At 41.6% G+C, this 576,716-nt stretch overlaps 3 protein-coding genes, 1 long non-coding RNA gene and 1 pseudogene across 6 annotated transcripts; 3 read left to right on the top strand and 2 right to left on the bottom strand.

Moving 5' to 3' along the window:
* Positions 1-6,001: 6,001 nt before the first annotated feature.
* MRPL13 (mitochondrial ribosomal protein L13) lies at positions 6,002-46,793 on the bottom strand. 3 transcript variants are annotated; one of them, XM_066379420.1, is made up of 7 exons: positions 46,481-46,793; positions 42,603-42,726; positions 36,939-37,032; positions 33,152-33,212; positions 23,655-23,741; positions 18,906-19,027; positions 6,002-6,268 (listed from the first exon to the last, which is right to left on the bottom strand). In XM_066379420.1, exons 1-7 carry the CDS (start codon positions 46,505-46,507, stop codon positions 6,247-6,249), a joined length of 537 nt encoding a protein of 178 aa, XP_066235517.1. In that variant the 5' UTR covers positions 46,508-46,793; the 3' UTR covers positions 6,002-6,246. The 3 variants fall into 3 exon arrangements, with proteins under 3 accessions (XP_066235517.1, XP_066235515.1, XP_066235514.1); XM_066379417.1 differs by lacking the exons at positions 6,002-6,268; positions 18,906-19,027; positions 23,655-23,741 and adding an exon at positions 31,098-32,520; XM_066379418.1 differs by lacking the exons at positions 6,002-6,268; positions 18,906-19,027; positions 23,655-23,741; positions 42,603-42,726 and adding an exon at positions 31,085-32,520.
* A 50-nt stretch (positions 46,794-46,843) lies between these two features.
* Positions 46,844-117,908, top strand: MTBP (MDM2 binding protein). The gene is made up of 22 exons (XM_066379421.1): positions 46,844-46,995; positions 48,259-48,339; positions 51,200-51,273; positions 51,364-51,515; positions 53,351-53,409; positions 58,111-58,255; positions 59,257-59,374; positions 62,247-62,381; positions 64,469-64,563; positions 65,348-65,420; positions 67,487-67,604; positions 83,735-83,908; positions 85,295-85,402; positions 92,281-92,442; positions 92,668-92,785; positions 98,842-98,994; positions 103,310-103,405; positions 111,499-111,765; positions 113,250-113,493; positions 114,068-114,181; positions 116,254-116,319; positions 116,868-117,908. The coding sequence occupies exons 1-22, from the start codon at positions 46,878-46,880 to the stop codon at positions 116,904-116,906; spliced, it is 2,709 nt and encodes a 902-aa protein (XP_066235518.1). The 5' UTR covers positions 46,844-46,877; the 3' UTR covers positions 116,907-117,908.
* Positions 117,909-127,202: 9,294 nt separating this feature from the next.
* On the bottom strand, positions 127,203-352,751 carry SNTB1 (syntrophin beta 1). The gene is made up of 7 exons (XM_066379422.1): positions 352,185-352,751; positions 246,088-246,310; positions 199,359-199,566; positions 156,894-157,033; positions 136,388-136,584; positions 132,480-132,670; positions 127,203-129,407 (listed from the first exon to the last, which is right to left on the bottom strand). Exons 1-7 carry the CDS (start codon positions 352,747-352,749, stop codon positions 129,315-129,317), a joined length of 1,617 nt encoding a protein of 538 aa, XP_066235519.1. The 5' UTR covers positions 352,750-352,751; the 3' UTR covers positions 127,203-129,314.
* LOC136401808 (small nucleolar RNA U3) lies at positions 292,297-292,457 on the top strand (annotated as a pseudogene).
* Positions 352,752-352,970: 219 nt separating the features above from the next.
* On the top strand, positions 352,971-401,166 carry LOC136401341 (uncharacterized). The gene is made up of 4 exons (XR_010750498.1): positions 352,971-353,088; positions 355,367-355,474; positions 400,692-400,792; positions 400,884-401,166. It is a non-coding gene; the product is annotated as an uncharacterized lncRNA (long non-coding RNA).
* The last annotated feature ends 175,550 nt before the right edge of the window (positions 401,167-576,716 follow it).

The raw sequence follows: 576,716 nt of genomic DNA on the forward strand, positions 1-576,716 counted from the left end.
CTCGCGGACCCAGTGGCAGCGACACACACGTGGGTCTCCTCCAGAGGCCCTGTTTATGCTGTCTCCTTGTGGAAAATGTGTCCTAAAGCTTCCTGGCAGCTGGCCTACTCCACGCTGGCCCGCAGGTGGAGTGACCGTCTGTTTTCCCCGGTAGCCAGCCCAGCTCTGGTTTGGCTTTTAAGGTGAAGCCCCGAGCAGTAGCGGAGCTGCAAAACTACTCAGCTCTCAGTTTAACCTTTTGGGCAGAGAGAGAGAGAGAGAGAGAGAGTTACCATTTCTCTGTAAGAGCCTGTGTTTAAGTTGAAATGGAACCCGAGTGTCTGTCTTGGAAGGCTCCGGCCTTCTGAAATAGGGCTCTGTCCAATGCAAACTCGGCATTGTGGGGATTGGCAAGCGGAGTCTCTCCTGGGGCTCCAGGCCCTGCAGGCTCAGAACTTGCTACCTGTTCCACAGTGGGCTTTTCAGCCAGGAAAGACCTGGACATTTAATTTTGTTCTTGGCTGAGGGTGGTACGAACCTCCTCCCGCCCCCTTTCCAGGAGAAGGTAGGAAAACAAATCTGTCAACTTCAGCGTAAGAAAATGGTGGGGGCACAGGCAAAGAGGACACTGTCTGGATCTGGCTTCCAGGGACATAGGAAGAAAAGAGAAGGAACTGTGGTAAGATTCTGATAAAAATTACAATTTACATGCTTTTATTTCCAGACCTTTTTTTTTTCAATTATAGTTGACATTCCGTATTATTTTGTTCCTTTCAGGTACATAGATTAGTGCTTAGACAAGCATGTGTTTGTGTGTGTGTGTTTGTGTGTGTGTACACACATATATATACTTTACAAAGTATATTGCCAGTCCGCACCTGTCCCCAGACATAATTATCACAATATTGACTATATTCACTATGCTGTACTTTATTTACATCCCCGTGAATATCCTGTAACGACCCATTTGTACCTCTTACTCCCTTCACCTTCTCCCACACATCCCCCCCTGCTCCTCCCACCTGGCAGCCAGCAGTCTGATCACTGTACCCATGTCTATTTCAGTTTTGTTTGTCCTTGCAGGCAGATTCTTACAGCCTCCTTCACGTGGGTTCAACCTTACAAGTGAAACAACATTCTGCTCTTCGGTCTTTTTAAAGATGGCAGCGTGGCTTCCTGACTCTGGACCAGCGCATGACCCAGTCTGTCTACCATGAGACGTTATTGAGCAATCTCACCAACCATAGTCCTTAGAATTCATTTGGCGAATTTAGAGTAGAAATGGGGGTAAGAAAGGAAAGCATTGCATTGTGGGCAAAGGATGGCTTTTAAGACATGCTTTAGAACTCAGATTTCCCCTGACCCACCTGCTTGTTCCTGGTTGAGCCCCGGAGACAGCCCACACCTGGAGCTCAGAGTCGGCAGTGACAACGGCACCCTCTGCGCAATCAGGAGGTGCTGCAGTGAGGCGCTCCCTACTACGGACGGCGACACAGCCGTGACGAGAAGATAGCACCATCCTTTGGAACAGTCTCACTCCTGTGGTCATTTCTGCTGGAGGATGTGACAAACCAGCCACCAGCCTTTACAGTGAGTACGTGTAAAGCTAGTAGCCGCGGCCACCATCACAGCCGCCTGGCCAGTGCAGGTTCGCATTTGATTTGGACGGTAATGAAACAACGGAGCCAAGAACTGGTGGGCCATTACCTTTTAATCCTAGCTTGCACACGGCGGGCAAGAAATACACACAGTGGGAAAGCACTTCCCTTTCCATTCAGGGCTCCCAAAGCCACTGACTTATCTGAGTTTTCCTAGGATCAAAGGTTTGTACCTTACCACCCTTATTCACCTCTGTTCTCCATCTCCTTCTCTCTGCACAAACTGGCTTCTCCTTCAGCACTCCACCATCTTGGCTGCTTTTCCTCTCCTCCACGTGGCCTTTCTCTGCTCTCCTCCTGCATGAGCTCCTCTGCCCCATTTTATAGTGTAGAAATCAAAACCTTTAATCCAACATACAAACAGGGAAGTCTCTGATCCAAAGTCACTTATCTAAGGCATGATGGGATTCCTCATAAGAGTGCATTATCCCCTATCATGCAACAGTCAACGGTGTGGGGAAAAGCTTAGTCTTAAAACTAAGCCTTAGGCTATAACACCCCTGCCTGCTTACAACCTGTCTCCCACACCTAATGCAAACGATAAGTGAGCAAACATATATGTCATACTTGCAAACTTACTTGACCAACAGTACGTCTGTCCTATAATATGGCATATGCATTCCTAAAAAAAGAAATCCCTGTGTGATAGAATATTGCACTCCCAAAATTACAGGGCTGATGGGAAAATGGAGTTGGGGCAGAAAACTCCAACCTGCAACCATCTTGTCAGTGATAACAAGAAAACTACCACATTTTTATGTAAACATCCTGAGTTCCTAAGAAAAGTCACATTGTCTTAAATAGAGAATGTTTTCTTGAAAAGAGACAGAGTTTGCTTGGTAGAGGTGTTTATAGTTTTTCCAAGTGAAAGGGCCGTGTTACTGTCTTGTTTTTCGTTCCTCTCAACTGGCTTTAAACAGAAATCCAACTTTCATTGTTTTGCTAATTGCCCTCTCTGGTAAAGAGCTGTTTATCTGGCCCCAAATGAGATCCGATGACAGAAAATTACTCTCCTGCCGCATGACGTTCCTCCTCATCCTGAGCTCACTGCAAATGGGTGCCTTTCAGTTTTCCCCGGAAAGCCGGTGATTATGGGGAAGTTGAGATTATGCCGTTTCTTCTGTTTCCAGCGTTGTCTATGTTCGTCACTGTGATCACTTTAGGCTGACAGACATCACACTATCCCATTTTCTTACTTTGAAACTTCACATTCCCCCAGGCTTTTCTTTTTTCTTTGCTACTTATAATCAGGGCACTTCCTCAGGTTTTCCTGAGAAGCTAGAGCAGGCAATGCACTTGGGTAAAGTGGAGCGATAAGGTGTTTCGTATCATTCTCCCACAGGTCATTTTGCTCAGCTGCCTTTCACCTTGACCTGGCGTTACCCAACAGCACGGCACCCGGGCACCTGCTGAAAAATTGCAGGTGAACAAAGCAGAGTGACTTAACTCCTTATTTATGCACACTAATTTTCACAGTATAGACATATGTAGCAACAGCATGTATGTATATATCATCTTGCTCTTCCTTGCCACAGGATTCTTGGAATTATTAAGGTTTCTTCTTTTTTCTGCAAGACTTTTTATTTTTTAAAGTTCTCTTCTGTGTTTTCTCTTCATTTTACTTCAGTAGGAGCTGCGATCCTGTTGGTCCAGGCTGTTGTTCCCTCAGGTTTCTGGGTCCCCTATTCCCACTTATATTTTTGGCTACTTGTGGTTGTATAGGGCAGGCTGTTTTATTTAAGCAATGGCAAATAGGCCACTTATTTGGTGCAAAAGCCTCTCTGCTTTAAGTTCTTTCTGCATATAAAATGGAGTTAGCTCCTAGCAGCAAGGAGCAATTCAGACTACCAATATACAGTCCCCATTAAGGTCTGCATGGGTCTGCAGGACCAGGCTGGCCCTTCCCCACCTACAGGGCTCTCTCCCACAGCTAGTGAGGTTGATTAGTCTCAATATTCTTTGTGTGTGTGTGTGTGTGACAGAGAGAGGGTGTTGGGCAGATAAAATATATTATGCTCACTTTGTTAAAGACAGCGCTGCCCATGAGGAGGCCGTCGCCCAGGTGATATTGTGTGTCTCTGTGGGCAGGCAGAATCCTTGTAGCCTGGTGCTTGGTTTTGGGATTAAGCCTTTCCCACCCGTTTTGATGTGGGGCAGTACAATCCAATCATGCCTCAGAGAAGTGTCTTTGTATTAGAGACTTCCCTATTTTGTATATTGGATTAAAGGTTTTGAATCTACACTATAAAATGGGGGCAGAACGAGAGTTTGCTCTCTTAGTTCCTGGGATGATTAGCATGAGAGAGCAGAGGGAGTAGGGCAGAGAGCAGAAGGAGGCCACGTGGCCAAGAGAAGCAGCCAAGATGGCGGAGTGCTGAGTGAGATGCCAGTTTGTGCAGTTTGTATCTGGGACAAGGAAGGAGATGGGGAACTGAGGAGAATAAGGCTGGTGAGCTAGAAACCTTTGATTCTAGGAAACTCGGATAAGTCAGTGGCTTTGTGAGCACTGAATGTGAGTGGGTTTTGGAGCCCAGTGTGTGTTTTTACTTGCCCGCCGGGTACAAGCTAGAATTAAAGAAAATGGCCCACCAGTTTTTGGCTCCATTGTTTCTTTACCGACTGTCTGAATCCAATGCGAACCTGCATGGGCTGGGCTGCTCTGATGGTGGCCCTGGCCATGGCCACTGGCCTTACAGAGGGACAGACAGGAAGGGAGAGAGATGAGAAGTATCAGTTCTTCGTTGCAGTTCCTTAGTTGTTTATTGATTGATTTCTCATATGTGCCTTGACCAGGGGGCTATAGCAGAGTAAGTGACCCCTTGTTCAAGCCAGCAACCTTAAGCTCAAGCCAGCGACCATGGGGTCATGTCTATGATCCTATGCTCAGGCCAGTGACCTCAGGGTTTCGAACCTGGGTCCTCTGCATCCCAGTCCAATGCTCTATCCACTATCATTGCACCACCGCCTGGTCAGGCGGCTCAATATTCTTAGAGCATATTGTTATAATCTCACCTTTTCAAATCCTACACTTTTGTTATAAATGAGGACTTTCTTCTGTGAGCCTTTTGCAACCAAGAAATCCGTGCCAGGCATCCTTGGAGGTACTTAGGATAGAGACCAACATTCCTCCTGACACAAGCTGCTGCACCAGGAGCTGGGGGCTTATTCCCTATTGGCTGACAAGAGATGCCCGCAGCAGAAGTGAGGGCTGGCGGAGGGGGTGGAGCTGCTTTCTGGTCCAACAGTTTAAACTGAACGGCCACTTCGTTGTGAATGGCAGCCATTGAGCTGTACCAGGTGGTGCTTGCTTTATTACAGAATTTGTGATAGGTAAATAAATACACACTTTTGCTCATCTAGCAGTGGCTAAGTCCCTGGGCTTTGGAGTCATTCAGTTTGGATTCAAATCCTCAATCGACCACCCATTAGTTCTGTGTCCTTGCCTAAGTTACTTAACTTATTGCTGCCTCAGTGTGCCAGCTTTTAACAGGGGAGGATAATATTATTATATTATAGGGCTGATGTATGGAGTAAATGAATTATACACAAAGCAGTTGCGTTTGGTACATTTCCAGGTGGTTACTAGCAATACTTCATCCTGTTACTGTAACATACATCCCAGTTACTGTAACATACATTACAGGCTGCATTGTTCCACCAGCGCCTCGGACACCCAGGTGCACTTCTTTACAAGCCTCTCATCACCTCCTCCCCACTCCACAATAGCCCACGTGCCCTTCGGTGAGGCATGCGACGGGGGACATGTATAACTGCTGCATCCCAGCCTAGCCCTGGTCCGGGCATGTAGCGGGCACTCAATACACGTTTGCAGAATGAATGGGAAGGGCAGTCTGAAATCCACCCCCGGATTGGCTAGGGCAAGAGAAGGGGAAAAAAGAAAAACTATCACAAACATGGCCAAATACAATGGCTCAGCACCTTACTTTCCAGAGAAGAGATTTTGCTCGATGATTCCAGCAGCCCAACCTCAGACGTGAACAGGGGCCTCCGGGAGATCCGGAGAGGTCTGCAGACACAGCCCGGGCTGCGAACAGCTCCACAGGGGGGCAGGGAGATCTATAGGGAGCCCATGGGCATTGGCTTATCTTAGTGTCACGGAGACCGAGGGCTCCATGGGAAAAGGATAACAATTTGTGGGTGCCTCCGGGCAAAGCCTCTGAACTGGACGGATGCGCCCAGATGGCTGGGAGGTTAGGTGGAAGAGTCACCGGAAGGGGAAGTGGGGGCGGGCGCCTTCCCAGCAGGCAGCGCGTGACCGAACACGTGAGGAGATGCACGCGGACCGGACGTCCGGGCAGCTTTCACTGTGTGCCCGTCAGGCTTGCTTTTCCATCAATGCAAAATTGAAGTTAGCTAAGTAAGCAACTTTATTCTTATCACCATTCATAACTTTCCAAGCCAGTGACACGATAAAGCAAGACTGAAATGCATTTTTACTGCAATTTCCTGTTGAAGGAAGAGCCCCTGACCTTCCTCCCATAGCAGAGCCCCGTCTGGGGCAGCAGTGTTTCCCTCCGCCCGCCGGTCAGAAGAAACTTATCAGGAGGTCTTAGTCACCTCATTGGGATTTTCTGCCACTTTCATTCCTCTACAGCCGCAAATCTTCAGGGCTGAAAGACAAAAAGAGCAACATTAGTGTGTTCATGAACTGTATTCACTTCCACTTGCAGGAAAAAGGAAGACTATCTTTCTGATTTAACATGACAGCCATTATTCATCTATAGACATTGTATCTAAATTTTTGGTGCAAAACATTACAGCCAAATCCTTCAAAATAGAATGGTTAAGTGACAATTCTCAAGTTCTTCTGAGAGTATAAATACAGGCTGCTTTGTATCTGCATGAATATATCTCATAATTTAAATTCAATTTCTGTGTTCTATTTTAGAGCAGTTTTTCAGTTCTTTTCACAGAAAGGATTATTGTGATCTTTACGATTCATATAGAGATATGGATTTACCTGATAAAGGCAAATTTTAAATGTATAAATTCCCTATTTATTATTATACACAAAAATTTAATTTCTCTTATGACCCATATACAAAATAAATATATAAACAATAACTTTTTGATATTTAATTACATACATGAAACTGGTCTTTTATCATTCATATATTTATAGGATTAATCATACCTGAAGTTGCTTCTAAGTAGTAAATAACAACAAATAATATTTGCAGGGAAATGTTCAATAATAACAATGAAGGAAATTATAAAAAAAACAAAGTTCAATGTTATTTTTTACATAGCATATGTGTAGATATTGAGCTCATGGAATTTTCAGAAGGAACTTATTACTAAGTCAACTAAACAGATATTTTTGAAACAGCTGTAAAAATATTCAACAGTTTGAGTTCTGATAAAAAGTAGATGAACTCTACTTGCCCTGAAACAACTTATCTGGTCCCTTTCTACATTTACAGTGTGTTTCCTTAAACAAATGACTCACAAAATACCAGACAGCCCCACTATGAAGACCAACAGGCTAGAGGCTGAGTAAATGAACTATATTACAACTTCCAGTTACTGCTTAACTCCGAGGAACCCAGCACTGAGCTGGGAAACAAGCTAAACCTGCTCCCCCGTATCAGCCATTCCAACACATTCTAACACAGCAAACTGCAGAATCTGGTCACTGATTCTGACGGCTCTTTCCCAACATAGAAACCGCATCCAAAGTCTGGGAAGTGTCCGTCTGAAAGGACGGCTGAGGGCGCTCTGAAGTGTAGCTTTCCACCTTTGGCATGTGGCTCAATGCAATCAAAGCTACGGTAAGAGACACCAGTCCATTCTGGGAAATAATTGCTTCTCCCGTCCTGCTGGTTCATAGAGTTACAAAAGGGTGGTGGCGACGCCATTGAAAGAAATCTAACAAGAAGTCTCTGTACCTCCAACTAATAAATTAAATGTGCTTAGTCACAGTCTAGTTTCCACGGCAGAGGTTAATTTACTAAGTAACAGTGAGATGACAAAAGCACCTTTGAGGGGAAAGTAGAAGTGGAACTGCGAATATGGGGAAAGGGTATGATCGGTAAGGAACGTAGACAGCAACCTGAAGGCAGCAGGGGCTCACAGGCCCAGATCTGTCTCAGGACCTTTTCGGAGAAAGAGAGGAGGATGAAGATGAGGACTCTGGTAAGGGGACAGCAGATGATGAAGAACAGGTTCAGTAGTTGTTGGGCAGCAGGAAAGCCGCATGTTTGGAGCGAGGGAAGCGGACAGGCGAGGGAGAGGGAGGCGAGGAGGGAGCTACTGGAAAACAAGGCAAGGCCGGCTGCCCACGTGCAGCCGGAGAACTCAGTGAGCAGCGGAGCTATTTCCTGGTTCAGGACGGGACACGGCAGGAGGATGGACTCAGAAGGGCAGGATGCTGGATTCGAATTCTGATGACAGTTGGACACAGCAGGCAGCTAGCAATTAGGACTCAGAGATTAGGAGAAAGGAGGCAATGGGGGGACCTCTGAGTCTCTGAGAAGATTCCCTTTCTTCTCCCTTCACTTCCACATACCAGGGGGCCCCGATTAAAAACCTCCAAGAGCCCTTCGCTGCTTTGTCGAGGTTCAAACACCTTGGAATTCAATACAGAACACTCCGATGACATGGTCCCAGCTAACCTTTCTGAGTCTTTTTCTTAGCGAGAGAGATAGGGACAGAGAGAAAGAGAGAAGGACAGGTAGGAACAGACAGGCAGGGAGAGAGATGAGAAGTGTCAACTCTTTGTTGCAGCACCTGAGTTGTTCATTGATTGCTTTCTCATGTGTGCCTCAACCAGGGGGCTGCAGCAGACCAAATGACCCCTTGCTCAAGCAGTGACCTTGGGCTTCAAACCAGCAACCTCTGGGCTCTGGCCAGCGACCATGGGGTCATGTCTACAATCCCATGCTCAAGCCAGTGACCCCACATTCAAGCTGATGAGCCCGCACTCAAGTGGGCAAACTCGGGGTTTCAAATCTGAGTCCTCTGCATCCAAGTCCGATGCTCTAACCACTGCGCCACTGCCTGGTCAGGCCTAAGTCATATTTGATATACCTGTTCCTCTACATCTGGTCCTGTTACTCCACTTGCTGTGGAATAGGTAAAATCTTTCAGAGCTCTGGATTTGGGTACTTGAAATTTCCTTTTTTGGATATCATCTTTTATCCTGCTTGAAGGGACCTGACTAATCTTTCAATATCCGCCTCAAGATTCAAGTGTGCTGGGAGGCCTCCACACCTCTCCTTTCTAACCGTGGCAGGGCTCCTTTCTCTGAGATTGCCACTGAACTTCATGCGCGCTTCTACCTCAGTGTTTCTGGAATACTTGCCCTTCTGGAAATACATGCTGTTATTTCTGTAAATAACATGGGCTAAGTGTTTAATAGGTTCCATGAAGTTTACTACGCTACTGCGCGTTTATTACCTCATCCCATCCTCCTCACTGCCTTGTGACGGAGACAGCGGCGTCACATCCATTTCACACCTGAGGACACACAGGATGGCAGGGCTCTCGGCAGCACGTGCAAGCACCATTCTATTCCACTGAGTCCTATTCGGCTGCCGGGTCCTTTGAAGGCAGGGTCCCACCATCACTCATCTTATCCGTCCAATAGTTAGCAGTGCCCAACACGTAATGAATGCTTGTAAGACATTTGTCATTAGAGTATGGTGAATGCCTTGAAAATGCTACTTTGTTTACAAACTTATCTTCTTTCTACTGAGTACTCAGGGTCTTTAGCAGATGGTTAATTTGCTACCAAAGGGAGGGGTACAATCTCATGGCCAATGGACTAGATACTTCAGATGTTGGCTTCGCTAGAAATATCAGCTCACACTGGAGATAATTAAATACAATGTGTCCGTAAAGTCATGGTGCACTTTTGACCAGTCACAGGAAAGCAACAAAAGACAATAGAAATGTGAAATTTGCACTAAATAAAAGGAAAGCTCTCCCATTTTCATACATATTCAGTACAGTTCGATGTGGGCTCACGCACAGATCTTTTAGGGCTCCTTAAGTAGCTATCCCGTATAGCCTCTACAGACTCGTCACTGACTGATGGCCTACCAGAATGGGGTTTCTCCACCAAACTGCCGGTTTCCTTCAACTGCTTATCCCACCGAGTAATGTTATTCCTATGTGGTGGCGCTTCGTTATAAACGCTCCGATATTCATGTTGCACTTTGGTCACGGATTCAAATTTAGCGAGCCACAGAACACACTGAACTTTCCTCTGTACCGTCCACATCTTAACTGGCACGGCCATGGGCTGCTCCGCTGTATACAAGGTGTTACGTCATCATCTGCGCATGTGCACATGCTGCCACATCCTACAGAAACTGGGAGGGTTTTCCTTTTATTTGGTGCAGATTTCACATTTCTATCATCTTTTGTTGCTTTCCTGTGACCGGTCAAAAGTGCACCATCACTTTACGGACACACTGTAGTATGCGACATTAGGAGGTGCCTGTGGGGAGAAAGGGAAGTTTTTACACTGACTGAATATGCATCTGTTTCTCTCTCTCCACACAAAGGGAAGCAGGCGCACATACAATGTATTGGTATTGCCTCTGCCCTTGCACTAAGAGAAGAAACTCAAGATGACAGAAGAAGGGGGAGGGGAGGGCTAGCTGCCTGAGTGCTTCTCAAACTTCAGTGTGCGTGCCAATCACCCTGGCTCTCGCAGAACTGCAGATTCTGATCATTCGGTCTGTGGAGGGGCTCACGACTCCGCATTTCCTCCCTGCTCTCACACAATGCACTGCGGTCCACACACCGGACTGACCAGCAAGGGTTGGCCTCAGACCCACAGAGCTAGTCATATGGCAGAGGAGATGGCCACCTGAAGATGTTCAAGAAGCCCAAGAAGCACGTTCTGAAAGAAATTTCTAAACTATGCTATCAGAAGCTCACAGACTTCCTTCTTGGCCAGAGACGATTCCATGTGATAAATAATCCTTCCTGGCTCTTTGCCCACCAGAGGATGTTTTTAACAGGTAGTTTTATGCTGTTCTGATACAATAATAAGTAATTTTTAATTATAATAATCATGTGTACTGGGTACTGAAATTCCTTTGGTATTTATCATCAAAGAAAAATTAAGTTGTGGTCCATGTAATTTAGTAAGTGAAGAAAGGTCAGTGTATTTAGGCTCTTTAAAAGTTGTTAATTTATCAATGGCAACACTAATTAATCAGAGTTGAATTCTGAGATTATGGTGCTTACATATTTATCCTATTTTATGTTTAGATCTACCTAATCTTTATGACAAATAAAATTTCAAAAGCAAGAAAACTGGCATCTAGTATATTGCCTTTACACTATGGTTGGTTAATTATTATTTGAAACTTTAATGAAATGGTTTAATCTTTTGTCAGAGGTCTGATGAGTGATTTATAGTCTACATATGTTTTAGTTCTTTGTCACTGTTTCATTGCCAGTAAATTATGAAGTTTAAAATAAAAGATATTATATAAGCTTAAAAAATTGTAAAGAATACTATTTTATTTATTTTATACATATTCCTAAGATTATTTTTTAGAATACAATCTTAGGAAACCTTTAAAGAGACATTTCAATTGCTATTACTGATAGCTAATAATCTATTTTTAATAGAAATTTACTCTTTGACAGAAATATATGTTATATCTTAACATAATTAACATATTCTTTTCTTTATATCTGTAATACAAAGTATCCAAAATTGGGTATATCAGAATTGCTCTAAACCACAGATTGTTAAGAATATTTCTATTTTAGTTATAGTTATTAATCAAGGTTTAAGTACACTGCAAAGACCCACATATTGACCACACTTCATGAATTAAAAGTCAATTCCTCTTCCAGGGAAATAAGGCTCATTCATTCATTCAACAAAGATGACTGAATATCAGGTTCAACTGGGGGCACAGGCAACCCAGCAGCAAACAAGACAAAGTCCTGTCTTTTGCGAGTTCATTTTCTAACACACACACACACACACACACACACACACACACACACACACACACACACGCGCCTACAGTGAAAGCTAAAAGTTTTAAGCTTTCATATATGTGCCTCGGGAATACTTGGGAGATTTAATGAATCTTCAAAGAGTTATCCAACCTAAGACTTTCTCTAATTCATCTTCTAAATTGTGCTGTCTCATAGTTATGCAATGTTCTATAGCAGTAATTCACTTTGTACTTAATACCTGCCACCAGCAGAAAACTGCCTTTAAACAATATAGCTTGACACAAATAATGTTATCACTTTTTTGAATGAGAAAACAACTTATAGAAAGATCTATCTGAGCTACAGAAAATACACTATGATCCTTGTGATTGCTCAAAAATAATGAAAATCACACTACATTTCTCACAATTCTCATAGCAGTTGTTTACTGCAAATCCCAATCAAACTATGGCCTGCCATCCATGGAAAGAAACCAGCAAGGTACTGCACCTCGTTAAAATGACACAAGGGTACCTCAAAAATGCAGAGACTCCAAGTAGAACACAGATATGACAGAGGCCCACGTATTTACATTATTTTAAAACGGGGACTTCAGGAAAATCTTTTGAAAGATTTTAGTTTTCATTGTGAAATGGTGGAAAATATATTTGGCTTGTGAATAAAATGAAACATAAAGCTATAAAACAACTATGTCACAGTTTACTTAGAGACACTTATTTGCCCCATTAAAATAATTGATTTCTAAGAAAAAAAAAAGCATCCAAATTTCATTTGTAAATCCATAAAATTGAGTCTAACTTAAGTGAAATAAATCTAAAAATATTTTAATCTCCCTTAGATCTATGTCTTTTCATTCCTAAATAACATTTTTGTTTCTTTATTATTTTTTTATTTAGTGAGAGAGGGGAGGCAGAGACAGACTGCCACATGTGCCCCGACCCACCCAGCAAGCCCCCCGTCGGACGATGCTCTGCCCATCTGGGGAGTTGCTCCACTGCAGCCAGAGCCATTTTTTAGCGCCTGAGGTGAAAGCCATGGAGTCATCCTCAGGGCCTGGGGCAAACTTGCTCTAATGGAGCCATGGCTACAGGAGGGGAGGAGAAGAGAGAGAGCAAGAGGGGGAGGGGTGGAGAAGCAGATGGGTGCTTCTCCTGTGTGCCCTGACTGGGAATTGACCTAAAGAGTATTTCTTGGTATATTGCTCATTCCAACAAAATATTTAAGACAAGAATAAAATTTGGACAGTGGAGTAATCTTAAAAACAGTAAAAGGTCAGTTTGGTTGAGTTTTAAGTCATTTCCATCATATGGATGAAATTATTTAGAATCAACCATTGCAGGACATCAGGTGACATCACATATTCCTTGCTATGTGCTGTCCAGGCAACAGCAGCAGAGAAGGGGTGCCTTTCTAGTCAGTTCCTCTGGCCCCACACCACCAGACCAGCTTGATCAGAAAGTTCACCAGTGCTTTAAAAAATAAATAAATAAACTGATAAGGCTGCTAAGAATTATTTAAATCATATTACTGTTTCTTCAACTAACAAGAATTCTTACATTCAATTATTGCATTAAACTCCTAAATTCTGTTGGTTAAGACTACATATGATTTAGTTTTGGTCATTAATATAGATATTGCTTTTTGTTTTTAACAAGTAGCTCTAATCTATTCACATCTAAAAGAACAGTTTAGAATGTCTAATTTGAGCAACATTCAGCACTGGAAATACTGAGGTAGTATATGGTTTAAGCCAATGCTGAGCTGGTTAAAATGAATGGGAAAGTTGGAATGTAACCTTGCTCCCCAAGTCCAGCTAATAACTCTGACTCTGAAGAGCAGCAAATTAAGTTAAATCTTGCAGGAAAATGCCCATGACTACAGTAGCATGAAATTATGGAAAATCTTCAAGATGTCTAGATACTAACTCCTCATGGGTTTTTGAAAAGGTACAAGTCCTTCTCCACTGTCCTTAATGAAGTCTCAGATCTGAAGCACATTTTCTAAAGGCATAGGTAAAATAGTTTTTTCTTCCCTCTGGGTATGAATTTAACTAAAACTGGACAGCTGTACGCTTTTAGGATTAACAGCTTTTGCATCAGAGGGCATGTGGTAGGTTAAATCTCTGCTGTCTTCTAGAGCCACAGACTGGACAGGATGCTCACCACCTCTCCTTTCCAGTGCTCCCGTTCCAGCGGGAAGAACCCTCTTCTTTCCACAGAGCTGCCGGAAATAGCAAGTAACCCCCGGGCACCTAATCGCACCCCCAGGAAAGAGAATTCCAGGGCCCACTGTGGCTGTCCTCATACCCCGCCCTTCATCCTTACCACCCTCTCTCCCTTGCGGGCACATCTCTGATACCAGGCTCTGTAAAGAGCATTAACCCTTTGAGTAGTGAGATTTTTCATGCTTGCTGACCCCTGGGAGTGAGTTCTTTTTCAAAAAATGAAATTAGTTCTAGTTACAGTTTTATTAACTTAAAATCATGTTTGTTTGATAACCAATTTATGGAAACAAGAAAGACATACATTTACTTTTTTAATGCTGCCTTACTTACACATTTTTAAAATAAATCGATCGTACTCGGGATGGTCAGGAAGCACGAGAACATACATGAACGTTCGTGCTACTCAAAGGGCTCAGCACTAGGAACAAGGGGCTTCATTAAAGATGTCTGTTTTCAAGCATTTATTGATGCTGAAACTTTCCACACTTAGTTTCTCTACAATGCTGAGGGTTCTGCTTAAAATGAAGCGTAACTGATTTAATGGGTGAGAAATAAAAACCCATTTTTGGGGGGGGGGGGGTTTATCACTATGGATAATTTGAAGCAATTCAACTTGAAAATTTCCACACACCTAGATTTTCCTAAGAAAAGCACTGCTACAGAATTTTTTAAAAATGAAAACAAAGGCTTTAAAATGTTCCAAGTTTTATTTTTAACCTACATAATGAAAAATTTCCATTGCAGTGCCAGCATTATAATTTCCATGATTATTGTGGTTTTGTAATGTTGGCAAAACTGCAATGATTATGGAAATAATTATTGACAGTAATAAAATAACCATTTGAAAGCTATAATCTCAGACAACTGAGCCGTGAAGAAAGGCCAGTGCTATTGTTTTTCCTTTGAGAAATAAGTCGTAAGTGTATACCCTACAGTCACCACTTACACATGGCACACATATCTACTCTGCACCATCCAGAGACCCAAAATATAACTTCATAACAGTGATAACACAATTAATATATCCATGAGATGCAGATACTAAAATACCAAGTGTATCCATTAATTTAAGAAGTGCGGGATACAGGCAATGCTTCTCATATGGAAAATGGCTTTCAGTCGTAAAAAATATTTATAGTTTTCTCATAAAAAAAAAAATCAGTTCTTTCCTTCTTGTCTACCATTGCTTTGAAAATGACTAAAAAACTAGCATAAAAAAAATCTCACGTAGGCTAAAGTTAGGCCTGAGAGACTACAACTTTTGTAAGTAATTTAATTTAAATGAAATTCCAACACTGGTAGCTTTTAATTAAGATGAAAACAATTTTGTCAGTTACCAGCTGGGTTCAAAATTTAGTCTGACAATTGTTATTGTTGCTCAAAAGCTTTTATCCTCTAATAGAAAAATTAATATTTAACCAAAAGCGAATGATAGTTCCAATGACAAAGTGTACATTTTAATATTATAAACATATCTCAAGTTTTATTGCTAGGGAGACAAAAACCAAAGCAAGCTATTTCTGTGTCCATTTATTTACGGAGCGATCCAGGTGCATCTGTTCAGTCAAGTCTCTGCAGATTCACCATTGCATCTCTCCTGGAGAAGTTCCAGTTACTGCGTTTGAAATAAAGATTATATTCTTGGCTTAGCGATTTTGGGTGGAACGAAATAATATTTTAAGCAAGTTCCTTCTCCAAAAGGAGAAAAAAAAAAGTTTTTTACTCATGAAAGCAAATCTACCAGCAATCCAAAATCCCATTTTCAACGGACTGCATTGCATGGTACAAGTATTTTAATTCTAATTCTAAAGTATATAACATTTAATTCTCAAACTTTATGACACTGCAAACAACTAAAATGGCATAGTCCATCAGGGCAGTCATTAGCCCCATGAGGCTACTAAAATTTAAATTAATTAAAGTTTTTTATGAGTAAACATTCAGTTTCTCAGTTGATGTACTCAGGAGCCACATGTGGCCCAGAGATGGTTCTACATTAGACCGCTCTGATAATCAGTGTGCAGAGTTCCATTAGGTAGTCCTGAACTAAAAGCTCAGCTGGTTCTTAGATAACAAATTGTTGGTTAATCCAAAAATGCATATTTTTCCTTATTACATGCATTCCATGGTAATAAAAATAAACAGACTTAATGTTAGCTCTAATGTGCAGAATAATAAAATGTTAAATGATTTATGTTTAATAAGTAGTATACCTATATCATGATATAGCCTCAAATTTCAATAGGTATACCTGTACCTTATTTTCGGAATACAATTTAATATACAGATGTTGTGTGGCTACTTTAAGGAAGAATCACAACTTCAATAGCACAAAAGAAAGCCTGGCATCTAACACATATTCCTGCCACGGGGCGATCCGTAATGCCACGGGGCAATCTGTAATGAGAAGAAAGGGCAAGAAAAGCCATTCCTGGAGGAGTAACTAAAACACACATCAAAGGTTCTAAGTTTTTCTAAAAGTCTATTTAAAAGTAATTATAGAAGAGCCCTTTCTAATTCCATTAATATGAGAAAAGCACTCAGTCACCATTCTAATCAGTTTTAAATGAACAGGAATTGCTTAGTAAAATGAGCACTTTGAGCAGCACGCTTTGACTAAAGTAACATTATATATAATTTGCTGTGAATGGTTATAATACTATACTTCCTGGTATAACTAATTTAGAATACACATTAGAATAGTCATAATGTACCACTCTGACTGCATAATATGTGTTTTGGTCATTTATTTGATTAAATAGCACCTTTGGTATCTCTAGTTGAAGAAAGGGAAGTATCACACTCTTCTTGGTTAGGTATATAAATTAATTTATGGCGTTTCTATAAGACAATCAGGTATGACATATTTAGATTTACAGAACTCTGTACATCAGGGGTCCCCAAACTTTTTACACAAGGGGCCAGTTCACTGTCCCTCAAACTGTTGGAGGGCTGGACTATAAAAAAAACTATGAACAAATCCCTATGCACACTGCACATATCTTATTTTAAAGTAAAAAAAACAAAAACAAACGGGAACAAATACAATATTTAAAATAAAGAACAAGTAAATTTAAATCAACAAACTGACCAGTATTTCAATGGGAACTATGCTCCTCTCACTGACCACCAATGAAAGAGATGCCCCTTCTGGAAGTGTGGCAGGGGCCAGATAAATGGCTTCAGGGGGCCACATGTGGCCCGTAGTTTAGGGACCCCTGCTGTACAGCATAGTAATCTACCAAAACTTCAAGGCCTAATGAAAATACACTTTTAGGATATAACTTATTAAAGCAGGGTATCTGAAAATTACATATGACTTTAGTACATTTACATAAGAGACTACAAGAAGCACTCAAGTAGAGTGGTTATGACCATGCTCTAACCTAGTTAGGACCTAGAATTAAATAAATGAAAATGAAGTAAATAATTTCTTTAGGCTCTCTCCAGTAGCACAGCTGGTTAGAGCATTGTCCTGATATGTCAAGGTTGCAGGTTTGATCCCGGTCAGTGCACATACAAGAATCAGCCAATGAATGCATAAATAAGTGGCATAACCAATCTGTCTCTCCCTTTCTCTCAAATAAAGAAGAAGTTTCTTTAATAGCAATTTCTCCAATGTGTGCTAGTGCCTACTACAGTGTTTTGCACAAAAGAGACAGCTAAGATGTATTTGTTAACTAAATAAATGAATGAAGCACTTTGCTTCTATGAAAATAACACAGGCTTTGCAATGACACAGTTTGGTCCAAATCCAGGCTGTAAACCAGCTGACTCTTGGCTTTCTTTTAAAAACTAGGAATAAGCCATTCATCTTCCAGGCCTGCAGAGAGAACTAGATACAGTGCATGGGAACCACCAGCACAGCGCTGGGCAGCTGCAAAGTGCTCAGCGATCACTGATAGTATTTATTTGCTCAGCGTATGCAGATTTAATCAAGGAGTACTTCAACACACAGCAGCAAGTTAAAAAGATTTAAACAAAATACACTAAATACTTCTGTGTGGAAATCTGAAGATATATATACTGGCCATGAGTCAATGATTGGATTCCTGGGCATCAGCCAATCCTGAGAAGGCTTAGCTTTTCAGGAGGAACCTATCTGAACAAAGAGCCCAATGAAGGGACAGGATTTGCAGAATACAGGGGGCAGCGTCTACCGGAAGATGAGCTGTCCGGTGTAGGTCACGCAAGGAGGAGGTGTGGCGCGCTCGAGACTGACTGTAATTCTGTAAACATTTGAGGCTCTGTAACGTGAAGCACTGGTCTGTGCGCCGGGGATACAATAATGAACAAGACGCAGACCTTAGTCGTGAAGAGCTAAATGTGGTCATGACAGTTACACAGCAGAAGACGGCTGGGCACTGAGTCTGCCCTTGATGTTCAGGCAAGCTTCTTACAGGAGATGACACGTAAATAAGAGTTAGCCCAGACGATCCGGGGAGGTAACAGCAGAACAAGGGCAAGGAAGAGTTAAACTGCACATAAAGACTGCCGATCTTAAACAGTCCGCTCCTGCAGGAACAGCGCACGCGCGCGGAGAGCTCACACTGGGAGCCAGGTTGTGGCCAGGCAGAGCAGCATGGAAACATTAGGGGGGAGACACTTTGTCAAATCTAAGCAGCTTTCCAGACCTTAGGTAGAGGGCACTGTACAAAGGAGAGGAAAGTGTGTTTTGCTGTTCACTTTGGGTGAAGACTATCCATAAGTAGCCACAATTAATGACTTTTCATTAGATAATATTCTCCGCTTATTGAAGTAATCTGGAAAATGGAAATTGCTTTGTTTTAGGTAATGACAATTCATTTATCATTCCAAGAGACTACAATTAATCCAAGTAATGTCATCCCAAACAAAATATCTGACAGTTATAGGCACCTATGAACATCCTTGCACTTACCGAGCAAGGCCTTAACTCTCAGACACTTTGGGTTCAACGACCTGCGTCTAGACTCTCTTTGCAGGTAGGAGCTGCAGTGTCCAAGGAAGGAAACATGAGTTCACTCTCCCCACCTCTAGGACCTTACATCTATGGAGAGAGAGGGTACGAAACTCAGCTTAGAAAGAAGACAGGCAGGAGAAAGACTTACGGAGACCACACTCGTGGGAAAGCATCTCTTTCTTCTTGTGAGTACTCGTCTAGACGTTTGGGCACCTTCCGTGGTTGTGGGAGTTCTTCCACTAAATTCTTAAGAATATCTTCTGGTATATCCTGGGTTAAATAATAATGTTAGCTTAATTTTCGTAAAATATATGCCTTAGTAATAAATTAGTAAAGCTTAGTAAGTATTAGAGAAAATAATAAACAAAAGCAATATTTATAAAATGAGAAAAAAAACTTTGGACAATCTTGACAAACACATTTCTCACGATGTCTTCAGTTCAGAAAACTATTAAGTCATTAAGTTTTACTTTTTATAAATAGTTTTATTCCCCTCCTTTCAACTGCAAAAAGGCACCACCCTGGCTCGTTTTCATGCTTTTTCATCTGATGAATGTGTGTACTGGGTCTACTGCTTCTGACGCCACAGCCTCCCAATCTATACTCGAGAAAGAAAGATGTCCGTTTGTCTCCGATGGATAGGGTAGCTGACCTCTTGGTTATGGCTGGCATCTGTCTACTGGGTATCATCAATATAAAAGTATCTTTCACATTTCAAATAGTTAAGTACTCTGTAGCATGATGTTTGAAACTGTAAATATCCTGTTCTACAATAATCTTTTATCTCTAGAGATGACTATAGGATATGCTGATAATGGTCACTTTTCTAATTCAGTATTGTTCCTACATTATTTAGATGGTATTCTTCTCTAGAAAATAGCTTTTCTTTTTCCAGAAAGGAGGAGACAAATTACAAGTTAAAGATAATTTTTAGATTATCATTGTGGGCTCACAGATTTTTGTTTCCTATTGAACATAGTCCATTACTATTACTATTCATTTTAAGGCTAACACAGTCCCACATTTGGTCAATGGGCACCAATTCACGCTGCCTCCTATGTACTTTTGATATTTCTCTCTTGGTGTCTGAGCACTGCCTTACTCTCTGTTACTTACTATTTTTTTATTTTTTCAGAGACAGAGTGAGAGTCAGAGAGAGAGATAAATAGGGACAGACAAACAGGAACGGAGAGAGATGAGAAGCATCAATCATTAGTTTTTCCTTGTGACACCTTAGTTGTTCATGGCAAGGTTGCTGCTTTCTCATATGTGCCTTGGCCGGGGGGCTACAGCAGACCGAGTAACCCCTTGCTGAAGCCAGCGACCTTGGGTCCAAGCTGGTGAGCTTTGCTCAAACCAGATGAGCCCGCGCTCAAGCTAGTGACCTCGGGGTCTCGAACCTGGGTCCTCTGCATCCCAGCCCAATGCTCTATCCACTGCGCCACTGCCTGGTCAGGCTGTTACTTACTATTTTACTGTCTGCACAGGTATACTCCATAGTGACTATTGTTTTTCTGTGTCAGACCCAGAGTCAACCATTTTTCTAAGGAGAGCTAGGTTTCTTCTAACAAGAGACAATTAAAAAACAAGACCCGGGCACTGTTGTGCTACTGTTCATTCTGCCATTTTATTTTATGAATATATAAAATCTTAAAGTAAAAAAATAATCTAAAAGGTATCTCCAAAAAAAAATCTTCCTTCCCTATTCCTTCTATCTCTTTGTGCCCATTCAGCAGTAAGTAGCCAACTTCATTTTCTCATTTATCCATCCTGTACGTCTTTATGCAAAAAGAAGCACATATAGTATATATGGTGTAAACATAAGTATGAATATATGCACGCAAAAGGTGATATGCTATCCACATTCTTTGTCACCTTGCTTTTTTTCTTTACTTAACAATATATCCTGAAAATGTAACAACATTACTTATCAAGTCACAACAGTATTTCTCACTCTATTTTTACAACTGCACAGTAACTGAGTATTTCCCAATGGCCTTGGCAATAGAAAGTGTTGTCAGGCTTTTCAGTATTTCACAATCCATTCTTGGGAAAATATTTATTTTATAGTCTGAAATAATTTAAGTAATTTACTGTTCAACTAAACTATTATGAATACTTAAACATGTACACTCAAACTTGACTACCTTAAAACTGGGGTAAACGATACTATATTTGTGTCTTTTAGAAATTATGGTTTACAAAGAATGTGACAGTATAATCTGAAGGGGAGTTTTTAAATTCTTGTGATTTCATGAAGGCCACTCACACTCTACTGACGCCGCGCTCCTGTGTTTGGCACCTCCAGGTAACGTGAGTGGTGGGGAACTATTTCACTCATTCATACAAAGCAAAGGTAATAAATTACTCATTTTGATAAAAGCATGAATAATTTACTTCTGTTTGTATGCTAACAGAGCACATAAGTGGCTGGATACAACTTGATATTTTGGAAAGAATTCCTACACTATTCCTCCCATAGGAAGTATGAGGACAATCCTCATCGTCACGGTGTTGATAGCAGCTGGCACTTATTGTGTCAGGCCCTGATCTAAGTGCTCTATAAACGGCATCTCATTTAACCCTTAAACATCTTGTGAAGTAGATACGATTACTATACCCATTTCACAGAAGAGAAAACAGAGTAATAAGAAACTAGTCCATGATTGTAGGGTCAGTAAACGGTATGGCATGCACTCTAATCAGATTAGATTCTAATTCCAGAGCCTAGAATCAACTATTTTATTATAGAACCTCTAGTGTTATATAAGGTCTACCGGAAAGTTCTGTCCATTTTTAGAATAAAACAAAATACAAATTTTTCTTACCGTCAATAAACTTTATTAAATAATATAATTGCCATTATTAGTAATGATTTCTTGCCAGCGTGAGGGCAAATTGTATATCCCATTTTTGAAAAATGTTTTATCTTTTAATGCGAAAAACTGAACCAGTGCTTGTTTGATATCTTCTTCATTTTTGAATTTTTTGCCCTTCAAAAAATTTTGTAAGGACAAAAACAAGTGATAGTCGGAGAGTGCTAAGTCCGGGGAATATGGTGGACGCGACAGACGTGCTTCTGTAGCATTTCTTCCTTGTTGAAATTCATAAAAATTACAGTGGCGTAAATGAACTTCATCAGTAGCCATGGGTACACTATGGCTTCACACATAAGACTAACGTGAATCAACTTTGTTTTAGTTAATTTGCTACGTCAGTATGTATACATTAAGTGATAAAAATAGAGAGGCACACATGCGCCAAATAAACATGTGCTTACGTGTCGAAACTTGTTGTGATAGAAATGAACAGAACTTTCCGGTAGACCTTATATTATATGGTACTAAAGAGAAAAAATAAACACTTAAAATGGTACAATAGTAATAAATAAAAAATGTTTATATTTTTTCAAGTATTTTTTGGATGTATACTTTTGAATAGAAACACACGGTAAAGTTAAATCACAGGACCTAATCAGCAACTAAACCTGTTATTAATCCACAAGTCACCAAATCTTTACTACTGGTCAAACCCATTGTTAACTAAATGCACGTTTTTCATTTTTTTTTTTTTTTTTTTTTTGTACAATATTTTTCTGAAGCTGGAAAGGGGAAAGACAGTCAGACAGACTCCCGCATGCGCCGGACCAGGATCCACCCGGCACGCCCACCAGGGGCAACGCTCTGCCCACCAGGGGGCGATGCTCTGCCCCTCCGGGGCATTGCTCTGCAGCGACCAGAGCCACTCTAGCGCCTGGGGCAGAGGCCAAGGAGCCATCCCCAGCGCCCGGGCCATCTTTGTTCCAATGGAGCCTTGGCTGTGGGAGGGGAAGAGAGAGACAGAGAGGAAGGAGGGGGGGGGAGGGTGGAGAAGCAAATGGGCGCTTCTCTTATGTGCCCTGGCTGGGAATCGAACCCGGGTCCCCCGCAGGACAGGCCGACGCTCTACCGCTGAGCCAACCGGCCAGGGCCTAAATGCACATTTTTATAGTTGATGAAATCATCAGTGAGTGCCCTCAATTTCACAGGAGCTTTGAACACAGTTCCTTCTTTAAAAAAAAAAAAAGTAGCCCTGGCCAGTTGGCTCAGTGGTAGAGCGTTGGCCTGGTGTGCGGGAGTCCCGGGTTCGATTCCCGGCCAGGGCACACAGGAGAAGTGCCCATCTGCCTCTCCACCCCTCCCCCTCTCCTTCCTCTCTATCTCTCTCTTCCCCTCCCGCAACCAGGGCTCCATTGGAGCAAGGTTGCCCGGGCGCTGAGGATGGCTCCATGGCCTCTGCCTCAGGCGCTAAAATGCCTCTGGTTGCAGCAGCAACCCCCCAGATGGGCAAAGCGTTGCCCCCTGGTGGGCATGCCGGGTGGATCCCGGTTGGGCGCATGTGGGAGTCTGTCTGACTGCCTCCCCGTTTCCAACTTCAGAAAAATACAAAAAAAAAAAAAAAAAAGTCGGTATTAAAATGAAAAAAAAAAGAGAAAAAAATGATAGCCTTTTCATCTTAATCCAATGACAGTTCACTTTATGATTTAAAATGTAAGAACCATTGTTATTATGGTGAACTCACTAAAATATAGAAAATAGCCTGACCTGCCATGGCGCAGTGGGTGGAGCGTCAACCTGGAATGCTGAGGCTGCCGGTTTGAAATCCCAGGCTTGCCTGGTCGGGGCACATATGGGAATTGATGCTTCCTGCTCCTGCCCCCCTTCTCTCTCACTCTCTCTCTATCCCCTCTCTCTAAAGTAAATAAATAAAATCTAAAATAAGTAAATAAATAAAGTGAAATAAATAAAAATGTAAAAAATATATAGACAATACTTCAGAGGTTGACACAAAATTATTGAAAATAAATACAGCAATTATTTTAAAAGAAGAGAAAGCATCACCCTGACGGGTGACTTACCTCATCTGGGAAAAGATGCAACCTCTGCATCATGGTTCTGCGGTGGAGGTTTTTTGGTAGCATGCCATAAATAGCTAGTTTTACAATCTGGAAAACATAAATGTAGGGCTCAGTAAAATAAAAACCCGACCGCTGATATAAAGACGGCAGACGCGATTGGGACTCGTGATGGGGACAGGTGGACTCGGACTCAATAGGAACGTGAAAGGGAAGAAGCTGAGACCCGAGTGGACACACGGTAGTGACAGAAAAGGACCTCCACTGCCTTGTACATTTTCTTTAGCCTATTTAATTCATTTTTATTCAGAAAAAGGATAAAAGTAAGGGATTAAAAATAACCTATGTATGTGCTGAGTTTTAGCCAGGCTAAGAGGAAGTTCTCTAAGCTTTCAGATACCTGTGGCTCAAATATTCTATCAAGTAGTGAATGGACAAGGCCCAGGGAAGCTTTCATCCTGTTTCTCCCAAGTGGGAGAGATCAGGAGGTTTCCAACTCAAACACTAAGCCTGACCATCCAGGTCTGAGACTGACTCGTGAGGTCACACATCTACAACAATGGTAACGGCTAACATTCATTGAAACTTGCTATGGGTATAGTGGTCAGTGCATCCATTACATTTGTTACAGTGATTATAACACTGAGTCTCGTTTCACGGATGAGGAAACAGATTTAGTGAGAATATAGAACTCCCCAATTTCATGTATCTAATAAGTAAGTGTTCACGCTCGAATTCAAACCAGGCAGTCTAACTCTCAGAACAGATACACAGTACACACAATCACACCTATCATGTGCTTCTCTCCATAATTTAACAAGACAAAAAGTCCCCTTTCTCTACCAAACCCATTACCAATATGGCAAACTAACGTATCCATGATTTACCTTCCCCTTCTAAGGTTATCCTCACTTTGGGTTAGAATGTGATCTCACATGTGTTGTGTCACCCTGTGCCCCATAATCTCCTGGGGGCCTCCTGGCATACAATGCATACACATATATGGTGAGCTCTTCATAAAACTACTGTATGAGACATATGGAGTGTTACACAGACTTTTATCATCTGTACTCACATTTCAAGGATATAATTTCACATGTATGAAAGCTAAATGCCAGCCCTGGCTGGTTGGCTCAGTGGCAGAGTGTTGGCCCACCGGCGTGTGGATGTCCCAGCTTTAAATCTTGGTCAGAGCACACAGAAGAACTGACCATCTGCTTCTCCATCCCTTCCCCTCCCGCAGCCATGGCTCAGTTTGAGCAAGTTGACTCTAGGCACTGAGGATGGCTCCATGGACTCACCTCAGGCACTAAAATAGCTCAGTTGCCAAGCAACGGAATAGCAGCCCCAGATAGGCAGAGCATCACCCTGTAAGGGGCTTACCAGTTGGATCCTTGTTGGGGTGCATGCAGGAATCTGTCTCTTTGACTCCTTGCCCCCACCTCTCAGTTAATTGAGGAAAAAAAAAAAAAAGCTAAATGCCCTAAAACAATACATGTTAGAACCGGGTTTCACAATGAAAGTGTTTCCCATTCCTTTTATTTTCTCATCAAAACCTTTCTACACATAAAAGCTAATGGCACCTCATATATATTTTGCATCTACTGTCTAGGTTAATGCTGTTAACACTTCATGTTCCTCAGTCACACAGGCACTTTTCAGGTGGTCAGTGGTCACTATACTTGACAGTGCAGACACAGAACACTTTCATCAAAGTGAGATTTCTACTGGACAGCACTGGTCTAGAAACTTGCCTTTAAAATTTTTAATATTTTAGACTGACCAGACAGTGGCGCAGTGGACAGAGCATCAGCTAGGGACACCGAGGACCCAGGTTTGAAACCTTGAGGTCGCCAATGCTCAAGTACTGGGTGGTTTTTAGCACCTGAGACTGATGCATTCCAACCAAGTTATCTTCAGCACCTGGGGCCACAGTCGAACCAACCGAGCTACTGGCTGCAGGAGGGGAAGAGGGAGAGGAGGAGAGGGAGGAGAAGCAGATGGTGGCTTCTCCTGTGTGCCCTGACTGGGGATTAAACCTGGATGTCCATAAGCCAAGCCAACACTCTATTCACTAAACCACTGGCCAGGGCCTTAAGATATTTTGAAACATTTAATAACCTACTAATAATCAGACTGTACTAATAATCAGAAGAATGCATTATCAAACCAATTCTCTGACAAGCCACACTCCAAGTGCTGATTCACAAACTGTCTGCTGCTCCAGACAGACACGCCGTGGAAGTCAACTGACCTCTTCCTTAACACGCCATTCTTTTTCAAAACACAGTCAAAATTAAGACTTTAAAAAAAAATTAATATCTTCTAATGAGATAATTATTCAAATGGATTTAACTCTAAAATATTTTCCAAGCTTCCATCAAACATTCTGTAATACATTTCAGTCTTTGTTTATATATATATATAAAAAAAGAAATTTGAAACAATTACTACATTACCCAATGCCAAATTCTCAACATCAAAAAGTTGGACTATACTGCCTCCTAGTGGACACTGAGCATGCCTAAATAAAATAAAATATTAGCCTAGCCTGACCTGTAGTGGCGCAGTGGATAGAGAATCGACCTGTAATGCCGAGGTCTCACGTTTGAAACCCTGGGCTTCCCCAATCAAGGCACATATAAGAAGCAACTACTACAAGATGATGCTTCCCACTCCTCCCCGCCTTTCTCTCTATCCTCTCTAATACTTCATAAGATGTGTGTGTGTGTGTATAGATAGATAAACTTAAATTTTAAAAACCTTTTAATATTAAAACTATAATTTGTTGTAAAGATTGTATACATTATCAGCAGCAATGACAACTTTTTCATACCTTTAAATGCAATCCATATTATCAAAATAGAATACTTTAATTTGACCTGTAAGTCTAACAACACATGTTATGAAACAGACATAAAATAGTTAAGCAATCTGAGTATGTTTTTGTAAAACAGGTATGAATGATAAAAATTAAAAATAAATAGTAAAGCATGGAACTTCTGAATGTTATGTCAGGCCTTATTATAACAGAACATGCCCCCCCCCCCCGGAAATTTTAAGGACTACCACACCAAACAAATGGTTGCATCTTGATGTTTATTTTGTTCACCATTTTAAAAAAATAATGTCTTCACTGTATAACTTTGCTCATTTTTAAATGCATTTAGCTAAAAAGCTAAAACAGTTGCTAGTGGGAAAATGCACCTATCCTACAAGTAGTTTCCAGACTGGGATTTTAAAGAGTTAAGGAAGGCAAAATGAAATTGGTAAGTGGCAAAGCGAGACCTTGCTTTAGCAACACTGAAGACTAATATTAAATATTAAGATAAGAAACTTCTCTCAGGAAATAACTCAAATGATAAAGTAATAAACATTAGTGAAGTTAATTATGTTGTTTAAAAAATACTTTTAAAAGCATGGCACCAACTGGAGGCCAGAAGTAGGAGCCAGCACTACCAGAGAGAGCGCCAGGGCCGGCGTTTCCCTGACGGCACTAGGTCAGTGCAGGGCTAGGGTTTAAAGGACTGCATTCTGGGGGCAGGTAATAGGATCAAAGACTCCCTCTGAAACTTAGACTTCCAACAGCAAGATAACACCCAGAGTGTAGAGTGAGGAAATGAAAAATCAAAGTCTTTCCTGATAGCTAATGCTAACTATGTGCCTCACCTCACAAGGCCTTGAGGTCCCCAAATCACCCTTCTAGTGAGGATCAGAATCTAAAGAATAGCTTAAAGAGGTCTGAGAAAATCCAGACGTATAAAGTATACTTCAAAGAGCCCTGCGCCCCCGCCAGAAGCTCAGTAAATCTTTCCTGAAGAAATTCACTTAAACACACGTCTCAAAGAATTCCCAGAGATAACGTTTCAGGTACATGAGCTTACCAAGTATCCTGAGGAGAAACAACTACCGATTCAAAAAGACCGCAAATATTAGAATCAAATATAAATGCTAAGAATCAAGTTTAAAATGCTTAAAGGAAAATGAGAGGGAATCAAATATGATAAAAGAACAGAAAGACTATTGAAACTGCCTAGCAAACGTTATAAACAAATAGTAGAACTTTAAGAATAAAATAATTGAAACTAGGTACCCAGTAATAGGGTCAATAAAATTAGACACAGTTAAAAAGAGAAATAGGCCTGACCAGGCAGTGGTGCATTGGACAGAGTGTCGGAAGGGGATGTGGAAGATTCAAAACCCCGAGGTCGCTGGCTTGAGCATGGGATCATAGACATGACCCCATGGTCACTGGCTCAAGACTGAAGGTCGCTGGCTTGAAGCCCAAGGTCTCTGGCTTGATAAAGCTCACGGTTGCTGGCTTGAACAAGGGGTGACTCACTCTGCTGTAGCCACCTGGTCAAGGCACGTATGAGAAAGCAATCAATGAATAACCAAGATGCCACAACGAAGAACTGATGCTTCTCATCTCTCTCCTTTCCTGTCTGTCTGCCCCTATCTGTCCCTCTCTTTGACTCTCTCTCTGTCCCTGTCCAAAAAAAAAAAAAAAAAAAAAAAGAGATAGAGAACTAGAACACAGATCTAAAGAAATTATCAACAATGCTGCACAGAGAGACATAAAATACAGGAAAGTTAATGAATCCTGTATAATAAAGTGAGACACTCCACTGTACATATAAATATAATCGGCTTCCTAAAGGAAAAGAACAGAAAAGAATAAAGGGAGTCGACATTAGAAGATATCAGAGCTGACAGATTTTCAGAACTGAAAACACAAATCCTTAAGCAAAATAAATAAGATCTGAAAAGAAGCATGAAAGTGAAACCCAAAGAAAAGATCTTAAAAGTATCCAGAAAGAAAAGACAGGATACATACATAGAAACAGTTAAACTGACATGTGACTTATCAGTAACAGAACAGAAACTAAAATCTGTTTAAATAATAGCTTCAAAAAGCTGCAAGAGAAAAAATGGTTAATCTAGTACTGCGTATGTAAGCAAAACTGTATTTCAAGAATAATGGCAAGGCCCTGCCAGGTAGCTCAGCTGGTTAGAGCGGTGTCCCAATACACCAAGGTTACAGGTTCGATCCTGGGTCAGGGCACATATAAGAAGCAACCAATGAATGCATAGACATGTGGAACTACAAATTGATGTTTCTCTCTACCTCTCTCTCAAATCAATAAGAGAAAAAAGAATAACAGCAAAATTGAAGGCAGTTTCAGACAAAAAAGGAGAATTCACTATGAAGAGAATGTTATGATAGGAACATCAATAAAAAGTACTTCAAAAGAAAAATTGAACCAAGAAGAAAGGCTGAGTTACATGAATTGTAGGCAAAGAAAATCATTAAAAAACTAGCAATTGTATAAAATAATAAGAATGTTGAATTTGAAAGGATTTGTAAAAATCTTGACTAGGAAAAGCATACTGTTTGTGAGGGAGAGTGGGTGTTAAAAATCTTCTAAGGGTCTTGATTTGATTTGAAGTAAATATATTGCTTTATCTTAGACTTCTAATAAACTCCAATCTAGAAGAAGGTAAGAGAGGGACAGAAAGGAGAAAATAAAATTTAGCCTAATAAAATCTAAAGTTAAACTGTAAAGTGTTATATTAGGCTAATACACTGCTCACCAAAATCAGAGGCTATTTCAAAATGAATATGAAACGATAAAAAAATCCCCTAACTTTTTTGAGCAGTATACTATCCAAAGAAGGTTAATATAGCTACATTGTGTGTGTGTGTGTGTGTGTGTGTGTGTGTGTGTGTATATATATATCGTTATTATATGCGGCTTAAGTGTCTGTTTGTCGCCGATAGCTTATTGGTTGCTTGCGTAACTGTACTAGCCAATGGGGTGAAGTTGCCACAGCATTCAAATAGTTCCGCCTTCTGGCATGCCACCTCACAAATTGAGGTTAAAGATTGGAGCAATTATTATGCTGTTAAGAAATCTTAACACCAGAAGGGGTCTTTGCAATGGTACAAGACTAGAGGTTCTCCAATTGAAAAATAATGTCATAATAGCTAAGTCTTTGACTGGCTCCTCTAAAGGTGAAATACATGTCATTCCAAGAATTAATTTGGCTCCATCTCAAACAGGGTTGCCGTGTCAACTGAGATGTAGACAATTTCCTGTAAAACTTGCCTTTGCTATGACCATCAATAAGTCTCAGGGCCAAACGCTTAAGCGTGTTGGTATTTTTTTTTTACCTGAGCCTGCATTTGGACACGGTCAACTTTATGTTGCCTGTTCAAGAGTTCGTGAAAGAACGGAAGTAAAATTAAAAATAATTGATGGTCCTCTGCAAGGCGATCTTAAAAATGATGGAAAGATCTACACAAGAAATGTTGTGTACAAAGAGATCTTTGACATATGAATTAACATTTTATTATTTAAATCACCTTTATTTATTGAGCTAGCGGTGGCTCTTAAGAAATGTACCGCCAGTGGTTTCCTTCATTGCACTCTACTTTAAGCAATTAAGCAAATAGAAGGGGGAAACCCCGTGGGGCAGTAAACAAAGGGGCGTCCTCGCCGCCTGCCCTGGGTAATTCAGTTTGAATTAGCAGACACCTTTGCATAAATCATTTTAATTACAATTTATAATATCTAGAACAGCGGTCATTTTGTATGACTGCCGGGCTTTCTAGTACACACACACACACACACACACACACACACACACACACACACAGTGTGTCCGTAAAGTCATGGTGCACTTTTGACAGGTCACAGGAAAGCAACAAAAGACAACAGAAATGTGAAATCTGCACCAAATAAAAGGAAAACTCTCCCAGTTTCATATTTATTCAGTGCAGTTTGATGTGGGTTCACACACAGATTTTTTAGGGCTCCTTAGGTAGCTATCCCGTATAGCCTCTACAGACTCGTCACTGACTGATGGCCTACCAGAAAGGGGTTTCTCCACCAAACTGCCGGTTTCCTTCAACTGCTTATCCCACCGAGTAATGTTATTCCTATATGGTGGCGCTTCGTTATAAATGCTCTGATATTCATGTTGCACTTTGGTCATGGATTTGAATTTAGCGAGCCACAGAACACACTGAACTTTCCCCTGTACCATCCACATCTCGACTGGCATGGCCATGGGCTGCTCCGCTGTATACACGGTGTTACGTCATCATCTGTGCATGCGCACATGCTGCCACATCATCCTACAGAAGCTGGGAGGGTTTTCCTTTTATTTGGTGCAGATTTCACATTTCTATCGTCTTTTGTATACAACACACACACACACACACACACACACACATAAAAGTAGACCTCACCAATAAAGGTCAGTGTGTACCCTGATCAATTTAGGAAGAGTATAATTCTAAACTTAAATTTATCTAACACTAAATCTTCAAGACCTACAATGCAAAAACTGAAAGAACTGTAAGAAAAAAATCAACAAATCTAGAACTGAAATTTTTTTTAAATTTAAATTACTTTGCTTTATCAGAAAAACTTGTATCACAGGTAATTTCTGATGTATAATTTTATTAGAGCCAGAGATCATCATATCTTCTAGAAAAACAAACCTCTGAGATTAGAATGGAAGACAAGAAACAGATTTCATTTTATAATCTACCTTTATCAAGCCATTCAGAGCACATCAATTCCTCTATGTATTACTTTTACATTTTATAACAAGTCGTTAATAGAAAACACACAAGCCAAAAACTTTATATCCTTAATCCTATAGTCAATTAACTTTTCTCAGATTTTTAAAGACACGATAATAAAACTCACTTCTTTTTTTAAATGTTTTTAGAGAGAGGAGAGGTGGGGGAGAAACAGGAATCATCAATTCATAGTAGTTGCTTCTCATATGTGCTTGGACAGGGCAAGCCCAGGGTTTTGAACTGGCGCTCTCAGCATTTCCGGTTGACACTCTATCCACTGCACCACCACAGATTAGGATAAAACTCATTTCAAATAACAACACCTCAAACACCATATAGGTTTGTAATGAGGTGTACCAGTCAGCTTTAAGCCTCATATTTTCTAGGCTTTAGCTGAAATACCCCTCACTCATTTCTTAGATTTTTATCAGTCCTTATATGGGGGTTATTTTGTTTTGAGCCTAAACTAAAATGCATTAATGCTCTATACTGAGAATATGCCATAAGTGGGTCTGACCCTTCAGAGACACCAGCGGAAACATAACATCCTGTGAACCGGTGAGCCCCCTAGTTATCCCTGCACTGGGCGTTTTCACACAATCATTTTTTCTCTGAGGCTGAAGCCTGTGGTTTGATCTTCTTAGCAGCTTCCAGAACAGAAGCTGGGTTTACTTTATCTCCAAATTCTTTTTCTCGGTGCTCGAGAAGAATGCCCTGCTCTCCTGGTCCCACCACAAAAACTCCCCCGAGGATGAAGCCTTCGCCTTCCAGGTTTCCAGAGAAGCCTCCGTTCCAGGCTCGGAGAAAGTTGTTCCAGACACCCAGCCGGACAAACCCCATGAACATCATCTTGCGCTTTTGAGGGCCATAGAACTTCTTCTTTTCATCCAGGAAGATTTCTCCTTTGAAATAAGGCTGGAAGTCCCTCACTTCAGTCCTTATCTGCTCCTTCACTACTGCATAGAGAGGGACGCCCAGCTCATCCAACTGGGGCTTCAGGGAGGCCAGGTCTGCGGCCTCCTCTCGACAGAGAAAACAGCCTGGCCTCCGCACAGCCATAATCACAGCTCCGGTCTTTTCCCAGAGCTCCTTTGCTTTGAAAGTCCTTGGTTCCTTCTCCAGGGTTTTCAGATCTATCTCCTCCAGGTACTGCAGGGTTGCCTGCTGCGACTTGGACAGAAACATGTCTGTGTTGGCCAGAAGCAGAGCCAGGGCAGCGGCCCCCAAGGCCCCCGCACCGATGGAGCACATTCCCATGGTGAAGAAACGTGGGTCCTGGAGGAAAGACATTTCTGCGTGGAGGCGGGGCCCATGTGCCTCGCAAGCCCTGAGTGCAACGCGTCCCGCTCGGGCTTCCCGCCCGCCCGCCTTCTCCCGCCCCCGACGCCGGGGGCTGGACCTACAACTGAAATTTTAATCTATCTCTTTCAGGTAATCAATAAGTCAAATGAACAAAAAAAAGTCATAATATAATAATATAAAAACTGGAACATTTCAACATTATTTGCTAGAATGGATATATATATATATATATTTATTTAAATATATCTCCCCCAAGATATTTTCAGCAAACACATCATATTTTAGGTGATCATACAGGTGTCAAAATTTTTTTTAAAAAGCATCAAAATTCTGTCTACGGCCATACCACCCTGAATGCGCCTGATCTCGTCTAAAAAGCATCAAAATTCTTTGACTAAGTGTAAAACGTATTAAATAGTAATTTAAAAATATATACAGAATTGAATGATAGTGAAATAATACTTATCAAAGCTCATGTGATACAGTTAAAGGGAAGAATTTACAGCCTTGAATGGTAGCTACATTAGAAGAGGAAAAAGACTGAAAAAGCAGTGTTTGAACCAGCCTTTCCCCAGACGTTAAGTAATAAAAAACACAGACTTACGGCCACCGGGTCCTTCTGGTGTAGCTGAGCAGCTGTCACTTGTTTAAACCCACCGGGGTAACTATCAAAAGAACAGAGGCAGTGAAACTGGGCGTAGGCCCTGGGACAGTGCTCTTCAATATTCTCTTATAACAGAAAAACTTTTCATTATGAAGTTATATTTATTTCTGGAAACTAGGCTATTCATTAGTCTTAAAAATTAAGTAGTAGCCTAAGTTATTTGAAATGCTTTTCTCTTTAAGTGGTCAATTCTCATTATTTCATAAAAAGTTCCACATTTTGGAAAATTTCTTGGCATAACTACTTATATTTCAATTGGAAGTTATTCATTTACTCATTCATTCATTTTGTGGTAGCTCATTACAGCTTAAATTAAGAAAGAAAAAGCAACAATCAAAATGTTTTGTATTCTCTGCCAAATTAGACAAAATGTTTGTATAAGCTAGTGGTCCAGTTTGGAAGAAATAGTGATAGAGCATCTGGTTCTGAAGTTAAGTTCAACCTCTAAACAAGTCTTGATCCTGTTTTATTTATTAACTAACATTTATATCTTGGTCCTTAGTAATAAAATAGTTCATTGTGTTCAGATCAAAATTATATATAAAATGGGTGAACTGGATTAAAAAGTGTTCATGTGAGGTAATACTGGTGGCAGCTCAGTAACTGGATTCTGCAGATTAACGCCTGGATCTAGATTTGCTAGTGGCTATCCGAATAGTAAGAGGCAACTCGCTTTACCGGGTTTTTTTTTAATTTGTTGTGTTTACATAGTTACAAGTGTCCCCCGAATATATCCCCCCTGTGTTCTCCTTGATACCCCCTTTGCCTCCTCCCCCTACCGCCTCCCCCCTTCCCTCCATGATTTACTCTCTTGCCCTCTATCTCTCTGTTATGTGTGTATACCTTCACTAATGTCTTTCCTTTCTTTGATCTCCTCCTCTCATCCCCTTTCTCCCTGGACTCTGACCCCTTCTCTGTCTCTATTCCGCTCCTCAGTTCACATTGTTCATTGGATTCCTGATATGAGTGAGGTCATACGAGTTTTTCTTTCTCTGCCTGGCTTATTTCACTTTTGCTTTACCTCTTTATACGAGTTTACTCATATAAGAAAAATAATGGCTGCCCCATCTTCTTCTCAAGGTGTGTATGAGAGTCAACTGAGAATATGTTTGTAAAAGTGCTTAAGAAATTTAAAACAAAAACAATTCAGATATAAGGTTTTATTACACTGAATGGATGAATAAAGCCTAAATGATTTTCAAGGAAGGAAAAAAGAAAATGTAAAAATCAGTGAATTCTGCAAGAAAAGTTTAAGATTACCTAAATGTGCTTCCTTTAAGTTTCTTTTTTAACAAGACTTAAAAACATTTGAAAATGATTTAAAGAACCATCTTTTAGGAATAAAATTTAAGAAAGCATATTTAAGTTTTCTAGGAGATAATTTTCAAACTGAAATTCTTTTGTTTTATGGAATTTTGGCTTCAGAAAAAGAAATACCTGTCTAGACTTCTAGTCTTGTAGTCTTTCTCTCCACGGAAAAATACTTTACCTCTTCTATGCTAAAGATGATCTATTTTTAACACTGGGATAGCAAATTCTAAAGTATAATACCATTTACATTTTCAGAAGTCTTGATTTTACACTGAAAAATTTGGACAGTTACTGTAAAATTCTGATTAGCGGATTAACTTGAATAATGCAATACTCAGGTGACTTGCTTTCTAGCTCTTTAAAAAAGTTAAAATATTTTAAATTTTAATTTTGAAGAGAAATGTTTGAGCAGGGTACATTATATTGTGCACTGAAAATAATACTTATAAAGGGCTCTCTGAGAATCTTATATTAAGTGAAAAATGATATATAAATGTATTAAAATATTGAGTCAAAGGATTATTTTTGATTCCTTCTTTAAACTTCTCTGTATTTCCTAATATTAACATGCATTAAGACTTTTATAACTAGAAAGTTAGATTTTGAATACATAATTGCAGTAAAGTATTGGGAGCATAATATAAGTAGAATGTACAAAGTGTATCAATAGAAACAGAGAAACAACAAGCAATGATTTTATCTAGAAAAGAGTGACCACGCCTGACCAGGTGGTGGCGCAGTGGATAGAGCTTTGGCTTGGGACACGGAGGACTCAGGTACAAAACCCTGAGGTCGCCAGCTTGAGCGTGGGCTCTCTGGTTTGAGCAAGGTTCACCAGCTTGAGCCCAAGGTCGCTGGCTTGAGCAAGGGGTCACTCGCTTTGCTGTATCCCCCCAGCCCCCCCCCACATATGAGAAAGCAATCAATAAACAACTAAGGTGCTGCAACGAAGAATTGATGCTTCTCATCTCTCTCCCTTCTCGTCTGTCTGTCCCTGTCTGTACCTCTCTTTGTCTCTCTGTCTCTCTCTCTCTCTCTCTCTCACACACACACACACACACACACAAAGAAAAAAGAACAGAGTGACCAAGATACACTGTAATGGGGATATCTGACGTACAGCCACACAAAGAACTCTGAAAGAACTACAGATGTTTAAAGCCCAAGGTAAAGACAAACCAGTGGGCACTGGCTGATCATGGTCTCAACATTATCTGAAGAACATTATGTAGCCTGACCAGGCGGTGGCACAGTGGATAGAGCATCGGCCTGGGACGCAGAGGACCCAGGTTCAAAACCCCGAGGTCGCTGGCTTGAGCACTGGCTCACCAGCTTGAGTATGGGGTCACTGGCTTGACCCCAAAGGTTGCTGGCTTGAAGCCCAAGGGGACTGGCTTGAGCCCCCAGTCAAGGCACATAAAAGAAAGCAATCAATGAACAACTAAGGAGCCTCAAGGAAAAATTGATGCTTATCATCTCTCTCTCTTCCTGCCTGTCTGTCCCTTTCTGACTCTCTTGGAAAAAAAAAGTTATGTCGAAGAGACAATTATTTTACACTGTCCCAAAGAGTAAGACCCATGTGAAAGCTATAATAATACATTATTACTCAATGGCATGAAGATCATAGTATAAAGCAGGCCATTTCCAAGGTGGAATGAATGGGCTGTCTTATGAGCTACGAGGTCAGTATTAGTTAAGCTCAGGCAGACCTACCTACAACTTAAAAGGTATGCTGTGGAGATTTTCGGTATTTTCCAAACCTGAGATTCTGCATACCACTAAGACATCTCAAGTACTTTCAGATGTTCAGGATGGTTCTCAAAATACAATAGCAGATGTATTGGAAATACAATAGCAGATGTATTGTATTGGAAATACAATAGCAGATGAATTATACATAACAGAAAGTGAGAAGATTGACTAAAAAATAATAATAATTTTGATCAGAAAGGTTTATGTGAAAAGTTTCCAGAAAAAACAAATACTGTCAGATAATAACTAAGATTTGGTTCAGGTTTGTTTTGTTTTTGATTGAGTAAATTATATATATAACATGAGTAAAATTAGTATTTTCTTAAATGCCAAATTTTGAAAATATATATTATTCTTTTAAATAATATCTATGGTATTTTTTTTTTAATTTATTGATTTTACAGAGAGAGAAAAGGGGAGAGGGGGAGAAAAGGAGAAAGATGGTGAGAGAGAGAAGGAGAAAGATGGTGAGAGAGAGGGTGAGAGACAGAGAGAGAAACATCAATCTGACCTTTATGTGCCCTGACTGGGGACTGAACCTATAACCTTTGTGTAACGAGACAATGCTCTAACCAACCACGCTATCTGGCCAGGGCAGAGCTATGGTAGTATTAAAGTAGTATGTTTCAACCGCCTATCTTCCATGATAATGGCATCATCTTACCCAGTGTGTGAAGAATATACTTTTTGCTCCCATTTGTTTCCAGAAAATGCAATGTGCCTTGTGTTCATTATGACAACATGATCACCGCAGTCACCTAGATTTAAAAAGAAAAAAAAAAGATAAAAAGACTTTGCATGAAAAATCATGACTTTAAGAAAAAGTGTCCTTGATTATTTACAAAGCTTATCAAAGTAACACATTAAAAATATAAAGCAAGTCCCAGTGCACCATTCAAATCCTTGAACAGTTCCTGTTACTGCTTATATAACATCTAAGTATAGAAAGAGTTGGCTAGCCATTTGGAAAATCCCAACACTGGAAGGTAAAAGAGAATTTAATAAAGATGCCAGTGCCCACAATACATCTTTAAAGGCAGACTATTGTTATTTCTATCATATCTTCATATTAATAATTACACTTCATTAAAAATGTTTATATTAAATACTTTTAAATATCTAATATAAATTTCCCCTTAAAAACAGAAGAGAAAATGAAAACAATATGCATATCGTTATAAAAAAGCATGTTTGCCAATAGGTAAATTGAAAACAAATGTAAAACATCACAATTTATTATTCTTCTCAAATTTAGAGAACAATAGAGTACTATGATCTTATGCTTACCTACTAACCCAAGGTTTTTTCCAACCACATTTAACAAGTCAAATTTAAACTGCCACCCTCAATGATGACTACATACATATTAGACAGGATGGGATGACCTGAAAATTAAAATATATGCACTGGAGTAATTTTCCAGTGAAAAGTACCCCTAAGTCTGGCTGTTTGTCTTAAAAAAACAAACAAAAAAATCTCAAAAGTAAACACGGAAATTTTCACATGAATGTCTATATATAACAACAAAAAAAGAAATCAGACACATTTATTAAATGCCTGTTCTACTAAAAGAAAAACAACCCTCACAAGTCCATAGTCTGTGCAGGGCAAGGGGAAAGGAAAGAGGACAAAGCAGGTGGGTTTTCTTCACGAGAGCCAAAGGGAATGCAGAGGCATGAAGGAAAAACCTGGGAAGCTTGCTGTGAGTGTGTTGGAAAGGACAGTTTGACAGTATTTGGTGAGTTAGGGTGACTGAAGTTCCTAAAAGTGACATCTGGTGGGCAGTTAAGGCAGATGGGGGCAAATGAGCATGCATGACAAATATGGAGGGTTACAAGATAGCTACATAAGTTTCTAAGACTGCTGAAATCCCATAGCCTCGCTCCAGGCATTTACCAGTGAAGAAGCTAAGGCCCGTTAAGATTAAGCAATTTGGCCCTGACCGGTTGGCTCAATGGTGGAGCATCGGCCTGGTACGTGGAAGTCCTGGGTTTGATTCCCCATCAGAACACACAGGAGAAAAGACAGTCTGCTTCTCCACCCCCCCTTCTCTCTCTTTTTTTCTCCTCCCACAGCCATGGCTTGAATGGTTTGAGTAAGTTGGTCCCAGGCACCGAGGATGGCTCCATGGCTTTGCCTCAGGCATTAGAATGGCTCAGTTGCCAAGCAAGAGAGCAGCAGCCCCAGATGGGCAGAGCATGGCCCTGCAGGGGGCTTGCCGGGTGGATCCCAGTCAGGGTGTGTGCAGGTGTCTGTCTCTGCCTCCCCGCCTCTCACTTAATAAAAAAAATAAAATAAAACGATTAAGCAATTTGCCAGCAGCTCACTCACCAACTTACTTATACCCTGTTCAGGCTCTTTCCACGACACCTATTTAGGGGAAACTGTCCCCATTCTACAATAATATAGCTGAGTGACAGGGAGAAAATGGAATCTTTAACTTTCCATTGAAGCTGAATTTATTTGCAAAATTAAGATTGCAAAATTAAAATAATGTTATAATTAACACTTGAAATAGACTGACACTTAACTGAACAGTAAGAGAAAAATGTGCAAACTGGGTATCTTTAAGAACATCAATTTTTTCTAACAAGTCCTTAAAAGATTTAAATAAATAATACAAGGCAGAATACTAGTGATTAAATTAGATCTAACCTAATCTTTGTTGCATTATTTAGTATACTAGTATTAATAACATTAACCTTTAACAACTGTATCCAACTTTTATTTCATTCCATGAAGAACAGAAGTATTTTAAGATACTTAGTAACTTTAGGTAATGCCTAAAAAAGGTTTCCCTCTGCTTCTTTTACATGCTTATATAGTCCTCTTTAGATAATTAATTTATGGGCAGGGAAGAGTGGAGTCTTCATGAAGAATAAGTCATAATCCAAACATCACCCTTTTTTTCCATTTATCAGTGAAAAAGAACTATGTTCAGAAAGTTCCCGAGTCCCAAATTCCGGAGGAAAGCGCTAGGTAAAAGGAGGAGGAACTACTTTTCCTAGTTCCACATAATTTCAATCTTGACCCAGATCTCACTTTCTTAAAATATAACCTTATAAATGGAAAGTTGATTTTCCACAACACTCCACAAAGTTCACTGGACCAATAAAGTAGTTCAAATATCATATAAGTTATGTTCAAATACATTACTGGTTAATCTTTATAGCCATTCCAGAATATATGACCATCATTTGTAATACTGTTTTTCTGGGAAATTGAATGTCAATTTTCATATAAACATGTTTACAGTGATTATGAACAAAACAGTACATGCTTAATAAATGCTGGTAAAAAGAATAAATGTTAGAAATAAACTAAATACATAACATTTGTAAATTGAAAGTTGCTTGCATGAGTTTTGATTTTAGTGACATCTTGTGGACAGGACAAGTTTTGCTGGTATGTTCTATATTACAGTTAGTGTGAAACAAAAATATAATTCAGCCTTTAAAACTTTAATTTCTAATTTCGTAGAAAAGCTATTCTCCATCCTAGAAAAGGACGACGTGACAGGCAGCCACAAAAGCACGTACAGAATACCACTGCAACAATGCCGCTGGTAAGGAGGCAGAATTTTAATCCAGGGACAGGTAAGTGCTATCGTTTAAGAAGGAAATTGGGTCTACTAATTATACTTTTCCCCAAATTTTGCATCATTCGCATTTCTACAGAGACAACCTAAGAGATCTTGTTTATCACCTTGTTGACATCTCTGCTGAGAAAGCAAATTAGCAGGAAAACAGCATGAGTGCTAAGAAGCACCACAGTGGAGTGGAGTAGAGTGCATGATTTCCAGTATGAGGGAGAAAGTGCCGGGTCCTGGTCCCAGTTCTACAATAACATAGCCGAGTGACAGTGAAAGGTCGCTTTATTCTTCTTGACTTTTGCATTCTCATTTATCAGTGAGGTGGTTAAACAAATAATGTAAAGGATGAAGGAATGAAATAACCGTATGAACTGGTATTCTGTGACTATGACATTCTTCTGACAACCCCCCAAAATGATATTTTTAAAATAAGGAGACTTACTATTAGTCAAGCAGAAGTCTGCTGATCACTGTTTCACTTTGCAAGTTCAGCAGATCCGAATTAGCCTCCTCTCTGAAAGTTCTCTGCAATCCCCACATCAACACCTGCAGTGCTTTCCTGGTCATTCATGGACATGCGCAGAGTGACGGATACTCTGAGTAGCGTATTGTACACGTTTCCAGCTGAGGTCGAACCCAGTGATGCTCTGATTTTTTTTTTACACCTCTTGTACTATAAACAAGTGTTGTCTTATGATCTACTTGATGCCAGGCTTTTTGGCATTTTTTAATTTTAATTAGTGACTTCAGTGTTTAAAATATCCCCCAAGCCTGATGCTGAAATGCTGTCCAGTGTTCCTAAGGCTGTGATGTGCCTTACAGAGAAAATACATGTCTTAGATAAGCTTCGTTCAGGCATGAGCTATAGTGCTGTTGGCCACAAGTTCAATGTTAAAGAATCAACAACATGTCCATTAAATAACGTGTCTTTAAATGGAAACACACACAAAACAAGGCTCAGTATGTACTGACTGGTGGATGAGAATGTTGTGACCAGAGGGTCACAGGAACTGATTTCTGTATTTCCAACCTAGGCACAATGGTTCAGTGTTTATGAATTCAGTATTCATGGTGACTATAAAGAAAGTAACTGCTATGCGTAATGAGAACTGACTGCACTTATAAAATACCTGTTTAAAAGTGTCAATTCAGAATATATTTCTGACAAGCTTCTATTATGGGCCAGACATTGTACTAAGTGTTTGAAAAACAAATATTAACATGATAAAATCCTTAAACCACATTCTCTACTTAATAAATTTTATGGCTTCTTTTGCTCCCTAACAGCAGTTTTCATTATGTAAAGGAAAAATGGTAGAGCAACAGGTACAAGAAGTTGGAGAAATCAAACATCCTTTCTCTTGCCCAAATCCAACCATGCAGAATATTCTTCCCCTCACTCCATAAACCCAAAAATCTAACTTAGCCTAAATGATGTGTCCCTGGTTAAAAGTAATGTTCATTTTCAAAACTGGTATTCGTGAATGCATGCAGTCACCCAACAAACATTGACTGAACTCCAACCTTGTGTCAAGCACTTTTAATAGGCACAAGGGACACAGCTGTGAAAAAATCGGCCAAGTTCCTTTCCTCATGGAATTTAGTCTGAGGAAGGTAGGCAGGTGATAAATATTTCCTATAACAAGTCAGGTGGTAAGTGAATGCTAATCTTTCTTCAAAAAGGCAAGCTAAGGATCGAGAGTGGAGGGCAAGCAGATGAAGGAGTCGATCGGGGAAGGCCTCTCTCCGAAAATAGACGACTGAGCCGAGATCTGACCGATGCGAAGGATTCAGCCACAGAGGTATCTGGAAAAGAGCATCTCGCAGAGCCAGCAAAATGCAGAACGGTCCTGAGGCAAAACCGTGCCTGGCGGACAAGGCGAGGCAGAGTGGTTGGCCTGAGCAGATCACCAGAAGTACAGAGAGGTGGGGAGAAACTCACGCAGGTTAAGAGACCACGTGATTAGGCCCTTGGAGGGCACTTGGTAGAACTTTGCCTTTTGCTCTGACTTTCATATGGAAAAAAGGTAACTGCAGCTGATTGCAGAGAAAATACCTACTAGTAGGCAGTAGTAGAAACAGTGAGGATGCTTTTGGAATAATCCAGGATAGAGAGTACAGTGGTTTAAAATTAGAGTAGAAGAAAGAGAAGGTAAGAGTTGGCCAGATTTCAGAAATACATATATATATATATATTTTTTCAGACATATTTTAATATACAACTGAACAAAGGGGAGTCACGGATGAATCAAAGACTTCTAACTTGAGCAACTATAAGGGCAGAGATGCTATTAGTTGAGATGAGAAAAACTGCATGAAATAGGCTGGTCTTGGGGGAGAAAAATCATGAAATAAAACATCTCCAAATGGACTTATTCTATTGGATACGTCAATTAGACACCCAGGATTTTTCCGAATAGAAATCTGGCTATGTGAGTCTAGAATACAGGGGGGGAAAAAATCAAAACTGGAGACATCACTTTGGGAGCCATTAGCATATAGATTATATGCATTTAGAGATATGAGGTTGGTATAAAATGGGGTTGTCTCAGGCAAACTGGTCTGTAAGGTTTTCCTATGACTAAACCATATTCATTTTAGTGTCCTAGTGGCTTTTTGGCAAGAACAAAATAAAGGATCATCAGGAAAAAATGAGGTCCCTAAAAGCTGCCCAAACTACCTCAAGATTCTATTCTGCCATGTGGTTATTACTGACAGAGCTAAAATGATACTCACTTAGTTGATGATACACAGGCTTATGCAATCCTTGAAGTTTAATTGATGCCACAGCAGCAAGTTTGCCAGGGGGCTGCAGTTTCCCATCTAAGAGATACCAAACTCGAGCAAAAGTGGCCCATTGCTTGAAAATGCAGAAGAGGACACAAATAAAATTCTAATTAAAATAGAAATAATTATTATACAGCATCATATGTATTCCACAGTTAATGCCAATAACTACTTTTAAATAAAGGTCCTATCACTAAACAATTTTTAGTTTTGCTTTTATTTCTATTGCTGAAAAAGGAGGGGGGGTCTTTTCTGATTATTCTGCAAAGGTTAACACGATAATTTTTCCTGCCTGCTTTTTTACTGGTAATACACATCACTCTTTATTAAAAACATTCCAAAGATTTATTTCCCTTTACATTATTGACTCAATTTTTTTGTAACACATAGCATAGCATCGGGAGGGGCAATAAACACGTACGAAGTAGAAGTTGTTTATGGGGGCCTTCAATAAATATATATATAAATAAAATGTAGATATATAAATACAAATATACATAAATATAAATATTATATATGTATATATATAAAAGTGTGTGTGTGTGTGTATAATATATATATTGATATATATATTTTTTGAGAGAGAGAGAGGCAGGGAGCTAGAAACAGGAGCATGGAACTGCTCCTTCATGTGCCCTTTGAACTGGCAACCTCCACGCATAGGGACAATGCTCCAACCGACTGAGCTATCCAGCCAAGGCTTAAAAATACTTTGACGTTAGTGGATTTATTACATTGAAAGATGAGTGGCCAATTAGGAATTGAAGACTATTCAGGAGTTTAAATCAGAGGGAAAGTTAATCGGAGAATGTAGCTGGGAAAGTATAGATGGATGATGTTGAATAAACCTAAATTTAAAAAACTGCCTTAAACATCTTCAGGCTGGCTTAGGTATAGACCAGCAGTGCCTTCAAACTCTAAGACACTTAGAGCCCAGAAAGATCTAGACCAGATGTTTCCTTTATGCACATACACAAGCAGCTAAACCAGGGGTCCCCAAACTTTTTACACAGGGGGCCAGTTCACTGTCCCTCAGACCGTTGGAGGGCCGGATTATAAAAAACAACAACAACTATGAACAAATCCCTATGCACACTGCACATCTTATTTTAAAGTAAAAAACAAAACGGGAACAAATACAATATTTAAAATAAAGAACAAGTAAATTTAAATAAACAAACTGACCAGTATTTCAATGGGAACTATGGGCCTGCTTTTGGCTAATGAGATGGTCAATGTCCGGTTCCATATTTGTCACTGCTAGCCGTAACAAGTGATATGACGCGCTTCCGGAGCTGTGACGCATGCGGCTCACATCACAGGAAGTAGTACTGTCCATGAGCAATGCAGCCCTTTGCATCCGCATCCTGTGCTCCTCTCACTGACCGCCAATGAAAGAGGTGCCCCTTCCAGAAGTGCGGCAGGGGCGGGTAAATGGCCTCAGGGTGCCGCATGCGGCCTGTGGGCTGTAGTTTGGGGACCCCTGAGCTAAACAATGCCAGAAAAAAAAATACAAGGCTAGCTAGCTAGTTTTAAACTTAATGACCACAAACTTCAAATCAGCCTGTAAAACTGCTTACCAATTCTGTTTTATTTTTCTAGTCTCTGTCTAGTTCCCCAAGCATATCTTTTGTCAGATTTACCCCTACTTTATATATTTTGATGACACTATAAATGGTATTTTTAATTTAAATTTCTGATTGCTTGTTACTAGTATATAGAAATAAACTTCACTTTTGTCTATTGGTCTTGTATACTGCAACCTTGCTAGAGATACTTATCAGTTCTAGTAGCTTTTCGTAGGTTCTGATTTTTTTTACACAGATGATCATGCCTTTTATAAATAAAGACAGCTTCTAGTTCATGCCCGTTATCTTTTCCCTACCACTGCAGCATATGAACTAATGAAATGATTCAAACTGCAGGAAATCTACAGGACAACCTTCTTTCTTCAATAAATTGCAAGAAAAAGAAAAGATGATAATAGGAATCTGTTTATTAAAAGACAAACAATAACTTTTATTGGATTTTGGACCCTACTCCAAAAGAACAAAGTATAAAAATATTATGAATTTGTATAATATGTGATATATGATAACCTTGGAAATCTGGACACATACTGATATTTTATATTAAGGAATCAGTTAACTTTTCATTTAGTTTTGATAAATATTGTGATTTTTTAAAAATCCTTACCTTGTAAAGAATATATTGAAATATTTACTGATGAAATAATGAGTCTAAGCTTTACCTCAATTCATAAAGGAAAGAAAGTGAATGGGGGTACAGATAGAATCATAGTGGCTCGCTGTTTTCTGATAGTGGGTGATGTCTCCTTTTATATATGACTGAAATTCTCCATAATAAAATTTAAAAGAAAAGTAAATCCTGACTTCAGTACTCCATCAGCAACTGCCTCATTTCTTTCCTCTCCTTGATCTTGACTCCAATTCGTCTCTCCAAGGTCTCTTTTTAAGATACCCCAACCTGGCTTGTGTCTTCCCACACCCATCACTATCACTCTACTGCCTGCCAAAGTTACCATGACCTTCATGCTGCTAAATCCATAGGGCAATTCCAAGTCCTCCATACAGTTGGTCATTTTTCTCCCCTGGGTATTTTTTCTTCAATTGATATCCAGGACACCACCCTGTGTTGGTTTCATTCCCCCTACTCTGCTGGCTCTCCTGTTATCTCTTGCCTCTGAAATGTTCCAAAATTCAGTTGTAGTCCCCCTGTCTTCTCTATACTCCATTTCTCAATGACTGCATCCAGACCCATACCTTTAAATGACACATGTATGGTGATGACACCCAAATTTTCATTTCTAGCCTGGGCCTCTTTCTTGAACTCTATACTTGGATCCAATTGCCCTATTAACATCTGTATTTCAGTGCTTCTTAAACCATATGTAGCAAAAGAATAGTTAATTCCCTAATCCATGGTATGGCAATACTTTAAAGGAAAAAAAAAAAGCCTCGATAAAATTAGAATGCTGCCACAATGCTACACTATTTACACAAGTATTAAAATGTTTAATTCCTGTATTTACCTAACTAGGGGCAGGTAATAAACAGTTACCTATCCCAGGAAGGAATCACACTTGGAACCGGGCTAGGCTAAGAGGCATCGTAAACCGAAATACAAAACTGAACTGTTCTTCCAACTGAATCTTTCTCAGTTGATGGCACACCCTTCTGGTTGTTGAAACAAAAACCCTAGAGTAATATCCTTGTTTCTTCTTTTGCTATCCTCCCACATGCAATGCTTCAGGAAATCCCACTGGCTCCACCTTCAAATAAACCCTGACCCTTTTTCAACACTACACTGTCACTACCCTGGTTTGTGCCACCGTCGTAGCAAGCCTGGATTATTTGCAATAACCTCCAAAGGGATTCTTTGCTTCTATCCTCCACCAATCCCCATCTTTATTTTAAACTCAGCAGCCAGAGCGCTCCCAACACCTGAGATGTTACTCCTTGGCTCAAAAACCTCCACTAGGTCCTCATTTTACTAAGCAAAAATCAAATTCTTGCAATGATCTACAATGCCCTATGTGATCCATCTTATTAGCTTTCTGACCTTCTCTCCTAAATCTCTTGCTGGGAACAAAAGACATGAAAAGGGATGACTGAAAAGGAGAGAGCTCGAGTACAAAGAGAACAGGAGCCAGTGGTAGCCAGGATCATGACTCTCCTGTGTGCTTCCCCGAGGTACCAGCAGGCCCAAGGACTCGGCTTGCCTGCCCACTTAGCTTCATTAAGCCTGCTGGAGCCACTGACTTCCTCCTGCCAGTGTAATGCATCCCATTCAGCAAGAGAGCTCACCTGGGGCGCCTTAGAGAAACTCGACATATTTCCACACTAGCAGCACTGCCGTCCTTCCTCCAGAGGCCAAGGCCGGTCCGCAGCATCACTGGTCCGGCGGGAAACGCGCACACTCAGACGTGAAAGTTCCTAGGCCAGCCAGCGCTTGTCTGCTTCTCCGCTCTTCCTGGGTCCCCTCCAATCCTCCCACGGCCGCTCTTTCGTCATGAAGGAGGAAATAATAATATTGTTGCGAGAATAACTGCAGAAATTGACCCTTTGCTACAAAAGCTGCGAATACCGACCGAGAGCTCACAATTTCCAGCCGGCCTAAGCAAAGGGAACCGGAAGTGCGTCACAGCGCGCGGCTGTTTTGATGTGGAATCCCAGCCCTGGACTTGGGGCTCAGCTCGGAGAGATGGATCGGTACCTGCTCCTTGTGATCTGGGGGGAAGGAAAGGTCCCAGCGGCGGCGGGCGGGGAGGCGCAGCAGCGGCCAGGGTCGCCATCCGCTCAGGGTGCCGGGAAGCAGCCAGGTAGGTGCTGGGCTGAGAAAGAGCGGGAACGGCTGGCGGGCAGGAGAAGGCATTTGAATTTGTGATCTATACTTGTCACAAAAGTTAAGGGATATTTTATCATTTCAAATTCATTTTGAAATATCCCCTAATTTTTGTGAGCAGTATCCTTCTGCTGCGGAGGTAACTGTATGGAGTTGTCTCTGGAAGCTGTGACTCCGTCTGGGATCGAACTAATAAGGGCTGACATGTTTCATTATCTTCGTGGGAAAACAAGGACAAATTGGTGGATGGAAGATTTCAGCGCCGGGAAGGTCTTGGCAACAGTAGAAATGTAATTGAATAAATTTCCTGTGCCTTAGTAATGCAATTTCTGTTTTTTGGAAATATGTACATTCCATAGGTATTTCTGCCCACTGTGTTGCAAATGCAGGTGATAGAGAAAGGAACAAAATGGAAAAGGGTCATACTTTTCTAGAGTTTACATCCTAATGGGAGGAGACACTACATACATAAGTTTAAAAAATGATCATTTAAAACATTTTTTTTTTTTTGTATTTTTCTGAAGTTGGAAACCGGGAGGCAGTCAGACAGACTCCCGCATGCGCCCGACTGGGATCCACCCGGCACGCCCACCAGGGGGCGATGCTCTGCCCATCTGGGGCATGGCTCTGCTGCAATCAGAGCCATTCTAGCGCCTGAGGCAGAGGCCACAGAGCCATCCTCAGCGCCCGCCCGGGCAAACTCTGCTCCAGTGGAGCCTTGGCTGCGGGAGGGGAAGAAAGAGACAGAGAGGAAGGAGAGGGGGAAGGGTGGAGAAGCAGATGGGTGCTTCTCCTGTGTGCCCTGGCCGGGAATTGAACCCGGGACTCCTGCACACCAGGCCGATGCTCTACCACTGAGCCAACCGGCCAGGGCCTAACATTTCTAACCATTTGAGAGGACACTGCTTTTTGCTGTTACAGTCTAGACTCTATTGCATTTTTTTGTTTATTTAGATAGAGTAGGCATTTTGAAGAGGAAGTTATGAGGTTGTATACAGGGTTCCCTTTTCGGCATAATTATTCTTTGGGGGGAGTTTTGGTATGTGTTGCCTGGCTAGCGTGTACAGACCCGAAGCATTTTCTATTGTCTCTGCTTTAGATGTATTATAACAAAACTTGAACAAAGCCTAGTTCTTTTATGTTTGACATATTGTTCTTGGGTGTCTCTGATGGTGAAATTAGAATAAATAGGTCTAGATTGTGTAACTCTTGAGTCCATTGTCTGTCGTTTCTTTTTTAGACTTAACAGCAGCAAATGTTTATCATCTTCTGAAAAGAAACATTAGTGCTTCAATTAATCCAGAAGATAGTACTTTCCCTGGTAAGTACAGCATAAGTCTCTCTTTTCTGTGGCATAACAATTTTGTACCAGAAATAATTAATTTGCTCACTGAAGTGTACAACACATACTTGTTGACTGTGTAGAAGTCACTGAGATTGGAAGGTAACTAAGAAAATACAAAACCGAAAAAGATATCCCCCTCTTCCTGATGCTTGAATGTCATAAAATTGTTATGCAATTTTTTTAGGTTCTGAAGTTGAGCTTCGTTCCCTTTATGAGATTTTCTTGCCCATCTGTAGCTCCATATAAAAATAGGGTAGTGTGTCATTATAAGGAGGATTATTATTTTGTCTTGAGTACAAATACATTATTAATTTTCTTTCAACCATTGCCTTACCTGAGTTCCTTTAATACAGTTTTTGCCAGTGTCATTTTCTCTGTGACATCTTATGCATTTTGTCACAATGTTCTTTCTTTTCTTTTTTAAATCACAGCAGCTATTTTTGGACTGCATTTCTGTTAGATTTGAATATTACTTTCAGCATTATTACTTTTTGGTTTTTTGCTGTGCTTTTGACTTTTTTTTCCTTTGCCAATTCCCTCTATCCGTATTTGTAAGATATCACATGGATTTATCACAGGAAGACAGGAGGCAACACAATTACATTTATTGCCATTTATGTGCAAACTGAATAATGTACAGTGACCAACTGACAACAAACTTTGAAATTAGTCACTGATCACGATACACATCTTTTATTTATGCAGTGATTTGTAATAGGAGAAGCTAACAATGAAGTGTTACTTTATGCAATTACACTTAATTCATAAACCATGATAACTAGAATTTGAACCCTGTGTTGAGGGAATTGGAGTTATTTTAACCATGGTAACGGAAATATGTACATATCAGAACCCTGCAAATAGAGAATTGCCTGCATTGAATTTCCTATCACACTGGGATATTGCTTTCGGTAAAATGGTAAGTCTGAGGACCTGCAAGTGCAAACATCATTATAATTGAGATAAGGCTGGAGAGATAGCTGTAGCTATTTAGAGGACTTTGTAAATCATGTGAGGGTGTCTGGACATTTTGCTAGTGATAATCAGTAGCCATTAAGGGTTTAATGAAGAGACATGACCAAATCTGTGCTGTAGATGTATTCTGACTACAGTATAGTAGACAGATTAGAGGAAAGTATAATATGAGGGAATTGCTAATTAACAAGGGGGGCAGCCAGGGTGCAGGAACATGGATAGATCTGAAGACAATTATGGAGGTAGAATTCACCTGACTTAGTACTGGATTGGTATGATTTAGGAGAAGAGAAGAATGAGAAAGTAATCAAGAATGATGTTAGATTTCTGGCTTGGTTAATAATAGTGTGATGATGTCAGTGAGATAAGAGAATTAGATTACATGTTCAATTTAGAACATCTGACCAGTTGACATCTTAGAGATATCAAAGTGAAAATAGTTTGTAAAAGTTGGTTATGTGTATCTGGAAGTGGAAAGGCAGAGTAAGGCTTGTAGAATCATCAACATGTAAATGTCAGTTCAAGCCATGAGGAAGGATAGGATTGCTTATGGGTAGTGAGAAAAGCAGAAACTCTCAAAGTGAATGCCAATGTTTAAAGGAACTGAACATCCGTTTTCAAAGGCATGAAAAGGAGCAGGTGGAAGATAGTTCCATAGAAGCCGAAGGAGACAGTAGTCAAACGTGTTATCATTGGTTCCTTTCTTCCTCTTATGTTGACAGGTCAGGTAGCAGAATGACAAAGTGTCTGCTAGATTTAGTCACATGTTAGTTATCGGTGACTTTGATGAGTATAATTTCAGTGGCATGTTGGAAACCAAAAGGCAGATTGAGATGGATTTGGAGGGGAGTAGGAAAGTTGATGTGTAAATTGAGACAGTTAAGATAGTGCTTTCACAAAGTTTACACTTGAAGAAGAGTAAAGAAAGAGATACGGTAGTAACTGGGAAGAGGAGGTAATTTGAAGGAGATCCTTTAAAAAGCAATTTGAGGAACACTTATGCAAACTTAAATGCTAACAGAAAGGAGCTGACAGAGGGGGAGAGATTGAAGATGCAAGAAATATAGACAGTGGCCTGGGCTTCAAGCCTAAGTTTGAAGGATAACCTTGGATTCAAAGGGCAGTGCCTCTTAGGAATGTTAACAGAACAGAAGAGGCAAGGCTTAATGGGAATGCAAGTAAGGTCGTATGTTTGTTGACAGGATTTATGGGAGTTATTATCTAATGGTTTCTGTTTTTCTAAGGAAGCACTAGGTAAAAGACTTCTGCTGAGGTTGTTGGCATGAAGCGGTAATAGACACTTAGTGTCTTTCCTAGCAGAGCTCTAGATTCATGATTTTCTGCCACGGACCCTCGGGGGACCCTTCATGTCATAGCCTCATGTAATTGTCCAGGCTCCGAGAGAAGTCTTTTCCTTGTCTTAGGTTCCAGTTCCTCCTTAGCGCCTCCTTTTCCTAGCCACACCCTCATGGGCTTTGAAGAGAGAATTGTTTTCACTAGAATGACTTGCATGGTTTTGTGTCAATCTATACGAATACAGTGGGTTTTTTCCAAACTCTTTATGGTAGATTTTAATGTTTGGAATGATGATTAAAATAATAACATGGATTTTGAACTGTGATGAACTAGATCAAAGTATCCATGGCGAGTGAATAATTTTGCTCTTTAGGGAGATTGCTCTGTTTGGAATTTTAGTAGGGATTCTAAAAAGATCGTGTGTGTGTGTGTGTGTGTGTTAGTTACCCACATTATATATATATAAAACTTAGAGAACTATATAATATATCAAAATTAATAATTCCCTAAGTATATGTGCTCTAACGTCTGTGCCTTTATTCTAATAAGTGTAATTTTTTTCAAGCCTGTTCGGTGGGCGGTCTACCTGGTTCCAAAAAGTGGTTCTTTGCAGTGCAGGCCATATGTGGATTTTATCAGGTAATATAAATTTTAAAAAATATTCATTAGTGAATGTCTTTATAAATAATTTCTTGAACCCATCGTTCATGCCATCTTTTGCTATATTAGTTTTGTAGTTCTGACTGGGAAGAGATACATTTTGGTGTGGAAAAAGATGAAATTGAAGATGTTCTTCAAACAAATATTGAAGAATGTTTGAGCGCTGTTGAGTGTTATGAGGAAGAAGATAGTGACAGCAAAGAGTCATTATCGCTGGCTGAGTATGCTTCTATGCTTTTTATGATGTCTTTAAAATATGTAACATTAGATACTATTTTAGCTATAGAATGAAAAGTAGATATCTTAGCAGCTATAGTAGGGGGTTTTAGTTAACTTGAAACTTTCAACGTTTCATTTTGGAAGACAGTCAATTTGGGCCTTTTATTTGAATAAGATTCTTTAAAATGCAAAAATTAGAATCAGATAATATTTAGCTTTAGCTTAAATAATATCAGGAATCATAAAAAGTGATATTTTGTTTAATATGTCACTTTCTTGAAAATAGATTCTGCCAGATATTGTATTTTATAATGAATAGAAACTTTAATAACTGACATTCAAACCAAACTATCATTTTTATTTTGTTATCTGAGGCTGAAAGAGTATTTATTCAGTTCATGTGTATCTTCAGTACCTCAAGTACCTTTAAAAATTCATAAAGAGTTTTTTAGGATTAAATAAATAACAGTTCATTTTAGGCATTTTGAATTGTTGGTACAATATGTAAGTTGATTCAAATGGTGATAATTTTTTTTTCATGAAATATTCCTTCAGACTCATAGTGAATGCCTTTCATTTTAATCTTCTGTATTGCATTACCAAAAAGACACTTTTATTTGTTTTAGTATTTGCATATTATAATATTTCTATAAATTGTTATAGGTGTTTAAAAATATTACTTTCTGCCTGACCAGGCGGTGGTGCAGTGGATAGAGCATCGGACTGGGATGCAGAGGATCTAGGTTCAAGACCCCGAGGTCACCAGCTTGAGCGCGGGCTCATCTGGTTTGAGCAAAGCTCACCAGCTTAGACCCAAGGTCACTGGCTTGAGCAAGGGGTTACTCGGTCTGCTGAAGGCCCGTAGTCAAGGCACATATGAGAAAGCAATCAATGAATAACTAAAGCGCCACAACAAAAAATTAATGATTGATGCTTCTCATCTCTCTTCGTTCCTATCTTTCTGTCCCTATCTATCCCTCTCTCTGACTCTCTCTCTATCTGTGTAAAAAAAAAAAATTACTTTTCTGCTATCAATCATATTTGCATGATTAACAAAGGGAGACGTTGTAGAACCATGGACAGAGCGTGTCTTGCCAGTCACTTAACTTCTGTAGTCTGCCGCTTTCTTATTTGTAAAGTGTTGAGATCCTTTCAGAGGTTATATGGTAGGTACCTCCGGCCTTGGAGCACTTGTTATTCCTTAGGTCTCCACGGCAACTACAACATGGCAAGTCTTAATATTTCTAGTAAGTGACTTAATCATTATTTCCACAAGAGGGAGCTTGAAAACTATACTTTATCATAAGGTAAGTGTTTCAGACAGTGGTGGCATTTAAGTACGTTTATGCTTTGTTATAAACTATTTTGTGGGGGAAAATATTATATGGATAAAACGAATAGATTTTGAGAGCGTTATATTTCCCAGTCAGGGCTGTTATATGCCGCTCAGAGAAAAGCAGTATCTTCAAGTAAACACTTAGTAATGCCTCACTTTTGAGATTCAGAAAAATACCTGATCTATTAGTTATGATTTATATTTAATATACAAGTATAATTTAGGGAGCTTTTGTCTGTTGTTACTGTTTGTTTTGGGGTATAGCTGAGAAATTGAACTCAGGGATTTCATCTTGGCTTCCACACCTACTAATTATGTAACTTTAGGAAAATTATTTAAATTGAGGACTGTAATAGTCATGGTATTGTCCTGAGGATCAAATGAGGTGGTGCATCTAACATACTTAACAGTGTCTGGTACATAGATCTATTAATATTACCTTCACAATGAGATGTAATGTGTATGCGGTTTTGTTTTTTCTAACTTACCCTTTAATTTTAGTCTCTATGAAGAATCTGCAGAAAATTTGCATCAGTTGTCAGATAGACTTCCTGCTCCTGGTAATATTTTATGACTACTTTCAATAATTTGTATCTTATCTTACACTTTCTATGAGTGAGTGATCAATTCAGTCTTTATCCTTGGTTGCTTTTAACTTTGAAATTCAAAATGAAAAATAAATTCTTAGTAAAATTGATTGCTTTCAATAATTTCTATCTTATCTTACACTTTCTGTGAGTGAGTGATCAATTCAGTCTTTATCCTTGGTTGCTTTTAACTTTGAAATTCAAAATGAAAAATAAGTTCTTAGTGACATTGATAGAAAATATAGGTCAATACTTTAAAATATGTTATGGAGACATTATAATTCTCTTTAATTGTTTTTATTTAGTGAGGCAGTAGAAAATGAAGTACCCAATCTTTTTCTTATTTAGTTATTACTGAAGAAGAATCTTTGCATCATATGCCAGTGTTTTACAGAGTATGTTTTGTAGAACACTAGTCTCATGAACAATTCTTGGGAAAAGTTCTTTCTCCTAGATAATATGGATATCATGTTTTAATGCTGTGAAGTTACTATACACATTATCAAATATAAAGTTATGCAGTAAAAGAAGCCCCTTTCTCAACATTTTTACAGATCTTATAATGCAAAGCATATTTTATGAGTACTGCATTATACTAGTCTTATACTGTTTTATTTTTTATCTGAAATTCATTTTTTTTTAGTTAATCAAGTAGCTGGCATCTAAAATTTGGTATAATTTGCATCCACAAATACTTTCAAGTAGGTTTCTTTGAATGTTTTCATTACTGATGATCATTTTTTAAACATACTTGTTGTGTCTTTGGTTTTTTTGTTTGTTGTTTTTTTGTGGTTTTTTTTTGTATTTTTCTGAAGCTGGAAATGGGGAGGCAGTCAGACAGACTCCCACATGCGCCTGACCGGGATCCACCTGGCACGCCCACCAGGGGGCGACGCTCTGCCCATCTGGGGCGTCGCTCTGTCACGACCAGAGCCACTCTAGCGCCTGGGGCAGAGGCCAAGGAGCCATCCCTAGCGCCCGGGCCATCCTTTGCTCCATTGGAGCCTCAGCTGCGGGAAAGGAAGAGAGAGACAGAGAGGAAGGAGAGGGGGAGGGGTGAAGCAGATGGGCGCCTCTCCTGTGTGCCCTGGCCAGGAATCGAACCTGGGACTTCCGCACGCCAGGCCGACGTTCTACCACTGAGCCAACTGGCCAGGGCCTGTTGTGTCTTTTGTATGTAAGGCACTATACTAGGAACTGAGTATTCAGTGATGAGTAAAGCCTATGTGATTACCACGGATTTTATAGCTCACAGTCCAATCATTATATTCAAGATTATATTTTAGGCCCTGGCTGATTTGCTCAGTGGATAGAGCATTGGCCTGGCATATGAACATCTCATGTTTGATCCTTGGTCAGGGCACACATGAGAAGCAACCATCTGTTTCTCTCCCCCTTCCACTCCCACTTTTTTCCCTCTTTCCCTCCCGCAGCCAGTGGCTTGATTGGTTTAAGCGTGCCCCAGGCACTGAGGATAGCTCAGTTGGTCCAAGCATCAGCCTTAGGCACTGAGGATAGCTCAGTTAATTGGAGCATTGGCCCCAGATGGGGGTTTCCAGGTGGATTCTGGTCAGGGCGCTTGTGGAAGTCAGTCTCTCTATCTCCCCTCTTCTCTCCTAAAAAAAAACAAAACAAAAAAAAAACAACAACAACATATTTTAGTATAAAAGATCCTACATATAAATAACTGAATATATAGATTAAAATATATGTCAGTTTTTAAAATGAAGTTCAAAATATGTACTGAAATACACAGTTGCTGTTCTGGCAAATTATAATACTTTCATTACACTGGGGAACAAAATTTTTGTTGCATCCACAAAAACGCTTATTCTTACCTAATTCCAGTGTGCTGATCTCAAATCTGACATTAGTTTTTCTGTGTAAGCTACAGTTTTTTGCAATTCAAGATTTTAGGTTTTCATCTTATTGTAAAATTTTTAACATTTAGTTTAACGTAATGAAGTAGAATGTCTTCTTGGGCATCATCTTTGTGAAAATATAATAATTTATATAATGCAGTAAATACACTAATACACTAAAAGATATGATTGCATCAGAATTTGTCTACAATTTTGAAATAGAACATATTAAAACACTTATTTTAATCATAAAATTTGTGCAAAACTTATTTAAATTCAATTCAGGCCAAAATTTGTGTTTGTAGCTCTTGCATTTGTGTATTTGTTGAGGACAATCTCGTTTGATGCTCCAGCAGTAGTCTGCTCATCACTAACAGCTCCAATTTTTGGGAAACTTATCAAGGTGACTGTTCAGGAAGTGAATTTTAATGCTCATGTTACATCCAATGTCGTGGAAAGCCAACAGCATCCTTTGAACCAGAAGTTCATAGTTTTCTGCTTTTTTGTTGCCAAGGAAGTTCTTTATAACTGCCACTAAAGACTGCCAAGCTGCTTTCTCCTCTTTATTCATCTTCCTGGAAAATTCTTTGTCACGATGAGGGTTCGAATTTGAGGTCCATTGAATACACCTGCTTTTATCTTCTCGAAAGACAAGGCAGGAAAAGCAGAAATAATATGTTGAAAGCATTCACTTTCTCTATTCAAAGCCTGAACAAACTGCTTAAAGAAGCCAAGTTTGATGTGAAGTAGAGGAAAAATGATCCTGTCTCGATTAACTACAGGTTCATTCACAATATTCTGCATCCCTACTTCCAGAGCTTCACGATTCAGCCGCTCCTTCTGTGTCCAGTGTTTCTCCCGAGCTCGGCTGTCCCACAAACACAGAGAGCAAGAATACTTCATAAAACCTCTGTTGTCCTAGCAGGAAATTTACCATTTTAAGATCCACACAAATGATCGTTATGCTCCTCATACTTCAGAAAGTCAAGGACAATTTTCATGTCATTATAATCTTCTCATAGATGAGTTGAATAACCAATTGGAACCGCTGCATAAACATTACCGTTGTGTAGGAGAACACATTTCAGACTCCGTTTAAAACTGTCAAAAAATAGCCGCCATTCTGTTGGACTGTAAGTGGTAACACCTAGCTGGCTGAGAAGACTACTGATATCATGACAGTAAACAAAGTGTTTGTCTTTGGAAAAAAAGTCCACAAAACTTTGTTTACGCTTCCTGAAATGGGATACTTTAGCTGATCGGTGAAGTACATTCTTTTCTTGAAGCCTGGAGGCTAATAACTCACTGCTTTCTTATATAGGCCCAAATCTCTTACTAAGTCATTCAATTTGGGTTGGCTAAACTGCTGAGGGGTTAATGACTGCTCGGCATCAGAAGAAGACCCTCCAGATTCTACAACCATTTCCTCATGGATCTTATCAAAATACACTTGATCACCATGTTCACTTTCTTTGTCCTTAGAAGAAATAAAACCATTGAAAACTGGAACCGGGAGTGTCTCAGAGTGTGGGATAGGTCGTATTGCTGAAGGAATATTAGGATATGCGATCATATGCCATTTTTTCTTGCTGATGCCCTTTGTATGGATCAGAAACAAATAACAGTCACTGTTGTGGTCATTAGGTTTACGCCAAACCATGGGGATACCAAAAGGCATTCCTTTGCGTTTTCCTTTTGTCCAGTCACGAAGCATTTCCTCAGAGTTATGACATACAATATGAGGAGCCCAATTCTTGTTGATCACCAAGGGGAACTTAAAAATAGACAATATATGCACGTGTCACAAATGATGAAATATTGCGCCTTTGACGTTGAAGTCTGTAACAGCCACATGTGTAACAGAAGGCGTCAGGACTATTCTTACATTTACGCCTACTCGAAGAAGCCATGAGTCAATCTTAAAATAAGAGGGTGTTTTTATCAGATAATAATTTTTTACATTTAAAAACAACTACAATTATGTAAAAGTGATGTTTGTAAAACATTAATTGCCTTGTGGTTATGTTCAATCCAAGAGTTGTTGCCCTTTAACTCCAATTTAAAAACCAATGCATGCCATTAACTGTAACAAAAAGAAAATTGCATAAAAACTAGAGCATGCACCAAAAAATGAATTTCAGATTTGGAATCAGTGATGCAGAAATATATAGAAACCGTTCTAAAACCTCATGCAACAGAAAATGAAAAAAATTGTTCCCCAGTGAATCAAATTTTTATTTGACTTCTGTTTCATTTTGATTATTCTAGATCTTCAGTAAGTTCATAATTTTATAAAACTTAAAGTTTCATGAAATTATCCTCAGTAACCAATGACGCCCATATAATTGAGTTTCTGAATGCTTTTGCTTTTTTAAAGAAAATTTATTTGAACATTATACTCTTATACTAATTAATTCTCTTGTATAACAAAGTATAGAAAAGTATAATGACATTGCTCAGGTTTTTTTTCCTCTGTTCAGTACAACAATAGTATTGATAATCTCAAGAGCGATATGTATAATTAACCCCTGGTGCATAATTAACAAGTAATTGTGATGTAGTTGTAGTTCATTGTTTTCTAGCATATGGTTGCTATTTCAAGATAACATGGGTTTAAATCAAATGATTGTACAATTAAAATTTTTGAGCTCCTAAAGATGTGTATTGTTTTTAAGAATTTCAAAAATTAAAGTTAAAATTATCCTTCATCTTTGAGGGGAACATAAAATTCCAATTGTTCAGAGTACTATTTTGAGATATTTCAGATCTAGTAATTTCATGAAATGACTCAAATGCCATTTTCTCTTTCTAGGGAGAGCTATGGTAGATATAATACTGCTGCCCTCTGACAAAGATCCTCCTAGATTAAAAGACTGTTTGCCTACTGTAGGAGCATTAAAACATTTAAAGGAATGGTATTCAGCAAAAGTTGTTATAGCAGGAAATCATTGTGAAATGTAAGTGTCTTTGTTCATTCGATTAGTATCTTTGTTGTCTTTACAGTTAATATGCTGTTCTTTTTAACAGACTCAGCGTTTGAGGAAATTTTCATGCGACAGGGTTTTATATCATACTGTGATTGAAGATTATTGATAAGAATCTAGACTTTTCTTACTTTATACATTGTATTTCTGAGATGTTTAAGTTCTCAGTAAACATGATCGATGCATATCTTTGTATACACATGTATATAAAACCATCACTGAGTGGTAATTCTCCAAATACAATACCTGTGCTGGTAAGTAGGCTTGTATTGTCCCGTGAGCACGATGCTGGATGCCATGGGTACACAGGATTTACAACGTCTACTTGTTTTTTGTTTCATGTGCCAATATAGAAAAAGCATATATACTGTTGTGAAATTTATGAAATTTTAGTGATCAATTTCTGTTACAGCTTGATCCTGAAATAAGGATTCAAACTGGATTTATTAACGTAATGATTTTTTTTCACTCAACAAGTGTTTAGTGAGCACTTACTTTATGCCAACCACAGCAAGAAATGCTGGTGAGTTTAGAAAGTGATATTTGCTCTTTCTCATTAAAGTGAGGGAGAAACAGGTGTGGTAACAGTCATGCTAGTCTGTGATAAGTGCATCTGGGAATAATTTAGGAGACCAGTTCTCTTTTTTAAGAGAAGGAATCTGCGTCAAGTCTGTGCACAGTGTGTGTACATCAGATACATTTAAACTAATACATATTAAGAGTAAAGTCTACTTTTTTCATCTGTAGTATTAAAGGTAGTAATTCAAATTATGGGGATGGTAGGATTAAATGAACATGTGATAGCCGCTCTTTTAGAGGCTGACTCTATTTATTTAGGGTAGTCTATATTTTAAAAAGTAGATAAAAGCAATATGAATTTTCATTTCTGCCTGTTCAACTTGTAGTACACTATAACATTAAGTCTAAGTAAAATATAAACTCCTATATTTAATATCTTAATCTTTTATTTATAGAAATTGTCAGAAAATTGCAGAATACCTTTCTGCTAATGTTGTATCTTCGGAAGATCTCGGAAATGCTATTGACTCAAAGGAATTATGGAGGGGAAAGATTCAGATTTGGGAAAGAAAGGTACGTTGATTTCTCAGTAAACATAGTTTGTAAAGCAGTCTTTTCAACTATTCATCAGACAGATAAAGTGAATCTTAATGACAATGTACCTCATAAAGAACTTCCAGACTAGCATTTTCTGCAATAATGGAAATGGTGTGTCTATGTGCAGCATAGCCTCATATTGCTACTGAGCACTTGAGATGTGACTGTTCAAGCAAAGAACTTTAATTAATTTATATGTAAATAGTCACATGATTATGTTTTGGACACTGCGGTTCTAGAATGTAATATTCTTTTAAAATAAAGAATTTGACATTAGCTGTCTTTATGTTGTTTATCCAAGCTGCTTTTTAATTTTATTGTATACATTGGAAAACTACTTAGAACATAATCTTTTACCATCGCAGCTTAGATGATCTCTGCCTATTACTAACCAGTTCTCTGATTCTGAGCAATTTTTTTAAATCTTGCTGGACCCCAGATTTCTCAACTCTAAGTTGAGAATAAATATATTAGATTAGTTGGACTGCTCTAATCTTAACTTTCTCTGAGGTTACAATTCTATTTGCCATCTCTTATTATGAATAAATATGTTGGTGTTTTTTTTAAGTTGTGTCCCTATTGAAGTAAGTGTTCCTATTATTTCATGGGGTTTTGTTTTGTTTTGTTTTTCAAGTGAGAGTAGGAGTGATACAGAGACAGATTCCTGCATGTGCCCCAGCTGGGATCCACCTGGTAACCCCCATCTGGGGCCGATGCTCTGCCCATCTGGGGCTGCTGGCAATGAGCTATTTTTAGCACCTAAGGTGGAGGCTCCATGGAGCCATCCTCAGTGCCCGGGGCTGATGTACTCGAATCAATCAAGCAATGGCTACAGGGAGGAGAAGAGGGAAAGAGAGAGAGAGAAGGTGGAAGCAGGGGAGGAGAGGAAGTAGATGGGCACCTTTCCTATGTGTCCTGACTGAGAATCGAACCCAGGACTTTCACACACCAGCTCGACACTCTACTGCTGAGCCAACTGGCCAGGCACATGTATTTTTGTATATAGGCAAAAACCAAGTTTCTTTTTCTTTTTTGATAGAGACAGAGACAGAGAGAAGGACAGATAGGAACAGATAGACAGGAAGGGAGAGAGATGAGAGAGAGATGAGAAGTATCATTTCTTCGTTGCGGCACCTTAGTTGTTCATTGACTGCCTTCTTATATGTGCCTTGACGGGGTAGGGGGGTGCAGCAGAGCAAGTAACCCCTTGCTCAAGCCAGGCACCTTGGGCTCTAGCTGGTGAGCCTTGCTCAAACCAGATGAGCCTACACTCAAGCCGGTGACCTTGGGGTTTGAATCCTCCGCCTCCCAGTCCTATACTCTATTCACTGCGCCACTGCCTGGTCAGGCAAAAAACCCCCAAGTTTCTTAATGCTTTTTCAAAGTGACATGGGAGCATGAGTAGGCCCTTGCGTCCCTAGAATGGTTTATTATACTAGTTACTAGACTTTTTTTCCCTTTCCAATTCACCTTTAATAACGGTGATATACAGCCTTCAATAAGAAAACAGGAATGAATGTGGCTATTTCGTCTTTATCTTAGGAAAGTGAAGTCTACAGGCAAGGCTTTCTGCAGTGGTTTTAGTGTAAACAAATCATATAACCATCCGAAGAGTGCAAGATACGATTAGCTAGGAGAATTGCTTTTGTATTCATTTTCTGAAACTACATGTTTTTGTTCAGACAGATAATGGCAAGTTTTTTTCATGTGATTCTTTTATTCTTTTTTGAATAAGAAATTAAATGTCCATATTTCCACAGTATTTACTTAAAGTTTGAAATCACTTTTGGGGGGAGGTGGGGGGGAAGAGAATGACTTACCCCTAGAGGCATTACAGTGATTTAGGACATAGAGTCTAGAGTTGGATTGCCTGCATTCAAATCCCAACTCTATTTCTTGGTAGTTTTGTGTGGTATGTGGGTAATATTTAGCCTTTTGGTACAACAGTTGTCTTCATTTGTAAGATAAGGATAATAAGCCTGGCCAGCCAGTGGCACAGTGGATAGAGCGTCAGACTGGGACGTGGAGGACCCAGGTTTGAAACCCCGAGGTCACTGGCTTGAGCGTGGGCTCACCAGCTTGAGCGCGGGGTCGCTGGCTTGAGTGTGGGATCATAGACATGACCCCATGGTTGCTGGCTTGAGCCCAAGGTCACTGAGCAAAGGGTCACTGGCTCGGCTGGAACCATCCACTGGTCAAGGCACACACATGAAAGCAATTAAAGAAGTAAGGGGTTGCAAGAAGAATTAATGCTTCTTATCTCTCTTCCGTCCTGTCTGTCTGTTCCTATCTGTCCCTCTCTGACTATCTGCCTCTGTCAAAAAAAAAAAAAAAAAAAAAAAAGAAGATAAGGATAATAATAGTTTCCCATAGGTTTTTATGAGGACTCAATTATTTAAAACACAAAGGATCCATTCAGGAAGTGATACTGATCATTGTTCTTTTTACCATTGCTGTTATTAGCACCCTGCTATTCCTGCATCTGCAGGAATTGATCTTTCATCAACAACTCCTGTTGTTGCATGAACACGTTCTGTTTTTGCAGAACTTCCAGACTGGTAGGAAGCCAGATATTGAACAGAATACATACGGGAGGTTGTTTGCTTCTGTGGTTGCATAGAATGTGCTTGCTAGACTCTTGTGGGCTGGGGAAGGGCCAAGGCGAGCTTTCCATGAAAAATTCATGTGTACCTTGAAATAAGTAGGATATGTACATAAATGGAAGAACCGCACGCCGAAAATAATCTACACAGGCTTTCCTCTCAATGTTTACATTGTAATGAGATGTTTTCATCTTTGTAACTTTATTCATGATGCCTGGAACTGTGTTCTCTTGGTTTCTTTTCAGCTTGGATGTGAAATTAGTTTTCCTGACTTTTGTTTAAAGGGAATCACACCTAAGAGTTTTAGTACATCAAACTTAAATACCTGCTTTCTTGACAAAAAGATAATACCATCAAAGGATAAGACTCTTTTGCCAAAGGTAATAATTACTTTTGCAGTTTTCCATTAATATATATTTTTGTTCTTATGAGATAAGTTTGAATCATGAATTCACATTTTAATATATGTGCTTAAGTATGCTTGCTTACATGACTTTTATTATAATTATAATTAAGTGCTTAAATTATACTGTTACCAACATTGAATGTTGCCAAAACAATCATAGTATTAGATTTTACATAGCTCTTGAAATGAAATGATTTTAACTTTAAATCAGAATAAACCTTTGGCATGGACTATACTATGTGACCTTTCTAAGACTCAGTTGGGAGAGAGTATGATATAGTGGAAAGAGAAGAGGCTTTGAAGTTAGTTAGACCTTGGTTTGAAGCCTAACTCTGTCACTGATAAGGTCTTATAACCTTGGAAGATCCATGAACTCATTGGTGAAATGGAGCCAATAATAACACACGTACAAAGTTATCGCTACGGTTAAAGAAAGTGAGAATATAGCCCCTGACACAGTATCAGACATATGCTTCATTTACTATTCTTAAAATGTTATTTCTTGTCCCATATCACCATAGATTTATTCTTAAAATGCAAGTAGTGATAAAGTATAATAATTAAAAAGAGTTTAATTGGCTTTTTGGAAATTACATTGGAAAAATAATGTAAGAGCTATTTATATAAAAGCACTTTAAACATTCATTTTAAAAGACCCAGTTCAATAATGTGCAAAATATAGCGGTCATGAAGTTATAATGATGTCAGATTGATGGGTATTATTTTCTAATCAAAGGGCAGTACAAAAAGGGCATGTTTCTGATGTAAACACATTTCCCAGTAGTTGCTCTGAATTGATTAAGTAACTTGTCATGGCCATCATACACAGGAATATTAAAATCTTTTCTAAACATAAGATTGGCGATCTCAACTTATCTTTGGTAGTACACCATTTAAGTATGAATAGTAATTTTTGCAGCTATTGAGAACCATAGGGCACAACCTCTTTAATAAATGTTAGTCTCAGTCGCTGCACACACGTTATATATGTGTATGTATGTATGTGTATATATATGTATGTATGTTTGTGTCTGTGGGATGAAATTACTCAGCTTGCTGCGAGTTTAAATCTGTGTAGGTTCCTCAGACACGGTCGCTTTTCTTTGCCCTTCATGGGAGGCACTCTAGCCCCATGTCCTGAAACACTCGTTCTTCTCCATTAGCTCACTCTTAATTTAGTTGTTGGCTCTACCCACTGAAATGCTGCCATTTTATTTCTTGGAGTGGAACTTCTTTGTTAATTAGCACTCTTGGCTTCAATAGTTCTCTCTAATTTTTTTCAATATTTCCTCCAAGGATTTCTTTTTTAATTAATTTATTTAGTGAGAGGAGGGGAGGCAGACACAGAGTCCTGGATACATCCCAACTGGGATATACTTGGAAAGCCCGCGAGGGGGCGATGCTCTGTCCATCTGGGGCCCTTGCTCTGTTGCAACTGGAGCCATTTTTTAGTGCCCAGGGCCAGCTCACTGCAATGGAGCCATAGCTGCAGGAGGGGAGGAAAAGAGAGAGAGGGAAGTGAAAGGGGGAGGGGTAGAGAAGCAGATGATCACTTCACCTGTGTGCCCTGACCAGGAATCAAACCCGGGACTTCCACACGCCAGGCCAAGGCTCTACCACTTGTTTTAATCTCAGCATACTGCTCAACCGAGTTCATCCTGAGTCTCCTGCCCTTCACCTTCCCAGTCTTGCAGACTCTTAATTGTTTTGGTTTGTTTGTTTTAACATCGTAGGCCCTTGGGTTGTCTGTCTTGCTGCAAATTATCAGGAAAGGTTGGGAACTCTTACCCTTGTTTGCTTGCCTCTTTCTGTAGTACTCATTCTCTCCCTGATGAAACTCTCCCTACTTCCTGAGAAATCTCCGTGTCTGTCTCTCTACTCGGAAATGTAGACTTGAAGTGGAAGAAGTCCTTGTCTGCTGTAGAGGACTAACTTTTGCTCAGCGTTATGTGTAAATACCTACTTTCAGATTCATTTTCAAGTTTTAAACCCAAACCACTCATTTGTTCACTTTCACTTTTATAGTACTTAAAGTGTTGTGTAATTTTAACTTCTTTCCAGGTTTTCCATTATTATGGTCCTGCTTTAGAGTTTGTGCAGATGATAAACTTAGCAGACCTACCCTCCTGCTACATGTCGGACATTGAGTTTGAGCTGTATCCTTTCATTTACGTCTTCCACCTAGGTTACATTTTCTGTGTCAGGCAGAATGTCCGTGTACCTCTCCACATTGATGTGTAGCCATGCTGTTTTCTATAAAAATAATTTTCGGTATGCTTCTCATCGTCATTGTTTTAAGAGAAGTCCTATAACTTGCAAGAAAGTTTCTTTTTCAAGTACTGTATTTATACTTTTAGACTTGGCAGAAGACTTCCCAATTGCTGATGGGGTAGGGAGGAGGGAGAAATGTGAGGCATATGTGGAGAAAACTGTGATTTCTAGATTCTGAAGTGTCCAGATGTTTCTCTTGCCTTCAGCAGGATGGGTAAGCCCCAGTCTGTTGTAGCTTTTTATACCCTTAAGTAAATATGAATGTGACTATTGATACTTGTAAATGTTCAACATATTTTAAATTATCTCTTTTAAAAAAGTAAGATTTTTTTTTTAGAAATACACCTAAGTACATGACGCTTTGTTTAAAAAGATATAGGCTGGAAATGGAACACCAGCATAGTGTTCTTGAATTTTTGTTCTGAAGCTACAGGTTCTACAAATCTCCTGTTCCTATGGTTCACAGTAATGCCATTCATAGTAGCCTTGTTTCATGGCATGCTTTCCTAATCTGAAAAACCCTTAAGGAAAGGAGTAGTTGCGAATTTCTGTAGTTAAAAGTGTCAGTAAATGACTTTAAACACCTTGGGAATCGGAGAGTCAGACTTGTATTAGATAGTAGAATTGTTTCAGTTACCATTCTGTCATTTCTTTAACTCCTTCGCACAGAGGATTGACAAAAAGCAATACCAAGAAGAATTCCATGTTGCTTTGGGAGCAGCTTTCTTCTCTGTGCGGCAAGGTAGAGAAGATTATTTATTCTTTTTAACTTAATATTTAAGGAGGTGTGAGAAAAGGGACTGTAGTTTGTGAATCCATTTTTGCGTGATGGGTTTTCTTTAATAGAACATGATTTTGGTACTAATTTATATTAAGACACTTTGGACTTTTCCATTATTAACTCCAAAGCCCTCTATAGACATGAAGTAATGTTGTATTTTTTAGTAGAATTTCAAAAACAAACTTCATGAGGGGATTTAGAAATGTTTTCCATATTTCTAGCAAATGTTTAATCAAAAATAGGCTGTCTCAAAAAGATGGCTACTTCTTTGGCCAGGGGGTCAGGACACAATTATATGAGACTATAAATTATGTGTTGAGCTTCCCGGTAGCATCTCTAAACTAAGTTAAGCTATAACTATAACAATTTTGTGATTGTCAAGTATAACTGGGTCTCGATCTGGCATGCTCACATGACATACTAGTCTGCCCTTTGGATTGTAGAGTGTTGACATGCATTTTGACCTGTGAAGTCTTATTTATCTAAGAATAAAGAACTAGGTCTGAGTATTTAGAAAATTACAAATAGATCTTTTATCCTTAATGATTATTTTCCATTGCTAAACAGTTTTAATACCTAATTCTTGACTGCATAAAATACATTTGACTTTATGAATATAATAAGAAAGGAAAGTAAGCATATTTACTTTACCTTTCTTATTTTTCTAATATACTTTTCTTATGTCTGCTAATTAAGAATATATAAGTGAAATAATAAATAGCAATAAAACTAGCACTTTAATGCATTATTTAGGTACCACATATCTCGTGTAACCCGTCCATCTGCGTAGGACAATTATCTTTCTTTTTCTTCTTTTTTTTTCTTTTTCCTTCTTTTCCAAGTGAGAAGAGGAGATAGACTCCTGCATGAGCCCCGACTGGGATTCACCTGGCAACCCCCATCTGGGGCCAGTGCTCTGCCCATCTGGGGCCGTGCTTGCAACCAATGTATTTTTAGTGCCTGAGGCAGAGGCTCCAATGGAGCCATCCTCAGCACCTGGCCTATGTGCTTAAACCAGTCGAGCCTTGACTGCAGAAGGGGAAGAGAGAGAGAGAAAGAGAAGAGGAGGGGAGAAGCAGATGGTCGCTTCTCCTGTGTGCCCCAGCCTGTAATCAAATCTGGGAAATCCACACACCAGGCCGATGTTCTACCACTGAACCAACCAGCCAGGGCCAGTGTAGGACAATTAAAAGTGATTTTGCATTAGATTTGAGATCTATGGCAAATGCCCTGACTAAATTTCTGCAAAGTTTAAAACAAGATATTTATTAGGATATGCTGGCTATTATAGTTTGTGTTCTAAAGTAACTGGAGAGATACCACTTTCAAAATTGCAATTTGTTTCATTCAGTGCTTACTCAAACTGAGAATTTACCTAAATACATTATGGTGTTTTTTGGAAGCAAGTACTTAATAAACATCTGTATGTCCAGCCCTGGAAATACAAAGACGAATAAGTTGAGTTTGCTCATAAATCAGTGGGAAGCTGCTGTGTGTTTTCTGGTGTATGATTCATGCATTTTATACCTATTAGCATTAAATCGCTAATTTCTAGGAACAAAGGTTTTGAAATTGCCTTTCAACTTATTCTAATTTTTAAAGCCAGAATAGGAATACATCCTATCGAAAGGTTATAAAATTATGGCTGAGTATGACATAATCTTTTGCGGATAGAATTCCTGGCCTCTCAATAATTTGCAGATACATGACGAAATTACACCCATAACCTGAACTTTGAAGTAAATATGTGAATAACAGGTTTTTAGAGTTTTTGTAATACAGTAGAGAAAGAATGGTTGTAGCTTTGAAGAACTGTCTCTATTTTTGTTGTATGGTCTTTGGCTTTTTTGGGAGGTAGGGTGGAAATGGGGCATTGTCTTTTTTAGCTTTTATAGTAGAGTTATTGGGGGAGAGCATTACTAAATACATGTTGTTTAGGTGAAACATGAGAGGAGGATTGTCATATGATACTGTTTATGAATGAATGCTAGTGTGCAGACACTAAAAGTGTGTTCTGTTTTGAACAGGTGGGTGCACTTTTTGTATTGCCATGTACTGTCAGCAACATACTTAATCCACCTGCCAACCAGCTCAGTTCTAGAAAGTGGAAGGAATACATAGCCAAAAGGCCTAAGACTATCAGTGGTAAGTAGGAAAGTTTTAAATTGTTTTAATGGTACAACATAAATACAATATCAAATTTGAAATGGAGATAACATTTCTTTATGAAAGAATAATGTACTGCTCACAAAAATTAGGGAATATTTCAAAATGCATATGAAGTGATTAAAAAAAGCATTTGATTTTTTTTTTTTATTAAACAAGAACATCAGAAAAGCAAATGACAAGTCAAAGAAAGTTGTTTGATTATGCAGATGAGATGCAAAACCAACTTTTATTTCATTGGTGAAAATGCACCATACAAAAGGCTGAAAGTTCTAGAGTATCTGCACGTTCCCTGATCTCCTAATTTCTGAGCAGTGTATTACTACTGATTAAAAAGGACTGACATCATTTTAAGATTTTTTTTTTTATTGTCTCTAACCTACTATAACATAAAGTATATATAAGGGGTCCTTAGGTTAAGGCAGTCTTGACATATGATGTTTTGAGTTTCCGACACTCCCATAAATTTTTTAGTTATTTTTTTTATTAAGTGAGAGGTAGGGAGGCAGAGAGACAGACTGCCCACATGTGCCCCGACTGGGATCCACCCAGCAAGCCCCCTAAAGGGCGATGCTCTGCCCATCTGGTGCCACTGCCCCATTGCTTGGCAACCAAGCTATTTTAGTGCCTGAGGTGAGGCCATGGAGACCTCCTCAGTGCCAGGGCTAACTTGCTTGAAACTTTGAGCCGTGGCTGCAGTAGGAGATCAGAGAGAGAGAGAAGGGGGAGGGTTGGAGAAGCAGATGGTCACTTCTCCTGTGTGTTCTGGCCAGAAATCGAACCCGGGACTTGCACACGCTGGCTGTTGCTCTACCGCTGAGCCAGCTGGCCAGAGCTGAAACTTAATGAAATTGAGACATGAGTGTTTTGGCTTATGCTGTTATCATCATACTTACAGACTGTGTGGACAAACTAGTTTGGGTGCACACAGCAGAAGAATATGCAGTAACATGGCATATGAGTGAGGGAGTTTGCGGCCCTCAGTATGCGTACTTCCACCGTTTTGGACTATTAAAACCACAAGTGTTTGTTTGTGTTAGGCTAGGGTGTATTTCGACTTACACTAAAATTCAAGTTACGTTATGGTTATAGGAAAGGACTGTCGTAATCCAAGGACCCCCCTGTACAACCTTAGGCATTCTAACAATATCAGTGATCTAAAGGCAGAATTTTAAGTTAATTACATAGCTAATTATATTGAACATAGGTTTATTGAGACATTTCAGGAATAAAATTTATAAAGATGAAGTGCTTAATTTATTATATGGTATAGTAAAAAAAACAGTTGTTACAATTTTTGGAAGAAATCAGTAGAACTTATTTAGCAGCTTCATTATATGCTATGTTGTATTATATGTACTGTAGAAATACTGATTCATTTAATTTCTATAATGGTCCTATAAACTTACTTTGTACCCATTGAACAGGTGAGGAAACTGGGGCTAGGAAATTTTACAGCTCTATTAATTGACAGAATTTTAGCTCAAATCCTTGCTCTGCCAGTTCATAGCTCTGCTGCAAGGATTTGAACCCAGACTCTGCTCTTAACTACTGCACTGTGACCCTTCTAATAATCCATGACATTCAAGATGTCATTTTACAAATGAAATCCTAACTTCTATAAAATCAGATCATTTAAATGAAAACCCTAGTACTTCATGAGGTAACTGAAGCTCAAAGTGTTAGTAACTTGCCCAAAGTAACATAGCTAAAGTGTATTCCTTTATACTTTGCTTAAATGTAAAGGGTACTTTTATTATTTGGACAATAATTTGTGTAAATTATTTTTGAGCTTACAGTTAGATATTGTGACTCCATGATATAAGGGACTAAGAACTGAAATGGAAATATCTACCCAGATTGTTCTAGAAGAAATCTCTAGAAAAATTTCAGTCCGAGAATTCTGAGGAATACAATTTTAAAAGCCGTGGCTGATACAGCACTAGATAGGAAATAGGTGAGATACTGAAATCTACTTTGGCAGGTGTTGAATTTGAAATACAGATGATAGCTACATACAAACTGAAAGAGTTTTGAATTTTAGATCTATATTTCTAGAAAGTGGTAAGGGCTGAAAATTCGGATTTTGAGTTTATCAGTTGTTGCATCTGTTTTATAACAAACTACCGTAAGACTTAAGTGGCTTAAAAGAGCAGTCACTGCTCACAGTCCTGCAGTTTGAGTGAGGTTCAGCTGAGCGGGTCGTCTGCCAACCTCACCGCAGTCACTCATGGGGCTGCATTGAACTTACGGATTGTGTGGAAGTTGGGCTCCACTGGGAGGCAGGGACAGCTTCTTCCTCTCTCCATGTAGTCTCAGGGTCTTTTTCTTCCCACATGGTTTCATCATGTGGTCTCACCGCAGCTCAGCTGGATTTTTACCTGGTGACTCAAGACTCTAAAATGTACAAAAGTCAAAGCTGCCAAGACTTTAAGGCTTAGTCCCAGAATTGACCCACTGTCACTTCTGCCATATTCTATTATGATATTTAAGGAAACTTCTCATAAGAATGCCCCAGATTCAAGGGGAGGGGGCTACGTAAGGGTAGCCACCAATACTGGGATGCCACCAATATAAAAGCCTTAGGGGTGGTTGGAAAAAACACAGACAACAAGACGGGAGAAGGGAGCCACGAATAGGATTTTAGAAATACCTGAATATATGGTGAAAGTAGAGGAAAAGTTAGTGAGTGATTTAGTAAATGGTAGTTCAGAGACCCTAGCAAGTTACAATCATTAATATTGACATCAAAATACCATTTCTTGCATGATAAAGAGTATGGCACAAGATGTGGGAAATAAAAGGGGAGTCAAACTAGGTGTTTATACTTGAGGAAGTAGACACATGGCCTGTGAAATTTATAGGCAAGTGAGGAAGGCACTTTGAAAGCTGAGTGTGAATCTGTTCAGCTGACAGTGAAGGTGAAAGGGAGGGTCCTTTTAGAGTGTGTGACTTAAAAAAACCTTAAAGAGTACAGGAAGGCTTCCTGGAGGAAGGGACACTTAATATTGTTTATTGCCCCAATAAATGAAGAAGTGCTGCTTTAACCCCTCTAAACTCCTCACAGGGGATAAAATGTACATCTGTGATTTTGGCAGATGCTAAAACAAAATCAAAGGGAATTTTCTGGGTGGCAATAGAGTTGATTTTATTTGCACTCCATGAAATCACGAGATAATATTTATTCACTTCTCAACATTCCATATACTTAAGACTTATGAACTAAATATTAATGTCTTCTAACTAAACTTGGGCCTATTCTGGGAAACTATTATTTTTCCTCCTGTAACTTTTTCTAAGGTAATTTATTGATTTATAATTTACTCTTAACGTGAAAGTTGTTTTTTTGGGGGTTTTCTATGATTTTCATTACAACTTTAAGAAAATACCTTATTGTATGGCTTGATTGGATATTTTTCAGTTATATCTTCTTGAAATTTGGGGGTTAATGTTGGTAACTTCTGAGTAATAAGATACATGTCACATGATCATCTTTGATGCCCGAGTATCAATTACTGATTAGGCTGGATCATTAAGGTCTGATTTAGCTGCCACTTGACATTATTTTTTTTAAATCTTAGAGGTAGAAACACAATCACATTGGACAGTTGATTATTAAGTTCCATTCTACCCATAACCATTTCTATAGGGAAAATTACTTATCCCATCGACAGGACTATTTTTATAAAAATAATAGTCAAGTTTTAGCTAGTATAAAAATTTTATAGCTCTTAAATAGGAAAACTTTGTATCGCATTTATAGCCACTACCAGAAACCTTTTTCACCGTGCCTATCAGATATCAGCTGTCAGATCAACCTCCTAAATCAAAACTCTGTTTTCTTATAATCCACTGAGTTATACCCAGCTGTTCTCTGCTGTTCTCCATGTCCCGTACCTTCCAAACTAAACTTTATACTGTTCCCTAAAACCATTCACTGGTTTTATTCCTTTGTGATTATATTATTTATTCAGTTATGCCTTTCATTCATTTTGTCAAGGACTGTTTAGATACTGGGCATGGTAGTATAATCTGAGGATTCGACCTGTGTAAGACAGACTTGGCCCCTGCTCTCCTGGAATTTATTCTGTAACATAGAAAATAATTTCAAGAGTTACTTATAATACAGTTGTATTCAGTAGCAACCAATTAGAAACAAGCCCCAAGACACATTACATGAAAAAAAGCAAGGCGTGCAAAGGTAGTAAAAACAGTTCAGGGTGTGTGTGTGTAAGCATTTGTGCATATATGCATTAAATACTGGTTTTCAATAGAGATTTTTATTGAGTACCTACAATATACTAGGCAGCGTTTTACACGCTGGATCAAGTGGACTGTTCTGACATTATGTCTATCTTCTCAGCTCTGTTTTTTGCCTGAGTACTTATCACAGTCTAATATACTAAGTATGTATGTATCTGTTTCTCTCACCAGAAGTGAGACTAAACGAGATGAAATATTTTGCTCTTACTCATTGCTTTATTCTCAGTGCCTGGAGCAATGCCTGACACCTAATAGGTGTTCAAAAGTATGTGTTAAGTAATAAGTGAAATATCTATTTCCAGGTAGTAATAACTACTTCCTGGAAAAGTAAAGAAAGGCTTTTAAAAATATTTTCCCAGTTATTAGAGAGAGAGAGAGAGAGAGAGAGAAGCATCAACTTTTTTGTGTAGTGGTCCCATTTAGTTGTGCACTCATTGGTTGCTTCTCATATGCGCCCTGACTGGGGGAGGAACCCGCGACCTTTGTGCACCTGGACGACGCTCTATCCATTGAGCAACCCACTCAGAAAAACTTGTAATGAAATTTGTCTATGCAGTTTAAACCAAAAGTTGTGCCCAGCTTTTATTAGTTCCTTAGGTTTAACATATTATCCATTGATGAAATGAACAATATACATACATATGTATTAGTTTGAATCATAGTATTGCTATATTGGTATATCAAAAATTGTTAGATATGAGCAATTTCGTATGGTTAGACTTAAAATAGAAAAACAATGCCCCATTGAAGTATGCTTAAATTAAGAATAGCAGAATAATGGTTTTTAAAAGTGATTTTCACTCAGAAGCTATTATGATACTGGCAAATGCAAAAGAACTATATGAGTAAATGCAATTAACCAAACACTATTAATTTCTTAAGAAAGACGTCTATATTTAAAACTTGTAGCCTGACCAGGTGGTGGCGCAGTGAATGGAGCGTCGAACTGGGATGCGGAAGGACCCAGGTTCGAGACCCCGAGGTCGCCAGCTTGAGCGTGGGCTCATCTGGCTTGAGCAAAGAGTTCACCAGCTTGGACCCAAGGTCGCTGGCTCCAGCAGGGGGTTACTCGGTCTGCTGAAGGCCCACGGTCAAGGCACATGTGAGAAAGCAATCAATGAACAACTAAAAAGTCGCAACGCGCAACGAGAAACTGATGATTGATGCTTCTCATCTCTCTCCGTTCCTGTCTGTCTGTCCCTGTCTATCTCTGCCTCTGTAAAAAAAAAAAAAAAAAAAAAAAAACTTGTACTATTGCAAAGCCAGTTGTATAATAAAAAATGCCTGGCTCACCATATATTCACAGAGTTTTATGAAATTGTTAAGAACTGGATGTTCATCATTGCCTGCCTTTATATTAAAAATCTAAGCTGCAGAGGAATCAGGAAACTTGAATGTCCCCAGGTGAAATCAGAATTTTCACCCAAATCTCAATGTATCCATAGGCCATCCACAATAACTTTTCATTTCTGAGTTTATTGTTGCCTCATTTTGTTTTCAATTAGAATTCTTTTGAAAGGAAAAACCATATAAAGGTATTCTTGGGGAAAGAAAGTTTTTCTTATTTTGCTGGCAGACAAGTCTTCTAATAAAAATATTTTTAAAGGGACCAGACTAATAAGAACTGATAAAATGTTTGGTATTGATGAAGTATATACCTTCTTAACACTTAACTCAATGTTTCAAAGGAGTGAGCTGAAACTAACCAGGTTAAAAATGACACAGCGTAACTGATCTATAAATTTCCATATTGAGAAAAGTAAAGGACTCTGATAAAGACTTTGAAAGAGATTTTAGTGGCAAGACAAAGTATTTTCTCAGTCATCAAATATTTATTGTGTGCCTCCTGTATTCAGGGCATTATTCTCGGTGCTGGGAATTCAGTAGTGCATAATTATCAACCAGCTTCCCTGTGCTTTCTTGGAACACACCACTCAGCAACATCATCCTTCCCTTCAAGGGTACAGGGAATATTCTTCAGGAGAGATCATGTGTATGTTAGGCCACTCAATGAGGCTCAGTAAAATTAAAAGGGTAGAAATAATACACAGGACATTCTCTAATTATAGCGGAATTAAATTAGAACCAAACAATAGGGATCTGATATATACTTTGACTATTTGGAAATTAAATGGCACATTTCTAAAGAGCCCATAGGTCAAAGAAATCAAAGGGGAAATTAGAAAATAGGTTTAACTGAATGGGAATAAAAACAAAACATAAGTCTATGGGAAGCAGTTTAGGCAGTGCTTAGAGGATCTTAAATGCTTATCTTAGAATGCAGGAAAGATCTGAAATCAATAATCTGAGCATCAGCCTCAAGAAGCTAGAAGACTAAATGCGAGTAAATAAGAGGAAGGAAATTAGACCAGAAATCAGTGGATAAAATACTGAGGACTATTGCTACCAACAGAAGAGCAAGACCTCTGTACTGAAAATAACAAAACATGATGGAATAATTAAAGATGTAAGAAAATGGGAAGAGACACCATGTTCATAAATCGGGAAACCTAGGTTTATTTCAATGGCACTTGACTTGTAGATTCAATTCAGTCTCCCAACAAAATTCCAAAACTTTTCATAGAAATTGATTACACTAAATTTATGTGGAATTGTAAAGGACCTAGAATGGCCAAGTCAATTTTGAAAGGGAAGGACAACATTTGCAAACTTACACTCCCTGATTTACAACTTACTATAAAGCCACAGTCATCAAGACAGTGGTTTTGGACTAAGAACTCACAGATAGCAGTGGACCAGAATGGACAAAGATGCCAATGGGAGAAGGGCAGACTCTTTAGCATAGTGCTGGAAGATAAGATAGCTATACATAAAAATTTATATATAGAACTTTTACACAGAATTAAGTCAAAATGGATCATTTACCTAAATGTAAACACTAAAGCTACAAAGCTCTGTAAGAAAAAATACACCAAAAGCATGATCTGTAAAAAGAAAAAAAATCTAGAATTCACTCTAATTAAAAATGAGCACTTTGAAAATTTTGAAAAGCTACTAAGGAAAAATACTTTCAATCACATATCTGAAAAGACATCTATCTATATGTGTATATAAAATTCTTACAACTCAGTAAGTAACTCGATTAATAAGTGGGTAAGAGACTTGAATAGACATTTCACTAAAGACACATGAATAGCTAATAAAGCACATGAAAGATGCTCAACAGTATTAGTCTTTAGGGAAATGCCAGTTAATACCCCAGTGCAATTCTGTAATGCTCACTAGAATGGCTGTTATTGAAAACAGTGCCTATCAGACGTTGCTGAGGACGTGGAGAAACTGCAAACCTCACACAATGTTGGTGGGGAGGTACAATAGTGCAGCTTCTATGGGAAACAGTTTGGCAGTTAAACACTTAAACTTAACTACGCAGCCCCATACTCCATTCCTAGGTATTTATTCAGGAGAAATGAGAACATATGTTTACGCAAAGGTTGCAAGCAGTTGTTTATAAAAGCAATATTCATTATGGCTAAGAATGGGAAACTGCAAATATCCATCAACTGGTAAATTGTTTTGTACATAAAATGGAATACTCTCAGCAGTGAAAAGGCATGAAAAGTTTTGGGTAACCTTAGTTACCTAGTTACCTTAGTTACCTAGGTATGCTAAGTTTATAAAGTCTGGCTTAAAAGACTATTATGTGATTTTATTTATGAGAAATGCCTGTGAAAGGCAAAAGAAGAAAAGCAGGTCAGTGGAGGCCATGAGTAGGAGAGACTGACTGCAAAGACAATGGAAGTTCTCCAAAGTTGGGTTATAGAGACGGGTTCCCAAGTGTAAATTCTCTTAAATAATCAAACTTAGTGTTTGACATATGTGAGTACATGTATATGTAAATTGTACCTCATTAAAACTTTTGGTAAGAATCACCTTAGACCTAAATGGAAACTTTTGTTCAGTGTTTTGTTTTGTTTTTTTCCTTTTAGCAAGAGAGAGTGAGAGAGACAGACAAGAAGGGAGAGAGATGAGAAGCTTCAATTCTTTGTTGTGGCACCTTAGTTCATTGATTGCTTTCTCATATGTGCCTTGACTGGGGAGCTACAGCTGAGCCAGTGATCCCTTGCTCAAGCCAGTGACCTTTGGGCTCAAGCCAGAGACCACGGGAAATCATAGACATGAGTCTATGATCCCACGCTCAAGCCTGCAACCCCATGCTCAAGCTGGTGAGCCCATGCTCAAGCCAGCGGCCTCGGGGTCTTGAATCTGTGTCCTCTGTCCCATGCCAACACTCATCTGCTGCGCCACTGCCTAGTCAAGCTGGTCAGTGATTCTTAACACTAGATTACGTTAGAATCACCCTGATGTTTTTTAAAAAAAGGAAAGAAAGTCAGTCTAGGCCCTACCTGAGGACAACTGACTCTGAGAAAACCAGAGCATCAACAGTTTGTAATAGCACCCAAAGCACCCAAGTATTTAATTTATTTTATTTTTTGAAAGAAAGAGAGAAGGAAGGGAGAGAGATGAGAAACATCAACTTGTAATTGCTACCTTAGTTGTTCATTGATTGCGTCTCATATGTACCTTGAAGGGGGTTGGGGGGTGGAGGGGAGCTCCAGCCGAGGCAATGACAATGACCCATTGCTCAAGCCTGCGACCTTGGGCTAAAACCAGTGACCTTAGGCTTCAAGCCAGTGACCATGGGCTCATATCTATGATCCCATGCTCAAGCCAGTAACCCACACTCAAGCTGCTGAGCCTGCGCTCAAGCCAGATGAGCCCACGCTCAAGCTGGTAACCTTAGGGTTTCAAACCTGGGACGTCGGTGTCCCAGATCAATGCTTTATTCACTGAGTCACCACCAGTCAGATGCCAAGTATTTCAAATGTGCATCCAGGATTTGAGAACCTGTGTCCTAGGTATGTTCTCTTGAACCATAAGCTGGAGCTATTACTGAAGAGTCTTTCAGATGTTCTGAGGCAGATAAAGGATTAAGCAACACTATGTTAGGCCTTCAATTCCTTGGCTGGAAAATGAGCATAATACTTGCTTAATGTCTCTCACAAACTTGTTTGAATTATGATTGGTAATGAAGGTAAACGCTTTGTAAAGTCTGCAGTCGCTTTTTGTTATTCTGTCTAATCTTAAACGCCGCCTGTGTCTGGAACAATAACAAGACCATTGTTGTTTATGATAATGAGTAGGGTGTTGAAGTAACATTCTGAATAGCTTCTCTATTCACTATAGCTTTCAAATTGCATATTTTACTATGTTGTAACTAAGAGGAAATGAATACAGTCTAGGATCCTAACGTTATTTAATTGCTTAAAATAGTCATAGTGGAGTTTTTAAATCCTGCATTTCTGTAATTGTCACAGTGAGAGGCATCATACATCTATTGAACAATACTACTGTTTGTTTCCTGAACCATTTTCTCTTTCTAGAATTGAGGCAGGGAATTTTCTTGGACAGTGTCTGTGGCAGCTAAGTTTTGCACTAAATCATTCAAAGCTTAGTCTGACAAATAAGGTGGGAGATGGAGTAGGCAATACATTTTTTGGAAATGCTTTATATGAATATAAAATAAGTAGATTGATTTTTTTTTTTTATCTTGTGCCTCTTGAGCTGACCCTAAGGGCCATTTCAAAAGTTGGGTTTAGAATTGCTTAAACAATGATATCATTGGAAAATGTGTAGCCCCCTAAAATGCCTATTGTGAGGATATTTTATTTTACTGTTTAATATTTATCACGATTATCAAAATAATTGGGTATATTATTTTATTTTTTTAAGAAATACACACACACACACACACACACACACACACTACTTTTAAGTAAATCAGAATATTCACTTAACCATGATATTCTGTTTCCTGAATTATCCTGGGATATTTTTCATTATATCATTTGAAATATATTTTCCTTTTACATTAATATAATTCTGTTTTTATATTATTGAACTGTTACAAAAAGGGGAGGGTGCGTTGCTCCAGGGTGTTTAAAGCTGCTGAGAAACTTACTGATACAAAATATAGCTCGGTTTTTATTATACTAGAATATTCTTTTTAAATGAAACTAATAATGATACGATCTTTCATTATCGTTTATATATTACTTGCAATATATTTTGATACAACGAAAGGAAACTTGTTATTTCTGCTTCTCCTATTTGACCTATATACAGTACATCCAAAATGGATATTTGTTTTTGGTGGAGACGGGCCACGCAAGCCAGTCACTCTTATAAGCTGATGGTATAAAAATAACAGATGAAAATAGGAATTTTCTGTTGTAATCATTTCCCCTGCTTCCTTAGGCACAGCTATGAGAATTGAATAACTATGTTAATTATAAATCTGTTACTCTGTATTTACATAAAAATTATTTAATAAGTCTTCAATTAACACCTGCCAAATCTGGACCAACATTTTTTAAATGACTGCATAGTCATTATGGTCAGGGTAGTTCTGTAACATAAATATTTTTCTTTTAAGGAAAATAAGATTGTTGTGATTACAGGCTTCAGTGACTAAAGTTTTGATGAAGGTTATGGGGTGGAAATAAATGTTAAAAGGATGTCATAGATTGAAGGAGATACATAAGGAGTTGGCAAAGTGCTAAATTGATAGATGAATTAAAATCACCGTAACTGTTGGCAAACCTTAGTTTCAAATACAACTGGTAAACGAGTGTTTTCCCTCTATAATAACTTTATCTAAATTCCTTTTCTAAGATTGATGTTTATGAATAGGATTAATATCTCTGTTGCAACCTAATTGCAAAAAAAAAATTTTTTTTGTACTGCATAATTGTTTGGAGGGCTAGGCTTTAACCCACAGCATGCTCTTACTTATCTGTGAAATAATCTATTGTAATCAACTTTCAGTAGGTTTTTTTCTTAGTGTGTATGACAATTTCGAAGGCATTGCTCCGTTGTTTTCCAGTTTTGGTGCTGTTTAGAATTCTAGTGGCATCCTCACTATTTTTTAAATAAGAAACATGAATTTTCTCTGGTGTTTGTAGAAGCTACTCGTCACTCCTGGGCTTCTGACTTTTCACGGTGATCACCTTGGTGGGTCTGCTTTGACTCTTGCGTTGGGCACTCAGTGTGCCTGGATGCTTGTCTTTTTATTGGGACCATGTTGTTACAGTTATTTCATTGATCATTTCCTTTCCTCATGTTTTAATGTTCTCTCTTTTGTTAATCCTGTTTGGGGTTTCTCTCTTTGCTTCTCTTCCTCTCCTATTTTCCATTTCTTTTTCTTTTTACTCTACTTTCTGATAGAGTCACTGAAGTTTATCTTCTGACCAATGAGTTGAAATCTATATTTCTAATTCCTTAATTTTAATTTCCACAAACTCTTTCTTAGCTAATGCTCCTTCCTTGTAATTTTCTGTTCTTATTTAGGAGATGCAGTACCATCTCTGAGGACTTTAGTGATCTGATTTGTTTGTTTTCGTCTTTGTGATTTTTTTGTTACTGCAGAGTCTTTGTTTCTCTTCTCTACAAGTCACGTTTTCCTGTTTATTGTGGTGTCTGGCCTTCATAGTAGATACGGTCCTTAAGATCTCATGTTGTTTGGTGTCTGCTTTTATTTAAGAGAGAATATCAGAGAGCTGATTGGAAAATTTGGGTGCATGAGTGGAGCTTGTTGAGTGGGATCTTCCATGTTAGGGTGATCTCGTTATGACATTGCATTAGGTGACCCCCAATATTGGGACTCTTTAGTCTGTCTTCTAGAACTGACCACAATTCCAAAAGAAGACTTGATTCTGTTAGCTGCTTCCAAAATTTTGAAAGTTATGTAGATGAAGAAGGGAAAAAGGCTTCAGTGTTCTGTATGGAGGCATTCACTTAATCCACTGATAAGCAGTTCTACCCTAAGCTCTGTTTATATCTTTCGGGCTAGAGACATCTTGTTGACTTTCTCCAGAGAATAAACCACTAGTCATCTTGGCTGGGGAAAGGACAGTCATTTACCTAAACAGAATAAGGAGGAATCAGGAAGCCACACTGCTTCCCAAACAGACTTTCAAATGGCTATTTATTTCACCTTTATTTTGCTTCTAGTGCCATCTGGGGCCACCATCCCCCAGTCTTTTGTCAAGGGCTGTAGTAGAAATTGTTTTGCTTCTAAGCTTTCTCCTATTTTTCTCAACTTCCTTAGCAATTGAGAGGCTGTGGACTGTTACCAATTGTTCATCTGCTTTCCTGCTTTCAAAGTGTAGTTGCTGTTCTCTTCTCTCTGATATTAGTCCTTGTAGATTTATGCTGTTTTAAAATTCTCTTTATTCTCATTTCATGGAATTTCAGGAGATAGAGAAAATAAATGCTTATGCCCAATTCACCATCTTCAACAAAAAAAGACTGTTTCTATTTCTACTTTCAAAGGCTTCACAGTTTTTCTTCGACCTTCACTATAACCCTCATTTGATTTGTTTTTAAAATATACTAGAAGCTGTCTTAACCGACCTTCATGTAACTGGCATGGCAGATTAATGAATGCTCCCCATTCCCTCTCTGAAAATGCATTATGGGTGCCCACTGCAAGGAGGAAAAGCTGCTCTTACCTACACCTGTACCCTTCAACTACCACCGGCCGAGTTGTGCATGCTGGCAGGGGACACTTTATTCCCCTTTAAGGAAGTGGAATTTGGAACAGTAGGTGACCGATTATGAGTGTAGGTATATAAGGAAAATATGGTACTCCAGTGAGCTACATCAGAAGTTAATAAATGAGTACACATAGTTTTAATTTAAATTAAAATGTTTATGCTTTGCACCTTTTTGTTATGATTCTCTGATTTGATTTGATTACTTTGATTCTCTGATTTTAATAGCTTTCTCATTTAAATGAACAGCTGCTAGCCCCATATTTGTTGGGTACAGGTTGTTTTCAAATGCAGTGGTGCCTTGAGATACGAGTTCAATTCGTTCTGTAATCAAGCTCGTAAGTCAGTCAACTCATATATCAAACAAATTTCTCCCATTTAAAATAACTATTTCGATTTAATCCGTTCCAACCCTGTGAAATATTCCCAAACCATCCTAAATTATGAAAAAAAGACATGTTTTTAATTAAGAGACACACATGTATACTTTACCAATGCATAACAAAATATATGAAATAAAAGAAAAAAGTGTTATTTAGTACTGTATTCTTACCTTGGAGACAGACGAGTGCGGCTAACGGAGGTGAATGGTGGAGGAGGAGGGAGGGAGGAAGGGATGCAGGCACTGTAGACACGTAAACTAAAACTGCACTTTCTTAACACTAAATGTAAGCTAAAACTACATTTTCTCTTCTTTAAACAAAACTAAAACTGCACTTTCTTTACTTAAAGTGAAATCACAAAAACATAATTGTAAAAAAATGCACTTTCTTAAATTTAAACTTAACCTAAGCTTAACATTACGTATTTTTCATTTAATCATCACTTGTTTTTACCTTTTTGGCTACACTTTCGGCACTTTCACTTGCAGGACTTTTGAATAAAAATCTATCCAAAGAGGTTTCCTTTTGCCTGCCTTTTAAAATGTTACGGAGATGTGACAAACAAGTGTCATTAAAAAGTGCTGAAGCACGACAGTTGAAACTTTTTCTGGGTGTTTCTTTTCAGTGAAACTTGAAAGCTTTTCCCACATTGCCAGCATGTCTTTAATTTCACTTGTAGAAATCACTTCCTCCGACTCTACCTTCTCCTCACTACTAATCTCTTGTAGAAGCTCCATATGTTACATCATCTGTAGCTCCTTCAACTCCTCAGTTGAGAGTTCCTCCTCATGTTCCTCGATGAGCTCGTTTACGTCACCCTCATCTACCTCCAGACCCATCGACTTTCCGAGGGACACAATCTCCTCCAACGCTTCTACCTCGGTCTCGGTCTCTGGTTCGAATCCTTCAAAGTCCTTGTCTGCAACAACATCAGGCCATAACTTTTTCCATGCCAAGTTCAAGGTTCTTCTTGTAACCTCTTGCCATGCCAAGTCAATAATGCGAAAATATATCACAATGTTTTTGTGATCTTTCCAAAACTCTCTAAGGGTTAGATTTGTATTCTCAGTCACCTCAAAGCAGCAGCGGAACAAGTACTTTGTGTAAAGCTTCTTAAAGTTGGAAACGACCTGCTGATCCATAGGTTGCAAGATTGAAGTCGTGTTGGGTGGGAGGTAGAAGACGTTCATGAATTTGAACTCATCGAGAACATCATCTTCAAGACCAGGTGGGTGGGCTGGAGTATTTTAAAGGATTAGTAATGCTTTCATACGGAGTTTATTTTCTTGAAGATATTTCTTCATTGCAGGACCAAAGACGAGATTTACCCATTCAATAAAAAACTGCCGCATAACCCATGCCCTAGCATTGGCGCACCACATAACCTGCAGTTTTTCTCTAAGAATCTTGTGAGTCTTAAAGGATCAAGGATTTTCAGAATGATACACTAGCAGTGGCTTTACTTTACAGTCACTACTAGCATTTGCACACAATACAAGGGTCAGATGGTCCTTCCTGGGTTTATGACAGGGTTCGGGAAACTTTTTGGCTGAGAGAACCATGAACGCCACATATTTTAAAATGTAATTCCGTGAGAGCCATACAACGACCCATGTATGTTATGCATTATCCAATAAAAATTTGGTGTTGTCCCAGAGGACAGCTGTGATTGGCTCCAGCCACCCGCAACCATGAACATGAGCGGTAGGAAATGAATGGATTGTAATACATGAGAATGTTTTATATTTTTAACATTATTATTTTTTTATAAAGATTTGTCTGCGAACCAGATGCAGCCATCAAAAGAGCCACATCTGGCTTGCGAGCCATAGGTTCCCGCCCTCTGGTTTATGGCCTGGCAGCTTCTTCTCCTGTGCGGTGATGAAAGTTCTCTGGGACATTTTTTTCCAAAACAATCCTGTTTCGTCACAGTTGAACACTTGTTGGGGGATGTAGCCTTCCTTTGCGATAAGAGCAGCAAAACGTGTGATGTACTCCTCAGCCGCCTTAACGTCAGCACTCGCAGCTTCACCATGCCTCACCACCAAGATTGGATGCCAGATCTCTTCTTGAAATTTTCCAACCAGCCTTGACTTGCCTTAAATGTATCTTCTGCTGCTTCTTTTGAGGTTGATGGTTCTTTCTTCTTCAAGTCGCTGTAAATAATACATGCCTTTTCGCATATTACAGTCTCCGTACTGTATCTCCTGCCAGCTCTTTCTCTTTCACCCACACCAGCAGAAGCTTCTCCATTTCTTCATGGATATTTGTCCTTAATTGGGACAGAATTGTAGTTCCTTTCGCTGGATTTGCGCTTTTGATGGCATTCTTTTGTTTTAGTATGGTACAAATTGTAGATGTATTGCGGTCGTACAGCCTTGCCAGTTCAGTCACTCGTACACCGCACTCATGTTTTTCTATTATCTCTCGCTTTACTTCTATCGACATCATTCTCTTTTTCTTCTCACTACTGTCCTTTGCACTCACTTTCTTTGGCTCCATGATAGCACACAAAAAAAGTTAGTAAAAAATGCAAAAATGATACAAGAACAAGTACAGCACACGAGATTTGACTTGATTCTGCGGGTAACACATGAGAAAGAACGAGATGCTGGTGTTGTGCTGCCAATACTGGACCCATGTGCCAATGCGCCAACTAGCGACAGCTTCTGAATCATGACTCATATCTCTGAATTTCACTCGGATCTCAAACAAAAATACAGACCGAGTTGCAGCTTGTATCTTAAAAATTCGTATGTTGGTCTGCTCGTATCTCAAGGTACCACTGTAACAGAGATGCTATTACATCTTATGGGTCAGGTGTATGATTTTGCCACGAAGCATGCTGAATTCCCATGTACTTAACAAGATAATTGTCTTTGTTTAGTTCCAGATGTTGAAGTGAAAGGAGAGTGTTCTAGCTATTACCTGTTGTTACAAGGTAATGCCAGTAGACAGTGTAAAGCCACACTGATTCACTCAGCCAACCAGATCAACGGCTCATTTGCACTCAGTTTAATTCACGGAAAGATGAAGGCAAAGGTAGAAGAAACTAAATTGAGTAAGTGTTAACTATAGTGGAATACTTTTTTACATGTGTTTGTATATGTAATTAAGTTACTTGGTTTTCAATAAACTTTGCTTTCCCCCAACTCCATTTCACTTTCAGCAAATTTATCTTTTATTCTAAATGCATTATAATGTATTTGAACAATTTAGAGTATAGAGAATCAATCCCTTTTACATTATACCCTAGTAAGATTTACTAGTTCAGCCCTCGATTCCAAATAGTAAAGTTTTAGTATATTCCACTTTAAACACAGATTGTCTTTCTATAATCCTCATTTTCATTTACTTTCCCAGAAGTGTCTTGTTCTGTTTCATTTCTCATCTTTTCTTTTCTCTTCAAGCTATATGTTTTGGTTATCTATTACTATGCGAGCGATAAACCATCCCAAATTTAGCTTAAAAATGACTCTTTGTTTTTATGTCTCGGTCCTGGTGACTGGGCTCAGCTGGATGTTTCTGTTTTGAAGTCTTACATACGATTGCCGTCTATAGTGGGAGCTGCAGTCACCGGAAGACTTAGCAGGGCTGGGTGTGGAATATGGCTTCTTTGCCCACGTGTTTGGCACCCGGGTTAGGATGGCTGGGACAGATAAGAGTTGACTTTTCCTTCCTGTGTCCTTTCCTCATGGCCAACTTTGGCTATCTTACAACATCATAGTTGCAGATAGTCCAATTCCTTATATGGTTACTAACTTTTCTCAGAGCAAGTGTTCTGAGAAGCCTCAAGGCTCTCTATCACCTAGCTTAGAGGTCATTCACGGTCACTTTTACCATTCTTTACTGGTTTCAGCCTGGATTGTGGAAGGACTACACAGTGGGCGAATAGCAGGACATTGGGGGGCCATCTTCAGAAACTAGCTGCCCTACTCCGTTTGTGTTTTGTGTAGGAGTTTAGCTTTTTAATGATCATTTTTTAAATTTTAATTAAATGTATCGGGTAACACTGGTTAATAACATTGTGTAAGTTTCAGATATAGAACTTGATCATACAATATCTGTATACTCCATTGTGTGCTCAACTACCCAAAGTCTAGTCCTCTTCCATCACCGTATATTTGACCCGTTTTCCTCTTTTTGTCCCTCCCCCACCCTTTCTGTGTAGGAGTTTTAGTAACTGAGCCCTTAGAAGAACATGTAGTGGAGGGAATTCTACTCTGCTTCTAAATTCCCTCAGTTTAAGAAGCAGGTCAGAATTTAAAATGTACAATAATATGTTTATTTTTTGCAGCTTAAGTATTACTTATTTTGAAATATGCAAGGTCAGGAGAGATGAATAATTGAATTTTACTTTTTAAATTATAAAGTAGCACATTAGCTGGGAACTGAGTATTGTTGTCATGGAACATCTTTAATACCGAATCTTTTGTCTGTGTCTCAGGCTTTCCTTTTGACTTCAAGTCACTTCCACGTTTTTCTGGGGAGCAGCTTATACAGAGAGAGAAGCAGTTAGCTAATGTTCAAGCTTTGGCTTTGAAAGAATGTCTGAGTAAGTAACAATTTGTACATTTTATTCTCTAAGAATGTTGACTTGTTCAGACATAATGCACTGTTATTTCCACACTTTTTATGTACTTTGTCTTTTAGGTATGACACCTATTTGTCGAACAGGGTTTTTTCTTGTAGACTGATGTAGAGTAGAAAAAATCTGCAACTTTGTTTCCACCAGGTTCAAAATATTCCTGCTGATTTGTACATCACTGTTAACATTTATAGAAATACTTTTCCAGGAAAGTTTTGTATTTCATTATTTTAAAATTTAGGTATGATAAGAAACATACCTAAATTTTATTCTGGTTAATATAGATCTCTTTGTCAAATGCCTCTATATATTTTTAGCTGCCATAGGAGGATAGAGACTACAAATAGAAGAAAATGCAAGTTCAGAGAAATTAATACGTTAACTTGAGCACTGATTCTGAGACTTTAGTCATGATTGCCAATAATAATTAAGCACATATCGTATACTGGGTGAAGATGGCATTATGGATTTTTCCTTATTCAAGAAATTAACATGGGTCATAGTTTAAGATTTGTTTCTCTATTACAAATGTTTTGTTGGTTATCAGTCTTAACATTTTTTTATAAATAATTATTTATTAGTACCTAATATGATTTTAAGCTAATTAATTGACAGAATTTCTAAGAAATTAAATTGTGAGGCCTTATTACGTTCATATAGAAAAAATATTAGAATTAAGTAGATACATTATAAAATAAAAACTGTCATTCTTTAACAATATTTAAAAAATATCTTGAATTAAGTAGCCTGTTTTATTCCATGGAAAGTAATTTTAGAATATTGGTCTCAGTGATTCATGTAAGAATTACCTTCTTTTTCAATTACAAAGCCAGGATAATTGTGTAGTTTTGAATACCTCTAACCATTGATTTTTTTTTAACTATAAAAATGACATTAGCTCAAGGAAAATATAATTTAAAAGGCAAATCAGTTTTAATACAAAGTAGTACATGTTAAATCCAAGGGGGGAAAACTGAATACCAATATTTTTGTGGATGGAAACCCTTTTTTATTTATCAGCTGTCAGTATTGCTTTTCTTGACTTTGTTCTATCCCTTTTGAACCCTCTGCAGGCCCTGATTCCTTGCCATGAGCCTCCTGCAGCTTTTTATTTTTTATTTTTATTTTTTAAGACTTTATTCATTAGAAGGGGAGAGAGAGAGAGAAGGGGGAGGAGCAAGAAGCATCAGTTCCCATATGTGCCTTGACCAGGCACGCCTGGGGTTTTGAACCAGCGACCTCAGTGTTCCAGGTCATTGCTTTATCCTCTGTGTATCACCACAGGTCAGGCTTCCTGCAGCTTTTTAAATCAGTTCCTTTAACATCTCCCCTCACTCTCATCTTCACCTGTCTTCCTTACCCTTTCAACCAGGAAAGCTGTCAGAATGGAAGAACAGCACCTCTTTGAAGCTGGTGCATCTCATCGTTGAGTAAGAAGAGTTAAGCCCAGTAGGGCTGTCCCTCCTACATGGTTGGGAAGGGAAATGCTAACTGCTGAAACTGCGTAGCTGCCTGTGGGGGAGACAGAACGCTCCGCTGGGACAGGGCGAGGCAGAAGTGATGAATGCTGGAACTGTAGGAGCCCCAGCCCTGAGCTCTCACCCGGGCAGAGCTGTAAGGATGCTCTACTCCAGGCAAAGGGCAGAGGCAGCGAGGGGGCCTGAAGGTGAAGGAAGCCTTGGAGCTAGTAGCTGCGAGAGACACCCGCTCTGGGCAGATCCATGAAATGGCCAGTTTGCAATCTGAAGCACTAAATCTGAGTAGGATTAATGACATAGTTAATCCATTTATGATAGAAGCGCTCTTCTCTGCCAAGAGAGTTCATACTGGGTTTAAAACCATGCTTCTGGTTGGAATTCCTGTATCAGAGGAAAATGAGTACAAAACACAGTTTCCCATGTAAGAATGTCTCAGTATCTATTTCAGCAACTCTCAAAGAAGTGAAGTATGAATATCAAAGTACTTAAATTGGTATTGTTAATTAATTTACACATGATAAAAACTCAGTAATGTAATGGCTGTAGCTTTCTTTGGGGAAAAAAATCAATGATTCAGAAGCAATACAAAGATTGCTAGCCTTTGCTCAAAAACAAAAGTTTGTTCCAAAAGGTTTTTCAGAATTGTTAAGATGACGTAAACTTCTTCTTACCTCCACCTGCTCTTTCCCCTGACTAGTTCCGAACCAAAAAGAGCAACCGAAAATGTTTGCATTGAAAATGTACTCACCTAATTGAGGCATGTTGTTTTTTAAGATCAAAAATCAAAATTCTTGTTAGGGTTTACTTTTTAGAACAATTTCTTTTTGTTCATCTTAATTACCTTTAAAAATTGTATCTAATTCTTTTTTTTTTTTTTTTTTTTTGTATTTTTCTGAAGAAGCAGGGAGGCAGACAGACTCCTACATGCTCCCTACTGGGATCCTCCCGGCACGCCCACCAGGGGGCGATGCTCTGCCCATCTGGGTCATTGCTCCACTGCAATAGGAGCCATTCTAGCGCCTGAAGTGGAGGCCACAGAGCCGTCCTCAGCACCCCGGCCAACTTTGCTCCAATGGAGCCTTGGCTGCAGGAGGGGAAGAGAGAGACAGAGAGGAAGGAGAGGGGGAGGAGTGGAGAAGCAGATGGGCGCTTCTCCTGTATGCCCTGTCTGGGAATTGAACCCAGGACATCCACACACTGGGCTGACGCTCTACCACTGAGCCAACCAGCCAGGCCCTAATCCTATTTTTTGAATGATGTTTAACATTTGTAATTTTATAAATTTTTACCTATTTTTTACTGTGAGGCAGAAAACAGCAGGCTGTCACCTTGTCCCAGTCCTACGCCGCTGCTCGGAGCTCTCTACATCTTTGTAATGTTCACAGAGCCCCGTGCAAAGCCGATGGATGTTCAGTCTGCCGACCCTTCAGATAGTCTACTCTGTCTTTTCCTTTAAGAAATTCTTAGTTATTACCAGTTGTTTTAGGAATAGCATTCTTGTTCTAATTTATTTTTCGACTTTATCCAGCATGTCTCCCAAGTCTTATTCTATCAGTTGTGTGCAAACTTGTTTATTTGTGTAGAGATTATGTTTCCCCCACATAAGTTATCCGGCTCATGGCCCTGTTACACTTCATCTGCTTTCTCTCTCGTTGTGAAGTATTCAGGATCATCAGTAAGAGGTCTCACCCTGCTTTCCAGATTGCCTGATACTGTTATATAACTGGCAGTTTTGAATAGCATAGGTCAGGCTCGTTATTTAAGTATGTTTTTAGACTTACTATAAATATAGGACTGACTTCCAAAGCGTATTACTTATTGAACATCTTTCAGAAGAAAGGAAATCATTGATAACTTTAGCTTTAGACTGGCTCCCAGCAGCTTTGTATTTTCTCAGGCAGAAGATGTGGTAGAAGCAGCATGTGTCACTGCTCTTGCTTTACAGTCACTAGTGTTCTTGGCCGCAGACACCATGTGTTACTTCTCTTTGATCAGAACAGGAAGGGCCCTCCCAACATCCACACTGGCGAGGTGGGGTTGCCCAGAGGCCTCTCACAAAGCCGATCGCCTGAAGTAGAAGCACAAGTCTGGCCACTGCCTTCTCGGCCGTTCCCTTGTGTCATCTCTTTCCCAGCCTCACCTCGTGTGACGTCAGGCACTCCAGTCCTCTGTCCCGAGGGCGCAGCGCAGTCTTTGCAGGCGGTGCATAAGAAATGGTCGTTGAATTGAATTCTCTCTGAATTTCTACTTCACTACCTATTATAGAATATGTTATTAGTCCAGATGTGTTTTAAAAATGAAATCTTTTTGTTAAACTAATACATGGGTATAGTTTAAAAATGGAAATGGAGCTGGAAAACTTACCCGGGAAACAGCAGTGCCCTCCTCTCCCCCCCATCCTTCCGTCTCTGTCTCCGTCCCCGGGCCTCTGCCCTCTGCTCTTCCAGCTGGTTTTTCTGACATTTCCTCCAGTTTTCTAAACAGTATGTGCAGGCTGCTATCTCGATTTACCAATTTCAGGCATTGTCTCAATGTCTAAGATGGAGACTTAGCATTTCTACACCAGCTTCACTTTCTCCCCCAACCCTTTCCAATGAAGTCGTGAAGTCACCTGGTTAATTTTGTCATTACTATGACTATGTACAGAAGTTCACAGCTGGGCCATGTTATGTATGATGATGATCAGAGTTTCTTTCTTGCAGAGTCTTTGTTTTGCTTGTGGTTTATTTTTAATTTGCCTCTTCCATGCAGTCAAAATATTGTTGTTTTCCGGCACTCCAATATCTCTGCCACACACCCATTGTTAAATTCATCCTGTGTCCAACCCTGCAGTTCCATTATTTCTCTTAATTTGATTCATATTTGCTCCATTGTAGACAAATTGTTTCTTAGCCCTCTTGGCATCTTAGGCTTCTTTTTTTTTTTGGTCTCCTTTTAGAATCTCCTTTTCTCCAGACCTGTCAGCCTCCTTTTCCCTGGGATTACTCACCGGTTTGGTTGGAGCATATCTTTCCGTAATTTCTGGAATAAAGTTTAACGGGGTTTAAATTTTCAAGCTCTTGCGTGTCTGAAAATATCTGTACTTGATTGATAATTCATACGGAATTCCAGGTTGAAATCATTTACCCTCAGAACTTTGACGACATTGCTCCCTGGTCTGTGTTGCTATGTTGAGAAATCTAACGCGGTTCGTATCCTCTGCAGGGTCTGCTTTGGTTTGTTATTACCCTCTCTGGAGCCTCTGTCTCCAGAAGCTTTGTCTCTAAAAGTTGTCCTCTTAATCATGGTGTGTGTCCCCTCCCTCTCCAATTTATTGAGTGTACTTGGTGAGCCATTTTAATAGGATGTTCATATTCTTAAGTCTGGAAAAGTTTCTTAACTCTTTAATAATTTCCTTCCTCTCATTTCCTCTTTTCTTTCTTTCTAGAACTCTTATTAGTTATATATCAGCCTTCCTGGACAGAACGCTTGCTTTTCCTTTCCATTTACATATAATCTTTTTGTTCTCGTTTCTGGGGGTATCTTGCATTTTATTTTAAGCACTTGCATGGAATTTAAAAAATCTGAGCCCTCATGTGTTTAATTTAGAAAAGTCTCTTCTTGTTCATTGACTGTTCCTTTGTCAGAGCATCCTGTACTTGTTTCATGGGTATAATATTTTCTTTTATTTCTATGAGACTATTAGTTACAGCAGACTTTTTCCTACAGTGTTTTTATTTCTGCTGGGCTCTTTTTTCTTTTTTCTTGCTTTAGTCTCTCTTCTTCAATCCTGGACTTTTTTAAATTGAGGGTGGGTTGGGAGATAGTAAATAATACCTTTTTATTCTCCCAAAGTTGGAACTAATTAAGAAATAAACTTAAGACACACGCAGATGGTGATAAATTGCAGATAAAGCTGGACTGAAGGGAATGGCTTGTTAGGTCTGTGGCCGAGTAGGTTTTCTGATGCGTACGCCCAGAATTGAATTTCTCCCCTGAATGGGTGCCCGAGCTAAGCAACTGCAGATCAACCCAGGGGGCAGGGCCGTGGCCACCTTGCAGAGAGCATGCGCTCTTTGGACTTGCTAGCTCAGAGGAAAGTTAGAGAGGAAGTGGCTGACCAGATCATGTTAGTTTCTTCTCCAGACTAGCTCCGTGAGCAGTGGGAGGGAGACGGGAGTGGGGAGTTTCTTCTCCAGACTAGCTCCGTGAGCAATGGGAGGGAGACGGGAGTGGGGAGTTTCTTCTCCAGACTAGCTCCGTGAGCAGTGGGAGGGAGACGGGAGTGGGGAGGGTCCCTCAGTTCCTACACGGGTAATAGGGTCATGGAAATGCAGAGTCCCCTCCCTTCAACGTCTTTCTTTACATGTCTGCTGATTTTTTTTTTCTGACTGTCCTGTTTCAAATGTGAAGTGCTATATGCCGCATTCTAGTATAGTATCCGGCAAGCTTTGTTGCAGGGTGGTGGAGTAACAATTCAATGGTTCTGAGTTTCTGTCCCTTCCTTCACTTCAATATCAAAATGAGTCTCTTCTCTGGGAGCATCCAGTGCCTCAGCCTTTGCGGGCATTTGTAGCTGCTAGCTTTCTGAGCACAGGGCTAGGAGTCCAGCCATTTCGTATGAGACTTACCCCCTGTTAACTCCGGCAGCAGTACCGCCTGTTAATGCACTGCTATTTCATAGTTGGAGACCCTTTCTTTTCAGTTTCTGCCCTAAAAAATGAGGTCAGACTCATCTGGCTATGGGGTTTGGAGGGTGGAGGGGAGGGACATTTGGTTCTCACTGCTCCCTCCGTAAACATCCATGTATCCAGTCCTGTCTTAGCCTAGGCGGGACCTCGCCAGCATCTTCCTAACACCTCGCTGGTGGGGCCACTGCAGGTGCCAAGCCGACCCTTCCTCCGCCTTGCCCACCCTGCCATCCTATCTCCCAAGAAAACTCATTCCTGTCGTTTCTTTCGCTGTCTTTTCTCCTCCTGTACTCTGATTTAGGTTTGGGGACAGAGGAGAAATAAGTGGCAGTGGCCAAGATACCACATTTCACTTGTTTCAATAAAGTCTTCCAGGTTTTATTTTTACACAAACATCAGCGTCAGGCTCTGCAAGGTATCTTTGAAAACTTCTGTAAACTTGCTTCAGCATTTATCATGGTGTGCAGTGTGAACAAATCATTCTTTTTCTGATTCTGTCACGTAACTCCAAATTCTGCCGTTATCTACAGGTGGGATTAAAGTGAAAGCAGGCCTGCACAGGAATGTTGCTTTGCTGGACAAATTCACTTGTTTTAGTTGGGAAATATTTCTCATAAAATGAGTAGTAGGTATGTTTTTGAGAGGATTAAAGTAATAGTGATATAGTTAATCCTATTGATCTGTTGTTGTCTTGCAGAAAGGAGGAAGTTGGCAGAGCAACCTGCAGTAATTTCTGTTGATGAACTCAAAAGTCTGTTAGCATTCACAAGGGAACACTTCTTAGATCATTTTGATGCTATTATTCCTAAAACAATTCTCAGAAAAACAGACAAAATTAATACCTCCAATCTGTTAAATGGTAAGTTTTTTTGTCACTTTAAATATTAGTTCTCTTTTGTGTGTGGCATTTATGAGAGTCACTATTTATTATTAAAATGAATAAAATATATTGGTCAAATTAAAAATATGTCTTATAAGTTTAAATAATAACACAGATTTGTGTCTACATGTGTACATTTTTACTATATGTAGCAAAATTCAGTATGTGAGTCCTTTTCAGCGCTCCGTGTATTTCTCTCTCTAGACACCAGTCCTGTAGAACCCGTTTCTGCAAGTGAAACGGAGCCCAGTCCTCTAGACTGGCCAGAAAGGCATGCTCTTCGAAATCTGGAAACATTTGAAAAAGCTAAACAAAAAATGAGGTAATACTTAAACAGTGCAGTATTTTCAGTGAACTTTCTTCTTACATTGTGTTCATGAAATAATAGTTTTTTATAGTTTTATTATAAAAGAGATACATACTTAACTACTGTAAGCAGGTAGGTAGGTAGGTAGGTAGATGAGATGAGATGAGATGAGATGAGATGAGATGAGATGAGATGAGATGAGATGAGATGGATAGATAAATAGGGTATTAGCCATACATCAAGAAAATCATCTTCTTCCCCTGGCTTCTACTTGTACTTTCTGGTGTACATAACCACAGTGAACATTTTAGTGAATGGCTTTTCAGACCATCTTGCATCGGGTTTACGTAAGTCTGTGAATATGTAAGAACAGCTTAAGCATACAGGAGCATATAAAATGAACTAAGAGTTTTCTTCTCTTTTGAGCCACATTAAACTACTTCTACTTTACATTCTTTAATGTTTATATTTATGTATTTAACGTAGAGGCAGAATTTATTTTTGTTTGTTTTGGTTTTGGTTTTATTTTTAGTACATTGTAGGCACTCAGTACATAATTGTTGAGTGATGGAATAATGAATAAGAGAGAAAGGATTTAACTCTTACATTGCCTTCTTCCAAAGTATTGCAAATCACATTTTTAGTTTTAGCACTTTTGTTGATAACATTTCTGACTGGCTATAACATTTGTTCATATATATCAATAGCTACTTATTGAATACTGACTTAATTAGTTCCCCAACTCATTAAGGAAACAAAGGGACTAAGGGAGACCAATCTGATTTGTTGAGGGGAGAGAAGTAATGTTAATTTAGATGAGGTTGGATGAGCAGGGGCAGCTCTCCATGGAGGTTTTGTTTGAGCTGAGACCTCATGGATAAAAATGAGTGAAGTACATTATAGGTCAGATGGTGGTTGGGTTTTATTGTCAGTGCATTGGTAAGCTTTTGAAGGATTTTATACCAAAAACTGATGCAATCTGATTTTGCAAAATTACTTTTGCTCTTTTGTGGAAAATAGATTGCAGGAGGCACATATTAGGAGTAGAGAGATCAGTTAAGTGGCATTTCTGTAGGGTAAGTGAGAGATGACTTTGGTTTCTCACTAGAGTAGTTGTGGAGAAGAAATTTGGGGTATATTATGGTAGTAAGCCAGAAGGAAACTTTTCTTTGATGGAATGGATGTGGAGGATAGACAAAGAGAAGTGTCCAAGGTGATTTTTATTTCTGGCTTATGGGATTGCAGAGATGGTGAGAAGCTGGGCTAAGGACAGCGCTGGGCAGTAAAATCAAGGATTCTTCTGCTGGTGTGCTAAGTTGACCTATGCATTGTGCAAGTGGGCATATCAAGTGGACTGGAGAAGGAATATGGAAGTCAATTTGGAGGTGTCACAAAGAGGGATTTTTAAATACGGCTAATGGATGAAATCAGTTGGTGATACCACAGAAAGAAAAGAAAAAGGTGTAAGACCATTCCCTGAGGGTCTCTCATGTTTATAGATCAGGAGGAAGGATTCAGTCTAGAAAGAAGATTGTGGAAAAGGACAGGTTACTCACAAAAGAACTTCTTTTTCTTGTCCATCCATTTTAGATAGTGTGTCCTTACTTCCTGTTGGGCAGATAAAATGTATTATGCTCACTTTGTTAAAGATGGTGCTGCCCACGTGGAGCCATCACCCAGATGATATTAATGTGTGTTGGGGGCGGGCTGTGGGCAGGCAGAATCCCTGTAGCCTGGGGCTTGGTTTTGGGATTAAGCCTTTCCCACCCTTTTTGATGTGGGGTGGTGCAATCCCATCATGTCTCTGATAAGTGACTTTGTATTAGACTTCCCTATTTTGTATATTGGATTAAAGGTTTTGATTTCTACACTATAAAATGGGGGCAGACCCGGAGCTTGTTCTCTTAGTTCCTGAGATTAGCATTAGAAAGGAGAGCAGAGAGCAGAGAAAGGCCACGTGGAGGAGGCCAGGAGAAGCAGCCAAGATGGTGGAGTGTTGAGTGAGAAGCCAGTTTGTGTAGAGTTTGTGCAGGGAGAAGGAAGGAGATGGGGAACAGAGGTGAATAAGTCTGGTGAGCTAGAAACCTTTGATTCTAGGAAACTCAGATAAGTCAGTAGCTTTGTGAGCACTGAATGTAAGTGGGTTTTGGAGCCCAGTGTGTGTTTTTACTTGCCCGCCGGGTGCAAGCTAGGATTAAAGATGATGGCTCATTAGTTCTTGGCTCTGTTGTTTCATTACCGAATGTCCGAATCCAATGTGAACCTGCATGTGAATGGCCACAATGTTGGCTACTGGCTTTACACTTCCCATCGTGAAAGATGAAGAAATTAATGCCCTTACTTCTCTTCCCTTTTAATCTTCCTTCTACCTCTGCACCGTATGTTATTTGCAATAGACAATTGTTATTTTTCTGAAACCATTTTCTCGCACCTACTCTATTTGCACTCATCCTTTCTGCCTGGACAACTATTATCCTGGTATTTCCTTTGACCATATTTCTAGATTAAGCCTGTACTTTCTTGCATCTCATATCTTAATAAGTCTGATGCCAGTTCAATTTTTGTTTCTTAACAGGTGTGTAGTTTTATTTTCTGTTTCTGGAACATTTAGAACTTGAATGTTCTGAAAGTACATGATGCCATCATGGTGTGACATATTTTGGTCTTAAAACTTTTGTCTTTTTTTCAACTCGGGGAAATATTATTTTGTTATTTTTTAGAGAATATTCTCCCTTCCATTTTTTTCCCCCTTATTTCTGAAATACCTTTTAAAACTAATGTTAGGTACTCTGGATTAATTTTTCATTCTAATTTGATTTTCTCTCAATAATCAATATCTTCATCTTTTTTCTGCACTATGTTCTAGAGATAATTGCTTGATTTTTTCTTTTATTCTGTTAAATGTTTTTGTACTCATATTTTAAGTTTCTAATAATTCTTATCTGTTCCCTGCCCTGTCTTTTCCTTAACAACCTGTTCTTTTATTGGTAATGAGAACTGAGAAAATACTACAGCAATATTTGAGTCTTTTAACTTGTTTTCTGTTGGTTGAATGATCTCATTACTCCTTGGGTCTGATTTTGTTTTGTTTTGTTCCTTTGGTGTTTTTCTGGCATGTGTATATTTTCTCCAGTGTCTGGGGGTTTGTATTTGTTCACAGCTAAGAATTTAGTGTGAGGCTGCTCTTCATAGGTAGTTGGCATGTACTTTGCTGTGTCACCTGTTTATATATTTGGGTGGGGGAGATGCAGGGTAGAGCATGCCTGGCAAGCTTCACTTTGGGACACCTGGCTATGCAGCCTTGGTCTTCACCCAGCAGCACTAAGGGGATGTACTCTGGGGACATCCCCACTGACACTGGGGTGGACACCTTTTCTGGGTCTTCAGAGAGCAGTTTCTCTGTCTGTAATTTGGAGGTAAAAGAGCACAGGGGTAAGGTGTAGTGTGGGAGGGTGGTAATTCAGTAACCGTTCTAGTGAGATTCTTAAAATAATGTCGTTTGATTTCTACCCAGTGCCACTCTGTGAACCCAGGTTTAGAGTCACTGTGGCTTTGTGGGAGGGGATGAAGAGACACATTCTACCTGTTTTGTAGATTTCTCTCTAGTTCTCTTTGAGGCTCTTGCTCTAGTTTATAGATTTTTGAAATTCATTGAACTCTGGTCCACCATTTTTTACATCTTCCTTTTCTTATACCTATTAGGAATTTAGTGTCTAGTATTTCAACACTGTAATTTCAGTTAGTTTAGTGGAGAGATTAAAGTATTTGTTTAATCGTCTTGAACTAGAAGCTTATTTGTCATTCAAGATCTAGATTAGGCGTCTCCAAACTACGCCCGGGAGCCGCATGCAGCCCCCTAAGGCCATTTATCCGGCCCCCTGCCGCACTTTCAGAAGGGGCACCTCTTTCATTGGTGGTCAGTGAGAAGAGCACTGTATGTGGCAGCCCTCCAACGGTCTGAGGGACAGTGAACTGGCCCCTGTGTAAAAAGTTTGGGGACCCCTGATTCTAGATCAAGTATCATCTTTCTCGTAAGCCATTTTTAAATGCTGTAACTCGTGGTTATCTTCCTTCTTTAAACACTTGAGGACTCTGTTATTTTTTCATGAAACTTATTTTACTGTACTTTTTCAGCCTCATTCTACACTGGCATGTTTATTACTTCAAGTCAGTCTATACACTAAATCACGAGCAGTGATTCTGAGTGTATAAATTATCATTGAACTCTTTTTAGTACCTCACAATGAGATTTACAAAGTAAATGCTCTAAATACTTGTGGACACTTCAAAATATGGGAGATACCATTGAATTCTTGGTTGTGGACAAGAGTTATGTTGAACATTTTCAGAATTTGTTTTGTGGTAAAACGGGCTTAACTGGAGAACAAAGGACCAATCCATGGTGAAACTCAAAAGTCATACGAGTTTATTTTCAGACAAGCTCAGTCACTTGTCTGTGACTTTGTGGTCTCGTTCTTAAGATGAGGGTGACAATACCAGTTCTACTTCAAAGTTGTGAAATTTAAATAATGTATGAACAAATACTTTGTAAGCTTGAAACACTGAACAAAATAAACTGTTGTCAGTGTTTTGGTGTTTGTTTCTTTTTTTTTTAACCCAAGATGTATTTGGTAGTATAACTTATCACTAACAATCTTTTAAATTGCTTTGATATCCTTGTGTCCAGGATTCTATATAAATGCAAATTATTCTTTCCTCTATTACATCCAGCCTGTAAAACAATTGAAAGTAATTCTCATTAAGAAACCTTTGTGAGTTACTATTAGAGAATATCTATATAAAAATTAAATTAATTTCATAATGTGGTTCTTGTCCTCCTGGACTATAAAGTTCATAGGACATATTTTAATATTTTCTTGTTCGATTGTTTTAATTAGGTTTATATTTTCAATTTAAAAAATAAAGAGAATGGGAAAGGGGCACCATCAATATATTATTGATCTTTAATAATAGAAATGTAAGTCCTATCCCATAATGTCAACATTTTAATCACATAATTATCAGTAAATGCTTGATTTGAGTAGTAAGATAATCAAGAAATAGTTGAATTGAAAGGAAGTCAGGAAATTAATTTTCTGTGCCAGTATTAGAGTGTTTTATTTTTGCTTTGGTGACAGAGCTATAGCACAGTCTGTGACTCAGTACTTGATAATGCCTTTAAATTCTCTGAAACGGAAATGATTTTCTCTTCCCAGTTTTTAAAACTTTCTGAGAGCTTTTTGGTTTTATATAGAGGGTGATAGAGTAGAAATAGTACCTAATTCACAGTCAGTCTACTTCTGAGTGTCGTTTCAAATAGCTATGTTTTCCTAGGTCTGTAATACAAACTATTATGTGTTAGTATCTTTATCTGAAAAATAGGAATGAGTTTTCTTTTTTTTCTTTTTTGGCTTGGTACAGTGATTTTCACTTTACAAAGTACTTATCAGGCATTAACTTGATTTTGAAGTAAGAACTATTCTGTCATTTTCAAGGAAAGTTGTGGAGGATTAAGAATAGATTGTATGTAACCTAGTGAAAAGTATACAGTCCTGCATATATTTCAAGTATCATAATGATACAGTACTTATCCACATGCTGTACTCATGTTGAGAAGAGATCTGGGAGAGCTGTCTGATTACTGCCTCATTTCATGGTTGTGCTTCGAGTAATCTCTCCAGTTCATAGGAAATGGAACATCCAGTCTCTCCCCTTAAATTTTACGATATTGTGAGGTTTCAGAACATACAAGAGAGTCTTGATTGAAATTTTATGGATTTGATAACTTCACATTAAATAGTTAATCATGCCATCATTTATAAAGGATGTAATTATTTCAGTTAAGTATCATTGTTAATATGATAACTGCGGGTTTCACTGTGATCCACAGGTTTTTTAAAGGAACTTTAATACTAAATGATTTGCAAAGACTTTGCTTAATCTTTTTTTCTAAATGTGTAGTTCTCCAGTTTTCTTTGTGTATTTTTCCGGTTTCTGCTCATGTTCTCTTCTCCTGACTATGGCGAATTCTAATCTACTTGTAATCCCTCTATATAACATTATTTTCTCAGAGCTGGTTCATTACCTTGTGCATCTGAACAGTTGCTGGGTCATAAAGAGAGTGCACGGGATTCGATCATGTTGGATGCTAAAGAATTGCTGAAATTCTTTAACTCAGATGGATTACCAGTTGGCGATCTTCAACCTTTACCAGTTCGAAAGGGGTAAGTTATAAACTTATAATTTCCAACTAATTTTTAAAAACCATTTAAAAAAGTGTGTGGTATCTCATTTCCCCAGTTCACTGATGCCCTATACCACTTAGGCACAATTCACAAGGTGATCCCGAAGTTTATAAGTTGGCCATAATCACATTTGACCATGGCCAAATGTCCTCGTGTTCAGTGGTATTGAATGTAGGGGAAACAGAAATAATAAAAGTAACCCCAGCGTGTTCCTTATAAAATTCAGTAGCTGCTACTTTGTATACCAAGGATGGTACTTTTTGGGAGACAATGATCATTTGAATTGCAAATATATATTTGTAATTCTCTTTTCTGTGTTACTTTCTAGTTTTGATTTTGCTGCTGTGTACTTGCATGACATTGTCAGTCATGCCTAATAGTAGCAAAAAGCACAGTCTTTCAACTGGAGAAAATAGGAAAATGTAATCAAAATTCTTTTGAAACTATAACATTACCAAGTAAGAATTCAGTGTCTACATGAATAATTTATAACTAATTTGACTTCCAAGACAACTTCTGCTAACTTACTTGTTAATAAAAACGGGATGTTGCTGCAGTTGACTTAATTACAGGTAAAATCATGACATCAAGTACCTGGGAGATTTGAATCATTTGTTCACGAACACAATTTCTTTTTAATTGTTAATCCATTATTTTGAAAACTCTTTCAAATGACCTTTAAAGTTATAAATCATTTCACTCACTTTTACAAAGGTTGTTTTGTCAAATATTGGTTTTAAATTAACTTTTGGAAAGCATCTATTTGAAGGTAGTTATATCCCAAAAATGATAATACAGCTTATTGCCTTCATGTGCACATTTGCTAGCGAGAGAGGAGGGAATGACTTTGAAAACCGGAAGATCTTTACTCTGGGTCTTAATGACTTCATCTTCTTAATGACATAAAAATTGTGTGATTTTAGAGTAATTTTCCTTTTCTCATAGCTTTAAGAGGTTGGTATCCTTTTCTGTGGGAATCAAGAAAGTGAAGGAGTATGAACACATTTTCACCTCTTTAGTTTTGGATTATTACCCTTATGAATCAATAAGCTTGAACTGGCAGTGTCAGATGGGTCTGCCCAAACTGATTTATGTAGATCATTACTCTTTGTGGCCAGATGGCTTTCTGGATGCAGTGTTGTAGGGGAGGTATATTTAATTCTTCCTGTAGTTAAAAGTAATTTATGTAGGGGAGTTTTATTTAGTCCTTGATGTTGGTAAAGAATTGCATCGTTATCAAATACATTTTCCGTTAAGCTTTAGGTTGAGGGATGCGTTTCCATGGCAATGAACGAAAACCCTGTGGACTCTTATTAAATGCTCCTGGCGAGGAACCATTCCAAATGCGCCATTCCAGTAGACGCAGTTCAGGCACGGCTCCTGTGTGATAGACTAAGGACACATTACACATTTGACAAAGCCCATGGTTATTAAAATGTTTCTTTTAGAAAGAACAAGGAGTTAGTAAAATTGAGCAAAAATAGTTAAAGTTACTAAGAGGTCTTGAAGTAAGAAATGGAATACAGTGTGATAAAGGAAAGAAGTAAAATGCTAGATACCTAAACAGTTCTCTCTTACAAAATTATTCACTTTTATAGTCATCAAAATACTGGGGTCATTGCAATTTGTCAGTGTTACTATTTGTGGAATGCTTAAGTGGATGCATTAGAATGTAAAATCTGGTCTTTAGAATTGATTAAAGACAGTGGTAGGATTCAGCTGGTTAGCACCGGTTTGGCAGCACCGATACCTAATTTTTGTTGAGTTCAGCGAACCGGTTGTTAAAATGGCACCTGTCATCAGGGTTCTCTAAGGTGGGCGCCTGTGCAGCCGCCCAGTGTGGAAATCACACATTTACATTCCTTACTCTTTTTGAACATTCATCTGCACAACCACGTATTCTAAGCGCCCGTAGAAATGTTTATTTCGTCCATAGGTGAAAAATATTGTGAGGACGCCAGTCAAGAAGCGATACGGAAATATCTTAAATAAAATAACAGTATTAATTGTTTTTTTGTCAGGTATTATTCAATATTTTTTTATTAATATTTTAAAATTTGTTCTTATAATCTAGTTTTGTGTACCTCTTTTATTGTTTTTACTTAAGTATTAAATATATGAAATAATAAACTACTTTTTGGTATATCATTTTTCTTATACTTAAAACAGTCATTAGGGCAAAGAACCGTTTGTTAAATTACTTGAATCCCACCACTGATTAAAGAGCGTATGTCTTACATTTTAACATAATAATTTCAAATGCTTATCACAGCACCCTAGATAAATTTCAGTGGCAGATGCGCAGTTTCATCTCTAATGCTGCAGGGGGGAAATGTGTTAGAAAATGTATTCTTTGTATTCTACTATCTACTTGCCTTTTGTAAGGCCAGTGGCTGCCGCCATGGCCACGCAGGTTCCCAGTGGATTCGGGCAGATGTAAAGGAACTGTGGAGCCAGAGAACGGTGGGCCATTCCTTTATTCAAGTTTCTTGACGGAGGAGCAAACAGGCAGGGAAGATCACTTCCTCCTCTCGCAGAGCTCCCAGGCCCCTCAGCACTCCTGACTCTCAGGACTCACTTTCTCCCACAAGCAAAACAGCCAGGAGGAAAATACCCCTTCTCAGGCAGACAGTAGCAAACAGTGGCCCCGCCCCAGGGAGGCAGGCAATCCTCCGCCCTGAGGCCAAGCACCTGCAGCCTTCCAGAGACCACACACACACACACACACACACACACACACACACACACAGGTACTGCCCCAATACAAGTGAGCAAAACTAAAAACACTTGTTACAAACTTGTTTGCCCAACACCTTGCTATATACCATTTCCAAATCTTCTGATTTCAAGCCCCTGGTCTTTCATTCTTAGTACTGCAAAGACCACTGATGCCTAATCCTCCTGTTCCCATACAGCCTGTGTGCGCCTCAGGAACACGATCTGTACATTAGAACATGCCTCCTGGCCTGACCTGTGGTAGTGCAGTGGGATAAAGCATCGACCTGGAACACTGAGGTCGCCGGTTCGAAACCTTGGGCTTGCCTGGTCAAGGCACATATGGGAGTTGATGCTTCCTGCTCCTCCCCCTTCTCTCTCTCTCTGTCTCTCTCACTCCTCTCTCTCTAAAAAATCAATAAATAAAAATATAAAAAAAATAAATAAAAATTTAAAAAAAAGGAAGAAGTGTTTAAAAAAATAAAAAAAAAAAGAACACGCCTCCGGACTCAGGCAGAGAAAGGGGCTACCTGTTAGAGTAACCAGGAGAGCTCAGCCTGAGTGCAGTGCCTTCTTCTGAGACTTTGATGTCCCCTGCTAGGTGTAGTTATGAAAAGAGTGAACATGAACTTTACATAAGCTCACCATATGATTAATTTTAACCCTGCCTCGGAAGAGTTGAGTCAGCCATTAGTCTCTAGTGCCCCCTAATATTTAAAAGGTTGCTGACTCTTAAAAATAAGTGTCAAGACACCTACATTCCCAGGTAAAGAAAGACCTGGGTCGCCTGACCAGGCGGTGGTGCAATGGATAGAGCGTCGGATTGGGATGTGGAGGACCCAGGTTTAAGACCCCAAGGTCGCCAGCTTGAGCACGGGCTCAATGGTTTGAGCAAGGCTCACCAGCTTGAGCACAAGGTCATTGGCTCGAGCAAGGGACTACTCCATCTGCTGAAGGCCCACAGTCAAGGAACATATGAGAAAGCAATCAATGAACAACTAAGGAGCCACAACAAAGAGTTGATGTTTCTCATCTCTCTCCCTTTCTGTCTGTCTGTCCCTATCTGTCCCTCTCTCTGACTCTCTCTGTCTCTGCCACAAAAAAAAAAAGAAAAGAAAAAGAAAGACCTCGGTCATCCATGTGTTATGGTAGGAAGTGAATACATCCTTTGTTACCAAAGATTCAAATTGACTTTAATTATTTCCCTGCAGAAAAGAGTAAAGGCATACACATTTATTCACTACATCAAGGAAAAAAAATCCTTCCAGAATAATGCTGCTTTTTGAATTTCCATTACAAATCATTTTCCGTTCTTGATTAATCCATGTCTCAAAATAGTTTTGTAACATAACTGACATTACAATTTCAGAAACAGGAGGCACAGAAAACGGAACAGAAAATCCCCAAGCCAGTGCCTGCTTCATTTTCTTATTACCTTGCCTGATGCAACTTAACTTTTATTTCATGTAAGATTCAGTTGTACTGAAGGAAGTCAGACTTCTTTATTCAGACACTTTCTGGAATTTTCTCTCCGTCATTAAATAAACTTTAAATACCAATGAAAAACTTTTTGTTTCAGGGAAAAAACTTTTGTTCTGACTCCGGAACTTAGTCCTCGGAAACTGCGAGGTTTGCCTTTTGAGACAGCCTCGGTGTGCCATTACCATGGAATTGAGTAAGTGTTTCGTTTGCAGTGGACTCTTCTGGGTGTTGCTGATGTAGCATATCTTGTGTCGGTTTTAAGAGTGAGCGTAATAAAGTGATATGATTTGAGATACAGAGCCAAAGAGAAAGTATGTCAAAAAACAAAGTGGTATGTACACACAGTTGGCCTTCCATTGTAGAAAAAAGTTCTTGGACGACTAAACATTCGATAATTAATTGCTAGATATTACTGTTTTAATGAAAATTGTTTTGGTTCTTGTGTTACTACAGATCACATTAGTGTTCCCTGGTTACTTCTTTCACTGTCATTGTTCAAACTGTATTATATGAAATGTGTTCCATTTATAACATGTTCATTATGTGTGCATTAGCGTAGAATTTTAAATGACCAGTTTGAATACAATTTCAAAGGCTTCTCTTGCTTAAAGGTGTTAGCAGTTTTCTGAGGGCATGTGCACACCTACCGTTTTCAGGAGGAATCGGATAATAAATAATATATTTTATGTTAAATTTTCAAGACCTTAGAGATTTATTTTGTAAAATACTTGACATTCTTAAGGCAAGACATTATATTTTCATAAATTAAAATAGAAAAGGACTTGATTTTACCTTAATCTTTAAGAAGCAACTTTTAAGTTTATCACTGAAAAACAGAAACATATTCTTTTTTTTTCTTAGTGAGAGAGAAAGAGAGATAGACTGACAGATGGGTAGAAATAGATATGAGAAGCATTGGTTCATAATTGCAGCACCTTAGTTGTTCATTGATTGCTTCTCATATGTGCCTTGACCAGCCAAGCCAGTGACCTCTTGCTCAAGCTAGTGACCTTGGGCCCAAGCCAGCAACCTTGGGGCTCAAGCCAGCCCAGAGACATGCAGTCATGTCTTTGAGTCCACACTCAGTCCATTGACCCTACGCCCAAGCTGGTGAGCCTGTGCTCAAGTCGGGTGAGCCCACACTCATGCCAACGACCTCGGGCCCTGAACCTGGATCCTCAGGGTCCCAGGTCAACTCTCTGTCCACGGTACCATGGGCTAATCAGGCCAGAAACATATTCTTTTATTTTTATTTTATTTTTTTTCCTGAAGTTAGAAGTGGGGAGGCAGTCAGACAGACTCCTGCATGCGCCCAACCAGGATCCACCTGACATGCCCTCCAGGAGGCGATGCTCTGCCTATCTGGGGTGTTTCTCCTTTGCAGCTGGAGCCATTCTGGTGCCTGAGGTGGAGGCCATGGAGCCATCCTCAATGCCCGGGCCAACTTTCTTCCAATGGAGCCTTGGCTTTGGGAGTGAAGAGAGAGATAGAGAGAAAGGAGAGAGGGGAGGATGGAGAAGCAAATGGGTGCTTCTCCTGTGTGCCCTTGATCGGGAATAGAATCGAGGACTTCCACACGCCGTGCCAATGCTCCACTGCTGAGCCAACCGGCAAGGGCCCAGAAACATATTCTTTTGATTGACTTGTATACTTGAAACACAAAATTTTAGTATAAAGTTACAGTATTGATAGTTAATGTCCAGTAGATAGAACAGATTAATGACAGGAGCGATTGGAGAGAATTTCAAAGAGGATGTCTGGACTAAGTTTGAAAGAGTGATTAGGCGTTAGCCTGACAGAAAGGGAGTATCTTGGGGATGAATGCACGCAGAGGTGCAGATTCTAGAGGAAGTAGTATTTTCATTTTTTAATACGTTTATTGTATTACAATGAGACCATGTCATAATGAAGTCATGAAGGTCATTGTTGACCTGGCAGGGAAAGTGATGTTGACTTTTGGGGGCAGTAGAAAAACCATTATTTTTAAAGCATGAAATTAGATGTGTGGGCTTATTTCATTGAAAGACATCTCATTGTCTTTTGGTAAACTGAAGTATTTTAAGCAACAGATGTTGAAAGACTGAGCTATTATCAATATGGGAAAAACAGGAAGGAAAATACAAACTAAGAGCCATGTGAAGAACCTGAGAAACCAGTTAGCTGTTGGGGCTGAGAAAGAAGAAGAGAATTTCTTTAGTGTTTCTAGTTTAAGAACATTAAGAACGTTGGGTGGCTAGTAGTACGGTCAGAGAAAATACACCGTCACCACCTAACATGTCATTCTAGGAATGTGCAGGCTCCTTGCTGTATTTAAGACTTATTTTATTTAAGAAATATTCATGCTTGCCACTCGGGGCAAAATCCTTAGTTACTTTATTTTCGGACGTCAAAATGAAACTCCTATTAAAGTCAGGTGCAAGAAAAAATACCTAGTATCACCACTTTTTTAAAATCGTTCTGCATGTCCTAGCCAATGAATTAAAGTAAGGGAAATGAAATAGTTTAAAAGAGTTATATGTATTGAAAAGGAAACCAAATGTATTTTTGTTTGTTTGTTTTTTGTTTTGCGGAAAAGAGACCTGAAAGACTATTAGAAGTAATGGAAGAATTTGCAAAACATATAAAAAGCATAGTTTTTCTCTACCCAGCTATTTCCAATTTTACGCACAATAAAAAAGAACCCCTTCAAAATAGCAATAAAAACCATAACTATCAGAAGTGATCTTAGCAAGAAATATAAAATAGAAAAATTAGCAAATGCTAATAACAGCTGATTGATTATTTTAGCGTAATGAAAAAATCAGTGATGTACACGGAGAGTTATTATGCATTAATGCAAGGATAGTGAATGTTTTTAAAAATAAATACTAGAAATAATGTTTTAACATTAGCGGTCTGGTTAAATAAAACGTAGAACATCCATAAAAATAAAATTCCCAGTCAGCTCCAGAATGGCTAAAATGGAAAAGACTGATGCCCATTGGCGAGTCTGTGGCACAGTGGGAACGGTCCTGCCCTGATGGTGGAGCCTAAGGTGATAACTCGACTTCAAAAGAGGATCTGGCAGGTTCGTAGGGAACTGAACAAACTCAGACCTGAGCCTCAGAAATTCCATTACTAGGTATTTGCCTAAGAGAAATGAAAATACAACTTTGCAAAAAGACTCCTACAAGAACATACAGTGTTATTCATAATAGCCCCATCTGGAAACAGCCTAGGTATATAACAGAAGAGATTGATAACTGTTATATTTAATCAGAGCCATACCAGTAAACCATAACAAGGAACACCATAATTGAACATGCAACCTTAAACTAAGACATTAAACTTCTCTGTTTCTGAGTGTGGAAAAGATAGTTGGATTTGAGGATTTTAAAAGGAGCAGTAGGAACTCTGACATCTAGTAATGAATCATTTCTAAAGGAAGTCCCCTATGAAGTGCTAATGTAAATATAAATCGTTCAGAATTTTAATTAACAGGCAACTCAGAGATAACTACTGAATCATAAAAAGATAAGAAATGCCATTAGTTTAAGCTTTTTATTTCTGATACTCAAGGAATTGAATTTCTTTTTTGAGAGGATTATGGTTGTCCATCTCACATCAAAAAGGTACGTTTCCTGAATAAACTTGAATTTACCTAAACTTTTTGTTTAGACTGTTTGTATTTTTAGCTGTGTATTCTTTATTATATATTGTACAAGGATTACAGGTTGAACTTTTTATTTATACTAAATTTACCTTAGTCAGATTGAAGTGGAAGCCTGTTTTTTTCCAGTATATAAAAATTTGGTTCATAGGATAGTTTGTTTTCTCCCTTCTTTTTCATTTTATTAAAGACCTAGGAATTAAGCATTATAGAAAAGTTGATAATAAAAATGAGTGATTTCTGGTCCCCATTTTCAGAAACAAGTGTTTTATTTGTTTGAAGATTTTAATATCTTCATATAACCTATTACTGACTCCCTACTATGAAATGTAAGGATTTGGTTTTTTTTTTCAAGTGAGAGGTGGGGAGGCAGAGAGACAGAGAGACAGACTCCTGCATGTACCCCAACCAGGACCCACTCAGAAAGTCCCCTAATGCGAGGAGGGGGGATACCCTGCCCTTCAGGATCTGCTGCTCTATTACTTGGCAACCAAGCAATTTTAGCACCTGAGGTGAGGCCATGGTGCCATTCTCAGTGCCCAGGGCCAACTTGCTCGAACTATTTGAGCCATGACTGCGGGAGACAAAGAGAGAAAGAGAGCAGAGGGGGAGGGGTGGAGAAGCATGTGGTCACTTCTCCTGTGTGCCCTGGCCGGGAATTGAACCCAAGACATCCACATAGGCTGACATTCTACCACTGAGCCAACTGGCCAGGGCCTTGGTTTCCCTTTTCAGTCTGAGTTTTCTATTTATTTTCACATCTTCAAATGATCTATCTAAACTTCTATTTCTTACTTCATCAGCTGTAAAGCATTTTTTCCATTTTGTTTGATAATTTTTTTGTGAAACCTAGTAAGAATTTAAGATATTTTTATATCTTAAAAATTGTTGCTGTAAGCCATCAGAGCCCTTGAGCTCTCCCCTGCTCTCCCCCTGTAATTTGAGTTTGAAAGTTGAAACAGTAAACAGTGCCACAATAATGATCAACTCTACTAACAGATTTACTAATATTAACATCGTTTTTACTACATGGTCAAAATATTGACCCCATGAAACTGTTTTTCTCCTCTCCAGCCCTAAAAGCTCACTAAAGCACTCATTTGGATGGAATAAGTTATATAATTCCATTTTAACAGATGACCGAAGTATCTAACATAACCATATTTTTAAATATTTTTCCCCAAAATGCTGTAATTTCTCTTGGTTATTCTGAATCTCATCTCCATACTTTTTTCATCTGTTTAGTGTGCTATAAAAAAATTGAATGGTACATATAAATTATAGAATTTGGATATGTTCTTCACAATTTTTGAGCACTGTTTCCCAATTGGTCTAGAGCAGGGGTCTCAAACTCGCGGCCCACGGGCCGCATGCGGCCCGCCGAACAATTTTGTGCGGCCCGCAGACTAATCCACGAAGTTCAAAATATTTTGGATAAAATTAAGTAAGCCTAGGGGCCTACTTGTATTTTTCATTTCTCTAGCATCCTAGCTAGATATTAGCTTAGTTAACAGCAGTTGTGATGCGAACTACAGTTTCTGATCGTTTTGTGACACTGAGTAAACTGCATGTACGATTATGCTTGTTGTCCTGATTTTTTTTTGTTTTCAACTGCAGTGAGAAAAGTGTTGCGTAACAGTTGCCTTTTGTAGACCTAGTGCGGCCCGCCGAAGGGCTGTGATCTTGCTCTGCGGCCCACATGCTGAGTTGAGTTTGAGACCCCTGGTCTAGAGGGACAGCCAGTCTTACTAATTTATACGCATATATTGTTATGAGGTTCTGATTCATTATAAAAGAAGTTTTCTTGTCTACTAGCTATCCACCCCTAGAAGCAAATAAATCTAGCTGTGACTCAAGTTTCCTTTATAAGTTTAATCTCGTTAAACTTGGGGCATTGAGCTTGAACTAAGGAAGTGGCAGGAGGTGAGCAGAGTGAATCCAGAAGTGCTTTTATTCTCAAGAAGATCAGGGTGTATTGAGTGGGGGCCTATTTATGTTAAACATAGACTGGACCGTAGACACAAAATTCAGGGGGCACTTTAAAGTAAATATCAGGCTGCAACGGAACGTTTCTCTTCCTGTGTTGCTGTAAGCCGTCAGAGCCCTTGAGCTCTCCCCTGCTCAGACACACGGACTCTGGAAAAGGATAGATATACACTGCGCAAGCGCAACTCACTCATTCTCGAGGCAATGCGAGATGACCCACTGATGGCTTGTTTGTTTCCTACCTTATCTAGTCTATCTTTGAGTGTAAGATACTGATGATCTGATGCTCTGTTATCTTGAACAACAAATTAAACTCCACTGTCAAACTGTGACAATCAGTTGGTCACACCAGCCTCTTGCTGCTTTGAATTTTCTTTCATCTATTTCAAGAGATTTGGCAGCTTCCCATGTTTTCTTTGGCATTGGCGTAATGTATGGTAGGAAGTATCTTGCCTCATTTGTATTTTACAAGACAAAAATAGCTTTATTTTATACATTTTTTTTCCTTTGGATGCAAAAAACATTTAGTTGTTTTGCAAGAAAATATGGAACTGTAGTCATTCACCTGAGCATGCATGTTTCACTTCACTAATGTCAGGTACACACTTTGTTACTCTGGTTTTCTTTATTATTTATTAAGTAACGTACCAATGACATAATATAATAATTCTGAACACATTTTAAATGGAAATTAAAATTCAGTCAAAGGGATGACATGAACAGCTGTGACAAGAGCTGTTAAAGCTGGAAGAGTAAAATTCTACATCTTTGTATCAAACTCTTAGAATAGAAAAAAATATTCTGTTAGGGTCAAAATGTGCATTCTTTCTCTCTAAAATTTTGCGTAGGCTGAGTAGGTATTATATTGCTTATTACCTAGAACCTCTTTACACATTTATCGTTCTTGATTTTACTCTATAGATTCTATCAGTTGCCTATCATTGAAGTTGGACTTACCAGTAAATCTTCGGCTTGCTGCTGCTTTTTAGTGAAATCTGTTTTATTAAACAACAAACTGGAGAAAGGATGTTAGGGAACTGAGAGCCTGGTTCTAGTCACTGCTCTGCCACCAGTTAACATTCCGACTTAGAGGCTTCATATTCTCCCGTTAAATTAAACTGCTGGGTTAGATCAGAGATTTGTCTGTCAATCCCTGCTACAACATTAGAATCACCCACACAGCTTTTAATAAAATGCCTGTGGCTGGGTGTCACCTCCGAGCGATTGAATCAGAAACTCTGAATATGTAGACCAGGTGTCAATATTTCTTAAAATTCTTCAGATGATTCTAAGGTTCAGACAAGTGTGACCTCTGAGGAAGATGATCCGTACACCTTACACAAGGGATAGTACACTACACTGTTCAAGTCACGCTCTGACGTCATCAGCCTGGGTTTCAATTCTGACTCTTCCGTGTATTATCCGCATACTCTAAGATACACTGTGATAGAAAATAGCCTAATGTTAATGATTATATAATAATAACCGTGATGACCGGCAGCAGCATACATTTATTGACTGCTTTGCTTCAGGTTCTGGGCACTGATTCGAAGTGCTTACTTGTACCCCTTCAAAGAATCCTCACACTAGCCCTCTGAGATAACTGCTGTAAGTCTCACTTTGTAGACAAGGCGACAAAAAGCCAAGATGAAGTTAAGTAATTTGGTCAAGTTCACCCAGCTCTCAGTGGTAGAGCCAGATCTAAGTCCAGTGAGTGTGGCTCCCTAGTCTGTACTCGTTGAGATCAAATATGTAAGTGAAGGGAAGAGAAGACTCTATAACCCCCACCCGCTGTTAAGGTAACAGTGCACTCCCTGGGCACTGAACGGAAAGCTTAGGGAGCATCTTGGAATTTTACCAGGAAGAAGACCGATAACCAAGAAAGGTTTTAATTTTTCTTATCCGTGATCAGTGTGTGAAATGATGTGTTTCCTTGAGTCACTGCAGCTCGGGAGACGTGGAGAGTTCTGCAAGGTCACCTGTCCCGTAGGGCTTGTCCCGACGTGCTTATTTGTTGTACTCACCAACGTGGGGTTTCTTCAGATCCCAAAGCATTCATGGGGCTAACACCTCACTGATCTCCTTAGTCAGGTTTAGCTAGAAGCCAGATGCAGAGACAGCCACGGGGTTTAAAGGAAAACCTGTCAGTCACTCAGTAAGGTGGAAAGTCGCTTTCAAAGGAAGAATTCAAGATGTTCTGAGCTGTGTTTGGTGAGCCAGTTTAAAATGCTTTTATATGCTGTTAATCTTTGTGTTGAAAATAAACTTGCCCTTTCTAACAGAAGTCAGCATTTCATGTTGCTGCATCTCAGCCATGCTGAGAAATCAGAGGTGGGTAGAGATTTAAAAGGTATTAAAACAGCAACTGTGTTATTTTGAAAATAAGCCAGAGGATTAACTTAATTTATTGCCCAGAAACAGTCAAAGAGGAATCAGGTGGTACTTGAGATTTTTAAATCTTCTGCCGTGTCATCTAGCAGGCTAGAAAAAACTTGTGTGGGAAGGGATCATTCACTCAGCCTTCCAACAATTATTAGAAAGTGAGCTAAGAACTTTTTAAAGTAAATGTTCTATTGTTTTTCAAATTGGCAGGGAAAAAGCTCCATTGCTGTGGTGAGGGCTTTGATTGTAATGATCTTTCTCGCCTTTAGATACTGCTTGGATGACCGAAAATCTTTAGAAAGAGATGGGGGATTTTCTGAACTTCAGTCTCGTCTTATTCGTTTTGAAACTCAAACGACCTGCACCAGAGAGAGTTTTCCGGTACCTACTGTACTGAGCCCTCTTCCATCTCCTGCAGTCCTGTCAGAGCCTGGAAGTGTCCCCAATGGCGAAGCTCTACAGGGTGAACTCCGGACCGAAGCACCCCGATCGAAAAGGAAATCAAAAGATCTGAATTGCCTTTATCCCCCGAAAAGGTGCTATGTTAAGTCCATACAGATAGCATCTCGACACAAAGTAGTTCTTCCCCCAGCCCCCATGGGAGCCTTTCATGTATTTAAGTTGTTTTCTGCATAGATTTTAGATTAATTCCTCCATACCAGGAGTTCTGTTTTTATTGTGAGTATTTGATGATTTGCTTATAAGTTATGAAAAGAAATGACTTGGAAAAAACACACTTTCTTGCTTTATTTGCTAATACACAGCTCATTAGCACAATGGCTTGTAAAGTTTCTAAGCCGTGGAACACTGGCGCTCTTGTGCGCTAGATTAAGCCGCTGAGCTGCTCTGTGGAAGAGGGTGTTTTTCTGGCTCCCTCTCTCCCTGCTTCCTGCTGTATTAGCCCCTTCCAAAGGCATTCCGTGAGGCACACCATTTTAAAACTGCTTGTTTCATATAAATAAAGCTTTAAAGTCTGCATAATATAATAATGTATTATGTGCAACTTTTCTAGATACATTTTTTTTTACTAGCTAAATGAAATGTCCAAATCACATAAACTTGTAATTTCTGTCCAATTCATATATTTTTAGAATCTTTGTCAACTTTATGTCTTTGGCATCTAAAGCAAGCCTTAAATTCTTACTGTGTTTAAACCTTTCAAAAACGTATAAAATATGTTAAAGTGAAACCTTTCAAATCTATTTTTGAACAATTAAAAATGTTAGAATACTATTTCTCTGATATTGAATAACTAACTTATTTTCATGAGGCCTTTATAAATTCATTGTCCCTTTTACATATAATAAAGCTAAAATGCAAATCAATTAACATTTAGCATACTGTGTTATGTGATACTATTTCTTATTTCTGGCATGTATTCTAGAAAAGAAAGTATACTGTGGCCCATTGGTTAGCAGAATTGAAGAATATGAGACCCTGTCTTATAATTAGAAAGAATAAAGCAAGAGTCTGTTTTATATACTGCTCACAAAAATTAGGGAATATTTTAAAATAAATATGAAGCAATAAAATATCCCCTAATTTTTGTGAGCAGTATAGTTTTATTTGTATTTAACACATTTTATTTTGCATAGGTAGTTGCATAGGTACAATAAGTATAAGTTACCGTTTCTTCTTCGACAAAATCATCTTAATGAAAAAGTATAAGTACTTAACAAATGCGTATTGAGTTTGTAAGTAGCACCACCAGGCATTCCTTAGCTGATTTACCGGTATGTGAGAAATTGTGAATTGTTGGGGAGTAATATTGCTTGTTGCTTTTCCTATTAGCTGAAATTCTGGTTTGTCATTCATTGCCTTCTTCGTTTTAATCATTCATTTGAAGAACTAAAGGAACAGCTGTATATGATATTGATTGCTTTTTTAATTTAAGGCAATAGTAGCAAGAAATTTTGTCTGCGTTACTTGGGTTTATGTGTCAGTGGATATGGTTTTAACATATAGGATTGGAAATGGACCTCATCTTAATCTAGGTTTTTGATATTTTTCCCCACAATAGGCTTGTGAAATCTGAAAGTTCAGATTCTCTTCTTTCTCAATCAAGTAGCAGTACCCACCATCACCACTGTGCAGTGACATCCAGAAAGCCACGGGCAGAGAGAGCTGTGCCTTGTCCATCTGTCCCAGTGATTAGCCGTAAAACTTCCAAAGTCACGACAAAGGCCAGTTCAGGTCCAAAAAGTGGGCATGCAACAAAAGCACCAAGGCCAATTAAGGAATCAAGATCACAGAAACATACGCGGGTAAAGGTTTATTTTCTGTCTCAGTTCTATATGGCGAGAAATTCCTTTCTTTGATTCATTGAAAATGTGTATCTAAAAATGTTACAAATGAAATGGTATCTATAATTTACTTTTAAATAATCCAGTTTAAGAAGGATAGTGGGAAAGTGGATGGCCAGTATGTAAATGAAACAAAATTAGCCACCAATTAATCTTCCCTGATGGTGTTTGATACATTAAGACAGAGATTTCTCATAAATCCCTACTTTTCAATGTTTGGGAAATTTTTTTGTAATAAAAAATAAAGACACTGCTATGTATAATTTTTACACTCGGATTTTGATTCAGAACTCACGATCTGAATTCCTCTCTTCACATACTCCTGTCATCTCTTGCTAACAGATACCATCCTGTGACATGTGTGTGAACATAGAAATGTTTCACATCGCTTTTCTTCCCGATTGTTTTGTCTTCGTGTGTTTATTTCTGTAGCATAACCACAGGATTGTGGAATTTATAGAACTGAACTGTAAAGCTGAAATGATATTTGTACATTTTCCAAGAGTTATTAGTCATACCTTCTGTTCTGTTCAAGATGTTGAAAGAAGTGGTTACTGACACCCTGAGGAAACACAGCATCACTGAGACACATGAGTGCTTCACTGCCTGCAGCCAGCGTCTCTTTGAGATCTCCAAGTTCTACCTAAAGGTACAGTGTCTTCCCTCCCAACGGCAGAACTGCGGCCATGTGCTTACACGCCTGTGGAAATAGCGTTTATCGAGGATTTTTTACACCGATTGCTATAACACGGTGCCAGATTCTTTTAAAAATGGAGATAGAAAAATTGAAGCTAAAATATTTAGATTTATTTGATTTTAGTCCTCATATATAGAAAACTACATTTTAATTGGTGTCCTCAGTATTTCCCTTACGAGTCTTTGAAGTTGATAATAAGCTTCCAAAAATATTTAATGAATATTAATTTTAGTATATATTGAAAAGGCTAATTTTGGGTCCAGAATCAGCTAGTTAGTTGTAAGACATGGGATAGATCAGCCATTCAGGGGACAGTTTTCTAAAACTTAGATGGTGTTAGATTAGCTCTGGTGTGAAGGGTTTCAGACCCGAAACAGTTTTATGTGAGTTTCTAGTTAAAATGCATACTGACGACATGTATTCAATGCCCCTCCTTTCCAAAGTCTCAAGAAAGACAATATTAAAATACAAAAACCAAGGCAAGAAGAAAGGAGAAAAGGTAGACACATTTTTCAGTAGGTTGTTGAACAAGGAAAAGCTCACCGAAGTGTGGTCTAGCCGAGTAAGAGGGGTTACAACCTGAGTGTGGTCTAGCCGAGTAAGGGGTTACAACCTGAGTGTGGTCTAGCCGAGTAAGAGGTTACAACCTGAGTGTGGTCTAGCCGAGTAAGAGGAGTTACAACCTGAGTGTGGTCTAGCCGAGTAAGAGGTTACAACCTGAGTGTGGTCTAGCTGAGTAAGGGGTTACAACCTGAGTGTGGTCTAGCCGAGTAAGAGGTTACAACCTGAGTAAGAGGGGTTACAACCTGAGTGTGGTCTAGCCGAGTAAGAGGGGTTACAACCTGAGTGTGGTCTAGCCGAGTAAGAGGGGTTACAACCTGAGTGTGGTCTAGCTGAGTAAGGGGTTACAACCTGAATGTGGTCTAGCCAAGTAAGGGGGTTACAACCTGAGTGTGGTCTAGCCGAGTAAGGGGGTTACAACCTGAGTGTGGTCTAGCCGAGTAAGGGGTTACAACCTGAGTGTGGTCTAGCCGAGTAAGGGGTTACAACCTGAGTGTGGTCTAGCCGAGTAAGAGGTTACAACCTGAGTGTGGTCTAGCCGAGTAAGAGGTTACACCCTGAGTGTGGTCTAGCCGAGTAAGAGGGGTTACAACCTGAGTGTGGTCTAGCCGAGTAAGGGGTTACAACCTGAGTGTGGTCTAGCCGAGTAAGGGGTTACACCCTGAGTGTGGTCTAGCCGAGTAAGAGGTTACAACCTGAGTGTGGTCTAGAGTAAGGGGTTACAACCTGAGTGTGGTCTAGCCGAGTAAGAGGTTACAACCTGAGTGTGGTCTAGCCGAGTAAGAGGGGTTACAACCTGAGTGTGGTCTAGCCGAGTAAGAGGTTACAACCTGAGTGTGGTCTAGCCGAGTAAGAGGTTACAACCTGAGTGTGGTCTAGAGTAAGGGGGTTACAACCTGAGTGTGGTCTAGAGTAAGGGGGTTACAACCTGAGTGCCCGCCTGGGGCAGTACCAGTGAGAAGCAGCCAGGTCGGCTGACGGCGTCTCTGAGATGCCCAGGACTCGAAGGCGCCAGGCATCGTGGAGAGCAGGGGCAAGGTGCCAGAATGAAAACGGGAATTAGATCAAGTTCTCCGAAGGAACCGGGGAGCCTTCGCCCTTCGCCTTGCTCCGCACGTCTTTACCCCACAATGCGAACTACACAGAGCTCTCCTCCCCATCGCTGTGTAGGGCAGGAAGTGGTCTCTGGAGAAAAATCAGAGACAGCATTGAAAAACCAGCCCCTGACCGCCCTGCTTTGGAGAGCAACCCGTGAATAAACTCTGCACAAGGCAGAGCTTCCAGTAACGTGCTCAGTATCTTTTTAAACATGGCTGGATACCCAAGGACTAACAGCGTTTTCAGAAGTGCTTCTCACACAGTAGATGACAAAACATAAAGGAAAATTTCTAGTTTATTTAATAATGACTGTTCTCTGCAGTTTAATGTACAAGTTGTAAAGCACTCTATTTTATTATGTTTAGGATCTTAAAACTTCCAGGGGTCTAACTGAAGAAATGAAGAAGACCGCAAACAACAATGCTGTCCAGGTAAATCGGTTATTCCCAGGAACTGCGTTCAGTTACACTTCTGTTGTAGGTGAGGGCAGCTATGATGCTGTGGTCTGTGCGTCTGTACAGTACTCAGTAATAGACGTAAGCAAGCAGAGTATTTACTGGGATTTAACAGGTTGCTCTGTGAACAAGTTTCTAACATGATGCGAGGCAAGAAAAATTCAGAAAATAAATCATCCGAAGAGCTGGAAAAATTAATCCATTTTAATTAGTTCTTTTGAAAGGCTTGATTTCTTCCTAGTGACCCTTTGCAAACATTTTTAAATAAAGGTGAGAAAATAGAGCAGAATTGTCTTTTTGTCCAGCGAGAGAAGTCATACTCTGCCAGGGAACTCAAGCAAAAAGTGCTCTCCAGTTATAACAAAAATACAACGCATTCTTAAGATAAAACCTTTTAAGATTTTGACATGTGACTTTTTATTTTAAAATGTCTACCATACTCTTTTGAAGTTCTAACAGTATCTTTTTCTAGCACTTATATTTTCAGTACAAATGAACCATAACCATATTTTTTCTCCCTCCAGGTGATTGAATGGGTATTAGAAAAGACGGGCAAGAAATAGCACAGAATCCCTCTTTGGACAGAGTTCACTGGGCAGAGCTGTCACTTACGACTCCTTCCTTAGTTTGAACATTATGAACAAATCTCAAATTTTATTCAAAGAATGAATATTACCTCTCCAAAGGATTTCACAAATGATTGATGTAGTTTAGAGGATATTTAATGTATTTTGAATTGTATCCATATTTTATAGTTTCATTATATTTTAATTTTTAAAGTTAATATTTTTATATACGTTTTCAAAATTTTACTCTTGGTTATTTAGTTATTCCAATAAATAGGAAAAAATATTTCTTTACTTCTTGGTAAATGTCTTTGTCATCAGCTCTGTTTAAATGATTCAGCCTCAAATAAGAGAGTACCAATGACTTCCCTCTTGTGTTTCAACAGCCAAACTTGTTGGACTGCTCTGATTTAGAAAATATGGGCAAAAATTTTCAAACAGAAATTTCAAATTTCTTGCCTTACTCCTGCTCTGGAGACACCACTGGGCACTAGTTTGAGATCAAAAATGAAGAAAGGGCAGAAGTTATGAAAATATGAAATAGCAGAAATGACTAAGTACAGATTCCCGGAGAAACAGTGCCTTTCCCCCATGATAGAAATCTGGGAAAATGAGGAAAATACAAAGAAGAGTGACTCAAGTTCCAGCATTGCCCCCATTATGTATAGGTAACCTGTGTTAATATACTGCTCACAAAAATTAGGGGATATTTCAAAATGAATATGAAACGATAAAATATCCCCTAATTTTTGTGAGCAGTATATTTAAACTATATATGTAATTATTTTAAAAATCTTTTCAAACTTGGGTCATACGTGTGTGTTTGTATGTATATGTGCATTTGTGCTTATGTATCTGTTCATTTATAGTCTGCTTTTCACTTACAAAGTTTCATGAATTTTATATTATTATTTTTTAAACTGAATAATACAAATGAACCAAAATTTGTTTAATCAATCTCTTGTTGAACTTACAGGATCAATTTTTTCCTATTATAAATAAAACTTTAATGAGTCTTTCTACTACATTACTGATACTTCCTTAGTATAACATTTTTAGGAGTGGATTTTGTGGGTCTTAGGATGTTTGGTAACTATTTCCAAATTGCATTTCTAAGAGCTCGGGTGGCTCGGTTTGCACCCACGGCAGAGCCCGTTTCCTTTCTGATGACTGAACATGGTAAGGGAGAGCACATTTTTAATATATTGACCACCCTTTAATTGCCCTTTTTTATTGTGACTTTTCTCACTGGTTTGTAAGGGTCCTTTTATATTAAGGGTATGAGCCCATTAGCATTTTCTTTTTTTTTTTTTTGTATTTTTCTGAAGCTGGAAATGGGGAGAGACAGTCAGACAAACTCCCGCATGCGCCCGACCGGGATCCACCCAGCACGCCCACCATGGGGCGACGCTCTGCCCACCAGGGGGCGATGCTCTGCCCATCCTGGGAGTCGCCATGTTGCGACCAGAGCCACTCTAGCGCCTGGGGCAGAGGCCAAGGAGCCATCCCCAGCGCCCGGGCCATCTTTGCTCCAATGGAGCCTTGGCTGCGGGAGGGGAAGAGAGAGACAGAGAGGAAGGAGAGGGGGAGGGGTGGAGAAGCAGATGGGCGCTTCTCCTGTGTGCCCTGGCCGGGAATCGAACCCGGGTGCCCCGCACGCCAGGCCGACGCTCTACCGCTGAGCCAACCGGCCAGGGCCCATTAGCATTTTCTTGATGGTGTTTTTTCTGAGCCCGAGAGGGCGCTGAGCAGGAACGTGAGGTGCAGGCCACGTGGTGCAGGCCGAGCCTTGTGGGCGAAGAGGCAGGCCAGGCACACGGACAGCAGCGCACACCCGGTGCTGGCTGCAGGAGAGGAGCCCGTCCGACCTCCACAGAAGGTAAGCAGGAAGGGGCCCTGAGAGGTACACGGCGGGAGAGAGCACAGGCTGAGCTGAGACGCCAGCTACTCTGCGGCCTTATTTACTGATTGATGCTCGGAGTAATGTTGAAAGCTCATACTCTTTAAAATGAGAAGAAAGCAGTGAGACCCCTTTTTTCTTTTATCATGTTATTTAGAAAATTAAATTTAATGGGGTGATGTTTATCAATAAGAGTACATAGGTTACGCCTGACCAGGCAGTGGCACAGTTGTTAGAGCATCAACCTGGCATTCTGAGGACCCAGATTCGAAACACCGAGGTTGCTGACATGAGCCCAAGGTCGCTGGCTTGAGCAAGGGGTCACTGGCTCAGCTGGTGCCCCGCGGTCAAGGCACACATGCGAAAGCAGTCAATGAACAACTAAGGTGTCGCAACTATGAGTTGATGCTGCTCATCTCTCTCCCTTCCTGTCTGTCTGTTCCTGTCTATCCCTCTCCCTTACACTTAAAAAATAAAAGAGTACACAGGTTCCAGGTAAACATCTCTATAGCATTTGAACTGTTGATTATGTTATGTACCCATCACCCAAAGTCAAGTCATTTTTTGTCAACATATTTTGTCTCTCTTCCCATCCCCTAACTCCCCTCCCCCCAACGAGACCCTTTTTCTTGGGGGGAGAGCGCCAAGGGCACACCTAGATCAGCTGTGGCATGTAGCAGTGATACATTTGGGAAAACTGTTGCTGGTGTAACCTAGGAAAAAGAGGTTGTAGTTAATGGGCTTATGAGTCCAGTTAAGGTTATCCCCAGGCAGATGTTAAAGTGTCAGGGATCCATTTGTTGACTTAGATGAATACGGAAAGATACAGAAAAGATCGATGAGCTAAAGAAGGCACTATTGTTTTCCAGAAGAATTTAAGTGATACTAAGGGCGTAGGACATTCTGGATTGGGAAATAAAATGGTACCCATTTCAAGTATCTCCAATGGCAAAAGATTCTCAAAGTACGAAGTAGCCTTAGGAAAACGATCATACCAAAGGTGTGTTTATTACTCCTTTTTTTAAGATCTTAGAAATATTTACTGATTTAAACGATATGATAAATGATATGAAGTGTGAAGTTGTAGCTCCTGGTTTAGATTTGCATTTCCTTGTAACTGATGAGGCTGATATGTGCTTGTTGACCATTTAGAGAAATGTCTACTTAAATCCTGTGACTGTTTTTTGAATTGGATTTTTTGTATTTGTATTGTTGAATTGTAGGAATTCTTTATCAATTCTAGATGCTAGTTCCATTCTATGGGTTGTTTTTACACTTGACAGTTTTCTTATATTTAGGTTTATGATCCATTTCTGTATGGTGTGAAGGAGAGATCCACCTTCATTCTTTTGTATGTAGATATACAGTTTCTAGCAGTATTCATTGAAAAGACTGCACTTCATTGAAGTTTCATCACAACAAAAGTACATCAAGTTTTAAGGAATTTATATCACAAAGAGATGAAGCCCCCAGGCCACCAAGTTTCAACAGGAAGGAAGCAGGATGAGAAAACTATTTAGTTGTAAACAGGGACTATTTCTTATAGAAAAGAGATTTCCTAGAAAGTCATAGCCAAGAGCCCAGAGGGCAGAGCCAGGAATAATGAGCTAGCACCACCACGCCCAGGTAGTAGAAATGAAGTCTGATTCACACTCACTGCCCGACAGTGAACTGGTCACATATGCCCAGCTGGATTGCAGAATTGCTATGGACTGACTGGTCACTAGTCCTTAACGAAGTATCTGCGACAGTTTTCCTATCCCTCCTCACCAGCCTATGCTGGATATATAATTGAGTGTCAACTAGTTTAATTAGTTAATCAGGTCACCCAATATTCTGGATTTTAAAAAGCCACACCCTAGGCAGTCTCATCCCTCTCTGGACCACAATCCAAAGGTGAAGATCACGAAATACTGGACTTGATCCGTATTGGGAGGAAATGAGCATATTTGGCATATGGGAATGAAAAGAATTGTGGCAGAGTGGAATGTGGTAGGTTAAACAGGACCACAAAGCCTTGAGCTCCTTCCTTGAGGAAGTGGAGTCTGTTTTCCTAGTCCTGGCATCTGGGTAGCAATGTGACTTGCTTTGGCCATCACTGATGGCACAAATGACATGGTGTGAGCTGAACCTAGTCCTCACAGACCTGGCAGCTTCTGGCCTACTCTCTCCGAATCTGGCCCTGACTGGAGGGAGCCTCACAGGGAACTGGTTCAGCCTACTGGACAACTGGAGGCCAGAAGAGCACTGAGGTGCCCCACGGGATAGCCAAGCACTGAGGTGCCCCACGGGACAGCCAGCACCGCAGGGACCTGCCCAGCCAACCCGCAGAATGGTGACAAATAACAGGCCGCGAGGTGCTTTGAGGGAACATTAAGTTTCATTCACATTGAAGAATTCACAGAGAGGCCAAGTGCAGTCAGGAAAGTTGCAGAAACTTCATTTATTAAGGCCTTAGTTTGGATACCCTACTTGCAGGAAAAACTGCTTTTTGGTCTGGATTTGCCGTTCTCATGAGCCTCAGGAAACTTGTCCAGGAGCCAGTCGCTTCACCCCTCGTGCAGGTGAGACTTGCGAAGCAGGGACACTGCAGTTAATGAGGCATCAAATGAGGGGCTTTCTTGGATGTTGCGTTTGAGTTCTTAGGAGGAAATGAGCTTTATTCATGCAAAGAATTATAGTTGAAATTTGCTAAAAATATAACTGACTTTGTTTCTTGGGAAGAACAGAGGTTTTGGGGGTTTTTTGATCCAACATTCCCAAGCCCCGGTCCACACCAAGGCGGGATTGCAGCCATGGGGCCAGTGGGCTCCGCCGTGGCCTCAGTGGACGGGCTGATGGTGCGGCAGCTCCGCCTCCTGTCTCTTGTCCCCACAGGGTGTCCCTTCTCCCCATCCTCCACCTCTGCTTGATGCCTCCTTCTCTGACAGTCTGAGCGGTGTTCTCTGTACCGAGTCTCACCCTTCCAAGAAAAGACCTCATTTGTGTCCAAGAAAAAAATGACTGGAGGATAAAAGGCAAACACAGAGGTTGCTACCGCTTTTCTGTGACCATACAAATGTGGTTCCATACCCGACTTGGACATGGTTCGGTCATGTTAATGAGGTTTTAGACATGCTTCCTCTAGTGAAATCAGATTTACTGTCATTTAGAAGACCACTGGTGACATGATAATTAATTTCTGGCCATATGTACAAGTAGTTCTATGATTCAAGATTTTATAAACAACTTACCAACGTTATTCACCATTATCAGAACATTGTGTACCCATAAGAAAAACCTTTTTCTTTTTTTTTTTTCTTTTTTTTTTTGTGTGTGTGTATTTTTCTGAAGTTGGAAACGAAGAGGCAGTCAGACAAACTCCCACATGCGCCCAACCGGGATCCACCCGGCATGCCCACCCAAGGACGATGCTCTGCCCATCTAGGGCGTTGCTCTGTTGCAACCAGAGCCATTCTAGTGCCTGAGGCAGAGGCCATGGAGCCATCCTCAGCGCCTGGGCCAACTTTGCTCCAATGGAGCCTTGGCTGTGGGAGGGGAAGAGAGAGACAGAGAAGAAGGAGAGGAGGAGGGGTGGAGAAGCAGATGGGCGCTTCTTCTGTGTGCTCTGGCTGGGAATTGAACCCGGGACTCCTGTACGCCAGGCCGATGCTCTACCACTGAGCCAACCTGCCAGGGCCAAGAAAAACCTTTTTCAAAAGAGAATTTTAAAATGCACATTTAAGGAGTTCATGTACTAAAGGGAATTAAGGTCATACTCATGGTCCTGGACCCATTACCTAGCAATAACTGATAACAGGGTTGTTTGGGTTTTTTTTAATTAAAAAAGTATCTTTCCAGGCACTTTATACAAGTACCAGCATATTGTTATGTGTCCATTTTTTCTCCACTGAGCAAAGCCAACACCCCTTTTATAAAAAGGATTTTTAATGTACCCTTTGTGGTTGAGGTAAAGTTAATAAAATAAAGGTCTTTGGCCAAGCTCCCCGGAACACCTAAGCTGAGAGCAGGGTGAAGGACTGGCACTTTGTGTAGGAGCTCCGCCACCGGCCCCGCCCCCACCCCGGCTCCGCCCCCGGCCCCAGCTCCTGCTCGCTGGCCCCAGCCCCAGGGCCCGGAGAGCCATGGGCAGGAAAGGCGGGATGGCAGGAGAGCGAGGCTGGCGGCTCCTGGTCTTAGTCTCTGCTGCTGCAGGTGGCCCAAGACAGCCGTCACCCAGCAGGTGTCTTCTCAGTCCCAGGGCTCTCTCAGGCTACTCGGTGCATGGAGAAGCCACGTCTCAGAGTCCACAGGAGGGAGAAGGAAAGGGTTATTGATCTGCCCAGTTCCTTCCTGTTATTCTCTCCTGTTTGGCCCACAAGTATTTCAGTCCCCTACAGTTCTGCATTGCTCAGATCCTGATCTTTAGCAGCTGCTCAGTTTATTGGTTCTTAGGCCCTACAGTGTGGCCTGCCATCCCAGTGTGGAATTGATGACAGAACCCAGAAGTTCAAGAACGCATCTCCTTACCCTGGACCCTGGCGGCAGCCATGGGGAGTGGTGGGGGAGGCGCATTTCCCGGCAAGCAGTTAGGTGATTCAGGGCGGCAGAAGTACTTAGTTCCAGCAGAGCTGGTAGTGCCTAGCATTGAGCAAGTGCAGAGTCGGGCGGCCAGGTGATGGCGTCGAGGGCATCTGAGGAGGTAAGAGAGTGTACCCAATAGTCTAACCTACATGCACTCGGGGTGTTTTTGATCAATATCCCTTATGAGGTAAAGACCTTTTAGAAAAGGGAAGTAATGATAATAAAATAATATGCATTTCCACGTGGAGGGGCTGGAATACAAACAACTACAGTAAAAGACAAAATTAAGTCATCGAATATTTGGCTTGAATGAGGCACAGAGAAAAGTAGTCAGGTGTCTTGTATTGATGACTTAAGAACCATGCTCACACTTATTATCTGTAACTTGTTTCTATAAAATGATTTACCAAATGCCTTCAGCAAAACAAAAACAAAATCTTCCATGTAATGGTAGTAGCATATCTAGAAAATTCAGAATGAATTTAATCAGATGGAAAATGTTTTCATACGTAAAATGTAGTCAGGATCCGGGCTCGGATAATTATGAACATATTTTTCACCTCTGTGAATAACACAGAGGACACACCACTTGTGTGGGAAACAGTTCCATTGGATGCAGGGCCTGTCATCATGATGCAGGAAGTCTGCCAACTCTGGCTTTTGTTCAGTAAACACTGATGGGATCCCCCACCACCCTAATCATTGTGACAACCAAACACCAGCACAAATTTCCAAGCCCCAGCAGTGCCACTCTCCTGAGAACCACTTTTTTAAAAAACAAATGCAATACAGGGGGTCCTTGGGTTACGACACAGTTCCGTTCCTGCGACAGTGACGTAACCCGAATTTTGGTGTAGTAAGTCAAAACACCCTAGCCAAGCACAAACGGAACACTTGCGCTTTTAACCGTCCAAAACGGTGTAGGTAAGTAAGCGTAGGGGGCTGCAAACGCCCTCACTCATGCCACGTTACTGCGTGTTCTTCCACCGTGCAACCAAACTAGTTCACCCACGTATGATGCTAACGGCGTAAGCCGAAACACATCTCAATATTTAAAAGTTTTTATGGGAGTGAGCATGATAAATGATACTGTTGTAACCTGAGGACCCTTCGTATATATCTACAGTATATTTATATCTGTATTTTGCAGAACTTACATTTACAAATTCCTTCCACATTAGCACTTATAGATGGACCATCCTTTGTAACAGTTGCACAATATTCTAATGTACTGGTGGGCCAAGATTTATTTAGTTCTCAATGGTCATATTGACCTTTTCAGCTTATTACAAACAATGCTGCAAAAATGATCCTTACACATTAGTCTTTGTGCACTTGTACCAATGTATCTCTAGGATAAATCCCCATAAGTCAAAGATATAATATATTTAAAAATTTTAAAATATACTGCCAAATTACCCTCCAAATTATTGCTAAATATATACCTCCTAACGGGCGGATATGATTCCTTGTTTTCCCATGACTTCCTACCACTAGGTATTGTAGATGGTTTTAATCTTTGCCAATTGGTATTTTACGGATGAAAATGAGGGATTATAAATGTCTATATGAAGCCATTTTCAGATAATTTTATATTACCTAGTAGTCCCCAGCCTTGAATTGTCTTTTTATATAAGACACTCATGTGGGAAAGATTGGACTTTCATCGTTTTCTAGGGGAATGCAGGATAACTAATGAAAGTTAGGCAGATGTAAGTTTTGGCTTTAAGAATGCACAAACTTTCTAACAACTATAGCCATCTGGCAAGTCAATGGCTGGCCTTAGAGATAAAGAGCCCCCCACTGCTGGAAATTTTTATTTCCTGTGGAATGCTACACAAGGTCACCATTTCTGAAAATGTAGTTTGTGGACCAAATGTATGTGGGATGACTCATAGGTGATACAACTTTTTTTAAATTTTTCATTGGCATATATTCATTTTTATATGTCCGTCCTGTGTTGTTACTATTGCTAGCAAATCATATACTCTTAAGATATTAAGGCAGTAGTGCTCAAATTATCAATAAACTTTGGTCAGTAATGTGCTTGATGGCCTCTAAGGTCTCCTCAAAACAGAGAGAGACAGAGAAGAAGGAGAGGGGGAGGGATGGAAAAGCAGATGGGTGCTTCTCTTGTGTGCCTTGGCCGGGAATCGAACTGGGGACTCCTGCATGCCAGGCCGATGCTCTACCACTGAGCCAACCAGCCAGGGTATTACAAGCAATTTAAACACAAAGTTCTAGTATTACAGAATTTGAGTTTGGGGGTCCTCAGGTTACAAAAGTCTGGACATACAACGTTTTGAGTTTACGACGCTCACTCCCATATAAACTTTAAAAAATTGAAATGTGTTTCAGCTTACGCTGTTAGCGTCATACTTACAGACCACATGGGTGAGCTGGTTTGGTTGTACCTGGCAGTAGAATATGCAGTACAGTATATTTATGTCCTTTTCCCTTTTCTTTCGCTTAGTTCTGTAACAACAGTATTAGGATAGGGAAGTGACTTAGGTTACGGTGTGTTTCAACTTACATCAAAATTCGGGTTATGTCACTGTTGTAGGAATGGAACTGTGTTGTAACCTGAGAACCCTTTAAATTAGGAGCTTGGTGGAATCTCACGAAAACTTAGTTAAAAATGAGATCCCTACGCTGCAAGTGCATGCCCATCGTGAAACTATACACACTGGGAAAAAAAATGCTACTGGCATCCCCTTGACCCGTTAGGATATTCTAAAGACTATCTTTAGGAAGGGAGTAGCAGGTTGTTTCACACATCCATAACCCTCTGTGGCTGTCACGAAACCACCAGCCAGGCCACTGTATTCAGAGGTGAATATTTATTTAACTCATATATAAATTTTACATGGTATCCATGATGCTGTAAGCATAGGCACATTTTCTTTTTAACTCAAGGTACATTCAGAAATTACTCTCACTCCATCCCACTCCAATTTCCTCAAGATAGGACATCTAATATTTGTAAAGCAAGGGCCAGAGAGGCCCTGCACATTAATTTTAGGAGAGTGCTTCTGACCATTATAACCATTCCTTCTGACTTAAACCAAGAAGGGTCAACAAGCTTTTAAATCAATAGAATTAATTAAATACCTCTGCCTGGATTTTTTTTTTAATATGTGTGATTTTGTTTCTCTTACTTAGTTCAAGTCAGAAAAATAATTGGTACCTTTATTCCTATCGGCCTTTAAATCCCTGGGGGATGGTTTACAGATGTCACCATAGCAAAGAGCTCACCTCAGCTCATCTCTGACAAATGGGCAGCTTCCCACTCAGGACAGTTAAACATCACTCTTTCCTGCTGATTTGCCCTTAAAGGGACTAATGCTGTGAATTTAATAATTAATGGATTCACAGAAGAGACTGAGCACAGAGCAAACTGGGCTGAAATAGATTCCCCAAAACGACTCAGTTGGTTCGTTGATTATACCAGGCATGATCCAGACATAGAAGTTCTTGTCATTCACAACATTCATAACATCACGACAAGATCTACACTGTAAAGTCGCTGTACCTGGCTGAATTCAGAGAAAACACTGAGTGTTTGAAAAGGATTCATCATAGCCACTCTGATACGATGCACTAACTTGGAAGAAAATAAAATGATTCATAGGTACAATTCTCTTAGTAAAATTTTCTGTTTCTTGCTAATAACACGTTTTAGTTCAGAAAATGCATTCATTTTATTCAAATAGGCTTTTTCTAAAACATAAATATTTAAATTAAGTTTTTATAAATGCAGAGAATGTAGTTTCCGTTGATCCCCACCCGGATATTAATCAGCCCAAAACTTAAGTGATGAAGAAATAATATTTGTAATTATAATCATTTTAATTTGTCTATAAATATATAATAGGATCTTTGCAACTTAATTATGAGTAATTAACTCATACTTCATGTACTACTGAGCACCTTAGATTACATATTGTTGAATTAAACTATTGGCATTAATATATGTTTTTTAATATGTTATTTACAATCACAAGTATAATTCTCTTGTATAACAACATTCCAGTGATTTTGAAAATATATAATGAAAGAGTGCAGTACAATTTACAAATGCATCAAAGCTTTCCTTACAATAGTCAACCTGGGACTTCCCTCTTTAGCATTTTAAAATAGGAAACCAAAGGGGGGAAAAATCAATGTCCTAAAACTGTGTTTTCCAAAGTTTGTTTTGTTCTGTGTTTTAATTCTAGCTTCACAAGGTGCTCTGTTAGAAAGCGGTGGTGTGGGGAATGGGAGGCACGGGGGCACCCCAGCCCCGCCCGCCCCCAGGAATCACATCTACAAGCAAGTCTCCCGGGAGACCTGCAATCCTGAAGTCTGTTAACTTCTCTTAACTCGGTGTTTTAACAAACATCTCTGATTTCCAATCTTTTACTTCCACCGCCCACACAACACCGCTCAGTGCCCCCCCCCCCCCCCCCCCCCCCCGGAGCTAGTGTTACCCGATAACATACTTCGGGGAAATGCTGATGGAGAATAAAACTTCCCAACTCAATTCACACTTGTGTCTGAGGGAGCAGGATCACATGCCTTTAACACAGTTTCCACTTTTTAAAGCTCTTTGCATAGGAATTTGCCAAAATACGATTCTGAAAAACAAACAGAAACCCCCCCACAAATCTAACCCTGAATATTTATTTACCTCTGTAAACTGTCCGGGAAAGGAGGGCTACAAATGCTTATAGAAATTCTAGAGCTCATTTTCAAGGGTTAAGGGAAGTGATTCCTAACTCAAATATTAGGTGTATTTTTTAATGAATCTGTTTTGAAAGATAAAAGCTTTAAATCAGTAATATGTGATGTGGTGTCTGAAAATATTCTTGTAGAAAAATAGCAGGTCATTATATATATTATTTCCCTGGAATTCCGAAAGAGCTGCGGGTGCTATTAATAGATCTGATTGTAGTGCTGGGTCTATATTCAAAAGCCAGCATCATCCGGAATTATATGAGGCTGCTCGATTACTGGTTCAAAAATGCATGCATACAAGCCCAGGCAGAAACAAGGGTCAATAAATTGCTCGGTGCTTCCACCGAAAACCACAAAAGGGATAATTAGTCAACCCGACATGAGTTGTGTGTGTGTGTATATATATATATATATATATTTATATATATCAAGTGACGATCTTTTTAAAAAATATCCATCATTTGCTCTCTATAAATAAAGCTATCAGTCTTGGCTATGCGACAGCAGACCTGAGCGTGAGCGCAGCCCAGGAGTCAGCATCTTGCATGCACACCACTCTTAAGAAAAGTTTTGCAATTGAAGCCGTCTGCTTTGGCTCAGATTCCACCAGCTTAACAGCTCAGATCAGCCTCTGAGGCTTTAATGCCTGCTCTGCATAGGCTAATGAGAACACTTTAGAATCTTTCTGTACCCCCGAAAGATAATGCAGTAAGAAAAAAGTAACAGCTGCTTCATACGTAAAAGGTGGATTTCCATTTAAAGTTCTTTTCTCTCCTTGCCAGGGAAAGTCAACTCAGAAGTAGGAGATAAATCACAATAAACAAGAGGAACTTACTGGGGAGGAGAGAGATGAAAATGTCCATTTCCCATCTTGCTATTCAGCCCTTGCTTACCCCGGTGAACCAGTTGCCTGGAAACTGGCGATGATTAGCATCTGCACATGCTGTTCTACTGTTTGCCGCCTTGATTGTCAAAAGCTATTCTGGGTATTTCCAATCGCCCTCCCCTCTTTACCCGTTGACTGCTCTAAAGAGACAGTTTTATTCTGGTGTTCCCAGGGGTGTTTTCTTGGGATGCCCCCTTGCAGCTGGTGAAGTTGACAAGAGGAGTCTAGGACAGTTACGCAGAACTCTTGGGATTTAAAGCCAACTGTGGCGTGCGACGTCGGGTGGCACACTTGGGTGGCATCGCAGCCCTCCTTCGCCCAAAGGCAGGTCGCCCTCCGTTCAGGCCACCAAGCCCAGTCTTGTTATTTTAGCTGACAGGAAGGAATGAATGATGAACACAACTGGCTTGGGGCAGGCATGAAGGTCCAGTTGCTGAAATTGGAAAAGAAGAGAGCATGAGATTTTGTCAAATTAGCGCTGGTGCAGAAGAGTGATTTACACATCAGACGGGGTGGGGCACTTTCTGCTTTGGAGAGTTAACTGGGGCAATTAATGTTTTTAAATCCTTGCCCCTCGGTGAGATTAAAAAAGAACTCTTTGAACTTATTTTGTACATCTCGTATATCTTTTTTCCTCTGAAATTGGTTCTGTGAAATTTATACATACCAATAGAATAAATATTGATGTTGCCCTTTTTGACTATTTTTGGTATCACAATCATGATATTATTTATGTTGGATTGGGTACAGCATGAAGCAGCACTGAATTTCACATCTGAAGATTTGGTTTGAGTCCTGGCTCTAACTCTCTTAAATGTAGAATCTTAGACAAGTCACTTATAATTTTTCTTGGTCCTACCTAACTCACAGGGTAATTCGTTGTATTCAGTGAGATCCTCTGTGTGAGAAGTCTTTGTTCCTCCCAACACAAAACCCGTGCTGCTTGACCACTGTGTGTGACTGTCCTCTGTGCTGTGCTCTTGGATTGTTGTAGGCAAGCGCATCACAGGTGTGTTAGGGTCCCTTCCAGAGTCTCATCCTCCCCCGTGTGTTCCTACAGAGCCCAATACATGGTCAGAGCATAAGAGTCAGGTTGCATTTTTATCACCTGACGCAATGCGGGGGAACTGGAGCAGTTGTCCCCAGTTCTCTTCTAGTGATGGCACTTCTGGAAATATAATATGTCATTATTTTATATTAAGTTTTTATTACTCATTATGAATCAGTCACTGTGCGCAATATTTTCTATATTTTCTCTAGGAGTAGCTGTTACTCTCTCTATGACATCAATGGGAAACTAAGATTGGGTGAAGTTCTAAACCTTTCTGAGATCAGAGATCTTACAGGACAGAGAAAGCATGGACTCAAACACAAGTCTATCTGATGCGAGAGTCAGGGCTTAACCACAATGTCCTATTTCACTAATACAGAATGCAACTTTTGGAAGTCACCTTAAAGACAGCCTACTTCAGTCACCATATTTTATGCTTGGGGAGACTCAGATCCAAAGAATAAAAGGTCTTGTCTAAGACAGTTTGCCAGTCTTAGCAAACACTCGGGGCTCTCGACCCTCAATTTATAGCATTTCCCTCAACTCTTTTCTGCTCCCTTCCCCCACACTGGAAAGGCCTCCTGCTTATTTCTTGGGGTTGCTTAACCAGACACTTTGGGGGAAGCTATCCGTGAACTTGAGCTTATCAACCTCATGGACTGGCAGCGAAAAATCAGTCCTTCCAAAGTCTTCCAAGTCAGGTCATAATTACAAGCAAAAAAGGCTGACATTTAGACGTAAGTGATTTTCCCAACAGGCAAAAATAGCCTTGAATTTTCAAGTCAAGGATAAAGCAGGAGGCTGGTTCTTGTTCCTTTTTTGACTTTTCTCAGAAAAAGTACACACTTGGGGACTTGGCAGAACAACAACAGAACTAGGAGCATTCTTAGTAAAATGAACTTTCAGATCACTTGTTTATTAACAAAATGGTGCTTCAGGCTGAATCTACTGTTTGAAACATACCAATAAATGACAACAACAAAAATCCTATAAAATGTTGATCCATTTTAAAAGTTAGAAAAATGACCTGCTAGAAAATGTTCTCAGAAAGTGAGTTCAGATCAGCTGTCAGCCCCGGGGCGCCGGCTCCACCATGACTGCCTGTGGCTCTCGTGGAAAGAAGCCTGGAATTGCGTCAGGGCCAGTAGTATCGTGTATTTGAGAACAGTAGAGCTGAAACTTTGGAATTAAAGGCCCTTACTCTCTTCTAAGTGTGGTCCTGGCTTCTTTCTTCAGTCAATCCCTATTAGGTATCCCTGAATGGTTTTCAGAGAATTTCCAATGAAGTAACTGTAGAGGGATGGGGGTGGGGAAGGATGGATTGAGGAAAGGCCAGTAGCTGAATTGAAGTTACTGGCTCTTTAAAGTTGAGATTTAGGCCTGACCTGTAGTGGCGCAGTGGATAAAGCATCGACCTGGAAATGCTGAGGTCGCCGGTTCGAAACCCTGGCCTTGCCTGGTCAAGGTACATATGGGAGTTGATGCTTCCAGATCCTCCCCCCTGTCTCTCTCTCTCTCTCTCTCTTTCTCTCTCTCTCTCTCTCTCCTCTCTAAAATGAATAAATAAAATAAAAAATAATAAAAATTTTTAAAGTTGAGATTTACCTCTGCTTTTTATATATTCCCTGTGCCTGTTATCAAGTGGAAGCCAGTCAGTATTTGTTGACTAACCCAGCCATGAGGAGGACCTAAACAGAGACTGGTTATTACAAAGTCAAGGTCTTCTTTGATGGTCTACGTCCTACGGCTTCAAGGAGACGCTGTGTCTTCCCGAGCAATGGCAAGAACTACAGTCCCTGGAAAATAGGAGCGCAATTCTCACCCTTCAGTGGAACGGAGCTAATTTACTTTTTCATTTCCTTTCAGCAATGATCACAGGAAATCATGAATTTTAAACACAGGGGCTATCTGCATTGGTATGAAAAGGATGTTACCTTCGCTGGCAAATTTGCTCATTTTGTTGGACATTTGACATTCTCCCCAAACTTCTGGGTCTTTGTCTGGCCCTCTCTTCGCTGCCACTTTGACTCTGCCCGCCGTTTGGCGCCTCCCCCCTCTGTGCTCTTGGTGCCCTCTGCTCCCAGATGGCCAGGACTGCATATTTCACATCCCCGTGTCCCTGACACCTAGCGCAATGCCAAGGTTAGATCGGATGCTTGATACTGTTTAAAAATGAATGTGCGTTTTGAAGCTGGTGGCATCCTCCTTGAGAAGAGTTTAATGCTGACCTTGTAAAGGATTCTTTCCTTGGATTCAAATACTCATGGAGCATTCCAGTGGAAAACAACACCAGCATAAAGCACTGTGCAAAATATGGGTTCTATTACTGTTTCCAAGGATCGAATAAGACAGGAACCTGCAAGTACTTTGTTAATAGTCAAATGGGAGCCATCCAGGGCGTGTGGCGTAATGAAATAGAGGAAGTCCCACTGTCTAGCGGAAAGGGGCACTTACAATCTCTCCATCCTTGCCTCCAAAATCTAGATACAGCATCCGGATTCCATCATCTGAAGACATTTTCAACTTTTCATATGGAGCCTGAATGATTGTCTTGGGAAAGGCACCCTCCTGTGGTTCAGTGGTGACGGAGAACCCATTGTCGTAGTGGATGGTCAGGCGGCACTCCTGGTTTTTGTAGGTGCAAGCTGAGAGAGACAGAGAGAGATGCGGATGAACAAGGGAAGCCAATCCATTTTCCCAAGCACTTAAATTTCAAGTCTCCTCAGTCCCGGGGACCAGCCACAGATGGCATTCTAAAGTTAAAAATTAGCAACTGTTCATGCAAATAGTCTCCTTGGATGGATTTTTGTCTTGTCATTTAACTTGCTCCGTGAAACTAAAGGAAGGAAAGCAACTGAAAGACAGTCTGCTTGCTGGGATTGACTGCATTTCCTCCGGCCTCCAGCCCTGACGGCTCTGTCAGACAACACGCAGGGAGAGAGCTGTGCTTGTCTCAAGCTGGGGAGAACAGACATCTGATTTAGAGTGAGCTGTCTCAATCATCATACCACACACACACACACACAGAGTCTATGCTATGCCTACCTCCCTGGTGAGAAAGGAAGCATTCCCCCTATTAAGTCACCAAAGTTAACACCTGTGACACACCTAAGAAGTCGGAGTGAGTCATTCAAAAATAATTTTATTTTTAGTTTTAAGGAAGTTGAACAAAGTTCATTTTATAAATAGAAAGGAGTGCTTCTTAAATTTTCCCGATGACCCGATTAGGCCCTTGAAGAGGGCCGTGTCTTCCCTCTGTCCGGGGGTGCCCAGGAACCTCAGATTCCATCCGCCCGGTGCCTTCTGACCCAAAGGAACAAAACTGAAACCTCGTCAACTCGGGTTCCTGCTCTTACCCGGGTGCTGTGCTCACTGCGTTCAGAAAAAGACACTAGTGCCTTAAGCTTATGAGCTCTATGAAGAAACACTACCGGAATCCGGGGTCCCTTTTAGGAAGACTGACCAAACTGTTCTGAAAAGGGTTGACAAGTACTGATTGGATTTTTTCTGTTTTATAAAACACCACATTTAATAGACTCGAGCAAGCAAATCAGCTCAGGCCCCCAGAAACATGTGCAAGCCTTTTAAGGATACCACGACGTTTTATTTGCTGGGGATGGGGTTCAAGAAGAGTCTAGAAAGGATGTTATTGACCACTTGATACCATCATTAGCTCAGCATTATACCCCAAACGGAACTTCACTTTACCACACCCTTCCTACCATAGCAGGACCTTAGCTGAATATTCCAGGTGAAAGATGCGACGATTAGAGAGGTAAAGCTGTCACACCTGGGTGGGTTAGACTTCGGAATTCAAGTTCTTTCCACACGGTGCCACAAATCTTCTCACACCCCAGGACTTGGGATATGGAGGACGTCAGCGTCTCGGAGTGCTAACTGGGGTGGCGGAGGCCTTCAGGGTGGGGCATAGGAACGGGTCTGTATGTCCCCACAGAATGAGGTGACTTCTAACTGAAGCTCTAATTGAACGTATACTCCTTCCTTTCTCCAATTTACTGCAGGCAACTTTTAATTCATAACTCAGGGCTGATATTTCCCAGAGGTTCACTCTCTACTAGGTCTTTGAGTCCTTCTGGGCAGAGCCCCTCAATAAGTCTTGTTTTCCTTTTGGAAGACCCTAGACCCTGCCACCCCTTCTGTCCAAGGATGACCAGGGACTAGCACATATGTAGTTATGGCTTCTCATCTTGCATCCTCGTCTTGGACAATTTTCACTTGAACCACCTGCAGAATATGTGGCCGAATGGGCTTAAGTTTGGGTTTCTTTTTTTTCCCCCCTTCTATGTTGAACTTGCAAGCCATGACATCATTCAGATAGTGTGAATTAACTGCTTGTGATTCTTTTTAACTCTAGTTGACGTCAAATGGTACTTATGGCCTTGATATAATGGAGTTGGTTATCTGAGGGTGTTCTCAACCTACCCAAGATATAAACGGAACACATGATCAAATTAACTGAAGCTCTGAGGTGAACCTAACTAAAGCCCCTTTCCCCGAATCTGCAGGCAGCTTTGAGTTTGTAACCGCCTTGGACCTTGGGCCATTGCCATCATTCCTTTTCTCCCAGGATCCAGCGAGCTCAGACCGCACAATTGTTTGTTATTCTCCTTTGGCTGGTCTGTCAACAGCCTCATTGTTTTCCTGTTGAAGTGGAGTTCAGTTTATTGAGAGAGAAGGATTTTACAGAATTTATGGAATGTAAGCTACACCGAGTCCCTTTGGCCGTCTTTATCCTTTCGTAGAACACTCCTGAAGTTGTTGCAGGGAGTCTGAGCTTCTCGGATGCTGCACATAAAACTTCATTCTATTTAGTTTTCAGGTGGCTTGGGCCTTGTCCAACTCTCAGGGTGAAACGCCCCAGTTCCTCTTGCCATACAGAACAGGCGTATAAAATTAAACATTCAGTGACACTCCGGAGAGGTTTTCAACCATGTTGGAGAATATTTGGAGGTCCTACCTTGTTTCAAGATAATTTCAAAAGGATTGATTACCTTGGAGAATTTTCTATGATCAACCCTAAGGCACTCCAACTTAGGTTTGCTGGAAGACTGCAGAAGGTATGTGTCACCACATACGATGTCACATACTGCCTTCTGTAGGAGGGACCACGGAAGACCTGGGAGAAGTTGGCCTTAGATCTCAGAACCAGAAACAATTTGTCTTAGAGCTCAGAATCAGGACCAATAGAATTCTAGAGACTGGTACCTGTATTTGTGCTAGCTGATAAAAAAAACAACAAACCAACAACACTGGGTTAAATGTGGAGCCCACCTTAGCAAATGGACAAGATTTTACAGCATGTATTTTATGTCTATCTGTCTATATACCTAGCTATCCATCTATCATCTCTCTGTATCAATTAGATATCATTTACTTACCTACCTACTCATATGATTTGGACAATGTCCTGAAAATTATTTATCAAGCCACCTGAACAGAACAGTTGGTTTAGAACACTGACATAACTAAGAAGTTCCATGTCTCTGCAGACAATGTAGTGAATAAAGAATGGATTTCAGGGAGACACAGCACAGTTAGTCAGTGTTGTTCTTAGTTGTGTGATCTTGGGCAAGTTACTTAGAAATTTGCTTCCCAATTTGTAAAGTTACATTGACAAGGGAATTGTAAGGATTATTAGATGAAATGAGGCAATGTATTGTGACCTAGGACATATAGCAAGTACTTAATAGTACAGAATAGATGGGTTCTTCCTTCTACACACATAGCCCATTTCTAACCCGTCCTTTCTTAGACTACAAGATGCGGATTGCACTCAACTGCGTGCTGCATCCTACCTGCCTCTCTGTCCCTACCAGGGGCAGGGGTGGCTGTGACTCTTCCCAAGTTGGTAACCCTCTGCTCCGCTTACCCCCCCCCCCAAAGATGCCTTTGCTTCCGGCTCTGTTTCTGAGCCTGCTTGTCCAGGTTTCTTATCAGTTCTGTGAACTTCATAATAGATTTTCGGTAGTTTGATTCTGTGAAAAAGTGCTCAGAACCAATTGCTTTTGTTTACAACGAGAACCCTTATTAGTTTATGCCTCCAAATGCATGCCTCCAATAAGCCAGCTGGGACTCCAGGCAGGAAAATCACATCTGACTTGCCAAATCGCTCATTTTTTCTTGAATGAAGTTTGGATTAGGCTTTTCACAGTCAAACCCTTAGACTCCATTGTATTGATAGTATAGGGCAGAGAGTGTGCCTTAATTTAGAAAGATTTAAATTTCCCTCTGAAATTCTAAGTGCCCCAAGGAGACCAGTAATGGAAAGGTCTTTGAGGCCAGAGTGAGGCAGAGTGGGACAGACAGAGTGGGACATCGGGCCCGTCGCCAGCCGCGCTCACCTGTGGTGACTTCAGGAATGAGTTCAGCCGAGTTGTGACAACCCTGCACTATGCTCCTTGTCCAGTGGGAGAGGTCCCTGCTGACTTCGGCCCTGAAGAGATGCGTTTCAATCCCCTGCCTGGTGCCTGTTCGTGTGGCAAAGGACAGGTCCGCGCCAGCCTGGGGTGATCCTTTCCCTGGACCTGAATGGACGAGTCTGTTGAGGGAGGGAGAGAGAGAGAGAGAGAATTAATCAAAGTGGAAACTGCTTTGATCGCCTGACATGTCACCTGGTACAAGTCCCGAAGTTGGTGAGTTGCTCTCATTCTTCTGGTTGGAAATGAAAGGGCCCATTATACCCCATGGTCACCAGGGCTTTCTGCCACCCCCTCACCCAGCTCCCTCCAGTGGTCCAGCGAGGGTAAGAAGGCGCCCAACAGCTATGCATCCCATTGAATATGCAGTGGAGTTGATTAATATGATTTTAACTGTCGTTAGACAAATTCAACTATGCTCACTAATCCAAAAAGAAAGAATGAAATAAACAAGAAGAACAATTTAAATGGTGTGTAAAATCCTCCCCCCCATTCCATTCCTGGGCATATATAGGCCCCGGCGTGAGCATGAGAAGGGAAGGGGAACCCACTGTTTCTTGGGTTGAACTCAGTTCCCCAGTTTCCTGTAGTCTGGAGTGTCTGGTTGCACTGAGTGTACGTCTGGGCGTGCAGTTCTCATACACGTGTCTCCAAACGCAAGTGAACAGCCCGTGTCAAATCTTGAGAAGGAACTGGCGATGCTGGACTTCTTGAGAAAAGGAAGAGAACTGTACTTGATGGGAGATGTGAGGGGTTTTAAAGGCTGAGTTTTGCTGCACGCATTGTTCATACCGCTATTAGAACGCAAAAAAATGTTCTCTGAAAAGCTGGACTTAAAGGGCTCAGAGTACTCCCTTCTGAGCAGGGACCGGCTAGCCCGGCTTCTCGCTTTCCCTGGTAATCGTTTGGAGTTCTCAAACCCTCATCTACTTCTTGATGTTTCAGCCTCCTTTTGGGAGAGACTATCATAGTTTATAGGATAGCATAGGTATCATTGAGTAAATGTTACTTCTGTCCAGGGCCTGTGCATTTTGCGTTTTCAGCCTTATCTTGTAACACAGAAACAAACACTACACCAGTTGCTACAGAAATCCTGGTCAGTCTGTTAGCTGGGTGGGTGGGAGGGTTATTTTCTTAAGCAAAGCACTTGTTACCTCCAGGTTAAAACTTGCACAAAGGAAATGCAAAAGTTTATTTTCTCTTGTGAGCTTCAACATTGTAGACCAGGATTATCAGTGTAATAAAACGTATGGTGGCCTACTGAATTTCTAGTAGTAAGCTTGCTATATAACTTAAAGGAGGTTTTCCTTACTTACAAAGTTAGTTGGTGTGTGTGCCAACTTGAAGAAAAAGGTTCATTGAATAACCTTTTAGCTGTAAAGTACTTTGAAGTTAGAGATGTTCCCAAGAGAGAACAAATATTGGCAAGAATGAGGAGACAAGGGAACCCTTGTACATGGTTGGTGGGACTGTAAATTGGTACTGCCACTATGGATGACAGTATATGCAGGTTCCTCAAAAAATTCAAATTAGAACTACCATGTGACCCAGCAGTGCCACTTCTGGGTACACATCCAAAGGGAGTAAAACCAGGACCACCTCAAAGATATCTGCGCCCCCATGTTCATTGCAGCATGACTCACAATAGCCACGCTATGGAAACAACCTAAGTGTCTTTCGAGGGATAAGTGGATTTAAAAAATTGTGATACTAAACTGAAGGCTTTCCCCCTTAAATCAGGAACAAGACAGGGTTGTCCACTCTCTCCACTCTTATTTAATGTGGTACTAGAGGTTCTAGCCAGAGCAATCAGACAAGACAAAGAAATAAAAGGCATCCATATTGGAAAAGAAGAAGTAAAGGTATCACTTTTTGCAAATGATACGATCCTATACATCGAAAACCCCAAAGAATCCACAAAAAGACTACTAGAAACAATAAGCCAATACAGTAAGGTCGCAGGATACAAAATTAACATACAGAAGTCAATAGCCTTTCTATATGCCAACAATGAAACAACTGAGAAGGAACTCAAAAGAATAATCCCCTTCACGATTGCAACAACAACAAAAAAAAATTCTTAGAAATAAACATAACAAAGAATGTAAAGGACTTATATAATGAAAACTATAAACCATTGTTAAGGGAAATCGAAAAAGATATAATGAGATGGAAGAATATACCTTGTTCTTGGTTAGGAAGAATAAATATAATCAAGATGGCTATATTACCCAAAGCAATATACAAATTTAATGCAATTCCCATCAAACTTCCAATGATGTTTTTTAAAGAAATAGAGCAAAATATCATCAGATTTATATGGAACTATAAAAAACCCCGAATAGCCAAAGCAATCCTAAAGAAAAAGAATGAAGCTGGGGGCATTACAATACCTGACTTCAAACTATATTATAGGGCCACGACAATCAAAACAGCATGGTATTGGCAGAAAAATAGACACTCAGACCAATGGAACAGAATAGAAAGTCCAGAAATAAAACCACATATATATAGTCAAATAATTTTTGATAAAGGGGGCCAACAACACACAATGGAGAAAAGAAAGCCTCTTCAATAAATGGTGCTGGGAAAACTGGAAAGCCACATGCAAAAGAATGAAACTGGACTGCAGTCTCTCCCCCTGTACAAAAATTAACTCAAAATGGATCAAAGATCTAAACATAAGACCTGAAACAATTAAGTACATAGAAGAAGGCATAGGTACTCAACTCATGGACCTGGGTTTTAAAGAGCATTTTGTGAATTTGACTCCACAGGCAAGAGAAGTGAAGGCAAAAATTAATGAATGGGACTACATCAGACTAAGAAGTTTTTGCTCAGCAAGAGAAACTGATAACAAAATAAACAGAAAGCCAACTAAATGGGAAATGATATTTTCAAACAACAGCTCAGATAAGGGCCTAATATCCAAAATATACAAAGAACTCATAAAACTCAACAACAAACAAACAAACAATCCAATAAAAAAATGGGAAGAGGATATGAATAGACACTTCTCCCAGGAAGAAATACAAATGGCCAACAGATATATGAAAAGATGCTCATCTTCTTTAGCTATTAGAGAAATGCAAATCAAAACGGCAATGAGATACCACCTCACACCTGTTCGATTAGCTGTTATTAGCAAGACAGGTAATAGCAAATGTTGGAGAGGCTGTGGAGAAAAAGGAACCCTCATACACTGTTGGTGGGAATGTAAAGTAGTACAACCATTATGGAAGAAAGTATGGTGGTTCCTCAAAAAACTGAAAATAGAACTACCTTATGACCCAGCAATCCCTCTACTGGGTATATATCCCAAAAACTCAGAAACATTGATACGTAAAGACACATGCAGCCCCATGTTTATTGCAGCATTGTTCACAGTGGCCAGGACATGGAAACAACCAAAAAGCCCATCAATAGATGACTGGATAAAGAAGATGTGGCACATATACACTATGGAATACTACTCAGCCATAAGAAATGATGACATCGGAACATTTACAGCAAAATGGTGGGATCTTGATAACATGATACGAAGCGAAATAAGTAAATCAGAAAAAAACCAGGAACTGTATTATTCCATACGTAGGTGGGACATAATAGTGAAACTAAGAGACATTGATAAGAGTGTGGTGGTTACGGGGGGGAGGGGGGAATGGGAGAGGGAAAGAGGGTGGGGAGGGGCACAAAGAAAACAAGATAGAAGGTGACAGAGGACAATCTGACTTTGGGTGGTGGGTATGCAACATAATTGAACGACAAGATAACCTGGACTTGTTATCTTTGAATATATGTATCCTGATTTATTGATGTCACCCCATTAAAAAAATAAAATTATTAAAAAAAAAATTGTGATATATGTGTGTGTGTGTGTGTGTGTGTGTGATAAAAGCTTAACAAACTTTTAGTTATAAAATGAGTAAGAATCTAATGTATAGCCTGGTGGCTACACATTAAGAGATTGTGTTGTACACTTTAAGAGAGTAGCTCTTAAATGTTCAGACACACACACACACACACAGTCATGGTAATCACGTGAGGCAATATGTTCATTAACTTGATTATATACTGCTCACAAAAATTAGGGGATATTTCCAAATGAATATGAAGTGATAAGAAAAAGAAGCATTTGATTTTTTTTTTTTATTAAACAAGAACATCAGAAAAGCAAACGACAAGTCAACGCAAGTTATTCGATTATGCGAGTGAGATGCAAAACCAACTTTTATTTCATTGGTGAAAATGCACTATACAAAAGGCTGAAAGCACTGGAGCATCTGCACGTTCCCTGATCCCCTAATTTTTGTGAGCCGTAGTAATCTTTCCACATGTATAACTAATTGCCAAGTCACTGCACATGTCTAATATAGATAATGTGATGTGTTGTTGGAGAGTTCCATGCATCTCACTTAGAACAGCATCTAGGACAGTGGGAGGGGCCGTCTGCCTCTGTGGGTGCCACCCACAGGAACGCCCATGCAGAGGCTGAGGGCTGTTGCCCTGGAGGGAGAAGGGCATGTTGTCCTGCGTGAACAGGCGTGATGAGAGCTGCAGGAGGTCTCACCAGGTGAGGGTGAAGGAAACAGAGGCCTTCTCAGAAACCTGGTGTGGGTTTTACAGGGGCCGAGTGGGGGTCAGGGGAAGAGTCATCAGAAAGGTATACATAAAAACCACATACTTTGTTTCTGCTCAAAAGTGTTTTGATACTCCAAGGTGTTTTAGTTTTCTTTTTTTAATGTATATTTTAAATGTTTATTTTATTGATTTTTAGAGAGAATGGAAGGGAGAGAAAGAGAGGGGAAGAGAGGAACATAGGGCTGTTCCTGTATGTGCCCTGACAGGGAATCAAACCAGCAACCTCTGTGCTTTGGGACGACACTCCAACCAACGGGGCTATCTGGCCAGGACATGTGTTTTAGTTTTAGTTGCTTTAAGAAATCTATCTAGTTCCTCCTTTTCAGCATGTTAAAATCTGTGTCCGTTTGACATCTCTGGCCGACTTCATAATAAACGGGACAGGGACGTAGGTTTGGGAAGCACGAAACCCTGCAGGAGAACCCCATTCTGCCATGTGCTAACTGGCCCAAGAGTCGCTAACTCCTGCAGGCCTGTGGGGAGAACAAGGAATCATCTGTGTACCACACGAAGCCCAGAACCATAGCAATACTCCACAAGGGTTACTCCCGTCCCTTGCCCCCACCCTTGATTTTCTTATTTTAAAAGCATAATTCCTGTCTCATCTGATTAGAATTAAACCGTAAAAAATATAAGCACTTAACCCAGTATTTAGTGCATCCTAGTAAGCATTCAGTAACAATGAGCTCCCATATGCCTTCCCAGCCTACCTACCTTGCTCACTTGCTGGCCCCTAAATTTCCACCCAGGGGACATGGATTCTGTCACCATCGAAGGTCAGCATCAAAGTGACAGAGAAGCACAAGTGAAGCGAGAAAAAGATGTACCACCCTCATGGAGAATGTCACATTTTTCTTTTTATGAATGTCCTACTGATACTTATTTTTCTCCAGAGAGACTATAAAAATTGAAGCCAATAATTGCTGGAAAATGCGAGTTGTTAGAAACTTGGCATTTGGCAGGTATAAGGGATGAAGTTGCTGACGGAGTGTAACAAGGTGCGAGAGCCCTGTACCTCACCAGGCCACCCACACACGGGGCGCCCTGGATGGGACCACAGCGGGTAGAGGAAGTCCCGATGAGAAAAGAGCCTTTGGAGGGAGGACTACTGGTGGACTTCGTTATTTGTCTCATCCCCAAATTCTCATTGATTGAAAGGAAGAAGGAAAAGGAAAGAATTGATCTTTCAACTATCCAAGTGTGAGTTACCTAATATTTATATTAAAGGACAAGTCGATTTACTCTCTGAAGAATAGCAGACATGTTGAATTGTGTGTCCTTTTGAACATGCCAATCCTAGCTAATGAAACGTACCGTACTGTATGTAAACTGTGAGATGAAGCAAATTATCTCTCCTGCCACCTCACGTGCATACTGGTAGCAAAAGGGTGCTTTTCCCAGAGTAAAATTAAGTGAACTACATCAGACAGCCCAGGATGCCTTGGAGTACACATCCTCTGGATGGACTATTTATTATACAGACTTTGGAAATTATTTTATAAACACATATGCAAATACAGGAAACTGCACGTGTGTCTATTGAAAAGCTCTAGATACACAATTCAAGTATGTAAAAGAAAATCTTGGAAACAATGCTATTAAGATGTGGAGAAATTTTATGGATGATTTCATTTTTTCTGATGGTTTTGTTATTCTTAATTTTTTCTCTAAACAACATATAGTACACATGTAAAGATCAGCTTTAACGGGGCTTCAAGACTGAAATGAAACCCGTATCTTCCACTTTGATTTTTAAAATGAGGACTTCCATTGCGTAGAGAAATATCGGCAGTCTGACTCAGGGTGGCATCCGTGGGTTGCTTGCTGTCTGTTTGGTAGTGGCCAATTCAGTGCTGGTTTCCTAGAGCTCATCTCTGTCCTTTTTGGCAATTGTTTGTGTCTGAGTTATTCTGAAGTGTCCACGTCTAGCTCCGAAGACCTAACTCCTACTGGCTGTGGCTACGGGGTAGCCTTTCTCAGGATGACGTTAACTGGTCCACGTGGAATGAAGCCTGTATCAGTAGCCTCATTAATTAATCCCTTACACGAACCTACTGGCCTCCAGCTAACAAGTCAGGGGAGAGGCTGAGACCTGTGGGTAGTTGCAGGATCCCCTTGGACTCGGGACTGCTCTGAGGGGCCTCGGAGGAGCTTCCTGCTCTGTTCAAGTCCCTTCTCTCCTCCTTCCAACGGACCTCCCCAAATCAGTCACTAAGTCATTCATTCATTCAGTCCATCAAAGATGTACTAGTCAGAAAGTGATATGTCCCACAAATGTGTGTGATGCACTGTTAGGGACTGAATTCTGTTCCCCTAAAGTTGGTATGTGGGAGCCCCCAATGTGACGGTATTTGGAGACAGGGCCCATTCAGAGGTAATAAAGGTTAAGTGTGGTGATAAGGGTGCAGCCTTAACTGATAGACTAGTGTCCTCAAATAAAAAAAAAAGAGACGCCAGAGAGCTCTCTCCCTCTCCACACACACAGAGGCAGGACCACGTGAGGACAGATTTCTATAAGCCAAGAAGGAAACCCTCACCAGAAACCAACCCTGATACACCTTGATCTTGGACTTCGACCCTCCAGACCTGCGAGAAAATTCATTTCTGTTGTTCAAGCCACCCAGTTTGTGGCATTTTTTTCTAGCAGCCTGAACAGACTAATAAGAGCACCTACCTACTCTCTGCAGACTCAAGACTAGGGACAGCGTGAGGAACAGACATGACCCAGGCCTCGCGGGGATAGAGTTCAAGAACAGAAATACTCCCTTCTTAGTCTCCACAGCCTCTTCATTCCAGGTCCAGCCCCAGAGTCAGAACCAGCCTCTAGCGATGACGAACCATATGAGCCAGGGTTGGGTGAAGCGTGGAAAGTCATTCCTCCTTATTGGGACAACCTGGTTATTGTGAATGAGCCAGGCTTGGGTGAAGTGTGGAAAGGTATTCCTCCTTATTGGGAAAACCTGGTTATTGTGAAGATCTTCCTCCAGAGGGTGAGCCCGAACCACCAGGGAAAGCAATTGCATCACAAGAATAGAGAGCATTGTATTCTGGGACAAGGACAAAGACAGACCCCACAGTCATCAACCTATTTGTTATTTCATTCCAATCAAAGCCATCCCTAAACCTTGGCCCATCCAGGAAGCGCCACACCTGGAGCATGCGCTTTGCTACATGGACCTCAGGTGAGCTCTCAGGTGAGACTGCCCAAGCCAGCGGCTGGCAGGTGTCCTTGGGCACCCACACTGGGAGATTTGTGGCTCATGTGTCATGATGGTTCCTGCACAAGGAGGTGTTGGGGGTAACAAACTTGCTGGTGACAGCACAGCCCTTGTCTGGAGCTCAAGACCAAGCATAGCATGATCTGAAGGTAGGGACCCTCCTCTGGATTTTCACATCCGTTTACCCCCCTCTTTTAAGATGACCACCTCATCTCCCTCACTAGACTTCAATGTTTTGAGGGGCAAGAACCTTGTCGCATCTCTCATTGATTCCAAGGTGTCTAGTACCCTACCTGACACAAGTTAGGTGTTCAGTTCATGCAATTCATGTTGGTGTCTAACTATGCGAAGCCAAGTTTTTCAAAGCATATCTAAAATGTGAATACAAGTTTGCAAAAGAATGAACACCCCCCCCCCACACACACACACACACGTGCGCGCACATACAAGTGACCAATTTTGAAATGCTTTGAAATGCGGAGTCAGTTGAAAGGCCTCCTAATGGACTCTTCACTAGCAGACCACATTTGGAAACACATTACTGTAGCCAGATTCCGGACACTATGTCCCAAGTAAACGTTAGCAGGATATTAAGAGGTTAAAAGCCATCATTTGGACATTTGGAAAGGTAGGGCTCGGGACAGACTCTGTTAGCCTGAGGTCTTCCCGTTCTGCCACGAACAGCATTTTTATTTTCCTCCCAAGATTCTTCCCAAAGATCTTTCCTGATCTGCAGTCTCGAGAGGGGGTCTGAAATAGCTATTATTTATCTTCAATTATTTAACATTTAAAGCTATTTGTGTATCCTTAAAAATATGACCATCTGTCTTGTTAATCTGTGGCAGGAACTAAACTATAGCAACTACGAAAATGCTGTCTCCCAAGAGAAGATAACTTTCCTACCCAGCCAGAAAAAACAACACTGGAAACGACCTGTACCCTGGGACAGGCTTTCAAGCTACAATTCACACCTAGTTTCTAACTTTGATCTGAAGCTGCTCGAGAAGCCTCAAGGACATGCTTCGTTCCCTGGATACAAAATTCAGATCCACAGCCCCATAGTTAGAGCCACAGATCTGAAGCAAAGCCACAAACTCCAGCAAGATTTTTACATTTCCTCTTAGCTAGGAGTGGGCATCAGGGAACAAATGAACAGGACAGCACAATGTTAGAAAGTGGAGCCCGATACAGAATAGACTGTCATAGCCGTTATTATCAGTAGTTCAACCGGGCCAGGACTTTTTATTTGAGTATTGGCCCCTGTGTGCTGACCACCAAGAACAATTCCAGGCACATGGGAGGCACTCAGTAAATATTTCTTAAATGAATGACTAAAGGAATAGCTAGACTACAAAAGGGGCTTTTTTTTTTTGGATTGATGACTACTATGAGACATTATGACCTTTCTTCGACCCTCAGTCCTTCAACCACAGGAAATATAGCTAACACTAAATCCAGAGCAGTTGGGTTTATATCCACTAAAGGCTAATTTCCAAATTAATTTAGTTCTGAAAAAAAAAAGTGATTTTGATTTTGAAAGGTAATTGGGATGACATGTCCTAGCAGATGAGCCTCACATCCATTTTCTGTTTCTTCTTTCCAGCTTTTACAACTGATTTTATTATTTAGGGAGTCAGAGTTAGCTTTTCTGGTTTGAAAGTGGAAGGTGACCATTTTTATCAAAGAAGTGAAAGCCATTAAGAATTCACATTCCTGGCCAGTGTGGATTCAGTAGACATTTAAAGAATTGTATATAAATAAAATGGATCTTTAACCCAAACAAAATACAAAGAAAGCATGAACTGTCTTAACACCACTTCAAATGCCCAAAGCGGTAGATTCCATGAGGCTGAGCACAGCTGTGTGATAAGCACACTCTTGGGTCAAATTCTTTGTCCAAGGCTTGGGGGAACTTGGCAGTGGACATGCTCAAGCCAGGCCAAATGTTCCTCTACCAATAACTGTGGTACCAGGCCACATGTTGTTTGTGGATCTTCAGACAAGCCCCTGTGTCTGGCTGGTTTTGATAAAAACAAAAAATTAAAAACCTGTCTCACCAGGTACGCTGATGCGCTAACTTAATTCTGGGTAGGTGTTAGAGAATGTTGCCTAAAGTGTTCCACACGAAAACATCACCATTAATATCCTTAATTAAAACAAAAACAATTGCAGCATACAGACTCAGCCAAATTAAGAAAATTACATATTAGGTAACTGGGTTGCTAGGCAATATTACATCCTCATTTTACCTAATTGCTGTAATTTGCATCTCCCAGCAGATGCCACAGTGCAAGCCACAGAAGAGGAAAGGAAAAGCAACTGGTCTGGTGCTCTCTAATACATCAGTGCCCACCCCTAACGGAGCCCAGTAGTCAGCAGCCTCCAGGCCAGAAGTGACGGGGCAGTGATCACTAACACAGACCCAATTGTCAGGTAGGAAGGAGGTTGAAGCTCAAGTACCAACCCCCTCAGCGAAGAACAGTTGAACAGTTGCCTCATTCCTATCATCTAAACGTCTTTCATTTGCAGATGGGGATGAAAGAGTTAGGCAAGGTTTCATCACTGGGAAAGTATTTTTCATTGAGGGATATTGACTATAAGTGAAGCCCATGAATAGTCCAGCTTGTCAGCTACAGGGAGGAAGGAGAGGGGAGTGAGACAGTGTAATGAAGACGTCATGTCATCCCTGGGTCTAAATCATCCCTGCACTTCCCTTCTCCAGGGAAACCAAGGCTCAGAATCTGACAGCTATCCTCACATCATAAGTACAATATCTTGGGGAATTTATGTTAATAGCCTTTTTATTATTTAGCAGTCTTAGAACTGGAGCTTAGTGTCAGAGCTTTTAAATATCGTCTTTGAATTTTCTAGTTATCTTTTACATATTCGTTTATCCCATCTTTGCTTTAATTAGTTCAACATAGGTCACAATGTGTATTACATTCGGATTATAAAAAAGATCTTTAAGATCTTCTCCTTGTAAGATTAAAATTAGTCCTATTTTACTGGGAAAAATAAAGCATGAGTGAATAACCTGAGCAATTAGCTCTTATAACACTTGGCTTTTATCTCTTACTTTTCTTTTTTTCAATTACCCTACCATCAGCCCCTAGCAAAAATGTCAGCCCTTAACAAGAGCCTTTTAAAAGTTTCTTAAACAGAACGTTCTCGCCCCAGGGAGGAAGCTGTCATTAGGCTGCCTGCCTGCAGTGTTGTTACAGTAGCATTCAGAACTAGCTTTGTACTAGCTTTGTGGTATGATCGAGGACTCCCAGTCTCCCCATTTCCATCTTACCCTTTTCACCCACAACAAACAAACCCACAACTCTTCCATCAGTTCAGTCCTTGTGCCTCAATGTCTTTAAGAGGCTGTGTCAGTCCCTGAGAAATGCAGTATCACATGTGGGATCAAATATGCCCAATTACTATCATCAGTCATTCATACACTAATTTCTTTTCCCCAGTCTTGACAGTTGCTATTTATCAATCATTTATGATGTCTCAGTCATATACTAAACCAGGGGTCGGGAACCTTTTTGGCTGAGAGAGCCATGAACGCCACATATTTTAAAATGTAATTCCGTGAGAGCCATACAACGACCTGTGTATGTTACCCATTATCCAATAAAAATTTGGTGTTGTCCCGGAGGACAGCTGTGATTGGCTCCAACCACCCGCAACCATGAACATGAGCAGTAGGAAATGAATGGATTGTAATACATGTTTTATATTTTTAACATTATTATTTTTTTATTAAAGATTTGTCTGCGAGCCAGATGCAGCCATCAAAAGAGCCACATCTGGCTCACGAGCCGTAGGTTTCTGACCCCTGATCTAAACCCTTACACGTACTGTCTCAATTTGTCCTATTGATAACTGTATGAAGTGGAAGATACTGTTGCCTCCTTTATGAGGAGGTTTGAAGTCTGAGAAATTGATATTCTGTCCAACATCACACACTACAAGTCTCAGAATTCAACCCCTGATTTGTCTGATGCCAAAGTCCATGGATCTCCCCACTCTACTAATTTCCACCAACTCTGAGGAGCTCCCAAATTGGTAAGAGGGAGCACCGAGCATATGGGGCCACAGGTGTGTAGGCAAACCCCACACTTCTCAGTTTGACAGAGTGTAGATCCTTGAGCGTGTAGATCGTTTTGCGCTACCCTAGGGAGCGCCCATGGAAAATGCCCACATTCCCTAAAAGTGAGGAGGCCTCCCACGCTTAGTGTGAAAACCACAGGCAGATGGTACTATAAATGTTTGACAAATGCAGTTGGCCAAACTTCCCCTGTGGCAAGCATTCCTAACATTTCTGCGGCTGGCCTGAGGCAGCAGCTACTTTTAGCACTTAGAAACAGGTTAGTTCCTTAGGCACCAGTGATTCCATTGCAACAGTGATTTCTAACCTTTTTCATCTCCTGGCACACAGAAGCTAATTAGTAAATGCTACAGCACACCAGGAAATATGTTTTTGCTGATATGACAAAATAAAATAGGTATAATTTTGATTCATTCACATTGGACAGCTATAGTCATTTTGGCTGTTTTCATTTTTTTTTTTTTTTATTAAGTGAGAAGTGGGGAGGCAGAAAGACAGACTCTCACTTGCGTCCTGACCAGGATCCACCCAGCAAGCCCCCTACCCTCTGCTGCTCTGCCTGTCTAGGCCTCTGCTCTGCAACCGAGTTATTTTAGCACCTGAGGTGAGGCCATGGAGCAGTTCTCGGTGCCCAGGGCCAACTTGCTCCAACCAGTTGAGCCATGGCTGCTGGAGAGAAAGAGAGAGATTGAGAGAAGAGAGAGAGGGACGGATGGAGAAGCAGATGGTTGCTTCTCCTGTGTGCCCTGCCCAGGAATTGAATCCAAGATGTCCATATGCTGGATTGATGCACTACCACTGAGCCAACCAGCCAGGGCCTGTTTTCACCTTTTTAATTGATGATCTAAATAAGTGTTGTATGTTTTAAAATTTTTTGCAGCACACTGGTTGAAACTTGTTGTGCTACAAGTTTAGTAGAAATGCACAGTGTGTTTGGGTCCCAAGTAATATCAAAGGAGAGATGGGAACACTCATCAGTTCCTCTTTCTCAGCTGTTCCAATTCCTTTCAGTGACATGTCTCTGACCAATGTCACTCTTCCTACAAGCTCTGTATGTATTCTTGAACCTTTCGCCAGCAAACCAGGTATGCAGAATTTCTGGGATGACCACCTCTAGAATTCCAAAAATATTGTGACCTGAATCCTTATTCTCTGTAGGTCTATCTCACTTGCCAATTATGATGACAGTGACCAACACACTTACTCCAGATGGGCAAGAGTTTCTCTGGGTTTTTTTATTTGTTTTTAATGTTCAGCAACATCAAATAAGCTTTGGCTAAGCAAAAAAATGTTTTCCCAAGGCCTCATAAAAAGCTGAGGGATAAGAATAGCTAAAATTACAACATGTTTGCAAACTTCCTGAGTGCACTGCTATAAACTGCGCTGTCGATATAGAGAGGAACCATCAAAGTTTCCTGCTGGAAGAGGTGACAGCTTGTCAATGTCCACGCATGCTGGCCAACACCAAGGTCATGAGAGAACATCTGGGGTCACTGCTATGGAACACAATGAAATGTCCATCTTCCAGAAAGATATAAATTAGATGTGTCTGGGCCTGAAAAAAATATAATATTCAAATCAACTATGAAGTGTCTGAGGGAGTAACTCTATTTTGGAAGAAACCTGTTTCTTATTGGCTGGAATCCCAACTCACTCTTCTGTGCAAAGAAAAAGACTGACTCTGACATCTGAACAATGCTTCACATTGAGGTGAAGGCAAGGGGACTGACAGTTGCTCAGTCCAGCTGTGTGCCAGGCATGATGCTACGTAAGGCTGCACTTGCATCATTGCTAGGGATTGAATTCTACCCACCACCACCCTGTCAACTCTATGCTGAAGCCTGAACCCTCAGTGAGATAGAACCAATAACGAGGTCATTATGGTGAAATGAGGTCATAAGGGAGGGATTCTACTCTGATGGGATTAGTATCACATGTAAGAGACGCCAGAGAGATTTCTTTCTCGCCAGATGGGCACAGGGAAGTCATGTGACCTCACACAATGGCCACCATCTTTATAAGGTCAGGTGATAGCTCTCACCAGAAACCCACCTTACCAGCACCAGGTCGTGGATTTCCAGCCTCCAGAATTGTGAGAAAATCTTATCTGTTGCTTAAACCACCCAATCTATGGCATTTTGTTGTGGCAGCCTGAGCTGACAATGCAGTCACCATATTTTACTTTTCATAATTGTTAGATTCAGGGAGTACTGGGGCTGCCAAAGAGTGTAACTATTGAAGGAACAGTAAGTGCTGATATGGCTCCTGTGAGGCTGAGAACAAAGAAGGTCAGAGACCCTTATCAGAAGTTTAGGTTTGAAATTTGCCACTATGCTAAAACCGGCCCCTGTTGCTATGCCGGCCCCTGTTGCTATGCTGCGTGTGACCTCCCTAGCCAATAGCTAAACTGCCACATCTGCTTCTGTACTATGCTTGCTCACTTAGGATATATAAGGGCCTGGCTGTAAGCTCCAGGTGCGGCTCCCATTTGCAGCTCCTTGTGAGCACGGTGTCTCCGGACATCTCGGGAGTTCACCCCTGCGCAGGTTAAACTGGCCAATAAAGTAACATCTTAACTCCTGAAAGTCTCCGACGTTTGTTCTCATACCCGGTGGATGCTACAATAATCACTCTGCAGTAGAAGTGAAGATTGAGTTATCAGGAGAGTGAAGGAAACATTTTTATATGAGAAACTAAGGCTACTCAAAGAGCCACTAACACTTGAGGGAACAAGAACATGCTCTTGGGAGGCTGCAGAGTACAGTGGTGGACAGAGAATTAAGAAGCAGACAGAGAATTAGGACCTCGGGTCCTTCATCCTGGCTGCATGACTGCGGGTAAGTCACGTCACCGATTACTTAGTCCCGCGCTGTGTTTGTGAAATGAGAATAAAACCTAAGCCTCATAGACTTGTGAAGGTTAAATGTGGGAACCTTGAGGACTACATTTCCCAATGCTTGTTAAAAACGTGTGTTCCTGACTCCCCACCCAGCCTGCTGAGCCAGAATCTTCAGGGAAGGGTCCTCAGGATAGGAATCTTTAATCAACAGCCAGATAATTTTCTTAAATTGGACAAGTTTTGCAGACGCTGATGGAATCCATGTAAAGTACTTGACCTTGACCTAGTTTCCCCTTACAAAGATCAGCCACTGGTCTACTACCTCCTGGTCTGTAGTAAGCCCTCACTTCCCATTGTCAGTAGGTTCTAGGAAACTACCTTTAAGTGAAACAATGCACTTCCGGAAACCAATTTTACCTTACACTAATTGACATACAGAAATATGCTGTAAGAACTTAATTCTTATTTAAATCAATTAGCCGGTGGGAAAATTGGTTTAAGTCACAGTTTCTAAGACCCTATCTATCAACTATGTTGACTGAGGACTTCACTATGTTTGGAAATGGTCCTACCATTTCCAATGTCACCCAGGATGAGTAATTAGTAGACAACATATAATACAATTTTAGAAGACGTGGCTCTCTATCTGTAAGTAAAAATTAAGCTGTACATTTAAGATGTGTGTACCTGTTTATAAATTATACATCAATAAAAGATTTTAAAAAGAAATTTTAAGAAGACAGAACTCCTCTTCTTTAGAAAAATGCACTCAAAGACAAATAATGCTACTAGGTAGGCCAGGAGTTGGGAATCTTTTTGGCTGAGAGAGCCATGAACGCCACATATTTTAAAATGTAATTCTGTGAGAGCCATACAATGACCCGTGTACATTACACATTATCCAATAAAAATTTGGTGTTGTCCCGGAGGACAGCTGTGATTGGCTTCAGCCACCCACAACCATGAACATGAGCGGTAGGAAATGAATGGATTGTAATACAGAAGAATGTTTTATATTTTTAACAGTATTATTATTTTTTTATTAAAAATTTGTCTGCAAGCCAGATGTAGCCATCAAAAGAGCCACATCTGGCCCTGGCTGGTTGGCTCAGTGGTAGAGTGTCGGCCTGGCGTGCAGGAGTCCTGGGTTCGATTCCGGCCAGGGCACACAGGAGAAGCGCCCATCTGCTTCTCCACCCTTCCCCCTCTCCTTCCTCTCTGTCTCTTTCTTCCCCTCCCGCAGCCAAGGCTCCATTGGAGCAAAGTTGGCCCGGGCACTGAGGATGGCTCTGTGGCCTCTGCCTCAGGCACTAGAATGGCTCTGGTCACAACAGAGCAATGCCCCAGATGGGCAGAGCATCACCCCCTGGTGGGCGTGCCGGATGGATCCCGGTTGTGTGCATGCGAGAGTCTGTCTGACTGCCTCCTTGTTTCTGGCTTGGGGGAGGGGAGCCACATCTGACTCGCGAGCCATAGGTTCCCGACCCCGGAGCTAGGCTATGTGCCCAAACGCTCATACATAAAGGACAGAGTTTCACATGTGCATAGGGCACAGGGGCAGTAAAGGAAGGAGTCCCCTGATGAACTTAAACATGTGGCTAGAGAAGCTGCCAATAGACGTGTTGGGCTAACTTCTATGACGGAAGGATCTAGAGTTTTCCTTTGATTTCTACCACTTCCGGCGGAAATGAGCAGCTTCCTCCCCACCTGCCACCTTAGAGAGCTAGCCTCACCTGCGAGGATAGAATGGCTTCAGTCTTCAGCTGGGGTGAACCCTGCTCCAGGGGTCTCACTCACAAGCCCCGCCTAAAGCTACAAAAGGGTACCTCTCCCCAGCTTGATGACTTGGGAAAGGGAAAGCGCCTTTCCTTGTGGTTTGTTTGCTTTCCACGGGTCTTTCTGTAGGCTCATCCTCAGAGTCATGGAAGGAGGCGGACCAGGACCAATGTGTGTGCAAACCGGGGTGGCTGATGCGTAAGTACAGCCAAATTTGTACTATGTCCATTTCCCCAGCTAGCCCCCCGCCCCTAACCCCCGACCCGGCCTCTGGAGACAAGGACGTTCACCAAACACATCTGGCAGAGGCGCACTCGGAAGGAGGGAGGTGGCGGGATCCGCCTGGGGCCGAGCCTCACCCTGGTGGGAAAAAAACTGAGCTGGAAACTCCAGCTCCTTCTTTTCCAGGCTGCTGCTCGAAAGCAGGCAGAAACTCACCTATTGGCTTGAGGGGATGAGGCAAGAACGAAGAGCCCATGAAGTCCTAGCATCCTAGCAGCTCGGACAGACTGCCTCACAGGCTGCCGCTGGAGATCAGGGTCACGGTGATGGGCCTGATTGTATCATTGCTCCTCAGGCTGATAGGCACATCTAATAGCACATTTTTCTTTTGCAATTCAGGGTTCAGGCTGGGTCATCTGGGTCAGGGCAGTAAGTTGGGAGGTGCAGTGTCACCGTTGTATCTGCTTTATGTTTAGATGGTGACACCGACATTTTATGCTGCACATTTTTTTTCTAAATGAGCACAGTTTGCACTGATGGGGTTTCTAATCTTCTATTTCCTTATTGGATACAGGTTTATGGTTCTAGGCTATTCATGTGCCTTGTCCTCAGTCCAGACCTGGCATCCCCGTGACATGTTAGCCTGGAACACATACCTTTGGCACTCCTGACCCAAACCTCCTCTGTGGCATTTCCTGTGTTTGTGCTCCCAGGCCCCTTTCTGGATACTTTGGTTTCAGAGGTTCTCCTCCACGACTTCCTCCAGACTGCCCCGAGCTGCTGGAGCCCTGTTCATGCAGACAGCCCGGAGAGCGTCCGAGATGACGTCCCGCCAGGCCATCTGAGCTTCGGGCCGGCGGCTGGGGGGGCACCCTCGTCCAGTCTCGTCACTTGCCTGAATCATCACAATTTCTCAGGTAATCATTTATGTATGCTCTAGGGCAGTGCTGTCCCATAGAACTTTCTGCGATGATGGGATGTTCCGATCTGTGCTGTCCAAAATGGTAGGCACCAGCCACAACTGCTGAGTACTTGAAATGTGGCTGCTGTGATGGACGAACTGAAGTTTTTACATCCTGAGTGAGTGAGCACACGCGTGCATGAGTAAAAAAGTGGCCTCCATTAGAACACCCAGAAACTGTAATATCCCAGGGTGAGTTTTACCTTCGAGCTTCCTGACACCTAGAAACTCTACCTTGTTCAAACTTCGGTTCCTAAAAAATCATTCCAAGAGGCATGAGCCCAACTTCTCTCCTTAGTAACTAGACCACAGTGACTGCAGTCTGATCTTTCTTTGGTGTTAGTTGTGAGAAAGTTTCTCTCTCTCTTTTTTTTTTTTTTGTATTTTTCTGAAGCTGGAAATGGGAGAGACAATCAGACAGACTCCCGCATGCGCCTGACCGGGATCCACCCGGCACGCCCACCAGGGGTGATGCTCTGCCCACCAGGGGGCGATGCTCTGCCCCTCCGGGGCGTCACTCTGCCAAGACCAGAGCCACTCTAGCGCCTGGGGCAGAGGCCAAGGAGCCATCCCCAGCGCCCGGGCCATCTTTGCTCCAATGGAGCCTTGGCTGTGGGAGGGGAAGAGAGAGACAGAGAGGAAGGAGGGGGGTGGGGGTGGGGAAGCAAATGGGTGCTTCTCCTATTTGCCCTGGCCGGGAATTGAACCCGGGTCCCCCGCACGCCAGGCCGACGCTCTACCGCTGAGCCAACCTGCCAGGGCCTCTCTCTCTCTCTTTTTTTTTTTTTTTTTAAGTGAAAGGAATGGGGATAGTGAGACCAACTCCCTCATGCACCCTGACCAGGATCCACCCAGCAAGACTATCTTGGACTGATGGTCAAATCAAATGACTATTTTTAGCACCTGAGGCCAATGTGCGGACCGATTAAGCCACTGTTTTTGGGAGACAAAGAGGGAGAGAAGGGGGAGAGGGAGGGAGAGAGAAGCAGATGGTCACTTCTCCTATGTGCCCTGACCGGGAATCAAACCTGGGACATTCGCACACTAGGCCGACACTCTATCCATTGAGCAACTGGCTGGGGCCCTGAGAAAATCTCAGAATCTGAACGTTAGATGGGGACTGTGGATGTGAACCACAGGCAATGATGGAGACCGGGCTGCATTTGAAAGAACCCCAAGATAGAGCCTGAATCTTCATATGGGCATGGTAGGGTGTTTGGGTTCTGATATCTGAGGGTTTGTTGTAAATATTTAATAGCTATCCTTCCAAAGATTCTGAGGCTTAGGAAACTCAAAAATTAAATTACTATTTTATGTTATTTTATTAATTTCTAAGTAATCTAGGCCTGGTTTCTAGCCCGTGAAGGCTTCCTTTGTTCACCCCTGGGGTCAGTCCTGGCCACCTTCAGGTCACCTGTGCTGGTCTCCATAATCAATCATGATTGAAAGTGAGAGGAATTCTAAGGCATTTCAGCTCAATTTCACCTCTCTCTCTGCTGCTGGGCCTCATTCTCTTCCCTGCATCTGAGCGTCAACTCTCACCTATTTGGCACCTCCGTCCCTCCAAAACAGAAACCCATCTTGTTTCTGTCTTTTGCCCCCAAACCTCAGTCCACTCTACTCTGTCTGTAGGACCAAATTCCTTCCAGAGCTTGTCCACCTTGTTCAATAATTCATTCAACAGACATTGAAGGGTTCAACGTTGCCAGGTGCTGCGCCAGGGAGGCCACAGAGACAGTGTTAGCATTCCTAGCTTCTAGGTAAAGAGACGGGTGTCGGAGGAGTGCCCACTCTGCCCGCTGTCATAGAGCACACACAGAAACAGCCGGCAGCGGAAGCCGGGTCTGGGAGTTGTCGGCTACTTACAGGCAGGACTCGCGTTTCATCACTTTGTGCCCAGGATACAGGCCTTCAAAGAAGGGGCTGAGCATACGGTGCATTAAGATAATATGTCACACAAGTAATCGATGTGCATTGATGGTCCTGAGGGACAGACACACCCTGGCAGCCCCACCTCCCTAGCAAGCATCACACACTTGAGGAAGAACTTGTTATGGGGTCTTATGCTAAGCAAGCTTTAAAAAAACACAGTGGGACGTTTACCCGTGACATCCTCTGTGCGACCAAGTGAAGACACCTGCTCGACAAGTCTTTCTGCGTGAGCTTCACGATCGTGAATACATGTGCACAGTTCATCTCAAAGGGGATGGGTTGGAGAGCCGGGACGGTGACCAGGCAGGGACCATCTCACAGATGTCACAGTTCCTTCACGATGGGTGAGTGGTTTGCCCCTTGTCTCTGTGTTGCCCCATGTTGGGCCACTGCCAATCATTCATCTTCAGGCTTCCCCAAACTACGGCCCGCGGGCCACATGCGGCCCCCTGAGGCCATTTATCCGGCCCCCCACCACACTTCCAGAAGGGGCACCTCTTTCATTGGTGGTCAGTGAGAGGAGCACTGTATGTGGTGGCCCTCCAATGGTCTGAGGGACAGTGAACTAGTCCCCTTGTGTAAAAAGTTTGGGGACCCCTAAACGGGTGGCTCTACTCTGGGGTAGCCCCCAGCTCCTGCTGCAACAGTAAGTCGTAATATAAGGTACTGAAATGATTGCAACTGATTCAAACCGTTCCAAACTGCAAACGCGTCACCCCCAACCACAGACCCGCGGCTACCTGGTGGCGAGAAGAGGGTACACGTGTGCTGGGCTGAGCCAGGCTTCCTTCCGCCGTGGCACGCTGTCGTAGATCAGAAGGTCCTTCTCGGTCAGTACCACCAGGGCTGGCCTCCACTGCTTCTCGCTCTCCCCGGGCACCTGGAACAGAAAGCACAGGACTGGCAAACGACAGCCAGAGAACACACTGACCAGAGAGGAGAAGCTGGCGTCCCCTCGTCAGAACGCCCAGCAATAGGAGCAGCTTTGGTTCAGGTGGTGAAATGAACAACGAGAAGAAGTTATTCACGGTCTCGTGATTCAAGGCCCTGGGATGTGGTGTTGGTGCGGAGAAGGGGCAGCCCAGCGGCCAGACAGCTGTCGCTGCTGCCCGTCTGCCAGTCAGCACTGGAAACTGTATTTCATTGCGGGACGCAGGTGTTTGGGACCCGACGCGCTCCCAGCTGGTTGTCTGGCAGAGTGCACTGTTCTTCTTAGGAAACGGTAAGCCTTGAGAGCTTGGGAATAAATATCCAAAGGCTCTGAGAATGTATCACGGAAGCGAAAGTCTGTCTGGACGAGTAGGAGTTATCACAGAGTTCCCCCCTCCCCCGCCTGTCACTCTTAATTTTTGTGATTCAGGCACTGGCTTGAAATTCTCTTATTCTAGAATGTTTAGTTCTATTCATCACAGATAATTCTGTAACTCAAGGGCTGACCAGGCAGGGAGGGATATGAGAGGACTCAGACATCAGTGGGATGACTGCACCAGATGACCCTTAAAGTCCCTTCCAATCTCGGGTGTCTGTGCACCTCAGCGCTTCTCTCTCCTCAGTGTCAATCCTGCAAACTCCTTAAATGTTCTTCTTCCTGTGAAAATGCCATGCTTCCAATTTGAACCCTGGGATAAATTCTGACGCTTAGTCTGGGAAAACGCGATGCTCAAGCCTTGAAGCAACCACTCAAAGCATGGAGCACATTCTAGGAGTATCAGCATGACCTGGGGGGCTGGGGAGAAATGCAGAATCCCAGGCCCCGCCCAGACCCATTGACGCAGAATTTGCATTTTGACAAGATCTTCAGCCGATTTGTAAACTGAAAGAGTAAGAAGCACTGACTGCTCTTCATCTGAGGTTAAGATCATCTTTAACTCTGGCAACTGATTCAGTGAAAATTCAGACCTCTCATACACAAACCATTCTCCAAAATCTTTTCAGAATTAAACTAGACAGTAAGCTAAACAAACAACGAAGCTCACTCCTTTCCTTTCCCTTATTATTGTTACGTTTTCTTAAGTTTCCACAGTGAAGTCAGTACTGAGGGGGAAGCACGTGCGTGTGGCTTTAGGAATGGGTGATCCAAGTAGAAACGTGCAGGATGGCAGAAGGGCTGAGCTTTGTAGGTTACGCAGTTGTATAGCTGCCCGGGTCTCCGTCCCTGCTCCATTATTACTGCCTGGGTGACTCTGGGCACCCTGCTCCATTATTACTGCCTGGGTGACTCTGGGCACGCTGTTATCCTCTCTGCTTCTGTTTCCTCACTGATAAGGATAACATCACAAACAACAGTGGTTAAGAGTGCTGACTCCGGAGCTAGAATACCTGGACATAAATCATAGCTCCATAACCTACCAGCTGTGGGATCTGGGGCAAGTCAGCCAATCTCGGTCTCTCAGTTTCTGGGTCTATGAAATGGGGAAATAATAGCACTTATACCAGACGGTTGTTGTGAGGATTGAGTTAAAATGTCTAAAATGCTTAGCACAGTGCAGAACAAGCACCATTTGCAGCCAGTGAAGTAGCACGTGACCTTATAATGCTACACTGGAGATGAAATGAGACCATGTGTTTAATGGGCTTAACATGGTCCCTGGCAGCTGGTAAGGTCCTCAGTGACACTTAGGGTGGGAAAACTGGCAGACTCACCAATTTCTGCACTTGTCAAAAAGTTATTCTTCAGAAATGGCAACAATATGACAGAGTAACAATTTCTCTTGGGAAAAATTATAAGGCAAGACCAGAATATCTTTGTTGCTGACAATCCTCAAGTCATTGTCCTTAGATTCTTTCCAAAGTTCTCCCCAAAAGAATTTAACATACAATGATCACCTTTATTACTTAATTCCCCTCCTTCAATAATTCCAAATTCAATCTCCCTTTTAAAAGAAAGAAATCCCCTGTGAGGCTATTTATACTAGAGTGTGAATGGCTGCCTGGTTTCTTTTTCCCTTGATGCATTGTATGAATATTTTAGCCTATTTTGTATCCCAACAAAACAACTTCAAGATCAATATGACTTGTTTGAGGAGGCAATGTACCAGACTCTGCAAGGTGAATAAGTTATGGTCTCAAGTCACAAAATGTTTGGGGGCTTTGGAGTAAATTATTTTCCAGCCTCTCCATTAAACCTAGTAAATTACTTTTTCCAGCTCATTAAATAAGACTGGGGAAGCTACAAATGATCTTCCCAAAGTACCTATCTTACATACCTAGTCAGATCTGATCCATTAACTTTGACCGGAACCAGTCATTTCCATGTGAACACAACCAAGCATCATTCTTCAAAAACAATTTTGTTTGCAAAAAAAACCCTCAACAGTAAACACTAATAGTACCATGCAGACCTGTGTGCTCCCCTTCTGCAAACTCACGCTTCCCAACATACTTATTTTCTGCCTTCTACTTGAGCACAGGGGAGCAGAAAGAGCTCAGAGTTTTTGAAGCCAAACAGCAATGTCTTCAAAAGAAGTGTCTTTGCCATTTCTCTGCGGAGGGACCTGAATAGAGTACGGTTTTGTGTACCACGTAACGATGTTTTGGTCAACAATGGACCACATATACAGTGGTGGTCCCATGAGATTATATTGAAACTTAAAATTTCCTGTTGCCTAGTGACATCATAGCCATTGAGACATCTTAGCTCAACAGATTACAAATGCATACAGTATTCAGTACAGTAACATGTGTCTTGATTTGTGTCCTGGAGTAACAGGCTATCCTATCCAACGTAGGTGTGTAGTAGGCTATACCATCTAGGTTTGTGTGCACGCACTCTGTGATGTTCTGCAATGACGATATTGCCAAATGAGTCCTTTTCCAGAATGTATCCTCACCAAGTGATGCATGACTACTCAACTGCTATGAGCACTTGTTCACTGATGTGTTGTATGCCAGTAATGACCTCCCATGCATATTTTTGGAGTATTAAATAAGACAGTGTGTATAAAACACTTCTCCTATGGCAGACACCGGAAAGGTTCCACTACTCCCATCACACACCTGATGAATTCTCTTCCCTACAGCTCCCCTGCTCAGAATGCAGGTCTAGATGTAAGAGAAGCAGAGCGAAAAATGTTCCCCAAGGAAGAAGGTCAATCACATCTTTTGTGCTGGAGATGATGGTTATCTGGACAACCTTTTTTTTTTTAAATTTCTTAAAAAAAAATTTTTTTAATTGAGAGGTGAGGAGGCAGAGACAGACTCCTGCATGCACCCCAACTGGGATCTACCTGGCAACCCCCCTACCAGGCGATACTTTGCTCGTCTGGGACCATTGCTCTGAGCTCGGCAACTGAGCTATTTTAGCACCTGAGGCGAGGCCATAGTGCCATCCTCAGTGCCCAGGGCCAACTTGCTTGAAAGAGCCATGGCTGTGGGAGGGGAAGAGAATGAGAAAGAGAGAGGAAAAGCGAGAGAGAGAGAGAGAGAGAGAGAGAGAGAGAGATTGGTGGGGGAGGGGTGGAGAAGCGGATGGTTGCTTCTCCTGTGTGTGCCCAGTGGAATCTGGGACATCCACACGCCAGGCTGATGCTCTACCTCTGAGTCAATTGGCCGGCACTTGGACAACTTTTTATTTGACATCTTTTCACCTCAAATTTCTCGGTCTTTAGAACAAAGGACAAGATACTAGAGTAATAAAAATGAGCACTTACAAACTTCCAAAAACTGCTTTATAAACATTAGATCATTAATCCCTCTACCGACTATCAGAAAGGAAGAAAAAGATGACCTTCACTTTGTCAAAAGAAGAGGAGGCACACAAGCCATGTACATATAATAAAACCCCAGATTCCAGGATCATAATTGGAATGCTCATCAGTGTTGCCCTGCAAGTTTGTGCGGTGAGACTTCAGGTTATAGATCAATTGTCCCAGATGTTGGCAGGGCCTGCTCCCTCTGAAGCTCTAGGGAAGAATCCTTCCCTGCCTCTTCCTCACTTCCAGTAGCTACCAGGTTTCCTTGGTGATTTGTGGCTTGAAGCTGCATCCCTCCAACTCTGCCTCCATTGTCACATGGACTTCTTGCTGTGTGTCTTCATCTAGCTTATATGGACAGACAGCTGTCATTGGTTTTAGAGCCCACTTTATTCCAATATGAAATCAATTCATTATATCTGCAAAGACCCCACTTCCACATCAAGACGCATTTTTTTTTTTTTTTTTTTACTGAGACAGTGCGAGAGTCAGAGAGAGGAATAGGTAGGGACAGACAGACAGGAACGCAGAGAAATGAGAAGCATCAATCATCAGTTTTTCATGACTTAGTTGTTCATTGACTGCTTTCTCATATGTGCCTTGACCGTGGACCTTCAGCAGACCAAGTAACCCTTTGCTCAAGCCAGCGACCTTAGGTCCAAGCTGGTGAGCTTTGCTCAAACCAGATGAGCCTGTGCTCAAACTGGTGACCTTGGGGATTTGAACCTGGGTCCTCCGCGTCCCAGTCCAATGCTCTATCCACTGCGCCACTGCATGGTCAGGCCACATCAAGACACATTCTGAGATCCTGGTGGATATGAATTTTGGGTGAGCATGGGTGTGTGTGTGTGTGTGGGGGGGGGTAAAGACAAGAAATCAATCTTAAGAAAACAAAACCCATGGCATTTTTAGTCTTTTTCCCTTTGAACACTTGCAGACACAGAGTAGATCTTTGGAAGTTATTTACTAAGCACACAGAAGGTCACATGCTAATGTACTCTAATGGAGGCCTTTGATGGCTCTATTAAAAGTGATACCTTGGTCCCTGGGACTTCATAATAAACTCACCTTAGGGCAGGTCACACATATCCAAGGATCTAAGGGTACAGCCAGGGCTTTAAATCTCTCCCCATACAGCCTCACAGAGAAAGGAGGCAGGAAGCACATGAAGGTGGGTCCCTGTCACTCACAGAGACTTTCAACCACACGAGCCCAGCCTTTCAACTGTGTTTGCCTCATTTGCTTACTTCTAATGAGACAGCTCTTTGAAATGACAGTATTTTAAGATACTCATTCCAAAGCCCTTTTCTTACTTTGAAAATATTGCTAGATTCAACTTGGATTGCTCTGTTTTACTGCCAGTTCAATCCAAACACAGTCAACTAATCAGCTGGAAGGAGCAGACCCATTGACCCAAGCCTGTGCCTTGTTGAGTTGGGGATGATTTTCCAGATAACACTCTTCTTTGCCTTTGAAGAGGCAGAGTGGCAGCCATGCTGGGGAAGCCCACTCCCTACCGTGGGGGAGAGGAGCACCACCCCACGCCCCTCTTTCGGCCTTTCTGTCCACGTCAATCTATGAACTTCTCCATCACAGAAAGACGTGCATTACTGTAATTGTTCGGATCTAGGAACTGCCACTGGACCTCTTCATAGAAACCACTGTCATGTCTGTCAAAGGTGGGTGTCTGTGGTCACTACCCAAATCCTTGTATCTGCATGGTGAGAATGCATATGCCCATACAGGCAGAAGGGTCACTTCGGTTCACATGGCTGACTCGTTTCTATACCCAAGCATCCTAGCTGCAAGGGAGACCAGAGCAGGCAAGACGCATCACGTCAGTCATGTTCTATAGAATCTGCCATTGACTTGAATTTGGCATCAGGGCTTAGGTGTTTTTTCTTGTTTCCCATTAGTACATCATTCCCTCTCGCTCTGGGTTGGAGACCCCAGAATGAGTAAGAGGTGAGTAGTAACATTATCCCAACCATCCCAGCACTCAGCATTCTGGGAGAAATCTTAGCCATGAACTTGGGACCCAAACTGGATTCTCCTGTATGACCCCTCCCCCCATTGTCATGCCCATCTTGAATAATTGTGCCTACTTCTTGCCCTTCCTACATTAGTTTTGAAACCTTATTCTCTCCTTTCCCACAGAGAAGCCCTGACTTTCCCATGACCACTAAACTATTTCCACCTCCTTCATCCAACTTCCTGAACCTTGACCAGCCCACCCTTTCTCATCCATGAGCCTTGACTCCTAAAAGGCTCTCTCACCCACCCTTCCAGAGGCAACAATTTACTCATCACCCCTTCAATGCCTTGGCTCAACTGGAAACATCCTGGCTTAACGTGACCACTTCCTCCGGATCACTTCATAACACCAGCTCTTTGAAATGGAGAACTGCCGTTTGTATGAAAATGAATTCAGTGCTTTGTAGTGGTTTATTCTTATAAACATTTCCCTTTCATCTTGTTTACTTGTTCGCTCAGCTCCACCTTTTCTGAGAAAAGTCCAAAAGTAAATTTCAATGCTGTGCCCTGCCTGAATTATATAATACCATAGCTGAGTAAGGTCAGAGTAGTATGGGGTTTGCTCTATCTTTGGGTTTCTTAAAAATAGTAGTAAGTTAAGAGGAGCAGTTAAGAGAGGAAGGTTTAGAGAGAATGTGACATATTAGATTTCGAGACATTTAAATCTGATGGATTAAATATCTACATGACAGGAAAATAATTCTCTTGATCAAGGGAGGGCAAAGCTGGGGAAGTACACGTGGTTTGAACACCTACTAGTGGTGAGCACTGTGGGTATACCGTGGCCCTCGAAACCCCTAAATGAATATATTGTAGTCATAATTCCCAATATCACAGACTGTGACCATTTCTGGAAATAAGGTAATTGCAGATATAATAAACAACTTTGATTACTATGAGGGGAATTGAGTTAAGAGGAGGTCATACTGAAATGCAATGGATCCTAATGCAGTTTGGCTGGTGTGCTTAGAAAGGGGTGATTTGGACACAGACACACACACACGGAGAATACTGTATGGACAATGAAGGCAGACATCAGGACGATGCACCTACAAGACCTGGGATGCCTAAGTTTTCCAACGAACCATCAGAACCAAGGAGAGAAGTGTGGGACAGATTCCTGCACACAGAGCTCAGCGCTCCTAACCCTACTGACACCCGAATCTCGGGTCCCTAGCATCCCAAACTGTGAGTCATCTGTAGAAGTTTGTTCCGGCAGCCCTAAGAAACAACACAAGCATGTGCTATGTTTCATCTCCCTTCGTCCTTCCCACACGAGGTGTTCATTATCCCCCCCACCACCACCATTTTACAGAAGAAGAAACTGTGCTTCAGCGAGGTCATGCACCAGCCATGGTGGCATAACTAGAGTTATAAAGACACTCATGGGCCATCTAGACTTCCAAGCTGGTCTATTTCCAGATCACAGAACTTCCTCCATCAGGAAGGAGTAGGGAGATAGTGTGGGAGAGGGGAGAGAGAGGTATGTCTCCCGCTGGCTGGAGAGCACAGGTCCAGCTCTGTGCAGCCGGGCCACAGGCTCCGGTTCCCCCGGAGAGCCTTCATTCTGGACCGGATTTCCCACCTCCCAGCACGCAAGGCTCCACTCAGGCCAGACATCTGTTTAATCCAAGTTCCTAAACTCCCCTTCGAATAATCAAAGATTTTTATTCCCCAAGTCTCACATGTGATTAAAGTAATTGAAGATTAAGGTGTCAATGAGTCATAGCCCTTAGTATGTTGTTCACCAAAGGATATTTCTATTTATAATGAGTAGCTGGGGCAAAATCAGTTGAAGGTTAGTAAGTGAACCATAGAGTCTCTGCTAAAGGCATTCCATTCTACGAGACACTCAACTGGCATGTTCTTTTCTTCTTCTTCTTCTTCTTTTTTATAGCAAACCTTATTCTTCACTGGTGGTGATCACCCCTATACAAATGTTTGTGAATCCTAAGGCAATGAAGTCCACCTTCACGAGCCATGCAGTTTGAAGTCAACCATATCGCACGTGTTTGGCAACATGTAACAGGTAAGTGCTGTAGGTTATGCAAGTGTGTTTGGATATTTGCAATCACCAAACTTTTCTAGATATTTGCGTTACTAGGAAGTGAAGTGGCTCCTGATCCTTTCAGCTCGTGGCTGAGAAACCAGTAGATTCAAAATAAATGCTACGAGCAATGTTATTATGGCTATATTAACCATAGAATCTTCTAGACAAGGAGCCACAAATTCAGAAGACCAGGTATAAGAAGGAAATTCCCCGTTTGAGGTAGCTTCTTTTCAGCATTAGCTGATCATTACCCTACCATTGCCAGGAAAGACTGTGGGCGCTGCATTGCAAATCTCCAAGTCTTCAAAAGAAGCCATGCATCTATATTTGTAAATGTCAATTATCCCTATTTTTAAAAGTTCATGTATGTTTCCTATTGCTCCTCTAAGAAATCACCGCAAACATAGTGGTGTTTATTGCCTTAGAGTTCTGGAGGCCAGAGGTCCTGAAATCGGGGTGTTGGAAGGCTTGCCTCCTTCTGGAGGCTGCAGGGGAATCTCCATCACCTTGCCATCCCTGCCTCCGGAGGCGGCCTCTGTTCACTCCTTAGCTCAGGGCCACACCACACTGCCTTTGCTCCCTGTTTCTGTCCCTGCATCACCTCTTGACTCTGACCCTCCTACCACCCTATTATTAGGACCCATGGGGTTCACCTGGGCCCACCCAGATAATCCCGGATAGTCTCACCATCCCCAAATCCTTAACGTTATCACAACGGCCAACTTCTTTTTTATCCTGTAAGGCGACATATCTACAGGTTCTGAGCACTGGGGCTCAGACATCTTTCTGGGCACCAGTCCTCTGCCTACCTCAGTTAGCAACGGACTTGGGTTAGAAAAGTAATGTCGAGAGTGAAGGGACATGAGATTGGGCGTTTGTTTTAAAATCTCCAGTGCGTTCTCTCCCACGCCTTCTTCTGAAAACGACAGACGGAGAAAACGGGATGGGCGACATATCAACAGTTATTCAAACTGGATTATAGGCACCTGGAGGTTCATGATCGATTTTTTCTTTTTTTTATATATATAAATGTTTTCTGCAATGAAAAATAAAAGTAAACAATATGGAAATCCCCCTGCCAGGCAGACATGGCCCACCAACTGCCCGATTGCTGTTAAGTAATGAGCACCTGCCTGTTGAGAAACACACACAAACTCAGCTGCGGCAGAGGCACCCGCAGGTGCAGCACAAGGGTGTTGATGAGTCCCTCGATCCTCAAAGGTCCCGATATTCCGCTGAAGTGCAAGTGTGACATCAATTAACAGAAGGCGAAGGCGTGAGAAAGGGTATTAGCTATTGAGACTATAAAAGCAGCCCCCATGCTCAGAACTCACGTGTGTGCATGCGTGTGTGCACGTTTTGCTCATGCCCGCCAAGCCAGGGGCTCTCTCGAAGGAATACTATCTTTGTGTCTACATGAAAAACGGATACCCCAAAAAAGGAGACCTCTGGTGTAGGTGACACAGATGACGGGACAGAGAAAGATGTAGGTTAGTGATCCTTCTTGGAAAACTGAAGTTTGCTGGGGAGAATGTATTCGCATTACAATATAGCGAATCTCAATTTTCTTGAAACAGCTCTCATAAATGACCAAAGTCTCCATGATAATCCTCTGCCCCTAGCTCGTCACCCATGCCCAGCCCTGTACACTTATTCGTTCTGTTGACCTTAAACAAACAGCCAGGTGTTTCTCCAGAAAAATGGGTTTATTTGGGAAAAACAAAACGTTGCGGTTCAGGACATGTGGTCAAAAGGCAAACAGTGCACGTGGTCATGGTCCCCTGAGCTCATGGTCCCATATCTTAGGTAGGTGTGCAGAGCACCTACATAATGCCGAGGACATGGCGTGTTCAGTAGATTCTGACAAACTTGGAAGGCTCTAAGTCACATCTAGGTGTCAAGTCTCCCATAAACACTGTGAATGGTGTCTATCCAGTGTCACTTAAAGGGCCCAGAGGCCTGCAATCTGTGAGTTCTCTTGTGGACAACCTTCACCCACCCATGGCTCCAAGTCCCTGTCCCCTTCACGAGGTGTGAGTTGTCCAAGCTCAGCTTCTAGAAATAGATGAAAGGCTGCTTCTAATATGGGAATTCACAAATAATTAAATCAGAGTCCTCTCAGTAGTCTGGTGGAGAAAGCTAGTTTATACTTTCATTAACTCCAGCGGGCCATTTCAATTACCGTCCCCGTTTGGTAAACAAGTTATCTTGGACTTCCAGGCTTCGCTTCTCTAATGCCCGGGAAATATTTAAAGGGGTACTGATATGTGGCAGAAATTTATAATTTTGAAAACAGTTATCTTTTAAAAGATGGGCACGATCACTAAATCCAAACGAAGCAATTTCTTTGTAAAAAAAAAAAAATCTCAGCTTCAGTGTCCTCTGTTTTTGTTTTCATTGGGTGTGTCTACGGTTTCCTTGATCATTTCCTCATTTTATTTATTTTCCAAAAGAGAAAGCCAAGAGTTCTTTGAAGGAAAAAGCTGTTGGAGTGTCCCGCCTCAACACTACATCAGCATTAAAGTCAGGTCTAACAGTTATTCAGTTATGTCAGACATCATAGCACTATCTCCTATGTGAAAGAGATACCAGAATGTTTGCTTTCAGTTGTAGCTACTAAAGTTTATAATTTTTTTCTTTTTAGATTTTATTTATTGATATTTAGAGAGAGAAGAGAGAGAGAGAAAGAGAGGGAAGGAACAGGAAGCATCAACTCCCATATGTGCCTGGACTGGGCAAGCCCAGGGTTTCGAACCGGCGACCTCAGCATTCCAGGTCGACCAAAGTTTTACAACTAAACAAACAAAAGCAAAAAAAAAAAAAAAAAAGGAATTATTTTTAGAGAAATGGCAACATTTGTATGTCTAAGAACCAAGTGAAAAATTCCAAAATCCACTTATCTTACTTTTGTTTAAATGCTTTCATTTTAAAAAGCTGCCCCAACTTGGAAGATTCATCTTTTCTTTTTTTCCCTCTGACCTCCAGGAAGCAAGGAGACAATCTGGTATTAAGAACATAAATCTTGCTGTCAGACAGCTGGAGTCTGCAAGTCAGCTCAGCTCTGGGCAGTGGGATCTTAAACGAGTTCCTTATCTTCCCCGAGCGTCGCTTTCCTCTCTGTAAAATGGGGGTGATACAAGTTCCTCTCCCCTGTGACTGTCAGGAGGATGGAATCCAACAATGTGCAGAAATGGAGTCTAGCACAGTGCCCGGCAAAGAGGAGGTTCTCAAAAAACAGTGTTTCTCCGACTTTGATCCACAGATCACAAATGTCTGCGGTTTGGTCTGCTTCAGAACCAGCGGGGCTGCGACTCACAAATTCAGATGCCTTTCTCTCCCGGAATCCACGTATTCAAAAGTGCTAGGGGCGGCACCAGGAAACTGCATTTATAGCAAGTTCCCTGAAGGAGTTTCGTGTGTTCTCTCAGAGAATATCTGCAATAATGGCCATCACCGTTGCCACAATCATAGCAGACATAGCACCTGTGTTCTCCCAGTGCTTCCAAAGACGAGCCCCTTTGGGTTTCCTGCCTTTCTCAGGATCACCGGGGCGCTAATCAAACATACAGATTCTGGAATCCCAAACCTGCTGAATGCTGGCATCTAGGAATTGAGGCTACACATCTCCAATTTTGTAGTGTGTGGAGATGGTGATGGTCAGCCCGGTTTGGGACCCCCCTGGCCCACATAACTCATTCTGACCTTGGATCATAGCCCTTTGCTTCTTAATCATTTCGTCAGTGTCTACAATACCATGATGATAAATAAATGGTGGTTATTGAAATGCACTGCGATGAATAAAGATGTATCTGTCCAAGTAAACGTGGAAGCTAAGACGGGTTCTGCTCAGGGATCCCCCTCCTCATTCCTTCCTAATGTCATATCCATAGACATCTGAGTCACGCATAGCAGTTTTTCCAAACTCTAGCTATTAAGGCACCATTTTCATAATTGCTGCTGTATCTATCCACTTGTCCTAGGATGAGAATAACTGCTGGTGGCCCACTCGTTATCTATTCTCTCCTGGTTATGAAAAGATTTCCAAATTTACGAGTGACAGTATGTCCAGTTAAAAACTGGATTTCTTAGCTCCTGCTGATCTTTCGTCTTCACCCTCCTCCAACAGTTCTAACCAGACGCGCCTTCCCCCTCCACCCCATTAGGCTTATTTAAATATCCAAGTTCATCCTCAGTGGGTTGGATCGGATGTACAGCACGTCCGCCTCTGAAGAGAGGTCTCTTTCATGTCTGCCGGTGGAGTCTTTCTAGCTGTCACACAGGAAACACTGTAGGTGTTACTACTAAACAGAAAAGGGTCCGTGAAAACACAGGCTGACACGTGGTTTTTCTCCTGCCCCTCACCTTATGTTTTCTCCCTCACATTTTTCTTACGCAGTGAACACATTTGCAGCCAACGTGCTCTTTTTGAGACCCTTAAAGGACCCCTGAGGAAAATTCCAAGGACGTCCGAACATTCTCTGAGAGCTCAGCAGGATTAAATGAGACACAGGGAGGCACTGTTTCAAACAAAGTTCTAGGCTGGACTTGGAATCTTTCCAAATATAAGTGTTTGCTGGGAGATCTTGGACCTAGGCAAGGGCTTTTTAATGACAGGTTTCATATGAAATGACCCTCATTCCAAATCAGTACGAGATCTTACTTCAGATGTAGGCAACTGGTAATGTTGCACACAAGTGGTGAAGGATCTCACTGCAGAGAGGTGGAGAAGCACAGTGTGTCCGTAAAGTCATGGTGCACTTTTGACCGGTCACAGGAAAGCAACAAAAGACGATAGAAATGTGAAATCTGCACCAAGTAAAAGGAAAACTCTCCCAGTTTTATACCTATTCAGTACAGTTTCGATGTGGGCTCACACACAGATTTTTTAGGGCTCCTTAGGTAGCTATCCTGTATAGCCTCTGCAGACCTGTCACTGACTGATGGCCTACCAGAACGGGGTTTCTCCACCAAACTGCCGGTTTCCTTCAACTGCTTATCCCACCGAGTAATGTTATTCCTATGTGGTGGCGCTTCGTTATAAACGCGCCGATATTCACGGTGCACTTTGGTCATGGATTCGAATTTACTGAGCCACAGAACACTCTGAACTTTCCTCTGTACCGTCCACATTTCGACTGGCATGGCCGTGGGCTGCTCCATTGTATACACAGTGTTACGTCATCATCTGCGCATGTGCACATGCTGCCACAGCATCCTACAGAAACTGGGAGGGTTTTCCTTTTATTTGGTGCAGATTTCACATTTCTATCATCTTTTGTTGCTTCCCTGTGACCAGTCGAAAGTGCACCATGACTTTACAGACTCACTGTACTTTGGCTTCCACCCTGCTTCAGTCTTCTCTTTTCTACCAGTGCCTCGCACTGGCCTCATTTAAGTAGATGATGGCACCTAATTCACCAGATAGCTGAGAATCAAATGAGGGAACATAAGAAAAATGAGGAAGTACAGGAAGCATTACCCAGAGTGTCCGTAGGAGTGCATGTTGTAAAAGGATGTACTTCATTAGTAATGGTTCCTGGATCCCCCACACGCCTTCTGGCCTTGCAGAGCTCATCAGATATGAAATGACACCCACTGTCCTTTCAGCACATCCTTAACCACGTCTGATCCCTGATACCCTGTGCTATTCATAGGTGTCAACCGAGCACATTGACAGCGCCTAGGATTCCATGGAATGGGTGGCCTGCAAGGCCCTCTACTTCCCCTTGAGGGGAAGCAACTGCAGAGGTGGGTCACTCACAAAACACACAGTATAACCTGCCCAACACCGAGCACCATGGACCCTCAGACACTGCTCTCCAGGATTCTGCTTGCTCCTTGGATCATCAGTAAGTTCTGAACATCAGCTGTTCCAAACTCCTCAAGAACACGCTTCTCGTCTTTTTGCCTTCTGCTTCCCTTCTTCCCGCAGCATCTTATCTGCTTTTCATTTGCTAAACTCTGTTAGATTTAGTTGACTTCATTGCCACCGCTTGACTCTTAGAGAATTGGTGACCTTTCTTGCTATCATCTCTTTCTTCCCTCTATCCATCTTAAGACCTGGGATCAAAGGTGCACATGCTCTTCTTGATGGATTTGCCTGAAATGCATAGCAACTCCAGGATGCCCTCGTTCTCCGTCAGGAAGGAACATGTAAGAATAACTCTGGCTTTAGGCTCACAATGTAGGGAGTGTAAGGTTCTGGATAGGAAACACATTAATCAGGATAACACAGCGGGTTGTAGGTGTGCTATAGCTGGTACAAATGCCTGGCTTTATGAGTCTATAAAGGCATTCCTGTTGACCTCTTTTGCTTTAGACTAAACTTACCTCTCAAGAAATTTGGGGATCTTTTCCAGTCTTATTCCCCCTGAATGTCCTACACAGTCCTGTCTGCACCTTTTCTCTCCCACCCCCACAAAAACTCAATTCTTCTTTCATCCTCATTGGGTGCAAGGAGGTGGGACTTAGGTTCAAGGAAATAACTTCCTTAAGATGCAAGCATGTTGGTCTCAATGGCTGCAAAGATCCACTCATGACATTAAATTAAAAAAGGGAGTGTTTAGTTGAAGAAAAAGAAGAAGAAGAAGAAGAAGAACAACAACAACTAAAAAAAAGTATACCACTTGAGTTTAATTTTACTACTTTCTCATAAAGAGAAGATTTGGAAACAATCTCTTCCTACTGCTTTTATTAATAGTCACTAATTAACTACAGTTGACCTCTTTCAGGAGAAAAGCTAAGTCATCTATGAACATAGATTTTTTTTAAGGCTAAAAGCATTGCTAGAAAGCTACTCAGAACTATGTCAAAATAAGAAGTTGAGCAAATTTTAAAAATCCAGTCACACCACTAGACTGGGCTAGCCCAACTAAATGAGGTACTATGTATTCATTTCTGCGACAAACATGTTCTGAGCATGTGTTCTGAGCATGTGCTATAAGCCAAGCACTGTGCTAGGAGCTGGCATGTTGTGAGAAGCAGAATGAGACAGCACTCCCAGATGGAGCTTATAGCGGAAAGAGGGGACAGGTGTTACATGAGTCATCAGACACAATGAACATTCAATGATAAACTGTGGTAACCGCTGCCACTCATCCTGAGACGTGTACAGGAATTTGCTGAGTCAGGTTTACTTTCTCCTCCTCTGGAGGCTTTGCAAGTCTAAGTCTGAAGTTCCCTCTGCACAGAACACCACCATCACAGGTAAGTGTTCGCTGGTCGGTGGATTTGATGCACACACCTGGAATAACAGGTGCATGAATATTGCTGTCCTCTAAATATCTCTGCAAACAGCAGATTCCTTTGCACGTGATCCTTCATCCACACCCGTTCCCATGACTTTTTTGGGGGGGGTCAATGTTTATACAGCTGTTCAAACACAAAAAAAGGAGAGAAAAAAACAACAACTTTTGGGACTCGAAAAAATAAAAAAAATGTGTCCAAAACAGGTCCTTTCCTTTTGCTTTGATTTTCCATCTTCTCCGACTTTAAAATATCAGATCTAGAGAGAACTAATCTGCAGGGAGGATAATTAAGAGAACTGAACTATGAGGTTAATAAAGCTTCACTGTGGCCCCAGGAACAATCATGAAAATATTTAACAACCAGCGTAGCTACCAATTGGAAGCAAGCCCCGGATCGCAAGCTCTGTGCACCGGCTGAAGAGCCGGGGAGGCAGCCTCACCTTGCACACCACATTTCTTCCGCCTTCCATTATATTCCAGTCCCTTTGGTCTCATGTCTGATGCCAGCTCTTTCAAAATCTCCTATCCAATCACATATTTACTGGGCGCATCCTGTGTCATTGCACCCCAGGAACTAAATAGTGAAAAAGGTGCAGGTAGTCCTCCCTGTCCTCACAAAATGTGTCACCTCTGTGATGGTGACAGATCAAAAAAGCAAGGAAGCAAACAAATGATTGCAGAAACGGTGATGATAAACAAAGCGGGCGATGCGATTAGGGAGCACAAGGACGGAATAACAACTGAATACACTCATTCTTATAGGAATTGTTAGGGCTTAAAAGGGTATCTTGTAGGAGGTATTTGGATCCTGAGACAGGACAAACCATTAAGCCAACGTGCATTGTTAATGATGAAATTTCAGCCGTGGCATAACGAGAGAATTATTTGGGAGATGGCACATCCTAGACGGGGGTTCTTCCTAATCCCATAAATCACCTTATCTAGGAAGCCATCTGGAGAGTCTATTTTTAAAGCTGGCCCAAATTCACAAATATAAAAACGTGCTGGTCTAGAAGGGTGGAAATACCAAGCTGCTCAAGGGGGTTCCTTCTTAGGATGGGACCAGGCAGGACTTTCATTGTGTATTTTACTCAGTTCTCTGTTGTTTGGGTCTTTAATGAACCCTTATCGCTGAGCCACTTACAAAGTGGGGGCAGGTCTCTTCTGCAGAGCTCCCATCTTGATGTGTATGATTTTGATATTTCTGAATTATTTCCAACTTTGTAGTTTGCGGTGATTTGTTATAGCAGCTGTGGGAAGGTGGTACACCTTGGAGGCACACTGATCTCCCCCCCTCCCCAGTAGGGTGATGGATGGATTTCTATAAACAGGGATGATGTGCACCTGCCTGTCTGTAGCCAGGGATCCTGCCAAATGGACCTTTTTACTGGATGGCAGTTTTCAGGCATACCAGTGAAAACAATGAGCAGCCTTCCAAACAGAACCACAAAGAAGGATCCTAATTAATGAGTTGTCTGATTGATCCCGATTTTGACTGGTAAGCTCTCTTAATGAGGACATAATTTATCATCTAATTACACAAAGCCAGAGTTTGGGAGCACTCCCACCAGAGGGGGAGAGCCTGCTCACCTGCTGATCGCTGCAGAATGGAAAAGGCCTGCTTCCAGCTGAGACCCAGCAGCAGGGCCCAGCCCCCACCCGAATGAACCCCTGTGCCAATCAGGTAGGACCCCAGAGGCGTCAGAGCCGCAGAACCCGAAAGTCCTGAAAAGGTTGTGGTTCATTTGACACATAATCCAAACTAAAATCAAGGCTTTGAAACAGAAAACGCATTTGTATGCTGAAATTAAAAGAGTTTCCAATTGCAAAATACTTCATGAGTTCCTCAAAGCCAAACCTTTCTGGTTTTGGGGTTTTTTTTTGTTTGTTTGTTTTTGTTTTTTTTTTGGAAAGAGTATTACTTTTCTTGCTGGTGGCTATAACTACCTCCCAGGTGACCCATCTTCATAGCAGTCTAAATCCATCCAACCTTCACTATACTCTTCTCTGCTTTTATCAGCTTCTGCTTGTGGGGTTTTTGGTTTGTTTGTTTGTTTTATTTTTCCGAAGTTAGAAGTGGGGAGACAGTCAGACAGACTCCCACATGCGCCCGACCGGGATCCACCCGGCATGCCCACCAGGGGGCGATGCTTGGCCCATCTGGGGCATTGCTCCACTGAGGCTGGAGCCATTCTAGTGCCTGAAGTGGAGGCCATGAAGCCGTCCTTAGCGCCCAGGACAATTTTGCTCCAATGGAGCCTTGGCTGCGGTAGGAGAAGAGAGAGACAGAGAGGAAGGAGAGGGGGAGGGGTGGAAAAGCAGATGGTGCTTCTCCTGTGTGCCCTGGCCGGGGATCGAACCCAATACTTCCACACACCAGGCCGACACTCTACCGCTGAGCCAACCTACCAGGGCCTCGGCTTGTGGTTTTCAAAGTCCCTCCCAATTTGGCTCTGTGTCATCCCGCCAGGAAAGAGTCCCCCTGATTCTCAGTGGGAACTCAGGGCTTTTCTGGCCATTTTTTTTTCATTGAGATCTCCAAGCCTCATGTTAACCCTTCATTCTCACCTGAGCATGTTTGCTCATAACAGTCGCCCCTTCTCTGAAGGGCTCTACCCTACGCTATGCCAAACAAGCTTGACCCATTCCGTCTCATCCATGAAACTTCTACCCCTTAGCATTAGCTGCAGAATCACTCAGTGTGCACGAACTCCATGCCAGCATCCAACTGGGTACAGTGGATCCTGCCATGCAGACAAACAAGGTCCCGCCCCCAGGAGCTTAGTGTCCAGTGAGGAACATAAAAATAAAAGAAGGTAAGCCAACAATCCAAATCGTGATAGAAACTGCATTAGCCTCCTGTAGCTACTGTAACAAGTGACCACAAATGTGGTAGCTTAGAACAATGGAAATTCATTCTTTTATGGTCTGGAGGCTAGACATCCAAAATTAGGGACCCTATGCTAAAGTCAAGATGTGCACAAATCCACAATCCCTCTAGGGGCTCTGGGAAAAATCTTTTGCTTTGCCTTTCTAGCATCGAGAGCTGCATTCTTTGCATTTCTTGGTCAAGGGCCCCTTCCTCCATCTTCAAAACTGTCTTCTCTGTCTGACGGCTCCCCTCTGCTGCCACTGCCCGGCTTTACTCTTCCGGGTGGAGTCTCCCTCAGACTGCCTCTTGTAAAGAAACTCGTGATTACATGAAGGGCCCACCAAGGTCATCCAGGATTATCTCCGTATCACATGATCTTCACCTTAATCACACATTTGGAGACCCTTCTTCCATATAACATTCACGGGTCCCAGGGCGTAATCCCTACAGATCTTTGGAGGCTGCTATTGAGTCTCTCACAAGGGCTATATAGGGAGCTGACAGGTGAGAGGAAGGGGGCAGCTTCTGAATAAGGCAGCCAGGGAAGGTGCATGTCCTGAGGCAGGGGTCGGGAACCTATGGCTCGCGAGCCAGGCGTGGCTCTTTTGATGGCTGCATCTGGCTCACAGACAAATCTTTAATAAAAAGAATAACAACGTTAAAAATATAAAACATTCTCATGTATTACAACCCATTCATTTCCTACCGCTCGTGTTCATGGTTGCGGGTGGCTGGAGCCAATCACAGCTGTCGTCCGGGACAACACCAAATTTTTATTGGATAATGCATAATGTACACTGGTCATTGTATGGCTGTCACGGAATTACATTTTAAAACATGTGGCGTTCATGGCTCTCTCGGCCAAAAAGGTTCCCGACCCCTGTCCTGAGGGAACTTAACTTAAAGAATGAGAATGAGTCTTGATTCTTCATTGTTTTTGCCTATTTTGAAATATGAAGTGCACATTAAAAGTTAACCAAAATTCTATGTAAATAATTTGTAATAAGTGTGAGCTATATAATTGTGCAACATCTCGTGAGAACCCAGCTATTACCTCTTGAAATAGTAAGATAGAAAATGACACTGTGAGCATGTGCAGAATTTTTTTTTTTTTAGTTTTTTTTTTAGTTTCCAAAGCTAACTGCTGGTTGATGCTTTTGTTAGAAACCCAGATTTTATATTTATTTATGCCTCATTGCAAAACAGACTTGAAGAAATTAATTCAGTTAGACAGTGATAAAAAAGCTTTGGTAAGGATACAGGTTATCAGTCAATTTGCTAAATGTTCAGACTGGTGGCTATTCAACTGATAGGAAAACCCACATCCATTCATTTGTTGAAAATTGTAGGATAAATTAGCCAGTTGAGCCCTCACCTCTATAATGGTAAGAAGAGTTAAGAGTTCATGCTTATTTTCCAAATATTAAAGAAGTGTTTCACTTATAAAGGATAAAAGATTGGTAAGAATTGTTGTTTTTTATAATAGATACTTCTCTTTAAGTATTAAATTCATTTCATCTTAGGAAGACAAAATCTCTAGAGTGCTGATATATTCTCTTTCTTGATCTGGATTCAAGTTATATGATGTATTCAGTTTGTTAAAATACATCAAGCTGTACTAATGAAATATGCACATTTATGCATGTATTATGCTTGTTAAAATTCAAAAATACCAATTTACTTATTGCTGTAAACATCAGAAAACTCAAGAAAGCAACAGAAAGTATGTAAACACCACCATTGTCTCTCTCCTCAAAATTTTAGTTAGGTTATTTCAATCCACCTATTCTTTGATCCATCTGTTTATCTGCCTTGATGTGGTCAAGATGAACACCAATCCATCAAGAGGTGGTCCACCTCCCTCTTTTGGGCTAGCCCTCTGGCTGGTTCTGACTAGTAGTATACACAGCAGGAATGCCACGTAACTTCTGAGATTGGGTTTTAAGGGATCTGCAATTTCTGCTTCTGTACCTCAACCTGCCTCCTGGGATCCAGCCCCTATGCTGTAAGAAATCCAGCCCACAGAGAAAACCAAGGTGCCCTGGTGGCCAATCCCAGCTGAGCTCCCAGCTTACAAGCAGACCAGCCATAGGTGTGTGCCATCTTGGATGGGGGCTCAGTCAACCCCCTAGTGACTGCAGCCCCAACTGATAGCATGAGGAGCAGAAGTACTTTCCAGCTAAAATCCAGTCAATCCACAAACTTGGGAGAGATAATGAAATGGTTATTTTAAAGCTACTACCCCAATTAAAAAAGAAAATTTAATTGGGGGAGATATTCCTGAGCAACAGATAGCTGGAATCCTCTACTTGTCTTTAGTCTAGCTACCAATTTATCATTTAATTTACCCACAAACTGTCTTGGCCAGCGTGGTCTAGTGTCTCTACAGCCAGACCACATTGTTTTCTATTCCAGTTCCAGGCTGGCCATGCAATGGGGGAAATCTGGGCGTGGTCATCAGGAAGTGGGAAGGGCCACAGCTCTAGTCTGCCCTGTGAAGAAGGCGGAAGTACAAGTCCTAGAGCGGGGCTGTCTGTCTTGGGCTATCTGACTGCAGAGAGGACACCTGAGAAAAAGAGGTTGGTTAGAATGAAGCTGGAAGGAAAAGCAAATAGTGAAGACAGATGGCAAAACATGACCCACAAGACCCAGGAGACCCAGACGCAGGGGGAAGAGCGCAGCAGTTAGGCGGGCCTCCCCATGGATAAAGGGGTGCTGTCTCCCACTACATCTGGGGGGACAGCTGAATCAAACACGCTGGGCACTCTAACCCTGGGGCCAGCTCCTGCTGTCACCGTCAGACTGGTCTCAAGGGGAGAGGGGGTGACCAGTATGGGGTGGAGGACTCAATACCTACTCGAGGACAGTGAATTTAGACATTAGACTTTAAATTTCACTAGTCTCGTGAGGATGAAATTATCTGATATTCTGAGACAGTTTACTTGGATGAAACAATTGGAAATTACCTTAAAACCTTTTTCTCGGTTGATCACTATTTGATTTTGAAAATTCTCACTTTGTTGTTTCCTTCATGAGCCAGCTTACAACCTACCTGAAAATAGGGTCCGTGTTTTGCATTTTGTAGCCCACTAACGCCCCTGAACACGGCTGACCCTACCAGGCAATTAACCTAAATTTGCTGAATTTTCTTGATCATGCTAAACACAGCATTTATGAAATTAATGGTGGTTTTTTAAAATTATTTATTTATTTATTCATTTTAGAGAGGAGAGGGAGAGAAAGAGAGGAGAGACAGAGAGAGAAGGGGGGAGGAGCTGGAAGCATCAACTCCCATATGTGCCTTGACCAGGCAAGCCCAGGGTTTCAAACCGGCGACCTCAGCATTTCCAGGTCAACGCTTTATCCACTGCGCCACCACAGGTCAGGCTAATGGTGGTTTTTATTCATCTTCTTCACTGCTAAGCTTGGGATGAACTGGACCATTGTTCGGGGTCACTGTTAGCCACCTACTGACCAAGTTACCATAGAGTGGGGAAAAGAGAAAAGTAGCAAAAGTTGTCAAACAGCAATGAGAAGTGCTGGAGGAACAAAGCAATCAATAAAGAAATTGGAACTGTTATTTTAAATTATTGTTTACTATTGTGGAATGTTTTTCATGTTCCTGAGGCATGAGGTGATAGAAGCCAGTAACATAGAAACCAGAAGGTGGTCTCAGGTGTGTTACACATTTCATTTGGGTTTGCTGAAAGTATTCTTGGGTCCCCCCCTCCCCCTGTTTATTAGTAGGGTTTGCTCTTACCTAGAAGACATCGGCTTCAGGTTAATGCAAACATCTTCTTTATAGAGCCTTCCATGCGTCTCTCCAAACAAAGTGAAACACTTGAGTTTCCACTTGATTTCACTCATCGTCCATCCCCTTAGCACATATTGTGGCGCCTGCAGTTAGCTGCTCAGATGTAACTCCGGCCCTGGCCAGTGAGCGCTCGAGAAAAGTGGCCATGTTTATTTTGTTTCCACCTTATGCAGTGGTCCCAATAATAGCAATAATAATAGCAGCAATTATTACTGGTATAATGAGATCTCGTTATACCAGATGTTGCCATGGTCAGAATGTCCATGTCCCCCTGCACCGCTCCTCTAGTTTGTATGTTGAAATCCTAATCGCCAAGGTAATGGTATTGGCAAGTGGGGCCTTTGGAAGGTGATTATGTCATGAGGACAGAGCCCTCATCAATGTGATTAACGCCTTTTATAGAAGACACTCCACAAAGATTCTTTGCTCCTTCTCCCATGTGAGAATACAAGAAGTGTGCACCCAGAAGAGGGCCCTCACGTGACCTCGCTGCCACCCTAACCTTGGACCTCCAGCCTCCGGAACTGTGAGCAAGATGTTTCTGCTGTTTATCAGCCACCCACGTGTGTGGGGTTCTGTTGTGGCAGTCCAAATGGCCTAGGGAGGCAGAGAGACAGACTCCCGCATGTGCCCAGCCGGGATTCCCCTGGCATGCCCACCATGGGGTGATGCTCTGCCTATCTGAGGTGTTGCTTGGTTGCAACTGTAGCCATTCTAGTGCCTGAGGCAGAGGCCTTGGAGCCATCCTCAGCGCCTGGGCCAACTTTGCTCCAATGAAGCCTTGGCTGTGGGAGGGGAAGAGAGAGATAGAGAGAAAGGAGAGAGGGAGGGGTGGAGAAGCAGATGGGTGCTTCTCCTGTGTGTCTGGGCTGGGAATCGAACCCAGGACATACATACACCAGGCTGATGCTCTACCACTGAGCCAAGTGGCCAGGGCTCATATGGACTTCTTTATGTAAGGATATCTGAGAATGTTTAACATCAACAAAATATAGCTTTTCTTATTTTCAAAGTCATTTGATCACTGATATTCCTTTTCTTCCTTTTCTCTTACATAGCTCCTCTTAATCTGTAGTAACAGACTCTGGCAAGCAGCGTCTAGAGGCAGATAAACTAAAAATAATAGCTTCCACTTATATGGGGCACTACAGTTTACAAAGCACTTTCACATGAGTCCTTATTACAGTTTCCGGGGGTGCATTCAGAGGCTCGGGGACTCTCGGTAGGTTACCCAAGAAGAAAGAATGCCTAAGAGGAGGAGAACAGACTTGGGCTCGGTGTCTGCTGTTTACTTGTGGTATCATGCATGCACTCTCGTTTCCCGGGTCACCTCAGTGCCCAGGGAAAGCAGTGCAATACAGCGCAAAGCCATGTGTCCTTTCTCTGCCTCCGTTTCCTCGTCTCTAAAATTAAGAGAGGTTGTTTGTTTGATGTCAAGTAGCTATCTTTGGTAGCATGGCTGAGTCTACAGTTAGTTTTCTTTCTTTTTTCTTTTTTTTGTATTTTTCTGAAGCTGGAAACGGGGAGAGACAGTCAGACAGACTCCCGCATGCGCCCGACCGGGATCCACCCGGCACGCCCACCAGGGGCGATGCTCTGCCCCTCCGGGGCATTGCTCTGCCGCGACCAGAGCCACTCTAGCACGTGGGGCAGAGGCCAAGGAGCCATCCCTAGCGCCCGGGCCATCTTTGCTCCAATGGAGCCTTGGCTGTGGGAGGGGAAGAGAGAGACAGAGAGGAAGGAGGGGGGAAGGTGGAAAAGCAAATGGGCGCTTCTCCTATGTGCCCTGGCGGGAATCGAACCCGGGTCCCACGCACGCCAGGCCGACGCTCTACTGCTGAGCCAACCGGCCAGGGCCTACAGTTAGTTTTCTTAACTCCTTAACCAGTTCAAGCAGTCTGCCTGAAGCAGAAGCCGGTAGCAGTGCTAGGTGCTCCGGGATGCAGTAAAATCTTCGGTCTAATTCCCTCTCTGGCGCCGTAAGTCTCCCGGAATGTGCTGATAGAACGTTTATGCGCAACTATCTTTTTAAAAATTGCTTCCAAGGCTAGAGCAGCACACTCTTTGCACCCTGGTTCTGGGTGCCATCTCCTGAAACAAACAAACAAACAAACAAACAAAACAACCCAAACAGACAATATAGCACCGCCTGGAAATGTCACCAGTGTCACTGTGGTCGGTGTCACATGGCCATAGCTGGAGGTCTTACATCTACAGCTACTCAACAGCAGAGCTGGAACGCAACTTCTCTTGGGTAAAAGCTATCACCTGACTTTCTGTACATTTCAACTTGCTTCCCTATTTCACAGTTCGTAAAGCACCTCTCTAACGTGGAGGGATTGTTTTATTTAAGACGAGGTATCAGACAGCATGTTTTCTCCACCTCCTGATTGCTTCTGGGTTCCCCTGAGCTACGTACGACACAGTAATTGTGCAAGACCGCTTTCCTAATTGCTCACGTCTGTTAAGATGCCAGTGCGCGGGCGTCTTACTGCCCCGCTCCCAACTCCATCTCACTGTGTGTCTGGCAGGGACGCTGCCAGAGCCCGGGTTAATATGTACAGCATGCAGCTCATTAGCTGCACATTAGTATGAAAGCCGAGTCAACAGGATGGATCCAACAATATGCTGGAGCTTGGGTCAGAGTCTCGGCTGAGCCTCATCAGATGCAGAGGTCAGCGGCCTGGCATCGGCTCCACAGCATATGCGGACCACGTTGCGCTCCAAGTGGCCACCGGGGAAGGTGACACAAAGATGGGGCCTCATTAAAAATTGAGGAGAGGAAAAGATCCCTCGGCAGGATCCCCTGGGCTTCATGGTTATCAATTTGCTTTTCCATTCATGTGAAGAATTTATTGCATTTATCACCAAAATAAGAGAAAGCTGAACATTCAAATGGTATTATCATATTTCCAGGAATCAAAGAGTAACATGCATCGGGAGCCAGCAAAAGTTTAAGGGTGTCTTGGTAAATTCAAATGTTATTTTTATCCTCTAAGCAAAATAAGCTGGCTTAAATCTAATGAAGGTAAAATGATTACAGTATGTATTTTCTCTCCCTCCGTCCCTTCTTCCTTCCCTCCCTCCCTTCCTTCCCCCTTGTTTTCTTCTTTCCTTCCTACCAATTTCTTCCTTAACTGGATGTGCTAATAAATAGTCCTTTAAAAACGGACTGTTCATCATCCCAGAGGGTGCTCTCAAACCCTCCCCTGCAAAGCATTACTTGGTACGCAAATGCTGCTCACAGACCTCCTATCACCTTTTCTTGGAGGACAACAAACCCCGGTGGGAGTGGGACACGTGTATTAAGAAAGAAAGGCTTCCTCAGGTCTCCAGGTCTGTCATGTCTCAACGTAATCATTTACTCGGACATTTTGGGTAGGACTGTCTTGCTATTGCAAACAGTTTCTTTTTTATTGATGAGTGAAATAATGAGGTAAGAGGCAACCCGCAGCTGGTGGTTTTAGAGATGATTACCTGGCCCGTCATGGATGCTTAAAATTTGCTTGATTTTTGGAGGCCTGGTTTGAAAAAGAAAGAAAAGAAAGAAAGAAAGAAAGAAAGAAAGAAAGAAAGAAAGAAAGAAAGAGCCTTTCACGCTTAAAATTACACACTATGCAGCATTCACATTTTCATAAAACCACTTAAAAATGAAAGGTCCATTTTTAAAGGTCCAATGATTAAAACTAATCATTCCAACACAGAATCAGCTTTCTTGTCAGCATGATTCAAAGAGTAGCTTCTATTCTCAATGATGGCACCTTTTTGGCAGAATCCCACTGAGCATTCTGCACCGTGACAACCATGAGGTGTGTGTGTGTGCGGCCCCTCTGATGGTGCCTGTGTTCTTCCTGAAGGAGAACGTGGCTCTTGCGGAACAGGTGGCCCACGTCTCTAAATCGGGCACACAACCTTGTGCTCAGGCACCTGCTCACCCATCAAGAGAACAGAAGTCAGCTGCGCTCTGGTAGTTAAATGGTGGAGAATCAGTGCGCTCTCAGGAGTGTTAAAGGAAATCATGAATATGAAATCACTCTGGGAAGCACTCAGCAAATATTTCAATGTGACTATGGTCTGAGTGTTTGTCCCCACTGCTCCAAATTCGTATGTTGAAAACCTAATGCCCAAAGTGATGGTGTTAGGAGGTGGGGGGGTCTCTGGGAGGTGATTAGAACATGAGAGCTGACCCATGTGAATGTGATCAGTGACCTTATAAAGGAGATCCCATCGAGGTCCCTCCCCGCTTCCCCCGTGTGAGGACACAACGAAAACTCAGCAGGCTGGAAGAGGGTCCTCAGCTGATCGTGCCGGCACCCCTGATGGTGGACTTCCAGCCTCCAGAACTGTGAGAAATCCATTTCTGTTGGTAATAAGCCACCTAATCCATAGTATTTTGTTCTAGCAGCCCAGACTGATCAAGACCATTATTTGTTATAACTTGTGTAGTTCTTAGAGTTGGGATATCAAGGAAGAGATAGTAACGTCTTCATTCTGATTCTCCTTTGGTACAATACATAAAATCCTAGACCATGTGCTATGCTTCTCTCCCTTTTTAAAAGAAAGACAGTCCTAAGCACATAGATGGATATATACTGGGTGAAGATAGAATTAATATGTAAAAATCACTAGAACTCATAGTATAGTAGAACAGAGCACCTGGCCCAATGGTAAATACTCAAAAATGTTGGTGAATTACTTTCCATTAAGAACTAACGGCATTAAAAAAAAAAAAGTATGATATTAAGCTTCCTTATGCAGTTTTGATATGGTGCCCCTAGTGGTCAGCCTTAGTTGGCACAACAGTATACCCAAACACTCCAAGGCTCAAAACTCACCCCCAGGTACTATTGTCTACAGGGGTTCAGGTTGCTGAGCTGAGCCAATCAGGGTGAAAAGGAAAAATAGAAGACATTTGAACCAAGGGTATGTCCTTGAGACTGTAAAGTGAATTTTCAGACGTTGCTAAGAAATTGTCTTTGAAGGCAATTCTGAAAAATTCTAAAAATGCAACACAGCAGCATCTGGATGAATGAATATATATATTCTGTGTGCTCCAGCTACCCAAGATGAATGGCTGTTCTTAAATGAGGTCATGTCTTTGGCACCATTTGACTTTTTGCACGTGGTATTCTTGGTACCAGGAAAGTTTCTTTACACGGTCTTTGAGATTCAGCTCAATATCTTTCTTCAGCCAAGTTAGCTGATTCTTTCCTATGAGTCTTTATAGGATTTAATACAGAAATTATAGCATGGGTGGATCTATATTTGAAAGTCTCAGTTTCCATGGCTATCTTCCCCATTTGTTAGTGAGTTCCTTGGGAACATCTTGGGATTTCCAGCCCACTGATTTCCCATTATAAATAATTATCTGAAATCACTTCCCTAGTCCGTTGCATTTCACGTCGCTTGTTCCCTTTCTAGCATGTATCGCTCTCTGTATTTTCGTTTCTGTATTATCTATCTCCCCTGCTGAAATGTAAGCTCTAATGCAGCAAGGACCTTGTCTGACTTGTTCACTGTCATATTCCCAGTACTTAAACCTGCCTTGTGTATTTGTACGTGCTCAATAGCCATTCACTGAGTGAATGAATTATAGGTGTTCAATAATGTTTATCAAATGAACGAGCAGATAAATTAATTATAAATTTTTTGTTTTTTAAATCACTTGATTATTTATAATCAAAAATACATTCAACCCCTAAAAGATGATGGAGAAGTAAAAACACAGATATCCCAGGACAGTCCCATTCTGAGCTTACGGCTGTTGACTTCTAGACAAAAATACCTTTCAATCCAGTTGTTATTCAAGCTACAACCTTGAATCTTGAAATGGAGGAAAAACAATGTGGGAAAGGGTCAAATGATGACACTTCAAGTGCCAGGTGAAGTTTCCCTACAATTTGAAGGTCCACATTCTCAGGATAATATCAGGGTCCAGGGTGAAGCTTCCAGAAACCTGAATGCCTACCAGTTGTTTCTAAGGTCCTTGTCTGTTACAAGAAACCTTTAAATATAAAATGGAGAAAACAACAAAATACAAATCTATGGCTTGGTTTCTACCAAATTCCTCAGGAACCCTGATTCTTACTGGTTCTTTTAACTTCTGATTCTTTTCAGTGAAAAGGAAAACGAATCATGAATATATTATTCTATGCCTTTGCTTGAATTCATTTTTATACATTTAGTTACAATTGCTTTACTTAATCCAGTTTATATACACTTTATACAGATGTTTTTATAATGTATAGTTGATTAAATATGGAATTACTTCTACAAGCTTAATCATAAGGTTTTAGTTTAAATTACACATATATAGAAAATTCACATTCTGTTTATAATGAGATTGGTTTACATAGCTTTGACTTAAAACATCTTTCCCAGGCATCACGTAATATGCTGCTTTATTTAAGGAGTTTTGTTGTGAACTTAAACAATAGATTACATATAATCCATTAAAATCTTTCAAATCTTTCCCCTTTTTAAAAAATTTGCAGCATAGTTGGCATACAATATTAGTTTCAGGCATAAAACAGCAGTTCAACATTTATATATCTTAGGAAATGGTTGTCATGGTAAGTCTGGTTGCCATACACAGTTATTAAAATATTACTGACTACTTCCCTATGCTGTACTTGACATCCCGTGACTAGTTTTAGAAGTGGCAGTGTGTAGTTTTTAATCCCCTTCACCTATTTTTCCCACCCCCTCTGGTAATCATCATTTTATTCTCTGTGTGTATGAGTCAGTTTCTGTTTTGTTAGTTTGTTTATTTTGTTTTTTAGATTACACATGTAAATGAAATACACAGAGTATTTGTCTTTCTCTGTCTTATTTCACTTAGTATAATACCCTCTAGGTCTGTCCATGTTATTACAAATGGCAAGATTTCATTATTTATAGCTTAATAATATTCCATTGTGTATATGTACCACTTCCTTATCCATTCATCTATCTATGAATATTTCAGTTGCTTCCATATTTTGGCTATTGTAAATAATGCTGCAATAAATATAGGGGTATATATCTTTTTAAATTAGTGTTTTAGATTTCTTAAGATATGTACTGAGAAATGAAATTCCTGAATTGTACAGTAGTTCCAGGTTTAATTTTTGGAGGATCCTCCATATTATTTTCTATAGTGGTTGTACCAACTTACAACCCCACCAACAGTGCATGAAGGTTCCCTTTGCTCCATAACCTTGCCAACACTTAGTTATTGATTTTTTGATAATAATCTTTCTTGCAGGTATGAGGAGATACTGCATTGTGGTTTTGATTTGCATTACTCTGATTAGCTCAATGTTGAGTGTCTTTTTATATGTCTGTTGACCATTTGTATATCTTTTTTTGGAAACATGTCTATTCAGGTACTCTGCTCATTTTTTTTATATCATTATTCATTTTTTATACTGAGTTGTATTCTTTATATAATTTGAATATTAACTTTTATACCAGCAATTTTCAACTTTTTTCATTTCATGGCACATATAAACTAGTTACTAAACTTCTGTGGGACATCAAAAAAAAATTTTTTTTGCCAAACTGACAAAAAAAAACAGGTATAATTTTGATTAATTTACAAAAAAAAATAATAATAGTAATTACCTACTTTTTTTGTTCCAAAGAGACTTTTTTTTTTTTTTTTTCACTTTTCTGAAGCTGGAAACGGGGAGAGACAGTCAGACAGACTCCCGCATGCGCCCGACCGGGATCCACCCGGCACGCCCACCAGGGGCGACGCTCTGCCCACCAGGGGGCGATGCTCTGCCCCTCCCGGGCATCGCTCTGCCGCGACCAGAGCCACTCTAGCGCCTGGGGCAGAGGCCAAGGAGCCATCCCCAGCGCCCGGGCCATCTTTGCTCCAATGGAGCCTTGGCTGCGGGAGGGGAAGAGAGAGACAGAGAGGAAGGAGGGGGGTGTGGGGGGTGGAGAAGCAAATGGGCGCTTCTCCCATGTGCCCTGGCCGAGAATGGAACCCGGGTGCCCCGCACGCCAGGCCGACGCTCTACCGCTGAGCCAACCGGCCAGGGCCCAAAGAGACTTTTTAAAAAACCAGGTGCCTCTACTTGTATATATGGACTTCTGGTATTAAGAATTAACCAATCAGATACAACAATATTATAAAAAAATGCAACTCTATTGTATGACCTATATACTGATAGTCCAAGTGAGGATACTCACACTGAAATGAAAGAAAAGTTATATCCAATGCTACAGAAATACAAAGGATCATAATAGAGTACTACAGTTATATGCCAACAAAATAGATATCCAAAAATGGATAATATAGAAGAAATGAATAAATTCCTAGGAAAATGTAAACTTCCAAGAATGAATTAGGAAGAAATACAACATCTGAACAGAATTGGTACTTTAAAAAAATTCCCAACAAATAAAAGTACAGGACTAGATGGCTTCCCAGATGAATTCTATTTGACTCCAACCTTATTTCTAGGTTTCCCAAATTCACCTTAGTCAAAATGCTGGTGCTCGAATTCAACAGCTAAACTCTATGCAGCTAAACTGTGCACTGTGTACATACAGGAAACATTTTTGTGTTTTCAGCGCTGACACCAGAAATTTTTCAACTTTTTTCATCTCAGGGCACACATAAACTAATTACTAAAATCCTGCAGCATGCCCCAAAATATTTTTTGCTGATCTGAAAAAAAAAAATAGGTGTAATTTTGATTCATTCACACTGGACAGCTATTGTTGTGTTGGCTGTTGTCATTTTTTTTTCTTGAGAATTTAGGAGAAAAGAGGTCAGTGCCCTAAGTAGTCAGGTATTGCATGTTTTAAAAATTCTTGTGGCACACTACTTGAAAATCACTGGCTGGCACTATTGACTTCAGGTTGTGTTAGTGTGTCTGTGTTGGAGATCTGGGCGTACAAAAGTAAATGGTCATCTGAGGTGCTTGTGAAACATGGACATGCCTACATGTTCCGTCTTCTCTATGGAGACCCCTGAAACATTTCTCTCAACGCCTCTGACAAGAATCCCATTTGCCTGATCTCCTTCTCCCCGTTTATGGAGGTGCAAGTGAGCAGAAAGCAGCCCTCCAGGTAGACAACTAACTAGGGAAAAGGAGTCTAGGAATCCCAACTAAGAAGACTCAGACACACCATAGTTTATGTAAGATTTAGTCCATCTGTATGCCGAGCAGAGCATGAGAGAGCAGAGTGAGGAGTGGGGAGGGACAGAGGTAGGTGAACTATATGGCCACATGGTTTGGAGCCACAATTAAGTTGTTTGACAAATAAGTGCAATGATTAGTAGTGCCAGTATTATTTTAAAAGTCTTTCAGGACAAGAAGAAAATGTCAATGCTACTTAGGGTAACAGGGCCATAGCCAATGGATCATTATGACCAGAAACCAACTCTAATCCCAACTTATCCTCTTCCTGATATCCCCCAAGGCTTTACTCTTTCATTCCATTCACTCTTCTCATTTTCCTAGAGACCTCTTCTACTCTTGGACTCGCTCTACAAGGTACTCCCAGTCTCTGTCCCTACCTTTGATCTCCCCAAAGTTCTATACCAGTAGTCTGCCGCATTTCCCATTGGCGAAACAGCAATGAAAGAATCACAGTTGCATAATTCTGAGTAGTTCTTACAATGCTTTGCATGGATAACAGGTGCGCCCAGGTATAGAAAATTCTTCCCTGAACTGAAAATCACAGAGTTTTAGTCCCATCCCTAATGTAAACTAGCTGCATGATTATGGTCGAGTAACATAAAATTGCCAATTCATACTGTATTATTCTTTCTGTGCCTTCTTAAGCTCTAAAGGTTTTGTAAGAATCTGTGGTTCTTAAAGCTCAGGGCACATGAAAGGCATACATCTGAGTTGTGTTACTGGGGCAACAGAGCAACTTGAGCTTAGAGGCCATATTTTCTGACTTCTAATCTATCGTTCTTTTCATTAAGAAGAATGACAAGTTTATAGAAAATGAAGAACAGCCACTCAAACACCATCACCCCTGCACATCCCTCAAAATTGTGACACCTGACATTTTCAAATAAGAAAACCTCAAAGTTATACCAAGTTCATGGTCTGAGAGTTCTTATAAGAAAGGATGATTGTTTACAACATAGAAATGAGGGGCAGGTGACTGGGTCTCACACTCTGAACACATAATGTAAAACTGTAAGCTATTCTCAAAGAAAGAGTGTTGCAGTGTCTACTGGCAACAAAGGCTACATGTTCTTGCTTGTACCACTGGTCCACTGACTCATTCATTTGATAAAGATAGAATGCCCACCTACTATTTCCCGGACACTGCCTAGGCACTGGAGCAAGACATAAATAAGAAATCTCATCTTTCCTCTCTGGAAGGTTAGAACCTGCAATGGCAAAAACAGATCAAGGAATATATCGAGGCTTCTCCCTGGCTCTATGAAAGGGCAGTGAGTGCAGGTAATTCTGAGAGTCCTGCTTGACCTCTGAGGCTTCATGAAGACCCCCACTTTCCACCCCAATTAATTCAATAAAAACCCTCATTTTTATCTTGACACAGGGCATATATAATATAAATATGGATGGTCTTAAACCATGTTCTAGAACTCTAGACACACCTATATTCCTATCCTTAATTCTCAATCAAATCAATATAAAGAACGTCGAATTTATTCACTTGATGAACCAAGGAACTGATTCAGCTGACAATACTGAAAATGCCAAGATGAAAAATTGAAATGTGCTAATTTGCCTGGTATTTGTAATATGTTAGAATAAAAAAGCCCAGGCCAAAAATGGAAAGATGCTAACAGAATTTCAAAGCCTTAAAAAATAATTAGCTTATGGTGTGAGGGAGGAAAGAGTGAGGAAGTATAAGGGTACGTTACTAAAATTGGAATACAATTGTAAATAAAAGTAATCTTCTAGGTAGTGGCTGTAACCAACAGCATATCGTGGAACTGTCTTCATCTCCCTGTCACTTAAAGGTGCAAGTACATCTGCTGGAATTCCCCTCGCCCTCCGTGAACACACCGGTGATTTTAGTTGATGACATTGGTCCTCTGCCAGAATTCTTTGTACTGGCCGGGTGCATCCAACCCTCACCTTACCTGGCTACTGACTGCTCACGGATTAACCCTTCTCTTTCTCAAAGGAATTGGCCCCTGGCTGAAAGGAGTGGTCCATAGCTAATTGCTGACTTATGGTGTTACCAAATCCTGGTTCCCTTGACTCGAGGTGGAAGAGCTCTGTCTCCAGTCATGCCCTCGAGATTCCCGTGTGATCAGGCTGAGGCTAGATTTTAGCTGATCCCACCTCTGTGCTTCGCTTCCTCCCAGTCTGCGCTGCGCGTCTCCCGACCTTACAGGTTTCTAAGAGTTGTTGAGTAATTCAACGGAGGCCATTACACTGAGGCGGCCCTGACGTCATGGCAGCCTACAAATCTAAGTCTGAGGATGATGTCAAGGTAACAAAATCGAAACTGAAGGCCAACCCACCCCAAGCAGTCAATCAGGCTTCAAGCTCTAGCCAGTCAATTAATTTCCTTGCTTGGCTGCCACACTTTTTCTACATGAACTCCTGGCAGTGCTGACTTCCTGTTTGGTGCTTCCCAACGGGAATCAATTGTTCCTCAAGCTCCTAAGATTTTCAGATGCCTCTGCTTATCTTTTAACAGAGTCCTTGCTCCGTATTGTTCCCCGAGAAGCTCCATCTCAGACTCGAAAGAATACTAAGACTTTAATCAATGGATGGTCTATTTCATAAAGGAAGGCCAGTCTGTAATGCCCGATAAGGTAGAGTTTAGCAGAGTTCGCTAGCCCTCTCACCAGGCACAGGGTACTTTTTAAATCTCGAGTCCTATAGTCTTTGCCAAAGAGATCAAATCAGGCCTGTACGAATCTGTGGGAATCAGCCTACAAGAACAAAGTCTACAAGAATGAAACCTACACGTCCCCATCACACCTCCATAGGGAGCTCTTCCCTTGGTGAGGGTGACTCACATAAATAACTAAATTGCACTGTGAGGCCATGCAGGAAAGTGAGCATATTTTCATCATGGCTGCCTTTGCTTCCTATCCAACCCAGCCATTCCAATTTCAAATTCCAATTTGTCTTGGAGAGACTGGCAAGCGGGAGCCATCTGAATTATATGCACATTGGCACATTCCTTTAAACACTTGCAGTAAAAGACTAGGTGGAAGAGAGCCAAACTATTGCCAGGTTTTTGTCGATCTTGCCCCATCTCAGAGGTGATTCACTCAGGAACTTGATGACTGCCTTTTAAAGCAACACAACAGGCCTATTAGCACTTCATTGCATTAGCAGTCTGTGTTGCCCAGCATGGCGAAGAGTCTTGATTTAGTGGTGATGCAAGTCCGTGTAACCCGGACAGCGGTTCTATTTCCATTAATCATCTGGGAGTTCCCTCAGGTCAGAGACCATTTTCTCCCTGGAAGAAGAAGTGGGGAATTCCCACTCAGGTGATTTTTTAGGCAGATGGTGGAGCTGATATATTTAGAGGCTCCAGAAATATCATTCCATTAATTACCCTGCCAACGTCATGATTACCAGCAGCCTGTGTTACTCAGGACAGGCCTATTTTAAAGTTACGTTTGGGAATCTGCTGTTACAGGTGGGCGATGCAGCAGGAGAATGGAGTAACTGGGTTGGTTATACTTCACTGGAATTTTTGGGGATAAATACATTGCTGTTGCTGGGTCTGAAATTAATGATTGTCTAGTGATTGTGAGAATATAGAAAATAGACACATGGCTATAGATAGATGTAGATGAATATAGATATGTTGATATATGTGTTGATAGAGATGGATAAATAGAGATAGATTAATATAGAGGTAAATGGATGAATAGCTAGATAGATATGGATAGTAAGAATGGAAAAAGAAAGAGATGGATACATAAATGGTTGAGAGAGAGAGAGAGCGAAAGATAATAGATAGATGAGAGAGAAAGGAAGAGATGGGGAGGAAGCATCCTGCCTTTGCACAGAAGGGCTGAACAATAAAAATGATCATGCAAGCTGAATATAATCTTACAAATCAGTTGGAAAATTTATTAAGAGTCATCTGAACAGCGCTTGTTGCCTGGTCCTCATACTACAACTTCCGATACAGAGCAAGCTTCTTTTTCAGGCCTGGGCAAGTTGTCACTCTCCTTTCTAAGTTTGCATCAGCAAGCAACATTTTCTACTTCGTACTTGTAATGCTGGGAAATGTCTCTAAGCGGTCCTTTAATGTGGAGTTTTCCACAGGCCTCACTTCTCTTGGGGCGTCTTCATCCGTCTCTCCTTCTCTGCACGGAGAAGCTTCCCTGCCCTCAGTCCTTGGGGCTGTACCTTGGGAGGCTCTTGAACAGGATCAGTGTCTACATTCCCCAGGTCAGCTCTTTCTTCTATAATCCCGTGTACACTTGATTTGAACTTCACTTCCAGAGTTACATTACTTTCTATTTTGCTGCCTTTCATCTTTTTTGGATGGTTCCCCTAAAATCCATTCTTGTACAATGCCATGTAGATTTATCCACTGGGGACAAGGAGGAAACACAGTTACTCACTAGGCTGCCTGTCTGTAAATGGACTAACAGATGTACAGTGGCCAACCACAGACAAGCTTTGAAAGAAGTGACATTGGCCCGGCCTCTTGGCTCAGCAGTAGAGTATTGGCCTGGCGTGTGGAAGTCCCGGGTTCAATTCCCAGGCTGGGCACACAGGAGAAGCACCCATCTGCTTCTCCACCCTTCTCTCTTCTCTCTCTCCCTCTTTCTCTCTCCTCTATCCCACAGCCATGGCTTGAATGGTTTGAGCACGTTAGCCCTGGGCTCTGAGGATGGCTCCATGGCCTTGCCTGAGGCACTGAAATGCTTCAGTTGCCGAGTAAGAGAGCAGTGGCCCAGATAGGCAGAGCATCATCCTGTAGGGGGCTTGTTGGGTAGATCCTGGTTGGGGCGCATGTGAGAGTCTGTCTCTGCCTCCCTGCATCTTGCCTTTCATTTAATTTAAAAAAATAAAAAGGCCCTGACCAGTTGGCTCCGTGGTAGAGCATCGGCTTGATGTGCAGGAGTCCCGGGTTCAATTCTCCAGGGCACACAGGAGAAGCACCCATCTGCTTCTTCACCCTTCCCCCTCTCCTTCCTCTCTGTCTCTCTCTTTCCCTCCCGCAGCCAGGGTTCCATTGGAGCAAAGTTGGCCCGGGCACTGAGGATGGCTCCATGGCCTCTGCCTCAAATGCTAGAATGGCTCTGATTGCAGTGGAGCAATGGCCCAGAGGGGCCAAGCATCGCCCCCTGGTGGGCATGCCAGGTGGATCCTGGTCGGGCGCATGCGGGAGTCTGTCTTCCTGCCTCTCTCCGCTTCTCACTTTGGAAAAATACCAAAAATAAAAAATAAAAATAAATAAAAAATTAAAAGAAAAAAGAAAGAAGTGGCATGGACTGGTCACTGATCAGAATGCATTTCTGCTGTTTACATAGTGACTTGTGGATAGCCTGCACACAGCAAAGTTTTAATCTATAAAATGTAGCCACAATCAATAGACCATGGTAAATGTAATTTGAACCATGTTGTTGAGAGACTGGTGTTATTTAATTAAACCATGGAAATGTGCAAAACAAGGCCAACTGTGTTTGTGGGTGCTTGTGCCAGATGTGAGTATGTGTGTATTTTATAATCTAGTCTTCTCTTGACCTATGTTATCAGAGATGATTTCAGTCTCTGTGGGACCTGTTCTTTGGGCTTCACAGTACAAATGAAATGCAGAGGAGTACTGTGTAGATTATAAAGGCAGGCATCTAGCCAGAGAGGTTCAGTTGATTGACACAGTCAATAATAGATGGGAAGATCAGAGGAGAGGATCCCTTCCTAATTTGTGTCATGGGAGGAAGGAGAACAGTTGAAGATTGTAATGGATGTCGATAGGAGAGAGAATGTTTTAGTAAAAGATTTTATAAGATCTTAGTCCTGGTACGTGAATTCTGCCCGCTGTGGACTAAATTCTGTGTCCTCCCAAAACCCATGTGTCGAAACCCAACACGGTGGTATTTGGAGGTGGAACCTATGGGAGGTAACTACCTAAAGGGAGAGCCCCCGTGATGGGATTAGTGTCTTTATAAGGAGAGGATGAAAGCTGGCCCTCTCTCGCTGCTTTGAAGACACAGGAGAAGAAGGCTGTCTCTAAGCGGAAAGAGGGCTTGCACTAGAACCTGACAATGCGGGCACCTTGCTCTCAGATTTCCAGCCTCCAGACTGTGAGAAATACATTTCTGCTGTCTAAGCCACCCAGTCTCTGGTGCTACAGCAGCCCCAACTGAGGAGTAAGCCCAAACTTAATTTCCATAAAAGGCAAATAGCAGATTTTGAGTGTTTCTGAAATGCCTCGTAGTGCTGGGATTGTGCTTTTGATGTGCAATACCACTCCAACCCTGGATTCTGGGGCGCCTCCCTCCTGGAGACATGTATTCCCTGGGTTCCTTGGCCTCATGGAAAAGTCTGGGCTGGGCCGTGCACAAGAAGGGCTCAAACTCTGGCTCCGCCGCTCACTAGAGGAGTGATGCTAGAAAAGGAACTCCGTTCCTCCAAGCTGACCTCATAGGATACAGATGATTTAAAGCACATTGCCTGAACCAGACGGGGCACATCATAAATACTAATTACTGGCTTCCCTTCCTCCCGCAGCACCCTGGGGAGGTGCAGTGATAGGATCGCTCGCCTTTGAAGAAATCTGCAGTGGAGAGGACTGAAGCTGAGCGCTGAACTTGCACCTCGGAGCTCCCAACTGGGTTGGACTGTTTCGTTGGCTTGTGATTTTTTTGGTGTTTTTGCTCTGACAAGAAATAGTTTGCACTCTGAGATAAGAAGGTTAAGCAAAGGCAATGCCTGATGAACTGAGCACAAAACAACTCAACAAGTCTGCCGTGTCCCTGTTTGTTATTGTTTTTCTAAGCAGCAAAAACAGTCAGAGCTTGGTTGATTCTTCTCTTTTCTATATAACCAGTCAGTTGGAAACACCTTAATGATAACTGTGAAAAGATGATTTGAAAATGATTTTAAAAACATGTGTTTGAGGCATGAGGCATTTAATAATTCAGGGTAGGGTTTAGCATTTATGGGCCCTTTTGGGATAGAAATAAGGAATTAAAATTTTTGAGACCCGGATGTTCATGGGAAAGACATTACATTGTGCACCTGGCCCATCTATAGGTAAGGGCATTCACGGGAGAGAGCAGTACAAGACCTGCCACTGTGTGTAGTTGACAGAACCAGGAAGTCAGGAGAAAAGGACTGTGGTCCCAGTCCAATGGCCCCAGTCCAAAGGCTACTGGCCCGGCCCTGACCTGGATACTGTGGGGGTCCAGGGACCAACTGTTAGAGTTCAAGGAAAATTAAAACACTGCAGTGAATGAGCTGCAGTGGATTTTTAAAAAAGTTAAGTAAAAAGAAATGATGTCACAATATTGTCCCACTCTAATTATTCCTGTATTTTTATTCAGAATGTAACTTTAGAGAAAACACCTTCCATCCTCTGGGTTGCTCATTTTCAGAAAGGAGAGGTTGGGTTACAGCACTGTCTTACTTCAGGTTGCTATAACAGATGACCATCGACTGGGTGCCTTAAACAACACACATTTATTTCTCAGGATTTTGGAAGCCGAAAGTCTAGGATCGGGGTGCCAACGTGGGTTCTCCAAGCCCCTTCCTGGCGTGTAGAAGGCAACTGTCTCGCTGTATCTTTAGATGGTGAAGAGAGAGAGAGTGCTGGTCTCTCTGTCCCCTATAAGGGCACCAGTTCCATGGTGGGCATTCTACTCTCATGACCTCATCTAAACCTAATTACCTCCCAAAGGCCCACCTCCAAATCCCATCACACTAAGTAAGGATCAGGATTTCAATATATGAATCTTGGGGGCTACAAACAATCAGTCCATAGTAATCACCCCTAAGTCTCCTTCTCTCTGATTTTGCATATGAAGGTTCCCTACTGGCCACCAAGTCAAAATCAAACCATCTGTCCAGCTGTCAAAATCTTCCCTAACTGGATGGCATCCAAGGTAGCAGATTTGCTTGTCACCGTTCTCTAGGCTGAACCCACACCTCCCTTAGACGAGTCTCTGGACTGCCCTCCCCGGCAAGCTGTACGAATCAATTACTTCCACTTTTTTTTTTTTCCTCAGACTCCTTCTCCCCTTTTGGAGTACACTGAACTCTGTTGACCCCCAAACTAGTCATTTTACAGGCGCTTCCCATCCCCAGACCACCGCACCGAGAAATATAAGACAAGGCTTTCCTCCTGGGTGGTGACGATGCTTTAGGATTTGCACCGAGCTGGGTTTTCAAAGAGAAGTTGTTGTAATGCCACCATGTTCCTGTAAATGCCAGTTCCAAACACTTGAAATTAAATATAATATGTACAGATCTCCTCGTCTGAGCTCCTGTTATTAATCTACAAAATGAAAGATTAGCAGTATAGGAAAAGACAAAGGACATCAATTTAAGGTAAATTGCAGTGGAATATATAGAAGATCACACTTTATATCCTTCCAAATACCAAGCAAATTTGCTGATGTTTCTGATAATATAAGAAAGCTACAGTCTTGAGGATTTGCCATTCATTGTAACATTTTGCTAAAGACCATTCATATGTCTCCACACTAGGATTTAGTATTAAATGTTTATTCAAAAAAGACTTCAGTTTGAATTGATTCCTGTAGATTTGATCCATGGTAATTGTTTTGAGAAGTTTTGAATATGAAGGCCATGGAAGCTAGTCTTGCTTCTGATAACTGTCGTGAAAAGTCATTATTTCTCTTTTAGATCCAATGCATAATACAATTTAAAGAAATACGTGTCACGATTATCTGGAATTCTATCAAAAGAACAATACTATTCTAAAAACAGGAAGAGCTTTTTGTGTGCCTTTATTACTGCTCTGTGGAAATGCTTAATAATTTGTCTACTGATAATTATGGATAAGCAAAAGGCAGAAGCAGACAACTTGGAAGTAGGGAAAATAGAACCTTTGGAAAAATTTTCAGTGTCATTAATACTGAGACACAATATTCAACGAGCCAAACAGTAATGACTTTAAAAGTGATTATATCAAAAGAGACGAAAACAAAAAGACTGGAGAGTTGAGACCATTTCAGTTGCTCAGAAGGTGAAGAAATGTGTGCTCTAGACAGCCTCCCTTTGCACCACACCCAGCCCCTCCTCCAGTTTCCATCATGCTCTGAGCCCTGAGAGGTGACCTTAACAGAGTGTATCAGTGGGCCCCCTTGCCTCTGGCTTCCGGTCAGCTTCAGCCAATAGGAGACACCAGCAAAATGTCAGCAGGTAGGGGTTGGCAGGGGTGGTGTCTCTCTCCCAAAGACCCAGCTCGTAGTGAGCGGCCCTTTGCTACAGCTACCCGTCTCGTTGATTTCTTAACTGCTCCTTTTCCTGGCTATTTCAGGTTAAGGGATGGTAGTGGCCTCTTGCTGTTGTTAGCTCCGGGGTACTTCTCTATCTCTTATGGGTTTCCCTTTACCTTCCCACACCATGTAAGTCGTTCCTGCAAGAAGTCCTTTTCCAATCATCCCTTCTGAGTTTGCCATCCAACTTCTGCCAGGACTGGGAGACATATGGGACATCTCCAAGTCCACTCAGGACCTTAACTGCGTGAGCACATTTTTCAGCCTAACCAGTGCCTTGCCTAGTCCTTCTCTAGTGAATGTCTGTTGCCTTTGCTTCCTCAGAATCCATTTAGTCTTTTCCTTGCATGGCAGCTTAATTTTCCCCTAGAGAATCCCCTCTCCTCATCGCTCAGTGCACACAGCTTGGATGAGGCTGAGCTCAGGCCCAACCCGAGGCTGATTATGTGATCTAAGTCAAATCCATTAGGTTTCATCTTAGGGCTTCTGTTGGAACTCTGAGGGGCAAAGACACTTCTATTGACCGAGAGAGCCAACTGGAAGGAAAAACACAAGCGTGGAAGAGTGGGGCCTTGGAGGAGGGCACACCTAAGTATAATCCCACACAGTGGAAAGGGTGCCAAGAGCTGGAGAGGCAGGCCTAGCATCACTTAAACCCCTGGCCCGGCCACGCCTGAAGCTTATGTGTAGACATTGTAATTCTAAGAAGCGGTGCATCCCCCTTTCTGACTCAAGCTGAGTTGAGCTTCTTGCAAATGGAAGATCCCTCATACGCTCTGTCCTAATGAAAACACATATATTTGGAGAGAGAAAAAAGTGGGGAGTGTTATAGACTGTGACTTCTAAAATGACATCATCCAGATTTGCCGTGTTGTTTTCATCAAGGACCTTGACAGATAAGGTCACAAGGGGCTACCTGAGGTTTCTGTTTGTTATGGTTTTGGAGCTTCCACCACATGCTTTGTCCCTTTTAGTCCTTTGCAATCTGTGAGAGAGAGATGGGACAGGACCAAACCAAACAGCCCTCTCAGTGTTGAACTTTGTGGCTGAGCCCCACGCCTGAACTAGTACAAACAAAGAACAATGGTGGAAAACAGCCGAATGCTGTGCTCAAGTATTATTTTCAAGTGCCGTTTGACTGGGCCTTCTCAGATGACACGGTTCACCGGCAGGAAAGCTGTTATTGTGACAATCATTATTCTCATTTACTGCCTATTAGAATGTGAGTCATGGGGAGGTCAGAGTGTCCCAAAAGCCCAGTGTTCCTGAGCACTCAAGGTCAAGTTCAAGGGACAGCCATCAGGTGTAGGGACAATGGCAAAGGTTCAAACCTTCGAAACGAACAGAAGGGTTAATTCCCAGGAGATCACTGCAAAATGAGTTTTACTATCTTCAACATATCACATAGCTTGGGAAAGAAATCAGAGTGACAGTGTTAACATGACCCAGGTCCCTTCCGCAGCGGCTTTATTCCCTGTGCACAGAGACGAGGACTTGGTTCATCTTCACACGCCCCTCCCCATTCCTGCCTACCACCGCGCCTTGCGTAAAATAGGTACTCATCAGTGTTGACATTCAGGGTCTGCTGGCTTAAGAATACAGATAAAATAGAAGCTAACACATGAAAAGAGGCAGCATGGAGTCTGTTGCTCAGAGAAATCCTTGCTGATTGCTGTTATTTGTAAATGTATCTGCATTATTAACAAGCAGGTGCAGCAAAAGCCACACAAGCCCTTTTAAGCAATCATTTCACCTTCTGTCCTTCCCAAGGCAACAGCTCTGGTGTGAATGTGAGTTATTTCCCCCGCCCTTCCTCTGTGGACGTGAGACGGAAACTACCCAGCCTTTTGCTCCCTCATTCATCCATTCAACAAACAGTTAGTGACCACCTGCCACTGGCCACATGTTGGTGTATACCTGGGGAAATTAAAGTCCATTAAGACACAGCCCCTGTAAAATGCAAATACAAACCTGTTGGATCTGACAAGACATCCAAACAGATTGTGAATGAGCGACGGCCTGTGGAGGGGGGTACTTGACTTCAGTGGTTGCTACACGGGCCTGGGAAACCCGGAGTGGGGGGCATGCTGATCACAGGGGAGACACTTTCCTTACCTTTTCTGCAAGCCAGCCGAGATGCCTGATCTCTCGGCTCCCGGCAATGCCCGTTTTCCCCAGCTGCTCTCTGACCTCGGCCATCACGCGGGTCAGCAGGTCACTAACGTTGGAATGGATGGCACTGAACCAGGCCTGGGCGGTGGCTGAGTCCTTGCTCCTTAGGATCACCGTGTGCTTAGCATCTGGAGAGTGGATTTCAAGCTGCCTAGGGGACCAAAGGGAGAAGCATTAGAAGGTTTTCCGGCGGATCAAGCTTCCTCCAGTCTCCGGCCACAAAGGTAAACGAACACTTCACTCTTACTTTTAGACTCGGTCAGTTTCACATAGTTTATCTTAGTGGTCCAATCATCCATTCACTCACTTATTCATTCATTCATCCATTCATTCATCTATTCACCCACGAATAGTTATTGAGGGTCCATGCGTTAGTGCAGGTACTGAGGGCAGCTATCCAAGCACTTACTGAAGTAAGAAGTTCTGGTTTTCCTGCTATTGTGCTGACTGGTTGATTAGGAGTTTCGTATCAAGTCTTCCGAACTGAGAGCTGGTATTCATTTGCCCTACCTCTCCATCCACAGAGGATTTTCATTATCTGCACATACTCTGGCTGCCGCTGGCAGAAAGTTGAAATACCTAGCCACACACTTAATCTACTGCTCAGTGTTAATCGTGAATATTTTAGAATCAAAGTGACCAAACTGCACTTAATCCTCAAACATGTATAGTGAAGGGAGTGAAACAACTTGGAGAGGGGTAACAATGGGAAGACGGAGGCACTAGGAATGCTACGTTTAGAGTCAAACACCAAAGTTTAAGTCAGAACTCCAACCATATCACCTGAGATACAGAGTGTGAGATCTGCATACTGTCCTTGTGGAAAACGGAGGACAGTCTAGACAAATACTTGTGTTTAACTTGTTATTTTGAAATACTGATAGATTAACATGGTGTTGCAAAAATAGGACAGAGGTCTGGGTATACTCTTTCATCCCGTTTCTCCAGATACAGTTATAAATATTTTTTTCTTCTTTTCCAAGTGAGAGGAGGGGAGACAGAGAGACAGACTCCCGCATGTGCCCCAATGGGGATCCACCTGCAACCCCCATCTGGGGCTGATGCTCGGCCCATCTGGGGTCATGCTCATACCAAGCTATTTTTAGCACCTGAGGTGGAGGCTCCATAGAGCCATCCTCAGCACCTGGAGCCGATGTGCTCGAACCAATAGAGCCATGGTTGTGGGAGAGGAAGAGAGAGAGATACAGAGAAAAGGGGAATGGGTAGAGGTGGAGAAGCAGATGGTCACTTCTCCTGTGTTCCCTGAATAGGAATCAAACCCAGAATATTCACACGTCAAGCTGATGCTCTACCACTAGCCAACCAGCCAGGGCAACAGTTATATTTTATGTAACTATAATTCAATAACAAACCCAGGAAATTGAGCCTGATCCAGGTAAGTGTGTGGTTCTATGCTATTTTATCATGTGCAGATTCTTGGAACCACCAGCACAATCAAGACAAAACTATCACCACCAGAAAGCCCTCCCACCAGCTGTAAGTGCTCCCCACGTACCACCATCCCAAATAAACTATTCCATCACCAGAAAGCCCTCCCACCAGATGCAAGTGCCCCCCGCGTACCACCATCCCAAATAAACTATTCTATCACCAGAAAGCCCTCCCACCAGATGCAAGTGCCCCCCGCGTACCACCATCCCAAATAAACTATTCCATCACCAGGAAGCCCTCCCACCAGATGCAAGTGCTCCCCCCGTACCACCATCCCAAATAAACTATTCCATCACCAGGAAGCCCTCCCACCAGATGCAAGTGCTCCCCCCGTACCACCATCCCAAATAAACTATTCCATCACCAGGAAGCCCTCCCACCAGATGCAAGTGCCCCCCCCCCACCATCCCAAATAAACTATTCCATCACCAGAAAGCCCTCCCACCAGATGCAAGTGCCCCCCCGTGTACCACCATCCCAAATAAACTATTCCATCACCAGAAAGCCCTCCCACCAGCTGCAAGTGCCCCCCACGTACCACCATCCCAAATAAACTATTCCATCACCAGAAAGCCCTCCCACCAGATGCAAGTGCCCCCCGCGTACCACCATCCCAAATAAACTATTCCATCACCAGAAAGCCCTCCCACCAGCTGCAAGTGCCCCCCGTGTACCACCATCCCAAATAAACTATTCCATCACCAGAAAGCCCTCCCACCAGATGCAAGTGCCCCCCCCCCCGTACCACCATCCCAAATAAACTATTCCATCACCAGAAAGCCCTCCCACCAGCTGCAAGTGCCCCCCCCCCCCCCGTACCACCATCCCAAATCCCTGGCACCCATAAGCGTGTTCTCCACATCTATACTTTTGAGACAGATCATTTTATTGCAGAGGTTTAAAAAAGCCACATTTTATTCAACCATGTACATATGTAAATAAATACCATGTATTCTTTTATGTTTGCATTAGAAAGATATAGGGATGAGGAAATTTGACAGAATAAAATCATCCATTTATTAATATCCTTTCACCCTTTAATAATTAGGTTACCCTTCATTAAGTATTTACTACATGCCAGGCAAAGTTTAAATATTTTTACATTATTTTATGTACTTTGCCTAATAGCCCTCTGATGGATATTATTAATCCCATATAACAGAAAGAAATACTGAAATTTAGAGGGAGGGGGAAAGAAGTGTGTTCACCCCAAGGCCACACAATTGGTGATCTTGGTTAGGCTCAAAAGTCCATGAATTAAATACTGGGCTACAGTGTCTCTCCTTTAGACTAGACAACTCCCAGTAGAAGAGCACCCATTGTCCCCTACCGCCCTGTGAAGTCATCATCACCAGCAACTGTGCCCCCAAGTGCCCTACTTAGCTCCTGAGTTCCAAAATAACAATTTTGCAGATCACTTGAAAATCAGAAGCCCCAAGTAACCTGGCCTCATTTACATTTGAAACAAACCTTTTAGAGTGTGAGTCAACCTTCTTATCCAAACTTAAATTGTAGGAAAGGAATGATGTATAATGTGCAGTGTCTCTGGGGGGGGGGGGGGGTTAGCAATAATGAGCCTTTTTAGAAGAAATTTAGAAAACAAGCCTCCTCACTGAGACTCCAAAGGCTTTCTGTGATGAAACAAATTCTTCAGGTGACATCTGTCCTCATCCAGAAGAAAAAATGTCATGCCTCTCAGGTCCTTTTCAAAGAAATGGGCCAGCAATGTGGGGTGAGTTTTCTTTCCCTCCCAAAGTTCCCACTTGTCAGTCAAGTTGCAGAGTTAAAACTCAGACTGGGATTCTCTCTTTCTTTCTTTTTTTATTTTTTTATTTTTCTGACGTGAGAAGAGGGAGGTAAAGAGACAGACTCCCACATGCACCTGACTGGGATCCACCTAGCAAGCCCACTAGGGGGTGATGATCTGCCCATCTGGGCCATTGCGCTGTTGCAACTGGAGCCATTTTAGTGCTTGAGGCGGAGGCCATGGAGCCATCCTCAGCACCTGGGCCAACTTTGCTCCAATGGAGCCATGGATGCAGTGGGGGAACAGAGAGAAAAAGAGAAAGGAGAGGGGGAAGGGTGGAGAAGCAGATGGGTGCTTCTCCTCCTGTGTGCTCTGGCCGGGAATCAAACCTGGGACTTCCACACGCTGGGCTGATGCTCTACCACTGGGCCAACTGGCCAGGGCCTCTGTCCGTCTCTCTTTTTTTTAAATTCAGTGAGAGGAGGGGAGGCAGAGACAGACTCCCAAATGCACCCTGACAAGGATCCACCCAGCAAGCCGCCTACCTGGCAATGCTTTGCCCATTTGGGGCCATTGCTCTGTTGCTCAGCAACTGAGCTATTTTAGCACCTGAGGTGAGGCCATGGAGCCTTCCTCAGCACCCAGGGCCATTTTGCTTCAAGTCATGGCTGCAGTAGGGGGAGAGAGAGAGAGAGAAGCGAGGCTGGGAGGGGTGAAGAAGCAAATGGGTGCTTCTCCCATGTGCCCTGACCGGGAATCGAACCTGGAACATCCACATGCCAGGCTGACACTCTACCAGTGAGACAACTGGCCAGGGCTTGGGATTCTCAAAAAGCATTAATGAGAGCTCAACTTGCTTTTCAAATTATTCAGTATCTATTACCCTAGGAATTTAAAACAGGCAAATAATTCTTTCATAATCTTCTCGTTTGAAGAACTGGATTTGTTTTGAAAGCAATGACAGTTTGGGAAGCAGCCTCTCTCCAGATATCTCATATGCACAAACCCACAAACAACTGATACCAGCAAAAAGGAAAGCAAAACATTCCTCTTTGTTGGGTTGCCAGCAGACTCCCCTCCCCACCCCGGGGGGAAGCCGGCTTGTAAACAGAGGTACAGGCTAGGGAAGAGGAGGCCCAAGGCTTTGACAGCATGTATCACCATTATTCATTTTTAAGTAAGATGTTAAGTATAACATACATATTTTTAAAAGTGCCCAAAGCAGAGTGTACAGCTCAACTGAATTTTCGCAAAGGGAACCCATTTGTATAACCACCACTCCAATCAAGAACTAGGATATGACAGGCCTCCTCGAAGTCCTCTTCACATTCCCGTTACAATTACCTACCCCCGCCCCAGATCACCACTCTGAGGATGTCTGTCCCCATCGATCCTTTTGTCTCAGGCAAAATGAAGGAGGTTGTTTTCATTTGTTGTCTTTGTAGCCTGCAGTATAGTGAGGATCTTGGACGACTGCTGAGGTAAAGCGTAAACACCAGGCCCAGTGCTTGTTAGTGGCGGTTCTCTGAGCGCGGTCACTGACCAGCAGCAGAGGGATGACCGCATCACCTGGGAGCTTACTGGAAATGCAACGTCTTAGTCCTCACCCTGGACCTGCTGAACTGGGAAATTCCAGGGCTGGGGCCCAGCAATAACCCCCCAGGTGAATCTGTGGCCATTCAGGTTAGAGAAGGGTCGCCCCAGGGGTTCATAAGGCAAAGCACTAAGCTTGCTGGTTTGTTTCCCATCACTGAGGTGGCCAGGCTGCAAAGGAAATTGACCTCCCGCCCATTCCATCTCAAAGAACACAGGGGACCCAGAATAGAGGGGCCTGTGGCTTTTTATAGTCAAAAGAAGCCAGAAGTTCTTATTAACCGCTGTTCTTCCACCTGACCTGTGGTGGCGCAGTGGATAAAGCATCAACCTGGAGGGCTGAGGTCACCTGTTCGAAACCCTGCACTTGTCTGGTCAAGGCACATATGGGAGTGGATGATGCTTCCTGCTCCTCCCCCCTTTCTCTTTCTCTCTCTCTCTCTCTCTCTCTCTCTCTCTCTCTCTCCCCTCTCTAAAATATTTTTTTAAAACAATTCTTCTTCCAAAACCCTTTAATAGTTTTTTGTTTTAAAAAAATCATTTAATTAAATATAGATGTTTGGCCCCATCCCAGGGTTATAGAGTAAGATTTTTCTAGAAGGTGAGGCCTCTAGATGATATAGATTAAGGATCATGGCAGGCCTCTCTAAACCCAACCCAAACCCTTGAATGAGCTATGCCTATGGTTGATTGGCAGCAGAAGGGCAATACCACAGAAGGTTCCTGGAGAGTGTATCAGTAAGGTATTGCTGAGTAACAAATTCCCCCAGAATTAAGTGGCTTACAGCTGTGAACACTTGTTTTATGACTCTTTGTACATCATGGATTTCACGGTGGCTGAGCTGGGTGGGTCTGACTCAGGGGCTTCCGGTTAGTTTGCCATAAGGATGTCAACAGGGGTTTGGGCATCTGAAGTGGACTGGGTGGCGGCCCACTTCCCTGATGGCATACTTACATGGTGATTAGTAGGAGGCCCCAGTGCCTGGCCCTATGGGCTTCTGCAGAGGCTGCTCGAGTGCCTCATGACACGGCAGCTGGTTTTCCCCAGACAGCATGGAAGAGCTGCTATTCCTTTTATGACCCTGTCTCCAAAGTCATATACCACCACTCTGGTTCATTCTTATTGTTAGAAGTGAGTCACTCAGCCCAATGCACACTCACAAGGAGGAGAGTTAGGCCTCCCCTCTCAATAGAAAGAGAATAAAGGAATTTGGGGACATATCTTAAAACCATCACGGTGATGCTTTGAATGAAGTAATGTTCTGGAAAGAGTCGAGTCCAAATAGATAGGGGAGTGGAGTGTTTGGGGCTGTAACCAGCAGCCTGTTGAGGAGCCTGTAGACTTAGGCGAATAGACCATTCCTTCTGACTGAGCTGCAGCTCCGGGTTATAACACCAGACAGACTGCGGACCCAGGACAGGGCCACTGACAAGAGGAGAGAGGAGAACCTCTCATCGACAGCACATGGGAACAACATGAAACCTTCAAAAACAACAGTGGGATAAGAACTGTTGGCTGGTCTGGCACAGAATAGATGTCAATTATGTGTGCAAGGAATAAATTAAGAACTCGGCAATCTACATTGACCCTCCCCCTCCCCCCCAATAACAAAATAATGAAGGGGAAGAAACTTTCCCTTTGAAGGTCATGTGGTAATTTTACACACACGTATGTATGTCTTAGCACGTTGCCAAGAGAAAAATCTCAAGTACAGACATTTTAGCCTAATTTGTCAGTTAATCTCATTTTATCAAAAAGCAATCTGGTGCGACACAGTTTTTAGGAGTATGAAGAGATAGAGAAATTCCCTTCCTGGCCTGGCTGAGTTCAGTTCTTCCAGTAGCCTGTTCTCTGGCCGATATAAAGTACATGCACCAGGAGGTTGTTGCTAAGCAAATGTTTTTTTCTGTTTAAATTCAGTCTGGCTCTAAAACACATTGGCTACAAGGCCTTAATCTGCAGGCTAGTAATCTCCCTCAGCCTCAATTTCCATATCTGTAAAATGGCTCAATGCACCTGCCTCTCCAGATTACTGGAAAGACTAAGTGAGATAATATATGCAGGAGACATCACAGGGCCACGTTGCTCTTGATTGCTGTCTAGTTTCTATTCTAGTTTACTGTGAATAGGCTTCCCCAGTTTGTGTCCAGTAAGGTGGGAGTGGGCCAGCAAGGCAGGGAGAGTCCTCCAGGGGGGGCTCTGGCTCAGCTCTTGCCCAGAGGACTTGGACTTGGAGGGAAATGCAAACCCAGGAAAAAGGAAAGTTACACAAGGACAGTTTCTAACCTTTTGGAAGAGAAAATATAACTTTGGGGAGAGATGCATGAGTCCTTTCTGAGATACTGAAAGAACTGGGGCAGAGCTGATAATACATTGCCCTGTATTCCACCTACCTGTGTGTTTTACCTAACAGAGCTATTGGAGGCTCACGTCAGGAGCACTAGGTGATACGAGCTTTGTCCACAACCAGAGCCACAGCCATCTATTGAGGCCCCTTTGCTCTCTGGGCTGCCCAAGCGAAGTAGTGAGTATGGGGGTGAGATGAGATAGAAAATGCTTTCATCTTCCTAAAGTATTTTGCTGACAACTACCCCAAAGGAACCTTGTTGTAGGGTCAAATATTTCATGTAGCTCATTATTTTATTTATTTGTTTGTTTATTTTTATTAAATTTATTGGGGTGACACTGGTTAACAATTGAGTAAAAGTCTTGGCTGGTTGGTTCAGTGGTAGAACGTTGGCCAGAGTGTGGATGTCCTGGGTTCAATTCCCAGTCAGGGCACAAAGGACAAGTGACCATCTGTTTCCCCACCCCTTCCCCTGTTGCTTCTCTCTCTCTCTCTCTCTCTCTCTCTCTCTCTCTCTCTCCCTCTCTCTCTCTCTCTCTTCCCCTCCTACAGTCATGGCTTGATTGGAGCGCGTTGGCCCCGGGTGCTGAGGATGGCTCCATGGCCTTGGCCTCAGGTGCTAAGAGCTTGGTTGCTGAGCAACAGAGCAATGCCCCAGGTGGGCAGAGCATCACCCCCTAGTGGGCCCGCAGGGTGGATCCCCATCAGGTGCATGGAGGAGTCTGTCTCTGCCTCCCCTCCTCTCACTAAAAAAAAAAAAAAAAAAAAAAAAAATGAGACCTTATTCTTTTAAAAAGCCAGTTTCAACTTCAATAGTTTGTCAAAGTATGGAAGGAGATAGAAATAAGAAAATGAAATAAAAAGAGGGGAGGAAGTAGGAGGGAGAAGAAAAGGAAAATAAGAAAAACTCAAGGGTGGAAGATGTCACTGTAGCCGGGTGAAGTCATTAAAATTAGGAAATCGAGCATGCATGATACAACAGAAGTGAAAGAACCATGGAGCAGAGCAGTGAGAACAGCACCCTGTCCTCAGTGGGAACGTGATCTGTACAAACGCTTGGACATGTGGAGACTGCGGCTGGAGAGGGATACGGGTGGGTTCACTGAGGAAGGAAACTGAGTGGCAGGAGGACGGGATCAGAAGGAAGACCCTCGCTGTATAACTCTGCATCTTCTGGATTTTGTCCCACATGCACCCACTGTGTATTCACCGTATTTGAATGGAAGAGGTGGAGGAGAAGGAGGAGGACCAGAAAGAGCAGCAGAGTTGGCCTGTTGGTTAAAACAACCTTGTCCCAAGTCCAAGCTCTGTCATTTATAAACTATGCTTCCTTGTGGACATCTGCGGTTCTGCCTGCCCAGTTTCCATTCCTCCCTTTTCTAGTAACGGGCCTTGCTCCCATTCTCAGTCTATTTGTTTTGGGGGCTCGATTGTTTGAAGGTTGTAGGTGTGATCCAATTTGGACTCTGGAGGTCCAGGCTCAGGATTTCTGGAGGACGTATTGTTAAGGAGCCTTTCTTTTCCTCATTATATATATACTGAGGGTCAGATAGAATACTGGGTCTACTGATGGATATTGCCATCAAGAGGGGACAAAGGGGGAGCTGAAGATGAAGAGACCTGAATCCGGAGTTCATACCTGACACTCAGTATAATTTTACATTTTGCTTCTACATTCCTTCCCCTTTTTGCTTAAGTCAGTTTAGGCTAGGTTATTGTCAAATACGACTAAAAGTTCTAACTCATACATTCTGACCAAAAATAGATCACTTAATGTCTGAGCTTTGAGTTTCTTTATCCTCCATGAAATAAAGATGTTGATGATGATGATGATGATGAAGGTGATAATGGTCATTATAATGAAGGTGATAATAATAATCTTCATGGGTTACCAGAGCATCAAATGAAATTATAACTGAAAGTGCTCTGTGACTGTAAATCCTGATGTTAGCAGTTGTCATTTATGCTTTTGGCATTTTAAGACTCTTATGTTGGCTCGGTCACTGGGAAGAGAAACATTAGTGAACACAATGCTTTTGTATTGTATTTTGTATTTACTGAGGCTCTCTCTTAGCTACACTATTAGCAAAGACACAAGGCATGCATATTGAAACAGAAAATCCCCATAAATCTCCTGGGTTATGATTTAGAGTTGAAAACAGCAGCGATTTCTTTGCACATGCTCACAAAGATAGGCTGTATTGCAAGTATTTTGGAACACTCGCAGGTGCTTAATTAGTGTTGGGTGCCACAGAGGCAAGTCGAGAATATCATCCCTGTCTGCAAGAGGCTCCCACGTATAGTAGGTGGAATCGTATCACTGCTTCCTCTCCCAATTCATGTCTCTCCAGAACCTCAGCCCGTGACTCTGCTGGAATATCTGCAGGAGTCACTAAGGATGGCGGTGAGATCCTCTTCTCGTTAATCTACCTGCTGGGTCGGGTGAGGCCTAGATCCAATGGAAATGTCGTTGTGAGAGACAGAAAAGACACACAGAGAAGAAGGTGATGTGAAGATGGAGGTAGAGATGGGAGGGATGCCACCAAAGGCCCCGGAATGCCAAGGATCCGCCGGAAGCGAGGAGGGAGGCACGGGATGGTTTCTCTTTCAAAGTCGCCAGAAAGAACCAATCTTGCCAACTCTTGATTTCATACTTCCAGTCTCCAAAACTGAAAGAGACTAAGTTTCTGTTGTTTTAAGCTTTCCAGTTTGTGTCCACTTTGATATGGAAATCCTAGGAAATAAATACACCATGCAACTATCTTCCTGTGCTTAGTGGACCAGGGACTGCACTAAGGTTTAAATACGTGGATGCCAAAGGTAACTTCTAAGATGCGGATCACTGGCCCTGGCTGAGTAGTTCAGGGGGTCAGAGCATCGTCCAGATATGCCAAGGTTGCGGATGTGATCCTTGGTCGGAGCACATACAAGAATCAACCAATGAATGCATAAAAAAGTGGGACAACAAAGTGATGTTTCTCTCTCTGCCCCCCCTTCTCTCTTTCTAAAATCAAGAAATAAAATTTAAGATGTGTGTCACAGAGCTGTGGCAATCATGCTTTCATTTCACCACACTGGAGCTAAAAAGGCTTCTCCTTGGCAAAACAAAACAAAACAAAACAACAAAACACCTTACTGTTACACACATCCAATTCTGTAACCCAGAAAAAAAGGGAACCCTTCTGAAACAAGGGATGTATATAAAGTATCTGGAAGCACGTGGCCCATAGCAGGTCTATGCTCAGTAGTCAGAGTGCCCCCCACCACCTTCTTGGCACACACACAGCCACACACACACACAGACACAGCCACACACACGCACTCGCGCACACACACACACACACACACACTCATACACACAACTTCCTTACTAGCTGGTGAGTCCTATATTTCTGGAACTAAAAGAGTGGAGGGAGGTGGTAAAGGAGCAATACAGTCAGGCTGGCTGATTGGAGCTATTTTCAGTGGGCCAGCCTATTATAACTCCGATTTTGTTCCCTGGTTGATCTGACCACTGCTTGATGAATTGTGTTTATCTGTGGTTCAGCGATAAAGTCCTCTTTTAATTCCCTGCTGAATAGAAATATTTAGGGCAATGCCACAGCTGTGTTTATTCTCACACTCCACCACGGTTATGTAAATACTGCCTATGGAACTATTTCTGATAAAGGCCCGTACCAACCCCGAGGAATTCCACGCTCACTCTAGATGTCTGCCAAGATGACAGTCTCTATCCAGCCTGGCACAGCGGATGAATGATATCACTGCTTCTCAGGGACCATTTGGCAAACCTCACAATAAAAAAGTAATTTTCTTCCCCTCTCTCTAGCTCAAAGGCTCCCACTGAGCCAAATAATATTTCCCGGCATTCCCTATTCCCCTGTTGAGGAACACGGGGCTGACACAGGCAACTGGAAGCCTCCTACCATAAAATGAAGAAAGAAAACAAAACTTGCAACCTAGCAACAAAGGTTTCAAGTGACGGTTCTCCAATGTGATGGGAGAGAAAACACAGAAGAAGGTAGTCAGGAGGAGGGGGCCTGTGGGCCAGTCAACACGGGGAATCAAAGAGAATTCAGACCCCTGGTCATGAAGGTTGCCTCCATTTCCATAAATCTGTGATTCCTATGACTGATAAAAAAGACCTCCCGACAAGCAAAGCTAGTGGCATGCCGTTAGTAGTGGCTATCTCTAGATACTGGAATTTTGAGGTATTTTTATTTCCACCTTTCTGCTTTTCTGTATTTCAGATTTTCTTGCAATGAGATCAGAAAAAGATTAGAAAAAAGTTTCCTTAAGAAAATGAATGTGTACACAACTTTTTCAATAAAGTTACTAGTGAAACAATTCACTAGGAAAAAAAATGTCTTTATGTGAAAAAGATAACACTAAAACAAATAGAATAAATTTTTAAAAATAATTTACTTTTTCTTTTAAAAATATATATTTTTATGGATTTCAATGAGAGCAGAAGGAGAGAGAGACAGGAACATCGAGCTGTTTCCTGTATGTGCCCTGACTGGGAGTTGAACCGGCAACCTCTGTGCTTGGGATGATGCTCTAACCACCCGAGCTATCTGGCCAGGGCAGAATAGATCCTTTTTTTTTTTTTTTTTTGGTGAGAGGAGGGGAGATAGTGAGGCAGACTCCCACATGTGCCCTGACTGGGATCTACCTGGCAACCTCCTCTGGGGCTGATGCTTGAATACTGAGCTTTTTTAGCACCTGAGACTGACACTCAGACCAACTGAACTATCCTCAGTGCCTGGAGCCACACCTGAACCAACTGAGCTACTGGCTGCAGGAGGGAAGAGAGAGAGAAAGGAGAGAGGAAGGAGAGATAGAAGTAGATGGTCACCTCTCCTGTATGCCCTGACTGGGAATCAAACCTAGGATGTCCATATGCTGGGCCAACACTCTATCTACTAAGCCACTGGCCAGGGCCAGTATAATTTCTTTTTTAAATGCCTGAGCTGGTTGGAATTGAAACTTTAAAAGAAAGAGATGGTAGCAACAATATTTATAATAAGAATGAGTACTTGTCCTGTGGGGGTGTCAATGCCACTACTTTTTTCATTATAGCCTTACTGCTGTCCTACGAGGTAAATGGGATTAATGTGCCCACTTCACAGAGGAGAAGACGGCACCTCACAGGGGCTGGCTTATCCAATCTTCCAGTCAATAAAAGGCAAAGCTGGAACTGAAATCCAGGTTCATCTGACTCTGAAGCCTGTGTCTTAATCACTGTGTTCTGTTTTGTAGCATGTTTGTAAAGTGTGGTATGTTAAAGAGTATGGAATGTCATCCTTGGCCAGGTAGCTCAGTTGGTTAAAGTTTCAACCTGATATACCAAAGTCATGGGTTCGATCCTAGGTCAGGGCACATATAAGAATTAACCAATGAATGCATAAATAAGTTGGACAACAAATCAATGTTTTTCTTTCTCTCTCTCTCATCTTCCCTTCATAAAATCAATAAATAAGAATTATTTAAAGAAAAAAAGTAAGAAATATTGTTCATGTTGATTGCTGCTCAATATCTTTCAACACCCTTCCTGTGTGTTTGGGAACTATTCAAAGTTACAAGTTGGACTTTCCTAAGGTAGAAGCCAGAATCCACTGAAAATGGCAATTCTGAGGGAAGCAATGTGAGGAAATTAATGGGTGTGGAATCCATTTTTTCTTAAGCATAGCAGTGGAGGCGTCCAACTCTTAATGGCCATAGTGGCAGAGCTGGCCAGTCTCCAGTTGTCACCGGTGGAACCAGAGGCAGCTGTGTGGGCTCAGGGATGGTTTAATGGTGGCAAGAGGGGTACTTTTTCTAGAACAGCCCTCACACTGTGGTTGGGTGTTGAGCTTCTTAGCCTGGTTCTCTGAACTCTTCGGAGAATACGTGAGCACCCCAGTGTCCTTAGCCAGAATTGATTCCATTCCCTGAAGCTACAATCCCCAGCTAATCATGCAGATTTGGAAATTTGGTTGGCAGGACGGGAGCTAATGAGGTCATCTAAGGAATGGATCGAGCGTGAGCAGTTAGCAGAAAAGAAGCCAGAGAAGGTGTTTTGCTGTTTTTCTCAAAATCTCATTTCAAAAACAGGTCATGCGTGATATAGTATTCCAATAAACTCTGAGGGAACCCGACAATATCTCTCGTGTTGGCTGGGTTTCAGTTTTTCAGTAACACATACGTTTACAAAATCTGTGAAGAATTTCAGCATGTTGGCCTTTCCTAGGGGGATAATATTGTTATCAAAGTTTTAGAAGAAGAGTCAGCTAATGTCAAACTAGAGAATACATTTTTGTCTTCCCACTGCACACAAAATATTCTGTGCTCACAAATATTCCGGGGTTTGAGCTTGTTCAACTGATTTTTTTAAGCCATCTAAATATGTCAAGGTGCTACGTCAGTCAAATAAATAGGTATTTGTCTCTAGAATCTTGTATGGTAACACAATAATAAAATAAATAATCTACCTATATAGTCCAATCCAGAGAGCCACATTTTAAGTCTGAAGACCTATTTTTACTACTTCTGAATGAGATTATTTTGGGCTAGCACTGCCAGATTTAGCAAATAAAAATAGAGGATGCCCAGTTAAATTTGGCATTCAGATAAACAATAAATATTTTTTTAGTCTATGTCCTATGAAATAGCTGGTGGTAGAAATGGTATCAAGTACATGGATTAGAAAAATGTACAGACAATAAAACTGATATGACGTTATGTTGGATTAACTATGAGAGGTGGGGAAGAGAAAGGTGTCAATGATATTGTCTGGGTTCCTGGCTTAGACAACTGAATGAATGACCGTGCCAATTACTAAGATAAAAACTGAGAATGGTTCTGAGTTGTGAGAACCAGTATAAGTTTGGGTAAATATCTCCATCTTCATTGAGATATCCTGTTATGACCTCAAATCTGTGGTGTAGACAAATGCCATCTACTTCTCAACAGTCTGTTCGTTCTATGGCCATTCTACTTTAATGGCATTGATATCCTCCTATTAATATGAGTTGGATGATCTCATCACCCTTAATGTTCCCTTTCCTCTTCTCCCAGATCCCATTCAGTCTCCAATCCAGCCTCCCTATTATGTTGGGAGTATCTCCCATTCAGAAGAGCCAGCAAAACTATAAATCAAGTTTTCTCAATGGATCTGGGACAATCTCTTATCTAGGATGGAATATAAGTTTTTATTTTGTTGGCCAACTTTGATTTGTTGCAGTTGCCTAAAATGATGTGTTGAAAAAGAGCCTGAGGTCTCATTCTAGGCTTATCTAAGGCAAGTGTCATCAGCCTTTACTGATGTCTGCCAGGGACATGGGAGTAGGGACTGGCAGCACTCATAATAGCTATTTGACATCTCTAGACATCATTTTGACTTGCTGCTCTCCAGAAAATAGGTCACCTCTATTTCTCTGATGGCCCCATCCTTGGAGAGAGTCCTGGCTTGGTTATCTGATCATTTCTTTTACAACGCTTATCCTTTTATAGTTTTATCACCCCCACTAGATTTTTAACTCCTTGAGGGCATGATATATAGCAGAATTATCTTAATTAATTTCACCCCCACTGCCTGACACATGGAGGGAGGGAAATACTCTGGACGTGCTTGCTGGGCTTAGTGAATGGATGGCTCTGGCTACTATGAAAAGCTTGTTCTGGTCCTGGCTGGTTGGCTCAGTGGTAGAGCGTCAGCCTGGCATGCAGGAATCCCATTCGATTCCCGGCCAAGGCACACAGGAGAAGAGCCCATCTGCTTCTCCACCCCTCCCCCTCTCCTTCCTCTCTGTCTCTCTCTTCCCCTCCTGCAGCCGAGGCTCCATTGGAGCATAGTTGGCCTGGGTGCTGAGGATGGCTCCATGACCTCTGCCTCAGGCACTAGAATGGCTCTGGTTGCAACAGGGCAACGCCCCATATGGACAGAGCATCACCCCCTGGTGGGCATGCCAGGTGGATCCCGGTCAGGCGCATGTGGGAGTCTGTCTGACTGCCTCCCTGTTTCCAACTTCAGAAAAATACAAAAAATACAAAAAAAAAAAAAAAAAAAAGGAAAGCTTGTTCCATCTTAATGGTGGCCCCTTTTCAGTCAAACTTCTATAACTGTCTCCCTTTACATGTTTGTTTTCCCCTTCCTAGAGATGAACCTCCTTTGGTCTTGAATAATGGCATTTAATTCTATGGTACAAAGTACATCAGTTCTAAGTGATGAGCTTGGTATATTAGATAAGTCAAACATGTTTTAATATCCTATGAGAAGGCTACTTTCCATGGACAATGTGCAACAGTGGTCAACTCAGAAATGTTTATTTTATGTTATTTTAGACAACTTGCCATACATGATATTTTGGGGCTAAAATAATTAATTTGTGATTTTGTGAGCCTTATCAAATTAGGTGTAAAAGCAGACAGCCTTGCCTATGTGCAAAATAGAGTGAAAAGATGACCCAGAATTAAAGCAGCTAGGAATATTACTGTCATTTGAAGTCCTGGTATCTGAGAGGTAAGAATAGCGGTGGATTCCAGCTAACCTTTATATCAGAATTTCATGTAAAATACTAAGATGTATGTGTCTGACTCATTTACAGAATTGTAAGATGGCTTCTCCTGTGTTAACTGGTCAAATCTTTTTCAAGGGCCTCGTCCCGGTTAGACGTGGCGCAGGCACATGAGAAGGGAAACTCGGCACCGATACGGTTCCTGGCGTCACTAACAGTCTTTGACTAGCCCACACTGTCTCACGTATTCACATCTCATGAAAAACTGCTAACATGAGCAGATAATTTGTATCAGTTTTAGGGAAAGAGAATCTTTTTTTTTTTTTTTTAAGGGAAAGAGAATCTTTAATTAAATTCTCAATAAATTACTTAAGCAGTCATTTATCACGTGAAGTGGGCAGTTGTTTACACACAGTAACAGTGCTGCCCCAGTGCCAGAAACTATCGCTCATTCATGCCGTTTTAATCCCTACGGCATCTTTCTTTTCAAGGAGAAGAAAAAGGGAGGAGATAATGGCAAAGGCATTGTACCTCTAAGATCACTATGTAAATAAAGATGTGTTACCTGTGGCAGGAAGCCGTTAATGTCTTTCAACTAGGATTATTTTATTTTATTTTATTTTTTACAGAGACAGAGTGAGTCAGAGAGAGGGATAGACAGGGACAGACAGACAGGAATGGAGAGAGGTGAGAAACATCAGTCATTAGTTTTTCATTGCGCGTTGCAACACCTTAGTTGTTCATTGATTGCTTTCTCATACGTGCCTTGACCACGAGCCTTCAGCAGACCGAGCAACCCCTTGCTGGAGCCAGCAACCTTGGGTTCAAGCTGGTGGGCTATTGCTCAAATCAGATGAGCCCATGCTCAAGCTGGCGACCTCGGGGTCTCGAACCTGGGTCCTCTGCATCCCAGTCCAATGTTCTATCCACTGCGCCACCGCCTGGTCAGGCTCAACTAGGATTATTAATAGCCACCATCCAGCAGAGAAAAGGAGCCATAGGTTGGATGGGACAAGATGAATTTGAAGAGCCTCTATCACATGAAAGGACTAGAGTAGCCAGGAACTCTGGGGGCAGAATGTGGAAAAGACCACAGGCAACTTTAGTTAGCATGGAAGGACGAGAGATAGAGGAAAAGCAGAAACCAAAGTTATCCTGGTCAAATACATGAACAAATGAATGATCAAAGGATTAGTGACCTAGAACAAATTTAGAGGTCATTTCATCCAACCACTCATTTCAAGGGTGAAAAATCTAACTTCTGGAGAGAAGTGATTGAACCAGGGTCATAGAATCCAGGCTTCTGAACAACCATGTTTACCCAAGTTCAGAGAATGGAGACAGAGTGGAAAATTATGGCATGTTGGAAGCAAGCTTAACTTTCTTTATAACTTTCTAGAGGGCTGGCCCTGAATATGGGGTAGTAGCTCTTTCTGTATTTGAAACACTCACTGTAGTATTTTATAGATATTTCACGGTCAAGGTATTTATGGAAATGACACCTTCATAATTATTTTCTCTGGGAAGCCTTTGTTCAAAGACACCTTCACCTCTTTTATAGACAGCAATAATCATTTTCATTACTTGAAGGATTTAAACAAGCACAAACAAATAAATCAGCTCCCCACAAAATTGCTGTTTTAACAAACCCTGTATCTGAAAGATCTAGACAAGTTTTAAATTGTCATTCAATTCTGTACGAGTTGCAAGAGAGGGTGAAAATCAAAATAATGCAAATGTTCACCCCAACTTTCAAAAGGTCACACTGCACGAAATTCAGTTCTTTCTCACTCTTCTAGTAAATGCCAAGGGGCCTAACAAGGCGGGAAGAGAGTCAATCTCTCTGTGAAGCAGCAAAGGTGGGGGTTAGATTTGTTTCATTTTGTTTTGACTTTATTAGTTCTCTCTTAAAAAAAAAAAAAGAAAATACACAGTCAAATAGTAGAAATGGAAAATTGTTACAAAGGAAGGAAATTCTACTTATTGACAGAGGTGGAGGGGGCAGGGGGCCTTTGAGAGGGAAGGAGGGGGAAGAGAGGGAGAGGCCACGGAGGGGAGGGGAGGGGCGAGTGCTGTGACTCCTGAGGTTGCTCCGGGGAGGGTCACAGGCCTGCTGCTGCCTCATAGCATCACCAACACCTGTTCTCCCCCAATGTGCAAGTCCATTGATAAAACTTTATACACAATTTTGCATACTTGGGCAATCCGCATGAGGGCTGCTTACCAGTTAGCTTGAACTATTATTTTACCAAAACTTCAATATATCTACTCAAAAAAGAAAGAAACTAAAAGCAGCCAGATTTGGTGGTGGGTGAGGCAAGTACAGATAATCTCACTTAAATCATTTTTTCACAATATTTATTGAGTGCCTGCCCTCTGCCAGGCGGTCTGCTCAGTGCTAGAGTCCAACAGCATGGCCATGGTCTTTAAGGAGCTTATTGTCCATAGGACTGAAGGGGGCGTAAAGGCAGACAAAATCCCCGTCATCCAGGTGAAGACACATAATACAGTGGTTAGTGTGTCCTTAACGAAGTCAGTCAGTCTCGGTCGACCCCATTGAATGTGATGGAAACTACAGGTGGTTCTTTAATGGCTGAGAGGAAGTCTGGAGGAGGGAGGCCAGGAAGTGAAGGCGCAAACAGGGACAGAGACCGAAGGGGACCCGCTAACAATTTAATTTAAGCAAGGGGCATGGTCAAGCTTGTACTTCAGTGAAATCATGCTGGGAAGACAGGGTTGGAGGGAGACAGGCCAGTCAGGGAATCTCTGCAGTGACAGGGGCAGCAGTAGAAAAGCAAAGAAGAAAACATGTTAGATACATTAGACTACAGCAGAGTAAGAAGTGCATTCTATTATGGCCATTAGGTTTCTGAATTAATACTCTGGGAAGCTGTGTTCTCTATATATTAACTTAAAGAAATACCCATGCATGGATACAGGAGTCTGGTAGGCATCGGAGAGGTGGGATACAAAGTTAAGTTGAAGTCTACGGCCATACCACCCTGAACGCGCCCGATCTCGTCTGATCTCAGAAAGTTAAGTTGAACATAGTTCAAGCTTCACAGCCTAGTAAGAGGGATGGTACCAAAAATAATAATAATACATGGCTGAACAGGTGAACCATTAAAAAAGCATAGAATTGGCAAGGAAGTCTTGCTGGCGTGTAAGGATCAGCACATACCAACAGGAAGATAAAGGCATTTGAGATGGGGCTTATGGAATAAGAGAACTTTGACAGGTGGAGAATGGAGAGAAGACATTCCTGTCTGCAGTGACGTCATGACCAGGGACAGAGCGACACAGCCTGGGGATGTTCGGGAAGTGCAAACAGTTTGTCTGGAAAGCTATTTCTATAACGACATTGATTTTTTTAAACAGTGTTTTTTAGGTATAATTGACATAAATAAGCGGTACCTATTTTAAATGTACAATAAGATTAGACATGTGTATACACATGCGACTCTCTTCCCTTCAGGTCTCTTATTGTAGCTTAGTTTGCATTGTCTAGAATTTTAATAAATGGAATAATACAATATCTATTTCTTTTCTACTGGCTTCTACATCGATAATTATTTTGAGACTCACACACATTATACCATGTGAAAATAGTTCGTTCCCGTTTATGGTTGAGTAGTAATTCATTGTATGCATACACCAATGTTTATCTATTCACATTTTAATAGACATGTGACTTGTTCCTAGACTGGGGTTATTATAAATAATGCTGTTATGAATATTTGTGTTTTTTTATGGACAGATGGTTTTATTTCTCCTGAATAAATAGCTAAGAGTGAAATTGCTGGTTCATATGGTGAATATGTGTTTTTAACATTTTAAAGAATTACCAAACTGTGTATCAAAATGTTGGTACCATTTTTTCATTCCCAATCAGTACTGTATGGAGGTTCTAATTCTCCCACATTCTTGTCACAACACGGTATGATCAGTGTTTTTAATTTTAGCCAGATTAATGTATGTAGTGGTATCTCATTGTGGTTTTAATTTGCATGTCTGTGATGACTAATGACATAGGACATTTTCTCCCGTGCTTATTTCTTACCCATCTATCTTCTATGGTGAAGTGTCTATATAAATTTTTGCCTCTTTAAAAAACCATATTGTTGAATTTAGAGAGTTTTTAATATATATATGTTCTGAATTCAAGCCCTTTATTGTATACCTGCTTTGCAAATCTTTTCTCCCAGTTTGTGGCTTGTGTCTTCATTCTCTTGAGAATAAGTTTTTAATTAAAAAACCCAACAAACAAGTTTTCAATTTAAATGAAACCAAATTTATCAATTTTTTTCTTCATGAATCGTGCTTTTGATGCCACACCTAAACCACCTGCCTAAATCAAATTCACAAAAGTTTTGTCCTTTACTTTCCTCTAGAAGCTTTCTTTATACTTGTAGGTTTCATATTGAAGTTGATGATACACTGGAAGTAATTTATGTGCATGATGTAAGATAGGGTTTAAGTTCATTTCTTGCACTTGGATATCCCTTTTTTATAGCACAGGGTGTTAACAACACTATTGCTTTGCGATTGAATGGCCTTTGCAATTCTCTTGAAAATCAATCGTTCATCCACATATGAGTCTATTTTTGAACTTTATTATGTTCCACTGATCAAGTCATCTGGGTATTAGCACTCCGCTGTTTTGACTAGTGTAACTCTGCATGAAGTTGTGAATGAAATGGTACAGGTCCTCCAATTTTGTTTTCTTCAAGCCATGTGGCTCTTCTAGGTCCTTTGTATTTCCATACGAATTTTAGAGTCAGTTTGACAATGTGTACAGAAAAGCCTGCTAAGATTTTGCTTGGTTTGGCGTAGGATCTACAGATCAGTGAAAAGAGAATTTCCATCTTGACCGTAGAAAGTCATTCTTTCTGTGTATCTGTATTTCTATTTGGTACCATGTTCTTTCTGCCTGCTCTCTTTAGCAAGTCTCTTATGTTATTAGTACAGGCCTGCAGGCCATGAGTTCTTTCAGCTTTTGTATGTCTAAGTAAGTCTTCTTTTTTCACCTTAAGTTTTGAAAAATATTTTCACTGAATATTTAGAGTTCTAACTTCACAGTTTTTTGTTGTTTTTTGTTTTTCTTTTTAGTATTTGGAAGGTATCGCTTGACTATCTTCTCATTTACATTGCTTCTAATGAAAATGGTTGCTGCCTTAGTCTGTTCAGGGTATCACCAACGGGGTGGCTTGTACACAACAAAAATTTATTGCTCCCAGTTCTGGAGCCAGGGAAGTACAAGATCAAGGCACCAACACATTCAATGTCTGGTGAGGACCCTCTACCTGTTCATAAGTGGCCAGCTTCTTGGTGTGTCCTCACATGGCAAAAGGGGCCAGAAGCTTTGTAGGGTCTTTTTTGTAAGGGTACTAATCCCATTCCTAAGGGTTCCACCCTCACAACCGAATCACCTTCCAAAGGTCCCACCTGCTAACACTATCACATTGGGAATTAGGTTTCAACATAAGAATTTGGGGACAGGAAACACAAACATTTAGTCTATCATAGCTGCCTTCTCTTTGTTCCTCTATATAATGTGTCTTTTTTCCTTTGGTAGCTTTTAAAATTTTCTTTTTATTGCTGGTGTTGAGCAATTTGATGATAATGTGGTTTGGAGTCACTTTCTTCAAGTGTCATATATATAGGCTTTATTGAACTTCTGTGTTTAATAGTGGTTTTTTTTTAAAAAAAAATTAAATTTGGACAATTTCTTCAAATGGTTTTCTGTCTTCTGCTTCCTTTGGATACCCAACTAAAGTATATTAGGTTGTTTAGATTTCTACCATAGCTCACTGATTCTCTGTTCATTTGTTTAAAAAATTACCCTTTCCCTCTGTGTTTCATTGTGGGTAGTTTCTATTACTAGGTCTTATTTGCTATCAACCCCATCCAGTGTGGTTTTTCATTTTGCATATTGTAGTTTCCATCTCTAGGAGTTTGATTTAGACTTTTTTTTATATATATTTTTGTGGTTAACTTTTTGAACATAAGGAGTACAATTAACTATTTTAATGTCCTCTTTAGCTAATTCTGACATCGTGTCAGTTCTGGGTCAGTTTCAATTGATTGGTTTTACTCTTCATGTTGGATTCTATTTTCCTAGTTCTTTGCATGCCTGGTAATTTTTTAGTAGACTGCAGACATTGTGAATTTTACCTTGTTGAGTACTGGATAGTTTTATATTCTTAAGAGTTTTTTGTTTGTTTGTTTGTCTTCTCTGGGGCAAAGTTAAGTTACTTGCAAACCATTTGCTCTTTCCAAGTGTTGCTTTGCAGGTTTGTTAGGCAGGACTGGGTGGTGTCGCATCAATGGTGAATTCTGTCCCTCTGCTGAGGGTAGGCCCTCAGTGTACTCTACCCAATGTCCTGTGAATAATGACATTTTTTGGTCCCAAGGCAGAATAGGCACTACTCCTGGCCTTATGTGAGCATTGAGCAATGTTACCTCTAGTACTTTGGGATTGTTTCTTCCTTTGTCTTTCTTGGTTTCCTTATACACACGTGCTGATCAGTTCTCGGCTGAACTTAAGATCCTCTTCATGTCTCCAGAATTCTTTCTGTGCCACGTTGTTCTCTTTGCTGTCTGCCTGTGGATGCTGGCTGTTTTGGTCTTTCTGGACTCTCAGTTGTGTCTTCCCCACTCAGAGAGCCATTAAGGCTCCACTGGGTTCCCTCTGCCTTTGCCATGGCCAGAAAATTCTCTCAAGACATCTGAGGGATTATCTTGTTTGTTTTCCATCTTTCGGGACCTAATGGCCAATGCCTCGAGCACATATTTTGACTGTTTTTTGGTTGTTTCAGGTGGAAAGGTAAATCTAATTCCTGTTATTTCCTTTTGGTCAGGGTAGAAGTCTTGTATCTTGCCTTCTAAGATCTGTCTCTAAGATAGAGTCTTTTCAGCACAGTAGTCTTTATTATGAAGGTATTATAGTCTTGGTCATCATCGATGTTTTAAGTGACAGATTAGACTGTATTCGCTTCAAGTCAGTTTAATGGCAGTTAACGGGCAGCTACTGTGTTATGTACCCAGCACTGTTTACAAAAATTAACTAACCTCCAAAGGTGTCTGCCCCCCCAGCATCAGTTTACCAACACAGCAAACAACTTTGGAAGGAACCAATAATAGGGCTTACATATTATCCATGACTTTATTAGTCCCTCCTATTTTTTTAGGTCCTTGCAAAAACTATCACTAATTTTGCATCAGGGACAACTGGAAGAAATAAGCAACCCAAGCCACATGACTTTCCTAATTATAATCAGCCCTTAGACTTAGGGCTTAGACTTAGGGGCAGATGTTGAAACTCTAAAGGGAAATACTTTGTGCTGATGAGCTACTGATGTCTCTGTTTCACACTCTTATCTGACTCTCATAACTATAATAGAGAGATGCTCTCCTTCTAGAGAATGAAGCCTCAAATGGCTCCAGCTTAAAACCTCAGGCAATGATGCAGGCTGAGGTAAGGGTACAAGGTTGATGCCACTGGGGGTTGGACTATGTACATATAACCATCATCCTAGAGCTTCCCATTTTGAGACGAGCATTTCATAAAAGTTGTTGGAAGCAGTATGTTGACCTTTCATGAGTTGGAGTAGCTGATAGTTTACCTGGATCTGAGCCAGGGTTGGTGCTATTTTAAATGAGAAACCAGTTATCCCATCTGCACTGATGGAACTTTTCCTTATCATTTGTTAAGGCTTTTATTTCCAAGGCATTGAGTGAATTTAATTAATTTTGTCACCACCATCCCCTCCTTAATAAATTCCTCACATACGTGGATTCACTAGGAAATTGAATTTCATTGCTAGAAAACAACAACAAAAAAGGACATTCAACTAAAGGATGAGGGATTAGTTTGTTGAAAGCCCAGTGATCTAGTCAAAATGAAAATGCCTCTCAAACTGTAATACAATGCATCATATTAAAATGCAGATCCTGGTTCAACAAACTTGGAGTCGGGCCTGAGATTCCATGTTTCTCAGAAAGCCCCAGGCGATGTGCTCCTGCTGGATTCCCTGCAGAACCCTTCTCTGAGTAACAAGGAGCAAGAGGACATCAAGACATCAGTCATCTGTGTCTAATTTTGCCACTATGCCCCTGGTGTAACCTGAATACCTTTCTCAATGGGGCTTCAGTTTATTCTAGCATAAATTGTTCTCTAAGGTTACTTCCAGCTCTTAAGAATGTATAATGTGGCCCTAGCCAGTGGCTAAGTGGATGGAGCATCAGCCCAGCATATGGACATCCTGGATTTGATCCCCGGTCAGGGCACATAGGAGAAGTGACTGTCTGCTTCTTCTTCCCCTTCTCCCTCTTCTCTCCCTTTCTCCTCCTGCAGCTAGTGATTCGATTATCTTGAGTGTGGTCCTGGGCACTGAAGATAGCTCCCTCAGAGCTCAACAGCCTTGGGCCCTAAAAATAGCTTGGTACTCAAGCATCAGACTAAGATGGGGTTGCCGAGTGGATTACGGTTGGGGCGCATGTGGCAGTCTGCCTCACTACCCTCCTCTCACCTAAAAAACAAAGTATCATGTTCTCAAAAAAGCATAGTTCTAACTTCCTTGCATTCATGAATGTACCCATTCTATTGGCAGATGAATTGACTACCTACTATTATGGGTCAGACACTGAATGAAGTACTGGCTAATTCAGTATGCATTAGGTCAAACCCCTGCACTAAGAAAGCAATTTAGAGAGAAGATCAGAGAGTGAAAACATGATGCCATGCATGCTATAGAGCTGCTTAAGGATGATTGTGAAGAGTCCACAGAGGTCTGATGATCTAACTGTGTTTGGATGGCAGGGAGGGGGTCCTGAATCTGTCCTGGGACTGTTGACCCTCAAATCCATTCCTTAAACTTTCCCTGACTTGGCTCAATTTGACAGGGGTGTTATTACTTGAGACTCCTGTATTTCATGGCTTCCACCCATAGAGGGCACTGGAAGAGACTGCAGGGCAGGAGTAAGGGCAATGAATGCTCCGGAGGCTTCTCAGCGATCCTTTCTCCATTATCACCACTCCCCTACATTCCATTTCCTCTGTTTAAAATGCCAGAGTAGTCTGTTTTCCTGGTTGGGCCCTAATGCAAATGCTTCTTCAGGCTGGCTTTTGACTTCCTGTGGTTGAAAGCCACCCTCTCTGCTTGGGCCACCGACCTTCCCAAGGCCAACCAAGACCAGCCTTCCCTGCAACAGCCCCTCTGCTTCTGGCTTCACAACTCTTCAGGACTAGAAACTCTAAGCTGAAGGACTGTAACAGCAATGAGAACACTGGCCACATGGAAGCGGGGAAGGTGCTTGGAGCTCATCACAACATTAAACTTTCCAGCTCTTACAAATAGGCCAACAGAGGCCATGGTTATGATTCTCTTGAAAAAATGAATATGCTGCAATGTGGTCATACTTAAAGGATTTTTTTTTTCTTTTTTTTTTTTTTTTTTTTTTTTTCATTTTTCTGAAGCTGGAAACAGGGAGAGACAGTCAGACAGACTCCCGCATGCGCCCGACCGGGATCCACCCGGCACGCCCACCCGGGGGCGATGCTCTGCCCATCCTGGGCGTCGCCATATTGCGACCAGAGCCACTCTAGCGCCTGGGGCAGAGGCCACAGAGCCATCCCCAGCGCCCGGGCCATCTTTGCTCCAATGGAGCCTCGGCTGCGGGAGGGGAAGAGAGAGACAGAGAGGAAAGCGCGGCGGAGGGGTGGAGAAGCAAATGGGCGCTTCTCCTGTGTGCCCTGGCCGGGAATCGAACCCGGGTCCTCCGCACGCTAGGCCGACGCTCTACTGCTGAGCCAACCGGCCAGGGCAGGATTTTTTTTTTTCTTATAAATGGTGCATCACAGTTTTTGAAACCTAATATACTGACTGAGGCAATCATTGTAAAGAAGTTTTCCATCTGGGGACCAGGAGTATCTTGGGAAATTTCCAAGGCACCACAAGAATCATAGCTGAAGAAATTCTAAACATCTGTTTGGCTCTGCCTAAGATAGCATGCAGACTATAGGAATATACTGAATGGGAAAGCTAAGAAGGCCTTCTCTGTCTCTGGGGTCCCCCTTCCTTCATCTGCTCATCAGTCCATTTGTCCATATATATTCATCCAATGAATATCTACTTAGAATCTATCCTGAACCAGTCACTGGGCTGGCCAATGGGGATTAGAATGATGAACAAAAGCAAACAAGGTCACTGTACTCAGGGAGCTAGAGAGTCAGATATTAGAGAAATAGAGGCACCAACATGGTAAAAGCACCACATGGTAAAAGCTACAAAGGGCTGATACATGGAGACTGGAGTTGGGGGTGAGTGGTAGATATCATCAACAAGGTATGCTTTTTCTTACATTCTTATGGCTTCACAGCTTATGCAATACTTTAACATACATTATCTAATTTTATTTCCACACTGATGCTGCAATGATAAGATTAAAAAAAAAAGAAGCTTGAGAATTATTGTAATGTAAGTTAAATCAGATGAAAAAATATGAGAGAGTGGGTGAAAGGGTGAGGGTAAAAAAGAGAGTAAATGTTTTAAAATTTCTGTTGTTCATTTATCGAGAATTAGTCTTGTCTTCAAATGCTAGTGATTATCATCTAGAAAGGCCGAAAAGATGGCACAAAAATACATACTAATTACATCTAGTTTTGCTGAGGCAAACAGAGGCAAAGCTACCTTTGAAACAAAGGCATCCTCTAGACCAGGGGTCCCCAAACTTTTTACACAGGGGGCCAGTTCACTGTCCCTCAGGCCGTTGGAGGGCCGGACTATAAAAAAAACTATGAACAAATCCCTATGCACACTGCACATATCTTATTTTAAAGTAAAAAAACAAAACAGGAACAAATACAATATTTAAAATAAAGAACAAGTAAATTTAAATCAACAAACTGACCAGTATTTCAATGGGAACTATGGGCCTGCTTTTGGCTAATGAGATGGTCAATGTGCTCCTCTCACTGACCACCAATGAAAGAGGTGCCCCTTCCGGAAGTGCTGCGGGGCCGGATAAATGGCCTCAGGGGGCTGCATGCAGCCCTTGGGCCATAGTTTGGGGACCCCTGCTCTAGACCCAGAGAAAAAGAGCCTTAGCCACAAATAATAGTCTCCAAAGAACAGCTGTAATTGCAATGACAAAGGGTGCTTTTCATATGTTCAGAGTGTGAAAAGGCCCAATGGTCCTTTACCTGGTACGTTTAGGCTTGCTTATTTACATGAGTGGCTTACACTAAAAAGGAAACAATATGGTTGTTTTTAGGTTCTATGTTAAAAATAATACAAAGTGGGAAAGTGAGATGAAAAGTTGAATTTACTAAATAATCCTAACTTCATGAGAATTAGTGGTGACTCCCAGTAAATACTAATCAGCTTGACTGAATGGTTAATATATTTACATGATAATCATATTAATCATGATAAGATAGGTTTATGCTGTATTATCAAATTATCTTGAAATCTCAGCCATCTAATATAAACAAACTTTACAAAAATAAAGTGGACATATGTTATATGTCCAAAAAGGATCTGAGATAGGTGGGGTGTGGAATCTGTTCCATTAGGTCACTCAGGGAACCAGGCTTAAGGAAGCTTGTTGGGCAAATAAGTTTTTTTTTTATGCTCACTTCATTAAAGATAGCTGCTGCCCACATGGGGTGGCTGATGCCTTTCATGCTGGGGGAGGGGGTTTTGTACCAAAAGATTTTAAAAGGAGGATCTAGGAGGCCATTTGGGCAGAGTGATCACGTTCTTGTAGAGACAGAAAGCCATGGTGTAGCAGGGCAGAGAAGCCACATGGAGGAGGCAGTCAAAATGGTGGAATGGTGAAGGAAAAGCCAGTTTGTGGAAGGGAAAGAGATAGGGAACAGAGGTGAATAAGACTGGTGAGGTGGAAGCCTTTGATTCTAGGAAAACTTGGATAAGTCAGTAGCTTTGTGAGTGCTGAATGAGTGGTGGGTTTTGGAGCCCAGTATGTTTGTTGTTTACTCACTTGCCAAATGCGAGTCTAGAATAAAGGAAAATGGACCACCAATTCTTGGCTCTGTTGATTCCTTACCATCTGTCTAGATCAAATGCGAACCTATGTTGGCCAGGTGGCTGTGATGGTGGCTGCAGATACTGGCCATACAAAGCTCTACCATTTTGTAGTTGCACCTCCAAGAACACATAGCCATCACTGCCTCAGCCCAAAAGTGCACACATCATTCCTGCTTACATTTCAGTAGCCAGAACGAGTCACAAGGCTCACCAATAGTAAATAAGGCCTGCAAATTCAGGGGAGCAAATGGATTACAGTGGTACCTTGAGGTACAAACAGACCAACATACAATTTTTTTTTTTTTAAGATACGAGCTGCGACTTGGCCCATGTTTTTGTTTGAGAGCTGAGCAAAATTCCAAGATATGAGCTGTGATTCAGGAAGCTGCCACTAGTTGGTGCATTGGCTCATTGGGTCCAGTATTGGCAGTTTGATATACGAGTTGACTGACTTATGAACTCGGTTACAGAATGAATTAAATTCGTATCTCAAGGTACCACTGTATTTGATGAGCACTACTATCTCTGCCACTACAGCTTATTTCCAGATCACTACAAAACTGATCCAGTAGGGGAGGTACTACTGTTGTCAGTTGTCCAAACCATACCAAGGTCCAGTATTTCCTTTAAGCTCTTATTTTGAGGAAGGGATGGTAATAAGCATTTCCTTGAGTTCCTACCATGTTGACAACACTTTGTATGATGACTACTGTGAATTGACTTACTCAGCCTCACTGGATTCTCTTTATGATATGAATGCTAAAGAAAAAATGTCCATTTTCCCAGAAGCTATATTTTCTGAAGACATATCAGGTTCTGCCAAGTTTAGAAGGTGAAGGTGAAGAAGACATACCCTGATGTTTTGACTGCCACTGCTGACAAGCAAGGCTGTCAGTGTCAAAACAAAAATAAAAGAAAGAAAAAAGAGGAAATGGGGCTTGGAGTCAGCTTGGAGCACCAGTGTCTAATCACCAGCTTTCCAAAGTGTCAAGAGGCAATTGCCAGGTGCCAGCACCCTCATCCTAGTTTTCTGGTTCCTGGATTTTCTGATTCTTGTGGAGCCAGCAACCTTTGCGCTCAAGCCAGCAACCATGGGGTCACGTCTATGATCCCACACTCACACTCTAGAGCAGTGAATCCAATGAATGGCAACCTCCTGTTTCTCCACATTCTGATTACATCAGTTTTATAGCATTCTGAGGGTCATTAATGGGACCCACTTGGTAATCTTCCCATTTTTTGGTATTCAAATCATTCCTCATATAGGCCGACCTTACTTTATTGCATACAGTGTTATTGCACTCCACAAATGTAATTTTTTTATGAACTGAAGGTAAGACCTTCCCCCAGCAAAGATATTATGACTCCCTTTATTGAGGTGGTCTGGAACTGAGCTCACAATGTCTCTGGTGTATGCCTGTATCGATTCTCTCTCTGCTTAAGTTACCTAGACTGGTTTCTGTTTCTTCCACTGTAACCTGACTAGTAACATTTGCTGAATACTGTTATATATGTGAGTTCTTCTAACAATGTTCTCTGAAAACTCTTTAATTGTTGAAATGAGGGAACTTGTACTTTTAGGGAGTCAAGGTTTGAGATAAAAGCATAACTTTGTTTAAAGTCCCTTCTTTTAGCTTTCAAACTCATGTAAACAAACTCTATAATAAATTGTGTTCTCCAAAAATTCAGAGCAAAATTCATGTTAGACATGCCTCATTTTAGAGCAGCGGTTCTCAACCTGTGGGTCGCGACCCCAGCGGGGGTCAAACGACCAAAACACAGGGGTCACCTAAAGCCATCGGAAAATACATATTTATTATACAATACATTTTTAAATAAAATATGTATTTCCGACTTGTGTTTTGGTCATTTGACCCCTACCGGGGTCGCGACCCACAGGTTGAGAACCGCTGCTTTAGAGGTATTTAACCTGTGAAACAACTCTGAAAAGTAGGTTGTATTATGCTTGTTCGATAGGTGGAATAACAGGGTCTTAGAAAGGTAAAAATAAGGTGTCCAAGACCACAAAATGCTAGGATTTAAACCTAGGTCTTTCTGTTTTCAAAGCTACAAACTCTTTCAACTACCACATGCAGACATCTAAGAGAATAACAATTCATGAGTTCTCAGTTGCTCTGAACACTGGTTTGAAATGAAGTTTTGGTTAGTTCATTTAGCTCAATGCTGATATGCACTAGTTAGCTCTTCTCTCCTCCACAGTGTACTTCTCACCTAATAAAGGATTCAGGAAGAAAAGATGAATGGAACACAACTGAAAAGTCATCAGACAAAAAAATGACTGCAACACATGTTTTCTACTGCTGGTTGCACATGAATAGCACTGTTATAACCTTGTACACAGTTATAATAGATTTGTGAAACCTGATGCAAATTGACGTCAGTGGAATACTATGATTTCAGCAAAAATATTTTGGTTTGAATTCCTACTCTGTCTCCTGCATGTACTTTTATCTGTCATTCTCCTCTACATATTTGATAGCAGCCTGGATTATTCTGCCATCAAGACTTACTGAGATATTTCTATATAATGGTATATGGCCTTGGTATGAGTCTAACCCTTCTTAGGGATTCAAGTCATGTCTCTGTCTTTCCTGGAGAAATTAATCTAAAGATACAATTTGTAAATTGATCCAGTTCTGCACACTGTCAGCTACTATTTTGATGTGGTATCAGAAATGTATAAAATCACACCTCAGTTTTTTCCTACCCAAAAAGCTGTTTTATATTTTTCAACACAAAATTTTACCCAAGATTTTTTGAGCAGTTAGTATAAATAGTTAAAGAATTGTTAATACATCTTCCTGACACTGAAAATATTCTTTGATGATATTATTAGGGATAGACATTAATAAAAAAGCGAATGAATGAATGAATGAAAAGAGATTACATCTGCAAAGTGCTTGCTATGTCCAGGTATTAGGCACATCTCAATTTATTTAATTCTTGAAACAGTACATAGATAGAGATGCTATCACCTTCATTTTTTTTTTTTTTTTTTTGTATTTTTCTGAAGCTAGAAACGGGGAGAGACAGTTAGACAGACTCCCGCATGTGCACCTTCATTTTATATATTAAAAAAATTAGGTCAAGTATATGGTGATGGAAGAAGACTAAACTTTAGGTAATGGGCACACAATGAAATATACAGATGATGTTGAAACTTATATAATCTTATTAACCAATGTCACCCCGATGAATTTAATACGTTTTTTAAAGGAAGTTAAGCAAATTAAAGTCGCCCAGATGATAAGTAGCAAAGCTAGTAATCAAACCCAGGTTCACCAGGCCTGAAAGTCAGGCATCTTTTCTACACTGCACAATGCAGCCATTAAAAACCATTGCCAGAGAGCCTGAGAAAACAGCTCCAAGAATTCTAACTTTTGGATCTACTGTTTCGTTTCCAGGTAACACGAGGAAACATTTTCCAATTGCCTGAATATTTAATAACACAGGAAATGAAAACAAATTGCAGCACTTGGCCTTCGCTGTGTGTTTCATAACAGGTGGAGGAGAGGATTTCATTCTGGGGTGGGGGAGGGGAGACAGCACATTACAAGTGAAAGTGTGTCTACAAAGGATAAGCGATTTGGTTTTTTAGATGAGAGCAAAGTAACATTAAAAAGATTGCGCAGCCTAGAGTTTTGATTCTCAGGACCAAGGGTTACTGCTCAAAGGTACCCCTTTCCCTTCTTATGGGTTGCTCTTTAATGGGCAGTTTCCCGTTATCACCAGGTTGGTATGGTGACAGCAGCACTCTTACCTATGCCTTCTCCAGCCCCCGCTGTGTCATAATGGAAGAGCACACTCCCTCTAGACCTATGTCACTTTCGGAGGGGAGGTCAAATATCCATCATGCAGTCCATTTCCTCGCTAAGCTGCCCTGTCCACTCCCTGTTGCCCTGCCCTTGAGCGAAATAAACTGGCCTTTCGATGGTCACCTCTATACCCAGCTGGCATTGCCATGGCTAAAAGGGTTCTGGATCAAAAACTCTAGATGGAGCACAACAGCAGAAACCTATCCATATGGATTTGGGACTGTCTAAGAGGTCTTTCTCCAACAAGGTCAGTCGTGAAGTGTTTGGGTGAACCACATTTTTCTTATAACTGGTTATCACTTGTCATACGTATGTCAGCCCTATTCTCAAAGAGGCAGAATATAATTACACTTTGGTGATTTTTCTTTTCTTTTCTATTTTTGCCTCCAGGTTTGTTCTGTGCCCTTGTCTGCCTTGCTCTGTGCTCCAAGATGTCAAACTCTAGATACTAATCAGCATCACTCAGCCTCACTAGTCTCTGGCTTCTGGTTGTGCGCAGCCAATCAGAAGCCTGGGCGGGAGAAGAGAAAGGTCAAGTCAGGGGGTGATGACCTACCCCCAGCCCTCCTTGGCCCACTGTTAGTGTCCCAGGCTCTCGTGCTCACCGGCTGCAGTAACTTGCTCCTTATGCTCCTTGGTCCTGGGAGTGGGAACAGCTTCCCGCCTCTGCTAAGCTCTGCGTACTCCCCCGCCCGTTGTCAGTTCCTTTAACACAGCCTGCTCTTCTGCAAACCATGCCTTCATTAAACACTCCTCAGTCAACCCTTCAGAGTGCAGGCTGGCAGGGCCCTGACGGGCATCTCTGTACTGCGTGAGTGGTTTCGGTGTGCTGTTCTGAGAACTGTGTCAGTTCAGATGCTATAGAGGTGTTTACCGGGAACCTACGTTCTCTTATTGATCAATGTCACCCCATTAAATTTAATTTTCTAAATAGAAAAAAAAAAAACTGTGTCAAATACAAAAGCAAAACAGGTCATGCTGCTGTTCTCACGATGCTTGAAAATTCTGTTAAGGACATAAGACTCTCAAAGGCAAGCCATACGCTGACCCCCAAATCACGTGCTATTTCCAAAGGCCTAAACTTGTCCTATGCCTCTGCCTGTCCTGACCCTCCACCAAAACACGTCTGTCCTCAAAGGGATCCATGTTATCTCACCCCTGCTGCTCCCTACCCCTCCTGGGATAGAGTCCAAACCATAAAATGACTTAGCTCTGGGCCCTGGCTGGTTGGCTCAGTGGTAGAGCGTTGGCCTGGCGTGCAGGAGTCCCGGGTTCGATTCCCGGCCAGGGCACACAGGAGAAGCGCCCATCTGCTTTTCCACCCCTCCCCCTCTCCTTCCTCTCCTGTTTCTCTCTTCCCCTCCTGCAGCCAAGGCTCCATTGGAGCAAAGTTGGCCCGGGCGCTAAGGATGGCTCTGTAGCCTCTGCCTCAGGCACTAGAATGGCTCTGGTTGCAACAGAAGATTGCCCCAGATGGGCAGAGCATCGCCCCCTGGTGGGCGTGCCAGGTGGATCCTGGTCGGGCGCATGTGGGAGTCTGTCTGACTGCCTCCATGTTTCTAACTTCAGAAAAAAAAAAATTATTTAGCTCTGATGATGACAACCTCTCCAGACGTAGGACACCTTTTTCTTATATGGAGATTGCTCCAAAGAGACAGCACTTGTTTCATTACTTAAGAAATACATTATTTTCTGGCCTCAGTGCCGAAACATGCTTCCTACCCCAATCTTTAACCTGGATAACTTCTACGTTATTATTCAGGTCTCAGCACAGACAGCACTTTCTCAGACACCACCAGCCTGTAAAAACGGCACTTTGGATTAGACAGCTTTCCTTTGGGAGCTTCCGTAGCAGGCTCGCTTCCTCACCATCTTCCTATATTCCTGTGTCGTAGTGCCGGCTTCCTTGCATCTATTCCCTACAGACTGTAAGCCAAGGCAGGGCAAGGACTCCGTTACGGCCGTAGCCCGGCACCTCGCACCAAAGCTGAATGCTCAAAACTATTTCAAACTCAAACTTTAAGAAAGGGAAGGAAATCTCACCCAGGTGTACTGGACCAGCAAGGTCACAATTCTTATTCTAGTATTGCTTGGGAACAACGGGCGTTATCTGTTACATTGGATGTGCAGCTCTCTGGGCCCCAAACTCATCCTCTACGAAGGAAGATAAAATTCCACGCATGCGTAGAAGGGAGGGCAGGGACCGCTCTGTGAGCCGCCCCCTCCCTTCTCTCCATCCCATGGTAGGGAATGCCTGCATCCCAGCATTGGGGTTATTTTCAGAAGCTTCGTTATCTCAGCTGGAAAATCCTGGGACAGCCTTTTTGCAAAGCAAATGGAGTTCAATTAATGTATCAAGAGCAAAGGATCAAGCCCCGAACACTGAGAGCCAACACTGAAAGATTAGCAAAAAATCTTTCAATGCTCTGATGGTCAAGTTCAACCTCTTAAAGTACTCTTAGGAGAGGGGAAACAGCGATTTTCCTAGAACGATCCTTAGAGGCACTGAATGGGCAAACATGAACTGATTTTATTGTGTACTGATGAAACCCAGGGCTGTTGCTGGTGAACCTGATCTGAACTCTTTTCCCCAAGGCTAACTGAAGATAGTTAAATTCCTTCTTTCAAACTAGTTTACCATTGCCAGGGAAACCTTACTAATTCATCTCTCATGATTAAAAATGTATGATAATTAGGATGAATTCCGAAGTTCATCATTGGAAGAAACATTTCTTAAAAATAACAAGGTTCTGAAAAAGCTTTTTATTTTGAGCTCATTAAAATGAAACTGTTGTGCTCTCTGTTGTATACAAAAATGCAAATTATGCAAGGTTCCTTATTGGGAAGAATAATATTGGCTTGGCCATTCATGTTCATCTCTTCTCCCTTAAAAATTCCCAGTAAAAACATCAGTAAAATTGGTACAAACCCACAAGGGAATAAGAGAGGCAAGAGTTCAATATGAGTTTGAAAGACAAACAGTAATGGAGTCAGGTGGAGTCAGGCAATGGAAAGAGAGGAAGTTACAACCTAGAGGCTTACAGAGAAGTGAGCCCTGTAGCTATGCACAACCTGCAGAGAGAAGGCTGCGGGTCCTTCAAAGCTGAAAACAAAGGTCTCTGCAAGCTGAGTGGTGGCATTAAGAAGCTGGCAGACAAATGTATTCCCTCCCTCTCACCACTTCCCACACTTAAGGAGGGAGATTGGGTGGTTTTCCCCTAAGTCACTCAGTGGATCAGAGAAAACTTCCAGACACCAACATCTGCAGATCGGAAGAGGTGCTTTAGTAAGGTTCACTTGCTAGGCCTTAACTGTACAGGAATTCTCACCAACTGATCAGCCTCCCTCTCCATTCACAGGCTTCTTTGTCTCTCAGTGTAAAAAAAACTGAACAGTTAGCAAAGGATCAGCAAGAAGATGAAGATCCAAACAAACAGAAAACAACTCACTGGAGAAACAAAGCACAAACACAGAAAAATGAACAAAACGAATTAATGGCCTCCAGCAATTAAGAGAAAATACAGCGTCTGTAAAACAGAACACAATTCTATGAAAAAGAAACAGCACAAAAAGGGCTAAGTTTAATTGATGAAGTTTAAACAGAATATATTCATAGAAAAAGTTTTAAAAAAGGTTTAAAAATGTGATGAAAGTAATAGAGAAAGAAACAGACTTAGAAAATCAGTCTAGAAGGTCTGCCGCCATCCTTCCAACAGGGGACGCAGAGAGAAAAAGGGAAGAAAGAAAACAGAGGAGGACATTATCAAGTAAACAGAATTTCCAGACCTCAGACATGAGTCTGTGCATTGGTTTACCAGTGGGCTGCAAAATGAATGATAAACACCCATTGCTTTTAAAAATATATATATATTATTTTAATATATATATTTTATAATATATAACATATAAATAATATATATAATAACATATATATTATATATACCTTTTTTAGATGTATTTGATTTTTAAACTACCCACCTTCATTGTTTTGATGACATTTAAGCTTTGATATAACATAGCTTTAAAAAGTAGTACGTTACCTATTTTTTTTAGGTCCTTTATGAATGCTACAAGCCATACCTTCTTACTTTGTGTACACTTCAAAATAATACAACTGTTTGACTTTTTTTTCTGTTTTAATTTTCTGACTAATTCAGCCTGAACTTCCCCCTCCCAACCATCTTTCAACAAATGGTTGAAATGTTACTATATATTTCACTCTCTATATTTCTCAAATGCAGATGTGACACAGGTGAATCAAACATCAAAGTCATCACTCTTTCTATGTAGACCCTTCTTATAGTAACAAAGTATTTTACTAGAGGTTGTCTAAGAAAGAAGCAAGGATAGGTAGGTACATTGCTTGGTAAGTAGGTAGGTAGATAAAGGTGATAGTTGATGGATAGATAGATAGATAGATAAATACAGACAGACAGACACAGATGAATAAACATAACCAAAACAGTGCTCTTGGTGGTTGGTTAAAGGCAAGTTCACACTTTCACATAAAAGTACTAGATTATCTTGTCCAAAAGATAATACTCATGTTTTTTTGTTTGTTTGTTTGTTTGTTTTTTCATGTATTGCTGGATCTGGTTTGCTAATATTTTGGTGAGGATTTTAGCATCTAAATTCATCAGGGATATTGGCCTATAATTTTCTTTCTTTGTGTTGTCTTTGCTTGGTTTTGGAATCAGAATTATGCTTGCCTCATAAAAGGAGCTTGGAAGTCTTCCTTCCTTTTGAATTTTTTGAAATAGCTTGAGAAGGATAGGAGTTAGTTCTTCTTTGAATATTTGGTAGAATTTACCTGTGAAGCCATCTGGTCCAGGGCTTTAGTTTGTTGGGAGTTTTTTGATAACTGTTTTGATCTCATTTGTTGTAATCGGTCTGTTTAGGTTTTCTGATTCTTCCAGACTGATTTTTGAAAGATATGTTTCAAGGAATTTGTCCATTTCACCTAGGTTGTCTAATTTTTTGGCATATAGTTCTTCATAGTATTTTCTTACAATATTTTGTATTTCTGTTGTGTCAGTTGTTATTTCTCCACTCTCATTTCTAATTCTATTTATTTGACTCCTCTCTCTTTTTTTCTTGGTGAGTCTGGTTAAAGGTTCATCGATCTTGTTTACCCTTTCAAAGAACCAGCTCTTGGTTGTATTGATCCTTTGTACTGTTTCTTTAGCCTCTATGTTATTTATTTCTGCTCTGATCTTTATTATTTCCTTCCTTCTACTACCTCTGGGCTTTACTCACTGTTCTTTTTCTAGTTCTTTTAGATGCAGGGTTAAGTTGTTTATTTGATCTTTTTCTAGCTTCTAACGGTATGCCTGTAGTGTTATGAACTTCCCTCTCAGTACTGCTTTTGCTATTTCCCATTAATTTTGTGTTGCTGTATGCTCATTATCATTAGTTTCTAGGAATTTTTAAATTTCTTCTTTGATCTAATTGTTTACCCATTCATTATTTAATAACATGCTATTTAGTTTCCATGTGTTTGAGTATTTTTCAGTTTTTCTGTTGTGGTTGATTTCTAGTTTCAGACCATTGTGATCAGAGAATGTGTTTGATATGATTTCAATCTTCTTAAATTTGTTGAGGCCACTTTTGTGCCCTAACACGTGGTCTATCCTAGAGAACGTACCATGAGCCCTTGAAAAGAATATATATTTTGCTGATTTAGGGTGAAGGGTTCTGAAGATATCTATTCAATCCAGTTGATCTAGTGTGTCCTTTAAGTCTGCTCTTTCTTTGTTAATTTTCTTTCTTGGGAATCTATCTAGTGATGTTAGTGGGGTATTGAAATTCCCTACTATTATAGTATTGCTGTTGATCTTGCCCTTTATATCCATCAAAGTCTGCTTTATATATTTAGGTGCTCCTATATTAGGTGCTAGATATTTATAATGGTCATGTCCTCCTGTTGGATTGTTCCTTTTATCATTATGTAGTGACCTTCTTTATCTCTTATTATAGCCTTTGTTTTAAAGTCCATGTTGTCTGATATAAGTATTGCTACCCCAAATTTTTTTCATTTTCATTTGCATAAAATAATTTTTCCATTCTTTTACCTTCAGTCTATGTGTATCTTTTGTTTTGAGGTGTGTCTCTTGTAGATAGCATATGTATGGGTCCTGTTTTCTTATCCATGTAGCTACCCTATTCTTTTGATTGGATCATTTAATCCATTTACATTTAAGATTATTATTATATGTAGTTGTTTATTGCCATTTTATTCTTTAAAGCTATATTCCTCTTTTACTATATTCTTTTCCCTTTTTGTTCTGTTTACAACAGGCCCCTTAACATTTCTTGCAGCATTGGTTTGGCTGTAATAAATTCCTTGAGGTTTTTTTTGTCTGGGAAGCTTTTTATTTCTCCTTCAATTTTAAAAGATAGCCTTGCTGGATAAAGAAGTCTTGGTTGTTGGCTCTTCTTCTGCATTACTTTAAACATTTCTTGCCATTCTCTTCTGGCCTCAAGTGTTTCTGTTGAGAAGTCTGATGTCATCCTTATGGGGGCTCCTTTGTAGGTGATAGCCTTTTTTTCTCTAGCATCTTTTAATTTCTCTTTATCTCTTAGCTTTGATATTTTAATTATGATGTGTCTTGCTGAAGATTCTTTGGGTTTCTCTTTAATGGAGTTCTCTGTGCTTCTTGAACTTGTGTGACATTTTCCTGCATCAATTTAGGGAAGTTTTCAGCTATGATTTCATTGAACAAGGTCTCTATCCCTTGTTCTTTCTCTTCTTCTTCAGAAGCCCCTATGATGCAGATGTTGTTTCTCTTTAGGTTGTCACAGAGTTCTCTTAGAGTTTCCTCAGATTTTTTCAGCCTCTTTCCTTTTTTCTGCTCCACTTCTGTGTTTTCATTTATCTTGTCTTCTAAATTGCTGATTCAATCCTCTGCTTCATCCAGCCTGATTTTAATTGCTTCTAGTGTAGTCTTCATTTCTGATATTGTATTTGTCATTTCTGACTGGTTCTTCTTTATTATTTCAATGTCCTTTTTGTGCTTGTTATCTCTTTATTTATGGGCTGATTGTGTCCATCCACTGTTGTTCTAAGATCTTTCAGCATTCTAATAATCATTATTTTAAACTCTGCATCTGGTAGTTTGCTTATATCCATGTCACTCAGTTCATTTTCTGGGGGTTTCTCTTGTTGGTTCATTTGGATTCTACTTCTCTGTCTTCCCATTTTGTCTGTGTATACCCTCCTCATTTGAGTGTGTTGTCTGTAGAGCTGGCTAAATCTAGGGTTGGTGTTGTCTGCCTCCAATTTTCAGTTGTGTTTCTCATGTTTTTTGTTGTTCTTGTTTGTTTTTAGTTTTAAATGTCGTGGAAAAGGTTAACTTATTTGTTTTTTTTTTTTTAAACTACAGTTGATAAAATAAAACCATTGACTTTAGTTCATAATATACATAGTCAATTACAAACAATTCCATGGCCACATGATGAGGCTTCTGGTTCCAGCAAAATGATGTTCTACACAAATTCAGAAACCCTTCTGCTACAAACCCCTAGATATGCTAGTTAAGATATAATAAGAAAAGTTTGCTCACTTGTGCTTTAGTATAACACTGAGCTTGTAGGAAAGTAAACTCTCAGGTTTCTGAAAAGGATGTGAGGGCAATGAAAACCAGGGTGATGAGCATGTAAGCTTATCATAAGGCATCCTGGGAAGGTGAGGTGGGGTTTGGGTCATGGCAGGTAGCAGACTGGGGAATGGTAAGTGGACTGAGGGCTTGAAGTTTGATATACAGTGATAGTTAAGGCTTTGCAGTCCTTCGAGTTGAGAAACTGGAACTTGGGTTCCTGCAGAGAGCCAGAAATGTCAAAGGCTAAGAACCTTTGTGAAAAAATGTCTTACAAAGTAATTCCTGCTTGGGGAGATGACCTGGATACTTCTCTCAGCTGGTGAAAAAAACCTTTTCCCTTCTCCTTGCAGCCAGATAGGAGGATATTTTTAATTTAAAACTGCATTTATGCCACGGTTATGTAGCCAGGAATTAGTGGACATCTACTCTAAGTCTCCTAATCTCCACAACAATTATGCATGGTCAATATTTTTAAGCCCATTTTATAGATAAGGAATCAGAGAGATCAGATAATTTATCTAAAATTAAAGGTAAGACATGACAGAATTGGGATTCAAAGCCATATTTTCTAAATTCAGTGGTAGAGTTTTACTCCGTGATATTAGCATGTAGTTAATTTGGACCTCTGTTTTAGATATTTAAACTGTGTTTACCTACTCCAGCACCTTTGTGCATCGATTTTACATTCTTCCTTTGTTTTTAAGACATAAATGTTAATCATGATCTGCTGGTGGTCATCAAAATACTGTCTGTAAATGTGTAACTACATAATATATTTGGGATCATGTGAAACTCCAGACACGGTGACATGAGAGGAATCCAGGGAGCCAAAATTGGAAAATGATTTAATTTGGTAAGGAAGAACTAAGTCCACTGTTTGGATCCCCATCAGGAATAAGACTGCATGAACTGCAGGGGACAGAGCAGAACCCCATGGGGGAGCCCTGGCTCATTTATGTGCAGCCCAAAGGAGATTAAGACACAGTAATGCAGAAATTAACATAATGGCCACCTTCAAGAGGCTCTCCTGATCTGGGAAGCAATGGCTCCCACCTTCCTTCTCTAAAATATAGTTAGGATCTAATAGCATCTCTTATACTGATAACCTTGGTGACAATTTAATTTTTTACTTAGCTGGCCTATACAAAGAGAAAATACATTGCTTAAGCTGTCTTGAAAGTCCACATTGCTTTTGATTTTTGGTGCTCTGGAATTCTGTTTACCTTTATACCTGTCTTCCAGCACAGCCTGCCCATACTGAAGTCATGCAGATCCTCCTCTATGAGCATTTACATCTGCTTGGCAGTTGCATTGCTTGTTACAGGTGTTTTGGTTAATATGCATCCACCTCTTAGAGATACATCCAGGCTTATTTGGTTAATATGAGTCCACCTCTTAGAGATAAATCCAGGGTCACTGTGCCACTAATCAGGTTTCTGATCTTCTGTGGCTGAAGTGTGAGTGCTGGATTGCATGACATCACTGAACATACTTTGTGGGGATAGGTTCACATATCCTATTGGATTGTTCAACTCACACCTCACAGAATTATAGTGTGCTGAATGGAGCTTTGCCATTTGGAACCACAATAGTACCTTCCATGAATTTTTTGCTCATGCACCATAATAACTAGTGAGGTGCACTGTCTTCCAAGGAAGGCTGTGTTCACAGATCCATAATTTAACCATGAAGCTGTACAGTGGCATCTACTACCAGCATGCATAGTCATGGTAAAAGCTCTATACCCGGCCCATATGGGTCCATTCACTTTCAATCCAGTGACAGGTTTGGGTAATGTTCTGGTTTCATTATGTCTGCTCAGCCTGGCAGGATAGAACTGTGCCTTTATTTATTCTCTTACTCCTAAGGCTATTTAGTGGAAGATTTTTTTTAAAGAGAAGTTTTTGAAAAGGTAAAAATACCCCAAAATGGACAGATCAATATGCCATTTATCACTTATTAGCATATCATATATTTTGAATGCCTGTTTTAATCAAGAGACATTCTAGAGAGCTGAGATATTGAAATGAACATGAGATGCCCCGGAACTCAAGGATCTTATGTCTTTAAGAATGGGGTAGTCACAGAAGTAAAAAAGAATCGCATGTCAGGAGGGCGTTACCACGACAGATGTCCCCTCAAGGTGGAGTGGGACCGGTGCTGCACCTGTGCTGAGGCTTCAAGGGTGATGAGGAGGCTGTCGGTGGAGGGGGCAAGTGAAGGATGTGCATGGATTGGCTAAGCTGCTGGAGCAGGAAGGATAAGGCAGGGAGGAGCTGGACACACTGGGAACAGCCAAAACCTCATGGGGATTTTACACAATGCTGAGGAGTGTTGATGTTAGTGAAGGTGTCATTTCATCACATTTTTTAAAATTTAGTTACTGATTTTAGAAAGAGAGGGAGAGAGAGAAGCATCGATCTGTTCCTGCATGTGCCCTGACCAAGGATCAAACCCACATTCTTGGCATATTGGGATGGTGCTCTAACCAACCGAGCTAACCAGCCAGGGCTACAGGGTGCTATTTTGACCAAATGGGTAGTTTGGAGGGTTTCACTCTTGCATGTCTCACTGGGCATAGGGTAGCTGGTAGGGGGCAGGGAAGGAGTAAACTAGAAACAAAACATGAAATATGTCCAAATGGCCTGGAAGACGGAGAATGTGGCCTGGAACTAGGGCAATACCTGTGAGGACGAAGAGCTGAATACAAAAAACGAGATTTTTAAGAGGTAGAATTTAAAAAGTAAAATGTGGAGATCATTGACAGCCACTAGTGGTGACATATTCTTGTGGACTCAGTGCCTGCTGGGTGACCTTTTTCCCAGAATGAAGCAGAATCCTGCCTGCTGGTCTACGGCTGTTTCCACTTGAGAAATTGAACGTTACAGATTTTAATGCAAACAGTAAGTAGCTATGAGTGACCAACCAAGGCGCTGAGCCCTGAGATGGCGTGGCATTTGTCATCGGTTCCCAGATTTCAGCAGCCAGGAGACCATTAAATCCTGGCCGTGGTGCTTGCAGTCCAGGTGTGCTGTTCTGCCAGGTGCTCATGTGGGAGGTGATGGGTATCATGATTAAGAAACTGGGCTTGGTGTCAGCCAGGCCTCGGTTTGAATATCAGGTCTACGATCTGCTTCAACTCTCATTTCTAAACTGAATTTCATCATCTATAAAATAGATATTAGAGGACCGATCCCATGGGGTTGTTACCTGGATAAATGAGATGCTTGCTTATAGTCACACATAAATGGTGGAACTAAGATTCCATCGTGGACGACACTGACTCCAGAGGACACACTCTCCCTTTTCTCTTTTTTTCTCTTTTATATTTAATATGTGCATTATTTACACGATTATTATTTTCTTAGACATGCTACAAGTTTTGTTTCTGTTCCTCCTTTGACCGAAGAGTTATTTCACAGTGAGCTTTTACGAAACCACAAAGAAAAGCTTTCTGTGCTTTGGTTTTGTTACGGACTTTCTAGTTCTATTCCACGATCATCAAAGGACAACATTTGTATCCTTTCTACCTTGTGAAACCTTGTCTATATTTTGTGATCTAAACTGTGGTTCTTTGATGAGCGTTCTGTGTGAATTTGGAAAGAACGTGTATTCTTCATTATCAAGGTAAGACTGTGATGCACCCAGATCTCCCTTATTAATTATGTTGTTTGGGTCTTTTACGTCTTTATTGACCTTTTGTCCACTTGCCCTGTTCTGGGACTGAGAGTTGTTAAATTACTTGATATTAGTTGTTTCTGTTTCTCTTTGCATCACCTGCAGGTTCTGCCCCAAATGTCACTGCTGTGCTATTCGGTGTGTGCTCACAGTTATAGAACAAAATCTGGCCTTCAGAATAATCAGTCTCTTTCTGTCTTGTTTGGTGCTTTTCAAGCTGTGTTTTACCCTGTGACACACCAAGATGAAAACTCATGCTGTCTGTTGTTGCTGTTCATTTGCACTCACCTTGGATGCTTCACCCTGCCCTGTATATTTCCCCGTTTTAAATCACCTGTGTTTGGTGTGTCTCCTATTCAACACAGAGCCCGCATTACACTCTGCCCAGCGTGTAGCTGCAGTTCTGTCGAGTTGTTGTTTTCTCCTTTTCCTCCACTGGGACCAAGACCCACCTACGTCCCTCATATTATTATTTTTTTCAGCTTCATTAGTATAATTGACAAAACCATATGACACTAAGAATGTACATTGTGGTGGCTTGATATACACATACGTTGGAAAAGGTTAATTGAATCAGCAGAAGTTTTGGATCTCTCTGGACCAAAGTCCCCTCCTGGATCCTCTGGTTTAGTGGAATTGTCATCTCAGTCCTGCCCTGATGGCTCTCGCACGCTAGCAGGACAGGGTCTCCCTCACTACCCGAGGTGTGTGTGTGTGTGTGTGTGTGTGTGTGTGTGTGTGTGCGCGCGCGCGCATACACTCTCCACTGGTAGACTGAATGCATAGCGATATAAGTGTTTACAAACGCATTCCCTCAACTGGCTTGACAGAATAACATTTCTAATATTTGAACTAAGACACGATGGGTCCCAAAATGTTCTTGAGAATATAAATAAATGCCTTGGGAGAAATGTTATAACATATAAATCCACGGCTAGAAGGAATCCTAGAAATCATTTCATTAAATCCTCTCACTGATGCGTTAATCACTTCTACAATATCCCAAGTTTTCTAATCTTTGCATTTTGGCTTAGTGGTAAACTGATACTGTCACCTACTCCAGAGGCTTGAGTTTAAAGCCCAGCCATGCCATGTATTGGCTACATGATGTTTGAAACTTATACAGGCACTCAGCCTCAGTTTTTTTAATCTATAGAATGGGGCCGATGATAGAAACCCAGAGGGCTGTTAAGAGCACTAAGCAGGGTTATAAATTCAAAGACTAGGCAGAAATGTACATTATCAGGCAAGTGATCTAAGTTTAAGGTAACAGGAATGATGGAGTAAGCTCATTTCCTTGTCAAATGAGAAACCTTTACTGGACCCTGTAGGTTGGAGCCCTACCTGCAGCAAAGTGGGCCTAATATCACCAGATCTTCCAATTTTTCTAGAAAAGCAGAAACCTGGTTTCTTCCTCTTCTTTTTTTTTTTTTTTTCTACAGAGAGTCAGAGAGAGGGGCAGATAGGGACAGACAGACAGGAAGGGAGAGAGATGAGAAGCATCAATTCCTTGTTGTGGCACCTTAGTTTTCATTGATTGCTTTCTCATATGTGCCTTGACTGGAGGGACTACAGCAGAGTGAATGACCTTTTGCTCAAGCTTGCAACCTTGGGCTCAAGCCAGCGACCTTTGAGCTCAAGCCAGTGACCATGGAGTCATGTCTATGATCCCACCCTCAAGCCAGAGACTCCACACTCAAGCTGGTGAGACTTGGCTCAAGCTAGTGACCTTGGGGTTTCGAACCTGGGTCCTCTACATCCTAGTCTGATGCTTTATCCACTGCGCCACCACTTTGTCAGGTGAAAACTGGCTTCTTAATGTAAAATTCCCCATCCATTCAATGTGGCCACTAATTCAAATTTCTTCAGAACACTAGACAGACCATTAATAAAAAACAACATGCCTATCAGCTGCCACTTTGCAGTCTCTGATCGGAAGAAATTAGTATAATGGCCAGCACAAGATAGGCACTTGATAAATTATAAATTCATCAGATCTGAAACCTTAGACATCGGACCTTTGGGAGAAAGGACACATTTGATCAGGTGGCTAAGAGGCCAGGGCAAAGAAAATTCAGAGAACCAGGACACCAACTGTGCGCCCAGGAGAGCAGCAGAAATTGAGGCGACACAGACCAGAGGACAGATGGGAGCAGATTATCTAAGAATTCTGCCTCCTCCCCAGGGTGCATCTCTGACTCATCTTTTGCTGGTACCTGTTGGCTCTCTCATGCAACTGCTGATCTGGGATCCTGTGTGGATGTGCCTGACAGAGGAGGGGTAGGGGCTGTAGGGTAGGTCCTTCAGCTGGCTGGCTGGAGTGAGAAAGGCTAGCTGCTTCCTAAGAGTGAGCTTATTAGAAAGAGAACAAAAAAAGCATTGAGCAGTGAGCAGGGGTAGGGGGGTGAGGGTCAACTTTCACCCCGCCCCTATTCCCTCTGGCTTTCCCCCATTAGCTCTGCACCTAGCCAAATACTTCTGACTCGGGTGGGTGGGTCGCAGCTGTCCCACACATGTTAGAAGCAAGGGCCAGCGGCTGTTCCTATTTTTAGCACTTGACTGTGGATTCCAAGGTCGCCCAGATTCCCCATTTGCTGGCTCACTGCCCGCCTCTCTTCTCTACAGAGCTCTTGTGTTCCTCCAAGATGTATGTGCTCTGTTCAGATGAGTTAAAGTGAAACTTTTGAAGGAAGAGGAATCCCAAATATTTGCTCATCTTGGCTGGACTCCTTCTAAGTGCCGTGGATTGGGTGATATATCTGTCCTGTGGCCTGGGAAATTACAGACAGGCTTTGAAAAAGGCACCCCAGGCTTGGACTGAAGCCACTTCTTTCTCTCTAGAGCACAAAAGGAGATTTAGAGTAAAAAATAGCTTTAAGTATTCTCCATCTGACTCTCTAAATACAAAGTTGAGGGCATTGAGACCCAGAGAGGCGCAATTGCTTTTTGCTACCTACCATGAATAATAAATAGAATTATTATAGCTTATATTCATGGAAGGTTTTCCTGTGCTGAGCATTTCACATAGATTTCCTCCTTTAATGCTCACAATCCAATAAGGTATCTATCTATCTATCTATCTATCTATCTATCATCTATCTATTATTATTAGTGAGAGGGAGGGAAGCAGAGAGACAGATTCCTGCATGTACCTCGACTGGGATCCACCTGGCAAGCTCCCTACCAGGCGATGTTCTGCCCATCTGGGGTCGTTGCTCTGTTGCTTGGCAACTGAGCTATTTTAGCACTGGAGGCAAGCCATTGAGCCATCCTCAGTGCTCAGGGCCAACTTGCTCCAACCAATTGAGCCATGGCTGCAGGAGGAAAACAGAGAGAGAGACAGAGAGAGAGAGAGAGAGAGAGAGAGAGAGAGAAAGAGAAGGGGAAGGAGAGGGGTTGAGAAGCAGATGGTCACTTCTCTGGTGTACTCTGGCCTGGAATTGTACCTGGGACTTCCATATGCCAGCAGGCCAACAACATTCTACCACTGAGCCAAATGACCAGGACCTATATATCTCAATGATTCCTATTTAATAGGTGACAAAACGGAGGCTTCATGGTTTGAGAAACTTGCCCGAAGTCACATAGACTGACCATCGCAGACCCAGAGATGACACTTAGGACTCTAACTCCAATTCTTCACCTGTTTCCAGAATCAGAACTCAAGGCACAGATTCTTCTCAAGGATAAAAGAAAGAGGAAGAAGGGTGGACAATGTGAGGGAGGAAGGCCTGGCTTCACTACACACATTGTCTCGGCCCGGCCCTTTCAGGGAGTTCTTTGGAAACCACCAGCACGGCCCTGGCAAGAGCCCCCTTGAAACCTCAGAGGCCAAAAGGCTGCTGAGATCCAGAGAGCTTGGTCCTCCTTACCTGTTCTCAGGGTCAGCCAGGGCCATGCTCCGAGTGACGTAGCACATCTTCAGGGGGATGCTCTTCCGATCTCTGTGGAATGAGGACAACTGCGATGACGATGACAGGGGGTCTGAGGAGCTGCCTCCTAACCGAGGGGACTCAGGCGGAGGTGTTTCCCACCCAATCTCAGACACTGGGGAGCCTTTCTTCACATAGGGTGTGGCTTCTCGCATGTACTTCACTGCAAGGGGGAAAGAAGACAATAGGAAGCTCTTTTAAGTACATCAGGGATGAATTTCTGGAAGATCTGATTGTATTTTTAAGACTTGCTTTAGATGAGCTCTTACTACTGAACCTCTGAATTCTGAACAAGATTCAGAACCTCTGTTCCTCTCATAATAGTTACCCTGTTATTTAAATTACATACCAACGTGGTTTGTAGAACTTTTTGTTATGATGCCCTGATACTGAGAATTACTTTCAGTTTTGTTTTTTTTTTGTATTTTTCTGGAGTGAGAAGTGGGGAGGCAGAGAGATAGATTCCTGCATGTGCCCAACCAGGATCCACCTGGCATGCCTACTAGGGGGTGATGCTCTGCCCATCTGGGGCATTGAACTGTTGCAACTGGAGCCATTTTAGCACCTGAGGCAGAGGCCATGGGGCCATCGTCAACACCAGGCCAACTTTGCTCCAATGAAGCCTTGGTTGTGGGAGGGGAAGAGAGAGATAGAGAGAAAGGAGAGAGGGAAGGGTGGAGAAGCAGATGGGTGCTTCTCTTGTGTGCCCTGACCAGGAATGGAACACGGGACTTCCACACGCCGGGCCGACACTCTTACCAATGAGCCAACCAGCCAGGGCACTTCCAGTTGTTTTTTTTCAACTAGGACAACTTCTAGCTTTTTTTACTATAAGTTGCATTCTGGGAAAGAGGCTGAATAACAAATGGGAAAGAATGAGAAAGCCTAACTTTGGCTAAAAGATACATGATTGTTCAATATAGACGTAGGGAATTTGGTAACCACATTCACTATACAGTCCATCATTTCTCTATTGAGAAACAACAACAGGCTTTTCAATTGAATAGTGCTAAGAACACATTTGCAAGGAAATGCACAGAACATTTATTTTTTAATGGAAAGAATCTGTAATAGCAAAAATATTCTATATAAGAGTGGAAAACTAGGGACAATCTAAATGCCCACTGAAAAGACAGATTAAATAAATTGGAAGAATTTATATAGTCATTTAAAAAATGAGATGTAGATATGTTGCTATAGAAAGATCTGTAAGAGCTATTACTAGTTTGTTTGTTTTTTAAAGTAGAAAGCAGAACATATTCTATAATCTCTTCATGTGAAAATCTTAAATATATATGCTTGTATATCTACAACTCTTTCTGGATAGAAACACAAGAAAATGTTAACAATAGTTAGCTCTGGGGAGTGGAAATAAAAACAAAATGCTAGAGAAACAGGCCTTTTCTATTCATTTATTACCCTTTTATACCATGTTCATGTTTACTCATAGGCATATATTACTTTATAAAATTTAAAGAAACAAAAATAGCTTAAAAGTTGAACAGACTGAAATCCTGCTTTTTGATGTTTTCTTCGTCTTAAGAAGTTACTTGCCTATTCTGAATTTAAGCATCTTGTCCTTAGACACCTTCTAAGTTAATAGGACAACTCGATTTTTGGAACATGCTATATAAACTTCCTTCTGTCCTACACGACTTGGCTCTCCACTGTCTGGGAAGACTCGGCTAAGTCCCTGATAGGTATCTGTTATTACAAAGGGCAGTGGATTGGACTTGGTGCAAGCTAGGGGGCGTCTCCTCTAGACCGTAGATGACTGAGTTCCCCAAACTTGGGCTGTCACTGTGCAAGAAACAGAGCTGTTTTTATACAAACTACAGAAACACAAAACACATGGTTTCCATACTCAAGAATTGCAAAATTATGGGCGACTGTCGTGGCTGTTGAGGATGTCCCGTGAGCTCCTTATACTGGTGGGACACCTATATACTACCTGCTGTGTGTTGGCTGAGGACAACTCATAGCTACCCCCGCTTAGGGAACTGCTCATGGTCCAACAGAAGCTTCCCTACTTGGGAGGTACCAGGGTTACTGCGCCATCCCCCAGAGAAAGGCAGTGCTTCTAGGGAACCCAACCTATGACACAGTGATATCAGCCAAGTATATAAATTATGGCACAAAGCAGAATGAGCTAAGTTTTATACAGGAGTAAAGTACCTTGAAAGAACTCATTTAAAAAAAAGGATCTGAAGCCCTTAGTGACAGATTAGGTTCATAACCACTTAATAAGTGCACTGAAAATATGCACAGGTATGCAATATGGACCTATATGGGGAGAACCAAGCCTAGATATCAAAACCAGCCATATTGGCCCTAGCCGGTTGGCTCAGTGGTAGAGCGTCGGCCTGGCGTGCAGGAGTCCTGGGTTTGATTCCTGGCCAGGGCACACAGGAGAAGCACCCATCTGCTTCTCCACCCCTCCCCCTCTCCTTCCTCTCTGTCTTTCTCTTCCCTTCCCGCAGCCAAGGCTCCATTGGAGCAAAGTTGGCCCGGGCACTGATGATGGCTCTGTGGCCTCTGCCTCAGGTGCTAGAATGGCTCTGGTTGCAACAGAGCGATGCCCCAGATGGGCAGAGCATCGCCCCCTGGTGGGCGTTCCGGGTGGATCCCTGTCAGGCGCATGCGGGAATCTGTCTGACTGCCTCCCCGTTTCCAACTTCAGAAAAATACAAAACAAAAAACCCAAAAAAACAAAAGCAAACAAACAAACAAACAAAATCCCAGCCATATTAATTCAAGACAGAGATATCATTTAGCACCAACACATATTTGAAAATCCTGAGCATCAGTGAAATTAGGAGAAAACAGCTCTATGGCTGCAGAAAATGTGTTAGCACAGGATGCACTCATAGAAGAGGAAAGGTTATTTATGGCTGCAGTATTTTAAGTAATATTTTTTATTTCTGTGCAATATCCCTAAAGAGAAGCACAGACATACCTAAGAACAAATGTAGAAAATTTAGGGGGACGGATTTGAGCTGTCCAAATGTGAAATAGATAAACCTCTTTGAAGATACTGAATTTTTCATCTCTAAAACATGGTTTAGTAGAAACTAGAACACTGGGTAGCCTTGTATATTGTAGAATTATACTTGCTGATATATAGAAAATTCAAGTATCAGCTGATATTGTTTTAAGGTTCTCCTTTCCTTGCCTTATTATCTTTCTGGCTGAAGTAAGGGGTATGTGTTGTGAACATAAGAATCCAGGAGTGCTTCATGGAGTAGGTGGCATTTCAACTTGTCTTTAAAGGGTAGCTATGACTTTAAAAAAAGAAGAATCACAGTCCTTCTTTTACATAGTGTACTCTTGATTTATAATTTTTGTTGCAGTGACACAGGAAAGGAAAGTTGGACCTCAATTTGGAAGGGGGATAAAGAAGGGACATTTATCATACACATAATGATATGCCAAGTACAGAACCCAGTGCTTTCCACAGCTTTCCACATTTCAGCTTCAAAATAACCATTCAAAGTCCCACTTGATACAACAGAAAACTAGGTCCAGAGAGAAACTGGGTAAGGGTCTTTCATTGGTCAGGTATCCATGTATTCACAAGCAACAAGAGATTACATTTCTACCCCCTTCAGACCCTGCAAGAAAGAAATGCATTATGGGGCTATTCTCATTCTGAGGGGTGCTGGGAGCTTCACTTAGGTTATCCTTTGTCGGACTAATACTATTTTACACATCAGCACATCCATGTTCAGAAGTTTAGCTTATTGGAGTCATGTGCTAGTAAGTGGTGGAGCTGGGTTTGATTTCACAGTGATTGTGCTCTTTATGAAATCTGGCTAACCTACCTAGAAGAAAGGATACAAAATGAGAAGCTAATATGCTTGGACTGTATTCTATAGGCAGTGGTGATAGCCACGAGGGTCTATGAGCAAGAAAAGGACAGAATCAAAGGTCAGCCATAGAAAGAACTGAAAAATGAGATTGGGTGTATGAGAAGGAATAAATGATTAGAAGTAGACCTACCAGGTACTGAGCCATTGGGGATCACAGCTAGGAATAACCTGACCGATACTCAAAATGTCCATATAAAGTGTGAGGAATCCCAGAAACTGTGTCTTGATTCATTCATGGGCAGAGGCCTGGAAACTATAGCAAGTCTTAGCCAGGAAGCAATTATTTACCAAGTAGCCAACTTCTATGTGACACCCAACTTGGGGAATTTACAAAGGAGAGAGATCATAACAAGAAAGAACCCCCATTGGAAATAATATTCAATACAGAGTCATCCTTTTTAACTGGCAACTGAAAATAGAGTCAGAGAAATAAATTAATGAGGTAAGTAGGATAATTTAAAGATTCATTCATCACGCCAACATTCACCAGTCAATTTTCGTTTGCTGAGGACTGTGCTGTCCATGAGAGATGATGGGAAATGGTCTCAGATTAAAAGAAGTGTAAGCCTGGAAAAGGAGGAAGGGAAGGAAGTGAGTAGATGACACGAGTCCTTGAATTAAATCTTAAACTTGGTTTAAGGAGGTCCCAAGATGAACACGTCTCTACGGGCCTGGCAGAATCAAATGCAAACCCTTTCTGAGGAAAAGCAATTTCATCCTAGGCTTCAAGGAGTCCCTATGAATCATTTTCAAGGGCAATGAGCAGCATAAAATCTAAGAAAATGTTGCACACAAGGAAACAAGTTCCCACGAACAAGAACCACTGAAAATAACTGATAGCAGTAACAGCCCCACACCGACTATAAAGCGACAAGTATATTTACTATGTGTGTAGACACAGATGAAAGCTTGAGAGAATCTTCTAGAGATTATTTTTTAAAAGTGACCTAACAGCTTGGTAAAAATAACCACATAGAATATCAAAATACTGAGGGTGCGATCTACTTTGAGAATGGTAAAGTGTTACCTAAGACTAGATTTGACTGCAATAGGTGCCCCCAATTACAGCGTATTAAATAATATAGAGGCGGACCTTGCCAGGTGGGTCAGTGGATAAAGCATCATCCTGGCATCATAAGGTCATGAATTCAATCCCTGGTCAGGACACGTATGAGAAGCAATCAGTAAGTACACAACTAAATGGAACAACTAAGCAGACCAACGAGATGATGCTTCTCTCTCCCTCTCTCTCAGATCAATGGAAAAATTTTTTTTTAGATAATAGAGGTTTTTTATTTGCTTTACCAAAAATCTACAGTAAAAGAAAAGGGCCTCAGATTTCTGCCCCCTTCCTGCTCTGCGATCCTAGCCTGCCATCTAATGATCCAGTATGGCTGCTGAGTTCCAGCCATCACAACCAAATTCCCATCAGCAGAAAGAAGGAAGACATGAAGGCTACACCATCCCTTTCCCTCTAAGGCCACTTTTCAGAAGTTGATGCACCGGATCTGCTTCCAACCCATTAGCCAGAATGTAGCAGTCACACGGCTACTTTCAGATGGAAAAGAAATTTACTCCGTACTCTGGACAACCCTGTGCCTACCCAGTTTAAAACTGGTTGGAAAGGGAAACTATGACTATAAAAGAAGAAGAGAATAGAGATTTAGAAGCAACTCTCAGTTTTTGCCGCAGGGAGATATCCCTAATTCCATGAACTTAACACGTTGGATTTTATAACACACAGATACAAGTTAATACATTGGAACCATCAGTAAAAGGCACAGGGACTGTGTTCCAGTAACTCTGCCGACTCACTTGAACCTCAGAACCACCCTGTGATACAGACCTTGCAATCATCCACATTTTACCAAACACCCTGCAATAAAAGGGGGGCTAAACCAGATGCCCAAGTTACACAGCTGGAAGGTGTCATACACATGAGTCAAATCCAGGCAACCTGGCTCCAGAGTCCTATTTTTAATCGTGAAGCAAAACTCTTTCTCACACTTAAAAAAAAAAAAAAAAATGGATGTGTGTGCATGTATGTGTGTGTATTTAAGCCAAGGTTTTACGTACTGGGAGAAAACATCTAATTAAGAGGCTATGGCCTGCAACAGAAGACAGCTTGATTTTGTAAGCTTGAACTATTAAACTATGGCATTTCAATAAATTCCTTTTAAGACACTGTAATATGTATTCATAATAGAGGGTTTAACCTGGCAGAACTGAAACAGCCAGTGTCTGTATAATCACACCACCATGTGTATACAGACAGGCAGCTCAGGCAAAGAGCAGTTGAAACCGATCAAGAAGCAGCCAGGCCCAGGTTCAAGGCGCCTCATCATCAGAACTCATTAATAACCCATTCCCTTTCTGGGCATCAGGAATGTAAAAACTGTGGCTGTACAATTAAAATTCCAACCTTCAGTGGTAGAAGCACGTGGAGGGGAGTAGTCAGGAGCGGTCTTCAAACCAGTAACCCACCAAGGTACTCTCAGTATGTTTGTAGTCTCTCATCGGAAGGACAGGCAGTTGTGAGGATTTCAAAAGAACATTCAGGAAAGCCCAAGCTTGCCAAGACCCCAAGTGACAACAATGAAGTCTTTGTTGGGGCAACCAGTGGACGTTTGAAAGGAAAAGTACACACAGGTTACTAATGAGGCAAATCCAATCAACTCTCCTACCCGGCAGCTTTCTGAGGAGCCGGGCAAGGCCCTCTGAAATGTACAAGGTTTCTTCTTAAATTAATAACCACAAGAAAGGGGCTTTCCAGCTTACAGGAAGGAAAAGCAGTATTTCATTACTGTACAGGATGTGAAGGCAAGAATGTATATTTTTTAATGTGATGAATGAAGGTAAGAGCTGGAGGCAAGAGACCTGTGTATTCGGACCTCTGGAGACCCTTTCAAGTGGGGCACAGCTCGGTGACAGTGGGATTTGCTGGCAAAGTGCAATCTAAGACTGTCCCTTAATGGCATTTCCTGGGTCATCTTAGAAAGGAAATACACAGAGGGAGACCATCAATATTTCCCCCCAAATCAAGAAATGATGACAGTGGTACTATAAGCTTCCTAGAAGCTGTAGCTAACCCTCCAGGAAGGCTCAGCGGAGAGGTGGAAGGAGAATTGGCCTTGGGAGCTGGGGACCTGGATCACAGCTCCAGCCTGTCACTCACGAGCTTGCCAGCCCTGGGCGAGTCCCCTCACCCCCCCCCAGACCTCATTTTGCTCTCCTGTCAAGAGAGAGAAATAAGATTCCTACCCTTCAAATAGTCTGTGATTTTTTTTGGGAAGCTGGCTCTTTTTAAAAAGAAAAATTTCTCATCACCAACAAATAGCCCTGTCGAAATGTGTGCTAGATTCTTAGGCCTTAGGCAGCGTGTCTTCTGACTTTTCCCCAAACCTTCCAGACACCTCACAAATGTGACAATAAGCGTGGGAGTTGGTAAAATGACTTCAGGTTACTTGTCCTTTGGTAACAAGGCAGAGTTGTCTGATAAACTCATTGTTTCTATTCACTTACCACTATTTGGCCCTCTTCCATTCCATTAGGTGGGTGGGCCCTTGATGGTAGGATTTAAAATTTTTTTATTGATTGATTAATTTTTAGAGAGGAAGAGAGAGAAACACTAATTTGTTGTTCCACTTATTTATGCATTCACTAGTTGATTCCTGTAAGTGCCCTGATCGGGGATTGAACCCTCAATTTTGGCATATCAGGATGGCGCTCTTAAGCAACTGAGCTACTTGGCCAGGGTTGATGGTAGAATTTTGAAGGACTAAAGCATTCTCATAAGGTTATAAAGACATCATAGGTGAGGGTGCTCAGATTCAAATATGTGCATCAGGAGTAAAACCAACTGGATGAATTGTGGAGTAATCTTTGGATGCCAAGGAAATAGCTATCTCAAAATTACCTTATTTCAGATAGTGTAGTCATTCAATTGGACCTGCCTTGATTCTTTAATTAAGTAAGACCACTGCCCCCAGAAATGCCAGCTGGACCCAAGGAAAGTATAAGATGAGTCTTAGTACCACTCAGAAGTACACTGATTGATTTAGTTACTTTCATTTCACAAATGTTTAATGAATTCCTACTACGGGCAGGGTCTTGAGTGTTAGGTCATCATAGTGAACGAGACTGACTGGGTGCCTGGCTCTGAGGAGAACAGCTGGGCTAGGCTTGCTTGCTGGTTTACCAGATGCAAGCACTTTGTGCAGTTAGTGCAGGAGAACTGGGCAGCACTACTGTAAGGATATAAGTGCTTCCCCTCAGGGACAAGGAGATCAGATCATGCCCCTGCCATTGAGAAGCATGTTAGTTTCCTGATCCATTGCCCTTCACTGCAAAAAGTAGGTTTTCCTTTGTTTATTAGCTCTTTTCCTTTTGTTGTTTATTTGCTTGCATGTCTTTGCTCGTCTCCAGTAGGTTGGTATGGCTCACTGTATTCTAGCTCCATAGTTCCTTTACTGTCTACCCAAATTCAGTGTGAATCTGCATGGCCACAGCCACCAGCCTTACATTGGCCCAAGGTACTTAGATGCTAGTTTCATGTGCATATGGGAGGAAGCAGGTAAGACATTAAACAACTAGACCAGCGGTTCTCAACCTGTGTGTCACGACCCTGGGGTGGGGGACCGAACGACCAAAACACAGGGGTTGCCTAAAGCCATCGGAAATACATATCCCTGTGTTTTGGTCATTCGACCCCCGCCGGGGTCGCGACCCACAGGTTGAGAACCGCTGAACTAGACAAACATAAGGCACTGTCCCTAAGGAGACACATGCTAGAAAACTTAAGTTTGTCTCAGTTCACCCAGAGCCATTCACAGTCTGGCCCCTGCCCCCCTCCTGTCCCCATCTCAGCTGACTACCTCTTAGTAACCATATCTCACATGCCAGCCACAAAGAAGTAACATTCAATTCTGTGAACACGCCCTATTCTTTTCTGCCTCTGTTCTTTGCACATGTGGTTTCCTCTGCACATGGAAATCTTTCTGGAAAACTCTTCTCTATATCCTTTAAGTCTCAATTCAGGTAACACCTCCTTCTTGAAGTCCTCTAGGCATGGCTCCCTTCAGCTCCCATCATGCTTTGTGGCCACCCCCACTGACATCAACAGCATCAGGACATAAATATTATGATCATGGCTTATGCCATGCAAGGCACTGTGCTGATTATCTTACACACATTTAAACACACACATCTCACATGTGATGGTGTTTGCATACAGGTGTCTCTGATGGAATCATAAGGTCCCCAAAGCGGAGTGACTACTTTATAGAGGTTAAAACTCCAGCATGTGGAGCCACACCAGTTTTAAATCTTGACTTTACCAATAGTGACAGTTAACTTTTTGTTATATTTGGAGCCTGAATAACAGAGGGCTGGGCTAAACCCACTCTGTGTATCTCTGTAGAGTAGAGTCATGATCAGAGAATATCAATTGTTGGAGTAATATTTGGGCTCAAGATAAGAAAATGCCACGAGGCAGTGAGTACCCTATTGCTAGTGGTGCTCAAGCAGAAACTGGAGGAGAAGTCTCTCAGCCACGGTGCAGAAAGGATCCTTCTACTCTGTGGAAGAACAGATTGTTTTTCAATACCTTTCAAACTGTCCTGTTTTATGTTCCTTCTGGAATGTGGTTGATTAAAAGCCTAACCAAGAAACTCTGATACAATGAGTGTAGGTCATGGTTGTGTACCATGGAAAAGCATGCTGCTCATTTCTTTATTACAATATGTTTATTAGCTACGTCTTAGGTAACAATGGGGCAGTTTGTTAAGCTGAGTCTTACAATGCTCGTCTATAAAACGAGAAAACAGTGCCTCCCTTAGAAAGGCAATACAATGCATTCATTTAATAAATGAGCTCCTGAGGTAGAGGATATGGGTTCAAATTTTAAATCTTCCACTTCCACTGTGTTGTACACTGGATACAAATAGCATAATGTATGTCAGCTGTAATTGAAAAATAACCAAAAATTAAAAAAGAAATAAACAGCAAAACTTCCACTTACAAATTAGGTTTCTTTGAGCAAGGCATGGAACCTCCCTGTATCTCAGTTTCCTCAGCTGATAATAGCAAGACCTATCTCATAAGGTTGTTATGAAGATTAAATAATTTCCAAAAAGAATACAAAGCCCCTTATAACGTTTCCTGGCATAGAATTAGCCCTCAGGATGCACTATTACTGTTGCGTTGTGGCTGTTATTGTTGTTATGAAATTTAAATGAGAAAAATGTATGGCAAGGATACTGATCTCTTTTCTAACTCAATCAAAATCATAAGTGCTTGAGAGAATCACTACACTTATTCATTCACTGCATAAAGTAAGCCACTATTCTGTGCTCTTTGTGGGACTACACCTTGCAGGGCTGCACATTCTGCCAGGGAGAAAGGGCATGCCAACTTAAAACCTGGGAATTGCCATAGAATATAATCCAATACAAACACACAAAACAGTCCAACAGAAATTCATCAGATAATACAATGAATGAGAGAACATGGTTTAACGATGTTTATGGACTCCGTCCCTCAACAATTTGCCAGCGGGCTCCTCCTCGGCACAAAGAATCATGCTTTCTCTTCCCTGGGAAAACACAGTAACTATTTTAACAGCTATACCCTAACATCTAAAGAGAGGAAGTGCGTAAAGGGCAGAAAGGATGTCTGAACACTCATGTCCTCTTTGCTAGACAGAAGATGGTGTGTGAATAGCATTTGAGGTCAAAAGGCAGGAAGTGCTGCTCTTCCTCACGTCCCCCTAACAGGTACCTCTGTGAAACAAACCTTTATTATTCCAGGTGTAGCTTGGTAGTAACATCCTGCAAATCAAACCCGGGCTCAGTAAATTTGCAGTTACTTTTCAGTAACAGAAGCTCAGAGTCATAAAGCTTTTTCCAAAGGAAACCACATTAAGTAAACACAATCTCATTAAGTAAACACAATCTCATTACCAAGGGCAGAGCAGTCCAGGTCTCAGGTTTTGTTTTGTTTTCCACCCTAACCCGGATGTGCTGCAGACCCAAAGCAATCACAGAAGCATCTGCAGATAAAGGCGATGGTGAGGGGAACTTGGAAACATCAGAGGCCCCCTAACTCAGCAATGTCATACATACCTGCTATTTTGAAAGTGCTTTACAGTTGAAAACACTCCCATGTGCACATGCTCATGTCATGCTTGCTGTCATCCCATCTGAACTATACATGAACTGAAAGTCCTGTAAGAGTCTGTGTGTTTATTTGCTTGTGACTTTCATGGCCAAGGGTAACAGACTTACCACTTTCCCCATCAAATCTCACTCCCTCCCAAGCACACACATGTACACACAACCCACATCTTGCTCAACAGAACTAATGCCTATTGGGCTCACCAGATATACTGCATTTTCTCTTAATGGCCAAACTTATCTTGGCTTTGCTCACCACTCTTTGAGGAGAGTAATTGCTGAGAACTGCTCGAAATAGGTCAGGATGACAGAGGAGAAGTGTAAGCAAGCTTCTTGGATGTGACCGTGACAGCCAGGAAAGGAACACCAAGCAGGTTTCCTCTAAACCTCCAGATGCTTCAGTGGACTCTGAACAGTTGATAGAGGGGCTTGTTTTTGTTGTTTGTTTTTAAGGACAGGGGTACTGGTGACTTTTTTATAATAAACAGACACATAAGACAATTTAATAATAAAAAAGGTTTCAAATTGAGGTTCAGAGAGTTTAAACTCTCTTACCTCAAGTAAGAAGCAGCCGTGGAATTGGATCCCTCATGTTCTAAATATAGTATCTTATCTAATAAAGCTAATAACCACAACTAAAACAATACAAGTGGTTCAAGTGACATGGAGACATAGGTTCGATGATTGTGGCTAGTGAGTGATAAGTTATTATTGATGCTGGGCAAACTATAGATATTGGAGGGATTAAATTAATAACATACTTTATAATGATTATATCAAAATTTGAATTGTCAAAATATTCCAAATCTGTCATAAAAGAAATATCTAAAGGTAGTATATAGGTGGTCTAAAGTAAGAGACAACCTCTGGTGTGTTTGACCAAATAAAAAGAGGTAACAGAAAAATCAGTACTCTAAACAGAAGAGGAAATAACAGATACAAAAGAGATTTAAAAGATAATAAAATCACACTTCGACAGATTTATGATAAAACATTTGAAGACTTAGATAAAACACACAAATTCCTAGAAGAAAACAAACTTACTACAACTGACCTAAGTAGAAATGGGAAGCATGGCTAGTCTCATAACTTGTAAAAAAAATAAAAATGAAAATACTGGTTAATAGTCTTCCCAAGAAGAAAAGATAGGGACTAGAGTTTGTTAGTGAATGCTAACAAATTTTTCAAAGAATAGATCATTCAAATCTTAATCAAACTATTTCAGAAAATAGACCCAAAATAGTCTTCCCAATTCATTCTATGAAGCCAATATAACATTAATAACAACACCAGACAAGAAAATTTCAGAAAGGAAAATTGCCAACCCATTTCATTCATAAATGTAAGTACAAAAATTCTAAACAAAATATTAGCAAAGCCGTCCAACTATATCCATATATAGAAGATAGTGCATCTTGTTCTGGGGGAGATGTGAAACTTTGCCTGAGGGGGTTTGCGTAGACTCTGCCTTAGGGTAAAAAAATTAAAGTATATAAAGATTTTTAAAAATGATTTCTTAAAATTATGCAAAACTTGAAAGTGTTATTTACTTTGATGCAGTTCAAGTCCACTTTAAGCCGGCAGAAAACTGTTGGATTTCATACCTACAGTCCATAAACAACATCATGAATCACAAAATTGATTGGAAATCTTTTTCAGGCTGCTAGTCCCAAGCATATTAAAACTCTAGTTTCGTCTCTGACAATAAATACCTGGGTTTCAATTTTCTACCATAGTCTGTCCTTTGCATGGGTCAAAAAAGATTTCTGGTTGAGACTCTTCTGTTCAGTGCAGGCAGATGTACCTTAAAATATTTGCTGGTGATTGTTTTGAGATCCATATGGATACCTAGGCAAAAATTGCCTTTTAGGATATTTCTAAATATGTGCTAAATAAGATCCAATTGAATATTTATAACAAATACAGTAAGTCCTCATTTTTCACTTCACCGATGGGTTCTTAAAAATTTGGACTTCAATCAAAACGACATATAACAAAACCAGTTGGATCCTAGACTAATTGATACAAACAAGAGTTAAGTTCCTATGGCCTGTTTCTGGTCACAAAACCATCACCAGCTTCTATGTTAAGACCCAAAACACTTCTAATATTAAATACTGAAATTAATGTGAGCTAGGCATATATTTAAGAAACATGGATAAAAACAAGTAAGATAATGATTTTCCCACCACTTATTCCAGTTGAGGGTCATGGGTGGCCTGAGCCTGTCCTGGAAACTAACCACTCTGTCTAAGATGCCCTGCCTTCCCAGGGGGCACTCACCCTCGCTCGGACTGGGGCAGTGGAGACACCCCGAAGCACCTCACCTGCACATCTTTGGGATGTGGGAGGAAACCGAAGTCCCAGGAGAAACACATGATGTGGGGGAACATACAAACTCCACACTGACAGTGGCCCCAGCTGGGAATCGATTCTGTTTTCTTCATCGCCATTATAATGAAACAACACTGAAGGCAAGGACAGTATTTGAGGACCTACTGTATGTGAGCGACATGCTTTTAGCCCCTATGAATAGCTGTAGATACTGAGGCTTAGGAGGCCAGGAAATGTTGCACGGAGGCATTTGTGGAGGAATCAGGAGCATAAGCCAGTCTGGCCCGACTCAAAATAGCTAACCTACATTGGTTCTTGAATAACTCAATCCACTTCCTGTTTAGTTTGAGCTTTCCCTTCACAACACCCATCACTTCCCTCCTCTTCTTTCCTGCTTCCAGATTAGATCAGGGAAGGCAGATAGGGTTTTAGCACAGGAGGAAGGTTAAGTCATCTGTTCCATTCAACAGCTGCTTCCCTTCTGAGCTTCGACCTTGACCTTTTGCCCTTTCCTGGGCCCTGGGCAGTCCGTAAGGAAGGTAGAGACAGGAGAAACTTGAAACAAACAAAAAAAAATCACTAAGGTAGGGACCCATAAAATGGTTCCAGGATATTACACACCCTCCCGCTCCCTCTGTCCTTCACCTGTGTCTGTCTGTCTTGGTCAGAAGGGACAGAGGGAGCTACCATTTTTGGTACACTTTTTTTTTTTTTAAACTAGACACCATACATATATTATCTGGTTTAATACATACAACAACCCTGTGAGATTAGTCTTGCAAAATGGGAAATCCTGGCTGTGAACTACAGACTTAACTTCTCATCGTCCATCATCCCGGACACCCAGACTTCCCTCCACGTGATGGGACAGGGAAGCAGGAGCTGTAGTCAGCTACCTGGCACCAAAGATTTTCAAGTAATTCTCCATGGAAAAATATGACTGCTTCACTTTCTATTAGGCTCCAAATGACTACTCCTTTTTCTTTTTTGTGCAAGAGATAATGCTTATTTAAAATGTATTACTTTTTATAAAATTAAATTCAATGGGGTGAATTGAATTGAATTTTTTTATTGGTTAGTAAATTATACAGGTTTCAAGTATACAATTCTATCGTACGTCATCTGTGAGTTGCATTGTGTGCCCAGCACCCAAAGTCAAATCTTCTTTCATTACCATATATTTGACCTCCTTACCTTTCACTGTCTCCTCACCTGCCTTCCCTCTGGTAACCACCATACTGTTATCTACATCTAGGACTTTTTGTTTGTTTACTCACTTGTTGCTTTCAGTTTTATATCCCACTTATGAGTGAAATCATATGGTTCTTAACATTTTCTGGCTTATTTTGCTTAGTATGATAGTCTCAAGATCCATCCATGTTGTTGCAAATGGCAGTATTTCATCTTTTCTACGGCTGAGTAGTATTCCATTGTATATATGCACACATTTTCTTTATCCAGTCATCTAGTGAAGGACACATTGGTTGTTTCCATGTCTTGGCCACCATGAATAATGCCACAATGAACAAAGGGGTGCATCTATCTCTGTGAATAAATGTTTTCAAGATTTTTCAGTAAATACCCAGAAGAGGGGTTGCTGGGTCATATGGTGATTCTATTCTTAATTTTTTGAGGCACGTCCATACTGTTTTTGGAGTGGCTGTACCTGTTTACATTTCCACCAGCAGTAAACGAAAGTTCCCTTTTCTCCACAGCCTCTCCAACACTTTTTATTACTTGTCTTGTTGATAATAGCCATTCTAACAGGTGGGAGGTGGTATCTCATTGGAGCTTTGACTTGCATTTCCTTTATAGCTAATGAAGTTGAAGATCTTTTCATATATCTGTTGGCTGTTTCTATGTCTTTTTGGGAAAAGTGTCTGATCAGGTCGTCCGCCCATTTTTTAATTGGATTGTTTGTTTGGTGTTGATTTGTATGAGTTTTTTTATATATTTTGGATATTAACCCTTGTCAGAGTGTTGTTCACAAATATCTTCTTCTTGTCAGTTGGTCGTCTTTTTGTTGGTGGATTGTTTGTTTGTTTTATTTGCTGTGCAGAAGTTTTTACTTTGGCATAGTCCCATTCATTTATTTTTGCTTTTAGGGTCAGATTCATCAAATCCTCTCCAAAATCAAGGTCCATATGTTTAGTACCTATATTTTCTTCTATGTAATTTATTGTTTCAGAGGTTATATTTAGGTCTTTGGTCCATTTTGAATGAATTTTTGTATATGGGGACAAATAGTAGTCTAGTTTTATTCTTTTCCATATGGTTTTCCAATTTTCCCAGCACCATTTATTAAAGAGGTTTTCTTTCCTCCATTGTATATGTTTGGCTTCTTTGTTGAAAATTATTTGTCCATATATCATACATGTGAGTTTATTTCTGGGCTTTCAGTTCTGTTCCAATGGACTGCATATGTCACTTTTTCTGCCAACCATGCTGTTTTGATTATTGTCACTTTGTATTATAATTTGAATTCAGGAAGAGTGTGACCTCCAAGTCTGTTCCCCCCCCCCCTCAGGATTGCTTTGGCTATTTGGGTTTTTTTGTGGTTCCATACAAATCTGATGCTTTTTCTTTGTTGTTGTTCTATTTTTTTAAAAAAATGTCACTGGGCCTGACCAGGTGGTGGCACACTGAATAGAGGATCAACCTGGAATGCTGAGGACCCAGGTGCAAAACCCTAAGGTTACAGGCTTGAGCACGGGCTAATCTGGCTTTACTGTAGGCTCACCAGCTTGAGCATGGGGTCATGTCTATGTCTTGAGCCCAAAGGTCTCTAGCTTGAATCCCAAGGTCACTGGCTTGAGCAAGGGATCACTGGCTCAGCTGGACCCACCGCCCCCATTAAGGCACACATGAAGAAACAATCAACTAAAGTGCTACAACTATAAGTTGAAGCTTCTCATCTCTTTCCCTGTCTGTCTCTAAAAAAAAGTGTCAAGGTGTCATTGGATTTTGATGGAGATTGCATTAAATCTGTATATTGTTTTAGGTACTATGGACATTTTAACTATTTATTCTAAGGGGAGAAGAATAATTCAACATACACAAATCAATCAGTGTAAACCCACATTAACAAAAATAAAAGATAAATACCGTATGATCATAACAATGTATGCAGAAAAAGCAGTTGATAAAACACAATATCTATTTATGATTAAAACACTCAATAAAATGTGTACAGAAGGAAAGCATCTCAACATAATAAAGGCCAATATTCCTCTGCCAATATGATACTCAATGGTGAAAAACTGAAAGCTTTTTCTCTAAGATCAAGAATAAGACAAGGTTGCCCAGTCTCTCCACTCTTATTCAACATAGTTCTGGAAGTCCTGGCCACAGCAATCAGGTAAGAGAAAGAAATAAAAAGCATCCAAATTGGGAATGAAGAAGTAAAATTGTCACTTTTTGCAGGTAACATGATTTTTTATATAGAAAACCCTAGAGACTCCACCAAAAAGCTATTAGAAACAAAAAACAAATGTGGTAAAGTTGCAGGATACAAAATCAAAGCACAGAAATTCATTGCATTCCTATATATGTACTAACAATGAAATTTCACAAAAAGAAATGGAAAAACAATTGCTTTTGCAATTGTAACAAAGGGAATAAAATACCTAGCACTAAACTTAACAGAGGGCATGAAGGACCTATATATTAAAAACTACAAAGCATTATTAAAATAGATTTGTAAAGAAATGAAAAGATATTATGTGTTTATAGATTGGAAGAATCAATATATTATATTTTAGGACAAGCCCACAATTCATGCAGGATTTCTCACCTGAGCAGGCTCAAGAGGACTCTAATATAAAATAATCACATATTTATAGTATAATATACTATAATAACAGAAGCAGAACCTGAAAAACAAAAATTTTACCATCTAAGCAGTTTATTCTGTTTGCTGTGTATCTCCTTTGCCCCCCTCCCCCCCAAAAAAAACCCTCCAGTTATAGGACTCTTTATTCTTCCTTTTTCATCCTTGGTTGATGCTCAAACACTATTTAAATGGATATTCTGATTCAAGTAAGTCTACCCACATTAAACTATAGACTAATTACTTCCAAGAAATAATTACTTCCAAGAAATAATTCCTTCCACTCCTATAATCACTTACAAACATGAAGACATATTTCAGTGAATCATACCCAGAGTTCATAGAATTGTAGATTTATAAGTGAATTACGCTTGGAATGAATTTTCTATCGGAACTTAGAAATACATGACATTATTCACACAGTGAATGAAATGCATACAATTCTAAGTTGTTCCACAGTGCCTCTTGCCAAAGCAAAGAGGTCAGGAAAGGAAGTACTGGAACTGAATTTTAGCTTTATATGCATTTCTCTGATATGATGATACATTCTTTGGCAACTTGGAAAGGGACGGTACGCACAAAGATTTCACATCGTGAGACAGGTCATGACACAGTCAACCTGTTATTAACCCTGTGGGGCATTTATTTCTTCTTCAACCAAAACTGTAAATAAGATAGGAAACGTTCATTGATAATTCATAGATATTTGTGAACAGTCTATGAATGATGACATGTATGCCTCCCAATGACCCGTTTTACATAAAGACACAGAAGCTGAGACAAGTTGATGTGGCCAGCATCACTTGCAGAGGCCGTTGCCGAGTGGGAATCTGAACCCACTCTACGATGCCAGCACTAGCCATTGACCACCTACATGCTGCAGATATGTGGGGTTCACCACCTGATAAAGGGCAAAGGCTTTTCCCTGGACCCAGTCGTGTGCGCCTAAAAACCATCTCTATTCCCAGGAAGAAAAACATCTGAAGATACCCTCACTTCACAGTGGAATTGAGGAAATAGTTTTAGAATGAAAAAACCTGGACTCAAGAGTTCAGATCACGTGGGTTGAGGCACATCTCTCTCCTTTAGTCTCATGGCAATGGACAATTCATTTAATCTCTTAAAGCTCTGCCTCCTCATCTATATATACTAATAGAAATCATAGTTAAAAACATTTTTTCCACATTGATTTGAGACAGAGAGAGAGAGGGGGGAAAGAGAAAGAAAGACGTATCAACTCGTTGTTCCACTTAGTTGTTTCACTTAGTTGTGCACTCATTGATTGCTTCTCGTATGTGCCCTGACTAGGGATCGAACCAGCAACCTTGGTGAGCCAGGATGATGCTCTATCCACTGAGCCACTTGGACAGGGCTGAAATCATACTTTTTAAAACTTAGGCATCATTTACACAGACTGAAGTGCTCAGATCTCAAGCATATCATTCAGTCAGTTTGGATGGATGAATATTGAGACACAGAACATTTCCATCGGGCTCAATATTTCCCTTATACTCCTTATCAGTCACCCCTCCCCACCTCTAGAAAAGCAGCTGATGTACTTATTCTAGAATTTTTTATATTGGAATCATACAGTATTGTTTTTGGTTTGTCTCTGGCTTCTTTCACTCAGCATAATTATTTTTGAGAGTCACCCATGTTTTGCTATGTAATAACAGTTCATTCCCAATAATAACAATTTGATATAAGCATTAAGAGAGATAATCTAGCCTGACCTGTGGTGGCGCAGTGGATAAAGCGCCGACCTGAAATGCTGAGGTCGCTGGTTTGGAAACCTGGGCTTGCCTGGTCAAGGCGCGCATGGGAGTTGATGTTTCCTGCTCCTCCCCCCCTTCTCTCTCTCTCCTCCCTTTCTAAAATAAATAAACAAAAATCTTCAAAAAAAAAAAAGAGAGAGAAAGATAATCTACATTGTTACCTATTGAAGATATGCCTCACAAAAAATGTTTACTATTATTCAAAAGAGAAAAGCAAAGAACTGGAGGGTGGTAGAGCCACGAGGAGGAATATCTAACTCCATCACAGACTGAGCTATCTTTGGAGAAAGAGCTTCGTTATCAGCATCCCTCATATCACATTCTTTATATGGTTAAGGACATGAATGCCGGGAACACCTGTATCTGGCACATGCGGTGGAAGTGGACTGAATTTAGCCTTTCAGGTCAGACATTTTCTGCTGCACAGAGACAATTTTGATAGAGTACCTTCCCAGAGTATTTCTGAAACATTTGCCCATCACAGAGATGGCGGCCCACCTACACTGGAAGATTACATTTGAGAGGCCTGCATATAAAAATTCATCCACAGCACAAGCCTTCAGCAGGAGCCAAAGCTTCTTATGCTGTCGATTCTGTCCAGCTGTGTAACACAGTCTTTCCCAGGGAGCCGGAACTTGGCCCTCACAAATACAATACCAGTACCGCATTTCACAGAAGGAGTTCTGGCCTCAATAAATAAATCCATACTCTAGAAGCAAACAGCATCATTGACATGCAGATCTTAAGCCCTTTCTTTCTGCCCAGAGGTATTCTTCACTAAAAGCAGTCTTCAAATCCAAATGGGAAGCAGGTACCATTCCCAAAGAGTTTTTCCAAGAATTGGTCTTACAGAGAGGAGTATAAATATGTAATATAACTTCCAAACCCTCAAGCAAGAATTTCAAAGCCTCCATTTAACTGGAAAGACAGATGAGCTTTGGAAAGACCCCTTGTTCAGGTGGAAACTTGGACAAGAACAATACCCCTCCAGGGAGAGATAAATATCTACAAAGCTTATTAAACTATCAAGTCATATTTAAAACAAGGTATAGAAGAAAATCGCCTCCAAGTTACTGCAGGCCTGTGGGCATACGTTTCTATGCCTCTTCCTGCAAAGATGACATCTGTTCTCACATTCAACACTTGCCACCCCTGATATTTATTGCATTTGCCGAATGCTGAAAGGATCTGAACTGTTCAACCTCTTCATCTGTTGGCAGTCTTGGACTTCAGTGAAAAGAAGAGCCATGCAACATCACAAACCAGAGACATTTCATGTACTCAAAAGATATAAATCCTCATCACAGTCAACTTCTCTTTCAAGACACAACCGTACAGAGGTTGTTTCTGTAAAAAAAAAAAAATCCAACCTGTTCCTTAGAACTTTCTCTTTTCACTTTCTTCTGTGTTTTTTGACTCCATGTACCTTCCATAAGGTATGTTCAAGGTCATGCAGCCTCGACTTCACTCACTCACTTCTCCAAAACCAGTTCAGGTTAAATGCAGGAAAGTCAAAACATGTGTCTGGTCTCATAAGCTCACAATATCCTTATGACAGAAATAGGGAATTTGGTTCATTATCCTAACTGTTAATAAAGGATAAATGGCTTTGATTTAAGTGTTTATATTTTATTTTTTATCCAGTACTCAAATGTCTTGGTTCTTATCAAAATACTGAGGCTGGCAGTTACTCAATAGAGTCCAGGAAACAACAGCAATTTCATCTGCGTCCCATGGATTGTGCAGCTGGGGGAGAAGAGTAGTTAAATAGCAAAAAAGACAGACTTGGGTTTCACAATTTGAAGATGTTCCTTTTCAAGGAGTGATAAGCAACAGAAGATGCCTAGAAAGTGTGATGAACAAAGGGAGTGGCTAGAATTTGATTAAATCTCTATGTAAGATTTCAGTGTGACATCACGCACTGAGTGGGAACTACTTGGCACAGAACAAAGGACCCTGTTCCCAGAGGCGGAAATGGCACAGGTAGCATTCTTCTCCTTTCTTTCTCTTCCTCCTCACCTCATGCTTACTAAGCACAGTGCTAGGAGAAACGTGAGCATGTCATCAGAGTCTGGACTAATCAAAAACCAAGTTTCTTACCTCATCAAGGCACTAGGGTTTTCAGAGAAAGCAGTGAAGGGAACCAGCTGCTAGCTGCCTGTGATGGTCCCATTTGTCTTGGGAAATTCCTTCTGATCTAAGCCAGGTACAGTTCTGCAATCCTGGCAGAACCCTAGGAATCCTCTTCTGGGTGAGTTGTAATGAGTGGTTTAAATCATCCTCTCTCCCCCTAGACTCTGGGCTCCTTCTCAGCGGAAGAAAAACTTAGGTCTTCTATCTCTGTTATTTTCAGGCTGAGCTCACAGTTGGTGCCCAATACATATTTTTTGAAGGTATAAATAATATAGGAATAAATTTTCCTTACTTTAAGCACATCTGCCACAGGTTGACTGCATCAGGATCAAGAAAAAAATCTGTGCAGAATTTTTATTATCATAGACATCTTTCACTCAAAATATACATCAATCTGTTTTTGCATACTAGTAACCTTAAATTATTATCCTTTTTTATTTATCAAATGAAATTTGATGAAATTTTTATTTATAAAAAATGAAAATTTTATTTATCAAATAAAAATATATTTGAAGCTATTACATTATGTTATTTTCTTTACACATTCACATAGAAGAACAAAACTAATCCCTCATCCAACATACTAGGCAAATTATTCTACTTTGTAAAGGTCAAAACTTGTAGTTGATCATCTAGTCCAGCAGCTGATGTTTCAAATACATGTCCTCGCTCCCCTGGGAAGAATGCTGGAGGCTAAATAGGTCTCTGTTTATGGACAGTTGACATTCAGGATGTTGATAGGTAGTAAGAAGAGCTTTTAACCATCGGAAATGCCCACAGCAACAAGCAGTGAGCTCCTTCTCATTGGGGGTTTCTCCCAGAGGCTGGACGTTGGCTGGACAGCAGCTTGGAGAGGAATTAAGTGTCACATTTCAGTTTAGATGCCCTTGACCTTCTCTTCACCCCCAAATTCTAAAATGTCATGATTTAGCACCCAAAATTAGAAGATTTTGCTAAGTTTTGTGAAGTAGATTTGGGGACTGCTCAACCGTTCACATGAAGACAAAGGTCAAGAAGGCCAGAGCCTTGGATTCTTTGGACAGCGATTTCCTTACTGATCCTTTCACAACGGTCTTCACGGATTTTAATATTCTAGTCAAGGGAGCCGAGCCTCTCTATAGGAAACTGATCAGGGACCCTTGTGTTTATGGTTCAAGACCCTTTAACTTGTCACTGAACCTTTCGCTGGCTCCACACTGTTCAGGCTTTCCTGTAGATTGCCTTTCTCCCACGGAAGGTGGTGCACCCTTGGTATGCAAACTGATCGTGGGCTGCCCAGGAAAACATCAGGCAGGCTGATTAGAATGCTTTGATTCTGATCCTCAAGCCACTAAGGACTCCCTGATAATGGAAATGCAGTTTAATGTTCCTTTCAGTTCTGCCTAGATGATATGAAATATCACCTGCTATTACAGAGCCCGGGATGCAGCCCACTGAACTCTCACTCTATATTAAGACTGTTCTCCCACTGCACGAGTCGAGACCTGAGACACTGAGCCCTTGCAGGGAGGCGGTCAACCCAAAGGAATGCTTGGGTGACTCCAGTGGCCCAGGGAATGTGATTAAAACTCCTGCTCATCAGCTGATTTTTTGCTGTAGTTCCAACATTGTCATAACACACTTTCTCTCTGATTTCAGTTTTACTGGTGTCGATTTTACTGGTGTCTTACTGCTAGCAAATAAGATAAGCCTCAGAGCACTGACGTTTGCTTTCTCCAACAAGAAGTCATCTTCAGCTTTGCTGGAGAGGCTAGGCAGTCTACACAGGTGGCTCGCATTGTTTGATGGGTCCTTCCCACAGATGCAGATGGTAAAGGCCAAACATAATGTGGGAGGTGGAGGGAAGCCAGGGAGGCTCAAGATGGACTGTCTAGTGCAGGTGTCCCCAAACTATGGCCCGTGGGCCACATGCGGCCTCCTGAGGCCATTTATCCGGCCCCCCGCTGCACTTCCAGAAGGGGCACCTCTTTCATTGGTGGTCAGTGAGAGGAGCACTGTATGTGGTGGCCCTCCAACAGTCTGAGGGACAGTGAACTGGCTCCCTGTGTAAAAAGTTTGGGGACCCCTGGTCTAGTATGTATTGTATTCCAGGCACCAAAAAGTCAGGGTCAGAGGCAGCTTGTTCGATCCCTACCCTTTTAGAGAGAGGATCTTCAGGGTGTTTTTAGAGAAAACAAAAATGAAATGGAAAACAGAGCTCTCTTTCCTCAACTCAGAGAAGAGAATACTTAAGTGGTACCTGAGGACATGCTCAAGGTGAAGGGAAAGAAGAGCCACACTTTGAGTCAACAAAGGGAAGCTGTTGCCCAGAGTTCCACTCTAAGAAGGCTCTGCTCTGGCCCTTCTCTGGCCATGTCCCTCCCTGTGGTTCCCTAGAAACTCCAAATTATAAAAGCACTCAGGCAAAAGAGTGTCACTTCTATACAAGAAAGGAGAAAAGAATACATTCTCTGCCTTGACTTGTGTGATTCCAGAATTCCTTTGATACCCTGGGTGTGGAGTCCTCCAGGACTGGGGGAAGTACCCAAATGGAGCATATGTCCCCCTTCAGGTCCTAGTAGTTTCCTGTCTAAATGGCCCCATATCTGACTCATGGGCACGTGGGCATCTTCTGCTTGAGGATCACTGAGCCCCAGTATGCTCAAAGCTCTAAGGGTCTAGGCTCAAGAAGGACAACAGGACACAAGTTTGCCAGGCCAGGGCATAGATAGCCCTTGTATGGGCTGTGATGTCCACTCATGAGCAGAATGTGTGTTGTGGCACCTGTGGAACCCAGAGTAGGAAAAGAAGAGGGAGCAGGCTTCAGGCCAAGGTCGCATCTCCCCCTGGGCTCCACCAGTATCTGAGAATTCTAAACATGACCTAGCAAAGGAGGTGGCTGAATAGGTTTTATTACTGTTGATAAGTTTGATTTATAACAATTAAAACCTTTAGACCTATAGTAGGTGGACCTTCATTTGTAGTCATGCCCAGGGCTCTGTGAGAATATTAGGATTGGGCCATGTCCGTCAGGCCCTGCCCACTCACAGCTGCGAGGAAGGAAAGGGAAAGAAAGACTAATCGTTATCTGGGCGGTGGGACGTGAGGGTCTTAGGGAGCTCAGAAGGGCACTAGAAGCCACTAGAACCGTTTAAGAAGTTAAGGAAATGAAAACCACAGGAAGAAGTAAAAATAGAGCACTTATCCCTACTATGGTTTCGAAATGTTCCAAGTACTCAGATTTTTTTTTTTTTAAAGGTGTCACTTCTTTACAAGAAGAAAGCGTACTCTCTTCCGCCTTCCTTTTTGTGATTCCAGATCCTTCTGATACTGTGAGTAGGAGAGTGCAGTGAAGGGTACAGATCAGGATCCGCTTCAAACCCCGCCTCTCTCACTGTACTGTCTCAGAAACAACAGGGAAAAAGAAAACCCTGTCCAACACCAGAGCACTTGATTAGGGAAGCAACTCGTTAACCTGGTGATACAAGTTTTGCACAGTGAGGTTCCAAGTGACCCTCCCCAGCCCCGCCCCCCTACAGTCTGCAGAAGTGCCCACTCCAGGCCCACTCCTGCTTTCTAGGACACATGGATAACTGGCGGGCCAAGTCTCTCTCTGGGTTGCTCAGGGTGAGATGGCAGATTGGGCTGCAGTCCATACCTTCCATCATCACCCCATGGAACACCCTCCCGAAGTTGTGGCACAACCGGTGGAAAGAGATGGTCTCCTTGTTGAACTCACTGTCTTAGTTTGAATTTTTCTCAAAGCAGAGCCCCTGGGTGCAGGCAGCTTCTTTGGGAAGTGATTCAGGAAGCACAGGCAAGGATGTAGAGGGGAGGGAGAGGCAGGGAAGGGAGAAAAGCCAGGGCAGTGTGCTGGTTTCTCAAAGGACTCCTACCTGGATTTCACCTGGCTCAGATCATTCCTCCTGCAGTAGGATGTCTGACCTTTTGTCTCTCTCTCAAGTAAGAATTTAATTACATGAGTAGTGGCCAAGGCTCAGAACCCCAAAAGCTCTTCTCCTGTTTATAAAATAATTTTAAACTAGCCACATATTTTAACAAAACTTTTACACTCATTATCAAAAGGTAACTGCAGTCTTTTCTTTTTCTTTCTTTCTTTCTTTCTTTCTTTCTTTCTTTCTTTCTTTCTTTCTTTCTTTCTTTCTTTCTTTCTTTCTTTCTTTCTTCCTTCCTTCCTTCCTTCCTTCCTTCCTTCCTCCTTCCTTCCTTCCTCCCTCCCTCCCTCCCTCCCTCCCTCCCTCTCCTTCCCTTCCTTCCTTCCTTCCTTCTTTCCCTCTCTCTCTTTCTTTTCACTTATAGTTTACATACAATATTATTTTGTATCAATTTCAGGTGTACAGCATTGTGGCCAGACAATCACATACTTTACAAATTATCCCTCCCCCCAATATTTCCAGTCCTCATCTGGTACCATATGTAGTCATTACAATATTATTGACTATATTCCCTGTGCTGTACTTTACATCCCTGTGGCTATTTTGTAACTGCCAATGTGTACTTCTTAATCCAATACTGTGACTATTTTGTAACTGCCAATGTGTACTTTTTTCACCCAATACTCCAAACCCTCTCTTGTCTGATAATCATCTGTCTGTTCTCCGTGTCTATGAATCTGTTTCTGTTTTGCTTGTTTGTTTATTTTATTCTTTAGATTCCACATAGAAATGAAACCATATGGTATTTGTTTTTCTGACTTACTTATCTCACTTAGCATAATACCCTTTAAGTCTATCCATGCTGTCGCAAACGGTAATATCTCATTCTTTTTTATGGTTAAATAATATTCCATTTTATATACACACCACTTTTTTGTGACAGAGACAGAGAGAAGGACAGCTAGGGACTGACAGACAGAAAGGGAGAGAGATGAGAAGCATAAATTCTTTGTTGCAGCACCTTAGTTGTTCATTGATTGCTTTCTCATATATGCCTTGACCGGGGGGCTATAGCAGACTGAGTGGCCCCTTGCTCAAGCCAGCAACCTTGGGCTCAAGCTGGTGAGCTGTGCTCAAACCAGATGAGCCTGCACTCAAGCTGGCGACCTTGGTGTTTTGAACCTGGGTCCTCCACATCCCTGTCCGATGTTCTATCCACTGCTCCACCACCTGGTCAGGCTGTCAAGTTCTCTATCACCAGGTATCTGTGTTGCTTCCAAAGCTTGGCTATTGTAAAGATCTCTGAATCACAGTAATGAATACCTTATTTGAAATAGTATTTTGGATTTCTTCGGATATATTCCCAGAAGTGGAATCACTGGGTCATATCACAGTTCCATTTTTAATCTTTGGAGGAATGTTCACGCTGTTTTACACTCTGCATTCCTACTGATAGTGCACAGGCATCCCCTTTACTCCATATCCTTGTAAGCTCTCGTCTGTTGATTTATTGATGATAACTACTCTAACAGGTGTGAAGTCATATTTCATTGCAGTTTTAATTCGTACTTCTCTGATGATTAGTGATATTAAGCATCTTTTCATATGTCTATTGGCTATCTGTATGTCCTCTTTGGAGAAGTGTCTGTCAGTCCTTTGCCCATTTTTAATTGGATTGCTCCTTTTTTCATGTTGAGTCATATGAGCTCTTTATAAATTTCAGGTATTAACCCTTTATTAGATGTATCATTGGCTAATATGTTCTCCCATTCAATGGGCTGTCTTTTCATTTTGTTGGTCATTTCCTATGCTGTGCAAACTTTTAGTTTGATGTCGTCCCATTTGTTTATCTTTTTCTTTGACTTTCCTTGTCCAAGGAGATACATCAGAAAAAATATTACTAAGAGAATGTCTAAAATTTTACTGCCTATGTTTTCTCCATGGATTTTTATGGTTTCAAGCCTTACATTTAAGTCTTTAATCCATTTTGAGTTTATTCTTGTATGTGGTGTAAGAAGCTAGTTCAGTTTCATTGTTTTGCTTGCAGCTGTCCAATTTTCCCAACACCATTTATTGAATAGACAGTCTTTACCCCATAGTTTGTTCTTGTCCCCTTGGTCAAATATTAATTAACCAGATAGGCATAAGTTTATTTCTGGTCTCTCTATTCTGTTCCATTGACTTATATGTCTGTGTTTATACCAGTACCATGCTGTTTTGTATTATAGTTTGCACTATAGTTTGATATCAGGTACCACAATTCCTCTCATTTTATTCTTCTTTCTCATGATTCCATGGCTATATGGGTCTTTTGTGGTTCCATGTACATTTTTGGATTATTTGTTCTAGTTCTGTGAAATAAGCCAACGGTATTCTGATAGGAATTGCATTGAATCTATAAATTACTTTGGGCAGTATAAACATTTTAACAATGTTAATTCTTCCTGTACTTAGCACAGTATATGCTTCCATATATTTGTAGCTTCTTCTATTTCTTTCTATAGTGCCTTATAATTTTCTGAGTACAGGTCTTTTATTTCCTTGGTTAAATTTATTCCATGGTATTTTATTTTATTTTGACAAGATATATTAGAGTCATACATATGTGCTATGAAGGGCATTGACCAGGACCTTTTTATAAATCCAAACTCTATAAACCATAGCGAGTCAAATATTTTCTATGCAGAGGTGACAAAGGAGTCATGACTGCTTTGGCAGGACATAGAGATAATCAGGACACGATGCTGCCTAATTTTCAGATCATCACAATCCCAAGTCAGGAATGGGTGAGAGAAAACATCATTTACATATTTGGTGAGGAGGAGGGTAACAAATGACCTTACTTCTCCATAAAAGTATCAAGCAGTCATCAAGGGTTTTCTAAGAGCCTCCTGTGTACTGTGCTAAGTATAGGTGGCAGCTTAATAGGCTCAAGTCAGAAATGAGGGAGAGTTTTCTGGCCACAGTTAGGGGTATTTGAATACTTGGATGTATTCCCGAGGCAGTCTTGGGTAGCCTCTGTTCTCCAGCTCCTACCTATCTGTTAGACTGTGGGGGCCAGGGGTACAGGAAGCCAAAGCAGAGGTTTCCCAGCGGAATTCCAGAAAATCCTAGTGTGTCCTAAAGTCCTAGATTTCACCTGTGCAAGCTTTAACATCTGGCCAAGATTTCATTTTGTAATAAAAACTTGTCTTTTGAGGGGAAAATTTACTTTTGACTACTTAAATAATGATAATAAAAAAAGAAGTGGTGCTTGTGTATTTGTATGTGTCGAATATGTTGAGCCCACCAAGGTTTGGTGTGCTGCTACAAGGGTAATTCATCTTTGTACAGATCTTGAAGTCCAGCTTCTGCCATGGCACAAACCCAGCTAACGGCTGTGACATCTGTTAATTAGTGATGACCACCTACAAAGAAGTCCCTGTGCCGGCCGTCACCCTCCCATCACTACACCGTCAGAACAAGATGCTGAGGTGGACATAAAATTGTAACTGCCGTCCCTAAGTTCCAATTTCAAAGTGCTGTCTCATCGAAACAACCTCATTACTCTAATTGGCTGGCTTTGGGGCGACGCTCTGCCCACCAGGGGGCGATGCTCTGCCCATCCTGGGCGTCGCCATGTTGCGACCAGAGCCACTCTAGCGCCTGGGGCAGAGGCCACAGAGCCATCCCCAGCGCCCAGGCCATCTTTGCTCCAATGAAGCCTTGGCTGCGGGAGGGGAAGAGAGAGACAGAGAGGAAGGCGTGGCGGAGGGGTGGAGAAGCAAATGGGCGCTTCTCCTGTGTGCCCTGGCCGGGAATCGAACCCGGGTCCTCCGCACGCTAGGCCGACGCTCTACCGCTGAGCCAACCGGCCAGGGCCAAATATAAGTCTTAATGCTACTTTTATTTATGCTATACATTGTTGTTCTACATAGATTTCTTTGGAAAAAAAATAATCAGTCATAATGAAAAATGAGTGGGAGACCATTGGTTCAGATAAAGGTAGGTGGTGACTTCAAAAAGTTCAATCTGATTACTTATCACAATACTGGTTCCAACTATATCAGAGAAATGATATTTTAATATGAAAGGATATTTATGGCATTTATGTTATTAAATGAACAAAGTAGGTTCAAATGAGCTGTATATAACCCAATATTTTAAATATAGACAGTAAACCCTTGGACAATGTGGGCACTAAGGGTACCAACCTCCCGTGCAGTTGAAAATTCACATATAACTTTTGACTCCTCCAAAACCTACAGTTGACCAATAACATAAAGTCAATTAAGCCTGACCAGTGGTGGTGCAGTGGATAGAGCATTGGCCTGAAACACTGAGAACCTAGATTCAAAACCCTGAGGTCACTGGCTTGAGCATGGGCTCACCAGCTTGAGTGCAGAGTCACCAGCTTGAGTGTGGGGGGTCGCCACCTTGAGCATGGAATCATAAACATGATCCACGGTCACTGGCTTGAAGCCCAAGGTCGCTGTCTTGAGCCCAGGGTCGCTGAGCAAGAGATCACTGGCTCTGCTGGAGCTCCCTTCACTGGTCAAGGCACATATAAGAAAGCAATCAGGTGCTGCAATGAAGAACTGATGTTTCTCATCTCTCTCCCTTCCTGTCTGTCCCTATCTGTCCCTCTCTCTGTCTCTCTCTCTCTCGTTCTAAAAAATAAATAAATAAATAAAGTCAATTAACACACATTTTTGTATGTTATATGTATTATATATTACTTTCTTATAATAAAGTACACGAGGGAAAAGAAAATGTTATTATGAAAATCATAAGGAAGAGAAAATACCTTTACAGTATTTATTTAAAAAACCTCACATATAAGTGGGCCCACACAGCTCAAACCAATGTTGCTCAAGGTCAACTGTAAATACACCATGTATTACATATGCTAGAAGAGACTACAAGTGTATATGTCAATAATGCAAACTATAAAAAAAGCCAATTAAAACTATTTTTATTTATAAAGCAAAGCAAAGAAACTTGACATTTTCTCAGCGTAGAAGAATGGCTGTGATTGGCATTACTTCCAGATATAGAAAATAAATGTGTGGGATGAGTCTGGGGTTTACTAAGTCTACTCTGTGTATTTCTCATTCACTCCTATCAATAGTTGGCTGCTTGGCAAAGAGACCTATGTCCACAAGCAGAGAGGTGACCATTCAGCTCACTGGCCATGTGCACTGGCTTAGACATATAGGCAACTGGGTCCAAGTTCCAGACTTGTCGCTCAGAAGCTGTATAACTTTGAGCGCACTTGACTTCTCTCAACCTCAACTTTTGTCATCTACAAAATAAAGATAATATACCTACCCAGTAAGACTATTGTAAAGAACATTAAACACGCTTAGAGCCCTCATACCACGCCTAAATCATACGGAATGTTCAATAAGTGGCAGCTCTTATTACTCAGATGTTGTCTTGTGTCCTGCCACAGGGTTTCCCCAGTCCAGTGAGGAAGGCAGCAGACACGTGAACGGATAAACGACACGACCTCCCAGTCATCGCAGCCACAGAAGCATGAACAGTGTATGTGGGGACTCAGAGGAGATGAGTTTGATGGAGTGAGAGCCAGGGAGTCTGAAAAGTCTGAAACTCTTGCTCACTCACCATAAAGGAAAGAGATGACTGCAGGCTCAGCCAAGACATCTGGGTCCCCGAGATGAAAAGGAAGCCCATGGAAGACCGCAGAGAGCAGAAGGCCGTGGAGATCCACCAGCCTTTCTGCTGCGGGTTCAGCCTGAGTGCTCTGCAGAGGTGCCCTGTAGCAGCGGACATGACCGTGTGCATGGGGAGCACGGCCAGTCGGAGATCTGGGGCACCCCAACCAAGTTTGCGCTTAGGGTGACAAACATGGGCACGGGTCTGCCAGCTCTAATTAGTTCCAGGCGGTGGACAGCTTCATCGCTACTACAGGACGTGGCGCTTTGTCATTTCCTGTCACCTGCTCAGCCAAGGGTGTGTTTCTCCTGGAACTCAGAAGGAAATTCTCTACCCAACAAGCTGCACTCTTCAGCGCACTCCAGCTTCCAGCTCTCAGACTCTGGGTACTATTTGCAGTCGCAGGTCCCTTCGAGAGAGCAGCAGCAGAAAAGGATGGCGTCTGAATAACTGGATAGAGAGGAGGCTCTGGGTTTTAAAGATATAGATGCAAATGAGCTCCCCACCTCTTGTGCGATCTCTCACCCAATGTCAGATTTGAGCCTTGGAGGTCACCTGTTTATTTTTTTCCCCTTTTTTGGTCATGTGCTGCTATTGAAATGGAAAGCAGATAAGAAAAATAAGGTCCCCAAATAAGGAGGATGTCAGCTAGAGAGGGAGAAAGGCTGAGGCAGAAAGAGGTGGGGATGTGGAGAAAAGCCGGGATACCTAGGGGCCAGGGGAGACAGTGGGGTGCAGAGTATGAGTACAGGCAGAGTGTTAACAGCGAAAAGAGGGCAGCGGGGTGCCAGGTGGGGGTCAGAGCACTTTGACTGGAGCAGCTTGCAGCTGCCCAGGGGGCTCCGTGCGTCATCCCTTCAGCAACTTGAGACTTGAACCACATCTGACTTCACTCCAGCTGGGACAGTTCCTTTAGACCCTGAAAGTCTCTTTCTTAAGGCTTGGCCACTCCTCTGCCTCAGAACTTTCTCCAAAGCCTCAGAGTCTTTTCAGCAAGTGCAGAGGCATTAATGAGAGTCAGGGAAGGAGGTGGTCAGGAGAGAGGCAGGGGCGGGCGAGGGGTTGATGGATAACGTTCCAGAATTCAAACCTATGGGGGGTTGGGGGGGGGCAACTATTCTAGGTGCATTCTGAACAATTCGTCAAAGGGTCACCAAGAAGATATTGTCCCAGTTGCCCAAAGTGGTAACCAGCTTAATGGTTCAATACGACGCTTGCAACATTGATGGACTTCCCATTATTCCCTGTATCAGACTCTCTGCCTTCATTCCAGCTTCCTGAGAGCACCTCCCAAATAAACGACCTGCACCTGAGTCCTGTCTCAGACTCTGCTTTCACTGGACCCCCAAGTTAAAGAAGACTGAAGGAAGGAAGTTGGTGGTGGGGGCAGCCACAACAGGAAAAGAGCAGATGTGATGTGTGTGAAAACAATGTACGTAGGAATTATAGTAACGTAGGGCTGAACGGAATCTTAAGACAGTAATCTGTTTTTTCACTTTAAGACAGTGACTTCCTCATCCCAGGCAGGGGAGACTCTGAAAAGTTGCTATGTGAAAACTCAATATCATTAAAAAATTCAAAACAGTTCATTATTATTATTAACACTGACAATGAATTAGACCTCCTGTACCCAAAGCTGAAAACACAATCTATCACTGTTGATTTGTTATAAAGCAATCTGATCAATCTGATCAGTGATTTGTGGGAGGTCAGTGTGTGAGTTATTAGCTCATTACACTGAAACAATGACCTCACTTTCTTCTGACCTCAATAAGGGCTTTTGTTGTTACCACGAGTGTCCCAGTTCACTCGTGCAGGAGAAGAAAAACTATTTTGCTTACTCTCCTTTAAGCACTTGGTGTTCATTCAGTTTGGAAAGTCTAGTTTCTAACACCTACATTTCTTTGACAATCATTAGCCATCACTTAAAAACCTGAATGTGACTTTAGCCCTCAAATGATCACTTCCCTAGTTTCTTAAACATCCTCAGGGACATTGTTGGACACGAAAGATATGTTTTATTGGAGAAAGATTCTATTTGTTGGCTCTGTAAAAGAAAAGAACCACATATTTCCACAGCAAAGCTATTTTCTCGATAAAATCACCTTCTATGGATTAAACTCCTCTTTCAACACCGATAACAAATATGGAATTCCCAGAATGATTCAAATAGCGAAATGAAGTTATAAATGAATTTTAGATAACATGTGAGATGAGGGTGGCCATTTTCAAAAAGTGTCCTGTTTAAATAATCATTACAAAGAAAACCACTCTTCAGCAGAAAAAAAAATAGTTTTCTTTTTATTTCCATGGTGCATACAGAAAAAAATATGAGTTCTCAGAGGGAAAAGTCAGAGCCGTTATCTGGACTCTTTGGGACAGCGTTGTGGGAATGAAGAAAGCTATTAAAGATGTACAATCTGGATAGAGTGCCTGTCACCGGTTGCAGTTGACAATGAACTTCCAGCCGTGTTTTGAAGAGGCACGTGGTGGTGATGTGGCATTGTGGTGGTAATTAAACAGCCATAAAAATCTGAAATTGGCATGGGGACAGGAAGGCGTCCTGGCATTCCTAGCACTAATCATCCAATGGCCAATCTGCAGCGCTCCTCTTCAGCTTAAGTAATGTTTGCCGGAATTCTCAGTCAACACTTTGCTCCCTTGCTTTTCTCATTACCCTGCAGGAACCGCATCAGCCCGCTGTGATCAAGAGATGAAAATGCATGAAAGTTCTCCTGGACAGGAGGAGGAGAGATTAGAAAATATACCGCCTCCAAACTCTTACCGGCTGACCCACCTAGCAAAGAATAATACGAGATGTCTGACATGTGGGGGTCAAAGGGTGCCTCCTCCTGTTGTTTGTATTTGCAACAAATTAAAATGCTGCGTAAAAACTTTAGGGCTGCAATGGTAATTCATTTCTTTTCTGTAATGTTTAAAGGTTGTGTCTGCAGAGTGTAAAACCTTCTGATACAGGCAGGCAAGTGTGTTAGGAGCATGCACTTTGATGTCAGGCAGATTAGGGTTCAAGTCCTGCAGCGGCCATTTATCTGAGGGGTGACTGTGAGAAAATTATTTTACTTTTCGGCTCAGTTTCTGGTCTAGAAAATAATGGTAGCACCCTTGTGGGGTTGCCATGAGCCTTAAGTGTGACCATGTTAGCAAAGTGCTTTGTGCAATGCCTGGCGCAGTAACACTCAATACATGCTGGCCACTGCTTTCAGAGGTGAAGAAAACTATGGCCAGATTTTTTTTTCTCCAGTGTGTAGACTATCGCAACAGGACTCAGCGAAGTAGAACCGAAAATTGTTGAGGAGATTCATGACGGAGCAGACATGTCCAGAATGCCTGTGTGAAATCTACCATGTGCCTAGCACTGGGCTGCATGGTCTTAATGGGATTCTCTGCTGATTACTGGCTGAATAAATGGTGACAAACTATGCGAGTGTGACTCCAAGCCCTGTGGTCTGTTTGCTGTACCTCACTGCGCCCTGCGGCAGCACAGAGGGAAGGACAGAGGTTAGAAGCCAGAATCATGAGCAAGCCTTGCTGGACGTTAGTATGGGGTGGTATGACCACGTCAATATTCTTTCTCCCACCCCCTCCCTCTTGCCTGTTGCCTTCGTGATTTTTTTTTTTTTCTTAAGTGAGAAGCAGGGTGGCAGAGAGACAGACTCCCGCATGCACCCAGATCAGGATTCACCCTGCCAGGGTCCCTTTGTCAATTAATTTGTTAAACAAAATATTTCTCAACTGACCCCTATGTGGTCAACAATTAAAAAAAATTTTTTTAAGAAAATTTTGAGCCCTGGCCAGTTGGCCCAGCCATAGAGCATTGTCCCAGCATATGGATGTCCTGGGTTTGATTCCCAGTCAGGACACACAGGAGAAGCCACCACCTGCTTCTCCACCCCACCCTCTCTCCCTTTCTCTCTCTGTCTCTCTCTTCCCCTCCCGCAGCCATGGCTTGGTTGGGGCCAGTAAGCCCTGGGCGCTGACGATGGCTCCATGGCCTCGCCTCAAGCGCTAAAGTAGCTTGGTGGTTGAGCAACACAGCAATGGCCCCAGAGGGGCAGAGCATCATCTGCTAGGGGGTCTTTCGGGTGGATCCTGGTCAGGGCACACGTGGGAGTCTGTCTCTCTGCCATCACGCTTCTCACTTAAGAAAAAAAAAAGGAAAGAAAATTCTGTTTTTCGAGATACAGAATTGTGTAAAAAGTGTTGCTTTTTATGGAAAAAATACATAAATATATAAGTGCTTGTATATGTCCAGAATATTCTGGACAGTACTGGTGCTTCTGAGAGCCACCAGGCTAATGACTGTGGTGTCAGGTCGAAGTGCAAACAGGGAGAATGCAAAAACAATCATTTCATCTCTATATACAACAAATGCATAGCCAGTTCTATTACCAACCCCACTGTGATGTTTCATATAGAATCCCCATTGTCATAAATCCACATATCTGTTCAGCCAAACTGAGAACCTACAATATGCTAAGGATTGTTGTAATGAATTGTTAATATTCAAGCAGCGAGCTTAAAAATGACCTCAAAATGACTTCTATAAATATTTTGCAACAAACTCTTTTACAAGTGGAAAAATTACTCTTATTTCTCTTCAATACATTTTATGCGTACCTGCTTTATATATATTCCACATATATGGTACACCAATGGGATAAATTGGGATGTCTCTTCCATCACAAGTTGAGTTGACTTAACTCAAGTTGATATTTTTGCACTTTCATTTCATCTTCTGTAAAATGGGCATAATGACCCTTATCTTTCATGGTGATTTAAAGGTGTTAATTAGTATAGCCTGACCAGGCACAGTGGATAGAATGTTGACTTGAGATGCTGAAGACCCAGGTTCAAAACTCCAAGGTCACCGGCTTGAGCTCACCAGCTTGAGTGTGAAGTCACCAGTTTGAATGTGATATAATAATGACTGCATGGTCCGTGGCTTGAAGCCCAAGGTCACTGGCTTGAGCATGGAGTCACTTGGTCTGCTGAAGCCCCCCGTCAAGGCACATATGAGAAAGCAATCAATGAACAACTAACGTGTTACAACCAAGAGTTGATGCTTCTCATCTCTCTCCTTTCCTGTCTGTCTATCCCTGTCTGTCTCTTTCTCTCTCTAAAAAAAAATATATATATATATAAATATATATATATAAATATATATATATATGTATGTATGTATATCTAGAGAGAGAGAGAGAGCTTAGTGCAGTATCTGCCATGTGGTGGCTTAATAACAGCTAAGAAGAATGACTACAGGTGTTTTCAGTTAGATGTTTTCAGTTAAATGAATGGACTGCAGTTTTATAAATCCGAGGCAAATTATACTCTGTCTATCTGAGTTTGTGCCTATCTGAGGGAAACAAAACAAAACAGCATGGTTAGCTCTCTCTTTTTCCTCTCTCTGGTTAGAGAAACTACACAACCACTATATTAAGGGACCATACACATTCCATAAAACGAGGGAGTAGTTCCCTTTTTTTTTTTCCAGATCCAGAGAGAATGAAAGATGGTCAATGGCCAAGCATTACAAACGAATCAATAAGGATTGATATTATCGCTCTGGGCCAGTTTATGAAGTCCTGGAGGAAGCAGGCTTGGAAGAGACCACGTCTGAGACTTCTTAGACTGTTTAATATTTCACTACCAAAGGCGAGCTGCCTCGCCCCTCGCGAGTCATAGAACATCAGTGCAAGAAAGGACCTCAGAGAGCAGGCGCAATGTCCCGAGGGAAGACTCTGGGGCCAGGTGAAAGGAGACATGCCCTGAATCGCACAGCGACAAGCACTAAACCCAGAACCCAAAAGTCAGACACACAGCTGTCCCCAGCAGAACCTCCCAGTTTATCATGCAAGCACCCCAGCTGTTGTAGATACCGGGGTTTAATTCTACGTAATGATTATGACTTCCTAAATTTTTAAATACCCCTAAAATGAACTTCAGCTGAAGACACTCAGCATTCCCACATGCTGTATAATTTCTGCAAAGGCAACTGGTACAGCGATTTTATTTCATGAAAATGGGGGGCAGGTACCGTACAAGCCATGAGCGGTCTTTCAAACGGCCGCTTCCTTTGACAGCCTTATGAAGCAATTTGGAGCCTTTCAAGATGCTTATCTCTCCTCTGGGGTATGAAAATTAAAAGTTGGAAAGCTCAAAACCTTTGTAAAGAGTTTATATTACTGTCACTTTTTTATAGGACACGGTGGCTGTGTTCTTTTCTTCAACGTGCAGAGATGACTTGTTGGGGAAAAGCAGCTCATTTTCAAGTCTCCTTGGGTTATCAAATACCTTTCTACAACTGCTATGTTAACTGTTCATTTCTGCAACCCTGAACCACTGAGAGCAAGAGAGCATTACAGTTGATAAAAAAAAAAAAAGCAAAACACAAACCACCCAAGTGATGTTTGCTGTCTCTTGCGAAACTTAACACTTCAGACTTTCCTGTTACCCCTCGGTTTGAGCAGAAAAGCAGAAACTTCATTGTGAGGATGTGGGTTCTTGGTTCTTCAGTATGAAACGGTTTTGTGTTTTTTGGTTGTTTTTTTTTTTTTTTTTTTCTTTTCAGATTGTTACACGATGTACTTGGGTTCAGAGTTGATCATTTCTGTTTGGAACAAAGAAATAGTCTCTGAACAGGGAGCACATACAGCATTTCTTTGAGACACTTGCAGGCTGATAAACAGGGGTTAGCCACTTTCATAACAGGCATAAGTCCAATCTGTCTGCCTGTGCTGTCAGAAGTTTATCCTTTGGGGTAAAACACATCATTGCAAGGGACAATCAGAACTACAGCCGTTAGGCAATGGCAAGAGTGTTAGTCCATGTGACAAGCATCACAGGGATGACAGAGAAAATGGACCTTCCCCAAGAGACCCTGATTGGGAGTAAAATTACATGTATGCAAAGGATGAGGTAGACAAGTGTCGTTTCTGAGAAGTTCCAAGTAGAAAAAAAAATTGATGATTTATTTCAGAATCATTGGGTGGTCTGGTCCTTCCTCTTGCTGAAATGAGTCATCGTATCTGCGAGATCATCTTGTATGGATGGAGTGTCTACCTGTGTTAAAAATCTGGCTGTGGTTTTTAATGGAAGGTTAGGAAAGGTATCTGTGGCTGGCAACTGGGGATATGTGCAGAGGCGTCCCTATCATTTTCCTCACTAAATCATTAGTTCTGTTCAGTACGCAGCTACACGGAGCTGCAGGGCCCAGGCTCAGTGAGTGACTCTGGATCTCAGTCATGGCTCTGTGCTAAACTTCCAATTACCCAACCAAGTAATGTTTCTCTTTCGTCAACTGCCTTCTCTAAGAACGCTGACTCGGGCTTCCAAGCTCTTTGGTCCCTCCTGAAAGGAGGAATGGAACACGGGTCTGTGTCTCTTGTTTCCTAGGAAATGTCAAATAATCAGCTGCAACCTATCAAATATAAACAACCATATCCGTTCTCTTCCATCTTTAAACTTTCAAGATTTTGGCTGGTAAGATCCCTAAGGGATTCAAGAGGTGGGTGAACAACACACAGTGCTTAGCAATCTCTGTTTCAGCTCCAGGGTCCAGTCATCACAGCGGAGACACAGGCATTAATTACCTCAGGGAGGAGTAGGTTGCTACAGTTATTTATTGTAATTACCAGTTTAACATCTGACTTTCCCACTCTGTCATAAGCTCCGGCAGAAAGGTACAATATCTGCCTTGTTCGAGGCTATAGCCCCAGGATTATAAAGTTCTGTTGCTAATAACACCAACCTTAAGGCTCATCATGGGGAATTAAATAAGATCAATGAATGTAAAGACCTTAATCCAGTGCTTAGAATAGACTAGATAGTAAATACATATTTTGTTGAATAAAAATAGCAGAGAAGCACAAAGAGGAGGAAGGAAGCTAATAACTTAAGAAGTTCAAGATTAAGTTTTATTTGTATTATAGTCGTGAAAGCTAATATTTGTTTAGTGCTTAGCATGTGCTAGGCTTTCTACCTTATTTAACTCCTGATAGCAATGCTAAGAAGTGGGGTACTCTAGTTACACCTCTCTACAGATGCAGAGGCTGAGACCTTTAGGGAATAAACCTCCCCATTACAGCTCCCAGTCATTCATCCTAGCTCTGTCCTGACTGCCACTCGGCATCATCAACAAAAAGCCTCAGAAACAATACATTCAAGGCTGAGAAGAATATGTCCATGGAAATCCCAGGCAAATCACAAAGCTCAGGACAAACATAAGTAAACTAGCCTCAGATAATTGCATGCATCATCACTAAGGTTTCTTTCAAAACAAAAAAGACAAGGTTTTCATTTTTTTTTTTTTTCACCAAATGCATGCCAGCCTTAAGAATTTCCTAACTCTATGCTTCATTCTGTTCCAATAAAAAGTGACCAGAAGACTTCACTCCTCAACCATTTCTGCAATTTAGGAATAAACTAAAACTTCCATGCAAATCATTGTCCACAAGAATTGTTCTTCTGTTTGGCAGCTGAGGTGGGTGGACGTGGGCAGAGCCAAAGCTGTCCCCAGAGTGTGACAAATCCCCCCTGTGAAGCCCCCTTGTGTCCAGACCAGCATTTGGTGAAAAGCTCTTGTAATTTCAAAAGAAAAAAAGAGTTAAGCTGGAAAAGGACTCCACACATTATTAAAAGTATTTTAAAAATAATATCCCCCCTCCCCAATTTACCTGAAACCCTTCTGTCCTCAATCAGTGAACCTGCTGACAGTGGCAGACACAGGGTCTCCCTAGTTACCAGGACCCAGCAGCGTTGTGAAATCGATGGGAAATTACTTCATTTCCTATCCATGGAAATGAGCTAGCTCAATCAGAAGAGAAGGCTTCAACAGTGGGGGCTGTTCTGGTACGAGGGTGTTGAGTCAGATTCTAACACACAGGGGTATGTCTGTCAACAAAAGGAATTTCCCAGTGCAGTCTGTGGGGTTTTTTTGTACCAGCATTTAGGAAGTCAAGATGGAGACCACCACATGGGGACTCTCAATGAGCTAAAACTACCTTTTGCGGAAGAACTTGAATGAACTCTTATTTGATGTTGAATAGGAAATATTTGGGCACAGTGGGAGAGGAAAAACAAGGAATGGAAAAAGGGTCAGAGAAGTTCAGGGTCGCAGTGTTTGGGCGGAGGAATTAAACACATCTAAAGAGCTGTCATAACAAAAAGATTAATGTTGGGTTCCACACTCTCCTGACATTTACCTCAACTACTAAGTATTAAATATTTACAAAGCATTTGGGCTTGTAGAGTGCTTTCTAATTCTTCTTCAAATTTTTGCCTTCTGTCCAGATGGAGAAGTATTGCTATAACTCCCACTTTAACAGTAAGGAAGTGACTTACCCCAAATCGCAAAGTGAATGGAAGAGTTAGGGATGGCATGGGTAAAAATGATACAGTCATGCATGAACCCCAATTCATAGACCATCCAGTCCAGATGCAGGGAAATTAGTCAATGGTCCTAAAAGAGATGCTATAAAAGCAATTATCTGCCTTTTTTTTTTTTTTTTTGAGAGAAGGGGGAGCAGACAGACAGGAAGGAAAAGAAATGAGAAGCATCAACTCATAGTTGTGGCACTTTAGTTGTTTATTGATTGCTTTCTCATATGTGCCTTGACTTGGGGGCTTCATCTGAGCTTGTGTCCCCTTACTTAAGCCAGTGACCTTGGGTTCAAGCCAGTGAGCTTAGGCTTCAAGCCATTGATGATGGGGTCATGTCTATGATCCCACGCTCTAGCTGGGGACCCCACACTCAAACTGGTAAGCCTGCACTCAAGCTGGTGATCTTGGGGTTTTGAACCTGGGTCCTCAGTGTCCCAGTCTGACACTCTATCCATGATGCCACCACCTGGTCAGGCTATCTGCTCTTTTCTATTAAAATGTCTGTGGTCTGTGCTTGCCACAGGCAAGATACTGGATTTCTTTCTCTTTTCTTTCTTTCTTTCTTTCTTTCTTTCTTTCTTTCTTTCTTTCTTTCTTTCTTTCTTTCTTTCTTTCTTTCTTTCTTCTTTCTGATTCTCTAATTATAGTAACATGAGAGGAACTAGAAGTGATATACCATTTATGCATATGGCCAAGGATATGATGAAGTTCATAGAGGCTGCTGCCCTGATCACTTTATCTTCTCAGCTATGAAGCTTTCAAGGTCAAGAACTTGGCACATGCTATGTTTTACATAGAATAAAACAATCAAATTCAGGTGCCCCCATTACTTCCACATTCTTCTCATATAGAGTGATCTCTCAAGAAGGCCTCATCCATTTCCTTTATGGGACTTCACAGTATAATACTAATAGTCACAATAATAACTAACAGTTATACAGCTTTTGTCATGTGCCAGACACAAAGCACTTTAAATCTAATTACTCATTTAATCTTCACAGCAGCACTATGAAATGGTTACAATGATAATAGCCATTTAACAGATGTGTAAATTGAGGCCCAGAGAGTCTAAGGTTGGTTATATCACATCTAAACAGTGAAAGAGCGAGGATTTGAACCCACAGCTCATGCTCTTAATCATCAGGCACAATAACATCACATCAGCCCTCTGTCCACATATTAACATAGGGCAGTGAGTTTGAACACAAGGATGCATCTTCTTTGTGTTCAGTGCATTCATCTATACTTCCTACAGCTCATCTCCTTTTAGATAAGGCATGATTCTTGCATGATCACATTCCAGATGTATATCCAAGCCTACTAAGTCTTGGTGGCAACTTGATTTTCTTTCCTTGTATTAAAAATCTCTAGGTAACTTGGAGTCCAGTTCTATGCATTGGTATTCAGATAAATGTGTTTAGAAGAATGGTACTTTACCTACTCCTAGTTTTAAAAAATATGAATCTGAGTATCTTCCCCACTTTTATTCTTTCATATCAGGGGTGTCTACCAGCTGGCTCTTGGCATGTATTGATATTTATATAGCCAGCATGCTAAGAAAAAGGAGCATGTGATAAAAAGTGTATGTGACCTATAATATTTACTAATTGACCCTTTCTAGAAAAGAATTGCTAATCTCATATTTCATATAATTTCTAAAGTTTCCTGGAGAAATGTATTTCATATTTTCCCTAGGCATTTTGCTCTGTCCATTGCCAAACTCAGATGAGCTCTTCATCCAATTACCTCATATGTGAAGAAATAAATCAGGAAGGGATCATGGATATGATCAACAATCTGTGGTGTCCTAGGAGCTAGCGTGCACAACCAAGTATGTGCTTATCTTTCCAGATCAGCATTCAATAGTTTTGCATAGGCAGCCTTGAACCAGTCATGGTGGGAGAATTTACACCATGGAAATTGGCACACAGTACCAATTTTACCTAATCATATAAGAGAAAAATACATCATAATAATGCCTCATTCTCCAAAAATATCCTAGGGTCAGTATTGAATGGCTATGTGTAGGAAATAGAGAGGTGATTTTTATTGTCTTTTACAGAGAAATATTATCTTTTATAAATAAAGTTGAAAGAATGAGAATTTAAATCAAGAGTCCCAAACCCAGATATCCACAGGGGCTGGGCAGGTAGAATACATATGTGAATGGGCTGGTTGAAAAACAATAGGAAATGACAGGGCCTGTGGAAACAAGAGAAGAAAATCAAAGACTTTCAAATTAAAAAAAAAAATCCAGCTGTCTCCCAGCCAAGCAGAACAGTGCCTGCCCATTTATGGCTCTGGCTTAAGGGACACATTTAAGATAGAAAACTATGCCATTAAAAACATTTTCCTGCCTCTGCAGGGCATTTTATTGCATTGATTTAAAAAGCAATAGAAAAAAATTTTCATAACGATTTTCAGAAGGAAAAGTATACCAACTCAGGATTACTGAATAAGGGATAAGTTATTGAGAGCGGCCTAAGGCCATTTATTTTTCTATAGAGGCAGAGAGATTGATTGACAGGAGGATCCCTGAGCATCCTGCCCCAGCTGGGTGACTCCTAGACACCTTGTCCAAGCTTCCTCCTACAGATAGGGGAGGAAGATTTCTACCTTTTGGACATTTCTTAACTGTTCCAAGCCATGTGGCGGCATTTCATTACGGGTTCTTTTCAAGGGCTTTAAGTTACCTTCATAGACTGGAATAATGGATTTGTCTCTTAGAGTAAAACTATTCAGTTCTTCCTCTTTCTAGGAATTATCAGATTGATTGATACTTTTTAGATGGGAATGCCTTAGTCAAGTCAGAGGAGACCCCAAACAGAGCATGAATTTCTAAAAACTAAGTTTCCCTGTGGGTCTTGTAAAAGGGAGGAAGGAGGACAGATCAAGCCCACCCACTGTGGGCGGGGTGGTGACGAGTTAAACCCATAGTGACTCCATTGTAAGCCTCAAGTCAAGCCTCAAATGCTGAGGAAGATAGAATATATAGAGATGTCTAAGACATTGCAAAGAAATGTGACGTGGAGGGGGGTAGGCTCAGGAAGCCCCCCTGAGGCCCCGCAGAGGCCACAGAGGGGCTTCCAGGTCCCTGAAGGTGAGTGAAAAACAGCGCATTTCCGATAAAGATGAGGACTGCAGAGAAAGGATGCTGAGCGCTCCTTGGCGGTACACGAATCCTGGCAGAGCCATAGGCTGTATCCTGGAGACGCCACGCAAGGCAAGCCAGAAGCTCAGCAGAGCAAATATCTGCTTTGTCCTTCTTGTCCCTCATCACTGACACTGTACCAATTACGTTGTAATCAGAAAACACTGCAACTGACTTGGTTTCAAATGGAATGACTAAGAAGGCTTTGTTTGTTTTTACAATTGCTATGGACAGAATGTTTATGCGCCTCCCCCCAACCCCAAATATATGTTGAAATCCTAACCCCCAGGGTGAGCATGTGAAGAGGTGGGGCCTTTGGGACGTGCCCCACCCTCATGAATGAAATTCGTGCTCTTTTAGAAGGGGTCCAAAAAAGCTCCCTTGTCCCTTTTGCCATGTAAGGACACAGTGAAAACATGGCCATCTGTGAACAGGATGTGGCTCTCTCCAAACAAGGAATGGGCCAGTGCCTTGAGCTGGGACTTCCCAGCCTCTAGAAGTGGGAGAAATAAATGCTTATTGTTTATAAGCCACCCAGTTCATGATCCTTTGTTATAGCAGTCCGAGTGGACTAAGAGAGCAATCAACAGTTACTTATCAGGGTACTGGGGACCTTTTTTTTTTTTTTTTTGAGAGGCAGGAAGAGACAGACAAGAACATGGAGCTGCTCCTGTATGTGCCCAACCTGGAATCGAATAGGCATCCTCCGCAATATGGGACAATGCTCCAACCAACCGAGCTATCCAGCCAGGGCTTAATTTCTTCTTTAAATTCAGAGAGACAGAGGGGAGGGGGAAGGGAAGCTTCCTTTGTTGTTCCACTCAGTCATGCACTCATTGGTTGCTTCCCCTGTGTGCACTCACCCGGGATCAAACCCCGCAACCTTGTTGTTTCTGGAAGACGCTCTAACTGATTGAGCTAACTGGCCAGGGCCTGCAGACCCTTAAATGTGTGCACTGCAGGTTACAGAATCACTCTGCTGAACAAGGGGGAAAGCTATCTTATACAAACTGGGGTGGGGGTGGGGGTTGCAGGAGCATTTGTTTCTAAAATATAAGGCAAAAATTCTTAAGGCAAATGACTACTGAGAAATTTCTCAAAGTGCCCTACATAGTATTGTATATGCAAATTTCTAAAGTAATTTTTATGCATAGTCAAGTCCTTCGAACAACAGATCTCCTAAAGGAAAGGTCAAAAGTTCAACAAGGGCATGTCCAGACAATAGAACCATTCCTCCTTTAGGATAACTATCAAAACTAGCTGTTCTTGGAAGATAGATAAAGTCTAAAATGTTCTTACTTGCCTGCTGGGTTTCTGGTCATTCCAGGAATCTAAGCCTAGTATAAATAAATAGACTTGCTTTTCTCCTGTGCGTATTAAAGAAGTTATGAAGGTGGTGACTTGCTCAGACACCTTTGGGTTCTAAGTCAGTGTCTGCCCTAAGGAAGCAGAAATTCTTCTTTACAGGTCTTTCTGCACAATTGTACTGCAGGGAAACCCCCGATTAGTAGGGACAAAGAATGTGAGCTCAATCCCAATGAAGTTTAATTTTAAAATGACTCCGAGTAGCTGTGTTTCATTATCACTTGGAGACTGGAAATAACATGTAACACAGAGGTAATGACAAGAACACACTGGACACCCTTCCCTTAGCTTCTTGAGGCTTCTCGATCGGTGTTCCTGATATCTGGCCAGCGTCACTCTTGTTGACTGATGTCTGTCATGCAAGCAGGCGTAATCAGATTCAGTGAACAGAAAGCTGAGTGAAGGGTCACACGAAGGTCTTTGTTTAAGACACCAGCATCAAAGAAGGAAGCTGAAAATCTATGGAGTTTGATTTGCTTAAGGGTGTCCTGATAAGGGTGTCCTGTGTCCTGATAAAGGGAGGACACCCTTATCAGTGAATATAACATTAAAGAAACAGCAGGCAGCCCAGCTAGTAACTGAGGTGCTTTCAGAGGGGTAGGGCTTTTGGGGGTTGTCATCCTTTTTATAATGGGAGGTGGTGCTGAAATTCTCTCTCTGTTCCTAAACCTGTAAATCTCACACTAATGCAAGAACACACTATTGTTATACCAACAGACAGGGCTCAAGAGAAGGAAAATGTTATGCCTTCTTTTTTTCTGCCAAGGAATCCCTTCCAGGAGAAGGTAGTGGGCTTGGTAAATTTATGTCTTCACCTCCATTAATTTCTGGTTCATTAGAAAGAGAAGTCGATTACTCCAACCCTTAAGAGAAGGCATGTCTATATCTCTTACACTGAAAATCAGTACCTCTCACTTCCCTCTAAAAGCCGATGGATCTACTGAAGTGAAAATCAATGCTAACAATGCAGTTCCCCTCTATAGAAAGATGTGCAGATGCTTTGGGCTACACAAGACAATTACAACGCACAGAAGGGACGTAGCCCGGTGCCTGGCACATCACGGCACCCAGTAAAAGCCAGCTGTCGTCACCAGCGTCATCATCGGGATTACGGCCGCCATCTCCACTTTTCTGATGTGGGGTGGACTGCTTGTGATCTGTCATAAGTCTTGGCATCTCTACCAGCCCTGGAGGAGAACCCTATTGGAGAAGTCAGAGCATCCTCACTCCCTCAGAATACAATACTAAACTGTTCAGTTACTCTTAATATGCTTGCTGTGGCAGTAATTCAAAAAATTTTTACCAGTAAGTACAAGATAGGGCTATCTATGATTGCAGAAGACACAATGGGCATAATGTTTCCTTTTTTATTTCAATTTATTATTATTATTATTACTTTAGTGTTGGTAGAGTTTTTCCAGGAAAAAAGAAGCTGTGAATAGATACCACCCACAGATTAATTTGGGGCATACTTCTGCTCCCTAAAACCAAATCAGGAGTAAGCAGGAAATGTAAGTCACATATGTATCTATTGTACCCCCCTTTCTCTAGCATCTAGTATTGTTTGCTATGTTTTTAAAACACTTATAAAGACTATACTTTCAGGGATCATTTCTATAGTTTGTTAAAACACTTATGCCTGACCTGTAGTGGCACAGTGGATAAGGCATCAACCTAGAATGTTGAGGTCACTGGTTCGAAACCCTGGGTTTGCCTGGTCAAGGCACACATGGGAGTTGATGCTTTCTGCTCCTCCCCCCTTCTTTTTTCTCTCTCCCTCTCTCTCTCTTCTCTAAAATACATAAATAAAATCTTTAAAAAATAATAAAGACACACCTAGACTTAAAATAATATATCCGTTTTCACTAAATAACTTGGCATATATTTTTTGTAAAACCCAACTCGCCCAAACTCTCCAGTTTTCCAGTGGTGTCCTTTCTTTCATTATCCAAATTAAATGGCTGGTTATTCTCCATTGCAGCTCCTGACACCCAAGTCCACGCTGCCCTTCCTGATGTCCTGGAAGACTGACCTCTGTGGATTCCAGTGCCAAGTCTTGTTGCCCTCTGACTTCCCTTTGGTCCAGCCATTGGGAGCAGAGGCAGGAGGATAAAAATGGGAAGAGATCTGAAAGTACTTATTTTAAGATGTCCACCTAGATGTCCACTCTGATCGTGGCTGCACACAGCAACAAACGCTAGCAGGGGTACGCCTCTTCATGGCTCCAGATCTCACCATCCTGGTGACACGACTCTCTTCCCTACCTCCCCATGCCTAGGAATGCTGATGGCTCCCCACCGTGGCTTGTCCCTGCGTCCATCCCCATCTCGGCAATGTCCTTCAACCTAGCCCGTCCCTCTGCCCCTGCTCCAGCGTTTCATCCCTTTCCTTACAGGACCCTTCCTGCCACAGCCCCACCACATAGACTGAGAGAAAGAAGTCTAACATTCCTCTGGGACTTCTGAAGATTCCTGAAAAGAAGCAAAATTATACTTTCCTGCCACAACTGGTCTTATTTCTTCTTCCAGATGATGTCTCAAACACTCCATCCACCGCGGCACCCCCTGCCGGGCTCACTTCCTTTCCGCCTACGCCACCCATGGAAGCATTCCCATCTCCCCCATTCCTCAGATGTAGCAAATGTAGCAAAACCTTACTGAAAGCTTGAGGATGATGGAGGAGGACTCCTGTTTGGAGCAGAACAGGAAACGAGTTAAAATTAATCTAAGACGTGATGAATTTCCTCAGCCAAATTTATTCAGCCACCCACATCACTGGGAATTTCTCTCTGGCATGCTTCTCTGTCAGCCTCGCTAGCTGCCATGACAGGGACCATCTCCTGCCCTAGAGTCCTCTTCTGGCTCCTCCAAACCTTCTCCCGCATATCCAAGAGTTTCCTAAGTACCAGTTACTGCATCCTGCGAGGTACTCTTGCTCTGACTTTGCCTTAGGGACCATGGCAACTGTCTAGCCCAGGGGTTGGCAAACCACAGCCCACAGGTCAAATCCTCCTGTGTTTGTAAATCACGTTTCTCTGGGATACAGCCACCCCTCATCTGTGGCTTCTTTCAGACTACTATAGTTGAGTAGTTGGTACAGAGACCTCATGGACCACAAAGCCTAAAATATTTACTATCTGACCTTTTACAGAAAAATGTTTGCACCCTGGCCAGCTGGCTCAGTGGCAGAGCATTGGCCCCGGCATGTGGGTGTCCCAGGTTCGATTCCAGTCAGGGCACACAGGAGAAATGACCATCTGCTTCTCTTCCCCTCCTCCTCTCTCTCTCTTTCTTTCTCTCTCTATCCTCTCCCACAGCCATGGCTCAATTGGCTCAAGCAAGTTGGCCCCAGGCACTGGGGATGGCTCCATGGCCTCCACCTCAAGTGCTAAAAATAGGTTGGTTGATGAGCAATGGAGTAATACCCCAGATGGGCAAGAGCATCATACCATAGGGGGTTTTTCAGGTGGATCTCGATCTGGACTCATGTGGGAGCCTGTCTCTCTGCCTCCCCTGCTCTCACTTAATTAAGAAAGAAAGAAAGAAAGAAAGAAAGAAAGAAAGAAAGAAAGAAAGAAAGAAAGAAAGAAAGGAGAAAAAGTTTGCCAAGCCCTGGTCTAGCCTTTCTCAACTAAAATAAAAACCAAGCAGGTATTTTCCTAAATAAAAGTCACAGTCTTAAGATTAATTTTTATTAAGTTTATTGGGATAATATTGGTTAATAACATACAATTTTTAGTTGAACAGCTTTATAATGCAACATCATTTTGCAATTTGTCAGGGTACCAACCAGAATAAATAAGTTAGCTGGCTTTTCAAATAATGGTTTTCATTTGATTGCTCAGTATCATGAATACCCAGTGTTAATGAAGGTTAGAGAGATGGTATTGCCTATATTCAGACTGTAGACTTTTCTGAGGGCAGTTTAGTCTTGAATACAGGCAGAGCTTTTAGCTGACAAATGCCACTTTTATTAATTTACCCAACAGAAATGAGTAAATAGTGAATAAGGATTCAGCTACAAGGATGTCAACATGTGTAGTTTGTAACAGATAAATAAAAAACAAAATATATACCCAACAACTATTGTATATTTATTCAAGGAATACTCTGTAGTAATGAAAATTAATCTTGTATAATATTTTTCTTTTTTTTTAAACCGGAGAAAGGTGTCCATAGTGTATTTTTAAGTAAAAAGGGCAGATAAAAATACAGAATATGGGGTACAGTCTTATTTCTGTATATCTATGGATCTATCTATCATCTATCTATCTATCTATCTATCTATCTATCTATCTATCTATCTATCTATTTATCTTCTATCTTTCTAGATATACACATACCCATGCATGCATATATACATATACAAACAAAATAATCCAAAATAATATACTAATTTTTAAACATGGTTGTCTCTGAGTAGAGATAAAAATGTTTATTTTTCCTTTCTTTCCTCCATCTTTCCCCACGAGAAATGCATTTTACTGTTTACTAGGCATTTTCCATTTGATGAGGTCTTGAATAGACTTGTTTGCCAATTTCCCTGTTGGATGCCCGCTGAAGAAGAACCGCTAGCTTCTCTAATTAACCCAAACCTTCTACCCACCCCCTCCTTCTCTGCAGTCGGCATACTCTCAGAGAAATTACACTGACTCTATTCAAACAAGCTCTGTTGTGGCAACAGTTGACATCCTGTCCCTGCTTCTGAACGTGAAGGCTCTTACATTCTCTGCATTAGACCAAGGAGTTGTTTGTTTGGGAGTGGGTGTTTCCCCCCTCCCTCCTTTTTAACTTGCTCTAAAAATATACCAATTCACAAAAATAGACATGACGGAATACAAAAAAATTTGGTCCTCATCCTTCCGTGGTCTGGGAATTGCGGTCTGGAAATTCAATACAAAGGATCTGTTTTCCGAAGCATCTGGTGCACGCAGGAATTGTACAGATGAGAGGGGAAGGGAGGTGGTGCAGGGATCTGCTATCTGGGAAGGTCAAATTCCTGCATCGGGGGGCCACAAGTCCACTTGGGAGCTGCCCAGAGAAGGGGCAACAAGTTAGTTCTTGAATTTACTGTGTCACTTCAAAGGAAAGTAACATTCTGAAACTTTCTTCCAGAAGTTACGTTACTACTTCAGTGCCCAGAAAAAGACAGGAATGGTGTTAATGACATAACCTTGTTTCACGGTGTAGGAGAGCGTTCTGGTTTCCTTAAGCCCCATGCAGTGGAAATAGCCCAGGCTCTGGAGCCAGACAGACTCCAGCATTTAAGCCCCCAGCCATGTAACTTCACAGCTGCAGGACTTGGCCTAAGTCATTTGCATGCTTGGGGTCTCAATATCCTTTTCTAAAAATAACAAATAATACTACCAACCCTGTAGTAATTTTGTTGCTGTGGGTAATTATGTATGTAGTGGGCAGTACAGTGCCTGGCACCTTAGAAAGGAAATAATAAAGGCTAGCTATTTTACAAATGCTATAAATATGAATCATAAAAAATTCTTTCAAACACTGGTGATAATAAAAATAATCTCATGTGCCTGATTTTTCAAACTCTGAATCAGAGGAAGGTCTGAAAATAATTTAGAGGACGCATTTCAGGGATTCATCGGGAGGTCTGGGTCAGAGCCTATGTTTAGGTAGTTCTTCCAACAACCTGTTTTTCCTCCTCTTTGGATATGAACTGGCAGGGCCAGCCTTCAACAGGCCTCTGGTCGCAGAAGGAAGCGAAAGAGAAAGAAAAAGCATCCTGCTTCTTCTACAGACTCTCGTTGTGACTGAGGCTGTCTTAAATTATTCCTTCCATTCTATCCTGGCGGTTGACCAGACGGCTTACTGAGAAGCCAAATCATTCTTTTTTAGAGACTGCTTGAGTTTATTGATTTTTCCGTGTGAAGGAGTTGGACCAATGGACCCCCCGTAAACCACTCCAGTCCCTCTAGGTCTCTGCCTAGGACGTTTGATTCTCCTACTCCGGTCAGATCTTGTGTGTGTCGGGACGCTGCGAAGGGGTCTCTTGTGGTGCCTGTTGAGTTTTTTGCTTATTATGACAGTGTGAAAAGATGTTAAGGGTTTGCAAAAAAAAAAAAAAAAGGAAACCGAAACCGACTTTTATTTCCAGTGAACGGCGGCTGGGTGTGGCCCAGCCACTGCGGCATTTGGATTGGATGGAAGCATCAGTGCGAGAGGTCCCTGTGGGTCTCCCAACCCCTGTCTGCTAAGGGCCCCTTTGTAAACGTATCTCACTCCTCCTGAGTGTGGCTTTTGTTTCTCTTTGGGTGAACAGACTGCTCCAGGCTTTGTATCGAAGCCATTATCTAATTCTTTCCAAGTTTTAATGTTTTCATTTTATAAATCTCTAGCAATCATGGGATGTGAACAGAAATCTACCCGTTTGATTTTTCAATGTAATCAATCATCTACATGGTTATTTTCATTATTAAGAAGTAAGAAAGCTCGCCTAACCAGGCAGTGGCACAGTGAATAGAGTGTTGGATTGGCACACGGAGGACCCAGGTTCGAATCCCGAGGTCGCAGGCATGAGCCAGGGCTCGCCAGCTTGAGTGAGGGGTTGCTGGCTTGAGTGTAGGATCGCAGATGGACCCCAGGGTCGGTGGCTTGAGCAAGGGGTCACTCGCTCTGCTGTAGCCCCCTGGTCAAGGCACATATGAGAAAGCAATCAATGTACAACTAAGGAGCCTCAACAAACAATTGATGCTTCTCATCTCTCTCCCTTCCTGTCTGTTTGTCCCTATCTGTTCCTCCCTCTGACTCTCTTTCTGTCTCTGTCAAAAAACAAACAAACAAAAAAAAACACACACAAAAAAAATAAGTAAGAAAGCTCATGTAATCTTTCAAGGTTAGATCTCTCTACTGGAAAAAAATTACTCTATTACTTAAGCCGATAATTCTTCCTTCTTTCCATCTTTCCATCTTTCCATCTTTCCCTCCCTCCCTCCCTCCCTCCCTTCCTCCCTCCCTCCCTCCTTTCTTCCTTCCTTCCTTCTCATCCTTTCGACCTCCTTAATTTACACATTAACCAATGTGCATTCCACAAAGTCAAAGACTGCTTTATCCCTAGCTCCTAAAATGATACTAGGCAACATAGTGAGCCTCTAAGATATACTGTTTAAGAGAATGAATAAATAGGTCCCTTTGCTCATATAGCCAGTCATTTTGTTATCCATCCTCAGTAAGAATATGGCAGTAACTTTTACTCCACAGTATTGTTACTATGCAAAGCATTGATTTTGAAAAAGATATAATTACTTTTTATAGGTATTACTCCACAGTGACTAAGGTGACACCTGCCATGTGGCATTTACTATGCAACCCAATTGGAGTTGGAGCAGGGGATGCCAGGGGCAAGACAGATAAAACCCACTCCCCCAGAACTTATAGTTGAATGATGGTGAGACCCACTGAGCAGATACCAAGCAATTAGGTTATTATATATTCTACGTTGAAGAAGTATAAGTATATTTTGAGAACATACACAGCAAACCCTAATATTGTACAAGAAGAAATAGGAAGGAGGTCCAGGTTAGGGCAAGGTACCCCGAGTAAGTGACAAACTGGGACCTGGAGAGTGGGCAAGAGCTTGGAATGGGGAGATGGAGACCTAGGCAGGACGACAGCACGCAGGAAGTCCTGAGACAAGGGGAAGCACATCTAGGAACTGGGGAAGGGCTTGCAGGGAAGGCAGTGAACAAGAGAAAGACTGGCATGAGATCCAGATGGAAGGGAGCGAGCACCGAGGAATATTTAGACCGAGGAATGGACGGAGCTTGATAATAAATTCAGAAAAGGGTAGAGACAAAAGAATCAAGGGTGGGCTCCGGACTGCGGCCTTAGTAACTCAATGGCTTTCTGTTGAATGGTGTTTTAGAATTTTAATTCATTGTATTAGGTAGAGGGTATTGCAGAGAAAGAGGATGCAACTGTATAGAAACTGGCTTAGCTTGCTAAGCAGAGCTGCCCATGATCTGGCCGTTCCCTGGCTCTCCGATCCCCTCCCCAACGCTGGGCTTCAGATGGAAGACGCAGTTCCCCTCAGAGTCCTCCAGAAGAGGAAAGACCAGGCATTTGCTGGTCTTTCCTCTTCTATCCCGTCTGCTTGGAATCTCCATTCACCACTTTCCACCTAACTAAACATTTCAGTTTTTAACAACACTCAAGAGTCACTTCCTCTCTGACACCTCTGAAAATAGGACTGACACCTCCCTCCTTCATTCTCCACTGCACCCTACGGCAGCATGTTCAAACTCAAATGCTTCGAGTGGCAGGGAGGCGTCTGTGCAAAGGGAGGGCTCTCGTGTGTAAGTGAGTGTGTCTGTAGTGTGTGTGGCGTGGGGGAAAGGGGGAAGCTGTGGCTTTTCTGAGACAGACCACCCTGTCGAAAAGGCTACTCAGCTTCAACTAGTTTGTTAAATGCGAACCAGATTTGAGCTACTAAAAAGAAGCTAAAAATCAAAGGGGGTTATGTGTGTGTGAGTACATGCGTGCATGTATGTGTGTGTGTTTGTGCATGTGTGTCATCTCCTGATTTTGTAATATTGACTCAAAACATTTACTTTTTTACCTGTGAGCAGACTATTGTAAATACGCCAGTTTATAACCTCCGATCTGTAGATTTCATCATCACTGTGCTTACTTGTTCTTGTGTGTCTCCCTTATCACTTGTATTATGTTTATTTGCCTTCTGTGTCTTCATGTAACCTTGTCAAAGGCAGGCGCTGTGGTAGAGTCATCCACTACTGCATTCTATGGCAGCATCCCCTGGGCTGGGCCCAGAGGCTGACACGTAGCAAGAGCTCAACAAATATTTTGAATTAGTGCATTTGTATGGTTAATCATTCAACAGAGATTTACTAAGTGTCCACAATGTGAAATGGCTTGCTGAGCTCCTAACCACCCCTGACACCAACTGGCTTGCCTGAAATTCCTTCATTAGTGATTTATTTGTTGAGTCTGTTTCACTCGAAGTCACCTTATGTAGGTAACACACAAAGTGATTATTATTCATTGATCGAAATCAAATTCATCTTTTTATATTCATGCTCTCCTAAATCACTGTCCTCAGACGCCAGCCACAGTGCTCTGACTTGTGATAATGTTGCCAATGGAGTGTGTAAAGTGCTCTCTGACCCTTGGGGGGGGGAAGATGCTTCAGAAAAGGTAATTGATTATAAAATAATTAAATACACTGTGATGTGTCTGGCCTCCTGTTTAAATGGAATTGACTCACTAAGGGTCATGGATGCTCATTTGTTCAGAAAAGGATGCTAAAAGATAAGAATGAGAAGCAGAAGGGACATTTCCATCTGGCATGAGGTGCCAAGTGGAAAATGAAGGGCTAGCTTCTATTTTATAAGCAAAACCAGCTTTATGCATGAGCAAGGGGAATGGTAATTTAAGAATGTGAAAGGCTCCTGGCAAATTTAGAAGCTGCTTCCTTCCTTCACCCATTCTCCTAATCCAATATACTACAATCCAAATGGTGAAAAGTCAGACTCAGCCTGCTGCCTAACTACTACGGCACGGTTTCCTAAGGAGAGAAATCATATTAGCTATGGCTAAGGGATTCCATCTAATAACTGACCCACGGTCACCCGCTGTCAGCTTTAGAGAACAAAGGAGGGACAGAGTCACGGGATGGAGAAGTTCGACGGACAATGAAATGAGACTCGGTGCATAAGCAGAAAGTCAAGCGAGGACATGAAGTTGTGTCAGGAAATCGAGGAAGTGGAGGTGAAAAGCTAAGCTCTGAGTTTCGATGCAATCTGGTGGGCTACACATGTGCTGCCCACGCTCAGAGGACACCTAGAGAAACGACGCGGGGACGTTCGTCGGGAACGAAGGAATTTCAGACATGACAACTGGATAGAGGAGGTCACTGGGGACATGAAGGTTTTTCAAGGTCCCTCAAGTCACTCCTTAGACGTGTTTATTTCTACTTTTTTTTTTTGAAATATGACAGTTTTGTATCTCTAAACCAATTAAATCATAAAAGCTAGATTTTATATGCAAGAAGCCCGTCCCCATGATCGTGTCTCTACCTGCAGTAGTGACAATATTGTTATTGGCACTGGAAGAAAACGTCTGGTCTCACAGCTGGCCCGTTTTTCTCTCCCCTTATGCATTTGGCTCATGATTAAAGCATTCTCCCCTTGTGGACCAATGAACTATTTTATTAAAAAAAAAAAAAAGTTCTCAACTCAGCAGCTCCATCGTGATTAGTTCCATCATCTTGAGCTACCTACTTAAACTCTACAACTTTCCATTTTATTTTCTGTACCATGGGGATAATAATAGGCTGAGGATTAAAAGAGACACATATAAGGGTTGAGTCGAGTCTCTGCACACAATGGGTGCCCAATAAATGTCAGTCATTATGTTCAGGTAGCTCTTCCAACCCGTTCACATCTGTTCGCCGTGTTCTGGCTTAAAGCAGATAACCACAAATGGTGCAACTCAGCACACAGCTCAGCACGTCACTGAAAATGTTTCAGGGAATCTTGGCATTTATATAACCTGCTACCCATAGTTGAGGAAGGTCTTATTTTTGGCCTTGCATATAAACCTCCCCAGAATACTGCTTCCTGGATTTTTGTCTCATTAAAAACAATATACACAATGAGAAAAGAAGAATGTCAAATTGAAAGAGATAATTAGCAAAAGCCACTCCTAATGGAAGAGAAGGTTTACCTGGTTCATTAGACAAAAAGGTTATGAAAAATCCATCCAATTTGACATCACGTCCAGTGATTTGGCTAAATTCAAGTTCCCAGAAACACTGGGGTTAGCAAAAAACCAAATAAACAAACAAACAAAAACAAATAAAACCACTCACAACTAAATATAACACAAAATGAAAATATATATGTACAAAAAAAAATGTGGATAGGCATGTATTTTTGATCCACAGTTAGAAATCCATATGTCTGGAGGACTACTTAAGTTATACTCAGATTTTTGACTGTACAGGGGATCAGCACCCCTAACTATCATGTTGTTCAAGAGTCAACTATATATGTGTTATATATAATTTAAAATAAATAATAGCATGTGGAAATCCTGGGTTTGATTCCCAGCCTGGGCACACAGGAGAAGCGCCCATCTGCTTCTCCACCCTTCCCCCTCTCCTTCCTCTCTATCTCTCTCTTCCCCTTCTGCAGCCAAGGCTCCATTAGAGCAAAGTTGGCCCAGGAGCTGAGGATGGCTCCATGGCCTCTGCCTCAGGTGCTAGAATGGTTCCAATTGCAACAGAGCAATGCCCCAGATGGGCAGAGCATTGCCTCCTAGTGGGCATGCTGGGTGGGTCCCGGTTGGGCATATGCGGGAGTCTGTCTGCCTCTGCCCCCTCCCTCTGCTTCTCACTTCGGAAAAATACAAAAAAAAAAAAAAAAGTAAAAAAAAAATATATGATTGATTAGTATAAAATATACATAATATTAGAAATAACAGATCTGAGATGGTAGCAAGTGGTAACAAGTATTTGAGCTGGAATTCAAACCCAGATTAATCCAACTACAAGGCCCACGCTCTTGCGAACAATGGTATTTTGTCTCTGTGGTTAGTCATCTTGCAGAGATACTATCAAAGAGGTCCCGCAATTATGTGTTACGCTGAACTAGATGACCTTCCATTACCCGACCCTCCAAATCATTAAAAGTCTCTATCCATAGTGAGCTTATCTAACATCGTCACCTCCTACCCTGACCACCCAGCATCATCTTCCCTTTCTTTGCTCTGATTTTTAAAACGCTACATAACACACCTGGTATACAAGTATTTCTTTCTTTCTTTCTTTCTTTTTTTTTTTTTTTTTGTATTTTTCTGAAGCTGGAAACGGGGAGAGACAGTCAGACAGACTCCCGCATGCGCCCGACCGGGATCCACCCGGCACGCCCATCAGGGGCGACGCGCTGCCCACCAGGGGACGATGCTCTGCCCCTTCGGGGGGTCGCTCTGCCGCGACCAGAGCCACTCTAGCGCCTGGGGCAGAGGCCAAGGAGCCATCCCCAGCGCCCGGGCCATCTTTGCTCCAATGGAGCCCTGGCTGCGGGAGGGGAAGAGAGAGACAGAGAGGAAGGAGGGGGGTGGGGGTGGAGAAGCAAATGGGCGCTTCTCCTATGTGCCCTGGCCGGGAATCGAACCTGGGTCCCCTGCACACCAGGCCGACGCTCTACCGCTGAGCCAACCGGCCAGGGCCATAAGTATTTATTTCTGTGGGATTTTCTTCACTAGAATGTAAACTCCATGAGACCAGGAGTTTGGTGTTGTCCACACAGATTTCCATCAATAGATCGCAGTGAGGGAGTTGCTCTGCTGGGTAGGATTCCCCAACCCAGAAGCAGGGTGTTCACATTTGTACCCACAGGGCCTGGAACAGAACAATAATAATAAAATAAAACAGATGTTAATTTGTTCAATGGATGGATGGATGAATAGATTAGGTGGTAAATATAGATTTAGCTTGGTATAGAACATTCACTTGGGTAATGATATAAAAAAATTTCAAAGGGGCTTATTCACAGGGCAAGTTTTGGGGACAGTAAATTGATCTTATGTAAATGTGTAAAAGTTAAATATAAGAGAGTAAAGGGAATTAACGCAGGAAAATTCAGCTAGAGTCAAAATTTGGACAGCCTCAAATGCCAAGACAGTTAGCCAGAGTAGAGTATGAAAAGCACCTTTCTTCAATCGAGGCAGACAGTTGAGTTGGCACTCTCAGGAATGCCCCAGGCAAGAGCCATTGCTACCTTTAGGGTTCCTAATCACTGACCCAGGTGGAATTCACATTCTGTCCAATTTCCTAGCCTAGGATAATGGGGCTTTTATTTCCCTCAAGACAACTGACTTAAGACCTGAGGCAGAAAATACGAGAAAATCAACTGCTACTATCCCAGTGGCCAAGGTTCCAAGATTGAAGCCTAAGGCTTGCAGGGAAAAGAATTTGAAGTTCAGGGCAGGAGGAATCTCATCTTTTTCTCCATGGGCACAGTAATAGAAGGTCTCTAAGCACATGTTGCTTAACTGGAGAATGCCAGAAATTGAGACAATAATGATGACAATAACCACAGCTTTGGTTAATGGAGCACCTACCCACATGTCAGCCCCTGGGCTAGAGTCTAGGTGCTAGGTATTAGTCAGTTATCCTTAAAACAACACTGCAAAAGACACAGTCCATTTCTCAACGTCACAGTTGTACACAGTGGGAGAGATGGAATCAAAACAGATCTATCAGGTTCCCAAACCTGTTTTCTACTAAAAGGACTGCATTCCTACATGATACTGAGTAATAGGTCCTGCACTGCCAAGGCCAAATGAGCAACCATTCCAGGGAACACTGGGGACTGAGCAGGGTGGGGTGGAATGGCAGGGCAATTAAGGAGGCTGAAGTAAAAGAGTAAGTAGGCACAGATCGAAGAGTCCAAGGGAGTAAAAGGTAACTCAGAGATAGAAGACCCAGGCCAGGAGATTGCTGTAAAAGGTCAAGTGGCTAGACATATTTAAATATGTGAAAGGACACAGAAAGAATTGATTATATTTTGTTTGTTTTTTTCTTTGCTTTAAGAAATTTCAGGCCCTGGTCAGATAGCTCAGTTGCTTAGATTGTCGTTCCAATACACCAAGGTTGCAGGTTCAATATCCAGTCAGGGCACATTCAAGAATCAATCAATGAATATGTAAATAAGTGGAACAACATATCAGTGTTTTTCTCTCTCTTTTTCTCTCTCTTTCCCTCCATACTTCTCTTCCTCCCCCTTCTTCTCTCTCTCTAAAATTAATTAAAGTTTTTTAAATTTAAGAATAATTTAATTAATTTGCCTAATTCTTTTTCAAATTACAGCTTACATTCAATATTATTTAATATTATATTAGTTTCAGGTGTACAGCTAGTGGTTAGACAATCACACTTTAATTTTAAGTTAATTTTTATTGATTTTAGAGAAAAAGAAAGGGGAAAAGAGAGAGAGGGATAGAAACATTTATTTGTTGTTCCACTTACTTATGCATTCACTGGTTGAACAACCATATACTTTTATTTATTTGTTTTTTTGTGACAAAGACAGAGAGAGACAGAGAGAGGAACAGATAGGGACAGACAGACAGGAAGGGAGAGAGATGAGAAGCATCATTGTGGCACCTTAGTTGTTCATTGATTGCTTTCTCATATGTGCCTTAACTGGGGGGGGGCTACAGCAGAGCAAATGACCTCTTCTTGCTCAAGCCAGTGATCTTGAGCTCAAGCTGGTGAGCCTTGCTCAAACCAGATGAGCCTGTGCTCAAGCTGGTGACCTCGAGGTCTCAAACCTGGGTCCTCCACATCCCAGTCTGATGCTCTGTCCACTGCGCCACTGCCTGGTCAGGTGAACAACCATATACTTGACAAAGTGTTCCCCCTGATATTTCCAGTAGCCACCTGGTGCCATACAGAGTGCGATATTATTGACTGTGTTCCCTATGCTGTACTTTAATTTACACCACCATGACTATTTTGTAAGTATCAATCTGTACTTCTCAATCCCTTCATCTTCTTCACGCAGTCGCCCAATTCCCCCTTCCCACTGGCAACCATCAGTCTGTTTTCTGTATCAATGAGTCTGTTTCTGTTTTCATTTTGCATTTTTAGAGAAAATAAAATTAGGTAGTATAACCATTCAGCTTTAATTTATGAAAGCATTCCCAATCAGCCCCGATGTCTCTACTGTCCATCTCTAGTTTCATCAGCCTAACACTCTTCCCTTCTATGAAAAACTTCTCTATTCCAACTAGCATGTTGGAGTGGGGATGTCCTCCTTCTTGGCCCTTTTAACAAGAGGTATAGATATCAGATGAAAGTTAAGCTAATCAGATCTCTCCCCTGCATGAGGAACATGAGAAATAGAAATAACAAAGCCCTAAACTTTTGTATTTGTAAAGCAGAGACATGTGAGTTTAGGAAGTTATTGGTGGCCGTGTTTTCTATTTAGTAAAGCAAGCCAATCTGAATGAAGGAGAAAGACAGAGAAAATCAGAGGTGGAAATAAAGGAAGGAAGGGAGGGAGGCAAGTAAAGGAAACAGAAATTAATTGACATCCAGCATTCAAACCGTTTCTACCTGTCCCTGGAACTTACCGTTCCCAAGTTTTGTCAAGAGCTGAAAACTGTTGCTTTTTCCTACAACTTGTTTGAGTTGGATTCTGGCACTTGCAACCACAAGATAGATCTCTGACTAATGCACAATCTCTAGTCAACCTTCATGCCCGTGGGTTGGGTGAGAGCATGAGTTCCCCACCTCTGAACATATTTAAGAAGGGTCTGCACGATGCCAATAGGACATGAGTTTCATTGAAGTGATCTTTGAATTGAGTTGGAGGTTCTGATCAAATCTAAATTCTAGGAGACCTGTAAGACAGCCAAGAGTCAAGAATTGCTTGTTATTTGTGCCTTGCTCAATTCAGCAGGGGCCATTTGCTTCATTATCTCTCCAGCTCCACTCACATGCGATGTAATCTGTTGACAGTCCACTTCAAGACCTCTTGGGGGTATTTTACAAGCACGCTAATAATAAATATAAGAGGGTGGCAGGGGAATATACCTTTGTTTCCATGCCAAACTGGCCCAGTGTGCAATTGGGGTTGTAGTTTGGGTCCACAGCCAGGAAGACTCAAAGCTACCACTCAATGGTGAGCCCGGCCAACCTTACAACTGTGACTTCCAAAAGAGACCCAAGAGGCTAGTGTGGTCACTTCACTTTCCTAAAACCTCTGGGCCTCCAGAAAGTTATCTTCAGTAAACAAGGAAACCCAGATCATGTATCTACTCGTGCCCACATCCATCCCATTACAGAAGCCCACACACACCCTCCTCAACTTCAACCCACTCAAGATAAGGAAGCGTTTTTGCTGTCTTAAAGATACTATACATCATAACGACTTAAATAGTTGTAGAATTGGGCACCTGAAAACTGTATAATTATGTTAACTAGTGCCACCCTAATAAAGTCAATGAAAAAAGAATTCAAAGAAATACACAAGAAGAGTTTACAACAGGTCACAGCCAAGCATTCTAAAGTTTCTGATCTCTGTGGAATTACAACAGACTGACTTTGTATTACAGGGCAGACTGACTCCAACAGTTTACAGACCGGCTTCTTTTATAATATGAAATGTTTATAAAATCCTCCCGATTCGCTGGTCATTATTTCCAGAGATGAGGTGAGTGGACTGCTTTGAATACATTTTTGATACACGAAGCAACAATCTCCCCAGAGCTGTCTACTTTTTGGTAACTTAAGAACTGAACATGACACTGACCACAATTATGTCTATGCAAAAGTGGCAGAGAAATCCTGAGGTTGCCACAGCAGTCACATGGTGTCCATAGCAGTCACATGGTGTCCATAGCAGTCACATGGTGTCCATAGCTGTTAAAGATCATGACTGAGTCAAAGTGCAGCACATCAATGTTCTCCCAGCCTGGGCACTCCTGAGAAGATCCAGCTATTGGACCTTCACCAAGGACTGTCGTTCTACCAAATAGGCTGAGCTCCAATAACTCTCTCTCTTGCCCAAGACAAACTCTTAATATTTTTATTCAAAATCATACCAGTAAGTGCTCATGTGTTGACTCTCCAGTATCCCCCACAAAACCTGTTAGCTCTTTGGGAGTGGACCTATGTCTTTACTCATCTCTGAATGTGACGATCCTTTCTAGGACTTCTAGGTGCTTGTAAAGCCAGTAGCCAGGGCCACCATCACAGCAGCCTGACCCATGCAGGTTTGCATTGGATTCAGACAGTCGGTAAAGAAACAACGGAGCCTAAAACTGGTGGGCCATCATCTTTAATCCTAGCTTGCACCCGGTGGGCAAGTAAAAACACACACTGGGCTCCAAAACCCACTCATTCAATGCTCACAAAACTACTGACTTATCCGAGTTTTCCTAAAATCAAAGGTTTCTAGCTCACCAGCTTTATTCACCTCTGTTCCCCATTCCTTCTCTCTGCCCAAACTCTGCACAAACTGGCTTTTCCTTCAGCACTCTGCCATCTTGGCTGCTTCTCCTGGCCTCCTCCACGTGGCCTTTCTCTGCTCTCCTCTCTAATGCTAATCTGAGGAACCGAGAGAGCAAGCACCTGGTCTGTCCCACTTTATAGTGCAGAAATCAAAACCTTTAATCCAATATACAAAATAGGGAAGTCTCTAATACAAAGTCACTTATCTGAGGCATGATGGGATTGTACTACCCCACATCAAAAAGGGTGAGAAAGGCTTAGTCCTAAAACCAAGCCCCAGGCTACAAGGATCCTGCCTGCTCACAGCCCACCCCCAACACACATTAATATCACCTGGGCGATGGGCTTCCACGTGGGCAGCGCCATCTTTAACAAAGTGAGCATAATATATTTTATCTGCCCAACAGTGCTCAATGTTGATTTTTAATTAAATCATAATATCAGAAAGGATTTGCACTCAAGCTAGACCTGTATCCAGAGTGTGCTAAACCAGTGGGCAGCAAACTTTTTCTGTAAAGGATCAGATGGTAAATATTTTCAGCTTTGCTGGCTGTAAAACTTCTGTTGCAAAAACTCAAATCTGTCATAGACAACACATAAATACATAAAAGAGCCTATGTTCTGGTAGAATTTTATTTCTGAATACTGAAATTTGAATTGGATATCATTTTTACATGTCACAATATATTATTCTTAAAAATTTGTTTCAACCACGTAATAACACAAGCACTGTTCCGAGCTTACAAGCTGTACAAAGAAAAAAAAAGGTAGTAGACTTCAGTTTCTGCTTTGACTATAAAGAGCTTGAAAATTATCGCTCCCATCCTCAAAGAAAAAGCTGAAAACCTGAAAATCAACAACTTTTCTTTGTCCATTAGAGAATTGAGGTCATAGAGCAAACCACCACCTCAAGAACTGGAGAGGCAGGCAGAGACAGAGAATCACGTCTTCCCAGGAGCAGAAACTCTGTTGGAGCCAGCATCATTTGGTAGGAATACTTAAAGTTGTAATTATCTGATTACCCTTTAATACTAATGCTTGGAGACTGAGCTTGGCCTAGCTTGAGGGATTAAAAACTCCCAGAGGCCTCGCCTTGAGGGAGCCCACACTCTCCTGAGTTTGACCTTCAGGAGCTCCATCAGGTTCTCACTGTGTAGATTAGAGAAAGCCCTTTTATGCTTCAGACTGTCCATTCTCCTTAACAAGATCTGCTCTCAAGGAAAACTATTTTACCAGAGCATCAACTACTGGGCTTTTATCAGCGCCTTCCCAGCCCAGAGATGGGAAACACCCAACTCTAGCCTTCCAGTCTCCCTGTCTCACCTAATGGGTAAGAAAAAATGTCTGAGAACCACTTGGGAATAATTTTATAGAGTCAAATTTATTTATTTTCATCTTCTGCATGTAAAAAAAAACCATAAACAAGGTCAAAATTTAATTGGGAAACACATTAGCAAGGAATGGGAGGATAATTTCCTTAAACTATCAAACACTTATGAAAGTTAATCAACCCAACAGAAAAATGGGCAAAGAATATAAACAGGGAAAGACTCTTAAATCTACAATGATAGAGATTCACTAAGGACCGAGACCTGGAGATCAGATAAAGGAGTGCTTGCCCCCACACACACCTCGCCCCCCCCCCCATTAGTAGGCTCCTGTATAAGAACAGGGGGTTACACCTGAAAAGAACTTCGAGGCTCAGACCCGATAAAGGAGTCTCTAGGGAAACCCAAGGCAACAGGAAAGAGAAAACAAGGGCATAGTGGAAATATAGGCACAGCGACAGCTAACAATAAATACAGCCTAACTAACACCTAGGAAGACGATTTAAAAAAAATAAATGGTGGTGGACCAGAACCGGCCCATAGGCCATAGTTAAACCCCCCTCCCCCTGTGCCAACTCTAAGTTGGTTTCAGCACCCTTACACTGGCTCACACCCCCTTCCCCAGCAGTTCCAGGTGCTCCAACACCACTCTCAGTGTTAGCAGTCGGAATCGTAGGCCCAGATGGGAAAACTGGCCGAGACCCTGTCCACAAGGGAGAATGATGGATGACTGGTAGTAGACTGATCCAACCACACATAGTTCTTCTATTTTTAGACATTTTTAATTCTTTTATACAGCACATAAAATTTAGAAAGGAAAAGAGGAAACTTGGAACACATTCCATTACCTACACATATCAAATATTTTTAATGAAAGAGATCTCTTTCAGACCTTTTCCACATACATATACGGGTGCTCATAGAGTAGAAGCAGCTGGAGTGGACTTTTTTTGTCATCATGTCCAAGACATTTTCCACGCTGCCAGACACTATTTACCATTAGAATTTTGAATAGGTATAGGACACCTGTGAAGCAACCAGAAGCTTTTAAGGGAAGTGTTTCTTTTTATCGAAATGGTAACTCAGACCACGATGCAGGACTCATATAAAGGCTGGGTTTCAGCTACCCTTGCTGCTATGGTTTGAATATGTCCCCCCAGATTCGTATGTTGAAATGCTAATTCCCAATGTGAAGGTATTAAGAGGCGAGGCCTCTGGAAGGGGCGCAGGTCACGAAGAGGGCACCTTTATGAATGAAATTATCACTCTTAGAAAAAAAGACACAAGAGAAATTCCTTGCTCCTTCCTGATCTTGGACTTCCCACCTCCCAGCCTGTGAGAAATGCATTTCTGCTGTTTACAAGGTATCTAGTCTGCGACATTTTATTAGAACAGCTGGAACAGTCTGAGATGCATGTCCTTCCACTCACAGATTGCTGGTTCTTAATGAAAAATAAAACCACTGCAAAAGAACCCAAACAATTCTTCACAAAAACATCTGATACATGGGCAAAAACAACCTGTTTTACTCAACTCCTCAGAAGCTTTCCACTTTCAGAGGGATAATACCCATGGAAGCCACCACCACAATGTAGTCCAGAGAACCGAATGTGATTACTTCGTATGGTGTGCCCTGCCTTGACTGTCAGGACTGATTTTAGTAAATTTCAAGAGTCACATAAAAGAGCAGTATGAGCACCCGCTGGCACGGGGCATGGGACCCAGCAGCATGTCTATAAATGTCTTCCCTGTCACTACAGCTCTGTTCACTGACAAAGGGCCTGCTGTTCTCCACTCATGGCGGGGCCGGCAAACAGGTACTTGACGGGGGTGGCGGTTCTGCAAAGCTGGCAGAACGTTTACCCAGCTGACACCAGGCAGGAAACCCATTTCCTTTATCCCCTAATCGGGGTGAAAATAGGGGCCGGGTCATGAAAGGCTGTACATTAGGATCTGATCCCAGGCTGTCATCTCTCGTTACCTGCATGAAAGATGGGGATTGTGTGTGTTTGGGGGTGGGAGCCTCGACCTGACTTCCCGATCCAGCTGCTATTCATCCGGAGGCTCGTTGCCAACAGAACTCACTTTGCCATATGTGCTGTTCATTCTTTAGTTTAGATGATAATCTAGAGCTTGTTCAGGGTGCTTTTGGCCTATTGATCTGGCAGTGACTCTTATTAGCATTTTGTCTCCATATCTCTGTGCAACCTGAGGCCATGGTCTTCGGGACCAGGTACCTTGTTTAACCTTTGTTTATGCCCCAGAATCGAATATAGGGTTCAGTATAGCTGGGTGCTCAATGTGTTTGCTGAAAGAAAGAAATATGCTTGGCAGTGGAAGTTTTCCTGAACGGGATAGTATGAAAAAGAGCTAATATTTACTGAGCATTTCACTTTCAAGTGTGCCTATCAACGAGCCCGTGGAGTCGGTCGTGTTAGTATCCCTGTTTTACAGACTGGGAAACTGAGGCTCAGAGATATGTAGCCAGGCACAGAGCTGGGATTGTACTAGCCCCTCTGATGCCAGGCTCACACTCTTGGCACTACACAGAACCATCTCAGAAACAGCTGCCTCTAGAGCAGTGGGCACGACTTCCAGGGGAGTCTGTCGATATTTAGCCGGTATGCATGCTCAGATCCTATTGCTGTATCCGTGTGCTGATTGTCCAGGAACTGCTCGGCAGTGATGCCCATTGTAAAATGCAAAACTCGTCTTGAAAAGCAACAGAGGACTGCAGAAATGAGGAATGCAGGCTTCCTGGAATACTCAGAAGAATGACTCACTTACTAAGACACAAAGAAAGAAAGGAAAAAAAAAATATAACCCTGCAATAAGCAGCTGACTCTATTGTTGGACTCTAATCGTTCCAATGGTCTCTCTATCTGGGCTACCGGAAATTGGCTTCCTTGTAATGCAGTTTGGCTGGTCGTCTTGTCCTAACAAAACTGACATACTTCTTCTTGATCACCAGCAGGCTGATAATCAGGAGCTAGTTCCCAGTCTTTCTATATTTGTTTTAGACACCGAAAGGCATACTATTAGTACCACCTGTTTTTAGTGCATAAAATGTATAGGTCATTTTAAAACAATGCACCTTCAACAACATAAACCACAGATGGTTCAAGATGTAAACTTCTATAATAAAACCAAAAATATCAGAGGAAAAATGACCTTTAAAAAGAATCATGAAGTAGGTAAGATAGGTCTTTCTACATATGATATAAAACCAGAATTTTACTTAAGAAAAAGACTAATCAATTCAACTATGTAAATTTTTTTTAAAATTTCTGCATAAGAATACCATTAAACAAAGTCAAAAAATAAATGGGAAATACATCTGCAACTAAGGAAAGGCAAATTTCCTTAAACTATAAAGAACACCCAGAAGAGTTCATCAAACCAACAAGAATGGGCAAAGAATAGAAACAGGAAAAGACATTCACAGGCTGTATAATCTATAAAATGTTGATCAACCGTGTTCACTTTGGCAGTGCATGCACAATATGATACTCAACCTCACTCAAAATGAGTGAAATAAAAATCAAAGCTACAATGCTGGGTTTTTTAATTGATTAGATGAGCAAAGATTAAAATGTTTGATAACACAATGTAATGGGTAAAGGTAGGAGGGAAAACACATTCTCCGAACTTTGCCAGTGAAGAGGAGACTGCGCAGCCCTTCCAGAGAGTAATTGCACGCTATTCCAGAAGTCCTAAATCCACATACCTTTAGAGCCAAGAGAAATTCTAATTCTTGGAGCACTTTTACACAGATACAAAATTGACATATTTCTAAGACTATTCATTACAGTCCTCCTTGTGACCGAAAAATATTAGAAACTCCCTAATGTTCACCCAAAAAGGTGTGGTTAAATAAATCGTGGTATACACAAACTCCTCAGGAAAATAAACAACGGCACATTCATGCTGTGACTTACTAGGCTGCTGTTAACAGGAATGAGGCAGTTTCTCCAGCAAGACTTGGAAAGCTCCAGGAGTTATTGTCAAGTGATATAACCAATATGCGGGCAGTGTATCTAGTATGGTCTTATTTGCTTAAAACACACACACACACACACACACACACACACACAGAATGCATACCCATTACCTATGTAAATGCAGAGACTGCATCCAGAAATCTATACAAAATCCTAAGAGTGGTTAACATTAGTAGTTACTTCTTGGAAAGGAGGTTAATGGCTAGGAGCCAAGGGTAGGAGAAAAAAAATTACTTTCCCTTTGTACTTCTTGGGTACCTGTTGAATTTTTTTAACATATTTTTATATGGTCAAAATAATTAATAAATCCCCTTCAATAATCTCTAGCCACCCTTAATTGCCCCTGTGACTTCTAAACTCAATCTTTCAGAGAATACATATCAGGTAGAACCCACAAAAGAAAGCACCGAGGTCATGTCTGGACCTCAGCCCAGGCCCTGCCCAGCTGGAGTGAACCTATTTGAAGGCAAACCGATAAAGATAAGTGTCCAGTTTCATATGTCAGGCATGAAGTACCCATTCAGGAAAACCATCAGTCACTTGGACAGATAACTTGTTGCCTTCTAAATATCAATTCTCTCTTTCTTCACTAATATATATTAGAACCTCTATTTTTCTTGGGGTGGCTAAATACCCACCTAAGAAGAAAACCACATTTCCCTGACTTCTTTCTAGGGAGTGGTGAATGGGATGAGATATAGGCAGAATTTATGGGCAGAGAGTTTAAGAGGGCTTTTAATTCTTTTTTTTTTCTTGTATTTTTCTGAAGCTGGAAACCGGGAGGCAGTCAGACAGACTCCCGCATGCGCCCGACTGAGATCCACCCGGCATGCCCACCAGGGAGCGATGCTCTGCCCATCTGGGGCATAGCTCTGTTGCAACCAGAGCTATTCTAGTGCCTGAGGCAGAGGCCACAGAGCCATCCTCAGTGCCTGGGCCAACTTTGCTCCAATGGAGCCTTGGCTGCGGGAGGGGAAGAGAGAGACAGAGAGGAAGGAGAGGGGGAGGGGTGGAGAAGCAGATGGGCGCTTCTCCTGTGTGCCCTGGCCTGGAATCGAACCCAGGACTTCCACACGCCAGGCTGACACTCTACCACTGAGCCAACCGGCCAGGGCTAAGAGGGCTTTTAAAAAGAGATACCTTAGGTGGAAGAAGTGTCTTTTCCTGTTGCCTTTCTGTTTCCTGTGACTTGGACTGTGGATATAATGGCTAGAACTTCAGCAGCTATTCTGTGACCTTGAGCATGAAAGGAAAGTGCTAAGGTTGGTAGAACTTAGAGAGGGAAGGCTTTGAGTCCTTGGTAACTTCATGGAGCCACCCCTGGACCACCTATGTCTGGACTTCCTGTAAGAAAAACCCTTAATTTGCCTAACCTGTGGTAGCACAATGGATAGAGCATTGACCTAGAATGCTGAGGTCGCCAGTTTGAAACCCTGGGCTTGCTGGGTCAAGGCACATATCAGGAGCAACTACTATGAGTTGATGCTTCCTGCTCCTCCTTCACCCCTTCTCTCTCACTCTCGCTCTCCTCTCTGTAAAATCAATATAAAATCAATAGATAAAATTTTTAAAAATAAACCCTTCATTTTTAAAGCTATTATAGTCAGATCTCTGTTACGAAGCAGGCATATAGAGAGCCTAAGTATACATTCCTTTCAAAAATTATTCAGTATTCAGCAGACATCTAAGTATCTACTTTAACAAGGCTTTATACTGGCACTAGGGGACTGTGAGAATGGCAAGGACATGGGGCCTGCCCCGGGATATTGATTGACCAAGTTCTGAATAACTATTGAGAACAAGGCTCCCTCTTCCCTTTGCCCTCCCCCCTCCCCCCTCCCCCTCCCTCTCCCCCTTCCTCCTTCCCTCCCTCCCTCCCTCCTTCCCTTCCTTCCTTCCTTCCTCTTTTGAAAGTTAAAGGGCCTATTGGGAGGGAAGGAAGGCTCACTACTATGGACTAGTGTTTTACCTACATTCCCTCACTTAATCCTCACAATAATGAGATTATTCCCACTTTTGCAGATGATAAAATTGAGGCTCAAAAAGGATAAATAATTGGTCCAAGCTAATAAATAGCAAAGCCTCGATTCCAATCCAGAGATGAATGATAACATCTCCCCACAATAAGCTCATAATCCCCACATCAATTTATCTCTGTATTTCAGTTTTTGTTCCCTGTGTTTCAGAATGATGCTCTTTGGCACCTCAAGTTTCAGATCTATTATAACATTGATTATACCATTTATCAATGTAAAACCACCCGCTCTCTTGATTAAATACTTTTTGCCTCATATTGTTTTACATTTATTATCTTTTTATTATTAGATCATTTAACCCATATTTGAGCACCAACTCTACACTGGCAATACCAAAGTGAGTAATAAGACATAAAGTCTGACTTCAAGGCAATTATAGAAGATATTAAGTAATAAAATACTGTACCATGCAATAATTGACTAGACAATTTTTATTCAGTGGGTAATGAATGCAAATTACTGCATATGGCTTCATAATCAACTTTAAAATATTTTATGCTTTAGCAGAAGAATTTAAACCTATGTATTCGCCATAATGCCCACACTTGGGGTTTGTTGTTGGTTTCATTTTCTGGCTTTTTCATGCTGCCTTTTTTTTTATATAGCCTATACCCATTTAGAAGACAGACATCCTATTTTTAATTATACAAAGGGTTATCATAGTTTTTTCCACAAACTCAAAAAATCTTATTTAGCTAATCTAAACAAAAAAGTTTGAAAAGTTTTAAAGATGAACAGACACTTAGTGCTCATACGTCTCCTCCCTCCATTTGCCTCCGTTATCCGGCCTTTATTCATTTATCTGGGTTTTCAGCCCCAGTCACTACCTTGTATTTTTTTTTTAATTCTCTTTTAAGACCCTTTCTTGTCCTCTGTAGTCTCACTGGTTTCCATAGTTACAGCAATTATTAGCATCAGCTCTTAGGTTGGCCATAAGTATTTTTATTCACCTGACCTTGGAGTTCAAGCCAAGCTGGATGATGATTCTCTGGGGATCCCTGCCTTGGGTGGGAAGCCAGAATAAACTGCTTCTGAAATCCTTTCCCACTCCACTGCGCTCTGTAACTGTACATAGTGTCTGCAGACTGTTCATACACACATCATGCTTATATATCTCCATAATACACACAGTTTGCGTGTTAGATGTGTTACTTGGCTTGCTAATCCACTCTGTAGACCTTGAAAACCCTAACCACAAAAACAAGAACATAAACAAAAAAACTTAAAAGGCAGTAGAAAGGCCTAGTGATATAGCTGTTTAAAACACAGGCTATCCAGCTAGACTATCTGGGTTGAAATCTGGGCTCTGACCTATTACTCTGTGATTGCAGGCAAATCACTTAGCATGTCCATACCTCAGCCTGTTCATCTGTGCGATGGGGGTGATAGATCCTCAGAGGCTTGTTGTGAGCCCTCAGTGTGATAACCCACATAAAGCCCTTACAAGAGCGCCTCACTAAAAGGTCTCTTCTATTACTAGCCTTTTGTCGGGCCTGGTTGTTTCTTGAGCCCAGTGGCATGGTTATTAACATACTTGTAACTGCAGTTTATATCTTTCTGCAACTCCCAACACTGTAACCTCCCTCACTCTTGCTAAATTATAAATGAAGACTCAGATGAATGAACGGAAAGACGCTACTTCCCCAGAAGTCCTGCTGGGATCGCTCAGGCAAGATGGTCACAACCCAGCCAAGCAGCGCTACCTTTCTGGGGCCTGAATTATTTAACCGCAACGGCATCCCATTGGGTTGTGATCTTCCCAAGTGCCAGATCATGGTTTTGATGTTTATGTGCACAGCTAGAAAGAAAGCTGGATGCTGCTGTCTGTGAAACTTGCACAGCAAAGGGTGGCCAAGCCAGGAACTGAGACTGTATCACTTGTACACGATCACACCATAGCCACCCATGGACCACGCTGTCCTCACGCTGATCAAGTTCGAGCAAAATAGCTCCAACCACTAGCCCCCTGGCCATGTGCCAGTACCTGAAAGCCAAGAATGATTGACGCATGGCGTCCCACTGCATTCTTCGACCTCCTCCCATTGAGAAGTACAGTCGATTTCTTTTCCTCTTTCATACGGCTGGGCTCTGAGGCTGTTCTGACCTATAGAGCATGTGGCAGAAATTATGTGTGGCACCAGCTTCTGGGCTTAGACCTGAGAGATTGGCAATTTCCACTTTTTGTCTCTTGAAAAGCTCGCTCTGGGGGATACCAGCAGCTCTGTAAGAAGGCCGACTCTCTGAACCCACCATGCTTGGAGGAAGCCCAAGCTAGCCACAGGGACAGGACTCAGGGAGAGAGCTGCTCAGAGAATGCTCACCTGTTCCAACCATCTCAGCCTGGATTGCATAAATGTGATTAAAGCCCTCAGATGCTTTACAATTGCGCTGAAACAATATGAAGAGACCCAAAAAAGACTGCTCAGCTGAGCACATCAACCTCTGAATTGTAAAAGAGAATAATACTTTTCTTGAAGTTACTAAGCTTTGGATGGTTTGTAACATAGCAGGCAACCAGAACATATGAAATGCCTAGCAGAATACTCAATATATTCCTGATGTATGATGTGATTATTATTATGTGATTTACCCAAACTCACATAGCAAATCTGCTATTGGGCAGGGCCCACTCCTTACTAGGTACTCTCTCTTCTACACAAAGTTGTTCTCACTCATGCGTGGGCAGTGGGTTATAACCAGCCATTATATTTTGTGGGAGACACTTCCCTGCACCCAGGCTGTCTTTTCCATCATGACATGTATTTCTCTTCCTACCCGTTTATGTCTATAACTATTTCATCATCTAACTCTATAGTAGTCACTCTTGCTATGCCTTTCCTATTAACCGGACATTGCCAGGTGGCTTTTCCTCCCAGCATACCTTGATCCTGGTAGAGGGATGAACACAAAGAGATGAGAGAAACAGCCACCATTCCCTTTGCAGAAAGTGAGGACAGTGGGAACCCTGTCCTTACCTGCCCTCTATCCTGGGCTTCATGGTATGAGCTATGCTTAATAATAGAGTATTTCTTTGCCCCATTTTGAGTACTTATTGAAAAATTGGACCTTCCAACAATTTAGCCTTCAGTATCAAAATGGAGACTATAAATCCTGCGTGCAAGAAACACCTTTTAAAAAACAGACTCTAAACCAGGGGTCCCCAAACTTTTTACACAGGGGACCAGTTCACTGTCCCTCAGACCATTGGAGGGCCGGACTATAAAAAAACTATGAACAAATCCCTATGCACACTGCACATATCTTATTTTAAAGTAAAAAAAAACAAAAAAAACAAAACAGAAACAAATACAATATTTAAAATAAAGAACAAGTAAATTTAAATCAACAAACTGACCAGTATTTCAATGGGAACTATGGACCTGCTTTTGGCTAATGAGATGGTCAATGTGCTCCTCTCACTGACCACCAATGAAAGAGGTGCCCCTTCCAGAAGTGCGGCGGGGGCCGGATAAATGGCCTCAGGGGGCCGCATGTGGCCCGCGGGCCGTAGTTTGGGGACCCCTGCTCTAAACTATGAGATCTCTAATGTAAATCAGCTATGCTTATTTTCATAAGCAGTTTATTTCTGGTACCACTCTTTCTCTACACTTAACTTTATCTGGGGAATGGCAAGGACAGACAGAGGTGTGGAGTAATGATCTAAGAATGTTAACAGGAAGAGTCACTTTGGATCGACTATTTTCAGACTGTTCATTCAATGGAAGGGCGACAGAAGCCATGTGGGGAGGTCAGGCAGCCTTGACAGCTCCGTGATGTTGGATCTGTGGCTGGACTCGAGTAAGGCCAGCATCCCCAGGAAAGGAAACTCTTCTGTCCCAGAGGGAGGTGAACAAGGTTTTGGGAAAAGAGAAAGGCCCAGGGACCCAGTCAAAAATTAGAATCTCAGAATCTGGAAAATGAGACAAAAGAAGACAGGAATTAATGGACTTAATGAAAACTCTGGGCAGTGTTCTCTTTCAGTATCCATTCTTTCTGTTACCCAAAGGGTGGGGAAACAATTCTTGCTCAGGAACTATGCTCCCCAAGAATTTCTGCACCTGTATGAAAATAAGAAAAGGAAGATTTTTGCGAGGAGATGGCTAAGGAATTTCTTTTGTATTAGATCACGAGTGTCTACACTTTCTTCGCCAAGAAAGTGATCAAAACTAAGCTTATGTAAATGTTAGTGGAATACGCCTACATTTCTGCTTAGTGGTCAATGGGCTTAGAAGGAGGAAGCCCTTCATTGGTTTCTGTTTTCTTCTCAGTCAGGAATCATTTTCAACTCCAGGGCCTGAGTTGAAAACAATGGGAAATTATGCTTAAAACAAAATAAGACTAGACCTCCTTTCCTTTGAATCTTAACCCCAAACACAGAGCTTTCATCAAGCTCTTTAAACAAGTTTATAGCAGAATTTAGCCTGACTCACAGAAATCTTCCAAAACATGCTGCTCTTATGAGTTCTTTTGGGAAACAATACATGTTTTTATCTCTGTCTTGTCAAGAACCAGCTCAGATGTGAGGTTAGGGGCACACTTTTTTTAAAATGTATAGTACAACAAAGAAGGCAGATCAATGTCCCCTGATATCCAATACCACTGGAGTCACTGATAAGAAAATGAGAAGGGTGAGGGACACCAAAAATTATGCGTGGCCCCCTCCCCTCCCCCAAGACAGGACAGAGGAGACCACAGACCTTAAACTTAGAGACTTGGGTCCAGAGAAGAAATGGAAGCTCTGCAGTCTAAAGCAGCAAGCATTATTTTAAGGCCAGAGAGGGCCCTGGAGGAAATGAGAGGAGAAGAGAGAGGGAGGGAAGTGGAAAAAAAGGCCCTGCCACCAAGGAAACCCGATAGTGACAGCGTTCGTTAGAAGCACCACATGGGTGCCACTGTTGGTGGCAGCAGCATCACTCACAGACCAGGGGAGAAGACAGTCCCCATCCTTTACACAGTCCCACAGAGGTTACACATGCAGAATAATCATCATCATTTCTTTACAAACTAATAAGGCAACAGGAAGTGAGATTTAGGGGCTATCTGAATGGACTTGGGGTAATAAAAGGACAGCTTCTTAGAGGAGCCTCTTTTGAATGGGTTCCCGAAGGCGCCTGGTCTGGATACAGGACTAGGGCAGGATCTGGAAGAAGCCTGGACCATGCTGTTAGCTGCGGTACAGATCTAATACCTCAGATGAAATGCTCCTGGCTTGATCCACTTGAAGAAAATGAGTTCTGATTGCTTATTCTGTGTGTCACGGTTGTAGCTGAGGACGCAAGTGTGAATAAAGCTGTCCGATCCTTTAGCAATCCTCAAAGTAATAGGGAAAAAAACCATGTGACCAATAACTGTGATACAGGGGATGGGAAAGGCGGGAAGTGGGGGTACCATATATCCCCATGTATAAGACGCACACTTTTCTGAAAAATTTGGGGTCTACAAACTGGGTGCATCTTCTACAGTGATTGTAGATTTTTTTACTTGCATTTCCTGCTTTTTCCTGCTTGATTTTGTGCTCATTTTTGTCGATGAGTAAAATCTGAGTTCAATAACTTTGTGTGATACATTTTTTTTTTCAAATTTTGGGCCCCAAAATAAAGGTGCGTCTTGTACATGGGGAAATACGGTAATTACAGCCAGCATCCACTGCATGATTACAGTGTGCCAAACCTGACAACTTTACACATGTTTAATATTCTAAGGCACCCTGTGAAGTAGGTGCTATAATCCCACAGATGAGAACAATAAAAGGAGAGTGATTTGATCCAGCAAAGGTAAGTGTTTAAGGTCACTGATCTAAGGAAGTGGCAGGGCTGGGCTTTAAAGCCAGGTCGTTTGGAATTGGCGCCATATTCTTTGAACCACTACGCTACATCTCTACAATTTGCCGTGGGAAGGAAACTAATATTTGCCGGAAGCAGTGCTATTCTGTCTCATTCTCTCAATGATTCTTTGAAGTCAGCCCTGTGTCAATGTTATAGCTGAGGCTCGTGAGAGTCAGAGTGAGAGTCAGAGATTCTCAGAATCTGTTCGACCTGACTCCAAAGCCTTTCTAAGTAAACCCTACTTCAGGTAGAAAGATGAAGCCGCCACCAACGAATTGGGAGTTCTCAAAAGAATCAATAAAAGGGGGCAGTGTTGAGCTGAATCCAGAAGAAAGAGCAAGATGTGATCAGTTGCAAAAGGCGATTCCAGGTGGTCTGACTCACCCTGGAGCCAAGAGAGAGAGGCGTCCATTCAGGAGCGCGCCCAGGGAGGCACAGACAGACACACGGGGTGGATGCAGGGGGTTCATCACAGGGCTGCAGCCAGGATGTGCAGGACCATGTGTAAGGGTACGAATGCGATCCTCAGAGTCTGGGAGTCCTCAAAGGTTTTTAAGAAGGAGAACGGCACAATCAGCTCGGCATTTCAGACAGATCTCCCTGGCAGCCGTGTGGAGTCAGGAGTGACGGGCAGGCAGTGATTGGATTCTCAGACACCTAGGTGGCAGAACTGACAAGACACCTGAGTGGCGGCCTGTGTGCAGGATGTTTCCCGCTCGGGAGCCTGGTGGCAGAGTATGAAAACTGAAGGGGAAGAGTGGGTTTCGAGGGGGAAGTGGTACATTCAATCTTTTCACATTGAGCTTGAAAAGCCTTTGGCACAGTGAGTGGTGCTATCCACGAGGCAGCTCGAAGATAATTTGAGAATGCCAGGGAAAACAGGGAGTTGAACTTTTGTCATATTACACTTATCTAAAACCCAAAGAAAAAGAAATAATAAGAACAGGATGAGGCTGGTAAATAATCACTCCAGCTTAGTTTGTGTTTTTCCGTTTTGGGAGGATAACGGGGCTGTCTGTTTGGATTTTCTCCCTCTCTCTGTTCCTCATACAGCGGGATTTACTTAGAAAAGCTGGTTGCAGACTCTTAGTCCGAGTGATACCCGTCCTGCAGCAGGCTAACCACATCCCGATGAGGCCCACTCTGAGAGAACAAGCGGCCTCAGGTTCACTGTGGTGGTGAAATCCTGCGCTGCCCCAGGCAGGAGACTCAAGATCAAAGCTCGAAACACAAATACTGTTCCGATTAAAAGCAAATGTTCTGCTTTTGATGTGGGTCAACTGCTATTGTTGGTAGGAACAATGCAGTAGTGTAGCAAGAAGATAGAGCAGTATGTGTAAACCAGGAGGCACTCAATTAAAAATAAATAAGGAGAATGAGAGAGAGAGAGAGAAGAAGGGGGAGGAGGAAGGGAGAGAGGGAGGTAGGGAGAGGAAGAGAAGGAAGGAGGAAAAAGAAAGAACGTAAAGTGAGTCCCTGTCCTAAGGAGTAAGGGACGCTGATAGGAAGGAGCCAGGTGAGGTCAGCACCTTCCATGGAGGGTCCACCCTATGGAGGAAGGGCGCAGCCCACGGGACTGAGGAGCCTCCATTCTAGTCTCGTGTGCCAGAATCTCGGTGCCTGTAGGACTTCAGGATGTCCTGTACCTTTTCAAGTCTATTCTTCCAGCTGCCTTGGGCCCCGTCCAACATTTCTGTTCCACGGAGATGCTCTTTTATCCAGGCATCCGCCTTCTGTCTTCCTGAGGGAAAGGATGCCAGGGAGGGCATCTCAGCCGCTTCTACAAACTCTCAGACGTGTAAGGGCCCAGGTCCCGTCCATGTTTGAGACTCCCAGTATGTAAGGAAATTAAGAACTACCAAAGCAGGCCTGACCAGGCGGTGGCGCAGTGGACAGAGCGCCGGACTGGGATACAGAGGACCCAGGTCCGAAACCCCGAGGTCGCCAGCTTGAGCGCGGGCTCATCTGGTTTGAGCACAGCTCACCAGCTTGAGCCCAAGGTCACTGGCTTGAGCAAAGGGTCACTCCATCTGCTGTAGCCCCTCAGTCAAGGCACATATGAGAAAGCAATCAATGAACAACTAAGGTGCCGCAACAAAGAATTGATGCTTCCCATCTCTCTCCCTTCCGGTCTGTCTGTCCCTCTCTCTGTCTCTGTCACAAAAAGAACTACTGAAGCAGGATTACATCAAAACTCTTGTATGCTTTTAAAGGTTTGTATCTCACAAATTACCTTTATTTACAACCAAAAGAAAACTTCCTTTAGGAACAAGTCAACAATCTCAATCTGGGGCCCTTTAGAATGTGAATCTCAGGGCTTCAATGTCCCCCTCCCTGCTCTCCCCTCCTCCATCTCGTCATTTCAGAATCCCCAGCACCCCAGGCCTCTGCTCTCACGTAGCGGGTAATAAAGAAGCACTTTCCAAAGGAATACGTGCACACATGGCTGAGTAAACAGTCTGCCTGCCCTTGGGCTCTGCACACTTCACTAGGAAAGTAAGATGGCAATACGGTTCTCGGGGGGCATGTGGGTTAAAGTCAGGCCCTATAATCGGGCAGATCCTCAGAAATCACCCTTCCGCTGTCGAGCTAAGGGACAGGAAAGAGAGTCTTAACTAGAAGTAGGAATAATAGCATCTAGAAACTATACTTCAGCTATAAGCATCCGATACCAACCTTCAACTGGGATACATTTCTACCATGCAAATTTAGAATGAGGAGGGATAGAACTTTCTTAAAGCCAGAGACTAGTGTCCCTGGAAAGAGCATCTGCCATGGTTTTATTCATAAATGTTTTTGAGTGCATTAGGAGAACACAGTTGGTTAAGCAAACTTTTATTCCATGAACAGATAGAAGACTCAAAATATTGAGAAACATGTTGAATTTGGAAAAACCCCAAGATCACACGTCATGTCTTGATGTTACAAGGATCTATTCCACATCCACAGGACATATATTACTTGCTCCCAGTTTTATTTTCAGCCAGTGTTTCTTGTTAAATTTACCTACTGAGGACATCTGATTGGTGGCTGCAGAGTAGAAGCCATTTTGGAATTACAGGGGAAAAAAAATCAGCTGCTAAATGTTGGTTTCATACACCTGATCGTGGCTGGGTCGTTTCTCAGGATCTGCCGCGGATCTGCCCACACAGCCTGTGAAAAATCTGCTTCAAATCCACAGCCTGGGAAGGAAAATAATGCGACTCGATACCTACCTTCCCCCCAGGGTTCATGGACAGGATTAATGAGTTAATAAGCATTAAGTACTCTGCAAGCCACAGGTGACTGGCAAACATTATTAGGACCACATTTTTCCTATCGAAGTGGTTCAGGCTTTGAACAGAAGGTTAAATCTCAGGAGAAATGTCTACATCTGACACAGGAAACGAGATGCCTGCTTTCAGGCGGTAGGCTGCCTATTCAAATGCCCTGAGTTGTCCAGTCACTGGTGACAGGGACAGATTTAGGAAATATGAAGGCAACAGTATTTCCCAAAGCACTATTGAAAGTGAGCAAGGTAATAAGCAATTCCGATTAACGGCGGTGTCTGCAGCAGCAGCAGCAGCAGCAGCAGCAGCAGAGACGCTTGTGTTAGGCTTGTTATTCCTCTCGGCTCTTTCCTGTTCTCAAGTCTCAAATTTAGTTAGCTGTTTTGCGAACTACAACGCTAGTAACAAGGTCTGGTCATTGACTTCCGCCACATTCAGACTTTATGGGCACATGAACAAAACCTAGTCAAATTGCAATGAGTGCATGTGCTCGATACAACCTCAGGTGGTTTCTAAGACTCCTGTCAGCAGGGAAGATATAGAGCTATTGAGTTCATGTCAGGCTTATACATGTCTCCTTCCTATTCCCAGAACATTTCTTTCTGACACTATTTTTACTCTTAAAGGACAAGTACCATGCAATGGTTAAGAAGCTAAAACTTATGGAAGGATCTCTGATACCCCACCATGTGATATTATTCTACAGCAGTGGTTCTCAACCCGTGGGTCGCAACCCCGGTGGGGGTCCAATGACCAAAACACAGGGGTCGCCTTAGGCCCGCCGGGGTCGCGACCCACAGGTTGAGAACTGCTGTTCTACAGGGTGGGGCAAGTCAGTTCATAGTTGTGAGTATGAAACACAGTTTATTCTTGTATTATTATTCATTCATTATCATATTACTTTCCATATGAACTGTAAACCAACTTTTGACCCACTCTGTATTTATTTTGCAACATAAGGTACCTGAAAATCTAAAATGATCCAAGTTACCAAAAAAGGGAAAAGTTCGGAACCTGAGGCAGCAACCTCTAAATTAGAAGGTCCAATCCCTTGTTTTACCAGTGTTCTGGTGTTTCTGCGAACTTTTCATTCTCAGTACAAAGCGTTAGTCTAGAGGGCTGTGAAGAGTGGATTATAGGATGGAGAATGGAGATGCAGAAAACACTTACGAAGCTATTATAGAGCTTCAGGGGAAATACAACGACACTGAAAGAAATGAGTGGTGGCGAGAACTCAAACGTGAATTGATTTCCTGTGTGTAAGGCTTTGTGTGAGGGTCTGAGCCTCCGTTGCCACACAGGGTCCCAGTCTGTGTGAACATCCAGCACACACATAAATAACCAGGACACATATTAACTTCTATGCCTACAGTGTGAATAAAATGTCCCCAAATCACAAACTGAGAGGAAATTGATTGAGACTGGATAGTCATGAAAAACTTCCCCAATAACGACATATTGAATAGGCTTTCACCTATTTTAGAAGGAGGGAAGTTGTTCCCTGGCATCACGAGACATGCATTTGTTTGGCAGGCTCACCACCTGTCAAGTCATTTATTCATTCAATTATTTATTTACTCATTAGGCTCTATCATGTGCCAGGCTCCGCATGAGACCCTGGGTATATTATACTGAGTAAGCTCAGTGGGGACAGATGAAAAGTGGCAGAGATGTCAAGATATGAAGTTTCATGTGGATCCTGATAGTCACTAGGGATCTCGCCAAGGATTTCTGACCAGATAATGACAAGATCACAACGTCTATTAAGTAAAATGGTTCTGACCCAAAATAAAATTTAAAAATGTAAAATTAGAGACGATGATGATTGAGAGCTCAACTATGAAGACAATGCGACAGTCTAGAAACAGGAAGGTAAGACCCGACTAGGACAAGAGCCACGGGCACAGACAGAAGCAAACGGCATGAGCAGAATGAACAGAACTCTGAAAGCCAGGCAGGTAGAGAGACCAAGCCTCGGTTTTCCGGCGTGGGTAAGCGGAGAGCACGTGAGTCTTCAACCCAATTGAAGGTGCACTGGGCGGAGGTAAGTTTGAGCAGAAGAGTGAATGATGATGATTTTGGTTTGGGGCATGACAAGTCTGAGAAATTTCTAGGTCATTCATGCAGAAATATCAGTGGCCATTGCGGATGTTCAGGATAGAGGGAGCTGCTACAGAAAGGGATTTGAGAGTTGTGTGCAAATAAGTGGCAGTTGAAACTATGGAAGTAGAAAAGACGTAGATGACAGATGGGACCTCACCAAAGCCTACTAAACATACAGGTGGGATGACGACCTAGTGTGGCAGAATGGGAGACCAGGGAAGGGTGTTACTATGAAGTCAACAAGGCAAGAGAGTTTCCAGAAAGAGGGCTGGTAAGTAGCAGAACACCTGAAACACAACCCCCTCGTACATTTCTTTTCAGGCCTCCACCAAGTTTGTCGCATTAGCAGATGCATCCTTTAATATCTCCTTTTAAGCCATGCCTTCATTTCTGTCTGTGGCTGTGGTGTATATAATAGTTAAATCTGAACCTCCACTAACATCAGCGTTTTCTGTCTCCACTTTGGTGAGACGTCTAACACGATCAGGATTCAACACGGAGCAGACGTGTCAGATTACTGCAGTGGGCTCAAAGAAACCCCATGTGGTCAACATGAAGACCTTGTCAAGTGTATTTTATTGCCATTGTGGATGATAAAGAGGGTTTCTAAATCGTCAAAGTTATTTACTCAATAGCATTTCCAAAAAAATCAGATGTGCAAAAATTCTGTGTTTCCAAGAAACAGTAATGGTTTCTTCAAATCTGTGTCTTCCTCTTCGGATAACCAATTACAATCTTCTGGAAGGAGAAGACTGCAAAATCAGATCAAACTAGTGCCACAAACTGACACTATCCCAGTAGTTTGGTTAGTATCTGAGATCAAAGAATAAGGCATCTTATCTGTTCAGTATCTCTTTTATTTTTATTTTTTGAGTTATAAGCTAACAGGATACTTTTTTCTTTATAAAAAAAAAAGAGCAGACAACATTTTAAGTTCCATTTTTGTTCTTAAATATACATAGACATAAAAGTAAAAAAGAGTCAAAACGTAACACCTCTGGCCCAATTTGAGCTGGAGTAATTAAACCAAACTTTTTTCTCATTATCTTGGGCTGTACCCCCGTGGAAACCATCTAATCCCCATCTCCCTTTGACTGAAGCCTAAGCTCTTTTCTCAAATGAGATCTGCAGAGAATGAGATGCTTAAAGAAGCCAGTTGACCTACAGGCTATCAGGAATGTCTGCTGAATCAGTAATTCTTCACTTTAAATCTAGTAAGTGGTGAGGAGTGAAGAGATAATGTCTAGAATTGATCATCAAGGAAATGTAGCATAGGCGTATTATTAAAGTTAGGGTGGTAACCACTAACAGAGCTAAATATGGAAACCGTTAGCCGTGGTTTCCTCACGAAGTGAACCGGGGATTGAGGAGGTGGGGGTGCTGCTGAGGGAGGAGACTGGGCTTTTCATTAGAAGGCGCCCTGTGCTTGGCAGTTTATCTTAACCAATGGCATTTTTATTTGGATAAGGTGATAGTGGGGGGGAAAAGCAATTAAATGTTGTTATTATTATGACATGAATACTTTTTTGACTTATGTCATATAGATTTCTGAACTGACATTCACAAAGCCACAAAAATACACAGGATATCTTCTGTCTTGCAAAGTAAAAGACTAAAACAAAGGTAAATTAAGTGAGCTGCCTGGATCACAGAGGTGAGAGCCAAACATCAGCTTCTCTGGTAGGTCTGTACCTGATCCACATACTCCCAAACTTCTTTGGGTTATGCATTTCACAATGCAAGGAAAGGATTCATTCTTATTCAGGACTTTCCAGACTATGCTATAGGCCCTCCTGGAAAATCATTATATACCTAGCTCATCTTTATCAGACTTTCTAAATCATTACTAATGTCTGATGTTAAAGAGAGGAAGGAAATGTGAAGAGCTGAGAATTTCCATAACAAAAGTCAGCCTCCAGAGAGGGCGGGGCATGGCACCCTGTGTAACCACCACTGTGGATGTGATTACATAGCCAGGTGTATCAGCTAGCTATAGCGGCTGTAACAAAATATTACCAACTGTGTAGCTTAGGCAGTTTCTCAGTTCTGGAGATCAGAAGTCCAACATCAAGGTGTTGGCAGAGTTGGTTCCCATTTATTTATTTATTTATTTATTTATTTATTTTTCAAAGTTAGAAGCAGGGAGGCAGTCAGACGGACTCCAGTATGCGTCCAACCAGGATCCACCCGTCATTCCCATCAGGGGGCGATACTTTGTCCATTTGGGGCATTGCTCCGTTGCAGCCAGAGCCATTCTAGCACCTGAGGTGGAGGCCATGGAGCCATCCTCAGTGCCCGGGTCAACTTTGCTCCAATGGATTTGTCCCAATGGAGCCTTGGCTGTGGGAGGGAAAGAAAGAGATAGAGAGAAAAGAGAGGGGAAGGGTGGAGAAGCAGATGGGCACTTCTCCTGTGTGCCCTGACTGGGAATCGAACCTGGGACTTCCCCATGCTGTGCCGACACTCTACTGCTGAGCCAACCGACCAGGCCCAGGTTGGTTCTCTTTGAGGACTGTGAGGGAGGGACCTGTTCTGAGCCTCTCTCTCTGGCAGATGACTGCCCTCCTCTGTGTCTGTCACAAAGTCCCCTTTCTATGCGTGGCTGCATGTCCACACTTCCCCTTTTCGTAATGATACCAGTGATACTGCATTACAGGCGCACCCTACTCCATGATGAGCACATCTAATAACACATCAGCAACAACTCAGTTTCCAAATCAGTCACCTTGTGAACTACTGGGGGTTAGGCCTTCAGCATATGAATGGGGGAGGGGACACAATTCAACCTGGAACACCAGGAGGTGATTAAATCCTTGTATCCTTCCCTCAAGTACTTACAGTATTTACAGTTTTTATTTTCTTCCTGGGAATGTAGCCCATTAAAAGTTAAAGTAAATTAAAAAATAGTATTTGTTGGTTAGAAGTTCACTTTACATTTAATTATTTTTAAATCCTCTACCAAATAAAATGGAGACTGCTAACCATAACATTATCTCTACTAAAGGGATATATACTCCAGGAGAGTTTAGCATCAAAGAAAAAAATAATCACTTAAATTACAAATTGCGTGCGCACACATGCACACACACACACACACACACACACAATATTATGTTATAAGCAGAGCAAATGTTATACAATAGAGTCATCATCCAACAATGTAAAAGTATTCACCTGACAGCTACATTAAAAGGTTTAACTCTCAAGTGGCTAGGTCACATTTTCAGGGGTCTTGTAAATTATAACTGTCCAGTTGAATGAAGTCTGAGCACCTCACACTTGAAAATACCCATAAAAGGTTTTAATCCAATTTACTTTTTCATTATATTTACCTTTTGCTTTTCACTCAGAAAGAAAAACAAAGATAACAGGTTTCTCTTCCATTTCCAGTCAACTCTTCCTGTCCAGGTCTTTATAGCAGGACTCTTCATGACCAGTTTCAAGGTGGAAACATTTCCTCTTATTAGGTCTATCTAATCAAAGTTCTCCAATAATATGCAATTATATATTTGCATAAAATTTTTTTTTTTTGCAAATGTGTCTCTCTAACTTAGGACAACTAACTATTCTGGCTTAATTTTGAAAACAAGTTCTGGCAAGAAACAAATAGAGAGTAGCAAATAGTTCTCATAAAAGTAAGTTATATAAAGTTGATGGTTTTCCAAATACACCAACTTCTCATTCCTAGTTTATCTGTTTTTACTAACTCACTTATTCACTCACTCTTCAGCAAGTCTCTCAACAACCACAGGTAAATCCCAACTTACACATGGGTTGCTTCTCTTAAATTTGTACTAACACTGTTTGGAACTGAAATACATCATTTAAAATAAAAGCAATACTACACGTGAAGACTTGGTCCTGTGTGTTCAATATAACCCTATCTAAACACAATGAGCTAGTGAGAAAAAATTATATCAATACCCACAGATAAAACATAAAATAAAATGAATTATGTTTTCTTTATTTAAAAATTCTTTCTCCTTATCTCTAATCTTTTTTCAAACATTCCTTCTTCTTCCTACTTGCCCTGATGGAAGGCTGGCTTTCCCCTGAAAATACTACTTCCTTTGTAACTCTTTCTAATTCTGCCACTCCTTCAACCTCTATCCAACTTCCAGGGCAAAGGAGAAAAAAAAATCAGCAAACTCTTTGTTCTCTAATGCCCCTTCCAAGTACTTGATCCCTTCCAATCTTTCAATGAATTCTGTTCCTTAAACTGTTCAGAAGTGCAGGTCATACTCATGACACCCTTCCCAGAGTTTGCTCAGAATCCATGCTGAGTGAGCACCAGGCCATCTGGTCTGATCTCCTGGATATGGCTCTCTGGACATAGGAGAGGCACCTGGCCCAAGTCACGCCAGTAGATTCCCTCGCTCAGGAATTTGGAACTGGAATATACTTGGTATAAAAGGCTCTGAAAAATGGTGTTAAAAACAGCACAGAAGGGGAGCTACCTATATTCATATTCATATTCATATTCATATTCATATTCATTCATTCACCAAATATGTACTCACTGCCTTCTGCCAGCCAAGTACCATGACATGTTAGACTATACAGTATTTTCAAGAGGTGGCTAGTAGAATAATTTAGCTAAAGCCTAGTGTTGTTGTGGAAAGAATAAAAGTAGACCGAAGCTAAAATTGTAGTAGGTTCTAATGGCAGACTGATGATCAGAGGTTTTATCCTGCAGTTAAAATTTAAAGATTGCTGGTTCAATAAAAAAAGTTTCTTAAAACATCGCTCAAGATTCATGAAAGAGTACTTCACTGGGTGTGGGGAGTAAATCTGGGAAATGAGCCTCCTTTGGCATAAAGAAGGGGTGAGCGGCAAAAGAGATGGAATGAGAGCCAAATACTTTCAAAGAGCAACATTATGTCCTAAGGACAGGGTGATTTAACGGTATGTAACACACCTGTGCTTGCCCAACGGCACAGTGATTGAGACATACTGTTATCACGTTCAAAAGGAAGTTTTTTTTGAAACGCATTAAATATGATAACCTCCTGGCAAATTTCTCCACAGCTATTGCAGCAACCACTTCTAATCATGCTGCTAAAAGCTAAGGCAAGTTGAGACCTAGGAGACAGGAAGACACAGGCTGCCCGTGAAGAAATGCTATTCCCAAACGTCATCTATCAGCATGCAATCTAGCAAGCGTTCCGCTCAAGGGACCAACTCCAGTTCAAACGCTTCTGTCTTTCCAGAGTCTGGTCTTCTTCTGAGAACTGGGATTAGGAAAATTTGGGTAGTTTGGGTCCAAGGAGTTGTGCAACTGCCAATCAGCCTATTTAACCTCCAACCCAACATTGCTTTCACGAGTACAATACAGGTTTTTCTAAGGCGATTAAAAAAATCCTATTTACAAGATTCTAGAACACGCCAACAATCAAAGATTTCACCTGAATGTTAATGTTGTGCCAAAGAACAAAACATTTATTAGATTTTTTTTCAGCTTCATATAAGTTGTTACTTGATACACGTGAAAGAACTTCTGTAAGTGTGATTAGCTCACGCTGTGTCTTCCTCAATGATAAATATATGCTTCAAGTTATTTTTAATATAGGTCAGGCATGCTAAATTTTTTTTTGTGCTGTGGGCAGAAAAAAAATATCCTGCAACTGCAATTTAGTTATGCCAATAGTAGGTAAATGTCAAGAAATGAAGCTTTCTTCACGTGTTCTTCATTCCCTACCATGAATCAAAGTGGAGGAATGAGCACACAGCTGGGGAATTCAGTGTTAAGAAGGCAAACATCATGATCAGCAAGCACGAAGAACAGAGTCTTCAAGCAGTTCTCCAGACCATGGGATGTCCTACAGCCTGACTCCAGTCAATCACTTGGAACAGAATGCTGGTGATTTGGGGGAAAAAAAGGATTTTCCCTCTCTGAACTTTTCCCGCCACTGCACTCCGCCTCCACCAGCCCAAGTTAATTTACAGAAGCAGAGATTTCCCAAAACTTCACACAGAAATCTCAGAGAGTTAAGGTCTTGGTTTCAAATGGACTATCTGGAGGGTCTTCTGGAAAGCCTTAGGTTACTTATAGAAAGCTAATTAGCCTGACCTATGGTGGCGCAGTGGATAAAGCGTCGACCTGGAAATGCTGAGGTCACTGGTTCAAAACCCTGGGCTTGCCTGGTCAAGGCACATATGGGAGTTGATGCTTCCAGCTCCTCCCCCCCCCTCTCTGTCTCTCCTCTCTCTCTCTGTCTCTCCCTCTCCTCTCTAAAATGAATAAATAAATAAATAAATAAAAAGAAAGCTAATTATTCATTCATTCATTCAGCCGGTAGTCATTGAGTGCCCACTGAATTCCAGGTAATCCTATAAACATTGAGAATATAGCTTCAAACAGAGGGAAACAGACAAGAAACCAATAAATACTACATACGTAGTATATGCACTAGATATACAGGGGTGGACAAAAGTAGGCTGATAGTTGTTCAGATGGAAAAATACATTGTAATAAATAATATTACAAAAATAAACGCTGGTTGTCACATATGCCCAGCTATAAACCTAACCTACCAGGAGAATATAATAAATAATAAATACGTACTATGACGTGCTAGAAAGAAAGGAAGGTAACGATATGTAGGGGGAGCTGGTATTAACAACAATCTTGTCATCAGTTTCCCGATAGCATCAGGATACCAGTTCTTCATTTCCAGATGCTAACTAACTACTCCAGTCTGTGTGAGTAGTAGTAGTTTCTGCCAGTGGATCAGTCAGCGCTGATTCTCGATTGACGGTCATCTCATGCCTTACCTTGACCTCCATTTCTTTGCTGCCGCCTCAGGCTCTGACCTGCTCCCTCCGAAACCGGGGCCGAGGAGCAAACGTTTCCGAGAGGGAACCACACCCTGCATCGGCTGCTCCTGTTCCTTTTTTCTGAGAATGGGCCCAAAAAGGGCCACAGCCACACCTTCTGGGTCTTGCTTCTGTATTTATTTTTTTATCTTTATATAAAACCATTTTCAAATGATTCACCCTCCCATTAGTCTATCTCTAGCGACTTGCGGTTTTGCCACGGGCTGGCTGCAGGCTACCATTTCAAAAGCCATGTAAACGGGGTTGCCAGCCTTGGCAAATCAAAACGGAGGCTGGCCCGCTGAACTTGACGTTCAGATGAGCAACAGATGTTTCTTAGCAGAAGTATGTCCTGTGAAATATTTGGGACATACTTTTACTTAGAAACATTCTTTTGTATCAAATAACTGGCTTTTATCCAGCCACCCTCCATTTGAAGATCTCCGGGAACGACCTTAATGATTTCGGTAACATGGATATCAGGTTTTGACTCATCCAGAAAGTAGAGAAATTTCTCCCAAGTCACCATCTTCATAGCAAAGCCAATATGCAGAGAAGCAAAATGTAGCAGTGCTGTAAAAGGAACAGAGACACAGATCACGAAATAACCTTTGTCACTGCCCAGCCTGCTTGGTGCTGACTCACACCCCCAGAGGTGATGAATTTATTTGAACACTCAGTAAAACCATTAGACATTTGTCAAAGAAAAAAAAAGTGCTAAAATTCCATTACTATGCACTCATTCCTTAACTCCTTGCTAAATTTCAATATGGTTTATTCTAAAACCTCCTGGAGACACTGTATTCATTTGCTAGGGCTTCCACAACAAGGCCCCACACACGAGTGGCTTAAACAACAGAAACGTATTCACTCCCAGTTCTGAGAGTCAGAAGTCTGAAATCAAGGTATCGGCAGGGAGGGTTGCTCATGAGAACTGTGCAGGAGAATCTGTGTCATGCTTCTCTCTGGCTTCTGGGGGTTTGCTGGTGATCTTTGGAGGAGTTTTTTTGGGGGGGTCTGGCTTGTAGAAGCATCACCCAGATCGCTGCCTTCATGTTCAAATAGTGTTCTGTGTGTGAGTGTCCTCAAATCTCCCCTTTTCATAAGGACACAGGTCATCCTGGAATAGGGGGCTCACCCTACTCTAGTTCGACCTCATCTTCACTGATGACAGCAGCAACAATCCTCTCTCTGAATGTCACATTCTGAAATATGGGAGGTTAGAACTTCAACATCCGAGTTGGGAGGAGACACATTCAGCAAGGGGTGAAATCCGAATCAATAAAAGAGCTCTAGCTAGGAAACCTGGCAGGGAAGCGTGTGGAGTGGGAGGGAGGCTCCAGGGACCTGGGACGGGCCCCCGAGTGTCAGTTCCACCCTGGTGGGAGAGGGCTGGTGGGATGAACGCACGTGGTTTTTACACGCATGGAAGTAGGTAGTGATAGACAAGAGTGAATTGCTCTGGGTCCAGTTCCGGCCCTGGCTCTGTGAAAGCATTCCTACTGTCCCCAGCTTGCAGGACCCTCCCTCATGCCATGTGAAGCACCAATTACCTGTCACACTCATTCAGAACAGCTGTCACAGAGTGTTGTGGGCGTCTCTACCACTGTGTCAGGTAAACGCTCAGTGTTCTCCAAGTATATCTTGTGTGCATGTTCTATATTACATGAACACAAATACAGACATGTAAACACACCATAACAAAGAAAGTAACTAAGAATGGCATTTTAAAAATTAGAGTCTGAGATTCATCCTTTGAAAAGTTTCTTCCTTCAGATCATTCTTACAGGTCTTATGGGCGTTTTCAGAGGACACACAACTTATTCAGTACTTGGAACCGTTATCAAGTTATATTCATGTTTTCCCCTGATAAATACAGATGATAAGCATACCATACTGGGAACATCATGTCCTGGCATTTTATAATTATGGAGGGAAAGATAAATTTTTGGAGAGTACATTTTTCAGAGAAATGAAGAATGATGATTCTGGGACAACAGTTATAATTTTTTTCTCTTTTAAGAGAGAGGAGAGAGAGGTAAGTAGGAGAGGGGGAAGGAGTGGGAAGCATCAACACATTGTAGTTGCTTCTTCTATGTGCCTTGACCAGGCAAGCCTGGGGTTTTGAACCGGCGACCTCAGTGTTCCAGGTTGAGGCTTTATCCACTGCACCACCACAGGTCAAGCACCAGTTATAATTTAAAATAAAATGTACCCATATAAAAATGTTACAGTGTGTAAAATATTTGAAACCCAGTAAGTCCTTTTCAAAATCCTGTTTTCCAGGTGTTAGAAGTAAGGATCAGGATAGCCCAGCCCACTTTGTTCTCTGAGGCGCTCCTTCCACCAGGGATCGGCACAGCACAGGCCTATGGCCCGGGGACATTCCTGAGTGACTGCTGACCAGCACCACGCATGGTATTTTACAGTCAGTAAATCTCTCCAACTGAAACTTCTTGTTTCTGGATAATAACCCACAAACAACTACTAATGGGTTGATTACTGAAGATTTTAATAAGGAACAGCACCTGATTCCTTGTCTTAGGATCATCCTGTCTAGTGCAGGAAGACAAGTATACCAGCAATAATGAAACGTACTTTAAACTCTTTGCAGATACTGCACTAGGTTCTGTGTTAACTCTTTTCCCTCCTGCATCAACCCTATAAAGAAAGGACCATTGTTATCCTGGTATTAGTAGTGAGAAAACGGAATTCTAGACAGGGTTATTGCCCAAGGTCACAAAGCTAGTTTGTCTACTTTGCTCAAGCCTAGTCTAAGCCTTGACTGTCACTTTGTGACTCAATAGTTTCTTTGTTGCCATAACAGAAATAGTGTTATGATAAGAGAGGTTTGCTGTTAATGTCTTTTGTCTGCTCCAAAGCACAGAAAGGAAAGTGAATCCACAAGATCCAGAGACTCCAGGCCAGACAGAAAAGAGATCTCTGCCATATGGCACCCAGAGCTGCAGCTGCCCACTTGAGCTGACCTCTGACCTTCCTGTTTACCATGCTCTACCCCCTGGTTTTTCTGGACTCAAGTCTGTTTCAATACTTTACAGTAAATGACCAGTTATTTTGGGCCAGTGGTTATTAGCCCTGACTGTACATTAGAATCACCTCTGAATCTTGTAAACCAACTGATAGACACCCTGACTAAATAAAATCAAGACGTCAGGGGGAGGAATCCACTCACGAGGGTTTCTGAAGCTTCCCAATTATCCTAAATATGCACGGCCATGTCATAGGCTATACATCCGTGCCTGTCAACTGGGAACTATTTTGCCCTCCAGGGGATATTTGGCAATGTCTGCAGGCAGTTTTGGTTATTATAACTAGGAAGAAAGCATGCTACAGGATAGAAGCCAGGGATACTGCTAAACATCCTACCTTAAAAAGAATAGACAGACCACTCCACCCCAAAAAAGAATTATCTAAGACAAAATGTCAGCCGCACTAAAGTTGAGAAACACAACATTCCCCTTCAGTTCAATTAATCTAATCTGTGCATAACATACCCATGGGGACTATGCAATCACCTAACTGGGTCTATGAGACTCTGCCAACTACACGTTCAAGGAAATCAGAAATCAGGTATAGGTGGCCAAAATTCTGCCTTGCAAGTCTTCCCAAGGATCATACACTTGATCTTGACAGTGTGTGAAACCAGCCTTTACAAAAGATTTGGGATGTGTCGGCTTAGATTCTCTGCCCCGATTTTAAGTTAGGAAACACTTGGCAATTAGGAAACGGGGTCTGAATGAAATTAAGTTAGCACGTATGTCTCCTCTGCAGTCCACGCTACATACCGTATTTCCTCATGTATAAGACGCTCCCACATATAAGATGCATCTTAATTTGAGGGCCCGAAATTTGAAAAAAAAAAAGTATTACATAAAGTTATTCAACTCAAGTTTTATTCATCATAAAATTCATACAAAACTCACTCACTGTCAAAACTCCTACCCATTAGCTTGTCCTCATCTGTGTCTGATGACGAATCACTGTCTTCATGTATTGCCTCGTCCTCAGTTCCATCTATGGCATTTGAAATGCCACAACCACTGTATAAGATACACTCAGTTTTGACACCCCAAATTTTTCAGAAAAAGGTGTGTCTTATACATGGGGAAATACAGTACATACAGAAGGCTGCTTGGAGTGAAGACCAGCAGTAATCTGAGTGAGAGCATCTTTTTGGTAGGAGAGTACTGGCAATCCTTATAGAGAAGCCATCCAGAATTACCAGAGGGGTAGCGCCCCCAGAAGTAGCCCTTAATGAGATGATGGACGGAGAGCTGGTGAATAAGTTTTATCTACTTCCTCACCTCTCTGTTGGGATATGCAAAGCTCCAGCATGACTGAGTAGCTCCCAGTGGGGCCTCCTATGGGGGCCTCCTATTGGGTCATCCCTTCACCATCTCACATCCCTACTCCACCACCAGTGTCTCCTGGGATTATATCCCAGTGAACTTCTTACACTGAGGTCCTCATCACAGGTTCTGCCTCTGGGGGAGCACAAAGGGGAACATGTCTCAAAACGGATGAAACTAACACATATGCACAACACATTGAAAAACAGAGTGTAAGGAATGTGGAGACCTCTGAGTACAAAAAAAAATCTTCAAGAAATTATTATTAATATGATCAGGGAAACCAGTGATATTGTATCTACAAAACAGGAGGATGCTACAAAAACATAAGCAATGAAAACAAGAAAATGTACTTGGAACTTAGAGATAAGACAGATGAAATGAAAAAATAAATCAATACAAAATCTATAGATTAAAAAAAAATCTAGTAACTCTCCACACACACACACACACACACACACACACACACACACACATACACACACACACACAACAACTGGAGAAAAATAAGAAAACAAAAATCAGTTTACTAAAAGTGTCAATACAGGCCCTGGTTGCCTGGCTTAGTAGTAGAGCATTGGTCTGGCATATGGATATCCCAGGTTCAATTCCCAGTCAGGGCACACAGGAGAAGTGCCCATCTGCTTCTCCACCCCTCCTCCCTCTCTTTTCTCTCTCTCTCCCTCACTTCCCCTCCTGCAGCCATGGTTTGATTGGAGCAAGTGGGCCCCAGGAACTGAGGATGGCTCCATGGCCTCTGTCTCAGGTGCTAAGAAGAGCTCAGTTGCTGAGCAACAGAGCAATGCCCCAGATGGGCAGAGCATCGGCCCCTAGTGGGCTTGTCAGGCAGACTCTGGTCCAGGCACATGTGGGAGTCTGTCTCTGCCTCCCCTCCTCTTGCTAAATAAAAATAAAAAATAAACTGTCAATACAGAGTGTCCAACCCCCAACTAAATGTATTTATATACCCAAAGAACAAAAAAAATGGAAGTGAGGACTTGTCAAAGAAATAATACAAGAAAACATTTCAGAACTTAAGTGTAAAAGTCTTTAGACCACAGGTCCCAACATAGTTCATAAATAGCACCCCCAATATCTCAGTTAATTTTTTTAAATTTGTTTTATTTTATTTATTCATTTTTAGAGAGGAGAGAGAGACAGAGAGGAGAGAGAGACAGAGAGAGAGAGAGAAGGGGGAGGAGCTGGAAGCATCAACTCCCATATGTGCCTTGACTAGGTAAGCCCAGGGTTTCGAACCGGTGACCTCAGCATTTCCAAGTCGACGCTTTATCCACTGTGCCACCACAGGTCAGGCTCAGTTAATTTTTTTCATGACACTTGTACATCCCTAAAATTACCTACCAATTTAGTTTATTAAGTAGTTAAGTCCCAACAATATAGTCTGTCTTCATGTCCTAAAAACTTATCCTCTGTTGGGCACTACACAACTTCTCAAATCTTGGAATCATAATGGATACTGCTATTCTCATTTCTGTTCCATACTAGTTTTCCTGTGGTATTTTCTTTCCTTTTTTTTTTTTTAAATCACAACTTTGGAAAATGCAGCTTTTCAAAGATACTGATGTCACTGAAGAAATTTAGCAATCTAACATTGAAACTTGAGTTAATGATGATCCTGGTATCGAACAGATGTTGCTATTTTTCCCATAAACTTTAGAAATATTCTGTGGTGCCCTTGTGAGTAAACTGGGGCACCTTAGGGTAACTTGGCACACAGTTTGAGAACCATGGCTTGAGCCTGGCAGTGCCCACCCATCAAGTGCTTAGAAACTTGGTTAACAAAAGCTCTACATCAAGACAAATCACTACATAGAACTAAGAATATGTGTGATACAGAGCAGTTATTAAAATTTTCCAGGAAGAATAAACTGGTTACACATAAAAGATAGAGAATAAGATTTCTCACAAGTGACTCTGAAAACTGCTCAGGGAAAAAACGACAGCTAATTTAGACTATCACACCCAAATTATCAAGTCAGTGAGAGAATACATGGTTTCATACACTTCCCTCCCAAATATTCTTTCTTGGGAAGCTACTCAAGAATGTGCTCCAGCAAAACTAGGGAGTAAACCACAAGTAAAGATGACAGTGAGACCAGGATAACAGACCGAGGGAGCCAAGGACAGCCTGGGAAAGACGGGCATGCTCCAGGCCATGACAGAGCCAGTCCAGAGTGGCAGGGCTCCAAAAAACAGTGAACAGAATGGGTCGAGTTTTTGTTATGTGTGGTCGTCTGAAAAAAACAAAATCGAAGTAGGTACAAGAAAATTAAACAAATAGAAAAAAAAAGACAAGCTATTAATAACTGCAGGAAATACGATGATAAAATATTACTTGGCTAAAAAATGGAATGATATTGACATAATCATAATTTTATCAACATAGGCTGATTTAGTCAATAATGGCTGAAATTAATATATCAAGGTAACGGCATACTATAGGTTCAATGCAATTCCTATTAAAATACCAATGGCAAGATAGCAGTGTAGGCATATTATTTAGACTATTAGAATATATATTATAATGTACGATTATATAAATAAAATATAAATATATATTTAATACAAATAATATGCCTGTACTGCCATTAGATTGTATATATTTTAATATTAGAATATAAGCTCTACCGTTCCGTGAAACAGGAGAGATGGTGTGGGGAAGGGTAGCCAAAGGAATGCTAACAGTAGATTATTATTTTGATTTAGACAAACTCTAAAAGTGAAGTAGAAAACAGAGGACAGTTCACTAATACTGCAAGCAGAAGAGAGAAATCATTACCCTTGATTTGCGTTGCTGATGAAAGGATGCTTCAGATGAAAGCATTTGAAATGCAGGGCCTGAAGTAGCCAAATCACTACCTGTATTTCAAATTTCACTTTGCTTGTTATGTAACCCTACTGTGTAAATCACTTCATCTGAGGAGCATTCCATTCCATTTCATATATCCTTAGTATTTCAAAAGGTCTGTTAGAGCATTTTCTCCTGTATAACTTACTCTTACTGTTATTATTATAATAAAGCGGGTTTGTAATTTATATAAATGTCATTTAGCACTCGACACCCGCCTCCCCTCTGGACTGTTCTATTTCAAAGAACAGCAGGTTCATCTCATTCCGCTCTAGATTTTTGCTTCCTGTACCAACAAGGTCCAAACTTAAAAACATTTAAAAAGAAATGTATTTTAATAATTGCTTCTGTAACTTGTACATGCCTTGTCCCATCAATTCAAACTGCCCACTTACTGCAATATTTTATTTTCTCTGATGTGGGGAATGTGTGTTATAGTCGCTGGAGGCCTGGGTGAATTCTTGGAGGAAGCCTTTGTAACTGGTCCTATCATTCATTCGGGCCCTCCCCAACTTAGGTTGAGTTACCTGCCTAAGTATTTTTTTTTAAACTCACATTGACATTTGAAATTCAGCCTAAATATTTATTAGAACTGACTTGCAATTCAAAGTCTTAGACAATATCATTTTTATTCCTTCTACTACTAGCAAATTTGAAATGCGTGAGTTCCTTTGCTGTTCCTTTCTGTGCGATGGGTTTATTTTTTTATTTATTCCTGTAAAGAAAAGGGCCAGCCCTTGGGTGTCCCAAATTTAGGCAGGTATCCTATTCAACTCTCAATCTTAGAGATTTTCTTTCTTTCCTTCTTTTTAAGTGTGTGTGTGTGGGGGGAGGATAGTGAGACAGATTCCCGCATGTGCCCTGATGGGGATCCTCAGCACCCAGGACAACACTCAAACCGATCGAGCCACTGGCTGCGGGAGGGGAACAGGGAGAGAAGGGAGAGAGAGAGAGAGAGAAGCAGATGGTCACTTCTCCTGTGTGCCCTGACTGGGAATCGAACCAGGGATGTCCATATAATGGGCTGACACTCTATCCACTGAGCCAACCCAGCCATTTTTTTCTTTCTTAAGGATATAGAAATAACGATGTATCTTCCACTGGGTGGCCTCTCGAATTTCTTGAAATACATACTAAATAATAGAATAAGAAAAAAACTAAAATATAATGCTGATTTAGTGAGAGTTATATAAATATTTTCCGTTTTTAATAAAAGAAACATTGGGCTTCTTTTGGCTAATAAGATATCCACATTCCTATCATTACTAGAGCATGTTTCAGAAAATTTTGAATGTTGCTGTGTAGGTAAAATCCTGATTCACCAGCTTTCCCTCTGCAAAACATTTGTCTGCATGTTCTTGCATATCAGCATTTTAAGACATAGTTCACATTTGCCCACCAAAAACCACAGCAGCCCACACTGTGGTTGGGTTGCTGGAAAACATCTGATGCTCCTAAAAATCATAAATGAAATACACCCTTGTAAGATCATAATTCACCCCGACAAGGCAGATGAGCTGGCCATTGGCTCAGGGGTAGTCAACCTTTATATACCTACCGCCCACTTCTGTATCTCTGTTAGTAGTAAAATTTTCTAACTGCCCACCGGTTCCACAGTAATGGTGATTTATAAAGTAGGGAAGTAACTTTACTTTATAAAATTTATAAAGCAGAGTTACAGCAAGTTAAAGCATATAATTACTTACCAAGTACTTTATGTCGGATTTTTGTTAAGTTTGGCAGAATAAATCTTTATAAAACAACTTACTATAGTTAAATCTATCTTTTTATTTATACTTTGGTTGCTCCGCTACCGCCCACCATGAAAGCTGGAACGCCCACTAGGAGGCGGTAGGGACCAGGATGACTACCACTGGGTTACATCATTAGGTTCTCTAACATGGCAATTCCCAAACCATCCCTTGTGCCACCAAAGGCCTTCCTATAATATACGACTGAATCCATTCTCTGAAAATAACACTTAGCTAAGCATGAGATGGGACACATTATATAGTTAGTCATTATTTAGTGCTTACTATGTTCCAGGCAATGAGCTAATCATTTTACATACACAATCGCTTTCCTCCTCACAATGAACCTACTGATTAAGAAACTGTAGGTTAAAGAACTTGCACAAGATCACACAGGTAGAAAGAGCTAGAACAAGACTGTAAGGCCCACCCTCTAAACCACTGCATGATATTGCTTTGAGAGAAGAATGGCCGTGGGAGGAAACAATGGCAGTTTGAACAGCAACGCAGACAAACTGGATATAGCAATTGCATTAGTGCTCAGCAAACTGTCAAAGTTGAGATGGATGTTTGCATATTTATCCACACACCAAGAAAGATGCTTCAAAGCACAGGAAGAAGTAGTTTTAAATAGTACTGAGCAAAGGCATGGATCATCATTTTAATCTTTGTTATAATCACCATTAATCGTGAACTTCTTTTCCCGTCTCTCCCACGTTAGGAGCGGGGCTCATTTGCACGAGTCTGTTGGAACATTTACTTTGTAGTGTTTATTACATGTTTTCTCTTAAGTCTCACTCTGTAGGCCAGAGCTGAAGGCAAGCCTTATTATAGATCAAAGCCAGTGAAGTGGGTAATGAGGTTTGGTATATAAAACACTTGGTGTAAATGCAAAGGAAATTCTGGCTTTTCTCTAACATTAACTGCTTGGACATGCATGCTTTCAAATAGAATTCTTAGTAAGCCACTAACTACCGGAGAATTATTTCTCTTCGCCTAACAGATCACTGGTAGCTAGGAGCCTTTCACAAATGTGGAGCCCTGTGCAGTGAGTTATTTTTAATCCGTGCTCCATGGGGGGACTCCTAAAATGCACCACTGAACGTGAAGAGCATTACCCAGCCCGGCAGAAACACAGAACTGAAGGACCATGCACATCACCCTCCCTGGAACATCCTCAGGCTGATGCCTACGTGTGAAAAAGAAACAATGAAAACATCTCAGCAGACAGTTTTCATCTCCTGAAAGAAGAGAGAAAGCGTTCTTGAGACGTGTAGGGCCCTGAGCCACAGCGGAGCAAAGGAAAGCTGGTTATAAATATACCATTACGAGGATAATTACATTTTCCAGTAACTTTTAAAATTGTGTCTGGCTCCTCTTTTGTCGACTGTCTTTCAAGACTGGTCTACGTGAAGTAAGTGCTTCCTAGGTCTATAGAGCTACTTCTCTACTTCTGTTCTCTCCAGAGCTAGGCATGGGTTCAATGTTAGAGCCAAATGCTTATCCCACAGTCTGACAGCGTGAGTGGCCAAGGACCGGAGTCACAAAGAAAGGTCATTCAGTCCTCCAGGCATCTCTCTCTCTCCCTCCTTCCCTTCCTTCCTGGCTTCCTTTCTTCCATCTGTCCATTTATTTATTTATTTTTCCTTTTAACACCTTTTTTTTTTTAACAAGCTAATATGTGCCAGGTACCATACTACATACGCTGGGGTAAAAATCACATTATTTGTATTCCTAATCTCAGGTGATTCACCAGTAGCCTCAAATGCCCAATCTCATTAATGACTGTCAGCTCCCTAAAATCAGAGGCCACACCTAATGCCTCCTGGACCTCTTTCTGCCCACTGCACGACGTCTTGAAATTGTGTGGTAGGCGGCAGGAAGACCGTGATTGGGTGCTAGGTTCTCTGCTGTTCGGTTCCTTCATTCACAAGGTAGCCCCAGGTAAATTCCCTCATCTCTGGTATTTCTATTTCCTCCCGTACAAAAGGGAGATTGTGACACCAGTCCAACCATCACACAGAGGGAGGACCTGGTGACAAATATCATAATGTGAGTGAAACCACTTTACAAATGTAAGCCTGGCTCAGGAAGCCACTCCTAAGTAAAAGTCATGGTCAAGTGGCTGAGTACCACAGCAGCTGGGTGGGGCACAGGGAGCAGGGCATTTCACAAGAGCCTTGGCAGCCTCCCTCTTGTCTCTCAGCAATGTCTGAAGGTCACGTTCTGCCCACATAGCCACACTAAGTTACAGCCATGTGGGTAAGAAGTGCGCTGCCCTGGTGGCATTGTGAGGTAGCGTTAAGCTACTATTGACCTTCTGACATATTGTCAGAAGGAGGATCATTGAGCCATGATGACGTCACTTCTTCCTGCACAAATTCAATGCTTTTTCCATCTAACTAAGCATTTACTGCCTGCTGTGGTCATAACTTTTGCAGTTTGAGGTGTGAAAGCAAAACTAAGATGAATTTCTCCTTCTTCCCAATTTTGTGGATAGAAGATTCATTCTTACCCACCTTGGCATATGATTTTTTGCTTTCATTATGATGGAAACTTCTACCTTTTCACTTAAAGGAAGCAATTTATGGCTTCTCATTGGTATATCCACATGGCCAGCATCACTACTCTTGTACTTTGAGGCCATTATTACGTAAAACAAGTGTGACTTGCACACAGCACTGTGATTCCATGGCAGTGGATTTGATAACCAAGATGGCTACTAAGTGACTAATGAGCAAGGAGCATCTACAACATGGAGACGCAGGACCAAGGGATGGACGGAGCGGAGATCTCATCGTGCTACTCAGAATGACCCACAATTTAAAATTCATGAATTGTTTACTTCTGGAATTTTCCATTGAATATTTTTGGACCAGGGTTGGCTATGGGTAACTGAAACCACAGAATGAGAAACTGTGGATAAGGGGAGCTACTCTAATTGTTAAGAAGACTGTTCCCCCATTATATATACTGAGGTGTCAGATAATATCATGGACCTGCTGATGGCCATCTTCCATCAAGAGAGGAGGAGAGCAAAGGTGATGAGAGACCTAGGCTTGGTTGTCCTGGACACCAAGTGGATTCTTGCATTTATTTCCCCTATGTTCCACTTTTTGAGTTGGGTTGTCAAATACAACTGAAAGTTCTGACTCAAGCACATACTGACAACAAATAGGTCACTTAATTCCTATAAACCCAAAGTGGCTTCTTCTTCTTCTTCTTCTTCTTCTTCTTCTTCTTCTTCTTCTTCTTCTTCTTCTTTTAGGTGAGAGGAGGTGTGATAGTGAGGCGTTAGACTCCCACATGTGTCCTGACCAGGATCCACCTGGCAACCCCATCTGAGGCCAATGTTCTAGTACTGAGCTATTTTTAGCACCTGAGGCTGATGTGCTCCAATGGAGCTATCCTCAGTGTCTAGGGCCATGCTCGAACCAATGGAGTCACTGGCTTCAGGAGGGGAAGAGGGAGAGAAGAAGGAGGGGGCAGAGAAGCAAATGGTCACTTCTCTTGTGTGCTCTGACCGGGAATCAATCTCAAGACGTCCATAAGCCAAACCGACGCTCTGTCCACTGAGCCAATAGCCAGGGCCCCCAAAGCTTCTTTAAGCCCTATAAAATAGGGATGCTGATGATAAAAGTGATGATGATTATAATGAAGGTGATAATAATAACCTTCCCATGGTTACCAGAGCATCCGATGAGATCATAATTGTGAAAGTGACTTTCCTGATGTTAGCAGTGGCCATTTATGCTACTCAGAATGGCATGCAATTTAAAACTTATAAATTGCTATTTCTGAGAATTTTCCATTTAATATGTTCAGACCACAGCTAACTGTGGGTAACTAAAACCATAGGAAGCAAAACTGCAGAGAAGAGGGACTGCTGCAATTCATTATAACAGCAATAACAAACTGATAGTCCAGACAAGACAGTAAAAGGCCTAATTGAGACAAATCATTCCACCCATTGGAGTTTCACTCCCCGATCTGCTTATTTTATAAGGTTGCTTATGAGGATCAAAAGCTATAAGGGCCGTGCTGGAATCTCAGACTCAGCACTTCTTCATTGTGTTTCTTTGGCAAGAGACTTGAGCACTATGTGCCTCAGTTTTCTCATCTGTAAAATAGACATATTATTCCTATTGGGTTATTGTGAGAATCAATGACTTAGTCCATGTATAGTGCTTAGAGTGTTAGCTAATATTACAAATGTAAAAAGAGTTTGAAAAAAGTTAGACATCATATACTGGTAAACCAGTATTAAGCCTTCGTAGAGGACACTGGTTCTCAAGAGAGGAGAGGGTCAATACACCTCTGCCCAATAGCAATTCAGAAAGTCGTGGAAGCACTTTAGAGGTCACAGGGAGAGGTGGTGGCTTACTGCTAGCATTTAGTGATAGGAACGGGGATTCTAGGCATCTTGCAACATCTGGAGTAGTCACAGTGCAAGCTTTTATCAGATCCCAAATGCACAAACTCCTACCCATCTCCATCTGTAGCTGTGCATTGATAGTGATTTCACAAACAAGTACTAGCACCTGTCTCCTTCGTCAGGACCTCTGGTGTAGTTGTGTCATGTATTCATCTACTGAAGCTTTATGAAGAAGAATTTACTTCATCTCTTCATCACGCTAATGTTAAAAATACAGTAATAATCATAGGGCATTATATTAATTTTTAAATTTAAATTAGAGTTAGGTTAATATGATTTATGAAATTGTTTTCATGATAAGAAAAGGGGCATTAGAAAAATGCTGGGTCTGCCAAGAGGCCCACACCAAGACACATCATAATTAAAATGCAACAGGTTCAAGACAAAGAGAGAATCTTAGAGCAGCAAGAGAAAAGAAGTTAGTTACCTACAAAGGAAGTTCCCACAAGACTGTTGGTTGATTTCTCAAAAGAAACTTTGCAGGCCAGAAGGGAGTGGCAAGAAATAGTTCAAGTGATGGAAAGCAAGGACCTTTAACCAAGATTCCTCTACCCAGCAAGGCTATCATGTGGAATCAAGGGACATATAAAGGGCTTTCCAGACAAGAAAAGCTAAAGGAGTTCATCACCACCAAACTAGTGTTACATAAAATGGTAAAGGGTCTTCTTTAAAAAGAAGAGGGGGGAAAGGATTAAAAAAAATGAATAAAATGGCAATTAGTACATATCAACAGTTGAATCTGAAAAACAAAATAAATGAACAAGCAGAACAGAAACAGACTCATAGATACAGAGAAAATATTTCCCCAAAACATTTGTTCATTGGTACATGGACATACAAGGCAACGCAACACATAACACTAAAAACGAATAAAGTGAGGAAACATTTCCCACTGCTTTGACTCCCAATGAAAAAACATTAATGTTCGACTTTTTAGGCTGAATTTCTAACAAGATGAAAATAACTTGACGATAAGAATTTATTTAAACTCACCACAAATGTATGATTATAAAAGCAACTGAGATTAAATTCTAAAATGGGAAAGAAAAATGCGGGGTCGGAATTGATAAGATTTTGAGGTGAAATGAGGTTTAGATGTGGTTTATCCCTGCCACCTCGCTTTCCAGTGAAAAAAAATCAAGGCCCAAAGACATAAAGCGTCTTGTAAAAAGAGTAACTGTTAGTTAAAAAATAAATAACCCAAGTATCAAGATTCTAATTCTGGAGTTTGGGGGTATTTGTTAAGAATCTGTACATCTTACAAAAATGAAAAAAGAAAAAGAAAGAAAGAAAGAATAAGAAAAAGAATCTGTGCATCCTAAATACTAAATAAAGTAAGATTCTTTAAAGATCAAAGTCTCATCCTATCCTGAGCTCTTATGCCACCCAAATCACTGCCACGTCCACCATTGGAGAAAGGGGTTGTGAAAGCCCCATGTTAGGTAATCCCAACGCCAAGCATTCCTGGCAACAGTCTGGGAGAAGCTTCGACGGACAGGGCTAATGTCTACAATTGTCTCTGATTTTCTCCTTTGACTTTCCACTTTTTCAGGTTCCGTTCCCAGGGGGACCTTTTAGAGCTAGGAATGATTTTGTGCACCCTCAAATACCACATTCCCATATGAGTCTTCCAGAACATTCTGTACTCCTCAATCTTGATAAAGTTACAGAGAAACAAATTTCGTTGTTGCTTCAGTTCCAAATGGTTGACATGTTTCAAATAAGTCTTTTACTAATACTTTACAGGCGAAAAGACTCCACCTTCCCCACCCAGAGCTGCCAAGGCTACTTAGGTAGGTGCGCCCTGCCCAACCCAGAGGGTGCCATTCACATGGTGGCCTGTATGAATGGTGTCCCCTGGCGTTAAGGGGTTTGATATCTGCATGGCTACAGGAAGGGTGACTGCTTCTACTCCCTAACATGGGAAATGAGTTCCTAGTGGGGAGATATTTGATATTAGCTTTGTCGAATAATCAGTTAAACACCAACCTAACGCCCAGTTTACGCACCATTTTAAGTTTGAATTATAGTTCAGTCTCCTGGCTGGACACGTGTTCAATGATGGAGCACTGTCCCAGTGTAAAGGTGGGTCACATCGTCACACCGCAGCAGCTCCCTTTTCGTAGGCAGAGACACTTGGTGCCTTAGGGTTTTAAGCCTCAATTCTCCTTCCTGTCCCTCCCTTCTGAGTAGCTCACACAATTGCTGTTTCCTGTTCAGGGCTGTTCCAAGCATCTCAACATATTTGAGGAGCAGGAAAAACACCTTGACCCAATAACTGATGAAGCTTCCATTGACCCAAGTACACAGTTCCACCTGGAAGCTCAGAGGATCAGTTTCACTTAGAACAGGGGTCGGGAACCTATGGCTCGTGAGCCAGATGTGGCTCTTTTGATGGCTGCATCTGGCTCGCAGACAAATCTTTAATAAAAAAATAATAACGTTAAAAATATAGGCCCTGGCCGGTTGGCTCAGCTGTAGAGCGTCAGCCTGGCGTGCGGGGGACCCGGGTTCGATTCCCGGCCAGGGCACATAGGAGAAGCGCCCATTTGCTTCTCCACCCCCCCCCCACCTCTCTGTCTCTCTCTTCCCCTCCCGCAGCCAAGGCTCCATTGGAGCAAAGATGGCCCGGGTGCTGGGGATGGCTCCTTGGCCTCTGCCCCAGGCGCTAGAGTGGCTCTGGTCACGGCAGAGCGACGCCCCAGAGGGGCAGAGCATCGCCCCCTGGTGGGCAGAGCATCGCCCCTGGTGGGCGTGCCGGGTGGATCCCGGTCGGGCGCATGCAGGAGTCTGTCTGACTGTCTCTCCCCGTTTCCAGCTTCAGAAAAATACTATATATATATATATAAAACATTCTCATGTATTACAATCCATTCATTTCCTACCGCTCATGTTCATGGGTGCAGGTGGCTGGAGCCAATCACAGCTGTCCTCCAGGACAACACCAAATTTTTATTGGATAATGCAGAACGTACACGAGTTGTTGATGGCTCTCATAGAATTACATTTTAAAATATGTGGCATTCATGGCTCTCTCAGCCAAAAAGTTTCCTGACCCCTGACCCCTGAGCTAGAAGGTACAAGTACGAGTTTTGAGGTCAGACCTGGAACCCTGTTAGCTATGTCCCTTTAAGTAAATCACCTACTGTCTGGTAGCTGCGGCTTCCTCATCAATGAACAGCAACAGTGTGAACCTCCTGGAGTTACTAGTTACTAGAAGGTAATATGAACAAATGCAAGTCAAACCGGACACATATTAAGTGCTTGAGAAACAACAGCTACTTAATGATTCCCTTTCCCCAGCAGAGTGGTATTCTGTACATGGCAATTTCATAGTACAAAATAAAGTAGCATTAAAAAAAGGAAATGAAATACAAACTCTACTAAAGAAAAAAGAAAAGATTATCTTTTAGAAGAAAATTCCATCTTCATTTTATTTGCATTGTAATGATACCTAATCACAGAAGAAACTTGATACAACCCCCCCCTTTTATTCTCAGAGTGCTCTTCCGTACAGCAGTTCTGTAAAATAAGCATGTCCCGCCAGGATCTTTGTTCCCGTTCTTCGGAAGACACTGAGGCTCAGGGAAGTTAAGAAGATTCTGGGGCAGTATCTCCGACCAGAAGGCAGGCATTGAAACTTGGGCTTCAGCATTTCACCTCACAAGTGTTCCACTAGTAGAGGCAATGACTCTCCACTAGGGGGTGCATTTCACATATTGGGGTGCAAAGGGGCAGCCATGGAGGTGTTCCACTAATTTCCACCAGCTCCCTCAACAAACAACCCCCCCAAAAGCAATCTAAATTTTAAAAAGTATTTGCCTTAGAACCATATCTTTAAAATACCTCCCTTAGCCATCTCCATCAAGGTTACATCTGCAAAGTGTTTCCTATGTAAAAACTCTAGAATCAAGAAGGCATTTCAGGACATGAGCAAGTATATGTCTGCAGGGAGTCATCTTTCTTCCTCTTTTGGGGTGAGAGATATATTTTTTAACCTCTTTGCTAGGTCATTATTCATTAAATGGAAACTGAGAAGAAACGAAGGGACATAATGAAGGGCAGTGACATAAACATGACCTGCCTTTGTCCCCTGGCATTTTACAGTAAATACTGCAAGCTGAGCAGGTGTCCAGCAGTTTACAGTCCAAACTACACTTGCCCCAGGTCCCACCTGCCCCTTGTCACACAAACCAACACGCAGGGAGACAACTTTTTTCTGTTTACTTATGTTAATCATCAAGCTAAAGCAAATAGCCTTCCACCTTCTGGATCCAGGGTAGCAATGAAATATGAAGACATCACGAATCCTCTAGACAAATAAGAGAGGGGAAAACCCTCCGGATTCTAGGCCAGGAGGCGGGCGGGAGTTGCATCACGTAACAGAGTTGGTTTCCCAACTGGGAACTTTCTCAGTTTCACACACACCAGCATGACAGCTGGTGAACAGAGTATGTACTGAGGTCATGAATTTAAGACTGAAATCAACCACCCCTTTACAAGGTCTCAGCTGAACATGTCATTGAGCACCGAAGCTCAAGGGGGAGGGCCCATAACTAAGTAAAAGACCCCGGAAAACTCGGTGTACAGTGAGAGCGAAGCTAGGTAAATCGATAAAAATCATGACACAATATTAGTGCTGATAGAGACAGGGCCACAGCCAGCTAAGTGGCAGCGAGGCAGATAGCAAGTGAGAAGTGCAATTGTGGTGCGAGTGCAGTCAGTTGTGGTGTGAAGGGAGATGGCATTCTCTGCCCACTACACAACAGCCCTATTCCTCCACGGGCCGCCGCAGAACCACAAATGGGTGCAAACCATGCTACCTATCCTGTTCACATTCAGCGATGAGGAAACTGGGGATTTCACATCTCAAGAAGGTAGTTTCTAAAATGCCTCACAGGCAGGGGAAACTGTTTACAGACAGAGGTTGTTTCCACAGCCCTCTGGAAAAATCCCCAGAAAATGCAGGCAGAAAAAAAAAATCACTTCGCCAGCCCTCCACCCGGAGCAAGCCGGAATCCGGACTGACCGCCCAAACACCTGGCAGCAGGGGTGAACTTTTTGCATAAAGCTGCGACATGCTGTCCAGCCCTTGGCTCAACTCCCCAGCCACAGCCCCAGTTTCCCTTGGAAGGCAAGGAAGTCGAAGGATGGTGGGAGTTTTAAGCAGTCATACACTGCCACATCTGTCTGGCCCCTTTATGATTCAACCCTTTTCGCTGGGTGTTCCAGGCTTCTCAGGAGGAAACTGTGCCAAAGAGGCAAACTCTCCGAGTTGTGATTACTCCATGAGCTCGCCTCCTAACGTGCACGGGCACTCTCTCTGTCTCCCCCTCCTTTCCAGCGCCACTCCCCAGTCCCGACGCTCCACGTGGATTATCTGCAGATAAAAATGAGGCAGTGTGTGCATTGAGCATGCGACCCCGTGCTTGGCACATAGGAGTTCAATAAACACTGCTGATGTGGCGTTGTCACACACCCCTGCTGGCTCAAAGCCTGTAACGACTCTAGGGTAGGAACAAGTTGCCCCCAGGTGGGTAAAAGTTGTTAAAACTCCACGTTAAGCTCAACCCCCGGGCCCCTGGGTGTGACAGCACGTGGGTGCGGGCGCGGGCGCTGCGGGAGGGTGAGTGGGTGTGCGCGCCCCGCGCAGCCAGCGCGGCGGCCCCTTACCTTCCAGCAGCACCTCTTTGCCGGCGCGCTTCAGCGCCTGCACCGCCTCGTCGTGGGTGGCGTCCCGCAGGTCCGCGCCGTTCACCGACAGGATGGCGTCGCCCACGTACAGGGCCTGGGTCTGGTCCGCCGCCAGCCCCTTGAAGATCTTGCTGATGAGGATGGGCATCTTGTTCTCCTTGCCGCCCTTGATGCTGATACCCAGCCCGCCCAGCTCCTGCTTCAGCACCTTCACGCCGCGCTTCTGGTTCGAGATGGACTCGGGCACCTGCTCCGGCAGGTCGGTGAAGGCGGTGCGCACCCCGGCCGGCGAGTCCGGGGGCTGCGCGCCGCCCGCGCCCGGGGACCCGGCGCCCCTGCAGAAGGAGCCATTGGTGGCGGTCCCAATGCCGTTGTACGCCGCAGCGCCCTCCTCGCAGCTCAGAACCAGGGCGTCCTCGCTCAAGTTCACCAGAACTTTGTGCCAGCGATCCCGCACCAAAACTTCCAGCAGCCCGCTCCGCTGCGCCCGGCCGCCGCCCCCGCCGGCCGGCACCGCCGCCGCTGCCGCCGCCGCTACCGCCATCTTTCCGGCATTCTTAAAATGCCATGTGATTGCAAAACGGGGGGAAAGTGGGGAAGGGTTGCGCGTGGGGGTCGCGGGGCCCAGGGGCGCGCGGGGAAGGCGCCCGGCGCAGAGCAGGCAGCGCGCGGGACTCCGCTCCGGGAGTTCGCAGACGCGCTCGGCGCGACTCGGCAGCCGGAGCTCAGCGGGTCCCCCCCTCGCCTGATCCTGGGCGGGGTGGAGCAACCTAAAAGAAGAAGGAGAGACAGAAACAGGGGAGGGGAGAAAAAAGAGCCAGCTGCCAGTTGCAAAACCCCAAAGCCAGGGGAGCCGCGAACAGCGAGGCGCCGCGGACAGCCGGTAGGAGGCACGCTCGCGGGGAAGGGGAAGGGCGGGGACCCGCCGCTCACCTGTTCCAGCCGCCGCCGCAGCCGTGGATGTCACACGCCACCCGCCGGCCAGACCCTCCCAGGCTCCCTCCCCGAGCGCGCCGCCGCGGGGACAGCTGCCGTAGCGCTTTCCACCACCCCGCCCAGCCCTCTCGTCGCGGCTCCCATCCCTGCGGGCTCCCACACCGCCCCTTTGCTGGGTCTGCGCGTCCTGCCTTGGTCCCCTCCGTGGGTGTTCCTGAACCCCCTTCCCTTCCACACCCTCCGCTGAATTGCCCCTCAGTCCCAACCTGCAATGTGTTAGACCCACGTCTCCTCGCTCTGGCTTCCTCGGACCAAGGCTCGGCTTCTCCTGAGCGCTGTCACTCCTCTCCGCAAGGACTCTCAGGTGGACTGAGACCGAGGTCCAGAGCTCTCTGAGAGTGGAGACCACGGCTGTCTCGGGACCCAGAATGAAACATCAGTGTAACCCAATTCCCCCCGAACGTCCTCTCTTTCAATACAGGACATCTGTCTGCCGGGTCGCTGGAGAGGTGGCTGGATTCTTCAGCCTGCCCCAAGCCCCGGGGACAAATTTTCTTCCAGCTGTAATACTCGCTTCTCACTTATCCCTTTTCCCCCAACATCACACCATATGCTTCCTGGGGCTTCCCAAGAATTACGATAGGAAGTCCACCATTTAAGAACTCAGTCGCAACGGACTGTATCTCAAAAGTTCTTTTACAAGTTGCTTATTTAGAGTTTAGGCCGCATTTTCTCAAGGGAACAATATTATAATTGGTGGTTACCTTCCCAGGTCAGTCCGGAAATGCCAACAGAACTCATGTCATAGCTCAACCTCCCAGAGTCCTTCCGGTCCGGTCCTTGACCCTCTCCATTCTATGCTCCCACCGAGCAGGTCTCATGGGCCTTTCCAAGAAGTTTGCCTTCCCATTCCTCTCCCCGTCTCACCTTTCTGTCCCCTCCCTTCATAACTCACGAACCTGTGAATTCCGAATCCAGCAAGGTGTCAGGGGGAAGAAATATTGACACGTTTCTACTGATGTGTATCATCACCGCGAGTTCTCTAACCCTTCCAGAATGACTCACCCTTTTAATTGAGAATGCTTAAAAACTCAGACAAAGCCCTAAAGGGTGGTTGGCATTCCAGGCAGGTTACCTAAGGAAATGACAATATTTGGATGTATTTTTTGAGGAGGAGGAGGAAGAGAAGGGAAAGTCACTGTGGACAGGTCAGTGGGAACCCTTGGGTTAATGCTACTCCTCTTCTGTATTTTTTTACCCACCAGTTTTCCAAACGCTTTTTTCTATTATTTCACGTGAAAGTTCCCGTGGCAGAGATAGCAGCCTCTGTGCACAGGATCAGGCAGGGAGGTGATAGAGTTGACACCACTGCTCGGTGGGAAAACCAGCTGGGACTGCTTGCGCCGCCTTAGGGACAAGGGACTCACACACATCACTCTTAGGGATATCAGAGCGCGGGTGTGTGAGTTCAAACCCCAGTACACGAAGGTGGAGGTAGGGGACAGAATGCCAGTGTGATGATTTGGAAATCCAAACAGATCTGGCTCTGGACCCAAAACCTCCATCAGCCTCACACCTGTTCCCTTGGCCTCTGTGGGAGGCCCAGGCGTAACTAGAGATAATGTTTCAGTGAGCGACTGCAGGCGCTGCACAGGGAGTTTCTCAGAATCTCTGTGCTAAGCACGTTTTTTCCCCTGTAAGCAGACCTCCATGGGAAGGAGGAGCGTGCTTGTTGCCAGCGTCATCAGGAGGAGGGAAGACAGGTATTTAACATCATTAGACCCCACGCATGCGTGATAGCCAATGGAATTATGTATAATAACAGCTCCCATTCTGTGTGCTTTACATGTATTCACATAATCCTTCCAGAAATTTTGGAAGACACTTAATATTAACATCCCTTCTATTAAACACTAAGAAAGTGGTGCTACTTGTTTGATAACTTGCCTTACGTAATATTAGTCATGTAGCTAGTAAATGGCAGTCAGGGTTTGAAGCCAGCAATGAAGAGTCTGCATTCGACCCTTGTCCTACCCTCTGCTAAAAATACTCAGAGTCTGTTACCCACAGTGTCCCTCTGGTTAGCCTGTGCGTGGGGCCAGAAGCACTGAGGGTGAAGGTCCTCTTCCGGGACCACACGTAGGAGGGCCCACCCAGCCCTGACCTCCTTTCCGAGGTTAGAGAACACCCCCCTCCAGCTGACATGCTTTTTCTTATTTCTTCAGACATGTTAATATGCTGAATCTAGCTACTGCTGGGGTCTTGCTAGCCTAGAAGCCCGTCTATGACAGCTCTATACATCTGGCCTCTGATCGTGATGCTGACTCTCAAAGGTATAAACTTTATTGACCTCATTTCTTAGTTCTGGGTAGGTCTGCTATAATACAGCCCCTTAATACTCACAGTTAGCAGAAGTGATACTTTCCTAGGTCCCCCCTTGTAATGAATGGTCACTAAAAAGAACCAAAGAGACTTCCAGCTGCCTCAGTGTTGTAAGTGTGGCATTTGAAGCTCAGGGTAGTAGACCAATGGCAGACCCAACGCCATGTCAGGAGTTTGTGGCAAAGTCACAACTGGGTTACCATGGCTACCTGTCCAACTTCAGTATTGTGGATATTACGCCTGAAGCCCTACCCTATGCCCCTGTTAATCAGATTTCTTTTGCTTAGCTCTGTCTCTTGTTCTGTTTCTTCTCTCTGTCCTGAACTGGGGTCCTCCAGTGTACACCCCTTTCCCATGGGAGGTGCATTTTCCCACAGATGTTCAGGTGGAGTCAGACTGGCAAGAACAGGTCACACAATCCTCAGCTCCACAGAGCCGAGGCTACATGGCCCCTCCTCCAGCGTCATGGCAGGAAGGGGTGGTGCCATCCATTCATTCCTCAAGGTGCTCGTGTTCAACCATGTCCCAGGCATCTTCTAGGTGCTCCAATAAAGGGAGCCGACAAACCGGCAAAGACATGCCCTATGAGGCTTGTCCCACAGTGGGTGGTAGGCTGGACATAAAGAGTGACTGCAAGCGTAAGGTACTTTCATGGAGCAGTAAGTGCTAGGAAGAAAATAAAACTGAAAAATAGGATCAAAAATGACTAGGGGCAAAGGACACTGGGCGCCATGGCTGTTACGGAAAGCCTTTGTGAGGAGGTGACTTTGCTGCTGAACCACGGTGATAAGAAGAAGGAAGCCTTGCAGAGATCTAGGGAAGAAGGTCCCAGGGAGAAGGAAGAGCCCGTGCAAAGAACCTGACGCAGAACCAAGCCTGTCTGCTTCAAGGGTCCAAAAGCAGGTCAGGGTGGCTTGGGCAGCCTGTGGGGAGAAGAGACAGGTAGGAGAAAAGACCAGAGAGATGGGCTGGACCAGCTCACAAGTAAAGGCCTGGAGGATTGCGACACAGACCGAGCTCCTTGTCTTCTCTGAGGTTCAACAACCATATGTTTTGGATTGTCAAGGACAGTCTTGATTTCAAATATTACTTCCTGTTAACTACTGAGTTCCAATATTGAGGTTTGGAAAATATGATCTGTATTTTTGGCACTGTTTCCTAAATAGTAGGTCGACCATCTTTAGAGCAGTTATCCAATATATGGAATGGACAGTGGATAGCAGGTGAATAGTGAAGAAGAAATAGAGAACCCCTGGATATCTGGGGGGTAAATTACAGAACAGAATGAGAGAGGAGCAGGAGGGGTGATAGAAATGTAAACCCCTTAAGGTGAATCCCACCTATGTAAATACCTGTTGACTGAATGCTTATTGACTACCTACTCTGGTAAAATCTTAATGCCGGTTAGGGAATCTTATTTTAAAGATGGAATGTTCAGACTAGGGGCTGGCCCAGGAACAGAAGGCTAAGCAGGTTTGGGTTCTTTCTTTTCTGGTGTGCCTCAGTCGGTGAACAGGTCCATCATCAATATTAAATGGGTTGGCATACACCCTATATTGGGTGTACCTGGCATTTACCAGGGCGGGTCCCTGGTAAACTAGATAGACCACCACCTAGAGTATCAGCCATCCAGTCAGTCAGGTGAGAAGCATGTGATTGCTCTTGGTGTTAGAATGTTGCCGAGGGGACTCCTCCAGGGTCACACTAGCCCAAGGCAGAATTGAAAGTGCTTAGATGTTTCCCTCCACCTTCTCCTGTTGAGTTGCTTCCTCCCACAACAACCTGCTGTTGAAACAAACCTTCTACCAGTCTTTTAATATCTGTAATATAAATTTAAGTCACTTTTCCTAAGGCTTTATACATTTGATCCTTTTCTTAACAACTGTAGCATGCTAGGTTGGGTGCCCATACTTAAAGATATTGAACATATTCTCGGAATTTTTTAGGAATTCGGCCTAAATAGACATACAAGATGTCCTGGTACAAAGGTGAAGAGGAATAAGAAATGGAAGTTTGTTCCATACACATCTTTAAAAATATATATGAAATGAAATTTCAATAAGTGTTTCAGGATCTTGCCAGACTACCCTTCAGACTTCAGAAGAGGTTGATATTGACTTAGGTCTGGAGCTTCAGAAGCAGAGAGCCGGTCTACATGGGCAGGAGCCGGTCTGACCTCCCCATACCATCTCCGCTTCCTTTATGGAATCGTTCTCATGCACTCTCCATTGATCCATGAGAAACTTCTTCCTATACTCTGCCTCACAACCTGATGCCCATTTCCGCACCACCCAATTCATTCCCTCTCACAACCACAGATTTCCCCCAGACAAACTCTCCCTTAACCCTCTGGACGGAACTCTCAGCCCATCAATGTGGACACGCACAGATCCTGCTTTCTCCTGGACTGCATTCTCATCTGTTCTTTCTATTCCCTGACTCCAGCTGAAACCTGGGCGAGTTCCCAGGTGCCACATCTCCCACCTACTGCGTTCTCTGGCAACAGCCTCGCCTTCTTTCACTGTCCAGGACATCTTGTGAAGTTTACACCAACATTTTAAAAATTATTATTATGGATTTTTTTCAGAGAGAGAGGAAGGGAAAAAAGACGGAGGTGGACTGAAACATTTATTTGTTGTTCCACTTATACACTTATTGGTTGACTCTTTAAGGTGCCCTGACTAGGGATCAAACTCGCAACCTCGGCATATCAGGATGATGCTCATATGAACTGAGGACCCAGCCAGGGCCTACACCAACATTTTTAATGCCTAGTAAACTTCCAGATCATGGAATGTTCATGGCTTGCTTTCTTTTCTTTTTTTTTCTTTTTTCTTTTTTTTTCTTTTCTTTTCTTTTCTCTTCTCTTCTCTTTTCTTTTTTTCTTTCTTTTCTTTCCCTCCCTCCCTCCCTTTCTCCCTCCCTTCCTCCCTCCCTCTCTCCCTTCCTCCCTCCCTCCCTCCCTCCCTCCCTCCCTCCCTCCCTCCCTCCCTCCCTCCCTCCCTCCCTCCCTCCCTTCCTCCCTTCCTTCCTTCCTTCCTTCCTTCCTTCCTTCCTTCTTTCTTTCTTTGGCACAGTGTAGCACTTTCTTCAAATCATATTCTATCTTTTCCTCAAAACCTCTAGCAGTCTAGACATTTTTGGATGATTTGAGCTCCTGGCTCTTGTTTTTCTTTTCCAAAGTATTCCTTCACTATCATTAGTCAAACATACGTATTTTTAAGGAAACTTCAATGTATCTGCTTCTCATTGGGTATGTGATTTGGAACTAGTCCCTTCACTTCTAGACTTTAGTTGAGCCTGGAACTTTTATTCTAATTTGGTAGATGGGTAAGAAATAGCAAGAATTAATGACCCAATTAGTAAACAAATATCAGATGACTTTACGTTTTAGAATCTAGAGTTTAAATGTGATGGCCAAGGAGCTTGTTTGTGGCGAATGCTCTGAGTGTCATGAAAGAGGACAGTTTGGAGCTAAATCCCAAGGAAGTGCAGACTTTAGAGAATGAGATAAGAGAGCACATACATTGCTAGCTGGAGAAACAACTTGGTCAATGCAGGAAGAACAGGGAGGCACAGATTATTGTTATTGAGCAGTGGGTTCATTGGCTGAGATGGATCTGGGAAAGAAATAGGACAGGGATCTGGTGGAAAGATAGTGTTATTAGTCAGAATGTTTGGCTCCGCATGATAGACTCCCAACGGATGCTGAACACTGAGCAGAACATGCAGAAGCTCACGTTGCCAATCCACAAAAGGCGAGAGAACAGCTAACCTCAAGTGCAGTTGGAATTGATTCTAACATACTTTGTCCTCTCGATTGCACAAGGCCAAACAGTGGCCACTGGCAGCTCAGCTTCTAGGAAGGAAAGGGCTCTTGTCTCCTCATCTCAATTAGAAAAGGGTCCAAAGGAAGAAAGAATTCAGGTGACTCAGCTTAGGTCACATATCTACCCTGGTGGCCATAGATAGATACCCGTGATTGGCAGTCCTCAATAGAGCCACATGGCCAGAATGGGGATGATAAAGAATTCACCAAAATAAAAGGATACAATTACCAGAAGGAGGCAGGAAAGAGGTCTGGGCCAGACCAAATGATATTTCTCCACTACAGGTAGGTTGGAGCCTGTTGACTCTTTCTGTGCAATTAATTTATCCTAAAGATATTAGGAAGTCACTGCATTCTTTCTAATCAAGGGAAAAGTATAAACACACACATACACAGATACTGGGGAAGATAAATATTTTGACAGAATGAGGAATGGGTTAGATGGGAAGGACTGAGTGCCTTAGCATGATTTATTGCACACAATAAGAACACAAGTCTTGGGGGTACTAAAGACAGGAAAATAACTTAGAAAGATTGTTTAACAGTCTAGGCAGGGATAATAAAAAATCTGCACTGTGTGGAAATAAAGAAGATGGTTTAAAGAAAGATGGATTTGCCTGACCAGGCAGTGGCGCAGTTAATAGAGCATTGGCCTGGGATACAGAGGACCCAGGTTCAAAACCCCCAGGTCGCCTGCTTGACTGCAGGCTCATCTGGCTTAAGCGCAGGGTCACCAGCTTGAATGTGGGATCATAGACATGCCTCCATGGTCGCTGGCTTGAGCTCAAATGTTGCTGGCTTGAACCCAAGGTCACTGGCTGAAGCCCAAGGTCACTAGCTTGAGCATGGGGTCACTGGCTTGGCTGAAGCCCCTGGTCAAGGCACATATGAGAAAGTAATCAATGAACAACAAAAGTGCTGCAATGAAGAATTGATGCTTCTCATTTCTCTCCCTTCCTGTCTATCTATCCGTATTTTCCCCCCTGGATAGAGGACTAAGAAGAAGAGAGGCCAATGCATTCATAATTAGCTTTTATTAAATCTTTGCACCATATTAGGCCCTGTATGTGCATAAGACATGTCATTGGTTTCAGACTGCAATCATTTGACATGGGTAAGGTTATGCCCATATTACGGGTGAGAATGTTGAGTCCAGCAGGGTTTCGCTGCTGATAAGTGTTTGAGTTGGGATTCAAACCCAGTGATAATTTAGTTCTGTTTGACTCTAAAATGTATGCTTTTTAATTATTACAATAAACTAGGCATGAGCTTAAGTATCCAGGAAGAAGGTGACAGAACTCATCTAGAGGTGGCCTGGCTCTTTTAGATGTGTTGAGTTTGAAGGAATGGAGAGCGAGCAGCAGGTGGTATCTGAAAGACATTGAAGTTCCGTGTCTGGATAAGGGCCTTGTGGTGTCATTTGCTTAAATTAGAGTCAATGTGATCAAGGGAGGGACTTAAGGGGGAAAACAATCTTGGATCCTTGGTAATGACAGCAAGAACATGAAAAGTCGCAGCATGGTGCTTGTAACAGGTTGAAAGTGGAACTGACGAGGCCGGCCATGGATTTGGATGTGGGGAGCGAAGGCAAGCTTTATTAAGGAGAGAGCAATTCATAACTCTGTTAAGTTTTGCATTGCTTCTTTGCGTAATTAAACTAGAACTATATAAAAATAGCCACCAATTAACTGCAAAACTTGGAAGCCCAGAGGCAGAATACACATTTAAAGTCAAAGGGCCACTGCCCTACTTCTGAAATAAAAAATCAAGCCCTCCGAGGCATCACAAGACACTGTGTTTACACACAGTGTCCACTGGACTAAACTCTGAGGAGGTGATAGATGCCTTAAAGCTCTGGTCTGCCTGGTGAAAGATCAAAGAAACCAGAGCAGGCAAAAGGCAGAGCCTGTAGACCACCCCAGGCAGCCGCTCCTTTCTGGTCTCCAAGGGTGTAAATACTTTGCAAGGCAGGGGCAGGGGGTAGTGGTGGCAATGAGGGGGAGGGATTTCTGCCAGAACCACACTAGAATAGAATAGCCCAAAACAGTGGGAAAAAAATTATTCCAGAAGTATTGTAGAAGAGAAAACAAATCATCACAGGCGGAATAGAATTTCGTTTCTCATATACTTCTGCTAAGTATTTGTTTCTCCAGGCCAGGGGTTATGTTTAAGATTTTATCACTGTTATGGACTTACAGAGCAGCAAGATAACATCTAACAGTTAGTTGTTCCCAAACTTTGGAGGGGATTTAGGATGATCTAGGGAGCATGTTAAAAATACAGGCATTGAATTCGATCATTCCTTCTCCATTTGTTAGCAGACAGACTTCTAAAGTGAGAGGCTTTGTTCTGTGTGTAATTATTTTGTTGCTGTTGTTTTTAATTACACTCTACTATAGATTCTTATTTAAAATGTTACAATCCACTCACTCACATTATTTTTTTTTGTTCCGATGCACCCACTTTAGCCAGCATGAGCCCCTTCAAGCTCACTTTCGAGTTCTTTTGACAAGTCCCTATTGTATTTAATCACCTTTTTCTTTTTGCTTTCTGACATAACAAGCTCTTCCAGGATCAACTTGTATTTTATCTGCCTAGCCCGGGGATCAACCATTCCTTCAGGATCCCCGGTTCCTTTTATTATGAAATGTTATTTGAAAACCAAGATCTGGAGACGAGATGTGCTTATTTCTACTATTGTAAAAGATGAGAGTTCACATTCACATCCCCAATTCAAATCCAACGCCATAAGGAATTGCCTTATTTTTCCTCCTTCTGTATTTGTCAATCGGTATGCGAGAAATCTGTTTATCAAAAATGTCACTACATTTATTCATTTTGCCGTGTCCTGCAATACAGGAAGAAATTGTTTCAGAATTACTAGTGCTATTGCAGTAGCAATTCCAACAACAAACCTACTTAGTCAGTTCAAAATGTCTTTGCAGTTCATTTTGTCCTTAGATTATAGGGCAATAAAGGTGCCCCGAGTACCACATTGATGCTTGATGCAATCTGCCATCAAAATATCTAGCTATGGGAAAGCAAGCAGGTCCGGGTGGAGGGGCATTCTACAAGACCAGTAGCCTGTGCTCCTCAAAAATATCAAGCCACATCAGACAAAATTCAGAGTGGAATTTCCTAAAGGCAAGAAGGCTGAAGTGATTTGAAGACAAAAAGAATGCAAGGTCCTGGCTTGGATCATCAAAGGAAAGCGCCAAGGTCATTTTTGGTGGCCATTGAAGACATCTAAATGTAGACTGTATATTTGATCATAGAATGGCATCAATGTCAATTAAACTCCTTGCCTGTGAAGATGGTACTGTGGTTGTAGAATAACCCAGTTTTAGAAGATATCACTGATATGCTTAGTTAGGGAGGACAGGATGTCTGTAAATGACATCCAAATGGAGAAAGAGAGGCATCAACAAGAAAATCTGGTGAACTAAGAAGTGACTTCCAAAATATATAGAGAAAAGAAGAGAGCAACAGAAAGAGACCTATGAAGCAATTATGGAAAAAGTAATGTTAACCCCTAGTACATAGGGGTTTTCCATGTGATTCTTTTCACACTGTAATAGGTTTAATACTTTTTTTTCAAAATAGAATTGGGAATAATAATGCAGAAACCCAATCTTTACCCCAAAAGATTTTGATCTTGGGAAGGTCTGGAAATGTCTATTGTATCAAGGGGGTTCTGATACAGACAATGTACACTTTAAGAAAGGCTGAGCAGATACTTGACATTTTATGGATGTAGAGATCAAAGACTCCCTAAGGTCACATATCCTTGGGGGCAAAGCCAGGACTAACCTTCCTTTTAATAAGAATTGGTGGTTCAAGATCAGTCAAACCGAGAAAATAGTGGGTACTCTATAAATATTTACTAATTGCTGGCTACGGTAGGATAGAGAAAGAAAAGAGAACTGATTTGGTGCTTTCTGATTCTGAACCAGGCACTTACAGACACTTTCACTGCTGTAATCTTTCCAAGAAACCAAAGTGTGGATGGATAACTTTATTTATTTATGTATTTATTTATTTATTTATTTATTTATTTATTTATTTATTTATGGTGTATAAAGACATTGATGCTAATAGGGTAAGCAAGTGTGAGGTCAGAATGCCTACATTTAAATCTCAGCTAATTTACCGGCTCTATGACACCAGGGAAAGTATTTAACTTTTTTAAGCTTCAGTTTAACCCCCTGAAAAATACATTTAAACATTATTTTTTTATCTCAGAGCATTATGGTAAGGATTAAGTAAAATAGTGCATGTAGGCACTTAACACAAAGCCCACACTGAGTATAAAAAGTGGCCAATAAGCATTAAGAAGTCATGACAGAGATGATGACAGAGCTAGTAAGTGACAAATGTTCTAGTTAAGGTGCATGGCTTAAGGCAAGAAGAAAAAGAATCATCTCTGTATTCGCTTAAATATAACGTATACAGCACATAAATTCACTTTGCTGTTGTTCTCTTGCTATTTCTTTCCTCCTTTCCTCATTGCCTCTCACTCTCTTTCCTAAAACAAACTGAAATTTTAACTATGCCTCAGGATAACAAAATCTACATATAGGATGCCAAAGATTCATAGTCAAGTGCAAAGGTTGGCAAACTATAGCCCTTGGTCCAGCTGTTTGTTTCTGTAAATAAAGTTTTATTGGAACACAACCACACATTTGTCTACACATTGTCTATGGCAGTTTTTACAGTACAATGGTAGGCAAAGTTGAGTAATTGTGACAGAGACTGTATAACCCTCTGACCTTGAGCCCTTTGATTATAATGATGATCAAAAATATAAAAATATTTCTAACCTGACCCTATACAGAAAAAGGATGATTCCTAGTCTAGTGTATTAAAATGCCATGAAAAGCACCGGAGTCATCTTAAAAAACATGACAACTGGAAGTCAGGTTAAAAGGCACTGGTCTGACAAATAGTAAGTGTTCCAGTTCATGGTAGCTACCATTATCACAGATAACGGAAACACAGAGAAAAGACTCAGAACCAACATCTGAAAGTGCTTACGGAGGTCAGTGTGTGTTTTCTTGTGCAATATTCACTCTGTGCTGCAGAAGTCATCCAAGTTTCATAAATGGAAACTTGGAAGCCAGAGAAATAAAGAAAATCCCTCAAGGACACAGGGATTTGGGGCAAGGGGGATTAGAATTCAGACTTAAGTTTGACAAACTGCACATCACATCCCTTTGCTTTGGGTCACCCTACCACCTTCTCCACATTTTAGGCTTCTGTTGATTGACACTCAGATTTTATATCCGTGGTCCTCTGCGTGAAGGCCTTTAAAATTATTTTTAAAGGGAAACCCCCAGGAGGATCAACCTCTCTTCCAAAGAGCGAGTCTTTGGCAGCCCTAACATTGCTATGTTTTAAACTCTGTCCCACAGGCTTTCTGAAAGGTTAAAAAACTGTGGTTGTTCCTCTCAGTGTCATCAATACCAGAGACCCCAAATAAAAAGTGGCTTTAGATGACAGGCAGAGCAAGGGAGGCCTGGTTTTGCAGGAATGCAAGAAAACTTTATTTCCATTTAATTTTTTTCCCCAGAAAGTCAAGCAACTGAAAAATTTGTTTGGAGATTGTTGGCATTTCTTCTCCCTCCCTCCCTCCCTCCCTCCCTCCCTCCCTCCCTCCCTCCCTCCCTCCTTCCTCCTTTCCTTTCTTCCTTCTTTCCTTCCTTCCTTTCTTTCCTTCCTTCCTTCCTTCCTTCCTTCCTTCCTTCCTTCCTTCCTTCCTTCCTTCCTTCCTTCTTTCCTTCCTCCCTCCTTCCCTCCTTCCCTCCTTCCCTCCCTCCCTCCCTCCATGATAACCTTTCTTTCTTCCTTCCTTCCTTTCTTTTTAAGGGAAATTATTTTTGCCCAATAGAATCTATGTAGACTGAACTAGATTATGCTATAAAAAGCCCATTATAATCAGGGAATTCTAAATTTTTTTTCAAAGCTAAAATTATTGTGCTTCTACTTTGGACAAGAGAGAAGCTGGGACAGTAGGCGAATGATGATCAAGATGATGATGATATATCAATTTTCTTGAAATTCTCTGCCCTCTAGTTTTCTAATCAGTTTTCCAAATTGCGATAGAGACATAAATATAAAACAGATATTTTTCTATTCCAAAAAGAAAAAGAAAGAAAGAAAGAAAGAAAGAAAGAAAGAAAGAAAGAAAGAAAGAAAGAAAGAAAGAACACAAGTACCGTGATAAATGACCCCAGTGCTGGGTAGTATTTGGTGGCGAGAGAAACGTGAACTTCGAAGACACCAACTTCCTGGAAAGGGCCAGCATGACTCAGCAAAGCCAATGACTGCTGGCATTTAGGAAATGTAAGGGCCTGATCTTCCAGTTTTCCATGATAACCAAGGAGTATGCTTTGAAATGATTTTTAACATTTGGCTTAGGCTTTTAGAAATGCTATTATCAAAAGGGCAAGAGCTAACACATGCTGGTGAGGATGGTGAGAAGAACCAGAATCCAGGCGCAATATTGGTAGAAATGGAGGTCGGTACACACCGACTAGTATACGGCTTCCTCAAACACTTAACAACAGAACTACCACATGGTCCAGCGATCTTGCTTCTGGGTAGTAACCTGAAGAAAATGAAATCAGGATATTGAAGAGATATCTAAGACAGCTTACTCACACATTCATTGCCACAATATTCACAGTAGTTAAGAAATGGAAACAAGCGTTGATGGATAAAAGGATAAAAAAATCATGGTATATGTAAATACAATGCTACATTATTCAGTCATAAAAAAGAAAGAAATTCTGCCACTTGGGACAACATGAGGGCATTTTGCTAAGTCAAACAGAGAATGACAAATACTGCATGATCTTATATGTAGAGTCTAAAAAAACTCATAGAAGGAGAAAGTAGATTGGTGGTTGCCGGTTGGGAGTGAGGAATGGGCAGAGGTGGTCAAAGGGTCCAAACTTTCAGCTAGAAGATGGACAACTTATGAAGATCAAACAGGTAGCATCATGACTATAGTTCACAATACTATATTTTATACCTAAAAGTTGCTAAAAGAGTAGGTCTTAAAGTTTTCAGCATAATGAAAAGTAGCTATGCAAGGTGATAGCTATGTAAGGTGATCCGTCTTCCTTTATTGTGATAATCATTTTGCAATATATATATATATATATATATGGTACATCTTAAACTTAAGCAATGTTATATATCAATTATATCTCAATAAAGCAGAAATACATTTGGCTCATAATTATATAAAATATCATTTGGCTCCGCAAAGGAAATGAAAGACTCACGCAGGCTGGGTTTGGTTTTTAGATCATGGCTTCATACCTCCCAATGTCAGTAACTGAATTGGGAGATCTGGATTTCTTTCTCAATAAGGTTCGCTTATGGTAAGTCTATCCTCACTACTGCTCTGCTATGATTTCGTGTTCTCATAGAATCAAATCTCTGGGCTCCAAGGACTACCCACTGCCAGCCATTCTTACAACAAATGTAATGTGACAGGAGAGGTTCTTTTTGGCAACTAACCCACTAGCCTGTCTTCTACTTCATGACGTGTTCTGTCAGCCGACACCAGTGCCCAGACATTGAGCAGAAATAAGGTGTTAGAGGTTTTGTTTTCCACTGTATGTTTCAATAGCACACTAGATGCTTTTATAATAGGTTCTTGCAAAAAGAAAGAAAGAAAAAAAAAAGGCACAGAACAGCTAGCAGAGTGATTTTCCACCTACTTCCAAACCCCCAGCCCTCATGAGGCAGACACTTCTACAAACTTGCAGCAAAAACAAATGAAAAGAAACCAAAACATAATTATCCAAAAAGTGCTGAAAATGGCATTTATACGGAGATGAAGTCTGAGTTTATTTGAATCTGTGGGAGTTCTAGAATTCTCTTCACTTCGTATTCCCTGTAATTGCAGTCCAGAGAACCTTTCTGGGTAAACACCTGGACTTTGCTCTTTATAAATGACCTAATTATTTTAGAATTTAGCTTTAACAACCGCAGGCTTAATCCAGGTGCAGGGGCAGAGGCTAAGGAGCTGGTGGATCGGGTCTGAGCAGCAGGGGAAGGGACACCCTGACCCTCTGTCATCAGAGGAGGATCAAATTGTGAGCACATTTTAACGCAGCAGATTCTGAGGACGACCAGAGACGGGGCAGTTTCCAGAGAAACTGCGGCCTCTTTCTCCCTCTCCCAGGTAACCGTAAGAAGTTCAATTTACCCAGACGTTCTCAGGTCTTTCGTTTTTATATTACTGTTTGACAGTGTTTCTATATTGATCCTCAAAATGTCCTGGAAAGGTAGGCAGGTCAGGTACTGTTACGCGTCATTTAGTGACAAGGACACAAAAACTTAGCAGTGTGTGTTACTTTGCCAAGGTTACTATTCATCAGGTGTTGTGAGTCAAACGTGAGCGTTTTTTCTCCAGCCTTTGGAAAACCACTGCTCTCTACACTACTGGGCCGGTTCTGTTGAGGCCACCAACTTTGAAATCGGATCCAAGTGTTCCCCTGACCTTTCCCTCGAGATTATGTAAGAATTCCAATAATTTCAGAAACAATGATTGACTAATCCATAAACAGCCTGCGCTGGACAGTCTTGTGGCATTAAAAAACATAAGACTTGGCTTCTGATCTCAAGGGATGGACAAGTTGGATTTTAAAGAAAATAATTATGTGAGACTACCAGAAAATAGAGGTAATAATAAGAATCATAGGCCTCCAAGCATGAATCAAGCACAGAGCTAAGTACTTTAAACATATATCTGCTTTAATCCTTGGAACAACTTTCCAAGGCCACTGTGGTCATCCATCTGGCAGTGGAGGAAACTATTAAGTAACTCTCCCAAGGTCATAGCTGGCTAATGCCAGAGCTGGGATTGATCCATACTTATGCCAGGTGGCAAAGTCCTGGAAAGTGTCAGGGCACTATTCTGACTCCCTGAACACACACAGGAGCCCATTGTGTTGGGAACTGAACAGTTCAGTGTTCAGGGAAATGTGGAAGGTAGACATCCTCAGGAAAGGGCAGGGCCAGAGAAGTGAGCGTTGAGTTAGAACTTGAAAGAAACGGTGAGATGAGCGTGGATTGTGCAGACCCGGTGCTGGTAAGGGGGGCGCGGCGTGGGCGGGTTGATAAAGCACGCATAGTGGATGGGTGATTGGCTGGAACCAGGTGATACAAAGTCACTCTCAGGGTTCAGATGGTTTACCTAGCTGGAGAGCTATTTGTTAGCAGGGTGCATTCTTGGAACCAGACTTATAACTGTGCCTCTTTGTTCTAAAGGGCAATTTGTTGCTTTGGCAAGTGCCCTAGCTTCCTGCGTTCAGGTGCTCCCTGGAGTGGATGAAAAGCAAGATTTTGCAACATTCATGGAAGAAGAGGAAAGGGGTTTCCCGGAGTAAGGAAGCCGTTTCCTAGAGAATGATGAAGGACAGTGTAAGAGGCCTCTGAACTGGAGGGTGTGAAACACACTTGTTTCCCAACACAGGGCTTTGCACAACTTCTTGAAAAAGTGATTCAAATTTTGTACCTATCAGAATGGTGGCCCACATTCTCTGTGCTGTTGATGCCTCTAGGTAATGTTTTAGGTAGAGTCAACCTTGGAAGCAGTTGAGGGCCCAGGCTGGGGAGGCCTCATTGCCTAGGGGCCCTGGACCCTTAGCCATTCCCAGAGGGGTTCGACTCTGATCTAGGATGAGAGTGGGATGGTCAGACTTGTGTTTTCTGCACAGCTCTTACTAAAAGGTCACAGTTTCGCACTAGAACATGTTGTGCTGTTGGAGATCGTAGAAGGGTGAGGACTCACACCAGCTTAGGAGGCCGACGGTTATATAACTTGTCCTTTTGTCTCATGGAGAAGACATGGGGGAAAAGGCCATCGTTTTTATTGTCACCTAACTCTCCCGGATGGGCGTGTGCAAATCCCCTTTCCCATCTACTTAGAGCCAGGGCATTTGGGGCCAGGACACTCTGGCCAAGCTTCTAGCTGAATGACTGATGTCCAAAATTAAGACTGAATTCCAGCAGGGATCTCTGTGTGAGGTGGCCTAAGGCCCAGGAAGCCAGAGTCCTTGAAGAAACAGAAAGATTCAAATACTGGATGGGTATAAACAAAAGATGTTTCATAGAAAAACAAATAAAATAGATGATAAATTTTCAAAAAATTTCACCTTCACTCATAATAAAAATGGAAACAATAAAGCACATTGGTGTTTGTTCATCTCTGAGGTTGGCAAAGATTTAGAATGTTTGATAATAGTTTAGCAATATCAGAGATAGTGTGGGGGCCCAGAACTCACATACACTATAAGTGGACTGGACCTTTTTGAACAGCTTTTCAGTACCATCTACGATGTACATACACTTTGACTCAGCTTTTCTGTTTTGGGGAAATTGTCTGGCAAATACCCAAGTGCACAAAGATATTGTGAAAGAAAGTTCATTGCAGCAGTTTTCAGAATAGTAAAAAACTGGAAACAATTTAGATGTCAATAAATAGGAAATACCATACACACCTTTTTAAAGATGTTAAAATAATATTAAGTCAAAAGGTACAAACTTCCAGTTATAAGATAAGTAAGTTGTAGGGATGTAACATAGCATGGTGACTGTAGTCAACAGTACTGGTCAATTTGAAAGTTGCTAAGAGAGTAGATTTTAAACATTTTATTTTATTTTTTGCAAGAGAGAGACAAAGACAGGAAAAGAGAGAGATGAAACAACTCGTAGTCATGTCACTTTTGTTCATTGATTGCTTCTCATACGTTCCTTGATGGAAGTGGGGGATCCAGCTCAGCTAGTGACCCCTTGCTCAAGCCAGCGACCTTGGATTATATCAATGATCCCACACTCACGCTGGTGAGTCTGTGCTCAAGCCAGTGACCTCAGGGTTTCACACCTGGGTTCTCAGAGTCCCAGGTCGAGCTCTATCCACTACGTCACCATCAGTCAGGCTTAAACATTCTTATCACAATCAAAAAAATTGTAATAGTGTGAGGTCATGGCTATTAACTAGACTTATTGTGGCGATCATTTCAAAATATATACATATATTGAATCATTATGTTGTACACCTAGAACTAAGACAATATGTTCAATTTTATCTCAATTAAAAACAATAGTAAGTAAGAAAAAATAATATAATAGTAGGTATAGTATGAGCTTTTTGTATAAAATAAGCAAAGGTTATATGTATTCATATATCTCCCATTCTCGACCTCTGCTTCCCCATGCATAAGTCACATCTGGGCAGGTGCATATGCAGCAGTTACTAATATTGGCCACTGGGAATGAAAGTGAGAAGACCAGCATGCTAAGGGGCCTTTTGAGTTTAACTTTATCACTTAGGTAGAATTTGAGTGTTTTTAATAATCAAGAGTTATTTATTTTACAATTAAGACAATGAGTTTAAAAAATAAGGCTAGCTCTATACTAAGAAGATGAAGTGCTACCAAGATCAAGTCCAAAGTAACAAAGATACTAATGATAAATAATATAATTATACAGGGATGGGCAAAAGTAAGTTTACAGTTGTGAATACACAAAACTGTGCCTACGCCTGTATTCATAATTGCATATTGAGGTAATTAGTATTATTACATTAATAACATACACTTAGCACTTTTTTTGTGCTGTATAGTTTTAATTTATTGATTTGGGGGAGAGAGAGAGAGACAGCCAGTTATTTTACTCATTTATGTATTCATTGGTTGATTCTTGCATGTGCCCTGACTAGTGATCGAACCAACAATGTTGACATATTAGGATGACACTCTACCAACTAAGGTACCCAGCTAGGGCTGGACACTCTTTTAAACATGCCACATACTTTAGTTCATGCAAGCCTTACAATAATCTACGAGGCAGTTACTATTCATTTCACCTTTTGAGTGATGAGGAACTGAGGCATGAAAAGGTTAACTTACTCCAGGACCCCCCGCTAGGCTAGTGAGTGGTTGAGCATGTGCTGGAGACGGAGATCTTGTGATCTGATCTTGACCTCCTTTTTTACCCTGAGTCTTTTTGTAAGGTGAAGACCTCCAAGTTCAGAGCTGAGCTGAGGACTGATGCAGAGCTGACAAGTAGGAGCCAGGAAATGGCTGTAATGGTCTTGAAGGTGCCCTGCTAACCTTCCCCAGCCTGGTGGCATATGAGTCAAATTGCCTCAAAAAGCCAGTGACGTACTAGTTCTGCCCAGATAAGTTTGGCTAACGTGAGTGTTGTGTCAGTTAGAGTTAGGAGGAGCCATGTGTAGTAGGAACCCAATATAGTGATTATGTAAATAAGATAAAGGTTTATTTTTGCCCATGTAGCAGAAATCCAGAGGTAATCTAGAGCTAATTTGGTGGCTATATGAAATTAGGGACCAACATTCTTTTCAGCTCTCTACCCACTGTCCCTTGTGTGTGGCCGTCATATTTGTGGTCAAGATGGCTATTGGCGCTTCAGCCACAGCATCCTTATTGCAAGGAGAATGGGACAGAAAGAAGGGACAGCAGGGTCTATATCAAATACCTACGTATGCTTCTTTAAAGCTGTGGTTCATCTTATATATCATTCTTTGGGATGCAGGCATTTGTTCACAACTGTCCATAAGGAGTCTGGGGAAAATTAGTTGATTATACACAGTCATTTGCCTGGATAACAATTTTGGGTTTTATTACTAGGGAAGAAAGGGAGGATGGCCATTAGAGTAGGCAAGTAGCAGTTCTGCTATAAATGATCTGTTCCTGGGTGTTGGGGAGAATGGAAGTCTCATCTATAGTTTCCAAATACCAAGAGTCATTCTGCCAGTGACTTTGGTTTGCATAGCAGATTAAGGGCCATTTTGAAAATGCTGGACACCTAAGGGGACAGGAAGGTAGGCAGGCAGAAAGGACTCTAAGAAAGGACAAAGGGCTCAGAAAGGAAGTGCTACCCCTTCACAATCTCGACAAGAGTCAGGCTTGAGCTTTGATAATTTTACTTTGTTTGAGTCTTTTCTCGCAAAAGGTTTCTAACACCCCAGCGTTTACGGGAACCTTGAACTTCTCAACCTCGGAAAACAGAAAGAGTGTTCAAGGACTCATCAAACACCTCCATGTATTAAGGAACTGAAGGGTCATTTTCTGAAGTCATCATTTTGCTTATTATCAGTCTCCCCATCTGGACTTGTAGAGGAGTGAACTTCTTAACTCAGAGGGATGTGACTGTGAACAGCAAGGAAAAAACACAGTGGGCTCAAAGAATGAGCAGTGAAGTTCTGCTAAATATTTTAGCATCACAGCAGGGCAAACAGAAGGTAATGGGTTCTAATTGGCACCCGCAGAAGCTGTAGCATCTTTACTTTCAGCTAAGTGGCATTCTGGGAAGGCGAAAAATTATTTTCTATCTTAGAAAATATGAGAGAAAATCCAGTACCTCATACTTGAAAGAAATCAGAATAAAACCAATCAAGGTCCCCGCAGTCACCAAGGAGGGGAACATTGCCAGCAAGGGTCAGAGGGGAATTTGGATATAAAGTGATTTAAAGCAGGGATTGACAATTGAGGACCCGTGGGCCAGATCAGAACCACCACCTGTTTGTGGACGTCCTGTTTTCTAGGGCTAAGAACAGCTTTTACATTTTTAAGTAGCTGAAGAAAATCAGAAGAGGAAGATTGGAAGACACAAGAATATTCTATGAAATTCAAATTTCAGGGTCTCTAAATAAAGTTGAACAGGAGCAGAGCCCTGCCCATTGATTTATGCATGCTCTGTGGCTGTCTTTATGCTCTAACTGCAGAGCTGAGAGTGGTTGCAACAAAGACTACATGACTTGCAACATCTGAACTACAGGCATATAATTACTCTCTCATCCTTTACAGAAAACGTTTGCTGAAACCTAATTTAAAGTAAAAAAAAGAAATAAAAAGAAAAGAAAAAAGAAAAAAAAATGCATGCCTCCATCATCCTCACTTAAAGTTATGTGAGATTTTTTAAAGTGTACTTTTTGAGCCTCAATTTCCTCACGGTTCACGTGGGAGAAATATCAATTTACTTGACCGATTGTTACGAGGATTCCATGAGAGAATTCACGTGAAGCAGTTACTAGGAACACGGCACCTTGTTTTGCTGGCTCAATTTTTCTTCTCACTGAAGACTCAGCTTGCTGCTTGAGCTTCCTTTGAAGCCCTCCGATCGGATGAGGTGTATTTCGTGTGTTATCATAGCTCCCCTTGTTTATCTCAGCCCTTGCTTACCATGTTGTTTTGTAATTATATGTTTATGTGCTTGGGTTCTCCTATGAGCCTTGAGTTTCTGAGTGAAAGGATCATGACTTATTGGTATTTGGATTCTCAATGGCTGTCACAGTGAACACCATGTAGTGCAGGGGCCCCCAAACTTTTTACACAGGGGGCCAGCTCACTGTCCCTCAGACCGTTGGAGGGCCAGACTATAAAAAAAAAAAAACTATGAACAAATCCCTATGCACACTGCACATATCTTATCTTAAAGTAAAAAAACAAAAAAACAAAAAACGGGAACAAATACAATATTTAAAATAAAGAACAAGTAAATTTAAATCAACAAACTGACCGGTATTTCAATGGGAACTATGCTCCTCTCACTGACCACCAATGAAAGAGGTGCCCCTTCCGGAAGTGTGGCGGGGCCGCATGCGGCCCGTGGGCCGTAGTTTGGGGACCCCTGATGTAGTGGTATTAGAGTTGCTAAGTATTAGGTAATGGTATTAGGTAGCTAAATTGGAGTAGATTGCTTCCTAAGACTGAACTCTAGGATTAGACTTATCTACCCGCCCAATCGCAGATACTGCTGGACCAAGACAGCCATGCTTCCACCCTGCCCCCCTCACAGAAGCTGAGCTGACCCAATAGCTCTTAAGGAGTGGAGATGTCCTGTGCCGTCTCCCATACTTCTCGATTAGATATGTCACTTCTTTCATGGAGAGAAATGTGTAAGAGGGTAGCGAGGGGGGTCAGGGGTGTTACTTTAGTGGATCTACCTCTCTGTGGCAACATGGAGTAGAGGAGGTTAATGTTCCCCCTTAGCTGCTCCTTAATGGAAGCCAGATGAGTGGCTCCCACGTCATGGTGCTCTCAATTAGCTCATTGTCTTCACTGTGCTCTGGAAAGGTGTCATAATTGCCAGGTGAAAATCAGTTGTGTCCTTTAGGCATTCACCTAAGCTACTCACCTGGCCTCTGATATTTTTCCAAAATGTGTCTGTGCAAATACCAGAGCTTTGCCTAACATAAATGAATATAGGCATATGTGTATGAATCCTCTAGATTCTTGTACTCCGTTTTCTTTAGTCTGATTCAACAAATCTGTGTTGTAAGTGCTGGACTCTGATCAGGCCATGTAGAATTAGGAACAGAATATTGTTCCTTTCCTGTGAATGTTCCCTGTCTACAGGGGCATTATTGCAGTACAATAAGAGAAGTAAGGAAAGGAATAGAAGTGTTATATTAGAAGTAATGGCCCAATTAGGAGGACTTAGAAAAGATTTTACACACTAAGTGATGTCTGAAAAGAGTTTTGAAGGAAAAAATAGGAGTGCTATCTTGAGGCAAAGTGTGGATGGACATTCCTCATACAAGAAACAGATTGAAAGGAGGGACAAATATGTGGTGACAGAAAAAGATTTGACTTTAGGTTATGGGCACACAACACAACTGACAGTTGAAATGCTATAGAAATATTTACCTGACTCCGATGTGCTCTTACTGATCAAAGTCACTCCATTAAATTGAATTTTATAAATAAAACAAAACAACAACAGCAGAAAAAGAAACAGATTGTCTGTGGCCAGGGAAATAAGAAACAAGTGAGTTCTGGGCATTCAGGTATCATGTCCTGAGGTGGTAGTAAACTGTAAGGGTAGTGGTGATCAGGTTGTCTCCCAGGGAGGACCCATCATGTTCTGTCTTTTAATCTTCCACCTCTATGCCCTATGTTATGAGAATGTTCCTTTCTTCCTTAACCTTCCTACCTACCTACCTACCTACCACCTGTGACACTCCCCAGACTACCAAACTAAGAAGTACCCATTGACAGCATGCTCCTCCCCCTGCCCAGACCACTCCATGTCCCTTAAAGAAATGGGAAGATGGACTTTTCCCCTAACTTATGACCCTACTTTCTCCTGTGGTCTTAAAGCCAAACTGTTTGTGCCTGAGGCTTAACAAAGATCCCATGAGATTGTTACTTCACAGTTTACTTATAGCCTTCTTTTTCTTAGGGCTCAGGCCAACTGCATGGTGTTGGATTGGATATCAGACAGTCCACTGATCTCTCTGTTGCCTTTCCCCCCCATACATGCCTTCTCATATTCTTCTTTCTTAAACACCTCTGACCCCCAAAAGGAACCATTTTGTATTATTAGAATCACCCATGCAACTAAGAGTTGAAATCAGCTGAATATATTAGATAATACAAATAACATATAGAGTTGATTGAGAAGAAAATGGTGGATGACATCTTGGGGAATACTGATGTTAAAGCAATAGACACTATTGGGCTATGGTTGGAGTAGGGAGAGAACCTCCTTCCTCTTGGCTTATATTTCTTTCCTCCCCCTTCCTCCTCTTCTTCTTCTTCTTCTTCTTCTTCTTCTTCTTCTTCTTCTTCTTCTTCTTCTTCTTCTTCTTCTTCCTCTTCTTCTTCTTCTTCATTATTGTTATTATTATTAAGTGAAAGGCAAGGAAGCAGAGAGACAGACTCCAGCATTTGCTCCCAACTGGGATCCACCTGGCAAGCCCCCTACTAGGCAATACTCTGCCCATCTAGGGCCATTGCTTTGTTGCTTAGCAACCGAGCTATTTTAGCACCATCCTTAGCACCTGGGGCCAACTTGCTCAAATTGAGCCATGGCAGTGGGAGGAAGAGAGAGAGAAAAGGGGAGGTGGAGGGGTAAATAAGCAGATGGTCACTTCTCCTGTGTGCCCTGATTGGGAATCAAACCTGGGACTTCCACATGCTGGGCCAACACTCTACCACTGAGCCAACTGGCCAGGGCTGACTTATATTTCCACACTAAGGAACTTCAGTTAGAGTAACAGACTTGACCTCTTACTTTTCTGTTAGTTAGAGGGTAGAGAAGTGACTTATCTGGCAGCTTTAAATGGATGGAAGAACTAAATGAGCGATGTTCAATCTTAGCCATTTCTTCCTCTTTTGCTTTGGTATCTGCTTCCCTACAGAGAGCCCTCTAAAAAGCAATTTAAAAAAAGTCTGCCCCTGGGGGTAGGCCTATGAGTGTCCATCACTGGCTGTGAGTGAGTGAGTGTATCTGCCTCTAAATTTTAGTTTTAGGAAGCTCCTATTGCTGTACATCTAAACCACATCAGCAATATAGCTCTCATCAATAATCATAGTTTGCATTTTTATCTCCTCCTGCCTGACATCCTTGACTATCTCCCAGCTGGTTCCAAAACGATGCAAGAAAAGGGAGAACTATTTATCGGGCCTTCACAAACACACAAGAGGAGGAGTTCTCAATACATACTTAGAGTAGTTAATGGCCAGAAGGATAGGGAGAATCCTTGACTATCTCCCAGCTGGTTCCAAAATGATGCAAGAAAAGGGAGAACTATTTATTGGGCCTTCACAAACACACAAGAGGAGGAGTTCTCAATACATACTTAGAGTAGTTAATGGCCAGAAGGATAGGGAGAAAACCAGAAGAGCATTATCAGAATGACTAAATGGGTCAGAGCTTCAACAGTGGTCAACTGCTCTGTCTTGGCTGCAAGGTCAAGTAAGATGAAGACTGAGAATGCACTCAAGGATATTAGCAACTAGGAAGGTATTAGTAACCGTGGCAACAGCCACATCAAGGTTTTGTAGGGTTAAAAACATCATAATGCAGTGGGTTGGAGAGAAAAAAGAACAGCAGGCTTTGATTCCTCTTATACGTATCTTGGGGGAAAGAAGAGTAGATAATATATAAAAGAAACTGAATTTTCAGGGTTACTTGCTGTTTATTTTAATGGAAAGGACTTAAGTTTGCTTACATACAGAGAGAAAGGGGATGACTAAAGAGAGAGGTTGAAGATATGGGAGAGAGGAGGTGATTGATGGAGAAAGCTTCATGAGGAAGCAGGAGAGATCCTACGATAAACTGTATTATTATTCATGGTGTATTATTATCCCCCTTCTCTATAAAATATGTATGCATCCCTATTCCACTGACTGGGTTTGGTCAGTACATGTGAGTGGAATTGACATACACCATTAACTCCTTTATTTTTTCCTTTTATCATGAAAATGAGGTATTCTATGAGGTCTACTCTCCCAGCCTGCATTCTGAGTTAGAAGACTTGTGGAGTAAGAGCTATCACCTAGAGCGAGCCATAGGTGGTTCATTGATAACACATAATGAGAAGTACTGAGAAATATACCTTAGACTGAAGTCCCTGAGACTTTGGAGTTTATTAGAGCCATGCTGACTCATACATATCCCAAGAATATCCAGGGAGACTTGCTTTCAAAAAGAGGATGAAAAACCTATTTCATACTGAAGAGTATCAATGGAGGAAAGGGTAGCAATGGTTACAGATCATTTTTAGTGGGTAAAGCAAACAAACAGAGTTCTGTTAACCTGGAGACATGTTGAGAGCACCGGAGTCTCTCCCACACTTTGTCCTAGCTTTGCATTTCTTTTTCTTTAAATGGAGGCTGACTTAGCAGAGTTTATTGGCCTGGCAATAATTGGCACTCTTTCCGCATCAGAATTGGTACAAGCCTAAGCAGTCTTGCTGTCCAAGTTCCTCCTGAAGAAGGAAAAAGACAGAGGTCTATGGAATTTATGATTGATAGAAAGATCTTTGAAATATCCTGAGTTGCATTTTGCTTATCTGATGTCTACATCATTGAAAACTTAGATCATGATGACTTCAAGGTCTATTTCTTTATTCCTTTTTCTTTCTTCTTTTCCAAGTGAGAGGAGGAGAGATAGAGAGACAGACTTCCACATGAGCCCCGACCAGCAACCCCCATCTGTGGCCAATGCTCTGTTCATCTGAGGTCATGCTTGCAAATGAGCTACTTTTTATTTTATTTTTGTATTTTTCTGAAGTGAGAAGAGGGAGGCAGAGAGACAGACTCCCACATGCGCCTGACTGGGATCCACTTGGCAAGCCCACTAGGGGGCAATGCTCTGGCCATCTGGGGCATTGCTCCATTTGCAACCGGAGCCATTCTAGTGCCTGAGACGAAGGCCATGGAGCTATCCTCAGTGCCCAGGCAACTTTGCTCCAATGGAGACTTGGCTGCAGGAGGAGAACAGAGAGACAGAGAGAAAGGAGAGGGGGAAGTGTAGAGAAGCAGATAGGTGCTTCTCCTGTGTGGCCTGGCCAGGAATCAAACCCGGGACACCAGGCTGATGCTCTACCACTGAGGCAACCGGCAGGGCCACAACTGAACAACTTTTAGCACCTGGGGTGGAGGCTCTACTGAGCCATCCTCAGCACCTTGGACCAATGCCCTCAAATCAATCAAGCCATAGCTACAGGAGAGGAAGAGAGAGCGAGAGAGATGGGGTGGGAAGGGGGAGAAGCAGATGGTCACTTCTGTGTGCCCTGACCCAGAATTGAACCTGGGACTTCCACACACCGAGCTGATGCTCCAATGCTGAGCCAACTGGCCATGGCTGAATATAAATCTTATTGCATACTCTTCATGCATTTATTCACTCATTCTTTTACATGATCAATATTTATTGAGCCAAGTACTGTACTAGTTACTAGAGAGAGATTAAAACACAAAGAAGCCATTATCTAAATCTGTGTGTTCCACAGTATGTGTAGCAGGTGAATTAGGTAAAACATTCATTTATGGTTCTTTTCTCCTGGTGTTTTCCATTATTCCCAATTGTACCTCATCTTGCCTCTTGTATCAGACAGAAGCTCGAGACTTAGTCAAAGCAACGTGAAGTCAATAGCTCTTTCTGTCTCTTATAAAACCCTACGGATATTTAAAAGTACGTATTGTGTCCCCGAGGAAGAGGTGAGAGGGTGAAGGTGAGGAGATAGAGAGAGATTCTTCTGAATGGGTAGAAGGAGAGAGAGTTGGATGTCCTCAGACCAGTAGGGATCTGTATACTATATGCTTCTCTGTGGCTGCCCATGAAGAGGAGACAAAAACTTAAAAGATTTATAAATGCCTAGAGTAGTGAAACCTCTATTGTAAAGATTCTTTGCCTTAGAAAGAGTTCCCAGACCCCTTGAGAGACACATAAGAGACCTGGGGTCCACTGTGAGCTTCAACTCTTAAGATATCAGTGGTCCACATGCACACTGGAGATTAGAAGACCTTCCCTATATGTTTTTAGAAATTACGTACATATCCCAAATTTTGGTACAAATCTGGGACAGACTGGGGACCATGATAATACCTGAGACTGAATAGCCTATCAGCCCAGTAGGATGAAGCCGAGAGTTAGATTAAGTTGAATTAAAAAAACAACAACAGGGAATGATATTCTTCTAATTCTCTGCTTATGCATTCTGCATCATAATTTTTTCTCAGAATTTCACTTTCTTGATAAGTAATCTCAAAAACATGTTATTTTTTTGGATCCTTAATAACATCCTAAAACTCTTAACCACCATGGATTTCTGGGCAGAAATGTTTTCCTTTTCTCCACTAATTTTGTTTTGTTTTGTTTTTTTATGTGGCAGAGACAGGGAGAGTCAGAGAGAAGGACGGGTAGGGACAGACAGACAGGAAGGAAGAGAGATGAGAAACATCAATTTTTTGTTGCAGTTCCTTAGTTGTTCATTGATTGATTTCTCATATGTGCCTTGACCAAGGGGCTACAGCAGACCGAGTGACCCCTTGCTCAAGTCAGCGACCTTGAGCTCAAGCTGGTGAGCCTTGCTCAAACCAGATGAGCCTGCACTCAAGCTGGCGACCTCAGGGTCTCGAACCTGGGTCCTCCACATCCTAGTCCAATGCTCTATCCACTGCACCACCGTCTGGTCAGGCATGTTTCCCTTTTCTTATAGGGAGTCTGACAATATCATTTGTGGTATCAAATGGACTATGAGAGCTAATGCTCTTGTTGTTGGGAATGATTCATACCACTGAAGGCAAAGAGCTCAAAGCAATAATATGTTCTCAGCCTAACACCTATGTTTTGTGAGCACAATTTAAAATCAGCTGAGAAAGCTAAGAGGCCAAAACTAAGATATGATTCTCCTAGCCCAGGGGTCGAGAACCTTTTTGGCTGAGAGAGCCATGAACGCCACATAATTTAAAATGTAATTCCATGAGAGCTGTACAACGACCCATATAGATTATGCATTATCCAATAAAAATTTGGTGTTGTCCTGGAGGACAGCTGTGATTGGCTCCAGCCACCTGCAACCATGAACATGAGTGGTAGGAAATGAATGGATTGTAATACATGAGAATGTTTTATATTTTTAACATTATTATTTTTTTTATTAAAGACTTGTCTGCGAGCCAGATGCAGCCATCAAAAGAGCCATATCTGGCTCACAAGCCATAGGTTCCCAACCCCTGTCCTAGCCCAAGGCCAGAGGAGGAAGACAAAACCAACATCTCTTGTAGCATCAAACATGAAAGCTAGCAAAGCCAAATATTGACTTCTGTCCAAAGGGCAGAAGAAGATCCAAAAACAAGACATGAAACCAAAGGTCATAAGCCAAAAGCAAACTGGATTGAAATGGAAGAAGTTTGGAAATAAGTTACAGAGCAACCGTGAATACTGTTTTCCAGGGTAACTCTCATGTTTGGCGGATGGGGTGTTTCCAGTTTTTCCACTGATCACACTAACTTCTTATTTATTTCTTTTTCATCACAAAAGCAGCAACTGGTAGGTAATAAAAATTTCAGAAAATTCATGAACAAAATATACTAGTTTAAGAAAAGTCTTTCACTTGACGGACCCCCACCCCAGAAAACTGCGAAGAAACCATTATTACATATTTTGGTGGTGGATCGCCACTGTCTGCTTCCACAAACACCGGTGTTTGGAAAAAAATAGTATGACAACAGCTGTCCTTTACTGTGTTACTCAGTTCCAGGTGGTCCTTCTGGTTCCTCTCGCTGCTTCCTGATGGGTGTGACAGGTACTATCCTAGGCAGAGAAGATACAGAAATGAGAAGCCTATAGTCTAAACCAGGGGTCCCCAAACTTTTTACACAGGGGGCCAGTTCACTGTCCCTCAGACTGTTGGAAGGCCGGACTATAAAAAAAAAAACTATGAACAAATCCCTATGCACACTGCACATATCTTATTTTAAAGTAAAAAAACCAAAACGGGAACAAATACAATATTTAAAATAAAGAACAAGTAAATTTAAATCAGCAAACTGACCAGTATTTCAGTGGGAACTATGCTCCTCTCACTGACCACCAATGAAAGAGGTGCCCCTTCAGAAGTGCTGCGAGGGCCGGATAAATGGCCTCAGGGGGCTGCATGTGGCCCGCGGGCCGTAGTTTAGGGACCCCTGGTCTAAAGCACTGTCCAGCCTGACTGGTGGTGGCACAGTGAATAGAGCATCAACCTGGGATACTGAGGTCCCAGGGTCGAAACCCCAAGGTCGCTGGCTTGAATGTGGAATCATAAACATGATCCCATGGTTGCTGGCTTGAGCCTAAAGGCCACTGGCTTGAAGCCCAAGGTCACTGGCTTGAGTCCAAGGTTGCTGGCTTGAGCAAAAGGGTCACTCACTCTGCTGGAGCCCCTCCCTGGTCAAGGCATGTATAAGAAGGCAATCAATGAACAATTAAGGTGCTGCAATGAAAAATTGATGCTTCTCATCTGTCTCCTTTCCTGTCTGTCTGTCCCTCCCCCCCTCTAAAAAATAAAAAATAAAGAAAAGGAAAATAAGGAATTGAAAGTGATAATCAAAACAGTTTAGATACTCAGTTTCTATTTGATTCCATTAAAAGATTCCATCAAACCCTCTGAAGGTGGATACACCTTATGGTGACCCTTAATGAGTTATACATGTATAGAATCCCTTTCCTTAATTGTAGGAAGAACTAATGACTTCCCTATAACCAATAGAATTTGGCAATGGTGATGGAATATCACATGCTCTATTAGGCTACATTATATAAGACCTTGTCTTACCAGACCAAAAGAGATATTTTCTTACTAACCTTAAAATGCAGACTGCCCTGTTGAGAACTGCCTCAGGAGAGAGCCATATGGTGGGGCACTGTGGGCTACTTCTAGAAAGTGAGGGCGACCTCTAGTGACCAGCCAACTATGAGTAGACACCTTCCTCCTACAATCAGAGGAAGTCATTCTGCCAATAACCTGAATGTGTTTGGAAGTGAGTTCTTCTCCAGATAGCCTCCAGGTGAGAACACAACCAACAGACATCTTGACTGTAACCTGTGACTCCTTGAGCAGAAGTCCCAGTTAAGCCAGGTCCAGGCTCCTGACCCATGCAAACTGTGAGATAATAAACTTGTGTCACTTTAAGCAACTAAATTTTCAACAATTTGTGACAAAATACACCCTCCCTAACATAACCTGATCTTTGGGCACATTTTGAAAATGGCTGATATATGGAAGTATAAATATATGTATGTGTGTGTCCTCAGAACCTCAATCCTACTGTTTTCCTGGTATACCTAAGGTATCAGTCATACTGAACTTAAAAAATTCTCTAAGTCTATCACTGTATTTCATACATCTGCTGAGATGCCTCTCATTTCCCTAGACCAGTGGTCGGCAAACTCATTAGTCAACAGAGCCAAATATCAACAGTTACAACGATTGAAATTTCTTTTGAGAGCCAAATTCCTTAAACTTAAACTATATAGGTAGGTGCATTTCTTACTGAGGTAGCTCCTGCACGTGGTATTTTGTGGAAGAGCCACACTCAAGGGGGCAAAGAGCCGCATGTGGCTCGCGAGCCGCAGTTTGCAGACCGGGCCCGAGAACTCCTTAGCTTTCAATCTTAGCACTGCCACCTGCTCTGGCAGTCTTCTCTGGTGCTTCCCAAGTACAATTGATCATTTCCTTTCTATCATCTAGGTGTTTAAAAGCATGTTCAGTCATTGTGCTTATTACATTGTTTTATAACTGCAGATCTAAGTGTCTCTCTCCTCAGGCCCTGGGACTATTGAGAGCAAGGGCTGTGTTATATTTGCCTCTTCTGCACGAAGGCTTAGTACGATATGTCCAAGTAAACTTCCTAATTTTAAATTATACTCACACCTGCGCTCCCTAAAATTCCTCCAATTAACTTCTGTTCTGTTTCTTTAAATTTCTTATTTAGACACAGTGAAGCTTATCTAGTATGAAAACTCCTAAACCAACCTGATCAATCTTTGAACTCAAGACTTTTGTTTAGAAACCAGATTCTCAACAGTACACAGCATCAGATTTTCAAAAATCTAAGTTGTATTCATTTTATATATGAAACAGATTATTTCGGGATAGAATCTGGTGGCTGACAATAACTTTGGTGCTTTTTATACATCCCTTAGCTCTTCTGACCCTGGGGTGCCATTTTAATAAATGGGTACTTCAGTCCATGAAAGAGTTAACCCAACCTCATCACATACCTACTTTACAATTAGCAAATTGCTCATATGTTAGGCTGTTTTATTATGGAACAAAGGCTTTAAAACTAATTTTTTTTTAAAAGAGACATTTGGATTAAATTTATTTCTAGAATATTCTCCTAAATAACTTTTTTTCTCAAACCAGTGTCATGAAAGGTTTATTTTTAGATTTAAGGTTTATAAGAGCCGTAGTGTATTTGGCTTCCTATGTTAGATTTTTATAGGCCACTCATTTTTTCAGTTGAGAGGGCTATTTATGTGGCTTTCCAAATAGTTTTGATTCCGTTGGGAAGGTTTATAAAAAAATTATTTTAGCCTTTGGAAAAAAAAGTAAGTCAGTTCCAATGCCATATCCAACATTTACTATCCAATAAAATACAGTGTAGAAAAAAATTTTTTTTGAAAAAAATATCAAGGAAAATGTGGATACTATTATGAAAAGCACAATATTCTCTTAGTCTCTCTTTGCATTTTAGAGAAGAACCTGAGATAAATCTTGTTACTGCTTAGTTACCTGTGACTTATTTTCATTTCAATACTGAAAATATCATTGAATAATTTTTCCCCTTTTGCAGAAACAGGGGAGAAATAGCATAAAACAATATTCTTAGTCCAGGTGTTGAGAATGCACTACTTCAATAAGGTGTAGTGTGCTGAGAAATATGGAAATATTTCTCATATATATATATATATATATATATATATATATGGAAACAACAGAAATAATGGCTTTTCTCCTGTGGCTCCTACATAAACAGCGATCTATTTTCAGGAGGTGCAGGAAGCATTGCCAAGTTGTTCACTTCTGTAGCAGTGAATTTTTGTTGCTATTATAACAGTAATATATATACACATTTTTGCTAAGAAGGCTTCACTTATGAATTCATAAGTAGGATGCCTAGGTATGCTGTTTCCAGTCATCAATGCAAAGGTGAAATCATTCTTCCGTGGGAGGTGGGCCAATTAGCGTCTTTAAAGGAAGCCATCAGGGTAACAAAGAACTTGGGTTTGCTGTTGAACAACGGTTTCATCTCACAAAGCACTTGGAAAACATTGGCTAATTAATGTAACTCGGAGACTGAAACACAACTCTGTCCTTTGGATCTTAAGCTTTCCATCCAAGAGAAGGACTTCGGCCCTGACCGGGTTGTGGTGCAGTGGATAGAGTGTTGGACTGGGATGCGGAGGACCCAGGTTCGAGACCCCGAGCTTGCCAGCTTGAGTGCAGGCTCATGTGCTTTGAAGAAAATTCACCAGCTTGAGCCCAAGGTCACTGGCTCAAGCAAGGGGTCACTTGGTCTGCTGTAACACCCCCCCACACACACACATATGAGAAAGCAGTCAATGAACAACTAAAGTGCCACAACGAAAAACTGATGATTGATGCTTCTCATCTCTCTGTGTTCCTGTCAGTCTGTCCCTATCTATCCCTCTCTCTGACTCTTGCTCTGTTTCTGTAAAAAAAAAATAAAAAAAAATAGAGGAGGACTTTGGGAGAGGAAGAGGCATCACTAGGAAAGTTACCTTTCCCCTCTGCCAGCTGCCAGGCCCACTACACCACAGCTTTCTTCACAGCTGTTTCTGTCAGAGGGGAGGCAGCCTACATCTTACCATGGGAAACATTTTAAAGTAATAGTCACACTTTTATATCTGAAATTATGGTGGAACAAGTAACCCAAAACTTCTAACAAAAAAAGCCTCAAAATGCCAGTTAAAATATAGACAACATCCTTTTGAATGCATAGCTTAGATTATCAATAAGTAAGGGAAGACAAAAGGTAAAATTATATATAATATATATTTTATATATTATATATTTATTTTATAATAACATATATTTTAATATATTATATAATATATAACATATTTTATATATTATATTTATATTTAATTATATATAAGTTAATATATATTTTACATATATAAAATATATAATATATTCAATACATATAAATATATATACCAGCTTTTTTATAGACATTTCCAATTTGAGATCGCGTTTAGTGGCAGTCTCAAAACAAACTTCTCTAGGTAGAAAGGGATTTATCAGTTCATTAAACTAGAACTGCAGAAGTGCCTCGCTTCGGGAGGGCTGGATCCAGTAATCAGATAATAGCATCAGCAAATGGCCTTGCTGGTTCTCTCTCTGCCTCCCTCTCTCGGCCCTGCCTTCCTCAGTTTTGGATTCTTTCTCACAAAACTGTTCTAATGCGGTGGTGAACATGGCCACCAGAATGTCCAGGCTTACATCATTCTCATTGCTAGCAATCGCAGAAACAAAGAACTTCTCTTTCCTGAGAGTTGCAGCGAAAGTCCTGAGGGTTGACACTAATTGACCGGCTGACACCATGTGCCCATCCCTCATGTACCTCTCTGGACAAAGGACATAGTTCTCTGGCCATATTTTTCTCCTGAATCAGGGGGATGGAATGCATCCTTTCCATACCACATGGACCAAGAGTTGGGAAAAGGCGTGATTCTATAAAAGAAAGATGCTGTTAGAAGCGAAATAAATAAATAAAAGATACCAGCTGTCTCTTGCAGTTGCCATGTCAGTGAAACTGATGCAGAGGTTACCAGACCATTATTTTTTTTCCTTTATAAAAAAAAATTTTTTTTCTTAATTTTAATGGGGTGACACTAATAAATCAGGGTACATATGTTTAGAGAAAACATCTCCAGGTTATTTTGACATTTAATTATGTTGCATACCCATCGCCCAAAGTCAAATTGTCTTCCGTCACCTTCTATCTGGTTTTCTTTGTGATCCTCTCCTTCCCAACTCTCTCCCTCTCCTCCCCCTCCCTCCCCCCAACCACCACACTCTTGTCCATGTCTCTTAGTCTCATTTTATGTCCCACCTATGTATGGAATCATACAGTTCTTAGTTTTTTCTGATTTACTTATTTCACTCAGTATAATGTTATCAAGGTCCATCCATGTTGTTGTAAATGATCCGATGTCATTATGGCTGAGTAGTATTCCATAGTGTATATATACCACATCTTCTTTATCCAGTCATCTATTGAAGGGCTTTTTGGTTGTTTCCATGTCTTGGCCACCATGAACAATGCTGCAATGAACATGGGGCTGCATGTGTCTTTACGTACCAGTGTATTTGAGTTTTGGGGATTGCTGGGTCATATGGCAGTTCTATTTTTAGGTTTTTGAGGTACCACCATACTTTGTTCCATAATGGTTGTACTACTTTACATTCCCACCAACAGTGGATGAGGGTTCCTTTTTCTCCACAGCCTCTCCAACACTTGTTATTACCTGTCTTGTTGATAATAGCTAATCTAACAGATGTGAGGCGGTATTTCATTGTAGTTTTGATTTGCATTTCTCTAATAACTAAAGAAGATGAGCATCTTTTCATATATCTGTTGGCCATTTGTATTTCTTCCTGGGAGAAGTGTCTGTTCATGTCCTCTTCCCATTTTTTTATTGGATTCTTTGTTTGTTGAGTTTTATGAGTTCTTTGTATATTTTGGATATTAGGCCCTAATCTGAGCTGTTGTTTGAAAATATCGTCTCCCATTTAGTTGGCTGTCTGTTTGTTTTGTTGTCCGTTTCTCTTGCTATGCAAAAACTTTATAGTCTGATGTAGTCCCATTCGTTTATCTTTGCCTTCACTTCCTTTGCCTTTGGAGTCAAATTCATAAAATGCTCTCTATCAACAAGGTCCATGAGTTTAGTACCTATGTTTTCTTCTATGTACTTTATTGTTTCAGGTTTTATAGATATTTAGGTCTTTGATCCATTTTGAATTAATATTAGTACAAGGGAACAAACTATAGTCGAGTTTCATTCTTTTGCATGTGGCTTTCCAGTTTTCCCAGCACCACTTGTTGAAGAGGCTTTCTTTTCTCCATTTTGTGTTGTTGGCCCCTTTATTGAAAATTATAATTTGACCATATATATGTGGTTTTATTTCTGGGCTTTCTATTCTGTTCCATTGGTCTGAGTGTCTATTTTTCTGCCAATACCATCCTGTTTTGATTGTCGTGGGTCTATAATATAATTTGAAATCAAGTATTGTAATGCTCCCAGCTTCATTCTTTTTCCTTAGAATTGCTTTGGCTATTCGGCATTTTTTATAGTTCCATATAAACCTGATGATTTTTTGTTCCATTTCTTTAAAAAATGCCATTGGAATTTTGATGAGAATTGCATTGAATTTGTATATTGCTTTGGGTAATATGGTCATTTTGATTATATTTATTCTTCCTATCCAAGAACAAGGAATATTTATTTTTCCATTTTATTGTATCTTTTTTGATTTTCCTTAACAATGCTTTGTAGTTTTCATTATATATAGGTCCTTTACATTCTTTGCTATGTTTATTCCTAGGTATTTTATTTTATTTTTGTTACAACCATGAAGGGGATTATTATTTTGAGTTTGTTTTCTGATGTTTCATTGTTGGTATATAGGAAGGCAATGGATTTTAGTATATTAATTGTATCCTTCAACCTTACTGTATTGGTTTATTGTTTCTAGTAATCTTTTTGTGGAGTCTTTGGGGTTTTCGATGTATAGGATCATATCATCTGCAAATAGTGAAACCTTTACTTCTTCTTTTCCAATATGAATGCCTTTCGTTTCTTTTTCTTGTCTGATTGCTCTGGCTAGAACTTCCAGCACCACGTTAAATAAGAGTGGAGAGAGTGGACAACCCTGTATTCTTCCTGATTTAAGGGGAAAAGTCCTCAGTTTTATGCCATTTAATATGATGTTAGCTGATGGTTTATCATAAATGGCCTTTATTATGTTGAGATATTTTCCTTCTGTACCCATTTTGTTGAGTGTTTTAAACATAAAATTGTGTTGTCTTTTATCAGATGCCTTCTTTTCTGCATCTATTGATAAGATCATGTAGTTTTTGTTCTTTGTTTTGTTGATATGGTGTATTATGTTAACCATTTTATGTATCTTGAACCATCCCTGTGATTCTGGGATGAATCCCACTTGATCATGATGTATTATTTTTTTAATATGTTGTATTTGATTTGCTAGTATTTTGTTTAGTATTTTAGCATCTGTATTCATTAGAGATATTGGTCTGTAGTTTTCTTTTTTTGTGCCATCCTTGCCAAGTTTTGGTATGAGGGTTATATTGGCCTCATAAAATGTGTTTGGAAGCATTGCTTCTTCTTCAATTTTTTGGAAGACTTTGAGTAGAATAGGAACCAAGTCTTCTTTGAATGTTTGCTAGAACTCACTAGTATAGCCGTCTGGCCCTGGACTTTTATTTTTGGGGAGATTTTTAATAGTTTTTTCTATTTCCCCTGCTTATGGGTCTGTTTAGGTTTTCTGCTTCTTCATGACTCAGTCTAGGAAGATTGTATTGTTCTAGAAATTTATCCATTTCTTCTAGATTGTTGAATTAGGTGGCATATAGTTTTTCATAGTATTCTACAATATTTCTTTGTATATCTATGATATCTATGGTGATTTCTCTTCTTTCATTTTGGATTTTGTTTATGTGAGTCCTTTCTCTTTTTTCCTTGGTGAATCTTGCCAAGGGTTTGTCAATTTTGTTGATCTTTTCAAAGAACCAGCTCCTTGTTTTATTTTTTCTATAGTTTTTCTGTTCTCTATTTCATTTATTTCTGCTCTGATTTTTATTATTTCCTTTCTTCTGCTGGTTTTGGATTGTCTTTGTTCTTTGTTTTCTAGTTCCTTAAGATGTGAAGTTAAGTGGTTTACTTAGGCTCTCTCTTGTTTGTTCATATAGGCCTGTATTGATATGAACTTCCTTCTTATTACTGCTTTTGTTGCATCCCAGAGATTCTGATATGTTGTATTGTTATTTTCATCTGTCCGTATGTATCTTTTGATCTCTGTGCTTATTTCTTCTTTGACCTACCCACTTTTAAAAAGTATATTGTTTAGTTTTCACATTTTTGTGGCATTTTTTTTACCTCTTTTTTGTGGTTGAATTCTAGTTTCAAGGTTTTATGATCAGAAAATACGCTTGACATAATTTCAATTTTTCTGAATTTGCTAATGTTATTTTTGTGGCCCAACATATGGTCAATTCTTGAGAATGTTCCATGTACACTAGAGAAAAATATATATTCTGGCACTTTGGGATGAAATATCCTGTAGATGTCTATCATATCCAATTGTTCTAGTGTTTCATTTAAAGTCAATATTTCTTTATTGATTTTCTGTTTGGATGAACAATCTAGAGCCATCAGCAGTGTATCGAGGTCTCCAAGTATGATTGTATTTTTGTCAGTTTTTAGGTCAGTCAGTAGCTGTCTTATATATTTTGGTGCTCCTTGGTTTGGTGCATATATATTAAGAAGTGTTATGTCTTCTTGATTCAGTGTCCCCTTAATCATTATGAAATGACCATTTTTGTCTCTGATTAACTTTGCTGTCTTGTAGTCAGCATTGTTAGATATGAATATTGCTACACCTGCTTTTTTTTGGATGTTATTTGCTTGGAGTATTGTTTTTCAGCCTTTCACTTTGAATTTGTTTTTATCCTTGTTGCTTAGATCTGTTTCTTGTAGGCAGCATACAGTTGGATTTTCATTTTTAATTCATTCTGCTACTCTGTGTCTTTTTATTGGTGAGTTCAATCCATTTACATTTAGTGTAATTATTGACACTTGAGGGTTTTCTATTGCCATTTTATATATTGCTTTCTGTTAGTTTTGTATCTTGTTTGATTCTTCTCTTTTGTTTTTCTATCATTTGTTTTTGTTTGGTTATAATCCATACTTCTATTCTCTGTTACTTCTTTTTTCAAGTCATGTGCTTCTGTGGTGGTTTTTTCAGGGGTGGTTACCATTAAATAATAGAAAGAGTACCTACTTTGTTCATTGTAGTACACTATCTCATGAGTGCTTCTTCATTCATCCTCCTTTGCTACTGTTAATCTTCATCCTCTCCCCTTTTTTGTTTTTGTTGTCACAGTTTAAATTTGATTTTATTGTGTTCTTGGTGGAGCTTTTGTGGTTTTGTTTTGTTTTGTTCTTTGTATCTGGTTGGAAAACCCTCTTTAGTATTTCCTGAAGTGGGGGTTTTCTAGTGATAAATTCCTTCATCTTTTCTGTATCTGTGAATGTTTTTACTTCTCCTTCTTATTTGAAGAATAGCTTTGTTGGGTATAATATTCTTGGCTGGAAGTTCCTCTCTTTCAGAACTTTAAATATTGGGGTCTACTCTCTTCTAGCTTGTAGAGTTTCTGCTGAGAAATCTGATGATAATCTAATAGGCCTTCATTTATATGTTGTATTCTTCTTTTCCCTGGCTGCCTTGAGAATTTTTTCTTTGTTATTGGTTTGTGCCAATTTAATTATGATGTGCCTTGGCGTAGGTTTGTTGGGGCTAAGATAACTCGGTGTTCTGTTTGCTTCTTGAATTTTAGGCTTTAGTTCTTTCCATAGGCTTGGGAAGTTCTCATCTATTATTTGTTTGAATATGTTATCCATTCCATTTTCTCTCTTTTCTCCTTCTGATATACCTATTATTCTTAGGTGGCTCTTTTTGATGGAGTCAGACAATTTCTATAGGACTTTCTTATTTTTTTAACTTGTGAGTCTTTCTCCTCTTCTCTCTGTTGTGCTTCTAGTTGCCTGTCTTCTATGTCACTAATTCTCTCATCTATCTGGTCTATTCTATTAACTAAGCTTGTTACCTTGTTTTTCAGTTCATGAATTGAGTTTTTCATCTCTGTTTGATTCATTTTCATAGTTTCAATTTCCTTGGTAATATATTCTTTCTGTTCATTGAGTTATTTTTTGAGCTCCCTAAATTGCCTTTCTGTGCTTTGTTGTATATCTATGAGTATTTTTAGGATTTCTATTTTAAATTCTCTGTTATTTAACTCCAACGTTTCCAATCTATTAAAATTTTTTTCTATAGATTTTTTTCTCATCTATCTGTGCTACATCTCTGTCTTTTGTATCCATAATATTTGATTTCCTTTTCCTTAATGGCATCTGAGGTGGTTTTGTAAATAACACTTTGTTCAGTGTATGTGTATTTCAGATGCTCCTGGGATTGTTCTTCTGTCTCTAGTTGTCAAACTTGTTGAAATTTTGGGGAGAGGTATCGGGAGCCCTCCTCATGGCGCCATTTCTCTGACATCACCCAGACCATTATTTTTACTGGCTTTGTCTTTAATCAGGGAAACCGGGGACCAGCAACGCATACAATATCAAGTGGCAGGGAACAACTTTTCCTTTTTTCTCCTTTTTTGTCCAATAGGAGCAGTGAAGCTGGGATATGGAGCTTATTTGGATTTCCCTTTATACAGAGGCCTGATCTGTTTTCATCCCCCCCCCCCCCGCATCTCCAAGGGCTGGGAGGATGGTCATCTTTAATACCAACAGCTAATCTCTAATTGTATGATAAGTTGGTGCTTTCTCAGCTCATTGCCAGGGGCAGTCTTAGTACCCCTCTTTCTTTGGCTTAGGGTCCTCCTGCAAGAGAAGAGAGAGCTGGATCTGGCTCCAGGAGGAAAATGGTGCTCTTCCCTTGGCCCAGTATTTAGGGGGGCGGGGAGGAGAAAACAGGAATTTAAAAAATGGGAGGAATTGGAGGGAGACTGAGAATTAATTCTTCTGTTGTTAACGTGGTTCATGAGCTGCCTTCATTGAGGGCTGTATGGAATTAGGTAAAATTCAAGGGGTGCTGAGATCAAAACATCATACAATGCGATTCTGTCAGTTCGGTGTCTGATCAATTGTGAGTTACCATGCGAATGTGAGAAATTCAACTATATTTTATCTAGAGTTCTTTTTCTCTCTCTCTCTTTTTTTATAGCTACAACTGACCAGTGTGTTCTATGTAACATTCTGTGACATAAACTGTGAGAAAATATTTCCACAGTCACATAACTTTGGTAAATCCAACACATTCTACACTTGCCTTACAATTCCTATTTCACGTTAAAGTTTATAAAATAGAAAACTTCAAATTTTAGTTAGCCCAGCATTGGCTATAAGACCTTCTACCAACCCTTGTGAGTGTGTGTGTGTGTGTGTGTGTGTGTGTGTGTGTGTAGTAAAGCTTGGTAACATTTTATCCTTACATATACTCTGGGAAAGACTGTTTTTCTCCCTCAATAAAGAACAAAATGGGGAAATCAATGTTTGACTTACAAGTAGATTTTTGTAGTTTTCCCATGTTATTGCTTCTCCTTTGTCCATCTCCTTTCCCCATTCCATTTCCACAGCCTGCTGACCTCTACTAATGATATTAATCATAAAAATGCTGATTGCCTTCAGACGGTCTCATTCAAACTTAACAATGAAGCAATTGGTATGTGTCTTTATGAATAAAGGATGGAGGGGTCAGAAGCTTGTCTGAGGTCCTGCGATCAAGGACTAAGATAATGACTCTGCATTATTGCTTAAAATAAAAAATAGTACCAGCATTGTTCAGAGTGTTTTAAAGAACGATGGGTTTTCTGGAGACCAGGGGGTGAAACCTCTCTTCCTTTCTTAAGCTTCCAGTGATTCCATTCTCCTATATGGAAATCTTCAAGGATGCTTGGAGACAAAAGACTACTTATGTGATCACAGCAGACACAGTTGTGGTGAAAATTAAGTGTACCATTAGACAGTATACATCAGAGGTTGGGAACCTATGGCTCGCGAGCCAGATGTGGTTCTTTTGATGGCTGCATCTGGCTCACAGACAAGTCTTTAATAAAAAAAATAATAACGTTAAAAATATAAAACATTCTCATGTATTATAATCCATTCATTTTCTACCACTCATGTTCATAGTTGAGTGTGGCTGGAGCCAATCACAGCTGTCCTCCAGGACAACACCAAATTTTTATTGGATAATGCATAACGTACACAGGTCATTGTATGGCTCTCACAGAATTACATTTTGAAATATGTGGCGTTCATGGCTCTCTCAGCCAAAAAGGTTCCCAACCCCCTGGTATACATGATTATCCATAGTAGCCAACAAAAAGGCCTATCATAGCTAAGATATAAGGTAAGGGTGGGTTTTTGAAGATACGACCATTAATATTTTATGTTTGGCACAAGTTAGGTTTGAGATTATCCCTTTTGGATTATTGCAATGGGAAAATGATCCAAATTTGCCAATTAGTGACTGAACTAAATGTCTGCCTGGCTGAATTCAGGGAGTTCAATAGTTATTGACTCCTGGGAGAAAGGAAAGAAGGGAAGCAGGAATGAAGAGAAGAAGGAAAAGCAGGTGTTAGGTTTGCTCAGCTCCAGAGCCTACATTCTTTCTATAACCTGACCTTGAATCTATTAGGCTTTATCAGGTGAGTCCCTTAAACTCTCTTAGATTTTTTTTTTAATCTGTAAAATAGGTGTGGCAGAACTATTTTCGGTTACTATGCAGGATTGTTTTAAGGCTGAAAAGGAAGAGATGAGACACGTACATTATTTGCTGTAAGTGAAAAGCAATACAGATGTCTTTATTCATTTCACAGCACAGTCATATAACACTTACATCCAACCTTGGGCTATGTGGTATGATAAACATAACACGCATGCGGCATGTGTATGGGCCAAGCGAGCTTCTGTGCCTAAGCAGCGCTCTCTCTGCAGTTTGGCAGAGGGACTACACAAAGCACAGGGGGAAAGTCTTCAAAATAGGAATTTTAAAACTAGCACAATGGGATTATATTAGTGGAATCAATAAAAGCCACTTTCTGAGTTGAGAAAGAGTGATGTTGACATTGGTTCAGGACAGCTATTTGTAACTGAGTTCAACTATTGCGACCTCAGCTTTGGTCGTTGTCTGGTGTTTTTTCTTTTCATTTGGCATGTTCCTCACTTGACAGACGTGTTTCAGGCACCCAGAGAAAACCAGTTGCCAGATAATCATGTTTGATAAGTGGGAGTCTTTCTCCTAACACTCCTTTTCTACCTAAGAGACACTGGAACTAATATTTCAAGGTTGCCGCAGGTTAGGATTTGGGTTATTATTACTTGGACTATGGCTTCAGATGTGCCAGATGATGATGGACATCAATATCCCCCTGACTTCCACTCAGGCTGCTTGTGAGGTTGATGTCAGCCCACTTTTGCATGTAGGACTACTAGTGACACCCTAAAGGAAAGATGAGAGCAAATGTAAAACACAAAAAGTTTAATTCTTCTTGGATGTTTTGGGTAAGGAAGAAATTTTCCTCTACTTTTCTTGATTCGTCTGGCTGGTCTAATAATTAAATTGGCATAAGATAGATTAATAAGAAGAAACACCGTATTTCCCCAGGTATAAGGTGCTCCCATGTATAAAAATCACCTTAATTTGGGGGCCCGAAATTTGAAAAAAAAAAATGTATTAGATAAAGTTATTGAACTCAAGTTTTATTCATCATAAAATTCATATAACTCTGCTTCACTGTCAAAACTCCCATCCATTAGCTTGTCCTCATCTGAGTCTGATGACGAATCACTGTCTTCATATATTGCCTCGTCTTCAGTTCCATCTATGTAATTTGAAATGCCACAACCACTTTATTATAAGACGCACCCAGCCCTGGCCGGTTGGCTCAGCGGTAGAGCGTCGGCCTGGCGTGCGGGGGACCCGGGTTCGATTCTCAGCCAGGGCACATGGGAGAAGCGCCCATTTGCTTCTCCACCCCCACCCCCTCCTTCCTCTCTGTCTCTCTCTTCCCCTCCCACAGCCAAGGCTCCATTGGAGCCAAGATGGCCCGGGCGCTGGGGATGGCTCCTTGGCCTCTGCCCCAGGCGCTAGAGTGGCTCTGGTCATGGCAGAGCAAGCCCTGGAGGAGCAGAGCATCGCCCCCTGGTGGGCAGAGCATCGCCCCCTGGTGGGCAGAGCGTCGCCCCTGGTGGGCGTGCCGGGTGGATCCTGGTCGGGCGCATGCGGGAGTCTGTCTGACTGTCTCTCCCCGTTTCCAGCTTCAGAAAAATACAAAAAAAAAAAAAAAAAAAAAAAGATGCACCCAGTTTTTAGACTCCAAATTTTTCCAAAAAAGGTGCGTCTTATGCATGGGAAAATATGGTAACCACAATTCAATTACGGACATATGTACCAGAACCCCCAGTACATGGAGAATCAGAGACCCCACATATGTGAGAGGTTCAGAGACAGGAATGGAAGGGTGGTCTGTATGACGTTCTGAGCTGGGAATGAGGTAAGGCATCCTGAGGCTTCAGAAGGAAGGAGGAGGATTCATAGGATGATAAGAAAAGCAGATGGTTAGTAGTTAGAAAATTTCCCTGCCCTATAGATAGGTCATAAAAAAGTTACTTCTAATGGCCTGACCTGTGGTGGTGCAGTGGATCGAGCGTCGACCTGGAATGCTGAGGTTGTTGGTTTGAGGCCTGGGCTTGCCGGGTCAAGGCACTTATGAGAAGCAACTACTATGAGTTGATGCTTCCCACTCCTCCTCATCTTTCTCTATCTCTCCTATTTCTAAAATCAACAAATTAAATCATTTTTTAAAAAACATGTATTTCTAGTGATAACTCATTATGGGCCAGTTCCCAAATTAAAATCTTTACAGGAGAGGCAAGAGGTTCTCGTAAGCCTGCAGGGTCTCCATTGCTTTCAGCTCAAAATAATCCACATTCCAAAGAAGCCCATTTTGGGAGGCCTGTTCTGAACCCCTTCCATGTTTAATGTTCTCAAGAACAGTTAATGAATTAGAAGTTCTGTTGTCAGCTTTTCAGGCTTGTTTGGTTTGTTTTTGAGTTTTTCTTGCGGGGTTTTTTTTTGGGGGGGGGGGTTTAAGTGTCTAGGCTTGCAAAGGTCAGTTCCTGAATATTTTGTATGAGCCCCGGGTAAACTTTATTTATTTGAGTTTATCATACTCAAATTGTCTAGGCTTGGATACAGGAAATAACCTTTTTTGATGGTGGAGACCACACATCTCTTGATTAAGCTGTCAAACTGGTAGACTGATTAATCGGGAAATATGATTTTAATTATGATTTTGGATGGTTCTGGGATTTATATAGGAAGATAAGATGTTTGGCTCTCAGAGAAAATTTCTATTGCTGGGGGGTGAGATATATGTCCTTATTTCTTTCTTGCAAATTTAGCAAACCAGTTTGGTTAGTTTAAGAGTTTTCCAGCCTTTAGATTTTTGTCTTGCTGAATTGAAGTCAGGTCTGTTTCGTGGAAGTCACAGAGGCGGTCTTCACTTTGAATCTGGGAAGAATCGTGTTCGTGCTTCCTGTCCCTGCACAGCCAATAAGCAGAGATTGTGATTGAATTTTTATGGGCGCTTTATTCAGGGGGCCAGTGATCTGCAAAGATAGCAGGTTATGTACCCTAAAAACCATCTTAACATCTTATTTCAAGCTGGCCTTTTTATAAGGAGAAGTAAGGATAGGTAAGGGGGTTGGAATTCAGGGTGGGGAGAAGGTTAATTGCTTCTGGAGTCAGGATTCCTGGCAAAAAGTTTATTGCTCCTCAGCTCTCTGGAGTCAGGATCCAGTGGGGCATATCACAGACAACACTTTGATCCATTGCAGTCCTCCTGACAAACAGTTAATTACTTGCAGGCCCCCCTGAAACAACAACCTTTCACATGTGTTAATCCCTAAACACATCGATTAAGACTAAACTAAAAGCATTAACCACTAAATCTGTTAACTGTAAAGCTAAATTTTTAAATCCAAGAGTACCCCTATTAACTTCAGAGCCTTTCACCTGCTGGCCTTGGGAACTTGGGCAAACACTTTACCTTGCTGTGACTCAGTTACTGCTGGTTGTAATGTTGTGTGCCTGGAAGGATATTGGAATGATTAAATGATCCTAGTACAGTGCCTGGCACATTATTGTTATTAACTAGCACCCCCCAGGAGGACTGTATTTAGACTCTTTGTTTTCATTTGAAACATGATTCACAGTTTATAAAGATTCTTTTTTTAAGTGAGAGGAGAGGATATAGTGAGACAGAGTCCTTCCTGCATGCACCCGACTGGGATCAACCTGGCAACCCCTGTCTGGGCTGTGGCTCTAATCAACCGAGCTATCCACACTGCCTGAGGCCGACGTTCCGAAGCAATCAAGCCACTGGCTGTGGGAGGAGAAGAGGAAGAGAAGGGGAGAGAAGCAGATGGTTTCTTCTCTTGTGTGCTCTGACTTGGGATTGAACCTGAGACGTCCATACATTGGGATGACAGGCTACCCACTGAGCCAACTGACCTGGGCCTATAAAGATACTTTGTGTGAGAAGATCTCAAGACAAGTCTTAAACTGTGCCATATTAAAGATGAGAAAACAAACACAGAGAGATATAAAATGGATTTTTCAAAGGTCATCTTGCAAATTATAGCAGAGCAGGCAACTTGCCTCACCTCAACAGGTCCCTTATTGCCTCTAACAAAGACCCTCTTCACCAACCTCCACTGAGGCACTCCTGAACTCTCTTTCAGCTGGGCCTCAGCTTTTGGATTTCCATGTTTGATTCCACATTGTCTTTATTTAGCAAGAACCTTGCTATCTAGGTTTAGCCAGAACCTTCCATTTTCAATATCTGACCATCCTTGATATCTAACTGGGTTCCACATCTTCCTCCATCCTCCAAGTGATATCTCAACACCCTGGCCTGCCTTGTGCAAGAATTCTGTTAGGTTGGGTGAGCAAAAATTTTCACTTGTCCTGATGTTTCTTCTTAGTAATGTTTAATCATTGACCTTAAACAAAATAGCTAGATAGTCCTTCAGCAAAAATGGGTTTACACAGGAGTAACAAGAAAATTGCAATTTGAGGCATGTGATCTAATGGTAAAGCACACACACTTTCCAGGAAATGTAGGAGAGGCTGTTCTTTTATAAAGGAGAATGAGAGGCCTGACCTGTGGTGGCGCAGTGGATCAAGTGTCGACCTGGAATGCTGAGATCGCCGGTTCAAAACCCTGGGTTTGCCCAGTGAAGGCACATATGGGAGTTGATGCTTCCTGTTCCTCCCCACCTTCTCTCTCTCTCTGTCTCTCTTCTCTAAATGAATAAATAAATAAAAATAATTAAAAACTAAAATGAAATGAAGTTAAAAGAAAAAAAGGATAATGGGAGGATAGGAGAATTATTATAAACAAAGAACTTTTCCTGTTGGGTTCTAGAATCAACATAGAGCACGATTAGATTAGCGCCCACTCAGATTAGCGCATGATTAGATTATTGACAATTAGATTTGCACCATTCAGATTAAACCTGCTCTTGATTAGATTAGAGGTTTATCGGATCAGCACTTGGCTAGATTAGTAACTGACTACCTCAGCATTTGTTTCTATTAGCTGTCGATCAATCTAGGATTGGATCAATCAAAACAGCTGATTAGACCAGCAGGGGTCATGTTGGGCAGCTGATTGGATCAAGGACTTGATTGAATTGGCCATTAATTAGATTGACAGCTGATCTATCTATGAGCTGATTGGATTATGGTTAGGATTAGCTCACAGGTCAGTTAGATTGATGTTTCCTTAGATCAGTGGTCCCTAATCCCTGGACCGCAGACCGGTACCGGTCCATGGGCCATTTGGTACCGGTCTGCAGAGAAAGAATAAATAACTTACATTATTTCTGTTTTATTTATATTTAAGTCTGAATGATGTTTTATTTTTGAAAAATGAGCAGATTCCCTCTGTTACATCCATCTAAGACTCACTCTTGGCGCTTGTCTCGGTCACATGATACATTTATCCATCCCAACCTAAAGGCTGGTCCGTGAAAATATTCTCTGACATTAAACTGGTCTGTGGCCCAAAAAACTTGGGGACCACTGCCTTAGATCACCACCTGATCTGGATGAGCAGAAGTGGATTAGATTAGTGGCTGAGCAGTCAATCGGATTACTGTGCAATTAAATCAGCATCTGTTTAGATCAGGGGTCAGACACTTTTTTGACTGAGAGAGCCATGAACGCCACATATTTTAAAATGTAATTTTGTGAGAGCCATACAACATCCCGTGTACACTACGCATTATCCAATAAAAATTTGGTGTTGTCCTGGAGGACAGCTGTGGTTGGCTCCAGCCACCCGCAACCATGAACATGAGTGGTAGGAAATGAATGGATTGTAATACATGAGAATGTTTTATATTTTTAACTTTTTTTTTTATTAAAGATTTGTCTGCGAGCCAGATGCAGCCATCAAAAGAGCCACATCTGGCTCGCTAGCCATAGGTTCCCGACCCCTGGTTTAGATTCTAGGGATTGATTAATTTAGTGGCCGATTTATATTAGTGGCTGAGTAGATAATGGCCCGATCTGACTATAATCTTGATTAGATCACTGCTGTTTGGATTGGTTGATTAGATTAGCATTGGTTAGTTTTGGTGGGTGTTTAGATGCAGGATTAACAGAAAGGCCTGCTTTTGTCAAATGCATAAATCGTGACACTTCAGGCTTGCTAGGTATTTTTTTGTGACCCACATTAAGACACAGCTATGCTCATCTCTGTGCCAGTGAATATTGAGATGCTTCCACTTTGTAAAATTAGTCTGGTTTTTATTACAGCCATAATTTTTTTTTATTTATAAATGCTTAGCAAAGGGTTTAAAAGTCAGTCATGAAAATTTAAATTGTGATCATCTTTAGTAAGCCTGAAGGGAGATGGATGAAAGAGGCATAGAATGGCTTTCTGAGGTGCTAGCATGTTATATGTGTTGACCCAAATGATGTCTATGTGGCTATGCCCCTAATAACAACACTTCATTAAAATGCACAGTTATTTGCTGGACTTTTAAAAAGCCTTTTTTGAACATCACCTGTCATAATTCTGTTGTATTCCGTCTCAAGGAAGTACTTGCAAGGAATTCTCCACACTTTCATTTCTCAGTTATTTTTTATTACATTGTAGTTGGGGCCACGTTATTGAGAAGTCTTGTTTCATCTGGAAAAGTAGCCGTGAGGAGACAGCAGGTGAACAGGATAAACCCAAAGAGACAACTTGGTAGATGGGTGTGTATCCTTGCACTGGAAACAGAAATACGTAACTTCTCTGTACTTTTAAAAAGCGTTGATTTTTGTTTCAATTTCTCCTCTAACACAGAATCCTGAGATTGTCTCACAGCTAAAGCTTCCAAACCAACCAGGCAGAACTCTCGCAAGTAGGATCTACTTGTCAACGTCTCTAATTCACAGAAGAGAAATGCTTATGTGTTTGCCTTTCTCAGTACAATACTTCAGTATGATTATCCTCGTGGAGAAAAGCAAGATGGTGGATATTTTTAGCAACAGTTCACACATTCTCCACGAGGAGCAAAGAATCTGTATTTCCACCTGACCTGTGGTGGTGCAGTGGATAAAGCATCAACCTGGAATGCTGAGGTTGCTGGTTTGAAACCCTGGGTTTGCTGGTCAAGGCACCTAGGACAACCAATCAGTGAACAAAAGTGAAACAACTATGAGTTGATGCTTCTCTCTCACCCCTTCCTCTCTTTGTTAAAATCAATAAATAAAATTTAAAAAAAAGGATTTATTTTTCATGAGCAATATTTTTAATACCCTACAACTGAAAAAAGAAAGTCTTCCTGCATAAAAAAAGGGAACTGAGTGACAATCAGCACTGAAAGAGCAATTAATTCCATTAGCATTTAAAAAACTCAGTGGCAATATTTTCTGAACAATGACTTCTATTGATGGCATGAGTGGGCCATTGTGCCTTCTGCCAGTTAAACAGACACCGCTTTATTCTTAGCAGCTGGGATCCCTAATTGGAAAGGGGACTGGTCCAAATATGACAAAAGGGGAATCATATCACAGGCTGAAAATCAGCGCAGAGCTGAGCGGTGTCTCCCGCCTGGTCAGTGTTCCTCCCTTGAGCTTCTTGTCAGGGAATTTGCCCTTTGCAGACAGAAGCGCTCAAGGGCTCAACGGTTGCTTGTGGAGTATTTGCCTGACAAGTTCCCTCTGGCTCTCTTTATTGCTGAAAAGGGTAAAGAGGGTCTTATTGATAGAACCAATCCTTCACCAAAGCCGAGTCCCCCACTCTCAAGCTTTACTATGATTCAACGGCTTCTCATATTTTCCATTTCCAAATGATTTTGAAATGGGGCAAAGCAGAAGAACATACAAGGATTCTTGAATCAAAGGATCAAGTTCTGATTAGTTAATTCTCTAGATCGGTTGGGAACAAGAAAGTGGTCATCAGCTCATGCTACTCCCTTCTCTGGAAAACTCTTTGAGTGAATGCCAGGGCTCTTATACTCACTCGCTACAGGGCTTTTCCTGTCTAAATGTGCACCCTAATTCCCACCCTTGATGTATTTGTCATCAGAGCCCCTTTTCCCCCAGCATCTCATGAAGGATAGGATCTTTCTGGATTTTGTCTGAATTGCAAGTACCTAGAGCAATTCCTGATACACAGTACATACCTCCTACATATTAACTGAATGACTGGATGTTGAATGCTTTCTTGTACCCCATCTAGGAAGCACTCTAAAAATATTTTGTAAATGAATGAATGAATCACTAAAAGAGGGAATTGCAACCCGAAGACTCTCTGTATACCTGCGACTGCATTTAGGTCCCACTTAGATAATCCGGGCTAACCTCCTTATCTCAAAATCTTTAGTTTAATCATATGCGCAGTGATCCTTCTTCCATATTATGCAACATTTATAGGAGATTAGGACCCAGTATCTTTGGAATCAATATTCAGCCAACTACAGGCATTCATGGACCAACCTAAGATCACATAGCTGAGACTAAAAGAGCAAGATGGATCACTGCTTCCCATTGGAAACCTCTTTGACTACTTTTATAGTAAATGACCTTCATAGAGTGAAGTTTTTTTGTGTGTATGACAGAGACAGAGAGAGACAGAGAGAGGGACAGATAGGGACAGACAGACAGGAAGGGAGAGAGATGAGAAGCATCAATTCTTTGTTGCAGCATCTTTGTTGTTCATTGATTGCTTTCCCATATGTGCCTTGACTGAGGGGGAGGGGTCACAGCAGACCAATTGACCCCTTGCTCAAGCCAGTGACCTTGGGCTCAAGCTGGTGAGCCTTGCTCAAACTAGATGAGCCCGCACTCAAGCTGGCAACCTCGGGGTTTTGAACCTGGGTCCTCCTCGTCCCAGTCCGATTCTCTATCTACTGTGCCACTGCCTGGTCAGGCCATAGGGGGAATTCAACCCTTTGATTTTGCTCTATAATGGGGCAGTGGAGTCTCCACTATGAATTATGTATTGACCAGATCTTTGAATTATAATACTATTTTTAAGAGTTGATATATATATTTCTCCCCATCCATTTTTCTTCTGAGGCTTGAAGGCTTTTCTTTTACCAGATATCTAAATGTATATTATTTAACATGAGGAAGGTCAACAGAGAAGATCAGGAAAGATAGTAGTCACTCTTAACTCTTGATCTTTGAAGGTTTCGGAAGGAATGGAAGGTTACTTGATTCAGTATAGCTTCTCCAGACATACTGAAACTTTTCTTGCTTCAGACGAGGTGAAGATGCTGCAGTGTGGAGGAGAAAGCAGGGAAATGCTGCAGGGACAGTATAAAGCTAGTGTCGGCCTGAGCAAGGAACATCTGGAGCTCATGCCAGGAAGCAGCATGGGTCCAGTCACTGGTCTCAGATGGTCTACTCTAGAAAGATTTCACCATCTACAGCTTCCTTATCACATGCTGGACATCAGTAGAAATGGCAGCCTGTTGTGTCTTAGATTTAATTAGTCTTCCTCTGACGCACTCCATGTAGATGAACAGCATAAGTACCATGGTCAGGAACAGAGGAGAATGTTCCAAACACCTGGATGGCTGAGGGTGGTGGTAGGGCCAGAACAACCAGCTCAAATGCTCAGTGGGACAGTAGTGATATGTACCTATGTGGGGTAGGAGAAACATTTTCTCTACCCCTCTAGGTTCCTTCAGCTGGTCTAATATATAATTAAATTGACATAAGACAGATTAACAGTAGAAAATAATCACATTTGTTTTCGTGAAATAGAGAGAAACAGAGAGAGGGACAGATAGGGACAGACAGACAAGAAGGGAGAGCGATGAGAAGCATCAATTCTTCGTTGCAGCACCTTAGTTGTTCATTGATTGCTTTCTCATATGTGCCTTGACCAGGGGGCTCCAGCAGAGTGATTGACCTGTTGCTCAAACCAGTGACCTTTGGGCTCAAGCCAGAGACCATGGGGTCGTGTCTATGAGCCCACACTCAAGCCAGTGACCTCAGGGTTTCAAACCTTGGTGCTCTGCATCACAGGCTGACACTATCTACTATGCCACCACCTCAGGTGAAAATTACATTTCACATTTAATTACATACATAGACCAGAACCATAATAGCAGATATTCAGTAATTAGATAGGTCATAAAATGTTATTTCTGATGATAGTTCTTATTAGGGCAGTGCCCTGGCTTTGGTTTTTTCTGTGTAGTTAAGAGAAGAATAGAAGTTTCTCTCGAGGCTTTAGGGTCTTGATTGCTTTCAGCTCAAAGCAATACCATATGCCAAAGTGGGTTGAGAAGGGCTGTTCTGAACCCCTTCACTGCTATTACGTGAAGAACCAGGATTTGTATAATACTTTTCTGATTTATAACATGCTTCTATGTACATTTTGAGGAGTCCCATGATATTATTGATATGATACTATTAAGTCTAAGATCTTACTTACAGCTGGTATGTAAACATGATGGAACATTAGCCAGGTCCTGCCTGGTTTTCCATTTTTGGCTTTTTCCATCACCTCTGTGGTTTGCCTCAGGGAGATTGCAGAGATCCTATCACCCAGATGCCCAGGGACACTCCCCTGACTCTGACAGACCAAGGCCTGCCTTGAGGTTCAGAGCTATGAGACATCTGGTTTGCTTCCAGAAAGACTCAGAACCCAATCCCCATGAAAAGTTTATCTTGTTCTCTAGACCAAACACAAAAACAGAATATCAAGTTGGAATTTTTATGAGTGCAGAGAACAGGCAAGACTAAGTGGCTTTTAAACATTCAGTTTGGATGGGAATTAGAGCAATAGCAATAAAGGTGGCTTTAGAAAAATAAATCATGTATGGAGAAGAGGCAACACTCTCTGCTCTTAGAGTAAATCACTGGCCTGGAAATCAGGATACATGGAAACTAGTGTGGGAAACAATTATGTACATTTAGGGATGTCACTTACCTTCTTTATGCTTCCTTTACCTCATCTCCATAGAGTGGAAATGATATATGATCTGCCTGGAAAATATATGAAGCTTTTAAAAAAAGAAAAGCATACTATGTTGAATGCTACATACCAATATATCTAACAATAGATAAATCTAGAGTGTGTGTGCTGCTGGTTTCATTGTGTCTCTCCAAGGTTTATATGTTGAAGTCCTAACCTGCAGAACTTAAAATGACAACCATTTTTTGAAATAAGGTCACTGTAGATGTAATTAGTTAAGATAAGGTTGTAATGGAGTGGGGTGGGTATCAATATGACTGGTGTCCAAAGGAGAAATTTAGACAAACATTTAGATAAACACACACACACACACACACACACACACACACACACACACACACACACACACACACACTACCAGATGGAGACTGGAGTTATGTCACCACAAGCCAAGGAACTCCCAGTAACTAGGAGGGAGACCTGTAGTAGATCCGTCCCTAGCGCCTCCAGAGGGAGCATAGTGCCTATTAACACCTTGATCTTGGATGTCCAGTCTCTGGAGCTATAAGACAATACATTTACTTTGTTTAAACCATTCCGTTTATGGTACTTTATTAAGGCAGCCCTAGGAATGCCCTGAAATGGCATTCCTGTGATGAGGAATGCCAAGATGTACCATTTTTGCCATCATCTAATGTAACAGATTCAACAATTTTGTTAGAAGTCCAGACAATGAATGTAACAAATCTTGGTGAAGGTCAAGAAGATGGGTTCTTTTTCTCCAATGTCTTTCGCAAATGTCTTGATCTAGATATAAAAGTAAACCCTAGGGAACTGATGTAGTTTGATGTTGTATTCTTAGGACTATAACTTAATGCGTCAAATTATTGGACTCCAAAGAGTGGTTGATGACGAAGCTCCTCCTTGTGTTGGTGGGGGTGGTATATATGGATATGGGCTTTGTCCAGTTATTTAATCAACTATTACTTATAGGATGTTCATTTTACAAAGTCTTGCCCTCTCCCCTCAAAATAAGGAACAGTTTAATAGAAAGAAAGTGGTAGTCAGAAGCTGCCACTTCAATTTATCTCTACATTTAGGCATCCTGTGTAGAGAAAGCAGAGGATGCTTTGCTGGGGGGGAGGGACAGGATAAACCAATCTTTGTGCTCTACTCTTTTTTGTTGGCTCCTCACCTCCTTTTTCAACTCAGGATCTTCCTTTTCACCCACTTGCTTCACCCTAGATTTGGGCAAAAGGAGTCCTTGACCTAGTACACAGACACAAAACCAGTTTAGGCCCCAGCAAAACACTTCATATCTCTGTCCTGGGTGGGACAATATGACCCAGAGTTGACCACTATACAGGAGCATAGGGATAATTTGAGTGGCAGAACTCTGAAGTAAAAGAGATAAATTAATTAACATAAATCCTTCCTCTCAGACAGCCTGAAGTCAATGGATTTTGCATTATGACATAAGGTTTCCAAGTAGGGTCAAGGAGGCCTTCATTAATTAGCGCCACATTGGCAACTGAGAAATAGTTTGCAATATGACACATTCATATTACTTTTTTTTTTTGAGGTTTTATTTTATTTTATTTTTTTTATCTTATTTTTATTAATTTTAATGCAGTGACATTGATAAATCAGGGTACATATGTTCCGAGAAAACATCTCCAGATTATTTTGACCTTTGATTATGCTGCATACCCCTCACTCAAAGTCAAATTGTCTTCTGTCACCTTCTATCTGGTTTTCTTTGTGCCCCTCCCCTCCCCCAACCCCTCCCTCTCCTTCCTTGCCCTCTCCCTACCCCTCCACCCCACTCCCTGTTACCATCACATTCTTGTCCATGTCTCTGAGTCTCATTTTTATGTCCCATTTATACATGGGTTCATATAGTTCTTAGTTTTTTCTGATTTACTTATTTCACTCCATATAATATTATCAAGGTTCATCCATGTTATTGTAAATGATCCGATGTCATCATTTCTTATGGCTGAGTAGTATTCCATAGTATATATGTACCAAAGCTTTTTAATCCACTCGTCCTCTGATGGACACTTGGGCTGTTTCCAGATCTTCATTATTGTGAACAATGCTGAAATGAATAGACACTTCTCCAAAGAGGATATACAGATGGCCAATAGGCATATTAAAAAATGCTCAACATCACTAATCATTAGAGAAATGCAAATTAAAACCACAATGAGATATCACCTCACACCAGCCAGAATGGCGCTCATCAACAAAACAACACAGAATAAGTGCTGGCGAGGATGTGGAGAAAAGGGAACACTCCTGTACTGCTGGTGGGAATGCAGACTGGTGCAGCCACTGTGGAAAACAGTATGGAGATTCCTCAAAAAATTGAAAATCAAACTGCCTTTTGACCCAGCTATCTCACTTTTAGGAATATACCCCAAGGACACCATAGAACGGTTCCAGAAGGAGAAATGCACCCCCATGTTTATAGTAGCATATTACTTTTTCAATGATAAGATCTGTGTTGTTCAGTATGGTGGTCACCAGTTTCCTGTGGCTATATCAATTTAAATAAACTAAAATTAAACACAATTTAAAATCCAGGTCTTCTGTGGCACTCACCATATTTCAAGTGCTCAATAACCAGACATGGAATGAGGTTAACATATTGGACAATTCAGATACAGAACATTTCCATCACTGCAGAAAATTCCGTTGGATGGCACTGGTCTAGGTGTAACTAATTCTTTACAATTGCAGTTAGATTGGTATTGAAGCTAGGATTGCAAATAGTTTTATTTTTATAGAAGTATTTAATACAATTTAACAAATTTTCACAAAAATTCAACTTTCTTAAGTAATTAAAAGATCACTGAGGAAAGGCCTAGGAGATGGCACAAACAATTTGTGGGTAAGGAAAAAAGTGTGTCAAGTCAAATTCGTGTGGCACATCAAGTACACAGTTTGAATTTGTTATAAGGGAATGGTCTTAATGATGCTTATAGCAATGACCTTGGGAACAATCCAGAGATTATGTATCACGTTTTCTGAATCTAGTCTAGAGGAACATTTTGATAAAACACACATCAAGTCTGATCTCATAACTTCTCTCAGATATATGCTGAGAATAATGACTAAATGCTATTAAAGCAACTAAATTAAATTTAGATACTCTCTGAGATTCACTTGAAGAGATAAATGAAACAGAACTTATAAATTTGAATTCTTCATAAAGAGATGATAAAATTACAATGCAAGTGTGCCTTGTATGATTCAACTAAGATATTTTATGACATGTTTTGTGATGGTAATATATGTGACCTCATTGAAATGCTTTTACATGATATGTAAAATTATGGTTAATTTTAAAATCTAAGTATTGCTTAAAGAATTTGTTGACAATTTCAACTACTATTGACTCAGAAGAGGAAAAATTGTCTAAATGGAAGTTAATTGAAAAAACTAAGAATTACAAGGACTCAAAATTTGTCTAATTTAGCTTTGCTGTCTGTAGAACCCAAAGCAAAGCATGAGAAAAATCTTTAACAACGTAATTAGTGATGTGATGAAATAAAGGCAAGAAAATATTTTTATAGAAAAAATGTAATTTATGACTCCATGCCTCACCTTTGGAACTCATGTTGGTATTGGTAGATTGCCAACAGAACACCCCAACTTGAATTAAATTATCTTTGATATTATGCTGACTTAAACTATTTAAAATAAACAGTAGTAGAAATGTTATTCACTTTTGTCATTATGAAGGGATATTTTTCAAGGAAGGAGGATAGAGCCTATTTTAACAGTTTGCTAGCTTGGTTTATATCTTCCAAATATGTTGATCCATGGTATGTGGGCCTCCACTTGTCTCCTGGCCTTTGGTCTAGGAATAATGAGTGGGCCTGGTCCTGTCAATCCTATGGAGGAAGGAAGAATGCCTTCTCCCACCGGTCAAGTTATAGCCTCCTGTTTCAGATGCCCTGGGAGCTCACTGGGACAGGTGCAAGGCATTCTAGTTCAACTTCATGGCTCGTGTTTAACAGCCACGTAATTCCAGACATTTGGAGTTGAGGAAATTCACAAAGGATTGTTTCTAAGTGTTTCAGTGGATACTGACCAGTCTCATGCTATCTCCACGGATACAGAAGAAGTATAAGGAAAACTACTAAGCTATAGTCTAAAGGATTACATTTATACCCCAGGAAACATGTGTTTGACTGCGGAGTATCCTCAAATATTGGAATGGTCACTTGTGGGAGATGGTGGGCGTCTCCACCCCTCTTTTCTTGGGATATGACTGGATTTTTCTGATTTGAATCTTTATTTATTTGTTTTTTAGAGAGAAAGAGAGAGAGAGAGAGAGAGAGAGAGAGAGAGAGAGAGAGAGATGGAAACAGACACCCAGGAAATGAGAGAGATGAGAAGCATCAACTCATAGTTGCTGCACTTTTTAGTTGTTCATTGATGGCTTTCTCATACGTGCCCTGACTGGGGGGCCCCAGCTGAGCCAGTGACCCCTTGCTCAAGCCAGCAACCTTGGGCTCAAGTCAGTGACCTTGGGCTTCAAGCCAGTAAGTGACCTTTGGGCTCAAGGCAGTGACCATGGTATAATGTCAACGATCCCATGCTCAAGCCAGCAACCTTGGGCTCAAGTCAGTGACCTTGGGCTTTAAGCTAGTGACCTTTGGGATCAAGGCAGTGTCCATGGGATAATGTCAACAATCCCATGCTCAATCCAGTGACCCAGCATTTAAGCTGGTGATCCTGTGCTTAAGCCAAATGAGCTCGCACTGAATCAGGCGACCTCAGGGTTTTGAACCTGGGACCTCAGCATCCCAAGTCAACACTCTACCCACTGCACTGCACCAGTCAGGTTGATCTGAATCTTGTACTGATATAGTCTTGTCTGACAGCAGAGGAGTGGTGCCTAGAAATGGTTTTGTTTATTTTTTCTCTAATTTTATTGAGATACAATTGACACATAACAATTGTAAATATTTAAAGTATACAACTTGATGTTTTGATATATGTGGATACATCATAAAATAATCAATGCAATCAGGCTAATAAACATGTCCATCGCTTATACTGAACTTTTTTTTTTTTTTGGCATTGTCTTCGCAGGTCTAAAACATCAGGTGTCCATGGCCTGTGGCTTAAGCCGGGTGCAGTCCCATCGCTGAAGTTCAAAGTCAGGAAGTGAGTCTGAGCACAGGCAGAAAGGAAAGGGTCTTTGTGAGCTGTGGAGGTATGCCTGCTCTCTTGCTGTTTCTCGTTCTTGCTGAACGGGCCCTTCCACAGCTGAACCACTGTGGGGGCCTTGGGTTCTGTGTCACCAGTGACCTAATCCACTGTGAGTGACCCCCAAGAGAGCCACTCATACCAGACACATATGTAGCTGTGACATTTCGTCACAAGAAGGAACAGCTTCTTCAGACATAAGTCTTAAGTGAAAATTGAGCTCTTGCCTGGGCTGACTTTGTGCCCAGCACTCGTCACTGGAGGGGTGGGACATTCATGGAGCTCAGAGCCTGACAGGGCTCTGGGTCAGGTTTCCTGAGAGCAGCTGCTGGTCCCTAGGCATTTGAAACCTTTGACTAGAGCCTGTGAGATGTCTGTGTGGCTGACAAGGGAAGTGCGCAGCTCTAACTCAAAATGCAATGTCCTGGGAAGGGAAAGATAAACAGGAGAGAGAAATGGCTGAGGCCTCTGGGGAATGGGGCCGGCATCTATGGACTGAGACGGCCAGAACAGGAGCATGCTTCTGAAAAGATACAGGAACTTCAAATTAATGGGGATATTTCTTTTTAATAAAGGAAAATGCTTATGGTGACAACTGGCTAAAATGAAGGCGGGAGGTCTCCTAGAATATGAGCTTCTTAAACCAGAGACTAAATGAAGATAGAACCTATTTAGTTCATAACTGCAGGGACACGGTCTTAAAGAGTCTCAGTGTGCGTAGGTGATCAATAATTATTGTTAAATTAACCGGTGAGTGGATGGCTTAACAAATCTGTGACTTTCACGAGTGCCCATGTGGCCTATGAAAAGAGATGGAAGAAACAGACATGTATGGATTTCAGACCTGCCTTTTCTCTTACTGTGTGATCACGGTGTTTTCAGACCCAATTTATTCATATCATAATTTGCTTAATAATAACCACTTTGTTTAGTTGGGTGAGAATTAAATAAAGTGTCATATTAAGTTTCAGGTGTGTGTGTGTGTGTGGAGAGAGAGAGAGAGAGAGAGAGAGAGAGAGAGAGAGAGAGAGAGAGAGAAGACTTAATTCTTTTTAATTCCTTTTTTCTTTCCTGAGGTTGGGGATGTATAGTTATTATAGACCAGCCCATAGCATCTGCTTCTTAGTGTCAACATCTGATACCTAGAAACAAGGTAACGAGGACTGCATGTCATCTCAGTGTCATTTGGCAGCATAGACCTGCCCAAGGGGACTACTTAACCATCAAGGAGAAAATGCCTGGGATCAGAACCCTCACTCCGTGATGTTACATTTTGGCTTGCAGATTTTTATCCAGAGATGAGAATCATTTCTGCTTAGTAGAAAATTTAACTGCACAGGACAGTTTCTTCACTGTATATCTAACCCAGTTATCTTATTCAAATAGTCTTTCTTTAACTCCTACAAATCCTCAGTTCCTCAAATGTTTTTTTGATGTTTTATGATTCTGCTGATTGCCTCTTAAATTAGTGAATAAATTGATCATGCTATCGGAGTTGATTAAATTGATCATTCTATATTAAATTAGTTAAATTGATCATGTGAGTCATATTTTCTACTTTTTGAAAATCATGTTTTCTACTTTTTGACAGTGTTTTTGAGATCCCTATTTTTTTTTTTTTTGCTAGCAATGCTTAGACACTCATAATATGCTGGTTGAGAGAATGCAGGAAAGATCAACAAAAGCATGAATGACTAAAAGAAGGCTGAAGGAACTTAAGTCCTGCCAGCTTTTGATCCCACCTACTCTCTAATACTTTCATTGCTAAGTTCAGACCCAATCTTTGCATTTCACAGCAGCTGTACAAGGTTTTGTTCATACTTAACCTTTTACATCAGTGTGAGCAGAAGTTGGGAATGCCATACACAGTTAAACAGTATAATCAGTTGAGTTCATGCCATCCCATTAGGATTAGCTTGGTTGGGTAACCACTGTCTGCCCTTGAACTCAGAAGCCCATGTTAATTCAACCCAAGCATTGATGATTGAGGTTCTGTGTTTTCAGCTTTTAATATATCTACCATCTGGTCCACCCTTTGACCTTTTTTCCACTCAAATGCATCATTTTCTTTTCTCCCTCTCTTGTTCCATGATTTTAACTTGGAAGGCATCCTATTTAGATCTCTTGACAATTCCCAGAACCTACATTTAAGCATCAAAATTCTTTACTTGATATCCTTCTAATTCTTTAATGTATAGCCACATTTTCAATACTTTTATTTTTCTTTTTTAAAAAGGCTTGTCTGTATTATTGATTAGTTAGGGATTGGGTTTTGCTACATGTAGTAAGAATCTGTTCTTTAATAATGAGAGGATTTTTTTTTCCACCTAACAAGAAGTCCTGATGTGGATAGTCCAAACTTAATTACTCAAGCAAATAGCACAGTCAGCAACCCAGGTTCTTTCCTTGTTTCCACAAAGACTTCCTTGGCATGGAGTTTTCCTTTTCCTTCTCATGTTTTGTGGTTGCAAAGGAATGCTATTATTTCCAGCTTTAAGTTCACAATGTAAGTGGAATAAAGGAAAAAGGTGAAGGGCACAAAGCACATTTTAGCTAAGCAAGTCCCCTTTTAAAGAGCTTTCTCAGAATCCCTTCCTCATGGTTTCTAATACATTCCCTCAATTGCATCCCATAGTTACCCCTAGCTGCAAGGGAAGCTGAAAAGCATCCAACTATTCTAAACCAAATCATGGATCCTAAAGAAGAGAATACTGTAGATTAGATATCTGGTGATGTCTTCCATAGTTTCCTTTATAACACATTTGATTTTGACCCTCTCTGGAATAGCTCTCAAAATTCATTATTACTCAACCAGAAAAATAAATGTTTATAAGTCATTGTTCCATATTATCAAAAGTAATAAATTGGGGCATTGAGAAAGAGCATAATGATCAGGCATATTAGACAAAGTGAAGTTGAATCCAAATTATGCAGTTTACTGGCTATATGACCTTAGACAAACTAGCTTAAGTCTCATTTATCTTAATTTCTAAAATTAGGGTAAAAGAATAGCATTGTCTAAGCATAGATTTATTAGAAAACAGAGTCTGTGACAAAGCTCATATATTAAGGTCTTACTGGAAAGTCTAGTGTCAGGGCAGCTGGAGTAAAAATGAAATGAGAAAATAAGAATATATCATGAACTTTTCATATAGTTAAGTTTATAAGAAGATGTTAAAATTATGAGAATATTTCCTTTCTACTGAGGCCAAAATGTTTTTTGTTATGAAATTATGGCAATAGTAGTTTGAGTTGACTTTTGAGTGCTGCCATTGGAAACAAAAAATTGGAAATTTGGCATTTTTATGTTGCTTCATAATTTTTAGAAATATTCTTGGCCCTTGTAATCCACTTAATCTCTAATATTTCTTTTTCCCCTGATATTATCATTATGAGAAGATGAGATCTTACTTAAAGAGTCATGTGATTTCCAGCAAGATTTCTAGGACTTTCTGTCTTAAGAGAAATGGCTGCTTTTGAAAAACATTGTACTTATATGCCTTTTTATTTTAGTCCTGTTCACTACAGCTTTTTTTTTTTTAAGATTTTATTTATTGTTTTTACAAAGAAGAGAGAAAGATGGGAGGAACAATAAGTATCAACTCATAATTGCTTCACTTTAGTTGTTCATTACTTGCTTGTCATATGTGTCTCAACTGGCCAAGCCCAGGGTTTTGAACCAGCAACCTCAGCGTTCCAGGTCAGCATTCTATCCACTCTACACCACAGGCCAACCTCATACAGTTTTTAAGTAGCTTCCAGGATAAAAGAGAGAAAAGAAAACTTTTCACCATAAAAAGAAACAAGACTATATGGTGTATGTCAAAGGTCCATGAAAAATCATTAAGCAGGTACAGTGCATGGACTATATTATGTGCTCACTACACATTCATGGAATAAACTTAGACAAAGTTCCTTCTTGTCTTCTGTCTTTTTTTTTTTTTTTTTTTTTTGGTCAAGGCTCACCTCTATGGCTTTAACTTTCCAATATTTTGCATGTTTGTAGAATGAATGAAAAATATAGGCCTGGTCTGGGCATCTATAATATCTCTACACTATATAACATAAGCTTTAAAAATCCTTTGGGTACTACATGAGAAAATAATGGGAAGCATTTAAAAATCTTTTATGTGATTGTCATTATAAGAAAAGATAGCAGTGGACTGTAGCAATAACTAGTAAAACACCTTCTAAAATAGAAATTGTATCATACGTACTTCTCACTCCCTTAGAAGACAGAAGCAAAGGAAGACATACCAATGGATTAGCCTTTATTCTCTTCCCCACAACAGATGACAAGGCTTTGTTCAAAAACAGTTGCTGAGAAAACCTACTTCATCAGGAAGAACATCACAGACTCAGAGGGAGAGTAAAACACCAATTGCTCAATAGCAAATATGACAAGTGATTGTGACACCCCTTTATGTCTCATGACATAATGAAGAGTTGACACTAAATTTCCAGTTGAAAGGTAGGTTGTCTACCAATATGGTGGCATCACTGAAGCCTGTTCCCAGTCACCTAGGACTACCCATCTTTGGGGTTTATTTTATTTAGGTCACTACAGTGTCTAGGACATGTGACAATTAGGTTTAAATCCAAGTACTTCTGTCTTTTTTTTTTTTTTTCCTGGAAAAATGGCTTAAGCTGAAAGGGAGCAGCTGAATAAATATTTGTTGTTGATAAAGGAGTGGTGAGTAGATGAAGAACCTCTGCTAACCTTCAACAAGAATGGACGTATGGAAAGCAATAGTGTGTGCGATTGGAGGCGGGCACTTTGAACTTAGTCCGCATGATTGGATTTTGGATCCTTTCCTGTATTCCAGGAAAGTGCAGTATGTACATGGGGCTTTCAAAGGTGTGTTCTTCCAATTTGATATCGCCCAGCCTCAGTTCAATGAATACTGACAAGAAAACCCAGGCTCGTGGAAGATATTCACACATTTCCACTGAGTAGTTCATAGTTTGTATTGTGAATGGGTTATTCTGTTCTTTGGCCACAATTCCGTGTGGATAATAGTTTGAAACACATTACAACATTGAAGTATCTTACCGAGAAGTCTCTTTCTTCATATTCAAGGATCAGTACTATCCCAAATTATATACAGTCACGGTTATAAAAATCATTGCTACATTTTTCAGAATATTTTTGTCCCTTTCATTTTTTTATTTATCTTTAAGTAGATTGTATGTTTATAGATAAGAATGTTTTGAGACACTCTTTACTTGTTTAATTACTTCATTGTTATTTCTTTCAAGGTACACATGTAGGTGAGTATAACAGGACTTAAAATGGGCAGGTATTATTTTTTTCACTCAAAAAATAATATGTTGTCATTATAAAAAAAATGTTTTTATGAAAATAAAAATATCAGCTATATTCTTATCACTCAGTGATAATACAAGATGTGAGTATATTTCCTTCCATTTTTTTAAATGAGTCATTTATTATTTTTAACATAGTTTTGATCACACTGAATGTACAAGTTTGTGCAAGATCTTGAACTAGACCTTAGTAATTCACGTGAACTATTAAGGGATAAGGGGGAAAAAAATCCAGAATAAATGAAACCTGAAGATAGATGAAAACCCTCACTATAATCAATGGTCTGAAATTCTTCTTCCACTAGACATTTCCCCTAAAGGCCAAAGAACACATTCTTTAAACTTCTATCCCTTTTCTTCTTCTTCTTTTTTATAAAGAAATAACTATGTGGTTATTGTAATTTGTTCTACATTATCCATGTGAGCTTGCTAACAACTGTAGTAATAGTAGTTGTACTGCTATTGAACATTAATTGATACAGTTGGGTCTAAAAGCCAGGTGTCTGAACTTGACAGACAGTGTTCTTTCCAAGACATCAGGCTCCCCCCACCCCCTTGGGATTTGATTGGCTGCAAATACTTTTGTAAGCTCTGCGTTGACCCCAGCTGTCTTAATCAGCTTGTTTGATACATGGACTAGCATAAGTTGAAGAGGTCTTGGAGGCCTGGTCTAAGTCCTAAGGGTCATGCCTGGACCCCAAGTTCAGAGATCCTCTGGGAAGCTAGTTGGTTTGTTTTGTTGTGCCTGCCAGATGAACGTTAGAGTATCTGAAAAGCAAATGTTTTGGTTGGAATCTTTGTTCCATTATTTCTACTTGTGTGATTTTTGAAAAATCACTTACCCTTCTGAGTCTTACTTTTCTGATCCACACAATGAGAATGATATTAGGGCATAATTTATCTCATGAGGTTTGACTATAATCGTATATCTTACTTGATAAGAAGTGACTGATAGAAAGTGCTTATCACATAAGAGTAGAATAAACTAGGCCTACCAACAAGAAGGCATAAACCCGTGGATTATGCTGATAAACAGTCAAGCCTCCTAATGATCCTTTGCTAGGTGTTAAGAAAAATGGATTTTAGCACTTGACATAACCAATGTCATCTTGAAAAGCAACTTACACTCAGTGACTGCTAATTCACACAGGGCCTGTGTCACCTGAAAGGAATGTTCTTATATAGATAAGTTGGCCCAGTGAGTTGTTTACTGCCTTGGAATATACAGCTCTTAGTAAGCACAAGCCACTTGGCTACAAAGCACCAGTGTTCCTGCAGGATATATATATATCAAGACCTATTTCCTTTTAGGAGGTAGAGATCCACTTTGCTTCTGTCCGTAAGTTCTTAATTCTTGTTTAAATCTGGAGTCCCTCAGCCCCTGTTCTCCTTTGGGAATGGGTTCTAGTACACCTCGGGAAAGTTACCCAAGACTAGGGGTCTTGGCACATTTGGCTCCACACTTAGCCTTGCATAGAACGAGATGGAAGATGTTCAGGTCTCTGGGTTGGGAAAAAGATGGAGGTACTCCCAACAAAGGGTTTCTCATACTTTTCCAAAGGCCTTTACATAGCAGTGACCCATCACATGTGTCTCTGAGCCTTTAGTACCCAAATATTTATTGAGTGACTAATAAGTGCCAGAAACCTTTGGAAATGCTAGGAATGCCTTAGTAAAAATAGAAGTCCTCCAATACTGGGTTTACACATGAATCCTTGTATGGCGGGGTGACTTGTGTCTGCTGTAAAGGTACATTTTAAAAGTTTTTCTTTTCTTCCTATTTTCTTACTGTGTTCAGTGCAGTTCTAACAGTTCCACACAGACACATTGGGATTCCATGAGAAGCAAAAAGGATGGGATATCAACCAGGCTGGCCTTAGTTTTCCTCATCTGCTTCACTGGAAATTGATATACTTTAGTCAGTGTTATTGTTTCTTTTCCTCCCTCTGTGCTCATTGATAAAATTATGAGAGAGACAATCTTAATATTTTCCTTGGTTTCTCTTTTAAAATCAGGCTCTCCTATCCCATAAGGTAATTGATGCTATCTATGATATTATTGAGGTTGCACATATAAATGGCTCTCAATAAATGTATATTTTCTTCATAGTCATTCTTTTTGAGTATATCCAGAGGGGAAAAAAATCCAGTTTAGGCTGTGAAGTGTTTCAATTCAATCCCTGATTCAGTGGAGGTAGATTAACCTTCTATAATTCCCTAAGTGTCCATGGCATGAAAAACTGTAGCAACTGGAGAATGGAGGAGAGGGGAATAAACTGGACTCCGAGTCCTGGCACCCAAACACATGCCTCCTCTGCTAGGATTCAGTGTAGCCACTCTGACTCATGTTCATGAGCAGATGATCAAATGATTAACCCATGAAACATAGACCCTTACCCATTTATAAACAGCTGCTCCTTCAACCACTTGAAACTGAATTTTTCATCCTTTTCTTAGGGCTGGCAAGGTACAACTTGAGCTGCAAAAATATTTTTTGCTAAGCATTTCTCTGGAGCAGTGGTTTTCCAGTAAGGTTTGAGAATCAGTGATCTAAAGAGCTAGGTGAAGGGTATGCTTCATATATATATATATATTCAGTTGTGTATGTTCAGATGTGTGTGTATACACAGACACACTGTATCCATCTCTTTGTAGTGTAATGTCCATCACTAATTACTTCAGTGTACCAAATCAGTGGTTTGCAAGCTTGGCTGCATGGTAGAATCACCAAGGGGACTTTATCAATTTCTGATGCCCAAGTGACATTCCAGGCCACTTAAGTCAGAAACTCTGGAAGTGATACTTCATGTGTTCACCAATGTACAACCAAATTGGAAAATCAGAGTCCTAGATTAGATGGTTCTTATGATGAGATGGCCTTGAAATTCATTTACTATTTAAAAATAAAACATTTTAATTTTTATAAATTGCCGATTTTCACACAGGCTCACTTTTGCCTCTGGCTGTGAGGGGACATAGCCTCTCATGGAAATCAATGAGAAAACTGGATAAAATATGAGACCACTCTTTCTGGACACTGGGCACTAGGCAGTGCAGGGCTGTGATTCGTGAGAGAAGGGAAGTAAACAATGTCAACTTTATGTTCATCCGGGCTTTCTGCCTGGAAGTGCTTTCCAGATTGCAGGGAAGGGAGGGAAACCTTAAGCAGAGCACAGAGGGAGACAGAGTTTGGAATTTTGGAAGAGTGAGGTATCTGGAATTTGAGGGTCAGAGTACTGGAGAGGAGGGAGCTGCCTGGAGAAGAACTTCCAAAATCTGCGCAAAGCCCCCTTGAGTATTACATTGAATCCTAGACTACAGTGTAAAGGGTGAGAATCCATGAGGTTGGGCAGAAACAACCAAGGAACTGTAAACTGAGGAGTGTCTAGAACAAACACAGTGCTGGGGGATGTTTGAGTTTTGATCAACCATAGTAAAGAGTTCTTGTTTAATCTCTGAGGTATTCAGTGGAGGCACTTGAGGGTCCTGCCTCATTAGAGAGAATAAACTAGCTCTGGAGTCAAGGACACTCAAAACCTTCCCTAAAAAGCTAATAAGAAAACATTGAAAAGCTCATGCTGAGTAGCAAGTGATATAAGTGCCTGCCCGAAGAAAGCCCAATACCTTTTAAAGGAATGTAGTTGTTTTTTTTAAAATCTAGCACTCAACATTGTAGAATGCAAAATATCCAGGACCTAATAAAAAATATACTAGATGTGTGAATAAGTAGAAAAAATACCACCTACTATAAAGAGAAGCATCAATCATTATAAACAAAATAGAAAATGAAAAAGATAATTATTAGCAGACAAGAATCTTAAAACAGCCAATACAAATAACTTTAAGGATTTAATGGGAAACATAAGTCTAATGAGGAGAGAGATGAAGGACTTTAAAAAGTGGAATTTTTAGAAGTGAAACAATATCTGAAATGAAAAATTTCATTGGAAGGGATTAACAACCGATTAAGAAGGAAAAACAAAAATCACTGAATTTGGAAGCATAGCGATGGAAACTATGCAAACTGAAGCACACAGGGCAAAAAGACAATATGAACAGAGTCTTAGGAGCCAGAGAACAGTATTAATTTGATTTTTATAAAAAAGGAATAAAAGAAGCCCTGGCTGGGTAGCTCAGTTGGTTAGAGCATTATCCTGATATGCCAAGGTTGTAGGTTCAATCCCTAGTCAGGGTATATACAAGAACTAACCAATTAATACATAAATAAGTACAACAACAAATCAATGTTTTTCTCCCTCTATCTTTCTCCATTTCCCTCTCTTTAAAATAAATAAGTAAATAAATACATTTTTAAAGCAGGAAGAGAAGAAAACCAGGAAATTATTTGAAGAAACACTGGCAACATTTGTTTTTTGCAAATTTGATGAAAACTATGAACTTATAGATTTAAAATGCTTGAGGGCACTCCAAGCAGGATAAACAAAGAAAACCTAACATATTACAATAAAATTTCTTAAAACCTGTAATTAACAGTCATTTTTAAAAGCAGAGTACACATTCCATACAGAGAGAAAAAAAAAAGATCTGTGGACTTCTAATCGGAGACAATGAAGGTCAGAAGGCAATAGAATGGCATCTTCAATGTGCTGAAGGAACAAAAGCTATCAGCCTAGAACTCTCTATTCAGTGAAAATATCTTTTAAAATAAAAGACAAAGACTTTTTCAGATGAATGAAATCTGAGAGAATTCATCACCAGCAGGCTTGCAGTTTAGAAATATTAAAACAAGTTTTATGTGGAAAGAAAATAATGCTAGATGAAAACCTTGAGACTCTGGAGATGATAAAGGTGTTGTTTTATATATAAAAGGGTTCTTTTTTTTTCTTTACCAACAAGTAATAAATGTATAAAAATTATTGAAGTAATTGACATTTGAAATCCATATATATTTTACACTTACTATCACATTTCAATTGGGACTAATCACATTCTAAGTCCTCAAGAGAACCTGTGGCTAATGGTTACTCCATTGTGCAGCACAGCTCTGGCCAATCAGCCTAGTTTATTTTCTCAGTTACTTCCTGTCATCTGAAAATAATGTTTGTTTGTTTTCTTATTCATTTTCTCTCACCCTACTAGAATGTAAGCTGTGAGAGAGAAAAGACATCATCTTGTTCACTACTCAACACCTGGTGGCTAGAACAGAATCCAGTATATGGTAGGTACCACTCTTTATTTCTTGAATAAAAAGTGTTTCCAAGATGACATGAATACTATACACAGCAGATAGGGATTGTAAGATACATATTCTAATGAGAGAAATGGCCCTTAGAAGAGGTTGAGTCAGTGTAGACCTTGAAATCTGATGAATGTGTGTTTGAATTTCAGCTTCACCATTTGAAGTTGCGTGACTTTGGGCAAGTTATTTAACATCAATACAGAGATGTCCAAAGTGGGTGTAACTGGAAAGAGTTGGAGAATATTATATTTCTGATGTTTTTTTGAATTGCCAGGGTCTGATGATAATCAAAAATCTTATTTTTCTTATCAAAAAACACCCCAGAATAGAAGCATAGAATGTACCCCTTCGTTTTTCACATGTGGAGTGTAGCATATCACTGCCCCACCCTTGGTAGGCCATTGTTGCTGAAACTTGAATTTTCCCATCTTTAAAATGACTTTTGTCATTTTTATTTAGTAAATACATTTATAGTCTTTTATATATGCGAATCTGATATCATAGTTAACACCACTACTCAGAAGCAGAGGATGCATAACCTGTGTATTCTTTTTTTTTTCTTTAAGTGAGAGAAGGGGAGATAAGAGAGACAGACTCCCATGTGTGCCCTGACTGGGATCCACATAGCAACCCCCATCTGGGGCCAATGCTTGGGTACTGAGCTATCCTCAGCCCCGAGGGCCAATGCTCAAACCAATAGAGCCACTGGAGAGAAGAGAGAGAGGGAGGGGCAAGAATCAGATGGTCGCTTCTGATGTGTGCCCTGGCTGGGGATCAAACCTGGGACATCCACACGCCAGGCGGATGCTCTATCCGCTAAACTAACTTGCCAGAGCCACCTGTGTGTTCTTAATCAGGCCAGGTCTGTGTCCACTGTCAACCCTCATGGGAAATTAAAAAGATATAACCACTGGAGGAGTAAGGAAAGTGTTGACATTTTGATTAAATGAGCTGAGAACTTGCTTGTTAAGCCTTTTCATGGGCTCTGAATAGACTGTGTGTTGGGTGGTTTTCATAGGCTGGTCCGAGCTGAGCAGGTGATTAAGGCATCCCGGCACTGGGCTACCGAGCAGGAGTGGTTCCAGGTGGGGAGGCCAGCTGTATGTAGTAAAACCCTGTTGATCCTGCTTGCTCCCTTTGTTGGGGCTGAAACAGGCTCCAGCGATGTGTTCAGGAACCCACTTGGGCATAGGCCAGAGCACCTAGATAGAGCTACCACCCACCCTCTGGAGGTGGAAGGAGACATAAACAAAGCCTACTGGTCCCTCCAACCCCAGAGAGTTCCTGAAGTCCCTAGGGAGCGCCTGTGGCTCTCCAGTCTTCTCTACACAACCTCTCGTGATAGTTATACAAGACATGGTCTGGTGTGGGAGGAAGTCTGGGCCAGCTCTACCTGCAAGGTAGTTGTGGAAAGCCCCACAGCACGAGCATGGGCTTAGAGCACCTGGGGCACACAGTCTGCGGGGAGGATCAGCCCTGCAGGGAGCCCTGGTGGGCATGTGACGCCCTGTGGTTCCTGCTTGCTTCCTTTCTTGCAATACAAGAGGCTCCGGGCACCACAGCTGTGAACTGAGTGGCAGTGAATTGCAGGTAGGCCGAAGTGTCCTAATAGAGCTCCCCCACCTTCTCAAAGAGGAGGGGAGCCAGACAGAGACGCTCCCGGGCTCCTCTGGCCAGGAGACTTCCTGCAGCTCAGGAGGGCTCCGTTGGTTTCTTACCCTTGTTTGTTGTCCGCTGTTGATGCAGCCTTGGCTGTCTCACAGGAGTCATCGCTACCTATGCGCGTGTAGATTTGGTTTGGCTTCTGGGAGGGCCGCGTTCAGCATCTTCTGGTGCTGCTGCTACCTCGGGCCTCAGACTGGCTGCTCTTCAGGGACCACGCAGGGCGGAGGTGCTGCTCTTACTGGGGTCCTCACCATCCTTTCTTGGTTTTCTTTATTTAATCCCGCCCTCATCTCTGCAAATAGCCTCCTCATTAAACTCTTCAGTTAAACTCTTTAAGCCTGTTTGTTGCGGACCAACGCTGTAATACCGTAAATCATAAATTCCTACCTGGGCAGGTCATGGTGGGTGGTCACACCCCAGGCCTATAACTTCTTTAGTGAAAGGTCTTTAAGAACGTTCTGTCCATTGCCCTGTGCGTCTGGGCTAACACACGTTTGAGATGGCAGAAGTAATACCCCTCAAAGGCATAACTACTCTTAAGAAAGTGCATAATCTGCAATACAGCCCATGCCTCGCTTCCTTCCACCCTATGTGATCTACCTTACATTCCCTCTTTCATACATAAAAGAGCCTGCACAGCTCACATCCTGAGGAGCATTTGAGATCTTGCTCCCTAGCAGATGTTATCAGTTTGGTTCAAACAAGCTCATAAAAATGTTCCGGCCCTGGCAGGTTGGCTCAGTGGCGGAGCATCACCCAGGCGTGTGGATGTCCTGGGTTCTATTATCGGTCATGGCACACAGGGGAAGCCATTTGCTTCTCCACCGCTTCCCCTCCCTGTCTCTCTCTCTCCTCCCACAGTCATGGCTCCAGGGTTCCAGTGCATCGGCTGGACTCCAAAGATGGCTCCTTCCCCTCAGGTTCTAAAAATAGCTCAGTTGTGAGTGTGGCCCCAGAGGGTAGAGCATCAGCCCTAGACGGGGGTTGCCGGGTGGATCCTGGTGGGGCCACATGCGGGAGTCTGTCTCTCTCTTTTCCTCTCATTTGAAAAAGAAAAAAAATAAACAATTAAAATTTTTTTCTGCAGGTTTGAATGTTCTTACATTGACACTGTCTTTTGATATAACCAACATGCTCAAATATCAGTAAGATTTCAAGCACATGCCAGAATTATTATCTAAACCTTTTTCTTTAAAAAAAAATACAAAAATTATCTGGCATTAAGGAATAGGTGGTCACGTCTAAATGCCACTTTATAATTCTATCTTTAAACTCTAACATAGATATTGTCAAGTGAAATATGAAATTCTTCCCCAGTCCTATACCATGAGAGCAAAGAGAAAGGTCTTTTTTCATCTCCAAATTTCTTTATAGTGAAGTGGAAAGGGTTGTTTGGGAGGACTGAGCGAGTTAGCATTTGTACTGTACTAAATACAGTGCCTAGAATATAGTTTATTATTCAAAGAATTTTTTAGCTTAAATGCCGGATGATTTTATTCTAGTCTCCCTTGACCTTCATTTAGTTTAGGTTATATCTATCCTTCAGCTTTCTTTCTTCCAAATTTCTTCTGTAGTCGGATTGCTTGTCTGCACTCAATCTTTAGCTCTACTTTGGGAACCGAAGACTTCCCTGCTTTGGGAAATAACACAAAGTTTTCAATATTGTATGTTTCCTTATTTTCTCCTCCCCCTCTGCACATCCATTTAATTACACATGGCAGTATTAAAGCAAGCTTCCACTCTGTTTGGGGGAAGTTTTATTTGAGTACTTTTGATTTAATAAGAGGAGTAATCATTACAGATTATTTTTTTTACATATTTCATTATATAAATCAACTTCTAAGACTATTATATGGCATTGACTCTGAAATTTGCACTGCTAAAATACCAAGGTCTGCTTCATTTTGTTAATTTTCTTGGCCATTGTGTACTGTATACAGTAATATTATATTTCTTTCATAACAGTTGGACACATACATATTTGAAGAGCATTTCAGCTTTTGAATGTTTAAAGCAGAAATGTAGGCAAAATTATGGGAAAATTTAGAGCCCTCAAACCTAGAGAAATTACCTGTGAAATTATAAAATAACACCAATGGCTGGATTAGGCTTTAAGAGAATACAACAATTCTAAAGGAGACAAACTTATAAATGAGATATTGAAAATATACAAAAATTGTCTTTAAAAGTTTACATGGACACATAATTTTACAACAGTTTATCAATTTGGTCATATTGTGTCCATCATTTTTCTGGTATAGTTTTTATCTTTTTGCTCCCATCTGCCTCTCTCCTTTCCTCATATATCCACCAAAATAATCCCCTTTTTAAATCTGGTTTACACCCTTAATGTATTTTTTGTCTATGTTTATGTAATAGTAATATGTAACAATTATAAACATTTTTAAGGCTCACATATATTGAACATTTACTATAGATTAAAGATTGTGCTAAGTTTTTATGTGAATTTTCACATTTATGTCTCATAAAAATGCCCTATGACGTTTTTATTATGATTTTTTTCTCTCACTTTATGGAGGAAGAAATTTAGTCACAGACATTAAGTGATTTGATCAAAGTTACTTGGTAAACAGAAGAACTGGAATTGTACTTTGGTTCCTATGTATTTATTTTTAAGAATAAAAAATATTGTGCATTTATAATGTTTAATAGCTTTCTTTTTCATATAATACTATGTTGTAAATATTTCCTGAATAGGTATTTATTTTAATGCTACTAATGCCAGATACTGTTCTAGGGAATTTCTTCTCTCTCTCTCTCTTTCTCTCTCTTTCTCTCTCTCTCTTTCTCTCTTTATTCATCAAGAGGAGGGAGGCAGAGAGACAGACTCCTCCTGTGTGTGCCGAGACAGGGATCCACCCTGCAAGCCCACTAGGGGGTGATGCTTGCCCATCTGGGGCATTGCTTCGTTACTCAGCAACCAAACTCTTCTTAGCGCCTGAGGTGAAAGCCATGGAGCCATCCTCAGTGCCCAGGGCCAACTTGCTCCAACCAATTGAATCACGGATGCAGGAGGGGAAGAGAGAGAGAAGCGAGAGGGGGAGGGGGTGGAGAAGCAGATGGGTGCTTCTCCTGTGTGCCCTGACTGGGACTCGAACCCAGGACATCCACAACTGGGCCTGTGCTCAATTATTAAGCCAACTGGCCAAGGCAAATTTTTTCTACTTAACCCCTATATATAATCCATCACTAAAGATCTTTTACTTCTTTGTTCAATGCCACTAATGTAATACATTACATCATCATCTGCCAAATAGATTATGGCAGCAGCCAGGGTCCTTACAGTCATGCTGATATCTGTTCCTGGTCCATCTCACCCATTCTTTGCTATGAAGTCAAGCTAATCTTTTCAAACCAAAAATCTGATCACGTCACCAGTGTGAAATCCTTTAACTGTAGGATAAATATGCAAATATGAATATTTGGACCTTTATTTTCCAGCTTTCCACAATCTCAATTTTTTCTTTTAGTGTTACAATTATACCAAATTTCTTTCAGTTTCGTGAATCTGACCCTGGGGCCTTACACATGTTTCCTAAGTGGAACATTTCTTCTCTGTCCATTATTACCACTGTCTCAGATCTCTCTGTAGTCACCATATCCTCTAAAAGCAAGGAGGAGTCCCTCACCCTGACCTTTTTGACTGGGTCAATATCCCCATTACAGGCTTCATCAAACTAACTTTTCTATGTAGAATTTACCAGAGTTTAATTTTATGTGTGACCATTTGATCAGTGTCTGTAAGAGATATGAAGGAACTCACTTCTCTTGTTTTTGCTTACCATTGCAATTCCAGAACCAGTACCGCCATACTGTTTGTTGAGTCCATGAATGGTGAACATAGATACAATGTCTGTACTCAAGAATTTTATGCTGCAGAATGTAGACAGGAACAGAAATTTTTATGCCTTGGGTTAGGTGTTACAATGGGGTTTACTAGATGCTCTGGGAGAAAAGAAGAGACACCAAAATGGACCTGTGAGCACGAGGAGTATACTTGAACTTTCTTTCTTATCTGAATGTCTAAGCAGAGATCTGAAGAGTGACTATGAATTAGCCAGATGCAGTTGGCAGGTATTGGAGGGTGGTCTTAGGGGAAAGGAGAGTGTCATAGGTAGAGTGAACAGAATGAGCAAAAGTCTGTGGGTCACTTGAGAACTCAGGTTCTCAATGTGACAGGAGCATAAGAGGGAAGAAAGGTAAGATTTGAAAGATAAAAATCATAGAGGTAAGCAGGTTTCATATTAATATGGAACACAGAGTCTCTAATAAAATTTTTGTAGCTTATTCTGAGGGCAGTGGGACAGCAGTGAAAAGATTTTGAGCAGGGGCATAACATATATTTTAGAAATGCCATGATTGTAATATAGGGAACAGACTGGAATGTGTCATGACTGAGGCTAGAAAGTGAGTTGTGAGGCAGTTTCCAGAATTTGGGTGCGAGATGATGTTGGCCTGACATAGTTAGTGCTGGTGGGGATGGAGGGAGGTTGATGGATCGAGACGACTGAGGCACTATGTCATGGTGATTGAGTGACTGTTGAAGGTGAAGAGTGGAGGAATTAAGAATTCTCTGTAGGCTTCTTACTTGGATGGTGGTGAGACTTTCCATTGTGCTGGGGTGGGGCATTATGGCTTCATTTTGGAAAATGTTGAGGAATGGTGCTCTAGTGGAGCTGCCTATGAGGCAGTTGGATGTTTGAGATCTGGGCTGGAGAGTGCAATGTGGGCAGAAACTGTAAACCCCATCTCTGTGCACCGTCAGCCTAAGGATGGTCATTGAAAGTATGGTGGCTGAGAATGCTGATGGAGTAGGAAGAGAAAAGAGTTTAGATGAAGACCCTGCGAAATATGGAGGTTTAAGGGATGTTAGAGGAAGAGGAGCTCACAAAGAGGAATTTTGGGAGACTTCATAACCTTGATATATAATACTTATCACTACCGGTGAACATATGTGGGTACTAACTAAAGGTATTCTTTTGGGAAGTCGATATTAGGAACATTGACGATACCCTTCAAAAAACTTCTTATAGGTTAAATTGTAGGAGAAAAGCTGTACTTGTCCAAACACTTCCTTCCTGAGAGGTTGTATGTCATGGTGATAAGAAGAGTTGATAAAGATTGGATTAGTATAGAAAGAGCCATATGGCAATGATAAGTACTTAGTATATAACTTGGTTCAGACAAACTGTTCAAAACTGTTTGCTGGCACATTCACCAGAAAGTTCTAGGTAGAACTTTGGTCTATGTAGAAACTTCCTTCTCTCCCCTATATCGGGCATCTCCACTTATATTCTAGCTATTTCTCTGAACTTAGTGGGCAGGCACAGCCTCTCCTACTTTGACTCAAAGAATTGCTTTGGAGTCTTCATTGTCCACTCAGTGTAGTTGAAACCTCTCGTGCAGTTGCTTGGATGCAGAAGGGTGGTCATGGTGGACTATGCATTTGCAACAGTGAGTTTAACCAGTAGTTTGGGTCATTGTGTACTTTGAGGTTTAATTTATTTCACAGAAAAGCAGCACCTCAAAAATCCATTCAGCTTGACTTATTTTTTGTAAATCAGATTGCTGTTTGAGAGTTCGTTCTGCCTTTGTGTTCAATAGCCTGAAAAGATACCATCTACCCTTTCTTTGAAAAAAAAGGGAAAGCAGATTAAAGGTGATCAGGCAACAGCTATCTCGGTAGCAATTTAGAGGGGATAAAAAATTGTGTCACACTTCTGTGAAGCTTTCACTGCTCTGGCCTTAAAGTCCTACGTCACCAGGCTCTTCTACTTCTCAGGTATGGCTAAATATATGCCCATTGTTAGAGCCAATCAGCCCCGAAAGGGACACATTTTATCTCTTTTTATCCATTTCGTATAGCTCCGTAACCCTGAGATGAGTGGCGTTGACCCCCAGACATTTGTTCCTATGGAAACCCAACAGGTAACTGAAAGTGGAGTCCAAAATTATGCCTCTTCCAGGGGGCAGAATCCATTAGGCCTGAGCATGTGGCCCTGGGTTCCTTCACATGGTTATTTTAAAGTAATGAACCTAAGCTTTTTCAGGATCTGATTCAGGCTTTTACAAGGTACTGAGAGAGCACTTTCTGGGAAAGAGGTTATCCTTCGTCTATATTCATCACTATAGTAGACTGAGATCACACAGTGGGGGATGAAAGACTACCATTTGAAAGCTGACATTGGCTTAAGGCTTTGGCTTTAACAAGATTTGTCCAGAGACCCTGCCCAGAGTTCCAGGGGCTTCTTAGTGTTTGTCTGATGTATGCCCCTTCCCCAGATATTTCTCTATAACTGATTGTGTTCTTAGAGCCGATCCATGTTAGATGCAAAATAGTGCGGGGTGGGTGTCACAGATGAAGAATATCGCCGAAACAAGGAGGTAACGAGCTTTCTCTGAAGGTTGACTCTTTCCCACGCCCTCCGGGAGGGAGATTTCATGTCTACACCAGCATTCCGTTTTGATCCGCCACTGTTGCATAATGAAGTCTTGCTGAATAAATGGGAATGAGGACTAGAAACTGTATTTGCTATTGGAATTAGAAAGATAAAAGGCTTGGCTTTATTTTATATTTTCTTATTTTATTTACTATAGATGCTTTCTATACATATAAAAATTTGAACAGCAACGTTTTGAAGTAGATATTATCTCCAGGCAGAGCTAACCTCCACCGGTATTTTTAGTTCATACACTTCTAGAGTATGTGTATTTATCTGTGTGTGTGTGCTTGTGTGTGTGCACAGCTAACATATCATATGTTATACAAAGCTTAAAAGCATTGGACTATACTATTGTCACATTTTTCTGCATTTAAATTAAACAACTTAGTATTTTGTCGTATCGATACACTAAAGTTTATTTACCCATCTTTTATTCTTGGTCATTTAGGGTGGAGAATATTCTATCATACATGCCATTACCGATGTATTTATTATAAATATACCTTTTCTGGTAGTTAGTGGTATTTTATTTCCCCATGACATATAATATTATAATGAACATTTTTTGGGGGGAGAATCGATTTTGTATATATTTTATAATTTTCATAGGGAAAATTACTAAAAATGAAATTACTGGATTAAAGGGCATGGATATTTTTTAATGGTTCTAAATATTATACATATTGTCAAGTTGGCCTGTAGACAGGTCACAGTGCCTACACTTGCCCTGGAAGTATAGTGATTCCCTGTTGCCCGGAGGTGTAGTGATTGCATTTGCCCTAGAAATATGATTGTCCCTTTCCCCATGTTCTTGCTAAACTAGATACTTTTAGTCTTAGTCATTACTAACCTGATAGGCAAAAGATAGCATCTCATATTAATTTTTTTCTTGAGCAGCTGTTTACTGGTCAAGAAAAACAGCAGTTAATTTCTACACACACACACACACACATGCACACAATAAATAAACAAAAAAATGTAGAGGATGTTTGTGTCAGTCTCCTGGATATACTGTGAAACAATTTAAAATCAAGTGAATTGATTAGAACTTCATGGTATTTAGCGTGTCTTTTTCTCCATCTATTCATGCTGTGTATAATTGCATAAAGATACAACAGGAGGTAGACTTTTTTTGAAAAATATTCTGGAGCCAAGTTGGAAAGGCATCCCTTGTGATGTATGCCATTTCGATTTCATGTGGTAATTATTTTTGCAAGCATTTAACACATAGTTTGAACCATGGGGTTCATAGCAGCCACCATTTTTTGTTTGTTTGTTTGTTTATATAAAACAGAACTGTGAATTAGAAAATATGGAGAGAGGAGAATTTCTATTAAGACTTGTTGCAAAAAAAAGTTTTTGTTTTTAAATTTCTTGAATGATTTTCAGGCCCAATAAATTCTCTGTTCAGCTGACAATTGTTTATTTGCTTCTATATCTATGTATATATTTAAGTCTTACAATGTGAGTAACATGTACAAATTTGAACACTGAATGATGTACAATGTAAAAAGTACTATACTACCTGGAAGGAACCTTGAATTTTAACCCAGAATCCATTCAATAAAAAGCTGTTTATCTTCGCCAGGTAACTTCATTTCTCTGGTCCTCAATTCCATAATCTGCACAATGAAAGATATAAACTAGAGATTGTTTACAGAATCCTTTTAAATCCAATATTTAGCTCAACCATGTTTTAAGGCTATCATAGTAATTTATTTTTGAATAAATAACCAAATTAGGTATAACTCTGCTATTTTCCATAGAATACCCATAAATAACAGGAGGCATTTGGCAGAGGGACCATATCTTGAGCTGTCTACTGTTCTGAATTTTTAATTTAAAAGACAGGAGGGGAAATATTCTAAATTTGCATGCTGGCTCTTTGATAGGTTGGAGGTTTATACTTAATGAATCAGGTTTTAGTTTTTCCTGGGACTTTATTTGTGTATTAGAAATATATTGTTTCTTTCCATGTTAATATCCTTTTTTTAACCAGCAATCAGAATGGCCTATATAGCTTAAACTGTTCCCTGCTTAGCATGTTTCTGGGAGAAATCTTTGCTTGCTCCTTGTGGTTCTGATGAAGATGTCAATCATAGTGTCTGCTCCTCCTCCCTGTACCCTACCCAAATCTAGTCATTGACTGACGCTAGGCCATTTTCTGCTGGCTCTGGAGGGCAAGACTCTTCTCTTTGGCTCTCAAGTTAAAACTTGTAGGCCTGGTATTGCCAGTGGTCATCACTTTTAGCATGAGGCAAAGCCTGTTTGCAGGTATAGAGAATTAAGCCAACCTAGAAAGAGAACGAAAAATTAGACATGAGTGGTGGACAAAGAGAGCTCTGATGATATTGGTTTTATTCCTGAGTCCTGCAGTCCTACACGCTTTGATAAATTTCTTAGGCAAAATTAGTTTGTATTCCATTGTTAGTAATTGAAAGAATTCTAATACAATAAATTGAAGGGAAATTAAAAACAAAAACAAACTATCTCCAAATATATATTTCTTTTCTTTTTTATTTTTTAGAGAGAGAGAGTCAGAGAGAGGAATAGACAGACAGAAACGAAGAGAGATGAGAAGCATCAATCATTAGTTTTTCGTTGCAACACTTTAGTTGTTCATTGATTGCTTTCTCATATGTGCCTTGACCGTGGGGCTACAGCAGACCGAGAATCCCTTGTTCATGCCAGCAACCTTGGGTCCAAACTGGTGAGCTTTGCTCAAAGCAGATGAGCCCGTGCTCAAGCTGGCGACCTTGGGTCTTGAACCTGGGTCCTCTGCATCCCAGTCTGATGCTCTATCTACTGCGCCACCACCTGGCCAAGCTATATACTCAGTTTCAGAGGCCCCTTTAAAACATACATGATGTACTAATAAATATTCAATGAGAATGTTTAATTTAATTCATGTCAAGGGCTTTGGGCTGTTGGTTTGGACTCTAGCAATGCTTCTCGAATACGTACTTCCTAGGTCAAAATTAGCAACAAAATGTTAGGCGTTATTATAGCATGTTGTTAAAAACTACACGGAAAAGCTATTCTATCTTTGTACCAAATTTTGGCAAACACACATTTGAAATAATATGGTGTCGATAATAATTCTGAACAGAAAATTAAGAGAGCTGGGTTGAAGTTCCAGTTTTATCTCTAAAGGTATCTGGCCTTGAGCAAGTTGCTTCTTTTCTCTGGGGCTCAGCATTCTCTCCTGTGAATGGAGGTGTTGGGGGTGCGCTGTTCCTTGGGTCCTTTCAGCTCAGAAGGTCTCCGCTCCCCTTCCGTGTTCTCCCTTCTCACCTCTGCTGTCTGGAGTGTAGTTGTGATATCTCAGGGTATGAGAAGCCATGATTGAGAATTAACAGGGATCAGGAGAATAAAAGCACACGATTGAAGGGTTCTTCCAGTTGGAAAATAGCTCAGGAAGGGCCAGAGCAATATGGTGGAACATGCTTAATTGTTTGTTCACCAGACCATTTCCTTTTTGCTTCTGGGTACCTATCTGGATTCTATGCCTGGCTTCCCTGGCTGTGACATGTGGCCCGGTGAGTGAGGTCTTGCCAGAATTAATTATGTCGGCTTGGCTCATACACTGCCTCCCCAGGCTACCACAGTCATCCTCTTCCTTCGTCTACCGGCCGGATGCACGGGGTCCAGTGCAGGACTGCACAGCCCATCGGAGTAAATAGGAAGAGCCTGGGTCCCGGAATGACTGCCTTATTCTGAGAAACATTATTGGGGACATTGCTGTATTATTGGGTGAGATAAAGATTTAAGTCAGTAAAGTGAATAAAGCAGATGGCTCTCCCTAACATGGGTAGTTTTTTCGACATGGGTTGAAAGTCTAAATAGAACAAAAGGACTGACCCTTCCCAGGGTAGTTCTGTTTCTGAATGCCTCCTGATTGACTGCCTTTGAAATGGTGTGGTAGCTTTTTCCTGCCATCGAACTGAAACAAAAACACTGACTCTTCTTGGGGGTTAAGCCTGCTGGCCTTGAACCTGGAACCCCACTATCGAATTTTCTGCCTCTAGCTTGTCTGCTCACTCTGTGGATCTCGGGACTTGTCACATTCCATAATCACATGAGCCAGTTTCTTATAATCTCTCTCTGGATACACAAACACACACACACATACGCACACTTCTTTTTCTGGAGAACTCTGACTCACAGATTCCCTTCCTTATAAACCTTTTCTCTGATTTCTTTGTTTTCTTTCAACAGCATGACTAAAGCTCATAACTGGGCATCTTTTCTTCTTTGCCCTTTGTCACTACTAGTCATAAAGTTCCAGCTTCTCTTCTCTCTCTTTAGTTAATGTGTTGGTTTTTTGCCTGTTAATTTTCATATTTATTCCCCAACTTCCTAAATTTTTTTTCCTTTCACTTATAGGGAACTATATTTTTCAGGACACCTTGCCAGGTGCCTCGTGTCTAGGGTCAGCCAAAGGAACACACACAGCACACAGCACTGGCGGGAGACCGGAGAAGGGCGAGGCCACGGCGCTCTCTGCCCTTGCTGTCTCTCCTGCAGCAGGTGGGGCTGCTCCACAGCTCCAGGTCCTGATGACTAGGTTTCGCATCCCGGCAGGCTCTCCTTGTCTCTAGCTTCCCAGAGGTAGCCACAGAGCCTAGACTCCAGTAATACTCTTTTTCTCACTTCTGCACCAACCCTGAGGGTGGTGACAGCTTCCTGGTGTTAATTCCTGATTTATATAATCTGTGTAGCCAGTTCTCCGCATGAAATTCCCTCTGTTTAAAACACTTGGAGTGATTCCTGCATGTATGAGTGAATGCTGATTGATACAATTAGATACTTTGTCGCCTTTCCCTGGGGAGCACCTGGATGAGGACTTTAGCTCTGGAATCACCCCCGCCCACCTCCTTCCAGGTTCTCTTTATGAGAGTTCACTTATTCGCCAATCAATTCTCCTGAAATACAATTTCCATCATAACCAAAACTTGTCATCATGGTTCATTCTTTTTTTTTTTTTAATTCATTTTTTCATTTTAGAGAGGAAAGAGAGAGAGAGAGAGAGAGAGAGAGAGAGAGAGAGAGAAGAGAGAGAGACAGGGGGGAAGAGCTAGAAGCATCAACTCCCATATGTGCCTTGACCAGGCAAGCCCAGGGTTTCGAACCGGCAACGTCAGCATTTCCAGGTCGACACTTTATCCACTGCGCCACCACAGGTCAGGCCCATGGTTCATTCTTGTGTGGAGCATAAAATCTGGTCTCCCCAGCCTAGAATTGAAGGAATCCCAGAATGCACCAGTGTATGGCCAGCAGTCGCTGCCGTCACGGCCATTCACATGCAGGTTCACACTGGATTCGGGCAGATGGTAAAGAAACAGTGGAGCCAAAGAATGATGGGCCATTCCTTTATTAAAGTCCTGCACTGGCTGATGCGCAACACACAAGGAAAACACTTCCCTTTTCATTCAGAGCTCACAAAGCCCTGACACATTCTCCGGTTCCACAGCCAGGAGAATCTTCTCCGGTTCCTCCTACAATCCAAGGCCGCACCAGTCTCAGTGGAGCTCACAAAAGCCCCTCAGCTCTGGTTCCCCATCTGCACATCTTCTCCTCTCTGTACAAACTGGCCTTCTTCTTCAGCACTCTGCATTCTCTCTGCTCTCCCTGCAAAACATGGCTTCTCTCTGCCTATTCTCTTCTTTTCAAAACTTTCTGGCCAGGAAACCTCTCCTCTAGCAAACATTAGCAAGACAACGGCCCTTCCCAAGCAGGAAGGTAATTCGCAATTCACAGACCACATATACCTGGCGCTGCCCAGCCCCCAATGCAAACTATAAACAATAAACATAAAAATCATATTTTATAAACTTATTTGACCAACAACCAGGATGAATCTTTTGAATGGCCTTTTAGATTTCTCACGTTTTTTGTGGGTTTTGTTTTTGTTTTTTTTTTCTCAGATTCTCTGTGCTGACTCCTTTACTGCCTGTCCTTTGTCCAAGCTCTGCTATCGGCAGACTGGCCATTCTTTTTCTCTCCACATTCTGAGTGTCTCCCATTCTTAAGACTCGGTTTAAAACCCATATTTCCGACGAAGCCCCATCTGACCATCCTAACCCATAGTGATCCCATCTTTCCCAGAAAAGTATCCGCTCGTGCTATTCATTACTGTTATTTAAATGTCTCATATCTGTGCCTGAGGGAAATCATTCACATAATAAGATTTGTTTTTCTAATTTTATCTATCCAAGAATTAATGGCACAATTGCAAGAAATGGTATCAAACCTGTTATATCTGACAGGTAAATAATTGTTGGTTCCCTTACTGCCTTTCAAGATTTTCTTATAAAATGAGCTATTCTTGTTTAGTGTTTGGTTCTAAATGTAAAAGATGTGATAATTAGGCTGAATATTGCCCACAGAATTTTTATTTTGAATGCATCTCTTAACATGAACGTCTTTTCTCCTGTTTTCCTCACTTTCTTACCATTGAATAATAAAGGTGGCAATGCATTCATTTATTTATTTAACTTTTATTTATTCATCTCATATCATATGATACTCTGCTACCCCTGAGGATAAAACTAAGGAGCCAGGGAGACATGTACCTACCTCCAGGAGCTTGAATTATAGTGGGGAAAAAAGAAGCAAGAATACATGCAGATACATAAAGATACTGTAGGGGAGGAAAAAATCTTTCTTCTACCATTCTAGTTTCTGAGTCTGGTCTAAGAGTTAAATTAACATAAGATATTAAATCTGTATAAGACATATTAACAGGCGAGAAAAAAAATGTCGTTACATATGTACACACAGGAGTTTCACAAAACTGAGAGACTCAAGGAGGTGGCCGGATGATTGAGACTTGTATACCGCCCCAAGCTACAGAAAGGAATAAGGGGGCTGGTCCTGGGGAAGGAGAAGCAATTTAGGGGAGGAGATGGGAAGATACATGTGGCAAATAAAGCTTGCCTCGTTATCGCAGGTATGAGGTCTTCTCGTGAAAAAACTTGTTCCTGGAACTAGTTTTCTTCCTAATACAGATGTCTTTACTAACGGAAATTTCCTTCACAGAAGGTGAAATTTCTACTTTATTTTAGGTAGGTCATGTTACCAGTCCGAAAGTCCATGTGCCCAATGCTTCAAAAAGGCCCAAACTGAAAACATCAGAATTTGGAGTAAGGAAAGGCTTATTGATCAAGAAAGTGCCAGATTGAGAAGATGGGGCCTTAGTGGTTTTTCAGATGCATCGTAAGAGAGTCCAGAGCCTGGCCTGTGGTGGCGCAGTGGATAAAGCACTGGCCTGGAATGCTGAGGTCACTGATTCAAAACCCCAAGGCAAGGTGCATGTGAAGCAAGTGCTATAAATTGATGCTTCCCTCTCCTCCACCCCTTCCCTCTCCAAAATCAACAAATAAAATCTTTTAAAAGAGAGAGAGAGAGAGACTCCAGGCTTCTTTTATATCAAAGGAAGAGAAAATGGGAGGTGATTGGCGATTGAGGACAGCAGGTATCTGGGTACCCCAGGGTTCTAAGGAAGAGTGAGGAACCTCTAAATGTCTTTGTTCCTGGTCCATTGACCCTTGCTGAATTGAGTCAGTCTTGAGATTCCTGTGAATCTTTGATAAACACACAGTATTTGTCTTTTAGCGAGCAAGACAGAGAGAGAGAATGGGACAGACACGAACAGACAGGCAGGAAGGGAGAGAAATGAGAAGCATCAATTCTTTGTTTTGGTAACTCAGTTGTTCATTGACTGCTTTTTCATATGTACCTTGAGTTGGGGGCTCCAGGCAAGCCAGTGACCCCTTGCTCAAGCCAGTGACCTTGGGCTCAAACCAGCAATCTTGAGCTTTGAGCCAACAACCTTTGGGCTCAAGACAGTGACCATGAGGTCATGTCTATGATCCCACGCTCAAGCTGGTGGCCCTGCAGTCAAGCTGGTGAGCCTGCACTCAAGCCGGATGATCCCACACTCAAGCCAGTGACCTTGGGTCTTCGAACCTGAGTCTTCAGTGTCTAGGCCAACGCTCTATCCACTGAGCTATGATCTGGTTAGGTGGCAAGGGACTGTTCTTTAAAAAATAATAATAACTCAAGCTGCAAGCAGAATTCCTCTGATGGCATGTCTGTATGCAAGAACACAGGAGGCTTGAGCAAGATTGGGTCAGAGAGGCCAAATCATCTTACTTTATTACAATAAAGAGGAGGTAAAGAGCTTTCCCAGTATCTGCTGATTATAATTGCCTTTAGTTCAAAATAATCCATATGCCAAAGTGGCTTATTTTTAGGTGGCATGTTCTGAACTGCTTGAACACAAATGTCAAAACTGCTATGAAGAAAATAAATGAAGGTCTGAGGGAAGGGGGAAGTCTACTGTAGATGGAGTGATCGGGGGGTCTGGTCAGCAGTGGCACTTATGATGGGACCAGAGTTGGTCTTCTCCTTAGTAAAGACCTGAGAGGTGATGAGCTGGAGCACAGCTAGAGGATACAGGATGCTCAAAGGCCCGAGGCAGACGGGAGCTGGATCTGTTGGGAATGGACAAAAGCCCAGTGTGGTCAGAGTATAAGGGGAGGAGGGAGTGTGGGACAAGAGGGTGGTAAAGGCTTTGGTCCAGATGGTTCCATGGACAGTTCTAATAAATTCTGCTTCATTTACACTTGGTTTTGTGAAAACTGAATTATTAGGTTTGACAAGAGTTTAGGTCACTGATCTTCAACTCTTAGAAGAATTTAGAATGAAGTCCCTGGAAGGTTCTTGGAGACGGGTGACAGGAAAATAAGTTCAATGAAGCTGGCTTTTTGTTTTCCTTCATTCATTTACTTATTTATTCATTTATACAACATGGACCCTTGACCAGAACACCTTCTTTTTTTTAATTAAAAATTTTTAAATTTTATTTTTAGTTTCTTTTAAATTTTATTTTTCAATAATAGTTGACATACAACATTATATTAGATTTCGGTGTATAGCATAGTGATCAGCCATTTAAGTACCTTATGAAGTGGTCTCCCCAGTAAGTCTAGTATCCATTTGACACCATCCACAGTTATTGCAATATTAATGACTATATTCCCTATGCTGTACTTTTAAAATACTTTTAATTACACTTATGGGGACAGCATTCCTTTTTTTCTTTTTCTTTCCTTTTTTTTTTTTTTTTGTATTTTTCTGAACGTAGAAGTGGGGAGGCAGTCAGACTCCTGCATACACCCGACCAGGATCCACCCAGCATGCCCACCAGGGGGCGATGCTCTGCCCATCTGGGGCATTGCTCCGTTGTGGCCGGAGCCATTCTAGTGCCTGAGGCGGAGGCTGTGGAGCCATCCTCAGCACCCAGACCAACCTTGCTCCATTGGAGCCCTGGCTGCAGGAGGGGAAGAGAGAGACAGAGAGGAGAGGGGGAGGGGTGGAGAAGTAGATGGGCACTTCTCCTTGTGTACCCTCACCAGGAATTGAACCTGGGACTTTCACATGCCAGGCCGACGCTCTACCACTAAGCCAACCAGCCAGGGCCAGGACAACATTCTTGGTCAAATGAACTGTGACAATGTTTTATTTTTTGTCTATTTTAAAAAAAATGCTACATGAAGCAGGAGACTGCAGTCTTGGGGAACAATAAGCGAATTTTTCATTTAGTGCCTGGGTATTTGGCATTCTTTGAGTCTACTTATATCTCAAGTCCCAGCAACTCAAACAGCCATCTTTGTTTCTTTGACCCGTCTTTGTGGTTCTGAAGCCCGTGCACCTTTGTCAGTCCTCCCGAAGGGAACTCCAAAGCCTGTGAAACTTCAGTGACTGTTTTGTCTTCCCTCTGCCACAACGAGCTAAATGTTCTCTTGCATGGCAGGGATTATTTATGACAAAGGTCCTCTCAATGTCAATCCATCCACAGAGGGAGGCACAGCTCCAAGGGCACGGCTCTTCTCTTATGCCACTTCTCAAGTCCCATTAGCAGTAACAAGACTTAAGGGTGTCACTGTTGCCTTTTCTGGGCCATTGCCACATGGAGAGAAGCCTTTCGTCATCCATCACATCACCCTAAACCCTCGCTCACTCACTTCCCTCTTCTCTAAATAGATTTCCAAAGGAGAGAGTGGAAACATTCCCTTGTTTATCTCTGACCAGTGTTCTTGTCAATAACAGTAATGAGGTCTTGCTAAGCCACAAGGCAGAGTTTGCTCTCCCGGAACCCTGGACAGCGCTAAAGGGGTTGACCTCATGGGAAGGTAAAATCTGGACCATTTGGAGGGTTGATTGTAATTTCTTGGAGCTCAGAAACCCTGATTTCTTGTGCCCCAACACAGGACTTAACATCCAGTGAGGCCATTAGTAGATGCTCCATAGTTATAGCCTGATACTTGCTCAAGCCCTTCACATTCATTATCAGGGACAATCCTCAAATTAATTAGCTTAATATGCCTAGTGGCTACATATTGTTCTTTTGGTCTGCCCAGCTTTAGAAGTCCATCCTAAGACTCAGGTGGATACTAGATAATCATTTCCCCAGCTGTTTTTGCAGCCGAGTGGTGAGTGGGCATAAACCTAGTCTCTGATTAGATGCATTCTTTGCGGACTTCCCATGAGACTTAGTGACCTGAAGAACTTAAAGACCACAAGGAAGCTTATATTTTCAGCAACAGCGGTGAGGTGTATTCTTCCTTTGTCTTCCCAACCCTTCCTTAACTCTCTTTCTTTTTATTTTTCCCTTAATTACTTTGGTCAAAATTCCAGTAAAATGTTGAATGGGTTTTGTTGGCTGGTATTTTTGAGGATTCTTTGCATCTATATTCATAAGTGGTGTTAGTTTTTTTTTCTTGTGGTGTCTTTGTTCGGTTTTGGTATCAGGTTAGCAGTAGCTTCATATAATGCATTTCTTCCATTTTTATCTTTTAGAAGAGATTGTGAAGGAGTGATACCTATTCTTTAAATGTTTTGCACAATTCACCAATGAAGGCATCTGGTTCTGGGATTTTTTTTTTTTTTTTTTGGTGAAAAGCGTTTTGATTATTAATTCTATCCTTTCATTTATTATAGATATGTTTAGTTTTTCTATTTTTCTCGGAGTCTGGTTTTGGAGTTTGTATGCTTCTCAGATTTTTCCATAATATTTAGGTCATCAAATATGTTGTTTTCTTTAATTTCTGTAAGATTGGTTGTAATGTCCCACTTTCATTTCTGGTTTTAGAAATTTGAATAGTATCTCTTTTTCTCCTGGTCAGTCTACTTAAAGATTTTTTAATTTTATTGATTTTTGAAAGAAATAAATTTTGATTTTGTTAATTCTTTATTTTGTTTATATCTAATCTTTATTATTTTCCTCCTCTGCTTGCTTTAGCTTTACTTTGCCATTCTTTTTTAGTTTCTTAAGATGTAAGGTTAGGGTATTAATTTTGAGGGTTTTTTTTTTTTTTTGTGAGAAAGAGAGACAGACAGGAAGGGAGAGAGATAAGAAGCATCAACTCATATTTGTGGCACCTTAGTTGTTCATTGATTGTTTTTTTCATATGTTCCTTGACCTGGTGACTCCAGCAGAGCCAGTGACCCCTTGCTCCAGACAGTGACCTTGGACTCAAACCAGCAACCTTGAGCTTCAAGCGAGTGACCTATGGGCTCAAGCCAGCTTCCATGAGGTCATGTCTATGATCCCATGCTCAAACTGGTTAGCCTGTGCTCAAGCTGGATGAGCCCACACTTACGCCGGCCACCTTGGGGTTTCCATCCCAGGTCCCCAGTGTCCCAGGCTGATTCTCTATCCATTGTGCCACCACCTGGTTAGGTAAGATATTTTTTAATATAGTCAGTTATAGCTATAAATTTCCCTCTGAGTACTACTTTCACTGCATCCTATAAGTTTTAGTATGTTGCCCTGACTGGATAACTTAGTTGGTTATAGCATCATCCTGAAGCACTAATGTTGCTGGTTCGATCCCTGGTCAGGGTATATACAGGAGCAGCTCGATGTTCCTATCTCTCTTTCTTCCTTCCACTTTTTCTAAAATCAATAAAATAAAAGCATTAAAATATAAAAGAAAAACATATGAAGACATAAGTTTTGGTATGTTGTATTTTCATTTTCTTATATTTTAAAGTATTTTCTAATTTACCTTTCATTTCTTCTTTGACCCTTTGATTGTTTAAGAATATGGTGTTTTATTTTCACATTTTTATGAATTTTCCAGATTTCATTCTGTTATTTATTTTTAATTTCATTCTATTTTCATTGGGAAAGATATTTCATATTATTTCAGCTTTTTAAAGTTTAAGACTCCCCCCACCCCCACAACAAATAGTGTATCATGGTGAAGGTTCCATGTGTACTTGGAAAGAATTAAGAAAGAGTAGGTTGAAACTCATAGTGTCTTTTGTGACCTAACCTTGGAAGTTGTGTTTCATCATTTTAGCAATATTCTATTGTTTACACAAGCCAGCTTTGCTCAGTGCGGAAGGACTACATAAATATGTGAGTGCTGGAACATTAGACTCATTTGTTGAAGCCTGACCACCATAGTCTTTGCTCTGGTTCCTAGTGATTCACAACCCTCACACAGACAATGTACATTCACCCCCTTCCAAAGCCCCGCAAAGTCTCATTCTACTACAGCGTTAGCTGAAATTCCAAAATCCCCTTATCATTTAAGTGGTCCATGTGTGAATGGTGCTGCTAGAGTGTTCCTTAAGTACATTCCCTTCAGTACAGTCCCTCCCTGGTTGAAGACTTGTGGGTAAAAAGACAAGTTATCTTCTCCACACACCCCCAACAAACAATGGTGGGAACCACATAGTATAATAGATATAGATACTCCTGCTCAAAAAAAGGAGCAATGAGAGGTAGGTGGCATTCATAAATCCATAGCAACTCTGAAATGCAGCAGGGCACAGGTTGGTAGTTCCTTAAGTAGGACTAGACTTGGGAATGAGTCCTCATGACTGTTAACTCTAAGTTGATTGTGTATCTGCCAAGTAGTTTTTCTTAAACACTTTGTGAACTTCCTGGGAATGTTATTGGGATTCACTTCATTAGACACAAGCCATCTCTACACTTATCTTTATAATAACATCTTCTTTCATCTTGGCTTCTACGGAGACCACTGTGGGACAACACTCTTAACTTTCTTTGAAGCCCTATTGCACTACTTGTTGGGGTTGCTTTGGATCATTCTGTGGTTGTTTGTTTTGTTTTTAATTTTTTTTTGACAAGGAGAGAGGGTCAGAGAGAGGGACAGATAAGGACAGATGGAGTGGAAGGGAGAGAGATGAGAAGCATCAATTCTTTGTTGTGGCACCTTAGTTGTTCACTGATTGCTTTCTCCTATGTGCCTTGACCAGGGGGCTACAGCAGAGTGAGTGACCCCTTGCTCAAGCCAGCGTCCATGGGGTCACGTCTATGATTTCATGCTTAAGCCAGTGACCCCGCACTCAAGCAAGTGAACCCGTGCTCAAGCTAGATGAGCCCGCACTCAAGCCGGCGACCTCGGGGTTTCAAACCTGGGTCCTCTGCGTCCCAGTCCGATGCTCTATCCACTGTGCCACCCCCTGGTTGGGCTGAGGTTTTAATCAACTTAAACGAGCGTGCCTCAAAATCAGCATCTTGGAGTCTAGTCAGAGGTTATGGGTCAGAAAGGTTAAAGCAATCTTAGACTAAACCAGAATGATGGTGTCTCAGGTTTCTACCACACATAACTTTGGGAGGCTTAATTAGTCCTGTTCCTATCAAAATAGAGAGCTTCCTTCAGTGGAAAAGAGAAAGGCCCGCCCTGGCCGGTTGGCTCAGAGGTAGAGCGTCGGCCTGGCGTGCGGGGGACCCGGGTTCGATTCCCGCCCAGGGCACATAGGAGAAGCGCCCATTTGCTTCTCCACCTCCGCCCCCCCCCTTCCTCTCTGTCTCTCTCTTCCCCTCCTGCAGCCAAAGCTCCATTGGAGCAAAGATGGCCCGGGCGCTGGGGATGGCTCCTGGCCTCTGCCCCAGGCGCTAGAGTGGCTCTGGTCGGGGCAGAGAAAGGCCCCGGAGGGGCAGAGCATCGCCCCCTGGTGGGCAGAGCGTCACCCCTGGTGGGCGTGCCAGGTGGATCCCGGTCGGGCACATGCGGGAGTCTGTCTGACTGTCTCTCCCCGTTTCCAGCTTCAGAAAAATACCAAAAAAAAAAAAAAAAGAGAGAGAGAGAAAGGCCCTTCTTCTTATCATCCATCTGTGTTGAGTGTTGTGACTCGCATGTCCAGGCATAGCTGGAAGTCTGTTGAAGTTATAGAAACAAATAATGCATACTCTAGTGCTGTGACTTCGTATTTGCCTTATTATCTAAATTGTGCACATTGATATGCCTCCTAAGAAGGTGTCTTGTTTATTAAGTATCACCATAAAATAAAAGAGAAATAAGAATTACAGAGAAAAGAAAATGATTTTGCCCAATTATTTTGGTACTTGAGTAAGTGAATTTGAATTAGTAAATGACTCTATTTCAATATAAAATTTATTTAGAGAGAAAAATAATGTTTTTTCCTGACCAACTGAATGAAAACTGCACATCTGTTTGAATAAACCACATGATTAGCTCCTCAGAGTACCTGCATGTCCTGGTTGAACCTGTGTGAAAATCTAACAGTGAAATATAATAAAACAAAGACTCAATCCCCCACATTGTGTGAGTTGTAGATCATGCCTCAGGTACTTGGGAACAAAGACATCATGCAAGACTTTGCCTTAGAAAAACTGTTTGCTATGCACTGACTTTGTTCACCCCAAATCCATAGGTTGAAATTCTAACCCCCAACACAATGTCAGAGGTATATATTCTTAAATTACTTTAATAAAAATACCTCTGACATAAGTGGTATTAGGGGATGGAGACTTTGGGAGAATGAAGCATCACGAATGGGGCTAGTGCCCTTATAAGAAGGGACATGAGAGAGCTTGACTCCGCCTTCTCTGTCCTCTGCCGTGCGGAAGTACAACGGGAAGATGTCTGTCTGCAAACCAGGAAGAGTGCCTGCAGGAGACACTGGATTTGCCATTGCCTTGATCTTGGACTTCCCAACCTCCAGAACTGTGAGAAATAAATGTTTGTTGTTTAAGCCACCCAGTATGGTATTTTGTTATAGCAGCACAAACTGACTATGAGACACTCTTTCCTCTTCATGTGAATACATGGAAGGATTTTGTTCTTTTTTTTTCTAAGAAGAATATAGGAGAAGGTTTCAAATGAAATTATTACTACTCACCAGTTTTATCTTTTTTTTTTTTTTTTGAGAGAGAGAGACAGACAGACAGACAGGAAGGGAGAGAGATGAGAAGCATCAACTCATAGTTGCAGCACCTTAGTCATTCATTGATTGCTTTCTCATATTTGCCCTGACTGGGGGGCTCCAGCAGAGTGAGTGACCCCTGCTCAAGCCAGTGACACTGGATTTCAAGCCAGTGACCTTTGTGTTCACACCAGTGACCATGGGGTCATGCCTATGATCCCACACTCAAGCTGGCGACCTGGTGCTCAAGCTGGATGAATCTGCACTCAAGCCAGCGACCGTGGAGTTTCAAACCTGGGTGCTCAGCGTCCCATTCCAGCGCTCTCTCCACTGCACCACTGCCTGGTCAGGCCCAGTTTTGTTTTTTTATTAAAGTAATTTAAGAATATATACCTCTGACATAAGTGATTTTTTTATCCAATTATACATTTTACCTTTGAGAGAAAAATGAGCAATGTATTCTTATACTTAAGAATGAATTGTGAATCTCCTATATGCCAGCCTTTGTGTTAACTGCTTAGTATATGCAGATGAATAAGGAACATTCCCAGTCCTTAGAGGACATGCATTGTAGTGTGAGAGACTTAAATACGACACAAAACTGGCTATTAGGTGAACTGAGCGCCAGGGCCCAAGACGTGGTTTTGGTGCTGGGTTCAACTGCTCAATTCAGGAAGAGCTATGGAAATCAGTCACCCGTTTGTGCCCCTTGATATCTCCAAAAGTTCAATTCGTGCACATTAGGTTACTTTAAAGCCCGTGTTGAATAAACAGTTGCATAACCCAGCTCGTGACTAATAGCTTTTTCCTTATTCTGGGATAAGTCCTGTGTGATTCTCAGAAATCTCTTAATTGTTTGATTATTTAACAAGAGGTCTTTGCCTGTAAGACTTCAAAACCTTTTCCAGCCATAGTAAGAATTCATTTTTCGTGCTCTCGGTCATAGTGGGCTTATTTTCCCCTTGTTCATAAGAAGGATGACAAGATTGGTTTGTCCTCACAGTAGCTCTGCCCCAGTGAGATGGTGACTGATTTAACGGGTCGCTCACCATCTCCCTTAGTCTGTGATCAGCTTATTCTAAGTGAGGTCACGATGCTTAGCTGAGCCGTTTGTGGAGTGAATGAATGCATCATTTCCACGAGCCCAGTTCCAAAGCTGATTCTCTGATTCTGTCACTTACATTCCCAGCACTGCCGTTAGTTCCACGTGCCACGCGGTTTAAGGTTCTGTATTCAAGGACATGAATGTTCTGTTTTTGTCCATGGCTCACTCTGTGTTGTGACACAGAGACTTCTGAAGTAGGTATTATGTTAAACTGATGCGTCTCTCGATGGTCTAGTCCTAAGCATTCGGTACCGCACTGTGAAGATAAATCTTCTGTCTCAGTAAGCACAGGAGTAAGCAGGAGACCTTGTCTCCTGAATGACATGCCGACTCTTGCCCTTGGGGTTTATTTTTTATCTAACATTCTGCTCCACATACTCTCTGTGTCCCAGTTTACTCACAGTTGACAGTATCAGGAAGACAACTCAAGTCCTTCTAACCCTACTCATTACTCATCTCTTTAGCAGCCACAGTTTGTACAAGCCTTGCTGATCACCTAATGTAGAGCTTCTGAGAACCATATCTTTCTGCCTGTTACTTTTTGAGGAAATGGCTTAAATGTCCTTCTGCTTATAGCTTGAAAGAAAATGACCATAAAAAGCATATTAGCTTGTCAATTTGGACCATTACAAGAGATGGAGACAATTACTGGTGCTTAAACCAAGTTGGAGGCCTTCTTTTGACCACAAAATATATGTCTTTGGCCAACTGTATTGAGAGGTCAGTAGCTGGAATTGCTTGGTAGGTTTATAAGCATATTTTTTGAATTAGCAACCAAACTGTCAACCCCATTATGTCCTAAAGCCAGTAAAGGAGGCATCTTACCAACTGCAGACATGATTGCTGCTTCTGCATCATAATACAGAACATTACTCTGGCCAGAGCTGTTTAAAGGGAAAGTCTAGATTCTTGTCCAAAGTAAGCAAAGTTCATTTTAAGAGACAAAATTTTAGAGTCAAAATGACTAAGGCTTGAATTTTACCTTTACATTTTGGGCGATTGTTGTAACTTCCCTGACTGCTGGTTCCTCATCTTAGTGTGATAATAAAACTAATTTATAAATAAATAACTCATTAAAAAACCAATGTCTTCTTCCCTCCACTCCCCACCCCTCTCTGGCCCTGTCTTGGTCGAGAATTGGCTCACTCAGCACTGATTCTTCTTTGCTTTTTTTCTGATGTAGAGACTAGAGGGCTACGTATTCATTTTCCTAGCTGCGATCTAGCTAGCTGTGATGACATCACACCCTTCTGACCAATGCTATGTAAGTTTAAGTCCAGTGGGAAGAGCTCCTGTTAGAGCTTTAGTCCTCCTACCTTCTTCCTTCTTGGGAAGTAGGTGTGATGGCTGGCAGCACAGCAGGCCTCCTGCCACCATGAGGGTGAAAGTCACGTGATAAGGATGGCGAGGCCAGAGGCTAGGAAACACCTAGTCCCCAATAGCATCATAGAATAGCTGTTCAAGGATACTGGGCAGGCACAAATGTTTTCGTTCAGAAAAACTTTTATCATCCTTCATATAAAATTAGTTTTCTTCCTGTTGCTATGACATTGAACCCATTTCTTATAAACCCACCACCTGTTTTGCTGTGCTAGGAGAGAATGTGCCTCCTCACTGCTTTACGGGTTATATTTCCGAATGATCGAATGCTGGAAATATCACGTGGCTCAACCCGAAATGTTGTATGGAGTCAGGACTCAGAACCAAGTCTTTCTGTTTCTGAGGCCTATGTTACCACTCACTATGTCCACATGCTGCTTGAATGTCAGGAGCTCAGCGACATCTTAAAGAAGATAAAAAGTTGCTAATTGACTGATGCATCAAATAAATGCTCTGTTTTTACATTACAAAGTTTCCTCTTTCAGCACAACCTCTAAATTCTGACACTGAAATCAAAGGTCTCCCCTGGCGGGCTCTGCTCTCTGTAGAAGAGAAAATCGACCTGTGAGAGAGCAGAAATAAATTTTGTGCAGTGCTGGCCCTGACCGTACTGATGAAAGGCACGGGCTGAAGTTCCTTGGCTGGGCCCCAGGGGTTGCACACTTGTGGCTTTAAGAGGCATGGCCCAAGGGAGCCACTCAGAGAGAACTGCCCAGTGACATGCAGCGAGAATGAGCCTCCGTCTCAGATGGCCTTGCTTGGCTCTGTAATCGTAGCCCTTTGAAGGGGTCATAGCAGAGACAGCAAATTCCACATTAATCCGCTTTTTATGAACAGAAGAGATGTTGTTTGGTATTAGCCAATAAGCACTAGTGACTCAAAAGTGGGTCACAGATACTGCCTTTTGCCTAGGTTGAAGGCCAAAAACATACTGGGCATTGTGTCCAAAATGGGATTAAACTAGCCCAGTGCTGGACAGCGTACAACCTTGATTATATGGCTTACTAATGCACCCTGTTCAGTGGAAACAGAATGTAGATTTTTCTCCTGCTTATCCAAATTCTGAGGTGTTTGTTTCAGACACAAGATGCTTGGGAGAGCTATATATTTCATCTTAAATGCTTTGTTTTGTATTTCCAATAGCATAACAGAGCCTCAATTAGGCATTAATGATAGTAATTTTTATTGAAGAAAATAGTATATATTTGAATTTTTCAAGTAGAATTGAAAGGTAGAAAACAAAATATAAAACCCCTTGCCCTGGCTGGGTGGATCAGTGGATAGAGCATCCTCTAGGTACACTGAGGTTGTGGGTTCGATCCCCGGTCAGGGCACAGATGAGAAACAACCAATGAGTGCACAACTAAATAGAACACCTAAGTGGAACAATGAGTTGATGCTTCTCTCCCTTCCCTTCTTTCTCTTCTCTTTCTCTCTCTCTCTCTCTCTCTCTCTCTCTCTCTGTCTCTGCCTCTCTCTCTCTCTGTCTCTCAAATCAATGGAAAGATTTTTTTTAAATCCCCAACTCCTTAGAAATAAACACTGTTAACATTTTCTTGAGTACTCGTACAGAAATCTGTGAATGGCAAGCGTATGGTAATGGGTTGCATTTTATCCCCTTGGAAAAGGACTTTGAAGTCCTAACTCCCAGTACTTGAGAATGCAGCCTTATTTTGGGTCTTTACAGAAATAAGCAAGTTGAAATAAAGTCATTAGGCTGACTTTTAATCCAGTGTAAGTAGTGTTATAAAAATGAGAAATTTGACTCGAGATAGACTCATAGGGGAGAACACCATGTGCAGATGAAGATAGAGATCGGGGTGAGTCTTCTATAAGCCAAGGAACACCAAAGGTCATCAGCAACCATCGGAAACCGGGGAGAGGCACGGGACAGATATTTCTCAGAAGGAACCCACACATTGACACCTTGATTTTAGGTGTGGAGGCTCTGCAAGTGTGAGACAATAAACTTCCGTGGGTAAATCACTGTGTAGTATATGCTCAGCCGTAGCAAACTAATACATATGTATGTAGAAATTGATATCAGTATAGCTATTAGAATATATAAATATTGCCTTATTTACCATTTCATTTCTTTGTGAATCACAACTCATTCTGGTCCCTCTTCACACCTATCTGGTTTTAATAACCCTATGCCTGATATTTTTCCCAGTGTGATGAAAGTTGATACTTCAACAATATGGTTATCCTTCTAACTCTTCCACACTTAAGAGTGTATGAATCTCTGGCCCTGGATATAGAACAGTTCTATAGTTGCCATATATCCAGCCCCATTTCTCTGTCCGGGAGATGCCAAGCACTGCACAATGATCATGGGGATGCAGAGATCAGTTTGGTAAGGAGATTGTGTGCAGTTCTCTGCTTGGAGCCAAAGGAATCCCAGGGAAAAAAAGCACTCAGGTTAAAACAATGTGTTCATGACCTAAGTACCTGATGCTTGCTCTTCTTAAAGTGACATCCTAAATTATGAAGAGTAGGAGGATGCAAAGATCAACCCACCCAAGGTAGGTAAAATTATTTGTGGAGATCATCAGACTCTTATTTTCTTTGATTCTATATGCAACAAGCAAATTTCTGTTCTCTTTTCCAAGTGAGAGGAGGGAAGATAGAGAGACAGACCCCTGCATGTGCCCCAACCAGGATCCACCCAGCAATCCCCACCTAGGGCTGATGCTCTGACCATCTGGGGAGTCGTGCTTACAACTAAGCTATTATTAGTGCCTGAGACTGAGGCTCCTCAGAGCCATCCTCAGCATCTGGGGCAAGTTTGCTTGAACCAATCAAGCCATGTCTTCAGGAGGAAGGGAGTGAGAGAGAGAGAGAGAGAGAGAGAGAGAGAGAGAAGGGGGAGAGATGGAGAAACAGATGGTTGCTTTTCCTATGTGCCTTGACCAGGAATTGAACCCAGGACTTGCACATGCCAGACTGACACTCTATCACTGAGCCAACCGGCTAGGGCTCAACCTGTTCTGTCTCAATGAAGTTTCCTATATAGACTTTCTCTTTAGGCTTGAATGATGGCACTGCATGATAGACTTGCTCACCACTGTAGCCCCCACCCTAAATTCAGAGTCTGACTCACAGCATGCACTCATTAAATATTTGGTGAATTGACTAACATATGTAGGAAATGTTTATATAGTAAATATTTATAAATAGTAAATTATTTCTAAATAATATTGTGTCTACTGTGAGTGAGAAATGGGGCTAAAAACTTTATATGCTAAACATTAAGATTTGTCATAGAAGATGAGTAATTTGATAATGAATAATCATTGACTTATGAAGCAGGTTAAATGGGTTAAAACCCTCAGAATCTCACCATCTCATTGCTCCAGATAAAATCCAGTCTTGACCTGTAAACCCCAGGCCTGGTCACTCCTTTAAGTCTTTAGACAATTTGGAAAGCTCTGTTGTGAAAGTTTTTTTTAATGTCTCTTTTATTCATTATTCATTATTTAAATCAGCTCTTCATTCAGGTATTTCCTTTACTGGGTCTTTCTTTCACATTTTTATCAGACAACAACCACATACATCTAGGGTGTGTCAGGAGCTATGGTTGGTGCTGTGTGAGGATCCAAAGCTATTAAGACAGTCTTGTCCTGCAGGAATGAATGCACAATACTTTCTGTGGAAAGACTGCTGGGGGTTACACCCGGAGCTGTTTTGAAGGTAACGCACAATACTCAGGGTCTCTTGTTCCCCTCCAAGCCGGCTTCCAGATCGGGGAAAGCCAATGCAAGGGCCTGGATGCCCCATCCCTGCCTGTCCCTTCCTGTCTCCAAACCAAACTCCAGGCCCTGCCAGCGAAGCTCACAGTCATGAAACTGATTCTGGAAGTCGTTCAATTGCAGAGCATTTTAATGAAGAATTCAAGCCAGGATGTTGTATTCTTTTATTTTTTTTCAATTATGAAAAGGAAGCTGTTTTGGTAGCTATTTTGAGGCAGACTACCACCCTCTCTTGTTCTGCAGGATTTTCAAAACAGAAGCTATTGAAGGCTCTACGTCTCCTTTTATAATTATCGAGATTTCAGGTAAGTGCTGAGCTGCCCCACTACACAACAGGCCCTGCGGTTGTAGCAGTAAGAGTGGGGGTGCCCCACCCACATAACGAGAGGTTGGAGCCAGCCCATACGCCTGTATTTGATGTGGTTTTGTATGAAGAGCCCCAAGTGAAATACCTCCGTATGGCGGCTGCTACCGGCCCTAATCCATGCACCTTAGTTAATTTCAGGGTTTCCAAGACTGGGGTGATGTCCAATAAAACCTTTAAAAAAATTCTGCAATTGGCAGAACTGATTTAAAAGCATACCTTCCACTTATGTATAACTGACATTTATTGCATGTTTATTGCATGAACTAGATATTTTCAGAGACTTTATCTCAGTTAGTTCTCGGACCAAGTCATTGAAATAACAAGGTATTGAATTATCTCATTTTTCTAAGTGAGAAATTAGAAGTTCAGAAAGCTTAAGGTACTGTCCCGAGTTCATAAAGCTACCACATGTTGGAACCATGACTAAAGATCATAAATATTTACCATAAATATTGTTTTCCTTACCAGGGAAGACAGTGCTCCTCAAGTTTCTCTGCTCCTTTTTCAATTTCCTTTCTTCTCTCTCCCTCCCTCCTTTCTACCCTTCCTTTTTTCTTGTGTTCTTTCTCTCAGTCACCTCTCTCCATTCTTTCTTTCTTAGAGTGTACCATGTGTCAGGCCCTGTCTTGGGACTTGGAGCTACCTGTGACTGGGTTTGTCCAATTCCGGGGTTTTAGTCTAAGGAAACCCAATGTAGCTGCATCCTCAGCTGCATTTCTGCGCCAGCTTTCTCATCATCGAATCTGGAGTTTTGCCCTTCACTTACCTGACTCTTCTCTGCCTCTCAGTAGATTCTCACCTTGACTGAGAAAGGAGTGTGATACTCTTGGGGCCTCTTCAACAATCATAAGTTAAAAAGTTCTCTTCTATTAATAAACAACAGAGAGCATATTTCTGAAACATGGGCCAACATCAAAATGGACCAATTATTTTTTTTTCTTTTTTCTTTCTGAAGCTGGAAATGGGGAGAGACAGTTAGACAGACTCCCGCATGCGCCCGACCGGAATCCACCCGGCGCGCCCACCAGGGGTGACGCTCTGCCCCCCAGGGGGCGATGCTCTGCCCCTCCGGGGCATTGCTCTTTTGCGACCAGAGCCACTCTAGCGCCTGGGGCAGAGGCCAAGGAGCCATCCCCAGCGCCTGGGCCATCCTTGCTCCAATGGAGCCTTGGCTGCCGGAGGGGAAGAGAGAGACAGAGAGGAAGGGGGGGGGGTGGAGAAGCAAATGGGCGCTTCTCCTATGTGCCCTGGCTGGGAATCGAACCCGGATCCCCCGCACACCAGGCCGATGCTCTACCGCTGAGCCAACCAACCAGGGCCAAAATGGACCAATTATTTACATCTTCAGTGGACAGTAAAATAAATGAGGACCAGATATGTCTAATTTGGGAAGCCATGCCTTCAAGCTGGGGGCAGGGTCTAAAGTTCTCTCCTTCTGTTTTTCAGTTACCATGTTAGCATCTTTCCATGCAAATTTCTATGGGAGCAGGTGCTTGGAGGACTGGGTGGCAAGTGTCTTCCGAATTAAAAAACAAAACAAAATAACACATTTAGGACTTTTTACATGTCAGGGACTATTCTAAGAGCTTTACATATATTAATTCATATGATCCACATGACAGTTTCATTCTGCAGATGAGAAAGTGGAGGCCCCGGAAGATTAAGCGGCTCCCTCGTGGTCACAGAATCAAGGGAGGAGACAATGGGATGTGGCCTTGGTTGCCCTGTTGTTGGCGTCCGTGCTCTTCACCACTACACTCCTTGCTCCTGCTCCTCCTCTGCTAGACCCACTTCGCCCGCTTCACCAGCCTCCCAAGGGCAGGACACCACGCTATGGTGTCAGCACCCTCCTAAATCAGTGCCATGAAACATACACTTGAGCACTCACATAGTCCCTGGGTTGGCATGTCTCTAAGGCAGTGGGTGGTTTAAAGATGTGTGGCACTAAGAGGGACACGGGGGGTGGCTGTGATCACAAGAGAAGTGGAAAAGGTCCAGGTCCAAGGCCTTTCTATGTATTTCCATGGGTGAAGTAAATACACCCAGTTGTAGGTGACGGAGACAGGATTGAGAGTATGAGGGGCGGGGATGTCTCTTTCTCTATCTTCGGGGACCTGGGGGCTTAAGAAGGAGTTAGAGAAAATGGCTCTGTCACAGTGTGCTGTTGAGTTGGAAGCACTTTGCAATGTGGCTGTGCAAGGTTGTAGAAGTACTTTCAAAACATGACTGAGAATGTGTCCACAAGGGCAGCTGGGTAACTGAAATTCTGTAAATATGAGAACTGACTCAAGTGGTGGGACAGGCAGTGGAAGCTGCCACAGCAGTGTGTACCTGCAGGAGGCAGAGACTTCTCCTGTCTTCACAGAGGGTCTTCCTGTGCTCAAGGCCCAGCCTGCTGACCACAGCAGCTGCGCTGAACTGGGCCCCCCTCGACCTCATGGGTTTGGTGATCAGAAGCATGTGGCAGCACAGTGAGATGCTTTAATAGTGATTCCTCCAAGAAGGCCAGATGGCATTCACCCTGCCACAGTGACAGCTGCAGCCACATTGAAGTTATCCAGCCACCTGTAGGACTGAGCAGCTCTTCTGTCTGTTAAAGCAGGGCTAAATGTGTCATTTGAGGAAGGCCCACAGAGGAGTAGGACCCTGGAAGAGGCAAGAAGAAATTTAAAAAAAAAATTAGAGAGAGAAAGAGAGAATAAAAAACAACAGCATTGATTCATTGTTTATGCATTTATGTACTTATTTACGCATTCATTGGTTTATTCTTGTATGTGTCTGGACCAGGGATCATACCAGCAACCCTGGTGTATTGGAAGAAGAAACTTCTTATGATGACTAAATGAGGGCTGGAGCTAGAGAGGTTAATTTAATTTAAATATTCAAATAGTTGGGCTTGAAGTGACTGCCCAAGGCTATATGATTGGCAGGTACATGGACACCACTTTGACCTGTAAAATGTGTTTTTACCACAATCTGTAGCATCTCAAGACCAAAACCTGAAATGCTTACAGAATGCAAGAGCCCAATTTTACCAGCGTGAGGTGGCTGCCCCTCGGGGCAATCTGATAACCAGAAGGAGCATGTAGCTTGGCAGGGAGACCCTATTATTACTTTGTTTTGTACTAGGCAGATTAAGGCAGAAGAGGACGACCTAAATTGTGGGATGGGGCTAGTCCAAAGTTTAGCAGCTATTTCTCTAGCTTCTCCTTTTCAAAAAACACTCAGACCAAGTTCAGTTAATCAGTCATGGCAGCGTAAAGGATCACTTGTGGAAAGGCACACAGCTGACTGTTCAGAGACTATCTCCAAGTCTCTGTTTCAGGTGTGCCCGTGGCAATGAAATAAAACTAAGCATAGTTTCTGAACATGAAACTGTGACAGTGCTGGCTCAGTGACTCTTTAAGTAACTGCCTCACCATGAACTTCCTTTCGAGAAAAGTGAGTGCTTATAACTACTGACTTGAGTGGTCGCTGTCTCAAAGGCCTACGGGGGTCAGGCATGGGAGTCAAGGAGTGATGCTAGTTGGTAGGCATGGAGGTTCAGGGACTGTGTTGAGCTAGAGAGTTCAGGGGCCTTTTCAAGTGGTCAGTCACTACTCTGAGTCACTTCACTGTGGCTCATGTTTTCTGAGATTCCAGTATTTTGTTGTTGTTTTTTTAAGCGAAAGAGACAGGTACAGAGAGAGAGAGACAGAAAGGGACAGACACGCAAGAAGGAAGAGAGGTGAGAAGCATCAATTCTTCATTGTAGCTCCTTAGTTGTTCATTGATTGCTTTCTCAAATGTAGCTTGATGGGGGGGAGTGGCTCCAGCAGAGCAAGTGACCCCTTGCTCAAGCCAGCAACCTTGGGCTCAAGCCAGTGACCTTTGGGGGCTCAAGCCAGCAACCATGGGGTCATGTCTATGATCCCACGCTCAAGGCAGAAACCTCACACTCAAGCTGGTGATCTTGCACTCAAGCCAGATGAGCCCGCACTCAATCTGGCGACCTTGGAGATTTGAACCTAGGTCCTCTGTGTTCCAGTCTAATGCTCTATCTGCTGCGTCACCGCTTGGTCAGGCAGATTCCAGTTTTTCAAGGGAAACTGGAAATCTGGGTTTTCATATAAAATCTCTCTATGTAAAAATGTTGGTTGAGCATAACATTAAAAAAGTACTGTGTGAGCGAATATTGTGCAAATCAAACCAAACAGAACTGTGGCTAGTTCCAGCCTTTTAGTTGCAGTCATCACTGCACATGGAGGTTTAGTGCTTCACCCGTGGGGCCACAGTGTGAGTCAAGCTGATTGGAGAGGAAATGCCACTGGAGCAATGGCAGTCCTTGTTAGGTTATCTCTGGAAATGGAATGACTGTGGGAAGTGTTCTTTTCAACCGGAAGCCCAGTCCAGAAGGTGACTGGTCAGCTCAATCAGGGCCTCACCTTTGGGGAATTGGGGCAGAAGACACAGAAAGAGTTAAGCTGTCATAATAGAAGAAGCAGGGCCCACACTCATCAAGAAACCTTAATGGCAGAGCATTCAAATTAAAGGCCTCCGGCTGAGAGGCACAGGACGGAATGGCTGGTGCTTCTGCTGTGTGCAGAGCCTGCTGGAGCTCATGTTTTCTGAAGGAAGGTCAGGTTTTTCTTGGTGTTCTGTTAGTTTGCAATAAAACCCATTGATCAAGGTAAACCTGAACATGTCAGGGAATCTTGTGACTTCAGAGATGCTGATCAGTGTAGGAATTTTGGTATGATACATACTTTTTTTGTAGTAGTAGTAGTAGTAGACCACCCATTATTCATTTCACTGTTGGGCTCTCACAACCATGTGACCCTGCCCCACCTGCTGATTGGATAAATGCAGAATACCTGTGCCAAGTTGAGACAATCAGATTCTTTGGGTTTGAAATTATGTCAGTTCATCCATGATAAATGCTCTAAGAGGGCCTGTATGTTTAGGACTTGAAGGTTTTCTTTTGGATGTACATTTTCAGTGAAATTCATTCATACAGGTTCCAAGGCCCAGCCAGGAGAGCTTCTGCCTCCTTTCCTAAATTTATCACTCACCAATCTCTCCACATTCTCTCCATTCCAGGAATTCTGACTTTCTTTCTAATCTGCAAGAGGCTGTGATCAGTACTGCCTCAGGGCCTTTGTATGTGCTTTTCTCACTTCTTGGTGACTATTTAGCTCCTATATGACCTTTCACATCTCAGCTCAAGTATCCCTTCTTCAGAGATACTAATTATTATGCTTTAAATTAGATCAGAGTGCTGCCATTCTCCCCTCCCTGCTCATTACACACTGTTGTGGCACTATACTTTTTCTATTTCTTCATAACAGTTAGTTCACTGGGGCCTTTCATGAAGGTTTTTCTTTCTGCATCCCTTTCTTGGCACAAAAGTGGTTCAAAGCATTCCTCTGGGGTCAGATTCCTTGGGTTCAAATTCTGGTTCTGCTCTTTACTTCGGTATGTGACTTTGAGAATGTTACACAACTTCTCTCAGTCTTAGTGTGTTCACCTATGAAATGTCACTAACAGTAACCAGTCTCACTTGGTACAGCCATTGAGATTCAGTAAGCTTCACATCTTTTTTGTGTGCACTCAATTTATACTTGCAGAGGATAATGAGTTCTGCAATATCATTTTTAAATTCCTAGTATTTCTTTCTGCTATATAGATAACAGAAAGGATGGGCTGAGCTCATTGTTTCAAGAAAATGATGGTTTATTAGAAGGAGAAATAAAGAGTCTTTTCTTGATTTTTGTATTTCAAAAGTATATGCATTGTGCCCTGACTGGTTGGCTCAGTGGAAGAGCGTTGGCCTGGCACGTGGAAGTCCTAGGTTCAGTTCCCAGTCAGGGCACACAGGAGAAGCACCCATATGATTCTCCACCTTTACCATTCTCTTTCCTCTCTATCTCTCTCTTCCCCTCCCACAGCCAAGGCTCCATTGGAGCAAAGTTGGCCCAGGCACTGAGGATGGCTCCTTGGCCTCCATCTCAGGTGCTAGAATGGCTCTAGTGACAACCAAGCAATGCCCCAGATTGGCAAAGCATCATCCCCTGGTGGGCATGCTGGGTGGATCCCGGTTGCGTGCACGTAGGAGTCTATCAGCTTACCCTGTTTCTCACTTCAAAAAATTACAAAAAAAAAAAAAAAGTATACGCATTGTCAGGGAATCAGAGATGGTGTGTGTGAACAGACTGTCCCAAGTTGGGGGGGGGGGAAGAATGCACGTAAAAAATGGATATACACTGCCCTACTGAGTTTCCTGTAGTTCTGTGTGGCATGAGTATAAAGGTTGATTTTCAAGTGCTTAGGAAATTAGCCAGGAGAAATCCTATGCTCAAGAACAGGGATGATATATATCAAATCCAAGGGAGTCAATGGTTGAAGACCAGGAGGGAGATCTAATGAGGGAGACAGCTCAGTAGATGCCTGTGAGGTTACAAAACCAACATCAGATGTTCTCCCCCAACAACGACCTAGCACTCTATAAAATCCACCCCACAAAAAATAGAAGTAATCCCTTTGAAATTAAAGGGACCCCTCAATTGCCCAAGATTAAACTTCCAGTAATACGAGAACTTAAAATAGATATAAAGCCCTGGCCGGTTGGCTCAGTGGTAGAGCGTCGGCCTGGCGTGCAGGGGACCCGGGTTCGATTCCTGGCCAGGGCACATAGGAGAAGCACCCATTTGCTTCTCCAACCCCCCCCCCCTCCTTCCTCTCTGTCTCTCTCTTCCCCTCCCGCAGCCAAGGCTCCATTGGAGCAAAGATGGCCCGGGCGCTGGGGATGGCTCCTTGGCCTCTGCCCCAGGCGCTAGAGTGGCTCTGGTCACGGCAGAGCGACCCCCCGGAGGGGCAGAGCATCGCCCCCTGGTGGGCAGAGCTTCGCCCCTGGTGGGCGTGCCGGGTGGATCCCGGTGGGGCGCATGCGGGAGTCTGTCTGACTGTCTCTCCCCATTTCCAGCTTCAGAAAAATACAAAAAAAAAATAGATATAAAGTTCAGAAATTAAAACACATATATTTCTGTAGGCACCCAAGTGGTTAAGCCCTGACCAGGAGTAGCACCAGTGACCCTGGGCCTCCCGGATGCTGCTCTATTCACTGCACCATTTACCAGGGCTAACACATATATTTCTTACCCATTTACACTTAAAGACTAACTAACTCATATCTTTTCTAAAGAGAACATACAATGAGGTGGTTTTGGCACTAGTTGATAAGGCCCATGTCTTTTTCTGCTGTAGTTCGCAGTACCCACTCCGGAGGTAACTAGACCACATATAGTCATTCAGCTCAAGCATCGACCCCTGACTTGTCTTGTCAGCAATGGCAAAGGTGATGATGGGTGACAGTACCTTGTTAACAGTAATGACAGCTCCGGCAAGGAAGGCCACTTGGGACTACATTCTTGGAGAAATGACTGGGTCTGTGGCAGGCACTTAAAGCTCTATGGACTCCTTAGAGTTAGGGTATCCTTGGGCCATGAGACTTTGGGGAAAGAGGCAGGACATGTAAGTGGATTGAGTTTCCTAGATTAGAGTCTCATTAATTTCAGATAGGACTTGCTTAGCATTTTTAGAGGGTGTGTGAGTGTTGGGGCCCCTCAAAGGAAGGCTGAGTGCCTGTAGGTGTTGGTCTGAAAACAGGATTGGTGGAGTGGAAAAATTTCAGTATAACCTTAGCTTCATTAATCGATTGAGGATAATGAGGTTTCTGGTCTTCTTGGTGAGGCCAGAGGATGGTTTAAGTCTTTTGAATCTCATTTTAAGAGGAATACATATCAACTAGAAAGAAATCAAGAAAGCGAAACCATGTTATATGAAATGTCTGAAGGATCTGGGAATACTTATCCCCAAGAAAAAAACCTTCAGGTGACACAATTGAAGATTAAATATTCAAAAGCCTATCACTCGGAAGAGGGGATGCACTTATTCAATTCAGGAAGGCCCCAGGCCAGATCTAGGGTCTGCAGGTAGCAGTTGGAGAAAGACATTTAATTCATGACTTAGGAAAGACAACTCAAGGTGAGTTGTCTGAAGAGTGAATGGGCTACGCTCAGGTCCAACAAGGAATTTGGGCACAGGTTGGCAGGAATATTGTAGAGGCCAGTTGGTACAGATAGTAGTTTGGATTTAGAGATAGAATTGAGTTTTAATTTGGGCCCTTATCAAATATAGGATTTAGAGCAAGTTGCTTTAGTCTTCTGCTTCAGTTTTATAATCTTGAAAATGAAGATAATAATGCTAACTGCATGATTGTTGGCAAGGGTTAAGTTAAATAATTGACTTTAGTTACCTAGAGAGGGTGTGTGTGGTGTATGTGTGTGTGTGTGTGTGAGAGAGAGAGAGAGAGAGAGAGAGAGATTTCTTAACCTGAAGTTCTATGATCCCAAACTCTTTGATAGAGAAAGGTTGAAAAAATAAGCTATTCTTTACTCCTCAAGTTTCCCTCAGTATTTTGAATGGGATTTAAAAGCCTTTGTAAGTGTGTCAGGTTTGTTTTTTTTTAAAATAAAATTCTGTGTTTTTATGTGGTTTTCCTCAGTCAAAAACTCAGTTTCGGTCCTGGCTGGTTAGCTCAGTCAGTTAAGAGCATTTTCCAGAAATGACAAGGTTGCAGGTTCGATCCCCAGTCAGGGCACACACGGGAAGCAACCAAAGAATGCACAACTGAGTGAAACAACAAGTGAATCCTTCCCTTCCTCCTCCCCTCTCTCTTCCTTTCTCTCTCTGTCTCTCTTGAAATCAGTAACAATTAAGCGCTGGCCGGATAGTTCAGTTAGTTGGAGCGCCGTCCCAGAGCACGGAGTCGCTGGTTCGATTCCCGGGCCAAGGCACATACAGGAGCAGCTCGATGTTTCTGCCTCTCTCAAAAAAATTTTTTTGTTTTGTTTATAACAGGTAAATAGTATTTGACATTCATCCTCATGCCATGAAGACTGAAAAAAGAAATGCTTCTCACTTTGCTTGTGAGGGATGAGGTATGAGTATTTTTTACCGAGTAGTTTGAAAAAGACAGAGAAGGATGAGCAATCACAATTTGGCCCCTTGATTAACAGCCAGATTCAATTGTTTACATATCAGACTTATGTTTGGGGACCTCTGGGCCTCTGTGCACGTTTATCAAATTGCAAACAGCACCATTTATGCATGGCTGGTGATAAAACACTACCACACAGCTGAATAGCTTTCCCAGTAGAAGATGATTATTTCCCAAGATAAGAGCTAGCTACCTGATGCCAAAGCAATTCATCAATTCAATGACCAAAAAAAAAAAAAAAAAAAAAAAGACAAAGACAAACCACTCTCTTGGTATAGACGGAACAATTGATGGATTGATGGGGTTCTGGCTGCTAAAACTGCCAAAGCAAACCTAAAACGACATGAAGAGTTCATGGAAATTTTCATTATCATACAGTTGTTCCTACTAAATGGCTTTATGGTTTCCGGTTTGCTCCCAAGTTACCTGTGGAGCTCAAGGTTAAGTGGCTACATCATCATTGAGAATAGCGGGCTTGTTTGCCAATAGAAACTGTGGCTTTGGTGCAGTTGCGGGAACTTCTATGGACAGGGGAGGTTTGGTTTATAAAGGAAGAAACTTGATCCTGATGCCCGTGCACCGCAGAGGAGACATCTCAAAATCTAGCAGCAACTGCTGTTTAAGTTTTGTTTTTCTAGCCACAAATAAGTTGGGGTAGAATAACCCCCGGCTTTGCAGTCAGAAAGAACTCAGTCATTTCATTGATTCAGCGTGCTTTCATTGAGCTTCTGTTAGGTGGGCGCTGGGGGTGTAGCAACAGGCCGACAGCTGCTTGCTTCCATTGTCACTACACCCTCATTGGATGGTGGAGGTGGAGGGCCAGACCACGAACATATGGGTAGTCTTTCAATCTTGGCCTCTGCATTTTCTATTTTTGTGATCTAGGGTAAATCATTAACTTAATAGTGCCTCCCACACAGCAAGACTCAGCCAATGGTAGTTTTCCTGCCTTCTCTACATCCTACCCTCCAAGGCCCTAGAAAAAGAACAGTCTAGTTTCCGCTCAGGTTTGGTTGATGCCTTTCTTGAGGCCGCACAAATGAAAGTCCTTGTCACCACTATGCGAGGTAGGTAGATTCAGGATGAGTTGGCTTGTTGTCTGATGTTTCTGTGATGGTCTTCCTTTAAAGTCCCAGAGCTAACCAATCTCTCTCTCTCTCTCTCTCTCTCTCTCTTTTCCTCTCCATTTTGCTCTGCCTAAGAAAATACTTCCAGGTAAACTACTTCCAACCCATAAATGTTATTTTTTTTTAAATTTTAATTATTTTATTTATTTTTCTTCTTTTTCCAAGTGAGAGGAAAGGAAATGAAGAGACAGACTCCTGCATCCACATGCACTCCTACCAAGATCCACCCAGCAACTCCTGTCTGGGGTTGATGTTCTGCCCATCTGCACAGTGCTGGGAACAAGCTATTTTTAGCACCTGAGGTGGAGGCTTCACAGAACCATCCTTAGCACCTGGGGCTGATGCACTCAAACCAATAGAGCCATGGCTGTAGGAGGAGGAGATAGAGAGATAAAAAGAGAGGGGAGGGGAGGGGTACAGAAGCAGAAGCAGATGGTTGCTTCTCCTGTGTACCTTGACCGAGAATCAAACCTGGAATATGTACACGCTGGGCCAATGCGCTACCATTGAGCCAGTCAGCTAGGGCCAAATGTTATTTTTTCAAACAAATGTACTGCAAATAGTTCATTTTGACTATAGTTGTATTCTACCTTTTACGGAATTTCCACTTACTAAGATGAAAAAAACAACCTAGTCCATGAAAGGTGGTGGTTCTTATAACCACCTAGCAAGAGGTCGAACTTGTTCTGGGGTTCTGTTAGGATGACTGTGTGGTTGCCTTGTTAGGGAATGGGATATAGAAGAAGAGACGGTGAATTTACCGACGGGAAAATACATATAATTATTAGTAATTATAATTTTGTTTGCAAATGCAATTTAAGATCGATAAAAAATATAGTCTCTAGTGAGGTTTCTCAAATATGTCTGGAGTTCCAAACAGTTGGTTTGAAACAAATGTTTGTATGGAATACAGCACTTTGGGAAGTTGAGAGATTGAATATGGTGTGAATTGAATAGCTGTTCACTTTCTGTCACTATCCTTCTCTTGCTGCATGTACTTTTAATCAGTATTTCATCCTTAGGATAGATTTCATGGGAGATACCAAAACCCTTTCTCCTTGAAAACTTAGTAAATCTATATTATGTGGCCAAAAAAAAAATATTGTAAAATTTCAACAGTACTCTTGCTCTCTCCAGAAGATGCTTGCCTTGCTCTGGTAGCTGTCAATCAAAGTCTTCAGTTATGCTAATTGAAAAAGGTGCAAAAAGGAAATCTGGAAAATCTCGGAAGAGACAGGATAGGTTTTCATTGGCAAAGGCAGAGAGTTACTGGCAGGAGGGGCGAAAAAATCCAGAAAGATAAAGAAACCCGGAGACAGAGAGCCTGTTGGGAGAGTTCTTAAGAGTTTGGGTGGGTAGGAAAAAAGATTTTGTGGGTAGCTGCCATATATGAGATGCCTAGACAGAGAGAATAATGAAGGAAAGAACGAGGTTTTTAAAGAAGTTTGGCTCAGCATTGTAAATCTAATTTACTCCTGGCCCCTTCTTTTAAAATATAGTAACAATGTACATTACATTCCAATTATTGTGGCGGCTCTTGGGCAGATTTTTTAAAGCACTGCTAAGGAGTGATTGGGCCTCAGAGTGGCTTTATAAATAGTGTAACTTTGAATAAAGCATTGAAGCCATTTTGGCATTTTTGTTCCTTAAACCTCCCTGCTTATCTAGATGCCCTTTGAGGCATTTCTTTCAGGGTTGGGAAGAAACAGCTGAATATCCAAGACTCTGACATTGACAGACCTGGTTTCAAATCCTAATTTTCCTCCCTTGCTAGCTGTGTCTCCTAGGGTACGTCATGTCACCTCCTAGATGCCTCAGTCTCCTCATCTATCAGAGGGGGTCAAGAACCTACCCTGTTGGACAGTTGTATAGTAATTACTGGAATAAAGGGACATCTAGCAGAAGAGCCTGGAAACAGATGGCCCATTCAAATTAGGAAAATTTGAGAAAGTGTAATAGTAGGAGTATTGTTAAAAACTCTATAGGTAGTGTGGAGAAACATCACAAAAGATAGTATAGTACTCTGGGCTTACCAGCTTCAGACCTGGAGGTCTGAGTAGGAGGAGTGTTCCCTGGGATCTGGAGACAGAGCAGGCTGTGTAGAGAGAGCTCCCGGAGAAGTGCTGAGACCTTCCATGGAGAGATGTGACCAGCCCGTGGCAACCACCATGGGATTGAGAAATGAATGGTGTGACCTCCTTCCCATCTTTTTTTTCTTCTCTCCATTCTTTCAAGTTCCTCTGTTGGCCAATCCCAACTTGAAGCCATTTGGTGCTAGGCAGCCCATTAAGGTCACAGGTCGTGAGCTGTGGAGCAGAGTGGAGAAGGTTGGAGAGTAAATCTGGGGGCAAATTGGACATATCCACCATGCGCGGTAAACACAATTTCCCATTTCCTTTTTCCCTTTCCCCTTTCCAACAGCGCCGACCAAAGAGTATCTTCCCCATGTAAGAATAAGAGTTGTCTGGTCTCTAAAAGACTGTGCCTTGTATGTGAGTTGTCTGGATTGTGACACATCACAATCACAGCTCTACAGTTGGACATGAACACACAATAATATTTATTTAAAGGATGGTGGGAGAAGCACAGCCAGTCCAGTGGCTCACTCTCCAAGAGGGTGAGTGGTGTGGAGAACTGGCTCTGTTGGTCGGAGATAAACAGCAGCTCTTGTTTCAACAGTGGCTTTTCAAGTTTGCCTCTTGGCACGGAGCTGACTCTGGCAGAGGATATTGCATAAATAGGGCACATGCCTAAGCATGCAGCCAGTCACTACTTGTTGGATACATTTTCACCCTCTAACCAAGGACCTACAGCTAGCTGACAAAGCTGATGGTGGGGCATCCTTTCAGAGAATGAATGTGGACCACTTGGATCTTTTCAAAATTTGTGAATGAATTGAAGATGACCTTTGGAGAAGAATGGCTTTAATCACTGGTGGTGCAGATATTTGATTTACCCCAATGCTAATGCTTCTAACCTTTGGATAAATAACTCTTCTCCTAAAAAAAAAAAATCATAACAGTCCTCTCCTTTGTCTCCCATACTGGGCTGAGTGGTGCCCAATTGCTAAGAAGATATATCCATGTCCTGGTCCCCAGAACCTGCAAATGTTACCTTATTTGGAAAAAGTGTCTTTGTAAATGTAATTAAGAATATTGAGGCCCTGGCTAGTTGGCTCAGTGGTAGAGCATCGACCTGGTGTGTGGAAGTCCTGGATTTTATTCCCAGTCAGGGCACATAGGAGAAGCGAGCATATGCTTCTCCACCACTCTCCCTCCCCTTTTCTCTCTCTCTTCTCCTGCAGCCATGGCTTGATTGATTCCAGTGCATCGGCCCCAGGTGCTGAGGATAGCTCCATGGAGCCTCTGCCTCAGGTACTAAAAATAGTTTGGTTGCAAGCATGGGCCCCAGATGGGCAGAGAAAGTATCAGCCCCAAACAAGGATCGCCGGGTGGATCCTGGTCAGAGCACTTGTGGGAGTCTGTCTCTCTATCTTCTCTCCTCTTACTTAAATAATCATTTTTTAAAAAGAGAATATTGAGATGAGGACATCATCCTGGATTATCTGGGTGAGCCCTGAATCCAATCCCAAGTGTCCTTATAAGAGAAATTCAGAGGGCAGTCATAATGAGGAAAAGTCTATATGACAATGGAGGCAGAGACCTGTGATGCGGCCACAAACCAGGGAGCCAGCAACCACCAGAAGCTGGAAAAGCCACTGAGTAGATTTTCCCTAGAGCTTTGTAGGCAGTATGACCCTGGTTGTAGACTTCTGGCTTCCAGAATGGTGAAGGAATAAATACCCATCATTGGAAACCAACAAGTTTGTGGTGTAGGTTGTAGTGACCCTGGAAACTAATACACTTCCTATGAAACCCTCTGACACCTGACAAGATCACATCATCTTAGCAGCATGAAGAATTGTAGAGATAGTGTAAAGAACAACTATATAAGAATGTATTTTTCTAAAGTTTGTAAGAAATCCTGGAAAGTTGTGCTGTCTTATTAGTACTTTAAGCACTTGCAATGAAAGATCATTAAGTGGAAAAAAGAGGCAGAAGAAGGAACATTGGAGGAAGGAATCAGGTGTCCTAGATTCTAGCGCTGGCTTTACTGTTCACTGGCTATTTGACTTTGGAAAAGTCAATGAAGCACTCCAAGTCTAGATTTTCTTATTTCTAAAATATTAGTCCATTCTACCTTACAGACTTGTCAAGAAGATTAAATTATACAGGTGCTTTGAAATAATAAAGTGCTATCCATGACAGTGCAAAATGTTAGATTATACAATTCATTATTCACAATATAATCACAACCTGTATTTGTTGAGTTCAAGTAGATCCTGTGAACTTAGAATTTGCAATGATCTGGAAAAGGGAGATACAGGAGTCAGTGAAATCTGGGTCTTAGTTCTGGCTGTGTCATGAAGTAAGCTTTGAAAAATTATTGAACCTGCCTGACCAGGTGGTGGCGCAGTGGATAGAGCGTCGGACTGGGATGCGGAAGACCCAGGTTCGAGACCCCGAGGTCGTCAGCTTGAGCGTGGGCTCATCTGGTTTGAGCAGAAATTCACCAGCTTGGACCCAAGGTTGCTGGCTTGAGCAAGGGGTTGCTCGGTCTGCTGAAGGCCTGCGGTCAGGGCACATGTAAGAAAGCAATCAATGAACAGCTAGGGTGCCACAGTGCGCGGTGAGAGACTGATTGATGCTTCTCATCTCTCCATCCCTGTCTGTCTCTCACTCTGACTCTCTCTCTGTCTCTGTAAAAAAAATAAAATAAATAAATTTAAAAAAAAGAGAAAAATTATTGAACCTTAAAGGAACATAGTTTTCATAATTGTTAAGTCAAGGTGTTGCATTGTATAATCTCTAATGTGGCTCCCATGTCTCTAATTCTATACCATTTTAAGAAAATTATGCCTTGGTAAGCTTGTTCCTTCACAAGGATTACATTTCCATCATGTTCTGTTACTCTTGAGCTTGTCTGCTGAGCTTCCGATTTATAGTTGGCTGTCTGGTTGTCAGGCAGAGTATCAGCTGAGTTTCTCTGAATGTAAAGGAAAGGTCAAAAAAATTTACTTGCATTAAAAAAAAAGAATAAAAAGAAAAGAGAAAGAGAATTTATTGACTCAACTGTGAAGAGTTTTAGATTTATGGCCCAAATAATGTTATCTAGATTTACATTCTCTTAGTTTGGTTTTCTGGTTTAATTGAATCGAGTTTTAGACTTCACATGGTGCGGAAGTGCTGTTGCATCATTTCTAGATTACATACACCAAAGGAAAGTAAAATCCCTTCCCCATGATGCACAGCGAGGGTATCATTGCATCTCATTGGCTCTTAGTGGCTCATATGCCCATCTTGGAACTAATTATTATGCCCAGAAGAAACTCAGTGTATTGATTGGTGCTACATCAGTATACAGCCAGTGGGCTGTTGGCGCTAGTCAATTATTACATTCATTAATTTTATGAGCTGGTTGTTCAGCTCTTGGGAGAGCATTAAATTAGTAAAGATAGGAGCATCTACACCCCAAAGTAGGGATGTACGTATGCATATGGGTATTAGAACTGGTTTACCAGCACACCACCATGTATGGGCCTCCACAAGCATGTGTCAGAGAGTAGATGAGGGTAGGATCACCCTCCGGAACAGGGGTCCCCAAACTTTTTACATAGGGGGCCAGTTCACTGTCCCTCAGACCGTTGAAGGGCCAGACTATAAAAAAAAAACTATGAACAAATCCCTATGCACACTGCATATATCTTATTTTAAAGTAAAAAAACAAAACGGGGACAAATACAATATTTAAAATAAAGAACAAGTAAATTTAAATCAACAAACTGACCAGTATTTCAATGGAAACTATGGGCCTGCTTTTGGCTAATGAGATGGTCAATGTCCGGTTCCATATTTGTCACTGCTAGCCGTAACAAGTGATATGATGCGCTTCCGGAGCTGTGACGCGTGCATCCCATGTCACCAGAAGTAGTACTGTACGTGAGCGACGCTGCTACATACAGTACTCCAGAAGCACAGGATATGGATGCTGACCACCAATGAAAGAGGTGCCCCTTCCAGAAGTGTGGCGGGGCCGGATAAATGACCTCAGGGGGCCGCATGTGGCCCGCGGGCCGTATTTTGGGGACCCCTGCTCCAGAAGATAAGGTTGTTGTCAAAATAAGACAAGAATAAATGCTGCAGTGGCAAAAAGTAACTATTCCCTAAACCTGGAAGCTTAAACTCAAAATATCCAATGTTGGACCCACTCTTGTTCCTCAATCTGTATTGTCTCAGGGATTTTAAAATCTTTGTTAGTAGCTATCACTCCAATCAGAAACCTAAGTGTTTGAATAATAAGAATGAACAAATCAAGAAGGAAAGACAGTAAAGCCTGACCCAGCAGTGGTGCAGTGGATAGAGCGTCGATTTAGTATGCTGAGGACCCAGGTTCGAAACCCCGAGGTCACCAGCTTGAGTGTGGGCTCATCTGGCTTGAGCGTAGGATTATAGACACGACTCCATGGTTGCTGGCTTGAACCAAAGGTCACTGGCTTGAGCAAGGGCTCACTGGCTTGGCTAGAGCCCCTGGTCAAGACACATATAAGAAAGCAATCAATGAACAACTAAGGTGTCACAACTATGAGTTGATGATTCTCATCTCTCTTCCTTCCTGTCTGTCTGTCCTTGCCTGTCTGTCTGTTTCTCACCCTCATTCTCTCTCACAAGAAAAGAAAAAGAAAAAGAAAAGACAGGGAAATCCTGGGCAAAGAAAACAGGAAGTACAAAGCCGTAAGTAGGATTTAAAAAATGTGTTTTGTTGGATAAACTAATGGCGATATTTATGGCTGCAGCAGAATGAGTGGGGTGGAGAAGGTGACTAGATGAAGTCAGGAAGGTAAACAGGCACCCCCAGATCATGCATGCTTAGAGCCGCAGTGAGGAATTTAGACTTAATTCTAAAGGCAACTGATCACTGTCGGAGGATTTTAAAGCAAAGAACTGCCATGCTCCGATTTGCATTTGAAGCTCACCCTTGCTGCTGAGCAGAGAATGGATTATTCTTTGGCAGGAAGAGGCGCAGGGAGGTGAGTAGGGAGAACCAAGCATGGGATGTTGGTGCCTTGGAGTAGGGTGGTGGTAGTGGACAGCGATAAATATACATATTGGGATAAAATTTGTAGTGATAACTTATAGGACTTGCTGGTGACTTCGATGTGGGGCTGAGGGGAAAGATTTTTGGCTTTGGTGGGGGCTTTGTACCTGTTATAAATCAGTGGTGAATCATGAGAAGTTAACAGGAGACTGTATGCTCCAATTTCTTTCTGCAAGGAGCTTCTTTAAATACTTCCTGATGGAATTAATCTCTCCCTCGTCTGTGTATGTGTGGCCTAATGGTTTTGACTCTTTTAGGGAATGTAGCATAAGGTTCAGGTGAATAGCGTAAGAACTTTGGGGACAGAATTAACGTGGATGGATCTGGGTCTCACCTCTACTTCAGGTGGTGTGTAAGGCTTCCCTAAGGCCATGCAACTCTTTGGCCTCAATGTCTCTACATGTGAGTAGCATCTCTATCACAGGTTTGTTGGGTGAATGAACTGAAACAGAGGAAGAGAAAGACATAGTTCGGGAAGGGTACTTAATAATGAATCATATCTCATATTTATGGAGCACATGTCATGTCCCAGGAGCATTCTCGGCGTTTTACTCTTCATAACAGCCTCCTGATGAGTTACTTTTGTTATCCTCCTTTACCAGTGAATAAGTGGAGGCTCAGAGAGCTTCAAAATGTGTGCAAAGCCATAACGCAATGCTTAACTTGATGGGACTGTTTCTCTATATTTGTATTTCTTCCATGTCTTGCTCACAGCTTTCTGCCCTCGTCCCTGACACTCTGCCCAGAGTCATTCATTAACGTAGTGAACCTTTGGGCATTGACTCAAATATTTTTACTTCTGACTCACATGTCAAAGTTTGTATCGTGACAGGATAGAGGCGGGAGCTTTGGTGTCCTGTCTCCCTTGGAGCAGGCCCATATAGCTGAACTTGGAGAGTCCTCAGCCAGGCTAGCTCGGGCAGTGGGTCAGCATCACGATTAGATCAGATTTCCATATGGCCAACCATGGCTGCCCAGTTCATAATGTGATGACTTTGAAGCTGATTTGCTCGTGCCGGTTGGCTTCAGAAGGTTAGTGGTGGCACAGCAAAACTTTTATTTTTTTTATTTTTCATTTATTTTACCTTTTTTAAAAAAATTATTTTTAATCTTTTAAAGATAGAAGAGAGGAGATAGACTCTTGCGTGCACCTCTACTGAGATCCACCTGGCAACCTCCCATCTGGGGCCAGTGCTCTGCACATCTGCAGCCATGCTTGCAACTGAGCTATTTTTAGCACCTGAGGTGGAGGCTCCACAGAGCCATGGTTGCAGGAGGGGAAGAAGGAGAAAGAGAGAAGGGGGAGTGGGAGGGATGGAGAAGCAGATGGGTGCTTCTTCTGTGTGCCCTGACTGGGAATTGAACCCAGGATGTCCATACACTGTGTCAATGCTCCACCACTGAGCCAACTGGCCAGGGCAGTAAAACTTTTATTAACAAGACTATTCAGGGAATGGTATATTCCAATCACTGAGGTGGAAAAGACATCTCCCTTACTTAAACCCTTTTGAAAAATCTTTATAAATGTAGCAGCCATCTATTCTGCATTGGTAAATTCTGTGCTGTGATTTAAAATTGAAAAGCTACCGATCCTTGTATCATGGTGCTTTTGGTCTTTATTCTGAACATGGGGGGGAGATTGGACTGAAAATATTCTGAGACAAGGCCCTATGTTATTTAAAAATAACATAATAGTATGGACTTACTTTTCCTCATTTTCCCTTAAAAATGCTGTGATGGCAAAAGAGGAAAATAAAGATTCTAGTCAAAGTTTTAAGGTTTCCTTCAAATCTCAGCTTAATTTTCTTCTCTACAAAAGCCTGTAAGATCATTTTTCCTTCCTCAGAACTGGGCTTGCTCTGTCTGGTTCTGTCTGTGTCACTCGTCGCTGGTCTGCCGAGTAAGAAGGAAGAAGGGGGAAGTCCCTGACGGGGAAAGGTAGGGAATGGATCGTTCCTTACCCTGACGGGGAAAGGTCAGGGAATGGCTCGTTCTTACCCTGACAGGGAAAGGTCAGGGAATGGCTCGTTCCTTACCCTGACGGGGAAAGGTCAGGGAATGGATCGTTCCTTACCCTTCCAAGGCAGTCTCGGCGGACTTACCAAGGGAGCAACGTGCGCGGTGATAGGAGGGGACACGATGTGATTTTAGCAGGCACCGAGAAGGTCCTTCTGCCAAAAATAGACCCACCTGCTTGTGGATGTCTGGCATTTCCTAGACTGGGGACAGTGCCAGCAAGGCCAGCTGTTCCCTCAGATACTCTTCTCACAGGCTGGCCACGACCTGAAATTCCAGCCTGGAACTGAAGGCTAAATTTTCCTCCACCATCTACCCCAAAGCCCCCGCTCCCCTCTTCCTCCCCCAGCTCTGAAATAAAGGTGTAAGCAGATATTTACACTGCAGAGCGCTTTGTATAGACTCTGTGCAGAGAGCGGATATCGTGGAAGTAGGAGAATCCTTATTCCCCGCCTCCCTACTGTACCCTTGACTTTTGTCAAGTCCTTAACTGCTTATGCAGCAGTTTCCTCCTCCATAAAGTGTGGAGAATAAGCCGAACCGAGTGCACTCTGGGGAGGGCTAAATAAGAAGCATGCAGTGCACCAATTAGCAAAAGGTGAGAAATGACCCAATGTCTGTCCAAGGGGGACTAGTTGTATAAGCCGGGGAATGTCCCCACCATGCCATGTTACGCGGCTGTGGAAAGGCGTGTGGAAGACCTCTGTGTGCTGTGATATGATAGAATGATGACCAGGATTTACTGTTATGTAACCACAGCAAAATGCAGTGTAGGGTTTACAGGATGCTACACTTAAGACAAGAGGAGGAATTAGGGAATGCTTATTCGTTTATAATATCGGTAGCAGGATAACCCCAAAACTAATTAAAATGGGAGGGAGGTCAGGGATATGAAGGGGAGATAAACGTCCCTGTACACCTTACTTTAGTTTTTCGCTTGGGACTCGTTTAAACATTTTACATCATTAAAAAACCAAGTTAATTAAATCAAAGGGAAAAACAAAGCAAAACCTAGGTCCTAACAATTTTAACTCAAACTGGGAAATAAAGTGAATCTAATGTTATGTCAGTTCTGTGGCATGACCATCTCAAAAATTATGTCAATGGCTTTAAAAGACATATTTGAATTGTACATTTCTACAAAGATCTATCCTGTAGACAAAAAGGAAGGGGAAAGGTGTCTAGGGTGGGGTCCTTTTGCGTAGTTGTTAGTGGTGATATTTTTACATCATTATTTTGAATACTATCATATAGAGAGTAGGATAAAGCAAATAAGTAAGTTAATATCCTTAGAAGATAAGATTTTCAGAGTAGGAAAAGACAAATCTAAAATAGAAGAATTGCAGTAAAAATCCTGTAATCTTTTACTTGAATTTGAAATATCAGTATGAATTGATGATTTATTTTCCCCTTTCTAAATTCTACAAATTTTCTAAGTCTGTCCTCTAGAAGTGTGACCAACTCAGTGATGATCATGGTGAGAAGCCAGAATATAAGATCTACTTATCATTTCTGTCTGAAAGGAACACGGGTTCCCTGGACAAATGACCAAATCTACGTGGATCTGGGGTAAGAAGCGTTGGGATGAGCCTGAGATGTACTATTCTGTCTAAAAGCAAGAAATACTTGAAGGAAGTCCCACTGGCCAAAGTGTGGGAAGAATATAAAAGCAAATGATGAGGATAATATATTGAAACCCATCAAATATATAAAATCTACAAGTTCATTTGGAGGTTTCTGGGATGGCAGCTCACTATTCTGAAAATAGATAACTAAAAGGAAAGAATCAAGCATTCATCCTGCCTTTTTTGTTTGTTTGTTTTAGGTCATCAAACAGTCGTTGAGGGAAAGTTCTTCTTTATTGAATACTTCTAGCTAGTCAGTGCAGGTGAATGATAACATTTTTTAAAAAATATCCATTTTTGGGGGTAAATATTTTGCAGTATATGAATGCATCAAATCAACACATTGTGTACCTTTAACTTACAAAGCTATGTGTCAATTATATCTTAATAAAGCTGGTGGGCAGAACCTCCATTCTGAAAACTGGAATGAAAGAATGGGTCTAGACCAGGATAGTCAACCTTTTCATACCTACCGCCCACTTTTGTATCTCTGTTAGTAGTAAAATTTTCTAATTGCCCACCGGTTCCACAGTAATGGGGATTTATAAAGTAGGGAAGTAACTTTACTATATAAAATTTATAAAGCAGAGTTACAGCAAGTTAAAGCATATAATAATAATTACTTACCAAATACTTTATGTTGAATCTTTGCTAAGTTTGGCAGAATAAATCTTTATAAAACAACTTACTATAGTTATATCTATCTTTTTATTTATACTTTGGTTGCTCCACTACCGCCCACCATGAAAGCTGGAAGGCCCACTAGTGGGTGATAGGGACCAGGTTGACTACCACTGGTCTAGACTCTAGACAATTGGCAGCAATGTTCGCCAATAGCAGTAAGGGAGAGTAATGGGAAACTTGACAGTGGGAGTGGCCAGGTGATGCTGGCAGGCAGTCTAAATTCTATAGGAGGCAAGGCAGTAAGACGAGGATGAACCTCTCCACTGTGAACACAAACGTGAGCCTGCCCTCTTGCTGTGGGAGGAGACAGAGTAGGTATGGACTTGGGGTAAGGCCCACATTTCTCCACCTCCCACTCTTCTGATACTTTCCGTCATCTGAATAGGGTGGGGGACCCCCCTGGAAGGGCAGGCGCAGGGGCCTGGGTGAATTCAGAGCCCTCAGTCGTGGCCTTTTTAGTCTCTTCCCACTCTGCGTGTCTGTATCCGCAGAGGAGACAAGGCTCTTGACTTTGGGGCCTGTAGTCCTTCCCCCATTAGTAGTGTGGGGCCGGGGGAGTGTTATCTCATCTCTCTGACCCTCAGTTTCCTGTTCTATGGAATGAGGATGATAATAGAGGACCCTTGGTGTACCAGGTGAGATCTAAGTCAGGGGCTTAGCACATCGAATGCCTGGTGGAGCTTTCCTGGACGTCAGAGACCCGTTGGGTCGCTTCCTTCATTCGGTCATTCGGCAGTGGGAAGCCAGGGTCCAGAGGTGGTTTCCTCTGAGGCTGTATTTGCACGGTCCTTCCTTTCTCAGAAGGACGGTTGTGGTTCGTCAGTTTGAGCAGGATGTTGCCTAAGAGAACTCAGCCCAGCTCAGCAGAGAGGAAGTAGCAGTAACCAATTATGCCCTTTCAGATAAATCACTTTTTTTCCCCAGGATATTGTTCTATTGTTCTTTGGAACCCTCCCACATTGACTATCTAGAGGTGTATTTTTCCCAAGCGGGCTATCAGATGGGGAACAATGAAGGAAAATGAAAATTAAGCCTGTTAAAAGACTACTTCAAGATGCTACTCCTTACCAATTTAACTGCTTTACGTTCCCTAGTGCGCCTGCTCCGCCTAAAAAAAAAATCCCAGCCTGGATTATGCATTGTTTACCACTGCTGCCATCTAATGGTCACATGTGGTAATACAGGACCAAGTGAAGACCTTGGGTGGTTTTCTGTTCCCTGAAATAGAGGCGGACTAGAATTAAAAGGCGATTGATTGATTATACGATGTGATTTTAAGGGTGATAGGAAGTCTGGATGCTCCCTTAGGTTCCATTGTACTGGTGTACCGATTTATTGGTGACTGAAAGATCAGCGTTGGGCTTTTTATTTCTTAGCACTGCATTTTGAGCCTTTTCTCTTTGGGAAAGACGACCATTACTTACTTCAGTGCTATTCCAATATATCTGCTCAGTGCTCATAAAGCTGAGGAGAGTAAGTTTCTTTTTTTTTTCTTTTTTTTTTCCATTTTTCCAAAGCTGGAAACGGGAGGCAGTCAGACAGACTCCCGCATGTGCCCGACCGGGATGCCCACCAGGGGGCGATGCTATGCCCATCTGGGGCGTTGCTCTGTTGCAACCAGAGCCATTCTAGCACCTGAGGCAGAGGCCACAGAGCCATCCTCAGCGCCCAGGCCATCTTTGCTCCAATGGAGCCTCGCTGCGGGAGGGGAAGAGAGAGACAGAGAGGAATGAGAGGGGGAGGGGTGGAGAAGCAGATGGGCGCTTCTCCTGTGTACCCTGGTGGGGAATCGAACCCGGACTCCTGCACGCCAGGCCGACCCTCTACCGCTGAGCCAACCAGCCAGGGCGAGTAAGTTTCTTTAACGCTGGGCACTGTGGCAGAATCGATACATACCAACTCCTGAAGAAACAGCCTCATCGGCCCGTATATGTATTTTTCACAGATACCCATAGGTAGAAGCATAAAGAAATGGACGGGAAAAATATATACCAGGCCAGGGAGAAAGGAAAGGCATTGTGGTCAGAGAGGATTTCAACAATATCTGTAATATTATATTTTTTTATATTTTAAAAATGTAGATATATTGACAAAATAAGTTTATTATCCTCTGAACTCTGAGCTTTTAAAAGTTTCTTTCTCCACCCCATCCACACTTTTAAATGAAGTGAGAGTTGAATGTGTAACAGTGATGATTGGTCAGGTGAGGGCGCCAGTGAGGCTGAATACAGATAACATTCTGCTGGGTGGTACTTTCATTTCCAGAGCTCATACACGTGTGTCATTGCATTAATTAGGCTATTAAGTAGGAATGAGGGTTTCCTGGTAGGAGGGAGAGACTTTGAGAAACCCAAGTCATAAATAAGCAAAGCTACAGTAATTGGATTAAAGACTATTTATTACCATGGTTCATTAGGATTAATAACCAATTTTGTGCTTCAAAGAGAAATTATTATTTTGCATAATTCCCTTGTGATTTATTGAAAGACCTACATGGCATATTTTATTTGCAGAATATTTTATCTACAATGTTGAAATAGCTGAATTATTTGTATAAATTTACTCAGATCCATGCTTTAGTTTTTTTTTTTTCAAAGCAATCTTAATAGTAGAGCAAAGTTTGTTTCTTCTTCTTTATCTAAATTATAGTTTTAATAATTATAGCAAATACTAACTAAATAACCAGTATGCTACCAGTCACTAATCTGGGAACATTGGATATTTTAAAACTATAAACAGGGATATACTCGTGGTTAGGCTGAGAAATTGTTGGCTGACATAATTTATTTTTCTGGGAATCCATAGAATGGCTTCTATTGAAAAGTGTGGCATCTCTTGCCTTAATTCTTACCCAGGTGCTCAGTAATTAGATTCTAGATTTCTTATTCTGATCATTTCCATCTTTTCATGCCATGAGCATTTGCTGAAAACAGTGGCATCATGGGGAAAGTTACTGCTTTTAACTTAAAGGACCCTTGTGATAATAGGTGTGCTACCTGTGACAGGTAGGTCACTGATGGCTAATTCCAGTGTCAGAGCTGCCCTGGGCTGGCCCTTCTCTGAGGTCTTTGCATAGTTGATTTGAGCTTAGAGCTGGCACACAAACACTGGCCAGTGGCGACGGCATCAGAGGTGGTGGTCTTCCAGTGAGGAGGCATATGGACTTACATTTCTTTGAATAGGTCAATTGTAGAAGTAGGAGTTGCGACCTAAAATGACCTTTGCTGCCTGACCAGGCGGTGGCGCAGTGGATAGAGCATCAGCCTGGGATGCTGAGGACCCAGGTTTGAATCCCCGAGGTCGCCAGCTTGAGCACGGGCTCATCTGGTTTGAGCAACGCTCACCAGCTTGGACCCAAGGTCGCTGGCTCGAGCAAGGGGTTACTCGGTCTGCTGAAGGCTCGCGGTCAAGGCACATATGAGAAAGCAATCAATGAACAACTAAGGTATCACAACGAAAAACTGATGATTGATGCTTCTCATCTCTCTATGTTCCTGTCTGTTTGTCCCTATCTATCCCTCTCTCTGACTCTGTCTCTGTAAAAAATAAATAAAATAAAATAAAATAAAATGACCTTTGCTAGCCCTGGCCAGACAGCTGGGTTGGTTGGAGCATTGTCCCGATATGCCCAGTTAGGGCACATACAGGAACAGATTGATGTTTTTTTGTGTGTGTCTCTCTCTCCCTTCTTCTCTAAAATCAATAACTAAATTAAAAAATATATATCAAATGACCTTTGCCATTTTTCTTTTTTTACTCATTGAACAAAGAAAGTCTTGTTATTTCCCCCCAAATACTAGCAAGCAAGGGGAAGGTAATTAAGCAGCTTTTGGTGGGACTGTAATATTACAAGTTTGGGATCAGCTACTGACAGTGCAGTGTTAGTTGGCAGGAGAGAGCTGAGACTGCAGGTGTTGATCAAGGCGCTTAAGAATAGCATTTCCAGGCCGGACCTGTGGTGGCGCAGTGGATAAAACGTCAACCTGGAATGCTGACGTTGGTGGTTCAAAACCCCGGGCTTGCCTGGTCCAGGCACATATGAAAGTTGATGCTTCCTGCTTCTCCTTCCTTCTCTCTCTTTCTCTCTCACTGTCTCCTCTCTCTAAAAATGAATAAATAAAGTCTAAAAAAACAAAGAATAACATATCCATGTTCCTTAACTGTTCTATTGGGACATTTCTGCACTGCATTTAAGGCTGGGAGCCAGGGACATCACCCTGTTCGCAAGGTCCTTTGATAGGGCAAAGGGCAGAGTAGTGTGCCATCCTTGGGATTTAGAAGAGCAATTCCATGATACTGAGTCTGTGTACCTATGGGTGCGAAAAGGTTTGGAAAAAAGACATTGCAGTGTACGCTCCATCGATTCACCAGTGCTCATTGCTGGGAATTCACAGCATCAGAGATGTTCTGAGGAATTCCGGAAGTACGGTAGAGGAGGACAGTTTTCTTCTCTTTTGTCCCACATACGTTCACCCAAGTGAAGCGCCCATATGGATTAGTCAATGACAGTTTTACTAAGCTACCATTTGATGAGCACCTACTATGCGCTAGGTTTTGTGAACATCATCCCTAATCCTCAGGATAGCTTTTATTTCATTTGAATATGGAAACACTAGAACTCAGGTGAAATATATTGGCCAAGAATATACAACATAGAGTGTAGGTCGAAGAGCTGTTGTTTAGCTCAAGTATGTTTATTCCACTAGAGAATTATACCAGTTTCCTGCATTTAGTGTCATTAATTGGGGGCAATCCAATTACCTCCTTACCTCAACCCCCTTAAAAACCAATAAACATAACATATACTATTTACTTTTTGTCTTAAATTTAAATGGAATTAACTTATTTATTTTTATTGAGTTTATTGGAGTGACATTGATGAATAAAATTATCCAGGTTTCAGGGGCTCAATTCTATAACACATCACCTGTGTATTGTATTGTGTGTTCACCCCAAGTCACGTGTCCTCCCATCTCCACCGATCCCCCCCGTCTACCCTTGTCTACCCCCCCCCCCTTTTCCTCTTGTAATCACCATACTACTGTCTGTGTCTGTGGGTTTGTTTTTTATCTTTGCTTAATCCCTTCACCTTTTCCAGCCAGACCTCTCAACATAAACTCTGTAAGTTAAATCTATCTCTTCTCGAAAAAGAAACTCACATAACGTTCTCACTCGGCATCGTGCTGATGCCGGGGCAGGGCTGATATTCTGTTTGGATGGTTATTCTGTGCCTTTTCTGGGGATCGTGACCAAGATTACAAGCAGCAGTATCATTAATCATCTAAAACCGTCCCTGGATTCCATTCCTGAGAGCACAGTGGCTGTCTGGGGCGTGGCGCATTGGGAATGGTTCGAAACTAGCATGCAGTCACCGACCCTCGGTCATCCGTGGTGGTGGCAGGAAGTAACAGGGCATTTAATTGAGAATAACAGACAATACCCAGATCTTTGATAATTGCTTTTGGAACAGATTGGATGATTTGGATGGGGAAATATTTCTTTTCCTAATTATTTTCTTTGGCTTGTTATAAAAATAGTTTTGCCTCCCCTTGGCTCTCTTAGGAGGAAGAAAAGAGTAAGAGATCCAGATGTGCTGATTAGCAAGGGAAGAAAACGCCCAAGGTTAATATCCAAGGATGTATATGCAAATATAAATAACATTCGAGCTGTTCTACCTTAGGTTCCTTTCCCCGAGGTATTGCGTTATTTATATGTGGTGTTTGCAGAGTATTTGTGAATGCGTTAGAACCATTAACCTTTTTTTTTTTTTTTTGGTTATTTTGCTGAATACCTTAAAACAGGACTTTTACGCCATATGTGCAAATAAAAACATTCTTGCATTCAGATAGATTGTAATATATCCGGAAAAGTTTGCTCTCTTAAATAGAGTCTTCAGAGCATTCTTCTATATCCCCTCCTCTAAATTTTGCTGACAAAATTTGCTAAGACACGTTCTTGCTTATGATTCAAAACTAGTTCCCTATGTGGTCTCAATTGAACTTTCAATCTATCATTTATTTATTTGTTATTATTATTGATTTTTTTAGTGAGAGAGACAGAGAGGGACAGAAAGAGACAGAGAGGAAGGAGAGAGATGAGAAGCATCAGTTCTTCATTGTGGCACCTTAGCTGTTATTGATTGCTTTCTCATATGTGCCTTGATGAGGGGGACTCCAGCTGAGCCAGTGACCCCTTCCTCATGCCAGCTTCCTTGGGCTCAAGCCAGCGGCCTTGGGGTCATGCCTATGATCCCATGCTCAAGCTGGATGAGCCTGTGCTCAAGCCAGCAATCCCAGGGTTTTGAACCTAGGTCCTCTGCATCCTAGTTCGATGCTCTATCTACTGCGCCACCACTTTGTCAGGCTATCATTTATTCTTTTACAATTCTTTTCACTGAAGAATTATATTTTATAAACATGAAGATTTCAAAAATATCTCCTGAGCTTTATGAAATAGAAATTCATATAGGTAAAATTAAAACATTTGTTTGCTCGATTCTATCTAGTAGGCATGATTGTACCAGGTTCTAATATCTGGAAATCTGTGGATAATTGATTACAGTTTTCAGTTCTTACCTACATGTTTAGTCGAGTTCAGTGATGACCATTATGGTTATAATGCATTTAGTAGAAACTTGATTTCAAGCTGATTTGGAAATGGACAATAATTTAGCCAAAAGTACAAACTGAACAAATCAAATGGGTAAATGGATATTTATTGCTATGGTAACAATAACCAGTGCTTTGAATTGTATGTTCAGATTTTCTCAGAACAATAAAGGAAGTGAAGCAAGCTAATTCTGTGTTCATCAGATTTTGTTTTTGAGTCTTTACCATGGGCTGGCTTTGTTACCTCCGTCTTAGCGAGCTTAAGCCTCTGAACTGTGAGCTTCACAAACGTGTAGCCCACACTCTTAGGTAAGAGAGGAGGGCCCCAGGGGCTGGAGTTGGCTCTTTCCCTTCCTGGGGTGGGAGAGGCTCTGCTCATATACCAGCCCCGTTAGGCACCGTATTTCCCCATGTATAAGACACTCCCATGTATAATATGCACCTTAATTTTGGGGCCTGAAATTTGAAAAAAAAAGTATTACATAAAGTTACTGAACTCAAGTTTTATTCATCATAAAATTCATACAACTCCTCACCACTGTCAAAGCTCCCATCCATTAGCTTGTCCTCATCTGTGTCTGATGACGAATCACTGTCTTCAACAACGAGTGCAAAAACAAGCACGAAAAAGTGGGAAATGCAAGTAAAAATATCTACAACCATTTTATAAGATGCACCCAGGTTTTAGACCCCCAATTTTTTGGAAAAGGATGTGTCTTATACATGGAAAAATATGGTAGTTTTCCCCGGGAGAAGCCTTTTAGAGAAGACAGGTGCTCCAGAGGCTTTTTCTCTGTTATTTACTGTGAGGTCCTGGTTGAGCTCCTGGAGTTAAATCTGACACAATGGCGGGCCCCCTGTGACCAGATCCCCTGGAGTTTTTAACAATCAGAGTTGTCCACTCTGTGACTTGGCACAATCACAGTTCAGGTCTCAGGTCCTGGCACTAGTCCCCAGTGAGGTTTCCACGGGTGAGTCTGTCTTTGCTTCAGCCCTGCCTGTGACCACCCTGTCTGTCTCTCCAGCCTGGGGGACACCCCAGATCCAACAGGAGTTGTTGATTTTTCAGTCTGTTTGGGTTCTTACTTGTGTTAGGACTAAGTAGCAACTTCCACGGGGCTTACACGCCTGAAACCGTGGGTGATTACCTCCACTTTACAAACAACAAAACTTGGTCTAAAAGATACGAAATGATCCTCAAGTCACCCTGCTAGCAAATCAGAGAGAGCACTGGGATTCTAGCTGCCTGATTCTTGATCAAGGCAGTGGGATTCCTTCTTCTTATAGAAGCATTAGAAATAGCCAGATATCTGCCCTTAACCAGAGCTAAGAGGGAATAGACTTTCTATCCTGTGACTGACCTAGGAACAAATTGAAATGGGATGTATGTGTGAAGAGGCATTGGACCTGTCTTTTCTGGAACAATCTAGATAATCTTGGGCAAATTACTTAGCCTCTCTTTGCCTTTTTTCCATCTATATAGTGGGCATAGTAACACTTCTCATCTGATTGGTGTGAGGATGAAATACAAGTAGAGACTGTTGGCCAGTGCATACTACATACCCACTGCTCAGTTAGCACTGTTTGTAGTCATGGAGGAGAGGCAGAGTGGCTGTGAACCTTGACCCCTCCCCTCCCTTTGCCTTCTCCCAATCCCCACTGTTTCCCAAATTTCCTCTTCCCACCACTCTCTGTGTCTTTCATTTTTCCTAGTTGCTGTGGCTCTTTTATTTTTCTGTTCATTTTCATCTTTTAAACTTTTTCTCTTGAGGAGCTCCTCAGAATCTTCTGTCAGAGTAATTTCCCAAACCCGGGAGAATTCTCACATGTCTTGGATTAAACCATAATTACCAATGGTTTACTTGAGGTCTAAATGGTGTATTTCTGCAACGTGACCTCTGGTTGCTGAGGCCATGTTGTTTTCTCTTCAGAATGAACTTGGGCCAGGTATGTCGTTAGTACTCAGTATCTTTAAAAGCACCCAGACTCGCTGTCTCTGCACAATCCTGACTAGGGTCAAGAGGAATTACCATAGAACAGGCCTGCAAAATCTGGCCGGTAATAAGCAGATAGGCATTTTCTTGGCAATCTCTGCTCAACTACTGTGTATATGTTGAGGCCTGGCTTCAGATAGTTGGAGCTAGCTTTGCAATCCCACAAGAAGCGCCTAAGCCTCATCACAGGGATTCCTTTGTCATACCCCCCAGAAATGTGGTTTGCTTCTTGTATTAAAAGACCATAATTACTGCTAGGACAACGACAGTCCTTTTTTTGGCTCAGGGAGAATGACGGGGACCTCTTTCCCATGGAATCATGTTGGGGGAAGTGAAGGGACCATGAGGACTTGGCATTAAAAGATGGTTATGGGGCAAAAGAAGATTAAAGAAGACAAGGTCAAGGGAAAATTAAGAAGAGAAGGTATAATGGTTAGTGTTGTATATGGAACAGGTCGTCAGATAATAGGAAATGATGACAACACAGGTCAGACGTTTAGAAAGCAGAATCATCTTTCTATACATCTGAAAAGGAATCTGATGTAGTCTCATGGCAGAGCCATGACATCTAGGCTTCTGAGGTCGCGGGGAGGTGGCCTGGGAAGGCCAGAGACAGGTGTAATATTGCAAGAAAGGAAGTCATCAGAGTAATATTTTTGTTGGCATTTAAAAGAAAAATGGCCCTGGCCGGGTGGCAGAGTAGATAGAGCATTGACCTGGTGCACCAGAGGTCGGAGGTTGGACCGCTGGTTAAGGCATGAGCCAGAAGCAGTCAATGGGTGCACAACTAAATGGAACAATTAAGTGAAACAACAAGTCGATGCTTCTCTCTCTCTTCCCCCTTTTTCTTCCTCTCTTCCGTGCCCCCTCAAATCAATAGAAATTTTTAAAAAGAAAGAAGCTCTCAGATTCCAACCGGAAGTTCCCTTTTGGCCGTTGTGCAGGGTCTACAAATCCTCACACATCCTGCAGTGGAATACAGAGAACAATTGTTGGGTGTTGGCAGAAATTTCAGCAGAACCTTTTGCTAAAGCATACAAAGCTTAGCAAAAGTTATGGAGCCCTCAGCTCTGATGTCTCTGACATCTCAAATTTAAGCGATTGTAAGCAGAGAAGCCCGGAACGACTCGCAGTTAGATTGGAATTCGTCAGAAGGCAGAAAGAGTAAAGGCTGTTCTCACCTGATGGGGAGGTGCTGACTCGTTCATTTATTCATTTGGCAATGACCAGAGACCTACAATATTTTTTTTTTTTGTATTTTTCTGAAGCTGGAAACGGGGAGAGACAGTCAGACAGACTCCCGCATGTGCCCGACCGGGATCCACCCGGCACGCCCACCAGGGGCCACGCTTTGCCCACCAGGGGGCGATGCTCTGCCCCTCCGGGGTGTCGCTCTGCCGCAACCAGAGCCACTCTAGCGCCTGGGGTAGAGGCCAAGGAGCCATCCCCAGCGCCCGGGCCATCTTTGCTCCAATGGAGCCTTGGCTGCGGGAGGGGAAGAGAGAGACAGAGAGGAAGGAGAGGGGGAGGGGTGGAGAAGCAAATGGGTGCTTCTCCTATGTGCCCTGGCTGGGAATCGAACCCGGGTCCCCTGCACGCCAGGCCGATGCTCTACCGCTGAGCCAACCGGCCAGGGCTGAGACCTACAATATTTCAGCCACTGTGCTAGAAGCTAGGTTTGCGATGGTGCATAAAGCAGACATAGTTTTTATATTTCTGGCTCTAGAATAAGAAGAGAAACATTAAGTAGTCATTTCAAATGGGTATAAGGGCTCTGAAAGAAGAAATCAGGGCCTGGTTAGAGAGAACTGTGGGTGGGGCATGAGGCACCTGAACGGGTCACACAGCCTGGTAGGCAGGGTGCGCTTGGGGGCGTGTTAGCCAAGAGGAAACTTAAAGTAGGAGGAAAGATCCGTGGGTTTACGAGCAGGAAGAAAAGAGAGGTTTGAATGTGGGAAAGAGCGTGGCGTGTTAGATAGAAAGTTCTTCCATCAACACAACTAAGCTCCCACACCACCATTTGGGGTCTGTGAGAGAGAGAATCTGATTGGTCCAGCTGAGTCAGGTAGTCTCACCTGACTGCCGAGTCACCAGTGGCCAGCTGGACAAGGTCCAGCAGTGGAATCTCTGGCTATGGGGCTGGCGGTGCCAGCGGGAGGCCTGTCATCCCCTGGAGCGTGGGGTCCACACTGGATTTGCTCCTGGCCCATCCTGTTTCTTTGTGAACTTCTGTGGAATGGACACACACATGGACAAAGCTCATGGACAGAGGACTACTAGGCCAGGTGGTGAGGGTTCAGGAATTTAGGTTTGGTATCTGGACCTTACCTAACAGTGTAGATGTTCCTGCTCAACACTCACGGGTAAGAGCTTGCACGTGTGTTTGTCTAAATCTAACATGACCAATTCAAGCCCCAGCGTGGCCCCCAGGGAACCAGATCCTAGGATTCGGGGGCAGGGAGGCTTTCCCTCTCCAAGGTTAGGAAAATATTCTAGGAGCTCTGCTAAGTATAGAGGACTTGGAAGGGTTTTCTTTGTGTTTAGTCCTGTTTAACCTCATGATTCTTTCCTTTCCTTTCCCTCCCTCCCTCCCTCCCTCCCTCCCTCCCTCCCTCCCTCCCTCCCTCCCTTCCTTCCTTCCTCCCTCCCTCCTTCCCTCCCTCTCTCCCTCCCTCCCTCCCTTCCTCACTCCCTCCCTCCCTCCCTCCCTCCTTTCTCTCCTTCATCCTTCCCTCCTTCCCTCCCTCCCTGATATAATCTAATGGCAGAGCCATGACATCTAGGCAGGGAGGAAGACAGGCAGACTCCCACATGCACCCTGACCGGGATCCACTTGGCAAGCCCCCTATGGGGCGATGCTCTGCCCATCTGGGTCCACTGCTCCATTGCTCTGGCAACAGAGCTATTTTAGCGCCTGAGGTGAGACCGTGGAGCCATCCTCAGTGCCGGGGTCAACTTGCTTGAACCATTTGAGCCATGGCTGTGGGGGCGGGGAGAGAGAGAGAGAAGGGGGAGGGGTGGAGAAGCAGATGGGCACTTCTCCTGTATGCTCTGACCAGGAATTGAACTGGGGATTCCCACATGCCAGGCCGATGCTCTACCACTGAGCAACTGGCCAGGGCACCTCATGATGTTTCTTGAGGGTGAGTACTCTCACCACTTCCAGACAACCCTGGACATTCATTGGTCACAGCAGTTCATCCTCTGACATCCCAAGCTGACCTGGCAGAGGGCACTTATCTTAAGGCAGAGATTGTCAGAGGAGAGGGTTTCTGCCACTCATAGACTCAGTCCCCAAGCTGCTTTCTTATCTTTTATCTCAGGACATACCACCTGTAACCCTCCTCCCATTCTGAAGGTCTGAGTTTGGAGCTGTTCTTTTATAAGAAAACTAGAAAGCCCGGTGGTCATTCGAAATGACCGCTGTTCTAGATATTATAAATTGTAATTAAAATGATTTGTGCAAAGGTGTCTGCTAATTCAAACTGAATTACCCAGGGCAGGCGGCGAGGACGCCCCTTTCCTTACTGCCCCATGGGATTTCCCCCTTCTACTTGCTTAATTGCTTAAAGTAGAGTGCAATGAAGGAAACCACTGGTGGTACATTTCTTAAGAGCCACCGCTAGCTCAATAAATAAAGGTGATTTAAATAATAAAATGTTAATTCACATGTCAAAGATCTCTTTGTACACAACATTTCTTGTGTAGATCTTTCCATCATTTTTAAGCTCGCCTTGCAGAGGACCATCAATTATTTTTAATTTTACATCCGTTCTTTCATGAACTCTTGAACAGGCAACATAAAGTTGACCGTGTTCAAATGCAGGCTCAGGTAAAAAATAAAAATGCCAACACACTTAAGTGCTTGGCCCTGAGACTTATTGATGGTCATAGCAAAAGCAAGTTTTACAGGAAATTGTCTACATCTCAATTGAAACGGCAACCCTGTTTGAGATGGAGCCAAATCAATTCTTGGAATGACATGTATTTCACCTTTAGAGGAGCCATCAAAGACTTAGCTATTATGACATTATTTTTCAATTGGAGAACCTCTAGTCTTGTACCATTGCAAAGACCCCTTCTGGTGTTAAGATTTCTTAACAGCATAATAATTGCTCCAATCTTTAACCTCAATTTGTGAGGTGGCATGCCAGAAGGCGGGACTATTTGAATGCCATGGCAACTTCACCCCATTGGCTAGTACAGTTACGCAAGCAACCAATAAGCTATCGGCGACAAACAGACACTTAAGCCGCATTTAATAAAGATAATAGCTCTGTGTGCCAGCATGCAGAATATCCCATACAGCAATGCTGGTGAAACCAACTTCAGGGAATGCCACTCACTTAAATCAGGATGGAAATAGAGCCTCCTGGAGTTGTTCCATACAGCCGACTAAACAAAAATGTTTTGAGGTTTTGTAACAACAATGAAAAGTATATGGTTGTTTCACTAAGCTGCCATTTCCATGAATACACGCTAGGAACTTTGATGACGTCATTCCTTATTCTCACAACGACTTTTATTCCCTTTGAATATGCAGACACTAAAGCTCAGCTGGGTAAAATTCACTGACTAAGAAAAGCACACTATGTGTAAGTTGCAGAGTTGTATTTAACTCAGGTGTGTTCATTCCACTAGGGGTCATGTCAGTTTCCTGCATTTAGTGTCATTCATTGGAGAAGAAGGGTCACATTGCTGCCCATCCCCAACTGACCTGATATATGTTCTTTAAATTAAACCTACCCCTTCTTTTTAAAAGAACTCTGATTTGTCAAACTTTTAAAAGATACAAATCAGCATAAAGCTGATGTTGGGAGAAGAGAAGATTTTTTTTTTTTTTTCAGATGGCCATTCTGTGCCTCTGTGGGGACCTTACCCACTCTCCATGTGAGAAACCATGAAAGCCATCTCCTTTTGAACACAGAGAGGGATAACTACTTTAGTTTAGCCTAACATAAAGCATACATAAAGCATAAATATTACATGTATTATCTTTTCCATAACCCCCAATTTTTTGTTTCCGTTTAGCTTAACTTCTTTAGGATCAAATCCTTTTAAAACGAAGTCCTTTGGCTTGCCTTGGAGACGTGACTTAGACACCAATGTCCTTGGGGAGGGGATACCTGTTCCTAGTTGAGCTGTCAACGTTGTTCACATCAACAAATATGTCTCTATTGATTTAACAAAAGGTTTAAGTTTTCAGTTGGTCAATGGGACAAAAGACTTGCAGCGGAGACCGACTAGATTTCCCATTGTTTGGTCATATGAATAATGACTGTTTTGTGCCAGGAAAATGAGGTGTTCCCTTGTAATATAGCACGTGGTGATCGCTTCGACCAAACCTTAAGTCCAAACACATGGTCTGACATTGGATTCTGTTCCCCTCTCGAGTGGCAAGGACATTCTGAGACACAGAGTTGGAACCCCCTACAAAGGTTGGTTTTAGGCATTCTATAGGAAAGGCAAGTATCTTAGTATCTTTAATTTCATGTCAACTCTCTTCAGCAAGTAGTGTTTACCCAGCGGACAGTGTTGAGGATTCCGAAGCCGGTCTGAGTCCACAGGGAAGATGGGTCCCCCACACCTCTCACAGAAGCCGCTGGTGGGGTGTGGCACAGCTCCCACCCTGTCTCTGAGGGTCGGAGGGCAGAGGATTTGAAATCAGATGATCGGGGAAATCGGAGCTGTAGAAATGGTAAGTTTTTTTAGATCATCAGTTTTTTATGCTGTGTTGGGAATGCATCGTGGAGACCAGGGGAGCACACAGTACGTATACAGGAGGCTGAGGGGCTGACAGCGAGCCTTCAGGACCTCATTGCCTTGCTTGCAGAATGTCTGACGTCAGAGCTACGGTCATTGAACAAGTGCTAAAATGACCAGATTTCCCCATGTATAAGAAATACCTTGCCCTGGCCGGTTGGCTCAGCGGTAGAGCGTCGGCCTAGCGTGCGGAGGACCCGGGTTCGATTCCCGGCCAGGGCACACAGGAGAAGCGCCCATTTGCTTCTCCACCCCTCCGCCGCGCTTTCCTCTCTGTCTCTCTCTTCCCCTCCAGCAGCCAAGGCTCCATTGGAGCAAGGATGGCCCGGGCGCTGGGGATGGCTCCTTGGCCTCTGCCCCAGGCTCTAGAGTGGCTCTGGTTGCAGCATGGCGACGCCCAGGATGGGCAGAGCATCGCCCCCTGGTGGGCAGAGCATCGCCCCCTGGTGGGCAGAGCATCGCCCCTGGTGGGCGTGCCGGGTGGATCCCGGTCGGGCGCATGCGGGAGTCTGTCTGACTGTCTCTCCCTGTTTCCAGCTTCAGAAAAATGAAAAGAAAAAAAAAAAGAAATACCTTGCTTTTGGGGCCTGAAATTTGAAAAAAAAAAAAGTTTTCCATAAGGTTATTAAACTCAAGTTTTATCCATCATGAAATTCATACAACTCCTCACCACTGTCAGAACTCCCATCCATTAGCTTGTCCTCATCTGTGTCTCATGACCAGTCACTGTCTTCATATATTGCCTCGTCCTCAGTTCCATCTATGGCATTTGAAACGCCACAACCGCTGCATAAGATACACCTAATTTTTAGACCCAAAATTTTTGTTCTTTTTTTTGTTTTTTCTGAAGCTGGAAACTGGGAGGCAGTCAGACAGACTCCTGCATGCGCCCGACGGGGATCCACCCGGCACACCCACCAGGGGGCGATGTTCTGCCCCTCCGGGGTGTCGCTCTGTCGCGACCAGAGCCACTCTAGCACCTGGGGCAGAGGCCAAGGAGCCATCCCCAGCGCCCCGGCCATCTTTTGCTCCAGTGGAGCTTCAGCTGCGGGAGGGGAAGAGAGAGACAGAGAGGAAGGAGAGGGGGAGGGGTGGAGAAGCAGATGAGCGCTTCTCCTGTGTGCCCTGGCCGGGAATCGAACCCGGGACTTCTGCACGCCAGGCCGATGCTATACCACTGAGCCAACCAGCCAGGACAGACCCAAAATTTTTCAGAAAAGGGTGTGTTTTATACATGGGGAAATACGGTAAATATGGTGGTGGCGTGGAAGGGGTCAGTGGAGGAGCTCTGGTCATTTTGTTCTTGTTTCAGAAAAATTTTTAACACTGATTGAAGCACATCCAGGAAGGCCAACCACGGGGCTAAAACATCAGGCCACGTGAGCTTTCCTATTTTGTGGTCTATGCCTCAGCTGTCCACATGACCAGAACTTATATTTCTGAGCATTGATAGTTTGGATTCTAAATCATATTTTGTGCAGAAAATTCTAAAGTGATCAAAACATTGTTTGTTCTATGTCATGTCTTTAAAAGTATAAGCTGAGATTACATTTTTGTTCTAAGGGAGGAAGCTATTTATTTTATTTTTTATTTTTAATAGGTGTTTCGAAGTTATGTAAGTGCAAAAACAGTAATAAAGTTTTATTTGGTAGCACATGATATTTTTTGCACCCTTTAATTTCAACTACTTGAATTGCTTAAATAAATTACTTTAGCAAATAATCAGACCATAATGTTTCAATTATTGTTAGTGCTTTACAAATAAACCATATAAATGCCTGACATTTCCAACTTTGAAAAATGCCCGAGGACGGCTGAACATATATGGTCTATAAACTCACCTACTGGTTGAAAACCCAGCCCGTCTCTTTAAGGCCCATAATTTTTTTTTTTTTTCCAGTGTGTGACTCAAATTTCAAAATTAGCAACAATAAGGCAATATGTGTTTGATGCTGAAATGACTTGTCTCCTCAATGAAAGAAAAAAAAAATCCGACAGGTCTTTGGGGAGAATAAAAACCATTAGAAGAGTGAAAATGTTACTCTTGTTACAGATTTGCTGACAACTATCGGTAAAGACTTGGTGGGTCCATGACCATGACTTGTCTGAACAAGAAATGGATGCTCTGTGTTGGCAATTTGTCTCGTGATGTGTTGTCCATACGTGATTTCAATGGAAACAAAAAGCATAATTGAGAAACCAGGTTTTTTTTGTTTTGTTTTGTTTTTATGAGAGGATCAAAGAGCATCATCTAGATCAGAAGTTTTCCAAGATATTTAGCTTGAGACCCACTATATGAAGTGCGTTTTACATCACAATACAGAGAGTACTAAGTACTTACATATACACACACCCCTGAAGCAATACTTATCCTTACTCTGTGTGTGACTGCATGTGGTATTTTACATTGTACTTTTTCCATTTTTAAAAAATAAGCTGGTGACAAGGGACCAAATTAATTTTACATCTCCCAAAGGGAGTTGCGGTCTGTTTTCCCTAATGTGATCAACAGCTGAACTGGGTGATCTGAAACCATATTTTCCACTGACCAATTGTTCTGGAAGCGTATCCGGTGCCCTTGGGTGGACCTGTCAAACCTGAATCACAGTATGACTCCGTTGGGTGACTCTGACTGGGCCACACCAGTGGGAGGAAGCGAGAAGTCTGAGGTTGGGTTTTGGCCGCAGACACCTGCCCTCCGTACACAACTTGTCCAGGGCTAGTTCCACATCCTGGAGAAGAGCACGACTCTGTAGTCAGACTGCTTGGCTGTGGACTCGGCCCACGCTGCCTCTGTGGGCCACTTCTCTCAGCCTCAGTTTTCTCACCAGCCAAATGGAAATTTTATTTGACATATTGTGGAGATTTAATATAAGGGGAATAGAGTAAGCACTCAATAAGAATTAGATATCATTACTGAAAAGTCCCATAAAAATGTCAGAATCAGGAATACCAGCGTCTCTAAATTCCCGTGGGAGGAACTGCCACAGGTGTTAGCTAGCGCTTGCTGTACACACGCCGCGTGCCAGGCGCTGCGCAAAGCATTTTATGCACCTTTAACATTTACAACGTTTAATCCCCATTTGCTTATTCCCATTTTGGAGATAAGAAGTCGAGGCTAAGAGAGCAAGGGACGGAGTCGGTAAATGGTGGAGCGGGGACTCAGGCTCAGGTGGGACTGATTCCAGGGCCTACGCGTTTCTGTTTAAAAACCACCGATGGCTGTTCGGACCCCCAGTCGCCACATGACTCAGTCCCTCACTTGCTTCATGTCTCTGATTAGTTTTCACTTTATCTACCACACATAAAATAGCAATTCCCTCTCTCCACCCCCACCTCCTGTCTGCCATCACCTGCTTTAGTTAGCATCATAGCACCTACTCCTGTTCGACATTTTATATTTACTTGCTTCTTTCTTGATTCCCCATCACCCATGGAACCAGAGCTCCGAGGGGCGGGGCTTTGGTGCTCACTGCTGTATCCCCGGTGCCTACAGGGGTAGCCGGGGCAGTTCCAGGGAAAACATGCCATTTCCATTTGGCCCCAAGCCATGTGACTTGTGCTAAAGCCCGTGATTGATACCAAACCTAGATTAAACACCTGACCCGACTGTTGCTTCCACCTTGCCTAGAAATACCATCTTAATCAACCAGGCTGGTCGAGCACCAGTAATTTATGAAAAGGCAATAGACACGATGAAAACCCTGCTGTTCCCTTACCCCCCAAATAAGAAGTCTTGATATAAAAATAATCCTCTCTTTTCTTTTGTAAACAGCTTCCTTGCCCCCTCCTTTTTATAAAACCCTTCCATTTTGTACAACCCCTCAGAACGCCCTTCTGTGGCTCGAGGGGCTGCTGCCCAATTCAGATTCATAAATCGCTTAATAAAGCCAATTAGATCACCAAATTGATTGAGCTGACTTTTGCTTTTTAACAGGCACATAATGTGTGCTCAATAAATATTCATGATTAGGCCCTGGCCGGTTGGCTCAGTGGTAGAGCGTCGGCCTGGCGTGCAGAAGTCCCGGGTTCGATTCCCGGCCAGGGCACACAGGAGAAGCGCCCGTCTGCTTCTCCACCCCGCCCCCTCCTTCCTCTCTGTCTCTCTCTTCCCCTCCCGCAGCGAGGCTCCATTGGAGCAAGGATGGCCCGGGCGCTGGGGATGGCTCCTTGGCCTCTGCCCCAGGCGCTAGAGTGGCTCTGGTCACAACAGAGCGACCCCCCGGAGGAGCAGAGCATCACCCCCTGGTAGGCATGCCGGGTGGATCCCGCTCGGGCGCATGCAGGAGTCTGTCTGACTGACTCTCCCCGTTTCCAGCTTCAGAAAAATACAAAATAAATAAATAAATAAACAATCATGATTAAATTAATTGAGGTAAATAAAACTTGAGAAAACTTTTATTGCTTTAGATTTATACTGAATGTTTTTTATGTGTATCTCTTCTTAATATTTCATGCTTGGAAGGTTCTATGAGCCATTGCTTCTTCTAAGAAAAGTTCAAAACCTCAGTGCATATGTTGGGCATTTCTCTCTATTCAATTTCCTTCAGTTCTTTACAAACGTACCAAGTAAGTGATGTTACTCTTTGCAATTACTCTATAGTTAAAAAGGGATCGTCAGTCCTCAACTGCATTCTCCTTTCCCTCCACAAGATGGCGCTCCTGTCCCATATAAATTAGCTTCTTGTATATCTAGCTTGTTTCTGTGATCTGGTTTTTTTACCCTTAGTTTGTCTTTTTAATTTGATTGTACTTGCCTCTGCCTTTTTGGGGAATTTTTGTTTTCTGTTTTCATCTCTCTACCCTATTTCATTTCCTTCTATTTATAGCTTTACCCAAGCAGTTTATTCTATAGAACATATTTATTGTTTGTTTAACAAAGTCAGATGAGTTTTATGTTCTTTGGTTTTATCTTTAAAATCCAAGTAGATGCGCAATAATATAGATTATATACCTCTCACAAAAATTAGAGGATGTTTCAAAATGAATATGGAGCGATAAAGTATCCCCTGAATTTTGTGAGCAGAGTATATTTATACCTCTAAAGAGGACCAAATACCTAATTAAATTACTTTGGGAGTCACTGATGTAGCCTTGTTTTTTACCCTTGTTAGGTTAATTTTTTAGAATTTTTTAAGGAATTTTAAAGCTTGGAGATACGAAGTGATCTCCCCAAATCGTATAACTTTTGGGAGGAACCCGGAATTGAATTTGGGCCAACTGGTCTGAAGTCTACCCCACTTTCACTCTGCCTCAAAGATTCCTTGCTCTTTGCTCCCCTTCATCCTAATGTTCAAGGGGGAAGTTTCAAAAGCAGATTAATTTTACTGACAACTGAGAGAGAACCAGAAAATATGGCTCAGAGGATGTGATACGCATCCCCCCGCCCCAGCCCGGCACTAACACGTTCCTCTCCTGATTGTGTTTCTTTTCCTTCCTCCTGGGAAACGTTCTTTACCGCCCCTCGACCTGATTACAGTAGAGCCAGCAGGACGGTCCGTTCCGGGCTTGGTCTCCTTCAATTCATGGATGTACACCTGACTCAGACCAACTGGGGAAACTTTTTTCCCTGGTGAAAGGCATCGCCCCTAGGGGGAGACATAGAGCCCACATGGGGCCTCTTAATCTCTCTTGTGTGGATGTGGGGAGGGCAGTGTTGGACGTTGAGCCCTAGGGGGAGACATAGAGCCCACATGGGGCCTCTTAATCTTACTTCTGTGGATGTGGGGAGGGCTGTGTTGGACGTTGAGATTGTGAACTATTAGGACCGCGTGTAACCATTTTTTGATAGAATTCATTGGGTACAAAGAGGGAATGATAGCCTTATTATTTTTTTGCTTCCTACTGCCTTCTGTCATCTGTTGGCTCTCTCTTCGCCGTCCCTTGATTTTAGAAAAATCCCCTAGTTGCCAAGTCATTTTCAGCTGAAAGAAATAGGCTCATTTCAGGTATTGAAAACTACAGTCTGGTGCAACATCTGTCTCACATCCTAGTCCAGTCGTTCCCTTCCATCAAAGTCCTGTTTGCTCCGCGGTGCCCGGTCATTTCCCTGTGAGGAGGCGGATGCAGCCTCCACTCTCCCGTGCTGCTTCCTGGTTTCCCTTCTTCCTTCTCCAGCTGTTGGTCAAGGAGGAGAGGATGGGGAGGAGGAGTGAGAGGGTGGCCATGCGTGGTGCTATTTTAATCTGACCTTCCTGGTGGGTTCTCAGAGACAGGGTGCGAGTCTTCCTTCCCTTACCGTGAGCGATGAATGACCCGATTCTCTCCCAAGGTGGTTCTTCTCTCTTGTCTCTGTTCTTTCTGTTCGAACACCTGTCTCAGGGCTTTTCAGGGCATTCCTCACTGGTGCTTTCACCTGCCTTTGTTCTTCTGGTCCCAGGCTCTATCTCAGCACTTCCCAGGGACGTCAGCGCTTTCCCAATAGACTTGATTAATGTGAAATCTGTACTTTGGGCTTAAAGGGTCTCCCTGTCCTTTTCAATTCTCACCTCACTTTATGCTGTGTGAACTGAATTTAAAATTGCTTCTCTGTTGGAATGAAGAGACCAGGTAGGTTTCAGTGAGTTGTGTAGTTTTTTGAGTTTTCATCTTACACAAGTATAATCCAAATCACTGAGCTATTTTATAGCTGGTCGTGTAAAACACTAATTCTGTGGGGGCTTTATGGGTTTTATTTATTTATTTTTGCCCTATCAGCATAGCCTTGACATTAAGCTAGGTGTTTTTTGAGCCGCTGTATAGCTACTATATTCTTATTATCACATGGTTTAATTACACAGATTATTTTAACTGTGAGTGAAATCCTTATTATAATTTTCTTTATTAATCCAGAAGTCGGACAAGGAGTCGGTCTCTAATTGCTGATTGTTTGGGTTCTGTTTCCAATACTGGAGTCATAAAAGGCCCTCTAGTCCAACGACTTGCATTGTGTTCAAGTTTAATTACCGAGTTTAAATAATATTTTTCCTAAAAGCGGGCCCATGCTAAAATAACACGACTGGTTTAAGCAGGAGACAATCCAATCATTTGGCTTTTACTTGCAATGAAAAGTTGGGCTTTTTATTTCCTCCACGCAAATGAGTGATTTTTTTATTTTATTTTTTATTTTTGGATAAGCTATGTTCGAGGCAGCCTGAGTTGGCCTGAGCAAGTCCTCTAGCTGCAGGGCTCTGTTAACTACCCTCCTAATGGGATGCCAGGGACTCGCCTTTGGCAGGCCACCTGCCCCAGGGCGCGCTGCCATTCCAATGGCTCGGTGCTCCGAGAAGCTGCCCCGAGTGCATTCCCAGCTGCCTGTTCACAAGCTGCTGCTGTGTGCTCGCCAATACCGGCACCTGGAGGCTTGGGTCGCCGCTGGGCCAAGCGCGGAGACCCCGCGTAAAAGTTGCACTTTTCTTTCTTTCTTTCTCTCTTTTTTGAAAAGTGTATATAAACCTTTAACAGTTACTACCTCTCAGGGATTTAAACCCCAAATAGAAACAATATTTCCTTGCCCAAACTACTATGCCTCACAAACTTAGAAGGGAGGGAGACCCAGTAATTAAAAATAAAACATCAAGTCCTGTAAAAAGTCGTGGAGCAGTGAGCTGCAGGGTTCCCTGGCCTTGTTCGGGACACACGCTGTTCTGTACCCCAAACTCTGCCGAGGCAGGGGGCTGAGAGTGAGTCTGGGGAAATTCGGGGGCGCAGCATCCACGCTTCCAACGGGAAGGCGAGACTGCTCCTGTCTGGGGAACGGCTCAGCAGTCCGGTTGGTTCCGTTCAGTCAGAGCGGTTCGGCTCAATTTCTGCTCCATTCAATGGAGTTGAGTTGATCCATTTTCTACTCTGCATGTGCCAGGCGCTGAGCAGGTGTAAAAACTACTGTAGAGCTGAGACCTGCCTCTAAACCCACTCTCCTCTCTTCTCCACGGGCCCCGCGCCCGGGAAGCCTGGTTTAGATGGACCACACCCCCTGCTCTTCCTTGCCCGGGGCTTTGCACTGGGGCAGCCGGAGGGAGACCGAGGGGAGTGGGCAGGAGAGGGAGGCCGGCCTGTTTGTTCCCTGACACTCTCCTGAACTGCGGGCTCATGTCGTGTGGCTTTGGCATGGGCATCCTTCTCCCAGGGCCCCACCCCTGAGCGGGTCCTGATCAAGGCTCGCTCCTCACCCCCCACCACGCCTCAGCGTGGTCAGTGCTCCCTGATCTTCGTGTCTGTGTCCACAGGAGGCTGGCCCACGCTGGCTGCTTTTCCTACGCTGTGTCCCGTGTTTTGTAAACACCCCCCCCCCCCCAACTCTTTTTGATTATTCAGCACGGGTCTGTGGAGAACCGGGCGGATACCTGTGAGCAGCCTTGATTCCAAGTTAGTGAATGCATTTATATGTCAATGCTTATCCTGGGCCAAGTGACAAGGTCCTGGGGATAGAATCCCCTCTATGTACAGCTGATGCAAGTCCAGCTCTCAGGAACAGCATTGCTTGTCCGAGAGAGTGTACAGAAATTAGATCAATGGTGGCAGAACAGTGGGAGTGTCTGACAGGTGATGGAGAGAACATGGGGGCCTCCCTGGAGGAGGCGTTTAAATGGAAACCTGAAGAATTGACTAGGTGCGGGGTGGGGGCAAGTGTGGTAGCCTGGAGGTGGTGGTGAGTAGAGAAAGGAAGTGCCCATATGAAGACCTCACTGAGTTGGGTGAACACTCAGGACACCAGGATGGGAGGAGAAGGTGGATGGTGAGGAAGGGCCAACCTCATGGCCCTATAATGGGTTTGGAGCTTAACCTCAAGATCTGGGAGATCACTGAAAGGTTTCTAAGCATCTGGGTGTGCATTTTAGACAGTCCTCTGTCTGCACGGTAGAGAATGAACTGGGGGGTGCTGGAGGAGGGGGAGTCGGCTGGAACTAGGAGAGCTGCTCAATTACTCCCTCTGTTCGTCTCAGCTCCTGGGTGCGGAAGCCGAGGTTTCTTCCCAGAGTGACTTAGCTGCTCAGGGAGCAGCCCTGGCAGCAGGAGGCTCTGGGCGGACAGCAGAGTGGTGGGAGGGATGGCAGGTGTGCAGGAAGCGGTGCACGGCCTGCCCTTGACGATCGGGGAGCCATGTGAAGGGGGCTCTGCAGGGCTATCGGGGAGCGTCCTGGACACTGCTCATGCTCACAGGGCACCACCGCCTTTCAGTGTTTGCAGAGAGGCAGGTCAACCAACAAGGGGGAATTGAACCTGCTTGTCCCAGTGCTTTCTCTATCTGTCTATCTATCTATCTATCTATCTATCTATCTATCTATCTATCTATCTATCTATCTATCTATCTATCATCTATCTATCTGTCTATCTATCATCTATCTATCATCTATCTATCATCTATCTATCTATCTATCTATCTATCTATCTATCTATCCATCTATCTATCATCTATCTATCATCTATCTATCTATCTATCTATCTATCTATCTATCTATCTATCTATCATCTATCTATCATCCATCCATCTATCATCTATCTATCATCTATCTATCTATCTATCTATCTATCTATCTATCTATCTATCTATCTATCTATCTATCTAATCTATCTATCATCTATCTATCATCTATCTATCTATCTATCATCTATCTATCTATCTATCTATCCATCTATCATCTATCTATTATCTATCTATCTATCTATCTATCTATCTATCTATCTATCTATCTATTTATCATCTATCTATCCATCTATCTATTATCTATCTATCTATCTATCATCTATCTATCCATCTATCTATCATCTATCTATCATCTATCTATCTATCTATCTATCTATCTATCTATCTATCTATCTATCTATCTATCATCCATCCATCTATCATCTATCTATCATCTATCTATCTATCTATCTATCTATCTATCTATCTATCTATCATCTATCTATCATCTATCTATCTATCTATCTATCTATCTATCATCTATCATCTATCTATCTATCTATCTATCTATCTATCTATCTATCTATCATCTATCATCTATCTATCATCTATCTATCTATCTATCTATCTATCTATCTATCTATCTATTTATCATCTATCTATCCATCTATCTATTATCTATCTATCTATCTATCTATCTATCTATCTATCTATCTATCATCTATCTATCTATCTATCTATCTATCTATCATCTATCTATCTATCTATCCATCTATCTATCTATCATCTATCTATCTATCTATCTATCTATCTATCTATCTATCTATCTAATCTACCATCTATCTATCTATCTATCATCTATCATCTATCTATCTATCTATCTATCTATCTATCTATCTATCTATCTATCTATCTATTTATTTATCATCTATCTATCATCTATCTATTATCTATCTATTTATCTATCTATCTATCTATCTATCTATCTATCTAGCTAGCTATCTATCTAATCTATCATCTATCATCATATCATCTTTGCCCCTGAAGAGGGAGAGAGCTAGGTCCCAGCAGCCGACCGTGCTCTGCCCCACGCACACTTAGAGACACTGTAGACCACACCCCTGCCCCCCCCCAGGACCCCAAACTAGGACTGTTGGTGCTGGGGCAGGGGAGCACATTGAGCCAACAAGGAAACTGTTTCAAAAGGAAATAACTGAATTTTCAAAGAACTAGATGTTTCTAACAATTGAGGAATATGCCCGGGTGTCAACATGGGAGGGACAAGGGAGATTTCACCGAGTAGGGTGAGAACGCAATGATTTCTGGTTTAAACCCACTGAGTTTAAACTTCTCAATTAATACACACACATATACTTAAATATGTATAAATGCACATGTGCATCATTTTTATTTTTTATTGCTTTTAATTTATTGTGTTTACATAGATTCAGTGTCACACCGAACTTATCCCCCCACCCCTGTGTTCCCCGAACACTCCCCTTGCCCCCTCCCCCCATTGCCCTCCCCCTTCCCTCCAGGATTTGCTTTCCTGCTCTCTATAACACCGTGGTATGTCTATATAATTTCACCAGTCTCTTTCCCTTCTCTGATCCCATCCTCTCATCCCTTTCCCTCTGTCTGCTTTGCCTCTGGTCCCTTTGTTCCCTCCTCTGTCTCTATTCCGTTCCTCAGTTCACACTGTTCATTGGATTCCTCAAATGAGTGAAGTCATATGGTATTTTTCTTTCTCTGCCTGGCTTATTTCACTTAACATAATAGTTTCCAGGTCCATCCATGTTGTCACAACAGGTAAGATTTCCTTCTTTTTCATGGCCCCATAGTATTCCATTGTAAATATGTACCACTGCTTTATAATCCACTCGTCCACTGACGGACACTTGGGCTGTTTCCAGATTTTCACTATTATGAACAATGCTGCCATAAACATGGGGGTGCATTTCCTTTTAGAGTCAGTGATTTGGTGTTCTTAGGATATATTCCTAAAGGTGGGATAGTTGGGTCAAAAAGCAGTTCCATTTCTAATTTTTTGAGGAATCTCCGTACTGTTTCCCACAGTGGCTGCGCCAGTCTGCATTCCCAAAACCAAAAAGTTTTTGCACATGTGCATAATTTTTAATAATTTTACTTATATGTCTGCATACATACATACACGTATATGTAGCCGTGTGTGGCTATACGTGTGCACACACATGTTTCCCGTAGATATTCATTGTAAAAACTTGGAGAATATAGAGATGGACAAAGGAAGATGAAGATCGTCCTGTCACCACTGGCTGTGTCATATTTTTATCACAGAAAATGCACTTGAAACTCTTCTCCATTGAGCTACAGTGTATAGACATCAGCCATTGAAGGCATTTGGTACGTATTATTGAAGTTTTCTTAGACACGTTGTACCGGTTTACACTGTTCCTGTCTCCTTGGCTGCACTCAGTGCTGTCATCGTGTTGATGCTATTACAGAAAGGCTTGTTAGTGTGGCAGGTGAGAAACAAATGTCCATAATTTCTGTCATCTGTATCTTTTACTATGAGAGAACTTGCGTTTTCTATTAGACGTGTTCTTTCTTTATATATTACTTCCTCTGCAATCTAATTCTTTATGACTAATAGCATATTTTTTAAAAGTTCAAGTGTTTTGTTTTAGAAGAAACATATATTTAGATGAAAAAATAGACATATAGATAGATAAAGACTATTTGTCTTGTTTGATGGAAATATTTTGGAAATATTATTTCTGTCTCGGATTTCAATTCCTAGTACTTTTTGCACTACAAGTGTTTTTAATTGGTATGCAGTCAAATATATCAATAATTTCTTTTATGATGCTTCCTCTGTTTTTCTGCTTAGAAAGGCTTTCCTTACCCTGAGATCAGAAAAAAAAAATTGCCTATATTTTATTCTAATTTTTCTGTTGTTTCATTTTTAAACATCAAACTCTTTAAGCTACTCTAAATTAATGTGATTTATACACACTGGTAGGACTTCTCTGCCTATAGTTAGACCTCAGTGGATAGAGTGTTGGACTGGGATGCAGAGGACCCAGGTTCGAAACCTGAGGTCGCTGGCTTGAGCACAGGCTCATCAGCTTGAGCACGGGGTGGCTAGCTTAAGCGTTGGATCATAGACATGACCCCATGGTCGCTGGCTTCAGCAAGGGGTCATTCGCTCTTCTGTAGCCCCCTGGTCAAGGTACAAATGAGAAAGCAATCAATGAACAACTAAGGTGCCACGGTGAAGAATTGATGCTTCTTATCTCTCTCCCTTCTTGTCTGTCTGTCCCTCTCTCTGTCTCTGTCAAAAAAAAAAAAAAAAGATTCTGATTTAAATCTATTCATGCCCCTGCCCCCCATTGTAGAGAGTGGATGTGACCAATTTATAGACTTTACAGTCAAAGCGATCTGGGCACGTGTCACCTCCCCTTTCTAATTTGCTGGCTGAGGAGGAGGACACAATGGACTTAAAAATCACATTTACCTCCTAGTTTCAAATAAGATGACTAGCATCTTAGAGGGTTATGAAGAGAATTAAGTGAGGTAAGGCATCTACAATACTCATTGGAAGGTGTTAAAAGATTTAGTTTTGTGCTTCTGTGCATTGTTTACTTGGAAGTGATCTGGATGGGAGCCAGAAGATCTGAGGACTCTTATAACCTGGCTTTTTTTCTCTGTCTCTCTCATGTCACCTTTCTCTGTGTTCAATAGCTACTTATGTCACAGAGCTATAGGTTTTACTTTAGAGAGAATGATTCTCTCTCTTTCCCCCCCGCCCCACACAGGCACATGTGTACGTGTAAGTATGTACTTATATATATGCACACACACATGTGTAGATAGAGGGAGAGAAATGTACTTTAAATGCTATAAAGTGCTATACAAGTATAAAGTACATTTTTAGGATTTCCTTGAAGATTGGAAGTATAGATTATCTTTAGGGACCAAGTCCTTAGTTGTATCCTTGAGTTGGCCTTATTAAGCCTAGAAACATTGAACCTATTATGCAGCTGGTTGGTTTCAAATAACAGAAACTGACTCTGGTTAACTTATGCAAAGAGGGAGTTTACTGGAAGGCAATGAAGTTCCTCATGGACCAGAAGGGCGGGGGATAGAGCACGGGGCTACAGCAGCTGTCTGTGTGTGTCGGGGCGGTGCAGAGTGGAGTCTCCAAGTGGAGTTTTTAGAGCACCAACTGATAATGTATTTCCCCTAATACTTCTCTTCCCAAGAAAAGCATTCTGTGTTCAGTGTTTTCTTTTTTTTTCTTTGTGATAGAGACAGAAAGACTGAGAGAGGGACAGAGAGACTGAGAAAGGGACAGATAGGGACAGACAGACAGGAAGGGAGAGAGATGAAAAGCATCTAGTCTTTGTTGTGGCTCCTTAGTTGTTCATTGATTGGTTTCTCATATGTGCCTTGACCAGGGAGCTACAGTAGATTGAGTGACCCCTTGCTCAAGCCAGCGACCTTCAGGCTCAAGACAGCAACTTTGAGCTTCAAATCAGTGACCTTTGGGCTCAAGCCAGCCACCATGGGGTCATGTCTGTGATCCCACACTCAAGCCAGCGACCCCATGCTTAAGCTGGTAAGCCTGTGCTCAAGCCAGATGAGCCTGCACTCAATCCGGAGAACTCAGGGTTTTGAACCTGCATCCTCTGCATCCCAGTCCTATGCTCTATCCACTGCGCCACTGCCTGGTCAGGCCAGTGTTTTCTTTAATCACTCTGCTGGAGATTAAAATTTGGGGGAGAGAACATACATGGCCCCAGGTTATATTGTGTACTCACCTGCTGGTTAGAGATAGGCAGGGTGACTCATTGATAGTTGTGAGGCTGTGTCTGGAGAAAGGAGAGGGACCCTCCAAAAGGAAACTGGGTGACATTTATAGAAGAAGAAGGACATGACGATTGGGTGGCCAGCATATAACAAATGTCACAAAGCATCATCAGCCCTGTTTTTCTGCCCCAGCTTCAGGGAGAGAAGCAATCGAAAGAGGACTCCTAGGATAAAAGGCACAGCGCTTTTCACTTTGGTTGTCTAACTAAGCCCAGCCCTAGAATATGGTAGCCAGCTTTGCCTTTGACTCTAACCCAACAACAATCCACCTCTCCGAGAAGGATGAGCTTCTCGCTTCTCGCCTTTTGGCTAAGATCAAGTGAAGAAGGGTGAAGTTGCGTAAAGGCATCCACGACAGTGGTGCTGTGAGGGCCCTTGCGCTCCGGGCTTAGGAAAGACTCGGCGTTCAGATACCGTAGCCCACGACCAAGGCCACGGGCAAGCACCACGTTCCCCACAGCTGGAAATGGCAAATGAGGAACACAGTCGATGGCTGTCTGAGTCTGAAGACTCACGACTTTTCTGCTCTGGCATAATTAAATCTCTGTACGTCCATTTCTAAAGAGAAGAAAAGCAATGAACACATGAATTCATAAGTCTGTACCTCTCTCTCTGTGTGCATATTCCTGGGGGAAGGCGATCCATTAGAAACAGAGGCAGACATGCCAAGAGCAATAAAGCGCAGGCTCTGTGGGCTAAGCAGGCTGGAGGTAAGGCTTTCCCTGGGAATCTTGCTCATTCATTAGTTCTAGCCTTGGACGTGGGCCAAGCTGTGTGGTTTCACCACAGCAAGGGGGCAAGATCCTAATGATTAAATGCTCTTTGTTGCCTTGCATTTGACTAATGCACTTTGAAGAATGGAAAATTGAGTTTTCAATACTTTGTTGTTTGCTGAAGTTGAATCTCAAGGTAATTGAAGCCAGTTGAAAGCTGAAGGGAATGGCCAAAGTCAAGCTTAGCGTGCAGAGGACGCTGCCGGACTCAAGTCTGGCGCCTCGGTGGACCGTGTCCTCTTCATCACTGCCCTTTCTCCCTTTGCATCGGGTTAGAAACTGTGGTTGGAACTTTTGTTTGGAGAATTGGATTATTCACTGGAAAATCCATTTCTTTCTACATTCTCTTGAATGATCCCTTTAGTGTATATAGAAGGCATTGGACCTGAACAATTAGAAATGGTTTCTCAGTGGATAGTAGAGTGTCATCATTATTTACTTGAAAATCTTAGTTGACTAATGTGTCTTTTTACTTTTTCCTGGATAGCTGACCAGACCTTAGTTTAATTACATTTACATTTCTATGAACACAACTGAGTCATCTCAAGGAAGTGAAATGCTTCTGTTTGATAATGCCCAAACGGATCCATGATTTGAGAATATCTAACACCTGGGCTAGTCCTTGGCACAGAGTAGGTAGACGACCTATAAATATTACTTAACTAAATGAATAAGTTAGGTTAGTTTTCTCCAATAGTCCATAAACACAGAGGAAACATTCAAACTATGGTGTGACTGAATAAGTCATTAAGATCTTTTAACCTGGTGACTTTGTTATGAAAGAGTTCTTCTAGTCTTCAAACTGTTTGGTTGGGTATGAAAGAGAATGCATTTGTAGGTGAGGAATTACTGCTTTTTCAGATGAAAGAACAAGGTTGCACGGGGTCTAGTTTCTACACCAATACTGAGCTGCAGGAGGAAAGCCCTTCGCTGTTAGCTTCTCTAGGTTTGCTCTGTGGCTTGATTCTACGCGATTTCAGGCTAGGAGGAGGTGAAGAATCTCTGTCAATGGCCAGAGATTTCAGAGGAAAAGTTAGGCTTCTTCATTTTTCTCTTGATTTGAGAGCTCCATGTTGAATGTTTATATCACTGCACATGTTCTTTGTAAACAGTTTTATTAAGATATAATCTACATACAATAAATTTCACCATCATAGTTGAATTTAAAATATTTTCTGCACCTCCAGATGAAACACCATGCCAGCTCGCCCTCATCCTCTCCCCAGCGCCCAGCTCTTGGCACGCACCTGCTAACCCCTTTCAGTCTCTATGGCTTTGGCTCTTCTGCACATTACACACACATGGGATCACACAGCATGTGGGCTTCGTGTCTGGCTTCTTTCACTTAGCATGAAGTTTTTGAGATCCCTCCATGTTGTAGGATGTATTAGTATCTCTTTCTTTTTATTACCGAATAGTATTTAATAGTGTTTATCCATTCATCATTTAATGGACGTTTGGGCTGCTTTTATATTTGGATATTATGGCTCAAGTTGCTGTAAACATTTGTGTACAATTTTTGCATGAACATATATTTTCTTTCTCTTTTTTTCTTTTTCCCTCTCTTTCTTTCTTTCTTTCTTTCTTTCTTTCTTTCTTTCTTTCTTTCTTTCTTTCTTTCTTTCTTTCTTCTTTTTTTTTGAGTATATACCAAGGAGGCAAATGGTTGATCACAGAATGATCCTATATTTAACTTTTTGAGGAACCGCCAAACTGTTTTCCATGGTAACTGCACCATTTTTCATTTCCACGTACAATGTCTTTCTTTAAGTAAGAAATGGGCATTCCTTGCAAGGCTTTGAGATGACTGTACTCATCGAAGACTTACAACGTCTTTATAAAGAGTTTAACACAGACCTGTCATATCTGACTTAATCTTCCTAGCAAGCCCATGCAAAGGGCATTATTGTGAAGCCCATTTAAAGATAAAAAAGCTGCGGGATGGAGAGAAGTGACTTGCCCAAGGCCACACAGAGTGGCAGACTTTAAATATGTGTCTATCTGGCTCCAGAACAAACCTTTGGATCAACAGTACTATAATGCTCTTGTCCTCCTTTCAGTCCTGCAGGTGCGAATTAGTATTACACTGATCACGGACTAGGTAAGCGGGGAGACCCAGAGGAAGGGGGCTCCCTGGACCGCCCTTCCGATACAGGGTGAGAAATGGATTCCTCCTGTGCGCTGACTGTCATTACTGTATTTGTTGGGTTTGGGATATTAGAAAGAGGCATTTCTCTCTGATCCATTATGAGAGGATCTACATCTAAAAAAAATTGTTAAATCAAATGCCTTATTACATTACATGATCTGGTGAATGCATCCCATGGACCAAGTGTTATGACAGGTGATGTATCAGACACCTTATGTCCTTTAGTCTTCATAATGACAATGCAATAGGCACCCGGTTTGTCTCCATTTTACAGGTTGGGGAATACTGGTTTTGAGAAACTAAGTAGACATGTTGGCCCTGGTCACACAGCTACAAGAAGTGACAGAGCTAGGATTTCAGCAGATGCCACCTGGCTCCTAAGTCTGAGGCCAGAAGCACAATGCCGTGAAATCCTTCCAGAAGAAGCAACCACTATGAAATTTCCTCTGATATAAGACCCCACTGTAAAGAAATTGGTCAGTGGTTACTTTGAAAATGGAGATTTTTAAATCTCTGTCCAGTAAACGCAATTTTAGTTTTCAACTTCAAAGTAGGATATGAATAGAATTATAGCTTTCTAGTCTTGACAAATGTCTCACCATTTCATGGTAACTGTTTTGGGAAAAATGTTGTGTCCTAAAAGTTGCAAGTACGCTCAAGCTTTGTGTCAAAAGCCAAAACCTCTTTCCTCTCAGTGGGGCATTCTGTTGTGGAATTCCTGGATAAGCCACAGCAAGGACTATCTGGAAAGTGAGATTATCTAGTGATGGCATCATATAGGCCAAAATAACAGTTTATAGAATGTCTTGGGGCCTTTGGTGGCATCCTGTGGGGGAGTGCCACCACAGGATGAGCAGGCTCAGTCCTGCTCCTGGGATAATGGGTAGAAGGTATTCTTCAAGGTTGATTTCAAAATGTGGCTTAAGGGTTCCACAGAGAGTTGGAATATTACTGGGAAGTAGTCACGGTGAGGGCCTGGGACATAGTCTATCACCTAATTGTCACCAGAGAACTGGACAAGCTGTTTAATTCTCCAGTGTCACACTTTGTCTCTAAATAATAGAACTCACTTCATAGCATTCATTGTTCTTTTTGTTTGTTTTGGGTTATTTCTGTATTTTTCTGAAGTGAGAAGCAGAAAGGCAGAGAGACATGATTCCCGCATGTGTCCGACCAGGATCCACTCGGCATGCCCACTAGGGGGTGATGCTCTGCTCATCTGGGGCATTGCTCCCTTGTAACCAGAGCCATTCTAGCACCTGAGGCAGAGGCCATGGAGCCATGCTCAGCGCCCGGGCCAACACAGCTCCAATAGAGCCTTGGCTGCGGGAGGGGAAGAGAGAGACAGAGAGGAAGGAGAGGGGGAGGGGTGGAGAAGCAGATGGGCACTTCTCCTGTGTGCCCTGACCAGAAATCGAACCTGGGACTTCCACACACAGGGCCAATGCTCTACCGCTGAACCAACCGGCCAGGGCCATAGCATTGTTTTGAGGAAGAAATTATTTGAAACATGGGCAGCACTTAGGGGCAATACGTGACACATAGGTGGCCCTTTTAATTTCCAGTGTTCAGCAGCATGAACTTTGGAAACAGACCTGGGTTGGAATTGTGGCTTTGATATTTACCTTTTTGTTCAGAGAAGGCTAAAGGTACACATGCAGTCATGTTCCCCATTCCAAGTATAGGGTTACGGATGGGAATCTACATTTCCCGTTTCTCGCTGGAGTGAAGGTGGCCATGGGACTGAGTTCTAGTCTACGAAAACTTAGCAAAAGTGATGTGTACCACTTCCCAGTCTGGCCCACTAGACCTCCCATATACTGTCCTCCATTCCCTTTATCTCCCTCTTTTATCAGAGTATACACCTTGACAGAGCGTCTGGGAGCCCATGTCCCTGTCTTCCCCTTCACCAACCCAGTATTGTTATATAGGCAAGAAATAAGCTCCTATTGGCCCTGGCTGGTGGCCCAGTGGATAGAGCATTGGCCCATCATATGGATGTCCTGAGTTCTATTCCTGGTCAGGGCACACAGGAGAAGTGACCATCTGCTTCTCCCCTTTCCCTTCCCCTTCTCTCCCTTTTCCCTTCCTGAAGCCAGTGGCTGTGACCCTGGGCACTGAGGATAGCTCAGTTGGTCTGAGTGTGTCAGCCTCAGGTACTAAAAATTGCCCGGTATGCAAGCATTAGCCCCAGACAAGGTTGCCAGGTGGTTCCCAGTTGAGACACATGTAGGATTCTGCCTCACTATCTCCCCTCCTCTCACCTAAAAAAAAAGAAAGAAAAGAAATAAGCTCCTCTCATGTTTGTGCTACTACACATTTTTGTGGGACTGTTAGAGCAGTCCCACTTGATATGTGACTTGGTTACACTTGTTGCAGGAGGTCATCAAGAGGACATGACTACGTGTTGACCTGAGAGCTGAACCCAGGCAATCGGAGGCTCCTTGGCCCCTCCCCTGTCCTTGGAGTGTGTTCTGCCCACTGTGTCCGTAGGCAGAGCCATTGCAAGGAATAGCCTTGAAAGGGTTAGAGTCTGGAGGGTAGGTGTGGAGAACTACTTGTCTTGCAGCCGCCCAGAGTGGGACAAGGAAGTAAGTTCCCTTGCTTACTGAGATTGCCACCCACCAATCTGGAGCAGCTTCCTGCTTTCCTGCCCTCCCTGTTCAGAGGCTAGTTTCAGATGTTATGGGGGAACCCCCGAGTCTGTGAACTAATAATTGGCGAGGCAGCTGGGAGACTGAAAGAAGCAGATCTTGAGAGAGAGGCACCCGTGGGGGAAATTCTGAATTGGCCGTCAGACTCTACATAGGGAAAGGTGTCCCATTTTCAGTGCTTGTGAACTGCCACAGGAGTGCAGGGATGCCCGGATGTCACTGGCCGGTCTAATGCACTTGTTTGAGGAACAGCGCAGAACACACTGGGAACGGAGAAATGGACAGCTGCCACAGTGGGCTGGCTGGACTGCGGGCCACGCAGAGGCTGAAACTGCGGTTAGGAAGTTGGAAGAGTTGGGGTTAGAGAAGGACACAGGGTTGTCCACTGGTCTGCTGGCTTCGGGGCAGGCAGGCCAGGTGGGAGGGCAGGGTAACAAAGCACGCTGTTTTACAAAGTGGGGGCGTACAAGCTGAGGATCGAGGTCTGAGGGCTTGTGACAGAGCCTGACCGGGATGCTGAGAGGTGGAATCGCTGGAAAAGGGAGGAGGGTGAAGAAGGAGATGTGACGATGGCCCCATGCCGTCTGACGCCCCTCGCACAGCAACCCCAGCTGGTGGACAGCTGCCACTGCAGGAGATGTTCATGAGGAGGGAAGAGACTCCCACTGGGCTTATTGATAAAGCAGCCAAGCTCTGCCAAAGACCAAGGAGAGTCACCGGTGACGGTCAATGTGCAATGGGATACCCTCGTTATGTGACCTTGGTCAGTTATCTTTGTTGAACATCAGTCTGTAAAATCAGGGTGGCCATAGTTATTTTGCTGTTTTGTTGTAGGGATTAAACGAGATCATATATAAAATTTTCAGCAGGATAAAGTTATTATTTTTTTTATTTATATCTAACTTACACACCCAAGAGCTGAACTCTCAGGAGGCATTTAGTCATGTATTCACATGGCTACTATAAAAACCTGTTTTCTCTCAATTCTGCTCTGCGAGAACAATAGAGGGGAAATCTATTGTCCCTGTTACCATCACTCTTCAGCTTGAGAGCCTTTCTGCCTGGAATCTACACTCTGTGAGGGTGGGCCTAGGTCTTATCTTCCTTCCACTGTAGCAATTAGATGAGTTTCTTGCATATAGCAGGTGCTTAGCAAATGATTCTGGGGTTTAACTTATTTTCTAGTATTTATTGAGCATGTACTGTGCTCCTCCCACCACATGTGTTTCATTTTCTTTAATTATCTTCACACACACTTGCTCATGTGAGCCTCACAGCCATGCTATGGAGAGAACTGTATTATCTCCCCTATGACGGAGCTGAAGTAATGAGGCCCCGAGAAGCTAAGTTACATGCCTGGGGTCCCATAGAAATCATAGCACAACAGGGATAGGACTCAAGGATATCTGGCTTCAGAGCCACTATTCTGCCTCTTATGAATAAATAAATAATGTAACCTTTTTTTTTTTTTTTTAAGTAAGAAGTGGAGAGACAGAAAGACAGGCTTCCATATGTGCCCAGACCAGGATCCACTGGCAAGCCCCCTACGGGTGATGCTCTGTCAATCTTGGGCCATTGCTTGGCAATTGAGCTATTTTTAGTGCCTGGGGCAGAGGTTCTACAGAGCCATCCTCAGCGCCTGGGACCAACTCCTTGAATTAATCAAGCCATGCTGCAGGAGGGGAAGAGAGAGAGTGTGTGTATAAGAGAAAGAGAGAAAGGGTGAGGGGGAGTGGTAGAGAAGCAGATAGTCACTTCTCCTGTGTGCCCTGACCGGAAATCGAACCCAGGACATCCACATGCCAGGCTGACACTGTACCACTGAACCAGCAGACCAGGCCCAAATAATGTAATCTTTAGTTTATTGAGGACGTATCTCATAAACCCTGAATTGTTTACATGTATAAACCCATTTAATACCACAACTGCGTCAAGATCAAAACTGTACATTAGGTGGAATTGTGCTATTAAAAAACACAAAAGGATACCTTAGTTACTCTGTGTCCTCTAGAAAAATACCTGTAGCAACAGGGAAAAATCTACCCACAAAAATTTGATGATCGTGGAGAAGGTCTGGCTGTGCATACTGTGAAGGGAACCTTTATTTCATTCACTCCTTCCCTGTGGGTTGCGCACCTCTGTGTGTCAGGCCGTGATCTGAGATGAGGACACAACAAAGAAGTCAGCCCCTGCCCGCAAGGCCTTTTCTCTCTAATGGCAGAGGGAGACGTATGAACTTGGAGAACCTGAGACGTAGCAGAGTGAGATCCAGCTAAATTCTCTGTGCCGGGAACCGTTGAACTGAACACGGCGGCTTGCACATGCAGAAGCGGCCAAGTAGGAGGTAAGAACTGTGCTTCTATGTAAAACGGATGAGTTATGAGCCTTGTGTTTCTTTTTCTTTGTCGGAGGGCAGGAAAGTGAGAGAAACATGATTTACAAGTATTTGTTGGGTTCACTTATTTTAACATTTCCCACATGCTTCGAAGACAACATAACTGGAACGTACTTCCTTGGTTACACACTGAAGCGTCTGGCAGAACTTCTCATTGCTCCGTGTACGGTGCAGTCTCCTCTTACGGTTCCTGCTCATGTTTCTTATAAGTTCGTCTACACCAGTGGTTTTCAGACTTTTCACACTCGGGGACCGGTGAAAATAGGAGAACTGTTTCGGGGACCGCTAGGGCAGAAATCACCCTTAGCATAAGCGAATTCAACTAAGACCGTTGGGTCTGCCATCCTCATACATCAGGGTGGTCCACTCTTTCATGGACCGGCACAAAAGTTCTGGTGGACTGATCAGTGGTTGAAAAACACTGGTCTAAACAACAGAAACAAAAAACACGCAACAATTCAAGTGATTTCTCTTCCACATTTCTAACACTGTATTGCTATAAGGAAGTAAAATAAAGCTTTAGAATAAAAAGAATGACAGACCTCTATGGTCAGGAGTACTGCTGCTAAGACCTTTGATTTCTACAGCACTTTAGAGCCCCACAGGGCTTGTTGGGGACCTGTTCATCTTCTGCCCAAAATAATAATCTTGGGAAGTGTGCAAAGCAAATGACATGACAGTCGTCCCTCGCCATATCGCGGCTCACTTTTCCCCGTCTCACTGTGTCACAGATTTTTAAATTGTAGACATTAATTTTGTATTGCAGATTTTTTGCTATATTGTGAGATTTTGTGGTATATAAGTGTTTTTATATATTTATTATTTTAATTATTTTTGCAGTAAAATAAGAAAAGTAAGTGTGAGAGAAGTTAGTAACAGTGTGGGAAAGGTTTATAAGAGTGTGGTGAGGGTTTATAAAGCCTTTATATATATATATATTATTATATAAATATAAGGTCGCTACTTTGCGGATTTTCGCCTATCGCGGGGGGTTCTGGAACCTAACTCCCATTACAGACGAGGGCCCACTGTATGTTCATTATCAAGATGAGAAAACAGACTTTCGGAGAAGGTAAATTATTTCTTAGATCAGATCCGTAGTAAGATGCAGAACCACGATTTGAACCGAGCTCTTTCTATACAACTGCCTCAACTCTAATATGCTGCAGATATTTGAATTTGAGTTGTGGCAAGAAACCATATTTTAGCATTTGTCATCTGTTTTTGTAAGAAAGTCTTACATTTTGTGAAAAATGTCTCCTAGATGAAGTGTTGCTTTGGGTATTTAAACAGATCTTGCAAGGATATTTTAAACAACTATTTTTCTGCTTTCTACTAATCTATCAGTTTAAAAATTGGTGCTTTCTGAGTCTTTTACATTATATATATTAAAGGATTTTTCTGGGTGCATTTACCTGAGACTGCCCAGCTCTAGTAAGGATTACATGTTTTAGACCTGTCTGTACCTCAATAGCTCAGCAGTGTGTTTTTTTTTGTTGTTGTTGTTGTTTTTTTTTTGTTTTTTGTTTTTTTTTTTTGTTTTTTTTACAGAAACAGAGAAAGTCAGGGAGAGGGATAGATAGGGACAGACAGACAGGAACAGAGAGAGATGAGAAGCATCAATCATCAGTTTTTCATTGCGACACCTTAGTTGTTCATTGATTGCTTTCTCACATGTGCCTTGACTGCGGGCCTTCAGCGGACGGAGTAACCCTTTGCTCCAGCCAGCGACTTTGGGTCCAAGATGGTCAGCTTTTTGCTCAAATAAGATGTGCCCACACTCAAGCTGGTGACCTCAGGGTCTCGAACCTGGGTCCTCCGCATCCCAGTCTGACGTTCTATCCACTGCACCACCGCCTGGTCAGGCAGCAGTGTTTTTGTTTGTTTGTTTGTTTGTTTTTGAAAGAGAGACAGAAAGAGAGAGAGGGACAGACAGGGACAGATAGGAAGGGAGAGAGATGAGACACATCAACTCATCATTGTGGCACTTTAGTTGTTCATTGATTGCTTTCTCATATGTTCCTTGACCAGGGGGCTACAGCAGAGCCAGTGACCCCTTGCTCAAGCCAGCAACCTTTGGGCTTAAGACAGTGACCATGGGGTTATGTTTATGATCCTATGCTCAAGCCAGTGACCGCATGCCCAAGCTGGTGAGCCCATGCTCAAGCTGGTGATATCAGGGTTTTAAACCTGAGTCTTCAGCATCCCATGTTGATGTGCAATCCACTGTGCCACTGCCTGGTCAGGCAACAGCTCAGCAGTTTGATTGGAGCAAACATGCAGTAATGTAGGCAGCTCAGGGTAGGTCTTTCCAGACTTGAGCATAACATACATGAGTTTACCTTGCCTACAGCTCCCCTGCCTAGAACACGTCACTGGGGGTTGTCCTTGTTCACTGCTTGGCAAGGCACAAGAACCATCTTCCTAAGGCTGACATTGATTCTCTAGGAGGTCTGCATGAATGTTTATAGCCCATTTACCCTTCACTTCGATGTGGAATCTAAAACAATCAAACTCATAGCATCAGCTAGCAAAATGATGGTTGCCAGGGGCTGAGGAGAAGAGACAATGAGGGGCGATGGTTCACGGGTACAGAGTTTTACTTATACATGACAAGAAGTCCTAGACATCTACTACATAGCATAGTGCGTATAGCTAACAATACTGTCTTGTACACTTAAGATTTCCTAAGAGGGTAAATTTCATGGTAAATGTTCTTACCACACACATGCATAAAATAATACCAAAGGGGGAGGGCTAAGTGATGGGTGTGTCTGGTCGTGGTGTTGGCACTGGTTTCCTAAGTGCATACCTACACCCAGACCCACTGAGTTATAGACAGTAAGTATGTACAGCCCCACGAAGGTCCACGATACCTCAATAAAGTGGTTAAACAGAACAACTCTGAATCTCTAGCAGCTCCCTTTTCCTTTGCTTAAAGGAGGAGGGGAACTTCTGTGTGTCTTCTGTCTGCCTCCTTCCTCTCTGTCGCCAGGGCCTCATCATCTTGCTCTGGACTCTGTTAACTGTTGCCCGACAGTTTTTGCTCTCTGTCCCTGTCTTCTCTGAACCATTTGTCACATTACACATGAATTTATTGTCTTTTCTTGGGGTTCTAGGACTGATTATGTCATTCCCCTACTTAAAAACTGTGGAAGGCTTAGTATAGCCATTGAGTCCAAATTGGAAGTCCAAACTTCAAGAATTCAAGAGACACCATTAATTGACCTCAAGCAACCTTTCTTGGTTCCTGACCACATCACCAGCGGCCACTCTGTGTCTTCACCCTGGTGGCCCACCTGCCTCTTCTCTGTCAAAGCCCACACTGTCACACCACCAAGTTCTCCTTGTGCTGTTTCCCAGACAAGAAAGCGTTTGGTGACAATCTCTTATCTATAACAGTGTCTTCGCTTAGTTAGGGTCCAGTTTAAATAACTCCTATTGTGCATTGACTACTCTGATTATCATTTAGAATCACATGCCTATAACACTTTAGGACATTTAACTAACTGTTTTTCTTTCCTGCCTTGTAAGATAGGTACTTTCATGTCTAACTCATCTACTAGATTATGAGGGTTGGCTTCATGGACATGAGATGCAAGGCACCCCATATTTAGATGACTTGAGTGCATGCCATCATCCATCACAATTGTGAAAATCTTAAGAATGTTCAAACAAATAGCACTGCATTTTCATTTCGTATAAGTCCTGCAAAGATTATAGACGGTGCTGCCCTGAAGGAAGGGGGCTATTTCAGATCCATCTTTACCTATACCAGTGCTGTGCCTGTTACATAATTCCTGCCTATTTAAAAAGGCTTGCTGAGAAATAGAAATGTGTAGCCGAGGGACTTGCTTAATTGAAATATTTCAGAGCAGGAAATGGGATCGGAACCTATCAGAGAAGTCTGGGTATCAATGGATACAAGATTTCCCAAGGTCTAGACTCGATGGCATGAAGTCCCAAGGATTTTCCACAAACCACACTTACTACTCATTGGGGAGTGACATATTTCTACCAGAAGCAAATAACAGACTTCAGTATGAAGCTGCTTCCTGGACTGCGCAGGGGAGCTCTGAGGCATGGGATTGGAATCTCATAAAGATGTAAAGATGCGTGGCCGCAGAATTCCCTGCCGAAGGCACACAGGATGTGAGATTCTTGGCGTTCTTCTCGCAGTGACCACACATTTGGCCAGACAAGCCCACACATTTGCTTTCTTTAGGAATCCTCTGGAAACCTAGAACAAGTTGCCCAGGAGAGAAGAAGAGATCATGGCTCAGAGGGCTTGCCTCTAAGTGAGAACAAGTCTAGGAAGCAGGAGGCAGAAAGCTATAAGAACAGCCCTTTTATTTCCAAACTGCATTCTTTACTCTTGTTCCCGGCAGTCCTGCCGAAACTGCTATCCCCACATGAACACAGTGATTTCTTATCCTTTCAGCAGGTTTGAAATTTAACATTCTTGCCTTCAATGAAAAGAAATGATTGTTTAAAAGCAATTGCTAATAGTTTACGCTGTTTCTTTAAATAACCATATATATATTTCTTCTTCTGATTTTAAAGAGGAAAGGAGAGAAACATTGATTTGTTGTTCTACTTATTCATGCATTCATCATTCATTGGTTGATTCTTGTATGTGCCCTGACCGGGGATGGAACCAGCAACCTTGGCATTTCTGGACAATTGTCTAACCAACTGAGCTATCTGGCCAGGGCTATATATGTTAAAGAAAGAGAGAGAGAGAGAGAGAGAGAGAGAGAGAGAGAGAGAGAGAAGGAGAGAGAGAGAGAGAAGGAGAGAGAGAGAGAGAAAACTAGGCCTTTTTGAACGAAGGATGATTTTTTTGTTGAGCACCGTGGAGAGGAGGCATTGAGGAGAGGAACTGGGACCTTGTGTTACAGCCCTGGAAAAGCTGCCACAGGCAATAGGTATACAAGAGGATGTGGCTATTTGCCAATTATGCATTATTTGCAAAAACTGGTGGCAGGCTGGATGTAGCCCTCGGGCTATAGTTGCTGACTCCGCTCTGGGAAAAATTGACAATGATACACCCGGACAGTTTTTGTAGACATTGCTTCTTTCAATATTTTTCATACGACTGTGCATCTCAAATGGCCATTGCATGTAACAGTTACAAAGTTCAGAAGAGGGTATCAGAATGTGAGTATACTTAGGGGTGCATATACAGGTGGCAGATTATAGAAGGAAAAAAACCCAAATGATTAAGGGAGGTTTGGCGTTATCACCGGGGAAAGAGGGAGCATGAAAATGAGGAAAGTTCTGGAAGCTTTGGGAATACTGCTCAGTTCTATTTAGTAAGCTGGCCCACTAAACATACAAGTATTTATGATTTTCTTTAATAAGCACTTGCATTTTGAAATGTCCCTTTTTGGTACATAATAGAGGTAAAAATAAAAGTAGGGCCTAAGTAACTTTGTGCAAGGCCATTCAACTAGTTCAGCGGCAGACCTGGGATTTGAAGTTTGGTCTCTTTGGCTCAACAGCTCAAAATCTTTCTACTCACTCCTCATGTGCCTGGGTTTAAGCCAGTATTATTTTATTGTAGTCCTTGCACTTAATCACTTCTCTATTTATACTGAGATACCACAAAACAGACTCGCACAGCCTCCACTTCTGCCCGAATCAGTGGAGCCTGTCAGGTTGATTGGTTGTGACACACGGCTTCCAGAATGTGTAATTATCAGCTGCCTGGAGTGGGAAGCTCAGATGACAGTTAATAGTACATGTAGACAAAACTCTGTGCGTTGCTGCAACTGAAGAACAAGCCAAGAATGTACCATTAATCAAAATGCCAATGTCGTGTACCAGAAAATAGTTCTACATGGAAACGCAAGCCAGAGCAATCTGTAAACACTCCTAGTTATAAATTCATAATTGGTCTCTGTGCATCTTATTCTCTCTTTCACCCCAGGTAAGGAGGACCAGTCCAGTAGAGCCTCCTGGGCACTGAAGGACAAATGACCCCATCCCAGCTCCACAGTGAAGCTGAACGTGTCAAGCCCTGACACCTGCGGCAGCTGGTAGGTGAGTGTGGCTCACCGGTCAGCCAAGCAGACAATCAAAGATGAGCAGCAGCAGCTCTGGAAAGAGCCTCAGACAGCGAGCTGATAGCATGCCAGGAGCTTGTGTATCACGTACGGTGGAAGGAGTTTTGTAGTTGGACAACCAGACTTTGTGTCCTGGCTTTGCTACTTCATAGTTATGTGGTGTTGAGCAAACCACTTTCTCTGTCTGTATCCTCAGTGGTGAAAGTTTATAAAACAGCTCATTGTTTTCAATCCTGGCGGCTCATCAAAATGCCCTGGAGAAACTTATTTTAAAAAGCACCAATACAGGGTCCTCACCTGCTCTGACCAATGAACTGATCGGGGCGGAAGAAGAGAGTCCTGGGTCATGGAAGTTTTGGAATGCTCAGTCCATTAAAAAAAAAAGTGGCTTTGAGCTTCTGCCTGATGGGTGGTTGTGTGACTCTTGCCCTGGAAGGGAAGACCTTATAAAATAATTTGTTTTGATTCTCCCCTTTATGATGGGAAAGTGATATCCAGAGAGGTGAGGTGACCCAACCAATGTCCAACAGCACGTGGCAGAACCAGCTCTAAACCAGAGGTTGCCTAACCTCTAGCCTTCTATTCACTAGAGACATTGAATCTTCAAACTACAAATACCAAAGACTGTTTGCAAGAAATGGTATTTCTCACTTCCAAAAGTGTCTGGTTTGGGTGATAAATTATATATTACCCTGTATTTAGAGATGCATTGCAGGCAAACAAATGAAACAGAAAAACCAAATCAGATGCTGTGGTGTGTGTGTCCATGTCCGTGTGTGTGTGTGTGTGTGTGTGTGTGTGAAATGTTAGCAGTGATAAGTAGGACCTGGAAATTTAGGAGAGCTGGCATGTCTGAGTCACCTAGGGTTGCCATATCCAAATACCGTCGATGGGGTGGCCAAAAGTGGCCATTTATTTCTCATAATTCTGGAGGGTGCTCAGATCAAGATCAATGTGCCAGCAAGACAGTGAGACTCTTGGGCCTCTGCTTTTGGCTGTAGGTGGTCATTATCTTGCTCTGCGTTCATATGGCCTCTTCTTTGTGAGAGTATGGGAGGAAGAAAGCAAGCTCTCTGGGATAGCTTCATATAATGGCACTAATTTCACCTTGCAGGCCCCATCCTCATGACCTCATCTAAACTTAATTACCACCCAAAGGCCTCGTCTGAAAATATTATCACGTTGGGAGTTGGGACTTTAATATATAAATTGGAAGGAGGGGCACAACCATCCATTCCATAATAAATAATAGGTGAATACACTAATCAGAGTGATTTGCAAGACCAGAAGTCAGATCTATTACCCGCCATGGGCTATTGTAAAACATCCTACCTAAGTGGGTCTCAATCCTGGCAGTTAATTAGAGGAACCGGGAGCTGTTACATAGTACTGCTTCTCAGCACCTCTTCTCGCCACAGCACGGTCAGAATCTGTGAGGCGGGTTGGGGACACCAAGCATGACAATGGCAGACAAGGTTGAAAACTGTCATCTTCATGCACCTGTGCCCTAGAATGGAAGGCGGCAGTGAGATTACCTAGTGAATGCCGTAAGTGTCTGAATGGAGGGGGAGAACCATCTCTAATGTTGTCCCTTATAAAAGAGGTGTTGAATTATGTCCATGTTCTTACAAAACTTCTCATGTTATTGGGCACTCACTCATTACTGTGCTTTGAGCTATTCTGATTTTACATCTATTTTAATGCTATGCAAATTGAGTGGCTTGGGATTGCTTTATATTTAAACATATGTAGCTTATGTTGTCACGTAATGTTTTCCCTTCTATTGTACTACTAAACTCCCACACTGGGAAGTCATGGACTTGTCCACAGGCTTCTAGACCTTGGGTAAGTTACTTCTCTTCCCTGAGCTTAAGTTTTTTTCATCTCATAAAATAAGATTACTGGGCAAGACTAGGAAGTTGATAAAACTGTAAAAGCCCCTAATTGCAGCGACTGTAACTCCCATCTACGTATTTACACTTTCCACACACATTCTTTGATTAAACTGTTCACATCACTTTATTTTCTCTTTATGTTTACCACGTTCCCTGTGGTAGATTGTATTTTGTTCAAAATATTTGCTGCCCTTCCTTGGGGGACAATCATACTTCCTCACCTTACTAAACTCGGGAGTGAACATGTGACTTGCTTTAGGCAATGACATGTGGAAAGAAATGACTTAAGTCACTTCTGAGAAGAAATTTTTAAGAGCCAGCTTGTGTTTTTGCCACATCTCCTTGCCAGGATGTCATCACTGACTCACATAGGAAAGGCAACATATAATTTACTGTCCAAACTGCACACTTTTGAAAGTGAGAAGGTAGACTATTAGGAGCGAAAGGGTCTGTATTAATAGTCTCTGGGACGATCCGTATAAACATAAACTAGGATGGTGTTGAATAAGCTGGAATATGCCAGGAACTGCTTTGTCAGCTTGGGTCCTGGAGAGGCAATAACAGGGAGCAGAACCAGAGCCAGCCCCTGATGAACACACAGGAGAGAGAAGTCACCCTGTGTAAGCCACTGAGGTTTGGGGGTTCACTGTGATTACCGCACAATTTAGCCGAGTGATACAGATGTTTAATCAATACAGCTGACTGATGCAGAAAACTCATTAACAAACGGCCTTGTGTTGACATAATGGTATCATTCAAGTGACTCTGAACACTAAAGATATGTTCAGAGGTGTCTGGAGTTGCTGGTGGTGTCTTTCGTTTTAAGATGTTGAATTATAATATTGTACATCTGAAAACTATATAATGTTATTAACCAATGTTACCCCAATAAAAATAAAAACCAAACCAAACCAAACAAGAAAAACGATCCTGTGCTCTCCAAGTTGGCCTGGTGAATGCCCAGATAGGCCAAATCTCAGAGCCCCACCCAGAGTACCCTTCCAGCGGTTTCTTCTGTAAATACCAATATTGATTTATTTGACGGTTCTACTGTGGCCAAAGCAGACAGATCCAGGGTGGAGACCCAAGGATGAGCCATCCGCAGGCTGGCCAGCAACGCTGTTGGTGGCACCGCGTCGATGTTCTGACAGTTAGGATGTTCACAATGGACTGAGATCCTCTCTCCGGAAAAGATCTGATCTAGAGCTGTAAGGAGACACCTATGGGTTGGTGGAAGTTGATACGTAATTCGGTAGAAGAGGAGACAAAGGATATAATTGATTCATGCGAACAGGGAATATTAGTATGAATTAACAAATTTGGGCTGCCAAAGAGACAGACTGTTCCCTTGGCTACTAGGCTGTTGCTCAATGAAATCTGTGTCCCCAGATTGCATTCTGGTCTTGGTGAGGCCCTTGTGCCCAAGGAACTTGTTCTCCCTGAGGCCGGAAGTGCAGCTAAGAGCTTCATCAGCCTTCCTTACATGAATTCTTTCCAGGCCACGTCTCCTCATTCCAAAATTTAAAATGAGTGAACCCCTGTTTTTGAAACAAACAATAGTTCTAAATCGGGCCAAAAAAGTACAACCAGGGCTAATTCTTAAGATGGGTATTTGGCAACAGCAAAACCACGCATGCAAAGTTCAAACTCCTGTCCATTTTGAGCTTCAGGGTTTAACTCAGCAAGACCTTTGCACACGTGACTTCCCCTAAATGCAATTGCTTTGTGTTGGAATGGACTTTTAATTTGTCTGGGAGTTTTGTTTTGTTTGGGGGTGGGGGTTTGACTCAAATCTTCTCATAAAAAGAGTATTTCCTCTTACTTCATGTGGTTTGTCCCACTTCCAGAGGGGCTTTTGTATTTTGCTTCTGAGCCAGAATTTCCTTTTCTGGGGTCCTTAAAACTGTCGATTCGAAGTGCTGTGGCTTTTTCCTCCTGGCCTCAGTTAGGGAAGGGGCTTGTGTAGAACAGAACTTCATTCCCATGTGAATTAACTCGCAAAACATGAAGAGAAAGACTTAAGTCATTGATTAGCTTGTTGTTCTCTTTTAAGTCCGGTATGTTAGAGTAGGAAGGGATGTCAGACATCATTGAATCTAAGAGTCCTGTGGGGTAAAAGGACACCTTGGTAGCCATATCGGTTGTGGGTAGTTGTAGGTGGAATAATACTGCAGTCATTTGGGTTCCTTATCCAGTCAGTGCTTTCTCCAAATCAAATTTCATTGTCTGCTGCAGCCTTTATATATTGAATTTCGAACTTATATATTGTAATTTATCTCTTCAAGTGGATATGCTGGCTTGGCTTTGTCAAGATTTTATTCATTTGTTCATTCATTTATGCTGTATATACTTTCTAGTATCTTTTCTAATCCCCGTAACAGCTGCGTGTGCCAGGCACAGTGCTAAGCAGTGGCGATATGAAGAGCAGAATGATGCAGCTTTGACTCCTGGAGAATGGCAGGCATTAGAAAATAGATACCACAGTTCAGTATACTAAGTGCTTTTGGGATCAGAGTAGAAATTAATCGGTTGGGCTGCTGGGGAGGGGGGGAATAGCTGTCTCAGAGCAAGTCACACTTAGCAGCATTTTGGAGGCTATGTAAGTGGTAGCCAGATTGGGTGGGGTTGGGAGGAGGACAGCGTTTTGCACAGAGGGTCATGGGAGGAATGGGGACAATGTCAGGAACGCAGAAGTATGGAGTAGGATAAGAGAAGTGAGCTAGATGTCTGAGGAAAGGAAGGTCTGAAGAGTGCCCGGGCTTTATTTCTCATTTAAGCAGTTTGGCGTTTGTTCTGTAGGAAGTGTAGACGAGACTTCTCTAAACAAGGAGAGAGGGGAGGTGGGAGCAGCAGGACCAGCTGGGAAGATGTTAGCTACAGTTGAAGGGCGAACCGATCCAGTTGTGCAAAGCTACCGAGGGCAGGAAAGGTTGAAGCAGTGGGCTCACGTCACCCTATCTGGAAACTCCATCCCGAAACAATGCTTTTAATAGGTTAAAGGGAAGAAGAAAAGCAGAGATGCCCCTGAAGATGCTAATTTTGGGAAGTGGGGTGGATAACAGGAGCAAACTATGAAAACAGTGGAAAGAGGAACACTGTTTTTTGGGGGCAAGGATGGTTCGAGATTTAGACGTGTCACAAAGGAGGGCTGCTGAGGTGGTAGCCATAATGGTTTGATTCTCAATTGCTGGAAAGGGTCAGGAGAAGATCTAGAAGAAAAGAAGCAGAAAGTTAGCATCTTGGTATTGGTCCCAGGTTTAAGAGGAGAGAAATAAAGTATCTGACGGTTCTTTCAAATTGTCTGGCTGGGTCACATGAGAAAGAATGAGAAAAGGAATTTAGAGCAGCACGGGTAGTAGATAAAGGTCTGAGTGACCTTAGCTTAAAGATCGTTGCCACACTGAAGATCACTTAAAGGTGATTCCCACAAAGATGGGATCTTTAAGTGAATCCCCTTTCTGAGTATGTCCCAGGCTTGTTGTGAGGATTAAAAGCAACATCAGAAAGGAAAGTGTATCACACAACCTAGGCTACGTTCCACTAGTAAAACAAACAAACAAACAAACAAACAAACAAACAAACAAACTCCTGAAAGTGCAGGGGGTCAAGACAATCATGTTTTTATTCATTCAGTGACTTTATGAGAAAGATGGACCATCTTTATTTCATAGATAAAGGAACAGACTTAGTCCGAGGGCACAGGAGAGGGAGCTGTGAGATCTCCCAGACCTCACAGCCTGCATGTTCTCCTTCCACTCATTCTATTGTGCAGACTACACGCTCCTGGTCAGAGCGGAGCTCAGAATATGAAACGCGTACACCATTTTCTACGTATACCCTGCCGGTGAAGAGGCGGGCAGAGAGGGCGGAGGTAGTATATGTCCTGCTTACTCTGTCTCTTTGCTTCCCAGAGGAGGGCAGGACAGGGTAGTATCCAGGGAGGGGACGTGGTTAAGTTGTCAGATCTCAGTTTAAATCCTGATTCTAGCCTCTTGTCAGCTGTGTGGACCTAGACAAGACAGTTAATGTTTCTGGAGCCTAGTTTCCTTCACCTCTAAAATGGGGGTACTAATGGTACTTATTTCAAAGTTTTGTGAGCATTAAATAAAAAAATAGCCCTAAAGTCCTTATTACATTGCTGGATGAGTAGTAAATGGTCTATACATATTTGCTACTATTGTGATGGCTGTTTTGAAACTCGTGACCTCTTGCTTTCCGTTTCTGCACACGATGATTTCCATAAACCATTGCCCAGAGAAAGCTGAATTGCAGAAAATAAAGTTTGGGTTTTTTTTAAGAGGGACAACAGCTGGTCTTGTGGGTATGGGGTATGAACATATTCTCATGGCTGGGTGAATTCCAATCATATTTATCAGTTTATTCTAAAGTTGCAGAATTGGTGGTAGGGAGTTCATGAGTCTTAATTAGAGGTATGGAGAAGGATGTGGATTACTTTGTTTACTTTTTTGGACTATAGACTCCATTTGGTAAACTGAACACATCTTCAGTTACAACTTGATGAACTTTTACAAAGTGCACCCACTTGTGTAATACCCAGATGGTACTTCAGATAAGAACAGAGCAATGCCTGCACCCATGTTTTCCTCTCATGTCTGTCCCCATCAGTGCCCTCCGCACCAAAGGTAACCATACGCTGGCTCTGTTACCCTATGTGAGTTTTTCTCCTCCTTGAATTTTATACAAAAAGGACATTAGAATATGTATTTTTGTTCAATGTTATGTTTTTGAAATTCATTCATACCATTGTGTAGAGCATTAGTTTATTCCTTTTTATGGTTGGTCAGTATTCTATTTTTTAATTGAATTTATTGGGTGACACTGATCGACATAATGATACAGGTTTCAGGTGCCCAATTCTATGACACATCTCTGTACTTGATATTCTATTATGTGAATCTACCACCACGCTTTTATTGTCTAATGCTTATAGACTTTTGCGTTGTTTTCTATTTTAGGCTACTACAATAATGTTGCTTTGGGCATTCTTTGTGTGTTTGTGTGTTTGTGTGTGTGTGTGCATGTGTGTGTGTGTATGAGAGAGAGAGAGAGAGACAGAGACAGAGAGACAGAGACAGAGACAGGGACAGGAAGGAAGAGAGATGAGAAGCACCAACTCTTAGTTGTGGCACCTTAGTTGTTCATTGATTGCTTCTCATCTGTGCCTTGACCAGATGGCTTCAGCTGAACCAGTGACTCCTTGATCAAGCCGGCAACCTTGGACTCAAACCAGTGATCATGAGATCATCTCGATGATCCCACACTCAAACTAGTGACCCCACGCTCAAGCCGGATGAACCCATGTTCAAGCCGGTGACCTTGGGGTTTCAAACCTGGGACCTCAGTGTCCCAGGTCGATGCTCTATCTACTGTGCCACTACTGGTCAGGCTGAACATTCTTAAATACAGCTTTTGCTCTTACATGGGCACATACACATTTCTGTTAGAAACATACCCAGGGGAGAAATTGCTGAGTCATAGGTTATGTATCCATTCAGGTTTCATCACATAGTTTCTATAGTTATTGTAACATTTTTTACTCCCACCAGCAAGATATAAGAGTTTCAATACTGCCTACTCTCTAACACTGGCCCACTCAGTTATTATTTTTAACTATAAGGCACTTTAATGACCCGGTAGAAGTTTTTCCACTGTGGTTGCAATCAGCAGGTCTCTAAAGCCTGGTGAGGTGGAGCATTGTTTCACGTGCTTGCTACCATTTAGGTTTCCTCTGTTGCGAACTATCCATTGATAGTCTGTTAAAAAGCTTTCTCATTAATGTAAAGTAGCTTTTAGAAAATTCTGAATACAAGTTAGTCATAAGATTTAAGTATATATTCTTGCAGCCTTTTCACCGTGTAGTGATATGTCTTGAAGAACAAAAGTTCTTGATTTTATTCCAGTTCAGCTTATCAATATTTCCTATTATAATAGTGTCCAATTGTCCTCGTCTGTATGTTGAATCATAGACACTTGTGAAACAGCGACGGCTGTTCATAGGCAGCCAGAATAAAAGGGAAGCGATAGGAGTGTTGGGTTAAATGAAGAGGGAGAACATACTTTCGAAGCCACAGAGGAAGGTCCTCACAAAGGACCTCACAAAGAGGGGTCATGACTTGGGCTCAGGGAGTTTACATGAGAACAGGAAAACACTGCAAAGACTCTAGAGGTGTGACATGGGCAAGGATAGGATTCCTCCTTCATTTTGCAGAAGAGAGGCATTTTGTAAGACTTTAACTTCAAGGCAAGACCCTGGATGGAGTCCAGAGTTACGGTTTGATTGTTCTCTTTATTTTTATACTGTGCCCGATCTATGGCAAGGTGGTGCAGTACTGATGCAAAGCTTCTGAAGTCTGAGAGGTTGCAGATGGTGGAAAACCAAACCTAAATTGCTTTCAGGATCCAGTGAGTTAGCTGAGGCCATGTTTTTATGCATTATATGCTTAATAAATGCCTCTTCATTTCCTTGTATATAATTATATTAACTTAAGTAACAGCAGGGGCATGATTTAGAATTGTGATTGGGTGAAAGCCAAAATAAGGTGTTTTTTTGTTGTTGTTGTTGTTGGGGGCGTTGCTTTGAAGCATTTTATTTTAAAGCATGGACCATGGTTTTTATTTTATTTTTAAAAATAAGTTTACATCTATTTAACTAGTGTTAAAATCTTACTTTATTGTATATATGCTGCCTAGGTGCTTTCCCAGAGGTTATTTTATTTAGCCTCCACAGTGAACGCTGTGTAATTATTAGTATTTTGCAGATGGGGGAACAGGAGGCTAAGAGAGATGAAACAATTTGTCCAAGAACACTTAGCTAGTTAAAGACAGAGTCTAAACTTAGGCTATATATTTTTTTATTATAAAAGTCCCTGTCACAGGTTTAAATTTTAGAATTATTATTATTTTTTTTTTACAATAATAAGCCTCCATTTAATGCATTCATTTTTGAAGTCCATAGGAATGGTGACCCAGAGGTTGAGCCCTCTGCTAAAGTTCTGGGTTGCTGGCTTAGGAGAGCATAACTTAAGAGAACTTTTCAGTCTCTGTGTCTCATTTTCCTTAATTGTACACGGGATAAATCATGGCCACCTTAAAAAGTTGTTCTGTATTTATTTATACTTTTATTGCTTCTGTCATGCACATAAGCATTCATTCAGTCACCTCCAATGAGTGAAGGAATGAATGACCCCTTTTCATGCATTACCATCCAGCTACAGCTCGGTCAGACTTCCTCCTTATTGCAGTGCTTGGTTGTAGCTTTGTGGTTTAACAGGCCTCATGTCCCTTTTCTTCCCCCCTCATTCTCAACCCCCAGACCCATTCAGTCCGAGTAAGTCCTAGTCAGGGCACACTCAACATACCTTTCTGTACTTTCAGCTTCTACTGTTTGTATCCTTTTTTCTATTATTGCTTAAAGAGCACCTAGAAAATCCTTTGTTCTGATAAAAAAGAACCCTCAAGTTTTATTTAAAGAAAACGTTTTTGTTGACTTTCACTCTATTTGGGTAGAGGTGGCACCATCAACTCCATGACACCTTGGACTCCAGCCACGGATACATACATCAATACTGACCAATCAGAGGGCTGGTTGCGTGATCTTGGCCACAGTGATTGGTTCAGGGATAGGCAGTGACACAAGCGAGGCCGGTCAGAGGAAATCTAAGGTGTGTATTTACTAGCTGGAATGATTGGAAAAGAGGCCCCATTTATCCACCAGACTTGCGAAGCAAATAAAATTAAGTTTGAAGTTGCTATAAACTACTTTTGCTGGCTCCCGATGAGAACCGAGCTCAGAATGCAGCCAAAGGCAGAGGAAGGTTGAAGCACGGGCTGGAGACAGGCAATGTCTTGATGACAATTTTGAGACATTCGGTGTAGTAGTTCCTAAGGTTGGGCACATCTCTCGAACATATCAATTATAGGAGGCAATGACTGTTTCATCCAGTGTGAGAAAGGCTTTTGTTACTGGAAACTAAATGAGTTCACGGGACTCCTAGCCAGTAGGCTGGTATCATGAACACTGTAGCTTTCCAAGTCTTCTTATTTTAGGACCTTTGTTCTCTTCATAACCTGTGGGAACTCCATGCCTGCTGGGGTCACTATCTTGTGCCCCTGTCACTGGTTCTGTGAGCGGAAAGCCCTGCTTGAATGATTATCACCAAAACATGCATTCATTATTTATGTCTCTGAAGACGGTGGTAGGCACAGTTATAAAGTTAGACTTAAACAAGACTTACCCAAACTGTAACTTGATATAGACAATTCTAAATTCTTGCTTAATTGCCTGTTGAAGGCTTGAATACTTGAAAACAAAAGCATTAACTGTTGGGTATCATACACAATTTGTCGTGCAGTGTTTTCCTCCAATGGCACTTTTTACCTTTCCATTTGGAACTGAATATTTAAAAAGCAGCCATAGTCTCAGTTAATTGGTTCATTCCTTCAGCATCCACTCTATGCCAAGTGTGGTGCACGAGGGACACAGTGGTGACCAGACTTCGTGCTGCCCTAATGGGGCTCTTCATTTCATGGTCTCAGGCAGCATCTGTGTCTCTGTCTGTGTAGATGTGTGTTTGCAATGTCAAATGTTGACGTTGAGGCAGGGATTTACAGGACTCATTTAAACAATCACATTCACTTTCAAGCTCCGGGATGCTGGCCAGTGAAAGGTGTTCAGAACAGATACTGACAATCCCAGGCTGTTGCAGTAGCTTTCTCACCAGGATCTCTATCTTCACTACTCGAGGAGACAGTATGACCTTGTCCTTAAGAGCATAGGATTCCATAACAGGCTGGATTCAGCTCTCAGCTCCATTGCTGACTAGAGGTACAGCCCTAGGCAAATTGCCTAAGCTCCGAGATTTTCCGTTTCTGCCCTCTGCAACATGGGATAACATGTCTACTTATTTGGGTGGTTGTGAAGGTGAAGTGAGGTCATGCATTTAAGCACTTAACATTGTGTCTGGGAGGTAGTCCATTCTCAATAAATGGCAGCTATTGTCTTATTTCTAGTACTCATTTTCTTATTTGACTGGAAAGACCAAAGATAAGATGTCCATCTACTTATTCTTCAAAAACCAGCTTAAATACTCTTCCATTCTTCAGAGATTTAGTTGTGTCATTACTCATCATTTATATTGCCCTCACCTATATTATTCTGGATATAATGATTTTTCCATAAGCTTTTCTGTTCTTTTCATGAACACTGGCTTTGTCATCCCTTTACTGTCAGTACTTGAGATCGTGTATGACTTACGGTGAACCGCTCATTAATTATTTAATTTAGCTGACCTATCAGTAAGTGACGGACTTTGAAAGGATGCTTCTGACTCCATTGTGCATAAACTTTCCTGGGTCAAATACAGAAGCAGGGGACTAGTTCAATTACTGCATGGATCTCTGGGGAAAATGGGAGCACAGGCTGGGGGTGGAGATTGTGTTCTGGACATGCTTTGGAACTAGAGCTACATACAGTATTTGGAAGAAGAAGAATAAGAGGAACAACAAATAAAAATGAGCATGATAACAAATTAAGGAAAAAAATAACTTTCCTGTTCTATGAGAACTGTAATGTAATGCAAGGAATGAGTTTTGTTGGGCGGTAAATTGATTTGGCCTGTAGATGGCAGTATTTTCCTAAGGAACTTGAAGGATTCTTTGTGGGTGTGCTCCGGAAAACCTCTGTGCTGCTCCATGTTTGGTTTTCCCAGACTGACATTATGACTTCACCAGAAATTAATAAGAAGTTTTGACTTTCTTTGTTCCTATATAATTATATACATAGGCTCACATTTCTAACATAAATTCTTTTTTTTTTTTGAACCACCATTTAAGAACCACTAAGAAACTTGAGAAGCTAGGGAAATCTTGTGTAGGTGGGTTACTTTAATGGGTTTAAAATTGTCTTTAGTTACTTATTAATTTATTTATTAAATGACTGTTGTATAATAGGCAAAATATTAGAGGCAGCAAAAAGTATTAGTATGAATAGGAATGTATTTTCTGTCCTTTCTTATGATTTTAATGCTTTAGGTAATATTAAGTATTCACCATGGGCAAGGCACAGTGTGCAGGTCATACATACAGACTGTGTACCATGTTATATACACCCTCTCATTGAAATCTTCAAAATAACCCTCTGAGCTAAATGATACCCACATTGTATCAGCAAGGAAACCAAGGAAGAAAAAAGTTAAGTAACTAGTTCAAATTCAACCCGGGTATTTTTTATTGTGGACACCAGTCCTTCTAATCCACCTGGCTCGGAGTTGCTCTCTCTGAGGTTGGGCTGACCTGCTGAGTGCGAGTGTCGGCGCCAACCCCTCTGATCAGTCCTCGCACGAGCCTCACTCCACTGGCCTGCCTTTCTTTGTATCTTTTGCACTCACGTCAAGTCCTGTCTCTTTTGTAAAAACAGTTCCAGATTCCGTTAGTTATTTATTTCCCCTTTCCTCAGCTCTGCTGAGCCACTTCTGCACGTACACAGGAAAGGCTCCTGATGTGTGGTCACCGTGCCTCCTCACAAAACAGTGGACAAAGAGATTAATTATTGAAACCTTCAAGGGGCAGGTGGGCATCTATCTAGTTTGGGGAAGTATCTTCTTAGAAAACAAAAGGGAGGACTTGGAGTAGAGGGAGCTCTTCTTCCTAAGGAACCGCCAGCTTCGGAGCATCAGATTCCAAGCCAGCTGAGGACATGGTGCCTACCTAGTCATTTACACTCATTTCCTCCAAGTTCTTGGCTCCCTCTTTCACTCCAGGCTCCTATTCTGCCCTGAGGGGTAATTGTAGTAGAGACTGCTGGTTCTCCGTCACTGCACATTCCCTGTTCCTTTTTAGTACTGGAATGGCCCCAGATTTAGCTATCCACATGGTCGTACACCCAGGGACCATCTTTTCCAGTTATCCTTGCAGCCTGGTGTAGCCATGTGAATAAGTCCTGTTCAGCTGGATGGAAACAGAAGGTGTATGTGTTGTTTCTGTGTTTTATCATTAAAATGAATGAGTCTGTGCTGCTTTTGCCCCTTGCCTTCTTTCTGCCACTTGGGAGGAGATGAGATGGGGAACAGTCACTTTCAGCCCTGGAGCCGAAAGTCCACACTGAAAACACCGGAGGTGTCCTTCCATTCCCTGGATGGCTATTAAGAGAGATACGTGTTCGACTCTTGCTTAAGCGCCATATTTTGGGTCTCATTCAACTGAGTTTGTTTTCTACAATTAATATGGAAACTGACACTTAGAACTGGGCCACTGTCCTAATAGGTAGGTAAAACATATACCATTAGCTTGCCATTTTGTCTTAAGAGGCACATATATCATAGGCTAGCAGGCTGGTGATCGTGTTATGCCTTATTAACCCTTTGATAAAACTCTCATCTGCCATACCTTGGGAGGCAGACCGTGTGACAGCAGAGTCTGTATCTAAAACTTGGTGGTGGTGGTGGGGGGGAATGACATCGTTGATGTGTGCTGGCTTATTTTTTGCTTCATTTGGCAAAATTCTATAAGAGAGAATTGAAGTCAGGCCAGTCGTGAGGAACTGTGCTGATGAAACCATTTTTACAAGGGTGAGACCTCAGCCTTTCATGTGTCCCTCCCAGCACATGTTATTCAGAAATTGGGCGACAACTTAATACCAAAGAGCAGAGAAACAGCGTTGTCTACCCAGCTAAACCCCTTGTTTCAAACGATTTCATGGTAGATACAAGTTAAGTTGAGAGACAGAGGGACGGGAAGGAAATTTTGGCTGAGGTTACTTGTATAAAAAACAAATAGGAGCCCTGGCCGGTTGGCTCAGCGGTAGAGCGTCGGCCTAGCATGCGGAGGACCCAGGTTCGATTCCCGGCCAGGGCACACAGGAGAAGCGCCCATTTGCTTCTCCACCCCTCCGCCGCGCTTTCCCTCTCTGTCTCTCTCTTCCCCTCCCGCAGCCAAGGCTCCATTGGAGCAAAGATGGCCCGGGCGCTGGGGATGGCTCTGTGGCCTCTGCCCCAGGCGCTAGAGTGGCTCTGGTCGCAACATGGCGATGCCCAGGATGGGCAGAGCATCGCCCCCTGGAGGGCAGAGCGTCGCCCCTGGTGGGCGTGCCGGGTGGATCCCGGTCGGGCGCATGTGGGAGTCTGTCTGACTGTCTCTCCCTGTTTCCAGCTTCAGAAAAATGAAAAAAAAAACACAAAAACAAAACAAAAACAAAAAAAAACAAATAGGTCATGTGCCTAAAAAGATGATGAGAGCATATGACAACCAAAAAAACCAGAAGGCTGGCCTGCAAAAGCCTGTGACTCTTTGATACGTAGGCTCCCAGACACGTACAGTCTGTGGGTGGAACTGGGGCTAATGGAGAAACAAGGGTCCTTATAATACATGCTATTTTATTTTATTTTTTATTTTTTCCTGCATTTTTTTCTGAAGCTGGAAACGGGGAGAGACAGTCAGACAGACTCCCGCATGTGCCTGACCGGGATCCACCCGGCACGCCCACCAGGGGGCGACACTCTGCCCACCAGGGGGTGATGCTCTGCCCCTCGGGGCGTTGCTCCGCCACGACCAGAGCCACTCTAGCGCCTGGGACAGAGGCCAAGGAGCCATCCCCAGCGCCTGGGCCATCTTTGCTCCAATGGAGCCTTGGCTGCGGGAGGGGAAGAGAGAGACAGAGAGGAAGGGGGGGGGGTGGAGAAGCAAATGGGCGCTTCTCCTATGTGCCCTGGCTGGGAATTGAACCCGGGTCCCTCGCACGCCAGGCCGACGCTCTACCGCTGAGCCAACCGGCCAGGGCCAATACATGCCATTTTAAAAATGATCACTCTAGTTAACAAAGTATTAAATGATTTTTCTCCTGTCCTCCTACCTTGAAAAACATATCTTCATCATGACTAAGTTAGAATTTAGAATCCTGACACTCATTTGGCTTTTTCCGGCAACAGGGCCTGGATATCCAGCCCGTGGCCCACAGCACGTGCTCCGTGGTCTTCCCAGCCTTATTGCTATCCTGCATCAAAGATCCCGTGAGCACATGTGGATATTCTGCTGGCACGAAGATCCATTCACAACCTGGTCTCTTCCACACCCTCCAACCCCTTAAAGGCTCAGTAAATCAACAAACTGGTACTGGTATGGCACATATTTCTGGGTAATGTGTCTCAGGACAACCTAGTTCCTTGAGTTCTTTCTCCTTCTCTCCTCCATTCTACTTTTTCCTTGTTGTTATTACCACTTCAACCACCGTCAGCCAACAAACAAAGAGGCACATTTGTTCTATAAGGAGTTACCCATCTATCATACCATATCACAACCATTTGTTTGCACATCTGTAAAATCTGTGAGTTTACTGAAGACAGGGCTGATGGGTGCCTTCATGTCAAAATTTTGCAGCATCAATTATCCTGTCATGCGCAAAGTAAGTGTTCAGTGAGTACTAGCTGAGAATACCCGAGTAAATAAACAAATGCGTGAATGAATACATGCGTCTTCTTATTGCTAGGCTCTGTGCAATAAATTGGAACTGTACCAAGACTTCTAGGGTTTTCATCAAAGAGAGACCACACCAGCATTTGGATAACCGGATTAGAGCAGCAGGTTTTCTAACGTGGCATCTGTACAAAGACCTGAAAAACAGTCAGCCCTGTTTATATTTCAAATTGCCCAGAAATATTTGGGTTTGCTTCCCTTCTAGGAAGGGCTCAGGTTTGGAGTGAGGTCACAGTTTTATCAGTAACAGTTCACTTAATATTGCTTATACAAGCTTTCTAAAGCCATGACGAGGGCATGTGTTTAGACTTTCCCAAGTGTTTGGGCTAAAGAAGCCATCTATATGTTGGTGCAGTGACTCTCGTAGTGATACCAGAGGCTTCTAAGGGAGGAGGACCACACTGTACGTTTTAGTGACGCTGAAACCTTTCTGGGCCTCCATGTCGTTTTATCTTTGTTCTTTGAGACGAACTCAGAATGGTACGAAACATATCTTTATTTTCACATTTCCAACCTCGCTTTCTTTATGCACATATACTGAAACCATCTGTCTAAATTGTGGCAAAATCTGCCAGTTCCAGATTGGCCTCATTAGTCATTTGAGAACACATAAACAGGGGGATTATGGAAAAATAAATAGATCTTGGAGAGATCATCCTGGTCTGGGAACGGTTTTTCTCATCAGCAGCATCATTGCCAGACATAAAAAGGCACAGGTTTACATCTTTAAAACACTCGGAGGAGTTTTTACTCCAGAAAGTGGATACAAATTTCTCAGTGACCCACCTGGTTCTTTGTCACTGGACTGAGTGGCCTCAGCGACAAACCAAAGGAGAAATGAGCCTCTTGAGCTGACAGGATCTTTCCGAGTGAAATTCTATATATGCTGTTCTGATGGAGAGGTCTGTGCCTATGGAGTGAGATTAGAGGGCGAGAGAGCAAAAAAAAAGTTTTTTGGAACTATCATCAAAGATAGTGTCTTTCTAAGCTCGTCATGAGCTCACCTCCCCAGATGTCAGCATGTGCTCCTAGCAGCCGTCTCCTCCCTCTACATAGCAGGAGTTTAATTGTGAGATTGAGTTGTAAGAAAAAGATACAGTACAAGTGAATATCTCCCACAATAGGAAGTTTCTTCATCAGTATTTTCCTGGGAGCTCACAGAGCCCATGGGACCGATGTCGTTGGAGGAAATGTTTGAGTAAGTAGAGAGGAGGCTGCGAAATGGTATAAAATGAGGAGGGATGTTCTTCTCAATCCCTCACAAAAACAGCAACAACAACAACAACAAAAATCTCTATCACCAGAGTCTTGCCATGTCCGACATTCCATTATTTGACATCCATGATTTCAGTCCTTGAGGTTTTATTAGGTAGGGTATACTCAATTCATTGCAGTGTTTGAGTCTCAGTGAATTAAAGCAATTCAAGTTTATTTCTTGTTCATGTCAAAATTCAATGAAAATCAGATGGTTCTCCTTCAAAAATAAGATCGAAGGGGTCCACGTTTCTTCCATTTTGTGACATTGCCGTCTTCAGCACATGCTGTCGCCGTGAGGGGGAAGACCCAGCACAGAGAACACGCTGCACCCGCGCGTGCCGTGAACCCGAGCACTCGGATTCAGCCTCCGTTCAGTGAGTCTTTCTGCGGGTCCATAAGGCGGAACTATGATTGGTGAGCCTCTAGTTGCCTTCTCCCACAAATACAGTTGAGTTTATGGTAGATAGAAAACATGGGCATCATATTTTCCAGCTCTTTCCACGACATGTTGCTTTCACCAACACCAGGCGGTTGAAGTGATGCTTGCTAGTTCCAGAGCGCCTCTTTCTACCGGCTTTGAAACATCTGTCCTGGTCCTTTTGGAACTTCCACATAAGGAAGCTAGCTTGAGTCGCCTGGGGGAGAGGCTACATGTAGGACAATTAAAAGACACTCTGGCCAGCAACAAGCATCAACTGTTGTCCATGAGCGAGGCCAATTTGGACCTTGTCATCCAATGGACTCTCCTCAGTAGGCACTGCGTGAGTGAGCCAGGTGAAATGAACAGAAGACTCGCACAGCCAGTGAATAGAATTGTGATAAATAAACAGATCCTTGTCATTTCAAGTCATTGAGTTTAGGGTGATCTTTTTATTTTATTTTATTTATTCATTTTAGAGAGGAGAGAGAAAGAAAGAGAGAGAGACAGAGAGGGAGAGAGAGACAGAGAGAGAAGGTGGGGAGGAGCTGGAAGCATCAACTCCCATATGTGCCTTGACCAGGCAAGCCCAGGGTTTCGAACCGGCGACCTCAGCATTTCCAGGTCGATGCTTTATCCACTGCGCCACCACAGGTCAGGCCTAGGGTGATCTTTTTATTTGTGTGTCTAACAATAGGTAACAGGTACAGGTTTAAAATTTTTCACACTGAAATGGAAGAGCCCACCTTTATAAACCTGCAGCTAGTGGCTTATAAAGGGGTGAGTTCGTTGGGGCTCTTACACCCCTACTGCTAAGCGGAGCAAAGCTTATTAGGAATTTGCATTGGGCTGGAATCCTGGAGCTGGAGGGGTAGTGGTTATGATGGTGATAGGGGATTAACGAGGGAGATAGAGAACTCCAAGCCGCAACTTTATCTAACTCACAAATTGTTCCTGGTTTACAATTTAGAAATATGAAGTAGGAAAACCTAAATCATGAAGATAGCATTTCTTGGCTTGGGAAGACATTTTGATTTTTGCTATGTTGGAATATCTTTTTTTAAAAAATATATTATATTTCATATCTATTATTTTTTACTTGTTTTATTCATGTTTGTTATATTCTTTCCTAAAGTGTTTAGCTCTTTAAAAAAATTTTTTTATGGATTCATAAGTTGAAATATTTTATTTCAAAATTTATTGTTTTCTAATTAAACTATTAAAGGCTTTAAACTTTTATGTGTCATACCACATAATTAAAAGTTATCTGAATTTTGGTTATATTAAAATAGTTTTTGACTTTTCAGTTTATTTTCCCTTTAATACAGGATAATTTGGACAGGTGTTTTAAAATTTGAGTGACTTTTTAATTTCTCCTTTGCTGTGAACTTCTAATTTTATTATACTGTGATCAAACAATACAGCTTGCACAATTGGAATTGGTGAAACATTTGTGACCTAGTTCACAATATTTTGTGACCATGTCAGGGTGAAATCAACTATATTTAGTTGAGTTTTTAAAAAATAACATTATATATCTATTAAATCATACTTATTAATGTTATCTTTATAATTTTTTACTCTTTGTTTATTGGTATCTATCTGTAAAAGTCATATTAAAGTTTCTTCTTTTGACTACTTTTTTGAAATATCTTAAATTATATTTTAAATTCCTTTAAATATATCTAGATACTCTAGGACTAAATACATATAAGTTCAGATCTTACAATATCTTTATCATCTTTGGGAATTTTAGCTTTCATATATTTAAAATCATTATTTTTGCCTAATTTGAAGGTTTTTGATTTTCTATTAATATGCCTACTTTCTTTTATCACATTTTTTTAGAAAAACTTTTTAAATTTGATTTATTGATTTTTAGAGAGGGGGAGTGGGGAGAGAGAGAGAGAGAAACAAACATCAATTTGTTGTTCCACTTATTTTTGCATTCATTGGTTGATTCTTGTATGTGCCCTGATCAGGGATTGAACCTGCAACCTTGGTGTAACAGGATGATGCTCTAACCAAATGAGCTACTTGGCCAGGGCTAAAAAATCTTTTTAATCCATTTACTTTCAGTCTTTCTGTGCCGAGCTGTGTTTGGAATTTCTCATGTGAACAGCATATAACCACACTGTTTTTTTCTTTAAGCTTTTATTTTGGCGATTCAGTAAAAATAGGATATTGAAATTGTTTTTGTCCTTAGGATTTTAAAGTCTAAAAAGCCAAATGCTCGTTTTAATGTTATTCTCTTCATTCCCGATGTGGGTTCAGTCACATCGTTGCGTATGTCTTCGGTTGGGTTCCCCCAGTGGTCAACCCTGAGCAAAGGATGTGTTTGTGAGTTGTTTATTTGGGAGGTAAGTCCACAAAGCACTCGTAGGTGGGTGAGAAATGATACAGGGAAGGGAAGGCAACCAATCATGGTATATTATTCAGCCTGTTATGACTGGACAGCTAGCTCTCAACTCTACGGAAGAACCCTAGTGGATAGAGTACCTCAGAGTCATCTCAGCTGAGAGCTGGTAGCTCAGGTGGGTATTTATTCACCAAGTTTCATCACTTATTGATAGGGGTTTCTGGGGAGGGGGAGGGTGTCCTCCCTCCTCACTGCTTCTCGTCTACCTTATGCACCAACTGAGTGGGTTCCTGGAATTAGAGAAAGCCTTCAGGGGAAGAGACCCAGGGCTCTGGGTTTGGAAAACTTCCAGTTGGCTTTCCCAGGAGTATGAGTGTTAATGCATTTAGGTGTGGTATCAACACTGACATTTGAAGTTACAATATCTAAATATATATTTTGATGCCAAATAATAATTAGTTAAGTTAGATATAACTTGTAGTGAAAAAAATCTTGTGTCCTACTTTTGAAATTTTAAGTCTACTGAAATATAAATATATATTCATTATTAAAACTAGTAGGCTGTGAATAAACCATCATAATTTTGAAGTATGTTAATATTATGTCAAATGTAATTTTAAGAACTTTAAAGTATTTTTTAAAAAAAATTGTCATTTAATATGAACAATGAGAATATTTTGACTGAATAACTTGAAAAGAACATATTTTTGAGTAGAAAAATATATGTAAAATTTAAATAATGTAAAGCTAAGTAATATTTTTATAACTTAATCCAAACTTAAAAATATTAGCAGCTATATTAGTGTTCTAAATGTTAAGCAATTAACTGCTGAGAACATTTACTTTTTAGTTATTTAACTTTTTTATGTGTTCTTTTTAATGAAAAAAAATATTTTGGAATTATTCACAAATAACAATAGAATATCATCTTAGCTATCTCAAAATTGTAAGAGTTGTAAAGACCTCAAACTTAATCATAGAACATCCAGGATATATAGATTCCTTTGATCCAGACATAATAAAAACTTCAAGGGCAGGAAAAGAAAAGTTCTTTTTTTCTTGAAATTCTCACAGCCCATTGAAATATAAATGTATATTCATTATTGTAAAGGCAAAACCCAGAAGTGTTAAAGCAAAAGGGTTGAAGAAAACACACACTGAAACACGTTTTGTTCATTCAACTCAAACTCAAAACAACAGGCTTTACAAGAGTGCTTTTAGAAGAAAATTCCCTATTGTTTGAGTCTATAGAGGCTCTATTTTGGTTATAAGGGAGAGGAAGAAAAGCTTAATAACCCTTTGGTAACTTACAATTAGCAGTCCTCTGTGCTGCAGAGCAAGCCGAAGCCAGCAAGTTGCTCCCTACTAACTGAAAGTAAGCTTTTATTTTGTTTTGTTAAAATGCTACTCAGTAACCATGGGTGCAATCAGGCAGCTGACAGGGCTGAGAAACCATTGTTCCTGGACTGTAATGTCACATTCGTAAACTTTGGTCATCACAACCACTTTAAATAATCAAAGAATAATGGCGACGATGATGAATTTAAATAAAATTTTAGACGTGATTCTAGATTCCAGAGTTACCTTCCCACGATGGTGATTCAGCTTTAGTTAGGCTGAGGTCTAATATTGGTGTTAACTCTTTGGCCTTTGGTACTTGGCCATAAAGTATACTCCACATGCCTCTGCTGTGTGTGTGTGTGTGTGTGTGGCAGTGGCTTGCAAAAACAAGCATTTATCTCATGGTACATGTTGGCAAGGACAAGTTTAACAGATATGGCTTTGGCATCATCTGACTTTTAGTTTGGGGAGCCAGATCAAAGAAGTAGCTCTGAAGTGGGACGTGTGGCTTCTTGTTCTTGTCCTCATGGTCCTGAGGACTGCAGTTCAAGATCAAGGTGTTGGTAGGTTTGGTTTCCTCTGAAGACTGTCTCCTTGTGTTGCAGATGACCACCTTCTCACTGTGTTTTCACACGGTCTTTTGTCTGGTAGCTCGTTCCCGCAAAGAGTGTCTCTGTGCCTTCGAATATCCTCTTCCTGTAAAGACATCAGTCAGATTGAATTAGAGCCTGTCTTAATAGGCTCATTTTAACTTATTTGCCTCTTTAAAGTCCTAACCTTTAATATAGTCACATTCTGAGGTACTAGGGGTTAGGGCTTCAACATATGGATTTTTAGGGAAACAATTCAGCCCATAACACTCTTAGAATTTTCCCTTGGGTAGGTCCGGCTGCTGGATAGAGGAAGTCACGTGATGAAGAGTGAGGATGTAATCCTTTGCCAGGGAAGGAGGAAGTAGAATAATTTGGAATAAAAATCTAGTTCATTCGAGAATTGTATTTATACATTTGCCACTCTAATCTTATATGATTTATTTAAGCATATATGCTTTAAATCACTGAGTTATAATAATGCAATACTGGCTTTATGTGTTTCAGTCTACTTGTAGAACAGGCTATTTTAAAATAAATACTGGTATAGTTTGTGTTGTTTTATTATTTTTTTATACTTAAAATTTTTAACAGCAGAGTATTTTTTTTATTTTTAATTTATTGTCTTGACATGGTTTTAAGTGTCCTACTCAATATAACATGCTCTACCCCTTGCATTGTGCCCCCATGCCCATGCAAAGTCTCCTTCCACACCCATTTCCCCATCTTTGTCCCCCTCCCCCCTCCAACCCCCTTCCTGCTGGCTATTTGCTACCCCGTTGTCTGTATCTATGTATTATATATATGTGTTTTCAGCGAATCCCTTCACCTTCTCTGATCCCGTCCCCTCTTCCCCCTTGCCTCTGACAGCTGTCACTTCTTCCCTGTGACCCTGCCTCTGTTTCTATTTTGTTTTTCAGTTTATTGTGTTTGTTAGATTCTACATATACCGTATTTCCCCATGTATAAGATGCACCCTTTTTTGAAATTTTTGGGGTCTAAAAACTGGGTGTGTCTTATACAGTGGCTGTAGGTATTTTACTTGCATTTCCCGCTTTTTCACGCTTGTTTTTGCACTCATTGTGGAAGATACTGATTTGTCATCAGACGCAGATGAGGATAAGCTAATGGATGGGAGTTTTGACAGTGATGAGGAATTGTATGAATTTTATGATCAATAAGACTTGAGTTCAATAACTTTATGTAATACATTTATTTTTTAATTCCGGGCCCCAAAATTAAGGTGCGTCTTATCAATGGGGGCATCTTATACATGGGGAGATAATGGTAGGTGAGAATGTGTGGTATTTGTCTTTCTGTGCATGGCTTACTTCACTTAGCATACCATTCTTCAAGTCCATCCATGACCAGCAAATTGATATTAAGATCCATCTGTTGAATGGTGACCCTTACCCAGGTTATATTTATCTATTTGTCCAGTGGCAGATAATCTGATAGCCTCTAACTTTCTGCCTGTGCAGTTCCACAATGGTCATTCTCACATGTGTTCCCATTTAGGTGACAATGTCTTTGGGATATCAATTTGCAAGTGGAAATTCCAAGTCACAGGGGAAATGTCTATGTGCTTTGACTGAGTTGAGCCAGCTTACATCCAGAAAGGCTGCGCCAGTCTTTCCCTCGTGCTGGCAGGGCTCAGGGCCGCCTGTAACCCCACCATGCCTTGGCATTAGTCAATTTCTGTTAGTCTACTATGTGTCTGGCTATTGTCAAAAATTTATTGTTCTTTAGGGAGAGTTTTGTGAGCATAAAGCAAAATGTTATTAAAAAGGAAAAGTGTGGCAAAGTGCCATGGTTTATTTATGTATTTATCTTAGAAATATAATTTAGAAGTTTGCTGATGGTCATATGGCTGAAAGTTAATAAATTTATTTGAACTGATAACTACAGTGAACTTTCTTTTTTTTTTTCAGAGTCCAAAGTTTTATTTCATGCCTTCTTGAAATTCCCAAACTGTGGGTCTTCTGTAGGGCTTTAACATTTTTTTTACATCTAAATTTCTGAAGTCTAACTCTACAGTGCTTAACTGGTATACCAGCTGATCTCAGCTAGGGTTTACAAGAAGAAAGATTAATGTGAAGGTAACTTATGCCTTATCCATAAGGGGTTTGCTTTACAGACTAATGTAAACACCTTGAATGTCAAGTTGCAAGTACATGGGGAGCCAGAAGATTCCACAGCAGTGGCGTTCTTTTTTTTTTTTTTTTTTTTAATGAAAAGTAGGTCTGGATCAATAAATCAGTTAAACAATGAGGGCTGACTTTGCCAGTTAGGTTATGTGGTGGATAGTTTCTGTAAACTGAATGGGTTCAATTGTAGTGCCAGGGTTTTGAGGAAAATATATTTAAACCACATGATAAGACAAATTATTTTATTAAAAATTAGTATTGTCAAAAGTTTATTGAAAAGAGCAATATTTTTATTTTCTCAGACTTGGGTTAAACAAGGTGTCACTGTGTAAAAGACCCAGTGTCATTTAATAGACTTTGTAAACTTTTTTGGAACATTTCCCAGAAAGTAAGAAAGTGGATGACTTTCATTACTGGACAACAAATCGCTTCACAGGTCAGGTATTTTTTCAATTGTTGACTCTTAACAAAATTGATGGAGGAAATAACTAAGTTGTCAGGTGAGAGTATTAAAAAAAATTTAGATGATAGACCACTCTATAAAATTTGGCATATAACTTGGAGGATATCAAGGAAATCGGTGATGTTGCAATGAAGAAGTTCTTACATCTCATTTAGCTTGTTGTAAGACAATTTTTCTAAGTTGACATCTATAAAAATGAAAACTAACAATAGATACTGAGAACTGTGTTCTTCTAGTGACAAGTAATACTCATTCATGGACTCATGAGCCAATTACAAAAACCAAATAATCTCTTTATGATATAAACTTCCAAAAATGAACATTTTAATTGGTGAGTTTCAAATTTTTAATATATTTATATGACCAGGCAGTGGCTCAATGAATAGAGATCAACCTGGGATGCTGAGGACCCAGGTTTGAAACCCCGAGATCAGGGTTGCTGGATAGAGCATGGGATCATGGACATGACCCCATGACGCTCGCTTGAGCCCAGGGTTGCTGGCTGGAGCAAGGGGTCACTGGCTTGAGAAGGGGTCACTGGCTTGGCTGGAGCACTGCGATCAAGGCACATATGAGAAAGCAATCAATGAACAACTAAGGTGCTGTAACTGAATTGATGCTCCTCATCTCTTTCCCTTCTATTCTGGACCTGTCTGCTCCACCCCCAAATTTTAATATATTTGTTCTTCTGTTTAATTGTGGACCAATAATAATTTTGACAGAATCCAGATGAAATGTTTAATATTTAAAGCCTAAATTTTTTTTTTTTTTGTATTTTTCTGAAGTTGGAAACAGGGAGGCAGTCAGACAGACTCCCGCATGCGCCCGACCGGGATCCCCCCGGCATTCCCACCAGGGGCCAATGCTCTGCCCCTCTGGGGCACCGCTCTGTTGCAACCAGAGCTATTCTAGCACCTGAGGCAGAGGGCATAGAGCCATCCTTAACCCCCCAGGCCAACTTTGCTCCAATGGAGCCTTGGCTGTGGGAGGGGAAGAGAGAGACAGAGAGGAAAGAGAGGGGGAGGGGTGGAGAAGCAGATGGGCGCCTCTCTTGTGTACCCTGGCCGGGAATCGAACCCGGGACTCCTGCACACCAGGCTGCTGCTCTACCACTGAGCCAACTGGCCAGGGCAAAATTTTTATTTTTAATTTATATATATATATATATATATGTATAATATTTTTGTTGTAGAGTGTGATAAGTATGACAAGATTAACTTTTAAGTATAAAAATACATTATGTCAGGATATTGTGTGTGTGTGTGTGTGTGTGTGTGTGTGTGTGTGTGTGTATTATAGAGAGAGAGGAAGAGAGAGAATTGGAATGGGAAAAGGTTCAAGGAGAAAAGAAATGATATAAACTTCTTATCTGTTAAGGAAGATCTTATCCATCTATTTTTTAAATGTATGAAAGCAAATGCCTCTTATTATATTATTTAGGTTTACTGAATACATTTAAAAGGATGATATAACCATATTATTTTAAAATACAATATTTACAATATACCCAAAATCACAGACATTGTACCTATTTAAACTTTTAGTTTCAAAAATTGAAACATCGACTTAAATTTTCTGCATTGTAGGTAGAATATAAGTAAAACACTTCAAAAATCAATAGCATAATTCAGAGGTAGTAGGAAGCCAAAAAGGCATTAGAAGCTGGATTTTGACTTCTGGTGGCAGAATTTTGCATCTGCAATAATTTAGTGGAAGGATGATCACATGGCGGTAGGAAACATCTTTGTTTTAGTTATTTATTTATCTTTTGTCAACAATGTACACAGAACTTGCAGACAGGCAAGAATGAAATTGACATGCCCCGAGAACTGAGGGAAGACTGTCAGAGTTACAGATGAGGTGCACGTTTCTGCCTAGCACAATGCCTACCACATATTACTAAGTGTTAATAAAAGTTTGTTGAATAAATGAGTAAGTAAAGAGTCTAGGGCTTTTCCTATTAATTAATAAAGTATCCTTGAAGATGAATGTTTTGCCTTGTGATTGTTTTTAGATAGAGGATCAATTCAGAGATTACAACAAAGCTTGTTATAGTATGAGTTTCAATGATGATGAAAAAAAACTAAATAAATGAATAACAAGAAAAATCCACGATACCTCTTTGCCAGACTGATACCTATTTTTAAATCTAAGCTTGTATCTGATTGAAAGGTAGTAACTTTGATGAATAATACTAATTTACTAAATGTGAGCTATGTTCACACTATATTCAGAACAGAGGCAACTCAGTTCTTAAATAATTCAAGACAGATTATACCCTTATCTACTTTAATCGACAAAAGAATCTTACAATCAACTCTTGTTTGTTTGTGGTAAGTGAAAATGGGCGAAAAGTGATTGACATCAGTGTATAAGCTCAAAGTAATTTATACCACATGACTGTGCATTTACTATTCCTTATCCTTCACTTTGTTTTTTTTCTTCTTTTGTAAGCCAGAGATATTGAGTTGAGTTTAAGCTATAGTGCTCACAAAAATTAGGGGATATTTTATTGCTTCATATTCATTTTGAAATATCCCCTAATTTTTGTGAGCAGTATACTTTAATTCCTCAGAAACCTTTTTGGAATTAGGAGGGTCTTAGACAGAAATGGATTTACTATGAAGATACTAAAACCTCTAGGGCTCCTCGCTTTCACGCAATCTTTCCAGGATCCTGAGAAAATCCTTGCCAATGTTTTCACAGGGTCCAGACATATTTTTATGTAAAGTTTGAAAAAAATTGAGATATCTTTAACCGATATTGGAGTTTAATGGGCTATATTTAGGTGATTTACAATCTCTTCTAGTAACTTATTGCCAGCCATCTCATGATAGGAATGACTTTCAGGAATATGCCCACCAGCCATTTTTCTGGTTCACTCAAGATTGAATCTCAAAGGTGTCAGAAATGATGTTGCATTATAAATGTATCCACGGCATCTGGCTTGGGAGTATGTAGATAGTGGAGTAGATACAAAATTTCAAACAGAGCCGGAAGCTGGCCTGTGGAAGAGTCTTCCAGCTTGTATTCTAAGATACTGGATAGAAGTCCCCTCCCCCCCCCCCAATTTCACAACATATTAAATGTTACGTGATATTAGTAAAAATAGGTTGTGAAACTGAAAGGAACATTTTGAAACAACCTGTAAATTATAGAAACACATTTTGATCAACCCTGCAAGAGGAAGAGGCTGAATTACCTTTCTCTTCTCTCTGTAGACGACACTCTTGCAAAACTATTGTCTAATGAAGAGTCAGTGATGACCCTGCAACCAAAATATGTAGGGAAATAAGTAGCACAGAGACATGAAAGGCAGTTAAGTGATAAAAGTATTGTTTTCTTTTCCTATATTTTTTACTGTCTGTGGTATTTGTCAACTTTTTAAAATTAGCAATTTGTTATTTTTTGCTATGTATAAATTTCTTTTATAGCTAACTTTGTGTTCATAATTTTGAATTCCTTTTTCTTTTTTTTCAGCAAGAGAGAAAGAGGGACAGAGACAGAGAGAGGGACAGATAGGGACAGACAGACAGGAAGGGAGAGATGAGAAGCATCAATTCTTCGTTGCGACACCTTAGGTGTTCATTGATTACTTTCTCATATGTGCTTTGACCCAGGGGCTCCAGCCAAGCCAGTGACCCCTTGCTTAAGCCAATGACCTTGGGCTCAAGCCAGCAACCTTGGCCTCAAGCCAGCCATCATGGAGTCATGTCTCTGATCCCACGCTCAAGCCAGTGAACCCGTGCTCAAGCAGTTGAGCCTGTGCTTAAGCCGGCAACCTTGGTGTTTCGAGCCTGGGTCCTCTGTGTCCCAGACCGATGCTCTATCCACTGTGCCACCACCTAGTCAGGATGAATTTCTTTTTCTTATTAAGGACCTCCAAATCTTATATACTTCAGTCCTCATGAAACCTGGGTTTGTCCGTGGCGTTACGTATGACTTGGTGCCATACTCTTCATATGTATATAGATGAGATAAGAGGCCCAGAGAGTTTTTGTTTTACTTCTTGGAATCACATGTTAAGGGCCAGATTATAACACAACCCAAGCCTCTGAGCAGTGACTCAAATCTTTCATCATTAATCTTTGGATAGAATAATTAAAATTTTTTCTATACACAAATCTACACCTATAATTTTAGCTGAAAAATGTTATTGCAGAGCTGAACTCTAGGATTCTCAAAGTCTGCTATAGATAGATTGTGCAGGAGAAAAAAAAGTAAGCAATTGTGTATGAATTTCTTTGAGAAAAAAAAATTGTCAAAGAGACTAGAAATGAGGAACCACTCTAGGGTTCTGCCAATTCTTACCAGCCAGAAAGTCCCAGAAATCGTGCACGGGGCACTGTGATATCTACAGTTGCACATTTGCGTGACATTCAGCAACATCGGTGAATAAGGCAGGAAAGAACCAGATACTGTGAGACTCGCTTGTTACTGATTAAAATGACATGGCCTGTCTTCATATCCCTCTCTGAACTGCACACAGGGGAAGCCAGAGGATGTTTCAGAGCTTGAAGAGTACAAGGGAACTTCCTCAACTCAGAACTGTCATAGAAGTCCCACCACAGATGTGGTCTAGGCACCCCTTTTAATTATATTCCCGAACTGTCTCTGCACAATTCAAACGGATGTGTACTTGGAGACCTCCGATTCCTCACATTGTGCAGACAACGGAGAAAATAGAGTTTGCTTCTAGCAAGACAGAAACTTCGAATTTGAAGACCAAAGAGATCAGACTTTCTCAGACCGATGAAGCCTAGCTGGACTGTGGTAGAATTTAAACCCAGAGGTGGTAGCGATTTACTGAGAAGGCTTACAGTAGCAGTCGCACGGATATTAGACAGCCATTAAAGACATGCTTGCCAGGCCCAGCAGAGACGCGAGAGCAAGGGTACCCTGCAGCCTTCTCACATTTCAAAGGCAGATTGAAAGCATATTTAAATGGTAGGTCAGAGGCGGCCCCTGACGGAGGCAGGGCTGTCTCAGCATTGTCTTTGAACTCAGAAAAAAAAATGGGTGTTGACTCTGTTTCTGTATTTTAAAGGCAAGCGGTCCCTCCAACCATCTCCACCCCAGCTCCGGGTTTTGTAAGAACCCCTGCCTGGGTTTGAACTCCTCGAGTCCCCCTGTGCCTGGTGTGGGCAATAGACCAGTGAAAAGGAAAAGAAAGCAAGTTCTAGTAGAGGTGGTTAAACAGTCTATTTATAAAACGTTATACTGTGGAGTGGAGGCTACAAGCAGGCTGACTGCTGGCAAATCTAGATGGTAAATGGATCACTCTGATTGACTATGATTTTTTTTTTTTTTTACAGAAAAATTTGAATAACATTTAACATAAAAAGCATAGTTTTTCAGTTTCTCCGGAAACATTTAGCCACAGTGAGTCTCGCTTTTGCAGGGCAACCATGAGCCTCTGCCGGACCCCAGGGTGGTAGCCTGCACACACACTGTCTCTTTCACTCTGGCTCCTCGGAGTGGAGCACAGTTGCTAATCCAGGTCAGACTTACAAAGGGGAGAGGGAAGGGGAGCTTCAGGAAACTGAGAAAGTGTCGGATCACAGCCCTGATCTGACCCTTCGGAGGGAGGAGGGGGGAGGAAAGGCTGGTTAGACTAGGAAGAGCCTAAGACAAAAATGTGGTTCTAAGGAAGTTCAGCTAGGCTGATGGGAAGTCTTAGAAATTCGCCTGCTCCCAAGTCTCAGGACTTCCTTTTTTTTTTTTTTCTAATTGACTTCAGCGAGAGAGGGAGAGAGAGAGAGAGGGAGAGAGAGGGAGAGAGAGAAAGGAACATCAAACATTTCCTGTATGTGCCCTGACTGGGGATTGAACCAGCTACCTCTGTGCTTCGGGATGATGCTCTAATCAACCAAGCTATCTAGCCAGGGCAAGTCCCAGGACCTCTTTGGTTTTCCTGCAGTCAGCCAAGGCTGGGGACCACTATCTGTAAGAGGCTTTGGAGGGCTTTCTGTGCTTAGCTCCCCTCCATCAGGGCTCTGAGAGGGGTGTTCTCAGAGAGTCCATACCTTCAATTACTCCAGTCTCCCCACGACTTCCTGTTTGGAAGGAAAGTTTGATTAGGACTCTGGCAGTTTTATTTTCTCATGTCTGGCTCTTTTTTTATTTCCTAAGCCATCGATGGCATTGCATTGGCTCCTTTTGTTTCAAGCCTAAGGATTTTAAGGTCATGTTAAATATGTGCTTTTGTCCTTTAAGCTATGAAAACCAAGAACAGGAATAATAAAGCAACAACCAAACAAAAACAAACACTCAAACATAAATCCAGAAGTTCTATTTGTTTTGTAATGAAAGGTACTATTATTATGGTCATTGACAGATTTAGACTCATCCATGTATGAAGCCCATAGTACACACATGAGGGCTCTCAAGTAGTTTTTGTTTGTTTGTTTGTTTGTTTTTTGTGACAGAAACAGAGAGAGATAGAGAGAGGGACAGATAGGAACAGACAGACAGGAAAGGAGAGAGATGAGAAGAATCAATTCTGCGTTGCGACAGCAATTCATTGATTACTTTCTCATATGTGCCTTGACCGAGGGGCTTCAGCAGACCGAATGACCCCTTGCTCAAGCCAGTGACCTTGGGCACAAGCTGGTGAGCTTTGCTCAAACCAGATGAGCCCGTGCTCAAGCTGGCAACCTCAGGGTCTTGAACCTGGGTCCTCTGCATTCCAGTCCGACGCTCTATCCACTGCGCCACTGCCAAGTCAGGCCATAGTAGTTCTTTTTTAAATATGTCAATACCTAAGCAATTTAGCTACCAAAACATCTTCCACACACCGGGACATCTCAGAATTTCTTCTTTCTTCTCAGCACAGAGGCATCTGAGGTCTGACCTCCAGCATGGGGCATTTTTGTGTTGGGCAGGTTCACGGCTGACAATGACATGTAGTGTTATTTTCTCTCCTTGTTCTCAGGAAGCAGTATCCTTTCCCATATTCCACCTCGCCTTGCACTGCTGCCCTCTTCCCCTAAGAACTGCCCCCCCACACACACACACATCTTTCAGCACTACAGCACATGATCCGCAGTGGATGGGAGCCAGGATGTATGAAGGTCTGTTTAGGTTGTCCCAGGGTCTCTGGAACATCAGGCTATTTGTGGCTGGGGCATCAGTCAATCCATGTAGTACTAATATTGTGGAAAACAGTTGATAGACATCTTGACTCTGCTCCAGAATCCAAAGTAGGAGAAGGAAGAAATTCACATCTCACAAGTCACCCGAATGTCCTCCTGTGACTTGAATTGTAAACACAGTTCAATTTGTAAATATGAATTTTTAAGCACCAAAAAACAATTGAAAGATAAAACGTGACTTAATGTCTTTTCGCCTCCTCCCAGCCGGAGCCACTGTGTCTGTCTGCTTGCATCGGGGAGTTAGGGTGTGGTCGCTCTGTCTTTTCTACCTTCACTCAACTAACTAGGTCCTACTCCTACCCAGCTAACTAAGACATCTATGGAGATAAGAGGGGAGAGGGGAAACATAATTAGTTCTGAATTGATACTGCCAGAATATGGCTTTGCCCACTATGACCTTGTAAATGTATGAAGCGCTTTCTCTCTCTCTCTCTCTCTCTCTCTCTCTCTCTCTCTCTCTCTCTGCCTTTGTGGGCTTCGTTTCAGTTCTTGGTTTCTCAGAGAGCTTCTACACAGATATGTTCACTCTTGGAAATCCAATATTCCTTCTAGAAAAGCCCCTTGGGCCGAAATTAAGAAAGGGCTCTGGGTTAGTTTTCTGTCCTTCAATACCATAAAACTTGTCCACGGGAGGCCTGCCACACTTTTGTACCAACTTCCGAAGGGAAGAATTATTTCTTTCCAGGTGCACCTGACCACAGCTGAGCGAACTGTGCAGCTTGCCCACCCACCTGCTCTGCCTGTCAAACTCGTGTGAAGCTCTACAGGAGACTGGTGAGGGTTCTCCTGCGAGGCCCAAGGTGGAATGGCACTCCTGTGTGATTCAGAGATGGCAGCAGCTCTGTTTAAATCTTCTCTCTCACCACTCTCTTGACCTTTTATATATTCAGTGTGGAGCAGCTGTTATTGGATGGAGGCTGAGGTTAAGAAACCAGTCTAAAATACTTTACACTGAAATTCCCATTTGGTCTGGCCCTCTGGAATTCTGTGTCTGTTTATCTTGCCTCCATTGAAACATCAATGACATTATTCTGTTATGCTACCTTAAACGTATGTGATATGTTAGTGATCTCTTCTCAGTTTCCTCGCCTGTAATGTTGGGATGATAATATCTGCTTCGTAAGGAACGAATAACTAATAGATGTGAAGTGCCAAGCACAGTATCTGGCACATAGGAGGAATGAACAAAAGTTAATTTCCTTTCTCCCAGTCCTCTGACTGCCACCACTTAAATAAAAAGGCATTGTATTTTGTTATGCTGAAGAGAGATTGGGTGCCTAAGTTATTTTATGAAAATAATCAAAATTGGCCTTTGACTTAAGATTCAGTGGTACCTTCCCATCAGATTCATCTTTTTAAAAATATTCAGTGTGAAGGAATACAGTATCAGGTGTCATGAGGCTACCTTTCCTGAATGGTATTGCTTAGTAATTAGCACTAAGATTCAGTGAAGGTTTTAGCAACTAAGTGAGATTTGGAAGACAATAAATCTAGTTTTTTTCAACCTGTTGGTTGTTGTTGCCATCGAAACACATTTTTTTTTATTATTAAATGAATAGTCACAACACTACTCACTTGATGGTCAATTAATGTAGAATCCTATTTTATGCAGACTGGAAAAATTAATGCTCATAAAGATTTATAAGTAGTTGGAGTTTTTTTCCATTTTTATTAAAGCTGGGTCTATATTTTATAGTACCACTAAGAGATGAATATTTCCATGAACTCTTATAATCTAAAAATGCAGAATCGCACACATGAATTGCTAGTTCTTAGTTTTGTATAACTGCAAACATAGAAAGACTCTGTTTTACTCTAAGGAAAGCAAGAATTATTCTGTTTTGCAGGAGAATACACTTTCATATTTATATCTAAATAGGAAAAAAAAAAAGAAAAAGATGGAACAGCTGTTTGATTAAATTACTTTCTTCTCAATAATATACTGTATTAATCATGGCTCTTTCAATATCTCCTTTTTATAACTGCTTTATTTGAATGTTCCCTTATGTTACATTTTATTTGGTTCAGTTAATGAATTGCAAATGAAGTTCACAAAAAAAATTTATTTCCCTCAATGAATATTACTTTATTTCAGATTGAGACACACCAATTAATATTCCATTTATCCTTGTAGGAATCTGAGAACTCATTGCTTCTCCTTTGCATTTAATTTTAGTATAAAGAATAATGGCTTGCATTATAAGACTGAAGGTTTCTTTAATTTGTTCTTGGTTCTAGATAGTTGGTTCTTCAACTTAAGTTATGGGCAGTTTAATACTTATATTTCGTCACTACAGAAATCAAGAAGTTGTAAGCTAATGATCTGCAATGACAGAATTAACAATATAATAAAGCCCTAGTGAGGTAGTTCAGTTGGTTAGAACATTGTCTTGATATATCAAGGTTGTGGGTTCGATTCCTGGTCAGGGCATTTACAAGAATCAACCAATGAATGTGTGAACATGTGGAACAAACAAATCATTATTTCTCTCTCTCTCTCTCTCTCTCTCTCCTTTTCTCTCTCTCTAAAATCAACAATTAAAAAAAAATAAATAAAATACTTTTGAAAAGAGTTCACATTAAAAAAATACTCCTGGTTGGATAGTTCAGTTAGAGCATCGTCCTGATACACTAAGGTTGCGTATTGGATTCCTAGGTACCTGTAAGAAGCAACCAATGAATGCATAACTAAGTGAAACGACAAATCAATCTCTTCTCTTCTCTCTCCCTTTCCCTACTTCTCTAAAATCAATCAATCAATACAAAATATATATAATATACATATTATATATTAAAGATATGTATTTGCACTTGACAAGGAAGCCCAAAGTTGAAGAAATTTTAAAAAGAGATAAGGTCAACAAAAGAGAACATGGACCACACCTATATGTCAATAAAATATAGTCAGTTTCATTAACACTTTAAGTCAGCCAGATGATTGTATAAATAAAATATCATATAAATAAAGTATTTTTCATATCATAAAAATAAAGTTTAACTTGGGGTATGTGGAGACAGTTCAAGACAATTATATTTATTGAATAACAGAGCAGCTTATATATATATATATATATATATATATATATATATATATATATATATATATTTGTGGTTTGGTGGAAAGAGGATGCAGAAATATTTGCAATTCAATACAATTCAACAAATTTTTATTGAAACCTCCATTATGTTCTCTACCCTTTGCTTATCATTGGAGTTCAGTAATGTTTAAATCAAATATACAACTTAGGGCTGAATTTTTAGTTTCCAACAAATTGGTTTTGTTTGAAGAGGGCAAGAGACTTCTGTCACCTGGGACAAAGATGTCAAGTACAGAATTCCCCTGAGGTTCGCTTTATTCCATTGGAATCATGGCTGTCCTCACATGATCCAGGTTCCCTGAGCAACCAGCGCTGATTCCGTCGGCTTTTCCTCCCTGTTGAAAGAAGTGCTGGCCTGAACGTATTCTTGCTGGAAAGCCTATGTGAGGTGACATTGTGTAGAGTAATTTGTTATTTTAGAATGATGCCAATGGTTAAATACATAATCAAACATCGATGGAACCACATTTAAGAAGGAAGCTGGGCTTTGCTTTTTTCCTGTTTCCAAACATTCAAGGCCATTTAATGGTCTGCAGTCTAAACACACACATCAGAACCAAGTCTTTTCTCCCCAAAGGCATCACAGTAATCTGATCTTTCCTGAGAACTTTTTTCATTCACCGTTTTCTATAGCCTCCCCTGCCATACGGGAATAGAATTGGTTGCTGCTGTTGTGGCCTCGGCAGAGAAATTTAAAATTTGAAGAAATGCATACCATGTTCTGTATCCTCTCTTCTATTCTCTACAGAGCTACCCCCCCCCCCCACCACGTACACACTGCTGGCACACTAATAAGAGACAGAGATATTGATTCTCCTCTGGATGCGCAGAGATGATTCAACCATGACTCCTGCTCTATGAGGCCTTACAACCTGATGTGGGCTGGAGATCTGCAAACAATAAAACAATACAATAAAATGGAAATAGACATTCTAAGAGAGCTACACAGTGATTTGGGAGTGATGAATTTCTCCAGAGGGATAACAGGTAGTATTTGACTTCCTTTTGAAAGATGGTAGGTTTTTCTTTTTTTTTTTTTCTCCTCTGTCTAGTTTTGTGCATGTTGCAGGTGTGGATGGTATTGACCAGGTGGAAGACATTTCCGCTGGTGGTCTGCGCTGAAGTTTTCAGGTGTAAGAAGTTACTGAGGACATTGTTCAGAAGTCACAGGTGGCTGAAGTGCAGGAAGCAAGGGAGGACTTATTTGGGGATGAGGCCAGCAAGGTAGATTGGAACCACATTGTGATGGGTTTTTCTTGTAGCCGGTGGACAGTTTCTGAGGAGTAAAGAGAGTATCTGCACCTGCGGCAACCTGCAAGTTCAATTAGATCGTTCGAGCTAGAGACAGGAAAACCACGGCATTAGTCCTCGAAAGAGGTGAGGAGCGTTTTAATTAAGGGAGGATAAATGAAAGCGAGAAGATAGATCGGTGAACCGATGGAGGGTGTTGTAAAGTGTGTTTTCCAGAAGTAATCCAGCAATTTAGACCATCCAGTTCTGGGATGGAGTCTCTTTCCTTAAATCTCCACCTATGACTGTGGTGGAGAAAGTCTCATTCCAGGAGACCTTGGTTTACACTAGAACATGAAGCATTCTGTCCTCACGTACAAATTATAGCAAAACACAGTATTTTATTTCTGTTTACATATGTATTGGTCAGGAGACCTACTTGCAAATAACAAAGTTATCTCTGGCTAGTTTAATTTTTGAAAAGTAATTTCTTAACGGCCGTTTAGAAGGCACAAAGCTATAAGCCCTGAAGCTTAAAACCAGATACAATGGAGAACCACATAATAGGGACTTCTCAGGGTCCTTTCGCCTGGGACACAGTGCAAGACATCCCACCAACTGCCATTTCTGAAGAACCAAATGTTTCTGCTCCAGGCTTGCTAAAGATCAGTTTCCAAGAATGAAGCTTCTGTAGATAATTGCTTCATTTGAAATTCAAGTCTCATATGGTTGTACCTGATTGGAAGGATGTAAATAACATGTTTTTATTTGTACAGAAAGAATGTTTTCTGAATTCTACCCCCCAAAAGCGAGATTTATAATGCAGGAAATGATTGGAGGCTGTTCAAAATATATAAAACTATTATATATTGGTAGTCCATAAATGAATATTGTTATATATTAACAATTCACAGGTGCAATGTATATTCTACATACACTAGAATTTACCATTTTTAGGCAATGCTCTTTTTACTTTTGGAAGAAATCTAAGTGACTTTTCTATGCATATCTTATTAAATGCAATACCTCGCCTATAGATTACTAATCAAATTTTCTTAGGTAAAGCTAAGGATATCCTTCTTAGGTAAGGATGAAAAAGAGCCCCCACCCTGAAATTCCAGTGTCTTAAAATGACCAGGTTTTCTTTCTGACTCATGTTACATCATCTTTGTGGGTCAACTGTAATTCTGTTTCTGTTCACTTTGAGATGACTGATTCTACTTCACATGTTTTCTCTATCGTTTGATCCAGACTAGGGAGCTCCCAGTATTTTGGAAATGATGTTTCCATGGAAGAAGAGAGAGAGAAAGAGAGAGAGAGAGAGAATAAAAACAGAATTGCACAATGTCTCTAGAAACTTCTTGAATTTGGCATCTATCACTGCTGATTTCATTGGTCAAAAAAAAGAAAAAATTAATTGTTAAGTCTCATACCATTTGGATAGGAAAACATAATATTCTTATAGAAAGCACAGTAAATAATTGGCAATAATAATATCCTATTTCTGGCTTCCTTCATCATCTCAAATAGTTTGTTCCCAGGCTTACTTAAGAAGAAAAAGTACAATACTGACCTTGTTTATTAGGAATATTAACCAAGTTTGTATGCAGCCAGTTGGTTAGATTTGGATATTGCGATAATCTGTATTTTAGATTTTGATGTGAATCTCTTTGATTCCAGGAACAAAACTATTTTTCCTGCCCCACCTTTGTGAGCTACATATAAAGGCAGACAGGGCACTTCCATTGGGGAACGGAGAAAGGCGGGAAAATAAAGAGTCACTGTTCCATAGCCATTGTTTACTCAGCGTGACTCTCACAAGCTTATGAAATCATTCAGAAAGGAGTGATCAATGTCAAACTTTTCTTTTTCTTTCTTCTTCTTCTTCTTTTTTTTTAATTCAGTGAGAGGAGGGGAGGCAGAGACAAACTCTCACATGTATCTTGACTGGGATCCACTTGAAAAGCCTACTAGGGGGCAATGCTCTGCCCATCTGGGATATTGCTTCATTGCTCAGCAACTGAGCTCTTCTTAGTGCCTGAGGTGGAGACCATTAAGCCATCCTCAGCACCCAGTGCCAACTCACTCCAATCAAGCCATGGCTGCAGGAGGGGAAGAGAGAGAGAGAGAGAGACAGACAGACAGAGAAGTGAGAGGGGAGGGGTGGAGAAGCAGATGGGTGCTTCTCTTCTTTCTCTTCTGTGCCCTGATTGGGAATCAAATCTGGGACATCCACATGCCATGCCAATGCTCTATCATTGAGCCAACAAGCCAAGGTCTAGCAATGTCAGACTTTTTTTTGAGACATAATGGTGTCATTTGAAAAATGAATTACTCCAAGTTGAACCTACATAGAAGTATTATTAGTAAAAATAATGTAATTATAGTAGCCCCTACCTCTTGAGTGTTTACTAGTCCAGATACTGTCTTTAATTTCGTCTTAACTTTATTTTAATAAAAAAACTAAAGTTTAAACCACATCCTGAAGCTGGGAGGGAAAGAAGATGGATATGAAGGCAGTTCTATCTGGCGTAAGAGACCATTTTCTAATGATTAAGTCTGGATATACAAGTTGTATATATGTATCCTTATATTATAATACATTTTAAATCTAAATTTAAAAATGATGAAATATCAAGTGATTAGTGATGGGTTCTGCTTAGTTAGGGTGTAACTCATCTGAGAGGGGACTTTTGGACCTATGCTAATAGCTAAAATTTCTCTATTCTGGGTAAGCAAGGGACAAAAAATAAAGAGTCAAACATTAAAATAAGTCTATATAGGCCTTACTTGAAAATGATCATCCATACATAGAACTGAACATGAAGATTCTGCCCAGTCCTGGGAGGCACTTGCCGGTTGACAACATGCTGATCTCAGAACCCTAGCTACACTCTCACACCAAGCGCCCTGCTCTGGAGAAACGCACAGGGAATGTTCGCCAGGGGTCTGAGACTCCTGCTTTGTTCAAGTTGAAACTCCGTGAGCCAGTATTGGCAGAAGATGAGTGAATCGTTTTGCATACAGATGCTTTTGTAGAATCATTTGTATCTATAACACTCAAGCTTATGGTGATTCAATAGAAAATGGAATTCTGGGGTCTCTAGTTGATATCTGCTCAGAGCCAAGGAGAAATGTCTCCAGGAAAGGCTTAGCTTCCTCCGAGTCACCTGACCCTGAGACCCAAATAGGAGAACTCAACAGGTGGAAGCAGTCTGAGAAGGGCCTGTGACCAAGCTCTGCTGGCCTTCTTTAGTACTTCTTAGCTGGCTGATAGCTGAAGTCAGTTGAATTTCCTTATACACTCAGTTGTTTATATTATTTGCCTGTTAATCCAGGCATATCAACCTGGAACTGTGTCTAAGCCCATGAGGGAAAGCATTGGTGAGGATGCCTTCCTCCCTCCTCCTCCCCGCCCCCGCAATTGTACTGAGGTATAATTGAACAACAAAATTGCAGTATACTTAAAGTGTACAAGGTACACATTGTGAAATGTTTCCCACAATCAAGTTACCACACCTATCTCCTCACATGGTTACTTTTTGGTTGCTGTTTAGGAGGGATGTATTATTTGAAATTTGCTTACTCTCTTAAGCAAATTTCAAGTAATACAATACAGTGTTATCAACTGTAGTCACTAAATTATACATTAGATTCTCAGAACTTATTCACTATAACTGGAAATTTGTGCCCTTGACCATCCTCTCCTCATTTCCACCATCATTCAGCCCTTGGCAACCACCAGTCTACTTTCTGTTTCTGTGAATTCAACTTTTTATTTTTTAATTATTATTTTTTTAGTTCAGTGAAAGGAGGGGAGGCAGAGACAGACTCCTGAATGTGTCCTGACTGGGATTTACCCGGAAAGCCCACTAAGGGCCAGTGCTCTGCCCATCTGGGGTATTGCCCATCGCTCAGCAACCAAGCTCTTCTTAGCACCTGAGGCGGAGGCCATGGAGTTGGCACATGGGGCCAACTCGCTCCAATTAAGCCATGGCTGCAGGAGATAAAGAGAGGGAGAAAGAGAGAGAGAGAGAAGCAAGAGGGAGAGGGGTGGAGAAGCAGATGAGTGTTTCTCTTATGTGCCCTGACTGGGAATCAAGCCTGAGATATCCACACAATGGACCAATGCTTTACCACTGAGCCAACCTGCCAGAGCCTCGACTTTTTAGTTTTTTTACGATTCCACATGTAAACAATACTACAGGGTCTTGGTCTTTGTCTGGCTTATTTTGCTTAGGATAATGTCCACCACTTTCTTCCATATTGTTGCTAATGGCAGAATTTCCTTTTTAAGGCTAAATCATATTCATATATATATTTTGCATTTTTAAAATTCTCTCATCTATCAGTGAAATGAGGAACTGCAGGTATCTCTTCAAGAGAGTGATTTAGTTTTCTTTAAATAAATGTCCAGAAGTGGAATTGTTGGTTCATATGGTAGTTCTATTTTTATTCTTTTTAGGAACCTCCATAGTGCTTTCCATAAGGCAGGGGTTTCTTTTGATTAGCTGCCATGGAGTCACAGAGATCAGACAAAAGCTAACTAAATTTTATTAAGAAAAAAGAAATCTGTAGTCAATCTCAGCTATGTGTGTGTGTGTGTGTGTTTGTGTGTGTATATTTGAGAGACAGAGAGAATTCCATGACATTTTGAAGACATAGATTGATCGCTGGTCTCTGGGGCTACTTAGTTTATTTGGTTGGACATCAGTAGCCTTAATTTAATTCCCTCTGTCAGCATTTAGCTTGACTCTGACATAACCATAGCCCCTAGAGTAGTTTAGGGATTTCCAAAGCAAAATATTGAGACACATTTCTTCTTTGGGTTAAATCCTGGTTTCTGCCTACATGTGCTAGAAATAAAAACAGGCAATCAAATTCAACCCACAGCAAAGTGCCTTTATAGCCTCTAAATATTTGACAGAGCAGGTAGGAAGGAGGTGAAACACGGATTCAGTGTTTGGGACCCAGATGTTGGGTTGTCCGTTGACAGCTTGGTGAGAGCAGGCTCTGAAGCTCAGCTAGAACAAGGCTTTGTTGAATTGATTCCAAGCTTTGGTCTGGGGGAAGCACTTTCCTATCTGGCTCTTTTGTTCACAGACGCCCTGAAGCTTTGTGGAACCCATTAATTTTTATTGTTTTAATTTCTCATGTTTATGTCCAATTTTAAAAAGTCAAATTGGTCCTGAGAAAGGATGCCCATTGATACATGCATCAATATTCCCTCTCTGCCTCTCTCCATATTTTGTCTTCTCCATGGGTGACAGCTTTTATGTATTTTATTTGCTTCTTTAGTATTTACCTTTGTACCTCTAATTTTCTTATATTACTTATTGATATTTTAGTTTTAGAAATGATCAACTGGTGTCTTACCACGGCAAATGAGAATTTAGCTTCATTTTTTTCCTCTGCGTTTCTTATACATGCATTTTCTCTGCCTTCTCATCTACCTACCTGTTAATATAATTGTTCCATTTTAGTCAATTCAGTTGTTGCCATTTACATTTTTGGACATGAAAATAATATTTACACTGAAATAGGGTTTGATATCCTTCATGTGGTCCATAATATGTACATACTTTTAGGAAGAGAGAAATTAGGCTTGCTCTGGCCGGTTGGCTCAGTGGTATAGCTTTGGCCTGGCGTGTGGAAGTCCTGGGTTCAATTCCTGGCCAGGGCGCACAGGAGAAGCACCCATCTGCTTCTCTACCCCTCCTCCTCTCCTTCCTGTCTCTCGCTTCCCCTCCCGCAGCCAAGGCTCCATTGGAGCAAAGTTGGCCCGGGCGCTGAGGATGGCTCTATGGCCTCTGCCTCAGGCACTAAAATGGCTCTGGTTGCAACAGAACAACAGCCCAGATGGTCAGAGCATCGCCCCTAGTGGGCATGCCAGGTGGATCCTGGTTGGGCTCATGTGGGAGTCTGTCTCTCTGCCTCCCCACTTCTCACTTCAGCAAAATACAAATAAATAAATAAATTTTAAAAATTAGGCTTGACTTTTTCCATTATATTCTATTATAATGTTCTTTTCCTCCTCTGAACATCCTTTTTGTTTGTCCTTAAGTTCTTTGTTTTTGTGTTTAGTTGTCTATTTACTCAGCACAGTGCAAACCCAAATTAGGACCTGGGTGTTCCACCCATTTCTACCCCTGATTGAATTTCTCCCAGAGCATTCTCTCTGCCTTATTGGGACTGATTGTCCCTTAGCCCAAGTCACAGCTCTTGTCACTTGCATTGTTCCTTGTCTCCTTTCTCTGTTGGTCTACTTTTACCTGTAGTGGTCTTTATCCCTAAGTAATTCTTTATCCCTAAGTTGATTGCTCCCAGGATGTGTCTCTGACCCGAACTCAGGCTCATAGCATTGACTCCAGGATGAGAAAAGTCTATTTGTTTGTTGGGTGGATATCTAGATCCCCCTGAACTTGGATGATGGGGTCTACTTAATCCTCCACCTTTGAGAATGATATCTCTGCTCACAAATGTGCCCCATGTTCTTTAAATAAAGATGCTATTTTTTTCTTGAGAATAAACCTCTAAAGTTCGGCCAGCTCCCAGCTGTTAGCAATTAAGAACAAGATCAATTCTTCAAATTGAATTTGTGTTGAATCTATTTATTTATTTATTTATTTATTTATAGAAAGAGAGAGAGAGAGAGAAAGATTGATTTGTTGTTCCACTTATTTATGCATTCATTGGTTGATTCTGATATATGCCCTGGTCCGGGATCGAACACCCAACCTTGATACGTTGGGGTTCCACTCTAGCCAACTGAGTTACCCGGCCAGGGCTCACTCTCAGTATCACCACTGTTCAAAGTTCCTAGTCTTTAAGGAATTCAGGGTGATTCAAGTTGGATCATGGTTCTCCCAGTTCTGTATTAATATTTCAGTTGTCTTGTATTCACTAAGGCATTTGCTATTAATCTATTTTCCAGATTCCAATATTTTGTTGTCATTTTCTTCTTTCTTCTCATCATTGTGGGCTCATGTGTTAAAAAGACCTTTTACTGCCATTTCATGGGGTTTGGAAGACAGGAAAAGTAGATTAGTAGATTCAGTTTTCCCTCATTCCCTAGAAGCTCACCATATGCACATGTTTCTCAATCAGTCCAGTTTAAACAAAGCATTTTCATCCTGCCTGCCTTTTCTCTCTTCATACAACAAACTTCAAACCTGAACTGATGCATAACCACAAAGGAAATTCTCTCTGAAGATGCTTGTTGTACTTGAAATATTTATTGTACCAATATAAGATATTAATCATTTCAAACTATGTGTCTTTAATTACCAGGATTATTAAATGACCTCCCAAAATAATCACTTGGGGAGGCATTACAAAATGTCCTGCCAAGGGGCATGCTGGATCTTTTAAAAGGGGTTTTCCTGTATCCCTTGAAGAAAAGAGGTGTCATATGTTATGTATTATATGGTGCTGAAGATGTGGAATGTATTGTTCGGTGAGGGGATAAGTGCTATATCATTGAAAATCCTCAGAGAGGCTGAGTGTGCATCTGTCAGGGATTCCAATGTTTTATATGAGGTTAGAATAGTCAAAGTCTAAGCATTCCTTCCAGTCTCCACGCTTCTATGACTGCATGAATTTTAGTGAGAATTCCCCCCAAATTTGCATACCTGAACATTCGTTCTGTTATGGTATGATGACTTTACACTATGCTTGGAGGAACTAACTAGTCTTAGACTCTATTTTCGTGTGCACTAGTTCTATATCCATTTTATGTATCAATCCATCATTAGTGGTAACATTTCTGATTATTCATCTAGGATGCTCAAGAAAGAGAAGAAGGGATGGGAAGAAAGGAAGGAAGGAAGGAAAGAAGGAAAGGAGGGAGGGAAGGAAGGAAGGAAGAAAGGAAAGAAGGAAGGGAGGGAGGGAAAGAAGGAAGGAAGGAAGAAAGGAAAAGAACAAGAGAGAGAAAGAAAGGGAAGGAAAGATAAAAGGAAAGGAAAGGAAAGAAAAGGAAAAATATGAGTTCAGTATCTTGGAGTCTTTCAGAAAAATAACAGCAGCAACAACAGTGGGGAGCTATCGAGGTGTTGTGTTTTATTATAGCTTTGGCTGCAGGTGAGTCATTCCAGGAGAGAAGGTCATGAGGCTCAGTGTCCACTTCAGAGAGGCCAGTTAGAGTGTTCCTTCTGAGTTCTCCTTCTCCCATCTAAAATATTTTAATCCACATTGAGGTGGAAGAGTAGTCAAATAACAACGTTACAATTGTGCTTAATTTTTAGAGCCTCTTCACCTGGCTCTCAGTTTTATAGACAAAGTCATTGAAGCTCCAAGAGTTTCAATGACTTTGTCCTATAAAGTAGAGCTCAGAAGTTGAGTACAATAGATCATTTGTTCTCATACTATAAGGTTTTCCTACAGTATTGTCTTTTAAAAACTATTTTCCCTGACTTGTTGTGGCGCAGAGGATAAAAGCATCAACCTGGAATGCTGAGGTTGCTGGCTTGAAACCCTGGGCTTGCCCGGTCAAGGCATATATGGGAATTGATGCTTCCTGCTCCTCCCCCCTTCTCTCTCTCTCCACCCTCCCTCTCTAAAATGAATAAATAAAATCTTTAATAAAAAAAGACAATTTTTCTGGTGAAAAAAATTAAAGAATTCTCAAGATAGTTTGATAGCTCTGTGGGACTATGACTTGAAGATGGTTGTAGTGGTGGAAATAAAGTTGAATTTGTGTTTTATTGTGATGAGATTTTGTTTCATAAGCACCAGCTGGCCATTGGTAGTTAACATGGCTTCTTCCTCCTCCTGGAATGTGGGGATGCCTTTATAAATCATGGCCTTTTCTCCTTGGGAAAGTTAGAATTGGGACTCTCAGGCCAACAAGCTGGTGACACCATGCAAATTCTGAGAAAAGATTCTGGAGGAGGAAGGAGAAACCTTTCCCCTTGTCAGAATAAAGGAGCACATTCCTATGACGCATTTTAGGTAATGTCTTCCCCTGTCTTGTGGAGAACAAATCAGTGTGTACCCAGGTATTCACATAGAAGCAGGAGATGAGGTGAGAAGGATTGGAAAATAGATGATTTGGGCTTTTAATGATGACTTGAATGATGATACTTATACAGGAAACTTTGTAGTTAATACAATGTACCATCATCTTATAATTTTCCCACATATTTTAAAGGGTGTGTTATTTAATAGAAAACACCTAGTTTTTGAGAGTTTTAAAGTTTCTTAAGTAGCTTAGGTTTGACAAAACTCTGACTGTTATTTATTAAGAACTGGCTCTTCATAATTTTAAGCAATCATATTTGGTTTCCCCCTAATTTTCCCAAAGACTTGCAAAACTTGCTTGCACGCAAATTATTGCAAAATAAGACTTTGGCTTGAATCAGCCAAAACCAAGGATTCCCCATAATAAACTGTTTTATTGTTCATATGTATCATCTTGTTTTTATGTGACATTTCCCTTTATTTATTAAGTGTTAATTGAGGGGATTTATCACTGTTAAATTGTCCATGACCCAGAGTAAAGGTTAAACATTATGTTACTATTGACTTTTTGTAGAGAATAGAGTTTGGGCAGTTTCGGAAAGGTTCCTTTAAGGCTATTTTGTTTTTTCTTCTGCCTTTGCTATCTTGACATCATCATCTCTCTTCCAGTTCTCAGACTTGGAAATTGGACTCTTCTATCATCTACATCTGGTTGCTTTTTAAATCTTGTTATTATTTTTTTTTCTCTGAAGTAAAGGTGCAGTACTGGTTAGCTCCCTTTTAACTCCTTTGTTTCTGTCTTTGCTCGATTCCTCATTAGTCAAGCCTAGGCCATTTGATGGTAGCCGAGCTACAGCCCGTATTCATGCGTTCCCAGTCCCTCCTTCTCTTCCTATTCTCTTATCAGTGTGATTGTTCATGAGCAAGTGCTGTTGACTGAGGTGGCTAAGACACCACTGGTGCCTATGCCCAGCTCGGCCTCAGTTTAGCTGTATGCACTTGGCAAATTATTTCATTTCTCATGCCTCTGATTCATAATGTGTAAAATGGGGATAATAACAGTGATTTCCTCTAATGTTGTTTGGATAATTGACATGAGTTTATACATGGGAAACACTGTGAACAGTACCCAGAACATCGTAAGTGCTAATTATATTTGTTAGCTATTATTATCTTTCAACATTTGACCACCATGGTTTTTTTGTTTAGCATTTTAAAGTTTGCATTTATTGAGCCTCCACTATGTGATGGGGACTCCATTAAACACACTTAAGTTGTTTTACATGTATAATGTACTTATAAGATAGCTATTATTCTCAAATTGCAGATAAGAAATTGAAACTTCATGAAGTTAAACCACAAGCTCAGAGTCCCAGAGCTAGCAAGAGATGCATCTGGGATTGGAATACAGAGCTCCTTGGTTCCAGAACCTATGCTCTTACCCAGCAGGCTCTTCTACCTCCACATGGGGACTCCGGCCAATGACTTAGCCTTGCCATTTATGAAACAGGTTAGTAGTTAGTATTGTCTTCAATATAAAATTATGTGGGAATTAAACAATGATGTAAAATGTTTATTCAAAACTTGTCAAATAATGGTTCCTCAGTAAGTATTATTGCTTTTATTGTACAGTATTATTATTACCTCGCTGTAATAGAAAGAAATCACCTATAGATAACTTAGTAGTAGTAATCTGTCTCTAATAGAGAGACGTATCTATCTTAAAAGATTACTAAATAATCTTAGAAGTAATTAATTTTTATAAATAATAATAGAAGTGATTTATTAAATATTATATTAATTAGTCTCCCTCTTCAAATGTTTCTTAGTCATATCAATTTATTCTTCCAGCTTTACTTGAGAATTATTTCAACGAATTACTTACCCCACTGAAAAAATTCCTTTGCTAGTTTGTTCAGAATTGTGTTAAGATCACAAACTAAGTTAAGAAGAGATGACATCTTTATAGCAATATTTTTATCAACAAACATGGAATGTCTTTCCATTTCTTTTGTTTTTTTATGTCCTTAATAACATTTTAGAGACATTCTTATTATAGGCTCCCCGCTTTTATTAATATATTTGTAAGTATTTTAAGTTTTAATTCATATTGTGTTATCTTTGTTTTTTTTTTTTTTTTTTTTTTTTAGATTCTATTATCCTTATTATTTTCATGTATATTACTTTAATAGTCTACCATTTCACCAGTCCTGGAACTGTACCGGTAAGGAATAAAATAATTCAAAGATTTCTCTGTGCTTGTACAGAATGCTCCATGTTGACATGTAACATTACATTAGTTTGAGAAATACAACATGATTCTCTATTTGCCCCATTTGTTTTCAATACCACGTGTTGTAGTACACTTATTAACTGGGTCCCAGGTCGTCATCTCCATTTGACTGATGAGTATGTGTATGTTTGAATAGAACATTAAAAGGCAAATTTTCACGAACTTGGGCTTCTGTTATAACAAATCCAGGATACTAGATTTCTTTGAACAGAATATCTAGGAAGGCTTTGAAGTTAGTCAGAAGAAGCTGATGGACTGTAATGGAGAAAAAAATATATTGAGATAAGGCAGAGAACGAGAGAGGAAGTGAGAGGCAGTAATAGAGCATCTGATTATGAATAGTTAAGGAGACATAGGCTAGAAGTAGCAATATTTTTATACGGTTAAATTCATACCTGAGGACAGAAATGGAAAATAAGGTTCTTGTGTCCACCCAGAGCAACTGATAGAGAGTATCTTGGGCATTGTGTTGTGGATGATTCTGAGGCTAAGTCTGGGCTCCATGGAAAAGATCACTATAATGACAGACATGGTCTCTGGAGGGATGAGTGCTGGACTACGTGGCATGTATCACCCTTAATAATCTCTAGGAATTGATTGATAGCTTTCAGTTCCCGGTGTGGGGGTAGGGGAGTGAAATTCTGGGTGTCCAGAGGAAGACAAAGGTGGTTCGTAAAGAGGAAAGGTAAGCTAATCACATTGACATAGAAAATTGGTCTCTAATGATTAGTGATGTTGAACATTTTTTTCATCTGTCTATTGACCATCTCTATGTCCTCTTTGGAGAAGTGTCTATTCATTTCTTGTGCCCATTTTTGATTGGGTTATTTGTATTCCTGGTGTTGAGTTTTACAAGTTCTTTATAAATTTTGGTTATTAACCCCTTGCCAGATGTATTGTCAAATATGTTTTCCCATTGTGTGGTTTGTCTTTTTATTCTGTTCATATTATCTTTAGCTGCGCAAAAGCTTTTTAGTTTGATATAGTCCGATTTGTTTATTCTGTCTTTTATTTCACTTGCCTGTAGAGATAAATCAGCAAATATATTGCTGCAATAGATATTGGAGAGCTTACTGCCTATGTTTTCTTCTAAAATGCTATGGTTTTACGACTTACATTTAAGTCTTTTATCCATTTTGAGTTTATTTTTGTGCCTGGTGTAAGTTGGTGGTCAAGTTTCACTTTTTTGCAAGTAGCTGTCCAGTTTTCCCAACATCATTTGTTAAAGAGACTGTCTTTACACCATTGTATGCTCTTACTTCCTTTGTCAACTATCAGTTGTCCATAAAGATGTGGGTTTATTTCTGGGTTCTTGGTTCTGTTGCATTGATCTATAATGCCTGTTCTTATGCCAGTACCAGGCTGTTTTGAATACAATGGCCTTGTATTATAACTTGATATCAGGGAGTGTGTTACCTCCCACTTTATTCTTCCTTTTCAAGATTGCTGAGGCTACTCATGTTCTTTTTTGGCTCCATATAAATTTTTGGAATATGTGTTTATATTTTTGAAGTATGTCATTGGTATTTTAATTGGTATTACATTGAATTTATAAATTGCTTTGGGTAATATAGACATTTTAATGATGTTTATTCTTCCTAACCATGACCACGGTATACGCTTCCACTTGTTTGTATCTTCCTTGATTTCTTTTATCAACGTTTTATAATTTTCTGAGTACAAGTCTTTAACCTTCTTGGTTAAATTTACTCCTAGGTACTTTATTTTTTTGTTGTTGCAATAGTGAAGGGGATTGTCTCCTTAATTTCTCTTTCTGACATTTCATTATTTGTGTATAAAAATGCCTCTGATTTCTGTGTATTAATTTTATATCCTGCCACCTTGCTGAATTCATTTATCAGATCCAGTAGTTTTTTTTGCCTGAGACTTTAGGGTTTTCTAGGTACAGTATCATATCATCTGCAAATAATGATACTTTTACTTCTTCTTTTCCGATTTGGATGCCTTTTATTTCTTCTTCTTGTCTAATTGCTGTGGCTAGGACTTCCAGAACTATGTTGAATAAGAGTGGTAAAAGGAGGCACCCCTGCCTTGTTCCTGATTTTAGGGGAATTGCTTTTAGTTTTTGTCCATTAATTATGATATTGTCTGTGGTTTGTCATCAATAATCATTAGAGAAATGCAAATTAAACCACAATGAGATACTACCTCACACCAGTCAGAATGGCGCTCATTAACAAAACAACACACAATAGGTGCTGGCGAGGATGTGGAGAAAGGGGAACCCTCCTGCACTGCTGGTGAGAATGCAGACTGGTGCAGCCACTGTGGAAAACAGTATGGAGATTCCTCAAAAAATTAAAAATGGAACTGCCCTTTGACCCAGCCATCCCACTTATAGGAATATATTCCAAGGACACCATATCACCAACTGATAAAAAGAAATGCACCCCCATGTTTATAGCAGCATTGTTCACAATAGCAAAGATCTAGAAACACCCCAAGTGTCCATCAGTGGACTAGTGGATTAAAAAGCTTGGTACATATACACAATGGAATACTATGGGGCCATGAAAAAGAAGGAAATATTACATTTTGCAACAATATGGATGGACCTGGAAACTATTATGTTGAGTGAAATAAGCCAGGCAGAGAAAGAAAAATATCATATGACCTTACCTCATTTGAGGAATTCAGGGAACAATGTGAACTGAGGAATGAAATTAAACCTGAAGGGAAGGGGGTAAGGGAGATGTTGAGGGGAATATGGGGGTGGGGGGATGCTTTTGGGGAGACACTAGAATCTATGTAAACACAATAAATAAATTAATTAATTTTAAAAAAAGAAAACTGGTCTTTGTGTTACCATTTTGCCTTAACTGGCAAATATGTGGTGTTTGTTGATAGTATGTTCAATATTGCCATTTGGCCCATCTTCTTCTCTCATGGCTCATATTCTGCATTTGTAAGGGTGCATTCTCCTCCGCGGTGCCTCTCAGGCCAGTCTTGTAGCAGGGCACTGCCTAACACGTTCTGCCTGTGATAAGGGGTGGAAGTCTTAGGGACGTGGGTTTTTCTTTATATTCAGTTGTTTTTTAGGGCTGGTCCTAGTTTTAGATCTTGAGATATTTCTCTTTCACATTATATGGACATAAACTTGGTGACATTGTTCCTTTGTTACATTCTGAAAAATGGATTTCTATTTTCTGTTTCAAGTTCATATTTGCTGCCTGAGAGGGAAATTGTATATCTATAAGACCATCCAGAAATTCGTTCAATAGCTCAAGGTCTGTGTGTTTGAGAAGAGTGTGCAATAATAAGACTGTTTTCAAATTGATATTTTTATAAGAAACTGTTTCACACATAAGTTTTCAAAGTGATTGCCATATGAATTTCTTAACATTACCTTTGAGATTCTTGTTTGTTTTGTCCTTTTAAAATATAATTTGTTCATGATAAACTTAGTATAGGAAAAATATCCCAGGGTATATTGAGATGGAAAATTACAGATTTTCTTTCTTCTTTTAAAAACTATAGTTGGAAAGATTACTTTGAAGAGAATAAGTATTTTTCAGCTTTCTTTCTTTGCCAGTCTCTGTGATTATATAATTCAAGAGAAAAGTACCAAATAGGTTCCTAATATTTTTTCTAATCAATGAATAAAGGATGAATTGGGTTTTTCACTAGGATTAGTCATATAAATATTGGAGTGGTTTTCTATTATTTCCATCATAACTGTGGTTATTTTTTCTTTCTTGATTTCCGTGATGGAGAAGGTGAACCAGCAATCGTAGTGAAAAAATGTGGCTGAAACATTGCCAAGATCTGAAGATATCTTCATGATCCTACATTTACTGGGGTTAATCTTAAATGATAAATTTAGCCCTGGCCAGTGGCTCAGTGGCTAGAGCGTCAGCCTGGAGTATGGACATCCAAGGTTCAATTCCTAGTTAGAGCACACATGAAAAGCAACCATCTGCTTCTCCCCCCTCCAAATCCCCTTTCTCTCCCTCTTTCATTCCATTGCCAGTGGCTTAATTGGTTTGAGCATGGCCCCAGGAGCTGAGGATAGCTCCATTGAAGCATATCAGCCTCAGGAACTAAAAATAGCTCAGTACTTGAGTGTTGGACCAAGATGGGTTGCCAGGTAGATCTCAGTTGGGGCACATGTGGGAATCTGCCTCACTATCTCCCCTCCTCTCACATAAAAAAAGAGATAAATTTAAGGGGACACACTTAACTCAGAGTCTAGCAGGGGTCTCCAAACTTTTTACACAGGGGCCAGTTCACTGTCCCTCAGACCATTGGAGGGCTGCCAAATACAGTGGTCCTCTCACTGACCACCAATGAAAGAGGTACCCCTTCCAGAAGTGCAGTGGGGGCTGGATAAATGGCCTCAGGGGGCCGCATTGCAGCCCACGGGCCGTAGTTTGGGGACGCCTGGTAAGGCATGGTGGAAAACCTGCAGAAGAGACACTCTTTGCACTAAAAGGCTTAGAGAGATTTAGGGAAGGTTGATAATGACTACTTGTCCTGTCACTAGTCAAATAAACATTTTAAGGTTCAGTTTGCCTGTCACAAGTGTTAGCTTTAACATGTGGTTTAAAAATTAAATATTTATGCTTTATATCCTAAAGTACACATTTGACATAGATTATATTTCAATGAAACTTTTTAGAAGATAATTTAGGAAAATATTTGGGATCTACAGCTAGGTGAAGAGTTTTTAGACATAAACATCTAAATTTTGATCCATAAATTAAAAAAATCAATAAATTGACTTTATCAAAGCTATTAATTTTTTTATTGCTCTAAGAAAGACCCTATTAAGAGGATGCAAAGACAGTCAACAAACCTAAAGAAAATATTTGCAAACCACAGATCTGATAAAAAACATCTCTAGAATGTATAAACTACTCTCAAAACAACATTAAAAAAAAAAACCTAATTGGAAAACTGGCAAAATATAGGGAGAGACAGTTTATGGAAGTAGATATACAGTTGGCAGATAAGCACATGACAAAATATTCACCGTCACTAGCCATTAATGAAATGGGAATCAACACCATGATGATGCAGTATCACTAAGCACTAGTTAGAATTGCTTAAATAAGAATCAGTGACAACACCAAGTTCTGCCTAGAATTCAGAGAAATGGCATCTCTCTTACGTTGCTGGTGGGAGTGTAAAGTGTTAGAAGCATCCCAGAAAGTGATATGGCCATTTCTTTAAAATATTTTTAAAAAGAAGGAAAACTCTTATCATAGGACTCAGCAATGGAAATACTGGGTATTTCTCTAAGAAAACCAAAAACCCGTGTCCCCCAAACTAATGCACATAGCGATCACACAGGGCATCTCTTGCCTCCCTGGACTCCCAGTCCCGACTTGATGATAAGGAAGTTACGCAAAGGTGGGCAATTATTTGATTCTAACCTAAATGTGCTTCAAATATGTCCTGCTTTTCTTCCCACCACTCTGGAGTTCTAATTGCATTTAGCAGGGTTCTCTTCAGGTGGGGCTGCATTATTGGAAATCAGGAATGTCAGGAGTCCGTCTGCATTATAAGGAAGGTTACATTAGAAACAATATTGTGTTCCTCACATTCTCACACAAAACGGTGAGGAGGAAAGTAGTGCCTTTGTTCTTCTACACCTTTTTCAAATAGCTCTTTCCTTTCTGCTCTTGTCTCCCTGCCCCAAACCCGTGTCCCCTTCCCCTGCCGAGGTCAGCGGAAGGAGCTGGAGGTTTTCAGACATATTTGCATGTTAGCAGGGGTATCCTAAAGAATGAAAGATTTAAGCTCAAGTAAATTTATTTCTAATGATGAGATGTACAGTTGTGGAGGAGGTTTGGACAAGGAGAATGAGTCAACCCTATTAATGAAGTGTGTGTATAGACAATCCATTCATCCCAGGGATACTCTCCCTCTTACTTCCATTCCAGCGATCCAGGGTGACCTGTCTGGCAAGAAATGACTGATCCGGAGTGAGAATAGCCTAGTCTCCTTGGGCCAGAATTCAGCTTAAGTGAAATTAAATTCTCTGGGCCTCAAAAGAATGGATACAATATAAAAGTAGGATGTAGAACAAGTCCATTTCAACACAGAGTCAGATCGGTTTAGGATCAGCACACTGTTGTAGTTGAACACTCTGAGCCAGGTGAGCTTTGCGGAGTGTGTGTCTGTGAGCAGGTTCAGGGTCTTGGCAGGTGTCCTTCCACTTGGCAGAGTCTTCACCACACACAGAGGGGGGAAAGCAGAGCAGACCAGCATGGGCAGCATGGTTACCTGTGGTGGGAGGTGTGGGCAACAGGAGTCCAATACTCGTTTTACTTCAAAGAGACATTGACATAGTAGGTGTGCTCAGCCTTTGCTTTGTGCTTTGATGGTCACTAATTAAAGCTTTTCTTCTCCAGACTCAGTAAGAGTACTCAGCATTTTGTTGCCAAGTTTTCTGAGACTTCTGGTTATTCAGCCTTCACTAGCAATCTGCTGTAGACCTGAGAATTTGCTCCGTCGCAAACGGACTGTGACATTAACAGTCAGCATACCTGAGTGAAGAATGGGCCGTGTCTATTCTTACTGGCAAGATTTGAGAAATTTTCCTGTAAATTGTATTTCCTTTGGGCTAGTTTCTTTAACTCTGAATGGCCATATTTCCAAATGTTGCCAAATCTGCTAGTCATGTCTTTCAACCTGTGTAACTAAAAGTGCCAGCACTTTTCTTTTCTTTCTTTTTTTACAGAGACAGAGAGAGAGTCAGAGAGAGGGATAGATAAGGACAGACAGACAGGAATGGAGAGAGATGAGAAGCATCAATCATTAGTTTTTCATTGCAACATCTTAGTTGTTCATTGATTGCTTTCTCATATGTGTCTTGACCGCGGGCCTTCAGCAGACCAAGTAACCCCTTGCTCGAGGTAGCGACCTTAGGCTCAAGCTGGTGAGCTTTGCTCAAACCAGATGAGCCTGCGCTCAAGTTGGCAACCTCGGGGTCTCGAACCTGGGTCCTCGGCATCCCAGTCCAACGCTCTATCCACTGCACCACCGCCTGGTCAGGCCAGCACTTTTCTTGTTGAAGTAATGATGGCTTTTTGTTTTTCACTTTTCAAAAAATATAATAACCACCATCTTCTTCAAGAACAATACCAGAAACAATTGCATAATTAAATCAAGAAGAAAAATGCAAGCAGAGAACAGGCAGATAAATATCAACATGATATTATGATGATTACAATGGTTTATGTTTTTATTGTCTCAGATTCTATTCTTAATTTGGCTTGCAATACTTCTATTAATCCAGCATGAGTTTATCTGTCTGGCATTTTCTCCTCCTATTTTATAACACATGTTATTTTATCTGAAACTAATTTATTTAATTTTTTCAATTTCTTCTTTTCCTTACTTTTCCATATGCTCTGCCCCTCATACATTTGTAATTTCCTCCCCATTTTTGACCAGGTCTAGGAATCCTTCCCATTTCTAAGTGCTCAGCAACAATACTCCTTCTTGGGTTCCACCATCAGACATATCCTCTTTCTCCTTTGAACTCCTCTGTTCCTACTACATGCATTAAAGTGGGTTCATTTTGTTACTGATCATTGTAAGACGGTTTCTTAAATAAGAATGAAAGCAGCCCTGGCCAGTTGGCTCAGTGGTAGAGCGTCAGCCTGGCGTGCAGGAGTCCCGGGTTCGATTCCCGGCCAGGGCACACAGGAGAAGCACCCATCTGCTTCTCCACTCCTCCCCCTCTCCTTCCTCTCTGTCTCTCTCTTCCCCTTCCACAGCCGCAGGAGGGGAAGTTGGCCTGGGCGCTGAGGATGGCTCTGTGGCCTCTGCCTCAGGTGCTAGAATGGCTCTGGTTGCAACAGAGCAATGCCCCAGATGGGCAGAGCATCGCCCCCTGGTGGGCATGCCAGGTGGATCCCGGTCGGGCGCATGCGGGAGTCTGACTGTCTCCTCATTTCCAACTTCAGAAAATACAAAAAAAAAAAGAATGAAAGCAAGAAGAGTAAGTGAAATACTCTAGGGAGAGTGTATAGTGAAGTAAAGAAGACTGAAAGTGGAGTTCTAGAACACATTTAGAATGAGCTCACCTCCCTTCCTTCCACCACGAGTTTTTTCTCTGCTTAGTGTATGAACAAAAATACTCACTTCTATCTTAAAGGAGCACTTATGTTCATTGTTGTGCATTAACCTTATCGGTGCTCCCAAAGCAAGGACTTTCCACAGGTGAGTCCCAACCTGGTGACTGATAGGATGCTGTTGTTTCTGGAAAATGAAGTCTTTTTTTCTAAATGTCCTTTTCTTTAAGATACAAATACAGATTACGTGGGGACACATGAATGCATTGACTGCGTCCACCCACACTACTGGCCATTCTGATTAATGAAATAAGAGAACGTAGCATTGGTTTTTATGCAAACAGCTTTATATATTTCTTCCTTTATTTTTTCTTCTTCTCAATTTTTTTCTTTTTCTTTTTTTTCCTCATAAACTGGTTAAGGAGGAAGTACTTTATATTTAAGAATTTCTCAGTTAAGGTCATTACAATCTCAACTCAGGAGAGTCCTGATTTTGTGCTGTCCAGTACTATGATGAAGACTAATTGTGATACATTGCATTATATTATCAGGACAATGACTGCAGTAAGACAGGAGAGGAAAATTTAAATTACTATGAGGATAAAATGTTTATTTCAGTTTTATAAACAGCAGAGATAGGAAAAATATTACCCCTTCAAAACAAAAACTATTCTTTATTATAATAAAGTCTTATTAAAAATAATTTAATAATAACTATTATTCTTACCAAGATTAACAGCTTGTCTATCATGATGTATTACAAAAATTTAAATTCTGAATACAGTTTCAAACTAGTTTTATTAATGTGTCATAAATATACAATATATAGTATATCAGGACTATTTTATATAATAAATTTTAATAAATATAGAAGCAAATGAATATTTGTCATAGCTGTATATTTCATTAAATGAACTATAAACCATATAATAATTAATATGATTAGTGCTCTCTTAGTGTTCGCTAGTATTTCTTCTATCTCTACTTTTTCTATATTTTAAAGAAGGCTATAATGAATACGTCTTGTTCTTTTTGTTTAACTTGTTTAACATTTTACTTAAGATAATTTCTAGAAATTTACTTGATGTGTCCTAGTATATACACATTTAAATTTTGTTATATATTTTTACCAAATTGCCCTTGAGAAAAGCTATACTAAATAACTTCTATGAACAGGATTTGAGAATATCTTTCCTCCCCACACATGCTGCTTAGTGTATTATCAGTTTTTAAACTTTTGCTGAATAATATTTTTTTAATTTCTTATTTTACTATTTTATCATTTCTCTGATTATGAAAGAACTTGAATATTTTTTTGTTTTTTAACAATTTTTATTCCTATATATTATTAAATATTGAGCTATATATCTATATATAAAATATAATTTGTTTCTATGTATCCTGTATATTGTATATATTGGTTCTCTATATATTCTGGTTATTTATTTCTTGGCTACATTTAAGATTTTTAAAAATTTTTACTTAAAAATTTTATAATATAAAGGCTGCCAAACTATTTTCTTCTGCTTTTTTGTATCAACATATTAATTTAATTTATAATTATATGAAACTTTTTTATAAACCAATACATAAATAATTACCATTTATTAACATTAATAATGATATTAATGAAAATAACACATTATATTTACATTGTGTTTTCTAGTTTAGGAAATACCAGTTCCAGATAAAGAATTTAAAATTTTTTTCAAGTTTAGGTAACTAGTTGAATGGCAACCCTGAAACTCAAACTTAGTTAAGAAATTTAAAATAGACCTCATGATATCAAAAGCCAGAAATTGACTTACTTGTCGACAATGATATTCCACCTACCTTTGGACTTTACAGTGTGTCTGGAAAGATGCTTTCTGTTTATACTGATAAAAGGCACACATGTAAAAAATTAGAGGCCATAAATATTTACTAACACTTAAAAATTCTCAGATTGGTTATTTTAGATAGATAGTGGCTCATTGTTCATGGTCTCCAAAGAGGTTTCCATCTCTGAGACCAATGACATTTCACTTTGGCACTGAGACTACAGATCCACTGCTGGTATGACAATCCTGGTAAGGCCACCAACAGCTGAATATTGGCTGAGGCAGTGACAGTAGTGACTCAAAGCATCCCTGCACAAGGGAGTTCAGCTTCTTCATGGCCCTCACTATGCAGGGAGAGTAGGAACCTTCTTAGACTTACAAGGGCATTTCCTATACGAAGCAGTCAGAGTCACAGAAACAGGCAGGAGAGTGATGGTCGCCATTGGCTGGGAAGAGGGAGATGGGGAGTTGTTAAATAGGTACAGAGTTTTAGTTTTGCAAGATGAAAGAGATCTGGAGATTGGGTGGCCAACAATGTGAAAATACTTAACAATACCAAACTGTATACTTAGAAATGGCTAAGGAAGTAAATTGTATGTTATGTGATCTTATTACCACAACTTAAAAAAACTCACAAACTTAAAGGCTTGCAAAACCTGTACCCCTCCATATCTCTGAAGAGTCCTTTTTTTTACACTTGATTCATTAATTTAGATATCTATCTATCTATCTATCTATCTATCTATCTATCTATCTATATCTATTTATGTACACACACATGTATGCATACTTTTAAGAGTAGACCACCATGATATGATGTGTTAGAAGTTTGACCTAAAAAGTCAAATACATTTTCATTTCTCCTCACATATTCTATGCTCATGATCATCTGGGCACATAAGGTTGGGAATATAAAAGTCATTGAAAAGAGTGTCATTTCAAACCGCATAACTAAAATGAGCTCTGATATAAACTGATCACCATTTATGTAGATGGCGTGCATACAATAAGCCTTTATTAATTTCAAATACTAGGCACTAGAATATTAAGGGTTTCAATAAAAAGAGAATGAATGATTCTGGTCATCTGTGGAGTAATAATTTGTTGCATCAAATTAGACTTACCTTGCATCAAAATAACATTTGATGAGTGAGATTGAAGACTGTGTGTCTGTGTTTATATGTGTGAAAGGCTCATGATACGAGCAGTTTTTCTGTCTGACTGGGGGCCAGAGAAATGGGGCTGATCACAGCAGGGGCTGTGAACTTTGTTCAATGTGCAGGCGTTGTGCTGTAAGGCCAGCCCATCAGATTGGGTTGTCCTCTGTGGTGCCTGGTGTGTGCTGCTTCGTGGCAGTCTGAAAATGAAGATCAGCTCCTAGACAACTAATAGAAATATAAAATCCTGCCGGAAAGTTGACTCTGCAGGCAGGGTATTTAATAAGTTAAAAGCGACATGTGAGAATCAAAGTAATATTGCCTTCAAGGGTTTGAGAAGAACACAGAATGTTTATAGAAGGTGGGAATTGTCCACAGTGACACAAATCTTTTATCCCGTCATTGGGAGAATGTGGGAAAATGCTGGAACTGTCATGGATTGATTTTATTTATATACTTATTCTGAGAATGGCTGATAAGGAGTAATATGAAATTAAATGTATTCCGTGGAACAGAAACATAAGAAAAGTGTGTGTATTTTTGAATGATGAGGTCAAATAAGGAAGGGTTGATCAGAAAGTATGATTTTACCACCTGTACACTAAAAATAGTGTTTTTCTATGACATGGAGGCAAGACTTACAATTCCAAGAAAAGCCTTCAATAGTTCCAAGAACCTCAATGTGTCAAAGTGTAGAAAAATTAATAGTCATGATTGCTTTTAAATAATTCATAAAATAACCTTTATATTATACATGGCACTTAATATGAACATTCTGTTTTTGATCTTAAAAGGAGTCTGTGGGTTAAATTTGATGTGAATATTGGCAGTTGCCACAGGCAGTGTTCAGTGTGATGATGTAGTCATTCTGGGGCAGGAAGCAGAAATTATCAAATTATTTTGAAACTGTCAATTTGATATAGTCAGAACCTAGGCCATCAGCAAATGCTCTTACAATATAGAATACCATTTTTTGTTTACTACTTTATGGAATTGTGACTGAACAAAAATGGGAGAACTATATGGTGGGATAAAACATCTTTACTTTAAGAGCAAAAATTTCTCAGTTTTTTCAATATTTAATTTGTATACTTATTCATTTTTCTAATAAACCTATATTGTCTATAAATGTGGTAGACATTCCAAGTATGGCCTTGTTGTAGTAATATGATTCTAGATGAGGCATTTGAATTCTGAGAGTTTTTCTTCTTCTCCAAAATAGAAAAAAATTTACTCTTAATAGAGTAAATACCTAAAAGAGTATATTTATGTGTGTGTGTGTATATATATATACCTATAGAACAATACGTTTAGATACTGTTTAGAATAAGAACTTATAAAATGCTGTATTTTGTAATACCCACTAGTAGCATAACTATCGTCAAAGAAATGAAAACACCATTTCTCCCAGGCTGTTTCACTAAAAGACATTTATTAAGATAATATTCAATCCTACATCTTTGTATTGTTTGGGTTGATTTTGTACTTGAAACCAATCAAATTTTCCATTGGTGTCCGTCCAGATAAAACATCATCTTCTGAACCAGATTTTGACTGCCTTGACCATGCTTTATTTTATGGCTGTTCCTCTCTTTGCCTTTCATTGGTTGCCTTTCCGCCATGAGGGTGGTCTGATTCAAGGTTAGAACACTTTGACTAAAACAGTATTACTGAGACTAGGATTATGGTAACTGTTGTTGAATGAATACCCTATATACTGCTCGTAAAAATTAGGAGATATTTCAAAATGAATATGAAGCGATAAAATATCTCCTACTTTTTATGAGCAGTATAGTTGCAGGACCATTTATACTTGATTTTGGTTGAAGCAGTTTCCTTCTGAAACCTGGGAGATTAGATCAGGTATGAGTGAATATCCCATTTTATAGATGACGGATCGAGGCTCAGAACGTCACAAACCAGTAAGGGGCGATTTCAGGAGAGGAGTGCAACTCTTACATTTTCAGTGTTTATCCCTCTGCTTAATGGTTCTCTCATTATGCGAATGCGTTAGCATCTCCGAGTGCAAAAGTGTATAAATAGTTTAAAAATATGAAGACCCTTGATGTAAACTGCAACTTATTTGCTTTTTTTACCTTATTTAATTTATTTGGAAATGTCCCCAAGGAGAGAACAGAGTTTTATGTTTGTTAAAGAAGTATAGATTGAGTCATTTGTATATCACCTTAGTATTTTTTACCATGTAAATTTCATGTCTGTGTTATAATTTACTTATATTTTTCTTTCAGTGTGATTCTCTATTTTGACTAAATATGATTTTTTTTTTAAAAAAAACTTGATATCCTTGTTTGAAATAAAAATCTGAGATGACTTGCATAAAAGTAAGGTAGCCAATAAATGAAGGGATGACTACTAAAATGAAATGTAATATTTGCAAAGACCTCATACAATTGTTACTTGTTCACTTTACCTAAAACGATCCATCCTTTGTGAAACTTTGGGTTTAAAAACATAAGAAATATAGTATTGTTATACACTGCCTCTCCTAATAACTTTCAATATTTTAATACTTCATTAAAACTGTCAAACTTACAGAACCCACACTTTTGTGTATCGTGGTATCTACTGTCTATACTTTAGAAATCTAATTTTTTCTTATTTTTAGTATTACGTCCCTCCACATACCACCAAATTTTAACTGGACTCAGGGCTGGCTAACCCCACACTACATTTCTTAGCATTCATTGCGATTAGATGTGGCCATATAACCAAGTGCTGTCCAGGATGATGTGAGCGGAAGTGATATACATCAGTGGTCCCTAACCTTTTTTGGGCCACGGACTGATTTAATGTCAGAAAATATTTTCACGGACCGGCCTTTAGGGTGGGATGGATAAATGTATCATGTGACTGAGACAAGCATCAAGAGTGAGTCTTAGACGGATCTAACAGAGGGAATCTGGTCCTTTTTTAAAAAGAAAACATCGTTCAGACTTAAATATAAATAAAATGGAAATAATGTAAGTTATTTATTCTTTCTCTGTGAACCAGTACCAAATGGCCCACGGACCGGTACCGGTACCGGTCCGCGGCCTGGGGGTTGGGGACCACTGATCTACATAACCTTTAACCTTATCAGCTCATAAGGAAACTTTTGTGTTTTGCTTTTCCTTCCTCTTCCCTACAAGCAAGAATTAGAGCACAGTGGGGGGTAAAGGATCTACAAGTATACAAAGACAATACTCCAGAGAAGCAGAAAGGACTTGGGCCCGGTCTGACCTTGTGAGGAAGACTGCTTACGCTCTGGACCAGCTACCAGAAAAGTTTATGTGACAAAGAATTCAATAGTTGCTTTTATTTAACTTTGATCAAAGAACTAAACTAAGGCTCTAATTAAGAATTTAGTATTCTCATATTTTTAGTAGAGGGATATTGTTGAATGATTCAAGCTTTCGACAGAGGTAAGCAGCAAAATAGCTAACTCAGCCTGAGGGGCAAAAGAGCATTTAAGGTAAGATTGGAGGAGGAGGCAACAGCTGCGATAAATGTAAACAGATGAGTGGAAATTAACTACGTTAATTTGTGTTATATGTGCCCAGATGATCATGAGCATAGAATATGTGAGGAGAAATGAAAATGTATTTGACTTTTTAGGTCAAACTTCTAACACATCATATCATGGTGGTCTACTCTTAAAAGTATGCATACATGTGTGTGTACATAAATAGATATAGATAGATAGATAGATAGATAGATAGATATCTAAATTAATGAATCAAGTATAAAAAAAAGGACTCTTCAGAGATATGGAGGGGTACAGGTTTTGCAAGCCTTTAAGTTTGTGAGTTTTTTTAAGTTGTGGTAATAAGATCACATAACATACAATTTACTTCCTTAGCCATTTCTAAGTATACAGTTTGGTATTGTTAAGTATTTTCACATATACTTAACGTATATGTGAAAATATAACACATCTACATCACCATTTATGTAGATGGCGTGCATACAATAAGCCTTTATTAATTTCAAATACTAGGCACTAGAATATTAAGGGTTTCAATAAAAAGAGAATGAATGATTCTGGTCATCTGTGGAGTAATAATTTGTT

Source organism: Saccopteryx leptura, chromosome 3 (genome assembly GCF_036850995.1).
Source record: "Saccopteryx leptura isolate mSacLep1 chromosome 3, mSacLep1_pri_phased_curated, whole genome shotgun sequence".
NCBI classification, from domain to species: Eukaryota; Metazoa; Chordata; class Mammalia; order Chiroptera; family Emballonuridae; genus Saccopteryx; species Saccopteryx leptura.

What these genes read in the sequence shown, in the direction of transcription:
- MRPL13 (XM_066379417.1), bottom strand. Translation starts at nt 46,507, where the DNA reads ATGTCGAGTTTCTCTAAGGCGCCCCAG. An exon ending in GCCTGTGTATCATCAACTAA is followed by an intron (nt 37,033 to 42,602) that starts GTGAGTATCATT and finishes TTTTAAATCTAG; the next exon opens with GTGACTGCGGTGATCATGTT. An exon ending in GTATATTCTTCACACACTGG is followed by an intron (nt 33,213 to 36,938) that starts GTAAGATGATGC and finishes TTCTTTTGATAG; the next exon opens with TTACCCCGGTGGGTTTAAAC.
- MTBP (XM_066379421.1), top strand. Translation starts at nt 46,878, where the DNA reads ATGGATCGGTACCTGCTCCTTGTGATCTGGGGGGAAGGAAAGGTCCCA. An exon ending in AGAAGATAGTACTTTCCCTG is followed by an intron (nt 48,340 to 51,199) that starts GTAAGTACAGCA and finishes ATTTTTTTCAAG; the next exon opens with CCTGTTCGGTGGGCGGTCTA. An exon ending in TACCTCCAATCTGTTAAATG is followed by an intron (nt 92,443 to 92,667) that starts GTAAGTTTTTTT and finishes TTCTCTCTCTAG; the next exon opens with ACACCAGTCCTGTAGAACCC.
- SNTB1 (XM_066379422.1), bottom strand. Translation starts at nt 352,749, where the DNA reads ATGGCGGTAGCGGCGGCGGCAGCGGCGGCGGTGCCGGCCGGCGGGGGC. An exon ending in CTGGCTGACCCTGAGAACAG is followed by an intron (nt 199,567 to 246,087) that starts GTAAGGAGGACC and finishes TTGGTCCCCTAG; the next exon opens with GCAGCTTGAAATCCACTCTC. An exon ending in TCGGCTGGCTTGCAGAAAAG is followed by an intron (nt 157,034 to 199,358) that starts GTAAGGAAAGTG and finishes TTTCTGTTCCAG; the next exon opens with GTGCCCGGGGAGAGCGAGAA.